Genomic DNA, 576716 nt, shown 5'->3' on the forward strand with positions numbered 1-576716 from the left:
CTCTCTCTCTCTCTCTCTCTCTCTCTCTCTCTCTCTCTCTCTCAAAGAACAAAGACAATTACATCTGGACTTCACGTGTCTTCAACATATAATTGTCATCAAACCTATTTTGAAGTCCTGTTTTAAAGTCATAACGGGTAGATTGACGAAAATGGTGAGAACCATGTGTCTCTGTCCTCACAATGTTGACTTTTCTAATTCCCATGTCCTGGTGACGAGATCATGTACAATGGTCCACAGTTATACCCATTATCTGGCTAACTACGGGCGTGTGTAGAATCTGGTCAGCGAAACCTTTCCACGCTAAATTACCCATCACTTGTTTGTAGGTTCATATCCATTAGGTTCGGGTCAGGTCTGTTTAGGTTATTATTCCCCGCGTGCTTCTGAAAACAGGTCATCACGCGCAGATGCAGACAGTGACACCTAGCGGTTGAGACAGACATAAACATGCCCGGATGTGATGGATCGTGACAACTGCAGACGATGGAAACTGTGGGTGTTCTCAGCGCGTGTGCATTTTTTTCTTTCGTGAAATTTTTTGCCGATATTACATATTACACCGACTGCATGTGTGTATGAAACACGATCACTTTCTGTCTGTACAGTTCGTAAGGAACCACTAAAGTCAGTCCTCACTTTCCTGTCCATTTCCTCTATTATTGGAGCCCTTTACTTACCAAATACACAGCACGCTTCCTTTGTAAATGGGTTTGAAAGGGGTTTGGCGTAACGTTCACGAGTTAAGCCCTTGCATATTCATAGCAACATGTATCTGTGTGTGCGTGCCTGTGTGTGCGTGTACTATTCTGAACTAATGCCGGTATTAAAGTTATAAAGTTAGACTACCGAGTACACATGGCACTGTTTAACATCATCACACTGACCCCAGTCAATTATCCTTTCAATACCCAGCACCTTGACAAGAGTGAGTGAGTTTTACTCCACACTCATCAATATTCCAGCTATATGGCGGCTGTCTGTAAATAATCGAGTCTGGACCAGACAACCCAGTGATCAACAGCAGGAGCGCAATTGGGAACCGATGACATGTGTCAAACAGGTCAGCGAGCCTGACCACGTGCACCCGATCCCGTTAGTAGCCTCTTAGGCAAGCATAGTCGTCTTTTATGGCAAGCATGAGTTACTGAAGGCCTGTTCTACGCCGGGACCTTCACGGGTATCTTGACAAGAAGTACAATCTATTTGCATACAGTTATTTGTATTTAGTTACGAAGAATATACCACACGCCATTTCAAAGTATAAAGACAAAAACAAATAACAATGAAAGAAAACTTTGTCCTCTAGAAATGAAGATATCTCAGTTTTCTTTTCATAACAAGCCCGTTGGGGAAGCCAGGAAGTATCCCACGGGCTCGGATTCGATTCTCAGCATGGATAAGGTGTTAAACCCCTTTTATGTATGATGCGATATTGCCTAAAAACGTGAACTAAGCGAAGTCACTGAAGATATATGTTTGACAGGAAGAGGCAAGTATAAATTGAAAAGGAAACAATGAGCCTTTGGGAAAATCTACACATGCATCACCAAACCTTTGCCTGCATCGTCAGTGTTTCCGTTCTTACCTCACTCATAGTGGAGAGAGAGAGAGAGAGAGAGAGAGAGAGAGAGAGAGAGATTTGCAAGGAGGCCCTGAGTTCCATGAAACTCCCCCCACTCCCATTCAACACCGCGAACATCAAGCAGATAACTGCACTGACATTATAAGGAGATTACGGTAGTTAAGGTCGAGTAAATGGGAGATTTGCCTAAACTACTGAATTGTGTAGCTTGTTCTGTTATTATGTACATAGCACATAGTTATTGTGTGAAGCTGTAAACATACAGGTGACTGGTAAAAGTAATATTTTATTACATTCGAAACTGTTTCCTTTATATATAGCCGTGTGTGCCAGGTTTTCCCGCCATTCCACAGGTAGTCGTTTCCGCCACCATTCAGACCCAAGCTCGTGTTCTGCCACGTAGTGTTAGTTTACCAAGTGTAACAGTGCATCTGCAGCCTAGATATCTACTGAGCTTAGCCAGACCTCATCAAACCATCGGCGATGCTTTTATCCACTTGCTATAGTCATGACACGCATGCGCGGTATGAGCGAGGCTGAACTGTGCTTAAGTTACAGTCCGGCTGCGGTCTGCGGCATAAGAGCTACAACATTACATCACAATGCATTACCTAAATACAGTTATAAAACATACAATGGGCATATATACATATCGCTTGATTGCAGGCATGAGCCGTATGTACATACATTTAACCAATCAATAAACAAATTTACGCTTGTGTGATATCGATGGAGAGAAATGAACCTCTCTTTCATCATCATCCACACGTGAAGTCTGGCATGCAAATACATGACGCCAGTCAGCAGATACCGTCCCTCTGATCAACGCACGAGCCAGTACATACCGTCCCTCTGATCAACGCACGAGCCAATAGATACCGTCCCTCTGGTAGAAGCACGAGCTAATAGATACCGTCCCTCTGATCAACGCACGAGCTAATAGATACCGTCCCTCGGATCAACGCACGAGCCAATGGATACCGTCCCTCTGATCAACGCACGAGCTAATAGATACCGTCCCTCGGATCAACGCACGAGCTAATAGATACCGTCAATCTGATCAACACACAAGGCAATAGATACCGTCCCTCTGATCAATGCACGAGCCAATGGATACCGTCCCTCTGATCAACGCACGAGCCAATAAATACCGTCCCTCTGATCAACGCACAAGGCAATAGATACCGTCAATCTGATCAACGCACAAGCTAATAGATACCGTCCCTCTGATCAACGCACAAGCCAATGGATACCGTCCCTCTGATCAACGCACGAGCCAATGGATACCGTCCCACTGATCAACGCACAAGCCAATAGATACCGTCCCTCTGATCAACGCACGAGCCAGTAGATACCGTCCCTCTGATCAACGCACGAGCCAGTAGATACCGTCCCTCTGATCAACGCACAAGGCAATAGATACCGTCAATCTGATCAACGCACAAGCTAATAGATACCGTCCCTCTGATCAACGCACAAGCCAATAGATACCGTCCCTCTGATCAACGCACAAGCCAATGGATACCGTCCCTCTGATCAACGCACGAGCCAATGGATACCGTCCCACTGATCAACGCACGAGCCAGTAGATACCGTCCCTCTGATCAACGCACAAGGCAATAGATACCGTCAATCTGATCAACGCACAAGCTAATAGATACCGTCCCTCTGATCAACGCACAAGCTAATAGATACCGTCCCTCTGATCAACGCACAAGCCAATGGATACCGTCCCTCTGATCAACGCACGAGCCAATGGATACCGTCCCACTGATCAACGCACAAGCCAATAGATACCGTCCCTCTGATCAACGCACGAGCCAGTAGATACCGTCCCTCTGATCAACGCACGAGCCAGTAGATACCGTCCCTCTGATCAACGCACAAGGCAATAGATACCGTCAATCTGATCAACGCACAAGCTAATAGATACCGTCCCTCTGATCAACGCACAAGCCAATAGATACCGTCCCTCTGATCAACGCACGAGCCAATGGATACCGTCCCTCTGATCAACGCACGAGCCAATAGATACCGTCCTTCTGATCAACGCACGAGCCAATAGATACCGTCCCTCTGATCAACGCACGAGCCAGTAGATACCGTCCCTCTGATCAACGCACGAGCCTATAGATACCGTCCCTCTGATCAACGCTTACAAGGAACCAGATTACCTTGCACTGTTGGTTTTTGTTGATGTTTGTGTGCGTACACGTGCGTGTGGGAGAAAAGTGTATCTCAGCATTATCCAACATACGAAGGGCCATGTAAGACACAAGTCCACTGTAAACCAGCATTGATACTCTATGGCCAGAGGTGGACGCAATCTGATACCCAGTCAACAAAAGCGAGAGTTCCCACAGCTCATTCAGACAAGCCGATTTGTTTCGTTGGGGCTATCAGGTAACGACTGTTTTTGGCAAGTACAGATTTCCTTTTCTTGTAGGCTAATATTTTCCTCTATTGGTGCCTGGGATAAAGGTCCCTCTAATTGTTCACTTCCTTTGTATGCAGTCAAAGTGAGGCCAACGGATGTTCAAATGGGTGATTACAATATATGGAAGTCAGTCTGAAATACGGAATCAGAGGAACTGATTTGATTGCTTTGATTACATTCGGCCCGGTGGTTGTGATTCAGATGAATTATGAAGTTCATTCAAGAACTAGATTCAATGTTTCATTATATTTCCTAATGAGACAATTGTGTCCCGTTCGTGAAATATCTTAACATGAAATGACTGATGTACCCAAGACACACACGATTAACATTCTGCCAAAGTCTATTAACTTCCAATGTATTTCTAAGGCCATGAAAAACAAGTATCGTTTCATTTTTTCAATCAAAGAGCTGTGAATGTTCACAATGAGGATTTTAATCGAGAATTTTGTACTTTAAGGGTTTTTCTTTTTTTTTTAAAGTAAACTTTTAGATCCGGTCGCTCAACCCACTTACAACCACACACATGCTATGCGTATGTCAAAAATGTGACAGCAAATAGTTTCTTCTGATCAGGATGTGGAAAATGGATGATTCATAGCATGGTAAATGCATTTGAATCTGTTAACAATGAGTTGTGTTAGTAACGGTAAATAAGTATGTGTCTGTTTCACTCCTGGCACGCAGAGCAAGTGGGTCATGTTAGCTTCTGTTCCTCACAAAAGTCGGTTCCTGAAGGAAATGGTGTGAAAACTTCCACGCTTCGGTATGGTGTTCAGAACGAGATATTCAGACACAACAAGGTCGTCTATGATGAGATTTGCAGGAGGTGAAATGATTTTGTTTCATATTTCGTAACAAAAGATGTTGCAAATTAGCAAAAAACGTCGAACGTACCAAGGAAAAACTGTTTTATGATCGCTCAACCGTTGGTGGTTTAGCTTGGAAATCCTTCCGACTTTAACACCGAGGAAGAAATAACGAAATTTGAACACCCATGATTGAACTTTAAATTTTTTGTGTCACATTTTGTCATGACTGCAGCTTAAAGGTTTCTGTTCAGATTTCGAAACCACTGGTAAAGAACATTGGTCCTAGGATGGGGATAATGGGTGGTCCATTCGAGTTAGCCATTGCACTTCTTTGTATGAAGGTGCGTCTCTTGCTTGCATACTAAATAACTAATTATCATATTTCCTCTCTCCACCAGCCCGTTTACTGATGTCAGAGACATATTTAAATCCAGATTTTCTCTGCAGACAAATCCAGCAGCCGTGATTTTATTAACATGTTTTTGCAAACCTGATCCGGAACGAAAATGACAACTAGATCTTCTCTAGATTCTTTTAACTTTATTACGATTCTCATCTGTAGGGGGGGGGGGGGGGGGGGGGGTAGCCTAGTGGTTAAAGCGTTCGCTCGTCACGCCGAAGATCCGGGTTCGATTCCCCACATGTGTACAATGTGAGGAGGCCCATTTTCTTTTGTCCCCCGCCGTGATATCGCTGGAATATTGCTAAAAGCGGCGTAAAACTCACTCACTCACTCATCTGTAGGGGCCTGTTCGTAATTCCTATATTGGGGGCTGAAAGATAGTTACGATTGTCAGAGAGCTGAGAGAGCTTTGTCGAACTTTGTCGACTAGATACCACAATGTTTCATTTACTACCCTGCATATTGCAATATGCATTCTTTGAATTATATTTTATCAACTAGAACTGATTTACAGATGTGGAAACTAACTGAACGGTGTTAGGTAAAACAATGAAAAAACTGACAAAAGACCTCATCGAACAGTTCTTTTAATTTCACCCATTGAATAACAAAAGATACACAGTGACTATAAATATCGGATGTGTTTCTTTACGTTTCAGGGCAATTGGGCAACCTAGTGGTTAGAGCGTTCGCTCGTCACGCCGACGATCCGGGTTCGATTCCCCGTAAAGTCCATTTCTGGAGTCTGTAGCCGTGATATTCCGTAAAACCATACTCACACACTCACTCACACACTCACACACTCACACACCCACTCACTCACACACTCACACACTCACTCACACACTCACTCACTCACTCACTTTATGTTTCCTTGTCCAATCATACTCATCATAGTTTGTTTTTCTGTCACGTAAATTAATAAATACGGTGAGCATTAGCCCGTCTCACAGTCGCTGAACCACATTATTTTCCCTAAAGTCTAGCTCTCCTGCACTGCTACAGCCCTAAATGAAGCAAGTCACTGGGCTCCACTTCGATTTAAATTGGTTTATTTGTTACCATCAAATATTGTATATAACTAGGGGCTAGGCGTATACACAAAAAATGCAAAAATCCCTTAGACACCGTCCCACGCGCACGGGGTAATGTGTGGAAATACTATCTGACCTTATCGTGGCCGCTGTCTGGAGTTTGTCATCGTGGTCTACAAGACGGCATGATGTATGTTAGGCATGAATTTTAAATAAAGACGCAAGCCCACATTTTCAACATTCGCTTGTGTGAAAGAGATGACGTCAGCTGTACAGAGTCGGTGGTGTCACGTACTATAATGCGGCATTATCACTGTCTGCATTTCTATTCAATACGACTTTCCAAAAACATTCTGCAATTGTCATGTTGTGTCAGTAAGACAACTTGGATATAAATACTAAAATAAACCCTACCAGGATATGGCGGACTGGTCGAGTCGCAGACTGTAGCCAGTGCGAATGAAGCTTGGTTCATTATAACGGAGAATTCAGGACTCTTTGCTTTTTCTTGCGAATCATAAACAGCTGTCTTCATCCTTTCTCCTCTGAAGGGTCGCTTAATTCAGAATTGTCTTACTTACCCTATAAATAATCTGAATACAGGGTGTTACTTTGACTGAATTAAACATGGAAGCAAAAGCAAATACACTGGTTTTTTTCATTGCATTATATTTTGTTTTATTTTCAGTTGGTATTTTCTAATATTAAGATAACTTACGTTGGCGATAATTAACTTTAACAGGGCACTGAATGTTATAGTTACAATTCAAAGACTGCGTCTACGTAATATAAATCTCTCTCTCTCTCTCTCTCTCTCTCTCTCTCTCACTCACTCACACACACACGCACACGAGAAAGAGAGAGAGAAAGAGAGCTAATGGAAATCTTAGGCATGTTAACATTGAAAACGAGCAACTTCGTTCGTTTCGACACGCTCATACATGTAACACATCGTATGGGTTACGGACTGCGGATCTGTTTCATACTGCAGTCTACACAGAACCAGAACATTTTTACAGAACATTATTCAGCCACAGAATTATTTTTCCAAACTGCTGCTGCAATGAGTAATCGTTAAAGAGACACAATCAACTTTAACAAGAGTTCTTTCAACTTTCAGTGATAGAAAAACCAATTCGGTTTACTTTCTTCTCCCTCTCAGTCTATGCTGGTCCACACGTTGAGTACATAAAGTTCCAACTCCGCGCATGAAATCAATCCTGAACCAGTTGTTTTTTAGAGAGAGAAAAACCTCTGTATCTTGATACCAAATATCATTTGATTCTGGGGTTTACACTAAATCTTTCTTTTCCAGAAACGCTGTCTGGATGTTTTGGACATCTGCTTGTCTCGTTTGCATCGCCACACGGGGCAAACTGTAAATCCCTTCCAGACTTTGAGGTTAGACACATAAAATACAGCATGTTCTATATATGTCACATGTTGGATTTCACTTTTTACTGGTTTCCAAATCGCATTTCTGTACTAGTCTAGAGTTGACATGTAATTAGGGGCTGTTACACTCGGTTCTGGTCACTGGTTGTGTTTATTAACTGTCTGTATGGTGGGAGGCAAGGAAGAGTGAGTGAATGTAGTTTAGCGACGAACTCAGCTATATTCCAGCCATATGTACCTGTACCAGACTATCCAGTGATCAACAGCATGAGCATCGATCTACGCAACTGGGAATCGATGACATGTGTCAACCAAGTCAGCGAGCCTAACCTTCCGATCCCGTTAGTCGCCTCTTACGACAAACATAGTCGCCTTTTATGGCAAGCATGGGTTGCTGAAGGCCTATTCTACCCAGACCTTTATTGACCAGTAAGGAAGAAATTGAGTGTATCTAGACATGATACTGCTTCAAAGCTCATTATAAGTACATAATCACAGGTTCGACCCGCTTGTGATTGGTGCCTGAGTACATTCCACACATGGGCACTATGCGTGAAGCCCATTTCTGGTGTTAGTCTCACTGAACAAATTCACCACGAAACTTGCAAGCCATTTACAACGGCGTCAAATGAAGTCAGTTACGTTCCATCATAGATATGAAAAGAGTATCAAGGGTATTGAACGTCAATATCAAGAGTATTGAACGTTACAGATTTGTGTGATGCGATGTCAAGGCCTACTGCTTAGACTGATACACGTTCTGTTGATCACCGGATTGTCTTGCCCAGACCCGATTATTTAGAGACCGTCGCCATATAGCTGGAATATTGCTGAGTGCGGCGTACAACTCACTCACTCAAGGCCTATCCCATGGACGGTGGGGTATCCCTGTAGTAACGTCGTTTGATTCCCGACATGGGTACAATGTGTGAGGCACATTTATGGTGTCTCCAGCTATGATATTGATAGAATGTTGCTGAACGCGGCGTAAAACTAAAACCTGTTCCTTATTCAGTAGGAAGATAAGGAAACCTTGCTGTGGGAAATTAATGAAAAGTTGTTTGGGAGGCGGAAAGGTCGATACAATTTGAAACAAAAAAAATCCTACCACTCAACCCGATTCTGTGGGCGTGGTAAATTGTCTTTTGATATTTCTTGTTCATGTGAACATAAAAGTTAATTACTGTTATCGGAGAACCTTCCTGAAACAATAAAAAGGAAGGTTTGCCATTTTAAATACTTGTTATAAATCTTTTGTAACATTACGCTCAAAACAACCACGAATTTTATTTCATTTTTATATTTTATGGTTAACCTGACATTTGAAAACAATTAGAATACGCATGTCACTTGTTGGGATTTTGAAAAGAAACCAGGGACTGAGGATTGAAAGCACGTGCTGGAAAATCTTCGGCAAGCAGGATCTGAGACAAGTGAGAACGCCATTACTACTGATTCGTTTCCGTGTTAGCTTTGTGCGTTACTGGTTTTTATAAAACTCATAGGAATACGAGCACAACTTGGGCCGCATGAACACGTAAACTCCTTACTAAGAACTAAGGTGTCACCCTTTGAGGAAATCATTTGAGTGGTAATTAGCTTGTGTAACTTGGTGTAAAGGTAAAGCGGTGCGTGGAGTGTTAATTCTGTATATTTATGTAATGATTAAACTGACGTAACCAACGCTTATAGCTCATGTATCCGTTTCAAATTATTTCTCGACTGACGTATTGTGACGATGTGTATAGCTTAAGTATTAGTTGATACGTTCTATGCATCATCCCTAATTATGTGTCAGTCCTGTCAAGTGTTAGATGGCTGTTACACTTCCCAACACACGTTCTCCTCAAAATTAATTATGTTGCCGACAGAGCCTTAACAGTGTTGTCGTCCTCGCTGCAATCCGCTTTGCAGAGTTGCGTCCCTTGGGCACACAAGGACAATATGTTCGTGAATTTGAATCCCGGTTCGGTCCCCATCATGTTTCTAGGTTTGTGGTCAGCGATCAACAGAGCTGCTGGAAGGTCTGATGTAAGTGGTGAACATCTGAGGTCTTCCCCACTTCAAGGTCTTTTCCCCGTGTATCCTCTGTGGTTGTAACTGGAATACGTTTAAAATGCATTAACTCACTCACTCTATAAGGGCTTTGTAATCCCAACTTGTCCGTGTCCCAGTAGATGTAAAGACAATGTATATGGGGGTTGACACCGGTCGTCAAGCACAACGCCTATGTTAAAAACCCACCACGCAATGCTTGACGATGACATTCAAAACGTTTCGAGAAAAGTGATTGTTAGTGGTAATATTCAGTTACATCTCTGTGGAACGTAAATACCGATATCAACGTCAAGCAAACTAGCTCCTTTCCACGGGGCACAGTAGGTCAGGTCAGACTTTGTAAGAACCCAGTCCTCATATGTTATCTTATAGTAGAAGACGTGTGAAGATGAGGATGACGACCACGATGATGATGATGATGATGACGACCACGATGTTGATGATGATGATGATGCCAATTTTAGTCCAAAATTGATGTTGGTGTCACAATACCTAAAATAATATAAAGATAACGAAATCTGTGCTTGTGAGGCTGGAAGAGGCAATACCCTCGCATGTGGGAATGGGTACATTTGTTTTCCAACTTTTATTTTTTGCCTTTATATATTTTTTATCCACCTCCATACTGATGTTGACTTCAGTTCATTACGTTTATACTCTTCAAGAAAGGTTACGTTCATTTTCGATAGAGACTTATAATGAACCACGGTAGAAATGGTTATTCAATACCTCAGTGATGTTTGGGACTTTGAGAAGTGTTTGGGACTCCTTTCAGAGTCTCTGAGTCTGTTTCAATCAAATTCTGATAAAATGTATACGTTTAAGCCCGGCATTTGAGTACTGGTAACTGTACACAGTTTCTGTCGAGAAAGTAAACCTTAGCTTGAGGGAGATGAGAGACAGTAGTGTGCCATAAAACAATCATTCTTAAAATACAGTGTGATTTATGGGGATAGTCCTTTCATTCTTGATATTGTAATAGCTCTTTTATAGGTAGCCTGGCCCATATATTTGCTGAAATTGTCAGAGCCTTCAGTAACCGACCACAGCCGTAGGCAAGGTGAATACACCGAGCCGGTGTTTCTAATTACTGGGGGGTCTCTGTATGGCGCAGGTATGTGCAGGACACGAGGTTAATAGGGGTATGCTTCCAAACATTTTCACAATCACAGCACACTTCTGATGTTCTTGGCGTCAAAGCGAAATTACGCCTGCAAATATTTGTGGACTTTTCACCCACTACAAAGACGTGTTAAGTTTATTCACGCCCTCTCTCTGACATTCGCTGGTGTTACATTGGTGTGAGATTGTCCGACATAGCTGGAACATGGTTGAGGACTCTCGGACGCATGCTGATCATAGGTGAGGTCACCGGGGCGGTGATCTGGTGCAGCCTATTGGATTTATTCCTGTGGACTGTTACCATTCCTGTTTGTGTGGAGTTTTTGGTCAAGTTTTGTATTAATCCATTCCTAAAATGTTGTCTCAAATCAGAAGTCATGTGAAAATGAGGAAGTAGCACTGATCATGATGATGATGATGATGATGATGATGAATATAATACATAGATAAGGAAATCTGGAAAAGGCAATAGCCTCACACATAGGAGGATGTTACATTTATGATGCTTTATGCCGTGAATGAATGTTGCTTTACGCCACAATTTTTTTTGCAGTTTTATGTTCCGTCAATTTCCTAACCTAAAATTATCATACAAGGCTTCATGTGAGGAATAAATTGTGATTACAATGCAGTTTTTATGACAGCTTTATGTTCCGGCTATTTCTGTCCTGGGTCCAGATTTTTCAGTCAGCAACGGAAATAACCAATAAGCATATATGTGAATATAGACCAACTCGTTTTCGCTACCGTGACAGTCAATAGTTTAGAATCGTGTCACAGTTGACACGTACGCTAAACACTGAGACATTTATGCATGTTATATACAGTCAGACACATACTCGATGAGGAACACCTGTACTTCATGTCGCCCAGTACATATATTATGTCGCCTTGGCTTCTAGTTACAACAGTCACAGGAAAAAAGAGCAAGAAACAGGACAACTCACAGACAGCCACAACATGCATACGCAGACTGTGGCGAAGGTACACTTCCATGAAGTCGTAGTTACTGACTGACACAAATGTAGAATATCCATGTTCCCAAACTTACATGCATACACTGACAGAGGCAAAGTACATTTAGAACTTACATGGTCTCACTGACTGACACAAAGTAGAACTTCTGTGTTGTCATAGTACCATGTATACACTCAGTGAGACAAAGTAGAACCTCTTTGTTGTCATAGTACCATGTATACACTCAGTGAGACAAAGTAGAACTTGTGTGTTGTCATAGTACCATGTATACACTCAGTGAGACAAAGTAGAACTTGTGTGTTGTCATAGTACCATGTATACACTCAGTGAGACAAAGTAGAACTTCTGTGTTGTCATAGTACCATGTATACACTCAGTGAGACAAAGTAGAACTTCTGTGTTGTCATAGTACCATGTATACACTCAGTGAGACAAAGTAGAACTTCTGTGTTGTCATAGTAACATGTATACACTCAGTGAGACAAAGTAGAACCTCTTTGTTGTCATAGTACCATGTATACACTCAGTGAGACAAAGTAGAACTTCTGTGTTGTCATAGTACCATGTATACACTCAGTGAGACAAAGTAGAACTTCTGTGTTGTCATAGTACCATGTATACACTCAGTGAGACAAAGTAGAACTTGTGTGTTGTCATAGTACCATGTATACACTCAGTGAGACAAAGTAGAACCTCTTTGTTGTCATAGTACCATGTATACACTCAGTGAGACAAAGTAGAACTTCTATGTTGTCATAGTACCATGTATACACTCAGTGAGACAAAGCAGAACTTCTATGTTGTCATAGTACCATGTATACACTCAGTGAGACAAAGTAGAACTTCTATGTTGTCATAGTACCATGTATACACTCAGTGAGACAAAATAGAACCTGCCTGTCATTGTAGTTACATGCATACATTCAGTGAGACAAAGTAGAACTTATATGTTCTCATAGCTACATGCATACACTAAGACAAAGTAGGACTTACGTCCTCATAGTAACATGCATACACCTACTGAAACACTGTTGAATTGATATATGCCCAAAGGTACATACGATATTTGATACAAAACTAAACTTACAAGTACTCATAGTTACGTGCGTGCATAAACGAAGACACAGGAGAACTAACTAATAGCCTTACACGGGTAAATATGCTGACTTGGACAAAGTAATAGTCACGTATACTCATAGGAGCAGTCAAATATACTGACCGTAAACATGTACCTTAAACAAATAGATGAGATATGTTTGTGGTCAGAAATAGCCATGTCAGTGTGAAGACATTCCCCCCATGGATGTTGGATGAAAGCCTCATATCGAGGGTCTGTTCTTTGAGCAGAGCAGTGCAATGAGAGTGGGAAGACAGGAATGAAAGACAGTATTTGACTGTTACAAAGAATAAAGAACTGAAATAAACTACCATGCAAAAGAAAGTATAATACTTGGATTTGACCAACCGTGAGGAAAGGTATGAAAACGTTGGTAGGCTGATTATCACCGACACACTGTCAAAACATAAGGTCTAGACTAACATCTAGTCTCTAAAATAAACATATTTTAAGAAAACAATGTATAAAAAATAATCATTAAATATAAAGAAAAGGAGCAAAGACACTTGCTTCATTTTCAGAGAGCATTGGAATTTAGACGTTAACACATAATCTAGACTTGCATGGATTTTCTTGGACATGATTGTTTCAAGGTCTGCATGACAGACGCAAACACCACTTCTTGTTTGTGCAATTTCTGTCCTTCATCATGGCTGTATACACCCCTTTTCCTTGTAGTACAAAACCCCTGTGTCCCCACTGGTCTCTGGGGTAATACAGTACACGAGACACTCCACTTACTATGACAGTACATGCGACCCTCCCCTTATATCACCAGTTTGTCACTTGAGGATTATGTTCCGTGTAGTTGCAACTACGTTTAGAACCAGATATTTCGTCTAGAAAATGATACTGTTTGTAGCTGGGATGATGGAGCCTGTGAAGTATATTTGTCGAATCAATTACAGAATGGACTACAATCTTTATTTTGTCTCCTACAACTAACTTGATTACCCGGACCGACCGAAATATCGACTCAACAAAGAGTTCATTTGAGGCCATCTTCACTGACCAAGAACAAACAGGAGATGGACAAGGCTGGATTAGTGGCGTGTGTTGTGACCAAGGTCCGAGTTAGGGTTGTACCAAAGGACTCTGATGCACGGTGGCATGTGGCAGGCATGTTTGCCACCGAATTCCACATGTCGTCTTTGTTGAGGACACTTCGACGGCGGTAATTATCACCATCTTGAAGGACATCGGGGTGAATCAGACATGTACTTGGTTCCTCCCAAGAGAAAGGTGCAAGGGGGCCACTGATGCTAAGAGGTGTTACTACAGAGATGAGTTGAGTTGAGCTGAGTTGAGCTTTACGTCACCTCGGCATTATACATACACATTTTCAGTACGAAGTACAAATGACTTTTATTTTGAAAACATATATGTTGATTACGTTATTATTTAAAACAGAAATGCCGTAGCACCAAATTCGAAAGGAGGCAGTTGGCTTTTCACATTACTGAGAAATAAGAAATAAGGTCTCTTTTGTCTCTATTTAATACTAGTGAATGAGTGAGTTGAGTTTTATTGCCGCTTTAGCAATATTCTTGCCATTCTAGAATATTGCGGGGTTACGTATGGCTAGTGCACCGACAGTGATGGTGTTTCCAAGCAGTTGTAATAATGGAAACAACGATTCGGATGCTGTCGTTTTTATACGGTCCAAGTTTTTACTAACTATAAAATGAGAAAGAGATAGATTGCTCGTTTGAAAGACCATTAACTTTGTAATGTATGTACACGGTTCCTTGACTACACCGACAAATTAATGTCACACGGTCAATGGAGGTACTACTCTCTCTTCAGCGGCCGCCACGGAATTTGCGGTGTACGGAGCATCATGTTGCTACCACGTTGTAGGACACTGAAGATGGAAGAGGCCGCTCTTGTGTGATTAGATGAATAACCATTAAATGGTCATTTTCATTCACTTGACATTTCAGTCGATTTTGTTAACTCTGTACAACTCTCGTTATTTATGTATGTTTTAGTCTAAGCAGGTTGTCAGTTCAGTGCTCTTTGAGTTTTGTTGGTGATATTTTTATTCCGATTTAAAGCCTTCCAATCCAGTCGATCGTGTTTTGGATCTAAGAGTTGAATGAGAGAATATGGTTTTAATTAACTTGCCTTATGAGAACATGGAGGACATAGTTACTGGGATTCCTACAGTACAAACGAGTCCATGTTAGGAATCGACCATACGTCTACGTAGCTGACGCTATTCTGTGCGAGTGAGTGAGTTTACTTTCACGCCGCTTATATCAGTATTCCAGCAATATTCCAGAAATGGGCTTCACACATTGTATCCATGTGGGAAATCGAACCCGGGTCTTCGGCGTGACGAACGAACACTCCAACCACTAGGTTACCCCACCGTCCTAGCTGAAGTTATAACGGCAGATAAAGATTGCTGCATGGTTTACGGGAACACTTCAACATGTGTCTTAAATTGTATCTACTAGCTGTCAGAGCATACCCCTACTGTACCCACACACTCACTCTATAAACCACTAACTGAGGTTGCGAGGGCATTGTGTGACATCCATTTCCTTACTCAAAGTATCTTCCTTAAACACCAGGAATGGTTAACGCGCTCACTCGTTACACGTTCGAGTCCCATATGGGTGCAATGTGTGATTCTGGTGTCCCCAACCGTGACATTGCTGGAATATTGCCGGAAGCGGCGTAAAACCATACTCACTCACTACAACACTCTCTTCAAACACCAACTGAGATTTGAGAGTATTGTGTCTCACTCACTAGTGTCTCTGCTGGGGTTAATGCCCTTGTTTAATGGTGTGTCGCTGCCGCCATTAACGTCAGTTACCAACTATACAGCTGGCCCCAACAAAAGCCTAAGTGACAAATTGATAAAATACCACAAATCTCGATAGCGACAGTGATGTTAGCAGGTGTTTGGAACCACGTGTGTGGAGGAAATTACGAAACACCGCTATGACAGAATTACTGCTACACAGGTGGAAATGCTCCCGTCTGGAACAATACGTTCCAGTTGACACATGTAGAGGTTGTACAAACGTTGTGGGATATATGTATACACACGTGGTGGGATATATGTATGCACATGTGGTTGATGTATGTATACACATGTGGTTGATATATGTATACACACGTGGTTGATGTATGTATACACAAGCCGTGGGATATGTGCACACACACACGTGGTGGGATAAATGTATACACGTGTGGTTGATATATGTATACACACGTGGTGGGATAAATGTATACACATGTGGTTAGAGGGATAAGTGGCCTCCACCACACATGAAGGACGATAAGGAATAAGATCGGAAATTTATATATTTTTTCATTTATTTTGTTTATTAACCATACCCCCTGTTATAGTGGTGACCCAAAGGTATACTCCGCGTAGATAGGTCGGCCATTACCACTTTGTAAGTCAGTGGTGTATAGAACTTCAGACATGACACAGGTCGCGTGCTTTGCCCAGAACCACTTGACCCTCCACCTTCTCACTGTCCGTAATATTACGTGGGGCGGGGTCATTAATCACGGATAGAACGTCTTTAGAGATTGATTAAGCTGAGCGATCCCGCCGAACTGTCGCCCTTGACATTGACCCGTATTGTAAACAGCAGATACAGATGAGCTCGGACACGAATGCTGAATCACCGATATCTGACCCGGCCCAGTAACGATATACGTCACCAACATTGCGTCTGATAGTACTGATAGAGCTACATTCATCTACGTCTGGTACAGTCATCAGTGAATGCGGTAGTGTGCGTGGTGTGACATCCCTGCCGGCAATATTCCAGCTGTCGTGTCGTAATTATTAACTCACACAGTGAAGACCCATGTTGGCATAGGTCTTCGGCAACTTTTACATGTCGTAAGAACCGATCAAGGGATTGGGTGGTCAAGCTGGCTTTGTCGAAGGGTGTATTTTCATTTACTTAGATCCGTTCTCATGATGTCAATCACTGATTTGTCTGGTCCACACTCGTCTACTTTCGGATAGATGTTATGAAGTACGGTGTTAAAAAAAACAGCCAAGAAACAAACAGATTGTATGTGCTGTGTGGACTCGGTGGAACGGTGGGTGTGACGAGTACCTTAACCACAATCCCTCCCCGAGGGAGAGGAGGTGGCGTAGAGGTTAAACAGTTCGCTCGTCACGTCGCACGAGCCGGATGTGAGTCTGCACGTGAGTGCAATTTGTGAACCCTATTTATGATTCCCCAGCCGTGATATTGCTGGGTTGTTGCGAAAACCGGCCTAAATATAAACTCACTCAATCACTGACCATGCTCCCCTGTCAGCGTGCTAAAATACCAACAGTGATAGACAAAGTGAGCGAGTGAGTGAGTGAGTTTTATGCCGCATTCAGCAAGATTCCAGCCATATGGCGGCGGTCTGTAAATAATTAAGTCTAGACCAGACAATCCAGTAAGCAACAACATGAGCATCGATCTACGCAACTGGGAACCGATGACATGTGTCAACCAAGTCAGTGAGCCTGACCACCCGATCCCGATAATCCCCTCTTACGACATAGCTCATGATTGAAATACAATCTGCATAAAATGGTATCTAATGATCGATATCTTTGTCAGTTCGAGATAAAATGTTAACGTGTTTTGCAGCCTAATCATTTATCATTACGTTCCCTTGGTATACGTTTTCTTAATAAGCGGAATATATCTCGAATATTTTGTGTCGACCCCGTATCTATGTCTCACTGCAAATTAATGGAATGTGAAGTATCTGTCAAAGAATCCAGACTCGTTGGTTCTGAGTATATCGGTGCCTGACATCCACTGGCTATCCCGCTGACGCGATACTATCAGGCATTTCAACATGGACCACCGGACGGCGAAGGGTAATCAGGTATTTTTGTAACCCCTTGCCCCACCCCCGGGACGTCTCGCGAACCTCACTACTGTTGCACCATGCTGGTTGCACGGAGTCGTAGGGGTGGTGGGGATGGATGGGGGGGTGGGGGGTGGGGGTGGGGGTGGGGGGATTTGTGTCAAGTGTCTGTGAAGACGTGATATGTTCTTGTCCAAACGTAATGAAACTATTTGCTTTGTCATTTTGCTATTTAACCTAAAATATTCAATCAACGAGAAAACTTTGACTAAGATTTAAAGATACCGTGTCTCAAACTGAAACTGTCCCCAGCCTGTGGTTTTGCGAGTCTCCTACATTGTAGAATAGTTGCAGCTGATGAGATTTTCAAGGAGCGCAGCACATTGTAGAATTGTTGCAGCTGATGAGATCTTCAAGGAGTGCAGCACAGCTTCTCTTAGACCCGTGAAGGTCCGGCGTAGAATAGGCCGTCAACCTGTCGTCCCTAGATATTGTACTGTACGCTTATCCAGACTTGCCTCTTCAAAGCATAGACTTACGGAACACCCATGGGCTTAGCATTTGGTACAATCTCGGCGCAAGGCTAGGAAGGATGAAGAACATGAAATTCATGTATATCCTCATTCGGCCATGTGCAGTTTAAAATCTGACACCATTCATTAGCCAGAAGAGGCACAAGCTTTGAGATTAGTACCTATCACTTTGGAAGCTTGTCAACTATCTCCACTTCGGGTTGAGACATGGTGGATTTCTTAGACAACACAAACCATAATTGCTCTCTATCATGGTAACAACACGTAATGAAAACATAACGTATGTTTTGAAGTCATTAAGTATTACATTCCTCTTCCCTACCAGGAAAATAATTACGAAAGTTTTTGTACTCAGGTATGCCAAATATTTCGATTGATTTTTCGTATGTTTTCCTGCTTGCTCTGCTTAAGTGGCCCGTCATCACGAAGACAACAGTTATTATATCTCCCTCTTTATGACACGGGGGCACGTTCACCGGTAAACACAGTCGTAAAACTGTAAGAGTACAAACGGATCATCATCATCATCATCATCATGAGGCGATGTACGTCGTAAATCGTACCCTTCGTACTCTTCTCAAAGACTTGTATTTTGGTGATAACGCAAATGAAACGTCATTGCCAGCCTTATTACAGACTCATCAGTGGTAGGCAAACAGTACCAGATAGTCTTCTATGGTGCCAATACCGACGTGGAGCTCAGCAACATTAGTGCCAAGATAACTTTAGGGGGCAAAGACGTCATTGGCTTTTTGTACATAGGCATCAACATTGCTCACATGATGTGAACTCATCAGCGTTTGACGTCAGCTGAAAAAATATGTCAATTTCAGAGTTGTAATACATGATAGATTTTGGATAATGGTTGTGTCTTTTTTTTCTTGTTTTTCTGTCTTAACAATTTCATTGTATCCAGCTTCGGTAAGCCATGCTTGTTCTAGGATTGGGCTTCCATCGAGCATTCGAATTCACTCGCCTTGTTCCGGTACTTAGGACTTCTGAAACTGCAATGATGAAGCTGTTCTGCGTTCACGCACTAGATACTGCCAGACTCTGACAGAGAATGTACCTGTATATAATGGGGTGGATTTAGAAACAGATATTCGTGTGTTTAACAGAATATCTGACATGCAATGGACGGCAAAGAGAAACACGTGCATTATATGCGTAACCGTAGTCAGTGCATTTTGTCCCCATGAGGGTGTGGGGAACTCGCGAGATAGGCACGGTTCAGATCACAATGCCGGTGCAGTTGACGTATTAAGGGATAGCAGGGTGCATATATAGGGGTAGTAGGGTGGTGCGCTTAAGATAGCTAGCGACAGGAGACTGGTCAGTTGTGTACACCACATGCTACTGCTCCCGTTTATTAATGCTAGTTTATAGGTTACTGAGGGTGGTGGCGAGAGCGCAGGCTGCTCACTAGTGGTGTCCGATGATCGAAAATCGATCGAAAGAATGATTGACTATAATTATCGATGTCTTCAAATAATCGGAATTTTGTTGTTTTAGTGTAACACACTTGAATGAAGTAAACTAAACCATAAATTTGACGAATATTCACGAACAAACATGTACTTGACAGCATTTGAGCATTGCATTGATAGTCATGTTCATCACTACGGTAAATATTACTGTATCTTGTCTATGAATAAAATCTATTGCATGAGTTATAAAAAAACATTAATTTAGAAAGAAAGCTGAAGAAAAATCATTCAGAACGGTGATTACATTAAAATGTATTCTATTATATTTCGATTGTAATCGATACTCGTTCACCAGAAGTCCTCCGACAATTGATAATGTATTCGGATTCCCGACCATACCGTTCACTCATCCTGTAGTCTGCTTCTCCTTCACGCTGACGCTATCTAGTAGCTTATGCTGACTGGTGAGGAACTGACTGCCAGAGATGACATAATCCACGAGTAACAGACAGGCTGCAGACCTCTTAGATCAGTGTATACGCCATTGGTAATAGACTGCCAATAATAATACCACGGCCTCACAGCGGGTGATCAATACATGGTAATGGCAAGGGGATATACCTTTGTATGGAGGATATACAGCTAGTCGAGATGATGCTAAATACACTAATATTTCCTGTTGAGACAGAATATGTCTCCAAAACGAACGCTTTCTCTCTTCCATGCTACCTAACTGAGTATCGCTTTACGCCACTGATGAAACCTCTCCATGTCTGGGGAAGTGAGCTTCACACTTTGAAAGCATATGTGCACCCGATGTCGTGAACGCTATGACTAAGATACCCGCCCACCCCTACATAGCTGACCTATCTCACGCCATTGACTGTTGGTCCAATGCATAGAGCTCAGGTCGCGAATCAGCTGAAGTTAAGCACATCGAGCTTGGAGAGTCCTTGGGTAGGTGAATGTGTTTGGCAGCTTGACTCCTGAGAGTTTCTAGGACTTCGGTCCTGCCCCATAACGAAGCACATGTGACACATGCGGTCTCACCTTGGGCATGCAAGTGTTTTCAAAATTGCCTCTATTCACCCAGCAGAAAATGGGTAGTCATAAGTCATATGACTATAACCTTCTAGCGCCTAACACGCATCTTGGGTTATCTGGGATAATAATCACATTCAGATCACAGCGTCCAGTGAGCAACTTGTCAGATGGATACTAGGCGCTAGAACAATTACTTATTGTTATCTTGAGCATCTAGTACACACAATGTTTCAGTCACTTCTTCGTACGTCATATTAACGTGTCGTTGGTCATTCATATTACAACTAGTAACCATGCCCATACCCGAGATTTATTAGGCTGTCCTAGCACGTCCTGTTCCGGTGTTAAATATTATATTCTCACTCAAGACTGGGCTGACGTCATAAGAAGATGACGTCGATTTGTGCTATAACCGTCAAAATGTTATCGTTTGACGTCCCATGGCTAACAAACTTACAATACTGACGATAGCTGACCCACTCATGCACTCACCCACAAACCACCAAACTCACTAACTCACTCACCCCCACGAACGTATTCCCCATTTCCGTTTATTACCAGTTAACATTGGTCTCTCCTGATTTCACCCAGCGTGGTTCACCACTGAGACATACCATCAAACACGTTCCATAGTCGTAATGAAAACACTAGCATCTATACATAATAAGACGAGGAACATGAACCCAATAACCCACCATCCCTAGGGTTGGACTCGTATGTATGGAGGTTCCTGATCCGAGGGTGGTTTTCTCTTCTTGAGCCTCCCAGGACTTTTCTCATTGAGAGATGTCGTGCACATGCCGTCACAGGCTTCATGTTGTGATGTTGTTCTCCTTGCAACATGTTTTCGTAGATGTAGCAGCAGAAACGCTGTGCTGTTTTCTGCAATAGCAGCTTGGAGTCTTTTTTTAGTTCCTGCTGCTCCTGTGGTTAAATCACCACCGTGACTGTGGAAGATATATAATTCACTAGATCATTCACTTGTAAATTCAATCATCGTTTGTGGTCGGACTTTTTACACAAAACTCACATTTTTGTGACATTTTCGCTGACTCGTAAAAATGGGTGAGGTTTGTATCTGAAATTCTCGTCTGCTTCCCCTCTGCGTTATCGTCTGCTCCTCTCTAATGTAGTATCGCCTCGTATCGCGAGATAACCACCTGTAAGAAGCACCACTGCAGGTTACTCTACAAGACAAGTAAGCGGGACCGACTGATTAATGAAATTCCAACCATAACATGAAATAGCTGAGTCAGTCATTTTGATTTTATGGGAAATTTACTGAACCAGGTGTTTAGTTGAAGACAGTGCCTGCATCTAGATCACTCACTATGTTTACGGACTACGCCCGCCATGATAGTGCTGGAATATTGCCAAAACTTGTATCTGCGCTTGACCTTCCTTCCTGTCCGAATAGCCACAACAACCCCTTGATGGGACAAATTCCAAAGTGAAAAGAAATGTCAATAAAAATCAGTTTATAGTATAGTTCCGACTGTATTTTAAGCTCTTGTCTACGAATTAGAATCAATTAATCGTACAAACTTAAGGTGATTAGGAAAAGAGTATCCTGAACCATCGATGCTAACCGTCACAAACATATGCAGTCAACTGATCACTTGAACAACACATACTAATACCACAATCCTCGATATCTCCAGGGTATAGGTTCCTATAAGTCTCCACTATACCCTGGATGCATCTACGGGTCTGCTCGATAAGTTTATTACCTCCCTTTGCTGGCTTTATTATCCAATCAGGTGTCTGGGAAGTTGAGCGTATCAATCACAACTCACTTTATTAATTATCTAATCTAATCAATCTAATTAATTAATCTTGGCAACACAATTCATGCAGAGGGACTCTGAAAGATGTAGAATGGGTTCTTGCATGTATTTTAAAAAGTTTCGGAGCTTTCGTGTCTTTGTGAGGATTAAAGATTTTTTAAAAAATATTTTTTTTAGATAACCCACCAACTCGAAAAGCTTCACCGTGCAATACATTGTGACAAGGTCGGACACTTTGGGATACCCCATCCACTTATTTTTTGCCGATCGCTACGCTACCATCGCATGCAATCGATTAAAACTTAATGTAAACATAATGATGGGTGATTGACGTGTCGCGCACGACTCATGACACCTACCAATTCTGTATTGTTATTTCTGCATGTTGTTTGAAACCCGATATCAACCCTCACCTAATAAACTATCTTAATACACATGGATGACGATATATCCGTTCAAAACGAGACTGTGGTCGGACCAAGCCCTCTGGTTGGTTGATGCCAATAAATATCGCATAAAGTTCTACACTCGGACAAAGCTCTATGACAACAGTCGTAGCACAAGAAATTTGTCTATAAATCAATATTGTCTTTGTAACATTTAAATCACGACAGCAACACAAGCCAGTGGTGAACCCTACATTGTGTCTGTACTAATACAGACGATAAATCACACCTATTTGCAAAAATAAATGATTACAATTAATAACATTCTACTTATCTCCATGGCAACTTAAATCAGAGAATATCAGTTTGTTGACTATGGATAACAGCCTCCATACAGGTGATACCCAGACGTGTTTTATTTCAGTCTTGCTTTCAAAGGGCATATGATAAGAACCCGGAGGAATCAATTAGCACCAAAAGCTGTGATTTTCACCCATGAAATCAAGACTCCCTATAAATACCTCGTTGTTCCCAGGCCAATTCTACATAAATCACAGTTATGTGCGTCTCTTGTTACTGAATGCTGTGTGGTTTCAGCCGATTGTCGTACACGGCTACAAGAGACGCCTACAGCAGTCGAGAGGCTGCATGTGATCATCTCGAAGAAAGAAGATGCACAATGGTCGAGACAGATGTCTATAGCCCAGATGTGTTTGGAATCAGAATAGATTGTGCAGACGGTGGTCTTAGAGACAAATCTCAAATCAGTTGATGGCATGTTCCTCGGAATTCATCATGAGTTAGATCTATTGCACGGAGTGTATTAAGTATTCATTTAAGGCCCGTGGTGACCTAATGGCTAAAGCGTCCGAAAGAAAATATTTTTGTTTCGACCAAGCACTACCTAATCATAATAGAACGAAACATTGAAATCAACTCAACAGTTTCTCAACCCATAACAACTTTGTGACGTTTCCATATCTTATGTCATTAGTTATCAATTAATGAATACACTGCGCTTGAACTAATTTCTTTAGGGATGGTGGGATAGCCTTGTGTTTAAAGTGTTCACTCGTCACACTGAAGACCAAGGTTCGATTCCCAACATAAGTACAATATGCGTTTATTTCTGGTGTCTCCCACCTTGATATTACTGAAACAGCTCTAACAGCGGCGTAAAACCATACCCACACACTCAAAAACATTTTGAGCATTTAGTTCTACCGACAGAGTTTCTGCTCATATCTTTTATTGTCGCGACACCGTTCAAAGCTATTTTCAGAAAAAGAAAAGGCTATGATCTTTCTGGCACACTCATATTTCAAAATTCCAAAGTGAACGAAAACTTTGTCATCCAATTATTCATCGTAACATAGCATGGCATATGGATGACAAATGACACAGCGTTTTTCATCCATTTGGTTTTTTCACAGTTAACACAACAGTATATACATAGGCATGGGTGAAATCTAAGCACGACGACTGCGAGGAGAGTATTCCTGGTTCTGTAATATGGACATGAACCGGACATATTTCCTCGCAGACAAAACATGTGGCATCTGAAAGGACATATGAGGAGAGTGCAGACTTTTGTTGAAATCCGGATCCTGAATTTGTGCATTGTTAACTTTATAAAACAATTCGAAAAAATGTCCCTTTTCACGTAGTTTATCCAAACATTTGCTCAGGATGTTGTTATAAGCGAAAATGTGATGAAATGTAATAAAGCAAAACAAGGAAAACTTTTAGGTGTCAATCTTAAAAAAGATATTTTAAAAACTTTCTTGACAGTTCTCGCAGAAATGGCAGATTCTGTCTTCCGGTAGCTCATTTCCTGTCTATTTTCAAGAGAACCCGACGAGACATTGTACATCAATAATGTAAAGCGCTGTAATGCGCTGATTTACTTTTAGCCGTACTGCTCCCGAATAATCCGCTCAGGTCTAGGAATAACTCATTGTACATCCACTCAGCGGGGAAGGTTATGAAAGAAGTTACGATTAACAACCCGGCAAAGGATGCCCCTAGTCCCCCAGCATTCAGATCGACACCGTAGACGTTTAATACACGCAACTTTTTCTTTTATATAGAAACATCACTTATGAGATATATTCTTCGCCTAAAGTGTTTTATGTGTCTGCTTTCGTGGATGTAATCTAATTAGCATCTAATCATGTTTAATGTTTCCGATAACGCGCAAGTTTAGCATACCGGAGACGATCTATATGCGTTATAACCCGAACATGAAATGCATTTGGAAACTGACGAACGCGTCAGTAGAACGAAACTGCTTGCTGAACGAGATTCATGCTGTGATTATGACACTGTCTATTAAATACATTCATAGGGTCCATTATGGGCTGGTGAATGCATCAGATATTGTGGTGAGTTTTCAAAAGGGATTTCGCGCTTGCCTATAAATATGAAAATGACATCTGTTTAATGTATACATGCAACATATGGTAGTCAAACAAGTGGAAAAAAGCCCATGCAAGCCCAAATTATGTGGCAAGTCTATGTGTCAACAGTTTCATCTGAAAATGAAGAAAGTCCCCAGGCGTATTTTCATTATATATGTATTTTTATTGAACTGTGTGTTTTGGTTTTGTTTAAATACATTCACTTCAGAGACTACTTGTTGGTCTAAACTAAAGGCGACATACACAATTTTCTATGAATTGTTCCAAAACAACAGTGTATGCTTGGAATGTTTAATGGTTTCGTACTCACAAATATATATTACTCGTGTCTGCTCCTCCTGAAATGAATTGCTTGGGCAATAACCTCTAAATTAGTCATTAATAAAACTTCATTAGTATTGACCTTGATGAACTCTCCGGCAGAACAAGCTCTGAGAAGTCGGGATGCGATGCTGCCAATGTCATACAGACTGTGAAGCATTCAGAATGTGTCAGGACAGGGCGGCATGGGCTGTGCAGTGCCACTGAATATGGCGAGTTGGCACCTGTGACGCTAACTGATTTTGTCAAGTGAGAGTGTTTTCACTGTATCCGAGGACACATAGCGACCATAAACACAGTCTCGTGGAGATTACTGAGTCTATTTTAAATAATGTTTTTGAGACGTCATTGCCAATCGCCATTAAACGCATTATACAAAACATTTTTATTGTTGTTTTATTGTGAGCGAGTGGGCGTTCGTGATGCAAAATGTCGTTTTCAATAATATGTCATTTTGCATATCCTCGACATGTAAACGCCCATTCCATAGTCTTCAAGCACTGTCTTCTAAACGCTGTTTTATGTATGGCGTTTTCAGACACGAATGTTCAAAACACATGTAATCAGCGTTGGAATTCAACAACCCATGCTTGTCGTAAAAGACGACTAACGGGATCAGGTGGACAGGACTTAGTTACATACATGTCATCTTGCCTAGATCTATGCTCATGCGTTTTATCAATGACTTTTTTCTCGTCCAGACCCGAATATTTACAGACAGCTGTTATACAGATAGAATATAAACAACAAGCAACACAAACCCGTGGCCTCTTATATGCAACACCAACACAAACCCGTGGCGTTTTATACGCGACACCAACAGAAACCCGTGCCGGCTTATACCCGGCACCAACACTAACACGTGACGTCTTATAGGTGATAACAACACAGACACGTTGCGTCTTATACACGACACCAACACAAACCCGTAGCATCTTTTTCGCGGCACCTACACAGACACGTCTTTAAACACGATTACAACTAACACAAACACGTGGCGTCTCTTAAAGATCACATATACTCTAGTAGGGTACAAATACAAAATCACTTGCTGATATCGCTGTAAATGAAACCCCGCCATTAAAACTACTCATTTCGACCTTTGATTAACTTTAATCGACCTTTTTGTCAACAGTGCACCAACACAGACGGGTGGTAAGTGTCATGCAGTAACAAACAGTATATTTTGCGCTCGGTATCTTTCAACCACAAGGCAATTCCAGACACAAAGCTTAGGTGGTTTCAAATAAGATTACTGCAGAGATTGCTGTCAACCAATTCTGATTTAGCCAAGATTATGGTGACATCTAGCAACAAGTGCTCCTTTTGTGGGGATTGTGTCCAAACCTAGTGTTCATTTATTTTAGGAATCCAGTTCTGTCCAAACATTCTGGAGGTCACACGCAGGCTTGTTCCTTGAAAAATGTCTCATGTATGTAACTTAACCTATACTTCAGAACGTGTTCCTTTTGCTACCAAGATCCTTTTGTCTCTGATGAGGTGTTTGACCTCATTCTATTACTAGCAAAGTTCCATGTTTATAAATGTAAACCTGCTTCTGCCACCCCAAAATGGATGTCACGCACTTGTACACCAATAGTACATTCCCACATTGGTATAACACCATATTAAACTTCTCACTTAAACATATATCACAGTATATAACATGAAAGTGTCATTTGATCCATCAGTTGCTAGTCATTTTTCCTTATATACTATGTACTATATACTTCATGTTATTTGCTACCTATTCTGTCAATGTGTGAATATGTGAGTGAACGCAATGTGCTTCTTTTATTTCGTTTTTTAATGGGGTTTCTCTTCAGTAGGGTTTCTGCTTGCCAAGGCTGGAGCCCCAGGTTGTAACAGGGGTTTCTGAAATAAACTGATGATTTTATAAACTCTTTCAACAACCCGGTTGTACATGACACTCCTTGAAAACGTCCGGTATCTGAGTAACAACATGTTATGTTAATAGTTGCATGTCAAAATGTGATCGGTAACTAACGACCATAGCATAACTACTCGTGGGATAGAGGGTGGATAGAGGGTGGATAGAGGGTGTCAGAGGTTAAACTATTAAACAAATGTTTCACCCACTATCAGGCATTTATCAAAGAGCGTTCAACAATCATGAAATATATATTTCACCGATCATGGCGCGGTTCACAGTTATACCCATATTATATTTATGTTACCCATTACACTGACCTCGCCTGACAAGCATGGCATCCAGTAGTCAACAAAAGCACGCTTATTTTGCTTTAAGTAAATGACTGGGCAAACATTGACTAGTCAGTGCTTACTGCAGCGTGTAACCATACATCAACAATGCCACAAACATGGAGCTGACATGGGATCATATATATATCGTCCCATACTTGTGTGATTAGCGCCCAACAAGGAAAGTCATATACCTTAACCACTGCAAGCTGGGTATACATGCACAAAGACAAGTTGTTTCTGTTTTGGGGTTTTTTTACATACAGTAGTTAAATGTTCTATTTGAGTATACTAAGAAATCCGAATTATAAATCAATAATCGTAAATAGTCATAATTCACTGCGATCACGTGTCGGAAGCTTAATCTGTGACAAAATTAACAATCTTGTTATTCTAACCGCTGTGAATCACGGCATCATCCGCCACCCTGACGCCATGCTGAACATAACATAACAGTAAACGTCAACTGGAAGATTTAACAGTCAGTGATAGATACACGTGTACATTCATCTAATTAAACTTCACTGTACAAGTCATAGTTTGTAAAGGAGCACTCGAGACTGAGCTGGGTGGCCCAGTAGCTGAAATGTTCTCTTTCATGTGTTAATGTTTAACTAGCGTATATACACCAAGAAGAGGAAAGTATATCTCGAATACTGTCACATGACAAATCAGCAAGGGTGTTGCGCGTACCTTATATCTCTGAGTAATGTTACTATATCCACTCTTAGTGTCTGATATCACAAAATACTGTTAGGACACACAGTGTCAGTGTCTGATATCACAGGATAACGTTAGGGCACCCAATCTCAGTGTCTGATATCACAGAATACCGTTAGGACACTTAATGTCAGTATCCGTTATCACAGAATATCGTTATGACACCGATTTTCAGTGTTTGATATTACAGAATAATGTGACGACATGCAATCTCTGGGACACCTGACCTACATATGAATAAAATTTGGACTCCAAATCTTTGTATCCCATGTCTCAAGTAAAAGGGTTTACAGTGGAACCCTACGTAAATGTCAAGCGTCACGTAATACTCTATTCCTGTTTCTTCCTTCAGTCATCATAGAAGACACACATCAGAAGATGATGACAGTGTTCAAAGTGTCAAGGAACCAGCCTTATGGCCCAGAGACATCAGTGTACATGGTGGTCACCTCTGACGTAAGTCGGTCGTTGTTAACTCTCTCATCAAGGTTTTTGCTCCACCATTCCCTGATGTTGCCTTCTTAATCCCCGGAAGTTGTTGAAGGCGAGCGTGATACTCAGCGCGATGTTTATTTCCCCCGTACGGAACTTTTTTGCCTACTGAAAAACATCAAAAGATGAAGCCACAATCTTGTCCATTACCCTGATGAGATTCGGCTTGTTTTTATTACCACCGCAGCGAAGATTGGAGGATTCAGTTCTTTTTTCTGCCCTGTGTAGAGTTGACGTCCACCTGAGGGAAAATATTAGCCTTGGGATTTTGTGGCTTGATTAGAACCTAAATGTGATCTTTAAGAGCAGAGTTGAAAGTCAAACTACTGGTTAGACTGGCATTTTAGTGCGATTCAATGAGCTGCATTTTTGGAAATGAAACTAAATAATTACTGTGATAAACTACACTTAATGCCAGTTCATGTAACACGCAATCACAAAATATCTGCAATATGGGACCTGTTTCTCAGCATCTTGTGACATTAAACCATGCAAACGAATGGGTGATAGCATGAGCCGATAATGCACGATCGGCACATTTCATTGGACCAGACAAACCAGTGATTAACATAATGCCCATGAATAATAAAACTGGGCAACAACAAGGCCGCGAATCGGATCATACAATCCCGTTAGACGCCGATGACGCCGAATGGGTTGCTGTAGACCAGTATTAACCCTGATCTCCAAGCATTGTGTTCAAGAACGGCACGTTAATGAAAAGATATGAACTTATTACTCGCCCGTTGAAGATACTACAGTGTAATATTTACGGCAATATTGCACTAGTATAATACCGCTTGACGTATGACGTCAAAATGGTTCAAAGTTGTGACGTCACATAAACAGAATACTAAACGACCTTCCGTGCAATACCATTTTTCTTAAACGAGATAATGATTTGGTATCAAACGAGCTGTGGAGTGAACTGTATTTCTTAAATACAGACATATGCCTATGCACTATCTCTGTCTGGGATACCAAGCTGAGGTTAAAGGCTTATCGGTGGAATAGTGAAGCTATAGAGAACGGCGAGGGTGAAGGCATGTGAAGTTCTTATGTGAACGTTATGACGGGAGGTGTCGGGTTTATTATCAGCAGATGTCTAAATATGATAGTGCACCGCCAGATCAGGGGGAACATGAAGTTAGAAACGGATTCGGGATTCAGTATTTTTTTTCAGATTCGAGATTCAAATGCCGAAGCCCAAATGTGGAGAAAAGTCAAACTTGAGGCTGAAATATGGGAAAATGTAGGTTTGGGTGTTCATGTTTTTACGATAACCAGGTTTACTAGCGGCTCCTAGTACCTTAGAAGGGGTAAGATAATGTATATTTACACTGCTGGTCATAACACCAAGTCGGAACAAAATATTCAGACAGGATATAGATAGGTCAGTATGTAGCTACGACAGGGTACAGATATGTCAGTATGTATAAACGACAGGGTACAGGTACGCAGTGTGTATCTACGACAGGATACAAATAGGTCAGTGTGTATACACGACAGGGTACAAATATGTCAGTGTCTATAAACGACAGGGTACAGATACGTGAGTGTGTATACACGACAGGGTACAAATATGTCAGTGTGTATAAACGACAGGGTACAGATACGTGAGTGTGTATAAACGCCAGGGCACACAATACATCAGTGTGTATAAACGGCAGGGTACAGATATGTCTGTGTGTATAAACGTTAGGGTACAGATACGCCAGTGTGTATGAGGGCCAGAGTACAGACGTATGTAAATCTTAGGATACAGAAACGCCATAAGGTATCTGCGTCGGAGTACAGATACGCGTGAGAGTATAAGCGACAGGGTACACGTACGTAATAATCCCCAGGATACAGACACGCCACAGAGTATCTACGTCGGACATATGTACGTCAGAGAAAAGCTCACGTACGTGTGCCCGCTATCTGTAAAGAAATCTTTACTTTATCAAATGACTCGAGTTAAAAAGCGAGCATCTCAGATATGTGTCAGTATATCAATCAGAAGAGAGGGGAAAACGCACAGCCAACACCTCCAAAGCTATTCCCAGCGTCAACACACGGCCACGTAATGACGCAATATCCTTGAATGCTGAACCGTCTTATGAGAAAACATACTGGAGTATCTTTTGAAGCTTCATAATGTTTCAAAACTAGGCGATTTGGCATGTTTTCATTTTTAACTTTCTTGTTTGTTTGCAATGTTTAGCCACAGCTTCATGATAACGCCATCTGTCAAAGGAAAGCTGGAACCCTGCTAACTGCATCGTGCTTAAAGCCAAGAAACAGTGACAGCGACAAGTCCAGAGAGTGACTCAGTCTTCTGAACCATGGTCGAAACATCGGGGCTACAACGCAGCGTCAATCTCATCCCCGGCTTCACCGTCCTACCACACGACTCCGCTGAGGAGATCAAACACCGCGGCAGCATTCACGACTACCCACACGGAGAGACAACTCGGTGGACAACGCCATGTCACGTTCCGCACGTCCCGAGCTCTGCAAGTAGTCCCTAATTTTCAAACCGCGGATTAATCCTTTGATCCTCTGTCTTGAAACAATATGGCGGTCGGCTTAGCGGGTCACTCGTGTCAGACATGAATAAGATAGATATGAATTGCTTTACTGGTTATGAAATTTGGATACCAGAAGTTCTGGGAACGATGTCACCGGAGTAACCTTTTTTATGACCCACATACCTCTGATGACATATAATGTTGCCCTATTCAACATGACCCGATTTCAAAGACTTAACACCGGTTTCATTTTTTCTACCGTTTCTTGTTTCCATTATTTCCCATATAAAGGGGCTATTATTCGTTGTTAGTATGTTATTGCAAATATTGAGCTACATTAATCTTGCATATGTTGCGAACGTGATCTTTCAAGGGTGTATATTGCTGTTTGTTGCCGTGTGTCAGGAGGTAACCTCTATGCAGGATTTACCACCTGTTCCTTGAGCATAGTTAAAATCACGAAGACATGGAGTCTAATCTTAGAAAGTGGTGTATTAGACCACCAGGGTCTCCTTTCACGAACCAACGTATACTAAGGTTAACCTTAACTCCCATTATTTCACACGGCACTAAGGTTAACCTTAACTCCCATTATTTCACACGGCACTAAGGTTACCTTAACTCCCATTATTTCACACGGCACTAAGGTTAACCTTAACTCCCATTATTTCACACGGCACTAAGGTTAACCTTAACTCCCATTATTTCACACGGCACTAAGGTTAACCTTAACTCCCATTATTTCACACGGCACTAAGGTTAACCTTAACTCCCATTACTTCACACGGCACTAAGGTTAACCTTAACTCCCATTATTTCACACGGCACTAAGGTTAACCTTAACTCCCATTATTTCACACGGCACTAAGGTTAACCTTAACTCCCATTATTTCACACGGCACTAAGGTTACCTTAACTCCCATTATTTCACACGGCACTAAGGTTAACCTTAACTCCCATTATTTCACACGGCACTAAGGTTACCTAAGTGACTTAAGACCAACTCCGTGCTTTGTGACAGGAGGCCCAAATTTACACAGATGATATAGATAACTTCATAAACAATTAAAAGATATAAGTAAGCCATGGAGATTAAGTATTATTTTACTCCACTTTTAGTAAGGTTCGAACAATACCTTACCCGTGAAGACCAGAATCTATCTATCTATCTATCTATCTATCTCTCTCTCTCTCTCTCTCTCTCTCTCTCTCTGTGTGTGTGTGTGTGTGTGTGTGTGTGTGTGTGTGTGTCCCCTTCAGCCATTTCGAATAGGCCCTTGTTCAGCATTGCACAGACTAGTCCAAACGCCTCGCTTGCTTATACACTCGATTTAACCTTTCTGTGTGGAGTTTACGGATTATAGACCCGGGTCTCGACCCCAGCTATTGTACTGCTGGAGTCGATGGGTCTGGGAAGGACTGGGCTAGTCCAACCCCCTCCCCTCACAAAATACTCGGGGACTTCAAGGGAAAATGTCACACACTAAAGTAATTGTCACGGCTTGTGAAGAGGTGGTTTTAAAAGTCAATGGCGATTTTGATGAATAATGGCTTTATTGTTAATATTTAGTGATGGCAGAAATGTTTTCAGTTTGTTAAAGAAACCTGTTTTTTCCATACCTGAAGGAAATATGCTCATAATTTTATGCATACCAATAACATATTTTAATAGATAATAATGAAAAGCATGTAAAGATTTAGTTGTGAAATCAGTCATATCCTAAAACGAACAGGTCTTCATTATTTCGGACTCCCGTGCGGTTAGCCCATTTCTTGTCAGGAACGGTGGGGTAGTTTAGCGGTTAAAGCGTTCGCTCGTCACGCCGAAGACCCGGGTTCGATTCCCCAATCAGCGGATACAATGTATGAGGCCCATTTCCCGCTATGATTTTGCTGAAATATTGCCAAAACTAAACTCACTCAGTCACCATTTCCTGTCGTTAAAGGCTATCGACCCCGATCCGGCGGACAATACATGCTCGCTGACTTGAGTCTTGGTGAGTCTTCCTGTACAAGGTGCGCAAAACTCTTGCTGTCAGTCACCGGATTTTCTAGTCTAATCGCCTATATTACCAGAGCACCGTGTTATAGCTGGAACATTCCGGAGTTAAAAGGTAAATACCGAAGACACAGATATCCTTTCGGTGGCATGTGTTTCGCATAGAGTTGTCTCTGTTGAAAGGATTCCCAGATCATGGGTTCCAGAATGCCCTAAAGCACGATCGTTGGATTGCCAATACCACTTCTAGTTGAACACTTGACTTGCCTTTCTGACCGGTGCTTATGGTTAGGCAGGATAAGTTCACCTTTTGCGAACACCTGATATCATCACTGTTTGATTCGACATAAGTGTTATCCCCATACGCACATCATGAGGCAAACATCGTACAATATATATATTAGAACAAATCGATGGAAACGGGGTTTTGCATGGAGTGAGTGAGTTAATATTTAGCTTCACATCAGCAATATTGTAGCTGTATCGTGATGAGAACAATTTAGTTTATATCAATATCAAAATAAATAGATTTAGAACCTGTCAGGATTTTAGCAGAGCTGCCTCAAAATCGATAATTATAGAAGTGTCAGGGTTTTTTTGTTGTATTTTACCACCTGCGTCCTCTACGCTCATTAGTGTGTACATAGTATAATAAGGAAAAAGGGTAAAACATGTTCACTTTCTTACACTGGATCATAAACACACCTGTTTAAATATGCTTGAAAAGTCGTTACGAACTGCTGTATGCATACAAACGTAGTCCAATATTTTCATGAGCATATCTTTGAATTCTAAGTCATATTTATTTTAAGATTTAAAAATAATCTGTGATGTGATATCCACCATGAACAGCAGGCGTTACTGACCCTAAATTGCACTGGTAATATTTCAGTCACGATTATGTTGAGTTGAGTCGTGATCATCGTGGTCATCTTACTCGTAAAACCAGAGAAATTATGCCTACCACTCACAAAACCTGCTCCTCAGAGCACCACGTTCCATATCCGTGACCTAGCTAGCCTAAACGGTGTCCTTGACCTTCATAAATATCAAACCATATTTGCTAAGATCTCATAGTTGATATTTTTGTAGTTAAATAAATCCTGATCTTAAGCTAAGAGCTATTACCTACTAGTATATGTCAACATTCAACACTTCTCCTGTCAAGAGAGTTGGGCGAGACTACGTCATTAACACATCACGCAGGATAGCGAGGGTTGAAGATCACAGCCCGTTTGTTTGTCATTGGATCTTATAGCCACCCTGGCTGATACTGCAGGACAGTCACGTGATCTTAGTCAGACTCTTAACCCAGATTCCTTCATCGCGGAATTGAGAAATTAGTCCCAAATCTCGTTAAATCTCGGACACAGTTTTACCGTGACCAATAATTAGTGCCTTTTGTGTAAAGTTTTAACGGTGGCATTACATAGGATAACTTTTTTCAGGTTTATGGAAATTATGCTCTGGCTTTTATTTGTGATGTGTATCCTTCCACATCTGAATGTAATGACCAGAATTCATGAATATTTTGCAGAGAGTCATTAACTCTGAATTCCTCTGAAGCGGAGGATAGCTTTGGATGTTTTATCTTCCCTGTGGTCACAACTGAAACCAGGGGTGCTGCTCAACAAGCTACTTCATTTAAATTCATTTCTTTTCGTCATCACAATTTCAATCGCACCGATTTTTAAAACTTTTTCAAATGTTTAATTTGAAGCATGCCGGTACACACTGCTACTGCTGCTGCTGCTGCTGAATCATTAGGTTCTATCAACTCTCAAAGAAAGTGACAGGAACAGTGAAATGCACAAAACGTTTGATGGTGGCTTAAATGAGACCTAGATGAAATCGTTATTAAATGGTGATGTATGGGCCACGGGCGTTCATAACTAGGTTTGGGCTGTAGTTCTGACGTGTAACGACGTCCGTTTTCATGGTACTGATGTTAACGTTTGTAAGGTCTTGTTTCTCAGCGTTTAGATGTAATGCTAATAATTTCTGTATACACAATTCCCATCGGGCTTAAAGCCATGACCCTGATGCATCGGTCTGCCCATTCTGAAGACACACGAATAAAGACGAGTTCCATGTCCTACTGTATGTCCTATGTACAAGAACAACAGACAAAAGCATCTCACAGAATGTTATACAAAGCAACCGTCTGACTATAAGGTTGTAGGACTGCAAGCGAACAAAAATGAAAACCTTATCACGTGTCTTGCAATTTTTATGAGAAAGATATCTAAGACTAGAGACATATGCGTTTAATCCTTTCTATGCGACTGTGTATAGCTTATACTAACATGCATTACTATGCTAAGTATTTGTCTGTCCTTAGGTTTATGCACAATATTGTCAATATTGCTACTAAAGAAATTTGTACACCACAAACTATTGGTTACTATTCAATGTGTATATTCATTCATCCATATGTATTTATGTGCCTAAATCCTTGCACTAATCATATGAAATGTATCACCATAAGGCGCTCACGCCACAAAACAGTCTACATTGTCATGTACTCTCGGCCTCATGGCCTCACATACGACTAAATTCTGTCTGTAATTGTTCACCTCATATTTTCAAAACTTTCCCACTTGTTTTTGCTTGGCCATTCATGTAAAGAACTAAGACGACCAAAATTTACAAAACTTCACTTCACTTTTTTTTCTTTTTTTTTTTTTTTTTTTATTTCCAGGTCTTTAAACACATGATTTTGCATGAATAAGCAACAAATATAAAGAAATTTGGAAGTAGCAGAGTTTCTGACCAGCTATCACTAAACACCCGATATTCGTATGTTCAAAGTCAACACATGGCTTTACTGCTATCTCCCCACCTCCCACAATCTAAATCCCGACTGACCATATACTAACCCCCATGTCGGCGCCTTTGAGGTGTGATTAGTTTATCAGGTAGAGTGTTAGATTGTTTGATTGCGACAAGTCCACATCACTCAATCCTTGTGAAGATGAAGAGGCCGACAGGAAAGTGACACATTGTGAAGTGTTCTGTCTGCAGACAGACACAACAACCTCCATCCGCCATGAAAAACACAGTTTATCAATCAGCACCAACACTAAATCATTGTGTATATTGTTGTTATCAACTACGTGTGTATCTTCACGTTAATAATTCTCCAGAGGTGGTTAATCATTATGGTCATGCATTAAATGTCAGTGACGTTTTATCGCTGCTGATTTATGTACACTGATTGTGACTTCTAGCGTATATAACAAATGGCATTGTTTATCCAGCCGTACAATATAACGAAAATTCAGAATCTGGAATTCTTCATGTCGCTACTCATGAAATCGTCGATTCAGGAATGAAGTGAAACCACGCCACGACACGCCACGACACGCCACGACACGCCACGACACGCCATGCCACCCGAAGGAAGTACCTTCAAAATACCCGTGAATCCTGACCTGTTAGTACTTACAGAAATATTGTTTTCAGACCAGACGTTCTTCAGCTGTCAGATTTCCTTTATTTCTGATCTTTTGATTAATTCTAAGAATTGCATCAGGTTGTATTTTCACTGCAAATGGTTTTAAGTTTTCATATCCAGAATGTAACGTCCTAACCCCAAACTGCTTTTAACCATCATTATAATTAAGGAAAGTTGGCAAGTTTTGTTCACAGATCTGCTGAAGATTACCCACTGTTTCGTAAAAAGTAGACCACGCCTCACTACATAGTTTCCTCTGTCTTTTCTGTTGTATACATTTAATACCTTTTTTTCATAAAGGGACACATATCTAACACCATTCGTTAATTATGTTGCTTGTTTGTTTGTTTGTTATTTAACGCCGCAGTTTTCGGCAAAATGCCGGCTTTCTTTCGATATCGAGTCTGGACCAGACAATGCAACTGTGATAGAATGACAAGGCCTAACAGCGAGACCGACCGCCGATCTTTTCAGTCGCCGCTTCCAAGCCTGGCTTGCTGAAGGCCAATTATAACTATGATCTTCACGGACACAATAGTGCAAGACAGGATCTGGGCTCCAAGGCTGTATGTTGACCCTGCAAGTCGATCTCAGTAACATTGCCTCCGTGCAGAACAACCCACGTTGTGCAATGTTTCAGCTGTGTCCACAAACTATCCCCATCTAGTGGGTTTAACGCCGCCACCAAACCACCCAAAACAAACCTCAGACAGTTGTGTTGAGGCTTAACTGTTGTGAGAATGTCACTGACAACTACGGAAGCGTCGACTTAATAGGGATATCATTCACAGCATATCTAGTATGTGACAGAGGCGAAAGTCGCCGGGTGCACGCAGTGATGGTACCTGCTTTAAAACTCATGCTGTTTCAAAGACACCAAAAGAATATTAAAATTACCCGAATGTGTTAGAAGTGTTTTATTTCAGCATGTGTCTCCCTGTCAAGCACGTGGATGCAGAAAAGTCGTATTTATTACCTAAATCTATTTCACAAAGTTACACTGACAAGCTAACATGTATATGTGTACCCAAATGCCACACAATATGAATCTGTTGGGCGTGAACTGCTGTCATTACATGGTCATCATGTCAAAACTATGAGAAACAGAAATGGAAAAAGAACTAACTCTTATGATGATATGCTTTAACTAACATGTACACGTCCACGAAAGGTTATGTTTTCCTGATTGTTTGAATTCATCCTTACTGTTTCCCTTAACCCTGCTAAAACATTATCTACGCATGTATCTCTATGTATTTCTATCCATGCTTTACTACCCGTGAAGATCCATGCTAGAATTGGCCTTCAGTAACCCTTGCTTGTCGTTAGAGGCGACTAAAGGATTGTGGTTGTCAGGTACGTTGATTTGGTTGATACGTACCATCGTATCCCTATAGCCTAGATCGATCTTCATGGTATTGACCACTGGATTTTCTCGTCCATACTGTTATTTAGACCACCGTTATATAGCTGGAATATACTGCTGAGTGCGGCGTTAAACAACATCCAACCAAACAAGGAAATCATGTTTTATTTAATTTCAAACGTGGCTTCGTTTGGTTGCCAGTGGAATATTTAGCCTTCACTCTTTGGTAAATTCGTTGTATTCAGTGAAAATCTAAGTGGAAAGTATCAGAGAACTGAGACTAGTGATAGTATCACAGACAACGTTTATAAGAACTAAGACCAGAGATAGTATCACAGACAACGTTTATAAGAAATAAGAACAGTGATAGTATCACAGACAACGTTTATAAGAACTAAGAACAGTGATGGCATGACAGACAACGTTTAGAGAGGATACCTTGAGTGATCTAGTGTTTCATCTAACAGACCGAAAGTGGCGAAAATACGTGCCTCGAAGACAGGCCTTCAAGAAACCCTAGTTTAAGTTTTCGTCAGCGCACGCTCCGACCAGATCCACTGACAGTAGGTCACGTGACGTTGCGAGCAGACGACAATCAAGCCGAGAATGGGTGGAAGCCATATTCGTCTAGACCGGACCTGTCAACTTCTCTCATGCGGACAGTGGGAGATCAGTGTCTCAATCAACCCCAGCCATAACAATTTATCGTGACAGCACACATCGTTGCCCAATTATCCATGGCTGCCAAATATATCTCTTACTTGCAGTTACTGGCAAGAAACGTTTCTCTTTACTCTCTTTGCATCACTTATTTCCTGACCTTTAATGAGAGAATAATATCGGATACGTTGTAATGATTAGGACACAGGGTAGATTGGATCATTATGTAAAGTTTTCCAGCTCCGTAACTCCAATTGCTTCGTTATCTACTGGCTGGTGACGGGGGCAACGAGGCAGTGATTCTGAAATAGTTTGTGATGGATGAAACCGCAGGCTGTTTGATTGTCGATGATGATAGTGCTGGTGAAAGTTTGGGAGGTGGTGATGGTAGAGGCAGGGGAGGCAGTTGTGGTGTGTTGGAGTGAGTGAGTGAGTTTAGTTTCACGCCACAGTCAGCTATATTCCAACTATATGGCGGCCGTCTGTAAGAAATTGAGTGATCAACAGCATGAGCACCGATCTACCCAACTGGGATACAATGGCACATGTCAAACAAGTCAGCGAGGCTGGCCACTATCCTGTTAGTCGTCTCTTACGACAAGCGCGGGCTACTGAAGGTCAATTCTAACACGGGTCACCGTGGCTAATGACGTGTTGGAAGTGACATTGATGGTGGAACGTAGCTAGGGTCTTAATGGCGTTTGTGTGACTGACTGAGTATGGTTTTACGCCGCTGTTAGCAATATTCCAGAAATATCACTGAGTGGGACAACCGAAACGGGCTTCATTCATTGTACCCATGTGGGGAATCGAACCCAGGTCATCAGTTAAAGTAGTGGTGATGGTAGTGGGTGTTGTTGTTGTATTTGTTGTGATACTGGTATTAGTTGTGGTATCGGCGGCCGTTGTGGTAGATGTTGCAAAGCCAGTATTTGTGGCAGGAGTAGTTGTGGCGTGATGGCGGTAGCAGAAGTACTGACAGTGGAGTGTGTTGGGGAATATTTCTGTTCACAAAAACCGTACAGGAATCATTATTGTCCGTATATCATACAGCCACTTCGGTTGCTGTGTATACAGTAAGAATTGTTGTGGGTAGACACGGTTATCCAAACTGACGTATTTCTCGAACTCGGACAGAACTATACCACCCATTAGAAGTTAAGACTCACACTCTCACTGCATGTTATGTTTACATATGTGGTTATAGCGTAGATGGATTTTTCCAGTAACGTGGGGGAACCAACTGCAAACCTTATGAAGATAAGTTGCACGAAGATCATGCATCGAATTGCTGAAAAGCATGTGCAAATACCGTGCATGTGTGTGAACAGCTACGTTTGGGTGTAAAGTTTTGTTTCGCCAATTTTCAAGGTCTTTTGGTCTTTTCAAGGTTATGAATTTGTTTTACAATATATCAGTTCATGTGTAAACAGTACTTTTAAACAGTATAGGATATTTTGCAAAATCTAGTTTAGAACAGTTGACTGAAGTAAGTGGACACATTTACACTTGTGAGTTTAACCTTTTGAAGTGTATTACATAAACCAGACATGTTTTTCATGTATTGACGTATGTGTGAAACGCCGGTGAACATTGTACAGATAAGCATCTGACCCGCGGAGCTGAAGTGGGGGAAACTGTGTCGTTGCAGTTGCGGTTTTTGTTAATTCCGTCAGTTTATCGCTAATTAGGTGAACCACTTTCCAGCGTAGTTATTAAAAGAAAAATATCAACCTCAATATCTGTCAATATTTCCTTAGCCGGTAGATATCTAGTTATAATGTGCAGTCTCGGCTGTGTAAAATTAGTTCATATTATTGCTAAAATGCCTAAATATTATATACTTTTGATTACAAAATTAGTAAGTTTATTAAAATCAGTACATTAAGTATTCAAAATTAGTAAGTTAATTAAAATCAATATATTAAACATTCCAAAAGTCGATGCTATCGACTGTTTAGTACAAAATGTCTGCGGAAACAGGTGTCATTTCGCAGAGATATCTGTGAATAGTATGTGAAAAGATTTTCAGGGATGATAATGAGGCCTACGATCCTCGCGAGGCGCTACTTCCGGTACTGAGCTAGTTCTCGGCTCCCTTTCCCAGCACCTACTTGCGGCATGCGAGACGGGGCCCAGCGTACATCTGGTACCACATTTCCGGTGATCACTGTGAATTCAAGAACCATTTCTAGTTGCAAGTTCTAGTTGCGGTTGCGCGACCGTCAAATATGACTTTACTAGACCGGACCAAGTGTACAACCATGCTTAGCTGTCCGTGATGTTATCATCAGCTGTCCGAGAAGTACCATCAGTTCCTTACCGTCATCTGACTTCCCGGAGATAGTTCGAAACGCTTTGTCACCGAAATCACTAAACAACGTAAGGTCTCGCGAAGTGACGTGACCCATCTTCGTGCCCTATACCCACACATATTGACCATATTTGCCATACGACTGATGTTAGCTCTTTTTCGAACGGGCACTCTGACCACATTGTTACCATTTTTGCCAACCACTCTCTTCGAGACTGTGACTTAGAGTGAAGCATGTGTTCTTGTGGCATCACCAGATCACTTAGCAAGGCAAGGTGGCAAGGGGCCGTTCGTTACTATGGCTGTTTGGGGGCGCAACCTTGTCAGATTGCAGGGTGAAATAGTATAATTACATATAGAATATGATTATGAATGAATATTTCGAGAGCAGTACTAGTTTTTTCATCACTTGGGTCAAATAGCACCTGAACTGTAAAAGACAGTTTGATCGTGACCCCAACACAAGTTGTGAGGAAACATTATGCCGGCCTGCTCCCGTGAGGTCACTTTATAGTAAGTCGTAACACATGTCGTTAAAGGGACACTGATGTAGGTAAAGCGTTGTTTATGAGTCAAACTTCAGACACAGACATACGTCTGGTTATTTCCGAGTTTGGGTAACCTTTTCGCGCCATGCAAGGTTGGAATTCTCCAAACAGCTGACAATCTGGGGACCAGATTCTGTAAAACAATGTTTGGAACAAAAGTAACAAAGGTAGACTACAACATCCCCAGCAGGAATGTATAGTTCCAGCCAATTGTTAAAAAGAAGTAAACATTGGACGGTTTTCTTTTGCCTCACGCCAAAGGATATATATTTGTTTTGACCAAACGCTACCTAATCATAATACACTGAAACAGTAAACGCGACAACATGTCAACCAATCATAACGTTTGCATTATTTCCACATTGGTTTCCAGAGCTTGTGTCATTATTTTTCAATTCTGTAATGCATAATGTTCTTTGGGGCTAAGATACAGAGGGGCACTGAGGTAACATATTGGTAAAGCGTCCGCTCGTCACTCAGATGTTCCGGGATCGTTTTCCGACCAAAGACACCATGTGTGAAGCAGTTTTTAGTGATATGCTGGAATATTGTTAAAACATACATACATACATACATACATACACGCACACGCACGCACACGCACACGCACGCACACGCACACGCACACACATTATACAAGTTGCTTTACAATTACATTCATCCGAGGCCACAATTATGTCTTCTTTCGGTGCACTTCCTCACCACGGGACGGTAGAGTTCACGGCGCCCGACAGCCGATTGTGTCTGATTGCTAACATCTTGAAGATAGCACCGTGAAGACTGTCGCCATATTTGCCACTTGTTGCCAAAAGCAAACATTGTCATCGAGAAGTAGATTGAACCAGTTTATCTGTCTGCTGTTCAGGTTGCAGTGTTGTGGTAATCAGCTCCGTGATACCAGTGTGAACTGTATACTGTCAACAAGGAACTTGACAACAGAGGACCACGACTGATGTCAGGCGGCGTTTGATAGACGATGGTGTGTTTACGTATGTCCAGGTGTTAAGGAGAGCTCGACAATCTGTTCTAAAGACAAACATCTCTGGGCAGGTAAGTGAGTGTGTGCATGCGTCTGTGCCTGTGTGTATATGTGCATTGTGTACTGTAATATATTAATGGGTGCGTAAGTTTAGTTTTACGCATTAAGCATTATTTCAGTAATATCATGGAGGGGGACTTAACACTTTGTCAACTTGTGGGAAATCGAACCCGGGTCTTCGGCTTGACGAGCGAACGCTTTAAAAACTAGGCTACCCCCACCGTCCCGGGAATTGTGCTCTGGGACGAAACTGTACACACTGGACAGCTATGCCACAGATGAGCTTCAGTTATGTGAAGTCGGTTGGTTTGTTGTTTACCGCCGCACTCAGCCATATTCAGACTATATTGCGGCGGTCTTTATAATCGAGTCTACACCAGACAATACGAATGTGCCAAACAAGTCAGTCAGCCTGACCACCAGATCTCGTTTGTCGGCTCTTCCTCAGGGGATTATTGTTGTACACATTGTTTTGATCACTCGTGATCACTCAATGAGCACTCGTGATGACGAATCCCTAGTGGTCTCAACGTCTAGACGAACAATCACTTCATCAGATAATGTGACGTAACACACAGATATAGACGTCACACGATCCTTGAAAGACAGCACAACATTCCTTGCGCTTATTGAAGCCTGTGAAAATCTTGGCTTCAAATCCACTTACGGTAATAACTGCTTAGGGATTACGACTCCTCACACACATAAATTCCTGTACTGCGTTTGACTAAATGGACAACGCCAGTTTGTTGATAGCGTTCATGAGAACATTCATGGAGTCGAATCACTCCCACAACAGAAATGGAGATGTGCTCTTTGTCAGCCGTTATCAACTACATGCTTATTAGTGTCCATGTTCCGCCAGGAACAAGAACCCTGATGGAACCGGACACCTTGTCGATCCTTTGACCAGTAATTAGACCAGACACGATATCATAGGACAGTTATCTCAGAACGGTCGAAAAAAAACAGATAATTTTCTTAACGTTAATTACTGTCGGTGTGTGGGAAGCGTAATTAGCTTTGGTATGGTCAAGATTCCATTGTTTCCAGGTCTGTATATACCTGTAATACTGTGACATCTGACATGAGTTTATTATTAAAGCGGATTTGCTCGCTCGATGCTTATACTTGGTCGGGATCGCCGCATTCAAAACATAAACAATGTATTTAGACTCCATCACAGACCAACACTTTCATGTTTGTTTTTCAGGATTCAGACATGTAAAAATAAATACAAACACGATCATCAACAAATGATTACAGACACAAATCAATATCTTCAAGCTGCAGGTAGAACGTGTCAGGTCATGTGGCGAGTTACAGACCCTCTGGAAGCCTGACCAGTGTGTAGGAATACAGCAACACCAGGTCGAAGAGTACAATCATCAGTGTGGTCCGTCCTGATCAAGAGCTAACAGACCTCAGGGTGTATTGTTAAGACACCCAAGTGGATCCTGTATCTGTAACGCAGGTGTGTTCAGTCCCAGAATGATTAAAACATCCCATTCTCTTGGTCCATTGGTCAGTTGAAGTGCAGCCTTCCCGCTCCTTGTAGATACAGTAACGGTGTTTCAAGATGGCCGCAAAGGGCAGACGGCCATTACTGGCTATTCCAACTGACAGGGAAGTGCTATAATATTTATGCTGGGTGTCTGGTAGACAACACTGTTTACGCCTGCCACGTGTGTTTAAAGGGGAATGGCGGAGGTCAAGAATTATCTGTGGACCGAAGAAGACTCGACGGTCGTGGTGCAATTAGTTATCACTGCTACAGGAACATGGCGCGGGACAGGTGTATCACGGAGTAACGCTCCTCTGAGGCTATCATCCTGGAGGTTAACTCATTCCTAAACGCCCTGGATGCAGAACACACGGATGCTGTTGCGGCTCTGTATCTGGTCTCACAACGGGCACCTGTTCTGGGCTTTCACTATCTCCGTTTCCAGTGACCTCGAAGTAGAAATTGGTCGTCTGTAATGCGTAGTAACACATATATCACGTACAACTACATAAGTGAATGAGTGACATTTTAAAGTCGCATTTTACACAACTGTAACAATGTGTCGCTTGGACCAGGACCATCAATAGTCAACTGAACAGCACAAGTTTAATTGTGACACTGAATGAGATGTGTACAAAGTGACGCGGTTCGCGAGATGCACGTGCGAGACAGGCACATCCGGGTAGGGGACTGATCCGGCTCGCCTGGCTAAGTGTCCATGTAGACTGTGTGCAAGTCTCTTATCATTACAACAACAGTCAATCTATCTGAGGGCTGAGTTGAGTTTTCCGGCACACTGATTATTTCATCCATATAGAGACGAGACCAAATCTGCACCCATAATCATGAAGTGAACAGACTGAACAGATGAAGAGACTCATGAGGTGAACCAGAAAGACACGAAATATTTGTATACATATATAATCATGAAAGGATTATACATACCGATCACATCTACTGCAGAGCTAGCACCCACCGAAGGTACATCCCTTGTGAAAACGGACCAAAGGGCATACTATTAGTGTGTTCTCTCTTCTAACTTGTTTGGAGATATTTTAGACCCAGCTGTCTGCTGCAAGCTTTCCAAGTCAATTGTTGAACTTTTTGTTCAGTTTAACGGTGACGTATTGGAAGTGACTATGTTCTGCTGAGACATATAGGATACTTTCCATCCTGACAATTTACAAACGAAATTCTACAAACTGGACACTTTCACCTCAAACGCATAACTGGGCATGCAGAGCATCGCTTGGCTTGGTTAACTTATTATTCAAAGTAATTAAATCCATTGTTCAGTTATACAAACATATTTTACAATCACCTAGCACCATTTAAAACATGTTTTTAATGAATCAATAGCTATCACAAAACATAAAATTTAATGGTACTATAAACTGAGTTGCGTCTTAGATAAGTTTAACATCAAGGAATCTAACTTCTTCCTCCGTACCGAAGGACCTCCAACTGAAATTTACAGACATGTTCCACCCATCTGTTCAAGATAAACCAAATTCATTAAATTCCAGCAACAAAATTTGAACATACAGAAAATCTAAATCAGAAATTAAATTTTAACCATACCCAGTACAGTGCACGATAAAAAACACCGTATCAACTTCATGCTTCACAAAACTAACACTGAGTGATGAAAGGCTAAATATCACCTACACGGTATGGGTGACCACCTCTGTGATCAATGCTCAGTCATTGAGGATGATTAACACTATTTCATAACTTGTACTAAATATTCAGATGTAAGACACTCCTTATGTAACACCCGTTCCTCTCAAATTAATAACATTCAAAGCCTTACTACCACAGGAACCTTTAACCTCACGGGCCTGGATTTTCGAAGCTTCCTTAGGGCTAAGATAGTTGTAAGTGTAAAATTAACTTTCCACTATCTTAGCGCTAAGGGAGAGCAGAAAACCTGGGCCATGTTTCCAAATAATGAAGCAAATAGTATAGAAATAATTTGCTACCATATGTACAACCTTGAACAAATCTAGATGGTCTATTCACATGTGTACTTGTATATGTATTGTTACTCTGATCCATTAATAAAAAAGATTAATCTTGTTTATGTAGTCGTATCTTATCTTAGGGCCGGTCGGGTAGAGTAGTGATTGAAGCGTTTGCTCGTCACGCAAAAGACCTGGGTTTGATCCCGTACGTGGGTACAATGTTTGACGCCCATTTCGTGATATTGTTGAAATATTGCTGAAAGCGGCGTAAAACTATACTCTCTCTCTCACTTATCTTATCCTATACTGTATCTAATGTGGGGTCTACTCAGCACACTGTCCTGGCCGATTAGCGCCGAGCACTTCGTTTTGTACGTAAGCGGGGCACAACCCCTAACTTATCGCAATGGTGTCACCGCCGGCGAAAAGACCTAATTGCGAAAGTTGTTGATGAATTGTGGTTGTCGCACTGTAGTATTCGTCGTTTGTGAATGATATTTAAGGAGGGAAGGTATACGTTTTTGAGGTACCTTCAGTAAGTAATGTGCTCATGTGGGAACGCTAGTACTCTCGTCGTACCGTGTGATACAAACATGAACTGATGATCAACACAGTAGCCGAGTATGGCTGTAACGATGCATCAAAATATAGATGCATTGGAATTGTTGTCTCCGACAGCAACTGATCGATGTATCGATAGTATACGTGACTATCGTTAGTTCAGTATATTGACTTTCATTGATAAATGCGCAGCGCAAAATACAGGAAGTACGAGAGTCGTTCACTTTGATTTAGAGTTATCTGCCCCTGCTACCTCTTTAACAGGTCGCGTTTCTTGTCAGTTATTGAAAGAGACTGAAACAACTTCAGCGTGTTTTTACTTTACATAAACTATTCATTCATTTGGAAAATGGCACAATGTATATATATATATATATCAGATTGACACAAGAATGGATTTTCTCGGACTATATACTCAGTATATTTTCATCGAACCTTTGCTTTAAACAAGATCATGGTGCATACCCCCTGTTGCTGGAGAATGCGAGGAATTACTAAGTTTTAAAGTGAGGGAGTGAGTTTAGATTTGCCCAACTTCAGCAATATTCCAGCATCCACTGAAGGGGACATCAGGAATCCGTTTCACACACTGTACCCGTGTGGGGAATCGAACCCGGGTATTCGGCGTGACGAGCGAATGCATTTAATTAACCACTTGGTAAAGCAATGTCCCTTTGCTAAAATGTTATTACCTGCCTATCGTCACACTAAGTAGCCAATAACGCTCAGTCATCCCCGACTATGAAATGGTTTATTGAACCAAAGGCTATCTGATAAGACCAGCATATTTTGTACATATGTCACATGTCTGAGGATAGAAAGCGGATGCGTATTGTAACAGTCATGACCGTGTTATCTCAAATGTATTCGATGCAATAATATTTCTCGTACTTGTGCATCATATCATGCATTTTAGTCTCTCTTCATACCCTATAGAATCATTCTAGACGTGAAATGGATGCAAATACTTCTTGAATATAGCTATGTTTTGGCGATTGATATTGCTATGTTTGAACACAACATGGCAAGGAAAAATGTCAACACAGATAAGTTTCTAAACACCTTTTCACTACATGAAAGACACGTGTTGCTTGTTTTCACTGACGTAAATCAACAGGAAATGTTTTAAAAGACTACACTTATAGGATTGTTTCTCTTACAATATTAGACTAAGTTATTTTTAGTTACTTGTTTTAATAACTGAAAAACGGTGATTTTAAATGGTTTATCTTTGTCTCAAATCAGAATTGTATTTCTACCTTTCTTTCAGACATCTAAATCAGTGTTATCGGGTTATTTCGGCAATTAATTTTTTTTCTAATAAAAAGATCCATTTCACCTAAATGTGAATGCATTTCAGATTATTTTTCGTGATTTGCAAAAAAGCTGTGTTGTTCAGCTTTCTTGTAAACTAATACCTTGCAACATATCTTCGATAGTTTTTCATTACGGTAGAAGGTTAGCTTTTCTTTTGACGTTTAGTGTACACTGTTATCATAATTTGCCCACACGGTAAAGAGATACAAGCCTATAATGGATGTAATAATTGAAATATGTATCACTTAATATGCTCAATGCCAGCACCAGGTCGATTAGACCAAATACGTGCGACTGACTTCTGCAATATTTTGGACTAGCCCTGTATGTGTAGCAATATGTTCCATCTGTAGAATGCATTCATCCTGTTACAACGCCATGCATCATGCCAAGGATTCTGCCTATTGTAAGTATTGTGAAACTGGGCGCTCGTCCGGTGTCAAAATGTGCACTACTAGCAGGCGCGACGTGTGAAATTAGAATGTGTTCAGCTTACTGAGGTGACTCAGTATCCTTCATATACCTTCTGGAACTTTCTGATGTGCAGTTTCTTAACCCGCCAAAGATGCATCGACCATTCTTGTCTTGAGAACGACTTGAATTTACTACCAATCATTCTCGTCTTGAGAGCAACGTCTAGTTCCTATCAAACATTCTCTACTTGAGAACGACATCAAGTTATCAAACATTCTCTACTTGAGAACGACATCAAGTTATCAAACATTCTCTACTTGAGAACGATATCCAGTTACTATCGACCATTTTCGTCTTGAGAACGACATCAAGTTATCAAACATTCTCTACTTGAGAACGATATCCAGTTACTATCGACCATTTTCGTCTTGAGAACGACATCAAGTTATGAAACATTCTCTACTTGAGAACAACATCAAGTTATCAAACATTCTCTACTTGAGAACGACATCAAGTTATCAAACATTCTCTACTTGAGAACGATATCCAGTTACTATCGACCATTTTCTACTTGAGAACGACATCAAGTTATCAAACATTCTCGTCACGCGAGGGACATCAGGGTACTACATGTGTATCAACCATTCTTTTCTTCGGAACGATGTCAGTTTCCTATCAACCATTCTCGTCTTGAGAACAATGCATCGACCATATCACTGTCAACCATGCCCAACCTGAGAAAATCCATGATTCTCAGTCTGTGAAGCATGCATTGTTTCTGCCATTCTCACAATGAGAGTAATGCATTGGTGGTTACTATTCTGAGGCTGACGACACTAAACAACTACAGGTGTTCTCATATTGATATAGGTTGTCTCATACCTCATGACCACAATATCCCCCATGTATATTGTCCTGTCTGCAGAGCGAAAGCCCCAAATGAAGCAAGTCTAGATTTAACGTCATGAAATCTCCCATCTAAATGGGTCTGATTTTCAGTATAAAAGGACTTCTTTGCTTCTATCAAAATCATACATATTCAGAGACTAGGCGTGAGTTCAACTCTTCACCAGACAAAACTTGCGGGTCGTCAGTACTGTATGGTTTGCTGTTTGGAAGAAACTGTACCCGTGTTTCCAACAGATACTACCAACCTCACAACTCACACGGTTTATCTGCTGATGCGTTTTCCACACTCACCCTTACACCTGCAGACGCATCATCCCGCCATCTTATCGCTGTGTGACGTCATTGACTTACCCGCGCGATATGTGCACTGAGTGACCGACATTTCCTGCTTACGTCATGTGACTTGTTTACTCACGTTGTTTTGGACAAACATGATCAAAACAAGGAAAGTATTTGGTTTTAACAGAGTCGAGGGAGCCAAAAGTGATAATCTATCGAAGAGGCACGCTTTGGGTTTACTTATTATAGCCTAACTAAAATATGGAATAACAGTTTGGAACTGAAAAGCCACCTGTCTGCGGGTGAAGGGATAAGGCACAAAGGACCCATAAGAATCTGACTTATAGTCTTCCAAATCGTGTATATGCGATCTAGGAAGTGTTTATTATCCAGTCAATGTAGTTTATTGGAGGTTAAACCAAATCACAACATGAATCCTTCTTCCCCCCCCCCCCCCCACAACCCCCACCCCCCACTAGCTCTTCCCCTCATGTTTTTCAAAGAGCTGAGCCCACATTAACCCTGCAGCTGGACCTTGTCTTGTTTAAACGGTAGACTTATCCTTAGTCTCTGTATACAAATAAACCGGACAGAAACAAATATTTCCATTAACATTGAAAAGAAGACGAATTGAGATGGTATTTTCACAACCTGAGAAATTAATGCAGCTTCCATTTAATGCTTTAGCAGTGCAGAGGGGACTGGCCAGAACGGAAAATATTACTCTTCAGAGACTATTAATACGGCTATGGGAGACAATACCAGGCCCCGATTTCTCGAAACAAACTTACGTTTTCGCTCAAATTTCAAACTGAGTTTGACAATTAGAAACTGCTTAATTTTTAACTCAAATGCATTTTTTAAAATAGAAAGTCTTTAAGCACCTTAAGCAATATATTTACAAAGCTCAAACTGTCTACTGTTTGTGAGTTTAATATCAATTTCAGTACTTTCTGGGAAATGTATTTTCTCAAATTTGAGTAAAAACTCGAACTTAAGTCAAAACTCAGACTTACGTTTGTTTCGAGAAATTGGGGCCAGGTCTATGGTTATCTGTCATGTATGACAGTCACTGAATCACATTGTCATAGTTCCCTACTGCCCACACCTCCCAGAAATTCTGAAGCCCTAAATGAGGCAAGTCTAAATTGTCCCAGGTTCAACTCACTGCGGCGCCTTTTCAATTTAATTAGATTCATATGTTATTAAATAAAGATATATTCAGGAAGTCTAGTTGTTGGGGACGATACCTGTTGATGTCCCATGCTACCTGGGCGACCTGTCTCCTAGGAAATCCGTTCCTGCATAGCTTGTCTGTCAGTGACAGTTGGTAACATAATAACCCTGCTGTTGGACACAAGCAAATTACATGGACCGAGAAAGTAGCAATACAAAACACAACACAATGACTGCGTAAACACAAGATCAATGGCTTCTAGTGAACTGATGGTCTTCTTAATCCCTTGACAAAAGATCCCGTAGAAATCCCAGCATGTGGATTTTCAGATGGCCACGTTTTGACATTCACCACATGTTTGACTGACGTGCCAATTGAGGCTAAGTTGAAAACATTACATAGAAAAACGGGCAACCGTTGGCGGTCAAATACGGTTAGGGTTTTGTTGACAAAATGTCATGATGCATATCATAATTCATTTAATCAGATTTATAGACTTGAGAATTGAATTCTTATAGTTTATGCTTTATTTCATTTCTCAACATGCCCGTTATTTCTTGGGAGTGATGAGGTGACTTGTGAACTATCGTCATACAGAACGAGCTGCGGGTTCAGTTACACAAATGGGTTCAGCATGTGAAGGCCAGGAATGCCATTTCTGGTGCTGCCGGTTGGAATAATGCGGGAACGCTATTTCATGACGAAATACAAATGTTCCATGAGACGAAATACCATTATATGACAAAATATGGAGCAAAGTAAACTGACGCACATAAGAAAGTACACATCTGGTTTCGGAGATTATGTTGTTATTACATTAAAATATTTGTTGTTATATATTCAAATATTTTTAACTGATTGTGACATTGTGTAGGTGTTTCCCCAAATCCAAAGTTCCAGTGTTACATACAGCCGTCATGCATATTATAGAAAGGGTGATATTCAGGTCCTGTTGACATTTAGCATGACAGTTTGCCAGACCAACCCACCATTATCATGGCTTACCGCACCCAAGTCATACAAGAGACATACAATATGTATTGACATCTTACTGACATGTTTACAAAATCAGGAGCTAAGGTGAGCTGAACACACAAAATAAGCGATTTATAGGACTGATGAATCTTTCAAATATAGCACTTAAAACTGACTATGTGACCTATAAGAACAGACGCAACCCTTGTCGGAATATGGCGTCAAAACAAAACCTTAATCTCGCGCAGGTGCGTGACCTCACGAGACCCGATAGGCTGGTCAGCTAATAGCGAGAGATGATATATTGTCTGCAGAAAGTTCATGAGTCGTGAGAACTGAACACACAGCATGTGTAAGGGATTTCAAGAGTTAGCCATTATCCATGTTTGTAGGAGGCATTAATCCGACTATCTCCAAGATTAACAAGGTAAAGTGACGGTTTTGACGTAGGTGGAAGGGGCCCTGTCAGGGAGTACATAATGAAATAAAAATATTCAAAGCAGCTTGACTGAAATATTAAGCAATAAGATCCTCAAGCTATGATTCCACTGCGATCTTGTACGTCTAGGCCACGCAAGCCTAGCCTAGGGGAGGGGAGGGGGGGGGTCGTCTAACAATAGAGTTGTTTTTCTTCACAGTTATTTTGAGATCAAGAGTCTCAATGAGTGCATTAATGGGCATTGGGTTCTCATCGTTCATATAATTACCATTCTTGATTTACACTCTTGGAAGCCATAATACCTACATCTATCAAAGAAAGTATTTTACGAAAGTGGCACAAAGGCACATGTGCCTCATGGTTAAAAATAGCCAGGCTTGAGGCGAAATAGAGTGAGAGTAGCAAGGAGCTAAGTGGCACATGGGGCCTTGCTCCCCCAAGCACATAGCATTTGGTACTTTGCTGCCGTAAACATTGTACCTTTTAACATAATTAAACATCTTTGTAATTAATTAAAATACAACCTTGAATGTTGTACAGAATACCAATGACATCACAGTAATCAATAATCCCTCCAAAAGTAAAAAATGTCCCAAAAGTGTACTTACTACCTTGCTGCCCTAAACCCACGATATAATGCTTTAGGGCTGAGACGGGTATCCCGGATAAGATATCCTGGGGGGTGTGGGGTGGGGTGGGGGGGGGGGGGTGTGGACCGTTAAAAGGTTGCATTGTCTTTGAAAATTTAACATAATTTACATTCACTTCTTTTGAATACAGTGCATGGTTAAGATATTGAAAGATCGGTATTTTAACCAGGATAATTTGCCATTTCTTGCAAAGTTGATGTCATAGATTAACAGGACGGGTATCCTATAAGGTAGAGTAATAGAGGGTAGGGTACCAGGCCAGAAAATCTGGATCAGTCCGTGGAAACCATTCGTGTTGTGGGTAACTGAGGAATCCAGTTGGTTACCATTCTCTGAAATTGACTAACTGAGTTTCCAACTAGATTCCATTTTTGATTCTGTGATTTTGGTATTTCTGTAAATGGAAACCAAATAGAAACTAAGGTCAGGGGGTTTCTTGTTGGTTTCCATATCTGGAATTTGCAGTTGAAGATCTCATTAAATGGAAACCAACATAAAACCAAAAAATGTAGTTTCATGTTGGTTTCCTTTGCACTGTTGAACTAAGTAACATAAAAAGTGTAAGTGTTTGGCATCATCCTGACATCCTGTTGGTATCCATTCAGTGAAACTGGGTGATCTAGTTTCCACATAGAAACCATAATGGATACTCTAAAGTTATAGTTCCGGAGACGGAAACTAACTCTATAGTTATGGTAAAATGAATAAAACAGAAATCATGTGCAGATTCTAATCTTTAAAATGATCAAACAAATAAAGTAATATAAACGTTTGATCTCCTGTTTATTTAAACCATGTTTACATGTTTTTACAACAGAAAACCTCCAAATGCTTAGTGCTTGTCAAAGTGGTATAACAGTTTGCTCCGGAAGTCCAGTTCTGTAGAGAAAATTATCATGTTAAGTGTCCAATCAGAGAGAATGTCCACGCACCCTGTGTCCAGTTATCGAGAGTCGAAAAATGATGAATTCTGAAGGATTTTGATTGGGCCAAAAGATACGCCCAGTCATGGAAAACGCCCAGTTAAAACACGTTCAGTGGTTTTAGTACATTTTAGCTTTTATGGATTTTGCATTTTTATGCCATTCATTAACCTCCAGTGAATATCAATTGGCCTTATTAATGGTGACACGTTTATTGATTCGGAAAAGAATATAATTCTAGAAAAAAAGACATCATTCATCAGCTTAATCAGGGAGACTATATACAGATTGTCCCTGGCTTAATAAATTATAAATAAATACCTCGTATACAAATCTAATCGTACGTTACACGACACTGTGATAAGTGGTTCCGTGAAAGAGCAGGCAATAGATAACTGAGTTCATTGACAAAAATAAAGAGTCAAGGGGTTTTGAGAGTTACGAGAGAGAGAGAGACCTTGTTCACTGTATTCTTACCCAACACATTTGCAGATATATGAACAATGTTGCCCTGTTACCATGCACTGGCCACCATAAAGAGGTTATGAGAGGATATTAAAACATAGCTGGTACGTCACGAACAGAACACATAACGCCGGAAAATAGACGTAAAAACATCGTCTGTATTCGTCGCTTACGTAAGCAGCAGAGCACAGGGTGGCCGACCATCTTAATCTGATAACCGGAAGTATTCATCGGTGTTCCTGTAGTGGAACAGACACTCACTCAGCACAAATGCCTGTGTCAAATGTACCTTGTAGTATAGAGCTGTAAGTATAACTTGTACCTAAGTGAATATTTTGATCACTTTGAAGAGAGCGGAGTCTGTTGGTCACGGTTACACCGATGTCAACAATGAGTTGATTGTGTATAAGACAACTGATCCATCTTCTTCTCCTGATGAGCTTACATAGCAATAAAGACTAATCGCTGTAACTGTCGGTGACAAGTTGCTTGTAGGTATATAATGATAACAATCGTCCGTTGTTCTGTGGGGGGATTTTGGACTTAACCTCGGCTCGAGGTCAGTTGTCATCCTTGTGCCATTACATCGATGGTTCAAGTGATGTGACTGTTTTGCTAAGCATCATCCTAATGTGCTGATTTCGTAGCTAACGTAAATTTGCCTTTCAACCTTTTTACCTTGCCCACGTTACTTGCACTGAAACCCGCACCCTCTCCGCTTCGACCGACACCTTGCCTCCCTATCAGTTCCACTTCCACTTCCGCATTACCAGCTCAACCTCTACCCACACCTTACCAGCTCAACCTCTACCTACACCTTACCAGCTCAACCTCTACCCACACCTTACCAGCTCAACCTCTACCCACACCTTACCAGCTCAACCTCTACCCACACCTTACCAGCTCAACCTCTACCCACACCTTACCAGCTCAACCTCTACCCACACCTTACCAGCTCAACCTCTACCCACACCTTACCAGCTCAACCTCTACCCACACCTTACCAGCTCAACCTCTACCCACACCTTACCAGCTCAGCCTTTACCCACACACCCCCTACCTTAACACCTACTCAGACCGTCCCACCTTAACATCTGCCCGCACCTTACCAATCATCCATGTACTCCACTTCCCCACCTCTACCCCCATCTCCACCACTACCCACCTCCTGTACCTCCAGCTACCACTCTACCTCAACTTCCTCCCTGTCTCAATCAGCCATGTACACCACTTCCCCACCTCTACCCCCATCTCCACCACCACCCACCTCTACCCCCATCTCCACCACTACCCACCTCCTGTACCTCCAGCTACCACTCTACCTCAACTTCCTCCCTGTCTCAATCAGCCATGTACACCACTTCCCCACCTCTACCCCCATCTCCACCACCACCCACCTCTACCCCCATCTCTACCACTACCCACCTCCTGCACCTCCAGCTACCACTCTACCTCAACTTCCTCCCTGTCTCAGTCTGCCATGTACACCACTTTCCCACCTCTACCCCCATCTCCACCACCACCCACGTCCTGTACCTCCAGCTACCACCTCTACCTCAACTTCCTTCACCACACCTGTGTGTTGTATCTGCCTCCATGTGCTTGTTTCTGCTGTACAACAGGATTTGGTCAGATTCAGTTTGTTGAGAAATTAAGCATCTTACGAATACTACCTTGTCACATAGATATCCCAACACACCTGTCAAGAAATTCGCGGATACATCCGCCAAGGTACTGTGAGACTTGAACAACGCAATGTTATGTTACATCATTACCAACAAATCCACGTTGGTTGGCACAACCGAGCTTAACCGAGCTTACAAGCTTAACCGAGAAGGAGTAATTAAAAACACTAGATTCCATTCTGTCGATATATGGCAAGTGGGCTAGAATGTGAACATAGACAATAGAACACACCCATTGAGGGAGTTACCATTCCGCCGCTTGGATTCTAGTAAAGTTTGTAATTTTCAGTCGAATTTAAGTAGTGTGGACATTTTCAAGAATGTCCTTCCTTTCTGTAGACAGATTACGTCCTGAGTGTACGACCTGGACTTTGCTGGGCGTGAACGCTGCAGTTACGTCACTTTTTGTAACCATGTTTAAATATTAACATCGTTTAGATTATCATCTGGTTGTTTGTAGTGCGATATGGGTCTCTTTTATGTGTTTATAGACCCAAAGGCCTGTAAATAAACCTCAGAAGCCCTCCGTTTCTTTTGGAATTCAAACACCGTTGTAAATACGATTTGTTATGGTGTTGTTTAGCATCACACTCAGCAATATTCCAGCTGTATGGTGGCGGTCTGTAAATAATCGAGTCTGGACCAGACAGTTCAATGATCAACAGCATGGGCATCGATCTAAGCAACTGTCACCTGGTGACATGTGTCAACCATATTGATCGGCAAGTCGTACCACCCGATCCCGTTAGTCGCCTTTTCAAGCATGTGTAACTGAAGATCAGTTCTAGTTCTGATCTTCACGAGTTTTGTACAATTAAGCTAAACAATGGCATCTGTCTAATACCTGGACTCTGTTTGTATAGTGAAGGTCACTTTGTACTATTCGTAACTGAAACTTGAAATGAAGGCAACAAAACGAGGTACATCCGGGTTTCCCAAAACGCACGGACGTAAGAGAACAAACGGGTTACTCTCGTGATCACCCAGGATCTCGTTATTTCAAACGAAAACATTTGGAATTTCAACAGTTGTTCTAACTTGAAGACGTATACTGGTAGATTTTCAGGAAACATGATGTCATATTAATTTGATTTTAAAGCCTGACACTTTGACAATATATTTTGGTCTTCTTCAGCATTTATGAGCAAGAAAATTTGCGTGTTTTAAAGTGTTGTTTCCATTTGCAACTGAAGCATAGACTGGCTGTACTAGACAGTAGACATAGTAAAGACTACTACCGTGATTGTTATCTTACGGGAAATACAGTAAATGATTTTGGGGATTGTTTTTTAAAGAGGAGCTTTCAGGAAGTAAAAGGCGGACTTGAATGCTTTTCAGTGTGTGGAATTTCGATTGTTTTCCTTCAGTAACGTGAAGAGACAGGTATCAGGTACATTAAGTGTCATTAGATCAAGGTACAGACGCTGGTTACCTGTCTGGTGAGGTGGCAGTAATCTCCTGTACTGAATCCTCATCACATTGCTGTAGCGGTAGGTGTTGGCTGGGGTGAGACTTAACTTCACTGTTTGTACGGGCAGTGGGTAGCCTTAAGAACAAAGCGTTCGGACGTCACCTAGACTAACGCTAGTCTCTGAATATACATTCTGCCATAAACGTACGTGCAATTCCTTAAATTTAATTGAAGAGGAACGCCGGTGAGATTCAGAACTAGGGATGACATGCTTCATTTAGGCTTTAGCAGTCCAGAAAGGGCTGCGCGGAAGGGGAAAGCATGAGAGACAGTTGTCACCGTAAAGGAACAGGTTTGATTCTACACATATGAACATAATGTATGAATCCCATTCTTGCTGGCACAACAAACACTATGCAGACACTGTGTACAGTTGTAGATCACAGCTTTATATATTAATTTGAGGTTGATTTGCTATTGGTATGGGTTCCTTGCGTTTTTTAGCCGACTTTAGCAATGTCCCAACAAAATTGAAAGGCTTTCCAGTGAGTGAGTGAGTGAGTGAGTGAGTGAGTGCGTGAGTGCGTGAGTGCGTGAGTGCGTGAGTGAGTGAGTGAGGTGTTACGCCGCTTTAGCATTATTCCGGCAATATCGCGGCTTGTGACACCAGAAATGGTCTTCATTCATTGTACCCATGTGGGGAATCGAGCCCGGGTGTTCGTCATGACAAGCGAACGCTTTCACCACTAGGCTTCCGTAATATAATTAAAAGACAATTATCAGTTACTCGTGTCATAGAATATACATTACTTCTTGCAAAAAAAACAAATAAACAAAATTATATGTGTACATTTGCGTTTCAAAAGGGCAATATTTGTACTAGGGCTAACTTCCCTCGAAACGAAGCCCTCGGGACACCGAAACCAGTCATAGCGGGTGGGTGTGCACTCAAGTGTAACGACGACTTCCGATTGGCTGGTTCATTTGCTGATACGCTGAAGGCTCTTTGCGTGTACAGAAAGATGATAAGTTTGATGGGCATTTTAGAAGTATGGGGAGTGACAAGAAAGTAAGATTCTTTATGGATAACAACTTCTTTTATTGTACTTGTTGCGTCGTTTCAGTATGGATTCATATACCGTTGTCAAACAAAATCATATACACTAGAAGAAGATGTTACCTATAAAGAATGTATATAGGGTTTTGTAAATACATGTTCTCTGAATTTGCGTTCGATCCAATCAAAACTCATCTCAGTAGATATGGTGAACTACTGCGCGGTTGGAAACTGTCATTCGTCCAAGTACAAAGCAGGACTTGAAACTGACAAGAGTTTGCACCAGTTTCCTTCAGATCCAGTCATCCGAGAAAAATGGGTGTAGTTTGTTTGCAACCCACAGACATAAAAATATGTTATGTCTACAAGTATCACACCTGCCGATTTACATAATGTGGCAGAGACAGGACTCGGGTGCAGGAGTCATACATCAGTTTAGTTTGTTTATGACGTATAGCCAGATAGGTGTTCAAATTCAAATTGCATATGGTCAATGGTAGAAGCTGTGTCTTTAGCAGATAGGCAGGCAGACGTATAGGTGTCAATAAACCAGACATTCAGATTTCCCTGTGTCAGAGTCTGCTTACCACAATCAACAAGGGTTTTTTGTTATGTTTTTTCTCTCTATGTAACGAGTAGATTATTTACTTGCTTGTGTACACAACCAAGATTAGACTACTGCTCACGACCTCTTACTCCGGACTGTTTCAAGATCAGCGAACCTAGTCACTGCGCATGCGCATGGGCGCAGCGCAGCATAGCTTTTCCCCCAGCGCTGGGGGAACTTTAGTGAATCGTTTGAACTTCGATTCGCGAGCTTTTGTTCATCGCGTTGTTTTCAACTTTATAGGATGAGTTGGCATATTTGATGATTTGTTTTGATAAGTGCATACCGAAAGGTATCATAATCTGCAAAGTTGTGTTTTACGTTGCATGTGACTTTTAACAAAAAAGACTATAGTACGTTCGACACATGGAACTTCGACACAAAGATATTTGACAGTACGCAAGTGATAACTGTCAGCTAACAGACATTTACTGTTCAATTGTCTCCCTTAGCAAAACCAGTATCTGCTGTTCGTTGGTTCAATCAAAACTGCCACCCAGTCATGATTTTTCGTCTCTGTATCATACTCATACTCGTTGTTCTACAAAGTGGTGACTATCCTGATTAAACTCTCCCCCCTAATAGTTCGAAGCGCCGTTAAATGACCATACAATTTTGCAATGTGTCATACTTTTAAGGAAATAACTTTAATAACGTCCCTTTGTACTCTGGGAACAAGGACGAGGGAAACGCAACCTAATGATCTCCTCCACAACAATATTAGACCCGTAAAGGTCCCGGGGTAGAATAGGCCTTCAGCAACCCATGCTCGCCATAAAAGGCGACACAGCTTGTCGTAAGAGGCGACTAACGGGATCGGGTGGTCAGGCTCGCTGACTTGGTTGACACATGTCATCGGTTACCAATTGTGCAGATCGATGCTCATGTTGTTGATCACTGGATTGTCTGGGCCAGACTCGATTATTTACAGACCGCCGCCATATAGCTGTAACATTGCTGAGTGCGGCGTAAAACTAAACTCACTCACTCACAACAATATTAAAGGTGTAATCAATAACTAGGAACTCCTCAGTACTTTCAATTCCGGAATCGGTATGATAGACTCACCGAGGCACAGACTGTCACACAGTCCCAGAATCAGATTGTTTTGCCTACAGCCTAGACTAATGCTTAGTCTCTGAATGCATAATTTTCATAGTAACAAACAAACCCGTTTATAAAATGAAAGAGAGCCAAAGGAATACCAGAAATTCAGCCTGGACATGAGGAAATCTAGACTTGCTTCATTTGGGACCTTATCATTGCGCGGAGGGCTAGGCTGTAGGGGAAATAACGTGGCCCAGGGACCATTTTCAGACAGACTACCAACAGTCTAGCTATCCCTGCAATGCTAAAGCCTTCAATGAAGCAAATCTAGAATTCTCCAGGTTCAGGAATCTCCTAACCCACTGGGACCCCTATTTAAAAAATGGTTTATTTTTTACTACCAAAATTATATACTTTCAGAGACTAAGCGTTTGTCTACGAGAGACACTTCGACCGGCGTTTGAGACAACACGAAAGGCATCTAAACACGTTCAATACACGGCGGCAAAAGCAACAAAAAACAACGTTTTTAGCACAGTCCCTCATCCTTGTAGCATCTGAGCTTGTACTTGAACATGCAAATTAAATCGACAACAGCATTTCCGCGGGCAATCAACACATCCACTGCTGCTGACACCATAAATATGATAATTTGCTGTGCAAAAAAAATGGTAATTGAATTTAACTAGAGCCCGACTTGAGACTATCAAACCCACTAACGCCTGGTGATTTAACGGCGTCCTTTATACACTTCTTGTCACTGACAAATGAAAGGCAATTGAAAACACTTTGTTCCTCTGGGTACGAAATGTAATCTTCTGTCACAAATTTTCTAATCTTGATCAGAATTTGTCCATCAGAACCTGTAGATTACATTTTCCTTCAGCATAGTAATAAAATATATCTGCTCGTTCTAGAGAATTATAAACTAGGCACTATGATGAAGGATACGATTTCCAACTATTTTTAATGTGACGTTGATATGAACGTTGAAATACGCTCATCTTGGTTTGTGATGTCTAACTTAAATATGCCATTAAAACGTAGTGGATATTGGATTTACAGGAATGATAAAGCCAAGGAGGAAACACATGATGGAGAGAAATTAAACGGAAATGGTGCAATTTATTCCACTACTTAGGCAATGTTTCATCTGTATGGATATATTTACTTTTACTCATATACATTGGCATTGGCTAGTGGTATGCTCCCAAAATGGAATGTCTCCTACTACTATTATGGTATATATACTCATGACAAAATGTAAAGGAACACCTTGTAATTTTGGCAGCTCCGTTTACCACTGAGCCCAGCATATATTTTCGTTTATAACAAAAAGAAATTCTTAGGTCACTGACTCAGTGAAATATCACTCGTGTAACAACACGTACAGGTAACTTACATCCCTGTCAGACAAACATTCTTGAAACGTTTTTAAAGAACATATTCTTTACTAATGATATCCCGACTAGCAGTAGGAGCAAACTGCATGCTTACTTTTATGAAATACCTCCCTGTCCACACGTGGCCAACGAATACATGAACGCACTGCAAGAGGTTTAAGAGTAGACGAATTAACTGCATCTTAGCTCAACAAACATCTCCATCTATATTGTACATTCAAGACCTACCCTTAGTCTCTGAAAACAATTAATTTTCATAGCAAGAAACAAACCCATATAGACTGAAAAGGAGCCCCTGACATTCACCTGAATCTTAGGAAACCTAGACATGGTTCATTTAGGGCTTTAGCATCGCAGAGAGGGCTAGGCTGTAGGGAAAGTAATGTGGTTCGGGGACTCTGAGACAGACCATATGTACAACCTTGATACTCCCTGTGAACATCTTATACAGGCCATGGATAGGTCTAAAGAGCGTGGGAGCGGTGGGGTAGCCTAGTGGTTAAAGCGTTCGCTCGTCACGCCGAAGACCCGGGTACGATTCCCCAAATGGGTATAATGTGTGAAGCCCATTTTCTGGTGTCCCCAGCCGTGATATTGCTGGAATATTGCTAGAAGCGGCGTTAAAATAAACTCACTCACTCACTCACTCACATCGTACCACAGGACACATTGCTCATGATATCAGTCACTGGATTATCTAGCCCAAACTCGAAGACTTTCATGACGCTTTTTATATATTATGTATGTGAAATATAGCTGTGTTGAACGACAAGTCTAACTAAACTACACAATGTCCGATCACACAACACTCCAGTAATCGACATTCACAATATGCGATATCAGCGTGACGCCGACAAGTGATATCTAAATTATGTCCCATGCTGTTGACCTTTACTACAATAGAAGACAGTCGAAGTAACCAAGGCTTGAGGTCAGCAGTCAAGTTGGTTTATTGCAGACCTGTTGACATTTCGTACTTGACCGCTTGACACGACACGAGTAGACCCTGGTCAGTGGGTGTATAGGGCAGTGATGGACTACACACGCTGAAACTGCTACAAGTCCATGTCTTTACGATATTAACATTCAGGACTCTTCGGGTAATTCCGGTATGACCCGCTCGTAAGTCCAGCTTAAGGCGAATGATGACGAATACTGTAAAGACGACTCGGCCCATAGAAGACTGAGCTAAAACTTTGTAAACCACGTCGACCTATCCATTCCCTCAATTAAAATTTTTGTGATAGACTTCAAATTTGTTAGTAAGAAAATATCAACCTGAAAGACGGTAAGAAGGAATCCAGTTCCAACTCGCATAAATTGTTTCATATTCCCGCAACGGTTTGCAGACAGGTCAATTACTGAAGGCCGTCGTGAGGATAGATGACGCAGTGAAAGGGAGTGGGTCGCCATGATGTATAATCACTGCAGCGAGGAGGGAGGCACGGAAATATGACACTAGTCATTATACTTATACATGAGAAAACATTGGAAACAATCGGGCTAGTTATGTCTGATAGTTACTAACCCGAAAATTCTTCACTAGCCCAAAAATGTAAATCTCAACAGTCACTGGTCCGACTGGATTTTACTAGCCACGAGCTAGCGGGTCAGTGGCTATTACGCGTCCAGCTAGTCAATACGTAATTTAACAGTGAAGAAAGGTTCATTTGATAAGAAGACAAGGAAGATGTTTACCACTGTAATTAAATAAACCAGCGAGGACACGACGATGATAGTAATCGGATGAAACGTGGATTAGAAACAAACCACAAGCGGATCGCACGACCTCAACCAATTGGGCCACCCAATAAAGGTATTTGGACGCTCTAGGGCGTCATTACGATTGGCAGGCATCAGTCTTCGTCTGTTCTCTCCCAGGACGACAACGACACTATGTACGACATGGCATCATGTCGACATCCACTATCTATAAGATGATATACAATCCCCTCCTAACCGATAAGGCCACTTGGTACCCGATATTTACCCCCTACACAATCCAGTCGCGTCTAAACTGACGTTAATAGACATTTAGGGGATATTCAGCGGGTGACAAAACCGCCCTGGTAGGTGAAAGTCAGGTTTGAAGGGGAGAGTCAACACTCACTCGTCCCCTGGATTTTCCGCTCGTTCCCACGACACGGATCGTGGGGCGTTGAGTAGGACCCGTTGTAAATTGCATACCACACCAGCCTTGAATACCATAACCTACTCTGTCAATCACTGTTTACGTTAAGTGTAATAATGTATAATAAAGGGGGTTCAGTTTTATCGCTTTTCAACGCGTCATATGTTTGACTTAAGACAATATTCGGTTGTTTAACGCTGTATTATTCCATTTATGTGAAGGTCGTCAGTTGAACACTGGATTGTCTAGTCCAGACTCGAGTATTTGCAGACCGCCGCTACGTACATGTAGCTCAAATATTGCTGCGAGCGGCCTAAACAACAATGCAAGCAACACAATGTACATCAACCGAATTACCAATCCCGAACACCCCATGTCATCAATTCTATATACATGTAGTGAGTGAGTGAGTGAGTTTAGTTGTAAGACTTTTTTAGCAATATTCCTGCAACATCGCGACGGGGGAAATTGTAGCGATCTGGAGCATCGTATAGAGCGAACGCATTAACCACTGGGCTACCACGTCGTTCCCTATTGAGAGTTAATTATTTTTTATTTATAAGCCAGTATAACCAACTCTCTTCGAAAATAATGCTTCATTGCACGCCAAGCAGATTCATTTTTTCTGTATTAATCCATGTTTACTTGCAAAGGAAAATAAATAATATTAGAACACGCCACTCAACACTACTGAGGCCATCTGACCATTTCTTTCGTCTGTCAGACGGTGTTGGTGAAAAAAAAAGAAAAAGAAAATGCCTGTAATGCATTCAAAGTTAACATTTTGCGAGATGATAAAAATATATTTTAAGAAAACAAAAAACGTTCACACTATTACAACCAAAATGTATGCGTCGTCACGTGGCCGACGACACGGTGATGGGAGGCTAGCGGGGGTTACTGCTTCCGGGCCTTGTCGGGGTGTCCCAGGCAGTTAACCCTAAAAACGCTGAATACACAAAGTTGTATTACTAACACGCCGTTGACTATCCTTTATACCTTTATGGCTATTGTTATTTTCAAATTTGATTATCTGAACACAAAGTTCAGGAAAGCATGACTACTAGAGTGAGTGAGTGAGTTTGGTTTAACGCCTGTTTTTTTTTTGCTACTTGAGTATTACTTAGTATGGAACTGGATGTGGAAGATGGTGCCTAATGAAAAAGTTCATCCACCAGGTGAGTGAGTGGATGAATTTAGTTTTACGTCGCATTCTCTAGACAAGACAACCCAGAGATCACCATCAAGAGCATCGATCCCAGCCGATACAGAGTAAAACACACGTGAAACTAACATGCTCGGGTATGGCAGCTTAGGTAGTAAGTGATAGGTCTGGATCCTCCAGCAACAGATCCTGGGGTGACTAAGGGAGGCAATTCTGTTCATGGTCTTGGAAAACTCATTGTAGATTATTTTAAATAATGAGAAAAAACGTCATCGGAGTAAAATAATGCAAGAATTCTATTTTCGATCTTTCGCCAATAACGTTATTGTATCATATCAGTAATTGAGCAACCGTGTCTTCGAGCTTTCTTATCGCCGCGGACATAATTTTGGCATAATGCATTGTGGAGGAAAGGCTTGAGTTAGACCCAAACAATGTTCCATGTATTTCTTCACACAGTTCCAGCACCTGGTAACCATTCTGAGGCGATAGTTGGGTCATGCTCGTTGCCCTAGAGACAGCCAGACCTTGACGTCCTCAAGGGAGTTAAGTGAAATAAGTTTATTCATGGGGAGCCTACTTCATCCAAATTACTTTTCCTTGTTCGGGTGAGTTAGAGTTAAAGATAATTTGCATGCATGGTGGTAGACGAACATTCGTCATGCTAGAAAATATGACTAATTGCTTATTGAGCAATTAAGTGAGTTGCTTGCTGGGGTCGGTGCCAAGAAGGAAGATGTAACACTCCTCATTGTATGTGTACACTGTTTGGGTCAGGATGTCCAGACAGGCAGACAAAACACCGAGTCCCTGGTCTGCAGACAGACAGACAGGGGCGCAAACACCAAAACCTTGTCCGAAAGTTGACAGACGGCCATGCATTCCCTGAACTTATGTAAGAGTGATATTTCTATCAATCTTTCACGGAAGTTGGGATGAGGGAGAGAGGGGGGGGGAGCTATGGAAAGTGACTGAGGGGGGGAAGACAGGGAGTCAAAGGCAGAGGCAAATAGCAAGGGACAGAGAGACATACAAAGGGCAGGAAGAGAGAGGCTGAAACACAGAGAGACAGGAGGGAAGAAAGAGGGGGTGAAACAGGGGGACAGATGCAGAAAAGATGCAGAGAGCTGCTTCACGGGGAGAGAGGGGAAGGGGAGAGACGGATAGGTTGAGATACAGGTGGAGAAGGGGCTGGGAAGAGAGAGGGGCCTGACTCTGAGGGTGCGGGTTCGAATCCCAGATGGGACTCAACCAAATAGAAAGTACTAGAATTTGTACTTTACTACGAAAGTGAAATCCCAAATATGACATATGTTGCAACAGTTTTCTTGTGCTTAAATATCTAAGATTTTCGACAGTTTTCATTTGTTACATTTTGAAGGTATTTGCGATATTTCTATCGGACGTCCTACTGCCTTAAAGAACACGACGTTATAGTAGCCTGTCGTTATACTAACCAGATACCTGACGGGCCGACACACTGGTAACTGTACAGGTAATACGGCGGCCTAGAAATGACTATAAAACAGGCAGGAATTCTACTAAATAGCCTTTAATATGGGACTCTTGCTCCTTTCTTCAGTGACGCCATCTGTCCGTGCGTGCTTCAGCCGTGGAATGTGTGTCTGGGATCCTTCAAGATAACTATATAATTAGTACGGGTTATTTAACGACTAATTACTTTAAGATACGTTATAAAACATGATCTTATAATGAGGTACTCGAGCTTGATATTGACACAGCTCTGTGGGTCGTTTCACTCTCATACTGTGTCTCGACGATAATACCGTTAATTAATTACATATAGCAGCCACAGTGAAGTTTCGGGTTAGAAAGGGTCTTCAGAACCCACGTTTGTCGTAAGAGGCGACTAATGGGATGTCCAACAGGACTGACCTGGTTAATGCATGTCAATGTATACCTGTTGGGTAGGTCGATGTTCGGAATGCCAGTCACTGGATTGTGTGGCCCAGCTTCTTAGAGGCCTTAATATGACGGGATTCTCAGTTCAGCAGGTATACAAACAGTAAGTACTCAGCTTTATGTGCGCAATATGCTCTCAAAACTAAAAAAACATGCGTGTGATCAATCACAATACCACAAATTCGATGTGCAAATAACCTTAAGTTTTCACTTAAATTTCAGTGTGACAACTGATTGCGACACTTTGAAGCAGCTGAATTTTTAACTCAGCTGCATTTTCACAATAAAAAAACCCAACCTACTGAAGAAGACTAAATTTGTATACAAAATATGAGATTAATATCGATTTCAGTTCATTCTGAGAAATGCATTTTCCTGCGTTTTCGCAAATTTGAGTAGAAACTGTAATATAAGTCAAAACTCATACTTAAATTTGTTTCCAGAAATCGGGGCTCGGAAGTTTAGTTTTTCTGTCATTTTAGTTGATGACTAATAAGACCTGTATAACACTTTGTGGGAGACTTTCGTCGTCTTGATGCAATGTTTCGGTAAAGGTTCTCATACCAATATTAATGTGACTCTTGCTTGAATCCCGAATCCATCATTACATGCTTAAGAAGGTGATCCTCCATAGCGCGCCATTCCTTTCTGAATACACCAGGATCAATACGAAATTCGAAAACAAAATATATTCGATGACCATACTGTGTTTAGTCAGCAGGTGCTCGTGGCTGTCTCCCATGGGCCTTCCTTCCATACTGAGATGGAAAGCCATATCTGCAACTATTTTCAACATGGCTTCCTAGGGACCCAAGAAAAACAAAGTCACTTTTAACGACTTTGAAGCATCACAAAACCGATTGAGTTTTTGTTGTTATGTCCGTTGTTCTAAGGGAAGCATTCGTACAGTATCCAGGTCCTAACTGTTCATTAACCTTGGAAATAGTTAAAGCCAGCTACTTTTTACAACACGTCTTGACCGGCGATACGGATGATGTCAAGTCGACACGGCAATTATGCTAGAACAATACGTCAATAGGGAACTTCAATATGGGGCGTGTGTGTCATACACTCGCCCAGACAAAAGAAAGTGCACCAACTGTCCAATTTGAATGTGTGATCAAAACGTTACAATGAAAAAGTAGCTCTTAAAAACATTCAGTTCCTAAACACTACAGCGGAACCTGTATCTAATACATCACTGTCTAATAATGATTTCTTGACTGTTTCCCTTTTAGCCCGTAAGAGGCGACAAGCGGAATGAGGTGATCAGGTTCGCTGACGTCATCGCATCCAAAGTGCGTAGATCGATGCTCATTCTGTTGATCATAAGATTGTCTGGTCCAGAGTCGAATATTTGCAGACTGTCGCCATATTGCTGGAATATTGCTGAGTGCGGCGTTAAACAACAATCAAACCAAAACCCTTTTCAGCCAACATCAAACAAGAGAGTATTTTGTTTTAGACCGGTAGTGTATTTCTAACGTTGTTTTAACAATCGAAGTATGAATCATTCTTTGTTTGGGCTTACTCATTATCTTCTGTAGGATTATAACAGTGACTCAGAAACGTGGGCCAACATACAGCAGACTTGCGGGTTAAAATCTCGATGCGCATTAAACTAGATGTCTGAATTAACTTATCTAACACGACACGTGCCAAATTCAAATTCAACGAAGCAAAAGTAATATGCCGAATTTAATTAAAAGTGAACTAGGACGATGTTGTATTATGTATATTCCAACTTCATCGGATATGTGAAAGGTCATTATGTTTTCCATTTCCCCACATTTCACAGCAATGTCAAAGCCGGAAAGAGTCTCAGATCTCGACATTCTAAAATCCAGAGATTGCTTTCACAAAGTACTAATGTGACCGTCACTGAGGTAACCTTACTGCCATGTTAAAGGATGGGCATCGTCAAAAGAGACCCAGGATTCGAACCCGGGAGTTTGATGTAACGAGAAAACACTTTCCCAACTTGGCTGTCCCATTGCGCTTATTGTAAATGAAAGAATGCGCCTATTTCAAATGAAAAAATGCGTCTATTTTAAATGAAAGAATGTGCCTATTTTAAATGAAAGAATGTCAGCATATAAGTTCTGTGACTACTCCTTTTATATCCAGTAACCGCCACTGAATGCCATACTACAGTGCTGTACTTCAGTGTCTCTCGTACACTTGAGTGCAGTTCATTTCCTCAAGAGGTGTTTAATTACAGCTTGACTGCAAGTAGGCGTTGAGTGGAAGTCTTGAGGAATGTTTGTGTCCTATTACTGAGAACCACTAAACATGTAAGGCGCTACCAACGACTACACGTGGCTCCCGATACACAGGGCTTTCTGTATAATCTTCCAGTATTTAAGTATCCCTCGTGTAGAGACAGAGTAGCTAGAATTTGTTATCAAAAACCATAAGAGACGCCTGAATCGGGTGCTCAAGCACGGGTAGATGCAGATCACGGTGTATTTCTAACTCGAGACTAAACGTTGCGATACAGTACAATAACTGCGCGTTAAGCCCAGGGCCCCGTTTCACAAAGCCACCGAAGCGCCGCGACTGTCGTAACTCTGTGGTACAGTATAGGAGGTACCACAGCAGGGGTGGATACAGCTTTTTGAGAAAGGAGGCGTGTACACTTTAATTCCACGAGTATTAACGATCAGAATGCACACCCCTGCATTACCCATCTAGATCCGCATATGGACTGTCGTGGTGCTACGACAACTTCGTGAAACGGGGCCTGTATGTACATTCCCTCAAGCTCATGACCAGCGAGGTCTGGCGACTGAAGCAACTTAACCCCTTCAACGATTATACCTAGGGGACAGTTCGTTGTCTAATAGCATTAACCTTTCATTACGTCACTTTGATTCCTGTCAAGTCATATCAGCAGACTTATACACACATGGTCAACTCATAGAGTATTATACCGGACACGCACGACATAACGTAGAGACAGATCAGCGTACATAGGTACGGAACGTTGGAGCCGCACGTCACGCCAGATAGGGGCATGGTATTGTGATATCCCTTGGGACATAATTTCCACGTCGTTTTTAAATACTTATCCGATTTATTCAAACATTATTATTTCACAGACATAGCAGTATCAATCAAAATCGCTATTTATTGTGTGCCTTTATCCATGCACTTATACATACCCTAGGCCATAGCGTTAATAAGCTATCTGTGAGGGGAAAAGGGGTAACAGCAGTGTTTAAAACTCCCAAAATGTCCAGCCAGACATTCGGACTGGTAACTTATGAAAATATTACCAGTCCGGATATAAACTTGCCTGTCCGGTTTTCAACAATAAAAAACGAAACTAATCAGGTTTCTGAATACAGTCTTTACTTCATGTGAGCTACATGGCCTGGTTTATAAATCTGTTTCATTTTCTGCCTCACAGTCACAATCAAGATCGGAGAGAGCCATTGTCTGAGTCGGCAGTGCAATTGTTTTAGTAGCAGGAACCTCATCATCATCTGCAGCTAAATGCAGGTAAAACACAACAGCACTCTTCAAAGCTTTTTTTTACCTGGGTAAGAAATCAGGTCTTCTGTGATTATTTTGATTCCATCTGAACCTGTCTGCTGATACCATGAAAAGCATACTGTTATCCAGTTAGGTAACATAGGGGTAGGAATATCTACCAGAACACCTAACTGGCAACTTTTAAAATTAGACCGTCCGAGATGAAAAAAGACGGGAAGGTGGGAATTTTGAACATTGTTAACTGTCATATTACTTGTCCATATATCCATTCACTACTGGGTGGACCGAGGCGATGTTTTAACAAACTTAATTGTCTTGGTTGAGACCTCATGTGTGGCGCAAGCTATGATCAGGGACAGGACTAAAATGCTATAAAGTCGCAGGGGTCAAACTACCAAACACGGCATGCAATTTATATAATTCAACAACAATTTCTGAAGAATAATACAGCTGTTTAATTTTCGTTTAATATCCACCCATACGTACTGGAGGCCCAGCAACCGAAGACATCAGTCCTATTGCATTCACAGGGGCTTATATCGTTTTGAAACGGCGTTCGAAAGACATATAGATGTATAGACCCTACCCTAGTACTATATAAAAGGAATGGGATGTAACGAAGAAACCACCCCCTCCTCGATCAAAGTTACATGTTACCGCGTAAAATATTTTTATAGTACTAGGGTAGGGTCTATACATCTGGGGCGGTGGGGTAGCCTAGTGGTTAAAGCGTTCGCTCGTCATGCCGAAGACCCGGGTTCGATTCCCTCCCATGGGCACAATGAGTGAAGCCCATTTTCTGGTGTCCCCCGCAGTGATATTGCTGGAATATTGCTAAAAGCGGCGTAAAACTAAACTCACTCACTCACTCACTCACTCACTCTATACATCTATATGTCTCTCGAACGCCGTTTCAAAGCGATACAAGCCCCTGTGATCGCATTGCTACCAGAGTTGTTTCGTCAGCAGGAAAAGCTAAACCATACAATCTATGTTAATACAAGGCCGCATCTCTGATGGCATCCTCTGCGGCCCAGCGCTGGCTGTCATTACTTTTTAACAATCGGCAAGTGTAATTATGTGATCTGTGTTCCGTGTATTGTTCATGTTGTTTCATCTAAAATATTCAAGAAAATAACACCATTATTTCAGTTTGGGTTCTCTTGCACTCAGTGAATGTTATATTCATGAGCGCTGAGCGAATTTGACGTGGCTACTGGGTGTGAAATAGAAATTCAGCATTCGAAATGAAAAAACAATCACACAACGTACAATGCTCTGTCTGGCATTTCAGCCACTTGCTCAGTTCTGTGTATGCTCCGTCCACCGTCTAGACTTAGTAGACTAAATCGAAATGACGTTCTTGAAAAATTGAAGACGCTTCAAAGAATTATGGCCCAAATACATTGAGGCGGCGCAAAGGCCGAAACCCAGTTTGAGACCTGTCCACTTTGCTTTTAAAAAAAGTGCAGTTACGCGAAAGAAAGAAATTCTTCTGTCAAATATGTGCAAATATTTATCCTGAGACATCAGTTCATTCAGCTAAACGTTTATTTTCATTCACAATGCTTAGTTTGAAGAAAGAGTGCAGTTGTAAAATGTAATCAAACGGCAGCGATGTGAAAAAAACCCGTTTGAACCGAATGTGAAAATAGTTCCTGTTAGTGGTACATGTTTTGTGTGTAACTGATGATACAACGCTATTGGATAGAAATTACGACAAACATGTTGTCATGACGTCACGGGTTTGACAGCAAAGATCAGAGGGCAGCTGAAGTTGACTGAAAATGTTTGAAATTGAACCTCAGTGTCACTTCATCACAGATTTCGTTGGCTTGACATTTCATTCAATTTGCAGAAAAGTAAATACTTTGCGACGGGGTAAATGAGATATGGTATGTCGTGAGTTGTTGGGAATAGCCACCGAGAAACTGGTTCTTTTGTAGCCGAGAGCAGGGACAATAAACAGCGAAACTGATTGTGATGTTGCGTGACTGGAAAACAACGTCAGCGATTTGTGAACCTAATCAAGGTTTAAATCTGGAAGATTCTTTTAGATTATGGACATACCATGAATTAGATGTTATTCTCAGAAATGATGTCGAATAGATGTTTTCTCGTTGTGATGAGGTCAAGACAATCACAGTCTAACGCATAGATTCCGCTAGCGGATCAATCAAAGGCAGCATTGAAAATATATGAAATTTATGGTAGGTATCAGTGTAAAGTATCCAAACGGCATTGTTAAACCATGAGAAGGTATTCAGTGAGAAAAAAGACTAAAAACGTATACAGTCCAACCACAACGAAACAAAAAACACTTTATATCTTTATTCACTCTTGCGTGGCCTCGGCTGTCAGTCAACTGTGTTCTGTCAGCCCCAAGTTGTTGCAGTTTAAGAAATCTATGCGCGACCTGTGTTTTTGTGAAAGTTGGTTATTGCCCCCATAAACGGCCGCATATCACCATATATTATGATAAACTAAAACATAAAAGCTTTCCCAAAGCGTGTGGCCTTTTCACAAGATTTTTTAAAGTCTGTTTTTAGTTAACACAGATACACATAATTTCAAAACACATTTTGACAGCTGTTCGTAATTTGTTGCAGCGAAATGAATAAAAATGTCTTCACAACTACTTTTACATCACACAACAATACAATGAGACATTTAAAAAATAAATGTAGACAGTCCGCGTGTAATTAATGCTATGACGTCATCAGTAAGACAATAGGTACTATTCTAGTCCGTATCGTTGATACTGTCCCTGCAGTGTCTTTAAGTACGAATGTCGTGACATCTGTCCATATATGACCTGACTGAGCGATGCCCAGCATCACGTGTGAGTTTAATGTACTCTCAGACGTGAGATGAGTCATGCTCGCAGTGTCGGAACAAATTCATTATTTCCTTTTCAAAAGCCTATTTTTTTCACTGTTAGTTCCGACGTTAAAATTGATGTATTCATATATTCATTATTTTGATATCAGTAGAAAAACAGAACATCCTTTTTTTAAAAAAAAGAATAATGCCTCGTTGACTAGTGATTGCTACTCGGACGAAGGAAAGCGCAACCTCGAGTTACTAGGGTTATTTCCGGGTATACAGGTGGCGGTGGGGTAGTCTAGTGGTTAAGGCGTTCGCTCGTCTCAACGGAGACCCAGGCTCGATTCCATTCATGGGAACACCGTGTGAAGCAAATTTCTGGTGTCCCTCGTACGTGATATGGCTGGAATATTGTTGAAAAGGATGCGGCGTAAAAAATACTCACTCACTCACTCTCTGTATAGAAATATAACATCCTGCATGATCAAACATGGGTATCGATCATGGATTCCTTTCTTGTAGGCCAATGTTTATATTGTCATTCACGAAGTCCAATAACATTTATATACACACAAAGGAAAATGCAAATTTTTAAAGTTATTCAGTTAATAAGTAGCACAACATAAGTTTGTTAATTTGTTTGTTAAGCTCCGCACACCACCTATATTCCAGCTATATGACGGCGGCCAGTAAATGATCAGCTCTAGACCAGATAATCCAGTAATCAACATCATGAGCATCGGTCAACCAAATGGAACAAGATAACATGTGTCAACCAAGGCAGTCTCATCACCAGGTCCCGTTAGTCACCTCTCATGACAAGCGTGGTTGGCTGAAGACCAGTTCAAATCGGACGTTGTCGGGTCCATCTCGCCATGTGTGGGTATGACAGATAGACCGAACTTAAAGTGCTGTTTATGCATGGGCGAGTGTTCATTGATGTGTGTAGCATGACATGTATATATACTACTCGTCATAGGTTTAGATTCACTTAAAGCACACATAATATGTATGTATGTATGTTTGTGTGTGTGTGTATGTGTGTGTGCGTGTGCGTGTGTGTGTGTGTGCGTGTGCGTGTGCGTGCGTGCGTGCGTGTGTGTGTGTGTGTGCAAGCCTTATGCAGATGAATCTTAAATTAGTCTCACTGAGACTGGAAGGAGTAGGACCGTTCCAAGCCAAAGGATCAGGGTGACATGCAACTTCACCGTGTGACCACCCGGTCGCAGCTACCATAGCTTCTCACTTTCTGGACCGCCTTCGTGATGTAGTGGTTACGGCGTCCACCCGGAGAGCGGAAGGTTGCGGGTTTGATTCCCGGCAGCGTCATACCAAAAGACGTTAAAATATGGTACTTGTTGGTCCCTGCCTGGCGCTCGGCATTCATGTGTACAACGAGGGCTGGTCGGCTCGGAGACAGTATAATGTGTCGTTTCAATGCCGCAGTTAAGCTGTTCCAGGTTTATACTGTGGCATGGTATCTCAGTGAGCTAGCACTATAAAGCCAGCTTAAATCTGGGCCTGTACAAGAGGCCACACATAGACATGCATGCAAGTAGTTATATGAGCGAAGGATTCTCAAATACGATGTAAAACGTCATTTGACATCACTTCAATCTTTACCTATTACGTTCCGGAATTCCTACGTTGTGTTGTTAGGCGTTGTTGTTAAGCTCGGAAACATGTCTGTATGGACAATCAGATACGGAGAGGTGCTATGATATATGAAATAAGAACCTGACTCTGTATCCAAGAAGGCGTTGCTCGTACTATCAACCATTGGTTTGTCGGATCCAGAATCGAACATTCTCAAGCCGGCGTTATATAGCTGTAATCATTGCAAGGGACAGTAGGGTAGTCTAGTGGTTAAATCGTTCGTCCGTCACACCGAAGACAAAGGTTCGATTCTCCACATGGGTACAATGTGTGAAGCCCATTTCTGGTGTCCATCGTCGTGTATTTCTAAAACCGGTATAAATCTTAACCGTGCACTCACTCACTCACTCACTCACTCATGACAACAGAGAAAGCAAGTGCCCCCAATATCTCAATTTCATCTGCTCTATTCTAAAAACGGAACAAGTATTATTTCCATGAGCATGTGATGAGCATCACCGTGATGACATGTGGAACACTCCCACACTGCCGAGTCACTAACTCAGTCCACTTCAATCACGACAGTTCCACTTTGATAAGCTCTTCGTCTGGGATATTTCCTATGTCTGTGTCACCACGATTACCATTGTCGCAAAATACTGGTGCGATTAGATCATCTTGATACGTAATCATCTTTCACAATGACACGCTGTCATTGTCGACAGCGGGGTCGGTCTCGATGAAGAGATCAAAGTCACAGGATACAGCCATTGGGATTACACACCTAACGTACTTGCTGCCACTGTGGGGTAGGGACTGAGAAGCGGTGTAAGGGCATTGACGATGTCGGTGTATGTTTACGTGCTGACAACGTTGTACATCCTGAAGACGAGGTCGCATTAGCTTAATAGGTGGATCAGGGTGTGCGCCTCTCAAAGTTTATCAGATGACCATTGTAACCCTCGTGGAAACGGATGAAACTGAACTGAGCACACCCTCAATAACCTGTATCCGGTACGGGACAATGGTCTCGGACTGAATGGGTTTACGAGTGTGTTGGTAGATGGATGGGTGCATAGTTGTTAGATGTCATGGCAATCAAACATCGCAATTAGTTCCGCTCATACAGCGGTTGTAACAACAGTACAACGTCTAATCTTTGCCGTGGCGCTTCTGAGGGCTCGAAGCCACCGTATTCTTGTTTCACTCAGCAATATGGTCTAAATTAATAACCTGCGTCATGAGCCTACAGTTTGTAAATTATTATTTCCGTTCATCTCAAAACACATTATACCCTAAGCGTGTAAACACAGAAACAGGAGCTAACGCCGTTGACTGGCCGATTAAAGTGATACAAACAAGGATCTTCAAGTTTATTAATATTATGAGTGCGAAACTTGAGCACTTATTGAATATTCTAGTATCATCCATTCAGAGCAGCCTATGTTTACCCCTTAAAACGACTGAAGAGTTCGTGGGTTCATTCAAGGTCACATGCAACTAAAAAATCAAACATAATTAAAACACAATTATCACTTATTCATGACATATAATGTACATTGATGCTGGTAAAAAGACAAAAGACAAACAAAATTATAAGAGTACGATCGCGATTCAAAAGTGCAATATTTGTACTTGGGCTTACTTCCCTCGAAACAACGCCCTCGGGAGATCGAACCCAGTCATAGCGGGTGGGTGTGCACACAAGAGTAACGACGGCTTCCGATTGGCTGGTTCATTCGCTGATACGCTGAAGGCTCATTGCGTGTGCAGAAAGATGATAAGTTTGATGGGCATTTTAGAAGTATGGCTAGTGACAAGAAAGTAAGATTCTTTATGGATAACGGCTTCTTTTATTGCACTTGGTACGTCGGTTCAGTATGGATTCATATACCGTTGTCAAACAAAATCATATACACTAGAAGAAGTTGTTATCCATAAAGAATGCATATAGGGTTTTGTAAATACATGTTCAATCCAATCAAAAATCATCTCAGTAGAGATGGTGAACTACTGCGTGGCTGGAAAGTGTCATTCGTCTAAGTACAAAGTAGGACTTGAAACTTGACAAGAGTTTGCACCAGTTTCCGTCAGATCCAGTCATCCGAGAAAAATGGATAGTTTGCAACCCATAGACATAAAAACATGTCGTGTGTACAAGTATCACACCTGCCTAATTACATAATGTGGCAGAGGCAGGACTCTAGAGTCGAGGGTGCGCGAGTCATAAATCAATTTATTTTGTTTATAGCCTGATAGGTGATAAGTTCAAATTGCATGTGGTCAATGATTGAAGCTGTATATTGCATATTGTCTTTAGCAGACAGACAAGCAGACATATAGGTGTCAATAGACCAGACATTGAGTTTTCTCTGTGACAGAGGCTGCTTACCACAATCAACAAGTTTTTTTGTGTAACGAGTAGATTATTTACTTGTTTGTATACACAACCAAGATTAGACTACTGCTCACGACCTCTTACTCCGGACATGGATACTGCTTCAAGCTCAGCGATTCTATTCACTGCGCATGCGTTATGGGCGCAGCGCAGCATAGCTGTTTAAACCACTTTTTTCTCCCGGCGCTGGGGGAAATTTAGTGAATCGTTTGAACTCCGATTTTTTTATCGCGTTTTTTTTCAACTTTATATGTTGAATTGGCATTTTTGATAATTTGTTTCGGTAAGTGCATACCGAAAGGTATCAGAATCTGCAAAGTTGTGTTTTACGTTGCATGTAACCTTTAAAGGAAACATTTTTATAGATAACTTTGTCGTAGTCAGAGTTCCGAGTGTCAGGTGATAAGAAGTAGTGAGTGAGTTTAGTTTTACACCGCTTTTAGCAATATTCCAGCAACACCACAGAGGGAGACACCAGAAATGGACTACATACACTGATTAGGGGAAACTGACTGAGTATGGTTTTACGCCGCTTTAAGCAATATTCAAGCAATATCAAGGCCGGGGACACCAGAAACTGGCTTCACACACTGGATCCATGTTGAAAATCGAACCGGGGTCTTCGGTAAACGCTTTAACCACTTGGCTACTCCACCGCCCCGATGCCGAGAAAAGAAAACAGACGCAAAAATATTCTTAATATGGAGACCACGGATTCTTCATCAACATTAGCTAGAGGCGGTGTGGTACTGGGTCATATACTATCTAGGGGTCTTAGTTACGTTTGTTGTCAGCAATATTACAGCTATATTCTGGCGGTCTGAAAAAAACAAACAAGCCAAACAAGCCACTGATCAACAGAGCGCCGATCTACACAACTGGGATACAATGACGTGTATCAGCTAAGTCAGCGAGTGTGACCACTAGATCCCGATAGTCGCCGCATGTGACAAGGATGGGTCACTGAGGATCAATTCGTACCCGAATCTTCACGGGTTCCTATACGTATGTTTAAACACCATGTTCGTTGATGGGAACAGAAAGCATATACCTGTGCCTCTGATCGACCCAGCAGAATCCGGGTTAAAATTGGTCTTCAGCAACTCATGCTTGTCCTTACAGGCGACTTACGGAATCAGGTGGTCAAACTCGCTGACCTCGTTGACACATATCATTGTATCCCAAATACGAAAAGCGATGACCATGATGTTGATCACTGGATTGTCTGGTTCAGGTTCCATTATTTACAGTCCACCGCCATATAGCGTGAATACTGCAGAGTGCGGTATAAAACATCATATTCCTATGGCGTAGACCGATGCTCATGCTGTTGATCACTGGATAGGATGGTCCAGTCTCGATAATTTACAGACCGCCGCCATATAGCAGGAATATTGCTGAGTCCGGTATAAAACAAACAAACAAAATAAACAATCTTGTTATCGATGCTGAACAACGTATATCTGATGAAGGGCTGTTCTTACACCATAGTGAGTGAGTGAGTGAGATTAGTTTTACGCCGCTTTTAGCAATATTCCAGCAATATCACGGCGGGGGACACCAGAAAATGGGCTTCACACATTGTACCCATGTGGAGAATCTGACCCGAGTCGTCGGCGTGACGAGCGAACGCTTTAACCACTAGGCTACCCCACCGCCCCTACACCATAGTGTATGAGAGCAGCAAATGTGATGTACGAAATGTCTTTGAGATTAAATTGTACAAAATAGAATGGCGGTGACACTTTTAAATATGGGGATGTTGTGTGCTCAGATGTGACAGTATTCAGTCACCTCACTAAGCATACATAACAGGCACCGGTTTAGCGTTACCACAAATGAATACCACACTCGGATCTTCCCCAAGACACGGACTTAACCATAAGGGGTGGGTTCTTGGACGTGCCATTGCCCTACACCTCCCAGGGGCACACCTGACTTAAGGGTGTATAACACGGGTGGCATCAGAGTACCAAGGTGTATCGGGGCAGGGTGTGGGATGGTGGCTACGGTCTTGGCAGTTGTCCTTTGTCGCGGCTGTCAGTGGACGTGCGTGAACATCAGATTGGGTTCATCTTTGTCGACCCGTACGAATTGCCTTTGACAATTACGCGGTGATTTGTCATGCTGCCGGTGACATTGAGGTACATAGTACTTGTGCACATAATTCTCACTGAGGTGCCGTAGTCTGAAATTCAATATTGGAAGGGTATCGCATATCGTTAAGTGTAAATGGAGTCATCACACGCGGGCACTTGTCAATGCGAGTATGTTTGACATCCACAACGCTCAAGCCAGAGAGCAGGCAATCGGGGTAGGAGGTCAGACTCGCGCACAGAACGTGTACTTGAAATATTTGATTTTAACGAAGGAAATATCATGACCTGTGCAAACTTGCCCGTTACAGGGACGTTTGAAGTTGTGTAGTGTATGTAGACACCGCTATCACGCGATGGTCTCGTATGTGTCCTGGGCCCCTCGACTGCTGTTTGCTGAAGATAGAATTACGTATCTTACACCTAGGTTTTGTCGTACATGTCTAAGAACTGTTTACCTAATTGGAAATTTAATTAGCATGGAACTTGGTTCTTTAGGAAGACGGAAAGTCTACTTGGGCTAAATTACATACAAAAGAAAAAGTAAATGATAGTTGTTGTTTAGACTGGAACAGAAGTCGTTTTTACAATACACCTGTTGACCATCATCATTTTGTGTGCTCGTTTTCTTCCCCAAACGTCGAGATCAGCCCATGTAGTGTTAAAATCTTTATTATCAAACTGTCTGGTGTTAGCATGACCTCTGAGCAGCAAACAGACGCCTTGAAATAATTACAGCGTTGTAATTAGCGTGTAACCACGTCCAAAGGAGCTAACCTCACTCCACTTTAGGGAGGTTGGGTAGCCCAGTGGCGATCGTTTGCCACGCTGAAGTCCTTTGTTCAAATCCCGACCTAGGAATCACGGGAAGACTGGGATAATGTGGCAACATTGCAGAAAGTGTCAACGTCATCATTGGATCATACCGACTCATCTCATCGACTCGCATCTGAGACTTCTGCTCTGTTATACTTCTCTGGTATGTACAAGATGGCCCAGTGGTTTGTCTGTGCCTGCATGGTTACGAACCTTCACATCCGGTGGGGACGTTTCAGGATTCTGTCCTTGTAAACCCTTACTTCTAACTTGTTAACTTCATTCAGTACTACCCACCCAGGCGATGTAGCCAGGTTATGCTAGTACTCATCGGTAGGCATAATGTGATGTAACTTCGTTATAATTATGATGTATGTGAATAAAATATTTGAGTAATAAACAATCTTCATTATTCATTTGGAGCTTTCTGGGTGTTGTCCTTGAGTTTTGTTATTTTGTTCTAGGGGCTTTCGGAAACAGGGCTTTATATCTGCACACCTACCCACCATTGCTCTCCTTGGGTATTTTTTGTCCTAGCGGCTTTTGAAAACAGGGCTTTATTTCAACACATCTTATAACCATTGTTTCACCATGGCCGATGATGACTCTATGACAATGTAGTACCATGCACAAGTAACCAAGACTTAATATTTCCAGCCTGTAAACGAATGAAGGTATCGCAGGCAATAAATCTTCTAAGTCAAGTTCCAGTTCCAGAGGCTCAAAAAAAAATTATTGTATTTTGCTCCATAAATTTGATTCTGCTAAGGTATCAGTAAATCAGAACTGTAAATCATGACTTAAATATTATGAAGGTTGGCAACTCTGGCAAACAAGAAAAATATTCGTAAATACTGAGACTAGGTTTACTTAGACGGTTATGTGGGTTTTTATTTAAAAAAAGTTCAAGGTAGTATACATGTACCGATATAAAAAAACAAAACAATAGAGTATAACACATGGGCCAGGTTGTTAGGGTCATCACCAGTCTGTTATTATCTCAGTATGACCTTTCACTTCAAATCCTGCCCTTCATAAAATCTTACCTGTGAAGATCCTGGTTAAAATTGGTGTTCTGCAAAAACTGCTTGTTTTTAAGAGGCTAACATGATCTGCTCAGACTCGCTGATGAGGTGTTTGGCATATGTCATTGTATCCCACTTGTGTAGATCAATGTTCTTGCTGTTGATCACTGGATTGTCTGGTCAAGACTGATTACTCACAGACTCCTGCCATAAGTGTGGTCATAAACAACCAACTTATACAATGTCAATATCCAAATGAGCCATTTGTAGTGGTAGTCATAGTACAAGCCCATGTGTTGGGATTTTCACCTCAGGTGTAAGTTATCAAGTTTCCATACAAATGTATCGAATTTCTGTCTAGTTTCCATGTTTGATTTTTGAAATTTTGTTGGATCGGCATATATCCCTTTGATCTCTGTCATAAATTCATCGTATTGTATATTAACACAAATCCAGTGTTAATGATGTCAATAGAGTTCAGTTGATATTGGGATAAATAGCAATAATAATTACAATGTCTGAGATAACACTTGAGACAACAAACACATCTGCCATTTGATCATTTTATTACAAATGGATGATAGTAATTATTTTTGCATGGAATTTTTCCATTTTGTAACAATGTCGAAAACAATCATTTCATATAAGTTTCCATCCCAATTAACTACATGATAAGTTACAATATTTTTTTAGTTTTTTTGTGAGTTAAATTACAAAAATTACAATGTTATATGCAATTATACAATAATTGCTCTTAGAAATCTGACCCACAAATGTATTTTTTTTCTTAAAAAATATATTTTAAAAAGACAAAGTGTTGGGTGTAGCTACACTGGTGTTATCACAAAATGCTTAATCAGCTATACAATTTGAGAAAGCAACATAAGCATGCTTCAAAACAATAACTTAAAAACCAGCGCCCATAGTGCACATAATGCAAGGTAAATGCATCTATTGATGAAACAGCTAACATGGCTTCTACAGGCTCAATAAAATGTCAGTAACATTTTAAAAGTATCTCTTCAATAGTAACATGATAACGAGTGGAAGGGTATTGAATAACAGAAACTGGGTCTAACAATAGAAGGCACCATTAAAAGACAAGGAGGTAAAATGCTTCCTTGTGCAACACCTTTACACATAACAAAGGTAGCTGTTGTACAAGGCTAAACAGCAGTAGACTAAAACGTGCATTTACTGTGTATAATACAGTGCTGGTACACAGGCGAAGTTCATGGTTTCAAAATATCGCACCAGTCTGATACATACATACCAGTTCTACACAGTACCATTTGTTAGATTTTCAAATGCTGGTAGACTGCTGGTGTGATCATTTGTTATGCAAAAACTTTAATCTAAAATATATGCTGACATCATACATCTTAGATTTAAGTAAAGAATTCTAAGCTGAATTAGATAAGTGTTCTGTCTTAATTGAAAATTAAACTGATGCTTCAAGTCTAGTTATTTCTTGCTCTGTACAACAACATGGGAAATACACAGCAGGAACATCTAGAACCAGTTCTTTAATGCCATACAAGCAGTAAGTAGATGTCTTGCGTCAACACAAGAGCAATACTTCAATGGAACATCTAGGACAAACTACACAGGTCATACAAGCAGACTTAAGCAGTGATTCTGTGCCTTCTACGACCACACAGGGAATACACAGTATGACACACCTACCTAGGACTATGCTACTTGGAAGCAGGGCTGTTAAAGTAGGAGACATGAAGTACACAGTAGCAGCACACAATGCATCATCGTTTTGGCTACCACGAGGCTGTAGTGGAGGGCATAGTGAACGTGGGAAGACAAACTACATGAGAAAAGTCGCTGATCACAATTTGATCAACACAAAACACTGCTTGCTTGCGCTGAGGCCAAAAACCTAATAATTTGCATTTGTCAAAAAATAAAGATTCATTTTCGAGAGAAAAAAACAAGGAATGTTAAAATGAAGGAATTCACTTGATAGTTGCTATAAAAGTCTCTCTCAAAGAGCCATTTGCGAAAAGTCAAGATTGGGAAAATGTTTTGAATACCTTCAATGAGATTTGATAACGTATCCGTCCGTCATCATAATGCATATGTGTGTGTCATAGTTGTGGGGTTGTGTCCAAGCCGAGAAGTGCGTGTTTACAGGGTGAATGCACTAAACACTCTTGTTCAGCTTCAAATTGTAAGTAATCCAATAAACAAAACACACATGTTCATTACTAATGCTAGAAAACTGTCAGAGCAATAGAATGATATGTTCTCTGCTATCTGATCAAGAGCTAAAGGTATTCAGATTTCATTCATGAAAAAATATCTCTCGTCATTATGATGGGAAATCGACATATGATACGTATTTGCATATCCACTGTGATATGTGTCAATAGTCCTCTTAATCCCAATAGTGTAGTGTTCCTGTCACTTCAGTCTTAAAATAAATCTAAAACTCCTAGGTTAAATACTTTTAACATGCATTAAGAAAAATCCAAACAACTGAGAATACGAATCTGAGGAGTTTGCACATAACAAATAATATTAGTTGCCTTCCGTCAAATGCCCACACAGAAATGCCCCTTCAACAAAATCAACGTCCTATGGTAGTCGCATTCATAAAAATTAGAAAATTTCCTGATCATTTCAAGGCACATCTTGAAACACAAATATGATTCCTTCATCGAAAAATGTATCCTAACAAGACTACCTCTGTCACAGTCAATAGAGACACTGTATCAGGTTAACTACAGGTAAACCACAGGAAATCCACAGGTAAACTGAAGAAAATCCATAGGTAAACCACAGGAAACCCACAGGTTAACTATTGTATATTGCACGGTTGGTTATAGCAAACTTGTTCATAAAAAATGCATTGCTTTTGTACAATGACTCTCATCCCAAGATGACAGTAATAAAGTAATGATAAATGTGACACCCCATTTCCAAAGATCTCTTCTTTCAGTCTTCCATTCATTACCTGGGCTTGTTTGTTTATTAAGCTACAATTATTCCTGTACAATTGCCTTGTAATATTTAAAGGCAATATCATCGTGAATAATAATAGAAACTCTACGAGACATAAGCATATGTTTGTAAACTAAAATAGGTTTGTTTTGATTATACAATAATAAAATAAGGTGTATAAAATTCCCTAGCACATTTTTGGTGACTGTACATTAACTTTGCTGAAGTCAGCTGAAGTTACACATCTGTGCTCTGCCCTCACAGCTTCCCATCCACCTGAACACGTGGCAATGGGCTGGGCTGGGCAGCTCTGAATCCTCAGTCTGATCATCCTTGTGGAGTCAGACGCTGAGATCCTTGTCCAATCCGGTAGCTTAGTCACAGGCACCAAGTGCCCACAGTGTCATGGTTGACACCTGTGTAGGCATCAAAAGCATGATGCCAACCCCGGTCACCACATGTGACACATGGGATCAGACATCATCGTCCCTATCAAAGGGGGGTACGTCAAGTAGGCGGGAAACCATCATGTGGTTTCTCTGTAAGTCAAATCAAGGTTCATCCCTATGCACAGAATCGTTGTTGCCAGTTCTGCAGCCACATCCACCATCACATCAACACTTGACAAGTTCCGTATTTGCCGACTTCCTTGAACATCAACATCCTTGAACATCAATATCCTCAAACCATACCGATGGAGTGACATGTTTACTGGAACAGCTCATGGCAACCTGATCAGCACAATCCTCCATTAACTTCGGCCCAGCAAGGGCTGCACCATCTGCTGCGCTGCAATGCCCAGGCAGAACTGACATCTGCCACTCTGTTAAGCTCAGCCAGATCCGACGTCTGCTGTAGAGTATTGCCCAGCAGTCCACAGATCCCACCTCAGGAGGCGCTTTCTCTTCCTTTATAGATATCCATGGTAATATAAATATATGTAAACGAAAACTACACAACAAACATGGTCGTGACAGACCCTCCCTACACGAACGTACACAGCAATTTGTGCGTGTTGCAGTAAGTGATGCTATCTCACAGCCTCCTGTTTAACCTGGATCTGGTGGTCTAGCCTACCTCTGTCTACATCATCACAGAGGCGGTACTTCACATCACAGGGCAAAAGAGTCCTGAAACAAATAGCAAAACATGTTAGCCAAAGTACTACTAACAACAGCCTCATGTTGTCGTTAACACCATTTCATGTGATTATCTCAATGGACACACACTCATCAGCTAGTCAATGCAATGAAAGTATTACACGTTTTATATGTATCATGCAGTGATGAATTTGCACTGAAACATGTCTTGTTTATTACTATGCATTACTCCTTTTGTACAATGTCTGTCTTTGAAGATATATAAAGAATATTTTTATGCTTGACTCATTTAGAGTTTACAACATTCCAACTGAGAGAGGTAACTCTGTGGGGTCATTAAATCAACCTTTCATCCTCTTGGCCCTTACAGTTTGAGATACACAAATATGGAACTAATCAAATCTGCTGTTTGAAAAGCTAACGTTTCAATTTCTCCTTACATCATGCAAAATGGGATAAACTAAAGTAAAACTGAATGTTTCAAGCTGCAGTCAGAGGAGATCCTTACCTGAGAATTAGAAGTAGTAGACATCACCAGGCTTGCTTGGTTTCTGTGGTCCGGAGGTGTTCCTCTGTGAGTTTGGGGGTGACTGTTGTTGACCGGGAGCTGCCTGAGAAGGGCTTCGACGTTTGCCTCCTGAATTGGGCTCTGCCAGTTTCATCAGACTGGAGAGTCCTTGGGGAGCTGTGCGGGTGGGCGATGAGCGCCGGTGACTTGGTCCTGAGCGGGACTGGGCCTGTGTTCCAGACATATTGTTTGGACTTTGGGCAGCACCAGATGCTACAGAGCTGAGTGAACCTGTGCTGGATACTCTGTGAGTCTGCTGTTGCTGCTGCTGACGTTGTTGATGCTCTTGCTGATTGTTGGTAGGAGGTACTGATGATGCAATTTGACTTCCACTCGCTGAGAGCTTCAAAGGCAACTGCTGGACTTTCACTCCTTGCGTCTTTTGTTCATTCTTAGCACTTAGAAGATGCATTGGTAGGTTTTGCTTTGATGCTGCTGGTGCGTTGACATTGTGCAGGTTGCCGACAGAAAGCCGAGGTTGTCGGTTATTGCTGGAGTTGCTGCTTGAGAGGTCAGCTGGTTGACTGGACTCCCTTTGGTGTGTAACTGGATCAAAATCTTGTGGAGGGTTAAAGAACTCTGCCGATGCCGACCTGCGGTGGGCAAGTTCTCGCTGTTTATCAGCTGCTGATGTCTGTTGAGGGCTGCTTTCTCGATCGCTTGGTGGGCTGGTTACCCCCTCTGTCGGAGAGGAGAAAAACGGGGAGGGGATATTGATGTTTTGTTCTCTCATCAGGTCTATTTGTCGCTGCAAAGTCTCACGCTGACGTTGCAGTTCATCCTTCTTAGCACGAATGTCAGCCTGCACACAAAGGGATTAGAACTTCATATTTAAGAAATCAAATACACAATGCGTGCTGGTAATTAGTTGACTGAGAATGTAGGTTCAAATCCTGGATCAGACACAACCTAAGAAAATACCAGAATCAATACTTACAGTGTAATCCCAGTAATGTTCCTGGGACAAAACTGCTGATCTTTGTCCATGTTACTGTGAAGTGGCCACTGAACTTTGCCAAATTACATTTTAATTATTCACCTGTACTTAAATTTTGTAATACAGTGTTAGCTACCGTCGACCAGCTGAATTAGTTGTTATACTTTTTTTTGCAAGTCAGAAGTTCAAGATGGACATCTGTTTTCCTGGGGGGATGGGCAAAACAATTTGGGGGACCCACAATACACATTTTTAGGAGATCAAGTACCTCCTGTCTTTTTTTTGGGGGGGGAGGTTTTAAAGGAAAACATGAAGACAAAATATTCTTACTCTTCAAAAAACAATCATATTTTCATTAGGTCCTTGTCCATAGCATTGGGAATATATATTTGTCTATGTCTACAATGAACTGTCTATGTACATGAAACCTAACAGAATGTCCAGTTATAGACAGACAATCATGGTGTAAAATGTTGCACAAACTTAGTGGATAACAGCTTCTTTCTTTCGTGAGCGCAACATTTCAACTGATTCTTGTACTGTTGTCAAGAACATACAGTATAAGCATGTGGATTGAAACATCTCATGAAATAAATAAGTTGTTATCCATAAATTTTGTTCAATATTGTAAGTCCCAACTTCTAAAAATTCCTCTCAATCAAGTCATCATGGTGTACCTCTTTCTTCTCCAGTCTTCTCCTCTCATCCTCCAGTTGCTCTCTCCTCTGTTCCAGGAACCTCTCCTCACGACTCTTCTCCTTTTCCCACTCCGCCTTCTCACGGCTGATGTTCTCCTGCAGGTTGCGAAGCTCCTCCAGTTGGTTGTGGCGGTATCCTGTCTTCCTGTCAGACATGTCTGCAGACAGCTTGTTGATCTTCTCATTGGCCTCAGCAAGCTGGGCCCGTAGACTCTCAACAGCAGTGCCTTGCTGGGCTGTCAGATTCTGGAAGACAAAGCTGATTAGCTAGTGTCTGGCTTATCATATGGTGGGTTGGTGAGTGAGGAAGGGACGGTGGGAGTGAGTACTGTTCTTGATACATTTCCCTTCCAGACTGGGGACAAGTTGTCCCTGCTCTGCTAAAGACGGAGCGTACTGTTACCTATTCTGATTATCACATCAAGAATCTATGACATGATACAGACAAAATGTGAATACTTCAGTTGGATTCAAACAAATTCACCATAAATTACTTGTTCAGGTATCTGAAGGGATAAGCTGGATTTGGGGGCTAACATATATAATGTTCCTTTATATATATAATGTACTCATGGGTCATCACATTGACTTTTTTGTATCAGTCCAATGTTTCACTAAAAAATGCATATGGAAGATATCATAGTTATATGTTAAACACACTCCCAGCCAAACAAGAACTTTTAATAGCACTAGGTCTGTAACAAGCTGTTATGTTATGAGTTGTGTCATCTTTAGAATCTGGCTAAGTTCATGTCTCAAGCTCTTTCAGTCAATAAAACTGGATATCTTTGAAGAAACCTAAACATGAAGAAACACTTTTCCTTTTTTTCAACTATTAGTCTGACAGGATGGTTTTTTTCACAGGGTATCAGTTTCAACACTGGAACACTTTTTGTAAATTTAACATTTCAAAAGAACGTTTAAACATTTGTGTTATTCAGACAAGTGTGTTTGTCAGTGTTTAGAGCTCTACAAGGTAACGTAACCCCACTCTAAAATGTCAGCCTCCATTACTGTCACAGTAGCTGTTTGTCGCTGGCACACAGTTCCCAAACACAAACACACAAGCCTGACACTTCCAGCAACTGAAATAGCAATTCCACTGTCATCTGCCAATCTCACACAGAGTAGGAAAAGGCTGCATCAGTTCAACAACTTGATCTGTTTGAGAGTAACAGTTTTGGACTGCTCCACTTTTTCAAAACTATTTTTGGACATTTTCATGGGGTTTTTTTTATAACATTTGGGAACAAAAAAAATTAAATTTAACCAAAGATATCCTTAAAATGTTTGAAACCCTAATTTCTAAACATTACTTGTTTTGAGTATTTGAATGGCATGTAGATTTGAAACACAAAAAGGGGAGAATGTATGGATGTCAACTTTTCGATCTTGAGGGACACCGTGTTTAGGGGTACATGCTTTCCCCTTCATTCACCAAATCCTTTATTATATATTTACAAGGTCTCTAGACTTTTTTCACTTTTTTTAAAGAAACCAAAGCAAAGAGGTTATCTGATGGTACTGGCAGTAACCTGTTAATTTCTGACACTTGTTCTTTATCCTGACATGAAGATATTTCGAGGTTAACCAACAGCACAAATGAAATGGAGCGTATTCCATCAAAATCAACATTATTCAAAAAGTTAAAATGAAAATTATTAGTAAATGTAATCAATCATTGTATCTTCCAGTAATACAGAATGGCCAAACATTCTGAATAAAAGTTTCTTCAAAATGGGGAAACATAAAATTATGAATAATTGTGGATGCTATCTTTCATCAATACAGGCACCAACAGTGACACTATCTCAAACACTAGCTATCAATGGGCAAGGAAATGGTAAAAAAATCATCAAAACTGATTTCAAACATTATTGAAAAAGTAATTCAATTTCTGAATGGGTATTTTCATTGAGCACCATCATTTGTGTTAGTATTGACAGAATAAACCCTGCAGGGTACCCAAGTGTAAATCAAACAAGCCCACTACCCCTGACTGTAGTCTAAGCACACAGTCATACATTGCCTCTGTATGATTAACTGGCTGGGAGAGAAAACCAAATAAACCTACAATTAAATCTTCAATAAATGCCACAAGCTTAAGAACCAAAGTTTCAATTGGTTAATATAGTTTTTCTAAAGCCATAATAGACAGGCTTTGTGAACTTTGATGTTACGAGTCATGATTGGGATGACATGGCATGGTCCTTCCATTCCCACATGCAATAGAGCTTGTACAGTGTTGGAAATTTCTTCTCAAGGAATGAAAGCCTCTGGTACTTGATTGAGAGGAAGCAGGGGAAATTCAATTCTCAACAAGACAAAGATGAGATATCATTTGGATTGATTTGAAATATTACAACTAGATGGCGCTACTGAATTCCTGGAGCTCTTAAACTTTTTATTGGACATCTTAACAGCAAACCTTTCTAACTGAAGTATCTTTCAAAAGGATGAAATGTCAATTCAAAATCGACCTACTCACATGGACATCCCTCGCAGATAATAACAAGATTCTGATTTCTAAAGACGAAAGACTTTGTATGACTCAAAGAAATGGATTTTGAGGCAATCAAGCTTATTAAGCATGATATGTTTGATGTCATAAGAACAGTTCACTATAGACAAGCTGAAGTGACACTAAAATATTGATCTGAATTCTACTCAGTCCCCAGAAATCAATTGCAGGACTTTACATTTTGATATCTTGTTTGACAAAGCCATAGTCAGTCCACAGTAAATATGACATTTCTGTTGTCCATTTTCCCGGTCACAAAGGTAGACAGTACTACAGACACTCAAATGTAAAAAGAGAACATCATAATACATCTACTCTCTCATCTCATTTCTCAAAACATTTGTTCTTATACTTTGTGTTCAGTGACTTTTATTCTTGTGGGGCTTTTTTAACAGAAAAACAATTCTAATGTTATCTGTGAACCATGGCCAGTCATCTTGACTGCTTGTTCTCTTTCGCTATCATGAAGGCCACTTTCAGTTGGGCTGCAAAGATAGGAGGTGAGATATAATTGATTAAAACAGGACAAGTCCTTTTCACGGATTAGGAGGGAATCCAATGTGAGATACCATAATATTTCCCATGTGTGACAGGTCTATAACAGTCCTGTGTGACACCCTAATACCACACCCTAACAGTAATACCTCTGTACAACACCCTAACAGTGAGTGACACTCTGTACAACACCCTAACAGTGACACCTCTGTAGAACATCTCTAACAGTAACACCTATGTACAACATCTCCAGCAGTGACACCCTGTACAACATAGTAACAATGACTCAATATACAATGCCCTAACAGTGACACCTTTGTACAACACCCCAACAGTGTGTGAGACCTCTGTACAACATCTTAACAGTGACACCTCTGTACAACATCTTTAACAGTAACACCCCTGCACATCACCGTAACAGTGACACCTTTGTACAACACCCCAACAGTGTGTGAGACCTCTGTACAACATACTAAGAGTGACACCTCTGAACAACATACTAATAGTGACGCCTCTGTACAACATACAAACAGTAACACCTCAGTACAACATCTCCAACAGTAACACCTCTGTACAACATACCAACAGTGACACCTCTGTACAACATCTCTAACAGTGACAACCCCTGGTGAACAAAGAATAATCTCTAATGATCCAAAGAAACCAGTCAATACCCTGGCCATTCCTAACCTAGAAATCTCTGCTTCACATATCTCAATATTCACAAACACATTCCAAAAGTATGCAGATCATGTTCAATACAAACACTAGCCCCATTAAATATTTCTCCAATTATGATCAAGTTAACATTATGATCAAGACTGTTTACGCTGAGCTTTGAAATGTTTAACTCAAACAAGTTTCAAAATTCTCACAAATATGTTCAAAGGAGTTTAGACAGATTTTTTCAAACATTTTTTCTATAATTTCCTCATAAGAGAACCATATGCCATAAATCCACACCACCAAAGAACATTTGAATAAACAATTATGTCTCTTGCAGAATAAATTTCAGCACACATTTGAAGTCCCAAAGTAGCAAAAATATTAACTGGACAAGAAATGAGAGAATTTTACATTCTCAAGCATGTAAGAAAAATATACAAAACAGAATTCCTGAAAGTCTGGAAGTCCTTCATAAGTCAAAGAGAAATTTTTCCCCAGCTGTCTCTTTTTGTCTGGATCATGGTTCCTCAAAAAGTAGGAATCGGTTTGTCACTGGATCTGTGCCTACATGCATTACTTATGCCCATATGTCAAAACCACATTCGGTCTCTCATTGAGAAACATCACCCTTCACTTCATGGAGAATGTGTGTTCAATGTTTCAGATGCATTAATATCAATTTTGTAGCCAAAATGAGCTTGTGCACCATGTGTAGCTTAGTGAATGAGATGTACATTTTACATTCTAACATGTTTAACATACATAAGTGACCATCAAACTTGAATACTTAAAACACAGTTGCTGTCATATTACAAAGCAACAATCATAGACAATTCATTTGAACTATTCTATGGGCTAGTTTCATGGGGTGGGGGTGGTATTTTTGTATAAGGAAATCTAGTCACATGATGGGGAAGAAAATTGCTACGAGACATATCAAAGTATTTAGCTTTCTTTTTAATGTATACCAGCATACAGTGGGTAAGTGTTAGTTCAGTTTGCACTGGTCCACCAAGAGAGTGAGCTGATATCTGATGAGCACAAGATGTATGACAGAGCACATGTTACTTTATACCACACATTCATCTACAAAATTCGGTCATGGAATCCCAAGGGTTGGAGAAACACCTGGGTCATCTTACAAGTACAGTAATGGTAATGACAGCATGGCATTGAGGATGAGTTATTTATTTCAGCTGATATTCAGGCCAATGGCCTATTACAACAAGGATGAGTCACAAGATGGAAAGGCAGACGGGGATTGGGCTGGAGGTGACATTGTCTCTGAGGGGTTTTTTTGTTTTTCATTTCAATTTGGTGTGAGGGTGAAATTTTAGTGACGTTAGATGAGCGTTTAGGATGAGTGGAAACAAACATGCAAGACTCATGTGGCACAGTGGCAGTGTGATGCCAGCATTTGAAGTACCTGTCTGCCCTGCCCTGGACAGGCTTCTTAAATTCACCTTCCTGACAGTTAGGTTAACATTTAAACATAGATATGAAGATATTTTGTGGGTAGGTAAGTTTTTGATCAGGGTTGGCAAGTTTTACACCTAACCATCCTTGTGGTGTGGCTGAATGTTGTTGGGAGTTTGATACCCTGATATGCCGGGGGTCAGCCCAAAGTTATGCAGATCTCACACATTTTCCACTTGGGAAAACCCAGGAGCATGAGTCTGGTGTTGCAAACCTAGAAACAATCGGAGTGAAATGGGATTTAAACCCACAATCGCTTGTTCCAGTTCATCTAAGGGACACAACTCTACAGATGTTAACTGCCTTAGACATCAGGACCACCTGCACCTCCCAGGAAAGACAGACAGACACGAATGTGAGACAGACACGAATGATAGAGGCAGATATGAATGGGAGAAACACATATGATTTTGAAAGACAGGCATGAAAAACTGCGGAGACAGATAAAAATGTGAGAGACAGACATAAATGCAACATACAGATAAGAATGACACGGTTGAACTCACCATAAGATTGTGGAGATATTTGACAAGCTGTGATATAGACAGGAGCTGTTCCTGGTTGCCCTGGGATGGTGGTAAGGATGATATGGAGGAAGCAGACAACTCTCCAAGTGATCCTTTGTCACTAGATCGATCAGACCCCCTCGAGTCCTGCTCCTCCCAGACATGTGGGATGGAGCGCTGGAGAGGGGATGCTGGCTTGATGGAGTCTTGGCGATGGACGTCACTGACGCTTGGGTCCTGTTGGGCAAATATATATCCAACATGAAACATTGATGTTAATCACTTACCAAGAGAAGCTTAACACACTCAATGATTTCCTTCCTAAACTGGAAGCTGTGGTGGCTCACTGGGTTAAACAGCTGCCTTTGTGTGCTGGCGATTAGGTGACTGATTTTGAGTGTGTGGGTTCAGATCCCACGTGGGTGCAACCAACCAAAGTTATTAGAATCTGTACGCTACTTAGAAAGCATAATCCCAAATATAACAAACATATCATATGTATGTTAACTGATGCCAACCTTGCCCCAAGCAATGACCTAACCCCATTCCTGGACACCCACCTATTAACTTTCAAGCCATTTCTCCAACTTAAAAAAAATGCTTCAGATTTCTTCCTCTTTTGAAAAAGACAAGCAGTCATGTGTATAAAAGAAACTCCTTCCGTTAAAGTCAATGTTCTGAAGGAGTGGTTGCATGCTTGTCCTGACACTGATGGGTCTCAGTATTACTTAACTGTGTCAGTAACAGAACCTTTTCTCACAGCAACCCGATCTCCAATGTCTGCAAAACCTTCTGCATGTTACAAATGGCAAACAGCTTCAAAGTTCATAATAACGTATAAATTATTTTCCTCGAAGTTTCAATTTTGTTTTTCCAAACGAATATTTTCTGATGCAAGGAACAGAAGGCTTCAATGCACTAGAAGGAATATCAATATTTAAGGCAGCTGTTCTGTCTTGTTGCTGAAACTGACATGAGTGTTGCTACAGAACATATAATGTAACTATTATCACACTGGAGATTATTTACAAAGTGAGGTAAAGTAAACAGGTTTTGTGCAACTGTTCCTTACTATTTCGCACCTTTAAGATCCCAAGCCATAAAATTATAAAGAGACAGTAGCAGTGATATGAACACAGCTTTTCTGGAACTGACCTGTACAGTAAATTTGAAGGTTTGTCAGTTATGGATACTTAATATCCAAAATTATTTCTTAAACTTTGTATTAGTATGAACAGAAAATCTATATAACCTGCATATATAGAAAAAAGGATGGAAACCATTTCTGTTGAAAAATACATCTAATCATTATGTACTTATGAAATGACTAGGGAGGTATAGTATAGAAATACAGTCTGCATGAAAAACTGCAGTGAACTATTGGCACTTGGAACTTTGAATATCTCAGCAGACAGCTGTTTACTGCCCAATTATATAACAATAACAGCTATAGTTGCAGCAGTATCACTATAACACAGCTATAATACAGCAATATCATGCTTATAACACAGCTAAGTTGCAATACTATCACCTATAACACAGCTATGTTACAGCAATATCACACTTATAACACAGCTAGGTTGCAGTAGTATCACTTATAACACAGCTAGGTTGCAGTACTATCACTTATAACACAGCTAGGTTGCAACAGTATCACTACAACACAGCTATGTCACAGCAATATCACACTTATAACAAAGCTATGTCACAGCAATATCACACTTTTAACAGCTATGTCACAGCAATATCACACTTATAACACAGCTATGTCACAGCAACATCACACTTATAACACACCTAGGTTGCAGCAGTATCACTATAATAAATTATGTCACAGCAATATCACACTCATAAATCCCTAGGTTGCTGCCCTATCACTTAAAACGTAACTGTGTTACGGCAATATCATGCTCATAACACAGCTAGGTTGCAGCAGTATCACTATAACACAGCTATGTTATAATCATTCTGAATTTCAGGAAGTAGGTACACGCAATCCAACAATACCGCCAGCGAATCAAACCTAATATAGCATGTCTAAGAGACTGCAAACCATGCATAATCACAGTGTTTGAAACTCCCAAACTTCAGCTTGTTGTAACATGAACTGTCCAATCATAAGTAGTTTAACATAATTATAATAATACCTTACACACCTCTAACTGATGACAGGAAAACATGTCTGACAATATGAAATATATATAATTAGGAGTAAAAATATCTACCAGATCTTCAGAGAGGTTTCTTTTGAAATTTAACTGTCACCCAGAGACACAAATCTTCACAAGTATTTTCTGGCTTACTGACAAGCTTCATCTTATCGGACTGACTCTAAGACCAACAGGCATCTACAGTGTACCCACCACTGGAGTGGACTCCGGCATTGACGACGTGCCGCTGTCGCCTTCAAGTTTGTCCAGACTCAGCAGACTTGGGCTGCGTCCCTCAGCGTCACGGATTTGTGGTGCAAACCGCTTCTTTAGGCCACCTACAAGGAAACAGTATCAAGTCAACCAACTAATAATGTCAGTTTTTTCCTGGACAAAATAGAATATGTTTCCTGGTTCATAGAAAATAAACATGAAGAGGAAAGTGCATGTCTTAAACAAAACAAATTTCGGACTGATGGTTATTTGGTTACTTAGCCCAGTTGTCAACAGGAATGATGAAAAAGTGAAACTTTCTATCTCTTCCTTGGTTAGGGCTCTAAGCAAACATCAGCTATTCTCTTCACTCCTTAAAACTTGGACCCTTAAACCCAGGTTAGAATTGGTGCTCAGTAACCCATGCTTGCTGTAAGAGGGACTATGAGGATTGGGTGGTCAGACTTGCTGACATGGTTGACACATGTCATCAAATCCCCTCCAATTAATATTGCTGAGAACAAGCCATGAACAAACAAAATCAGTATAAACGTTTCTGCAACTAAGCAGAACCATTACCTTTTGGGACATCATGACTACTGTCGAAACCAGCAAATGTTTCTGCTCGTTTTGGGACTGGCATAGCAACAAAGGAATTGCTGACATGCTCGCCGACGCTTGACACACTTCGGCTCAGGTGGGTTCCGCTTCCCTGCAGGATTGTTGCCAGTCGAGAAGCTGAAAGGAAGATACAACAGAACAAGTAGTGGCAAGTATAATCAGGAAAGTAGTCATATAACTCACATTATTACTTGCCTGTTGAAGATACTGCAGTGTAATATTTGTACGGCGATTTTGCACTTGTGTAATACCGCTTGACGTATGACGTCAAAATGGTTCAAAGTTGTGACGTCACAATGCTAATGTCGCAATTTTACTAGGACCTTGCTTGACTCACGGAAAGCTGAGAGTCCTCAGCTTTCGCTGCAGTTTCTGTCAATTAATGTTGGCGAGTAATAAACAGAATACTAAACTCGTTTCACTCATTTGATACCAAATCATTAACTTGTTTAATAAAAATGGTATGACAGGGAAGGTCCTTTAGTATCCTCTATATATATTGTCAATATCTCAGGCAGGTACATGAGAACATTTAGTCCACCAAACACATAGACCGTAGCCATGGTACACTGTCTTGTAGCAGGCAAGATGTCGCTAACATCATTCATAACTCTTTTCTTTCACCAATTAGAAATCTTGTTGACTTAAAAAACTGTATCATACAAACTCAAAACACACAAGACACAAGCATGATGAGACTGTTGCCATGCCTACCTTCATGCATAGCGGCTTGTAGCACTTCCAGAGATTCACTGCCAGAGGCCTCTTCATGCATTGAACTTGGACGCTGGAAACAGAATTTAAGAATGAGTATAAAAATATTTTGGCATTAGTCCTAATCTAGTGTAAAATAAACCATTTCCAAAATGTGGGGAATCCAGTGATAGTCTGTCACAACTCTGGCATTATGAGTGAGTGTGTTAGGTTTTATGCTGCTTTCAGCAATATTTCAGCAATATCACAGGAAGGGACACCAGATGAGTGGGCTTCACATATTGTATAACAATATTAGCAACATTTCAGCAATATCACAGCAAGGGACACCATATGAGTGGGCTTCACATATTGTACTAAGCTCTTTAGCAGAGCAAGTGAATGCTTTTACCACTTGGCCTCTCCACCACCCCAGAGAATGTTATGATTGATGAAAGCACTAGGAACTTTACCCAAACATCGCCTTGCAAGAATACAGAAACCGATAACCGATAAGACAACCGGGCATCCACTGATTTCTTAACTGACAAAATATAGGTGATTCCACTGCATCTGATTGGCAAAGCATGCAACTACTTTTGCGATTTATGATTCCTCAGACTGACAACAAGTTAAGGAAATGCCTAAAGCTGCCAAGTTTCCTGACTGTCTGCTGGAGTGATTCTACATAGTTAGTTGGTGCAGCAAGTTTTGGTTGAAATATTCTGCTGAATGTCACTGACTTTGCATCAATGTCTACATTTTTAAGTAGTAATGAATCACTTATATTTATAAGGATAGAAGTCCATATCCTAAACATGGATTTACATGCACACTGTATTTTTACAGTTACACCTTTCTTAACAGAAGTGAATTTGAAACGTACCGAGTTTGATTCATCATTAGCCTTGTACAGGTCAAGGAGCTCTAGCATCAGCTTGTTTTTCTCGTCGCAGCAGTGTTTAATTTCCGAATCCTTGATGTGCAGCTGATCTGTGGGTGAACAACACCATACAGTTTCATTTCACACCACTCTGAATAATACAGTAATCAAGATTAACCCTTGCTGCAATCATGTATGGTCTTCTTCAAAGAGTTTCATGGATATTTTCGCGATTCAAATCCCAAAATCCAACCAAAGTGTGAGAAGGGAAGAACATCTCACAATAACTTTTGACTTTCAGAGAAATATTGTTGATTTTACAATGATTGTTCAAAACCATTCTGGAAGTTGAGCACCTATACTGAGCACCTTAAATGTTTCTATTTAAACATCTGAAAGAACAAAAAGTCAGAGTTGCATTTCTGTTGCTATACCATATATATGAAGTTGAACTGAATAAACCAATGACAACATATATGTAATATTTCTCTATCCACTTCAAGCCTGTTTGATCTTGTTTGTGGAACTAACCTATGATCAGTTTTGCCTTAGCAGCTCTCTCCTCAAGTTTCCGTTTTTCTTCCTCCATTTCAGAAGAAGGTACTTCCTCCTCCACTGTAACAGAAACACCTTCAATCAGTCTTCATGTCTACAATCAGACACTAGTGATCAGTTACAGAGGGCTAACTTGTCACAGGAACTGTGCCCACAAGACTCTGTAGGAGTTTGAAGAAATTCACATCAGATTCCAGAATATGATCTAAGATGGTGTCAAGCGCTGACCCCAAATAGTGACCTTAGGTGACTTCATGACAATATATAAAATGACAAGTCTGCAACCTGAATTGGTCAGTTAGTACCTTATAAAGATACATACATCATACATACATCAACTAGTCAGTGTGTACTGACATCAAGATGTCATGTTTAAAGTGATGTCTCTGCCCATTTGGCAATGAATCTGTTCATGACAAATTCATCTTGAAGATTCAGATTCTGAAAGCCTGAGACACATGTAACTCTGTGTCCTGAAGTGGAACCTACCTTCTCGAGGACAATTCTCATTAGCCATCTGTATGACCTTGATCCAACTCTCCTTGTCATCCTTGGAGCGGCAGACAAGCTCGTACATCTCGGGGTACTGGCTGTATTGGGAGATGAGGTAGATGCCATGACTGTCACGGGTGTCACGCTTCTCTCTCACTAGCAGTTTGTACAGTGGTATCACACAGGACTGGAACATGATAAGTGGTACACATGAACCTCACCTTGAGGAATTAACAAGTGTGGAAGCATTTTCCCAAGCAAAGCAACTTAAACATAAACATAAACATAAACATATCGTGCAATTACTTTGGGGGTCCATTGCTCTGGAACAACCTACTTCTCAACAGTGTAACATAATCAGCAGTCCACTATAGCATAATAAGACCCTATGTGTCTGTTCATTAACACCTCATTGAGTACTAAGACCATATTCTGACCAGCAATGTCTCAGGTTCACAAAATATGAGTAAGTGAAAAGGTTGTCCCCTTTCAAAAATAGTACATATAAACACCATGAAGAATGCTGAAATGACTGACTGGACAATCCAGTGAATGATAATGCAAACAACAGTCCACTCAGGTGATGTCAAAAGATCACAATCTAGGATTCAACACCAGTATCACTGGATACTAACATGATAAAAGGGGCATAACCCTTGACAACCAGAGTTGACTTGTGTCATTCAAATAGTGTCAGTATTATTAGGACACCATGAAGGCAATTCCACAAATGAAAGCTGTCTTACAATGAGAGTGAGTGAGTATTGTTTTAGGCCACTTTTAGCAAATTCCAGCAATATCGTGGTAGGGGGACACCAGGCCTGTGCTTCACACATTGTACCCATGTGGGAATCAAACCATGGGTTACAGCATGGAGTAGCGGACGCTTTATCCATCAGGCTACCATAACATCCCTTTACAATGGGACACCACATACATACTACAGTCACTTTCCACTGCTACATGACTGCGCAACATACACAGTTCCCCACTTTATCTAGACCTGCACCGAGTGACCACCTCACCTTGCCATCTTGGACAAAGAATGTGTACTTCTGGTTGCTCTCCTGCACAAAGAATATGAGGTCCGTGAGGACAATAGCCAGCAGCTCGACAATTCGACCTCGCGCACTCTTCCATCCAATCAAACCCGTGTGCACCAGCTTTCGATCTCGCAAGGTTATGTCTTGACGCTGAAAAGAATGATGAATATGAAAAGTCTGCTGACAATAGTACAAGATAACTCAATGTTTATCTTGTCTATGTTGAAAGGAGAGAGAAGTAGTTCCCTCTCAAATTTTTTAAAAAAAGAGATTATATGAATTTCACTTGTTTTTGTTCATGGGATCCAAATCATTGCTTTCACTGACTGTCCTTGATGCACACCCCAAATGAAAGATCAATAACATCTCACTTCCAACTTCTGTAAACAAATTTTGATTAAACTTTGTACGTCTTACCTTAAACTTTTTGCCCTTGAACACAGTTGTGGCTCGTGAGTCTATTTTACTCTGAATCTCCACCAGCTTTTCATAGTTTGCAACCCTTTCATTGACATCCGTCAGCACTCCTTTGCTCCAGTTCAAAGCTCTGCTTAAAAGGTCGCGATCTTTCTTGTCTGAAGAGTGAAATACAGATCATCATTGCAAAAGAATATCCAGTGTTGACAATCATTTGAAACAAATCGCCATCTGTGACAATTGTATGAATGCATAACAGACAATCACTAAGGACACCAGAGTTCATGAAAAGTGTATGCGTGTTCTGATCTACCAACTGCATGTGCCAACACTGTTTCATCTGCTTGTCAGTTATATCCCTATTTGAAATGTATTAAAAAATTGTTTGATTGTTTCATGTTTAGCAATGTTTCAGCTATAAGTCTGTAAATAATCGAGTCTGGACCAGAAAATCCTGTGATCACCCACATGTGAATGGATCTAGGCAACTGGGACAAGATGGAATGTGTCAACCAAGTCAATAAGCCTGCCCACCCGATTCCATGAGTTGCTTCTTTAAAACGAGCATGGATTACTGAAGATCGGTTCTATCCTGGTCTTCACATGTACTTTCTTCCATTCATAATAGCACTTGCTTTATAAACTACTCCAAGATAACACAGAAATGGTATTAAAGATGTTGTTCTTCAAAAACTTAATGTCATTTGTTTCAGTTCTAAATCTTACAGAAACATACACCTTTGTGAGTCAACACCATTTGTTACCAAGGTATACGAAATGACAAATTGTTAAATCTTACCTTTAGTACTCTTACATATTGCTTCAATTAGGATTGGATATTTTGAAAGACGTATAGTGACCCCCAGGATAAAATCTGGCACATCTCGGCGCTTACAAGCACTGTGGTTCATACATGACTGAAATCACAAAAGGGGACACATAAATATCACTAAACTATTCCACTTTCAAAAGACACACAAGAAACTAAGCTTAACTGATCATATTTCTCCAAAATCTCTGTACCAAAATCCAAACTGACTCAAAAGAATGATCAGCTATCTCAAACATATTCAAAGTGCCTTAAGTGAAACATTCATACATCAGCAAGAAAACTGTAAATACATTCAGAATTTTGCTTACTTTAAAGAATATTTGCACTTTCCGATCTGTTTTACATAGGTCTTTATACAGCTGCACTGCTTCCTTGTGCTTACTGCAGAATGCACCATAGACTGCCTTCATCTGTACGGCATTTTCACCATCAAACTGAAAAAATATAAACACATATTCAAAGTCAATAAAAGCAGCAAAATCAATTGGATCTTATATGTGAAAGCGAGATTGAGATGTGGGGCAATTCTGTAGATTATACAGCTGCTTCAAACACTGTGATGACGGGATTGTCTCCCTTTGATAAATTTCACACAGTGATTACATTTGTGACGAGTCAGGTCATTCAGGTCATGTAGGTCACGGAAAAAGACATGTAGCTACAAATTAAATTAGTTATACTGGTTTAATTTGAAAATAGAGAGTGATTAAGTTTGGTTTCAAACCTGTTTTTTGGGCATGACAAGCCAATGCTTTAACCACAAGCCTACCCCACCCGCCATGCAAGGGTAAGGGTATCACACCACAATTTTTGTGTAAGAATACCTGTATTTTCTCCAAACTCAGACTTATCATTATCAAAGGTTAATTTCTCAAGTGTACAAACTGATGACTGTCCTACCTGATCCAACAGTGTGCGTCCGACCTCGTCAATGCTGCGGTCGTGTTTCACTTGCTGGAGTTTGAGAAGCTGAGCCAGGAATGTTGTGTGGATCTCGATGAGTTCATCCATCTGTGGGAAGAGTCGCTCAACCTGCTCCGTGGGCATGTTGAGGTCTTGCAGGAGGCCCTGGCTGAACATCTGCAGCAGAGTGAGTGAGTGAGTGAGTGAGTTGTGGACTCCGTGATGGACGTGTCAGGTCAGGAGTAACATACAGGAGTAACTATGTTGCATACAAATATGCCAGATATAAAGAGGAGAGATGCTTGATTTTAAGCACAAAGTTCTTATCTGATCTTTAGCATAGCTTCATGGTTCAGATATATCCACTGAGCCCAATGCAGGAAATTTGTAACTATGTGTTTGTTTGTTCAACTTTGCACTCAGAAATATTCCAGCTAATTCTCTGCAAATAATCAAGTCTGGACCTGACATTCCAGTGATCAAGAGCATGAGCATCGATCCACACAATCTGGATACGATGACAATGCTAACTAAGTCAGCAAGCATGGCCACCAAATTCCATTAGATGCCTCTTACAACAAGCTCATGTTGCAGACTAATTCCAACCTAGATCTTCATGGGTCTGTAAGTGTATGAGTAAACATTCACTGACAGGTCCAGTGTGTTGGGTCTTCCATGTAATATGTGCCCTGTGACTGTTTAAACAAAATATCCACCTACCTTCTGCATAATAGTGAGCGTCTTGCAATATTCCTTCTCCGTTTGTATCAGTTCTGCAACGTAACATACATGTAAGTATTGGATTCACATGAAACAGAGCAACAACATTAAGTCTGTGTGTTTCCTGAACTAATATTTGAAACGAACATATTTTACAGAAAAAAGGTCCATGGCAAAATATCATAAGGTAATGAACGGAGCCCTGAGACTTTCTTCATTTTTTGGAAATCTAATCTGGCCACATTTTCTACACTTGCATGGTCTTTCTTGGATATATTTGCTTCATGGCCGGTATGACAGACTACCTGAATGGCGACTAGTCTGATACTTAATGCAACACTGAACAGTGAGTCGTATATCTACGTCCATGACATGGACGGCAGTGGGTTGTCATCATCACTGTTTAGTTTTATGTTGCTCACAGCAATATTCCAGCAATATGCAGGTCATGGTCTTCATCAGCGCAAGTGACACCCTCAGGCAGCATGTCACATTTGGGATTACACTGTTTTAGTACTCCTTCCAACCTGAGGCGGTTACATGTGAATGTGAATCGAACCGTGGACCTTCATAAATTCAATTCCTTGTTCGTGGTCACCAAAATTGAATATTAACGAATATTAGTGATTTTGTTAAGGGAAAGTGTTTTATTTGAACTATTATGTCATATTTTTAAAGTGAGATATGCAAGGATGGAATATGTACTAGCCTTGTAGTTGTGCACATCATGTTAATGCCAAGATCGGACATAGTACTGTCAACTATAACCATTACATAACAATATTTGAGTGTCATGAGATCACTGGTTATTGCTGTGACAAATTGACACTGTTAACATGGGCATTCAAAACTGTGTGTAAATCATTTAACTACAATGTTGCATTTGTGAATAATTATTCATATTCATTACCCAACATTCATGATATATATGATATTTGCCACATGGTGTACTTGTTGCAGCTCTACCCCCATCATGTCCCATCAGTCACAGTCTTCTACAGTGAAACCCTCAAGCTGCATGTCCCATCAATATGAATGAAGCATAATGTGACACAGGTCACAGTCTTCTACAACACTAGTGAAACCCTCAAGCTGCATGTTCCATCAATATGAATGAAGCATAATCAGTCTGAACCTGTCAGACCATGACCAAAGTATCCTAACACATCTAAGAGACATAACTCTGCATAAAATTGACTCCTTGAATCCCTTCTCAAGGCTTCATAGACTCACCCCAGATCGTGTCCTGGCGTTTTATATCCTTTGTATTCATCTTTTTCAGCGTCTGAAACAAAACACCAACCATCGTAAAGCTGAAGGTATAAGTTCTGATCTGTTGGAAAACCTTTGGAATAAATGAGCACTTCATTCATTGACTCTGTAGTGGAACAGTCTATGTTGTGAGACACGATTCAATACGTGATGAAACATACGCATTTGCTTTGAAATCTCCTTAGTAACAAGACCCGTGAAGGTCCCGGGGTAGAATAGGCCTTCAGTAACCCATGCTTGCCATAAAAGGCGACTCAGCTTGTCGTAAGAGGCGACTAACGGGATCGGGTGGTCAGGCTCGCTGACTTGGTTGACACATGTCATCGGTTCCCAATTGCGCAGAATGATGCTCATGTTGTTGATCACTGTATTGTCTGGTCCAGACTCAAATATTTACAGACCGCCGCCATATAGCTGGAATATTGCTGAGTGCGGCATAAAACTAAACTCACTCACCCACTCCTTAGTAACAATGGAACAATGGAAGAGTGAGTCTTGTTTACACAATATTCCATCCACATGACACTGGAAGACACCTTCACACATCATACCCATATGGGATATTGACATGACAAGCAAATGCTTTAACCACTAGGCTACCCTACCTCCCTAGAACGATGGGGGAGATGATATTGATCTGAGGCCTGGCGAGGCTTACTGTGAGTCTACTCGCAATGTCAGCCTACCTTTCTGTCCACAGTGAGACTCCATGCCTCAGGTTCATCAATGTCCAACATCAACTCTGGGTAGTCATCAAATATGGAAACCTCTGTCCTTACTGTAAGAGAATGACATGACAAAACATCAGTGTTTAATGCACGGATGGCACTAGGAAAATCTATTTTCAGTGGAAAAATTGAGATTGTGCCATCGAATGTGGGGTTCAGATGGGGGAGAGGGGAAAAGAAATTTGGAAATAGATTCAGATGAGTTCTCACTTTGGCAGAAATATGCATCCCTGTTAAAGGTTTTATCTTATTTAATCTGCAGATCACTTGCAACTTTGAAGTTTTGAAGAAAAAAACAGGAGAAAAAACATACACATTTTATTTTAAGTGATTATTAGGTATACATAGTTCTTACAAAATGACCCAAAGGTAAATAAAATCTAACACTGTCTGTTTTGGTTACTTTGACTACAAGAATACCATCATTATGAAACAAAAGTATCTGTGTGTCTTCTCTCTGTTTAAGTCAGCAGACCATGATTTCAAATAGAACCATAGTAGGAAATCACCAAACAGGATCCCTAATGAGAGTTATCTCCCTTTGACTCTGACAGCAGCTGTAAGTGACTTCAGTAAAGATCAAATTTGAAAATTCTTTTCAATGAAAACTCACCAGTTGAAGCTTCAAGTGACTCCATAGATTCCGATATTGTGTCTTGTATGCTAGAAACAACACATAAGAAGTCAGGACCACACACATCATGATAAACCATCCATACTCTATAGAAATCAGGCGAAATCGAATTTCGTTTTAGAATGTGAGATGAGTGAGACATGACTTACTTTGAGTGTCCAACATCAGGACCTGACCCGACAGAATCAATCTCATCTCCTTCATTGATAGCCCTACAATGTCAGAAAGAATCATATTAACAAATTTACCAGCCAGTCATCTTCATTTTCCATCCTAGCCAAAGTACAATTACATGTATGTAACATCACTACAGACGTCTTGCAATTCAGTTGACCAAACCAGAAATGCATCATGCATCACGATAAAGCTCCTTATTTACCTTTTGTAACATCACATTAAATACTGCAAACTCCTCTGAGTTAATGTGTGGGCATTCTTGCAGACTGTTCAAGTAGAGTGAGAGAGTGAGTGTAGTTTATGCCACTTACAGCAATGGAAAGGGCTCCATGCATTGTACCCATATGGGGAATTGAACATGGATCTTCTATGTGACAAGGGAACACTATGACCACTTGGCCTCCCCAAGGAGCTCCTTCAAGTGACATGCTACTGCATGGTTCTGCATGCATGGGTGTTACTCATAATAGTAGTCAGCTGTCATTGTGACCACCAAATCCTCATTTTGATGAAAAAACAGCACGGGAACTAAACATCCAGAGAATTGCTGAATGTGCAACAATGAAAGCACTGGTGCTGACGTTCTTTACACACTGTTCACATAGCTAGCGTGAGTATAATGTGACTTACTCCTGTACTGACTTAAACGCCCACTGAAGAGTGCCAGGGGACGAGGCGTTGCTGGAGGTAGGAGACGAACCAAAGAGGCTGTGGGCAAACATCACATGCAGTGAGAACGTGCAGGGGCACACACATAGACACACAGCACGCAACAATAATTGAATCACACATCACAGATGACACACCACACACATTAATTGACAGATCACCCAACAGGCAAAACAGATGACACACCACACACATTAATAGACACACAGATCAAAGAACAGACAACACAACAAAAACATTAATAGGCACACAAATCACACAACGGACACAACACAGACGACACACCACACACATCACACAACACACATTAACGGACACACAGATCATACAACACACTACTTACATGCAGAACGACATATATTCCACTAACACAGCAAAACTAACATATGTTAAAGTATGAATGAATGAGTGATCAGAAAACATCTATCTAGCAATATTCAGACTATCAGTTAGTCTCAGAAATGACCATATTTTATAGAGAAAAAAGTTAACATTGAAACAAATAAAATGTCTAAAAGGAACCCTGAAACTTTCATGGAAAGCTAGACTTGCCATATTTTCTAGTCTTGCATTCTTGGGTCTGTATCACAGACACTATCCTGATGTAGTGGAAACAACAAAAACATACTAGAATTCAGATCTTTGAGAGACAAGTGTAGACTATCTTACCTGGTTTAATCCACAGGTATAGGTACAATCAACCCCTCTATCAACAGCAATTCGTAAACTAAGATCATTGCAATAAGGCTGAACAACAACTTCTGTTTCTCTAAAGCGTAACGGCAACCTGTGGCTTCCAAAAACGATATCTCTTGCACTGAGTTTGAAAAAGAGAGGAGAAAAACAACTCCACAAAGGAACTATGAGCCTATTTTCCAACAGGTACCTCAATTCCAGCAATTCTGTACGCACAACATACAGGGAAAACCTCTGTATTGAGATAACTCTGACCCTTTAAAAATACTACACACCTGAATGTTTGTTTTAATGTTACAACAGAAATAATACACTGTATCACATACTACGGTATGCATGCAGAACACAATATTGATATAAATCGCGTGTATGAAACAGAATCATGTCATAATCATGAAGTCTAAAATCAGAAATGTCAGGGACTAATGACGTTCCTGACAACTAAACACCCCAATCGGTTAGCTCCATTTCAGCTGCTTTCCTTAACTAGGCAGCTGTTCTACTTCATGACCATGATGGGAAAGCACTTTGTTGACATTGGGCAAAACCTTCCTAGGAACAGCAACAACAATAATTACACAACCCGACCTTGACAAGGTTCCATTTTCAGCAATGCACAAAAGTGCAGAAGAAGAGACTTGACTGGGGATGACACAGCGGCCATGTAGTCATGTATACAGACTTCTTCTAATGCCAAGTACTGAATGACCGAGTTTTGGTTTTATGCCACTTTTAGTAATGTTCCAACATCATGGCAGGGAACACCAGTAACTATCAAGAGTTTTTTCCTCTCAATTGAGGTTTCATTCTAAAGTTCACTTTCTTCCTCTAAATGAAAATTTTGGTGCTATTTAATTGAAAATATCTTGGCAAATACAGTCTGGTGTTTCAACAAACAACTGAAAAAGGCTTTGGGAAAAATGAAAACACAAAGCCATCAATATCTCCCACAAAGGTAAAATATTTGTTTATGTTTATGTTTATGTTAAACGTTTGTATGTGTATGTAGCACAGTGGAAGAAGAGTATTTAAAAGTTTTTAAGTTCTACCACCAAATTCATTTTAAGTCCAAATTGTTGCCATGGAAACACAAAAAATATTTCATTCAGATATCCCAAACTATCAAACAGCACCAGTACACCAGCAGATCTATTGATGTGCTTAGTTTGGTGACAAAATAGTGAACAGTTAGTGAAGTTCTGCTCAGACAAGACAAATGTGCATGGACACAAACACGCAGATGAAGAGCATTTTACTGTAACCCCCAGCAAAACGTGTTGCAGGGGATAACAATAGTATAATAGTGTAAGTTGCATGTTGCCTCTAGACAAAAATTACTTAGAAATGAGAAAATAATATTCTGTCACCTTATAGACTGCTTAGTACTCATAAATAATGCACATGGTGATTCTGCTACAGCAGTAGGGGTGGAAGGTAACAAAAAGGCAACAGCCTTCCTCGGATGACAGCTTGTGACTTCTAAGCCAGATCATTCCCCAAAGTTTCTTCACCCCAACATTTCGTTCCCAACATACTTACACCACAACATCACAAAGCAACCAAACTTGATTACAAGATAACACTGCCTGTAACAAGACACACTGTAACCAGAATACCCCCTGGCCCCATACCAGTGTGTTCCTCTGTCCCCTTCCCACAATCCCCTGGGACATCATGCTTGACCCTTGGTAATAAGTGCAGCTTCAGTTACCTGTGTTGTTTTGAGAGTGTCCAATGTCCACATACTATCACCATACCAGGTACTAGAGGCACTGTATGTTGATGGACAAACACCAAGACATATATGTCTCCCTGATTATACTTCTTGGTATTCTTGTATTCACATACCACATTATTTCATTTTTTTGACAATTTTACTCTTGGTTTTCGGTCCGATGTAATTTGGCAAAACACCACCCTGTTTGAAGGAAAGATTCTTACTGCTCAAAGTTCAAATCTTCTAAATCTCACTTGACATAAGAATGTATTTCAACAGATCTAAACCTCATTTGACAGAAAAATTATTGAAATATCACCATACCTCATTTGACATAAAAGAAGCATTGAAATATCTCTAAACCTCATTTGACATTTTGAAAAAACATTGACATATCTCTTAACCTCATTTGGCATAAATAAAAGCATTTCATTACCTCAATACCTCTACACCTCATTTGACTGCATACACAAAATAAGGTGAATTATACAGTCACACACAGAGAAATGACCATATCACACATGAATAACGGCACACAGATATGACATTACACACATATGACACTACTCAGAAATGACATCACACAAAAATGACAGTATCAAACAGAAATGACATCACTCAGAAATGACATCACACAGAAATGTCAAATATCACACAAAATGACAACTTCCCACAGAAATGACAATACCACACAGAAATCACACACTATAAATCAAACAGAGATTTTCCTTGAGGCAAGCAGAGAAATAAGATGCAGGTCTCTACACTGTTGTGAGAGATCAAGATTAGGTCATGCAGGTAACAAACAGGGCATTTAATTGGGATATTAATCTTGTGAAACAGGAAAGTCAAATGCAAAGTAAATCTGAGAAGTATCTTGAGTGCTAGAGAGACAAGCATCTGATTTAATATTAAACAGAAAACAATATCTAACCAAGACGTGTTATCCATTTGGCTACATTACACTTGCTTTCAGAAATATGTAGCTAGGAAAGTAGTGTAGTTACTATAGGTAGTAGTATGGACAATAGTGTCAACTGCTTACCTGGGAGAAGGCAGACTGTTGCGGTGCTGGACAAAATGGGTTGATGGCAGCAAGGTTTGCTGCAGGAAAAACAATCGAAATTAACAAAATGTTTATGACAAGAAGGATCATATGTATGCTACTAAACACAATTCATACTGAAGGTAGGTTACCTAACGTTTGTATGAAACAGAAAAAGAAAGTTAAATTGCGTGAACATTTATGTACGTTTTCAAGAAACTAATACTGTATTTGACAGTACCTGTGTCTTGACCGGCGCAGACGAAGACCTCACTTTGAAAGAGTGCGATGGCCGCAGACTTGACCCTGTAATAAATATGGTAAGATATAAAACATTGAGATGTAAATGAAATGAGAGAGAGAGAGGGAGGAAGGAAGGAAAGCAGACAGGCAGACAGACTGAGAGAGACAGATAGCACATAGATAGCCTTGGGGCAGTTAGCCTGATAGAAAACAACCAATGCAATCACCATCCAACATTGACAACGGCAAGAAGGGACTATTCCTTCAAACTATTCCACTTCTTCTTATACACTGATGTGACGTCACAATGTGATTAGACAAGAGAGGATAATTATCTTAAGACAAGGAAAGCTCCATTCAGAGTGTGAAATGTGAGAATGATAAACATTAAAAATCTTGACTTATAATTATCTGGACTGTAATTATGTAAAACCTTCAAATATTCAGACAAAAATAGCAATCTTTTTAAACTTGTACAGCACACACTGTCAAATCTGGACTGACTTGGGACAAACTAAGAAGTCCAAATTAGCCAGCAGTCTGAGTTACACAGAAATTTCTTATATCAAAGCCCGAAGGTTTGGATCATAAGTTCAATCCAGTTCATACAACAATCTGTGAAAGACAGAGACTGAGTTAGACAGTTGCAAAGTATTACCAAACATTTAATTACTAATTCTGATCCAAACCCACAACCACAGAAAATATTTTTTTTTAATAACTGTTTTTTTTTTGTATGATATGTAATAAGGAAACAAAGTAGCAATTTCATTTCCTGTTTTGGCTCAGAAGAGCAATTTTAGCTCTGTTTCCCTGCACAACAACTATTTATAGATCTGACAGTGAACAGTGAATGATAGGCTGATGCTTATTCTCTGAAAATATATAATTCTGACAGTAACAACCAAACCCATTTTAACTGAAAAAGAACCCCAGAGACAAGAGATTCAAATGCTCATAACAATTTCATCAAGATACTAAGCCTATGTTTGATAAATAAATTAATGTATGTTGTGACCTTTTCACTGTATTTCACAGAGCGCTAAAACACAAAGCCCCTTTAGAGCCTCTGCGCAGAGAACAAAGGTAAAAAGAGAGGGTCTATTAGCACCTAGTTCACTCCTATTGTAGTTCATTTTAATGCCTCTTTTTGAGGTATCACATGACCAACAGGGTAACATTGGCTGCCAATGACCTTTGCTACCCTTTTCTCACAGCAAATCTATATACTTTGTCACAACTCAAACAACGATAAAAACACTGTTTATCACATTTACCACTAATAGGATTGTTGACGACTACAATGGGAACAAGTGCACTTTCTAAACATGTCCAAACATGACTTTGTAGTGATATTGTTCTCACCCTTTGTTCTCACCCCTTGTGCTAAATTCTAAAAAGGTTCTAAAAAAGATTAAGAATTTGATTTTTACAAGATTAAAGTTGCAGAAATAAAATACACTTGGACAATACTGAAACTTTTGTGTTTTCAATTTTCCTTGAAACTAACGTAAGTACAAAATCTTTCAGAAGAAATAAATCCTTTGTTAAAGTGTTTGTAATTATGTGTGCCTCTAAGTTATATATTTATCCATTCAAAAATCAATTCAAGATATCTTTAAACATTTAAGTAGCCTCTGTAAGCTTGTTAAATATATTCACTTCCATTCACTACTTGTGTCATGAAATTCCATTAGTTTACTCATTGCAAAATCTATTCAGTATACTTGTAAACATTACAGAACCTCTAACCTGTCCAGCAATTGATTCACAATTAAACCTAAACCTCATTTGACTTATTTATTTCTGTTTAACAAAATCTAACATTTTAAAGCAAACTCTAGCTTGTCTAAACATTAAATTTACAACCTAACATATTTTATTTTTCAAGGCAACCTCTGTCTCGTCTAACATTTCATTCACAAGTTAACATACTTAAAAATGTAAAACAACCTCTAGCCTGTCTACCAAATAATTCACAACCTAACATTTTTTTTTTCTAAACAACCTCTAACCTAACAATTCATTCACAACTTAATATAACTAACAAATGTAAAACAGCCTCTTGCCTAACAATTCATTCACAACTTAATATAACTAACAAATGTAAAACAACCTCTTGCCTAACAATTCATTCACCACTTAATATAACAAACAAATGTAAAACAGCCTCTTGCCTAACAATTCATTCACCACTTAATATAACAAACAAATGTAAAACAGCCTCTTGCCTAACAATTCATTCACAACTTAATATAACTAACAAATGTAAAACAGCCTCTTGCCTAACAATTCATTCACAACTTAATATAACTAACAAATGTAAAACAACCTCTAGCCTAACAATTCATTCACAACTTAATATAACTAACAAATGTAAAACAACCTCTAGCCTAACAATTCATTCACAACTTAATATAACTAACAAATGTAAAACAACCTCTAGTCTAACAATTCATTCACAACTTAATATAACTAACAAATGTAATTTACACCCTAACATGATTTACTTTTTTAAAGCAACCTGTTGACCCGGGTACCTGTCTCCATACCCAGACCCATCATGATCACGTGACTAATAATTAAACAATGCAATATTTTATTCTTTCATGATTAACTGGCAGTATTGTCTTTAAGTATTTAGATATAATCACAGTCACTTCTTTCTGAATTATGATACATGGTTAAGATATTGAAAAACTCAAAATTTTAGCATCCAACCTGAAGAATATACATGTATTGCCATTCCTTACAAATTTGATGTCAGGGATTAACATAACAGATATCCTGGTATGGGGTGGGATACACGGGTAGAAAATTTGGACTCGTCCCAACCCTAATATGTGTCTGGTGTATCAGGTGGCAGGGTCCACTGGTGGCCCTACATCCTGTTGTGTATTGATTGCATTCACTAGGTCCAGACAATCCCTGCAAGGCATACCCTACCTCATTATAACAACTGTCTACTTTCCTCCCTCCTTATAATACTACATTGCTAGAGGTACTTATGCAAATGAACTATGGGATCAAACAGCTGATCAGACTCCACATATCTCAAAATATGGGACAGATGGACTTAGTACTTTGCTCCAATAGATTTGATTAATGTCTAGTCACTGAAAAGAACATATTTACTGAAAAGAATATGGTATGATAATAATATACAGTAAAAGGCGCCCAGAGACTTTCTTCATTTTGAAACCGTGGTAATCTACACATATTTAGACTTCCAGGAGCTGCAGTAAGTATATTTGTTTCAGGTCTGACAGACTACAGACCATTCCCCATATATACATACACTGATTTTAAAAACACAACTGGTACTAAAATCTTGGTGTCTATAGAGCTGATTTGTTTGGGTAGGTTTACACTGTAATGAAGCATAAGCTTTATGGGGTATTTCATAAATCATTACAATATCACTTTCATACACTGAAAGGGGTGGTGAAATGTTTGCTTATCACAATTAACAATAAAGTTTGATTCCCAAATGGGTATAGTGAGTGTTTCCATTGTGTTAATGCCGGTATATCATAAAACGTAGCATATAACTTAACTCACTCTTACTTCTCAATTACACTTTCAAAAAAAAAAAAAAAGACCATGTGATAAAAATGCAAAAGCTTATCATTCATCACAACCTTAATCCTACTCTCACCAAATAATGAGCAATATATATTATACATGTTCAGAATGCTTTCAGTTTAACTCAAGCGTAATGAGATGTAAGTACAAACTGAACTCAAGCAATATAGTCATAAGCCTCAACTTTTGTTCCACATATTTAATAAAATTTCACATGCCTACCTATTTCTATATACTGAACAGTTTTGAGTTTTTGTCAAGTTTATAAATAGAAGACATAAACATGAACGCTAATTTTCATAAGATTTCATTTTTTCAAAACTTGTGCTTCTATTGCTGTTCAGTATATATTCATTCAATACTGTTCTTGAATAGTAATGCATTATCAGATTCTGTAATGCTATCAACATTAACTCAGCTATACAGAATCATCATATCAACCAAAAATGTGAATACTGGACACATACATCCTCCATATGACTGATACAGAACAATGTTGCACAGCCTGGTTCAACAGCATCAAACAATTGGCATTCAAACAAGCTAGATGAGATACCTGGAAGGTGACTCACCTGGGCAGGTTGCTCACATACAGGTAACAACCACCTGCTGATCTCATCTGGCCAAGTAAGTATTACAGGTAACTCATACCAGATGAATATGGTATCTTTGGTATCATGTACATCTAATTTTCACATGACCAAGTTTTAAAATAATCCATCTGTCAGCATATATCTACATGTTAGACTGTGAATCATTCGTGTAAGATTAAACATCAGATAGGTTATTACTGGACCCGTTAATGAGTGAGTGAGTTGGGTTTTATGCTTCTTCTGGCAATATTCAAGCAATATCATGACAGGGAAAGCAGAAATGGGCTTGACACATTGTACCGGGAATTGTATTGGGAATCGAACCCTGGTCTACGGTGTGACGAGTGAACACTTTAACCACTCGGCTACCACACCACCCCCTTAACCGATTCATACTAGTGACACTTTCTATCATTAAAAATAGGAATTCAGAAAGTAACTGATTTTACTCAATTACACTCATTTATTTCCTTTTTTTGCTTCTTGTAATCTCAAAACCGAATTTGTTTCTCAGTCAGGAGGAAGTAGAGTAAATATACATTTGTTTTTGTAAAATATATATCTCCTAACAAAAACGCTCCTGCCTTAACATCAGGGGGAGATGCAGCTTTTTGAGATATTTTGGGTGGGGTATACAGTTTATTTTCAACCATTTTCACAAGTTTCAATTGTCATTTAAGAAACTTTCAGGACAAACAGGGGGAAAATCATCAATTCACCATTTCCATCTGGATCTGCCTGTGTAACTTATTGACATCATTTATCAACAGTTTGATTCCGTATGCAGTAACAGTAATTACAACTGATTCTGATAAAACTGGTAAAGTACTCACGGAAATAGAAAAAAAACGGTTTTTGACGTATATTTGTTGTCACTTCACCAAAATAGGTACTTTTAACAGATATTTACATAACTGTTTTTCCCAACTAGGCCTATTAATTTGGTCCTCTAATCATCATCCAAAATACCATTTTACAGGTAAAAATAAACAAAATTTGCACAATATCAATAAACTTAGAAACATGCTATCATCAACGGCCATAACAACTACCTAAAGCACTGTTTAGATGGGCAGATGCATTAACAAATGTGTTGCCATAGCAATAGTGCAACTGACAATCAAAGATATAAGTAAACTCATAAAAATAGTAAACTACAGGTATGAAAAATGAAAATCCCTAAATTAATTATTTTGTACATCAACAAGGACAGACAGATCAAGGATGAATAGTATGCGATGTTTTGTCATGACAAATATTAAGCATTAACAAATGGCTTGCATTAGAAACCAATATTTTGAAATTGATGAAATTTCAAGCTGTAAAAATGACATGATGTCCTGTAAACTCATCTATTTCGGAAGATTTTACAAAAAGTATTAAAAACACATGTTGTCACAAAAGTTCCATGCAAATCTACAATACTTATTAAAGTCTCTACCTATTGAGTCAATAACAGTTGATGATATTCTATGGTGTCCATTATATGCTTAAACACCTGGTGTCATTACTCTATGTTAGTGATTCCTGAGCACCTGCCTGTGACACAGGCAGTCAGAAATATACAACTTCAGTTTACATGACAGATTTCTCAGTACTATATAGACGATTCTGAAACTCATATTATGCATATATATATTTTGAATATTATGTATATCCACTTTTATGTCCAAAGAAATTTTAACTCTCAAGTGTAAAATATATTTTCATTTCTGATGATCTATGTAACATTTAACTCTACCAAAACATCTTTACATCTAATCATCCTTCACTGATGTCAATAAGCCATACACCTGAAGTGAATATTCATATGCATTTACACCTGCAAGAGCTAGCAGTTCAGGTTTCAATCTCTAGAGTATATGTCCCTACTAAAGATTTTAGCATTATGTACATTGATTCCAGCATTAACATATCATTACTTTATGAATAACTTGACAGCCAAATAATATTATAAGTTGACTTTCTACGCCTTCTATGAAATATTGTTATAAAAAAACTTAAATAGAAAAAAAAAAACTGGCCTAATAGTTAACAAAAATATTTCACTTGGTTTACTTTGATTAAAAAAAAGCAGAGGGCAAGGTAGAGTGCAGAAAAAGGGACCCTGCAAACAAAGAACCCCGTTCCTCCCATATCAACCCTGCTTGCTGGTGAATATGGTTCTTACTATCATTTGAATACCCCACGGCATGCACAATGGCCTATCTTATCACCTCTTCAGCCAATCAGCTTGCTCCTATCTGTGACAGTTATGTCAGATTCAGTTTTATACTGGGGTTTTCCACGGCCTATTTAAGGAGTGGACAAAACACATAAAGTCAGATCAGGAATTACTTAATCCAATCCAATCCTTAATTACTTACTTGCTTAATCCAAGAACATGGAATTTACCTATTTTGAAATTGCAATGACTTTTAATAAAGACACCAAGATAATTTGAATACTTACAGACCATCAGTACTGTATACTTTCAAACATGTTTGTTATGTATCTGTATCACAGACAATGAAATTTTCACCCTTCAGATGCCTTTAAGTATTTTTAGGACCTAACTGTATTTTAAGCTCATATATCATGCATTATCTCTATTGTGTTGTGAAACACATGGTCAAAAGAAAACAGGCAATAACAGTTTTACTAGCTATGTAGGTGATGGCATTCTCTTTCATGGTTTAGAAACTCCCTTTTACAAATAAATAGTCTTCTATTGATAACCTTTCCAATGCTGTGAGTTGTGCATTATGAATTACACACATCACAAAGAGCACCTGTGTCTGAAAAAACAGCTGACATGAACAACATTTGAAATATACTAAACACTAAAAGCCTATACAGGATTCATTGCCTACATACATATTCTAGCTCTGTAGAGGACTACCTGGAATATTTATATATCATATTCAACAACAACAACAACAACTTGTCCTTGTTCTGTGTGAACATGTTATTTGAGTCTAAAGTGAAATGGCATCAGAACTAATGCACCAAAATGCTGCCAAAACATATATAATAAGAGATTAATGGTCAACTCAACATTTCTTGTCTATTAACATATTTCTACATTAATACTCTTACTAATACTATTTCGATCTACCTAGCACTGCTTGGAAAGTTCAATTCTAATGTTGCTTTTGACTATCAGTATACTGACTGATAATGCTGATGCTTTGTTGGAACAAACTCAAGGTCAAAGCTGGATTTGGGGATTAGGTTATTTGTGTTAGTTCCATTTTGGTGGAGTTTAGAGCACTTGGGTACCAGTACACATAGGTTAGACTATAATGGTAACTTACCTGAAGATGGCGCCACTTGGCGTTCCTGGGGTGCTGCCTCTCGGTGGAGAACCTTGGATACATCAGAAAAAGCCATCATTATCGCAGTACTCATATTCCATATAGCTCTACGACATAATAACAACTTTCTCACAAAGTCATTCCACACCAAATTGTATTATCCAGTAAGTGCGTCTATAGTTATGTAAGAATCCAAGCACAAAGGGTAAGTTATGCACAAGATTTTCAAGTTTCCAAGGAATTCAAAGCTCTCAGTTTTTAGAGTCCTGTTAGAGGTGCAGCCTCTCCACCACTTAGATTGTGACATAAACCCTCCTTGTACACTGCAAATAGTTCATTTGTCACAGTCTGTGCCCACAATGCATAAGGGGCTATTTCACAGATTGCTGTGAGCTTGGTTCCCAGGCAGCTCCTGTTCTCTACACCAGACAATCCACATCACTTCCACCAGTACAGTACTCAGGTGATACTCCTACCACATGCAGAAGAATAAGGAACAATTGCCAGATCGGAGATAGAGTCCAGTCAATTCTAGTGTGTCTGTCATCAAATTGAAATCCACAAGTCATTCACAAGACATCCATCTTTGTTCCCACGTAACCATCCCAAATGTTGTGTGATGGATGAGTCCCATACGTCTGCCACTCAATGTTGTTTCTCACATGTAGTACTATAGCCTGTGTTTTCACAGCTAACTCCCTCCAACTGACTCTCAGACTAGGTTTGCTTCTGCTAAGGTTGACCCAGGAGGATTATATTTTGACAGCCAGTTACTCTCAAGCAGTCTCATGACAACAGCCTTGCTGTTCTCTGTCCAGAGAAAGTCAGTTATATTTTGTTTTCTACCTCCTTCCTAGAGGCATACAACTGCAGATCTTACACTGTCCTACCCAGCTGGGTGCTTAAACCTCTTGCCATGTGACTAGGTCACTGGACTCCAACTGAGAGGTGGATCCAGGCCTGAGGGTTCGATAGAGTGTGTCAGCTCCTTGTGAGTCAGCTGATGAGATCTCAGCTTAGATATACAGCCCCCTGTCCTCTGTCTCTCAGAGCCTTATCTCCAGCATTCACCTCCAAGTGGAGATTAATATCCAACAGACTACACCTTGTTCATATCACTCAAACTGTACACCTCTACACAGAAACCATATAATTTGCTGCCTGTTTCTCACACAGTTTCTTCAACAATGGGTGTTCCAAGTAGGTGGATTGTCCATGGTGTTTTCCCCTAAAATTTGTTCAACATCAGATATATCCCATGGTTGGAACAAGACTGTGAGATGGGACTGAGACCTGGGACTGACCCTGCAGCCGTCTGCTATGTAGCAACAGTGAGGAATGTGGGAAACCACTTGATGATAAATCACAGCTATCCGTGGTCAGATACAGCCTTATCTGACTAGGGGCTGTAGGAGAGGGTCGCCAGGCTTGTAATGTATGTCTGTTTGAAATCAAGCGGGTAGGCTCACATCAGGGTCTTGTTGAGCACACAGTCTTATCACACAATAAACACAGATTTACAACATACTTTCAGTCTCTCCGGATGTGCACTGTGTCCAGTCCAGTCTGGCTTTGATTAGTAACATTTAGAAAGATAAACGGCTGCCAGAGGTGTGCGTCTGAGGACCTCTTCTTCAATTCCTTCGTCTGTCCTGACCACTTCCTACTCGGCTTGTCGTGCCGAATCCCACCTCTGTCACCAAAGTAGTGTACACAACACATCCAAGAGCAGACGGCAATCAGCCCACCTCACGTTCAGCTCGTTCTCCTGATCACCTGGCGGTCTCCCTGCTCATTGATTGTAGGTCCAGATCACAACACTCCACTTCTTACAGCCACAACCGTCATTACCTGGCCTTTCTTATCTCAGTCAACCTGGGAAAGCTCACATCCAGATTCGTGTCTCATAAAACGTACCATGGTCCCATCTCTCAACATAAATACATGAATCTGTAGCTGAAACAAGGGTTTGCCTATCCACACTGTTGTTCATTCTCCACACAGCTAAGCGGAAGTTACACGGGAAGAGTGAGCTATATGTGGCTTTATAACCTGCAAGCTCTCCGCACTGCCTGACCTAGGTGAGCTGCCTCCTCCCCCACACAATGCATGCAACTCTACACCATACATTACACCTCCTGCCTTGATGTGTTTACTCCACACAGGGTTGGGAGGGAGGGAATAGGGATGTTTAGATGGGAATTTGGCATCTCATAGTTGGAAAATGATCAGGAATTGTTTATACTGTTGCTACTGGCAACATCCTGGAGAAATATTGCATGCAGACCGAATGCAAGCATAAAAACTATCAGCATGAATATAATTCATGCATAAGAGGATCAATATTATATTTGCAGCAAGACAAAGTTGTTCTTTTGTGCGCTGAAAATACCTTTGTGACTTTAAATGAAATATCAAATTTTCCTGCAAAATCAGGAATTCCAAATATATTATTTTTGCTCTTTGCTTGTAGTCAAAATTATTCAAACAATAAAATGGACCCTGTGATTGACGTTATGACAAACATGTTATGTTGCCTTGCCTCATCACCTGATTCAATTAGTGACCTGTTACAGCATCCTAGGATACTGGGTATCTAACCCAGGTCCCCAAGGTGAGGTTTTATTTATATCATGTGCCAAATGTCCTGCTGCTTCAACTTAAAATGTTACACAACCCCCTGATATGAATGAAACTATGACATAATTCCTGAGGGACACATAAAATAAAGACTGCCCTAGTTCTATAAACATATCCTGTCAAAATCAATCCAATATTGTATTTTCCCTGAAAAATCTATAACATCAATCTCCTACAAACAAAGGCGAATAGGAGGTTGCTATAGCAATGGTATCCAAAGAAAGCTTAAAAACCTGTCGCCATTGGACAATCACCCATGAGGGGATTATCTAATCCATAAAATTGTAATCTGAATGAAAGGAAAGAGGGCGGGGTGGCTGCGCTACGTGAAAGTCATTACATAACACAATGTAGTTTGCATAACTCTCTCTCTTTTATTTTTCTCTCTCTCTCCCTACTAGTGGAAGGCACTATTTGTAGCTGGTGTTCATCCTTCCTGCAACCATTGTGAGTCCTAACTGTTTTGTTAGTGATATTTAATCTGTTTTCCTTTTTTACCCCCTGAAATTGCCTATGACACATTTTTCACCAGGTGAATTTTCCTGATAATTTGTAGACTACAGGGCCAATGAGGCAGCATAGTAGTTAAAGTGTCACACCAAAGACCTGGGTTCGATTCCCCACACAGGGTCAATATGTGAAGCCCATTTCTGGTGCCCCATGACATGGGGGAGTCTGAAACTAGAAATAAGCTTCACACACTGTACCCATGTGAAGAATTAAATCCTGGTCTTAGGAAGAATGAGAGAACACATTAGCCATAAGGCTAGCCCCCCAGGCATTATAATGGATGAACACAGATGTTTTCTTGTTCCTTAAAGAAACCTACTTTACCATGAACTGTGATAGATTTATAAATATGGACAGGAATTCTCAAATTCTGGATCAAACATTTCCTTCAGCATATGCTGTTTCCATCAACACTAGACATGAGCTACCGAAGTTCCAACTCTCACTCCGGTTCACCTCCATCAGTCTCTTTCAAGGAACATCACTTATGACCAGTCTTTCAAGACCCCGCTTTAATAACCCCATGATTCCTTCTGAACATCCATCATCAAATATTCCAACGATTCCCCTAGTGTACACTAGGACATTAACCTTAAGAATCTGAAGTCAGCTCCCGAGTGTCCAGCTCCTGCTAACGGTTCCTTATCAACTAATATTCTCCTATCAACTATTGTTACTTGCCAACCCTCTGTATGACCCAGCAGCATCTTATTTCAAACAAGGGGTTATCGGCAAACGAAACATGTCCCAACATGACTGTAACTGTCTTCTTGTCAACATTATCAAATATCCGTATACTGAGGCACCAATTAATTGCTCTAAGGAATAATTACATAAAATAGAATATACATCTTAACACTCAGATTGTCAAAGATTTCGACTTAAACATCCTATTTTCACCCTTTTGAACATGCTGTTGGTTTAAAAGGAACAATCTTAATTCATGAGCATGTAACCATGGAAACAGATTTAAAATGTTAAATAGCAAATGAAGTTAATTTGGACTGTAACATATTCATGGCTGTAGTGACATAATCAGAATGTCTTTACTGATAATTCAGTCTATTAACACAACTGACACGAGCAATATGTTCAGCAATGGAAGAACATACAACAAACCTTCTCCATTCCTTTCAAAGGTACAAGTTAAGTGAAGAAATCTTCTCACCTAATTATCTCCACACATAACATTACAGCATCAAACACAGTTCACTGATTACAATATCATCTCCATTTCCAACCTGACACCAAGCTGTCCTTGCTATCAGTATGCCAGCTAAACACTATCAGACAGTATGGCTACCATGGGCAGCTTTCCCTGACCACATCTGCCCAAATCATTATCTTACATTCACCATATCAAATTGCTCGCAAACCTACACTGTGATGGTGTGGGTTGACACAGACTTCACATTTGAATTATTTATTGTGAAGACTACAACTAACTTGATTTCATTGTGCAGTCTGACACCTGACTGCTGAGGAAACTCATAGTTGATAAATGATTTATCACATAGCTAAGTATGATATGCTCAGTGTAGCTAAATATGAGAACAGCCTCCCTTTGTGTATGTTAGTGATGGTGACACAGGGTTTAATTCTCTCACCTTTGCTAGTGATGGTGACATAAGGTTTTACTCTTTCATATATGATAGTGATGGTGACCCTGGGTTTTACTCTTTCATATATGCTAGTGATAGTGACATAGGGTTTTACTCTTTCATACATACTAGTGATGGTGACCCATGGTTTTACTCTTTCATATATGCTAGTGATGGTGACATAGGGTTTTACTCTTTCATATATGCTAGTGATGGTGACATAGGGTTTTACTCTTTCATATATGCTAGTGATGGTGACATAGGGCTTAACTCTTTCATATATGCTAGTGATAGTGACATAGGGCTTAACTCTTTCATATATGCTAGTGATAGTGACACAGGGTTTTTCTCTTTCATATATGATAGTAATGGTGACACAGGGTTTAACTCGGTCATACATGATCCTGAGGGTTTACCCCTGTCATATATGCTGGTGATGCTAGCGAAAACATAGAGAGGATGATAACATTCTTATTGTCTAAAGAAGAATGAAAATCAAATAATTAATCAACCATAACTCATGGTCGCAACAAAATCTGTTCCAGAATGATCCAATTACAACAATGTGGATAACTTGATACACTTGGCCCCAGAACATGCATTTATCTGAAATAATTCCAACACTCTTTAGTTTCTGTAGGCATAAGTCATTGTCCTTAACAACCTGCTCTTGCTGTGGGGCACCGACTGACCCCTACTGCTGAAGGTGCTACTGTCCTTGCTGATGGGGCTGCATCTACTCTGTATGACAGCACTTCAAAGATAAGCAGATTGAGTGGAAATGATAGGCAGAGTGACCCATGTCAGAACCTTCTTGACCGGTATCTGTCTAGTCTGTGGATGCTACTCCACCCAGACTCAAAGGCTTTATAAAACATTTCCGTCAGTTGTTTGTTACTGATGCTACTGTGGTTTGTGAATGAGTGTGCGAGGTTTCACAATACATCTACCAATATACCATTTTTTGTAGCAAGAATAAACTACACATTTGGTACGAGAGGAAAACAAAGCCCTAAACATGGTCTAACGTTTAACCTGTTAAAGCACAAACTCTTCCTTCCCCAGTGACTAAATATGCAGATACACTTGACCCTAACTTGGTAATAATATTCCCCTACAAACTCATCCACAAAATTTCTGAATTTCTTTTAGTTGGTTTGATGCTTAACAGAATTCAACAGTCTTCCAGCTCTATGGTGGCAGTCTGTAAATATTTGAGTCTAGACCAGACAATCCTCTGATGAACAGCACAGTTTGAATTAACTCGAAACATTCCATTGCTCACTAGTTGTTTGAGGTTTCACTGTAATCTACTCCCTGAAACACTTAAGCCTTGTTCTATCCCTAACAAAGATTTCTAAATCTTTAACTGCTAGGTAGACCTTGGTCTACAATGATCAGGACAAACATGCTTTTGATCATCAGATTGTCCTGCTAGCTTTGAAAATCACAGAACATCATATAGCTGGAATATTGCTGAGTGTAGAGTTAAACAACAAGCAAACTAACACTCCTGACCCAGGTTCAAGACAGACTGATCTGGTTCTCCATGTGGGTACAGTGTGTTAAGCCCATTTCTGGTGCCTTTTCTGGTGAATACCTTTGGAGTTATTCTTTACCTTGATACTGTGGGTATTGTAGGGATGTATAGAGCATCTGATAACAGGTCTGAATCCTCATTCAGCCTGACTTGGGTTCTTGGTTCTTGGTTTGTCTACGAGTGTGTTTGGTTTTATGCCGCTTTTAGCAACACTACAGCAATATCACAGAGGGGGTCACCAGAAATGGGCTTCACACATTGTACCCATAAGGGGAAGGTTCGGGAGTGAGTGAGTGAGTGAGTGAGTGAGTATTGCTTAACGCCACTTCCACAGTGTTGCAGCTATTCACAGCGAAAGAAGCAGCCATGAAATGTTGCTGCAAAAGAAGTTGTCATCCACAAAAGGAGATTTTGGTCTTCCTATCCTAGCAAACACATACCTGATAACAAAGACGAGTCCACCCTGTCGAGCCACTAGCCATTCCAAAGAACATTCCCAAGGATACTATCTACCAACAACTGTATGAAACACACAACTTTTCTCTGTCTACAAAAAACATGTGTTTCTTCTAAACCATAACATGTTTTACACATGAGCAAAAACATAATTCAGAAAAAAAACACTGACAATAGGCCTTTGTAATGGAGATTGATACTGTTTCTGGAACCAAATTCCATTTGGATAACTCATCGCCCATGTGTGACTAGGTGCTGCTCTTCATACAAGACATAGAAGGAAATATTTACCAACACTTAATGATGCACCAATTCCCCCTGCAGATGGATGACAGATAGGTACAGATGGGGGATATACGTCTTCACACAGTGATGCCAAGATGATATCACACCTCTACACACTGCTGACTACACACCATTAGGAGCACCGCGCTCCCTCCACCTGTTAGTAAACACATTTTCCACATGGGTGGAGTATGGTCTGATAACAATAATGTTGTTTTTCAGAGTCTTTTGGCTCGGGACTCATTGCTTTTACTAACAATGCACAAACTAGGTCAGAAAGTTATTTTCAAATTTATATCTGATGTTTCTCATCATGTATGCCTAATATAAACTAAACAACTTAGTCACTGAAAATAAGGCCAGTGAGGTAATTAACTGCCCCCACAAAATTCAAGACCCCCTAATTGTTTTCATGTCAAACTTGGTAATCTGCTATTAAAAGGATACTTATAGCATTGTGAAATATATCATGTGTTTTGCAAATTATTTGAGCAAAGAAAACAAACTATTTCAATGTCTGTTCTAGAAGGTTGGAATTATAAAATTCTTCTGCACAGTTATCATGACGAAATCTGCTGAAAATGAAAGATGTTGTTCCCATGGGTAACAACTATTAATTAAACACACTTGATTAATTAGTAATGTCTAAAAATCCAAGTCTGTTCCAGTTTAGTTCCAACTGAATAAACAAATTAAGAAAGCATAAAACAGAGTACTCTTACTTATACATGTATCATTAATTGTCAAACATATTGTTTAGTTACTTTTCTATTCTGTACAGCACTAGTTAAAGGTTCCAACAACTATTTCTACCAATAATCACGAGTCCACGTTTTTTATTTGAATCAAATTACAATAATTAACTCTCACTGACGGAATATACCATATGTAGCCTTTAAAAATATAGTTGTTTTCTTTCGAAATGGTTTCTTATGTCAAGCATCAGAACATTACTCCTTTTACAGAAAACACAAATAGCCTGAAGACAGTTATGTCTAGAGTCTCAGCAAGAATGTGATTATTGTATGGAAATAATCATACTTCTGTCCTTGTTACCTGAGGCGCAGGAGTGGTGAATCTGATCAACAGATACCTATCTTTATTTACAGGTGTGAAGGAGGCTGTATGGAGTTTGTCTGACAGCAAGTGTTACCAGGTGGAAAGGAGCTGGGAAGGTGGTGAGAGGAGTTTACTAACAAAATGGCAGTCACTCAGTACAGTGTTTGCCATGCCCAAGGTTGGCAGGGGCAATGAGGTCTCCTTTTTCCTGTTGATGATGGAAAATTATTTTTCCTGTTATCATTAATGCCTGAATAGATATTAAACACTTGGCACAATTTTTCCAGCAGTGTTCCAAAACACATCAGTTCTCTTGTTTTGTATCCAATGTACTTTCAGTTCCTTGTGAGGGGATTGTTCACACTTGAAGTCCTGATTGTCAAAAGTTGCAGGTTTCATATTTGTTTAGTAGCATAAAACAAAGGAGATGAGAATCCACTGTCCTTGATCTGAAGTCCCAGTTTGCTGTACAGTCCAGTAACTCATACACACTGGTATACATCCTCTGTGTGTCCTCAGTGTGAAACATGTCAAACACGTGAAACATGTGAAACAACAAACTAATATGCCTGGATGCTCAACTGGACATTTTTAAAACATAATATCCAAGCATAATAATTGATACACAATAATCACAAATTACATTATTTTACTGCTGCAGCTGTTGATTTCATGACATACTCAACTACATTATCCCTTAAATAACTTTCACACTGTAACTGTCATACATATAGCTATTTCAGACAGGAGATATAGAGATATAATGATATTAGAGACAGACCTGTAACACCTACAAAAGAGATAAATCGATGTGATTAACACATCTATAAGATAGGAGCTACTAACAAGTATGGAGCTGTAACATCAACATAGGAAATAAAAAGATGAAGAACCACTATGAAGAACTATGACGTAAAACACTATACAGCTCGAACTCAGCATCTGTGAGACAGGGAGTTGTAACATCTATGAGATAAAAAGTCATAACACCCCTGAGATCTAAGGCTCCAAAACATTTTACACAAACAGCTGTATCACCTACCCGTCTACTTTTATCACAGATCGAAATCTGATCCTTGCAGTTGTGCTCGTGAACATACATCAGGCAATCTGAAAACAAAGCAAAATTATTAATGTAAGCATTAACCCTCTTTACAGGTGAAACTTTCAATTCCTGTTTTCATGAAATCTTTATTTTTTCACTAACCTCCTATCTAAAACACTAGAATGTAATTTACTCTATACCACAACAAAATCTATTTTTCATTTTTTATTCTCTAAGCCGCCATGCATGTAGTGTTTCAAGTACAAAAAGAATCTAACAAAATGGCCAGATCTCCACATAAAGGCCTGTTGTGTCTCACAATGCCTTCACAAAACAATGAACCCCAACAATCCAACAATCCATTCCGAAGATATATTTTACCTGCCTGAAGCAAAACCTCCAGCAATACCAATCACTCCTCTCTGCCAAGTGCCCTCAACTCCTAACGTGACCTTTGACTCCTCAAACACAACAAAATAGTCTCCACAACATCAAAGTGAACTCCATATGGACCTAATCAGAAGCATTTCAAACCTGCTCTGTGAAAGATACAAGTCTGGAATTTAATCTACTTCACAAATTGCCTTTTGACATGAGCTAGTTTGGGGAAATCGCTCTATCCCTATTGTGCAATGTCTGACCTTAGGGGTCACACTGGCACATGGTTGCTATGATGGGTAGCCGATAGTCTCAAAATGAAACAAAAATGGTGTGACTGTTGTGTGTTGGTTGGTGGTGGACTGAGAGCCTGTTTGTGAGGGGAATGTGTTTGAGCAGTGATAACACTTTTACACTCTGGCCTATTTGCTTGACTCACAGAATCCATGTCAATGATAAATTATAATGGACAACAGTGTTTCTATCTGAAAATCAAAAAACTTTTCAACATTTTTGTCATTCTTGTTGAGCGAAGTTATGAGATCTGGGATTATAAAGTTTTAGAAATGCTGGAGTAAAATTATTTGTATAGTGTGTTTCCAAGAACAGTTGAAATCTGCTGAAAATGCATTACTCAACAACAAATATGTTCTTAACCTGATTTTCTGTTGCAAACAAGAACTGTTTTTGAATTCCAGTAACTCAATACTACACATGCACAATGTTCACCAAATGTGATGCCCTTCAGTGACTGGAACATCAGATCCTTCATAACTTGCATTCACATAATAACCAAAAATGTATATTTCTTTTTCACGTGAAGAATAGAAGGCAGATATAAAATGTCATACTAGTTCATTTGGAGTCTTTGAAGGGCATTTAGAAGTGAAATGCATAAGAATGAAGATTTTATGGATATCAACTTCTTTATATGAGAACACAACGTTTCGGAGTTAATGCCTGATGAAGGAGTAAGCATTAACTCCGAAACGTTGTGTTCTCATATAAAGAAGTTGATATCCATAAAATCTTCATTCTTAGTTCATTTGGAGTTTGGTACTGAACTAGAAGATTTCATAGGAGGAGAGAAACAATGGTGTTTCTCTGCTACCATGATATCTTTGAGTTCAATACAAAACATCTAAATGCAATAGTACGACCTTCTGTATTATATATATATGCCTTGCTATCTTGCATGAATCTGAAAGTGACGATCATGGGAACAAGCCAAGTTGCTTCTCAACTTCCTTGACATCTTCAAATTCAATGCAAAACATCCAAATGTATTTGTATGAAATTCAATATTTACTACATATTAATCAGAGAGTGCCGACCTTTGGAAAAAGAAGACTAGCAGGGGTTCATTACAGAATCTGGGGAGCGATATGGAATTTGACAACAGCATCCACATTGCACCGCATTATTACCATCCTAAGTTTACATGGGTATACCTAAAAAATAAAACACACAAACATGATGGTTCTTATTTAACTTTTGCCGAGTAGTGACTACAATGACTAACTTTCAATCCATCAGTTCTATTCCCCATGCAGCAAGGAGCCAGTGAAAGTTAACCGTAATAGAACTGTGGTTTCTTGCACATGTCAGTCATGTAGCTTTTCTTGAAACTTTCTTGCGTTTTTGCAAGAGTAATTCTAAAAGCATTTGCATAACTAAAAGTGCATATTTTTCATTTTTAAACTTTAAAATATTCAAAATGAAAATGAAACCATCTTAACATGTCTGTAAACAAAAATATAACACTGCTATCAAAACTCACATCATCAATTTCACAAGTGTCATGGAAATTGAAAGTCTCAGCCAGCCCCACTATGTCTTCCTGTTCACACATTGTATGTAATGCAGTAATATCAATACCCACAGAAAACAGGATTTGACTTGAGGAAATATTTCTAAAACTGAAAACTGATAATGTTTTCCAACCTGTTCCACTTGATACGCTTACTGTATTTGATATAAGGCAAGTTCATCTTCAAAGGAAATCAGCTCCACTATTTATGCTTGCTGTTTTAATTAAATGCAAGCTCATCTGTAAAATAAAATCTGCTCTAAATTCTCTGGTTTACTCAAGTTAAGGCAACATCGACCATTAGTGCAAAAGATCAAATCTTGACTATCTTCAGATTAAATTCAGTTTGGTGTATAAAGAAAATAGCTTTAAAATTATATGCATAAGATCAGTGATGACACCAGGTGTTCATGTAAATGGTAAGCATGTCCTGCCTGTAACATGCCCATCTGCAAAACAAGGAAACAATTGGTCAGATTTTGATTTATGTCTTACTTTCACATTGCAGAGCTGGTTTGTTGGCCATAGGCTTATGACACACATCACAGGTGGTAGAGTTGCTGATGGAGACACTCACAAACTGGTGATGCGTGCTGGCCTTTGACTTGCCTTCCTTGTCTTTACTCTGAAAGAACAACACAACCACATCACTCACATGAACCAGCTGGGAGACCACAAGACACCATGTCAGATATAATTTACCTGTGATGATCATACAAGGGATGATGGCATATCAGCTTTGACTGTGGTTCATTGTACACATGACCATCGTGGTATAGAGGACCATTCATTATATAAGGGATGATTGTAAGGAGGATCATCATACAGATTATCTACAGCCTGGAAAGCATGGTATTAGGGAACGTGAAACTGGGACCATCATAAAGTGTTCATCATTCATGGAATCAGCATGCATGTGTTTGTTATAGAAGGGACCATCATACAGCATAGGCAGATCCAGAGGAGAGGAAGAGAGAGAGAGTGTGCAGACTATACGTGTGGGGAGATGGGGAACTGCGCACTCTCTTCCCCACACCCTTTTGTCATGAAAGTTTATTAAATGAGCCATGGTAAGGGGTGGATATGACGTGCAAAACACCCCCACCCCCACCCCCTCTCAAGAGTGTTAATCCTTCCTTCCTAAAAAAGCTGTATCCTTCCCTGACAAAACGTTCATCTTTCAAGGTACCATGGTACAGTCATTCATCATATAGGGGACTAATGTAAAGCATTCACTGTACAGGGGATTATCACAATAGGGATTACTACAGAGTACAGGTTTAAATAACATGTCATAGCAATATGGACCTTATCTGGATTACTACAGACTTGAACTCCAAAACACAACCCACAATAAGACCAAACTTTTAACAAAAACAGCCTCTCTGTATATAATCTTGATTCACGCACATGCCATGTGTAATACCAAAGCTGCTGCAGAGTAATTGGGTAACTGGTTTGAACTCAATAAAACTGTCACAGAATCTAATTAGGCCGCACCACATTCTGGCTAGCTGCACCCATGGCGTAACTAGGCTGAAGGATGATACTAGTGTCCTTGTACTTGAATGTCTCAGACGCTCTTCAGGCTTACAGCTGTTGTATACACTTATGCTTGTACTTAAATTGGCTTCAAGATCAGTGGGGAATGGCACTCTTTAATGCTCCTTCCTTCCTGCCCAATGCCATGACTGAAGTCAGTTCTTGTAGTGTGTCAGTACAAGCAATAGCTCAATGTCACATCTGTTCTAAGCAACTGTTTTCCAGATTATTCGCAGTTAATTCCCAACAAAACCATCAATATCCTTTCTACCAGAATTACATAGAGTCAGACCAGCAAATACGAGACTACAATCCTCACAAAACTTCAATCCAGAAAATACACAACCGAGGTTCAACATGCCCCTTATATTTCCCTACCTCATTGGTCTCACAGTCCCTAAACACGTAATTTCTACTTCCTCCAATACAAATGCCCTAAAAGAAGGCAGTCTACTTTTTCTTCAGGTTTCTCCTGTAAGTATCAGAGTTCATGGGGCATCAATCTAAATGGAGTTCTTTTTTCTATTAAAATTTCATATTTTCAGAAAGTAAGTGTCAGTCTATTCTAACTTAGATATGTTATCTTTAATATTGGCTAAAGGCACTGCAAAATCTAGGTATTCAAGAAGAGAAATATCCAAATCTTGGTATACAATGTGAGACAGGCCCATATTTAGTTATACAAGAATAAAAAATCAAATTTTGGCACTCAAGTTGAAAAGTACCTAAATCTAGGTATTCAAGATGAGAAAACCACAATCTAGGTATTAAAGAACAAACAAAAAACCAATCAGAGTAGGAACACTTGATTGAGAAAACCTGTGGAAAACAATAGCCACACACAATGCAGCAGAATCCTGTTTCTGCTGAACTGCTGTGAGCACCGCAGACAGACATATGGTGGATGTTAACACAGTTCCTGGAGGCCTGTGTGATGTGTTGTCTGCCTTAGCTCATATATGAGCAAGCTCCTTGAATATTTGATAATCATTCACATATTTCCAGTAATTATCATTCCAAAATATAAGTCAAACCAATTTTGACATTAAAACTTGTACTGAATAAAATATTATGAGGAGCATGTTATGACGAATAAACACCAGATTTCTGGTGCTTTCATGCATATACCATGTTTAACATGCATCTTCAGTCAGTTGGAAATGAGTGATTCTACCATCATTGTTAAATAAACACTATATCGACAAAGTGTTATAGCACATAGGTTTATGTATGACACATTTAAGGACAGACCACCAGATCAATACAACTGATATTTTCTTAATGCCATACCTGAAGCAGCATCTCGCTGGAAGAGCTTTTTTGGAGCATGTTTTCAATGTGTCAAGTATGTGGGATTAATGAAAAATGCATCAAGGTTTAATTGTTAAATCTGAAATTTCTCTCCCTCTGACATCACTGAAGCATTTTCTCATAATCGAACACAAATGATTTTGGAACTATTGTTTTAGCGTTTGAAACACCTAACGATCGAACATATCTTAGAAGTTGTCAGTGTCTCAAAATGTGCTTCATTCTTAGAATACTGAAAAATCATGACGGAAATGTTCTTGAAGACTTTGGGAAATATACGTTCATGACATGCTCATCATCATGTTTAAAAGTGCATCATTTTACACTAAAAATTGCAAATGCAACTTGCGTAGTTTCTACATAAAGCAGAAAACAACACAGAATCACATTGTACTTATCTGCAGTAAGACCCGTGAAGGTCCCGGGATAGAATAGGCCTTCAGTAACCCATGCGAAAAGGCAACTATGTTTGTCATAAAAGGTGACTAACGGGATCGGGTGGTCAGACTTGCTGACATGGTTGACATATGTCATCAGTTCCCATTTGAGCAGACCGATGCTCATGTTGTTGATCACAGGACTGTCTGGTCCAGACTTGATTATTTACGACCGCCACCATATAGCTGGAATACTGCTGAGTGTGGTATAAAACTAAACTGACTCACTTACTCACTCACTATCTGCAATAATAACCTGAATAGGAAAATCTGAAAAAAGATGCTAACCCATTTTTTTAGATGATTGCTCGACAGTCATGAACCAGTTACAAATTGCGAGATTTCAACCAATTCCCAATACTAATGCACATACACACACATGCACACACAATCACACACTTGCACACACACCTGCAAGCATGCAACCATAACAACTCCCTCACTCACTGCACCTTGAACCTGCAGGAACATCATATGTCTCTGCCACTGTGTTTAACATGTTCTGTCCTGCAGCAGCACTAACACCATCATCCATCACCATCACTACCCTGTCTAATTCAGAATAAAACTGGAATGTTCACATCCACACATTTCTGTCCTTCAGCCTCTATAGACCCCCTCACATCATGGCATATCTTACAACATACCATGGCTGACATATCTATACAGACACACAGACATGCATAGACTAACAACTAGTCTCTAAAATGGACATATTTTACTGAAAAAAAAAATTGATAGTAAAAAAAATATAATCTAAAGAAATGGAAACCAAAGACTTTCTTCATTTTCAGAAGCTAAGGAAATCTAGACTTGCCACATTTTCTAGACTTGCATGGTCTTTCTTGGATATGTTTGCTTCAGGGTCTGTACGACAGACTAAGACCTGCATACACAAGGTTCTTGATATCTCCTTTAACTAAGTGCAAAAAGCAGTATGTCACACACTTTGTTATTCAAAAAACACAATCATAAAGTGTATTACCACATCTTAAATATTTAACACTTTACTAACCAAACATAAAGGTTGTACCAAAAGATGTAACTTGTAAAACTTCAGCTACACCATGGAACAAACCGACCTCAAATTTCATTGAGTGAAAATGATTTTGTGTGGCTCTTATCAATATTTGTATATATTTGTATGCATAAATACTACCATAGAAGACTCAGCTTCACATACCCTATGGATGCAGGGAATCAAACCTAGGAATTTATTAAGATGAGCTAAAGCTTTAATGAACAAGGCTATCCCACTACATTACCAAGTTGGATATGGCAACTGCATTGCTGTCAATTCTAAACAAATGGCAATGATATGAAAATTTAACAAAAAAATGTGAGGAATTCTTACCTTGATGATCACATCGAATGTTTCTTCTTAATCCTCAACACCTCCCATGAAATTGTCTACAAAATATGCCTCTGTAACAAGCCCATCTAATTAACCATCTGTTAATCTGTTTGAATTCTAACATGCAAGATGTCTGTGACCGCCAAGATGTCACGTGCTTCCCTATATATCCTGTGTCAGATTCCCAACACCAGAAGGAAAGGAAACAGCACATTTCCTCCCACAAAAAAATACTCCAGGTGTGTTAAGTCGTTGCAGATTTTCAGAAGTCTGTTCGGTATTGGTAAGGCTGTATAATAAAAATTAAACGTTTCTCGGGCACATATTTTTTAAAACTGACGTGGACGGTAGGACAATTTCTTAAATTTTTTATATAGAAAAATGTGACAGGAAAGGAACACATTTTTATTTTTATTCTCTCAGAAATCAGCTTGGCAAGTTTAGCACATGTTCAGCAATGAGTTGTAGATTCGGTCACACGCGTTCTTACAGACATTCATTCTCATAGTGCACAAATGGATGATCGGGACAAGGCAAAGTCAAAATGATTTTTTCTAAATGGAAATAAAATACAAGTGACCCACTGATGCCCGGCAAACATTTCACTTTTTTTATTAAGGCTAACTGCATTTTTACAGTCTAAATGTCAAGTACCTGTACAGGTAGGTTTATCTGTGTTGCATATCGGTAGTTTACACCAGTGTTTAGCCACCCTAGCTATCACAGCCTTTCTACTCTCTACACGTCGAGTACCTGTACAGGCAGGTCTTGAAGTGATGTTCTATCAGTGTTGCATATTGGCAGTTTACACCCATGTTTAGCCTCCCTAGTTATGACAGCCAATCACTATTCATCATCATGTGTGTGAGTGTCAGTTTTCAGACTTGCCGTTAATGCACTTGTGCTAGTAGATTATCAGATACATTCCACAATGGAGGAATTCTTGCCGGCCATAAAACACCATGACAGCAATTAGAAAAAGGTATGGAAAAGAGAGACAATGAGCTGTTAGTATTCCTGACTCAGCAAAACTCTATCTACATGACAACAGTCAGTAACTAATCAAGTCTAGGCCTGACAATCAAGTGACTGACATCATGATCATTGATCCTTGCAAAAGGGAAATGACCTGCAACCAAGACAAACCACCCAATCTACCAACACATCAAGACCACCCAATCATCTCACCAAGCTAGACCACCTAATCATGTCACCAAGCTAGCCCACCCAATGAACCACCTCACTCAGACAGACCACCCAATCATGTCAACAAGCTAGACCACCCAATGAACCACCTCACTCAGACAGACCACCCAATCATGTCAACAAGCTAGACCACCTAATCAAACACCTCACCAAGCTAGACCACCCAATCATGTCACCAAGCTAGACCACCCAATCAACCATCTCCCTCAGACAGACCACCCAATCATGTCAACAAGCTAGACAACATAATCAACCACCTCACCAAGCCAGAACACCCAATGAATCATCTCACCAAGCTGGACCACACAATCAAATCACTAAGTCAGACCACTCATTCATCTCACAAAGCCAGACCACCCAATAAACCACCTCACCAAGCCAATCCAATCTACCAACTCACCAAGCCTGACCACCCACATGAATACGTTCATGTACCCCAAACAAGAATATGAAAGTTCATATACCCAAAACATGAATAAGTTCATTTACCCAAAACATGAATAAGTTCATATACTCAAAACACGAATAAGTTCATATACTCAAAACACGAATAAGTTCAAGTGACCAAAAGATGAATAAGTTCATATACCCAAACCATAAGAGCCACAACATGTTGAGCCACCGTATAGCTGGAATATTGTTGAGTGTGGGGTAAATCCAACTTCACTCACTCAGCTACAACATGCAGAGCCACTTACTTCAAACATATAGCTGATCACACAGCGGTGAAGTGCTGGCCACATGTAAGAAGGATGTATGAGCAGCCTGGGTCGCATGATTCCCAGGAAGTTGAGAATGAACAGAAATGAATATGGATTGTCTATGAAGTCTAGCAACAAGAACATCATGCAGCACACATCCAGTTCTTTTAAGAACTAATAGAGTAAAATAACACAGTCAACGGAAAAAATACTAAGAGAAACAAACAATGTAGCAGATAAAATGAAAGTGTTCCTTTTCATTGCTAGGTTTCTTAGCAAGCTTTGTATTGCACTCTAGATAAAATCTGGAAAAAAATACAAAGGACTATCGTAATGAAGTGGTGTTCCCTTATTTGTTTCCCTAAGTATAACTGCAGCATATACATGGGTTATCTTCCCATTAGTCATAACTCCCATCTGTCAAATACTGAGGTAGATTCATCGCCTTCCTATCTGCACTAGGAGAGTACCTGTACTGTGGACAGTTGACATAGAAGTAAGAAATGAACAGTCATTTGGTAGATTATTTAAGAAATTGTTTAAGGCTTGACAGTGTAACCAAACCTCAGTCCTTACAGGACAATGGTGCTCTGTGTCTGACAAAGACTTTGGACACCATACACTTGGAATTTATCATGAATAATAATAGCTACAATATTCGCCATATGTTTAAACAGAGTATATGAGCAGTTACTAAAATAGAACGAGGTAAACAGGATGTGCTGCTGAGGTACTACCATCAGTAAGATTGGCTCATCTGAAAATAAAAAACTGAAATGTAGTTCCGGTAATAATTTACCATATTTTCAAAACAAATCCCAAGTCTAAAACAATCCTAACTTCTCTAGCTGAGGCAATCTAGACTTGCCAAATAATTCTGGACATGAGCAGGACGCCTATTTGATGTATATTCTAGGGCTTAAAAACACACTACTGTGCTAGTATCTGTATAATTGCACAAACACAATATGGTGGACCTACACTGGAGAAAGAAAGCAGCACGACATCCATGTCGTCGTCGTCTTCTGTTTTCTTCAGTTCATCAGAAAATGTGTGAGACAACAGCAACAATTTCACATGTGTCAAGCTGTACACATGTGTCAACAAAAACAGTCACACCAGACCATAAAACATTTGTAAAGAAAGTAGATGGAAGTAATTGGACAACTTTCTTATAGCTTGTGGACAGTCTCACTCCATTCACGTCCCGTTTGTCATGAGTTGAGCAGGAACAGGCATGATGCAATATTACTATAATCTACACCAGTCTATGGGCTTTGTGTAATATTCAGTCAGCCTAAGACGAAGGTAAGTCATTCCCCTCTCATTGCCTGGGGCAGGTCAAATGTACCAACATTAGAGGTACACAAGGACTGTCTACAGCTCAGCAAGAAGAATACATACACTTCTCTGGCACAAGGTAACTTACACAGCATCGAAACTTCAGTACAATTTGTCATCAGAGGACTATTTCAAAAATGTCAAATTATAGTCCTGTTAAAATATTCAGCTTGGATTTAGTGGGTTGAATCAATATCAAACATCACTGAAGGCTGTACTCTTTGGAAGATGGCCATAAATTCTAGTGTTTTCACCCTGAATCACAGACACAGCTGTTGAACACCTGACTGAGGTCAATCTATCAAAGAATTATTATAGAAGAAATATATCATCCTCCTGGATATCTTGCTGGATATCTACTACAGACATCATGCATATCAATGGCAGGTCAGCTGATATCTTCAATAACACATACATCTGTGAGATAAATAATATTGAACTTATCACCAGTTATATGTTATACCACTGACATGTCTATCTGAGTTTGAATCCATGTTCATCAACAGCTGGTCAGCTGGTACCACCACATCAAGTAACACACATACATCAGTACAGCAACTCTTCAGCTCATCATCTGGCAAACTCTAGCAGGTGGTATGTGACATATATTTATATCCCTTTCTGTCTGTATTTCCATGTAATAGGCACGAGGTTTCACTTCTTCAACAATTCAGCATCAAATGAACAAAAATCACAGTCCTTTGTCTCCATTTCATGACTTCCACAGATCAAACATTCCTGTCAAAATATATCCTTGATCTACACACTAAAACAGCCACTTGTTGGTCAGCAACTCCTCACACCGCTGACCAGTGGTGTTGTCCACAGGTCACACCCAGGCTAACAGATACAACTTCCTTCTTGTGCTTGAATCACTGATCCTCCGTACACACATCCACACACATATGATGGTCAACTCTGGTCCCTGTACTTTTGTGACCTGTACACACACTTGGTGATCACACGAGGACTGCGATCTGCAGATAAGTAACTCACACATCAACACACATGTGATGGTCAGCTCTGGTCCCTGTACTTCTGTGACCTGTACACACACTATGTGATCACAAAGACCGTTATCGACAGACAACTGAGAGTAATAGGTCAGCAATGCAACTGATCAGTTCCCTGCATGTTCTGAGAGCCACTTCTTGCCAAGAATGTGAGAATACATACCTCTGCATCAACCAGTGGTAGAAATAATACCCCTGCACCTCCTATGTCTGTCTAGATAAAGCTGAGTTCCACATAATTGGCACATACCTGTCATACAGGCATCTTGGTAAGGTAATGATGAAAATAATGAATTCAGACAAATCCCTGGATATAACCTGATATAATCATGTAGTGTCTCATCGTAATTGTCGGTAATACCGTTTGCATCTCTACCTAAGTATATAACAGAATCAAGAACTGGGGAGATACTGCCTGATATTAATAACAGTAGGAGAGAAGTGACCGTTGGAGGATACTACTTGTCACACAAAGATATCACAGATCCACTACACCACTGTCTGTATACACTACCTGTCACACAAGTATATCACAGATCCACTGTCTGAGTACACTACCTGTCAAACAAAGGCATCACAATTCCACTACACCACTGTCTGAGTACACTACCTGTCACACAAGTATAGCACGGATCCACTACACCACTGTCTGAATACACTATCTGTCACATAAAAGTATCACAGATCCACTACACCACTGAGTATCCTACCTGTTACACAAAGCTACCACAGATGCATTCTCTGAGTACACTACCTGTCAAACAAGTATATCACAGATCCACTGTCTGAGTACAGTACCTGTAACATAAATGTATCACAGATCCTGTTCACCACTGAGTAGACTGTCATAAAAATGTACCACAGATCCACTATTTGCTACCATTATAACAAAAATCTCAGGCTTATACATGCTTGCTGCTAAAAATGGTTTGGCGTGTCCTCTATCTAAACATTAATCTTGGCAACCTGTCGGCCTTGCACTAAAAAATCAGCTTGTTATACGCCTGACCATATAATTGTTTAAGTATACTACCTGTCAAACAACTATATCATAGATGCATAGGTAGATCCACAACACACACTTCATGTGTTTAAGTTCAAAAGCAAGGGCACTTACACCGACCAATAACAACAACATATGGTCAGTCCAAGAATACCTGTCAAGCATAAAAAGAGTACAACAGAAATTCACAAAACAGAAAAGAGTCTGTCTGTCATCTACTAAACACAACTATGGCACAAGGAAAGTTGTCCATCAGTCAGAGACCACTATCCAAGATTACCTGTTCACATATTCTAAAAACAGAAAATATATATAATATTCTCATAACTGACAAAAATTTCTGACTGTCCAAAAGACACAGCAAGTGTAACTATGCAGACATGATAGCAACAGAAAGTTATTGTATATGACAGTACTCAGATAATCAACATTAACTATCCAAGTATTACCTGTCCAAATGGCAAGTGTACACCTCCATTCCATGACACTGATGGAGACCTTGTGTACTACTCCACAGAACACAGCACTGGCACTTAGATCCACAACAATAACAGAGGGTTGGTCAATTAACCCTATGGTCAGGTTGACCGAGAGTGGACTCTACCTGTCTACCTGACCTGCACACAGTTTCCCACCCCAGCTGGGCTGATCCCAATCTTTATGACCTGTTATGGCAGCAACAAAGATGCTATCAGAGTGAGAGAGGTGTAATGAGAGGGAGGAGATCCATAGAGAGGGCGACATGGACACATTAGCACCTGGACCAGTCCCCAACACCCCCATGTCACAAGCCTGTCTCCATAATGAGCACTTTGTGAACTTTATCACATCAGCAGATAATTCAGCATTGGATCAGATCAGTATCCAGTCATAACGTACTTACAAATCAAGACCGACATGGTGAGTATAGGAAGATGCTGACCAGCATCTACCTGGCCTGAACACCTTCACTTCCTCCAACATAATGAGCTGGAGCAGGTAGATGAATGCTGCCTGGTCAGCCTGTCACCCCTGGTCCAGCAGTCAGCCACAATACCCGCCCCGAGGACACCCTCCAGGTACAGCAACAGCTCAACTATGGGATAATTGTAAGCAGTTAATACCTCGTTAAGCATCCCTCCATCTACCAGCCAGATTTGGTCGTGCTCGTCTTGCCAGCCCCAGAATGCGTTGGTCACAGCCGATTGATCAATCAACCTACTGCACATGCCTGCAACACTGATTGAGTGATTGGCTGGCCAGAGTTGTCTGCCCCTACTGCCTCAGGAACAAACCTCACCTGTGATCAATCTTCTGAAACTAGGTCACTCACTGATAATCCTGGTCATTGATTTTGTCTTATTTTGGTTTCGTTTGATTTTCTCCTGAAATGTCTTTTGCTGGTGTTTCTGTGATGCATATGCTTGCCAAATGGCTAGAAGAACAGATAGGTCAGTAGTCTTCTTATGCTAATGGTGCTGTTTTCCAATGTGCACATTTAGCATGCATTAATTATGTCACTGCTGACATTTTCTAACAAATATGAATTAAATGTCTTATAAATCATATCTTAAAATGATATTTTGATAATAATAAAATATCACAGGAAAAAATATTTATAAGTTATCACCATCAAGCTTCATGACATCTGATCAGAAAACAGAATAAACACCCCAAAATACCCCTCAACATCTGATTAATGCACAATGTTCATGACTGACAATAACAACCAACTACTCTTTACCAAATAATGATAGACATTGCCTTTAAGGAGATTCAAGAGATGAAAAGGTCCCCAGTATCTCATACTTTGCTAGCCTTAAAAATTCAAGTTTTATCAACACCAGTACATTGGTGTCTTTGGCCCTCAAACATTCAACCATGCATTCATGATATCTTTCATTCTCTCACACACTTTCTCACTTATTCAGCCCACCACTCCATGCATGTCTCTAGATCTATCCTTTACACCGAATCTTGCATTTTCCCCCCATCTCCATCTCTCAGTTCAATTTGCCATCTCTAATGCAAGTTATCCATCACTCCCTTCTATTCTTCCATGCCTCACTCCACCCATCACCTCCAAAATAAGCTATCATCAATCCATCCATCCAATTATTCTATTCTTCCATGTTTCCATGTCTCCCTCCACCCATCATATCTCATGCAAGTTATCCAGCCATCCCTTTTATTCTTCCATCTCCATCTCTCACTCCAGCTCACACAACCCCATCATGTCTTTCACTCAATCCATCATCCATCTTATGCCTCCATCTCTCACTCCAGCTCACACAACCCCAACATGTCTTTCACTCAATCCATTATCCATCTTATGCCTCCATCTCTCACTCCAGCTCACACAACCCCATCACGTCTTTCACTCAATCCATCATCCATCTTATGCCTCCATCTCTCACTCCAGTTCACACAACCCCATCACGTCTTTCACTCAATCCATCATCCATCTTATGCCTCCACCTCTCACTCCAGCTCACACAACCCCATCATGTCATTCACTCAATCCATCATCCATCTTATGCCTCCACCTCTCATTCCAGCTCACACAACCCCATCACGTCTTTCACTCAATCCATCATCCATCTTATGCCTCCACCTCTCACTCCAGCTCACACAACCCCATCATGTCATTCACTCAATCCATCATCCATCTTATGCCTCCACCTCTCACTCCAGCTCACACAACCCCATCATGTCTTTCACTCAATCCATCATCCATCTTATGCCTCCACCTCTCACTCCAGCTCACACAACCCCATCACGTCTTTCACTCAATCCATCATCCATCTTATGCCTCCACCTCTCACTCACCACAGCCCTCCTTCAATTATTCTCACTTAACCCATCCTCCATTCCTTCCACCCTTCTCTCATTCCATCCCCTTCTTCCATCATCCATCTTACCCATTCATTCCCTGAAATTGCTTCAGTGTTAGGCCTGAACAGGGAAAAAACATTTTCTGGACCCAATGAAATGTCTGAAGGAACACATGTTGAAATGAAGTTATTCTCCTCAGCAAGTGTAAACCTCATTACCATGGAAACATACCTCCATCAAACATCTCATTATGATGTAAACTGCTCGGAAAATGATCAAATATATATGTTTGTAACATTTGTTTGTAAGAAACTCCCACGTCAAATTGCCCAAAGGTAGAAAAAAAAACTAATTAGTAAGTAAATGCAAATGTTAAAATTGAAAACATGAATATCTTGTATCCGTACACGTGACACATTTTCATAATCTCTTGTTTATGTCTGACAATAAAAAATGGCCAGATTCTATTGATCATTGATACTTATGTTACCAACTGCTTTTCCGATGAACATAGATTTCATTGGCCATCTGTCATTTAATGTATGCGTCATCACGTCCACTGTCACTGACCCTGTCTTGTTGTTTGCACACCGCCTGTTCTGTCTACAAATCAATATACATTGAGGAATTATAATTTGTCTAGGTGTTAGCAGAAGTGTACACGCTATTAAACACAAGGCCACATGTTCCCTGCATGATTATGGTATGCCTGGACTGACAACACCCACTTATACTTATCAAGGTCTGAATTACTTAGCGCTACAGTAATCGTAACTCTCACACTTCAACACAGGCTTAAGATATTCTTAGCACTTTAGTGATCGTTGCTCCCATACTTCAGTACAGACTTACACCAGTCTCAGTGCTAAGGTGATCCTAACTCTCTCACTACAACACACAGTTATGACAGTCTCACTGCTAAGATATGTAACTCTCATACTTCAACACAGACTTACAAACAGTAAGTTAGAGAATTCGTTTTTCACAATAGATTTTTGGTACATCAGTGTGCTCCAGGTTCCAGAATTTCAATTTATCCAAGACTAAGATTTCAGTTATTTTGATGAAGAAGATGAAGACTTTTATGGATTGCAAACTTCTTTCCTACAATGGATGCGATGTTTTGGTGTAGATTCTGACAACATTCTCAAGCAAAAGATGCAAATCATTTACACAAGGAGAAATACATACATGGCAGGGATGTGAGTTTATACAATAGATGGGGTTGATGAAATCTTCCAGCAGACTTAGGAATCCCCAAGTAATGCGGGTCTTAGACCTTTGCCATATTTACGACAAACACGGAAAGACTTTTAAACAAGGTAAGTGTGGGCTTCAAACGAACAATCCTGGGACTTTACAAATGATTATACACACACAAATAAGGGACATGACAATCTTAGCGCTGACATCAGTTTGTGTAGGACGATGTAGAGCCATGTTCACTGGGTACATGGCATACCAAGAACATCCAGACTATGTACAGAAGCAGCAATGATGCAGTGACTCACTCTCATCCAGCATCCTGTAGTCTTGTACAACCATGTAACCAAGATCAACACTAATTACTTATTAAAACCTGCAGCACGTGAGACTGATTACCACATAAGATGAGAGTGAATCATAAAACCAGGATATAAATGTGTTACATCACACTGACAACTGCGTAGCAGCTGCTAGCTTTAATTAAAACTACCATCGACAAAAACCTTGCAAAAAATTAACAAATGATAAAATATGGTTATTTCAAGACCATCTGATATCCAATTTTGTTGCTGTCCCTAACTGTAGTTTGAACTGTCCCAGTCTTCAGAAGCTCAATGATTCCTAGTGAGTTATGTCCCTTATTCGAACAGGAACCTGTGACAGTGAGTTCAAATCACATTTCTTGGTTTATTATTGTACTGTAATTGTTGAATATCTGAGATCACCATTACTGTTAGATTTCCTCCTGCATAAATTGGACAAGCAGTGATAACTGATAACCCGTGAAGATCTGGATTAGAACTGTCTTCAGCAAAAGGCCGCTAGTGGTACAGAATGGTCAGACTCGCTCACTTGGTTGATACAAGTCATTCTAAAATGCGTAGATCGATGCTCAAGATATTAATCACAGGATTGTCTGGTTCAGAAGCAACAATGTACAGACCGCTGTGATACAACTGGAGTACTGATGAGTGCAGCGCTAGACAGTAAACAAACAAACAAATGATAACTCTCACACTTTCCAAAGTGGTGTTCAACCCAAATTATTCACTAAAATTTTGAAAAAAAAAAGAAGAAAACATGAATGTTACATTTAATTATTGAAGCAACTGGTGCAAAATAAAAATTCTAAACTTAATAAGGTCTAATCTCCAATATACACGTATATGGTCAGAAACATGAAAGAAGCATGTGCTGTTGGGAGTTTCTGGGAACAAGAAAAAGAGTTACCTCCCCTTCCATAGTCATCTCCTTTAGACATTTTACTGCAAATAATAAATCATAAACAGCAAAATCAGGATGATGAATCAAACCCAGAGCTTTGGTGTGACATGCAAACATTATTAAAACAAGGTACTTTTCACTCCTATTTTCCTAGAAGTTGCAGGTATGTGAAACCTTGTGACAGCCATTTCCTTAGTTCCTGTTGGGATTCATAAACAAACCATTTTCAGTCAGGAAAAATGCCAAATTTCCAGACACACAGAAAAAAAAAAGAAGTAGTAAACAAGTTATTGTTTCCGCCCACACAAACAACTTTTTATCCTTTTAACTATTTGTAGTGAAAGGGTATACATTTCACTGTATGTCATAATACAAAAACTCCACTCTGCTAATACAGTATGCTCTTCATATACCACAACTGTCCCGACCAAAGATCCAAACATAGCACTCTGTGAAAGCTGGCAACAGACACATTCACGACTGATCATCCTGTCCCCATTCCTATTCCCATTTAAGCAAAGAAAATACAATCGTTAATCAGAAAAAATGTATAATATTATGCTAAGTACTAGTAGAATACCGATATCCATTTCTGCAGGTCAAAGGTGCCTTATTTTTCCCTTGATGATTTTTCCCTGGATATTCATCTTAAAGGTACACTGTATTTTCAATTTCAACTCCCTGGGGAACATACAACTCTTGCAACCTACTAGCCGCAGCTAGTTAATGTGGCTTTACCCTGAGATATTGCTATTTTAGAGTGTATGAAATGATTGTTACTCAAAGTGGAAACATACATTAACCACAGTACTTTCAGACAGCACCCATGTAACACCTGGTACATACATGTACAATCTGACATCAACCATGCAGTAATTCAACAACTAAAAGCCACAAACACAAACACAGATTCAAGTGGAATTTGCAAGACTGGCTTAACACCTCTCTGACCAATATTCATGGTGTGGCATGAGACTCACCCATGATGAAAATAGCAATAAATCTGTCACAGTTATATCATGATTCCAGACATCCTGACTCCGCAGCCCTGGTCACTGTAGTTGTTATTGAATTAACATTTCATAACAATTTTATTCACATCAATCACATGAAAGCGTTTGACTCTTTCAGAGTTACCTCCATACCACTTGTACATGATGTTCAAAAGTAAGTCAGCATCAGCTTTGGGTACAACATATTGACTCTTTCAGAGTTACCTCCATACCACTTGTACATGATGTTCAAAAGTAAGTCAGGATCAGCCTTGGGTACAACATATTGACTCTTTCAGAGTTACCTCCATACCACTTGTACATGATGTTCAAAAGTAAGTCAGCATCAGCTTTGGGTACAACATATTGACTCTTTCAGAGTTACCTCCATACCACTTGTACATGATGTTCAAAAGTAAGTCAGCATCAGCTTTGGGTACAACATATTGACTCTTTCAGAGTTACCTCCATACCACTTGTACATGATGTTCAAAAGTAAGTCAGCATCAGCTTTGGGTACAACATTTTGACTTAAATATTTTACCCTTTTTTGACTTAAGCTGTTGAAATGAGAAAAATTACTTACAATTCTTACAATTCATCCAGAAACATCACAAAGCAGAAGAGACTCACTGGCCAGTACAGCCCAAGGATGTGATGGCTGATGAAGGTTGACTGACTGGACATATAGTCTCAGTGTGAAACAACATAACAGTCTGCAGTTATGGATTTATAGGAAAATTGCTAGAAGAGCTGAGTGTACAAGGCAAGGTCACAAGGCAAGGTCACAACACATAGATGCAGTTCCCATGAACTATTAATTGAAGAAGCACAACAAGAAGGAATGGATAATGACAGACATCTGACACAATAATCCCCTTGAAAAACATACCTAAGGACATGCATTTCTTTCTCTCTGTTCCAGATACCCTTGTATTAATTGTACCGCATTCATCATTTTAAATGCCAAGCTCCAAGTAAACACCATCTGACCACTTTCCAGAGGAATCTCCATGCACTTTGTACTTACAACAAAATCAAAAATAATCAATGCCTTTTTTGTGTTACAGATTTGGTTAAAGAACAAACTAGTTTTGATGGATAATAATAACATAAAACTGTTAACAGTATTTTTTACTAAGAATAGTTTTTTGACAACTTTAACTCACGTATAATTTTGATAATAATTTCATATCAGTTTCGTAAGTCCTGTGCATTTATTATAGAAAATACAGTTTATGTTGTTGACAATATTGTTCCCAAACAGGATCTGTATACAACATATGATCGATGGAAGTTCACTATACATTGTCAAGTATAATATATATTCATGTAGAAGATCCGTCACAACTGAAATAAATCTCATATCATGGGCCTGTGCCATCAACATGATGCAGAAATGGATCACAATGATATTTTCATTCTCATGTAATCTGTATATGAAGAATAAGGTAGAGTGAGTGAGTGAGTGAGTGAGTGAGTGAGTGAGTGAGCGAGTGAGCGAGCAAGCGAGTGTTAGGTTTTAGGCTGCTGTTTACATTACAGCAGGCATATCCACCAGGGACCTGATGGTCCGGCTTGGTTGACACATGTCGTTGGTTCCCACTTATGCAGATCGTTGCTCATGCTGTTGATCACTAGATTGTCTGGTACAGACTCAATTATTTACAGATTGCCACCATATAGCTGGAATATTGCCATGTGCAGTGTAAACCTAAACTCACTCACTTACTCACTTCCAAGTACAGGTTCAACACATCACTAGCAGGTAAAAGAACCCAGACATTCACAACCCGTCCATGCCTAACTTTGTTAGGACACTCCAAAAGAGAAGAAAGTATTCCTTGATGACTGGACTGCAGGTTCTGCTCCACAATACAATCTGATGAGACAGCACAGTTGAATGATTCAGATCTGACAAATTGCCAATAACTAGAGACACAGATGTGACTAAGCACCTTTATACAATATACACACCAACTATAACACTCTGCTGCATGTTGCAAGGAGTGACTATCATGTGCACTTACAGACATCTGACACAATAATCCCCTTGAAAAACATACCTAAAACAAAACAAAGGCACATGATAGATGATTCATACGTTGCTGATGTTATAGCTGACATGTACGGTCAGTGTGATTTTATGGGTGCTTCATTTGATTTCAACACTGAACAAGACAGTGTGTCAGTATTGATGAACATTTATCTTGAAGCAAGTATAAATGGTATTGCATACCTTTCCATAATATAAATGCCATTTTGATAAACATACCAACAATCTGACAATTTTATCAGAAACAATGCAAATTAATACTGATGGTGCATATACTTTGAATTATGGCCAGGCCCAAGACAAGAACACTTCAGTGCCAAGGCATAAAGTTTCATGTGTCCACTTTCAGAAGGATAGGTGTGACACTCTGGGACAGTAAAATACAGTGAAACATGCATAAGATATTTCAACTTTCAAAATTAAAATGCTCAAAATGGATACTAGTACATCCGGCTCCGATTTCACTCAAATCTCAAACTGAGTTTCACAATTTGAAACAGCTGAATCTTTAACTCACCTGCATTTTTGTCATATAAAACCCAAACTAATTAAGTAATCTATTCATGAAACTCAAATTGTTTCCTATAGTTTGAGTTTTGTGCCGATTTCAGTTCATTCTGAGAAATGCTTTTTCTCAAATTTGAGTAAAATGTCAACTTAAGTCAAAGCTCAGAGTTTGCTTTGAGAAATCAGGGCAGGAAAAGCCTTCACGGCTGGATACAGCTCTTAACAAGTGTGAGTATGTGACAGCAAGATAATAGACTTGTGACACACTCAGTCCCATACACTCACAGGAGTCAATCATGGTAACCCATCCAAATACTCTATGAACAACGTAGCACAACTTCCACTGATTTGTGATCTCTGCTCTTAGGACCATACAGATTACTACAATCAGATAGGAAGATGTATGTACATGTTAGTGTGCCTCCTTGCTCTAGTAATGACTTGTGACAGTTTAACTATGACACAATACTCAAACACAGCATATGTAGCCTAACGACCTCGTCCACTTGTGACAGTTTAACTATGACACAATACTCAAACACAGCATATGCAGCCTATGAACCTCGTCCACTTGTGACAGTTTAACTATGACACAATACTCAAACACAGCATATGTAGCCTAACGACCTCGTCCACTTGTGACAGTTTAACTATGACACAATACTCAAACACAGCATATGCAGCCTATGAACCTCGTCCACTTGTGACAGTTTAACTATGACACAATACTCAAACACAGCATATGCAGCCTATGAACCTCGTCCACTTGTGACAGTTTAACTATGACACAATACTCAAACACAGCATATGTAGCCTAACGACCTCGTCCACTTGTGACAGTTTAACTATGACACAATACTCAAACACAGCATATGCAGCCTATGAACCTCATCCACTTGTGACAGTTTAACTATGACACAATACTCAAACATAGCATATGTAGCCTAACGACCTCGTCCACTTGTGACAGTTTAACTATGACACAATACTCAAACACAGCATATGCAGCCTATGAACCTCATCCACTTGTGACAGTTTAACTATGACACAATACTCAAACATAGCATATGTAGCCTAACGACCTCGTCCACTTGTGACAGTTTAACTATGACACAATACTCAAACATAGCATATGCAGCCTATGAACCTCGTCCACTTGTGACAGTTTAACTATGACACAATACTCAAACATAGCATATGTAGCCTAACGACCTCGTCCACTTGTGACAGTTTAACTATGACACAATACTCAAACACAGCATATGTAGCCTAACGACCCCATCCACTTGTGACAGTTTAACTATGACACAATACTCAAACATAGCATATGCAGCCTATGAACCTCGTCCACTTGTGACAGTTTAACTATGACACAATACTCAAACACAGCATATGTAGCCTAACGACCTCGTCCACTTGTGACAGTTTAACTATGACACAATACTCAAACATAGCATATGCAGCCTATGAACCTCGTCCACTTGTGACAGTTTAACTATGACACAATACTCAAACATAGCATATGTAGCCTAACGACCTCGTCCACTTGTGACAGTTTAACTATGACACAATACTCAAACACAGCATATGTAGCCTAACGACCTCGTCCACTTGTGACAGTTTAACTATGACACAATACTCAAACACAGCATATGCAGCCTAACGACCTCGTCCACTTGTGACAGTTTAACTATGACACAATACTCAAACACAGCATATGCAGCCTATGAACCTCATCCACTTGTGACAGTTTAACTATGACACAATACTCAAACATAGCATATGCAGCCTATGAACCTCGTCCACTTGTGACAGTTTAACTATGACACAATACTCAAACACAGCATATGCAGCCTAACGACCTCGTCCACTTGTGACAGTTTAACTATGACACAATACTCAAACACAGCATATGTAGCCTAAGGACCTCGTCCACTTGTGACAGTTTAACTATGACACAATACTCAAACACACCATATGCAGCCTAACGACCTCGTCCACTTGTGACAGTTTAACTATGACACAATACTCAAACACAGCATATGTAGCCTAAGGACCTCGTCCACTTGTGACAGTTTAACTATGACACAATACTCAAACATAGCATATGCAGCCTATGAACCTCGTCCATGTTTCATGCCCTGAATACCAAGCGCCAAGCAAGGTTACATCAAGTACTATCCTTAAACAACATCTGTATGATGAGACCAAGGAACAGAACTCAAACCTACCTTTATTAGGGCAGACGCTGTATCTACTAGACCAGTAGGATGGACACTACATGAGGTCTCATTACATTATACGAAACAAGTGTCATTCCTGTGGTATTTGCCTGAGCAAAAGCAAGGTCAGATACCATGGGAAGGTCACAAGTTTCGTATGATTTGTAAATAATGAGAACGTGTGTGGTATTTTATTACCCATGTTTTACATGCACTAAATGACAAAATGGTATATTTTCGTTATATCTGCGGTTCAACTCACAATTAAACAGTGACACAGCAACATTCACAATATTTACATTTCCACAATACACATAAGCTGCAGAATGAATGAATTCACAAGTTCATTATGAATGGAAAGGTAGTTCTGTTACAACGTGACATAATTGAGAGGTCATCAGTTATCAAATCAAATTGTCAGGTTAAGTTGTGACAACACAGGTCAACACAATATGACACTTGTATGACAGAGAAGATTAGTATGCAAGTACCCATACCTTGACAGGTAATAATGATTATGAAGACATGCTAACTATTGCCACATACCTTCTTGGTCCGGTAGCTGCTCTGGAAACGAGAGAAGACACTGGGTTTCCGCTTCTTCCTCTCTTCTTCCTTCCGTTGCTTGGCTCTCTGGTCTTCAAGGTCGAAACTGGCAGATCTGAGAAGAGGCAAAACAGTATCAATATTCAGTTTCTAATTGATTTTAAAAATCTCTGAATTTTCCCTTACACTATCCTCTTTCTAGTTTTCGACTGCATGCTCTTTCAGCAATTAATTTGGGAAACTGTTGTCTTTCTGTTTAACAAATATCCTGATCATAAACAAGTAATTAATTTTCTATCAGACACTTTCTGAATCCTAACCATACTTAACCAATCCTAAATATACTCACAGAAAGAAATAAGGAAACACATGGAAGTAACAGTGTTTCTTTATTAATTTCCAGAATTTCACCCACAGTGTAACATATACCTCGTGAAGAAATCTATAAAAGAATAAAGGAACACTTGTACATTAAATTTCATGTGTTCCCTTATTTGTTTCTATGAGTATATTTGGTGTTCTTTGTACCACTGTTTGATTCTGTTTTCACCCCCAATGAAATGCTGAATGCTCTTCTTATCACAGATATAGTCTGTTTCTGTATATAGTGTACCATTTTTAAGATTTTATAGAGTAAGATTTTGGTCTGATAATATTTTTGGGATTAATTCCAAACAAACTTTGTACAAATATTGTAAACAAAACTAAAATTCACTGGCTCAGTTTAATATTTCGTTTCCTCTTGGTAACCCTTATCTGGACAGACCGTGATAACAAGTTACACACTGGAGCATGACACTATGAAAATGAAGTGTGTGCCAAACTACCGAAGTTACAGTGACCTGGAAAACAAATACCTCTGACTCAGCACTTACAGGTTTCTCAGAACCAAGGCTTTATATCCACAACAAGCGATATACAAAGCAGCATTGTTAAGCTTAGAAGAGTTAGGGCCTTGATAGGTGGTTAGGAAGCATGTTAACTATACACCATAAAACAATATTAGTTTCTGAAAATAAATAGTCATAGAAAAATAACCCACAAATGTTTGTCCTTCATGAAACCCAGGAGAAGATAAAAATACAAAATCTTGGCTTGTGCTCCACAGAATATTCATAAATTTCCACAAGTTACAAGAATATGCAGGTTGGACCTCTGAAACAAAATGGGGGTGGGGTTGCTGGAAGATATATTGCAGGGCGATAACAGTTGGGAATTTACAAATGAATTATATACAAGGGGTTGTGTAGGATTTGTGCAATGGATCGGTAGGAATGTGTGTATAATTAAAAAATAAGCTTGTCACTACACATATGAAACAAAACATTTTCGTTGGAGTATAACATATTTATCAAGCATAAAGGGGTGAGGTCAAATGCTGAAGGTGATTTGTCGTTTGTAGTGCAGTCAATTCATTCAGTGAAAAGATGGTCAACAATTGTGCTGCAGTTGGTGATGGTGGTGGTGGTGGTGGTGGAAAAAAAGTGCAAATGGTGGGGTGACAGAGAATTTTACCTTTCTTTTTCAGGAGTTCTGCAAGGAATTAATGGGAAATAATGTATCAGTAAACCGAACTTAGTCAGAGTGTGATAATTCTCTAATAACTTGTCATAGCAGATCTGTCTCATCAATTACACCCTGTATTTCCTATCGACTTCATACTATAAAACCTCAGGAGTCGGTGAGTTTAGTTTTGTGCTGGTTTTAGCAATATTTCAGCAGTATTACGGTGGGGGACACTAGAAATAAGCCTCACACCTTGTAACCAGCTGGGGAATCAAACCTGGGTCCTCTGCGTGATGACAGAACGCTTTAACCTCTAGGCCACCCCACCGACCCATAATACCTCGGGTACATATACATCATAAATAACTGATACATGTATAAAGAAACAAACATGATGATGATTTCATAGAATGGTAAATTGACGTCTTACAAAAATGGGAAGTATGCGACTGACCATGCTTTGAACTGAGTGATTGTTCTATGCTGTTTTTAGCAATATTCCAGCAAGAGATCAACAGCAATAGGCTTCACACCATAAACAGAATAGAATTAACCATTCGCCCAACCCCCACTCAAAATGTAATGAGAGCGGAACACCTAGGATCATACATGTCAACATGGACAACAGTGAGTCAGAGAGACAGATGAGTAGACAAACACTACCACATGTTCACTTACATGAGTCAAACTGATACAGTTTGTAATAAAACTTAATGAAAAGACTCTGATGGATGAAGTCCCTGTGCACGTAACTTAAACCTGTAATTCATAATGTGAGTCACCTCAGGTACGTTATGAGATACAGTTTGAAACAGACACCATGTGAGTCTAAAAGACACATGATCTTTGATGAGACTCTTCACTGTTGTCAGTCACAATGACACATGGTCATCGATATCAGCCACAAACACTAAATGTCATTAATGTGAGTCGCCATGACACACAATCACTTGTTTGCAAGTTGCCAGTTTGATGTGAGTCACCATGGCACATGATCATTGATGCGAGTCACCAATATACACAATCACTTGTTCACAAGGCACTAGTTCGATGTGAGTCACAATGACTCATTATCATTGATGTGAGTCACCATGACACGCAATCACTTATTCACAAGTTCCAGTTTGATGTGAGTCACAATGACTAAATATCATTGATGTGAGTCACCATGACATATTATCAATCGTTTGAGTCACCATGACTCACATTCACTTGTTTACAAGGCACCAGAGTTTGATGCGAGTCATAGTGACTTGTGATCATTAATGCGAGTCACAATAACCAAATTATGTGAGTCACCATGACAGAGAACTGGCTTGAAAACTCTCCTTATGCTAGATCCCTCTACATGATTCACTGTGACATGACTTAAGACTAGCTGAATGGTCTGAAGAATGATTCAGGAAGCTTCACAGGGAAATGTTTACTAAGGTGAACATCAACATTATAGGTAGTCCTAATTCCACTATCAATTCCTTATCTGGTAAAGGTGCCAACATTTTCTAGCTTAACCCTAGACTGAAGCTGGTAAAAAGACAACAGGTGGTGAAATTGCACCAACTGAAACAAGACTATACCTGAAATACTGAGTCAGAGTGTGAGTGTGGTTTTACGCCGCTTTCAGCAATATTATACCAAAATATCACAGCAGGGAAACCAGAAATGGGCTTCAGACATTGTGACCACATTGGGAATTGAACCCAGGCCTTCAGCATGACAAACAAACTCTTTAACCACTAGGCTATCCCACTATTAGTCAGAGTGAACGATGACGAAAAGAAGGATGAAGGACAAAATGATGTGAGCATGACTGCTACAAGAAGAAGAAAGAGTGATTTGAAAACAGTCAATGTCTTCAACTAAGAATCACAGGAACGTACAAGGAGATGAGATGAGATGAGCAAGATAAGGGGAACAGATCACATACAATGATGACACATGGGGCAGTGATAAAGTTTGGTAACCATGGGAACACAGTGTTTATCTCTCGATTTGAAAAAGGTAAGACTACACAACAGCAATGACAGGATCGAGGAAGGCTGGTCCACTCACTCGCTGAGAAAATCCTGAAGTGATATCTCCCCTCCGCGCCGACGAACAGGAGCAACATTTTCATCTTCTTCTTCAATTTCATCTTGGCGCCGAAACTGTGCACTGTTAATCAGATGAGTGGTATTAACTCTTAGATGTTGTATCATCACTTTAAGTCCGTTCTACAGAGCTTCTCACAGGTTCTTTATTTCATCTTCTATTCTTCTTTCCACTATGAACTGAGCACATTTATCTGCTTGAACTGGGAAACACATTACTAAATTAAAGGGCCCATCTTACAAAATGTTCACCTCTGCCATTGGTATTTACGGAACTCAACCATTGGTATATATCTAACAGGTTTCATATGAATTTACATAGAAATATGATCTTTTGAAAAAAATGATATGTTAAGCAGATAGGGAAAAATGAAATGATATACTTTCATACAATATCTTATTTTAAAGATTTGTTGATAAAATAGTATTGAGTCAGTGAGTCGGTTTCAATGCTGCTTCAACACTATTCCAGTTAAATCACAGCAGGTCAGCTTGGTCTGGGACAATAGTTGGAACAGATGGAGGTCTCACACCTTTCACCACTTGGTCAAATTCCTTTAGCAACTGTCTGGTGCTGACAAACCTCCATAAATCTTTAGGGCAAACCAGGAATCAAACTCACGATCCTAGGTTCTAGCATGTCCAAGGGGTGCAACTCCGTATAACAAATCGCAGCACTTTGGACTAATTGGCCAACCATTCCTCTTATCCAATACAATACCTTCTAAGCATAGAATATAGAATAGAATATAGGAATTTATCACTGTATATGACATGCCATATCAGCTTAGTCTACCTATGATCACTCCATGCAAATATCTGCAAGTGAACTATTATTGGAATCTTTGGGTTATACGTTTAGTTGAGGGTCATCCTAAGCTAATCCTTTCTATCTAGAGGCTACATCTATTTGGTGGGTAAAGCTTTTAGAGTGGGGCAAAACCTTACTGGGAGGACTATGTATAAAGATTTGACAAGCAGAGGGACAAGAAGACGATGAAAGGTCATTGAGGCTGAAAAACAAGATTCATGAGTCAATATTGTTAAGATAGTTAAGTAATGCCATGGTATGTTCTAAAACTGAAAAATAACCATGCAACATGCTGGTGCACCAAACAAAAGAAAATCCTTCACCATAAAACATGCAATAATCATGCAGATTTTCATGCATTACTGCAGCAATACAGAGGAAACAGCAAGACAGGCAGTTGCACATCAAGGGGAGTAACTCTTGTCTGATAACAATATTATCTCCCCTTTGCCATACCAAAAGTTTGTTCTCTGAGCTCTTATTACCAAGCACATACTAAACATTTATAGAAATATCCTAAAAATTGAAACTAATATGTGTTAATTATGCCTTCTATACCAGGAACATTAAAAGTTACAAGTTTGAACAATATCTAAAAAAATTGTTTTTGATCACAACTTCCTTTGTTACCTACCAATATGAACCAAGATCTTACATGGATAAATCTTCATCTAATTCTTTGACACACAATGTTTTGGGGTCATTTCAGACCGCTTCATTAGGTGAACCATTTCACCAATTCACCTGATCAAAAAATTAAAAGAAGATTTATCCATAAAAGATCTTGGTCATATATAACAACTTCTAAATACCGCTAAAACACATCAGACCAACATGAATATAAAAAAAAAATTCCTTCTAAAGAAATATTATAACAACAAGGTGATTTGATGTTTCAAGACCAAAAAGGAAACAGGGAAAAAATTCAAGTAAAATATTAAAAAATGGAATTTTGAAAAAATGTATTCATTACAAAAATATATGAAAGTTGGAATATCTAGAAGTGCTGTGCAATATGCAGGCAGGGCATTTGCGAGCGTGATAAACATGTGGAAGCAGGACAAGCAGAAACTGAATGATGCCTACGACAAACTCACTCATGTTCTTGGAGGAGTTTTTGTATTACAGTATAGGACTGGCCATCAGGTCTGAAATAACACCATTGTGTTTCAACAAACAAAAACAACAACCTCAAATAAAACACAACTGGGGGTCACAAGGCAGGATCTAGCACCAACACCCGTTCAACAGCTGCAGCAGTGACAGCAACAACAACACCAGGCTGCTACGGTGTCCTCCATACACTGACGTCACAACACTACGCACAACGCCAAGGATGCACGGTTCAGATATGCCTCCAGCATCCATAAGGTGTGCAGGCTTCTGCTATTGTGTTGCACAGATCTCCACAGTTTTCACATGTCTGGAAGTTTCACATGTCATTGAAGCATTCACATAGCATGCATTTTTTTCTATCATGTTTCAATATGAAGTGGAAGTCACAGTAGCTGAGCAGGTTGGGTGCCTGATTTTGTGTTCTGGTGAATAGGTGCCTGAATCTGAGAGTGTGGGTTCAAATCCCACACAGGACACAACCCAACCAAAGTACTAAAATCTGTACATTACCAATGAAGTGTAATAAAAAATATATACTTCATTGTTGCAAAAAGAAGTGAAAAATGTTTCACAAATCACCATTGGTTTCTCCTCATTTGTGCTTCACATATCACAGTTTTCCATATTTCTGCAGGTTTCTCCACATGTGTGTTTCACATAACATTACAGTTTCACATATCAATGCTGGTTTTTCTTATTGTGAATCACACTACAGTATCTCTGCATGTTTTTGTAAAGCTTATGTTATCTGTTTCTGGTAATTAACATCAAGGGACACAGACAAGTAAACATGGAGTTAGGGCCACAATATACAACATGCTAGATAACTGTTACAATATCGTAATTGCACAGACAATATGTTTTGCTAATCATATCCTAAAATTTAAAAAATACCGCTTGTATTAACATCTACATGGAATTACATATCTCAGGGCAAACTAGTGACGTTCTCAAATTTCCCTCTCTATTAGTATCAATGTGAGAGTGTGACATGTTGAACTGTTGTGCATGATTATGCTTGTGCATGTTTGTGTCACATTAATGCCTTGTGCTGATCATTCAATTGCCAACACCAGCAATCTGTGAATGCAAGGATTAAAATCATTTGTCCAGCCACCAGTGCCAACTCAAATGTCAAAATCATAACAATAATACCAGTGACAAAACAGTTCCTTGACTTAGACCTGCGTTAAGGAATAGTGATTCTAGAAGTGAATTAGAGTTCATCATCAAAAGAATTTTATGTTAATCGGTCATTTAGGAAGAACAATTTAGTTTTGAGAAAGTCTGAACTTTGATACAATTCTTTTCATAGCCATACCACTTTGCATTAAAGTTCAGACAAACATGACAATTGTTTGAGTATTTGAGACTAAAACTGGCCTTAAACAGGGTTGAAAAAACACACATGTCAAACAAAGCTAGGTCATCAAAAGTTGCCAACATCTACTTCATACAAGTTGGTCAAGTGAATGCTGCAAAATGTAGTGTCCTGTCACGATAACACTACAGCCTGTCAGTGTAATACTACATCATCTAATGTCCTGGTTCACTGTAGCACTCAGACAGTCACTACAGTATGTAGAAGACTCTATCTCTACTGTACTATACCCATGGCGTCAACATACCAGATAGGCTGTCTGTCAGTCTGAAACTACTCATGTATTGGTCTATCCATCCCTACAGCACTTCATCTAGTCAGTCTAACAAACACTACATCATGTAGCAGTCTGTCCTTCAATAAAACACTACATCGTCAGTCAGTCAAACTTACTACAGCATGTAGTGGTGTATTTTATAGCAACACCACTACTGTCAGTCAATCTAATTATCTCTAAAAAAAATACTACAGTCTATCTATCTCTAAGAAAAATACTACAGTCAGTCTATCTATCTCTAAGAAAACTACTACAGTCAGTCTATCTATCGCTAAGAAAACTACTACAGTCAGTCGATCTATCTATCGCTAAGAAAACTACTACAGTCAGTCGATCTATCTATCGCTAAGAAAACTACTACAGTCAGTCAGTCAGTCTACCGCTACAGCTAGGTTTAACAAACTGATGAACTGCTCAGTTATTTCAGTTTGTCCTGAGACGACAACCAAGGATGTAGAACTGACCACTACACTACTGGGACATCACCATGCCACGCCAACTTACTGTTTGCCATCCTTGCCACGCCCATCTCTACGGAGACTCAGCTTTCGGGAATCTGTAACATACAATAAGATTAGTATACAAAACCATGTGGGTTACCAAACGAATGCTGGATCGGAACACAAAGATTAAAGGCAAAAATGGATTTGGGATAGTGTTGACACCCAGGTCAAGTGTGTACAGAATGTGACCTCCGTACCCACAGGTTTACAGGGACCCAAGGTTAGTCATGTGATTCACTGTTTAGAGACAAGAGCAAGGCCCCAAGCTTACAATACTAACTACTAATGTTCCCATTTCATCATGACCAAAGCAGCAGTCAACATCAAAGTACAATGTTTGATTGTTTTGTATGTGTAATTTAATTCTTTTACTTATGTCCTATCAACAGCTGTTCACAATCAGACCCTGCATACCCTGGGACTGGTACAGAATTGTAAATGAGGTCCTGCCCCAAACCTACTTGCTGAAAGCTTTGAACGATCAGAGATAGTGCTAATTGTGGTATTTGACTTGTGTTTTCAAAAGTTACAATGAAGACTAAATACTTTTAATCAAAACACTAACAGATAAAACTAAAAACGCTGAAATATAAATGATATCCCAAACTTGAAATGTAAGTCTGTTATGTTGTATGAACGGTTTCCTTATTGTCGTCTGTTAAGCAGCCTATGTGCATGCTCTGGGTTAAGGAGTCTGGGATTGATGACTGAGCGAAGTCAGACATGATGTACTTCGATATATATTATCACGCTTGCAACATGGGCATTCAGTTCCTTATGATGACTATGTTGTCAACATGTGGAACAAGAGTCATTAGAAGATGACATATCCCCCCGGCCCCAACATATTTGAAAGGACAAATCATTCAACAATTACTTATTTTGTTTTTAGACCAAGTCTGAATTGTTTCCATGGAATTCATGAAAAATATAAATGCCATATATCTGTAATCAGAAAAAATCACCATTTCAAGATCTGTCTTGTATATCTGCCAAGGTCTTTTGAAAGATATGAAATGGTTTTCAAGTAGTGCTCCAGAAACGAAGTCAGCAACATGTTCATGGAATAATAATAATACATCATAAAAACCTGTAAATACCAAAAGGCACCACTTTCGGGTCTGCCACACATATCTACCAAGTTTTACTGACAGATATTAAGAAGTTTTTGACTTCTGCTCCAGAAACGAAACACACCTCTCATTTTGAGACTAAGTCCAAAACGTTTCCATGGAGACCAAGAAAACAATAAATCTCAAAAACCTGTCAGTAGCAAAAGGCACCACTTTAGGTTCTGACTGATATATCTAGCAAGTTTTGCAGAAAAATATTGAATGGTTTTTGAGTTCTGCTCTGGAAACGATGCCCATTCCTCTATTTTGAGACTACGTCCGAAACATTTCCATGGAAACCCAGAAAATAATAAATCGCAAAATCCTGCAAATACCAAAAGGCACCACTTTGGGACCTGCGAAACATATCTACCAAGTTTTGCAGAAAAATATTAAACGGTTTTTGAGTTATGCTCCGGAAACGAAGCCTGCCCCCACCATTTGACTAACACCAAAATGTTCCATGGAAAACCAAAAAAAAAAAGGCACAACTATAGGTTGAGATCATTACATCTATCAAGTTTGGTCTAAAAATATTGAACGTTTTCTGAGTTATGCTCCTGAAACCAAATGATTACGGACGGACGGAGGGAGGGACGGACGGAACGACAGACGGACGAGGCATCGACTAAATCCCCTGGCATGTAATGGTAATGATAATAAAGGAGTAAGTCTGACCAATACTCTACATTCTTTTCAGTTATTCCCTCTTGAAATGTGTACTATTACATGAGGACACCAGTAGAGTTCACTGTCTCACCAGTTGAGTTCATCTCCTGTTTGGCAGCAGCGGGGATTGAGGGAGTTGAGAGAGACTTGGTCATATTGGAATGTGGCACTCCTAGGCTGCTGGTGTACTCCTCTTCACACGAGCACACACCCTGAGTTGCAGCAACCGTGTACGGACGAGACTTACTGTCACGCACACCACCGCTCTGTGAACAAAGACGCAACATCAACTCAACAAATGATGATACAAAATTAATGGAAAGGTAGATGTATACAGTTTTGTCTACTGTCAACATTTTCTTTCAATATTACCTTAAGAGGTATTGGGTAAACTGATTTCTGATTCAAAAAGATATGTTTGCTTCAGACTTAAAATCAAGTGTGAAAATCAAGTAACTGGAATAAAAAGAAGACAAACATATAGAAATTTAAGCAATCTGGATGATATCAAAGCTATCCATAACTTAAAATCGTTCACAGCACAGACGTTTTTCTTATAACAAGTTCTACTAACATTGCATTGGTTTATTTCATCACAAACTAAACTGTTATTTTGTAGGAAGACTCTGAAGGACTTGTACACACTTCCTGTGTACACTAAGGACCTTTGAGAGTAGAGTATATTACATGTCCTCTTTTGGACCTCTGAAGGACTTGTACACGCTTCCTGTTTACGCTAAGGACCTTTGAGGGTACAGTATATTACATGTCCTCTCTTGGACCTCTGAAGGACTTGTACACGCTTCTTGTGTACACTAAGGACCTTTGAGGGTACAGTATATTACATGCTTCCTGTGTACACATAAGACCTCTGAAGCTACAGTATGTCACCTGTCCTCCGCAGAACCTCTAAAGGACTCATACAAACGACCTGTGTACTACCTATGTACTACCTGTGTACACACAGGACCTGTAAAGGTACAGTATAATACCTGTCCTCAATAGGACCAATGTAGGGGGACTTAAGGAGGTGTATATGTTACCTGTTCTTGTTGTGTTTCATATGGGAGATCAGTGAGCGAGCGAGCAGAGGGGTTGGCGGTGGTTGGCTCACTCATCGTTCGAGTGAGGTAGTCACTGGCATTCGTTTCTTCTTGCACTGAAACATAAATCACTTTTGAAGGTTTCCTAAAGCAACTACATTTAACACTTTTGAAGGCTTCCTAAAGCAACTACATTTAACACTTTTGAAGGCTTCCTAAAGCAACTACATTTAACACTTTTGAAGGCTTCCTAAAGCAACTACATTTAACACTTTTGAAGGTTTCCTAAAGCAACTACACGGCATCATCATCATCATCATCATCATCATCATCATCATCATCATCATCAGTTGTATTATGACATTAATACTTTCATCTTGAGGATTTACTGGGCAGAGAGAATTTTTCCTAAGATGTAAATAGTGAGCATTTGTTATGTTCAGCACACACCAAAGTAGTTTTAGGTCATAAAAAGGGCTGTGATACAGATTCCATATTTCACATCCTTTCACTTGTCTTTCATACGTAATACAGATTCCATATCTCACGTCCTTTCACGTCTTTCATCTGCAATACTGATTCCATATCTCATATCCTTTCACGTGTCCTTCATATGTAATACAGATTCCGTATCTCACGTCCTTTCATTGTCTTCATATGCAAAAAAGATTCCATATCTCAGTTCCTTTCACTTGTCTTTCACATGCAATACAGATTCCATATTTCACGTTCTTTCACTTGTCTTTCACATGCAATACAGATTCCATATCTCATGTCCTTTCACTTGTCTTTCACATGCAATACAGATTCCATATCTCACGTCCTTTCACTTGTCTTTCACATGCAATACAGATTCCATATCTCATGTCCTTTCACTTGTCTTTCACATGCAATACAGATTCCATATTTCACGTTCTTTCACTTGTCTTTCACATGCAACACAGATTCCATATTTCACGTTCTTTCACTTGTCTTTCATATGCAATACAGATTCCATAATTCACGTTCTTTCACTTGTCTTTCACATGCAATACAGATTCCATATCTCACGTCCTTTCACTTGTCTTTCACATGCAATACAGATTCCATATCTCATGCCCTTTCACTTGTCTTTCACGTGCAATACAGATTCCATATTTCACGTTCTTTCACTTGTCTTTCACATGCAACACAGATTCCATATTTCACGTTCTTTCACTTGTCTTTCATATGCAATACAGATTCCATATCTCACGTCCTTTCACTTGTCTTTCACATGCAATACAGATTCCATATCTCACGTCCTTTCACTTGTCTTTCACATGCAATACAGATTCCATATCTCACGTCCTTTCACTTGTCTTTCACATGCAATACAGATTCCATATCTCGCGTCCTTTCACTTGTATTCCATATGCAAAAAGGATCACATATTTCAGTTTCATTCGTATTTCCTGTAGACAGTCTTTCCTACCTAAAGCTTCAGTTGTTGCACTTCTGTTCATCACAATGCCATTATATTACATTATCCCTTACTAAATCTTTTACCTTTGACAACTATAACACGTTACTGTACGTAAACATAGAGCTACATCATGAGTGTCTGTAAAATATCTAGTTTGGGCCTGACACACTGGTGACTGATGCCATGAGCAATTATCTGAGTCAACATTGTAAACAGACTCACCATCAGTCAAGTCATAGATACTTGTGATTTGGCATTTCTGACAGCTCTTAGAACCAGCATGACAGATTTGACACCAAGCAATATTTACTCTCTACAAGTGTATACTGTACATTTTGATGTACAGTCTTAAATGAACTTTTTCTTGAAGTGATAAAACATTCAAAATGTCTAAGGGGACACAGCAACATAAGACAGTGTGTATCGCAGTAAACACTTTTGTTGAAAGCAAATAGTTTGGGGCAATCCTCATCACCATGTGTTAGCGCTTCTCTGAGTTCAGCTGACAAACTTCATTCAATGACTGCAATCAAAGGGAAAAGCATTCTGATTGGCTGCCAAGTGGCAGTGTCAACCTTGACCCTGAATCACCCCTGTTCTAAATTCACTGGCAACATCAAATGTGAATAAACAACAGCTAGGGATTGTTGCAAACAGTAGTGGGATATATCAACAACTGCTTCCGATGGCCTGTAGCACTCCGGCTGGGACGACAATAGGACAAATTGCTGCTCAGAGACAAGTGTCAGAGAAACAATGGACAAATAATTAAACAAGATCAAGGGTCATTGAAGGCTAAGTGTAATGTTTTGGAATACCTCAGAAAGAAGAACTTCCTTTACTAATTGTCTGTGGACGAAACTGGACTTTCAGAGAGACAAAAAGGGTTTCTATGTTTAGATAACACAGATGCTTAAAGGAAATAGTGCAAGGAGATAGTTTAAATACTTTATTAAGATAAAAATATACTTTTGCTTATTCATTATGCACTAAACATGAGTAACTTGAATGCTCTGTTTTGACTGATTTTTTTGTTGAGCTGAATCAGTCTCTGATCGATGAGACAATGAAAGGACAAGTCCCATGACATTTTTGAGGTGTTTGCACCTTTCATATCTATGCTACTAAACTCATCTAGAACCAGTAACCAAATTGAAAGGAATATCTTTTTTCCAAACATATATAATAATTTAAACAAATGTGAAAATTTCAATAAGGCATTGATCTTTCACAATATCATCCTACTGCTAATGAAATCAGTTCATTAACTATCGACATCAACTCACATACAAAGATTCATTCAACATCAGGTCACACATAAAATTTCATCAAAATTTGATATTTGTTCACATACAAATTTTATAACCCTCACCATTTGGACTAGACCCAGTTGAATTGACTGGCGAAAGGCTCCTATCTTCAGTGTAGACACTGCCATTAGGTCTGTGTTGATGAGCACCGGGGACGGTGCCAGGGGCAGTAGTCAGACCTCGTATTGACTGACCAACGTTGGCAGCATTGTCCCGTGCATCCTGGTAGTCCTCTTCCTCTGATTCTTCTTCTCCTTCCAAACTGTTCAGGCTCATACTACAATACAACACAGAATTGTGGTAAAACACTCATGAAGAAGAAAAGATCATAAATGACAAAAAAAGAGAATTCAGTTTTAAGTCACTTTCAGCAATATTCCAGCAATATGGGGGACACCAGAAATGGGCTTCACATATTGTACTCACATGGGGGAATCAATTCCAGATCTTCAACGTAGCCTGCAGCTACCCAATCTCAATAAATGAGAAAAGAAATCAGTGGCATTAAACTGTTTTCTTAAATATTCTGTCTACTTCTTCCATGTCACTATATACATGTCCAAAATGTCCGTAAGCATTTCTTTCATGATGTATATTCTGTTAAAGTAAAATATTTCCATATTCTACAACCTTACTTACTCATCACTTCAACAGAACCCAATACCTGAAGGATCTTGCAACAATGGAATGCTATTCTGACCAATCAATCTCACCCGTTACAAGATTGATGTTCATGCTGTTGATCACTGGATTATCTAGTCCAGACCAGATGTTTACAACCCGCTGCTAGATAGCTGGAATACTGCTGAGCACAGCAACATCAAACCATCAAACAAACTATTACAAGAAAACATACTTGTGACATAATGACTACATCAAACACACCAGCATTTACAGGACATTCAAATGTTTTTATGTAAAATAAGTGACCAGCCCTGGACATCCCTTGGATTGTCTGTCTCAGACACTAAATTCCTATTCCTTCATTAAAGTAGGAATGTTAAATATGTTTCCACTGATGGATCAACATAACATGTCAACATGGCCACAAACTCCAGCATTTGCCGAAACAGTAAACTGCTAAGAAAATGTAAATACACAAAGACCAAATTATATTTGAGTATTGATAAAGAAACAAGAAACATCAATATTGCTCAGGAAGTTTTTGCTATGAAATTAAACAAAACTCTGTAAGTTAAGATTAAGGAATTTAGCAGCAGAAATTTTAATGTAAACTCTTTGATACAAAAATGAAGGACACAAAAATGAATGATCATGAGAAACTATAAGAAAGTACACCATTTCTAAAAAAGTATGAGACATGGAGACTGATGAAATGCAAATGATAAGGCCAGAAACAGATGATGAAGAGAAATTAAGGGAAATATGTTACTTATTCCATTCCTTTAGACAGACAGACAGACAGACAGACAGACAGACAGACAGACAGACAGACAGACAGACAGACAGACAGACAGACAGATTACTTTTTCTCATATGCATTGTGTTTGGTTAGGGGTATGCTTGCAATATGAAATATCCCCTACTCTTTTTTAAAGATACATGTTCATGAACACAAAAACATTCCTGTAATCACATCTTTCATGCATGGGATATATCAAGTTATCTCTCCCATTTCAGTACACACTATCAGGTAGATATAACCTTCCTTCCAACTAATAATAACACTGGTTACGAATCTTTACCACATTTCTGCAATGTTTAGTCAACATCATACATTTACATAAGGATCAAAAGGATGACCTCTGACCTCTTAACTGAGGATGGATTTGTTTGAGAAACACAATCACTAGGAAACAATGAAACATTTTGTGCGGAGGAAACCATCTCGTGACATGAATTATACTGACGGATACCCATAGAAGTCCCCTGTACATACTGGGAAGTGAAGGTGTTATTTAGTCATGGATAAATGTCACTTTCCGCACTAATTGCCAATTAGGAGAATACGTCTTGAATCCACCTTCATCCAGGAACAACACTGGGGTATAGGCTCTGTGACCAAATAAAGACATGGTATATACTGCAGACTGGTCCAGTTTAATTTGTAGATTGGTTACTATGGTTACTATGGTCTCAGGTTAGCCTCAAACATCCAGTTATAACACTCTTGCAACGAGGATGACATTATCGGACCCTTCTATAGAAGCGGCATAATATTCTGCCATCAAGTCTTTTTAGGAATTTATCTCTACTATGCTTTAGTTTCAGTTTCAGACAGAGCAATCATAGCTTCAATATATAATCTTACATTTGACACAAGTTTTTAAAAATATCATTACAATGTATAACTATACTGATCAGATCAGTTCTTCTCCCACTGAAATCCAAACAAATGAATTTTATTACAATTTAACTTTAAATTAAAAAAAAATATTTCTTGTTTTACAGATCTTTGTCCTAAGAAACCCTAAAGGCAGGAGGGATTCTTTGTTTCTAAACCACCAGTTGAAGTAACATCCCTTCAAAATACTGAAAGTACTTTATTTTTGAAAATTTATAAATTGTATATAAGGCAAAAAACAATCTAAAAACAACTTAATTTTGTTTTACATCTTTGACCAATACAAACATTAGGATTTTAAATTTTGAGTGGGAAAAATTGACTCTTATTTTCTTCGCATTCTTGAATAAATACAACCAGTAGATCTGTAAAACAAGAAATGAAATTGGTCTGGCCTTATCAAGATTTGTTGTCTTGTAAGAAGGTTCAGGCTTTGGCTAACTCCATCTGAAGCATTAGTATTGGTGCTGCTTTTGTCTCACCCATGTATTGGATAAGAAAATCATATGTTTCTCTTGTTTAAATATCAAATTGTGTATCCTATCAATCCAAAGTTCCTAATCAATAATTAAAACTGAACATATCTGAAGGATAGAGATACATATTTGCATCTTACCTATACACTGTTACCCCCTTTCAAACAACATGACTACACAAATCTTACTTTGACTGTTTATTGTTGAATATCACTCAACAGTATTCAAGTGACTGATACTAAGAGCAACAAAACATCCAGTCTAAACTCTGACCCACTTGCCTCCACCACAGGCAGTAAGTGAGTGTGTTAGGGTGTATGCTGCTTTTAGTAATATCAAAGCAATATCACAGCAGGGAACACCAGAAATGGGCTTCACACATTGTACCCATGTGGGAAATTGAACCTAGGCCTTCAGTGTGACAAGTAAATGGTTCAACCACAAGGCTACCTATACACCTTTAACGAGGGCAGAGGATCATTGGTACCCTTTTGAATTCCAAATCATCTGGCAGTCCCAACCCAGATCCATCATCTGAGAACAGGAGTGTTTGGGTAGCCTAGTGGTTAGAGCGCACCCTCGTCATGCTGAAGACCCGTGTTTGATTCCCTACATGGGTAAAATGTGTAAAGCTTCTGGTGTCCCCTTCCATGATATTGCTGGAATATTGCTAAGAGCGGCATAAAACCATACTCACTCACTCACTCATCAGGGATCACTGTTTTGTCCTGTGTAGTCAGTTTTAGTTGCCTACTAATTGTTCCTCTTCGATGTTTCCACCAAATCAGTTATAATATCTTTACATAGAATTACATCATGTACAAAATTACCTTTTTCCTGTCATGGCAAGCATCTTAGCTCGAGTTGTCTCCCTTGGATTTCGGGTCTGGGTTACCACTTTGTTACACCAACTATGACGACGTATTCCCCCTGGGCCAGAACCTTCATCATCGACGACAGTGAAGTCGGGCTGCTCATACTGCCTCATGTAAAGAGGGTCTGGGATGTCAGTTGAGCTATCTACAGTGACTCCGTTGACGCAGATGCGAATGTTGCGATCACCTAGACCGTCAGCGTCAGTGGATGCGGAATGGTGACTGGAGAATGCTGAAGGTGATGCCTCGGACGTAAGGTGACTGGATGGGCCCACCTCCTGTGCCAAGTCCAGCATAGACTTGTGATGATCTAAAACAATACAGGAACAATCGTACACAACGTAGGGCATAAGAACTTGTACTGTTCTGGGACACGTCTCAAACATGGCGTCAGGCAACAGTCCTGGGATCAACAGGCATCTCAGAACACATCAAGTCTATCACAGTAGATATCCAATAACACAAGATACAAAGTCTTTATATGCTGCAGAAGAATATGGAACATATTTCACACATCGCACTTAGTAAGTCTGACTACAAAATCTCCAAAAATCATTAACAGTATTGAATATTTTTGTTCCAAGGGCGTCAGAGGCATCCTTAGATGAAATAAAATATCATCAGTTCCACATGGTTTAGTAATTATCACAGTCCACATGTGTTAATGCATCGTTGTGTAAGAATCATCACAAACAGGATTCAACACACAGCAGCCCAAGATAACTATCAAACTCTCCAACACAGTGCATACATCAGCTCACAAACGTATACAGGACACTCAACAGAGATGTTACGATATTGCCCAGTCACCCTGCACTCAATGGTTGACAAACTGATCAGTGGAGGTTGACACGAACCAATCATTAGCGAGCTTCATCCCAAGCATCACGTCCAACCTAACTGTGTTGCCATTCTAAGCTTTTGTGTACCATAATATCCAAGAGGACAAAAACCAATGTTATGAAAGTGGGAGGAATGTTTGAACGGCTAAGTCAATACTCCTTTCATGATGCCCCTTGAAACATTTCAAAAGTCACTTGCCCATCTTTCTCCAATCAACACCTGATTAATCTTTGACCTTTCACTCCTTTAGTCTCATGATGAATTTAAATAAGTTACTTTTTTTTAAATTTGTCGCAAATAACTGAATTCCAAAGTCAAACTGATGGACTCAAGGCCTAGTTCCCTCTGTTTGAGAGGAACGAATTGGCAAATGTTCAGTGCGTATGGGATTCTGCCAGATTTCACCCATATAAAGCAGTTAATGGATCAAACAGAATAAACCAAGGATGTGAAGCATTCACAAACAATGCGGTTCACATGAACTGAACACTGGAAAAAGTTTCACTGTTAATTTTTACTAACTTGAATGCTCTGAAAATACTCAATGTTTTTTTGTGGGGTGGGGGAGAGGGGTGGGGGAGGGGGGGTTAAACCTTTCAAAAGTGATAGGATTCCACAAAGTGTATCTTTACTTTTAGTATCTGAGTGAAATTAAGCAGGTATCATTCTTAACAGCAATGAAAGTATAGCAAATACATTTCTTTACTTCTCAAAGGTCTTCATCTGTTTATAATCTTTACATTCTTGCAGGCTCAACTAAAATGCCTCATTCCCAAAACATTGTGACACATTTTGCTGTTATTTTCACAGAGTTTATTAATCACTTAACTTGAGAAAACTAATCATTTTCATCTTAATTATTAGCAGTTTATGATTCAATTTTATGCCACAGTGTATATGCCGATGCCAGACATCAAACACACTTGTCGTTCAATCTTTCTGAAATGGCAACGACTTTTAACATCACAAATTCAGCAATCTTGTATAAATCTGCAATTCCCATGAAAAGCATTGCCAAAATGTTCTCAGTAATCCTATCCAATTATCCATCAAATTATTTTGGCAATTACTCTTAAATAAGCATGAGAGAGAGTTTTAAGGTTAATATCATTGCACAACAGGTTCCAGTATCTGTTTCTGATTAGAAACAATTTCAATTAGTTTCGTGCATCAACTTATTTGTTCCTGATGGGATCAGGTGGTAAGACTTGCTACCTTGGTTGACACATGTCACTGTATCCCTTTCAGGTAGATTCATTGTCTATCACAGGATTGTCCAATCGAGATTCGACCATTTACAGACCGCCTCCACATAGCTGGAAATTGCTCCATGTTTCTTTTAGGAAAAATATCCAAGCTACTCTTAATATGCCACTCTTGTTTTAACATGTTGAGATGACATGAAATCACAAGAAGTTTTATTGACAGAGATCACTTCTGGTTTCCTGAACATTTCAAGGTGTAATAACATAACAGAGTTCACGGCAGCATTAGAATCACTCACTCACTAACTCATCCACTCACCAACTTCACTCACCGACTACCTCTCATAACTCTCATCCATAATAGTACAAATGTCTGTAATACACTCCAAATATATAATAAAACCCTGAATCACTATATATGCTACTTATCAAAAGCTAGACTCACACATTTAACCACTCACTGTAGATGTATGGTTACATTAAAGGTGAATTTCTCCACTTACATGGCTAATGCAACCTTATACAGATGAATTACACAAGGATCACGCATGAAACATCGTGCATGTGACCAGATGCATTTTGATGTAAAGTTTTGTTAAGATTTCGCCAATGTGCACTGAGTTCCATCATTTATTATACTCATAACAATAATATTTTCAACATTGCAAATGTGTTTAAGAATACATCAGTTCATGTCTCAACAGTATCTTCAACCAGAAATGAATATTTTGCACAATCTAGTTTAGAATAGTTGACTGAAGTAAGTGGCTACATTTTCACTAATGAGTCTCAACTGTTGATAGCTAGTATATAATAAGTAACACTGGGCACTGACAAGGTGAGCATATCCTGCCCCACTGCCTGCCTCCTCACAAACACCTGTAAAGGCTAGTCAAGTGTTTACTTGCTCTATGACAGGGTCAAGTACTTGTCACATGGGGAATTACACTGACCAGGCCACTGAAGAATCAACTCTGTATGTACATACCTGCTTCATCTATGGGGGATAGCGGTGACCCACGACCTTGAATATCAAGAGATGGGCAAGATGAACTGAAGCGGGCAAGCGTATCCCTTCTTACATCCTGAAAAACAAACAAAATGGTCAATATATAGCATAATTACCAATCTGGTTAATCAGAGTTATTACTGAAACCAACAGTTGGTAAAACCAGAAGCTAGTCAAAAATGGCCATACACCAACACAGCTCACTTCCTATTGGTAAGCTCCATTAGCAGCAGATAGACATTTTTTTTAAGTCTTTAATAACACACTGCAGCTTACAAGCTTTCCCTGCAAGACGACATAGATGCTCATCCAGTATACAAATGTCAGCTATGTTTGCGCAGTCATATTTTCCAATCATATTCACTCTTCATGCCTATAGAGACTGACAAAAATAAAGGTGTATTTGATCTACAATACAAAACCTTTGCTGGGACAATATTTCAGAAAATTGCATCATACAATCTCAGTAGTCTTGAAAAGTCAAAGTAGGGGAAATGGGTTTTTTTCATATTGGACATTATGGAAAGTAGAAAGTTTGGCCATGTGATATGTAAGTGCTCAGACTGGCAATCTCATATTTTTTAATACATGTTTAAATCATGCAAAAAAGTTCTGTTCATGGTCTACAGTCAAAGTCTGCAGAAGTCTAGGAGCGCAACATCAGTTCTTTCTAGTCCCAATATCATTCTAAAGTCATAATGTCAAAATACAAGTTAGACAAACTGTACGTGACACAGACTGTTTATTAATATGACATTTTAAATATTTCAACTTAAGCATATATATAGGTCAAGTTTCTTATTGTTCTCCTAACAGATTTTAATTCTTATTTTTGTCACATGTATTTTATATTAAATTGGTTTGTTTAATGCAGCATTCAGCAATATTCCACTTGTATTGCAATGGTCTGTAAATAGTCAAGTTTGGACCTAAAACTCCTGTGATCAACAGCATGAGCATCGATCTACACAAATGGGATACAAGCAAGCCTGACCACACAATCCAGTTAGTCACCTATCTAGAACACAGATGAATGAATAACAAGCACTAATTCGGGCTCTTAGCGATTAGGTCATAAATTAATTTTACTGTGCCTCTATAAATCTCCAAACACAGGTATTGTATTTCAAACAAAAACTACAATCTTTTGTATGTAACCATGGATACATACATAGCAACTAACAGGTTCCTTTGCTGGAGTGCATCATAATTCTCCAAAAATACCTCTACAGCAATATAGTTCATACATCTACAGAATAGTTCCCACAAACCTTTCCATCCAAACACATATATTCGAAAACATCTTGCTGTATTTGACATATTAAGGACCTATCCCAAATTTATCACAATCAGAAAATGTCATGGAATGTTCTAGGTTGAACCATATAGCATGCTGTATGGGAGACATTCTGAAAATGTTATGCTCAAGGATTGGCAGAGAACTATGAGGGATATATTCCAAAATATCACCATGACAATTCATCGACATTCACTTACACCCATCCACACCTACCCAAAGCACATGCACACACACACGCAGTCACACACACACACACAACCCCATAACTGCAACCTCCCACACAACCCTCCTTCACTACTTTTTACACAACCCCTTCCTTACAACCACAGACACAACCCTTTCCTTACAACCATAGACACAACCCCTTCCTTACAACCATAGACACAACCCCTTCCTTACAACTTCCTTCCAACTTCATCATGACAACCTCCATACTAGCCACAGTTGACCTTGACCAAGAGAACCAGATCAGTCTGACTTCTACACAGCTTCATTATACAATCTTAAAAATATGTCAAGATATAAAAACTTCAAATACACAATCACGGAAACAAGATCTTATTGAGGACAGCCTAAAAATGCATCATTGGCTACATAACGTTAAACATTATAAATGTTCAAGGATCAAGATAAACAAAGTCAACAGACCACACTTTTCACACTGACCCTCCCTTATATTTCTGGAGGTTTATCATTGGACATTTTATTTGAGCTGTCACAACTTAATTAATTGAATGTGATAAACAAAGGCAGTTTTGTTGTTACTTGTCTGTGAGTTTATCTTCTATGGATACAGCAGACTACCTGACCTGGCTGAGACAGTTAGTCCCACCGTGAGGGCCCACCCCACCCCCCTCACGATCTAGTCTACTCCCCCACTCCCTGGCCTAGTCTACTCTTCACTCCACCCCCTGCTCAACTCTACCAGTTGGTCCCTTGGGAAACACAAACCCCCTGGCCAACCAGACACATGGGAGATGTACATTTGTTGATGTTTAGACACAAGCTTTGAAGTGAGGGACAGAGGGAATCTCTGCACTATTGTATTACACCTCTCTACCTCCTCCTGTGAACACCTGAAATATCACCAGCAATCAGCTCTCTCTCATTCTAGTCTCCTTTCTTCAGATTCCTCTCTCATAGCTTCTTACAGCTTCCCTCTTTGCCTTTCTTTCTCCTATTTCTCAGTATCTCTCCCACTCTCTCTGTCAAAGCCCAACAGGAAAGCTTCTCATTGTCTTTCCTTCTCTGGATTCTTTCACTTGTTTTATTTAATTCTAAGAATCCCATTTCCCTTCAGTCTTTTTAAATGTTTTTCCATGTCTGCCTCTTCCTATGTTTTCTTAAGCCCAATAGTATTGTTTCAGTGTTAATACTATCTACCATACAAAAATTATAACACAATATAACACACAAAAAACTTAGAAATTTTTCACAATTTGTAGGTAAAGGTATACATGATAGAAAATACCAGTCAAGTTCATACACAACCATCAAGCTCCATGTAGATAGGTACAGCTCCATACATGGACAATTGGGTAATAAGGAGAGGGACGAGATGGCAAAATGGGATAAGCATGTACACTTGTACTGACTTCTACTCCCCAACCTTTCCCTCCCTCAAGTCACTACTTGGCCAGTAGGGTAGTCTAATAAATAAAGCTTTCAATCACGTTAAATTGCCGACATGAGTACAAAGTGTGCAACCTATTTACGGTCCCCCAACCATCTTTCAGTGTAGGAATATTTCTAACAGATGCATAAAAACTCACTCACTCACTCACTCATGCACTCACTCACTCACTCAAACACTCACTCATGCACTCACTCACTCACCTGCAAATAGTTTCAGATTTTAGATTTTGCCCAAGTTCAAAACTCCATAAAACAATGTATACAAACATCTTGGACACTGTTGTCTTTCACCAACCATTATACTACCCTTTTTCTATGTTGCTAGATTTCCCCACCCCACCCCACCCCCCAACACTGTCAAACTTACTCTATCTTTCAGACATACAAGAAAATTTCAACTAATGAGATAAAGTAAATAACCATGCACCGTATTCCGAACAATCTTTTTTACAGAGAAGAAAATATGTTCAAACATCCCTCTGAACACAGGCCCTAGCAACTGAATCCCATAACACCCAAACTGGCGCTACTCCAACACAGGATTACCTCCCCTAACTCTGCCCCAACTTCGATCTGCTTCCTATTTCCTGTTTCGGCTGCAGCAGGTGTGTGATATTTGGGCACTTGCCGAAGAATCCCACTCTAACATTTACTGAGACAATTCTCTGCGAAATAACCTCCACCGGCCTTTAACCTCCATTGTTGTTCTTTATATGATCTCTTTTTTTTCATAATCCCACAAATTCATCTTCTTCCTGAAGAACCATCTGTATAGGAAATGCAACAAACCAGTTAATATGTAAGACTTGCAATCATACTTTTTATAATGCCATTTATACCTATTCTGGAATGTTTACACCTGCAGTCACTGTTGGCTCTGGGTCATCGTAACCGTTTTTCATATCTACATTTAGTGTTATTTCACATCAGTGGTGGGTGGTAGGATATAATTACATGCTGAACAAGATTTCAGCTTAAGGTTTAAACAGTGTGTGTGTGTGTGAGAGAGAGAGAGAAAGAGAGAGAGTGAGTTTAGTTTTATGCCACTCACAGCAATATTCCAGCTATATGGCGGCGGTCTGTAAATAATCGAGTCTGGATCAAACAATCCAGTGATCAACAACATGAGCATCGATCTGCGCAGTTGGGAACCCATGACATGTGTCAACCAAGTCAGCGAGCATGACCACCCGATCCCGTTAGTCGACTCTTACGACAAACACTGTCACCTTTTATGGCAAGCACAGGTAAGAGCAATGAGTGCAGTTTTACACTCCTTTTAGCAATATGCCAGCAATATCAAGGCAGGGACAACAGAAATGGGCTTCACCTATTGTACCTATATAGGGAACCAAACCTGGATCTTCAGCATGATGAGCGAACACTTTAACCACTAGGCTTCCTTTCCATTCCTCATCAAATTGGGTTATTGAGGATGAGTTCATATCCCTTTAAGAGAACAAAAAGTGTTCCTGGATTCTAGCACATGTTCTAGAGCTGCTACATGCAGAATGACATGTACCACTAGCCAGCATCCTAAGGAACCAAATCAACTTATCGTGTAGAGTCCCATCAAAATTATCTCTTATCAATACTGCTTTCTCAGTCCTTGCATAATCTGGTCTGTTTAATCGCGCTAGGTTTCATTTTGATTTAAGGCTAAGGAACTTAATTTCATGATTTAACAAGCAACATGTTTACTGGTTTATCTTTTCAACCTTTGATATGTCTCAAACCTGTAGGTAAACAACAGCTTCAGGTTTCAGATCATTGTGTCTACAGTTGCTTGACTATGAATCGGGGAGACACCCACAGGACAACTTCAAGGCACCTTGCACATACCAAAAGGGCATCTTCAAGATACCCACCAGATACCTTCAAGACACCATCCAGACACCTACAGGACAACTTCAAGACACCATCCAGACACCCAGAGGGCATATTCAATACAACCACCAGACACCTGCAGGATATCTTTAAGACACCCTCCAGACACCTACAGGGCATCTTCAAACATCCACCATGACACCCTGCCTTCCCTTTTAAGCTATATGACAAAAAGACAGTTTCCTGATCAGCCAAACATGGTACTTGGCAAGATCAATCAAACCTGCTTCTCATTCTTAAATTCGTTCATGATAATATATCAGAAAACAGACAGAACCTTGGCAACAACACCCACCTGCTCTCGACGGTCAGGCTATTGCCTCATGAAGTAATGACACATCAAAGAACAGCGATAAACATCTTGTGTTGTTTCACAAATAACACAAATCTTGGTATTTTACTGCCAGGTTTAGAACATAATGTCACCATCTAAGACATGTGACTTTATGATCATTTAAGCAGATGAAACTTCATTACTCTATGAAATCGCCCAAACTGAACTATTGCTAGACCAGGGAAATGACTGACAAGCTTCAGACAAGCCCTTCAGGTGAATTAGGCCATTCTAGTGGCAAGAAATGTTTCTGTCTTACCACAAAGGACCCCAAGAAAGGATTTCACACAAACAATAATGTTTATGAATTCTATGATTTTCTCCCAAACAGACAAGCAAGTACTACTAAAAACACTGAGACAGTTATGTGAGAAAATCATGCTTCAGAACAACAGGCAGTCCACATGGGCAAAGGCAGAATACTCATTTAAACAGAGGATTTGAGAAAGGTGATACAGAATGCATGGGGAATTCATGTTGAACCATATATTTATGAGCGAGTTTAGTTCTATGCTGCAGTCAGCAATATGGCCTGTAAATAATAGATTCTGGATTAGACACTAGTTGTCCCATGAGTTTCAGCCAGTCTTTCTTCAGGGAGCTTCACCCTCTTTCGAAATTTCATCAAGTTGGCCAAGTTTCCATAAAAGGTGTATTATCCATGTTAAAAATCATCTCCTCCCAATAGCTAGTGTTATTGTAGCTGACCTCATTGACTTAACACATGCATCGTAGATACTGGCCAACATGCAAACTGTCCACAATGCAGTTGTAGTCAGTTGCATGGGCTAGGCAGGTTCATGGGAGTGTAATTGCACATGTTAGTGGGGACTGTGCTGAAGGTTTGCTTAGCAGGAGATTCAGTCAAATCAAGTCTTTAAAAATAACTCAAGAACTTAAAATAGACAGTGACAATAAAATTTCATTCTGAACACTAAGCTCATATATTGCTAGGGATTCTTAAGTTTAGAATCTTAAAACATGAGCAACATGTTACTAATGACTGCTGTGCCAGATACAAGTTGATGCTCTTTTATGCATTAACAGGTTGGACAGAAACTATAAGAGAAGGCAAACTTACACAATATTCCAACACAATGCTGAGTACAGCCATCTGGATTGAGTAGATGGAGTCAGATTCTGTTTTTTTTCAGTGACATGGCCCAATTTGATTTAACTCATCAAAGTCTCAAGAGTTTTGAATCATTGCATGATCATGACTATTAGTTACTATGGAAACACAATTCTCAAAATTGAAGAGGAAACTTTTAATTTTGGCCCAAGGTCATTCAGCATAGCAAAACAGAAATGTAGGACAATTTCTTGTCAAATGACTTCAAATTGGCAATATCCCCATCAATATCTGTGACAAGGCAGCTGTAGTTTTGTACAAGCAGAGGACACTGTAGTCTGTCGTACAGACCCTGAAGTATATATATCCAAGAAAGCCCACGCAAGTCTAGAAAATGAGTCAAGTCTAGATTTCCATAGCTTCTGAAAATGAAGAAAGTCTCAGGGCTCCATTTCATTATATTATTTTTTTTCACTATGAACACTTTTTCAGTAAAATATGTTCATTTCAGAGACTAGCTGTTAGTCTAATGACACTGTGAATCATGAAATTAACTGAGGCATGAAATTAATGTTCATCAATAAGAATAAAAAATCACATATAAGACCACAAAATGCTATTTCTGGCAAATACACACAGTAATCTTAAACCCTGGATATAAGACAATGCCTTGCAAAATAAAATTAGAACTGAAAAGGTGAATAATCTTGTTTAGTTATGTTTGACTGCAAATATGATGTCTCCACTGACAGAGTTGTGTCTTCTTCATTACTTAATCACGTAAAGTGACATAATGCTATTTTCTTACCAGCTGAAAAAAAAAAGTTTGATAAAAATATAACCTGTGTAGATAAGCTGGACCCTTCTATAGACTGCTCTTTTAGGGCTTTAAACATCTTGATGAAGTATATGATTGAATCTTTGTTCTTGGTGACCACCATGTCACCTGCTCTCCCAACTACAAGCGAAGGACCACTGAAAATAATTAGTAGGGGAACAGCAGGTCTGGTGACCACCCATCAACACAGTACTATCAGAGAATTATCAAAAACCTCATGTATTAATCCATGGAAAATCTTTGTTGGTGACTTGACCTATGTGGAATTTCCTGTTTCAAATATAACTGTTTCAATCTAATAAGTTTCAGGATTTACCCTCTTTGCAAACACCTGGTGTCATGACTGAAAGTATTTATTGGTATGCACCAAAGAATCATCATTCACTGCACTGGAAACCATCTTATCATGATCACTGTTCAATGGTCAACACATCTTCTGAGAGTCTGTCTCAGAGTCCCTCAGCCACATTATTTTCCCTTCTGCCAAGCCCTTTCTGCAATGATAAAGCCTTAAATGTAGCAAGTCTAGATTTCCTCAAGTTCCGATTTCTTGTCTCCCTGTGGCCCCTTTTCAGTATAAAATGTGTCTGTTAGTTACTATCAAAACTTCATATACTCAGAGACAAAGAGTTAGTCTACACTTCTGACATAACTAACACGTCTGCTGTGAATACTCAAAAAGCCAATTATCATACCTTAAAAATGGTTACCATTGTGTCTCCTTTGCCTAAAATAGGCAGTTTTAAGGGTCTTTTGTACATGCATATTCAAAACGCCATTTCCTTGAGATGTCCCCCCTCCTCCTAATTATCATGGAGATTCATCTTCCTCCCCCTCCTTCAAACATGGCTGACCAAGTGTTCCTCCATGTTTGGTGTCCTTCTGGAAAACAATCCCTCCCAATAGTCCCAAACCACCATCCATGCCTGTTATCTACATCATCAACTGCTTGTTTATGTAGGCTCTGTAGCTATACGATGATAACAGCCTTCATTAGGAGGTTTACTCAAACAGCCTAGATTACTCAGCACCTCAAAGCCTGAGAAAATGTAAACCAGGGTCTATCTGCCAAAGGGAGATAAATGGTGATGGTGTTAATTCCGAAACAGGTAGACTGCATATGCTGAAAGTTCAAACCAATATTTGTGCAAGCTTTTCATACCTTGATACAAAATGGCCCCTATTTACCATCTGCACACTGCAGTAATAAAATTACTCTGAGTACACCATTGCCAAGCTTCAAAAGGCTCGTCCTTTCGTCAAAATTGGCGAATTTGAAATAAAAATATTAATAGTAAAGACCACTGGCCATCTCATTATCAGTCATTACATTTAACCTTTCATCTGACAAAGACCATAAGTGAATACAGGTTTGGCATTTAGCACATCACACAAAACACTCTGAATAAGCACTTTGCAATACAGACAAGCACTGAAGATTCTATGGTCTGTGGGGATAGCCCTGTGGTTGGAGCATTTACTCATCACACCAAAGACTGGTTTGATTCCCCACTAAGGTAACATCAAGGTTATGTCCAGTGCCACTGGCATCACACTTAAGCTGAAACCAGATCTCCCTTACTCATTCATGATAAGTTAGATAAGAACCTTGAAATGACAAAAATCCTAACCACCACACATAAACAACCAAAATACTTTTCCAGATCATTTACATTTCCTCTACAAGCAGATCTTCTCCCTACATACATACAGCATTAACCTGATCCCTAAATATCAATAGGAAACTCTTCGTTCCCGTCTCCAGCTTGGTCAGTGTGTGCACTCTGGCTGTGAATCCATCCCCACAGTTTACCATCGTATGTTCACCAGCTTCTTTTGCAGTTTTCCAGGACATTTCCTCTGTTTCACCTGTACAAATGATATTGTGCTTGCATGTCGGTTTCCGCATCACTCACCGGTGGATGAAAAACACAGCAACCAAGGTTCTAATCACCCTTTGGCAATGTCAAACTGTTCCCTGAATGACCCACTTCCACAAAGGTTCGCTTCCATCACCAAACTTTACCGAACTGTGCCACTAAGGATGATATGGAACAAGCAAATCCACTGAGAAATCATAGTAACAAATACAGTTCAGTGTGGTTCAACAACTTACTTCAGAACTGCTTTGTAAAGTTCCCATTGTGAACAACAGCTGGGTGAGTACACTGCATGTACACCTTGTCTTACACCAGTATCTCTACACATTGACACCTAGTTCCCATGCAAAACATATCCTTCATAAACAACACTGAGACAACTGATGGGGAACAGGAAAAACAGATTTTGCCATCATTACTACCTACCATCTACTGTCTGTCCCACTTACATGGACTGCAGTCTTAAACAGCTACTTCAAACCAATGTTACACTGCAGTATCATTAACCTCCATTCCTGACACTACAGGTATGTCAAAGACTGTTAATTAGAGGGTAAACGCGTCACTGTAGTAGTGGTGACCAAAACATGCCCATCTACAGATTTCTGTGGAGCGCTGAAAAACAAAACATCCTCCATCCATATGTCAGTATGTCATACAATGGCACTTCCATCTATTCTATGAAATGTATAGTTGTCTTTTATCAGCAGATTCTAGGAAATCATGCACAATCATCTTTCATTCGCAGATTCTATAAAGTTATGGCTTAATCATTGTTCATTCATCTACAAAATGGTGGCTGCAAATTGTATTTCTACAGATTTCTAAGGGTGCACCTATCACAGTACACAGCTCTAACTTCAGTACAATTTGGTTTGGTTCGTTAACAATAAAATTTGATAGTACAAATGATTTCATGGAAAGGCACTGTTGGTTTGGTTAAACTTCTGAGTATAAATCTTCTGGGGACCCAGACAAAAGTGCCTTTATACAATCTCATTCACTCATGCAAATTACCATGAGTTGTTGACAAAAGCAGCATAGAAATGTCAGAAACAATAGCTACATGAAGATGTCATCTAGAATTAATTTACATGGAATACTTGTGACGACATTCCAAAGTAAGGTAAGATTAAATTTTCAGTAGGAAAACCAAATATACCATCGGACCATAAACGAAATGCGTGATAAACTGTTTCAGCCCTACAGATTTCTATGAATTTACAGTAATCTTACCAAAAAAACAGTAACCCATAACATTACTCAACAAACGACAAACAGCAGTCCTTAAAAGTCCCGAATGAGGACCACACTTTCTCAGTATCCTAAGTCATTTATAATATCATTAGTTTTGCCATCTAAAGCCCAACTCCCAGTAGCGGATCAAGGCAGATCTGGCAGCACTGACACAGTAAGGATGGATGCCCCTTTAACACATTAGCGTCAACACTGCCATCACACATCGGTCTGACAATCAGTAATTTACGACCCTACTAATTAACAACGTTAAGGCAATGTCAGCCAACAAGAGTGCATCCCATGACGGTGTAACAACGAAAGCCTCACTTAAACATGCACTGTCGCAAGCATACAACATCATGCAACAATATCTTGTCAAACATCCGGAGATCTGTTTTCTCCAGAATGTTGTTTTTATTCTCGACCTGCGTCATCAACGCTGGTTAGACTATGATGGCATATTTTCCATGGAAACATGATGGATGTCAAAATGCACGACCATGTTGTTACTTCGCACACAAACTGCCAAGACTGGTGCAGAAACACTTGTTCCATATACTTCTCTAGTATAACCGCAAGCAGAGTAACACCTGTCCATGTGAATGTTTTAACAAGTCAGTGCCTATTTAATATTATATAGTTTTAAACTCATGGCAGTGGAAATTGTCTTAAGACTTAAAGAATGTCAATGATGTAAGTCTGCTCAAGCCATACATACATCCAGACATCTATGAAAGGAAAATTAACATAAAGTAAACATTCTTTGCGAATAACTTTATCCTGCCACATTATCAACTAATTTCTTTTCCCTCATGGTGAAATTAACTTCTCCACCATGCTTCGCTCCTCGTCAATTTGTTTACACCTTTTTCTAACGCAGTTGAGATCCTTAAAAGTTGTTTGGAGAACATAACGATTGAGCCAAAGAGAACAGAGGGCCAGACTGTTCCTCCATCAAACTGTAGTCCAAGTCAGGTACAGCCTAATCCCATCTAGGTGAACACAAGCTCTTCAACCTATACATAATTCATATTTTGTAAACAGAAGGAGATAAAAACTTGAGGTATCTTCAAACATAAATAGGGCTGCTGTGCATACTATTCTGGCCAACAGAGTGCTTGTGTTCCAAGTCTAAATTAAGGTGCACAAAAATACCTTCTCGGGAGAAGTCTTAAACTAGCTTGTGAGCTGAAAACAGACACCTTTCTCTCCTCCACTGGTAAAAACACTGGTGTTGCTGGGTTAAAGGAAAAGTGGATGTAGGTTAGTACAGGAGTCAGGGAATGGGTTAGGAGGAACTGGAGGAGTATCAGGGGGATACAAACTCCTTACTTGTGTGTTAGTTACACTGGCACTTCAGACAACTCAACAACACACTTTTGTACTATCTGGCTGAGTGTGAATAAATAAATTGCAAGAGATTCCATAGCAATTCGTTGGTGTTTGTTTCCATTAACCGAAAAAAAGAATTCGGCCAAACCATCTTACTATTAACACCTGGTTGGAGGATACAGAGCGGGCGTCCTTGTATTTTGTATTTTCTTTGTTTTTCTGAACAATTATTGAGGACATATTTGTTGATGAGAACTATCTTCGATGTGTGTTTTCACTTGTGAAATTGCTTTGTTGTTCCATTTACACTGATGAGTTCTTCAGTGTTTTTATCATTTTGAATTACAATTTAGTTCAAATAAGCTAAGATAAGATCTATGTGATACAGGTTTAATACTCTCTCCCACCCCCACCCCCCAAAAAAAACAAAGCAAAACAAAAAACAAATTAGAAACAAATTCACTTCAAAATCATGGACACTATGACTATGACATTGTTTAGTGTACCGAGTGAGTGAGTGAGTGAGTGAGTGAGTGAGTGAGTGAGTGAGTGAGTGAGTGAGTGAGTGAGTGAGTGAGTGAGTGAGTGAGTGAGTGAGTGAGTGATGTAAGATACCAAATCATATCTGTTTCAGGTCTGTATGTTTCCAGATGAAGTGAAACAACTATTACAATTGCACACAATCCATCATATTTTCATTCTAAACAATTCCATATTTCTCACTAATGAGTGTCAACATAATATCACTATCCATACATGCTAATCAAAAGTTAGAGAGCACCCAGTTCTTTAATATTACAGAAGCTAATCAATTATGCTATGACAGACTACCTAGAGTAATATCAAAGATGAGAATGGTTCTTAACACTTTGAGTGACAAACAAGTGCAGATGGAGCCTGCTGTCCAAACCAGTCACCTTACTTAAATGTAACAAGAGAACATTACTAGTGAGGACTGCATATCATCTTCATAACCTAACCAGGGACACTGGGGTAGCCTCATGGTTAAGGCATTTGCTTGTCATGGGTTCGATTCCACACGTGGAATGTGTAAAGCCCATTCCCCGCCATGATATTGCTGGAGTATTGCTAAAAGTGGCATAAAACCATACTCACTCACTCACTCATAACTTAAACATACTCTTCCTTCCAATAATTAAATCTTCAGTTTGCCAAACCATTCTACTTCAAGATGGCCACCTTCCCTTTTTATATACATCTCACATTTCAACAAAGGCTCTCACAATTCACTCTTTGAGTTAACATTTACTAGGTCATATTTTCTCCATCAGAAACCTATTCTTTCCACAATGCCTCATCTGTCTCCAATCCAAGGCCACTTTACAAAGTGTAACTCAACCCACTGTGACCTACTTGTACATTTTTATTTAGATTTTTTCCTCTCTACAAGATAGACATCTTCTGTAAAGTTAAGACTTGGCATATCAACATGGCGCCACATTCTCACTCACTTAACCTGCTTCTCTTAACACGGCACTGTTCATTTCGACAAATATAAATATTTTTAGAATGCACATCATTTCTTTCTTGCTGAATATTACTTGGCAACTTTGATTAAACTTAATTCCAACAACACTGAAAAGAAATTCAAAAAGGGATGGGAGATTTGTCATAAATTTCACCCTTTTTTGCTGTAATTTCATGCATCATAACTAGCAGTAATACCCCACCAAACTTTAAGACCAATGGTTTAGTATTATGTCTTCTATTTCTTTCATCTGCTTCGAATGCAAACTTGCTTTGATGAAGATAAAAAATATTCCAGTAATTGCGACTTCTGTCCATTTTTAAACTGCTGAGACATCTAATTCAGTGACATGTTTAAATAAACAGCCCTTTCCTGTGTACAAGTTACGTGGAAGAGTTGTGCTTTTTGCTTGAAGTTGCTCAAGTTTTGTTGACGATAAACGTCTTTAGTATGTAGAACTTTAACAAAAAAATAACATACTTCCAATTTGTAAGAAATACACATGAGTCTTGTCAACAATGAGAAAAAAGTGGATCGTGGGCATGTATCTCACAATCTGGATCTGTTACATCCCTGCAGTGAGAGCCATAGAGTTGTTGATAATGGTAGAAGCTGGACCCTTGATCATGAAACCGAGGAAAGCTTGTGCTATACCAGTATGACCACTCTCATTTGTCTCCCTTGGTCTTGATATGGAAGGCACCTACAATCCCATGGCATTGAACTGCTCATTCTTCAAAATCATAGCTACCAGTTCCATACATCAGCTAAATATGCAGTCAAAAGTCAAAACAACAACATTCCCAAAAAGCGAAATCAAATATTTTTGGCATTCATAAAATGGGCAAAACTGACATAAAAATCTACATTTGAAAAAGGTATGAAGTCATCACCAAGACAGACATACAAAATGTCATCTTTCTCAGTTCAATGATTTCAAGGGAAAAGATTGGTTGGTTTGTTGTTTAATGCCACATTCAGCGATGTTTCAGATATATGACAGTTATCTGTCAAAAACTGAGTCTGAACCAGAGAATCCAGTGATCAACAGTATGAGTGTAAGACCTGGTGAATTGCTCTGATTGCGTAACAATTACGTCTCACGATGAAAAGGGATGGGCAAGTGTGCCTACTGCGCTAAGTCCTCCAGTCAAAGATGACACAACACAAAAGGACAGCAATAACATGTATTAAAACAAAGGCGTGGCTCGGATCTGCAAATTCTGACTGCACAGTCCAGGTGAAACCTAAAACACAATCCAGAGGGCTTGTTGTCACCTAGACAGTACAGGCAGAAAGAGCCACAAAACAGTTATACAGATATAAAGCATGTACATAGGATCCCCACCTGAGGTGGGATGAAAGTCACATTCACAGGACCAACGGGGAGGATAAAAGTATACATATATATGCACAAAGTGGGGCAATGTGTATGCCGAACACATTTGTGATATATATAAACCGGTTTTAATTTGTACGTCACAATAACCACGACAGGACACCCGGCCTGTACAATGTATGCGGCTAAGGGAGATGGGGTATGACAGCCTGTTGGATGATCGAACTAGTCCATACGAGGCTAGCTCCAACAGCACGTCGATACACCCAGTAGGTAAGCCACTGGTGGTTACCCAGGAAGAACACCTAATTGTAATTAATAAATTAATAAGATGTAATAAATGGATATTACATTATTTATATTGCTACAATTTGCAGGTGTATTATTGGCCATATAATATGATACATCATATTATTATTGAATAAACAGTGACTTCACTTTCACCTCAAGTGGGGAAACATCCTAAAATGATTGACATAACGGTATGTAGAAATACTATATAATTCCAAAGAAATATCTGCGATTGGTATTTCGCACAATAAATTGAGAGGGCTGCCTGGTAGTTAATGCTAAGACTTTTGGCAACATCAGATTGCATAACGCCAGACGCGAAGAGAACGAGAAAATAGTCTTGTGTAGAAAAGTAAACACAGTTTTGAGATGAGAAGAAATGATTCCATAACTCAAAATAGGGATAAGTGCACAAAGCATCTATAAATCACATGGTGCTGAAACCTTGACTCAATAATATTCACATGCTGAATGATCATGTAACAAATATGCCATTACACATCAGTAGTAATATACAGATATACTGGATAAGGTTACATGAGACTGTCCTAGGCTTCTACTTTGTTAAGATAAACATAAAGCAGACGACGGGCCCTGGTTTGTTTACATCCGGTGCAGCCATTTTGTAATGCAGCCGGAAGGGAGCCGAGGAATGCCGAGGAGAGCCGAACACTACCAAAGTTCTCTGCTGCTCAGTGGAGAGGTCAGCACTGGTCAGTGCATGATAATGATCGCCACTAATTACCTCCAGATGACACAGTGATACTTTAACTGGGCGCAGTGGAAAACAATGGAAACCGGGACAATGGTACAGCCGCTTTTTACTGTAGCATAAAATGGCTGAAAAGTTCTGCTGTTAACGCAACAAGTATTAAATAAAATGGAATTTTGAATTTAGCAATGAGCTAGAGCAATTTTAACAAGCAGATCAAATAAACAATGTACAATTCTAAACACACAACGTGCTTTGCTCAAATTAATTCCCTGAGGGAAGTGTTTTACAAGGAGTACATGTCATTTGTTCTTGCCATCGAGTGCACATTTGGACAGTCACAGATGAGTGACATTTTGCCACATTGGCACAACAAGAACAATTGATTACAGTGACCACAACACTTGTTTTTAAATTTTGATTTATCAGAATTAAATAATAATTTATTAATTTGGAAACTGCTCACAATTACTTTTCTTGTTAACAGCATAACTATACATTGGAACCTAATACAGAAGACATAGTAGCAATTTGGAGATAAACCGGGATTCTTACCTAAAACACAATCCAGAGGGCTTGTTGTCACCTAGACAGTACAGGCAGAAAGAGGAAGATTTCGAGGTTGGGGGTCCCACGCTCCCTCTCGCCCCTGTCACGCGACAACATACCCCCTGGGGATTGGCTGAAAAAACTGTTGCTATGGGACCCATGGCACCAGTGCCTTGAGCCCCCAAACCTTATCAGATATTTGGTAAAGAGAGGGATATTGGGTTACTAGTGCAAGGGCCAGAGACAAAATATCCAGCCTTTACACTCTCCCCCCCTTTAAGGAAATTTCATAACCCGGAGTGAAATTTAGAAAATCTGAATACGAGTGGGCAGCCATGAAGTATTGTGCATATAAAAAACCCTGTCAAGTCAGTTAAAAGCGTCTGCGTTTTACGTCCCATGTGTCAGGCTCTTCTCTTTCAGAGTCAGAATTGTCCACTGTGATCCGTAAGGACGCACCGGTCCCCTGACCTAGTGTTGCTGGACGGTGGTGCTGACACAATTCCTTACGGCGGTTGATCTCAGTGTCCATTTCTGAGTCTGACCTGTGGTGATAGAGCCTGGGATCAGATATCTCTGGCCGTGTGACTGGGTATCCACACAACAGCTGAGACAGGCAAATCTCAGTTGCAATGATGCCGTTCACTGTTGGATGCACTGTGTCCTTCAAGTACCAGCCAGGTGATTTTCCTCCCTTCCTGTCCAAGAAGATCTTGGTCATGTCTAGCACCGAGAACTTGTGTTGTGTGGCAAGACACATGAGGTCCCAGTTGAACTTGAGCCGCTTTTCGTCAATGGCCGACTTCTTGTGCTTGGCTTTACAGTGTCGCCGCCAACCCGCTTCATAGACTGTTGTCATGATTAGCGACGACGTAAGACGCTGAGCAAGGGCAATAATTTTCTGGACGTCCTGTCTGATGGCCTCTGTACTGGAGCGGTCTCCCAGGATATTGTTGAGGCCAACACACAGGACAAGCTTATCTACCTTTACGCCCTCCACAGCTGCCTTGAACAGGATCGGGATCAAGTCTTGGGTTGCCATCCCACCAAAACACCTGATGTCTGCCTTGATTCCTGGGTGGAAATCAGGATCCATCATCCGCAATACCGAGTCGGATACTATTAGAAGTGGTGACGTCTGGGGCAGCTGGACATTTAACCAGCCACGTTGTTCCGCTCTTCTTGGACGCTCATCAGTTGGGTCCATGATGAGGAGTTCTGGATCCAGCCCCACTTCTTTTCCCAGCTGCATCAGGGATCCTATGTCTTGGTGGGCTGTGGAGACAATCCGCATCCTCTTTGAGGGTCTGACTCGTCCCTTGGACAACAGTTCCATCTCCGGGTCCACACGTGGACCTGAGGATAATGGTCCTGTGTTTTGGGGTTTGTCTTCCCGAGGTGCTGATGTCATTCTGCCACTTTCTACGGTGCCTGAATTGGAGGGTAACTCCCTGGGTGAACGGCTGCTGTCTGGAGCACTAGACCGATTGAGGGAAGCCATGACATCCGAGAGAAGGTCCTCTGTCATTTTGAGACTTGCCCTGGCCTGGTCTCTTTGCATGCGGAAGAGGTCTCTTTCTCTCCGTACAATTTCAAGTTCTTGAAGGAGAGATGGGCTGGATTCCATGATGATATGATGATAACTGAAAACACATAATGAGAGAAACCAGAGCAACAACAACCAGGTGGCCCATGAGGCAAAGCATTAACACATATAATTAATGAGAAAGATTTGGTATGCTCAACTAATGTAAACAGTTAATTCATAAACTTATTGATACTTTTCTGTTAAGATTACACATGTATGACCTGACTGTATTTCTTCGCCCATGGATCCCAGGAGAAAAACCTGGTACTTCGTCGCTGGCGCTGGGATCGACGAGGAGGTTCTGCCTGTGTTGTAGTAACAGTCTCCTCACTGGGGAGAGACTGGAGTGGCTCATCAGCGGCAACTGGGCTGCTTGTTGGAGTTACTTCCACAGTGTTCACGGAGGTCACAGGTAAGTTTGGCTCACCAGCAGATGATTCTACCAGATCACAGGGAATGATGAAGGACGTCTCTTCATTTTCCGGATCTTCAGGCAGTCCATCTTCTCTGTGATGTGGTTCTCTGGAGCCCTCTCTTTCCATGGACTGTGATGGAGCAGCTTCAGCTTCCACTGCAGTCGTTTCCCGGGGTAGGGGTTCTGCAGTGGTCACCTCATTTTGCGCACAAGGAACCGTTTGGCTAGCAGGGACCTCGTCCTCTATGGGCTTTGTGTATGGCACAGTCGGCTCTTGTGGCTCGAAAGGTTGAGCCTCAGGATTCAAGCTGCTTGTGGGTGCAGCTTTAATGGTTTCAGACTCTGGATACCATACATTGACTGCGTGAAGTTCATCTTCAGAGGATTCCACGATATCCTCTGGTGGTTGATCTCGGGCTCTCGATCTGGTGACAGGCCGCCTCTGACGTTGGTTTTTATCTGGTTCATCCATGTCTAGGGGCAATGAACCAACAGGAAGTAACAGGTTCCGATGGTAGGTCTTTGAGGGTCCATCTCCATTTTCTGGACGAACAACATAGACGGGTAGTTCACTTTGTTGTCGTTCCACTATGAAGACACCTGACTTCCATCTGTCCGCAATCTTATGTTTCCCTTTGACCCCAATGTTGCGGACAAGCACACGGTCACTTGGTTCCAATGCTGCTGCATGAGCCTTTCTATCGTAGTAGCCCTTGTTACGAATCGCTGACTTTTGGGCATTTTCCCTGGCCACTTGGAATGCGAACTGGAGTCGGTCCCGCAGATCTTTGACATACTGTTGAGGTCCTTTTGAAGTCCTTCTGTCAGGATCTGTTCCAAACACCATGTCTACTGGCAGGCGTGCATGACGGCCAAACATGAGGTAGTATGGTGAGTAGCCTGTTGTGTCGTGTACAATGCAATTGTACGCATGGGCCAGAGGTCCAACATATTTTCTCCAGTCTTTCTTTTGGCTGAGGTTGAGGGTGCCGAGCATATCCAAGAGAGTACGATTCATTCTCTCAGTTACACCATTGCAGCGAGGGTTATATGGTGATGTCCTTATTTTCTTGATGCCTGCCATATCACACAACTTCTTGATGACTCTTGACTCAAAGTCCCTTCCTTGATCAGACAGCAAGTGCTGGGGATAACCATAGTGACAAATGAGGTTTTCCCATAAAGCTTTGGCTACAGTGGTAGCTTTCTGATCCTTTGTTGGAATGGCCATCGCATACTTTGTGAAGTGATCAGTGATCACCAGTACATTTTCAAAACCACCCTTGTCTGGTTCGATGGATAAGTAGTCAATGCAGACTAGTTCAAGCGGCACAGACGGTAAGATGGCTTCCAGTGGTGCAGTTTCCTTCCTGGCTTTCCTCCGGATGCATCTTTCACAGTTTGCACAATAAGTTTGAATGGAGGTAGCCATGAATGGCCAGAAGAACCTCTGGCGAGCAAGGGATAAGGTGCTGTTGCTGCAGGGATGTCCAACTTGATCATGAACCCCATGAATTGCCTCCTTGCGATATTGTTTGGGGATGACCAGTTGTTGTCGTTCTATACCCTTGGAATCAGTGACCATTCTATAGAGGATGTTATCTTTAATGATGAGCTTCTCAAGTTCTCGCAAGTAGACATGCATGTCAGGATGGGTTTTAGATGTCTCTGTTCTGCATGGTCCCTGTTTTGATTTGATCACTGATAAGATTTGACTGATTTCTGGATCCAGGCCTTGTGCTTTTTTCCAATCCACTGTGGACTGAGCACGATCCAGGACTGTAGGTGGCTCGGCCAAACTGTCAGGAACTGCTTTCTTGCAACAGGACAGTGCTTCCACTAAAGCAGGTTCTTCTGTGCTGGAGACAGTAACATTTTGCCTGGTTATTTCCTTGAGACTCCCTTGCTTCCTACCCTCTGAATTGGTGTAAATGCCATGACACTGAAGAATGGCCCGGATTGAGCATGAGGAACACTCCACCACTCCAGGTTCTGGAGCATCGAGGGGTGTGCTCCGAGCAATCAGCCAGTCTATTCTTTCAGTGTCCTGTTTAAACTCCAGATCTTCTTCTTGAGCTTCCTGTGGCATGCGGCTTAGAGCATCTGCATCAGTCATCTGCGCTCCTGGCCGATACTTGATGTTAAAATTGTAGGCTGCTAGGGCTGCTAACCATCGGTATCCCATGGCATCTACTTTGGCAGACTTCAGGACATATGTAAGGGGATTATTGTCTGTTACAACTGTGAATTCCGTGCCATAGAGGTAGTCATGGAACTTGTCAGTAACGGCCCACTTCAATGCTAGAAATTCACGCTTGTGTGCTGGATAATTTGCCTCACTTTTGGAAAGACCTCGGCTTGCATAGGCAATGACTTTCAGGCTCCCGTCCTGTTGTTGGTAGAGGACAGCTCCAAGTCCAGTGCCACTGGCATCAGTGTGGAGTTCAAAAGGGGCAGACAGGTCAGCATAACCCAACACAGGAGGAGTGGTTAGTTTTTCCTTGATCTTCTCAAAAGCTGTTTGGCACTCCCCTGTCCACTTATCCCCGAAAGGAGTCTTCAGGGTGATGTTGTTTTTTCCAGGAATTCTTCCGAGTTTGAGCATGGTCTTCCTTGGAGTGTAGCCAGCTGTCAGTGCGTTTAATGGTTTGCAGAGACGACTGAATCCTTCAACAAAGCGGCGGTAGTATCCAGCGAATCCAAGGAAGCTTTTCAGTTCACCAATGTTGGTTGGGACAGACCATTCTCTTACAGCTTTGATTTTGTTAGGGTCTGGTGATATTCCTTCTTTGGAACATACATGGCCAAGGTGGGTGACAGTTGTTTGGAAGAACTTGCACTTTTCAGGGTCCAGCTTGAGGCCAAACTTACGAAGTCGAGCAAGAGTCTGGAACAGTCGATCTTCATGAGTGGGGATGTCTTCTGCGAAGACAATGAGATCATCCATATAGACAACCAGCTCCTTTAGATTCATGTCCCCTACACACCGGTCCATCAGGCGTTGAAATGTCAAGGGGCTGTTCACAAGACCCATGCTCATTCTCTTGTATTCAAACAGTCCAAATGGACACACAAAGGCAGTGTACTTTGCTGATTCCTCATCCATCGGGACAGCATAGAAGGCCGATTTAACGTCCAGCTGGGTGAACCATGCCGATCCATGTAGAGCTGCGAAGAGATCTTCTACTTTCGGAATAGGATATGAATCCCGAATTGTCCTAGAATTCAACTTCCGGTAGTCCACACATAGCCTTAGCTTTCCTGATTTCTTGCGAATGAGGACTATCGGACTCGCAAAGGGACTTGATGAAGGCTGAATGATGTCCGCATCTATTGACTGTTGTATGTGACGGCGACAGTCTTCAAAGTCCTGAGGTCGTATTGGGCGGGCTCTCTCCCTGAATGGCGAGTCGTCTGTCAGTCTAATGGCATGAGTGGCCTGCTCCGTCTTCCCAATGTCATAATCATGAGTGGAAAACACATCTCTCATAGCCTGTAGCCTCCTGATGATCCTTTGCTTGTCTTCCTTTGGCAAAGGTGAGTCACCAAAGTCGAAGTTCAGTTCTGGTGGTGACTTCTCTGTGGACATCTGGATAGCATTGCAGTGAACAGGCGACTTGGCTGTGTCTCCCTTCTTCAGGCTGTTATACACCCAGTCAAGGGGGGTGACATCATGTGGGAGGTACAAGTCAGCCAGTGCTTTCCGAGGAGAGATGGTTACATCACAGGGTGAGACATTGTGAACCAATACTTTTATTCTTGGGGAACTCCCTGTGACTGACACAACCGCATTCATGACTTGAAGACTGTCTCCATACAACTGTTGATGATTGATGCCTTCCTGAATCAGAACTGTTTGTGCAGTAGTTGGAATATTGACCTTTCTTGCTATGCCATTAATCTCCATAGTCTGTCCTGCTGGTATGTTTATGATCTTCCTTCCAGTTAGCCGGACAGTTCCTAGGCGTCCGGAAGGATCAGAAACAATACTGCTGAAGATGTGTGCCACTTCACTCCTTATTGGCAGGGTGCATAAATAGGGCTGATGTCTTCGCTTCTGGCATTTTTCCGCTATCCTCCGGAACGTGTTGGTGCCAACCCCGATGGGGATTTCCGAGGAGAAGGGGGTATCTGGACACACCAAGGCGATGGTATGTACCTCCTCATTCGTACCAGCGACTTCCTTTGGCAGTGACATAGCAAGACGAATAAAACCATCATATGGAACAGGTTGACCTCCGGCACCATCTACTTGCAGTGGAATGTCCTTTAAACTTTCTACTGGCAGATGGGACAGATGTTTCTTGTAAAAGGACCGGCAAATGGTGGTTACTTGAGACCCACTGTCCAGCAGTCCAGTACAAGGTTTTCGTTCAACCCTAAGTCTTGACTCACAAGCGGGGCCAACGAGTGAGCCAATGAGGTCATGCGATGTTTCACTCTGAAGGTCGGATTTGACCCGGGTGTAACACCTAGCTAGTACTTGATCTGATCCAATGGTTATGATTTTCTTTCCACGATTATGAATTTTGATAATTACGCCGCCAGAATTGTCCACTCCTGTTGAAATAATGTCAAGTTTTGCAGGTAGTTGATGGGGTTCAGGTTTTTGAAGCTCAACTTCCCCTAGGTATGGGGAAATATTTTTGCCCCTGAGCTCCATAGTCTTTTCAGGCAGCAACTCGACCTTACAATTCTGGCGCAGACATACAGGCCCAACAAGTCTCTTGTGGTCATTGGATGTCTTGGGACGAGTTGGTGTCATTTGGGCCTCTGGTCCCTTTACTGTTTCAGAGGCCCGGTGGAGTTTAAATCCCCCTTTCTGGATGAGCGTTTGTGTCTCTCGTCGTCCCTGGCCTTCATTCGTTCCCAAACCAAAGCAGGGTTCGCTGGATTCTGGCATTCCTGTCTCTGATGATTGTAGTCCCCACAATTATGGCAAAAACGCCAGACTTTATTTCTCCTACCGCCCTTGACACGTGTGTCCCTGGGATTTGAGGTTGGAACGTTTGAAGTCTTCGAGTCAGATGTTATGCAGGACTTAGACATCATGGATTGTAATGCCTTGAGTTCACCTTTGAGGCTTTCATATTCTGAGGAGCCCAGAGCAGGTGATGCATTCTGGACATGACTCCGAACCTTACTCGCCGTGAACATGGCATCATCCATCTCGACCTCTTTGACAGCATCGATGAGATCTGGGAGGTCTGGGGATGATCCTTTCGGAAACTTCAAGTTCAGCAGGCCATAGACGCTTTGGTTCCTGTTGGTAGAGCGGAACTGATGGAGGCGTGTGCTGTTAGCATCCTCTCTTCTAACCCTTCCATGGGCCAAAACCTTCTGCAGCTCAAGCTCTAGGCGGATTAGATACTCCGATGGTCTCTCTACAGGCCTGGGTGTCATGGCAAAGAACTCTTTCAGTGTTGTCATTCCATCATTGTACCCTAGATACAGCTTCCCTAAGTAAGTGACAAGTTCAACTGCTGTCTTGTCCTCTCCTATTCCTAAAGCCATGTCGAAGGCTGGAGACTGGAGGCTGCCAAGGAGTCTCTGTCGCTTCCCAGTCTCGGAGAGGGCATTATCTTCCGTCATGATCTTGGCTTGTTTGGCCCATTCTTCAAAGGATACCTCTCCGGCTTTGATGGGTCTTGTACCAGAGAAGGTCTTTAGTCTAAAGAAGCTTGAAGAGGGGCGGTCCCAATTCACCAGCACCTGCTGTGGGTCTGGGCGTACAGTGCTACCGCTACCCACAACCCCAGCACCCGAGCTTGCAGCATTAGAGTTGCTAGCGGCTGGGGGCTCTGAGTGAGCAGCAGTAACCTTGTTTGCCGCCAGAACAGGTGAGGCAGTTAAAGGGTCCGGTTGTCTGGACCCCATGCTGGTTGTAGCTGATGGTAGTTGTTTAAGTAATAGCTGGAACTGTTCCAGCATCTGAGTCTTCATCACCTCCATCATCAGGATTGTCTTCTTGTCCAGGGCCTGGTCTACTGCTCTGGCCACAACGTCTTCTAGAGGTGATTCTTCCTGAGCAAGGTTACCCTTCATAATACGATACTCCTCCTCTCTGATGAGTATACTGTCCCCAAGCTTCAGAGGGACTTGAGGGCTTGTGAACTCCACTAGGTGCAGCTGATAAATGGAATCAAGCACCTGGAGAACCCGCACCTTCCCATAGCAAGGGGACAACTCATCTCCAACCGACTCCGCTTTGGTTCCCTCCGGGAGCCCAATTATTCCAATTGACCGCTTGGGGTCAATTTTCATTGACAACATAGTTTCCACGAGCTCAGCGTTTGTGAGTGAGGACATGTTGACTGAAGCTCTGGAGATGAGGTTGAGGTATTGAGAATTCTTAGTTGGCTGAGGTAACTAAGGGTAGGAGTATAGATACAAAATGATGTCCTATGTGCCAGTGAGTGTATATCTTTGACCACTGAGGAGTACTATGAGCGCCTGCGACACTTTGCCCCACGTTGGGCGCCAATGTAAGACCTGGTGAATTGCTCTGATTGCGTAACAATTACGTCTCACGATGAAAAGGGATGGGCAAGTGTGCCTACTGCGCTAAGTCCTCCAGTCAAAGATGACACAACACAAAAGGACAGCAATAACATGTATTAAAACAAAGGCGTGGCTCGGATCTGCAAATTCTGACTGCACAGTCCAGGTGAAACCTAAAACACAATCCAGAGGGCTTGTTGTCACCTAGACAGTACAGGCAGAAAGAGCCACAAAACAGTTATACAGATATAAAGCATGTACATAGGATCCCCACCTGAGGTGGGATGAAAGTCACATTCACAGGACCAACGGGGAGGATAAAAGTATACATATATATGCACAAAGTGGGGCAATGTGTATGCCGAACACATTTGTGATATATATAAACCGGTTTTAATTTGTACGTCACAATAACCACGACAGGACACCCGGCCTGTACAATGTATGCGGCTAAGGGAGATGGGGTATGACAGCCTGTTGGATGATCGAACTAGTCCATACGAGGCTAGCTCCAACAGCACGTCGATACACCCAGTAGGTAAGCCACTGGTGGTTACCCAGGAAGAACACCTAATTGTAATTAATAAATTAATAAGATGTAATAAATGGATATTACATTATTTATATTGCTACAATTTGCAGGTGTATTATTGGCCATATAATATGATACATCATATTATTATTGAATAAACAGTGACTTCACTTTCACCTCAAGTGGGGAAACATCCTAAAATGATTGACATAACGGTATGTAGAAATACTATATAATTCCAAAGAAATATCTGCGATTGGTATTTCGCACAATAAATTGAGAGGGCTGCCTGGTAGTTAATGCTAAGACTTTTGGCAACATCAGATTGCATAACGCCAGACGCGAAGAGAACGAGAAAATAGTCTTGTGTAGAAAAGTAAACACAGTTTTGAGATGAGAAGAAATGATTCCATAACTCAAAATAGGGATAAGTGCACAAAGCATCTATAAATCACATGGTGCTGAAACCTTGACTCAATAATATTCACATGCTGAATGATCATGTAACAAATATGCCATTACACATCAGTAGTAATATACAGATATACTGGATAAGGTTACATGAGACTGTCCTAGGCTTCTACTTTGTTAAGATAAACATAAAGCAGACGACGGGCCCTGGTTTGTTTACATCCGGTGCAGCCATTTTGTAATGCAGCCGGAAGGGAGCCGAGGAATGCCGAGGAGAGCCGAACACTACCAAAGTTCTCTGCTGCTCAGTGGAGAGGTCAGCACTGGTCAGTGCATGATAATGATCGCCACTAATTACCTCCAGATGACACAGTGATACTTTAACTGGGCGCAGTGGAAAACAATGGAAACCGGGACAATGGTACAGCCGCTTTTTACTGTAGCATAAAATGGCTGAAAAGTTCTGCTGTTAACGCAACAAGTATTAAATAAAATGGAATTTTGAATTTAGCAATGAGCTAGAGCAATTTTAACAAGCAGATCAAATAAACAATGTACAATTCTAAACACACAACGTGCTTTGCTCAAATTAATTCCCTGAGGGAAGTGTTTTACAAGGAGTACATGTCATTTGTTCTTGCCATCGAGTGCACATTTGGACAGTCACAGATGAGTGACATTTTGCCACATTGGCACAACAAGAACAATTGATTACAGTGACCACAACACTTGTTTTTAAATTTTGATTTATCAGAATTAAATAATAATTTATTAATTTGGAAACTGCTCACAATTACTTTTCTTGTTAACAGCATAACTATACATTGGAACCTAATACAGAAGACATAGTAGCAATTTGGAGATAAACCGGGATTCTTACCTAAAACACAATCCAGAGGGCTTGTTGTCACCTAGACAGTACAGGCAGAAAGAGGAAGATTTCGAGGTTGGGGGTCCCACGCTCCCTCTCGCCCCTGTCACGCGACAACATACCCCCTGGGGATTGGCTGAAAAAACTGTTGCTATGGGACCCATGGCACCAGTGCCTTGAGCCCCCAAACCTTATCAGATATTTGGTAAAGAGAGGGATATTGGGTTACTAGTGCAAGGGCCAGAGACAAAATATCCAGCCTTTACACGAGCATCAGTCTATGCAATACAATGAGATGTGTCAACCAAGTCGGTGAGCCTGACCACCCAATCATGTTAGTCATCTCTTACGACAAGCATGGGTTTCTGAAGATCAGTTCTCACCCAGATCTTCAGAGCCAAATATTAAGATTTTTTTTTATTTTCATAGCAAAAAAAAAATAAGGTCAAAATTTCAAATATTGCTTTAAAAATAGAGCAAATGTGAACCCCCTCTACACAAAGTTACACATGCACTAAACAACATTTTGATATAAATGATGAGGACTGAGTTATGGGCATAAGATGGCTTTTAAATACCGCTGCTGAAATGACCATATTGCAAACAAAACACATACTGAAATGTAGTTGATTAATTTCACACGATATCATTGGAGGAAACAAGTCAATTCAAGCAGAACTGAGGGATTCAACAATAAACTCATTCATTCATTCATTCATTCATTCATTCATTCATTCATTCATTCATTCATTCATTCATTCATTCATTCATTCATTCATTCATTCATTTTAGATCTATATTTTAAGACAACTTCATTTCTTGGAGCACTCATTCATTCTAGATCATTATTTTAAGGTACCTTTATTTCCTGGATCATTCATTATAGATCTATATTTTTAAGACAACTTTATTTCTGACATAAATGTCAGAGTAACTTTGCGCGAGTCAAGCAGCACCGACAGTACCTCTCAACAGTGGGTCATGAGTATTATCATTCACAGACACTGGTAGCTAGGTGGTCTGGATCTCCAACAGAGGAAACTGAGTTACAACCTACAGCTGAACTCCAGCAGGCGAAATTAGTCAATTAGGCTTCTGTCAGGAGAGGGAATCACTTACTGACCCCCAATTTATGCCTAAAGATGTCAAAAAGAGGCTCTAGTGGTGAAGTTCTCAGAGATAGGTAAACAGATATATGAGCCATTTTCTCCAGCCCTCCATCAAGGTAGCCATCAATGAAGACTGTAAATAGAACTCATCCTTATCTTTCACCTGCATGAAATACCAAAGTTTCTATGACCTTCAATGTCTTTGAACAGTAAATCAGTTTTCCAATAACTACATTTAAGCTCAAACTTCAGTTAAATAGTATGCACTTGCATGTACAGGTAGGTTGGGTTGTGTGTTCAAATGAGTCACGGATCAGAAACCAAAGATCATGGTTCAAAGCCCATGCTCCATTTGGTTTTTCCTCCAACATGTTTTGACAAAAGAAAATTCTATAATCTCTTCAGGATGGTAAAGAACTAACTCACTCGTTCACTTAACTCTGTGGAGACACAATGAAGTATATCATGGAACAACTATCAGTGCATTCAACATTCTACAAAAGATTCTTTCATCATCACACTCTTCATATGGGTGCAACATGTCAAGCCCATTTCTTGTGTCCCCCACTGTCATATTGCTGAAATATTGCTAAAAGCAGTATAAAACTATACTCACTCATCACACTGTTCAAGCCTTAAGCTGAAATATTGTTTAGTGAGACATAACCCCAACTAACTCACTCTACAAGTGCACTGCCAAAAAGGAATTGGATAAAGAAAAAAGAAGACCCTCCTCATTAAATCATTAAGTAAACCTATCTTAAAGTTGTCTCCAAAATATCTTTCTGCCAAATCAAACAAACATGATTGCTTCCCCAGGAAAACTTCAAGTTAGGAAAGCTAGCACTGAGCATGAGGACAAGTGACCCAACCCCAGCTCCGGATAACCTCTTATCTTTTTATTAAAGGAACAGGGATGTAAAATCTAGCACTAAAACTGTTTGATGAGCAACTTGAGAGTTTTACACAGGTATCAAACGTATAAGGATAGAACTTCACTAAAATTTTCCACTTTCAAAGGTACTTAACCCTCACATTTGAGGCATTAAGAAGCAGGTGAACAGATGCAAATATCAGAAACCATCAACAGATTTAATTCAGGAGTTACAACTGCAACATGTGGATCTGGGTACAGGTACACAAACATTATTCAACAGACAGAAATCAAGGTCAGTGGAGCAAGGTGAAATACCAACTTTCATCAAAGTCTTCACCAAATAATGCCACCATGTGAAAGCATTAAGGTCCTGGAAGCAATTTACGTGGATAATTTAACCAAGATTTACTATTTTCATCAACCTGTTAGCTTTAATGACTCCCAATCTGGAGGAAGTTCGAAAAGTCCAAAGAGCATGCAACAAGGATGTGGCGGAGATCACAGGGCGAGTGTCGATCTTGATGCTGCTTGCGATGAGGGACTGATCACGTGCAGGTAATTAATGGCTCACATGCAGCCCACCTTCCATACAAATAACTACAGCCCCACAACACCTACTTGTTTCACATACTCAACATAAATTCGAGAAAAAGGCAACTATTTTCAAAGCATATCTGTTTGAATGTTCCCAATTTGATACATTTTGAACATATAATGCCGTTTAGAAAGGCGTCTTAGAGGGGTTGAGTCCAATCTGGGAATCAAGTGAGTTTGGTTTTATGCCGCTTCTAGCAACATTCCAACAAAAATAATCAGCAAAAATAATCCAGGGTGATGCCATTGGTACTCAGATATCAATCAGTATTTCAATATCAATAATTACAAATAAAGAAATGTTTGTAGTAACAAAAGGAACTGACCACCATGGCTATCTGTCCTTACTCTTAGTTAAGGTCAGACCTTGAGAAGTGAGCCAGACGTCTGGAGACCTCTCACCATCTCTCCTCCCTCTGTATCCCCCAACCACTCCCCTAGGGTACGGACAGTGTTACAGCACTGTATGTGTTATCACTCAACTGGGCCAGCCAGCCTCCTCTCTCTATCTAACACTTGATCTAATTAGCTCATCAAAGCACATCACAACAAGCTGATAAGCCCCTCTTGCCATGGACTAATGACCGTTTCCATCCCTCTGTCTGGCTTTGCTGGTTCTCACTCTCCTAGCTTCTGTCCAGGCTGGAGGTAAGTCGAGAAAAACACAACACGTTTACAGTCTCCAGCTTTGGCTCTCTGCTAATGGGGAGGACTGATGGTTACTTTGCTGAGAGAGGACAACGAACTTGAGTTCTTTGAATTTTAATGAAATATGGCACTTAACCCGTCAGGAGATTAGAATGTTCTTAACTTCATTTTTGAAAGCATGAGAAACAGATTTAATTAGTTTGGCATTTCATCAACTGCATTATTTTTTATAAAGAAAAACAATTATTTGTACCCTTGTGCAAATGCTTAGTTGGTAAGTTCAGTCAGCTACCAGACACATCTAGGATTGAATCACACATTTAGGCTGTCATATGTTGGCAGTCACGCTTGTAAACTATCACAAAGTAGGCTGTCACACACATAGGCAGTCACGCTTGTAAGCTATCACAAAATAGGCTGTCACATGTGGGCAGTCAAGCTTGTAAGCTATCACAAAGTAGGCTGTCACGCATGTAGGCATTCACGCTTGTAAGCTATCACAAAGTAGGCTGTCACACATGTAGGCTGTCACGCTTGTAAGCTATCACAAAGTAGGCTGTCACACATGTAGGCAGTCACACCTGTAAGCTATCACACCTGAAGGCTGTCAAATATGTAGGCAGTCACACTTGTTAGCGATCACACCTGAAGGCTGTCACATATATAGGCAGTCACGGTTGTAAGCTATCACAAATGTAGGCACTCAAACTTGTAAGCTATCACACATGTAGGCAATGACATTTGTAAGCTATCACATATGTAGGCAGTCATGCTTGTAAGCTATCATACATGAAGTTAAAACATAATAAGTGAGTGAGTATGTGTTTTTCGCCATTTTAAGAAATATTCCACCAGTATCATGGCAGGGTACACCAGAAATGGGCTTCACACATTCTACCCATGTGGAAAATAAAATTCTAGGTCTTCAGCATGAAAAGTGAATGCTTAACCACAAGGCTACCCACCACCCCAGAAACATAATGAGAGGCATGTTCAACTAATTAGGAGAAAACACATGCATTCTTATTCTAGCAGTGGGGAAGACTAGCCTTGGACATGATAAAACCAATTTTTGCCTGTTTGTCAGCACAGTGGTATTGTCTGTGTCCAAAAAGGGTAGCATGTCAAAGAACACACAAGTACTTTGTGATTCCATGTGATTAAATACAAAATTGGATACCAGACCTATGATGACGAAAAACAACATGTCAATACCAGGGAATAACTACTGTTATTATAAAATAAATCATTATTTATCTGAAGCAGCGACAATTATATGCCATTAAAAAAAAAAGAAGACAATATTGGATTTACCAGATAGACAAAATGCAAATGATGAAGTGAGGGCGGAAACAGACGATGTAGAGATACTAAGCGAAACTGTGACAATTTCTTCCATTCCTTTGGAAATATTTGATCATAACAGATATATATTACCTTTTCTCATATGCTTTGGCACTGGCTAGTGGTATGCTGGCAAAATGGAATATCTCCTACACGATGTAAACACAGACAGCCATGACATATCGTGTTCTGCCTGGTTGCATAAAGATAATTATGCATAAGCTGAAAGCTGCCAGACCCAGTCATGAACCCTTCAAAGGGTGTTGGGGTTAGATATGGCAATAGCAGAGACCATATACCGACAGTATATGGTCTCTGGCAATAGCAATGGCTAGAACTGGATAGTAAACTAGTCCGTCCTTACAATCTGTGTATGCTGTAGGACTGGCCTTAAGAAATGCTGTTTGTAGCCGAGGCAATATTAGTGGCCGACCCATACAAACAGTCTCCGCCATCAGAGAATAGTGCTGCCACCAGGAACTCCTTACACACAGTGGCTGCGGGGAAAGTGGCCTTGGTGGCCAGCCCATAGTCTGTTTCACAGTCTCTCAACCTTCTCGCCTAGCCCTCTGTGCAATGCTTAAAGGTAAATAAAGCAAGTCTACATTTTTTTAGGTTGAGGAATCTCTGATCAGCCTGGGGCTCCCTTTCAATTTATATGGGTTTGTGTGTTACAATGAAAAGTACATATATTCAGAGACTAAGCATTAGTCTAGCTGACCCACAAACTGGTGAGACTACACCATCACACTTTGGCCTCTTGCCTTCAAAACAATAATATCGGCTTAAATGATCAAATCTGCAATACATAGTACTCAAGATGTCATGTGTTGGTAAAGCTGAAGAGATTCTCTATGCATATTTAGATTAAACACAGATGCAGAAAACATCAATTTGAGTTCATTACAAATTTGTTTAATTGTTATATATTTATTTAGAAAGAAAGGTGAAATTGGAGGTGGTGTCTAAACTCCAATAAAATCTAGAACTGCTTCATTTATGGCTGTTGAACTAACACAATGGTAGTCTGACATACACACCCTGCAGCAAATATATCCAAAGGCATGCAACTAAAGAAAATCTGGCAAGTGTAGATATCCACAGCTTCTGAAAATGAAGAAAGTCTCAGGGATCCTTTTCATTATACATTTTGGAGGGACTATGAACTTCTTTTCTGTGACAGTATGTTCATTTCAGAAACCAGTTGTTTGTCAACTACAATGGCTAAGTAGAAGGAACATTGACTACTGCACCAGTTCCCCCTGGTGGTGATGACAGGTCAGGCAGCAGCAACAGCCACCACAGGCAACCTGATATATTGGTCACCTGCCCTCTGCCCTCTCACTGACCACATGTGCATGGAGGATGATGCTACAGCAAAAAATCAGACCGGGTCAGCTATAACTCCCAGCAGTACAAGCCAACAAACTTTCTGCTGAGCAGATGTCCCACGCCATCATTATACCTGCTGCAACACAGATCTGACTTGTCGTGATTTCAACAGACTATTTACCCACACCGGAAACCCAGTCTAAATTTATGTACACAAAGATACCAAATCTGAGACAGTGTAAGAACTTCAGTATAAACACCATATTCCTTCTCCTTTGAAACCAGGTGGCAACATTCCTCAGTTTTAACACAGGTACTTGAGAAAGAGACTCTTGGTGCTGCATGTCCCCCATGAAGATCTTCACTGACCCTCATTGCAGTGACCACAACCTTGTCCACTGCTTAAGAGCATCAGCAGCTCTTACCCCTCCTTCATCCTTATCAAGACCGAGGCTACCAGGCACCACTCTACTTCCACTAACAGCTGAGGGCATATACTGGAGGCTGGTGTTGAATGCCAGTTTAACCATCAGCAAGTTTCCATGACACCCTATTCTTTTGTACAGTCAGGCACCATTTAAGCGTTCTAATGACAAATTACCTAACATCCAGCTTCCTGTAGCTATCTATTGTCCAGTTTACCTAACATCTAGTTTCCTGTAAATTCCAACTGTCCAACCCATCCAACACCTAGTTCACTGTAAGTTCCAACTATCCAGCTTGTCTAGCATCTATCCTGTAAGTTCCTACTATCCAGCTTGTCCAACATCTAGTATCCTGTAAGTTCCAACTATCCAGCTTGTCTAACATCTATAATGTAAGTTCCTACTATCCAGCTTGTCCAACATCTGGTATCCTGTAAGTTCCTACTATCCAGCTTGTCTAACATCTACTATCCTGTAAGTTCCAACTATCCAGCTTGTCCAACATCTATCCTGTAAGTTCCAACTATCCAGCTTGTCCAACATCTAGTATCCTGTAAGTTCCTACTATCCAGCTTGTCCAACATCTAGTATCCTGTAAGTTCCTACTGTCCACTTACCTAACACCTAGTTTCCTGTAACTTCCTATTGTCTTATTACCCAACTCCTAGTTTCCTGTAACTTCCTACTGTCTTACCTAACTCCTAGTTTCATGTAACTTCCTATTGTCCACTTACCTAACACCTAGTTTCCTGTAACTTCCTATTGTCCAGTTTACCCAACTCCTAGTTTCCTGTAACTTCCTTTAGTCCAATTACTGAACACCTAGTCTCCTGTAACTGCCTCTGATGCGTGGGTGTTTGTTCGAAGATATTGTGAATATCCTGTATCCCCAACCCATCTCCAGTTACAGGTATATAGGTAGGAGGGTGGATATCACGATATGATCACACCAGCATTCATATCGTGATGTCTACCCTTTCAATAAAAACCCTCCTATAATCATCATCACTTCATGTCTCTACAATACAGCAACACCACTTTTGCCATGATTCTCAAACTCATGTAAATGTGAAAACATACATACAGAGACGTATCTATACATCCATATCCTGCCAGACCATACTAGACATACATACATCTTCCAACAAACACACCCAAAATATACACATCCGCAAACACACACATCAGGCACACAAACATTCCCGCCCTCTCATCTACTCCCTCCTAAACCGCAGACACAGAAACAGGTACAGATACACTAACACATCAGAGATGCACATGTAGAGAAAGAGAGAGAGACACACACACACACACACACACACACACACACACACAGGAGAAGAGAGATACATACAGCACAGATATACACAGCCACAATATAGACACACAGGATCGTCAGACACAACATGACTTTCAGAGGGAGAGACACACACACATACATACAGCACAAAGAGGGGGAGAAACGCACGCACACACGCACGCACGCACGCACGCACGCACGCACGCACGCACGCACGCAGGGGAAGAGATAAACACACATAAACACAACACAACACACAGAAGGAGAGAAAGACACACACTCATCAAAATAATATGTTCAAGACACACTTATTAAACAAACCATCTCCTTTATTAAGTCACACCTTCATCTCTCTCTTGTCCCTATACAACCCTCACCTTTCCCTCATCTTCAACATTGTCCCCCCCCACCCCCACCCTTCCCTGGACTCCACCCCCATTCCATTTGTGGTAGATGCACAGTGCCCCTCCCACCACCTCTGTCCACATGTACAGATAACCTGGGAAGCATTCCCCTGGCAGCAACATCATGGACAGCACCCATCCTTCCCCACAACAATTCAGTTCCACTCGCATCAGGCTCAGACCTTCTTCTAGTTACAAGGATCAGCAACACTTATAGAACATCTAAATATTCACATATTCCACAATTATGCAATACTTGTCGGAAAAGCTCATTTTAAAATGCGTCTATCTTATCCTACATCTTCCAACGCACTTAGGATAACCTACACCTCTGTGACCTTTCTGTATCTCTAAACCACGATTCCACATTTATGTACCAGCAAGTCTCCTTGATGCCAAGTCTTAAAGCAGCACTATGTTTTTATTCCTGAATATGAGTTATTAAGACAACAAACAGGTAGGTTAACATCAACCCGTATCATCGGGTTCAAGGCATCCCGGTCAACTCTTAAAAGTATACTACTCAAACAAGTTAAAGAACACCCAGTGCTTCCATATATCTATAATTAGACATCATTGGATGACAAATCATGGTATGTATACAAAGAACACCAAATCAGGTGTTCATTACTTCTTTTGATGTGCATTATAAAACAAACTTTATAAATAACAACTTCTTTATATTCGTGAGTGTAACATTTTGATACAGATTCTTTTACTGTTGTCATGCAGTCATTACAAGAATCTGTATCGAAACATCACACTCTCAAATAAAAAGAAACTGTTATAAATACAATGGCACTCAAAGAAGTTTTCACCTGCACATTCAAATCACCAAAGGTTTGGTCTTTCGGGGCTAAGCAGTTCCCATCAAAAGTGTCAAATTTTCTGTACAGTATACACAAGTCGGAGTATACATCAGTCAAGGCAACCTCAAACCAAGATACAAGAATTCCCGGCCAACCACCAACTCTCCAGTCAGTACACATCTTCAAGTCTGTCAGAGTGCTCACAGACCTGTGTAAAAAATCTCCATTTCCACCATCTCTGTTCCCTCCGACACTAAAAAGGCTCTTCCTGTATTTCAGCATTCTGTTTTACACATTCACCGCAGAACGTAACTGAAGCACTGCTGCCATGACTCACTCATACCTTCATATCTTCACTTTCCTGCTTTGGCCATATTTTCCTTCAAAATTTTCCTTATTTCATCTGTGTCAATTTTCAACTGAAACTCTTATGATGGAGGTTTGAATCTGACATGCCACTTTCTGTTCGAGGAAACAAGTTTCTACTTATATCTGCACATTTGTGCTTTTGAAATTAATAACATTTAAAATACTTATTAATGTGTCAATGTAATTATGTAAAAAAGTAAACAAATATGCAGACCAACTAATGAGAAACATATCCCCCTCCATCATCGCTGAATACATTTAGTAAGGATCTTCTCTAGTGTTTTCAAAGACTCACCGTACAGACAGCAACTTCCTTATTTAATGAATTTCAATTCAGATTGATGTACTGTCATCAAACATTCTGAGACCTTCTATATCAGGAAAACTTTCTGCTTGAATAAAATCTCAACCCACTTTGAATAAAGTCTTTCCTGTTGCCAACACACAAGAAAATGATTAACCCTCATGAACCAAAATAGCACTAACAATCCTGTGATGGCAAAAGTCAAGTCTAGACTTTCCATTCACTGCCATCATCATTATGACACAAAAATATTGCCGAGGTTCTTTAACTCTAAGACAAACTTAAAAAATATATGTTAAGCAACCCCAGACAGTTGTCACTTTCAATTAAACAATTAGACCTGTATCTTCCACATTATGATCCATTAAGTTTTTTATCAGATCTTAACTCTCACACACATTCAGTCCTCACATATAAGCAAGCAACAGCTGGTCAGAAATCAACACACGTTTCTTCTCAAATGAAACATCTATTTCTGTTAAAGAACCTGTGGCCATATTTTCTGGCTACAAACCTCAATACATGTAAGCCAGCTTTATCGGAACTGTACGCAGTACTAGTCCTATCACCTTGTTGCACTAACAACTAGTTTTGGAAACTGTATCTGCATACTGAGGTACCTGGCTTAAACCTTTAACTATACAACCTGGTTTAACAGTTGCTAAATAATTGAGCTAATCAAAGGTAATCTCTTGGTCACACTGAGGTCTATTTTAACTTAGCATCTGATCCACCAAGTGATCATACTCCCATACATGAACATAGACTTGAGGCTGTCATGGCGATACCATCTTTACGTAGCCCTTCTCAAATACCAATATTTATATGCAGCAAATGTTAGTAAATATACATCATATTTAAAAAACTGAATAAAAATTGAAAAGTTATTACTAAAATATATCTGTGTAGACATATATTAAAAACAATTTCAATTTTCAATGATTTGTAGACTTTCCTAAATTCATCTGCCAAGGTCACATCGGAAAGGCATCCCTGTTACATTTTTCAGCCATTGGTAAATGAAACATGTGAGGATTCCCCTGCTTGTCAGATGGTCAGTCATAGGTCAGAGCCAAATGAAGTCACATAATGAAGCTACATAATTACAAATGACATACATAAGCCAACACTCACTAAGTGGTTCAAGTTTTCATCTTGACCGAGTTGGGTTGCAGCTTCTGCTTTGTTTACAGTGAAATGTCTTCATTTGTCATAGAAATATTTGTGTAATGAACAAAATAAACATTAACTCTGTTTTAAGTGCAAGATATGTGTTGTTCACTGTACTTATACCTATCTATCTATCTATCCATGCCAGAAGTTAAGGATAAGGGATCACAAATATATTTCCAGACACATTTATTGTTTGTTCAGTATGCACTTAAAGAAAAATATTCAGAACCTTTATGCTTTTTCTGTCAAAAGGGCTTCAGGTGTTTTACAGTGGCATGAGACTATCAGCAATATCTTTATTTATTTGCTATTTCATCACTTAGTTTTTAAAAGAGAGTTACTTTTGTATTCCACTCATGCAGTTATATCATCTTACTATTCTGACATACGAACATTGACCCAAAAGACAATAAGATTAAATCTAAAGTATTTCAAATATGTTTCTGTTTATGTCCTTTTGCTCCAGTTCATGAAAATAATAATCCCACAATAAACAAAATGCCAAAGTATATTGGAGAAAATAACTAACAACTCTTAACAACTGTTTCCATTTTCACTTCCATTTTCACAATTACAATCACAAAGTTTTAGTGGTTTATTTCAAAGGAATGAAGTCACCTTGTCTGTAGTGAACTTATTTTCAATGGCCAAAATAAATGACAGTTTTGTATTTACTTTAGTTACCAAAAATGTAAACATTTCACTGCTTCAGTTAAAAAATTATGTTTATAATAAATTCAGTCACTTTTGTCTCTGTACAAACCATATTAGGCATGTGGTTCATTTCATTCCAAATAAAACAAACACTCTTCCACACAGAACATTCTGCGAAAAGGTTTACAAGTTGAAGAAATTCATCCAAGCAATGTATAAAAATAAATCCAAACATATACAACCGTCTGAGTTCTTCAACACTCATATGTATATCAACACTATCCTAAATAGGTCTACAAGACAAGAACTAGTGTGCAAACATCTATTTAAAGAACAATATGGCACTTTTGAATTTGAAAACCAACTGGCAACTAGAGAGTGTGTTTGTATTCAACATGGCAACAGTTAGTGACTGTACATGTGTTTAAGGTAACTGCATCATAAGGGTGAAAAGTGGACTGAAGTTGTTGAAAGTTTTGGTCACTGACCTGGTTTAGTCGCAGGCTAAGGACCCGAGCATCTCTGTACCTCTGTAAGCCATCATTCAGACCTCGAAGTTGGTTCAATGTGCCCTCTGCAAATCCAAAGCATATACTTGTAACTACAGACTAACTTATGTCTGTTGGAGTGCCACTATATTTGATACCAGTGACAAGGTTGGCTTGTTTCTTGTGGAGTTGGGTCAAAGCCTTAGCTTTTTGTCTCTCTCCCTCTTTCCCCGTTCTTCGAAAATGTTCAAGTATGAATGAAAGTGAGTTGGCACACAAGGCTCAGATCACACCAATCTTTAACAGTGCTAAAAATAACTCCCAATCCCAAGACTTATCAGGAGCCACAGTCACAGACATGATTGACTCTGCTGGCTTCCACCAGGGGGCACTTTCACTACCAGTGATGGTCCATGCCAACTGCTGGGGTACCACATGGGATGACTGGTAAACAATGGTGTGAGGCTCTGTAGGGGTGTGACAAAATGGTGTCATCACTAGTATTGATCCTAACATATACTAGCATAGGGCCTCCCTTTCCATACCACATACAAGTAAAATCAGCATGACTTCAAGTCAGATAACTCATGGTAAGACCCACTGGAGAATTAACAAACTGCAAACCAAGAATGAAGTGTGTTCTTCTTGAACTGAGAAAAAGAGGACCATGCACTATTTTTTGATACAATAAACTCTGAAGAAACTCTGTGTATCTGAGTCACCCACAGGAAACTGGCAACCATAATCCAGAGTGAACATTTACGACATAATTATAAGGATCATGAAATATATTGTTTGATACAATAAACCTTAAAGAAACTCTGTATATCTGTAACACCCACACGAAACTGGCAACCATAATCCAGAGAGAACATTTACGACATAATTATAAGGATCATGAAATATTTTTTGATACAATGAACTTTAAAGAAACTCTTTACAGCAAAAATATCCCCCAAAGAATCCATGGTCCCTACATATTTTTGTTGCAGTATAGCTAACACAGGGCACACTGTCACTGTCTGTGTACTACAGAGACTGTTCTATGGCCTGGTAGATCCACAGAGACAAGGAAAGGTAAAAAGAGGTTAAAAGATGACATAGTTATCCATCCAGATTGAGAACAAACCCCTGGATGGGAGTGTGTGCCAAATCTGAATCTACAGCAATGGCAAGAATTGCAGGGTTGCTAATGACGACATTACCTACATGCAGTAGCACAACATACCATTTGCAACAATGTCATGCACTGTTGTGAGTGAGTGAGTTTAGTTTTATGCCGCTCTCAGCAATATCCTGGCTTTAAGACGGTGGTCTATACATAATCAAGTCAGACAAGCCAGTGATCAACTGCATGAGCATCGATCTGCAAAAATGGGAACTGATGAAGTGTCAACCAAGACAGCGAGATTGACCATCCAGTCCCACCAGTTGCCTCTTACAATACGGATGGGTTACTGAAGATGAATTCTAACCCAGACCCTCACATTCTAATTTTCAGACATCAACTACAACAGGAAGAACATACATGAACCATGATGAACATAAGGTCAATCTGTTGCCTTTGGTCTTCTCAAAGTGGGAGGACTGCCTGGGGAAAGCATGCTATCCCAACAGGAAACCTTTGTTCATCAAGTACTGTGATGGTTTTGTTTGTTATTTTGGGCATCATTCAGTAAAACAGACAATCCTGTCACTGATATCATGAACAATTCATTCTACTGTTATTTTTGGATAATGCATCAGCCAAGTTGTTACACCTGTCCACCTTTAAAACATGTCATCTCTTAGAAGGCTGGTTGGTTGTTTTTTGTAACACCACACACTCTGCAATATTCCAGCTTTATGGCGGCGGTCTGTAAATAATCAAGTCTGGACTAGATAATCCAGTGATCATCAGCATGAGCACCAATCCACACAAATGGGATGCAATGACGTGTCAACTAGGTTGGTGAGAGTGACCATCCAATCCTGTTAGTCGCCTTGTACAATAAACCTGAAGGCCAATTCCAACCCCTATCTGGTTGGTGAGGTGGACCGCCACTTTTAGTAATATTCCAGCATCATCACAGCAGAGGACACAAGGAATGGGCTTCCCATATACTACCCATGTAGGGAATGGAACCTGGGTCTTCAGTGTGACCAGTGAATGCTGTAAAAACTAAACTACCCAACTACCCCTGGTATGTGGTTAAGATCTGTCAAACGTAATCACTACAAAAAATTACATCCTCCACGGCCATGGGTCAAAAGTCTGCCCATGACGGTTCAATAAAAGAATTTTTTTTTTTTTCAAAATAATATTACACACTGTCAGAGATAAATTCTACATCCCTTCTGATTCCAAAGTAAGAGACCCTTTAAGATCCAGGTTACACATGGCTTCAATAACAAATGCTTGTTGACAAACAGGATCAGGCACTCATGTTCGCGGACCTGGTTGACATCACGTCATCATATCCCTGCTGTGTAGATCAATGCTCATGCTGTTGATCACTGGGCTGTCTGGTCCAGACTTGCCATATTCCGGAATATTGTTGAGTGTGGCATAAAACCAAACTCACTCACTAATCGAAAAATGTTCAGTGGCCTGGCTGATAGTGTGCTCATATTGTCAACCACTGGTTTACCTTACCCACAGTCACCACTCATTTATCTAGAGGCTGTTGTAATATAGCTGTAAAATCTGAATGCAGCACAATCGTTCCCCAACTCATTCAACGAATTCCAGAAAGAGTTACTGATAATCTCCTTATACATCTTGTCATTTTGTAACAGTCTCTATTTACCCATAATGCAATGAGGATCCTGTGTGAAGTCTTCCTGTATATCCGATTCAGATCCATCACGAATAAATGAGGATGGCCTTGACCTCACTCCCTCATCAGTGCTGCCATAGTCGTCGCAGTCATCAACCTCTGCACCACCATCGTACACTGGGACACCAACAATACTTTCAATCATATCATGATGAGCCTGTCGTTCCAGGAAGATGCGATCAATGGTCTGCTCCATGCGAGTGTCACATCCCACCATTTGAACATCTGTAACCCGATTCATACAGATGACACAATGTTTACTGCAGCTAGACTAATCAACTGTGCTGAACAAATCATTAAAAACAGTCCACTTTTTATGCTTAACACATTTCACAAGTACATAATTTATTACACACAGGTATTTACGCATTATATTCAACATTCCTCGCGGGCACACAAAAAATTCAATTTGGATTTTAATCATTTATTTCACAGAAAATCAAATATTGTATTTAATACAATGCCAAATTGTCATATCGAAGGCACCTCAATTTCATAGAAATACAAGCTATTAAATCTTGATTTTCTTCAATTTATAATTTTAAACATTCTTTTTCATACTAAATATACACAGATTCTGAATGTATAAATAAAACACTGTTCACAAGTCTTGACAGGTGTATGAATTTTCTAAACAGAAATAAGATATGACACACAGGTAAAGATATCAATTAAAAGTATATACTGAGTCTTGAAAAGTATATACTGAGTCTTGAAAATATAAAACTTAATAAGCAGATGTATAGCCCATGATTCAAATAACACTAGGAAGACTGTATGTATGCCTCTGTAGATATAGTGTCTATGTACAAAACAAACCCTGCTCTTGTTGAATAGTTCTTTCCTTCTAAGAACACAGACACATTCTGCTTCAAATACTGAATGTCAAGAGTATTAGTTTCGATATCATAATTAATCTTCAAGAAACCTGACAACTGTGTAAATCAATCAATCAATTTTAACCTGAGGGGGAGCCTTGTTTCACAGGCCAGTCAGATTCAAAGTGACGCTGATCAGAGTTGTCTCCCCTCTTCATGCCTGCACCACTCTCCTGTAGCATATCAATATCTTGCTCTGAAAGAAACCAACAAAAATGTCTTCATATGTTCACAAGGTCTGTTACTTTCATACAAACATTACCCTGTTTTATCTACTTTTCAGCACAGACAGCTTATTATTTCATGATCTTGCAATATCAATAAAGCTCACATCTCTGTTATCAAGTAAAAAAGACAAGATCCTTTCCACATTCAGAAGAGTTAGTGAAGTTTTTTGCTACATTTAGCAATATTCCAGCAATATCACGGCAGGGACACCAGCAATAGGCTTCACACTTTGTACTCTGTGTGGAGAATCGAAACCTGGTCTTCTAACAAATGAACGCTTTAACCACTAACCCATCCTACTCCACATTGATAAGAAATCTCTGCTAACAGTAGAAGTGATTGTACAATTCTGACTACATTATATACAAATGTTTGTGAAACACTATGAAATAGAAGCGATACAAGGTATTTATGAGACACTGATCAGTCACACTATGGCATCCAGCATTGACAAATGCAGATACAAAGATATATTTCCTTTCAAGAAAATATGTGATGCTGGCATAAATACAATATTTACATAACTATTTCTGTCTCTACATACTTTCCATTGGAATGTCCACATATACTGAACATCAAAAGAAACACAAGTTTCAACAAATAAATTCGCACAAAAGTAAGCATTCATACTTAAAAGTTGACAAGAAGCCAAAATTGTGTTCAGTAAATATCACTGCAGCTGTTGTAATAGAATTGTACTAACAATGTTAAAACATAAGTAAAATATATATGTAACATACTGTAACAGTACAATTAATACCTCTGTATAGCTAAAATATTGCTGAGCTTGTTAAAGAAAAAAACAATTACAATATATAATAAACAGAAAACTGGTATACACACCAACAGAGGTCTGTGTTGAGTTTTGGAATGTAGTTAGGGAAGTATTCCCGCTGCTGTGATGTTGGATGATGCCATGTTCCTGTTCAATACGCTGTGTGTCGACTGTCACCATGCCATGTGTGTTGTACCTGCAACACAAAACAACACCATCAGTTTCATATTAGACTAATACCTGGTCTCTGAAATGAACATATTTTATGGCAAAAATCTCCATAATGAAATAAATAAAACACAACGAAAAGCAGCTCTGAGGCTTGAAGCCATGAAAATCTAGACTTGCCACATTTTCTAGACTTGCGTCAGCTTTCTTCCATAGATTTGCTTCAGAGTCTATATGACAGATTATCTTCATGTCTGCACTGCAGCAATAACTGTGTGTCATAATCTCACTGTCAACATCTCAGGAACCATTTATGTGCCATATTCCAGATGCTTCCACCTCAAGGACAACCTTGTATGTCACAATATAGCTGCTTGAATTTCAGGAACAAATTATGTGTCTTATTCTATTTCAGGAACAAACATGCGTGTCATAACCGTACAGCTTCCATTCAGGGACAAGTTATGTGTCTTATTCTATTTCAGGAACAAACATGCGTGTCATAACCGTACAGCTTCCATTCAGGGACAAATTATGTGTCTTATTCTATTTCAGGAACAAACATGCGTGTCATAACCGTACAGCTTCCATTTAGGGACAAATTATGTGTCTTATTCTATTTCAGGAACAAACATGCGTGTCATAACCGTACAGCTTCCATTCAGGGACAAATTATGTGTCTTATTCTATTTCAGGAACAAACATGCGTGTCATAACCATACAGCTTCCATTCAGGGACAAGTTATGTGTCTTATTCTATTTCAGGAACAAACATGCGTGTCATAACCGTACAGCTTCCATTCAGGGACAAGTTATGTGTCTTATTCTATTTCAGGAACAAACATGCGTGTCATAACCGTACAGCTTCCATTCAGGGACAAGTTATGTGTCTTATTCTATTTCAGGAACAAACATGCGTGTCATAACCGTACAGCTTCCATTCAGGGACAAGTTATGTGTCTTATTCTATTTCAGGAACAAACATGCGTGTCATAACCGTACAGCTTCCATTCAGGGACAAGTTATGTGTCTTATTCTATTTCAGGAAGAAACATGCGTGTCATAACCGTACAGCTTCCATTCAGGGACAAATTATGTGTCTTATTCTATTTCAGGAAGAAACATGCGTGTCATAACCGTACAGCTTCCATTCAGGGACAAGTTATGTGTCTTATTCTATTTCAGGAACAAACATGCGTGTCATAACCGTACAGCTTCCATTCAGGGACAAGTTATGTGTCTTATTCTATTTCAGGAACAAACATGCGTGTCATAACCGTACAGCTTCCATTCAGGGACAAGTTATGTGTCTTATTCTATTTCAGGAACAAACATGCGTGTCATAACCATACAGCTTCCATTCAGGGACAAGTTATGTGTCTTATTCTATTTCAGGAACAAACATGCGTGTCATAACCGTACAGCTTCCATTCAGGGACAAATTATGTGTCTTATTCTATTTCAGGAACAAACATGCGTGTCATAACCGTACAGCTTCCATTCAGGGACAAATTATGTGTCTTATTCTATTTCAGGAACAAACATGCGTGTCATAACCGTACAGCTTCCATTTAGGGACAAATTATGTGTCTTATTCTATTTCAGGAACAAACATGCGTGTCATAACCGTACAGCTTCCATTCAGGGACAAATTATGTGTCTTATTCTATTTCAGGAACAAACATGCGTGTCATAACCGTACAGCTTCCATTCAGGGACAAGTTATGTGTCATTTTCTCTCAGCTTCCATTTCATGGACAACGTTGTATGTCATATTCTCACCGATTCCATTTCCGGAACAACAATGAATGTCATATTCTCATCGATTCCATTTTTGGGACAAATGTGTATGTCTTATTCCCACTGATTCCATTTTTGGAACAACAATGAATGTCATATTCTCAACGATTCCATTTCTGCGACAAAATTGTACACTATAATCTTATTGCTTCCATTCTGGGACAACCTTGTATGCAACATTCTCACTACTTTGGTTTCACATTTTCTCAGTCATCATGCCACCATCAAGGAAAAAATGTTGAGGCCCCAGAGATGACTTACTGTATGGCCATAGAATCATTTTCAACTGAACTCATACCCCAATCCAGAGGGCCCAAGGCAGATTCCCCAGCACACCTGGCCCATGGCAGTTATTCCCCAACCACATGGCCCAAGGCAGATTCCCCAGCACACCTGGCCCATGGCAGTTATTCCCCAACCACATGGCCCAAGGCAGTTATACCCACACCACATGGTCACACTTCTACATAATCCACCTGCAGGTGCTTTTCCTTGATCGATTCTAGCAGCCCTCTAAATATCATAGCCAAAAGAAGTCACCTTCCAGCAGGGTCTAAAGGCAGGGGGTTTCATTCATCTCCTGTAACACATTGTCAACTTCCACAATCAATCATCTAAGGGAGAGAGACATAGCTATAAAAACTTGTGAACAATAAATGCAATTTCATTAGATCTGCAATAGCAACCCTTCAGCCTCGAGTTAGTGAGTTTGGTTTTCTGACACCCTTAGCAATATTCCATTAATATAATGGCTTGGGACACCAGATATGGGCTTCACACATTGTACCCAAATGGGGAATCGAACCTGGGTCTTTGACATGACAAGCAAACACTTTACCACCAGGCTATCGTAGTGTTTTGAGCAAGCACTAGATGCATGGATACGTGTGGTATATAATATCCTATAATATTTTATGATAATAATATCATGATAATAATAATATCATAATATCCCACCACCCCTACAGCCTAGACGCTGCTCTGTATCGATAATGACACTGATATGTACACACCAGATTAGCGATCTAATCAAATCAAATGACTGCCACTCTCTGTGTTTTCATAATATCCATATTGCCTCATTTAACGCAATCAAACCACTGCATTACAAACTCACTGAAATCAACTTCACATGTGGCTTGTAAAAGAGGGATTTTTTTTATGATAAAAGCAAGATGCTATTACTGTCGTAATAGTCGAACAAAAGTCATTATTGATTGAAACAGTGCGACAGAAGCCTCATTAAAATCTGCCTCTACAGACAACCTCATTGATCTTATGATTACAACTGTCCATGAATAGAATGTAATTACTAAAGAAATAACAACAAAAGAAATTGATAACAGTATGAGAAAATGCCTTGCAAATTATTTCCAGTTCCGTGCATGGTATTAGCACCAAAACAGAAAACAGCGTAACCACTGTGTCCACACTGCTAAAAACCCATTCTCTAAAGAAAGATTAACCATTCTGGTAAACTACTTTGGTTTCATATTCACCAATAAGTAGTGACTGACAGACATGGATAATATCAAGGTGTGTTATTTTGCTGGGATTTAAGTCTGAACTGATGCACAACTCAGGTGTTTACCATTTTGGCTAAACCCCTGATTAATGGAAATGGTGTTGAGAAGCATCTTTGCTGACACTTCCAAGAGTACTAACAACATTTCGTCATTGGCATATATCCTGTATCTTGGCTGCCTTTAATCAATATATTACAGTCCTTTTGAATAATTTTACAGATCAATCAATTGCAAATTTTATCATTGTACAAAACTGCCACATAAATATAAACAGTACACATGTTTATCATGTACTAATACCCAACTGCTTCCTTATATCTGAACATTTTCCAGCTCCACCCAAAAACGTTTGTTTGAGAATCTATCATCATTGAAAATGCTAAAGTTGTTATCAAAAAAACATTTCAAATTGAATGGAATATATTGCCACATTTTCCCTTAATTTCTCTTCATCATCTGTTTCCTCCTTGACTTCATCATCAATGTTGTAAATCCAATATCCCTACTTATTTTCAATGGTCTACAACCAGTTACAACGCTAATCATACCACCATTTAACATCTAGCGCCTTAGCTTGTCAAGGCACAAAAAGCCCACTGAGTTTACTGAGTTCTGTCTCCGATGCTGAGATCTTGTAGTCACACTAATAAACTCATGTCCTGTTTAGTTACCAGTCAACCCAGGACGCAGCTCCATGATATAGCGCCACCTGTACCCACAAAGATCATTGGAGGACTGCACACTTCCTCTTTCGAAGCACGGCACCTGCATCAATCATGGCCACAATGGTGCTCACAACGAGCCTCATCAGTCTTGGTTAGCTCAACAATCAATGGCAAATCTGGGACATTTTCTTGGTTTTCTTCCCATAGAATTCCTCAGGATATGATGAAAAAAAGACCCCATGAAGCCCTATGGCAGATCTTAACCTAAATATCTTACTCCTCAGGCAAGAATACAACACAGTATTTAAATCCCATGTGTATATATGAATCCTAGCATCCCCAAGCTGCTTACAGGTGTCAAACTTTGGTGCTCTTCGGTGCTGAAGGTAAGAATCAATGATCCTCTACCCAATGTCACAAAGAATGAAGTCGTCCCGAATATTTGATCATTCCACTGGGAATGAACTCCTTCGATCGAAACACACAGACATAAATAATGCCTCACTCTCAATTAATCACTTCCAAAACATGTTTGCTGTGTGCGAATGGTCATTTTTCAAACTAGATGTCAAATGGAAATTGCCAACAATACTAGTAGCAACAGAAAATGGGAAATATAAAGGATCTGAAGGATTAAACTATTTGAATATATTTCTACCTGATGATGGCCCTGGAACAGGCCCTGAGACATTGTATCAAAGTATAAAAAGATGAAATCCAGGAAATTCTTTACGTTCATCAAACACCATCTTCTAACATGCCAATCAATAATCTGTTTAGAAATACGTTGTGTCAGTTTCACATGAAGAGAAACAAAGAATTGCTCACTATGAAGTGAGTGAGTGAGTGAAAGCGAGTGAGTGAGTGAGTGAGTGAGCACCATTTATCATCACTTGAGCAATATCTGGCAGTTTCACAAAAAAAAAAGTTCACACATTTTTTCATATGTGGAGTCAAACCTAGTAATACATGAGAGGAACAAATGCCTTCACCACGAACCTACCCCATCATCCTGACATACCCATCCACAGGTTCCATCCAAACCACTGGGCTACCAAACCTAGCATTTGTACCATACCATTCCATTCAAAATAAGCTGACATAGTACCTCTGGCACGCAGAATAAACACCAGTGATATGAAATAATCAGGTGTCCCTTAACATGTTTTGAGTGCTATATTAAACATGGGCCAATGACTATATAGATCACATATACAATAAACACTAAATAGAACATATTCTCATATTTCACATTTCATGGTTGATTTGCTGAACATAAAGCAGCCATCGCCATAAACTGGGAACAAAGAAACAGCTGATCATACACATTCAGTTCATATTTTGAGCATTGATTAATTACAATGCATATGTATCTCAATATAGTGAATGACCTAATTAACAATGCTTCTCTTAACAAGAAATTTACCAGTACACATTGCTTGTCCCCACAATCACCAATTTGTATCACCCATAAGATAAAAATCACATTTACTATGAGAAAACTTTGCTGCACTGTATTCTTAATAATTTCAATAATCAACATGCAACGTCAATTTTATGACACAATGATTGTGTTCATAAAATATTTACTGGACTGTTTATCAAAGAGTGATAAGAACGATAATATTAGTATTACTGCGAAATGTAATAGCTACATTATGAGCAGATATGAAATGAAATCAAAGCATGTTTGCAGTTTGAAATCATAAGTGGAAATTATCTAGTAGTCCACGGACAAGAAAGATACCATCATCTGATTATCCGAAATGAAGACTGACTTGTCCTGGGCGTCAGGCAATGGGATTTTTTAACCCCTGCATTGTATATTAGGCTACATCTATCTGATGTGGAATCGAAGCAAAAACATCCTCTCGGTATACCTGCTTTAAATAATATCTAACGGTTGGGCATCAGGTGGTCACAATGTATGTTCTGCCTGATTATCTTGATCTGATACTGTCAACATTTAGTTTGAACGTTGTGATCAAAACCACCTATCAATAAACATTGTGCAACAAGCAAACCAAACAATACCCTCACCAGTGTATGTAACACACAGCAAGTGTAGCTGTCATAAAAAACTAGCACAACCACAGAGATGTGTAGAACAGTTTGATCACTGTTGTAAATACTAGCTGTCCTCATTCACCAATACAGCAAGCACCTGCTGAACCGACACATCAGCTCCAATAATCACACCATCAGTAGAATCAACCTGTAAATTATCCAAAGAACCAAGGGATAACAGACTAAAGTGTATTATTATTTCATTTGTTACAATTGCCGCTAGTACTAGAAGCAGCCAAGCTACTGTGGAGTGATCTGCTTCACCATTATCACAAATCAAGAATTATAACAAACAAATCATGATTACAATCTGTCAAATAGTTTTATAATTAACTCTTAACATGCATTTATATGCAGAAATACATATAAAAGAAAACCATTTAAAATTCTTATTTACATCATACTCAACATAATATATGACCTTCAGCCATGAATAATTTTTTAATAAAACCTTTCTGTCAGAAGTGTGATCAATTTTGATAGAGCACTGACCTCCTCACATCAGTACCTGCTGCTATCATATCTCTGTTCCCTGTTGTAAGGTATTTAACCACATGCTCAACTGTGTTTAATTACCTTGTCACAACAACTCGACCAGGGCAGCTATTGTCTGAGAAATTTTATCGGCAGTCAAGTACAAAAGCAGTTGGTCTAATCCTTTGTTGCAGAGAAGGGTGGGTCCCTCAGTGGAATATATTCATATACTACAATCTGGGAGATATGAATCAATACTTCACGGAGGTCACATGATCAGAGAATGCATCGTGGGACAACACATGGTGCTGTAACAGACTGGTCTCACCTCATCAGCAATGCTTCTCTCTGCACAATGATACCAACACCCTTAACAGCTGCCCTGAATGCACTGTTGTTAAATGATTCAATATGGCACAGTAGTTTGTTTAGTACTCAAATGATAAATCACTTGGGAGTGTGACAACAAGGTCAATGTCTACTTAATGCTTGTGTTGCACTTTCACGGCAGTGTGCCAGAGAGCACCAACTATATAAATATAAAAACAATAGTCTTGGAAAACACATTAGTTTGACTGAAACATGAATTACACATATAGTACATTGTAGACTCAGTAACCCAGTAATTTTAGACTCATTAAATGTTTCAGTCAGGGCTATAGTATTACAGAAAAGGTTGGGTGGAAACAAAAATAATCTGGTTCAATGACTGCACAACAAACTAACATTAAAGGTACTACATGCCCTCCAAGTCATTGAGTGAGGTCTGTAGACTGACATAAAGTCTCTGAAACAAACATATTTACAGAGAAACAGTTTCTAAATTATCTGGATAAAATATAATTGGAATAAAAATATAATCTAAAGGAACAACAAAATACTGTTCACTTTCAGAAACTGGCACTGCAGTAAACTAGACTTGCAACAGATTCTAGACTTGCATGGGTTGTATTGGGTCTACTAGTTTCAGGGCTGTTTGACAGGCTATGAGTTCTGGTGTGATTACAACCGCCAAAGTCACAAACACAACTGCAATTCCACTTTGCATGGCTTTTAGTACAGCAACAGTATGATAAACATTTGTTAATTCCACAAATATTAAATTGCCTGACAATAACCAAAGCATTTATAAGCTACTTGACCACAACAATCAATAAACTCAACTCCTCCACAACAACCACCAATAACTTCAACTCTTCCACTACAACCAATCATAACCTCAGCTAATAGATGACAACCATCAATAACCTCAACTCCTTGACCACAACAAAAAATAATCTCAACTCCTCCCACGTAACCACCAATAACCTCAAGTCCTAAACCACAACCACCAATAACCTCAAGTCCTAAACCACAACCACCAATAACCTCAAGTCCTAAACCACAACCACCAATAACCTCAAGTCCTAAACCACAACCACCAATAACCTCAACTCCTCAACTGATGATAAGGACAACAGCTGGTTTGGAAGCTGTTAGAGTGTCAGGTTAGGGGAGGTGTAAACTAACATGCTGTTTAATCTAGCGCAACCACAGCAGTCTGGCTTGTGTCTGGCAAACATTGTGCCTCCTGCACCCTAGTTGTATGCATGGACTCACAATGGCCGTAGTTATACACTTCACACATTCTCGCTTCATGCCAAGATTCGTCTGTGAATCTGAGGTTGAAAGCTGGTCTAATTATATTTACTAAGCGGATATTTATACAGTATAACTTTCATGATGTTGAAAATGGTGGTGTAAAATTACAAACATCTGCTGACATTTTTTTGAACTCTTGTCTCCAATACATGAGACATAAGACAACACATTGTGCTAACATATTCCGATCTCCCCTGAAGAAGAAGATAAAGCTCATTTGAAATACCTAATATGGGATATCCTATCAGTTTCCAATGCCATGTGAATCTGTCCAAATCAAGATGTTAATCTGAAAACCAATATCAATACTAACCAAAATCAATGTCTGGCCAGTATAAAATAACTGTACTAACTGGTATCAATGTCTGGTATCAATGAACAACTGTACAAACCCGTATCAACAAACAACTGTACTAACCAGTATCAACAAACAACTGTACTAACCAGTATCAACAAACAACTGTACTAACCGGTATCAATATCTGGCCAGTATCAACAAACAACTGTACTAAAAAGTATCAACAAACAACTGTACCAACCAGGATCAACAAATATATGTACTAACCGGTATCAATATCTGGCCAGTATCAACAACCATCTCTATTAACCAGTGTCAACAAACAACTGTACTAACCAGGATCAACAAACAACTGTACTAATCGGTATTAATACCTGGCCAGTATCAACAACCATCTCTATTAACTAGTATCAACAAACAACTGTACAAACCAGTAAACCAGTATCAACAAACAACTGTACTAACCAGTATCAACAACAACTGTACTAATGTGCATTAACAGTATCAACAAACAACTGTACTAACCAGTATCAACAACAACTGTACTAATGTGCACTAACAGCATCAACAAACAACTGTACTAACCAGTATCAACAACAACTGTACTAATGTCCACTAACAGCATCAACAAACAACTGTACTAACCAGTATCAACAACAACTGTACTAATGTCCACTAACAGCATCAACAAACAACTGTACTAACCAGTATCAACAACAACTGTACTAATGTCCACTAACAGCATCAACAAACAACTGTACTAACCAGTATCAACAACAACTGTACTAATGTCCACTAACAGCATCAACAAACAACTGTACTAACCAGTATCAACAACAACTGTACTAATGTCCACTAACAGCATCAACAAACAACTGTACTAACCAGTATCAACAACAACTGTACTAGTGTCCACTAACAGCATCAACAAACAACTGTACTAACCAGTATCAACAACAACTGTACTAATGTGCACTAACTAACCGTATCAACAAACAACTGTACTAACCAGTATCAACAAACAACTGTACTAACCAGTATCAATATCTGGCCAGTATCAACAAACAACTGTACTAAAAAGTATCAACAAACAACTCTACCAACCAGGATCAACAAATATATGTACTAACCGGTATCAATATCTGGCCAGTATCAACAACCATCTCTATTAACCAGTGTCAACAAACAACTGTACTAACCAGTACCAACAAACAACTGTACTAATCGGTATTAATACCTGGCCAGTATCAACAACCAACTCTATTAACTAGTATCAACAAACAACTGTACAAACCAGTAAACCAGTATCAACAAACAACTGTACTAACCAGTATCAACAACAACTGTACTAATGTGCACTAACAGTATCAACAAACAACTGTACTAACCAGTATCAACAACAACTGTACTAATGTGCACTAACTAACAGTATCAACAAACAACTGTACTAACCAGTATCAACAAACAACTGTACTAATCGGTATTAATACCTGGCCAGTATCAACAACCATCTCTATTAACTAGTATCAACAAACAACTGTACTAACCAGTAAACCAGTATCAACAAACAACTGTACTAACCAGTATCAACAACAACTGTACTAATGTCCACTAACAGCATCAACAAACAACTGTACTAACCAGTATCAACAACAACTGTACTAATGTGCACTAACTAACAGTATCAACAAACAACTGTACTAACCAGTATCAACAAACAACTGTACTAACCGGTATCAATATCTGGCCAGTATTAACAACCATCTCTATTAACCAGTGTCAACAAACAACTGTACTAACCAGTATCAACAAACAACTGTACTAATCGGTATTAATACCTGGCCAGTATCAACAAACAACTCTACTAGCCTGTATCAATGTTGAAATATTTCGGAAGAATAGCAACCAGTTTGGTTTCTGCACCAACTAATATCAAATCAAGTATTTTTCCCAACCTCTAGATTGCCAACGTGGAATTTATGAGGCAGTTATTGACCCAAAACAAACATGTTTCATAATCCTAAGCTAAATCTGAGGGTGAAACTTGATAAAGAGGTGCCTGCTGAGAAACAAGTACAACCAGTGTTCATTCAGTTGCTAGGAACTCTTCTGTAACTGAAGGTTAGTTTTGCAAAGGAATTCTGTGTTTCCACAAGTATTTTGTCACAACAAAGTATAACCTTAAACTTTTGACTTAACATGACAGACCATATATACATGACGATATTATAACTTTCCATACTCAGCTTTCCTTGAACTAACAGTAATTCCCAGTGTGCAGCACACAGTTAAAAAGAACCCATGAATTTGTTGGTATATCACCAGATGGTGCCCACATGAATACGAGCAAACACACAAAGTACTGTGACTATATGCCCCAGTCCACCAAGCTGTGAATGAGTACTTCCTAAGGATGGGAAAGCCACACTAACATGGGGTGACCAGTGGCTGCAAGAGTTGTATTATCCCCAAGGAGTTGAGATCGACAACACGATGGACTGTTTGAGATTCACATCAAATAATTGAGGGGCAAAACAAAGCCTTTGAGCAGATGAGCTGGACAAATATTAGCATAATAATTCAAAATATGTTTTCTTTGACATCAGATATGGTTGTATTATCTCAAGTGTTGTAAATATTGCTAGATAATAAGAATTTATGATAATTTCTACATATTTCTTGATTTCAAAATGCATCATCAACCCAAAATAACTGGCCATGGCACTGACGCTCACCAGGTCAAACACTATAAGATGTCAGGGCACCATTGTGATTTTCTATTTTCTAGGTACTGATGGGCAGTAGAGTGGCCAATTGATTAAAGCATTTGTCCATTGCATAGAAGATCTAGTTCCATTACTCCCATATTGTTTGTTTTTTAATGCTGCACTCAGCAACATTCCAGCCACATGGCACCTCTAAAGAATAGTTTAGACCAGACAATCGAGTGATCAAGAACATGAGCACCAATCAACACAAATGGGATATGATGACATCTGACAACCAAGTCTGGGAGTCTGTCCACTTGATCCCATTAGCCACCTCTTATGACAAACATGGGTTGCCGAAGAAGAATTCTAACTTGTATCTTCACAAGGGACTGCCTGATGGGTGGATTTCTGGTGTCTTCTCCCCAACCCATCCTAAAAACATATTCTCACTCTGATGCTCTGATAAACACATGTTTTGTACATAAAGACAAATATTTACAACTCACGTCTGATTGAGTGTGTTACGTTTCGTACTGACATCAACATCATTGAAGGAAAGGGAGCGATATGTCCCCCTTTCTCCCTGTATCATCACTTTCTCGATGTCGTCATAGCCACTTAAACGGCTACCAATCTTCTTGCTCACAATCCATTTCAACATGGTGGACACTTAGCCAACCAATGATGGAGGACGTAAACTTCAAACCTGCCCACACTTCCAGGAATCACAAACCATCCACACACTTCTGTAAGCTCCAACACAGTAGATATGGCAGCAACGGTGCATCACATTACTCCATAGAAGAAAACATCAAGAACAGATGAGACCACGAGACTCAAATGTCACAATGATTTCACAATCTTTCCCAATTATCAAAGAAAAGACCTCGGTGTTCATAAGATAAATGCACATGTCTTGTATTTCTTTCAATTCATCATCAATGATAGCAATTCCTTTGAAGCATAATGATGTAAAAACTCAGTTAAACACCTATATCTGAGGTTTATATTAAACAGTAATATTTCCCTCCACCAGACAGTCGGTATCATCTGTTCTGTACATAGGTTGAGCAAGAGAAACACCATGAACATCACATGAGGTGAAATCTAATCAGTCTTATACTTTGGTCTAAGGTGTGTGACATTAACTCTCCACCTCTCACCAGTAGACCAGCTTACTGTATACACTGATGATAACTGATACAGGTGAAAACAGAAGGGTTAATACTTTGTGGAGAGCTTAAGCTTCCTAGAAATTGATGACAGAACACACGTGGAAATCATGTTGAAACCATCTTGTACCTGAATGGATGACAGTCTACAGTAGTATAGTCACATGGAAATGACCACTTGTTCCATGTTTTTCGTCTACGGTTAATACTGTTGACAGTAAATGGGTCAAGGCGAAAATATGTCTACCTCATATAAATCAGTATTTGAAAGTCAGTGAGTGTCAGATCAGCAAGTAAATCATACGCCTGGTCTAACACAGTAAGGGTGAAGTTAACCCTTGCTATCCCAAACTGTGACTTCTCATCCTCCTCAACTCCCTTTTTAACCCAACTTCTAGGAATGTAAAGAATCCATTTCAAGACAGGTATCATTTGACTCAGATCTAGAAATTTAGCGCTGGTCAAAGCACCATTTGGATTTTCTTTTTCAGTTTTTTAACATATACCTTCAAATAAAATAACTTTTTTCTGGGACTAAATCTGTTTACTAACTACCTGCTTGTCAGGTAAATATCATTCTGTCATACTGGTCTTGAAGCAACTATATCCAAGAAAGCCCATGCAAGTCTAGACTTCTACAGCTTGATAAGTCTCCTTTTCATTACATGATATATTTGAACTTGCTCCTTGTAAAATATGTTCATTTCAGAAACTTACAGTAAGTTCACCTGCATCTGAATTTACCTCACAAACAAGTTGTTTATGGTTAAAAGATTTATGTTATTTGTAAACAATGTACACTGCAGTTTTGTGCCCCTGAGATTGTTAAAGATAACCATTAGCAAACACTGTCCAAGGAAGTAACCCAGATTTCATTATGCATAACCTACGTTACTTAAAAAATACAAACATACTTTACATGTAGATTATGTCAAAGGTGTGTCTTGACATAGATCTTAAGTTCTCCCAGTGTTTCTATATTGGTGTATCAATATGAGCAAAGATGACAAAGCAGCCTTTATATCTAGTTCGTGACAACACATGATATCTCATGACAAATCTCTCCATTCAACATCAGAATCAATTGTTATGTATGGTGTATCAGTGTGGCTTGTTCAAAGGTTGAGATAACATGCTGCCAAAAACATAGCAAAGAACACTCGCAAACATAATGAGTGAGTGACAGATGTGAGTGATAGGCGAATGTGAGTGAGCCGATGGACAAGAGTGAGTGAGCCGCAGATGTGAGTGAGTGAATGAGTGGATGTGAGTGAATGAGTGGGTGGACAAGAATGAGTGAGTGGTGGATGTGAGTGAGTGAGTGAGCGGGTGAGTGAGCGGGTGAGTGAGCGGGTGGGTGGGTGGGTAATTGGATGATTACAGTGAGTGAATGGGTGAGTGGGTGGGTCGGTAGGTGGAGTGAGTGAGTGGGTGGGTGGACTGGTGGATTGGTGCTTGAGTGAGTGAGCTTAGTCCTGCATTGGGTTTAGCAATATTTCAGCAATATCATGGCAGGAGATACATGAGTAGTTTTATGCACCTGATAGCAATTACCCAGAATACTCTAGCACGTCATGTAATATAAAACCAGAAATCGAACCAGGTCTACATCGTATGAGCGGATGCTTTAACTACTGTCCTACCCTATGATCCACACTCAATTGGAAGAATGTATGTTAGAAGCAATGACAGGTCATCTACAGTGATATGGAAATATCAAGAGTTAGAACTTCTTTTTTAGAAGTACATTTTGCATATCTTGACCTGAAGCATGATAAGAATGTTACTATCCACCATGAGCACATCACAGCAGAGCAAATCTACATGCCCGTCCCAGGTTGTATACATGTGTATGTATCAGGTTATATCACACCTACTTGAGAAATGTTATCATTGTATGATACGGATGTTATCACACTTCACTTGTTTTTTAAACAATGCACATTCAATTTCTTAGAAATGACTGCATAATATGAATCTCTTGTTTAACTGATACATGTTTCTTTTGACACTGTTCTAGGACATATAAAAACAGAAAACACTGTGCCAAAACAGATTCAATAACATCAAAGAACAGCATGTGTTTTGTTATGGGTCTGGACGACTGTCCTAGAAACTCTCAGGAATCAAGCTGCCAACCATGATCACCAATCCAAGAACTCTCTGCATTCAACGCTGCTTAACTTCAACTGATTTGTGACCCGAACTCTATGCACAGGACCACACTGGCAACAACTGGTTGAAAGAAGATAAAATAGTAATGGACACATATTCAGACAGGATGGGGGAAAAATGGGACTGATAAAAATGTATGTTTTATAATCTGTCATGAGACAAACCGAAACATTAACTAGCATCTCACTTCCAGCATTTTCTGGGAAAAATATAGAATGTAACATGATCTGATTTAGAACAATTATGATATTTCAAAATACTTATTCAATAAAACCTTCTTGTATTCCATCATCAACATTTGACCAAGACTCTGTAATAGCCAGTTGTGTGGACATTAGTACCACCACCTCACCAGCCCCGAGGCTCTGTACCAAAGCTTTGTGGTCCAAATGTCACCGCCTACAAAGGGCCAAGGTTCTATTTTCACTACCTCTGCATATCATAATGACAACATGGCTTGTGCTGACATTTATTCCTTGGAGATCATTGACAACAGATTTAGGACCAAGATGATGGATGTGTTGAAGGATATGTGGGCAGAATACCATCAGGTAGTACTACATGAGTTGATAGAAGTGACAGTGTATTGGTTTAATGTTCCCACAAAGCAACAAGATATAATTAGATCTGAATTAGTAACCATAAAAACACACTATAACTCATAACCAATAGATAATCATATATCAACATATTACCAAATAAAACTACATGCGTTTGCTTAGTTGGAAGGTGGGTTGTTGCATTGTGTTTGGATTATTTACCTACACATATAAAATATAGAGTTTGCTTATTGCATTGTGCAGGGATTATCCCCTGCATATACAAAATATAGAGTTTGCTTATTGCACTGTGCAGGGATTATCTCCTGCATAAATAAAATACAGAGTTTGCTTATTGCATTGTGCAGGGATTATCTCCTGTATATAAAAAAATACAGAGTTTGCTTATTGCATTGTGCAGTGTATCCCATTTATTTATATGAGTCCTGGTACATATATCTCAATGAGTGGTATGTTAATGTCAGTATACCTTCATGCAGGTTAATACACAAATCTTCAGTGATTGCAGTGTCGTCTTCTCAGTCAAAAACAGCACCTTCCCTGAATATACTAGTGGTTTTGTAATTCTAAAAAATATGTCGTATTGAGATTTCATTATAGGTCCATGAGATACAAATGTTATAATGTCTCTATCTGTAAAGAAATATTAACATTACACCAAGTAAGTAAGTACATTCAAGCTTACATTTCAATGGGCAAATTGATTATTTCTACAAATTCTGTTGCAAAACATCAAGGACACCCTTTAAGACTGGATGGATGACACTTACTCTTTTTCCTGACAAGCTAGTTCAAGATGCCAACTACTCAATACAGTTTACTGTTTGAATATGTGTATTCAGTGCTGATCAATTTTTAGCTGAAATATAAAACCACCACATCATGCCACTTCTTCATTCCAAGCAATGGGTATAAAGCAAAACCACTGAAAAGTCTATTAATGGATTGCTGAAACACAGCAATGACACACAGGTTTTCACAAACACAAAATATAAAGACAAAGTTTAAAATATAATAAAAATCCAAGAATTTCCTCAAAACATTTTCCTTTTCTTGTCACTATTTCTATTACTTCTATGCAGACTTAATGAAAGTTTCAATTAATTCAAAGACATTCCACAGAACCACAAACACATATAATTTGTTGATATCTCCCAGTAGCATATAATTAATACTTCAGCACATGTCAACAACCTTCAAGTCCTCAGTATGCTGCCCACTAATCTATAAGCAATTATATTCCTATCAGTCAATAAACATTCTAAAGATAAAATAAGAATCAAGCTTTTCACGAGAGAAATATGCCAATCCTTCCATACCCAATTTTGCAGGGCCACAGTGGGACGTCAATAGTGTTATAGTCCCTGAGTTCAGTCCACTTGGAGGGAATGGCTTCACTGATAACACCTAACCCAATAACAACAGGGTGATTGGTAATTAATTTGCTGTCAGTCAATATCCACCATCATAATTCCTACAGCCATCCCAAACAAGGCGCTACTGTATTTGTAGTCTAGTTTACTGCTATAGCTGTAGGGTCAGGGTTGATGGTCGACAATATTCGCTGTTGATGAAACATTGTTGGCTTGCTTCATGAAGTGCATTTTATTACCTAGGATATTTTACCTAACAATCACACCTTCAAGGACATTACACAAAGTATAAGGCAATGGTTCCCGAGAACCGTGCAAGCAGGAACTGGAGGTCAAGTAGATCTTGTATACCGTGAGTGAGTGAGTGAGTGGGTGGGTGAGTGAGTGAGTGAGTGAGTGAGTGAGTGGGTGGGTGAGTGGGTGGGTGGGTGGGTGGGTGAGTGAGTGAGTGAGTGAGTGAGTCATCACTTGCCATGGATGATCCCTCACATCATGAGACACCCACATTATACATAACATGGAATAAACACAAAGAAAAATAGTATTTTCCAGATTTGCTCAAGGATTAACCAAAACACAAAAAACAGAGTATTGCAAGGTTGTTATTGCGGTGGATGACTATATCACAGTAGCCATAAATAACCAAGCCGGGACATGACAATCTAGTGACTGAAATCATGAGTAACTATCCATCTTGGCACAATGACCCATGACCAACTATATATTGCAGCAGCTACAGCTTCAAATCTTTACTTGTCACTAGGGTCACACGGGGGAAATAAGATGCATCCAGCCCTGATATCTGCAGGGGCAACATCATCCGACACCTTGTTAGCATAAGGTCAAGGTCAGGTACATGTCCACAGTCTCATTTCAAATCACCATATCATACATTATTTGTCATTCAGATAACTGTATTCCTTCTGAAGTAGTGAGTTAGAAAGGTTTTATGCCACTTTTAGCAACATTCCAGCAATACGACAGCTGGGGACACAAGAAATGGACCTCACACACTGCACCCATGTGGGGAATCGAACCTGGATTCTCAGTGTGTTGAACAATTGTTTTAACCACAGGAGCACCATCTGCGGTAGTAGTGGGTCAGTTAGGCTGAATGCCACTTGACAAACATCTTCAAAATTTGATGCAGCACAGACTACTTCTGAAAACCAGTGCTGAGATGATGGTTTCAAGGATCCACTGATTAAACCAGCCAAACACACAAATAAACATGAAGCTCCTAGAAGAGAACACCGAAAAACAAATCCAGCAAACCACTTTGCACAGACAATTTCGAAAAGAAAGTCCTGTAGCCATCATCCTTGGACATACGTTCCCTAACATCCGCTAATGTAGGCTGCCATTTTCTCGCTAAGGATAACGGGAATATAACTCACTTTTATCCTTGCTACATGGTCCGACAACCAAGAAATTAGATTCACACCCTAGACGGCACAAGTTATCTCTGGGTAAGGTCAACAACCTTAACAACAACATTCATACACATAAATCACAGTACTGGCTGAAGCAGACAAATAAGAATTACGCACAACATCCAAATCTTTAAAAACATCACCTCTGGTATTATTTGATTTGTCATGAAAATAAATTATTATCCAAATAAATGTAAAATATTTATGCCAAAAGAATAACACTTGATTATCAACAGAAAGAATTATAACCGACATGAAAGCCAAAATAAATGTAAAAATAATATGAATAGATGATTAAAATTCATAAATGTCGTCATCTGCTATTTTCATGAGTCTCTTGCTCTAACTCTGAGAGAAATCCATTCCCAAACAATACAATATTCAGACCTTTCTAGATCTGTTTCCAAAAAGAATGTCCTTCAGCTGTTTTTCAAAATATATTTTAAAAAATTGACAAATCCAGAAATGATATAAAAAATAACATAAATATTTTTATTTTCCTCAGTATGCTCAGTATTAATTCACTGTAAGCCTGTGAACTAACAAACTGTACTTGAACAAATATTCTCAACAAAAACTCACATGCTCAACATGTTTCACATTTAAAAATAACAAAATGTACTCCACGTATAAAATCACTCCATGAAAAAAAAACATAAAAGACAGAAAACTGAATCAGTACTAACCTCAACCTTCAATGGCTTCAACCATTCATCACAACATGTTTTCGCAAAGTCTGAAGAGTACAAAGAGTGCCATGTTTCATCCATCAGACAAGCACTGAGGTTCCTAATCACTTGAAAACCACCAATATCCATTAGCAGATGAGAATGCCCCACACAAATTTTTTCCATCCTTGACTAAGAGGCCAACCTTGCACGTATGTCTTGAAGGAACAATTTACAAAGCCTGTCATCCCTTCTCCTTCAGCTGATGCTGTTGGGACATGCACCAAACCTTTCCCAAGACATCCTCAGTCATCAATCAAAGTCCTCCTGGATACAATAAACTTCATTTTGCATTCTGTTAAACCTTCTGTTACTTGTCCTCTCCTCAATCAATAATAAGTCCACTAGTTTCTGTGTCCTGGGATATAACTCTTTCACTTTATGATAGAACAATCTGGTTCCATTTTCCGTCACAAAGATCACATCACCACAAACATGAGAATAATATCACGGAATTAGCAGTACTTACTTCCCATCCGCAATTCAAATCCAGACTGGTCTGGCCTAAGAATGAAATGAGCTACCAACAATTAATGGGAGATCACCTGTGTGATATAAATAGTTTGTGGAATACAAAGTAACTAAGCTCTTCGATGATTATTTCCTCTAAGTGTTTGTCTACCTGCAACTAGCAGGGCCCGAACAGGTAACAACGATGAAAATCAATTCTCATATGTAATACCCTACCCTTTACAGCCGGTAGCCTATGATCAATACTCTATTATAGAAATGCTACTTCAAAACCCACGATGCACTTTGTTCCTTGAAGCAACTGTGGCAGCAAAGGAAGAGAGCTTGTTGCACGCTCCAATGATGATGGTTAGCTAAATGGGACGACAATGGCATGAGAGAGAGTCTATCATGGATATCTATTGCTCCAGTGTCTACATCCTACAAGACCAACTTCCAAAATAGATTCATGCATTTGTGATCATTAATTCACTTATGGCTAATCAGTAATTCAATCAAGGTCACAGCACCTGTCACAAGCTAGTGGGATCATCAGAAAGGATTCAAGTCACTATCTGCCCCAGGAAATGGTGTAAAGATTATTTATAGTTCAAACATATGTTTTAAGTACAAAGGTTACATTTTGTGGTTTATTTAATGAAAATAGGAAAATCTCTACAAACTCTAGCATTTATTTCTAAAATACAAGGGAATAAAAACTTGATGGAGTAAGAATATTCTCCAAAACATCATAATCCTCAAAAGTAAGCAATTGACGTCCATTTACTCTCATCTTTCTGAGCACACTTCTAACGGCAATTCAAAGACTGTCAGGAAACAAACATTTGCCGTTTCCATGCGAACTGAGAGATTTCTTAGTGCTTCCAGTTGGATAGGACATGCTTATGTTATCATGCCTTCATTGCTTCATCAGTTATTTTCAGGGACCCATTGATAAAGCATTAATCACTAGTTAATCTTTTACCTTTTCAACAAAGTCAGACCACAAACCATGTATTTCTTCATACAAATTGTTTTGATGTCTGGTCCTTCATCGCCACCAGCTGTTATTACCAGTTGTCAGTCATCACCACCAATTGTCACTACCAGTTGTCAGTCATCACTACCAGTCACTACCAGTTGTCAGTGGTCCCTTCCAGTCACTACCAGTCACTACCAGTTGTCAGTCATCACTACCAGTCACTACCAGTTGTCAGTGGTCCCTTCCAGTCACTATCAGCTGTCAGTGGTCCCTTCCAGTCACTACCAGTTGTCAGTGGTCCCTTCCAGTCACTACCAGTTGTCAGTCATCACTACCAGTCACTACCAGTTGTTAGTCATCACTACCAGTCACTATCAGTTGTCAGTCATCACTACCAGTCACTACCAGTCATCAGTGGTCCCTTCCAGTCACTGTCAATTGTCCGTCATCACTTTCAGTTGTCAGTCATCACTTCCAATCACTACCAGTTGTCAGTGGTCCCTTCCAGTCACTACCAGTTGTCAGTCATCACTATCAGTCACCACCAGTTCTCAGTCATCACTACCAGTCACTACCAGTTGTGAGTCATCACTACCATTCACTACCAGATGTCAGATGTCATCACCAATTGTCACTACCAATTGTCAGTAACATCACTACAAGTCAGCACACAACTAATTATATTTCTGTATTTCAAACTAACATTCTAGACATAACTGTCACAGGATGTTGGTTCATAACCTTAAATACAGCAAACGTCATCCTACTTGATAAAAGTCAAGCAAATCTTTCCCTTCCAACTCAAAAGGATTGTCCTGCTGACCAGACTCAACCTTTCAATTTTAGATCAAAACCTAACACTGCCTGAGAAAAAGCTCTGTCAAAAATGTGCGTGTTTTGTCCTGTAATCTAGGGAGATCCATTTCCTCACATCAATAGCCTAAACCACTGAGACCTCCAGCGGCAACTCTTACCTATTACCTGGCATTCTACCACAGGTGAGCAATCAATTCATTAAGTCAATAATGCCACCAGCCCAGGATTTCGTAGATTTAACAGAAGAACAAGCCTGCAGACAAAGATAACCTCCTACACTAGGAGCTCAGTCAAATGTCTGCACAATACCCCACTGCCAATCAAATACGTGAAATTGAAAAAAAAAAAAACGTCAGGTGGAAACTTTTTCTGTAATTCTAAAGAAATCTATGTAAAAATCACATAGGTTATGTTCTAATTATGTCCTCACTTTTTTTCATATGTAAATATTTCCGGAATAGCTTCTATGAAAGCAATTCTGAAATAGCTTTCCATGAAAGCAATCACATAAAAGTTTCAACCTTCTAGAACAAGAATAGTTTTGAACTTAAAGCCACTTGCATCAGTAAATTGACAGACTTGTCTAAACATCAAACGCTTTACCTGTGACTTCTGCTCATTGTCACAACAAAAAGAAACCCTGAATTTCTACCACAAAACAACTCGCTGGTGTTTGTGGGGTTGTCACTACAGACAATCACGACAATCCTCCCTGCTCATACCACCATCAAGTTGTTTACCCACCTACAGCCTGGCATACATCGTCAGTGTTAAAACCATCCTTTCAATTCTTCCTGTCTTTTTCCAGAGCTCCCAAACTTACAGAATTTCATTTCCCATTGTTACCAAGGATTAAGAGATCAGATGCTGGGATAGTTTACGAGAAGATGCCGCACATCAAAGCTGAGAACAGGACATGATGGTGTGACCCAAACACATAGGGGCACATCAGATTCAGCATTGATTTGAAATGACTTAACATTGCCGCCTGTGTTTAAGGAATGGTCACTTTTCGGCCAAGTTTGTTGATTTGGTTGTTTACTTTGCTGATACTCTTTCATCCTTGGCTAATATTGAAGCTCACCTTGCAAAGAAAAAGACTCTGTTTTTTTCCTTACAAGATCACCAAGAGGGGATCACTGCCCAGGCCATGCTTCAGTACTTGACCTCTGGCACGTGAATCCTCCCCAAAGACAAAGAAATGACAGTAGCAGCTGATCTGAACTGTGTAAAAATCATTGTGGTGCATCACCTGTGTGACTACAGCTGATCTGAACTGTGTAAAAATCATTGTGGTGCATCACATGTGTGACCACAGCTGATCTGAACTGTGTAAAAATCATTGTGGTGCATCACCTGTGTGACCACAGCTGATCTGAACTGTGTAAAAATCATTGTGGTGCATCACATGTGTGACGACAGCTGATCTGTACTGTGTAAAAATCATTGTGGTGCATCACATGTGTGACGACAGCTGATCTGAACTGTGTAAAAATCATTGTGGTGCATCACATGTGTGACCACAGCTGATCTGAACTGTGTAAAAATCATTGTGGTGCATCACCTGTGTGACCACAGCTGATCTGAACGGTGTAAAAATCATTGTGGTGCATCACATGTGTGACGACAGCTGATCTGTACTGTGTAAAAATCATTGTGGTGCATCACATGTGTGACGACAGCTGATCTGAACTGTGTAAAAATCATTGTGGTGCATCACCTGTGTGACCACAGCTGATCTGAACTGAACAATCATCATGCTGCATCACCTGTGTGATTTTGGCTGATCTGAAGCAGGACAATGACAGCAACATTCCTCTCAATCAGGTGAGACATGCATGCATTCCTTGCCATGAGGAGAAATGGCTAACATTCCTCTCAATCAGGTGAGACATACAAGCATGCATTCCTTGCCATAAGGAGAAATGGCTAACAATGAGACATGCATGCATTAAGTGCCATAAGGAGAAATGGCTAACAATGAGACATGCATGCATTCCTTGCCATAAGGAGAAATGGCTAACAATGAGACATGCATGCATTAAGTGCCATAAGGAGAAATAATAAGGAGAAATGGCTAACAATGAGACATGCATGCATTCCTTGCCATAAGGAGAAATGGCTAACATTCCTCTCAGTGAGGTGAGACATGCATACAGTCCTTGCAATAAGGAGAAATAGGCTAACCACTACCATGGAAACAACAGTGAGTTTTGTGCCACTTATAGCAATATTCCATAGACATCATGGCATGGGGCACCACAAAAGGGTTTCACATATTGTACCCATGTACGGCATCAAATCTGAAACTTCAGTATGATAGGCGGACACCACTAGGCTACCCTCCTTTATGTAGACAACAGGGGCAGTCATCCTAAAGAAGAGAGAAAGGCTTACGCTCCATGCACTGAGGAGAAATGGCCATACTTTCTTCTCAATCAGGAGACACAGACTTACATTTCTCCCTTACATGAGGATGGGCTAATATTTCCACAATGATGAGAGAAGATATCAGTACAAGTCACACTTAAAATCTGTTCTGTTCACCTGAAATGTTGTTCTTCGTGGGGACTAGAACTGGCTTGTTTAAAGCTGCTATCACTTTTACCTCACTTAAACAATCACAATGCACCACACAATACATAAATAAACTGGTTTTCAAGTCCTTCATGACAGAAACAGTTCACATACATATGACAATGCCAACAACAATTTGTTGACAGGTTTTATAATGTACATATAATGTTACATAATGTACATTTCATTGTTGAATATTCTCGTCACGATATGGGTGAAATTTTGCCGATGTGACATTAAATATTAACTCACTCACTCACTCACCAACAACAACAAAGCACTATTAATCATCAAACTAACACATGGCATATCTACATACCAACAAAAGACATACTAGACGTTTACATCATCAGTGTAAAAAATAATTCCTGATTAAATAAAACTCTTTTGTTGTCACATAAATCAATGGGCGTCATGAATCTGATGTTAATCTTGTCTCCGTGTCATATATCAAACATCTAATAAAACTGATACTCGTATTGAAAGGACAAATTGTTTTCTCCGATAGAGATCACATATCCTGTGTAATATGCGGATCCTCATTTACATGCCATCAAGACTTCAATAGACAAGAAGGGATCAAGACATCACTCAATCCCAACTAACACTGGTGCGGGGGTTTTTTTGTTTTCTTTTTTTATCATTTTCTGTCATGTTCTACTTGTTTGATGTTCTCGAATGTCACTAAAAGCAGTTATGTTTAACTAGTGTCTGTAAAGATCTTTGAAACTGCATTGACGTACATATGATCATGTCATTTTGTGACTAAACAATGCCCAAACCCTTTGGTGTATAGTGGCAGATCTGTTACCACCTAGGTCCATGTGGTTGGGTTTTTGAATGGGTGAGTGAGTGAACGGAGTCAGATCAATACAAACACAAGAGCAATGTATTAAACCATCACAACATGATGAAATGTATCAAATATTTGTTTTCAACCATTTTGCCTGATCAATTTATAAACTAATACACCTTGTCTGAGCTTCCAAATACTTGAATGATGTTTCAATTTTTTTTTTTCTATAATTTTGCCTGAACAATGCATACACTGGAAAATCTTTACCTCAGACTGTTCTTGGAATATAAATATCAGACAATGTCACAAAGCTTTTCTTCAAACAATTTGTCTGAACTTTACACACAATGGAACAGTAATATTATAGTACATACACAAATATGCCATCATATTGTCTGATAAAGAGACATGAGAATGTAAAAGTCCACAAGAAACAGATTGTTTCTCAACAGTGTATCAACCTTCAGGTTTATAAGAGATTTATAACATGTCAAACCACAAATACAAACTGTCTGAACTACAAACAACGCTATAGTGGTTAATTCTTGGTTTAAACAGATGGTCTGAACAAGAAACAGTCTGAAACAGTACATTAAAATCACAGCTGGAAACAGATTTTCTTTATGGAAAAACCCAGATCATCTGAAATTCATTTTAACAATCTATTACCCTTCAGTACAGGCAGACTGAATTAGACACAATATATTTAACCATGCTTACAAACAGACTGTCTGAGATTCAAACAATTTGTAACAGTTTATCATCCTTCAGCACAAACTGTCTGAAACAGATACATTCTGCAACAATATATCTGAATATCCCCACACAGATTGTCTGAAATTCAAACAATTTATAACAGTTTATCATCCTTCAATACATACTGTCTGAACATGAAACACTGACAAGTTTTTAACAAAAGCATCCCTACAAACTGTCTGTCAACCTTCAGTACATACACACTGTCTGAACGATCAACATTTAGCAGCAATATATCAAACTATGGCCTCTCAACTTCAAACAGACTGGAAACATATATCAACCCATTACTCAAATATAAGTACAATTACAGATACTCTCTCTTGGTTAAATAAGCCAGTGTCCCTGAAGACAAACAATGTACAAATGGACACAGCATAACTAAACCCTCTCAGTATACATGTCCCACCACTGCCACGTACCTTTCTCCTGTTCGCCATAGATGGTTAGCCATCGTTAATATCGGCACATTCATCAAACTGTTCACTCATAGACTGGCCACAGGCACAACCATAATGTTCAATCGGTGAAACTCCTCGTTATTAGCGTTGTGGATTTGATTGGATTACACCATGGCCTCTTTCTGTAGTGAGAATATCGGTATTGTCTTCTGCCGGAAGCCAGCCTTCACCACCGTCTTATCTTTGGAGAGTCTTAACCACCAATACTGCCATCTGCGATAACAGCAGCAGGACTGGGACGGCAACCAATCGACCTTAAAACATTATACTCATACCATATCTGCTAGGTGGACACAGAGCTTGAGCCATCCTGGGTTAATATCGATAATGACCAGGTTTCTTCAGCACTTACCATTATTCTGGTTTTGATTTGGAATAAAAGAATCACCATTCTATCTTGGGTGATCTAAATCTGTATTTTCTGCTGAACATGCATAATTGGCCTTATTACAGATCTAATTGCATCATGGAAAGTTTTTGAAAAGACTGATACGCTGAATCAAAAACTTCTTATTGAGATCAATTTACATAATGTGCAGTCAGGAATAGCCCCCAGAAGTCATCCTGACACAGTTCTGCTTCATGGGTCTAAATTAGGTTTTACACGCTGTGACTAGCAAATGTCTTTAATGGCCGAGGTTCTTTCATGTGTCAGTTTAAGGTATTCATGAATATGAACTTGTATGAAAATATATTTTGGAATGCTCAACACTGTTGCTTTTGTAGAAACATAAATGAAATTAACTAGCCATCATCATCATCATCAGTATTATACATGGAAGTGTCTAAGGAGGGATGGCACAGTCTGGCTTGTCAGGTGAATTAATACTTTTAATCCTCTATTTCCAATCTCACATATTTCTACACATTTCTATAAACACCAAAATCAATCTGTTGGCTGTTTACTGTAGTTCGAACACTGGATTATTTTTCTTATTTTTTTATTCATTTGGGGTTTTATTTCGGGGGTGGGGGTGGGGGGTGAGGGTGGGGGTGGTGGTGTTGTGGGAGGAAAGATGATATAATGCACAGGAAGCCTAATGATAAGGACTATGAGCTGTATCAACAGTCCTTCAGCCATATTTTAATTAAGGATTGCTGTTTACTCTCATTCCTCCACTGATAATATTTCTGAATCACTTCTTCTTTAAATAGATGGGTTCACAAACTGGTCTAAGAAACAGAGAGGTGTCAATGAAAGAAATTTGAGACACTTTAGGAATGATTATTATGAAAATTATTTTGCCTTTGACTGGAATTAAACATATTCCCCATAATGCAGAATGGATATTTAAAAGAGCAAGATGGTTTTGAAGTAACAAACAGAAAGTATAAAACCATAAGATTTATACAAATACATGTTCTACGATGAACAAAGCCAAAGTGCAAATGTAATCCTTCAAATCTAGATCAAAATGGCATATCTAGTACATAAGCTATTCCACCAACCTACGTATATCTTCTGTCTGTCGTGATCAGTTATCCAAAATAGAATATTAATGAATCTATACCAGATTAAGCCCATTGTTACACTGTGCAGTCATAAAGAGTTACTTCATTCTATATATTCAGACTTACGTATGAAATTCACTTTACTCACAATTTCATTGAAAAATGTTTAAATCAATTTCAGCATATCATGTGTCCCCCAGTTGACCATATTCCATAGTCTTCCAACATCCTGAGAGCTCACTCCTGATGTGTGTGTCCAGGAGGACATGTATTATTTCAGTTACTGTCCCAGGCGGGAGATTAACATGACAGACGGAGATATACTGACTGATACTTGTTTGCCTCAGAGCATGTACACCAAATCAATACGTCATTTTTAAAGCAGGCATGGACTGATTAGAATACCTTTTTAAATCTGATTTTCACAAATCATAAAGATGCTGAAACACTTCATCCACCTCAGCGTTTCAGCCATGGTAAAAGTACATGAGTTTAGTGATTGTACCTGCTCCAGCAGCGAGACTCCATCTTGTTCCCAGCATCTGCAACACCTTACAGCTCCTCCAGATCTACTTAATGTCTTCAAACCCAAATATACATCCTAATCCCGTCTGCTGATCTAGACAAACTGTCTCCCTGTCTGCACTTATCCACAATAGAGTATGTCCTTGACCATACTCCAGATCACTCAAATTTTGGCCTTGGAATGTGAAATTTGAATGTGGAAGATGATACTGTTACCTGAGGTCTTAAACAAAAATATTTGTTCACTGGTCATGCTGGATAATAATAACCTCTCTGTCCTCAAAATATGTTATGTTGTTAGCATCCCAATTGTACATCTTGACAGAAATATTCTAACCTGAGAAATTTCAGTTTTAATATTACCTCACATCTGAAATTTTTACAACATACTTAGAAAGGACAAGAAACAGCATCCTTCAAAAACAGTTATATAACTATCCCTAGTTTCATTGCATTCTTAAAGTTCACATGCAGCCAAAAAATCAAACATTATTTAATCACTTGTTTATGATATATAAAATGCATTGGTGATTGTGAAAAAACAAATAAACAAAATTATAAGTGTATAATCGCAAATCAAAAGTGCAATATTTTGGGTCGGTGGGTGTGCACTCATGTGTAACTACACCTTCTAATTGGCCACTACTTCATTTGCCAATGCGCTTAGCCGGTTCTTTGTTTATGGCTTCTAAGCCTGATAGGTGTTAGTTTCAAACTGCAAATGGTCAGTAATTGAAGTTGTGGATTGCATATTGTCATCAACAGACATACAGGCACACATATAGGTGTCAGTAAACCACACTTTGAGTTTTCTCTATGACAGAGTCTGCTTATCACGATCAACATGTTTTGTTTTTTTATGTAACGAGTAGATTATTTACTTGTTAATGTACACAACCAAGATTAGACTACTCCTCACGACCTCATACCCCGGGTAGGCATACTGTTTCAAGCTCTGCGAACCTACTCCCTGCGCATGCATTATCAGCACAGTTGCAGCATAGCTGTTGAAACCAATTTTTCCCCCAGCACTCGGGGAAAATAAGTGAATCGAACTCTAACTTGGCAGGCTTTTATGCATGAAATCTGGGGATGAAACAGTGAACAGGTTTTAATTTCTGCTCTGGACCAGAGTACTAACACCAATTTCAGTCTGTCAAACATATGTCATATGGGATTTCACTTTCGTAGTAAAGTACAAATTCTAGTACTATTTTTTGGATGAGTCCCATCCGGGAGGGGTACACAAACTATGCAGCCTAGACTACCAGTTGTCTGACTTTCATTTTTGTGAAAGTTGCAGTGGCTGGACAGGCTAGACGGCTGACTTTGTGTGCTGGCGATAAGGTGCCTGACTCTGAGGGTGCAGGTTCGAATCCCGAATGGGACTCGACCAAAAAAAGTACTAGAATTTTTACTTTACTAAGAAAGTGAAATGCCAAATATGACATATGTTGCGATGGATGGAGTACATTTTAATACACCCTTCAAAAAGTGTTGCAGGGGATAACAATAGAAGATATATATGTTTCTTGAGTATTACAAGTTATAAATTCTTTCAGTACAACATTGTGGTTACATATCCACCTAATACATTACAAGTTATAAATCCTCCCAATACAAAATTACAAGACATATATCCTTCCACTATAACATAGAATACAACACACATGCACGCACACAAACCCATATGATATACACATATATCATTCCAATACAACATTACCAGATATAGATATACACATACATTTTACAATATACACAAAATACACCACGATACAATACATCATAAAAAGGTATATATCTTTCATGCAGCATAAAAAGCTATATATTCTGTAAGATATATATCTTCCATACGCAGATATATCTTTTTCATACAACATCTAAAAAATGTATACATACCTCCAAACAACACAGAACATTCGCATTATGACCAGGGTAGAAATCAGGCAGAGAATGAATTGACTCAAGGTTTAAACATGGAACTGTCACTCCGGTGTGTCAAACTATACAAGACATCAAAAATACTCCCAGACCACACCTTAGTCCATCTGCTGAGTGAATGGCAGCCGTTACTTTAAAAATAATCTTGTCACATGAAAGTCAACCTTAGACAGTTCTGTTCTCCATATTCTACTTCTTTCCCAATCCTTGTTTTTAGAGTCCCCTGTGACCGACCACCAGCTGAGTGCATGGGAAGGAAAACACAACCCAAACTGTGCAGAACTTCTTGTTGCCACAGTTTGTTAAATTTAGTAAGTTGTGTAATTATAGATCAGTGGAAATAGCCCATACAAATGTCATACAGGTAAATCCTTTGACAACAAGCTGTGGTACGCTGCACACAAAATACATCCAAATCTGTTAACAGTTTCGACGCTACACAGACACCAGTTTGAAATCACTAGAATCAAGTAGTAGTGTTTGTATGATTACCCATAATGCTTTGGAGGGAAGCGACAGACCATTGTTTTCTCACTGTCTGTCAACATCGGTAACAGGAATGCAAACACAGTTCCGTTTGACAAAAAGATTTGCATCTCCGTGTCAATCACAGTATGTTGGACCATGCTTGGCTCCAACACACACAACATTGCACAAGTTCCGCTACCAATGCCATTTCAACAAATCGGTCACTCCTGCGACAAGTTCTTCCGGAGGTACAGATACAAGTTCCGCTACGTAAATGGTGAAGCTCAGGAACAGATAACAAACTGCTGTCATCACAGACATCAAACTACAAACCAGCATGAAGAACTAATATCCCCAAAGTTAGTCACAGCCATACAGGACAAATCTACTTGAACACACTAATAAAACTTTTCAGCAAATCGTAGGATGACCTTAATGAATGTTTCTCTTCTTTGAGACGCATACTGAAGCAGAATAACAAAGAAAGGATAGCATGAACAGCTTAAAGAACGAATAAACTCAATTTTTGGTACTCTTTTTACCACTGTATTTGAAAGACTTCTGGTTAGTCATAAACGGAATGCCATTTTTTAAAAAAAACAAACTTGTGGTTAATTAACACCAAGCACTTAAAAGTTGCTAAAAACCCGTCTGCTTCTCTCTCACCCGCAAATGATACCACAGACAGGTTACGCAACTCTGTCGCCAGAGCCCTGCAGTCATAGAAGGAACGATTTTCAGTTAGGTGCATAGAAAATGTGTAAGAAGCTCGTCATTTTGCTGATTTCTAGACATCACCAAAGACATGCCAAATTGTTGTGTTGCTGTCATTTGCTCTTTGGGGTCGGGTGATGGTATCACTATGCACAGATTTCCACCGGACCCCATAGTTTGTGCTTAAATTGGTTGTTTGTGTGTGCGAAGTGAGCGTTTTGGAAGCCTGTGGTATATACTAAATCGGATGGTTTGCCCCCTACCACGCTTCCAGGAAAGAAAATTCAAGTTTCACTGAGTTTAGAAAAAATCAAGACTGCTTACTACACGTTGCGAACCAAAAGGATTTTGCATGAATATAATGCTTTCTTCCTTGGAAGCGAGGTTGTGGTTGAAGTGACAATATTATCGTAAGTAATATTATATCAACCCACACCTCGCTTCCAAGAGTGAAATTGTTATGTTATAGGCAATGTGATGTAAAATCCTAATGTCCATCAATAAAATACATACTTTACTACCAGCAGAAAGTAATTTTGATTTTGAATGTCGGTGAAAACAAAATTAAATAGCATTCATTAAATATGTATTTGAATCATGACCAAAAGGAGCTTGCATGACACAAACTGTAACATAACATAAGTGAGGTCGGGGTCGAAGTGAAAATACTGCGCGATAAATTTCTTCACTTGCTAAATTTACTTGGTTTGTAAACGTTCACTCACCAGAATGTAGCCACTTGTCAATATACGTCTCTATATTTGGTCTCATAATCCAGTCTAATATACAAAAACGTGATGTATCGTTTCAGGTTTTTCACATTGCTGTATGGTCTCACTGGTCACCCAAGATAGCAGACCTGGCAACTAATTGCATAATGTGCGTCATTCTTCTAAAAGGTAAGTTAGTTAGCCAATAATGAGCATTCAATCAATGTATTGGCGGTTAATCCTTTGAATGAAGGGTGTTGTTTTTACATAGACACAGACATGACAGAGTGTATTCAGTACAGATTAATAAATGTACATACATAAACACTACCTTTTGAAAAGTCCCCATTTAAATCTGCATAAAAGTAATTAATCAATCAGCGTGTTATCGGTTAATCCTTTGATCGATCAAGACACAAGAAATGCCAAATGGGGACCTTTGTCGGGTAATCTTAGTGGCGTTACCACTAATTATACCTGCTATAAATTCATTAACTGAGCATCAAGTGAATGATGACAAATAACATGTAGGTATATACCACCTTACACGGATTACACAACCTAGCGACACCAAGTGATTTTGGCAGAATCTTCTATGAAAACAAGGGTTGTAACTCGGAAACTAGGCAAAGCAGGAGACAAAACTATATGATAGTAGATTGTGAGAATATGTAGCTTACATTTTTCACAACAGCTGTTGCGATTTCAGGTTTGTACAAACCTGTAAACGAGATAGTTTACCCCCTGAAATGTAGATGAACTCTGCATAAACCCTCATATCTATACCTACTATTACGTCATGGAGACGCGCCGCTCTGATTGGTTGAAATTTTGTTCGAGGCTGAGAATTGTGCACGTTGACAAAAAGGTCGATTTAAGGTAATTAAAGATCGAAATGAGCAGTTTTAATGACGGGGTTTCATTTATAACAATGTCAATGAGCGATTTATGCATTTGCACCCAGTAGAGTATATGTGATCTTTAACACAATGAAATGACATTGTGAATGAAGTAAGTGTTCATCCATATAAATTACCCATCAGAAGTTTAGACCGACTAAAAGGCGCTTATGTTATGCATTTGTATATGGTTACATCCAAAAGTAATTTCTCCACTAACCTGGGAAACCAACTGCAAACTTAATGCAGATGAACTGCACAAGGATCATGCATCAAACTGAAAAAAGCATGTACAGCTTTCATGCACGTGAACAGCTGTGTTATGGTGTAAAGTCTTATGGTATGGTGTAAAGAATTTGCCAATTCTTACTGATTTTCATTATTTTCTGAACTCTTTGACAATATTCTTTTCAACATTATGAATTTGCTGTACAATACATCAGTTCATGTGTAAACAGTAACTATAAATAGAATGGAACGTTTCGCACAATCTAGTTTAGAACATTTGACTGAAGTAAGTGTCCACATTTACACTAGAGAGTCTAAACTTTCGATGGGTAGTATGCCTCAGCCTTATACTGGTACATTTCTCTGTATTATACTAATTTGTTCCTCACAAAATGATGGGAGATTAGTACATTAAGAAATACTATGTGTCCGTTTCATGAATAATCCCCAAACTGTATACATTAGTAGTGTGTGCTGTTTCACTCCACCACTGAGTCTAACAAAACCTTACAGGAAGTTGCGTCTGGTAACCTATGAGATTGAACAATCAGAACACAGCTTACCAAATCGCGAACGTGCACATTCGCACATACTTTTTTTTATCTCACAAAGGTTCGTACCCGAACGATTCCGAATGCTATTTAGCGTACGCTTGCTTCCAAGTGATGCACACGTCGTACATACAACCATGACAACGTTGAGTAAACAGTCGCTGAAAATAGTATTTTCGGCAATATTCAAGGATATTATCTTGCGGAAATATTAGCTAATGGTAACCATGTCAACAGAAACTCCAAAGCATATATACTGCAGGTCAAATAAATAACTGTGTTATATGTGGATTTTTGTTTGTGGAGAGATCAGGTTCAGTGACCTGAATATTTTGAAAGTCCCTCCAATCCCTAAATAGTAGCCATTGTCTGATTGGCTAAATCTATTTTACCATCTCGCGTTTGATCGGACAGTCATTAGTCGCTCAAAGGTTACCTGACGCGACCTTCTACTAGGTTTTGTTAGACTCAGTGGTGGAGTGTAACGAAAAGTAATGAGGACGTTGAAGCATTGCTCATTCAAGAGAATTGTCAGTGTAACAAATTCAAACTATATATGTTCATTTTGATTAGATAATGACATGAGTGAGTGAGTGAGTGAGTGGGAGTGAGTGAGTGAGTCTAGTCTAGTTTTACGATGCTTCTAGCAATATTCCAGTGGGAACACCAGAAATAGACTTCACACATTGTATCCATAAGGGGAAAACTAACAGCAGTCAAATTTAACAGTGCTTTGAACAGTTTTCCAGGAACATACTGGAAAGTCAAACTGTTTGGACGAGGAGCTGACGAGTCCAAAAATGATGCTGACAAACTGGAGTGAGTGAGTGAGGTTTGATGCTGCTTTTAATAGTTTTCCAGCAGAATCATGGTGGGTATATTAGAAATGAGCTTCATACATTGTACCCATGTGGGGAATCAAGCCTGGGTCTTTGGCATGCTGAGCAAACACTCTAACCACAGGACTTCCCCATCGCCCCCAGCCAAATCTAGAAATAAAACTGAGAGAACCAGGATCCAAACCCAGACCTACATAGCATCATCAAGGGACACAACTCAGACAACAAACTCTCATACCTTTAAGAGAACTAGTCCATGTTGGCTGAATGCCATCAGTGAAGACATGAATTAACCTGTGACTGTGTAAAAAGTATCCCACGCCACCATTGCACAAAATGACTGAGATGACACTCAGCTAAAGACTGAACTCTTGAAGGAACACTTTCACATTAGTGATATTCTAAAGTACATTTGATAATAAAACAAGCTGAATGAATATTCACAAGAGATTAAAAGCTATGAATGAACACATAAAATGAATTTTCCCCACACTTTGTTGTATTATCAGTCAAATGTCAAGTCCATTATTTCTAACAAAATTAATAAATAGTGAAAGACCAATGCATTTTCCATCTTATCCAGCAAAAGGTTGTTCAAACCCAAACCCATCAATCACATGAATGTAGTTCTTAAAAAATTTGTTGTGAACAATTGAGTATTTTTACCAGAAAATGAGATTAAAAAAAAAAATATCAACTTTCGGAATATTAAGCAAATTTTCAAAATACTAAAATCCTGAAAATATGAATCAATCATGAATTAATATATCAACAAGAAACTTCAAGACAAGAAATCGAAAGACATTTCAAAAACATGTACCAAATGACACCTACGGCCGGTTTAGGAGACATCAGAGAAAATTCTTCTCAAATCAGCAACAATTCTCGATTCAACATCCCTTTTGGTGCAATCAACCTTATCATCAACAGGACGGGCAAATGTAGAAACTGTTAGTAAATCATGTAGCTGTTGGTTACCATCACAACAGATTTAATGAAGGCACCTTGATGTGCAGGAGGAAGCAAATGACCCAATGATCTGAGGGCTCCCACTGGTTGAGTGACAGTTGGGGCACGTTCTCCTGGACCTCATTCACCTCCTCATCAGAACAAGATGAAGTACATACACTGGAGTGAGTGAGTGAGTGAGTGAGTGAGTGAGTGAGTGAGTGAGTGAGTGAGTGAGTGAGTGAGTGAGTGAGTGAGTGAGTGAGTGAGTGAGTGAGTGAGTGAGTGAGTGAGTGAGTGGGAGAATGGGTTGGTGAGTGGGAGAATGGGTTGGTGAGTGGGTTGGAGAGTGGGTTGAGGTGTCTGTGGGTGAGTGAAAAGTCCAAAAGGGCAAATTAGCTTTCTGAGTGAATAAAACCTGCCAGATCTAATTCACATTAGTAGTTCCTCATGAACCAAATTCTTATGAGTTAGTGAGTGAGAGTAAAGACAAAAGGTTGGGTTCGTGAGAATGAGTGAGTGAGTGAGCAAGAAAGTGAGAGAATGGGTAAGTAAAATGAGGTGATGAGGTAAAAGTGATATGAGCGTTAGATTTCCATACATGCATCCCTGTTGAGGAGAGGGTTAGAGTTGAGTGATGGAGAGGGTGAGAGGGTGGAATGAATGAGTGAATTAGCTGGAGGCTGGGTTTGTGGAAGGGTGGAGTTTGTGATTGGATGAAAGGGTGAATGAGTGAGGACGTTGGTGTGCAAACTTACCCTTACCCAATCTTACTTACTTCCCTTAGTTAACCTTTTGGTGGCATTAGATGTTGGGAAGTACAATAACAACAGATTTAAGGACAACAACTTCTTGTATTTTGGGATCGCAACATTTCCTCACAGATTTGAATGCCCTTGTACTCAAATAAAATAAAATAAAAGTTATCCATTCAATTTGTCATCATTCCCTTCAGCTGATCTACACGAACTGAACCATGCATGACACTTTTACCAACATTCTACTTACACATCAGGTGGATTATTATTAATGACCAGATGCTGGCCACATGAATACATGCAATCATCTAATAGCAGCAATGTGCACTAAACTTGGACAGTGTACTGTGACTGTGTGTCCCAGCCCACCTGCTGCGATTGGGCAGCTTGTAGGGATGGGCAAGCCACATGAACTCAGTGCACCTAAATGGTTGTATGATCCCCAGGGATTTGAGATTGTTAATACGATGTGACATATGAGGTTGACATCCAGTGATTGAGGGAAAACCAAGCACCTTTGTGGGCTTGCTGAGCTGGATACTGGTGTCATACAAAACTATATAAATAATAAACAAACTTATAACCGGGGCTGGCAGGGTAGCTAAGTGGTTTAAGTGTTTGCTAGTCATGCAAAAGTCCCAGGTTCGATTCTCCATATGGTTGCAATGTGGGAATCCCACTTGAATGTCTGCTGTGATAATGTTGGAATACTGAAAAAAACAGCATAAAATGAAACACACACATTACAACCCATTACAGCATATAGACTCAAACTCAGATCAATAACATCACCGGTGAACACTTTGACCACTAGGCTACCAACACCACAGCACAGCAATTATCATCTCTATAGCTGCACACAAACATGTCAATAAATCCATCAGTTCCACAGACTACTTCACTCAAATTACCCAAGTAGAAGTACAAATGCTTGCAGAGCTTCACATGGAAGAGACAAAGAATATAACGCCACCTACAGAGCATGTCCACACTGAGTCTTGAGTATAACAGGTAGCCATCGGACATACCAGCACATAAACATATATGCATTGTCTCTATATTGCTCCAAATATTTCATCTTGTTTTGTTCTTGGACATGGCCAGCCTCTGTATGGTTTATGATCAATATCACGCTAAGACATCTTTTGTCCAAAATGTCCAGCTGAACAGACTTGGGTCAGAATTGTGCCAAAACTGAAAAATTTTCTACATTTCATGCAATACTGAAAGTACATAAGTGAGTGAACTTCAAAATAATGTCGCAATCTGGTCTGGTGTAATATGCTGGTTTGCATTTAAATAACATTCACATAACATTCAGTTCAATAATCAATTTTTATCAATTTAAGAAACAAATCATGATTGTCTGCATGGCAAGCTACCACACACACCAATGTGCTCGCCAACTGCCACACATAAGTCAACATGAGATCTTGATCAGGGTCCCAGCCCATGTAATAAGGATGTGCTGTCTGATTTGAATCAAACTACATGCAGACACAAATGAAGGAAGCCGTGTAAGTCCTGGATTCCCTAATTCTAGGTCATCATGACCTCTTGTTTGGTCAGGGGGATGATGTATGGTAAAGGTACAGCACTGTTATCATCAGGAATTTATGGGTTGGGGTTTTTTTTCAGTACATGACAATCTGTGCACATCATGTCAAATATCTGCATCACAATTCCCAATCATGAAGTTTAATTGTGGCTTCCCTGTCCCGGGGCAAATCTAGAGAAAGTACCTACCCTGAGATAAGTTCAGCAAGTTCATGATATCCATGTTCTGTGGCAATCTCAGCAGGAGTTTGACCGTTGCGATTCTTGATTTCAGTAGCAGCCTCTCCTCCTGGTTGGTCCAGGAGAAATAGGCTTACCTCCCTTAGGCCAAGGCGAGCCGCAAAATGAAGAAGTGTCTCACGGTCTTCACACGAATCATCTACAAATACCACATATATGATCTTCACAGTGAAATGTACAGCTAATAAACGCGCCACTAAGTCAAACATTTAGTCAAATATGCATTGTACAAGCCTATTGTGGGGATGCTACTATCAGCCATGGTCAGGTACCCTTAAACCCTGAAACTCCCAACGATCATTCAAGATTAATCTCAAGAACATTGTTTAATTATTTGTTGTCAAAAGCTCCACTCTGAAATTTTCCAGCAATATGAAAGCAGTCTGTAAACATACAACCAGATAATCTCGTGACATCATTTGCACTGATCTATAATGTTGAAATAACATGACACAAGTCACCAAGTCAGCAAGCTTGACCATCCGGTCATGTTAATCACCTCTTATAACAAGCGTTGGCCTAACATCTGCAAAATCTGCAAAACCCTATTACATGCAAATAGTAAGAGGTGCAATCAAGCTATATCCCACCCCAAAGGCTGTGTGTATAAACTGAAATGTGACTGTGGTGACATGTACATAGGGGAGGGAAGACCAGTTGCTACTAGTGTCAAGAACACAAAACTTCAGTGGACTGGATTTGAAATCTGCAGTTTCCGAACACATTATGAATAATCATAATCATGAAATTGACTAGAAAAACTAAAATCCTCGCTAAAAACATCAGTGACTGGCAGAAACACAAGTGACCGAAGCTATCTCCATCAAAAACAATAAAAGAGGATACCCTAATTTCTATGTACACACTGCCATTACTTTACATATTTTTACAGTTATGAATAAGTCTCTGCATATTTCTAAATCAGTCAACAATTTTGTATAATAAGTATCTGTACACTTCTGCGTTAATCCAACAATATTTTATATATTAATAATAGCATGTATTCTATTAGTCCTGACAGCTGTATCTATTGACATCAACATGAATTTAGTCGTCAGAGCATTGTGATGTCATAGGCACTGTGATGTCACTGGCAGAGTTAACAGTTACTGTTTAGTTCTACCTGACCATGGGGCTAGAACAAGATGAGAAACGTTGTACTCCAGAATAAAAAGAAGATGTAACCCAGGAAAATCTCTAAGCCTAATTTCAACCTGGATCTTTGGAGACCTCAGGAACATCTTCATATATTTAGTGACGTTCATTTTTATACATACTCATGGACATATCTGAATGCATGGCCTGTATTAGGTGCCCTAATATTCTATAAAACATAGGTAGTAGTGATATGTAGTACAATAAACAGCCCCAAAATTATTACTCTCTTTTCTTCCACTTTCGACCTTCTCATCGCTAATGAAGATCAAACTGAAAGCTTTTCCCTAGTTTTGGTGATCAGCTCTAGCCAACCACAGTAATGACAAATCAGGGGAGATTACATAGCACTGCAAACCATAAATAAGTTTTATCTCAGATTAGTTGCACCAGGAAGATCTTATTTTATTTCAGCAAAAACAAAGGCAACAGAAATAGACTTAAATACTAATCTCAATATAGAACTCATCTCTTATAATCCACTGCTGAAAAACATTCAAGATGGTTACTGTTTAAATTGATTCTTGTATTCTAGGGGACATAACTCTGTATGCATGGACATAATTTGATAATATGGATTATCGGAAATCCCTATTAACAAGGTTCCACTGTACCATAACATTCAGTGTAAACAATAGCTAAAAGCATTTTATGCCATTGCTTTAGTCTGTCATATAGACCCTGAATGAAATATATCCAAGAAAGCCCATGCAAATTTAGAAAATGCAGCAAATTCTAGTTTCAGGGATCCTTTTCAGTACATTTCATATTTTTAACTATGATTTTCTTTCTGTAAAATATGTTCATTTCAGAGTCTACCAGAGCTTCATCAAGGAATCTTATGATGGAATATGAAGTTTGTCATATCTTTTTTTAATGAATGTTTCTCAACATCAAAGATGCAAACATTATTTCCACATAACCATGACCTCACAGTCAAACACCACATTTGTTTATCTGAAGTTTAACCATCCTGCCTCAGAGGATTCACTCACTGACAAATATCATTGTAACTGCTGATAGTTGAAATCCCTGACCTGATGGAGTCAAGTGAAGGATTCTGCAGCTGCTTCTTTCACTTTCCCTACACTAAGTCCACAGGGTACTTGTACACTCAATTGTCATGTTCATTTTGTACAGGTCTCTCATCCAAAGCAGTTTCAATATATTTTAACCGAAGTCCAAGGTGTTAACAAGGATGATCAGCAACCAACACCCCACTGTACCCCTACCAAATGATGGTGTGTACAAGTGATCTGAATTTTGCAGCCATTGTTGATTAACAGACACAAGTTATCTAAACTTACACTGTATGGGATCTAGTCATTCCCGTTACAGGTGGAGTAAAACAAGCTTTTCCCTGTTGTTGTTTCACAGATTATTTTATAAAATCTCAGAAATTCTCAGAAAAATTACATAGTTCCATTCTTTATAACTGAACTAAGGTTGATCAGTCAAAACGTTTAGCAAATTAATGTTAGTTTTAATAACTCAGACCTTCTTTTCATGACCTCAGCATACATTTTGATTTATTATCACTGACTGATATTATAAACAACACACCATGTCTTGTAGCAACAATGACACATAAGTAATCACCTCTGCTACCATGTCTGCTGCAAGTGATGACTGAAAGGATTACGTGATCCGGTTGCACTTCATCACCACTTACACTGATGCTCATGATGTTAATCCCTAGTTCATCTGATCCCAACTTTGATAATAATAGATTGTCACCATAGTTGAAATATTTCTGTATGAAGGGAATTGATCTTTAGTAGTCCATGCTTGTCGTAAGAGGCGACATACAGCACTGATGATCTGGCTTGCTGATTATGCTGACACGTGCCATCATATCCACACTGGCCACCATATAGCTGGAATATTGCTGAGTGTGGTCTAGAGCAATGCCCATGATGTTAATCATCGGATTGTTTAGTACAGACTTGATTATTTACGGACCGCCATTATAAAGCTGGAATATTGGTGAGTGCTGCATCAAACAGTAATACAACAAAACAACTACCAAACAAAACAAAGCCTGCCAACTAGACAGACATCAGTTTCATATATATATTTATTCTGACCTGCACTCCCTGCTATTATCAACACAACTACTAATACTGTAGATACATACCTGAATCAGCACCAAGTATATTCCAACCAATCGGAAGGTAGATGCTTTTCAGGGCACTCACAAGTCTGTCATCCAAAGTTGACACAATTTCATTGGCTAAATCAAACTGCTCTGATTTGATAAGTTCCAAGTCATCCAGTGCATGTGTGTTGTAGACACTGTCTATGAGAAACACTGCCATGTGGTAGGCAGAGTCATAGTGGAAGTGGAAGGTGTCCAAGCAGATGGCAGACGTCTTCCCATCATGCACCTGGTACACGCTCAGACGGACATCTTCAGAAACACCATGCACTGGAAACAGAGAAAAAACACTGTGAACATGCATACAGGCAGTAAACAAGTAAAATATCAAGTGCTATTATCTGTGCCACTACTTTCTACCACTATGGATAGTTTCAGATATTGAACTCTGTTTACCATAGTAATAATCATCCAGGAAGCTTAGAATATGCACGACCCATGAAGGTCCTGGGGTAGAATAGGCCTTCAGCAACCCATGCTTACCATAAAAGGTGAGTATGCTTGTCGTAAAAGGCGACTAATGGGATCGGGTTGGTCAGGCTCCCTGACTTGGTTGACACATGTCATCGGTTCCCAATTGCACAGATCAATGCTCATGTTGTTGGTCACTGGATTGTCTGGTCCAGACTCGATTATTTACAGACCGCCACCATATAGCTGGAATATTGCTGAGTGCGGCATAAAACTAAACTCACTCACTCACTTAGAATATGTGCGAAAGGGGTTGCCTATGAAGACATAAGCACTCCTGTAAAATTTTCAGAAACACAATTACCCTTAGTGCTTAAAACAGTGAAAGAGTAATTTGTCAGTCCATATTTGTTTAAGTGGACAGTTTATTATTAAGGTAAATACAGTCACTGAGAAACAAATATAGCATATGACACTGCATACACTAGTCTTAATATTCAACACAGCTCTAAGAAACGCTATATGTTAACTAACTTGACATTTTGGGGTGGTGGGGTATCCTAGTGGTTAAAGCGTTCAATCACCATGCTGAAGACATGGGTTCGATTCCCCACATAAGCACATGTGTGAAACCCATTTCTGGTGTCCCCTGCCGAGATATCACTGGAACATTGCTAAAAGCGACGTAAAACCATACTTACTCACTGACTAACTCACTTTTGATTAAGTGACTCATTTCTTTGGCACAACCAAAAGCGAGCAGTTTAACTGAGGAAACTATTGAGGAAACAACCATATATTGTGATACGGACAAAGAGTTTCAGGTTCACTGAATCAGCAACAAGTTCCAAATGACAGGCATGCATCAGCCAGGTCATCCTGCCTCACCAGCACACCTACAGAAAGGTTTAGCATCTGAATATATATGACTGTGATTGTCGCTAACAAACTTGCTAAAATTGTAAAGGAGCTCAATACAGACCAAAGATCCAGGACCTGGGGAAATCTAGACTTGCTTCAATTAGCACTGCAGGGAAGGCTAGGCATTAGGGAGGATAATGAGGTTCAGGAACTGTAGAACAGAATACAGTTTACCCGGTCCTCAGGGTGACAAGTAATTGCCTTAATCTCTAGTCTACCCCACCAGTCAATAAGCAATGAAACAGCAGGGCCCCGTTTCACAAAGCTCTCGTAAGCCTAAGGTCTCGTAACTTTTCTCGTAGCATTTGTACCTGGCATACTGTAACATAGGAGGTGCAAAGGCTACGGGAAAAGTTACGAGACCTTAGGCTTACGAGAGTTTTGTGAAACGGGGCCATATTTAACTCTGGTCTCCCAAGGGAAAAAGGGCTACAGACTAGGAATTGACAAAATGGAGAGAAAAAACCAAGGTGATTCTAGGACAAAGTAGGATGGATTCATAAAATCACATAAATTAAAACGGAAATGCACCAACAACATTCAATTCTCTTAAATCAAGTGGCATGTGAAAATATGTCAGCCATGTTTATTGTTTTCGAATTCTGCCAGTTGTTGAAAGAGGGACTTGAATTAGCCCTTAAAGACGCTTCCCACATTGGGACAAATCCTTGACAAGTTTTAATCAGCCTCAATCAGACCAATCCTCCTGAGGCAAATCAAACTGTCACTATCAATCGATCCATCATTTTTTACACTCTAAAATAAGACCAACATTGATAAAATGGCCAATCAACAGGAATCGGATCATATTCTATTGTGCAATATTAACCGTTCACGAAGATGGAACTGTCAGTCAAACTTTTCCTTGGCTGGATCGAACAATGAGTAGCATTCAAGGACTAAGGAACAGCCATACTGGGCATGTCTGTACACTTCAGAACAATAACTGCATGTTAACTTAAATTTTTTATAAGATTAAATGGTTTGATTTTCACACAAAATTGTGAAGCTATCAGGGTTTTCTTCCATGCTGTATTATGAATTCAAAGACTCCAAAATTGAGACATCGATCTCAAAACTGAAGTACCTTGGTCATGCTTTACAAGTTCTTCAGAGTGGCTTTGGATGAATGATGCTGAGATGAGAAATACATCATGCCATTTGGAAAGTGGTCAACACATGTTGGGCTTTCACTTCTCATTAAATTATAGATTCTAGTACTTTCATTGGGTTGAATTCTATCTGAGAACCAAACTCCTATCAAATCCAAGATAGGACTCAATTCAACTCAACACAAGTACTAAAATCTGGACTGCACTGACACAATGTAACCCCAAATATACTGAACAGCAAAAGAAACACAACTGTTTGTTTTTTGTCGACATGAGATTTCATTTTTTTCTGTTCAGTATGTGTGTTAAATACTGAGATAATAGCATAGATACACAACTTCTTTTCTACAATGAGTGTGCATTTCAGTGTTGATACTAACACAATTATCAAGTACAGAAATGGCAAGGAAGAACTCTTATACATGACAGCTGATGTTTTTCCAAGATTAAATAACAGGTTCATGATAACACATTAGATAGTGGTATGAGGTGTTACATAATCATCAGTTAACCACAAGGACTTCACTTCCTTCGTTTGTTCTAGGCATGACATCTTTGATAAAAATTTAAACCAAATTGCTACACAAAATGAAAATAAACATTTCCTTAGAGAAGCAAGACAATTTTGAAATTTTCAACAGTACGTCAAGTCATAAATGGGTACCCAGTAGGAAGACATGGTCATGGGAATAAAAAACAAATTATTGCTTTACAAGCATCCAAAGCTGTAAATGAAGCATGTTAGAAAATTAATCTGTCGACCTATGGGACAAATTCATCATCATGACACTCAAATCTTCAATATGACTGATCGGATCTGTTTGTTTGTTAGTTTGGTTGTTTATTGATCTATTTCTTTCTTTATTTATTTATGTACCTATTTATCTATTTCAGATTATAAGTTCAAAAGGTGAACCATAGGAATGACAACAGATTTTATGTGTACACAAAACAAGTTACACCATTAATCTGTTTCATTTTTCAAGCTGTCGAGACCCTGCTGTAAATTCCCTTATACTTGCAAATTATTCCCATGCTATAAATTAGGTTTCATGTTCACATCAGAGTCAGTTCGTAGGAATACCAATGTATGGTCCATCTGGACATATCCAGGAAGACAGCCCTGTGGTACATCATATTAGCGGGCAGTTAACTGGTTATGTGTCACAGGGTGACAAGCAGGACAATCTCCAGGCTCAGAGTCTCCATTTCTTGTCACAAAATCTCCACTATGACAAACGGTGTTTCAATTAACTATTTAAAATGGTGCTGGTAAATAATCTCAATCAGACAAAGGCCACATATTTTGAGTTTTGTTCGGGTGTGTGAACAGTAAATGGAATAAAATTGCTGATACAGCATGAAATTTGCCTAACAATGTATTCTCTTGTATGCAAATGATAGCAAATGTCACTTCCAAAATTAAATTAAGGTTAATAAAAAACATTTATTTAACGACCGGTTTAAAAAAGCAAGTTAACTTGACTGTAGGCAAGACAACGGAGATTGAACGTCAACAAATATATTGAAAATGTGTCCCCCCCTCTCACTCAAGCCACACTGCTGAACAGTGAGAAAGTACACAACTTATTAACAATAGAATATACTTTGAAGGCAAACTGGCAAACTCATCATTCTGGAGATAGTGGGTCAAATTACAAGGGAAATCAACCAATACAGACCCCACATATTTAAGAACACCAAAGCTACATTGTCCTTGACTGTAACATATTTATCACAGGACCAGACATAGCATCAGAGCCACAGAAATGAAGACAAGTCTGTATATCTGTTAATCTCCAGAGTTCATCAGGTAGAGCTGTTGTTGAATGAAGCTCCATTAAAATCATTATAGAGATCTTGTGAAAATTCAAGGCCTGATGTTATAGTACACTTCATGTGGGACACAGTTTGGCCTTCTTCCCTCAGAAATCATATCTGGTATTTTCATGATTTCATGATTTTTCATAAAGAAAGGCTTGCAATAATCCAAGGTTAATTAAGTCTACAGAGACAAAAGACATACTTGTTCACCAAAATGATGCATTAAGCTTTTACATATTTTGTACAACTGACTTGCCCTTGCACATGTGTTCATGGCCAATCACAGGTGTCACCAGTTGGGCAGAATATGTTCAGCAATCTGCAAACACCTGGTGTCAAACACCTGGTTTATTCAACATTTGACAGCAATTAAAAATCACTCATGATATTGTCAATTCTGCCTTTATAGCAGAGATTCCTATTGTGCTGCTGAAGAAAGTGTTCAATCACTATTATTCATACATTTAACCTTTTCTATTGCCTTACATGTATAGAGTTTCAAATACTGGTATATAATGACCTGTGGCAAATATCATAGTGACTGATGGCATCAGCAGGTGAGAGCATCATCCCACGTCATGAATCACCTCTGTCTGTGTCACAATATTGTGGATTCATCAACCAGGGAACCAAAACACGGTAGCCTAGTGTGAAGTGTCAGCTGTATGATAAACAACCCACTGGTAACGTGATGATGTTTGTTTGAAGCATGCTGTTGTTTGTAGCCTGACACCAGACTTTTGGAACCCCTGAAGATCTGGGTTAAAATATTGGCCTTCAGTGACCCAAGCTTGTTGCAAAGGGGTGACTAACAGGATCGGGTGGTCAGACTCACTGACGTGGTTGACACATGTCACTGGTTCCAAATTGCACAGATCAATGCTCATGTTGTTGATCACTGGATTGTCACAATGGACAATCATGGAATAGTGTGGACTATTTCTAGCAAGGATCAGAACATGACAGAGGTGCAAACATAGAGCCTACTGGAGATCTTTTCTGCATGGCAGAGGTACAAACACAGAGCCTACTGGAGATCTATTCTGCATGACAGAGGTACAAACATAGAGTCTACTGGAGATCTATTCAGCATCACAGAGGTGCAAACACAGAGCCTACTGGAGATCTTTTCTGCAGCACACAGATGCAGCACACAGGTGCAAATACAGAGCCTACTGGGGTAGCTATTTCACAGCACACAGATGCATATATAGAGCCTACCACAGATCTATTTTGCAAGCAGTTGGTATCAGGAAACTACTCTTCCCGGGAACCTGCTGAGAAGAGCAGGGCCTGAGAGGCAAAGGAATTAGAACAAAGTTTCATACTAAAAGCAGAGATTTCTCTACAGAAAAGACAACAGCAATATGTTGCTCAGAAACCCTTCAGAGAAGAACAGATACTCTTCTAACTGTTATACATCTTAGAAAAGATCGCTTTCCTCCAATCAGATTCCAATCAACTGAAAAAGCATAGTTTCAAAAACGGCATATGGTGACAGTTCAGGACACTCATTGTAAGCACACAAGACTGAAAAAAAAATACTGAGAAGTTAAAGAGTTGTCGCCAAAAACCTAAACATGAAAAACACAGACAAAACCTATTTCTGTATCCTAATTAAACTTTAAATAAAAAACAATGACATGAAGTCACAGGAAATTACAGGTTGGGTATGTTCCCCTTTTCACCAATCACTGCACAATGTCACATGAAAAACAAGGACATGTGCTTCACCTCTATAACAATAACCCAATGTCAGGAGGGATGATATCATAGCTGAGGGGCATCAGGCCTTTGAACCAGCCAGGATATCACTCGAGACATAAACATTGTTCAAGTTCAATCATCTGAAAATTGACACCCTGTCATTAAATACAGCTTCGCTTTTAACTCTATAATAAGTCCAACTTGAGCCGGCTGTGATGATTCGTTTTGATTACAACATGCAGTTCAGCTGATCAATGCAAGAGACATCAGTGCTGCTCCAGAAGATGCCGGCTGACGAACATCAGCGTAGACAGTGGACAAAAAGTCTGAAAGTATCCATAACTTCCTGCCCAGTTTCGAATGTATACATACTAGAATTGCGTCAACGTCTTAGCCAACGTCACAGACAACATCATAGATCTGTTAAACACATTACCAGTCAATACTGATTTGCACACTGATCACAAGGACGCACTATCTGACGTAAGTCATTCTGATTATGAGAAAAGGGGGATTCTCCACATGACCGTAAATGGTAAAGTGGGGGAAAGAGTGTATGTGTTGGGAGGGGGGGTGGAAGAGTGGGGATAGGGAAGAGAGAAAGAGGGAGAAGAAGGACAGGGAGAGACATTAGATAGGGTAAGCGACAGTTCCATATTTGACAACAAAGGTCTCTGCTGGGAAATCCTCTGCCCTGTACCTGACATAGTGATTGCAGGAAAAACTTTCAGTTCATGGACAGTTTGCTGACAAACCTTTTTCTATTGCCTGGGGTCACATTTATGGGGGGTGAAGTGTTGATTTATTTCAGGTAAAGTCACTATGTGTGGTGAAAGGATGTGATTCATTTGTTAAGTTAAGGAGAAAGCACTGGCCACTCAATCAGATCTGTCATACTTTTTAAATGTATTTTATCAAGTTCTACCTTCTGGCCGCCATTTCAAAATCATGCATTACAAAACTATAGAACTTCAAAATCATTGTCCCATACAGCATCAAACTTCCTCTGAAATTGTAATAGTGTAATCTGTAATGAGGCACAAGTGAGTAAAAGTTTATCGTTTATTAACTTGTACATCAACCATCTCAGTGTACATCAACTTATCTATTGCCAAATTCATTAAATATATTGTTTTATTCACTATTACCCTGTATATCTGCAATCCAGTGTATATCAACCTTGTCAATTGTATATACACACATGCAGCAATCCCATGTATATCAACCTTGTCAACTGTATATACACACATGCAGCAATCCCATGTATATCAACCTTGTCAATTGTATATACACACATGCAGCAATCCCATGTATATCAACCTTGTCAACTGTATATACACACATGCAGCAATCCCATGTATATCAACCTTGTCAACTGTATATACACACATGCAGCAATCCCATGTATATCAACCTTATCAATTGTATATACACACATGCAGCAATCCCATGTATATCAACCTTGTCAATTGTATATACACACATGCAGCAATCCCATGTATATCAACCTTGTCAATTGTATATACACACATGCAGCAATCCCATGTATATCAACCTTGTCAATTGTATATACACACATGCAGCAATCCCATGTATATCAACCTTGTCAACTGTATATACACACATGCAGCAATCCCATGTATATCAACCTTGTCAATTGTATATACACACATGCAGCAATCCCATGTATATCAACCTTGTCAATTGTATATACACACATGCAGCAATCCCATGTATATCAACCTTGTCAATTGTATATACACACATGCAGCAATCCCATGTATATCAACCTTGTCAACTGTATATACACACATGCAGCAATCCAGTGTATATCAACCTTGTCAACTGTATATACACACATGCAGCAATCCCATGTATATCAACCTTGTCAATTGTATATACACACATGCAGCAATCCCATGTATATCAACCTTGTCAACTGTATATACACACATGCAGCAATCCCATGTATATCAACCTTGTCAATTGTATATACACACATGCAGCTATGCATATATTCTCCATGTTACAACTCTATGTATCACTTGCTTGATAATGGTGTTTGTACCTATATCGAAATGTCACACCAATTCCAATAAGGAAGTTGACTATCCACAGTACTTGGTTTTCCTTCATCTATACAACTTCTAAAATGCCTTTCAAAGAAAGGTCAGCTATGTATCTATCTCAACACAACCTGTGAAGATCCCCCGTTAGAAATGATCTCCAGTAACCTCTGCATGTTGTAAGAGGCGGCTAATATGACTAAATGAACTAGCTTGCTGAATTGGTTGACACATGTCATCATATCCCAGTTGCGTAGATTGATGCTCATGCTGTTGATCAATAGATTGTCTGGTCAAGACTCCCTTTTGAACAGACTGCTGCTATATAGCTGGAATATTGCTGAGTGAGGCATAAAATAAACTCACCTTCTCACACCCTATCTCAACACCTTCCACTGTCCTAAAGGTACCCAGGTTTGTTGAAGTGACTGAAGCACACATATAATCAGTGAAATAAGACAACCAATGTCTTGAGTCCACAGAGAAAAATTAAACACAGAGTTGGTGTCCAAATGTCGACACTAAAACTTAATATGTCTTCATATCTAAAAATGGAAATGAACCTAGAATATATTCACATCAAGTCAGTGCTTCAACCACTGCCCCACCATTCTCAAGATGAGACAGTTTCAGTACCACCTTGAGGTACTGAAGTTACACCAGAGAACGTCAGAAAGCCAGAAGTAAAGCAGATCTATAAGAGAGTAAGTGAGTTTTACTCCGGTTTTAGTAATATTCCAGGAATATCACAATGACGGTCACCTGAAAGAGGCTTCACACGTGAGGATTCAAACCTGGTTGTTAGGCATGATGACCAAACACTTTAACCATTATGCTAAACCACCACCACCCCAGCAGATCTATGAAGGTTTCCACAATTATGAACCCACATGCATGGTTTGATAATGACAAATCTAGAAACATAAACAAGGTGTGATTCATTATAAAAATCAGTACAATGGGGTAGATTGTATCTAATCCAAGTGGTCATCACATGCAGGCGTGGGTTTGATTCTACACATCAGTGAAATTTCTAAAGCCCATTTCTCATGTCCTCTGCCATGATATTGGAAGAATATTGCTACAAGTGGCATAAAACCCAACTCAATATAAAATCATCACCACCACTGCTTCCTGGTACACACAAGGGACATGACTCTGCACAAAATTACACAGCATGTCTGACAACCAGGGAACCTGATCAAGAGCAGTATATGATCACTCCATCAGTACATTCTGCAGCAGAAATGGTCCCATAGACACTGGAAGTTCCAATGAATGACCTTGCTGATATTTTGTCATTTTCCCACAAAAGTGATGGATGCTCATGATATCAGTCACTGGTTTGGCTAGTCCAAGCATCTGTTCCACAAAGCAAAAAGGCACAATGGCTATATTCAAGTCCTGCAGTCACCACTGACTAGGCAATGAAATTACTTTCTGGAATATTTCTGACATAGCAACATTCACTCACAAAACCCACAGAGGATATCCGTACTCTTGTAACCACAGTAACATGATGACGATGTGAATGACAGTTTGGCAACGTTCAGCGACACCGTATGTCTACCCTTGTGGATGAGAATATAGCCGTGCCCAGGAAGACAGAAGGGATTCCATTTATGACAGTTGTGTTGGCATGAATACCACATAGCATGGTAAGTATGCGTTAATTTGCTTGTCTGTTAGATTCCACAACTGAGGGAGATGCATCAACATGCAACAGACTTCATGCATATGAATGAAAATGGTATCTATTATTAGCATTCATTTCTTGTTTTAACCAAGATCCATCATACCTTTGTACACAACCAAGATATTTACACTCTTGCATACATCAAAGATCCTCTAGTCAGATCCTTCACTCTTGTGTACACAACAAATATCCTTCACTCAGATCCTTTACCCATCTGACCACAGGCAACATAAGATCCTCCACTTGTCTGTATACATCCAATATCCTGCACTCTTCTGTACACAATCAAGATGTTTCACTCAGAGCCAACTACAGGCCATAATGAAATGATGACCAGAATATCAAATATATCAAGCATCAAAGCTACTTCCAGTATGACATGGAGGGACAGGTGGTTGAGTCACCTCTGACACTACAATTTGCTTGACAGAGTTGCAATCATTGGAAGTATGACATGGAGGGACAGGTGGTTGAGTCACCTCTGACACTACAATTTGCTTGACAGAGTTGCAATCATTGGAAGTATGACATGGAGGGACAGGTGGTTGAGTCACCTCTGACACTACAATTTGCTTGACAGAGTTGCAATCATTGGAAGTATGACATGGAGGGACAGGTGGTTGAGTCACCTCTGACACTACAATTTGCTTGACAGAGTTGCAATCATTGGAAGTATGACATGGAGGGACAGGTGGTTGAGTCACCTCTGACACTACAATTTGCTTGACAGAGTTGCAATCATTGGGCATGCCAGGTATCAATGACTGTTATTGAATCCCAGTTTGCACCAGGGCCTAAATTTCGAAGCTCTCTTAATGCTAAGATAGTCGTAAGTGTCATACATTAACATTAACTCATGACTATCTTAGCGCTAAGAGAGCTTCGAAAATTTAGGTCCAGCTATGTTTCCAGGTTTGTCAGCACATCTGGCTCAGTTGTTGGAGCTAAGTGTTAAACGTGTTAGATTCTCATCACTTCAGACTTTCCACCCACATGAAGCAGACATTGTGACACAACTGGAATCCTGCTCAAAGTAGCAAGAAACCAAACTCACTCACTCACTTTCCACCAGTGAAGGTTCGGGTCAGAATTGGTCTTCAGTAGCCAATGCTTGTCACAGGCGACTAACAGGATTTAGTCGTCAGACTCACTCTCTTGGTTGACAAGTTGTCGTGTCCCAGTTGTGTAGATACATGCTCATGATGTTCATCACTAGATTGTCTGGTCCAGAACTGATTATTTACAGACTGCCGCCATATTGCTTAAATACTGCTTAAAGTGGCGTAAACTAAACTCACTCTCTGTGATTGTAATATGAACAAGGATAATACAAAACTTCTTCAGCATCAGACAAAACCAAACTTATACATTTCCGTAACAACGCAGATGATAAAACTGTAGTTTTTGGTCACGCCACTTCAGTAAATTCAAACTGACTCCAGTGTGAAATCTGTTTCAAATGCATGTTTCAGTCAAAACAGTCTGTCTGAAAGCCTGGTTACCACTCTGTCTTGAAGAACTGTAATTAGTGGGTCAAAACGAATTCTAATCAGTTTGAATCAGGGATCCAAAGAGTTTTGTGTGATTGGAATTCTAGTGAGTTTCCTCAAAGGAATTACAATATGTGTGAAGGGTGTCTAGTGTCACTAAATATCATGATTCATATGAAGTCAACTTTGTCAAACAAATGTGCATTAATCTAATCTTGTAATCTTGGTATCATGATCAGATAAATGCACCAATGAGGCCTCTTCTTTCAGTAAATATGATACATCACTGCTAGACAATGATCAGGTTTGATCACTTCCCCAAATAGATAAGTAATAACATGAATGGACCACAGTGTTAATGTTGGATGTTCTCAGGACAGATGTGGGGATTACCTTGCCAAAACTGTCACATTCCTAAAACCATTAGATATTGCATGTTCAGTTGAAGCACTCTAAACCAGCAATCCTCAAATCTAGCATGCTCTTAATCGGCACTAGAATTTGGTCCTGGCTGCAGCTAGTTAGTCTATTTCATTTACACACCCTCTAATCCACCATCAGTCTATTCTGTACTTCGGCACAAAAAAGACAGCCCAATTGACTGTGTGTACAGTGATTAACACTCTCTAGACTGGCACCTGGTATCTTGGTTGCCATGTTGATTTGCTGATTGGCTGAACTTATACAAACAACAAAGTGGATTACCAATGGCATTAAGTTGCATGGAAAACATCATGACTATCAACACATAGTTCAGTCATATTTTACAGCACATGGAAGGTTATTCTCAGGTTGAAATGTGAAGAGTTCTCTAAACTGACACGCCCTCTACACTGTCATTTTTTGCAGTTCACAACAAATGCTCATTTTGTGGATTTACACTGTATCTATAAAGTGCTGAAAAAGGGAGGTCTTTCAAGTCTTCTCATATTACAGAAGTTAAAGCCAGTGTTATTGAGACACAGGCAATCACAGATAGTAAAACATTCTTCTTTAATATTTTTTGGATTACATAAACACAAATATATAAAAATAGGTAAGAGGATATGATATCTTACAATTGCTGAAATCACAATTTTTAATTTCTCTGTGCTTCATGAATGTGGACTTAAGAATGTAATAGTATTATTCAAATAATATGATCAGATTAACACAGTTTTATACAGGGTTCGTCCTTCCAGTTGGTGAATGAAAGGTGGTGATGTTGTACAAGCTGATATTTTCCTTGATAAACATACGCTTCATCTATCATCTCAGAGTCTCTGAGAACTCAGCATTACAACACTAAAAGCTTCTTGTTGTCTGCTATTGAAAGAATTACCTTTTTTGCTGATATGTTATTTTTTATGCAAACAAATATGGCTATCGAAAATGGAAAAATCTGTTGGGGCTTACATTTATACCTGGTCTCTATAGTAACTTATTGCATAACTACATTTCTTACACTGTGGTCATCTTTATAAGGTACACAATCAACTTATCATCCTCACATTTCCCACTTATACAACAAACATAGATTAGAATAAAAACATACATAGTAACCCTTAATTTAGAATTTTATGTATACAACCTCAGCTAAAAATGTCTATTTCTTTCCTAACCTATTTGGACTTTATTTATTGCAATTTCACAATACCACAAGCTTGAGCGAAGAGATTACTGTTACAGTGTACATACTTCTTTATATTAACTGGTAGAACTTAGATAGCTTATTAACTACTAATGTCATCTGTGAGGAAAAGTCACAAAGGTAATCTATAAATGTCAGTTATTATATTACAAGTAGATCGGTTCCTGCCCACTACTTGTATTAATACAATAACCATGACAACAATAGGTAGTGCACTTATTTTTATCTACAGCATGACCCCATCAAGTGTGGTGCCATACTTTGGAAATGTCGGACTGTACGTAAAACTATGAAAGGTTATTAGTCGAGTAGGCAACATGTATAATTTCACTGACATCACAATGAACAGATTATTGGAGTCAGCCGACTTCAAATGTTTCTTATTTCATTCAAAACACATACTGAAAAATCTAACGAATCCCTTGACACACATAAAATGATGCTGAACTGATATTTACCAAGGTTTGGTTCACATGATGTCGACGTCACCGCTTGAATGAGCATGTTAAATATATGACTTGTACCCTGACAATCACTGGTTTTAAGAAACACTTTTTTTAGACTGAACCACTACCCTTTCCTACCACATCTCTAATACATCCTACTGGTAAACATACTTGGAAATATTTCAAAATGGCAGACAAAGAAGCCATATTGAAATAGTTTTTAATTTGAGATGTAAGTTTTTGTGGACTCTGGAGAGACAGTACACGCCCAGTTGTGTGATTAACACAAACAGTTTCTGCTAATGAGGTGAGCCAGTTGCTACATAAAGACAACAGCATGTGTGTTTACAAGCATGTATTCGTGTCTGGTTTACTTCAAACACTATCCATTCTACAGATACAGAATCTACCTTTGACAACTGCCAAAGCACTCCTGTTCTTTTTTTTCTATATATTTTGTTTGTTTGTTGTTTAATGCTGTACTCCATAATATGGTGGAATATTCCATCCATATGGCAGAAGTTTGTAAATAATCAAGTCTGGACCAGACAGTCCAGTGATCAACAGCATGAGCATCAATCTACACAAATGGGACAGTTGCTCATAACAGAATGAGATAAACAAGAGAACCTCACTGCCATAAATCATATTTTGAGGGCAAATCTTAAAATATACAGAACCAATTTCACAATCTTGTTCAGGACAGTTATCGTCATTTATTATGGGATTTGACTGCTATCAAAATTTCCCTCTCTCATTTATTGTAAAAAAAAAGTCATGACCAATCTTTCACATATGAATGACCTGTCCCTAAAATAAAGGTGTAATCCATAATTTCTTTTTTTTTATAAGAAAAAAATATAAGAATGTCATTTTAACACTGATCTGGTTGCTCAAGAACACTTGTTTCCCATAAAAGATAATACAACATCCCAAGCTAAGTCCAATAAGCATGTAAATTGAGGAACCGCTGCTGGCTTTGAAGCTCAGCGATACTTATCCCGCTACTGTCAGGCTGTCCTTTTTCTCAACATTACCTCTAATGACTAAATGGTATTTTCCCCATGACAAGCTATTAATGTTGCTGAATGCAAACTGATTTTAGCTGTCAAAATATTTAGCTAATTGATTGTGTAACTCCCTCCGGAATCTTCCCAGAAAATCATTGACGGGGTGAATGCTAGGAAAATATCACCTGAATAAAACACAAAAATGAAAATATCATGATTCTGGTGAAGGGAATATCGCTTCAAATGACAATAATAATCTTGAGTCCAATAAAATGATTGCGAGGTGCAAAACAGTGGCCATAGGTATCATCAAGAAAATAGTTCCTTTCAAAACCTCTTTGTAATAATGTATCTCTTACATAAACAATTTAAAACTTTCAAGCCAGTCTTGGTAGCGAAGAACAAACAGATGTCAAACTGGAAATCAAAAGTGAAATACAACAGAAAATAGTCACAGTTTCCTAAATTCCCTATCCATAACAAGAATAATTAAAAAGATGATGAGAAATAGAAAATCAACGATGATGCAAGAAAGTCCATTCAATCAGCAACACAATCATCCCCGCTATGTCCACCTTCCTCTCTCACTCACCTGAAACAGTGGAACCAACAATTCCTCATCCAAAAACATTAGAAATGACTTTCACGCTGAGTGAATTTTGAAACCATCCAACACACAAGTATTCCAATTTGGCAAACAAACCATTTGCAGTGGATTCAATGGACTGACGTCAGCTGACGAGCCTGGCTTCACTACGGCACGCTCCAGCTCCACGTTCGGGGGCAATCATTGCAAGTCTCTGAACACACCATTATCATGGATAAGCGATGTAAGTTGATTACTACACCAGGCTCCTCACTCTGGCCCTGTGCACGAGTCCGGACAACACTTAAAAGGCAAGGATATTTATCTACTACACACTAACTAACCTCAACGGTAAAATCAAAGCTCAAACAACAAATCTTGCAAATCAATCCCTTTCTTGCATCAAACAATGTTTCTCAAACTCTGCATCAATGCAAATAACAAAGTATCAAATTCAAATGCATCCTTGCATAATTTGAAACCAATGTGATGGTTGTGCAACAGTATCAAATAAAGAGATTCTTTTGTAAAAATCCATTTCTGAAAATTAAAATACACACTTCTACAGGCTGGATGATATTGGAATTTTCATTTTATCCATTCTCTTGCTTATGAGTATGACTGGCCCACTGGCACTGATTCAAAACTCCCATTCATACTGAACATAACTGCATTGAAGTATGTCTCCTGATCCCTATCAGGTGATTGTCCACTGAGTGAGACAAAACCAGAGAGTTAAAGTCAAGCTAAACAAAGTGCTCTCTCTGGTCAGTCAGACAGAACTATGATCAAATAAATCATCACCTTCAAAAGAGTGAGTACGGTTTTATGGCACTTTTAACAATATTCCAGCAATGTCACAGCTGGGAAACACTAGAAATGGGCTTCCCAAAACATCCTAACCATTTAACTACCCTGAAAAGAAGTATTAATACAATAATGTGCAAGTCTGAATGGTACAAGGTGCTACAATATTGTCCACATGGCAATAGCATGAATGCAGGGAAATTAATTTGGATCCTGAAGGTTCTAGCACTTCCATGCGAGCTGCAATTCCCCAGCCATGATGAGGAACGGCAACATAAACAAGAACTTTACAAAGCACCCATGTTGAACCTTGGAACTTTCTTTGTTTGTTGTTTAATGTAGCACTAAAAAATATTCCAGCAGTAGTGGTGGTCTGAATATCGATTCTGGATCAGACAATCCTGTGATCAACAGCATGAGTATTGATCTACATAATAGGGATGGGATAACACATTTTAACCAAGTCAGGGAGCCTGACCATACATTTCCATCAGTCGCCTATGACAGCATGGGCTGCTGAAGATCAATTCTAACCTGGATCTTCATGTGTACACCAATCTTGGAATAGAACTAGACTTAAGCTTGACTGTTAGCAGTTTACTTATATATTCCAGTGACATGCCTTTTAGACTTTTGTTTGTGATGAAGAATACTTTTGACAATGAATTATCATGAATGCATAGCAAGTTGTCCCTTTATCTGACGATGACAGACGATGAACTCAACAAGTCACGGACAAACTGTCAATAATATATCTACATGGCCGTAAGGTCAACAAAAAGTCTACCAAAGGAAATATGTTTGCATGGCCAAGTACATTACTATCCTCTTGAACTTCTGACAGAGATGCTGTCATTAATACATTAAGTGGTGATATATGATACAAGAAAAGAGCTTGGTTATTGACAGATCATACACTCAGTATGCCTAACTCATTTACACTGCCAGACATTACTACAACTTTTCAGTAGAGGTGTTGATGGACGTTGATGAAAGCATCAATAATTGATCTTCTTTAATTGAAAATTGCCTTGCAATCATGAAAACCAACATTCCTACTGCCAAACTTCACACCAGGTGATGGGAAGTGAGGAAAATCTAATCAGAGGACAGGTAGATGAGTCAAGTAAAGGACTGTTCACCTGATCATTTAGCTCCTACTGCACAAAGAGGTTGTAAAACTGTGACAGCTGTAAATGTATGTTAAAGTACATGGACACAAATGCTGCCATTCCGACAGAAAGTATCAAACTGATAGATACAACAGAACATTTTTGGTTCACACATAATCACTGAGTGAGCTGGACATCTGGATTCAAACCAACATTTAACTATTTCAGTTTTTTCATGCAGTGTCAGCTTTGTAGGTCATCCAACATGAAATGTTTAACCACTAGTGCAGATACAAGTTATGAAATCAACCCAGTGTTGTTACACTCTATTCCATTACTGATTACAAAACACATGTGTATGAAAAGAATAAAACTTAGCTAAGGCCAGACCAATTTTATTTCTTGTTTTACGGATCCGCCTGCCGTATTTTTTCAAGAATGAGAACAAAAATAAAAAATAATTCCCCCCACTCCAAAAATAAAATCCTAATGTTTTTAACGGCCAAAAATGTAAACTCACAAGGAAATACTTTTTAGGTTCTTTTTTTACCCATATTCATTTCATAAATTGCCAAAAGTAAAAAATTTCGGGTATTTAGAAGGAATATTACATTGATTGGAAATTTTATTTTTATTTTTTTCCCTGCCTAGCTTTAGGTTTTCAGAGGACAAAAATCCGTAGAACAAGAAATAGAATTGGTCTGGTCTAATGGTCAAATGTTACCCATGATATAATGGGGATTACAATTTCTCAGTAAAGTACAGATTCCACACGAGTCAGGCACGTAATTGCCAGCACACAAAGTTGGCCACCTAACCCATTCAGCCACTACAGATTTCTCAGGTACAGGGTTGTCAATATCTTTCCTGAGCAGTTTGTAATGTGCAGAATATGTCAAAGAATGTATGTACAAACATTCGCCAAATAGTAATGTGCATGTTATCAGTGGCTGAACATATTTGTTCCATTCATACTTAATGAAATAGTCCACCTAGTACCATCAAACGTTCATGCTGTATGTGAACCACATCCACTGACTGATGCTTACATATGCACTGTACAGCTTGTTTCCAAGTTTGAAAGTTATTGTGATTATTTTATATCATAACACAGATATTTCTCATACTGTTCCTACTGTTTTTTTTTTCTAACAACTGACAGGCACCTGTATAGAAGAGAAATTCATCACCTATTGCCCACACTTGACAGAGACGACATTTTCTCCCAGTGACTGGTATTTCACATATGGGGGTGACACACCAAGAATTATCATAAGGCCACATCTTGGCTTCAAACTCAGACTCTGCTAACTACTGCAGGCACACTGTCAAGCTCTTTTGTCTTGATGATCTAAAACCAGCCCTACATACAAACGGTGAACAAATCATCAAAACTGAACTGTTGGCCAAAAGAAGGATTAAATTGTGCAAAATCGCAAGTCTGACACTAGGAAGTATGAACATAGGTTTGAAGCTTAATTCAATAGGGGTTGATGCACTACACCCAATATCAAATTTTCAAAATTAGACTCATGGTGACGAAAAACATTATTGACCAAAGATTGTTCGTCTCCCCTCGCCATCATCTTTGATCATATTTGTGCCATTTCAGGATGTTATGGTTGCCGATTTTGGATGCTAAGACTGCCGTTTTGTGCGCTCAACAACGTTAACCGTTCTAGGGCGCTGTTGTAACTGATACATGAGTTTTGTTTCCGTTTCAAAAGATTAGTTTCCCATTCCGGAGCATTTGTTTTGGTTTTAGAGGATATTGTTGCAGTTTTTGGTGATTTTTGTTCATTTGGTGTATATGAATTCAGTTTTGATGATTTGTTCACCATTTGCATGGTACGCCTGAAAACCATCTTTCAACTACAGACAACCCCAAGTTGATATATTCCACACCAAACAGAAACAGTACAACCAAAAAGGATGTAAGTCTGTGTTTGTCAAGAGACTTAAAAGAGACTGCAGAGACAGAGACTCTAGAGATCCCAGCAACCGTTCCCTATCTTGGCACAGAGCCTCCCACGCCATAAGTATCTGGAAATCTTGAAATCAAGCTGTATTATTTCCCAATTTAACAGGAGCTATCAGCCTAATTCCAAAGAAGAGGCGATGGTGAGGGAAGTTCATCACACCTAATTCCTACATAAATTAAAGTATCCCCCTTCAATCAGTTGATTCTATCAATGGTACTTCATTTCATGGATGGCCAGTACAACACATTTCAAACCTCGGAACTGCACTGCGGACGTCTTGACATAAATCTTCATTGGGGAAGCAAGAAAGATTTCATCATCAGGGGGGAAGAAAAATATAGAAAAAAAAGTTGGCATCAATCAAACACTAACTAAAAACATGTTGCTACTTAATAACCCAGATTAAATAACCCAGGTTAACTTAACCCAGATTAAATAGACAAAGGAATGGACACAGAAGACATACCTTGTTGGTGACAATGTCTCTACCGTAATGTGATAACAATGTTTTGATGAAGATGATTTCTAAATATACCTTTGTGTCCACATGTGATCTATCAACTTCAAAGAAATGTCTATTAAACAATGTCTGCCATGACTGGTATTTCATAGCTAGTTATCTGTGAGGGAGAACTGGAGTATTACGCTGCTTTGTTTAATACTGAAGTAAGTCAGCGGATTCATAGTAACATTGTTTGTTGTTTTATACATTATTCTCCAATACTACAGTTATATGGTGGCAGTCTGTAAACAATTGAAACCATACAATCATGTGATTCAATCTATGCAAATGGAATATGATCAACTGTATCAATCAAGTTAGAGAGACTGACCATCCAATCCCATTAGTTGCCTCAACAACACAATTCCAACCCAGAATTCTAACAGGTTCACAGACAGAAAATGTGGATCAAACAAACCAAGGATCATAATCTGGGAAACAATCAAGCACTGGAGCCCTGACATAAAGGATCCTGGCATGTCTAAGGGAGGTAACTGTGCCCAATACTACTGTGCCATTTGTCCCCGCGTCAAAAAGATTTCATCACACCTAAAGGCAACATGATCTGAATCTAACTACATAAGTCCTATGTCTTATTTGTACAGATGTCATTACATATGCATAACATACACGACTCAAAAGAACTTAAAGGATACCCAGTTATCATTTCATGTGATATAGCAGTTGATCTGGATAGTATTTAACTGAGATCTCTTAACCTTAATTTAAAATAGGAGTGAGTACGGTTTTACACTGTTTTTAGCAATATATTCCATCAATATCACAACAAATGACACCAGAAATAAGCTCTAAACATTGTTGCCTTTTGGAGAATCGAACCCAGACCTTTAGCAAGACGAGTGAACACTTTAATGACTTGGTTACTCTATTACCCCTTGATATGAGATGAAAACCTTAAATGATGCAGGTCTTAGATATTTAAGAGCGGTGGGGTAGCCTAGTGGTTAAAGCATTCACTGAAGAGCTTGGTTTGATTCCCTACATGGGTACTACGTGTGAAATACATTTCTGGTATCCCCATCATAATATTACTGGAATATCACAAACAGCCACATCAAACCAGATTCACTCACTTAGATATTAACTTTCTGGAGAAACACAAAGTGGATGCGATGACATGCTCAACAATTTCAGAAACCAGTATCAGTGTTTTGACTATCCCATAACTCGTCCACAAGACACTCATAAAACTATCTGTGTAACAACTGCTTACACAGAATCAGAGGCCTCCACTGACCTTCTACTCAAAAAGTATATCAATTAATTTCAATTTGCTAGTCACAGGTCTATCAAGGACTAACACAAAAACGTGAGCCCTATTCTGAAAATCAGCAGCAAACCCACGCTTTCTGCTGACCACAACTGATCATAAAATTCACGTGATAAATCCTCCTGATTTAACAGCGCTCACATCAAACTGAAATAGGGCAAGCTGTCATAATAGGGAAATTAACTTTTGATAAGCTTGGAAATATGGCTCCTTGATTTGCCAAAGTGACACCTATCCTAATATAATTAAATTCAATGATGTTTCTGTCGCAATAACTCTGACAGTTGGGTGTGTGGGTCAACGTAGTTACAATTCTTCGTCAGGGACTTCAACCTACTAGCCAGGTAGCAGACAAAGGATCTGTCATGCTTTAGTTGGATATTTGCTGATCTCAGTGTCTCTAACACTTCCCCACAGATAGGTGAAGAAAGGAAACTGGAAAATTACACCTGCAGTAGATTACATAATTTGTCTTAATCTTTCCAATCAAGATCGCAGAAACTAAACAAAGCAAGACTGTTGATTGCTTTGTGTATTAACATCACAAGTCCTGTGGAAAAAAAACAACTCATATTAGCCATGAAAAGACAAATCATCTGACAGTTACTCGATGATTTTTTGGATTAAGTTTGAATTTATTTCCATGGAAATCATGAAAAATATAAATGCCATATGTCTGAAAACAGCAAAAGGCACCACTTCAAGATCTGTCTCATTTATCTGCCAAGATCTGTTGATGAAAGATTCAGAAACAAAGCCCATCCGTCCATTTTGAGACTAAGTCCGAATTGTTTCCATGAAAACCAGGAAAAATAAAAATGCCCAAACTTTGTAAATAGCAGAAGGCATGACTTTGTGGTCGGACTCAAATATCTGCCAAGTTTTGCTGGAAGATATCAAATAGTTTTTGAGTTGTGCCACGGAAACGAGGTCCATTCCATAGACTAAAATACAAATGCAAAAAATCTGTAAATAGCAAAAGGCACAACCATAGTTTCAGATTATTATATCTATCATGTTTGGTCTAAAAATATTGAATGGTTTATGCTCCAGAAACAAAAGGATTATGGATGGACGGACAGACAGTCATGAGGCACTGACTATATCCCAACACATTACATGCCAGGGAGTTAAAAAGCAATAAATTAAATTTAGATTACATTTGACACAGAAGTGTAACAATCACATAAACACTGGCACCTTCCTCCACAGCAGGCAGAAATCAATAACTCTACATAACTCACAAGAAGGTTATATTTTCATTACTAAAGAATTATAAAGATGTGCTTTTGAATCCCACCTGGATGCAATGTCTGAACTCAGTTTCTGGAGTCACCTGTTGTGATATTCCTGTAATATCACTAAACACAGAATAGAACTATACTCACATACTCACTCACTGTCAGGGAAAACACTCACTGGAATAGCCAATTCAAATAGTCAACTATTACTTGCCTGTTGAAGATACTGCAGTGTAATATTTTTACAGCAATATTACACTAGTGTAATACCGCTTGACGTATGACGTCAAAATTTTTCAAAGCTGTGACATCACAATGCTAATGTCACGGTCACAATTATACTAAACCTGGCTTGACTCACGGAAAGATGAGAGTCCTCACAACGTATGCAATTTCACCACAGTTTCTGTCAATTTATGTTGGCGAGTAATAAAGAGAATACTGAACGTTTAAATGCACTTCCATAAAATACTATTTTTATTAAACTTGTTAAAGATTTAGTATCAAACTCACTTTCCTTCGTTTGATACCAAATCATTTACTTGTTTAAAAAATATGGTATTGCATGGAAGGTCATGTAGTATCCTCTATTACTGTAACTGTATTTAGGCTATAACACATTTAGTATCCTCTATTACTGTAACTGCATTTAGGCTATAACACATTTAGTATCCTCTATTACTGTAACTGTATTTAGGTTACAATGCATTTAGTATTCTCTATTACTGTAACTGTATTTAGGCTGTATTCAGGCTTTAACACAGTTAGTATCCTCTATTACTGTAACTGTATTTAGGCTACAATACATTCAGTATCCTCTATTACTGTAACTGTATTTAGGCTACAATACATTTAGTATCCTCTATTACTGTAACTGTATTTAGGCTGTATTCAGGCTATTATACACATTTATTATCCTCTATTACTGTAACTGTTTTTAGGCTACAATACATCTTAACACACTCAACAATACTGTACCATCCCCTCTGATGAAGAACTCATCTGTTATCTTTCTCATTCATTATATAATTTTCATAGTTCACCTATCTACGCAACTAGTACATGCTCCAGACCCTGGTATTTTTTTTTCGTTGGTCACTGGATGTCAATCTCAACTCCCCAAGGATCATGCAACTCTTGCTGCCACTAGGCACACCGATATATTGTGGCTTTCTCATCCTTACGAGGTATCCATTCACAGCTGGATGGACTTGGACACACTGCTACAGTACTCTCTTGTATCCTCAACTGATACTGTTGAAGTCATATTTGCTAACTGGTATTAACTCATGTAAATTGTTGTTAAGATATCAATATATTTCAATTATTCCTACTTATGATAAATAAATAATAAATCGTTTTCATGGCCCTAGTATTTACTTTTTTGGGTTATTTATGACAGTCGTCAATAACTAACTTAAACAGGTGTTAGAGGTATTATTGGGAAATTTAGAACATGTCATCATGTTTACACATTGGCTTAGAGTAATTTTCATCAGTTAACTTTCAAAATCACAGTAATCTAATACTATGTAATGAATAAGTGAGCCAATTTTACCAAAGACAAATTCAGTTGGAAAATAAATAGATTTACACGTCACAATATGTAAACTAAAGTCAAACTTCCAAAACAGAGACAAATCTGCCAACACATTTGCAACTGATGTCCAACAGACCAGTCCTCAAGATAAAAATTGAATAAAGTTATTTGGGACACTTAGATAAATACTTTGCTCATTAGAGTTTGTCACTGCTTTAAAATCCCAAAAACAACATGGTATCAATATATCATAATCATCAATAATAGATGTCAAAATTCAATACTCTGCTACAGATGATCAAAGGACAGATTCTAAAACATGTGATCTAAAACATACCTTCCAAAAAACACTGCATTAATTCCAACTTAGCAAATTAAAATTAAATATTCTCTCAGTTTTCTAAATTCATTCAACAGAATCTCAAAGTTTGACCTCCTAATGAGAGTTTTCCCCTGTATTGATGTGTGGTATCTTTCACTCGGCTTGTTCAGGCCCTTATTTCACCACAGTCCACTGTTTGATGCAAAAATTATCATGGAATGTTTGGTTTTCACATCTAGAGAACCTTGTCTCGATATCTCTGTACTTCAACCTGTGTCACAGTCAAAGTGATGAGGCACAGCTATTTGGCAATTAAGTTGGATTGTGTGGGTCTTTTAGTTCAGAAATTTTCCATTTTAACAAATGATCCTCATGTTTAGTGACGTCACTCTTCTTCAGACATCCTTCACTTCTCAACACACCCGCTGCATCACATCATGATATATCAAATAAATTAAAGAACAAATACCAAAACAATACTTCACCAATGTTCGAAATATTCTGGGCCTAGAATTTCAAAGCTCTCTTAGTGCAAAGATAGTGATAATGGCCATATATTAACACTAACTCGCAAATATCTTTGTTCTAAGAGAGCTAATTGAAAATCTAACTATCATCATAACATACCCTGAATTCGTCACACAGAATGTTCAAGCTCCATCCTACATTCAGCTTCAGACTCACACACTAACACAATCTAAACTCTTTGGGGGATAAGCTAACAAGCTTTCATGTACAATGCAAAGTCAAGCTCTCCTTCACGAAGATCCACATATTTGACCAGAGCCCCTAGACACACGTCCAGCAAATATTAGCCAAGATTTTCTGGTCAGTCATGTGTGCAGGTTCTCGGAGTGCATCTTAATGTCTAAGCTTAGTCAGAGAAGATACTGCAAGACATAACACTGTGCATCTTGAACTATGCACCTTAAACCACATGTATACTGAAATATACAAGCACAAAGCACATGTCAAACACCTTACACCATGTTTTATACATATGCCATTCAAAAAATTAGGGGACGTTCCATTTTGCGAGCATACCACTAACAAATACCAACGCTTATGAGAAAAAGTAATATATATATATACATACAGATGAAACATTTCAATAGGAACTGAATAAACTGTCACATTTTCCTTTTAACTGCTCTTCATCCTCCCTGGGTTCATTATTTGCATTTTATCATTAAATTCAACACCCCTTACTTTTTTCAATACTACATATAGTGAAGTGTAACTTAAGGTGAGATTTGAAATGAGTGGTTAATGGTATGAACATCATAATGACATCAGGTTACACCTGAATGTTGATGTTGGACTACAATCCATACCATGCTGCCATTGCAACCATGCAGTCCTCTGGACAGTAGGTTGGTCATTTTCTTCATAAACATTTAAGCCTGATACATGTTCATATAGTCTCCCAAAGGTTCTATGTTTTGTCTGTTTGCTGTTCAAGGCTGCATTCAGCAATATTCAAGTGATATGGCAGAGGTCGATAATAATCAAGTCTGGACCAGACAATCCAGTGATCAGCATCATGAACACCAATCTATGTGTCTACAAAGTCAGTGAGCCTGACCACCTGATGCCATTTGTCACCTACTGCAACAAGCATGAGCTGCTGAACACAATTCTAGTCCAGAATTTTCACAGATGCACAGACAGAAAAAGTGGATCTAACAGACCAAGGATAAAAAACTTGGAAACTGGAACTGGAGCCCATACATAAAGGATCCTGGCATGTCTGAGGGAGGTAACTGTGCCTGACACTTCTGACTCATCTGTGCACCCATCCTCTTGGGACAGGCATAGACTGCCGAAGACAAATTCTAACATGGATCCTCACAGGCAACAATGACCTTGAAGCATACAGAAACAAGTGTGTGAGTGATAATTAAATTAATGAATTAAACCTTGCTACATTTAGTTTGTTGCAGTCTGTAATCTGTCTTAATATTGCTCTCAGCAATATCCCTGTGTATGTGTGTTATATCTCGACTGAACAAGCCATGACAGAATCTAACTACACAACTGGGATACAATATAGGACAAATAACATAAACATATGGTTCCAATCACACCTCAGTAAAACATGGGTACATAAAGTAAAAACTTATTCAGTGGAAGCTGTCTAAACCAGCACTCATCAAGCCTGAAGAAACAATCCAGTTTCGACAATGTGACTGATTGTAGAGTTGATGGTAAATGTACAAGCCACAAGAGGGACTGACATTTGATGCCGGTGGTGACAACTTGCCGGATTAGACAGATGCCGGTTTGACAGCTTCAACTGTAATACATTTATAAATGAGGAATTGTTTATTCAATCATGCTTGCAGCCATCATGTTGACTTTCTCTACCAGACTTCCAATGATGAGGGGTAAAAAACAATGGCATCTGAAAGCTTCTTGTATTAATACCGCTTAAAGATGAAAGGGTCAGCAATCAGAATTCAAGGGTTGGTCAGGTAATTGGAAGCACAAAATATCTTTCAGGCCATAAGCATCAATGAAGTGCATGAATCTGACCACTTCACTTTGTGTCTCAAGGATTGTGAAGACCAATTCCGACCCAGTCCTCATGGAGCTTGCCATTATTGTCCATCCAAGTAAGCTAATGTAGCAATCTCACATACCTACCAATCTTTCTCTACCTTACAAAACAGTTCTCCATAAACTGTATGTACACAAAGGATCTCTGCAGTACCCATTACAGAGTCTCATCATTCATACAAACCAAATACAGTGGATGCTGTTATACCTGGATGAAGACCTTCGTACACTTAATGGTCCTTAGACACAGACAGACATCACTGTTACATCCTATTCACCACTGCGTGCTCATCCTGAAACACTCTACTGTTGTATAGTTTTTAAAAATAAAGGCACATGCACAGAGTCGATCCTGGGCCTCTGAGACTCTAGATCAATAAAGAATAGCATCTGATTTCAAGAGTATTCCAGAGTCATCCAGAGCGCATGAACAGATTTCCCTGTAGTACAGAAATTGATTCTAATTTTGTCTTATGCCTGACAAAAATATTTCTAACTACATTGAAATACTTGATGAAAATCCAAGGTAGGTCCCCCAAGATGGACAAGCCAAGGCCAAAATAGACTCCCATTACAAACTCTATAAACATGATAAAGACTCCATTTATTAGGACACAGGTTTAAGATTTTCAACAGAGAAATTGCATCTTTTCTTCTATCTGATTTTTCCTTCATATTTATATCTTCCAACCTTTGTGTTTATCTTGTCTGACAAAGTCATTCACCAGGGAATACACCTAAAGCAGATTGTGTATGTATGTGAATGTTATTACATTGTTTAATAATACACAGGTTGTCTTTATGACAGATACAGATCACCCAGAGTGAGTGAGTTTTCATGACAGATACAGATCACCCAGAGTGAGTGAGTGAGTCTTTATGACAGATACAGATCGCCCAGGGTGAGTGAATGAGTCTTCATGACAGATACAAATTACCCATCCAAGGTGAAAGAATGAGTGAGTGTTTATTAGTGTTTTAATGTCCTAATGTCAAGACAAATAATATCAAGGGGACAACAAGAGCAGCCTCCAGGTATCAAAGTATTACAAATCTGAAACTTTGCTTATGCTGATGGGAAATGCCTTAACCACTGTGCTAGCCTTCTGACTCTCATCTAGAGAGTAGCATAGACAGGGACAGTTAAAGCTATCACATAAATAAGTGGGACTCTCAGTGCTTCAGTTAGGTGTATTTATTTCCACAAGCATTCGTGTGAACCAGCAATGTTATTGTGACCTTCCCTCTATAATTCCTCCTCCCTTCCCCACTAATGATGACCCGCAGGATCTGGTTGCTTGCACAACCTGTCAAACACATGGACAAAGACATATTGCTACACAGGAACTATTTTCTGTCAAATCTGGTTGCTTGGAGAACCTGACAAACACATGGACAAAGACATATTTCTAAACAGGAACTACTTGCTGTCTTAGCTGGGTGCTTGGACAAGTTGCCAAAAACATGGACAAAGACATGTTGCTACACAGGAACTACTTCTGTCTTTGCTGGATGATTGGACAACCTGTCAAACACATGGACAAAGACATATTGCTATGCAGGAACTACTTTCTGTCTTAGCTGGGTGCTTGGACAACCTGTCAAACACATGGACAAAGACATATTTCTAAACAGGAACTACTTTCTGTCTTAGCTGGGTGCTTGGACAAGTTGTCAAACACATGGACAAAGACATATTGCTATGCAGGAACTACTTCCTGTCTTAGCTGGATGCTTGACAACATGTCAAACATGTCAAACACATGGATAAAAAAAGGAAAGAGTCACATATCTACATGTTAATAGCAATTCAGCAGGCAACAAATGGATTCAAACACTGGCATATTGTCATTGACCGTTCATATGAGTGAGCTGGGTTGGGTTCTTTTAGCAATATTCAAGAATACCATGGCTGGGGTCACCAGACATGGGCATCAAACATTAACCCTGCATGGGAAATCCAACCCAGGTCTTCAATGTGATGAACTTTAACCAGTAGACTACCCCAGTGCCCCACGTTCTTAAAACAACAAGAGATAAAATAATTAACCTTCTTTCTGTTGAAGTAACACCATCAAAATATCTCAAACATAATGCTATTTTCCATACATTTTGAATTTCTTCAAAACCTGATAATGGAATTTCCCAAGACATTTCAACCAAACAGTACTTTTCAACATTTTGTAACTTAATCTTAACATCCTAAAGGTTAATGTTTCCTAAGTAAAGGTCCTGCTATGTTTCTTAAAAACATAACTTTCAGCATAAGCTGACTTAATCCAGACAACTTTGTCCAAACACTTACAACTGCTCTGCACTTAATTGAGCTTCATAACACACAACCCAGTCATAATGGACATTGATTTCATCGGTGCTGTACAAACATGTTTTGGATTTATAACATCAGTGCTGTACAAACATGTTTTGGATTTATAACCATGATAACATGAATTTGGCTTCCAGCATCAAAAATGCACTTGTCTCAACTATGTCAGGCCAGAAGCATATTATGCTGAAATGTCAGTTAACAATCTGTTCAACAGCTTGGCTGTTCAAAATCATTTAATGATTGTAATTCTACCATGGTCTAGTGTACCTTTGGTGACCCGTAAAATCAAAAACAGACTTAAAAGATTTGTTGTGAATATGAAACATCTGTTCGGGTAATGCTTCACTTATCAAGGTGATCCAATATGGTGGACTACCTATTGGCTTCAGTGAGAATGAGAAAAGGACAAGAAATTAACTTTTCAAGGTTATCCAAGGTCACTGTGAGCTAAGACATGAATGTGAACAGGACAATAACTGTTAAAACATTACAACAAACTGAACCCCATTGAAATAATTACATAACTAAAGGATGATAATTATTCACTGTTTCTGAATTTCTAATTTTTAATCAATTTGCTTAATTCCCCAAGGTCATCTACCCTAAAATTTACATTTCTTCAATAAAATTATTTTTCTTATTCATCAATAGTTACTGACTCAAAATCCATAAACAGATATCTTGAAACAAACAATAATTTGCATCAAAATATTCCAAATTCCAAACTTCATCATGCTTTCAATTTTTGTGACGACTGTCATGATGGCATTAAACTATAACATCCGTCCATGAACAGTGAAATGTGGTAAGACTCTGGCCAGTACAACTTGTTCTGCTGATTGGTAACAAGATGTGTGTTTACAATCAATACAACAAACAATTAGCTCAGTAAAGCAGGTGAGGGTCAACAATGATCAGAGCTGAAATCCTAATTTGGCCAATTTGGTTTGCATTTTACAGAAGCGATTCAAAATGTTCTTGGAGAGTGTTAGATGTTGGTCTTCCTCTGTAACGGCTACATAGAGACTTCTTGAAAACAAACATTGATTTAGCTGGAAGCCAATCCATCTTAACTTTTTGTCTTTTTTCTTTCATTTATGTGCAATAAAAAGTTTTTGTTCCCATGGTTTTATGAATAAAGTCCAGAACTAGTATCAAACTGACATAGTAATAAACACTTTTGAAACTACCTGACTTTACAATGGAAATGATAATGTTCGTTCCTTTGGAGCTCGATGATGAGTTAAATTATAGCAGAAAGGAAAACCTTGAAATACTGAACTGAAAAATGTCTTTATATGTTCACAATGCTGAAAACTAGTCCTTTGTTCTTTCATTTATTGTCCATTTCACCCAACACGTAATTACATGTAGAAGACTAAGTAAGCTATGATTGTCAAAAAAAACCTGCTAACTTTATTAACTTCAAGTAAGTAGTAATCACAGGCACTTCCATATACTCCACCCATTTTGGGAATTGAAACTTGGGCTACCTTAAACCCCACTCACCCTAATCGTAGTGAGTGAGTGAGTGAGTTCAGTTTTATGCCGCAGTCAGCAATATTCCAGCCATCTGATGGTGGTCTGTAAATAATTGAGTCTGGACCAGACAATCAACTGATCAACAGCATCAGCATTGATCTGCGCAAATGGGAACCGATGACATGAGTCAACCAAGTCAGCAAGCCTGACCACCCAATCCCAATAGTCGCCTCTTCCAACATGCATAGTCAACTTTTAGAGCAAGCATGGGTTGCTGAAGACCTATTCTATCCCAGATCTTTCCAGGTCTCATCCTAATCACACAAGGAAACCAAAAGATGAGTATGTCGAAGAACTTGCATTTTAAAGTAAGATCCATTTATGTAATTATTTTGCAGGCACAACTACAATAGAAACCACACAAACAATAAATATATAAAAATTCTTTGAACAACAAGGATAGTTTTATGGATATACAACTTTTAATTAATTAATATGACCAATGTTTCAGTGTAACTACTAACTTGCTTCATAATGATGCCAGTAGCTACATCGAAATGTCACTCATATCAATATTAAAGAAGTTGTATAGCCACAGAACTCATCTCATTGTTCATCACATCAACTTCTAAATGCCCCTTATGGAGGTAACAATTCTTTGCTTATGTTTTGCAACATGTCCTTTTATAATATTTGTCTTAAAACTTCCATTCAATGTCTCCTTCAGTTGATGGATAATCCCTCAACAAAATGTCCAGCTTGTAAAACAACAAATCAAACCTTTAATCCTCAAGAAACCACTGAATCCAAATTAACAAGTTTCTGCTCAATCGTCACATAATCCAGGTAGACATGTCTACAGTATCAAGCAAGTGTTATCTGGGTCAGGGATTAATTGGTGTGTCCCAAGATAACATAATAATACACAGCTGGGCCTCACAATGAGCCCCTGTCAGCACAGCTCCCCAGCAGGCCAAGCCGACAATAAGCTATAACTAATACCGACCCATCACCGGGCATTCCAACTTTGGTAAACAACATGGAATGGTGTGTCACCAGGGACACCAGAGGTTATTATATACTTCTGTATCTTGCTTCTACAGCTTGTAAGAAAATAAGGTACTGCATAGATGACAACTTCTTTATTATTAGACTAAAGCTTAGTCTCTGATTATACATTATTTTAATAGAAAGAAACAAACCCATTTTGATTGAAAAGGTGCCCCAGAGAGATATGAGAGGTTCAGAACCTAGGAAACCGGACTGAACCTATGGAAATATAGACTTGCTTTATTTAGAGCCTTAGCACTGCAGGGAGGTCTAGACTGTAAGACGACATGATCAAGTGTGCTACTCTGTATGCATGCCTTGTGTCTCTTAGCCACACATTTAGAAACCAAGGCCAGACCAGTTTTATTTCTTGTTTTACAGATGCTTTTCTTTTCAAGAAATAAATACAGATTGATTTTCCCCACTGAGAAAATAAAGACCAAATGTTTTCATTGGTCAGAAATGCTTTTTTGGGATTGTACTTTGCCCCATACACATTTCATAAATTGCCAAAAGTAAAATACTTTTATTATTTAGAAGGAATATTACTTTGATTGACAATTTTATTTTGAGTTTTTTTCCCACCCTGCCTTTAGGTTTTCTGAGGACAAAAATCCACAAAACAAGAAATAAATTGGTCTGACCCTATGAAGAGATAAAACAAAATATCTAACAAGTTGATAAATAATTTCTACCCCTCTCCTGCCTACATCACTGTCTCCTCTATACACAGACAGGCCTGCAGGAATGTTTGAATGTCTTGCCCTGGAATGCCACAATCTACACGGGGAAACAATGGGACTACCGCATTCATTGTCCAGCTCTCCAGATCTATCCCTTTCATGCTAAAATAACCACTGGTCATTATGAACACCTGCATGAGAGCTATCGAGGTCCAGATGAATATTTACCCAGTGCGTTCATAGAAGGCCTCTGTTACTCTCAAATGTACAGATCAAAGTCACGTGAGGCAACAACAAATACTTGGGATTTGGGCAGCCAGTTAAGGTGTTGGTATGTAGACTATTATAATTACACTTTTCATGGGCTCCCTGGAGAGAACAAATGCTGTTTTATGCAGCAGTTAGTTGAACTCCTGTCATTCCACAGCAGAAAGACAATGGTGTTTGGATTCCAAAAACCAGTGAGCGATGCCTTGAGCAACGATTCATTTAGTCAGAGATGCAATAAGACAATCCACAAATGTTAACTACCTGATCTTCATTAGTGAATGCCAACAAGCATGGGGAATAACATAAGGTAACATATTTTTAAAACCCATGTAACCAATGAAGATAGGGGTAAGAATTGATCTTCAATAACCCATGATTGTTCTAAGAGATGACTAACAGAATGGGGTGGTCAGGGTCACTGACTTGGTTGACGCATGTTATTGTAACTCACTTGCATAGATCGATGCTCATGCTGCCAATCACTGGAATTTCTGGTCAGCACTTGATCATTTACAAACCGCCTCCATATAGCTGGAATACAGCTGAATGTGGCATAAAACTAAATTCACTCACTTACTTACCCAGACCCAAGAATTTTTATCACTTGCTTGATATGGAGCTATTGTAAGTGAGTGAATGAGCTTATAGTTCAATGCTGCTTTTAGCAATATTCCAGCAACGTCACAGTGGGGTACACCAGAAATGGGATTCACACATTGTACAAATATGGGGAATTGAAGCTGATTCTAGGGCACGGAGCTATCGTATGGCAAACAATTATCCCACTTTGCTGGTCCACCTACATAGAAGTCCAGTTACAGATGTCATACAATAAAAAGGTGCTCAGCAGATATGCATGAATAAGAATTTGATTCTGTTGATATGCCCCTTAGTGTTTCCAAAATACAGGTAAGTCCAAATAGACCAAAAGGCAAGGTATAAACCATCCTCGATATCTCCAGGGTATAAGTTCCGAAAAGTCTCCACTATACCCTGGACGCATCTACGGGTCGGCCCTATAATTTTGTTACCTCCCTTTGCTGACTCCGCTTTCTCACAGTAGCCAATCAGAGTGGTCGCCGTTATAACCGAATTTGCCACTGTCAACAAAGGTAGCAGTTGCAACTGCGAAGGTTTGCTCGCGGTGCGACTCACAATTTGGGGAAATCATACATGCAACTTTATAGGTCCGAAACCTTTTTTAAAACATATGCAAGAAATCCATCTAATACTTTCAGAGAACCTTGCCAAGTTTAATCTGTTAGAGAATTTAAATGGCACTTACAACTATCTTGGCAGGCTAGGGTCAAAAGTCTAGGCTCAGGCTTATTTCTAGCATTTGAACATGATATGTTCATGTAGAAAAAACATGTAAACAGAAACATTGTTGACAGCACAAAATGGTAAAATAATCACCTTATCACAGACAAGTTAGGTATTCTCTGGCAGTTAAAATTCACAACTTTTCACCCAAATTAATCTTGTTTGGTTGATGATTTGCTAAACACACTGGACACAAATATCATGGGACAGTATAGGATACAATAATATCTACTGCCTGATCAATACCCATTACAGTCGAATCCTGATGAATCGAATGCCTGCGTCTTGAATATTATGCATATCTGTATCTGTCGGTAACGACCATTTCTTCTACCCTCATAGACATACCTATGTGTCAAATACATTGACAAGTCAAATTTATTACTTGGTTCGACTCATCAGGATTTGACAATAACCCCCAGCCTAAGATTTTCAAAGCTCTCTTAGCGCCAAGATAGTTGTAAGTGCCATACATTAACATACAAGAGTCTTTGCTAAAAGAGAGCTTAGAAAATCTAGGCCCTGTACTTCAGGCATCTCACAAAGTACATCTTGCATTCCATTGTGTTCATTCAACACAATAGCCAAGCTGCCCACACCCACCCACATGTATGTATCAGTTGTTTTGGGTATGTGTTTACACGCATCATGGGAAAGGACACAGACTATTTCTGCTGTTGGCCTTTCAAGTACTTCAACTCTGTTAGGTTATAACGGTTATGGCTGCTAATAGGTCAGCTGAAAGTAGTAACCGGAAATGTAATGATCAATGAAATGGATCCTAACCACTTAAACACATTTATTTCGCAAGAGTTCATCAATCGTGAACAAAATAAGAAGTCACATGTCTTTATCATGTGGCAGAATTCTAAACAACGCGGAAAGCATCGATATTGTGGGAGGTTTATGAGAAATGTCTCTTTGGATTAACATTGTTTGTTCTTTGTGCAATGGTGTTTTTTTAAAAAAAAAACTCAAATGTCAAGGAACTCCAGTCAAGTGAGCCTGGAAATGAGAGATCTGGGTTTAAGACTGTCAACATCAATATTGAGACAAGATCAACACGGTGACAAGTGTAAGAGAAAAGTGGTTCATGAATAAACAGATTAGACATATCCGTTTCGAAAAACATCTCCTCTAAATGTCAAGTAAATCAACTAAAGAAGCTTGGATGTAGGTAAAAGATCACCCATTTGGATGGATCACTATTACGACAACAATCTGTCACTTGGGGTCCAACGACATTTGTCAACCCAGTCAATGAACCTGCCCATCCAGTCCTGCTAGTTGCTAAACCTTCATGGGTCGCTTGCTCTACAACAGGATGGGATGACTTAATGCATTTTAGTCATAGTGCATGAAATTAGGCCCGTCCAACCCCCTCCAACCCCATATTTGTACCAGTAACATTTTTTAAGTTACCAGTCTTGATGTCTGGATGGGTTTTTGTCTTATTAAATACACTGCTCTGGAGCCTGTAATATTCTGTCTGATCACTGTAGCTAGTGGCTAATAGAATGAGCAACAATTCTTGCCTTCTGGGTACAATAACACACAATCTGAAATCTGTTTCTTTGGTCAAATGTTTTTGAATAATTTTGTTCACAGCGCTTCTGTTGAGTGACTGTAATATATGACTGTCATTAGTGAGGAAATTGCTCATAGAACATCTCCATAGGATCATAAGATGTAATGAACTTTACCAAGCATTCTTTTCACTTCAAAGAAGTCATTGTGACCTTGACCTTTCTTAAAATATCACAACATCTTTGCTAACCTGGGGCTTAAATGGGACTTAAATGTTATTCGAAAGTGCACTCTTTGTTTGGTAATGAATAAAGATGGCCTTGCCCTGGAATTATCTTCTGGGAGTACTTTATTTTGACAATGGCATTGGATGCCACGCTTCCTCTGGTCATGACAAGCATCTGTAGAGATGATTGACTACAACCTCGCAATTGTCAGTTACAACACATAAACTTGTATATAATCAAGTCTCCGACAAACCAGAATTTGGTCATGCAGACACATTGCCTGTAATATACAGCTCCCCAGTCAGTAACTGACCTGTAATATGATGGCAGAGAAAACATAATCGAGTATGGACCAGGCATCCAGTGATTGACATCATGAACATCTAGTGAACTGGGATATGTATAAACCAAAGTCTGAGAACCATCCTTAATGGCCTCTTCCATCGGTTCCTGAAGACCATATCTAACCTGGAAGACACACAACAGAAACCTCCCAATCCTCCCTCACTAGTTATTCTAAGCACATTCCACTGAGACCTCAGATGCATGAGATCTGAATACTTTGAGAAGCAGTTACATTCTGACCTATGCAAATTCAGGTCAGAATATTTGGTCGCTGGCAATCCATACTTGTAAAGGGTGACTAAACAGATTGGTTAATCAGACACTATGATTTGATGGATGTAAGTTGATGCTCATGACGTCAATCACTGAATTGCATGCTTCACACTATTGTACAGATCACCATCATATAGCTGTAAAATTACTGAGTACATTCTACCTGGATCTGCACGGGTTGATGTAGATGAAGAATAAGAGCCCTCACCTGGAATGAAGGAGTGCAGCGTGTTGGCGCTGACTTTGCTGGCTGTAGTCACATGACGTCGGTTGGCACCCTCGAAAACCAAAAACAGTTGTGCATCTTCTGGGAAACTAGTATCTTCTGTCAAAGCCACAACAATAGTGCCACCTCCCTTGAACAACAAACAAACAAAATGCTTAAAATTTTAACTGATTAAAATGCTAAAAGTATTTACAACCATTTTTAAGATTAATCCTTTTTTTCATAAGAAACAAAGACAGAAGACTATCCGTCAAAGAAACACTGTTTTGATAAAAGACCTTCAAGACAATAACATTATTGTTAGAAAACATTTATTTCCTTTAACCTAGCTGAACTAAAAGTGCAATTCACAAACAGCCATAACTTTAAAAGCCAATTCCAATACTGCAAATTGGACGCTAACCCATTGTAATGCTTGTTTTCCATTAAGACTGCAAGGTTTGATTGCAGTAACGAGGCATGATGGGCGTAACTCCCACAATGCTTCATACTAAACAAAGTGGACCAATCAGCACATCCCTCTTATTAGGTGTCTAACAACCAATGACACTTCTGGAGATGCCAAAGGAATCAGAACACTGGAACAGTCAATACTGGTTCCATGCACAATACATAGTCATACCAAAAGCATTGTATATGACAATAATGCTAACAATTCCTACATAACACATAACACATAACACATAACTCACATAGCACACACTTGATGTATTCTGATTGACCATTTAGTTATCATGTCACAGCTTTACTGTCAGAATGATTAAATGAGACCCTTGTCTATTACAATCAACTTTACTGCCAGTTGAAACCTTTGTTTCTCATCTATAGGAGATGGCTGGCTTGCCTGTTGGTTAAAGCATTCCCATATTCTTGTATTCTCTGCCAGACAGTTAAGAGCATTGCTAAAAATGTTATAAAACTTTTAGCAATGTTCACTCATGCACTCACATACTCACTCATTTTTGTACATTTGCCATATTTTTTTCATCCAAAATTTCAAACATGCATTGCAAATTTTGCAACGCTATCATTATTTGGGATCAGTTTTCATGACAACATGAAAATTGACACAAACAAAAAGAACATGAAATATGTTGAATTTATTTACAATTTTCATTACTCTCTATTTTCAAATCTAAAACATTCATGGTCAGCAACAACAAGGGAGACAACTCAAGTAAGGCTAAGGCTGTTGCCACAGTGAGTCAGAGCTTGCTTCTAATTGGCAAACATGGAGTTGGGGCAGACAATCAGCAGGACTAACTCTGTTGTACCATCAAGACCCTATCTAAACCCTCAATAATGAGGCCTAGGCAGTCAAACAAAGTTGTTCTCTACTTGTGACGTCCATGACACTGACAACAGTTTTGATAAGATGGTGAGTCAATACAGACAACCTAAAATATGAGGCATTGAAAATACAAGGTTCTGAAGCTCACCTGCTTTCAGCTAATTATCACTTGAATGTTATGATACAATTTTTGACAACAAAACATACAGAGTCAAAGTTTTGTTGTTCAGTCATGAATAGTCAGTGAACTTTGTTTCATCCAAACAATGTTAAAAGTGACTGAATAATGAATAGTGAGTGAACCTGGTTTTATCTCAGTAATATTACAAGTGGTTGAATCATGGATAGTGAGTGAACCTGGTTTTATCTCAGTAATATTACAAGTGGTTGAATCATGAATAGTGTGTGAACCTGGTTTTATCTCAGCAATATTACAAGTGGTTGAATCATGAATAGTGTGTGAACCTGCTTTTATCTCAGTAATATTACAAGTGGTTGAATCATGGATAGTGAGTGAACCTGGTTTTATCTCAGTAATATTACAAGTGGTTGAATCATGAATAGTGTGTGAACCTGGTTTTATCTCAGCAATATTACAAGTGGTTGAATCATGAATAGTGTGTGAACCTGCTTTTATCTCAGTAATATTACAAGTGGTTGAATCATGAATAGTGTGTGAACCTGCTTTTATCTCGGCAATATTACAAGTGGTTGAATCATGACTAGTGAGTGAACTTGAGTTTATCCCAGTAATGTTACAAGGGGAGCAATCATCAACAGTGAGTTAACTTGGTATTATCCTAGTAATGTTACAACCGGTAAAATCATGAATAGTGAGTGATTGAGGTTTTATCCCAGTATGTCACATGCGGACAAAATCATCAAATAGCAAGTGACCAAGGTTTTATCCCAGTAATGTTACATGGTGAAGAATCATGAATAGTGTGTGACCATAGTTTTGTTCTAGTATTGTTATAAAGGGAGAAATCATGAATAGCCTGTGAACTTGGTTTTATCCCAGCAACGGGAGAAATCATGAAGAGTGAGTAACGATGGTTTTATCCCAGTAGTGTTATAAGGGGAGAGATCTTGAATAGTGAGTAACCCTGGTTTTATCCTGGTAATGTTATATGGGGAGAAATTATGAATAGTGATTAAGCATGGTTTTATCCTAGTAGTGTTATAAGGGGAGAAATCTTGACTTGTGAGTAACCATGGTTTTATCCCAGTAATGCTACATGGTGAGAACTCATGAATAACCGGTGACCTTGGTTTTATCCAAGTAATGGTGCAACGGGAGGAGGGGAATTCCTAAGAATAGGTTATATTACTAGATGGTCAGCTCAAAGGGTAATTAAACAGACTAAATTTTTAGCTACGGAGAACATGTAAATATTTAATCAAATTTGAAAAACCTATCAAATGAAAGTCAAAATTTCAAAACAGACAAATGATTTCATGTACCAATCAATCAACTAACTAATTGAACCAATCATTTCTTTTATTTAGAACTCAGGCTCTTATTCCCCACTCTTACAAAAAAAACAGACCAACCCACATTATTGTTTCATTAAAGACCAATGAGTAAAAGGATTGGGAGTTGTGGAGATAATTACACAATTTGCCAACTGAGTTTAATTTTTTACCTGCCTGGTTTTATCTCAGCAATATTACAAAAGCAAAGAATACCAAAATGAAATCTAAATAACTCTAAAAGTACATGACACTATATGATGAAAAAACAGGGTATGACACGAACCAGTCTGACCTCTGATCAGGTGATCCACATCTGCAGATAATCAACTTAAAAAATTGTGCTGTAAGTTGCAGGTGACCAATCGATCCTCACTTTGACTGAACAAGGTAATGCCAACACTCACTGGATCTTCCATTAGCTGGACCCTGCCTAATATTGACAACACCATCAAACATTACCAAAATGAGTTCCGAAGATTTCCGCTACCGTCTCTAAAACTGGTCCCCAGCAGAGCTTGTGATTGGCTGACGACATTCTCAGTCAGACAGGAAATAGAAGACAAACCTACACAATCTGGGGAAGCAATGGCTGACCTTTGCTTGGGGATGCTAAACCCCAACTGATTGGCCCTTTGGGAAGACCGACGATCGGCACGTCCACCTACCACATGTGGTTTCAACCTACACACACTACCCTTTACTGTTTTTCTTTTTTTTTTTTTTCGTTTCTTGATTTCAGAAACTATTGATCATCTTCACAACACATTGAGTGTAGCTGTCACATTCACAGACTGCACTGAAGATATTGATGAAATGGCTGTTTATCAAGGTTGAAACTGAAACTAAGATTGCTTTTGCAATTGAAAACACTGATGGAGGTAAACCAAATTGTGTGTGTATCATTTGCAACAGACAGGTTCTATGTACAATAGATACTTGCATCATATCCTATATCATGTTCACGTGTAAATACTTAGGTATGATTTCAAACTAATTGGTGCAATATTGTTAATAATAACTTTTTAAAAAAATCAATATCTTTAAATACCATAGAATAAACCTAACTTGATACTAAGTCTTTCCCCTTCAAGATATTGTATTTTCCATTTTCAATAAGTTTCAGGAAAATCGCTGAAACTGTTTTGCTTCAGCTGAGCATGATTCCAGAAATATATGGCTTTACTCACATAGGGAATGAATGCAACAACTTTACCATGGAGAACTAGCCCTTTAAACATTAGGCTACACCGTGAACCTCATTTCACAATGAGGACAGTGAGTGAGTACTGTTTTATGATTCTTTTCATAATGGTTGGGTTGGCTTATTGTGTGATGCCACACTCAGAAACAGCATGAGCATTGATCTTCACAACTGGGATACGATGATACATGCCAACCAAATTGGTGAGCTTGAAGACCCAATACCGTTAGTGGCCTCTTACGACAAGCATGGGTTACTGAAGGCCATTTCTAACCCAGATCTTCACGGGTCTTTTCGTAATAGACCATATGGAACATGTGGTCTTCAGTATGATGAATGCTTTAACCAACAAACTACACCCCCTCTCCTCAGGCATGAATATACTCACATAGACAGGTGCTTCCTTCGGTGAAAATGCCATTCGACTCTCTTCTGGAAAAACAAAGGAAAAAGAAACATCAGACATAAATGACATGTCTAAATCCAATAGATGGGGGCATTTAATGCAGAACAGTACTGAATAATTCATGTCCTGGGGCTGTGAACTGACAGAGGACACAGACACACATACCAGGACACAGTTTCAATGAAATGCATGGACACAGGGGCATAGGGACAGAGGAACACAGAATGAACACCAAAGGGACACAGTTATAAGAACACTGTGGGGTATGCCATAAGAATACAGACACAGTGAAAGAAATATAGAGGGGTGGACATTAGGACATGGACACATGACAAACAAACTGATATAAGGGCGACCACATGGACGAACAGAGACACAGACACAGTCACATTGGGAGGGACAGAGGCACAGCCTGTCCTTGATCTACAAACATTAAGAGGAAGCACCAGCTTCAGTGGTTAAGGAGCAGAAGATATCACATGTAAGATGTACACAAGTTGTTCAGCCTTGAATCTCATGTCAGACACATCTATGTAAATACACATGATAAGGGTAACTTACACACTGTTTTAGTGCTGGGGTCTGAACGTGTCCTTGACATCACTTCAGTAGGTTTTAATTGAAATGTATGGAGATTTGTTAGATAAACATATCTGTTAATACACTGAAATAGACTCAAGGCAGCTGAGGATTCAAACAGGACGATATGGTTACAGACTATCATTTGTAAAATGTTTCCACAATCCCAAACAACTGGTGAAATGAAATATTTCCTACTGGAAAGTCCACATTCAAAATACAATGGTTGGTGTACTTTATCCATCATTAACAAACACTTTCCTTTCAAAGAAATTCTCCCTTAAAATTGAAGCTATATTTTCTAACTAAATGATTATATTTCCACTGTCATGAAGGTATACTTTAGATAACTGTTTCACTCTACTCCACCATCAAAAACAGTGAGTGAGTGAGTTTGTTGTACGTAGCTTTTAGCAATGTTCTAGCAATATCATAGCAGGGGACACCAGAGATGGGCTTTACACATTGTACCCATGTCGGGCATCGAACCCAGGACTTCAGTGTGCGGAGTGAACACTAAAACAACAAGGCTTCCCAACTACCCATAAGAATTAGGGAGAATGTTAGCTAGCGTTTAACATTCATGTTCATGGTCATTGCTCTTAGATAGCGATATGCATCCACAAGTATGTATGATGACGGCTTCTGAACAACTCTGGATGCTTGCCAGTGTTACAGAACCAGTCCATTGATTTAAATTGCCACAGTTTAATAAGGATATAACTTAGACACACTATACTGACTCTGAACAGATGGGTCTTGCCTTATCCCCTAAAAACCGAGCACCAGGCAAAGTGACAAGTAGTACTACCATGTAAAGTCTTTTGCTATGACATGATGAAAGGATCAAATCAAAGTTTAACGTGACAGCCAAATGTGCGTCCAGCATGCACAAATGTAGTGAATGGATGCAGAAACCTAAAACCCAAAGAGATGCACAAAGATACCTACCATTAACCAGTAGTTTGTCCGTAATATAATCTATCAAGACTGACCACTGTCCACTTGATCACTGATTCATTCCGGGGTTCGAATGTAATTATCTGATCATACACTTCACTGTAGTACTTGACAGGACCCTCATATTACTGACAAAGACCCATAACATTACTTGATGGGTGTCCCCAGAGCTCCCCCTTGACATTTATATTTGTTTGGGGGGTCAGGTTGACTCTCCACATTTTTGTGGGGATTCAATATAAAACTTGGGGGGTCAAACAATTTACACAGATAAGCAATTTTCAACTAATCCTGTCCTTTTGTATTCAGGTGTATGCCTCGAAGTCTGAATTCTAAAGAACTATAACGTGTACAGTGGACTCTGCCAATATCGGCCTCTGTAAACATCAGCATTCTGTCTACAACGGCACAGAGTTTCAGTAGCTGCAGAAATGCACTTAATTCTCATATAGAAACATCTGTAAACATCGGCTTCCGGATATCGGCATTGTTTTTCAGTCCCAGTGAACAAATTGTTATAAAACCAAGTCTGTAAAAACTGACACATGAAAGAAGGTGCAACCCTTTGATGCAGTTAGGTCCAAATGATGTAACAACACAATTCGCAGTTACTACCAGAGATTATTCAGAAATGGGAAGTGTCAATTAGTGTCTTCTTAATTAGTGAGTGATATGTGTCCCTTGCATAGGGTGATGAATAGTGGTCATTTTGACAGTAAACACTGTAACATATTTACCAACATTATCCAGAAACGGGAAGTGTCGGTCAGTATCTCGTTAACTAGCGAGTGATACGTGTCACATACATAGAGTACTTAGAGGGTATTTAAGGTAAAATCGTATAATGTCAGTAGTATAACAGTCAGTATTGCCAAAATGTCTCGGCCCGCAAAACATGCAAGATGAGTTGACACTTTAACAAAAAGTGTAGCTGATAGAAGATTTTGATAAAAAGCCACAACCCACACAAAAATCATTAGCATCAACATATGGAATCGGCAGACAGACGGTGTCTGATATTTTGAAGAGGAGAGGTGAATACATTAACAAGTTTGAAACTAATATGAATGATCAAGAGACAGTTCGACTTCTGTTGTGCGTCGGCGTCATGAGGCAAACTGCCTATACCTGCACTTTGTCAAAACAAGCATTTTTGTTTGGTCCCAAGTGATGCCGGTATTGACAGAGTCCACTGTACTTTCAAAGCAGTCTGAAATCAGAAATCAATTAAGTTACCTTTATTCCCTATAGCATTGAATTGTGTGGTCTTGATTAGTGATTTTATTGCATCAAAAGTGACACAGTGCTTGTTTTTTATGCCTATTTTCACTGTACAGTGTCATATACACAGGTTTTCCATGTCAAAGGGAACCCTGGATCCTCTGGACCTCCACTATTGTAAGTCAAGGCTAAACCTGGATCATACCAAACCTTTCTTGGCAAACACTTCATCCACTACACCAGCGAACCAGTCCAGAAAAAGTTGATCAAAGCGGAATCAAGAGCAAACTATGCTTGGGTCCTGTTGTCGATCGAATTTGTTTGTCCTATCAAGCTAACCAAAACACCACAGAGTGTAACACTGCCATACAAGCAGAGCAAATATGGCCACAAACTACATTGTGGATGGCGCTCCTGCACTGTTGCATTATTGGGTTACAGGCGTTATTCATGTGGCGCAATCTAGGACAGGGTAAATATTTTGGGTTGGGGAATGATAAAGATGACATGTTGCCGGAAACCAGCCTCTGTTGACAGGCGACCCTAATAACGCAGTTCTACAACAACACTGGAACCCTTAAACAATGTGGGTGATCGATGGAATTGCCCGTTCCCACAGATTGACGCGCCCACTTCTTGAAAACACTATCGTGGTTGTCCTCTAAATCATATTACAATCAATGGCTGACATTTCAAGGAGAAGATGTAATTTATAGATTTTATCACCCTTCCAATAACTTTACAAGCAATGAAGTCATTTAAGATGACGTATTTATCAAAATTCATAAGATTTATGGGAAAATTCATAACTTGTACATATCAAGCTGAGAAAATTATGCTATGGCTTACTAAAAGATTATTTTACCCAAAAGAAGATGAAGAAAAAAATGTGGGTGCTGGCATTAATCCCGACATACATCATTCAGTGACGTTCCCCCGCAGACATGTCAATCACTGATGTATATCGTGTACAAGACCATACATCATGGCGGTATATCTGAATTTCACATGTCAAGGTATAGTGATGAAGTTGTCCACGAAGGTAATTGGCAGGAAGGTCAGAGGCCAATGTGGGAATGCCATGTGAGGTCAAGTGTCACGACCTCTGCGTAATCCAACCACAAATGACTGGCTATGTATACATTGTGAAATAGTGATATTCTAGATGATAAAGCACGGCAATGGTCCAGCATAACAGCCAGGTAAGCATAAACAGGTGACCCGACCAGGTAAGCATAAACAGCTGAGCCGGCCAGGTAAGTATACACCGGTGATAATAGATACATCATATAGTTCAACAATGGAACAGTCAGTGGTGACAGGATGTTATCACTGCTATCAACACCCCTAAGCCTTTCACTAAACCGACTGTGTTGGGAACATAGTCAAAAACAACCATGAAGGTAGGCAGGCAGACATCTTGAGACATCTTGAGCCATTGAAAACAATAAAATAGTCTTGTTTCTCACAACTTAAGTTGAATTACCATCCTGACCTTTCCAGAACCTTTAAGACGAGAAAAGATTGCCACAGCATACTTTGTTGATATTTTCTCTGTACACATTAAACTTAGACACACAAACTCTCCCTATCTTACTAATCTGGCCATTCTACAAATTCCAAGTAGAGGCATACATTAAGTCTGTACAATGTGCCAAGGCATGGGACTGTCACTGAACTATTTCCAGACGATTCAGAAATTCAAGCAGCACATTTCTGATCATTATATAAGCAGTATATAAGTGACAGACTGACTGAGTTGGGTTTTATGCAACTTTCAGCCATATTCCAGCAATATCAGCACACCAGAAATGGGCTTTATATAATGTGCCCATGAAGGGAATCAAACCCTAGATCTTCAGCGTGACAAGCAAATGTCTTAACCATTAGGCTACCCCAATGTCCCCAGTAGTTAAGAATAACATAATACATAAATATTGAGACTACAAGAATGATGTTTTAAATTTTCAAATTAAATAAACAATATCTAAAAGGTCAAAGGTTCTTCCCAATCAATCTTTAACGTCAGTCTAAGTGAAGTTACTCTGTTTACTCACCGTTGGCATGGTTGTAACATGTGCTGTGTGCATCACTCGGAAGCGAGCGTACGGTAAATAGCATTTGGAATTGTTCAGGTACAAACAATTTTCAAGATAAAAAGTTCATAAGGTATGTGCGAATGTCCATTTTCATGATTTGGTAAGCTGTGTTCTGATTGGTCAGCCTCAAAGGTTACCTGACGGGACCTCCCATAAGGTTTTGTTAAGACTCAGTAATGGAGTGTAATGAAAAGTACTGAGGCTAAGTTTACTTAGACTGGCTTTAATGCGTGTTTTTTTTTCTAATTTTATTGATTTTTTATTCATGTGCATGCATTTGCGTGTGACTGTTTACACCAGTCCAATTACTCCTGGCTACATAGCACTAGCAATACTGTGATAATGTGCCATTGTTTAATACGAATATCCCACTCAAGACTCACACAACTCCATGGGGCAGTGGGGTAGTCAGGTGGTTAAGCATTCACTTATCACAATGAAGTTCCTGGTTTGATCCCCCACATGGGTACAACCTGTGAAGCCCATTCTGATGTCCCCCTGCCATGATATTGCTAGAATATTGATAAACGCCACGTAGAAACTCAACCCCTTCACTTGCTCACTACAACAACCCCGAGCTGACCACGCCCTGATTTAACCCCTAAATGTCCGGAAGAGAAATAAGAAATATCAACTTTTGGTACCTTTTTGTATGACTGGATAACTGATGAAGATGATAAACCAGGCTAAAAAGACAATCCTTCCATCTCAAACTTGTACACATCCTTCACATGACTGAAAACATTATTTATAAGTGAAAAATATTATGAGAGTGTATGGGCTCATGAAACAAAAAGCTTACAGTAAATATTTAGTTTCTGACGATGACAGGTTGAAAAAAGTATTTAGAAAGGAAAAATATTTTGAGAGCACATGGGCTTATGAAACAAAAGTTTACACAAAATATTTAGTTTCTGACAATGAACACAGAATTTCTTAAGAGAAAAACGTGATCTCTGGTACTCTAGTGCTTGAATATATATCACAGAATCATGGCTTAATAACACTGGTACTTTTCAGTAGAATTTACTGAATTTTAACGTAACAAAAAGAAGAGTATGTATGATTGATTCATAAAACTGGTGGATCTCATTTCAACACTGAATGACATAAGTAAATTGTAAATTTGGAGGTTAGTTCTGTCATAGTACAGAAATGTACCATTTTCAGTCATATTTTCAAAATGTTTTTTTGCATTTGTATGGTTGCAATGCTCACATGTCATTGTCAATGTCTTTGTCCAGTTTACTTGTCTTAAAAGATGCTTACTTTATAGTCCATTTTCACTGCAAACAGACTATAGTTAAAACATTTATTTTTTCAATCGAGGCTTTCAATTACCTGGAACCTATTTCAACTTTGTTAAAATGTCTTTTTCCATGCAATGCAAACCCCCAATTGAACATAAGGATCATGTTGGACAGTGAAAACCTGTGGAGATCCAAGCCAAAACTGGTCTTCATCAACCCATGCTTGTTGTAAAAGGCGACTAGTCTGTCTCACAGTCCCTGAACCACATTATTTTGCCTACTGCCAATCTTCTCTGTAGTGCTAAAGCCTTAAATAAAGTAAGTCTAGATTTCCTCAGGTTCTCTGATCTTCCTGGGGCTCCTTTTCAGTTTATATTAGGTCTGTTTGTTACTATCAAAATTATATCTATTCAGAGACTAAACATTAGTCTAAAAGGTGACTAACAGGATTATCTGGTCAAACAAGGTGACTTAACAGACACATGTCACTGTAACCCAATTGTAACCCAATTGTCACTGTAACCCACTGTAGATTGATGCTCATGTTGTCAATCACTGGATTGTCTGGTCCAGATTTGATTATCGACAGACCACTGATATGTAGCAGATACGAGGCATTAAACAACAATCAATCAGGTCATTAGAGGCTGTGGATTTTCCTAAGTAGAGTTGTCTCCCTTGGACCTGTTAGGAACCAATGATCATGGGTTCAAATCCCACTTCAGCCTGATTATGTTTCTGTCTGTCACAACCATAGCCTTTCTCCTGGGTTTCATTGGTAAATATCTGAAAATCACATCACTTTAAGTTCTCTATACACATTTATCAAGAATGCCATGATTCAACTGGACCTCTGTTCAAATCCGCAACAAATCCAGCCCAATTCAAGGTCTTAGAGCACCCAGATACACCAGTGTATGTACAACAAGTCAGTGTAGCCAACATGAGTGTGGTTAAGTCCCTCTGGTCTGGCACAAACTGCCATCAATCACCATTCAGACCCAAACACATTGACAGAAACTCTGACTGTCATGGCTGCTTGTCATGGGCAGATATGTTCATTACAGACTGATTCAGCTGCATACACTGGTGTTAATTCCAGACCAGACCTTGAAACTTACACTCCTGACTGCCAATACTGACAGTTGATTAAATGCCATCACTGAAGGCTGGGCAGGACACATGTTTGGAAAACCAGGACAACTTGATCTAACACACAACTCTGAGCAGTATCTCACTTATATCACAGCCTAGGAGCGTAATGTTAGCGTAAATATTGACTGGTGATGCAGCTTATAGTAGACTTTGTGCAAGTTCACCCTGGATATGTTAATGTACAGCATTTGACCCTTGAACTTACTAAACCTTCCTCAGTAACAACTGGATGCCCAGTTACAAAATATGAGGAGATTGTTACCACGATCCCCACCCAAACTGACTTTTTACCACCAATCCGACAAATGATATCAATAGAGATACACTAAAAAGATAGGATATACTTATAGGTTGATCGACACAAAAAGTGAGCGAGTGAGTCAGGTTTTACACCATTTTCAGCAATATTGCACTAATATCAAGGCATGAAACACCAGAAATGGACTTCACACACACGTCACGGTACCTATGTGTGAAATCGAATTCATATCTTCGTTGTAAGAAACAAATGATATTGTTACATAACCATCCCACAACCACTGGGGAAAAGAAGATTTAATTATCAAACATAAAAAATTACCCTGGTATCAACATGCAAAATGTGTCCAAAAAGAAATGGTTTCAGAGCTGACACAAATTCAAGATGGCTGACAGATGTTAAAACCTATTGGTGTGTAACTTTGTATAAATGCATCAAGACAGTGGAGGGAGGATTCAAGCTAAATGCAACACACTCAACTTTCTTCTGGTACAGTACCATCAGGGTAACCACGACATCCATAAACTGGCTGTGATGGACATTTGATGGCCACTGTTAAATAGACCTGAGCCTGAATCATCATTAAATGGATATAAAGCTACTATTTACTGTCCGGCCTACACAGTCTGGGGTCATTTGTACCAATGATGCTTACTGTTCCAACTGGGTGTCAAGATTTACAGTTCATTCTGCGCTGCAAGACAATTATTTCCACAACTGATTTTCACAACTACACATGAAACGTGACCTGATTTTTCTGTGCTGGAAACCCTCCTTATCAATTTTGTAATCAATTATAATGCTGCTGTTTGTAAATAATGACATCATTTGTCCAACATCTTAATAACTTTGTTTGCCCAACATCTTAATAACACTGTCTGTCCAACATCTTAATAATACTGTCTGTCCAACATCTTAATAACATTGTCTGTCCAACATCTTAATAAAATTGTCAAACATCTCAATGACATTGTTTTTCCAACATCTTAATAACATTGTTTGTCAAACATCTTATTAACATTGTTTGTGACACATCTCAATACCACTATTTCTCAAACATCTTAATAATGACATGACTAATGATATCACTTACACATTCATGTCAAATGATCAGCCACAAAAGCATCTTTGATATCTGATCAGTTGTCAAACCTATCCATGATCATGATTACAATGAAAGTTCTCAAAGGATTCTGAAAGCCAAGTTCTTTGTCAAACTCACTCACTCACTCACATATGCTAAAGGAATACAGAGTGATGCAGGTCTAAAGACTTAAAAATTTAGTTTGTCAGTCCACCAGCATGGTATGGTTCTAGCAACTTAAAAGTTTAAATCCTGACTAACCTGGGATTCAAACACATAGCAACAGGATCCTGGCATGCATATGGGAGACAACTGCTCATATGACTGCCCCAACTATACGCCAGTATAAGCATGGTAAGGTTCTAGCAAATCAAAAATTTAAATCCTGACTAACCTGGGATTCAAACCCTTAGCCACAGGATCCTGGCATGCATGAGGGAGACAACTTTTCATTTGACTGCCCAATCTATACGCCAGTACAGGCATGGTATGGTTCTAGCAAATCAAAAATTTAAATCCACACTATCCTGGCACATATAAGGGAAACAACTGCACATATGACTGGTTTCATCTACACGGCAGTGCAAAAGGGAAAAGACAGTACCATGTGGCAACATGCCATGTATCTAAGTAAATCTTTTGTAAGTACTATCCAAATATCGCCAGTGATTTTACCTGTTAGTACATGAACCGGTATCAGAGCTGACATACACAACCACATGGGTTATCTACAGGCCAATTTAGGTAAGTGTCAGTTTTCAGATGCCTCTAGCCCAACCTGATTGGCATGTCTTGTTGTTTGAGGAGAGGGTTCAGCATGTAAATGTCAAAACTGACAATACAACTGACAGATTCGCTGCCTGCTAGCCAAATACTGCCAAATCATAAATTAAATATCATTACTTGTCTTCCTCTTGAGAAACATATGTATAGATATGACCCATATCAATTAAGCTTTAATTTCATTAAACTGACATTTATTGACATCAATAAATGAAACGCAATTTTCAATATTCACTCTAATTTTAGCATGAACATATTGTTTGTCAAACTCCAGATGTTGAAGTTGAGAGCGAGTTGAGTGTGTGGGCTTTACATGGACAGTGAACTCTCAAGGTAACACAAATCGTGTTTAGTACACCAAGGATTAGTGTTCTGTCTAGGATTCCTACTGTTGTAGACATAACAAAAGTTCTGTTCACTCTTGGACACAATGTTTCTTTAAATATGTGACCCATTTTATGGATAACAACTTTTTATTCTCTACACAACATTCCAGAGCTAATTCTTGTTCCTTCATCCGATGAATGCTAGTTCTTCACTTCTTCTATCATGATCATACACTACAGTGTTAATTAGTGCTGCAATTTCCTTGGCTAGATTACTCATCAAATTATCAGAAATCTTTTATGCATTGGACGTATGGACTTGAACAAAATATTGTGGCCAAAAGTGGTAAAACTGTCCTCCTTCTTAGAATGAAAGAAAAAATGGATCGAAACGCTGACCTAAACTAGCATTCTGACTCTACACAGACTCAAGGCCCCACCGATCATAGCTGGATGAATGTAGCAATGTTCTTGCCAGCGAACCTGAATTGTTCCTGCGCCCCCTGTACACAGCTGTGTCTATATGGCAAGTACATGACTGCAATCTGATCAGGTAATACACAGTTTTCAGTCTCTAGTGTCAGGTGTACATCTAATGCATAACAGCACAGGTCTATGTTGTAACACTGGTTGCAAACATCATCTACAACATCCAGAGATAAACAACACTAACATCAGTGGTAGGCTGCTAAGCCTCATTAAACATGTGACAGGGACAAATCGTCAAATATGGCAGTTCAGTTTGATTTAAGGCATGTAACACCTACTTTGTTCCTTTGTGAAAACGCTGTACTCTGTGTAAACCCACATTTCAAGCAACAGTCTAATGAATATCATTTTAGCGTGAACTCTAGACAACTGGTAATCCAAATATTAACACTGCAGAGTATTGAAAACGATACAATGGACCATTTGGTGAAGACTGATTATTATCTACCAGTTTATAATGACCCTAATGAATTACATGTGTTTAGTCAACATGTTACTACAGCAACATATTAAAACAGAAGCATGTTACCATAGCAACATGTCGATGCAGTAGCATGTTGTCAAAGTGACAATCTAACATGACATATGTTAACACATCAGCATGTTACACCACAACTAGTGGAAAATGGCCACGGAATCATAACTGCATATATTTGTGTATTGTCCAAGACTGCATTGAGTCGTAATCAATATAATATGATGGTGAAATCTAAACTAGACAATCCAATGATCGATAGTGTGAGCAACAATCCCTGCAGTTGTTCACCTGATCCTCTACACTACGTTGTATGAACATTATACTTTCCTGGCAACTATTCTCATTGATCGGATATAACTGCAGTCAGTAACATCACCAAACAAAATCTCTTCCATTTTCAAAGGTTTACTTTTAACCAGCTTGAGCTCTTTCAAATTTGAAGTTACATATTTTTTTTAATGCAAAAAATGTTGCCACATGTTGGTGCATGAGTGCCCCATCTCAGGACATAAGCGATTATTTGGACAGCCTCAAGGGAATCCTGTGGTACCTATGAACAGAACATTGCTGCAAGCCCACACAGACCTCAAACAAATCAGTTGCGAAATATTCACCTAAATAGTACCCCTAGTGAAGGAACTAAATATTTTATCATCCACATTTAGATTTTACCAACAGTAGTATTAACCCACTGAGAATTCAATTTCCGACTCAGTTGACAAGCCTTCTAACCTCATGGTCGTAGGCACAGCCAATCAGATTGATCAATACAGCCACACTTGTCCTGATCCTGTCCAGTGTACATGAGGCTGAGTTAACGCTGACAGTGTATCGATATTGTTGCCAAACTCACAGCATCCACATGAACTATTTCTCCCACATCGACAGGCTGTCCCACAATCTTGTCATACCACATACTCATGTCATCAGCGGGTAGCCAGATGGTTATAGTGTTCGCTCATCATGCATCATAGGGTTTTATGCAACTTTTACCAATATTCCATCATTATCAAGATCATTCGACGCCAGATGTGGGGAATCTGGAGTTTAGGCATAAGGAAATACAGCATTTTATCAAGAAGCAGTTGAGATCTTCATTAGCAGGTGCCTACCATGGTATTTTTCATGAAGTTTTGTTTGATAGTGAAAAATGTAGTCTTTCATACAATATACAATATATACAATACACATGAACAATGTATGCAGGAATAAAATGAAGATTCAGAATGTCAGATTATTCAGACGATGGAAAAACAGTCTTTAAATTTGCATAAAGATTATGTTTATTTATAGTGTTGGAACAGTTTTTGCTGTTGCTCTGAGATGTATTATTCAATTGCTAAAATCACAGTGTTTGATATTCATGACAGTCTCCCAGGTGACAAGTTATGATGACAATTGTCTGAAATATCATGAACTCTTAGGAGTCAAGGTGCAGAACATGGTCACCCGACCAATGACTCTCCGCACCCAGTGTTGCTTAACTTCAACTGATAGGTTGTCCCACAATCTTCTCATACCACATACTCATGTCATCAGCGGGTAGCCAGATGGTTATAGTGTTCGCTCATCATGCTCCAGGCCTGGGTTCTAGGGGTACTAGGTGTGCAAAGCTGAGTGAGTGAGTGAGTGAGTGAGTGAGAGTGAAAGTGAGTGAAAGTGAGTGAGTGAGTGAGTGAGTGAGTGAGTGAGTGAGTGAGTGAGTGAGTGAGTGGAAAAGGTCTTCAATTACCTTTGCAAGTTTGTTGGTGGACTGGGGGGCAAGCTCAGTGAACTACATAGTCCATTGTATTGCTATTCCTCATGATATCAATCACATAGTTGTATGGTCCAGACTACTTACAAGATTACTTACACAGAACTCTTAAGAGTCATAAAGCTGGACTATTTCTGAGAATGGCAGAAACATATAGCAGAATCCCTCAGCAAATGCCTTTTATAACATTTGCAAAAACATCTTCTTTTTCATTTCAGAAGCTGTAATATGTCAAGGAAGTCCTCGGAAGTCAATTTCTTTGAAAAACTATTTCAGACAACCATTCAGTATAGAGCAGGACTGGACAAACATAGATCAAGGTAAGCAGTACAAGATAACACTCTCACAAAATCTGTCAGAAAAGTGCTGGAATGTCAAAACATCAGCTCTGTCTCCACTCAAAACACCAACCTGCGTAATCCTGATTCAACATATAAACTCAGATCCACCATACAGATTTCTATTTACAGGTCTTCTGAACACTCCTAGAAATATGTTCACAAGTTGAAAACCTGCTCCAAATAGACTGATAGCCAATACCCTCCCCTCCCATGGGTTGTCCTGCTCCACTCCACAAACATGTTCCAGATACAGACTCATGTTAGCACTGCTGCACTTCCACATCTCTGTTAATTTAACATTCCATTGGGCCATTTCCTTGTAATTGACAGATCAACAAAATCACAAGACCCTACAAATAACTCAACTGAAGACCATCAAGCTACCTGAATGCAGGTGTTGAAATCATTAAACTGTTTCTAGAAAGAGTACATAAAACTCAGTTCAACTTCTATAGATCAGCCCATTTCCTGTGAACTTAAAAACAATGCCAGAATTGTTGGTAGCATTCAGTAATATGAAGAACAGACAGAAAAGTTTCAATTTTCCAACATGAATAGCAAGAAAATATTAGTTACTGCCCTTTTTAAAACATGAACATGTCATAAATCTAAAACCTGTTAAAGATTTAAATGTCAATTATCAAGTCATCAAAGATATTCTTCATGTATATTTGACTTCAACTGTTTACACAGTCCAGTTTTAAAAACATTTTCAGGAATTACAGTCCTCACCATTTGAAAATGAATTCTGAAACAATGTAACCGTGAGATCAGAGTGAGTGAGAAAGTGAGCAAGTGAGGTGTGTTTTATGCCCTTTTTGCAATATTCCAGCAATATCATGGCAGAGGACACCAGAAATGGGCTTCACACATTGTGCCCATGTGGGAACCAAACCCAGGACTTCAGCATGACGAAGAAATACTTTAACCACAGGCTACCCCACTGTCCCCATGTGATCAGAACTCAGTGATGGTTTTTATTGGTGGATTATTTCTTAAAAAGAGCACTTTGTAATTTTTGTGAATACTGTAATACTCCTTATTGCCAGAATAAGTTTCATTGTATAAGCACAGAAGCAACAGTCAGTATTAACAAATCAACACTGTACTTTGTGATTCTATTTCAAGGCCGTAGTTTCAAATCTAAGCACTTTCTAACAATATCATTCTGCATGCTGGCAAACTACACACCAAATCTGGCTAAACTGATAATATACTGGTAACTTCTTACAAGCAGCAAGTAATAGAAAGTTCCAGACATACAGTCTTATTAACAAAATGAGATTTGGACCTTTTCTTACCACATTCAAATGGTTTCTGGTACAAGAATAGTCATTTTACTTACTACTTGCCCGACAGTCAACATTACATCGTGTCAAACTCCTATTACATCAAATAATTTGTTCTTGTTTTAGCGTTGTAATCTCATAACGCTCCATGGAAGATTTTGGCCCACACATATACCCTGTCTGCATTACTGACAAGGTGCATCTGAATCTCACAACACTGTCTACACACCCAGCAAACACACGCTACGTCGGGGATGACATGAATTAATGACTAGCTTGGCTGTCAGGAAAACTTCTTCTTTCGAAAAGGGTTCACGCCTCTGATCTTGCCAGAGACTCTTGATATGAAGATCGATCACACTTAAAAAAAATACAATAATCAAAAATATCTTTTTGTGGAGCATAATTCATTAAGACGTTGTTCCATCATGTTTTTACTGTATGGTTTCTGAGAAATCAGCTGACAATGACATCCACTATTTTATCGAAACTTGTACAGCTAAATTCTTCCAGTAGGACACAAGACAATTATTAATTTCCACAAAGTAATCACAACATAACATAAGATATTCTTATTGCTGATGAAGGCAGGGTGCCTGTACTATAATGCAGGGTCTTCTCACTTGAAGCCAGGGTGTTTGGACACAAAAACAGAGTGTCCATATTCTACAGCAGTGTGTCTGGACTTGAAGCAGGATGTCTAGACTTGAAACAGGGTTTCTGGGGTTGACGCAGGGTTTATGGGCTTGAAGCAGGATTTCTGGACTAGAAGCAGCGTTTCTGGACTAGAAGCAGGATTTCTGGACTAGAAGCAGCGTTTCTGGACTAGAAGCAGGGTTTCTGGACTGCAACAGTTGCATTGTAATTACATATAGTGAGAGGGTGCCAGACCAGAACATACAACAGCTTTTAACCAGTATGGACATGGAGTGCTTTCCCTTCATCAAGATCATGTTGAAAAAGCTTGTGCTATAAAAGTCACAGGAGTCAACACTTCTTAGGTTACCACCTTATGGTAGTCTCACGGACCAGTCAAGCCAGCCGTACTTAACATCAACCCTCTGGAACCTCCTACTTGAACCACCCTCTGAAGGTTCCTGTTTTAACCAACCAATGAGGACACTTCTATAACCCCTGTTACTTCAGCATACCTCTTTTGCCACTGCTGAATCAGGCTCCTCCAGAGCAATCCTCTGGTTCTCAACACCCCTTCTGGAGCCACTCTTGGTAGTAATCCTGATGAGCCACAAACATTATGGATAAACAGCTAAACTACTTGAGCATGAACGAAACAATATTTTCAAAACACTTGTTTCAAAACATTTGTTTCTTAATGTCTGCTTTTTACTGCTGGAATCCATATCATATTACCTTAGGTATGTGTAAGAGAGGCCAGTGTTTGCTCCTTGTTTCACAATAGACATTACAGCAAGGTCAAGGTCAAGGTCATGTAACATACACAGAATGGTGATGGCATTATGACATTTGTTATGAAACCATCAGTGGGAACGAAATGAGGCCCAACCAACTCTCAGTATGCTGGAGTCACTTGGAGTTCGCTCCGTTTCATTTTTAATGCTGCACTCTGCAATATTCCAGCTGTAAGAGTGAGTGAGTGAGTGAGTGAGTATGGGTTCACATTCCAGCAATGTGAAAACAGGGGATACCAGAAATGAGCTTTACACATTGTACCAATGTGGGGAATCGAACCCAAGTCTTCGGCATCATGAGCAAATTCTTTAACCACAAAGCTACCCAAACCCAGCACCACCAAGGCTGTAAGATGTCATCAGTTCCCAACTGCGCAAATCGATGCTCATGTTTGCTGGATTGTCTGGTCTAGACTCAATTATTTACAGACCACTGCTACATAGCTAGAATATTGCTGAGTGCGACATGATACTAAACTCACTCTCTCACTCACCCATTCAATCATTCTCTGTAAAGTAGCAGTCTTAAATAATAAAATTTGGACATGACAATCCAGTGATTGATATCATGAGCACTGACATACACAATTGAATACAATAATATAGCAGCCATGTCAGCGAACTGATCCCTGAGTCTCCTGTTATGACAAGCATGGATGGCAGAAGTCAAATGACATCTGAAAATACTGACTGAAAATACTATTTTACAAGTGCATCACATGTCTCTGTGTATCCGTTTCCATTTGAGCTTAACGATGCATCGAACTATTGATAGACTGCATCACCGATAGCAATTAATCAATGGGAGTAATGAACCAGCTATTGATGCATCAATAATATGTGTGACTATCGATAGCTTAGTAAATGACTTCCACTGACAAATCTGCAGCTCAAAATACTATTCTTGCAGCTTCACTGAGTTTATGTTTTAACTCTTTACTTGATCTGGGTTTCAGGTTTCTTTCAGAGACTGAAACTGCATCAACTTGTGTTTCATATAACCCATGTATTTATTTGGGAAATGAGACAATTCAAGGAGAAAACTACCATTGCAACAGTATTGTACTAATTGATCACAAAGGACTATCTCTTTTGTAATGCAATAGTATGGTGCAATAGACTATTGTTATCTTAATAATTCTTTCCCCATGGACAGTCACCCCTACTTTCTACAGTTACAGTCAAGATATGGCTGATATACTGCCGATGTGATTAAAAATCGAAACGTACTCACCCTGTGGTTACAATACCTCACAAGAATACACTTGCATCGCAGCGAAAAATATCAATTCAACCAAAAGCGTGAGTGATTTGTCATGTCTTGCTGCATAGCACTCAGATCACTATCAGTTGAAGTTAAGCAACACTGGGTGCGGAGAGTCATTGGATGGGTGACCATATTCTGCACCTTGACTCCTAAGAGTTCATGATATTTCAGACAATTGTCATCATAACTTGTCAAGATATGGCTGATATACTGCCGATGTGATTAAAAATCGAAACGTACTCACCCTGTGGTTACAATACCTCACAAGAATACACTTGCATCGCAGCGAAAAATATCAATTCAACCAAAAGCGTGAGTGATTTGTCATGTCTTGCTGCATAGCACTCAGATCACTATCAGTTGAAGTTAAGCAACACTGGGTGCGGAGAGTCATTGGATGGGTGACCATATTCTGCACCTTGACTCCTAAGAGTTCATGATATTTCAGACAATTGTCATCATAACTTGTCAAGATATGGCTGATATACTGCCGATGTGATTAAAAATCGAAACGTACTCACCCTGTGGTTACAATACCTCACAAGAATACACTTGCATCGCAGCGAAAAATATCAATTCAACCAAAAGCGTGAGTGATTTGTCATGTCTTGACACCAAAGTGACAAGTTTCTCCAGACCCGAAGAACTGTCAAGGCATCAGACAACACCTCAACAGCATGCATTAACTTGAGAGGACAACGAGGCTGTACTATACATGATGAACTTTCAGAAACATTAAAAAATCATTGTGTGCTGGCCTGTTAAGGAAGTGGTTGAGTTCAAAACTACGGAAACAGACTTCCTAATTAATATTCCACTCTTAATGCATAAAGTGACAACAATTATGAATAGGACTTCTATCACAACTGATGCATGTCAACGTATCTCTTCATCTACGGCCAAGTGTATCCATCATAGAAGTTTGCTCAGTTTTTAAAGCTTCATAAGGATGCAAAGTTGCCACATGCTGCATAGCACTCAGATCACTATCAGTTGAAGTTAAGCAACACTGGGTGCGGAGAGTCATTGGATGGGTGACCATGTTCTGCACCTTGACTCCTAAGAGTTCATGATATTTCAGACAATAGTCATCATAACTTGTCATCTGGGAGACTGTCATGAATATCAAACACCGTGATTTTAGCAATTGAATAATACATCTGCTAATGAAGATCTCAACTGCTTCTTGATAAAAATGCTGTATTTTCTTATGCCTAAACCCCAGATTCCCCACATCTGGTGTCGAATGATCTTGATAATGATGGAATACTGGTAAAAGTTGCATAAAACCCTATTGTCACTCACTCACTCACTCACTCACTCACTCACTCACTCACTCACTCACTCACTCACTCACTCACTCACTCACTCACTCACTCACTCACTCACTCACTCACTCTATGGAAGTATACATTCCTATGACACATTTTCCAGCCGGGTACAAGGCATCAGATTTGAAAGGTTATTAGACATTACAGTAGGGAAGTTTTAACCTGTTGCGACAACAGCAGTGAGATTCTGCCTGAAGGCAAGCTAGCTATGGACCTACACTAAACTAATGTTTAAGCCCTGACAGTAACAAATAAACCCATTTAAATTGATTAGAAGCCCCAATGAGTTGCGAGATTCAGACTTGAACCTGGGAAATCTTGCTTCATTTCGGACTTGAGCACTGCAGGGAAAGCATTGCTGTAGGGAAAATAATGTGATTCAGCGACTGTGAGACAGAATATCCTGACACCTTCCAGGTCCTATCTGCAGTCAGTACACATTCCAGGTATCATGGTTTTCACAGATACCAAAAATAAAGCTCATAATAACAGGATATATGACAGTATAATGGCCGACACATCAGTGCCAAAAGATGGGGAAAGAATTTGTCTCTTGCATTTGTCATGTGACCCAACATACCAGATTGGATGATAAGACTCCTCAGTTTCACGGACTCTGTGTCACTGTACTCCAACAGGTGAATTTTCTGGGTTTGTTTTGGCCTGACTTGCCTGTTTCCAGATAGCCAGATCTTAGCAACTATCACACTTCTTCATTATACAGAGGGGCATAGTTTGTTAACCCATAACATGTTAATTTACTCTTGGCATACAGCAATATTAACCATTCAATGGCATGTCTAAGGATAAAACAGGAACAACAAACATAACAAAGCTGAAATTCGTACATCTGCAACTTCTCACCTTTCATCTTTGACAACCAAATAGTGAGAAGCTTATATACATGGTCTGTTGTGACAAACAGCGGATTAATATTAACAACAGCATGTAATAGAACAAACAAGTGGTACATGATTGGAAAAGGCCAGTAGGGAACTAAAACAACAAAGAGCACTAGTGATGAAGCCAATGAGTGTGGTGAGTAGTAACAACAAACAGACATAATGCTTAGGTAGTCTATCGTTTGATTAGTTCATCAGTGGCCAATGGTATGTAGTATCCTTGGTCTCTATCGATCTAAGGTTTGTGGCAGCAGATTTTGATGACCTCCAACAGTATCTGTTTTGTGAAGTCCTTGACGTAGAAGCCATCGAAATTCACCTACTGGCCTCTTCCAATCATGTACCACTTGTTCACTCTATCACATGTTGTTGTTAATGTTAATCCGCTGTTTGTCACAAAATACCATGTATATATAGTTTCTCATTATTTGCTCGTATTCACATTTAGCTTGATAATGATGTAAGAGTCTACATCGAAACGCTGTTCTACATAATATACAAGAAGTTTAATCCATAAAACTGTATGTTTCATTGTTAAAGTGTTTGTCATGCTGCAGACACGGGATAAATTCTCCACGTAGGTATAAGGAGTGAAGCCCATTTCTGGTGTCCAACACCCTGATAATGCCAGTATATTACCAAAAGTTTTATAAAACTATACTCATTCACTCCTGCCACTGCTGTTTTCCATTCACAGTACTATTACAGAGTCCAATCATAAGCTACAGTACAATTTCAGAGTCCAATCTTAAGCTACAGTACTATTACAGTGTCCAATCTTAAGCTATAGTACTATTACAGAGTCCGATCTCAAGCTATGCCCCAGTGAACAGACAGGATGAGACAGCACAGACCTGTAGGTGTGATATTAGCAGGCAAGAAGGTATGTAGTCTGTAGTAAACAGGCAATGAGTTGAGATTCACCACATAAGCTGAGATCACAAATAGATAAAGCCTGGGGCACTCTACACATAAATGTCTGAACTCTCTATCACCTCATATCTTATTATAACTTAGGCACCTTGTCATGATCAGGCTTACAAGGGAAGAGATCCATCTAACAGTTTGTACAATGTCCATGTGTTGACCTTACATAAACATTCAAAAATAAAACATGATAAAATATTTGTATATCTGTATTGAAACCATGGCAACCACAACTGACTATTTAAAAATATATACATTTTCTGAACATGACAAAACCATATTGTTTAACATCACGAGTTTCAAAATATACTAAGATTTAGCAACTGGACATAGTAAGGCAGGGTTGTTTTAGCTATAAATGCCATACCATATTTCAAACACAAATACTGACCCATTGACTTGGACGAGCCCCTATGGTAGTAATTAATAGTTTAAATGAAAATTTCTAAACTCCTGTAACAGACTGGTTTCTTGTACTGGTCTCTTCTCTTAACTTGACTCTTTAAAGGATAGAATTGCTATACATTCATGGACTTAGCATTCAGTATTGTCTTGGAGCAAAGCTGACTTACCAGAGCCAACAAGTCCATGGTTTATGACCAAGGCAATAACAATTACCATCTTTCAATGTCTACAGAGACCAAAAGGGGCAACAAAAAGATGAGTGTATATATGATGGCCATCAGCATGACAGGTGTTCCAATCACTACCAAAGCTCTAACCAGCAAGTGGCCCAACTGAGTAATTTGCCACAAGCTGCAATACAGAGTTGCATCCCTTGGGTGCACCAGGGATACATAATCATGCGATCAAATCCTAGTTCAACCCATTAATGCTTCAAGGTTTGTCAGCACCATTCCTGTCCTTGTGGATTTTGTGTCTGAGATCCAAACCACTTTGGCTTTCCTCCCATATTAAGCTGCCACACCATAACATAACCAGAATATTGCTCACATCGGTGTTAAACCAAACCCACTGACTCACTCCCGCAATGAAATCTAAAGCGGGCCTTATTTCATTTCCACAAGGATAAAAACACAAAGTTTATCCAACATTTGAATTCATCATCTGGAAAAAACACAAGCATGTACAAATTAAATCATCTTTATGCCAGTATGAATATTCATCCTTTCTTCATCCAAAGTCTTTCAATAAAAGCAGTGGGATACATGTTCATCGTGTCCTTTAAATCTAGCCTCGCTGGAATGCTGACAGAATGGTAAGTCCATGGAAGTATACTTAATCGATTCCAGTAATCAGCAGGTCTACCTATGACAGGGGAATCCAATCCTGTTATTCTATAATCCAAGACTTCATGAATTAAAGCAATAACGATGTCGTCAGAGACTTAAGCAAGTCTACCAGCCAGCACACCACCATGTCTTCCTCCTCAAATGTCAGGTGTGACTCTGGAGCCATCAGTTGGCCAAATTATCATAAACATAGTGGAGGCAACACATACAGATGTAAACCCTGGCTGAAATGTCACGTGACTAATTGGCCAGTTGTCATGACATGCCTCAACGACAACAACACTTGAACAAGAAGCAGACACAACGTTTGAGCAAGAGGTTGGCTTGAGCAAGAAGCTGACACAGGCAGGTTCTGCCAAAACATGCTTGTGAATATGGGTCACCAGATGACTTGTCTTGACCTTTCCAAATGTCAGAAGGTCCTACCTTGTCTGATGCCTTTATTTACTGTTTATTGATGGATGTGGAGGAGCATGGACTCGAGCATAGTCAACATGGGACACCAACACAGCAGTCTGCTAATGAGGTTCAATGAAAAGTTTCAGTAAGTTTGCAGCCCCAGTGGATGGGAGATTACCAACAATTTAATATCCTATATCACCCTATTTCTTTGTCATGGCTAGTCTATACTTTGACTGCTGACTCACTATAACTACTGTACTAATGTGTCGGAATGGAACTTTCCACTGTGGCCAAATAATCATGTTTTAGACTCCATCTACTCGTAATGTACCAGGAATCGGGCCTAGACTAGACAAAACCAGTGGTAGATAGAGTGAGCAAACCAACGTATTGGGCCATTGCACTGGCTTATCATGCATCACCTTGCTTTACAACCATTTCAAGTCTACCATAAAGCAGATATTTACAACAAAACGCTGGTCTATAGCACATGTTCATTCATTACAACTACGGATTTGTAATTCTTCACATCAAAATAAAGATGCAAGTCCTCCACACAACCTCCACAAATCTAAATAAACTACTTGTTCTGCACTATTACAGAAGAACATCTGCATTTAGTTTAAACAAGTCCGGCTTACCACATTCCACATAAAATCAGTATATAAAATAAACAGAAAAACATGCTGCATAATTACAGACTTTCTAGACTAAAAGTCAGTCTCCCAGTCATGTGTTGGTAACAGCTGTTTCACATACTGAATCAGCTGGCCAACCAAGAAGTTTCTCAATACATCACTGTTTTTTCTGTCATTTACACAATCCTATTGATGACCATTTTTCAAAATTGATTCCCATCAGGACATCAAAAAAGATCTTTCCCTTCAGATGTTATTTGAAAGCTGAACTTCCTGTCCAAAGGACACCGTTAGGGAAAATGGATCTTTTGCTTTACACTCTCTCTGACGTCAGAATAATTCACTGGTTTCTGCCTGAGAGCAATACTAACTATTCTAGCAGCATTTAGCCTAATTATAGCTGTTAATTTCCTGGGCTTCATCTGCACTGTACAGATGGGGGATGTATAAATACCATTAAAAACACATGTGCATGCTACCAGTGAATCATCTTGCAAATAAAGGACAGTGTTAGTAAGATTTAACACATGAGGAAAGGTTGAGCTCACTAACTCTGTGAAATTAGTGCCCACCATATGGGCTCACTTTACAGAACATTCTGATAAAAAACTCCATTTACAAACACCAATCCCACACCAATCCCACTTGCTTTTTGTCTTTGTTTTCTTTAATGTTGCACTCAGCAACACTCATGAGTTCAGACCAGACAGTCTAGTGATCGACATTGTGAATTTTCTAGCAATAGGATGGTATTCTGTACATAATTAAGTCTGATCAGGCCAGTGACTGACAGCGTGAGTAACGCCACTCTACACAGTGGGGATACATAACAGGCAGTTTTCCAGCTACAGGATGGCAGTCTGTACACCTGCCAGCAAACACATAGAGCTAGATTTACTAGTTTTCTACAGTACTACTTCCAGATGTAACAAGATATGAATGATTAAATAAAGAACTCAAGGAGCTGATCCCCTGACGGTTCATTGTGAAAAACCCGCCACTGAAAACGTACAGTTACTTCAGTCCAAAGACATTCACCTGACAACTATTGAAATCCAAGCGCTCAATTTTCACAACTCCTTTATGAACATTATAAAAAGGAACTGAATGCAGTCAAAAAATTAATTCATGCACCTTTAAGAATGCAAGACACATTAAGTGTAGTCAAGCAATGTCAAACTTAGCCTTATCGCCAACCAAATGGCTGAGCATTTCTTACCTGCACTGTTCATATTTGTCATTCTTATGAATGAGCTGTTTTAAACCTACTGCTGTAAATGTGCAAATAACGCTTCTATCTGTGTCTACAACACTGATACGACATGAAGACATATCAATACATCACTGAAAGTCAGGATTTACTTGACTAAAATGGCCTATCACACCTCTTACAACACTCAAGTATTTCCTGGTGTATAAAGGTGATTCTGACACACTAATCCCACACTGATACCAAGCTTACTCCTCACTAGCAGTTATCTCACATGATAACTGATAACTCTACAATGTAAGCTTGTCTGTCATAACATGTACTGGGTAAGTGAGTGAATTTAGTTTTATGCCACACTCAGCAATATTCCAGCTATATGACAGCAGTCTGTAAATAATTAAGTATGGATCAGACAATCCAGTGATCAACAGCATGAACATCAATCTATACAATAGGGATATGATGATGTGTGTCAGCCGAGTCAGCATGTCTGACCACCCGATCTCATTAGTTGCCTCTTAAAGGACAAGCATGAGTTACTGAAGATCAAAGCTAACCCAGATCTTCATGGGTATATGACATATAATGACTGACAGGACATAGTAATCCTAAAAATGGTTTCACAAGAGTACACAATAAGCACTAGACTACCCCTCACAATGAGGAAAGATAGCTTGGAGAATAATATATAGCCAGAAATTAGCATATCAGGTGGAATTCCCTGCCAACTAATCTTTACGAAATTCTTTTACATTTTGACAAAAAGACTGGATGATAACTATCCTCTGGGGTTTAGATAGGGCTGCCATTGTGGCCATGTTTATAACGTGATCAGAGGCATGATACACGGTGTCCACATCATAGCTCTGCAGGTCAATGGACACATCAAAGCTAAAAAAATACTCTCTTCTGAACGACGTTTGTTGTTGAGCTACACTGAAAACTATTTATTTTCTTAGCATTTATGAAGACAAAGATACAAAATTTCAAAAACTGTTTCGTGAGAATAATACCTAGATGGAAGTCCTTATCCCAGACAATGCTCCTTATGTATTTTCCACACAGGTTGATAAATGGTGATACCATGATCTCAACTAACTTGAAGTCCCTTCTCAGTAGTGACTTTGTGGTGGCACAACAGTTAAGGTGTTCACTCATGATGTCAAAGATCCAGGTTCCATTCCCCACAAGGGTACAATGTGTGAAGCCCATTTCTGGTGTCGATGCAATAATATTACTGGAATACTGCTAAAAGCAGCGTAAAACTAAACTCACTCACACCTTGGGTCCCTGCTCACTTATCCCAACAGAATGGAGATTTAACACTTTAAACAATGAAGGATATAACTCACACAGCCATGTAGACTAATGTCCTCAGTGAGTTGACTCGTCAGCAGCCTTATCACTTATTTCACTGACTCATATCCTCTGCTCTCTCTATGGATGAACATTCACAAACCCACCCTTTAAACACTCTTGAATGAATCACGCCTACATTTAAAAATAACACTCATTAGGAACTAGGCTGCTTATTAAACCACCTAGTAATCAAATATTAAATATGCATATTACAAATATTCAGAAAGAAAAAAATCACTCACACTTCACATTATCAATCATGTTAAAAAATAAATCATGAATGTTAAACAAATTTAATAAAAACATAATTAATTAATACAAATATATACATCCTTTTTTTGATATTGGCATTTAACTGGTTAAATATGACACTGGACTTCAATCACCCCTTTAGACAGAGGCAGTCTGTGCTGCCAGACACAAGGGTTCTGTGATTTATTTCCAGGCTGCTTGAATCTATTTTGTCCCAGCTGACCTGTGTTTATCCTACGTATCACCACATGTTCACCAAATGGAACACTAGTAAATGAGACTTTATGTAATGGAAATGTACAGCTCTTTACCACCACTGTTTATGACTTGCAACTGATAATATACATCATAAACCTTTTGACATTCGGAGATCATATCTGTAGCAAATCTTCAAATATATCTAGTCCTGTACATAAATGTACACTAACTCTACAGTAATCTCCTACTGAAGTTCAAAATCAAATCAAACTACCTTGTGTCAAATATTCCTCTTTAAAATATTCTCACTTAATCTTTACTTTCATATCAAATGTAAAGGTTATGAACAGCTATAAAAGATATGTCAAGACATATCTTGTTTGCTTGGCAGAGATCTACATTTCATAAAGTCTTCCTTTTAAAGTTAACTTATAAACTGACCTCTAAAGTCATAATAAAGAGTGAAAATATCAACAAAATGTTTGCGACTTCAAAATATGAAAAACATTCATTACAAAGCATGTAAACACAAAACAAAGCTTCTGAGGACCACCATGATTATCTACAGAGGCGGCTTTCTGGGAAAGTGGGGGTGCACACTACTGAGAAAACAGGGGTGCAGACTTCATTTTCAATGGTCATATAATAACTTTCAGGACAAAACATGGGGTGCACACCCCTGCAGCCCCACTGTGGATCCGCCTATGTCTATGATCACAAGACTGAAATCCATCCACGTGTATTTCACACACAGCTGATGCCAAACCCAACCTGCCAATCACACACCAGGAAGTCTGTATGAAAAAGAGCTGGTCATCTACCTGATGATTAATATTGATAAATATATATAATTAACATCCGTTACCTACCTGTTTCCACCATGTCAAGCTGAGAAAATCTATGTACGGTCGGACAAAACTGACACATGTATATCTCCCATAATGCGCTCTTTGTAGCTGGGTATCCTGTCTCACAATCCGTCGAACAAACTCCCCTCTATTCCAGCTGTCTCCCAGTTTGCTGAACACAGAACACATAGTTTAGTTGTTTATACAATATAACGCAAAAATAGTTAAAATGTACAGACGTACAATTCTTGAATCTTTGTCTGCCCATATTTGCAACAATCTGCTCAGTACAAATGTAACAAACACACAATCTACAAATGCTTAATTTCAATATATTTTTTCTGATAATTGACATGCTGAGGAAATACTTATTAATGAGCCCATTCTTCAAACAATGAAAATTTATAAGTCTTCATTTGGTTGTTTCATATCTAATGACTCTAATATTCATGACAGCTGACAAAACAATTTATCTTGTATAAAAAATTAAGCCATTACTGATGTTGTATCAATCATGTATTTGCATCATGCATGGTGTCTATAGTAGAAACTCGTCACAGTGCAGAACAAGGTGACCCTGTAGTGGGACATTTATACTAACTCCTGTTGAGGTGAGGTGAGTATTACATTCACACAATTTATAACTCGGGAATGTGTCAGGTGTCCCACTGTATCAACCAGCTGGAAGAGCACATAAAACTCCAAAGAACAGACACGTTTAGAAAAACTACTTCCTCCACGGCAAACATTTGTTACCTGTAGTTTAAAGCAACAAATTTCAATGTTGTGGTGGTATGTAAATAACCAGGTCTGGATTAGAGAATCAAGAGATCAACATCATGAGCATCTATCTTTGCAATAGGCATAATATAGAATGCATAAAGACTGCATGCTGTTAACCTGATCCTGTTATTAGCCTCTAACAACAAGACTCCGTTGTTAGGATAACAGATCTTCATGGATAGCCAACATTAACAAATACGCATATGTACCAGACTCGTGTTTCATATGTTAAGCTTCGATTCAAGATGTAACTAAAGAAAATACAACTGTGCATACACTTCCCTACTAACACAATGTGGTATTTCTAATGCCTATAGCATAACTACCATATACCTGCATGTAGTACCTCATTGTTCAACATGACTCTCATCCTTGTTCTAAACATTAGTAGCTCATTGTTTGAAATGGTAGAATCTCATTGTTCAACGTGACTGTCACCCATTGTTCAACATTGTAGTACCACACTGTCCAACATCATAGTATCTCATTATGGTACCCCATTGTTCACCATAACGGTACCTCAGTGTCCAGTGTCTGGTCATGGAGATAATTATGCAAATACTCTTCCATATCTGTGATTTGAAGCACGCCAGTATCAACACTAGATTACAGGTGTACGTTACTAATTATTCATTTATTCCATGAGTGTTGCTGTCAAAATATGCCTAAACACATGCAATGCATACAAAATGGATACGGCAATAAATATTATCTTTATACCAGCTCTTTAAAACAAGTCACAAAAGTTTACCACTTTCATGGATTACACAGAAAGAATGATATTTTACAAATGTTTGAAAATATGCCTTTAACTTCTGGATATGTCTTTAACTTCAGGTTTTTTGTGTATGAAAGAGGTCATCATACATGTAGGGTACAGAAATAGAATTGCAAATTTTCAAGTTTGATCTCCAGCAAGATTCACAATATTGAAAGTGCCCTATAGTTATTGAGTGTGGTGTGCTCACTGCAAGGTGTCCTCTGGTGGCAATGACTGGTTGGTTGGTTGTTTTACCCTGCATTCAGCACTATTCCAGCTATATGACAGCGCTCTGTATATAATCGAGTCTGGACCAAACAATCCAATGATCAACAACATGAGCATTGATCTACACAATTGGGATACAGAAATATGTGTCAACCTGGCCACAATGGTGCTAAAAGCCTTAATGTTTTGTTGAAACAGTTGAAATGTGTATCTCATGGACCCACTGAATCAGCTAAACCTCAGACGCAACCTTGAATCACAAACAAATAAATACCATGAGAGACTGGACTGACCATTAAGTGACCATTAACTGAAGAGAGTATGTTGGAGATACCAGACAACACTGACATGGAGATAACAGGAACTGAAACTACTCTCAACATACCAATATGTCTGGAAAACCACCTTTAATTTATAGCCATAACATATAATCCTCTCAAATACTCAATAACACCCGGAAATTGGCCAACACATGGTGTTTATCGACATTGTAAACAAAAAAGTAAACCAAAGGGGTTTTACTGTCTGCACTCGTTTACATCGAGTATGGGTACAGCAGTGAAGTGTCATCAGCTGGCCATTTCAGCTGGTTCCCATGGTACCATCTGGAGTTGCTCATTTGTGATGTCATTCTAACTTTACGTTACAATATGATTTGAATGACGTCACCACTGTTGATGACACAACAAAACAATTGTTTACGTGTCAATACGTAGTGAATAGTCTTGCAGTTTCCAGGAATCTAATACCATTTGATCGTGTTTTTCAACCAATCAGATTACAGAACACAGTAACTTTTGGTTTACAATTAAAGTTGACCACCATACTGATATACCACATCAGGCAAATCAGGATTACAATCTATGAAGTCCATGCCTGCTGCATTCTGGGACATACTAATAGAAGCAGCCAGGTCTGGGCCAATGACATTTGAGTTTGCCAGTCCAAGTGGTCTCTTGGCATCATAGATTTAAGAATTACTGTGGACTTTCTTTGCTGACCGTATTAGAGCTAAAATGCTTCAGCTGGATCATGTTTCATAACAGTGTCTGAAGATGCACACTCCCACACAGCAGAGAACCATGTAGAGAATATCCTGTTAAACAAGCTAATGCCCTAGGCAAACACACCCACTTGGCACAGGGTACAAACAGTTCAAACATCATCATAACCAATAATACATATTGTAGGTATATATCACAACAGCATTGTGGTGAAACGTAGTGAGTGAGTGAGTGAGTGAGTGAGTGAGTGAGTGAGTGAGTGAGCAGGTGGCTGGGTGTTTTGGGCAAGTGAGTTCAATGCAACTGTTACTAACATTGCAGCAACCATATATATCAGTGATTGATATTATGAGCAACTATTGGGAGCCATCATCTCACCCATAAAAAACAGCGTAATTTACACAGGACTTACTCTTCCTCAGTGAGTGATGAGTGATTGCACAAGTGAGTGAGTAGGTGAGTGAGTAGGTGGTTGGGTGTGTTTTGGGTGAGTGAGCGAGTTTGTTCAATGCAACTGTTATATTGCAGCCACCATATATATCAGTGAAACAGAGAATCCTGTGATTGATATCATGAGGAACTACTGGGTGCCATCATATCACCTGTAAAGAACAGCATAATTTATACGGGACTTACTGTAAACAAGAGTGAGTAATGAATCAAGGATGTTTCATGCATTCATACCAGTACCGACCTTTAAATTTCATGTTTACAACTCATTCACTGCCTTATAACAATTCATATTATTAGCCTATATATATTCTAACTCCTGCTTATGTCAAACTGCTTATGCCAACCATGTTCACAATCAGCACTCTTCTGGAGGTTTCTAAACTTATCTTCACCCAAAAGTAAGTTGTATGAATTGACTGTGCTATCAAAAGCCTCATTAGATGGCAAAGGTAATCAGGAAGTCTGTAGGTAATGTCTTAAGTGACTGGTTAAGAGGGCACAATTATCCAATCACGTTACCATTTACACACTCATTAGTAGTGCCAAAAACTCTTCAAGTAGATCCAGGCTGTCGTCATCTGGAATATTTATCATACAGTAGGTACAAAAATGTTGGTGGCACAGAGAGAAGAGTATAAAAAAATAACTTTGTTTTGTTAAAACACTGAACATAATGTTTTTCTGGTTCTTCTAAAGAATTAATCTGCTTAGGCTAAGGTAATGACACCTAGATTAATAACTAGTTTCTGAAATGAACATATTTTACAGCAAAAAACAGTTCATAATAAAATATATATGAAAAGGAGACCTGACACTTTCTTCATAATGGAGATCTAGACTTGAGTGGACTTTCTTGGATATATGTGCTTTAAGGTCTAGACATCATATTGTAATGACACCTTAAATTTCCTTTTGAAAGAGGAAGAGGGCGGCCCAATGGTGAAAGTGTTTGCCCTCTTTGTAAATGACTCAGGTTTGATTCCCCACATGGATACAATATAGGAAGGCCATTTCCTTTATCCCGTACTAGTTCGTAAAGCATTTCAAACTGTACTCACTCTTTCACCTTTGAAACAACTTTACTCTGAAGATGACAGTAAGACTCCATGACAATTATATGACACACAACATTTTCAAACATCCAATTTTCATTAGAAATATTCTTGGTCCTGGTGTCAGTGTATTTTTTCGGGTAGCCATATCAACAATTAGGAGCAGAAGCAGTTTCTTCTAATTTCAGAACTACTGTTCCTGTCTCATCAGAGAAGCAATATGTGTACTTTTTGGATATGCAACATTGTGTCCTTGAGATGATCAGCTGAGAAAAACTGTCAGTTCTCAGGTAATCAATCTCTGCAAGGATTAAGTCAACACCTGTGATCAATCATTGAAGGGACGGACATATTATGTAATTAGTGAGTATGGTTTCACGCCAATTTTAGCAATATTCCAGCAATATGACAGCGGGGGACACCAGAAATGGGCTTCACACATTGTACCCATGTGGGTTATCGAACAGTGGGTTCAGTGTGATCAGCAAGGCCTTAAACCACTAGGCTACCCTACTGCCCCAATTACGAAATTAGTTACATATCTATTCTGTTCTGCCATAAAAGGCGACACTGCTTGTCATGAGAGGCAACTAACGAGATCGGGAGGTCAGACTTGCTGACTTGGCTGACACATGTCATCAGTTCCCATTTGCGCAGATCGATGCTCATACTGGTGATCACTGGATTGTCTGAGCCAGGCTCTATTATTTACAGACCACTGCCATATAGCTGGAATATTGCTGAACGCGGCATAGACCTAAACCCATTCACTCACTCTATTCTGTCCTACAATTAATGTTTTACTTGGCCCATTCTTAAAATATAATTTTTCAAACATCTTGCTATAACATTCAAGTACATGTGTAAGGAGATTAAATTCAGAATCAGGTTTCGTGAAAGAGGTAATATGTTATTGCCAGTTTGGAAAAGAAATCAGTAACAAAGAGTTTTCTTAATTAATCATGTTAACAGCACTCTTTTATAAATGCTCCCTGACCAACTTCTAAAACAAGCTGCAAGTAATCTTAATAAGCCCCATTAGTTTCTTTATTGAGCCCCAAATTCACATGGTATTCTATATTTTCTTGTCTACATCACAAATTACCCTGCAGCATTAACTGCAGCATCAAAGGTTATGCAATTGCTTTTAAAAATTTATCTTGTGCATATTTTTTTAATAAATGCCCCACTTTAACAAATTACAAAGCGCCTAGGGTGCTATTGAGATGAATATTGTATCCAGCCATCATAAACTAAAATATTCAGTGTGAAAACAAAGCCCAGGGCGTCTACTCAAATATGTACATGCTCAGTCAAAACCATCTCCAAGAGGATACCTGGCCTGACAAGTTATAAGCATTGGGAATCGAAATCCACTTTCAATTATCAGAGGACTTCTGGTGAACGATTATCAATTACAATTGAAATCTGTACATTCTTAATGTAATGATCAACTTATTTTAATTTTCCCCCATTTTTATACTTAATACTGTCAAGCGAGAAAGACACTGGAATTGTAATCAAACAATGAAAGTGGTCAAAATTAAAATATTTATCAGTATATCTCTTTACATTCACAATAGATGTATTCAAAGACAGCTTACAGTGATATTTACCGTGATGAATACAATGCTCATAGTTTTATGCTGTTGAGTGAATATTTGTCAAAGTTAACGGTTAGTTTATTTCATACTAAAACAACAAAATTATGATTAATGGAAAACATGTTTTTTTAATAATCAATAATTATTTTGAATCCTTCTTTCGACTGATTTTCGATTTTTCACCATTACTGAAAACTAAGCATTGTTTAATAAGAATCGCACAATCACTCCCACAATGCAACAGAGAACCCACTTACGCTTGATGAAAAAAATCCTGAGGTCTTGATATTGTAATAAATTTAGCGTAAGCCTGAGAAAATGTTTGGTAATTAGGGTAATCAGTTACATTTGCATTGATATGCATAAAAAAATATGAACTAGAAAGCACGGTGGTGTTTAAGGAAATTGGCCCAATTTAGGTGCGATTGCCGAAATAACATGTTGTCCCTTTTCAATTAAGTTACAACCAGACACATCAAACATGCAATGATTACCCTAATTCTTATTATATTTAAGGAACTTAACCAACAAGTTATTAAACTTGAACAAGTAGTTGAATCAATGTTTAATGACATCTCCACACACAGGAAATGAGTCTAGAACGCCATCACACCAAACATCCATTCACTGAGTCCATTCTCTCTCCCAACCAACCACCATATTGTACCCAGTTTGGCACCAAATTAACAGAGAAGACACCATCCTAGTGACCTACAAAAATGTGGAATAGTACCCGAACGCTGCCAATAACAGATATTAATTTGGTGTGCTTTCATTGCTTAGGCTGGAGTGGATTTGCAGGTGAACTGTTCGCCTAGTATTGATGAGCTGACAAGTGTGGCGTGCCTGCACAATACTGTCCAATAAAACGATGAAATGCTGAGTGCAGGTTATGAGTGGAATACTAATATGTCTGTCAGGCTTTATCCCATACACAGACAGAGTTATATTACTGTTATCACCATGGTGATGTGAGACATATTTGGAGGTCACATCATGATATTATATAAGGAGGTCAAGGTAAATAGAACATGGACTGTATCACTATTTTGTTAATCTGAACAGCAGATCATATCAGTATGTTGATAAAATTCCTTTACAACCTCATTAAAATATTTACTCTTGATATGTGACTCCACATAAAGATCTGAGAATACTTCTTTATGAGGTTACCTAAGGTGAACTTTCTTAACAAGCCATCAACATCAAAGTTTATCAAAATTCTTAACAAGTCAGCGTTGAAAGTGAGTGAGTTTAATTTACCCCATGTTAACAATATTCCAGCTATATGGTGGCAGTCTGTAAATAATCAAATCTGGAGTCAGCATCCACACAATCACATCTCATTTCTGTTTTTCGATAACTAATACAAGCAGAAAGTTTTGAAATAAACAAATTATTCAAGTCACAGGTGCTTACTGTTGATGGTATCCTGTACATTGTTTTATAAGTTCCATAGCATATACAGTGTAACGGGTTAACTATAAAATGTATATTTGTATCCTGTGTCCTAGTTTTTCTTTTGGTTACACTGTAATTCTGAAAACAAGGAAGTAAACTGACATCTGATTGGCATAAGAACCCATGCATAATTAATTTTTGATTGGGCAGTCAGTGTATGCTCAGGGTTGAGGTGGCATCCGATTTTGTCACCAAGAAGTATTGGATCAGAGTCAACAACCATGTTTCAGTTAAACAGAACTTTTTTGCTACAAATGAAGCAACATTTTGGTGCTGCTTAAAACTCCTCCTTCAAGGAACTGAAGGAAGTAGTTGTATGTCCATAACAGTTATTATTAACACAGTTGTCTTTGTTCAGTTTCAGCTTCTAAATAACTCTCAGGGCACATTATCATATAATTACAGCATATTAGAAATAAAATGAAATAAATGCTAACCTTGCCCAACTGATGGCTTTGGAAAATTAATTCAGAGAAATCTGCCACAAAATTACCATTTGGTGCTATTCTAAGAATACCTAGGGCATGGATCCCCTCTTCTAAGAATACTTAGTGCATGGAACTCCTCTTCTTAGAATACCTTGGCCATGGATCTCCTCCTCCATGGATACCTTGGATACGGATTTCAATACCATGAACATGGATTTCCTTTTCTATGAACACCCTGGAGATGAATCTCCTCTATGGATACCCTGGAGATGGATCTCCTCCATGGATACCTTGGAGATGGATCTCCTCCTCTATGGATACCCTGGACATGGATCTCCTCTATGCATACCTTGGACAGGGATCTCCCCATCAGTGGATACCTTGGATATGGATCTCCTGCTCTATGGATACCCTGGAGATGGATCTCTCCTCTGTGGATACCCTGGAGATGGATCTCCTCTATGGATACCTTGGAGATGGATCTCCTTCTCTATGAACACCCTGGAGATGAATCTCCTCCTCTATGGATACCCTGGACATGGATCTCCTCCTAGGCCAGCAGAGATCTCTCCTCTAGGAATACTTTGGGAATTCCAACATGGCCACAGATGATGTTGCACCTCAATCTAAGGTGAAGAAGTGCAGTGGTTTCTGTGGACCACATGTCCTCACCGCTGTGGAGCTTCACGTTCACTCTGTAACATGTCTGCAGACCATCAGCTGTTACATAGAAATCACTATACAAAGCACAGTCTCTCATACGTCATGGACATAATGGCAGTTTGTTGGCCGGAAGTCAAGTTTATGTAATCACTCTAATTACGTAACAACACAACCTCTACATTGAAGTCAAAGCTAACTGTTCCAGATTAAACACAGGATCCCTTTGAAATGTTCACACCTGTAAAGATTTAATTTCTTTGTTTCAGCATTGATGACAACAGTACACATCAGGATAATGAACAAAAACAATCATGAATATGGCTAAAGGATACCAAAAAAAACAAAACAAACGTCATTTTACCTCCTAAGGTGTTTAAATGTTAACAATATGTATTAAAGTCTGTAAGCCTTCAATATTTTCCACATGCACCTCCACATGAAGAGAGGGAAATCTTTTCTATCATTTAAAAATCATTTCTATTATCTGGCTACTCAAATGTAATCAATGATAACGAGCAGTCTTGCAGAAAATGATTACACTAATTATGGTAATCATACACAGAATGTCTTAGCCTCACTAATTACAATGTCAGAACCATTATTATTAAGACTGACGGGGAAACAGACCGTGGAGTATACTCCCATTGAATACTCTCTGCTGCACTGGACATTGAAACACAGACAGTCGTGCTGTTGACAACTGTCTAAAGATGTCTGTCAATGCTGCATTCGGTCCACAAAACAAGCATGCAGCATCCCACATGTTTTTCACACCAGTAAGGACATCCTTAACTTTTGACAACTATTTAATATTTTTAAAGTACCTGAATGATGTTTAAAAGTGATAAAAATGACATTGTAAGAATCAAAATGATAAATAAAAGCCTGAATGACTTTCTGTGAGTCAAAAATAGAAAATAAAAGCGTGTATTCAACTTCGTGAGGAACATTTCAGAGCATATTCTTGCTCCTTCATCACGTGAATGATGAAAAGTGGAATGCAAAATCAGCCTGGATTGTGGACAATCCAGTGATTGATACAATGATCATCAAGGTACAATGACATTCAATCTGTTTGCCAGGAAATGATTCCAACTTGGAATGTACATGTACAGGTTTGTGCCAAACATTTTTAGCATGGGGGTATATATAATGTACGAGGCCATACCCTTTGACCCTGCCGCAATCTGTAGACAGCATGTGCCACACCACAAGACTTTCTGCAGAAATACAAAGACCTGCTTTTCCTGGGTTTGAACAACTGTCTGACATGACAGCAACTATATTCCTTGGCTTTTAGAATGGTATGTAAAAGTGATCTACCAATGTACTACATGTCATATTTGGGATTGAACTTTCTTTGTAAATTACAAAGCCTTGTACTTTTTGGGTTGAATCCCATTCAGGATTCAAACTCCTACCCCCAGTCAGGCATCTAGTCACCAGCAAACAAAGTCATTCGCCTAACTCACTCGGTCACCACAACTTGCACAAAATGGAAGTCAGACAACCGGTAGTCCATACTGCACACTTTGTGTACCCCTCTGATCTACCTATGATCTATCTAAAGGTAAAAGTGCACCATAATTGTCCCAGTTTCACACATCCAGGATGACAGTCTGTTGGAGGGACAATATGTCAGTTTTATTTATTTATGCTATTCATATTTATTAGAAATTATCATTTGAACTATTGATTATTATCTTAGAGATCTGTGCTGGTCTAACCAACATAAACTGACTTGAAATTTCCCTGTTTGGCCAAACAGTGAAAAAGGTTACGGTCTTTGATAAAAATTATTTGAAAAGAATACCAACATCATTCTTTCACTAGACATCAGATTTAGTAGTTTATTCTGCTTAAACCAATTAAAACTGTTCACTACAATTACATTGTTTCAGTCAATTCAAATATCGTCTATATAATATAATCTAGTAATATTAAATCAGTGAGGACTGGTTTGTAATTATATATATCAAGGCTTATACCATAAAGATCAGATTAGAGCCCATCTTCACTAACCTGTGCTTTTCATAAGACGCGATTACTGGGATAGGATGGTCAGACTGACAATACTGACACATCAGCGTATCATAATTGTGTAGACTGATGCTCATGCTGTTTATCACTGGATTGTCTGGTCTATAGTTGAGTATTTACATCCTGTGGACATATAGCTGGAATATTGCTGAGTGGGATGTAAAACAAGAAACCAAACCCAACTGTGTAAATCAATGTTCATGATATCAATCACTGGATTGTCTGGTCCATCACATTGCTGGAACATGTCTCCCTGGTCCATTAAAACCAAAACAAACTGTTCTCTATAGTGACAACCACTGCTATATTTCCTACAAATAAGTAGTCTCAGGTTAGGAGACCAGTACAAATTTCACTTATGTGACTACCTCTTATTCCTTTAATTTCATGAAAGGTTAAATTTTCTCTCAAAACTGGAGTCAGTATCAGTCATGAAAACAAAACGTCCACCCACGTCAACAAGGAAATGACATCATTTGCTCACATACGAAAATTCCGTTCATGAAAGTGTTAATTCCATAAAATATTCTGAAGTCAGCATTCCCATTTTGACGGAAAACATATGCCTAAACCTTCACTGCGGCTCGTCCACTGGCTTGTCCACTGTCCAGCACATCCAGATTAAACAAATAAAACAGTGAAACACTGATGAAGTCGTGTCCCACCTCACCTCACTCACTCATGCATAAGTGGCAACACAAACAGAATAAATCAATTGTTTTTGGAGAAGGCAATTGGTCTTCCTGCCTGATAGCATGAGCTGTCTCATAAATCACCCAAATGCCTAACAAATCCACCTTGCTAACAGTGATTAATCAGGGCAGGTACAGTGTGGTGTACAACCATACTACTATCCACAAGGAAGGTCGAGTCAGGTCAGCTGAGGGTAGTCCACACTGGGAAATGTTAGCGAATTGGATATCTTGTCAATATACAAATTAGAAATTGATCCGAAGAATATTAGTTGGTGGAAGTGCCAATGTAGCACCAGGTGAGAGGGGAAACTACTGCGTCTCACTGCTCCTCTCGTACATAAAGAGTACATCCTTGTAGTATCGATACCACACAGACCATCTTTAAAATTTGAGGGTTTTAGGACAAGGTGCACAAACTATTCACTGGTCAAGAAGCTTGGTGCTTGTTCTGTTTGAACCAGACAAATTTGTTTCCCAATTCACACATTTATTATACATTTCATGTTTACAAGAGTTCTCGTCAGTTTATTCAGCTCTAGTGTGTAGAAACTGGTTCTGAATTAAAGCTCCCATGTTTTATGTCTATGAAGATATGATCAGTGTAACCTGACTTGTCCTATGCACATCTTGAACTAGTGGATTAGCATCATGAATTTCAAAGAAAGAATTAATGCCTATTATTCCTTAAATTTTATAAAAGTTTACATTTTGTCTCCACAATGAAGCACAGCCAGCATTACTGTATCTTAGAGTTAGGGGTTTTCGACGACATATGACAAAAACGTAATTTTTAAGTTTTGATTTTGCTAACTGTGAGTGATCAAGGTACATTCATCTATTTCACACAAAAGTATCACATGTTTCCAACAAAAATAGCGTTGATGACATGGTATCAGCGAAACTGTAGCCACTTGCCACATGTGGGTATTTTGTAAGTGTTTTCGGCAATGAGCCATACTTTTCCCCCCCCGCACTGCGAGAGAGTGTTTTGATCACATGGCTTCCTTTCATACATAACCTGTCACTAGCAGACGACTGACCTTGCTGAATTTTGCTCGCTATTTTTTGTTATACAGGCAATTGATTTTGCATCTGAAGTGGTATTAACGATCAAGGGTAAATAACATTGATGTTTATTTGCTCTAACATAACTTAATTTCTTGACTTCAATTGTCAATAAAACGTCTCATGACAGGAACTGGGCATCCGCCCTACCGATGAAACTGTTTGTGCACTTTGATTGCACATATACTTCCTCGATATAGCACTAGCAGTGCAATGGTCAAAATCACCAGAATGGCGAATTCAGCTCGCTCTGGGATCTGTGATTATTGGTTACTATGTCCTTCCCATTACACACCAGGAAATGCTCCATTCTGTTTTATCATCCAAAACAGTGCTCCACAGGTGATATCACTTGTGTGAGATCAGATGATATCTCCTAGGAGATATTGCTTTGACAGTAGATTTTGCACAATGCCCTGACAATGCTATGATGTCATGAACTTGATGATGTCACAATGCTATGACATTGTTGCACTGCAAATCTAACGCCAGTGTTGTGTTCAGAGATATACATTTTTCATTGAAAACTAATGAAGAATGACTTTGGATGATAATGAGAATCTCAACCTCGGGTCAACTGATATCAGTTATGTCAACACTGGCTGATAAAGGTAAAAATATCCGAGCCTCGGATATTTGCTGCTTTATCACCTCGTATTGACATATTTGGTATCAGTAGACACTTGGGTGAGATTCTCTATTTATACGAAAACCCTTCTGTTATACTGATAGATTACATCCACAAACATGTCCTGTATTAATTATATCTTTATTTCATAAAAATAAAAAAGTGACAAACAATAAAATGGGAAAAGCTTTTCATGAAACTTTTTTGAAAGCCAAATGGGTACATTTTTTCTGCTCCTAACAATATTCCTGCAATATCAGGTTGAGGAGACCAAGGACTGTATCCATGATGGGACTCAAACCCAGATCCCAATGTGATGGACTAACACCATGCATAACTACCAGGTTATACAACCTTTTCAGATAGCATGGTAGTAAACAGTGAATGACGTATTCTAATATTGTATTCATTAATGTTCTCAGGCAGGATCAGTTTACATAAAACAGTAATAAAACCAATATGTGTTTCACAGTTAGTACATGTGTGAAAATAGTAATGTAAGAGTAATGTTCACCGCTGTTTCAAACATAAATATGGGTCATTTACTTCTGGTAGGCTTCTCTTATATTGTAATCATATAGCAACAATGTTTTGACATGGGTGACAATTGTCCGTGATAACACCCAATAAACCAAGCAAGATGTGGGATATCTGATTTAGATAACTTCCTCTGACAGTCACTTCCTACAAGATGGTCAAGTGCCCCGCCACCCATCAACAACCTGGCTCATCTGCAGCAATGACCTCAACGTCCCCTCACATATGGAGAGTTCGGATTTGACTTAAGGGCGAGGGTCACCCTCTAAGCACCAGCTTTTCTGTATTTACGATGTGCAAACAGAAAAAAAGGTATTAAAAACTTTACAACAGAAACAACATAAAACTTGATCTGTTGTGTCAAGTCATCCTTTGTGGGACATCCTGGATGGACACTAAGGGTTAATGTGGCTATGCTGATACGCTGGTAGTTCACCGACCCGTACAAGCAATAGAAGCTTGATCCACAGGTGATGAAGCTATCCGGACAAAAGGCGGTGTAATCCTCTAGATGACTCTAGGTAAAGGATTAGGATGTGTGATATCCGCAGTCACACAGGCCCAACAGCATGTATTAACTCAAGACGATAACGCGGAGTCAACTCGCAGTCGCTGGAGTGTGACTCAGTCACAGAGTCGAGGGAAGTTTTATAGCTTCCTGCAGTTTCGTCCCAAACAGTCGCACATTTTATAATAGACTCAAATCACACCATTGCGATTATCACTTCCCTGAAATATCAGAATACAGTTGCATACACAAAGTACTTACTGTGTACACTCCCGTGGACTACTCCAGTCGATAGTAAACAAATCCACCGCCAGTGACACGATTTCTCTACTCCGCCATGCTATGTCGATTTCATGACGTCAGGTGCCCGGTCACATGACCGCCTACCTTAGTTATCGACCGAGTCTGTCCTCGTAATGTCAACATTCCCGTAACTTTTTATTTCAAAACGTTTTGATAATTCCAACATTGGGAATTCAGCTTAGCTTTAATTTACGAACAGATATCTGAACAAAATAAACGGTCTGTATAGCACAGTTCAATATCAACATCATGCGTCTTATAGTAGTTCTAAAAATAGATTATTTACCTATATGTCACGTGTGTATATAAACACTTTGGGTATGCACTCAATGACTCGGTTGGGAAGAACAAATGCAGTGAGACACTCATTTTACTGGATTATATATGAACGACCACGATGCAAGTATGACTCATCCAAGGAACTGCCGGTTCCTGCATTAAACGCGTATATGGGTTATTGTAGTGACATACACGTGGAGCGACTTATGGGTACTTAAGAAAGACAAATGTTGGTTTTATTATCAGCTTATTGGTATATGCCATGCATATGTATGGATTTCTTTTACAAATTCAGACTGTGTGGCATTTGTAATACACAGAAAATACGGTTTGTCCTGTCAGTTACGTGTATATGCTAGGCTCCTTGAGAGGAATTTGATAGCGTGGGGGCGTGACCTGGGCTAGCGTATCTGTCGGGGGCGTGAGCGGGGTTAGGACGATGATGGAGCTTACACCATAAGGACATCATAAGGATAATTTCATAGCATTAAAACACTAAAAGCATGTTCAATAACTAAACTTGCATTACAGTTTTCCTTTTCATGACATTGTATATTCATAGCTTTATTTCTCCTCTTTATATTTGATTATACAGACAGTGATAGTATATTTCAGATCCATAATTCAAATGTTCCATAACAGTATTTTCAGGTGTATTTGTCCATTGTTCTGGCCATATTATAGGTCGTACATTATCATTATCAAAACATTGCGTACACAGCGTGTTTTCCAATGTGTACATGACTACAGCTCTCAAACAAAACGCTTTCTCTGATGTACATATCCTAGCCTATGTCTGTCACTTGTGCATGTTGTTGTAAGATGGATTGTACAACTATCGGGAGAGGGATTTTCTAAGTTTGATAACTTGTATCCAACCCCTATATTAATGAATAAAATATGTTTAGAACAAAAACATTAAAAGTAGGGGAGCCGCAAAAGAACCACCACCACCACTCCATCCTGATTGCCCAACCCCACTCCCCACCCCCACTTTATGGACGGACGTAATATATTTATGAATGGACTCCTTCTTACAAGATATCATACAGATCCTGACACAAATAATATGAGATGAGTGTCGGGAATTCTTTTTATCATAGTTTATAAAGAAAAATTCAAACTTCTTTTTTAAAACAGGTTTATTCCAGTGACTAGATAGTATATCCTCTGTCTGTAAAGGGATGTATGACCCCATTCAGTCAATATTTATCTTATATTAAAAGTACAGCCAGTTTCTTATGCACCTACACACGTTGAAACACCCACCGGCCGACATGCCTATAAGCTACCTTTAACGACATTGCATCAGCACAGACCATGCGCGTTTTCTCATATGTCTAACCTACGTGGGAACTGACAGCTGGCTTTAAGACAGGAAGTTTTTTGCATTAAGTTTGCCTCCGCCTCTGGCAATGTCTGTGATTACGTAACATAAACATTAAAGTAGTCTTATACACCTGCGGCAAATACCTTATTTACTGTTGTAAGTAACGGTAATACCAAGCCATAAACAGCCTCTATATATACTGTCTGTAGTAGTCACTAATACCAAGGGAGATAACCGATGTCGTGTTTCTGTTTCAACAGTTACGTTTTATGTTGTTTGGTCTTCTCATTTGTAATATTCCGTCGCAAATTATTCAGTGAGTGTCGATGTTACCAGAGACCATATAATATGGTCTCTGATGTTACACAATACCTACGCTTTAATAGAAACTTACTTTTTGTAATTTTTCAGTATATTAAAGTGAAAAAAAAACACATACATGAAAGTTGCGTGTACAATATTTAAGAAATACACCATCTCCAGTGACTTGCTTTTCGACGGTATTACATCAATGTAACATTGAATGTCATACCTTATCATCTTTTTATCATAATAACACTAAGTCTGATCGCGTACTGGACAGAGTATATTTTTGTTTGTACAAGTGCATGCCGACACTTTATGCCTGGAGGAGTTAGGTCCCTTGTTCGGGTATTTCTCGCGATGAAACATCGATGCAAGAAAACGTTTTTCTGGGTCTGTAGGTGAAAGATAAGGCAAACTTCGTCCGATTCACTTACCGTTTAGCAGGGGCAGTCGATATTTGAAAAAAGAGAAATTATGAGGTTGAGTTCATTGTTATTTGTTCTTGCGAAAACTTATGGGTGTCGCTGGTCATGTGAAGATAAAAGGATATATGCTTATGTAGCTTGAGTCGATTGATGTTCAGTGTTACGCAATAACATGCGATAAGTATGGAGTATCTTCTCGCAGAAGGATTTGTTCTTGGTATAAGACTTTAGCATGAATTATCTATAACTTGTATAAAGTTAACATGTACTTTAATGTTCTGCCTAACTTCCCTTTTCCTATTTCTGTATGCATCGTTGCGTCCATGTTTCAAAGTCAAGGCAAACGGAATATAGGTATGTTGAATATTTCTATTTCACATCAAATTATTCCATTTTATTTCGACCCCAAAGGTAGGGCAACGGGGAAATGTGGCTATTTCGTGTACATGTATATCTATTTCACATTCTGGCCGTCGAATCTTTGGCAACGGTTGTTCGAATCCATGAATTTAAGCCGAAAATAGAATATGATTACACGATGCCATTTTAGAAAGTGGTCAAATGCAACATATGTCATATTTGGGATTTCACTTTCTTAGTAAGGAAGTCGCGGTGGCTGAGCGGGCTAGGCGGCTGACTTTGTGTGCTGGCGATTAGGTGCCTGACTCTGAGGGTGCGGATTCGAATCCCGGATGGGACTCAACCGAAAAAAAGTACTAGAATTTGTACTTTACTAAGAAAGTGAAATCCCAAATATGACATATGTTGAAAATAGAATACATTCACCTGTCTGCTTATCCTATCATTTAGCATGGGCCGGTTCGCCTGCAAACACATGCAACACAACTCTCTTGTGCTTAAATGTGTGTGTTTTAACAGACGTTCCACTTCGTTTTGTTCAAGTTCATGAAAGATAATATTGCCTAACGAGGCACATTTCTCAGGTTATCTCTCCGGCATCTGTAAGAATGATACGTATCAGCGTATCAAACTATAAACACTGGATGCAGGGGGTATATAGATGCGATATTTGTGTTGTAGGGATGAAATCAAAACGGCAATGAGGCAAAATTATTTTGTTCAACAGAGAAAGCGTAAAATATAATATATGCTAATAAACAAACCAAGAAATTCATAAAACGTAGTTAAATTCATAAAACGTAGTGAGTGTTGAAATGTTTTTTTCTTCTGAAACACATGCACGAAGGCATGTACAGACCACAAGGATATTGAAAATATCATATTTTCTACTGTACCAAAACAACATGTACTATAATGGTGTACTATAACAAGCTAACACACTAATCTCTGTTCTTATTCTGTCCGGAGTGCAGAAAGACAGGTCCAAAAGTGTTGAACACATAATTTCTCACTGCAACAAACAACAATTAACAGCTTCATTTGAGAATCAAGGTAATATCCACATAATTAATGAGATTATAAAAAGTCAATAAGAATAAAGTGGATATTTACTGTTTAGTGTAGACACATGTATGTCCATGTGCGTGCATGCGCGTCACACAGTGCGCGTAGTCTCAACCAGAGATTTATATTCTCTAATTTCCAAATTGCTATTTTTGCGGATAAGACTGTTACACTGTATTCTGTTCGCTTAATCAAAAGAACTTTCACCAGGCTAATAAAGTCCAAATATGAGATTGTCAATTTGCCCTTTAATCAGCTTTCTAAACATTAAGTACTCTGAATACAAACCCTGAAGCAAATATTTCTAAAAAAGCCCAAGCAAGTCTAGAAAATGTGGCAAGTCTAGATTTCCACAGGTTCTAGAAGTGGAGGAAGTGTCAGGGCTCCTTTTCATGATATTTTATTCATTTTACTAAGAGTGTGTTTCCTGTAATATATGTCCATTTTAGGCTAGTTGTTAGTGTACAAGAATCACTAACGTGTGGTTGTTTGAAAAGTCAAAATATAACTAATCGGGATAACCTCGAAACATGATCGAACAGACTTAAATATTATTCATTCTCCTCTTTTGAAATGCCTAACCTGTCGATTTGTTTCACAACCGAAAGCGGTCCACTCTCGCGTGTCACCATCAATACAACTATGTAGTGGATTTGCCAGCTGCTTCTTTCAGTAGTATTGACGCTTCCTGGGCGTGACAAAGAGAGGCGACCTGATTATGTATCCCCAGCGGCGTGCCGGGTCTACATGTTCGTTTCATGTAAACTGCCAAAATTTCTGGTCTAATTCATCACCTTGATGCCCCGAATAAGGGGGCGAATGTCAGTTTGTTACGAAGAAACTTCGATGGTCTTGTTCAGGTTCACTGATTCTATTTCATTCATAACTTACATCGCAATGAGCCTTATCCAGTTTACGAATTTATCCATGCGCGCAACCCTTTGTGTAATCTGTGATTAAAATCTAACTCTAACACGCACCGATACAAACAATGTACTGTAACCAAAATTCCAAGAACGGGTACTAGATTTAAGTTTCGCAGCGATGCCCTACTTTGAACTTCACGTCAAAGGTCACTTCCGGTCTGTGGAACCAAAACAAAATGGAGGTTTCTCCAGGAAGGGATGGAATGACCTTTACTTTAGTGATTTTCTGACACTCCTTGACCACTGAAGTCTGATCGGTGAAAATGGGAAAGCTTAAATGCTTCGAGATTGTATTCCCGGACCAGAGGTCCGTGTTTCACCCTGGCGAGTGCGTTAACGGGCAGGTTGTAGTGGAACTGAAAGGCGATATGAAAATGAGGTCATTGCGAGTGTTCATGCGAGGGGTTGCAAAAGTTCACTGGACAGAATCGCGAAGTACGGGAAGCAGATTGGGGTCTTACACGGAACATTACAATGCTGAGGTGGAGTATTTCTTCAAACGACAAGTTCTTTTTGGTGGAGGTGAGCGCGTGTTCCTGTTAATTATCCATCTTCTTGTCTGTACGTAGTGTTTTTAAAGGCATATTGAGAACGTCAGAAATACCAAGCTCATCGATGTGGTTTACTTCAAATCCGTTTTGTTTATATAAAGTATGAATTCTTATTGCCCAAAATGTATTTCTTTATAAGCTAATATGTATGGCGTAGTTGAAGACTAGTACATAAGAAAAAACGAAAGATGGGCATGGTTTGAAATTTATTGCTCAAATGGACAAGATTCGAAGGTATACAACATAGTTTCTCACTCCCAGGGCCATGTTCCACAAATAAACGCACTAGTGTACTAGACTGTGGCCAAAATTGCAAAAGGGAACGTTTCTCAGTACTGTGCATATTCTCCTTAACTTCATTGTGTCTTGCTAAAACTGGGAGAAAAGTTTAATCACTCACTCTTCAATGTGTCCTGTATCTTGCCCTGTTGCAGCACTTTATGTAGCCCCAACATTGTAGCAGTATTCATTATTTCCCCACAAGCCACTGTGCAATTTCTAATATGCAGGTCTAAAATAGTATGTCTCTCTGCCAAGTAAAACACTTGTAAAGCATCTGTAAACTAGTTTTGAGTTTACTTTAGTTATACGTCACATTGGCATTATATGATTATTCCAGCCAAGTAACGACAAAACTAAGTCTGCTTTCATATACTAGTTTGGGGAACAGACTCCATAGATAGAAGTTGTAAGCACATAGTAAACTAAGGTCATAAGCATTTATAAAATCTGCCAAACTGTGTACAAGCACATGGAGTATTGCATATCATTTCCCAATCTAGATTATGTCATACTGAAAACAGTTTCTACCCCATCAAGCCATGATTATGGATATTCTTTATGTCAATTGGATGTAGTGCTATATTACACAAATACTAAAAAGGGCCCATGTAAGATGGGAGATGTATCAATGGCCTAAGTATAGTAGAAAGGAGTGAGTGAGTTTTACACCGCACTCGCCATTATTACAGCTATATGGCAGCGGTCTGTAAATAATCAAATCCAGACCAGACAGTCCAGTGATCAACAGCATGAGCATTGTTCTGCGCAATTGGGAACTGATGACGTGTCAAACAAGTCAGTGAGCCTGACCACCTGATCCTGTTAGTCGCCTGTTACGACAAGCATAGTCGCCTTTTATGGCAAACATGGGTTGCTGAAAGCCAATTCTACTCCAGACCTTCATGGGTCATATACTTTTGGGAGATATATGGAATTGAATCAATGTTGATGCAATAATAATAGATATTTTGAAAAAGCATCACCACATGCATTTCATTCAAAGGAAAGCTGTTTGTTCAGTTATCCCCCTTGTTAGGTGACTTGAGTATAACATGAAAATTTCAGGTTTACAATTTTCAGTCAGTAGTGTGTGATTTGACTCTGAAAACCCTGACCATGGACAGATGTAAGAAAATTATCAGAAAAAATGGTCCACAGTGATTTATCGTCCTGCCTGAAAAAGATCAAGGTTCATAATGACACCCCATGCATGTGTTGGAGGCTCCCACGTTGTGCACATGCATCCCATGCATTGTGTTTGCATGTGGTGATAATGTGAATTGATGCTGCGTACACAGATGAATGTCATTGTAACGTTCCTCAATGGGTTTTCTTTCTACCAGTCTTCAAAGTTCAGATTCAGATCAATTCTCACGTTGTTGATCACTGGATTGTCTGGTCTAGATTATTTACAGACGGCCGCCATATAGCTGGAATATAGCTGAGTGCAGCGTAAAACTAAATTCACTCACTCACTCATAGTTTTGAAAAGTGTAGCAGGAAGGACTGAGCTGAAGGAAATGTGGCTCAAGGACTGGGAGACAGACTAAATAACGTGGTTGTAACAAACTCAAACATGCCTTCATTTGCAGGGGACTGTTGAAAGTTGTTGGTACTATGGTAGTATCAAGAATTACAACCATTAATGGGCATGGCAGAATGTATGCACAGTGGAGTAAAAACTAATACATTAGTGTTCGGCATTCAAGTTCATACTTTAGGTTGTGTTAGGTTTTAGTTTCATAATTACTCTGCTAGAAATTTTTATTACTTCAAGGTTTCCTTAGACGCTTTTGAAGGAGTCCATAACAAATATGGGTGCCATGGCAAAAAGTGATGTTATGTTAGAGCCACCTTATCAATATATTGGGAAAGTCTTTTGGGACACCGTCAAAACATAACAACACCATCTAATACTCCCTGTAAAACACATCTGCTTGTGAGATGACAGTTGGTTATTGAAATCCCATCATCACACTTGATAATTTCAGAAGTGTTTCAGTCTTGGGGATAGACTTACAGCTAGTCTCTGAAATGAACATATTTTACAGAAAATATAGATTGCTATGTTATAATTGTAACTACAAATTACAATGAAAAGGAACCTTGAGACTTTTTTCACTTTCAGAAGCTGTGGAAATCTCGACTTGCGTGGGCTTGCTTGATATATTTGCTTCAGGGGACTGAGTGATAAGCTTTAGAAATATACTGTTTCCATGGAAACATGAATATGTGAACATTACTGAACATTACATTGACTGCTAATGTGACTGGACCATGGGAGTGGGAGGTAGTTGTAGTGAAAATTAGATAAATGTATGTAGGTTGCAGATTATGAGTAGCACTGACTGAACATGTTGACATGAACACTCATAGTGTTGCCGTTGCTGTCTGTTTGGTCTGAAAAGTAAATGCACTTTATAGCTGTTTCTTTGTAGCCATTACATTGAGTATAGTATTATGCTGCTTTTAGGAAAAGGTCCACCGATAACAATGAGTGAGTGGATCTGGAAAGCCATGGGCCATTTTGCACATGAGACTAAAAATTGGCTTATTTATACAATTACAAGGGCAGTGACCCATTCTGATTTCAGAAAATGGCTAACAATCATGAAAATTGCCCATTGTCAAACTTCTCTTTCCCAGTTCCTCAGTGAGTATAGTTTCACACTGCTTTTAGCAATATTCCATCAATATCATGGTGGAAGATATCAGAAATGGGTTTCATACATTGTACACATGTGGGAAGCCAAACTCAGTCCTTTAGCATGACAGGTGGATGCTTTTACCACTAGGCTACCCCACCCCTGACCGATAAGAGATTGGAGGGTACCAGAAATGGACCCTATATATTGTACTATGTGTGGAATCAAACACAGGTCTTGGCGTGATGAGTGAACACTTTAACTACTAGACAACCAATGTTAATGTTATGAATTGCAAAAGATGACATATGGCTAAAAGATATCAGGCATGAGTGTTATAACCACTTATATGTTCTGTCTGTGTTCATTGTCTGCTGGAAATACTGGAAATGACAAATCAATAAATTTGTCCTAGCTAAAACCATAAAATATACATACACAAAGTGTACCATGTTGTGTACTGAATACACCTAGGGTAGTAGGGTAGACTGGTTGTCAATGCATTGGTTTGTCACGCCATTGGTTTGTCACGCCAGACAGCTGGTTTGATTCCAACATCTGTAGAAAGTGTTGAGGTCATTTCTGGCATCCCCAGCTGTGATATTGTTGGAATATTGCTAAAAGGGGAGTAAAACCATACTCACTGAATACACTCAACATGACGATATTCCTCTGTAGTCATTCATCAGGACTTCATGAGTGAGTTAATGTGTATTTGAACAGAATAATAGATATTTGTATGTGTCCTTAAATTTTTGTAGATATTGCACTTTTGTTAAACTTTAGGAATCTCACAGGCGTGGATATGGTGCAGGTACACCAAACATCATAATTGCGAACATCTGGGATTCAAACTCATGATCACTGAATCATGCAGAGTTGTGTCCCTTATGTGTGCTGAAGAAAGTTCGATATTAAAGGAATAAGAAGGTTTTGTTTAGCCAGTTTTGCAGATAAACATTTATCTGTGTGCATGTATCTGCACGTGGAACATACTGTTTGAAAGTTCAACATGTGCAGAAACTTCAACCTTTCGAGTGCTAACAGTGTAAAATTTGGCTGTACTCTTTTCCTGTTTTGAGAGTTGCTTGAAGAAATGTGGAAAACACCTTTTTAGATGACATTCATTGCACCCTTTTGGCGATTTTTGTCTAGTCTGAGTAACTACTAGTACCATGAACATGACAAATTTCCTGTTTGCTTGGCATTCTACATGTTGCAGAGCTAGTGAATAAAAAAGCAAACACACAATGTAATGCATAACAACTCTTAGTTTATTGCATCTAATGCATATATACATGTCATAACTCGGTTGTAACCACGTGAGTGTGATACTGCGTGAAAATTTACACTAGAACGACACTAACTCATACAAATTAAATATTTATGGAGGTTGTTATCTATTGAGTTGAATATTCTCATCTCATTAACATGATAAGAATTCATTATTCTATTCATTCGCATTTAGAATTTGATGTTGTCAAAGATTTTCGTATATCTGTAAAGATGTAAGGCTTCTTTAGTTTTACCATTTTGTTTACATAATATGTGTAAACATTCAGTTTTAAGTATTGTGTACATCAGTGGTTGAGATAGTGAGTGAACGCGTGAGTTTAGTTTTACACTGCACTCAGCAATATGCCAGCTCGATGGCGGCAATCTGTAAATAATCATGTCTGGACAAGACAGCCCAGTGATCAACACCATGAGCATCGATTTGCGCAATAACGCACCAGTGTCATATCAAACAAGTCAGCGAGCCTGATAAGTTGATCCCATCAGTCGCCTCTTACGACAGGCATGGTTGCTTTTTATGGCAAGCATGAGTTGCTGAAGGTCTGTTCTATGCTGGACCTTACGGGTCCAGTGGTTGAGATAACAATCAATTGAACATGTGTTTCTTTGGTTTTGTCGTTTTCTTTTTTTGGCATGGGAGTAGGATGGAGGGGAAAGTTAGGTTATTGTCAGAAGAGTGAATGATGAAGAAAATAGAGTTAGAGTGAGAGTTATAGCTGAAAAATGGTTAAGAAAGTATTTTTCTTATGTTAGAATTTATCAATAAAGGTTGAACTGGAATAAACAAATACCCTCGCATAAATCGCTTAAAGTTAAAGGTGTAATGATGGATTTTTTGTTGCCTTCACTGTACGATGAAATATCAGTTTTCCATTTGGATTATCAGAGGATGTTCCACAATGATACATAATGTTTTACAGCACCAGGTGGATGCTTTCAGTAAAGGTGTAAGAGTATAGTTCGTATGTCGTACTGTAAAATTGCACTACTAGGATCAACCCACACATATATCTCTAACCCGTTCTAATTCTGTCCCAGCAGTCACATATAATGTTGTGTTTGATAATTTATGTACCCATAGGGATTATATACTAGAATTTGTGTCTTGAAATCTGATATATATGAGCTTGACTGATGTAGACATATTATTTATTGGCTGCTGTGATATGGTTGGAATATTGCTGACTTTGGTGTACTATTAGTTGTAACATATGATAAGCTGGGATAAAGCGTTCTCAGTAAAGTACCAATTCTAGGACTTTTGTTAGTTCGAGTCTCATCAGGAATTCGAACCCACACCCTCAGAGTCAGGCATCTCATCACCAGCATTTGTAATGACAGGTTACATTTGACCAATTTTTAAATGGCACTGCATATTCATTACTATTATTTGGATGCTTTGTGATTTAAGGCCACACTCAGCAATATTCCAGCCATATGGTAGTGGTCTGTAAATAATCAAATCTGGACCATAATCCAGTGATCAATAGCATGAGCACTGATCTGCACAAATGGGATACAATGACTTGTCAAACAAGTCAGCTAGCCTGACCAACCATTCCCAGTAGTCACCTATTTATATCAAACATGGGTTGCTGAAGACCAGTTCTAACCTGGCTATCAACAACTATTAACTTGCATTATGTCACAAGTGTGTAACAAGGTTTCTAGGTATTTTTTATATTCTTTTTGCAGAAGTTTCTGATGGAAGAGACACACTGACAGAGGGCCGCCATGAATTCAACTTTGCATTTGAGCTTCCCATGGGGTAAGTAAGATCCGGTATGGTGAAACTGAAAGTAATTCCATTGCAGTGCTTTAGCGAAGTTTAGGGAATTTGCTCAGTTCTAATACCACAAAGAATTATGCCACGTTAAGATGTAGGACTTCAGTGGATTATGCCACGTTAAGTTGTAGGACTTCAATGGATTATGCCACATTAAATTGTAGGACTTCAATGGATTATGCCACGCTAGGTTGTAGGACTTCAATGGATTATGCCACGCTAGGTTGTAGGACTTCAATGGCCTATGCCATGTTAGGTTGTAGGACTTCAATGGCCTATGCCACGTTAGGTTGTAGGACTTCAATGGACTATGCCATGTTAGGTTGTAGGACTTAAATGGACTATGCCACGTTAGGTTGTAGGACTTCAATGGCCTATGCCATGTTAGGTTGTAGGACTTCAATGGACTATGCCACGTCAGGTTGTAGGACTTCAATGGACTATGCCACGCTAGGTTGTAGGACTTCAATGGACTATGCCACGTCAGGTTGTAGGACTTCAATGGATTATGCCCTGTACACTGTTATATTTCAATGAATAATGCCCTGGTTCAGTTGTCGGACTTCAGTGGGTAATATCTTGTTCATTTTTTTACTTCAAAGGATTATGACCAGTTCATTTGTTATCTCCTGCACCCCTGCAGTGCGTTTTGCAGGGGGTATTTATATGAACTTTGTGTGTCTGTGCATCTGTCCTTATTTGTATTGTGTACATCAGTGGAGCATAACTTTCAAACCATTCCATATTTCTGCACCAAACTTAGCACACAGATAGATCTGGTGGTCTACTGGTGTCTTTTGGTAGTTTGGGCTTTCTGAATAAAATAGTTTATGCTTTTCCATGGCAACAAGTTTGACTTAGACTGACATTGATGGAAGTACTCTTTTCTTGAGCAGAACTCTAAATCTCTTCAATGTTTAATCACCAAACTTGGCATATAGATAGATGTGGTGGTCCTTTGGTGCCTTTTGGTAGTTTTGGATTTCTGAATAAAATACATGGAATACATGTATTTATGTTTCCATGGCAGCAAATTTGACACATTGAAATTGGTGGTAATGCTCTTTGTCATGCCCTGTTCATTTGTTGTACATACATGTAGCTTGGCCAGCTCCTTTCTAATATTTCCATGGATTATGCCCTGTTTAATCACTGTGGCTCAGTGGAATGTGCCTGTGTTAACCTGCATGCACAACTTGATTACGTTATTTCAGTGGCATTTCCACATCATTTGAGGGAAAGCATGGAAGTGTGCGGTACTGGCTGAAGGCCGAGATGGACAAGCCGTGGTCCTTCAACCACAAGACAAAGAAAGCATTCACTGTCATCAGCCCCATTGATATTAACAGACCAGAGTATCAGGTATGTAGAGGCCACTCAGGGAACATGCCTACTATACTACTGTTACAAGCACATTAGTCCTAGCTAATACTGTGTAAGATTGTGTGTGACTTGTGATGTGTAAATCTGCAGTAGAAATGTTGCACCATGTCCATGCACTGTGTTTCAGACTCAGGTGGAGAGCAGTGTTGAGAAGACTCTGTGCTGTTGGTTGTGTATGTCAGGACCAATCTCCATCACCGCACGCACTGATCGCCGTGGTTACTGCCCAGGTGGGTATACACACACTGCATTTCATGTTAAAGCCCATGGGGTGTCCAGATTAAAATTGGCAGTCTAGCCGTGCGAGGATTAGGTGGTCAGTCTTGTCGACTCGTGTATGTGAAATGTCAGTGTCGTGAATTATTGCTCATGATATTGATCACTGATTTGTCATGTCTCGGACTTGAATATCTACAGACATACACATAATATCACTTTGCTAAACAACAAACAAAAATATGAGAGATAGGGGAGGACAGGTTTATTATCTTCGTGGTCTGTCCCCAAGATATTGACTTCCAGGTTAAACTTCTTTATCCCAATATCACACATTTTACCCATATGGAGAATCAACACAGAGTCTTCCTGGAGTTGAGCAATTACTTTAGGCTACCTCTCTTCCCAGCTACATTTAGAGATCTGTTACATTTATGACTGCTTTATTTTCATATAAGCAATGTAAATATCATAATATATGCATTATTAATAGTGCTATAGCCAGTGATTGAAATATCTAGTGATAAAGAGTACTCAGTTTGGCTTCAAACCAATCAACACTTAAATTAGCTTATTGTTGTTTTTCTTGTTATGATTGTTGACATTACTGTTTTATTTTCTACAGGGGAATCCATAGCAATATCAGCTGAGTTTGACAACCACTCTTCCCGAACAGTTATTCCATACGCCACCCTATACCAAACACAGGCATTCTTTGCCAGCGGGAAGTCTCGAGTTAGACGCACGAAATTCACTGTTTTGACTGGTTTACCTGTTGCACCTGGTAACCGGGGAAGCTGGGATAGCCAGTTGTTGAAGATACCAGCTGTTTCGCCATCAATCATGAATTGTTGTGTCATGAAAGTAGATTACTTTGTTAAGGTAACCATAATATCTTTCCATAATATCTTTTAGCGGCATTTAGAAGTTGTATATATGTATGTATCTTTTATAGATAAATCCTTCAAAAAGAGTCTGAAATGACCCCGAAATGCTGTGTTTCATTGAATTGAAAAGATAATTTATCCATAAAGGATCTTGGTGAGTTTCCATAATGTTGAAAATCTTATTGTTTTCATGATTTCACCTTAAAGGACCACTAAACTCAATTTTTTGGTACTCTTTTTATCACTGCATATGAAAGACTTCTGGTTAGTCATAAACGAAACACCATTTTTTTAAAAAAACACCTTGTGGTTAATTAATACCAAGCGCTTAAAAGTTGCTAAAAAGCCGTCTGCTTCTCTCACGCCCGCAAACGAAACCACAGACACCGTTACTTAACACTGTCGCCAGAGAACCGGATGTGACGTAATAGAAGGAACGATTTCCAATTAATTGTATAGAAAATGTGTAGCAAGCTCGTCATTTTGCTGATTTCTCGACGTCACCAAAGGCATGCCGAATTGTTATGTTGTCGTCAGTTGCTCCTTGGGGTTGGGTGATGGTGTCACTATGCACAGATTTCCACTGGACCCCGTAGTTTGTGCTTAAATTGGTTGTTTGTGTGTGCGAAGCGAGCGTGTGGAAGCTTGTGGTATATACTAAATCGCATGGTTCGCCCCCTACCACGCTTCAAGGATAGAAAATGGGAGTTCAAGTTTCATCGAGTTTATAAATAAAGACTGCTTACCACTCATTGCTGACCAAAAGGATTTTGCATGATTTTCCTCGGACGTGAGGTTGTGGTAAAAGTGCCAATATTATCGTAAATAATATTATATTGGCCCCTGCCTTGATTCACTCGAAGAGTGAAATTGTTATGTTATAAGCAGTGTCATGTAAACTCCTAATGTCCATCAATACAATACATATTTGACTACCAGTGAAAAGTAATTTTGATTTTGTAAGTCGGTGAAAAGAAACCTAAATAGCATTCATTCTCAGTCAGGGCGCCGCCATTTTTGAAAATGACACGAACGGTTAGAATTATTGAGATTATGGTTTGTTTTCATCAAGTTAGAAAATCCAAATACTTTTTACCAGTAGTTAATTGTGTATTTGAATCATGGCCAAAAGGATTTTGCGTGACACAACTTGTAACATAACGATTTCTTCCAAGGAAGCAAGGTGGGGATCGAAGTGACTATAATATTGCTAGTTATCTTGCCCTCCACCTCGCTTCCAAGAGTGAAATTGTTATGCTATAAGCAATGTCATGCAAAATCCTATTGTCCATCAATAAAATACATATTTTACTACCAGTAGAAAGTAATTTTGATTTTGTAAGTCTATGAAAACAAACTTAAATAGCATTCATTCTCAGACAGGGCGCTGCCATTTTTGAAAATCATGAAGTCACGGACTAAAGTCCATTTGAATTAATGAGATTATAGTTTGTTTTCATCAAGTTAGAAAATTGAAACTACTTTCTACTAGTAGTTAAATATGTATTTGAATCATGGCCAAAAGGAGTTTGCATGACATAACTTGTAATGTAACATAACCGAGGTCAGGGTCGAAGTGAAAATACTACGCGATAAATGTCTACACTCTCTAACTTTACTTGGTTTGTAAACGTTCACTCACCTGTATGTAGACACTTGTCAATATACGTCTTTATATTTGGTCTCATGATCCTAATTACTTTATAATAATACTTGTATGGATTTTAAAACTGAACAGAAAGAAGCGATCTGCGAACGTATAACAGGAATGTAATATCTAGACATTTTATAGTTTGCCTAGATGAATCATAATTCGCACGCACGCACTAGTGTATGTCGTCTGTATCATTACAACTTCACGATGAAAACAATGATTCTGTTGAAAGTTATGACAACTTAATAAAAACAAAATGCAAATATTAAAATTAAAACAAATTGATGTTATAGGAGCAATGTCAGGCTCTTACCTTGTTCGAGGAATGTATCCATCAATAACCACAAAAACGAGTGGTATGTAAATCATCTGCAGGTTTCCCAAGTGATGTGTCTTTCAACAAACGAATATACGAAATATATCGTTTTAGGTTTTTCACATTGCTGTATAGTCTCATTGGTCACCCAAGATAGCACACCTGGCAACTAATTGCATAATGTGCATCATTCTTTTAAAAAAATAATTAGTTAGCCAATAGTCAATCAATGTATTGGCGGTTAATCCTTTGAAAGAAGTGTGTTGTTTTTACATAGACACAGACAGGCAAGAGTGTATTCAGCATAGATTAGTAAATGTACATACATAAACACTACCTTTTGACAAATCCCCCATTTAAATCCGCCATAAAACTAATTAATCAATCAGCATGTTATCAGTTAATCCTTTGATCGATCCAGACACAAGAAATGCCTAATGGGGGCCTTTGTTGGGTAATCTAAGTGGCGTTACCACTAATTATCCCTGTTATAAATTCAATAACTGAGCATCAAGTGAATGATGACAAATAACGTGTAGGTTTATATCACCTAACACGGATTACAACCTAGCAACACCAAGTGATTTTGACAGAATTGTCTTTGAAAACAAGGGTTGTAACTCGAAAACTAGGCAAAGCAGGAGACAAAACAAAGTCATTGTAGATTGTGAGAACATATAGCTTTCCTTTTTCACAGCTTTCGCGATTTCAGGTTTGTACAAACCTGTAAACGTAGTAATTTACCCCCTGGAATGTAGATGAATTCTGCACAGACCCTCATTTCTATACCCACTATTACGTCACAGAGACGCACTGTTCTGATTGGTTGAAATTTCTTTTGCGGCTGAGAATTGTGCACTGTTGACAAAAAAGGTAGATTTAAGATAATTAAAGATCAAATTCATGAGAGTGTCACTCTATACACTTGAATGATACTTGTGCATGTTTATTTATGAATATAGATTATTCTGATGTAAGTTGTGGTGTATATGAATATGTTCATGTTGTCAGGTTGCACTGCATATTCCTGGTGCCTACAACTTGACCATGCATCTACCTATTGTCATCGGAACAGTCCCGTACCGAAGAGCACAATCTTACCGCTTCACCGAGTCCCGATTCTACCGAGAAACCCAGGCCCAGTTTGCCATGGACTTTCTCCCTGTACCTCCACCATACAGAGAAACGATCACACCACCACCTCCATTTGAAGGTAATGTATCTACTGATTCTCCATATGGCTCCTGATTGGGGTCAACAACATCTCATAACATATGTTACATATTGGGAATATACATTCTCTTTAAGGTACAAGGTGAAGTATTGTTGGGTTGAATACAATCTCATGCACATGTTAATACGTGAAGATTCAGGGCTCAGAATTTTGAAGCTATCTTAGCTGTAAGGTAGTTTTAAGTTAATGTTAACTTACAAACATCTTAGCGCAAAGAGAGCAATGAAAATCTGGACCTGGGTCTTTAAAAACCCATGCCTGTCATTGTAAGAAATACCAGGGGGTGGGGTAGCTTAGTGGACAAAGCGGTCGTTTGTCACATCAAAGATCTGAGTTCACTTCCCTACATGGGTACAATGTGTGAAGCTCATTTCTGGTGTCCCCCTGTTATATTGCTGGAATGTTGCTAAAAGCAGCATAGAACCATATTCACTTGCTGTCGTTAATCATGAAAATGTAGTCACTTGGAATAGAAACAGGAATAAAATAATTCTAATGCACATCAGAGGTAACATCATTGCAAAATGGTCAGATCGATTTATTTATTACTGTTGCAGACCCACCGACCTATGCTGAAAGTATTGGTGGTGCAGTCAACCTCTGTGACGACGAGGATGACGAACCCGGCTCCAACATGGGAGACCTAACGTTTACACCCATGTACACGTATGTGTACGACTACCGCCCCCCACCAGCGTACTCAGAGGTACAGGTAATTGTAGCTACAATCTGCATCTCCTGGCTGTTGTTTGCTGTAGAAGTGGCTGCAGGTATGGTAGACTTACGCATGGGAAGCAGGGTACAGCCTTTTCTTGTAGTGCTTCCATCAGGGTTCCTCCGTCAATATTGATAAAATTGAGAAAACAGATATTTTGGATTATGATATTATGTATCTCACCTGAATCTGCCTCGAGATGGTTTATGTCTGTCTGTTTTCCATTGCCCACATGCTTGATACAACTCAGCCTAAACACAGAACAGTTATGGATAAATGGAAAGTTACACATGGATGACAGAAGCAAATGTGTCTCTTTACCAGTTTTGAGAGGATTTTAATGATGGCTTCAATCATGGCTATTTTGCTGCACTGTTTATCAATTTCTGAATGTGTCAGCATAGAGTTTGATTCATAACATATCTCACTTGGGGTGTTTCTTTCCAGTATGGCATTTCACCTTCCCATGATTTAATCCGATATTGTCTCTGAACCCAGATGAAATTATGCAAAGAGTGTCGCTGAAATTGCTTGTAGAGCGATATATATGTATATATAAGTCAAATGCAGACATGGGAAAAGTGAAAAGAAGTGTTTACTTTAGAACTTGTTTTGTATCTAACTCAAATCACTAATAATAAAATGGTGTTAAAGGTTCTTTGTCTTTGGTGATTATGAAATGGTTTCATTCCCTCAACATTTTTCCACATCAAAAAGGCTGTGAGAAGGAAGTCAGTCTGGTATTGGAAGTAGGTTCATGAGAATGTGTAGCTTGTTAAACATGTTCATCGTTAATGTTTGTACTGGATACACTTGAAGTAGTTGGGTACAGAGACAGGTTTGGGGTATTATAGCAATGACATGGGGACCATTCATAATTTATGGATGGGGGTGTTAGTGGTTGGGCGTGTGATGATGATTTCTAAGGGGGTCACCCAATTTGTTCTGGAGAGGTTGATGAGGTCAGAAAGTTTTTAATAGGGGTTCCGCAAAAACAAATTCTGCTTAAAAATCATAGCAAGAGGTGGGTTAAGATGGGAGGAGTGAAGGGGTGGGGAGGGGGGATTGATGTTGTGCATTACATAAAGTGTGTTGCTTAATTTGTAGTTGTACATGAATTGTGTGTGTGTGTACATTGTACATGCTTCTCCATAAAAATCATCATCACCCTGTAGCAATAAATTCTGAATGGTCCATTATCAGCACAATCCTGTTGAGGTTTTGGTCAAAGTTGACCTTCAGCAGCCAACGTTTGTGTTAATATGGGATTGGAAGGTCACCTGTTGACTTGGCTTGTGCATGTCAGTGTATTAAAATTGCCTTGATTGATGCTCATGGTGTCCACCCATAGATTGCCTGGAACAGGCTAGATTGTTTACAGTGTACTGTTGTAGAGCTGTAGTAGTAGTGGTAGTCCTACCAATCTGGAGATATGGGATCTGCTAGCATTGTAAAACTGCATTGAATTATTCAGCTTTATTGGATCACTGCATCATGTTGTGTACATTTCGTTCTTTTCTGTTCTTTGTCAGAATATTTGTTACATAACATTTGTAGATCGTCCAGGTTTGAATATGTCTTCAGCAACCAGTGCTTGTGCTAGGAGGCTACTGACAGGATCCATTTATCAGGCTCGCTGACATGGTCCATGCATGTCATTGTATCTTGTTCGCATAGATCATAGTTCATGATGCTAGTCACTAGAATGTCTGGTCCAGGCCTCTTTACTTACAGACCACAATAATATAGCTAGAGTATTAATGAGTGTGACATTTAGCCACAAACAAACACTCGCAAATCTTGTTCTTATGCTACAGTGTGGAAGACCAGATCTAGTTCTAGTTTCTGATGCCATCCATATTACTCTCTCAGTTTCTTATCAGTCTCTGTGGGAACGAAGTCCAAAAGGAGCCCCTATGGAAAAATGACATTTTTTGTTTTATCTCAGAAATGTGGTCACGATTTCCTTTCCCCAGAAGTGTTTTACTTGAGTAACACTGACAGTACTTTCAGTTAATGAGTTTCTGAAAACACACAAATAATAAACAAGCATAATCTTCCTGTCTCTCTCTTTCCTATTGCTTTTTTACACAGATGACTTCAACCCTGTGGGATTGTCCTCCCTGAAGATATTGATATAGATCCCACGATTCTGTTGATGCTGTATCAGTGTTTATGTAGGCTTCTTGCACATCTTTGATGAACAATTTCGGTGTATAGATGTATATGTAGCCAAAGTCAACCTCTCCCATTGTTGTATTGATGTTTGGTCAGTTATGTAAGAAGCAGAATATAAGGTTATAAAAAGTAAAAATAAACAAAATAATAATCATAATAATCTACAGCTTGATTGGCATCATGTGCCTAGATGTATGTTTGTACAGTTTGATGGAATATTAGCATCTGCATCTTCAAATACTGATGACTTCCAAATAGATGTGTCAACTAAGCCATAGTAAGTAGCTGAGAAGTGTTTTGAATTAAGTATATGTTTGTGTTGAGTTTAGATGAGACAAAGAGTTAGAATTATTGACCTTTGACTCTAGTGTCCAAATTCCTACTGCTGTATCGTTATAGTCTAGGCAGGAAGAACCAGAACGGACAGTAATTTGTGTTGGGTTTACATGAGACAAAACTGATTCAGAGTTATTTCTCTTTGACTCTAGTGTCCAAATTCATACTACTGCATTGTTAGAGTCTAGGCAAGTAAATGAGAAGTGGTTTGAATTAAGTATATGTTTGTGTTGAGCTTACATGAGACAAAACTGATTTAGAGTTATTTCCCTTTGACTCTAGTGACCAAAGTCTTATTGCTGCAGTGTGATAGTCAGAGCAAGAACTACTGACTGTAGTTTGTTGGTTGATGATAAAACCAAGTAACAATGCCTTTGTTATTGAGGACTTGTTTGAATCCCTTTATGAATAATGGACCTGTAGAGGATTCATGCTTGAAGACATCAGAGTGTTTCTTTCATGGTTGATGAGTCAGGTGTGTACTCATAATATCAATGTGCATGTTTCAGACGGATCCCAACCCTTTATCCCACCTGGAGAACATAAGCCTTGATCCCAGTTAACCCCTCGCTGTGATCCTAGTGGGTTCCACCTCCTCACGCTTGTGGCTGGACATTTTGACCTTCACACAAGAGCACTGATCCAAGGGAGAGAACTTGGATCATGAAGGATCCTGCATGCTGTGTAAGCAGACGGATCACACTGCACACATGCACTTTCGAAGATGACAAACATCGTTCCTTATTTCCATAGACATCCATATTTCTGAGCCATGTTTGTGTCATGGCTTCGTGATGTTGATATCCACTGGAAATTGGAACTATACACAATTATTACTGTTAGTCAGTTATGGATATAGTGCCAAACATGACCAGATGATTCTGATGTAATCCACATATAGTGTTGTAGGGTGCTGCTAAGGTAGACGACATGTTCACGTCATCACAATTTAGATGGCCAAAGCTTGCTTGTTGAATAGCCTTATATTTGCACAACGACATTATTGTCTGCAAGGAGCATCTATCTATATATTTTATATATGTTTTGTAATATATTGTTTCACTCTTGTAATTTAAAATTATGAAAAAAAATCAAATGATTGGAAAAAATGTGAAAGAATATTTTGATTTTCTTGCTGCTTTTTATACATATGATGACATACCAGTGTTCAGATGTATGAGGAGTCTGGACATTTTGAGTCAAGGTTAAATTTACATTAAAAAAAAGAAGAATTTACATGTATCAAAATGAATTGTGTATATCTTTATTTTGTGCAATATTGAAAAACATAATTGTCTCCCCTTATTAGAGAATGTCCAGGAGGTTGTAGTTTGGACAAAAATCTTTGGAATGGAAGCAAATCGTGAGAATTGTGATAGATGTCACAGAAACAAATTCTGTTTTACAGATGATTATTAGGATTTAATGACTAATAATAACCTTGAGTTCTCTTTTTCAGCTAGTATTGTACTGAAGCGTATCTGCCGTGAAAATGATATTCCTTATCTTAGAAGCACACACATTCATTTAAACATCCTTTCTGAACAAGGATAAAAAAATTGTCACTCACGTTTCAAAAAATATTTCTCAAAAACTAATTATTTGCAGAGGTTGTTTTTGCCTTATTTTTTTATGTCTTATAAATTAATCTTTGGCACATATCTCTGTGACAGTATGCCTTGAAATACATGTTCATATATATATTAATTTATTGTGGAGGATATCTTTTTTCTCCTAATTATAGCTGAGCAGTATATAGATTGATAATATGTTATCTATATGTAGAGATCCAACAGATTCTGTCTGTTGTAGCTTCAGATTACTCAACAGTTGTCTTCCTTTATCTATTTTGGATGTTTTCTATGAGTATTTACAGGCATGAAATTTAAGGAGAAAATTTCCTGCTCTTCCAAGTGAACCTCCCTGACTTGTACCGGTACACTTTAGTGCATGATGCATTAGAACCAGATTTATCTCTAGCTATCTCCATGGGGATCCAGGGAAACCAGAGACACTACTAACTATCTTTCCTAGGAGACCGTTAAACTAGATTTATCTCTAGCTATCTTCACGGGGATCCAGGGAAACCAGAGACACTACTAACTATCTTTCCTAGGAGACTGTTAAACTAGAGATATCTCTAGCTATCTTCACGGGGATCCAGGGAAACCAGAGACACTACTAACTATCTTTCCTAGGAGACCGTTAAACTAGATATATCTCTAGCTATCTTCACGGGGATCCAGGGAAACCAGAGACACTACTAACTATCTTTCCTAGGAGACTGTTAAACTAGAGATATCTCTAGCTATCTTCACGGGGATCCAGGGAAACCAGAGACACTACTAACTATCTTTCCTAGGAGACCGTTAAACTAGATATATCTCTAGCTATCTTCACGGGGATCCAGGGAAACCAGAGACACTACTAACTATCTTTCCTAGAAGACTGTTAAACTAGAGATATCTCTAGCTATCTTCACAGGGACCCAGGGAAACCAGAGATACTAGTACCTACTGCATTATATATCAGGCCAATTGTGTTTATATGGGGATGTATCAGTTAAGCTATGATGTTCAAATCTTGCCAGAACCATGCTTCACGTTTTTCCAAACTACAGACACAGTCAACAGTGGAGGAGAAAAAGAGCTGGATGTATTTGCTGTCAGGTGAATCTTATAGCCTGACCATCTCTGATAGTAATATGTTTTTCTAGTGTTTGATTGAACAAACAGGTTGCAGTGAATTGCTCGTCCTACACAGAATGCTATTCAGGTCCCATGTCATAAAAACATGTACAGAACAGCAAAGGAAACACAATTTTCAAAAAAACTGAAATCTCATAAAAGTAAGCAGTCATGTTTAAGTCATCTTCTATTGAAAACTTGACAAAAGGCCAGAGTTGCGTTTCTTTTGCAGTTCAGTATATGATGGAGATTTGGGAAAGTAGAATATGTGGGTGCAAGAAAAATCAGCCATCCTTCAATGGGGTCTTGGTGTGTCTTTGGTTTTACTGTAATAAATTCCCAGTAGTTCTCTATTAGACTATAAATGATCTACACCTCTCAAGCCATGTTTATGTGCAATGCAGTGTCTCTCTAGTCTTACTGTAGTAGCACAGTGCAGTGTCCCCAGTGGTCTATTGTGGACCAATGATGAATGGTTCGAGGTTTTTAGAACTACCTGTTGTTCTAACTTGTCTGTTTGTAGTTAACATATTTATTGAACCAAAAATACTGCTAAATGTGTGATACTCTATGAAATGTGAGCACTGAGTATTCTTTTATATTTGAATCCAAATACGCGAATAGTCACTATATATAATCCATTGTCACCTTTTTGATATTTCATGTATGTACATTAAATGTTATATATTCTGATATGTTATTCATGTACTGTTAATTCATTGAATGACATTTACAGACATGGACACATTGATCAATATTCAGTGTTTTTCAACTCCACTTATCCATGGATGGGTCTGTGAGTTGTACTGTTGAACATGTCATTTGACTCGAAAGAGTCAGTATTTCATAGAATGTTGAGGAATATGCATGAAGACGTTTCATTTGCAGTTCACATTCAATGAAAGTTTCTGAAATCCATATCACCAAGTATTATTTATCAATGCAGGGTTTGAAACTCACATAAATCTGACCTTTAGTCACAGAATAATATTTGAAAATCTAGATCTTAAAAATAGATAGATAAGACATAAAAGAATTCTAAATGCAATATGGATGACAGTTCCCTAGTCATTCTGGACCTATATCTTACTCTTTTATTTTAGTATTGTCTGGGATCTGGGAGACTTGGACATTATGATTCATTTTCAACCTTCCTATATATATATATAAGGTATTGAATCCATGGTGTACAGTTGTAGGGTTCATCATAAGATTTCCCTGAATACTGTTGTCCATTAAGCCATGTTATTCACTCTTGTCTTCAGGTTTCATGTGGTCCCATCTCTGCAATATTTTGTTCATTTGTTCATGAAACAAGCAGTCTTGCTTCATTTTGACAAATTTTCTTTCAAGACATATCACTTCCATCCAACAATACATTTTGTTACAGGAAATGATCCAGTATATTTGGAATTTTTCTTTCCTAATTCTTTAGGCTGTAGATTGTTTTCTTATACATATTTTTTCAAACCTTGTACAATATTAATCATTATTGATCTTACTGGTACACTGCATGTGGTTGGGTATTTCTTAAGTAGGGAAGAAAAGGATGGAAGTGTTTCCACCTCATTTTAATTTGGAAGGGAAAAAATTGTTACCAACTTGTTTATTTTGGAAGTGCATCTAAAAGTGTGTCTTTTGTTTAAGAGTGTCTAAAATGATTATTGACTAAACCAGGGCATGATGTTATTAACTCTTTTACAATGTTACGTTTGTTGTTTGATCTTTAATGTTAAAATATTTGTTGTCAATGGCAGAGATATTGGAATGTTTTGTATCCAAACAAAACAGCTTTTTCAGAATCTACAAGGTGTGTGTCTTGCTGTAAACAGATCTACAGTTCTGTTTAAGTAGTGTAAATGATGTTGATATGAATATTAGCTCTCTACCTGAACAATATTTATTTGCTTCTCTGCTGTGTGGTTTGTGAACTGAATGAAATATACAGAATCTCAAAATTTAGTCATGTAACTGAATAATTTATTTATTGGTTGTAGAAAACATTCTTTTGATTGTTTTCATTCGTGCAATGGCCAAGAATGTGTTGCAATATTTTTGACAAATCCATTTTACAGTATAAGTTGTATGCTTCTCTTGAGGGTAATACGGTCTGATGTACACGTCTTTATAGCGATACTACAGGAGCCCATGTGGTGACACAGAAACGTGTTAAAGCATCTTTGACCAATGAAATTAAAATATTTTAAATGAAAGTAAGATCATATTTATTTGATGATGATTGATACATTTTCCTTGATTTTGTTTGCAGAGAATTTGTGCTTCATTTAGACTCCATGTAGAAACACATGTTAATGAATCTGTCTTGCAGTCATTGTGGAGGGTGTTCGATCAGGTGCAACCAAGCATTTTGAAAAAAATGAGTAGTTAATAAGAGAAGACAAATATCACTTTTATTTTGTTCTTGCCTTAATCATGTGCATCTACTTCAACATTTATTGGTCATCACGTCTGATCCTATGACATTTTGTATCATGAGTCACTTTTAGAAATTAGTTTTCCGTAATTACATGTTTAATATGACTGTATCGGTGGAGCAGAATCTTTAATGATAAGTCGTAGTATTATTACCATCTTTGTGTTCAATATGCAAAATGATGATTTACTGTTAAGGTACTTGGTTGTATTTGAATCAGCACCTAGGGTCCAATGATAAACATACTAGTACACTCTTGTATGACTGAGGGCCTTATCCTGTGACCAGACATAATCATAATAAGTGTCATTTTCAGATAGTAATTGTTCATCTTGTTAATGTCATCACATAATGGCATAATATGTTTTGTGTGCACAAAAATTATTTGACTTTTTCTTCATACATAGATCTTTTGTAAACATAATCAAGGATGGTCTGTAAAAATCAGTCTGTGAGCATGTTTGAAATTGTAGAACTGAAAATTCATTGTACACTTCTAAATGCATCTGCATTAGGTTTTGTGTACCACTTATCTTCAAGTAAACCCTCAAAACTGAGGTAATAAGTTTCCAAGTCAGTTGCTACTGATAGTCAGCAGGTAAACAACACACTTTCCTGTATTCAAGGACCTTGAGCATGTTTGTCTTGTTTTTTTTCTTTCGAGTATGATATATAGGCTTATGGTCTTCATTCAAATCTTGCTATTCCCCAACCAGTATTTGGGTAGTGTTGGATTAATTTCATAAGATCCAGACATGTATTTTCGTACAGCCCATGTCGAATTGGCATGTAATGAACTTCCATTACATGAACCTCTATTCATATCAATATCGCCTATGACTGGTGCTACCTTTTGTAGAAGATGTTTGTTATCCGTTCCCATCTAATTCAGGTGTCATTTATATCTACACCTTTCTACATGCTACCCAGTTTTGTATTACAGAAGCATTTTCATAACAAAATCTATGAAGTTCTCATGAAGATTTTCTTCAACATTTTCATAAAAACATCTTATACAACACCTCAGTCAGGATATGGATTTTTTTTATCAATTGGTACATATTTCAGTATTGAAGTTACTTGTCTATGTATGTGACATTTTATGATAATTGTATCTAAGGATAGAGAGATAGTTTTGGAATGCTTCCATTGAACTTTTCATATGTTCATTCTGTAGTGAGTGAATAAAGTTTTGTGTCACTTTTTTTCACAAGAGCTTCACACTTTTAACCCACATTTCATACATTTTTGCTTTGGCTCTTTAAACACAAGGCAATCCCACCGCCATTCATTTTATGACTCACCACCTCCCAAACTGCTTGTTGAGACATTAGACATCACTTTAAGTTATTTCATGTTTCTGTAAATCCCTTGTAGGTGACAGATCTTTACATGCTCATGAATGAAGTGAACAGGGAAATGTGTGTACAGGACATTCTTGATAATGTATACAATGCTCAACATATGACACTTGATGAAGAATCTCAATGTGTTACAAATATTGCACAATATTAACAACAGCCCACACAAGAAACCTGAAGTTGAAAAAAGAACTCTAAACACTCAATAATAAATGACTAACTAAAAAATGCACAAAACTAAATAATTCTTTTAACTAATTTAAAACTGCACAGCACACTTGAAATTACAAAAAAAAAACCCACTCCACATCTGCATAATAAACAATATGTCATAACCTATTGTTGAGAGTAATGAATGAAGAGTCAGTTCATTTCTTTTCATCTTGGCATAGTCGCAAAACAATTTACGAGAGTATCAGCAATATGCTTTTCTTTTAGTTTGGACCATGAGGCACTGTTTGTGTTTTTGATGATTATTTACTTTTAGATGTCTTACTGTATATGTGTTCCTTTGTAAGGTCTAGTTACTGCACACAGTTTGTTGTGTTTCTAATACTTTTTAGCATTTTCAAATATTAAGTATCATTTTCATCATGGAAACATGAAAAAATATTTGACTATGAATATATTCATTTATATCGACCTGAATCTTCTTAAGTAATTTTTTTTTCTCTGCAAAATTATGACTACCATAGTTAGTTATATGTTATGAATAAGTTTGTATTTGTGATTGTTTTCGTACATAATATGACAAAATAACAAATTCATCCATTACTTCTGTGTAATACCATTGTATCTGGCATGCTAAAGTTCATAATACACTTGGTAATATCACTGTTATCAACCAGGCTAGTAGTGTATGCATAATACTTGATCATATTGTGGCTAATTTCTATGTAAGCTTTAGGAAGTTGATAAGGCTGATCTCCATTATGAGGTCAGCTGTAGGGATCTGCCACGATGATGATGTCAACGTTGTTTGGAGACTGGATATGTTTTTTTGTCATTGTTTTGCAATATTTTTCTATGAAAGGAGCTGAACTGATGTCTTTGTATGCATCCAATACTTTTAAGGGGAAATGTCACGCAAAAGTGTGTTTTAATGCTGCAGTTTGCAATGCAGCTTTTAAGGATGATAACTTGAGATGTTATATGGATTATATGGAACAACATTTGGTAACATGATCATAGGAAACTGAAGGATGGAAACTAGGTGTTATTTTGATCATAGGAAACTGAAGGCTGGAAACTAGGTGTTATTTTGATCACAGGAAACTGAAGAATGGTAACATAATGTGTTATAATGACATATCACCCGACTCATTGGTATCACATAAGGATGGGATATCAACTGTAAGAAGCTAGGCCATGGGAAGTAAGATAGATTTACATTGTCTCTAGGAAACTGAGAGATACATACCCATGGGGCCATGAAAAATGGAAAGCAAGATGCAGTTGCATTGATTGTAGGAAAGTAAATGATTGAAATGATGAGATAAGTTTCAGATAAGTTTCGCAGATACGACAGAATAATCAAAAGATACAATGCATGTACATTTGTTAAATGAAACTGAAGAAAAACTGAAGGTTGCTTGTCATAGGAAACTGAACAATGGAATAACAAGGTTTGTCCACTGAAGAATGCCTGTTTCGGCATTGAAACGTTGTTAGCTACATTAACAGTTCACATATTTTTTGTATGGCTTTGTCAAATTTGAAACTTTTTTTGCGTTCCATGTTACATGAAACATTATAAGTGCTATTTTTGTAGGAGCCTCAAAGCTTCTGCCAGTCAGTGTAATGACAGCCATACCATCACACACCATGTCATATGAATTTTCACAGGATGCTAGTATATTGTGATTTTGTACATGTGAAATATTATATTTATTGTTATTTTTATATATTGGTATGTGTCACTGCGTTTCATGTATCTCTTCTTTAATTAGTGTTATCTCCCTTCCCAACTATATTTCTTTTTATCACCAGTGTATATAAGTCATATTTCAGTACAGCCAGGTATTTGTGATTATTGTAGTAGTCAGATGAATACAATTTGAATATAGTTATCGCATATCCTTTGTGTTTTGGTAGGAAACAGAGTGGGTTTTCTTATGTTTGAAAGATCATTTTAAAGTTCTTGCCTGTTTGGAGGGGAGATAACTCTTTTTTCCATGCTGTGATGTGAAACTTGCTCATTATGTTAGCAATGTTTGCAAGAACACACAATTGGGGATAGGTTTTCAGGACAACCACTCAAACTACCATGATTACCATGTTGGTTTTAACAAGGCATCCTCAAATATCCACATTACTAATAAACTAGTGGGCAAAAGAAAGTGAACACTTATTAATAATCGATAAAATCAAAGCAAAATACACAATCATTGTGGAACATCGGAACACATGTTATATTTGGGATTACACTTTCTTAGTAAAGTACAAATTCTAGTACTTTTTTGACTTGAGTCCCATCCGGCATTTGAACCCACACTCTCAGAGTCAGGCACCTAATTGCCAGCACACAAAGTCAGCCACCTAACCCACTCAGCAACCTGTGGAAGTCGCTGTGGCTGTGTGGGTTAGGTACTAGAAATTGTTCTTTACTATGAAAGTGTAATCCCAGATAAAACATATGCTGCATTTGACCACTTTCTAAATGGCATTGTGTAATCATTATGGAACATTGTTAATGGACTTTCACTCATAAACACCTCTCACTGCCAATTTTCTACCAGCCAACAATGTACAGTCTTTGCCCACTGTAGCCTATGCCGAAGATGTTCCTGAGACACCACAATGTACCTGATTTTCTGGCAGGGGACGTCAATCTTTGATACCTGGCATGTAGAATGGTACGTCAACTGATGACATGTCCTAATTCTAAATAAAAAGTGTTCACTTTCTTTTGCCCTCTAGCTTATGTGTATTCATGCATTCACCCTCAGCCATCTTTAGGCAATTTACTTTTCAGTTCTAAAGAGCAGTGTATATATACTGTGTCAAAAAAGAAACTTCACATTCTTTCTTCAGGACACTATAAAAGAACAAGAGATGGTAAGATGGTTAAAATGTTATTCATTGCTGAGATCTGTGTGATGTACTCGATACACTGACGGTGCTACAATCAGTTCCATTAGGCTACTCTGTCATTCCAAAACATGGGTATACAGAATGTCAAGTCACAATATACATGCCAACGTTCATGTTGCACGTTTGACAATCGTGGCATTTAAAGTACAGTTAGAACAGTGGCTGTGGTTTAAAAGTGTTTTTTCAATTCTTGAGGCCAATGCAAACACGTGGAAATGAAAAAAACTTCCATGCGAAGATCATGTGATCGACTGCATGTGCAAAACCTGTATTCGCACTAATGTCGTTTGCATGACGAATGGATGGATTTGAGTCCCTAGTTTTGCTAGAGTTGAAAGATAGGGATCCCATTTCGGATACATAGATGTATCATTAGAGAAAAATTATTCATTATGTTTTAAAATACTTTTTGTGAAGTTTCTTTTTGGACTCAGTATATCTGAACAGTAAAGCAACAATTCCCGGTTGTGTGCCAGTGTTATCGTCTGCTCATGTTGTGAAGTATACGGCCACACAATGCGGCTGTCATTTGTGTTGTCAAAACATTTTACAAGGAAAAAAAAAGAACTGAAAATAAACTGATAGAAACCAGAGACTTGTTGGTTATTTGTCAGTATCCAAGAGAATAACGAATGACTGCTACATAGTGTACACTCCTTGTTTGGCATTTTAGAAGATGCTATTTGATGAACATGAAGAATTCCCTTGATTTCATCTTCTTTTCATTTGGCCCAGAAAAGTTGTATCAAAGAATATAAAGAAAATGAAATGGAAAGGAGTTCTTCATGTTTGTAGCATACAGTTGTTCAGATAGCCTATACCTGTCCCATACCTGTGGGAAGGTGGTAGCCCAGCGGTGATGGTATCACACTGAAGACCAGAGTTTGATTCCCCTCATTGGTGCAGTGTGTGAAGCCGATAGCTGAAATCCAACCCACAGTGATATTGCTAGAATAGCTACCAAGAAGCACACTCACTCTCAATGAAGTAATTTAAGTAACACTAATGCTGTGACCTGGTGTCATCACTGTCCTGATGTCAGCACTAGTTGATACTGATTTCTCTTTTGTCAGAACTCATATTTGAGAAAATGCATTTCCCAGATGCCTAAACGTAGTAGACAATTTTGAGTTTTGTAGACAGATTGCTGGACTTGTTTGGACTTGTATATTTTAAAAATTCAGTGGAGTTAAATATTCAGCTGTTTCAAATTGTTAAACTCAGTTTGTGTAAAAAGTTTTGTTATGAGATATTCGGTTCTGATGACATCACTGATTCTCTTTTGATTCAGTCAGAATCATACAGTGGTGCTGAGATTCATTTTACAAAGGGTTTGTCAGGTCAACTTAAAAGATTATTTCTATATAAGGTATGCATAATTTCTATTTCATGAACAAAATACCAGTGGCATTCTCTCAGGAATAAGATTAGCTTTCTGGTGTAACTCATGCACTTTGTGTGCTGTTATGCAGGTGTCACCTTAGTAGATTCCTAATCTATTTGACCAGGAAGGGTATCCTGTACCTATAAATCTGGAATTATTCAGTATCCTAGCCCAAGTACAATATGAATGCATAATGTATGTATAATGTGTTCATGTGGTACTTGGGTCTGTGGTCTTAATAAATAAAATTCTTCTAACTTGGAAAATGAAGTATTCTACTGAAAACATCAACATACACGTGTTCACTTCATTTGGTAAAAATCGTAAGGAAGGATTGCTAGGTATTGGTGATGTCAACTGGTCAGATTGAAACATTCCACCACAACAAAAAAAATCTGTGATCCTAATTGATGAGATCTCAACAAGAATTGATGAGAACTGCAACAATAGCAGTTCTTAAGCCAGGTGGCGTACTGTCTTGTAGACAGCCACAGCTCGTAAATACCTCGACTTTTTTCAAAACATGGGGGTTAGTCCACCTGCTAATCGGCGTGGAAAATGTAAGCTGTGACTCGTGCAGTCAAACATTCAACAGCCGTGTCGTGTCAGATTTTACACGTGTTGCCCCGTCAGTCCCGGAAACAATGAACGATATTGATGTGCAGTCAAGGATATCACCGTGTGTACACGCTGACAGCAACACGTTGTCCTCCACGACTCGGAAGGCTGCCTCATTGAAGGAGATTTAGCATTTTACGACTTTCACTGATCTTGCAACAGATTCAGTAGGATGTTAAATAACGTGTAATTAAGAGTGCGTTGCTGTCACAATGTGCAACAGTGGTAGCAATGGGCTATTTTATCGGAATAATTTTCCTTCCAGCTTGAGTTTGTGATGTTTCGTGATCTGGCAAAGTTTATTTTTAATTGACACTATTATCATGCGTTTCTTATCGTATCCATTCAAGCAGCGTTTTTTAAAAGGCAATATGGTACATAAAAATCACAATTCATACTATACGTAACAACAAAAGGAACGCAGGTTTCGAAAAAGTGAAATCTCATAAAAGCATGAGTGTTCATGATTATGAAAACTTGACAAAAGTTGCGTTTCTTTTATTGTTCAGTTTATCTTGTTGACGCCTGGAATCTCCGATTTTGTTTCTTCATGATGATAGATTAGGTCCGCCAAGTGTAACTATTGTACAGTTTTATAGATAATATGATATTTACATATGTAGTGGGTATTATGTCCTTTGATTGTGTCCTGGACAGTTATAGCAAATACTGTGTACCACAGACTGGTACTATCACAACTGGTTATCATGTCATCATACGAAAATTGTCTACAGAAAATTAAGCATGGAGAAAATTTCAGATATATGATGACATTATAAGACGGAAGTTTGGAAATCCTGTCCTTTGGGAGGAATCGGTCGTGAAGAACGCAGTGTATGAAGTAATGAATTATTATTCCCCTATATGAAGTGATGAATGGCTATTCTACCATAGAAAGAGAAAAAAAACTATTCCACTATATGAAGTGATGAATGGCTATTCTACCATAGAAAGAGAAAAAAACTATTCCACTATATGAAGTGATGAATGGCTATTCTACTATAGAAGAAGACGAATAAGTATTCTACTGTATACTATAATCAATTAGTATTCTACTACATGAAACCATGAATGGCTATTCTACTAAAGAAAGCGACGAATATGTGTTCTACTATATGAAATGATGAATGGTTATTATACCATAGAAAGAGATGAATAAGTGCTCCACTGTATATTGTAACCAATTTGTATTCAACGTAAAACTAAACTCACTCAGTCAATGATGGGTGTAACTTCGCGAAGAAAACGCACGCTGCTAAATTGCTGGTGTGGCGTTTAGGAGATAAGCATAGGGTGAGCTATCATAATTGTTTACACTCCTCTGATATTGCAAAACAGTATGTTTATTTCCATTCTACCGTGACCGCCTTATTAAGAATGTAAAACGTTGCATATTGTGTTGCGACATCAGAGGTACATACCGTGATTATACACCTCTCAATGACTTTAATTAACCAATCACAATCCAGTATTTAATGACGTCATAATATTCACTCACTTGGTACAGTCGATGTACCGTGTACGTATGATACGGATGTGTACGTGTGAAACAACAGTTGTTATATGCCATGAAATCCAAGTTCGGAATACTCCATCTCAATGGGACTCCTTTTCAATTCTAAAGGAATTATTTTTTGACATCACAATTTTATGTATTCATAGACTAGGCGTTAGTCTAGTCTACTAGTACGGCACGATTATTTCTGTGAGATGTCACGTTGTAAATACGTTTTGAGACACCCGGTGTTGTCACTGATTTTAGTGGTCCATTCACACATATTTCATAGACATTTTGCCATTCACACCAAAGTGGGATCGCTTTCGGATTGTCGATGTTGAGTCTTTTTGCACTGACGTTTTATTTCACGAATCACTACCTAAAAGTGATCATAAGAGTTTTCGCTAAAAGTGTGTGGATCCTGACACACCGGTTTAATGCATCACAAACACATACAAAGGAAAGTCAACTAATTGTTCACCAGAGAAAAGGGGGGCAAATGGTAAAAGTCAAATTAGGGTACTGTACTGGACATTGTACTAACCAAATTTGGAAATATCTTCGAGATACTCTGAATAAATCAGAAGGCAATTTATATCTGTAACAAGTACATGATTCGGGATCTATAATGATCACGTCACGCCACAGGGCTATGGAGACAGTCCGGTATATATGGGTGAAATATGAAACTCCAGACAATGATCAGTCTCTATAATATGCTTGGACAGATTCAACTGGGTTCAAAAGACAAAACAGCTGGGATAACAGAAACTGTGGATCTCCATTTTAATATTATTAGGATTATTTTGTCCATGTGCTCAAATGCGTTTGTCTGATTGTACGTGTGATGTGGTGTCGTATAGACTGTAATGCCCCAGAAGTGCCTCAAGACATTTATTTATCGTTCAGAATCTACAAACAATATCGCCTGCCCACACACCAGAGTTTCAGAACGACCACTGAGATTCATTTGTCAATCAAAACCTTAAGACAATGTGTTTTCCCCTTCATTTTCGGAAATACATTATTTAATTTTTTTAAAAGAAAATACCCCAGAGGTATTGTCGTCAAAACACCACAGGACACACATTTTTAATTAATGTTAAATGTTTGATCATATTTATGTCACGCTATTAAATGAAATGCATGTGTGAGTCAATGACGAATATGTGTCAGAACTATATATACACAGTGCAATAAGTGTCGGTTTAACCACATAAATATTCTATATGGCTTATGCAGTACATATCCAATAAAGGAACATCTGACATTGCACTAAAGCAAAGAACTTCAATATTTCCTGGTTTTAAAATATCCTGTGTTTCAAATCAGGTTATGGCTGCGTGGACAGATCTGCATTGTTCAGTAATATCCACGTAAACGTTGCCATAGACGTGGCAACGGCGCGTGGACAACCTTAGTCTCATGTACACACTATATGCATTATTTTGCCACATCATAGATTATTGATGTAGACTTGGAGAATGCCAACCGTGTCGTGATGTTTCACATCAACTTCCTTCGATCGCCCAGTCCAGTTGGCTGCTCTCTGATTGGTCTGTTTCCCCACCGCGCTCTCTGATTGGTGAATTCCTCTGTCGTTTCGTGGCACGTACCTGCTTTAAAAGGTCCGATGCTATGGAACTCACCAAGTATTGTTGTAGTATCAACAGCAGAGGAAAAGTCAAAAAGGTAAGAAGCGAGTCTTTTCTTTTCCCCTCTAAATTTCTGGAAGGTTCTTGAGAAAATCTTCCTTTCTAATCGAAATATTTCGTTCGTTTTTGTCAAATGGTTTAGGGAAAATATTTCAAATTTAAACTAGAACGGGGAGATGTCAAAATGAGGATAAGAAATGTTAATCCATCTACTGAGAGGAGGAAAATGTTACAGATCATTCCTCATTTCTTCTTTGAAGCAAATTTCTGATTATTTCAAATTGTGCTTTTAAACATTTACTGCATTTACCATATTATAAACAAACATTCACTGCTGATTAGAAAATAGCGAAACATACTCATATCCTCTATCGCGCATGTTTGTCCAAAACGATGTGATGCTTAATGAACAGGTATGTATATGCTTCAAACGTCTAACAACCGAACGCAAGTACTAGTAGCACTTTTAGTTTTACTGCAATGGAGGATTATACTTCGTAGGAAAGGTGTAGCTTGTCACAAGAAGGAAGCACGTTTCCATGTATATAAAGATAAATGTTAAGGTTTTCAACGTGTAGCAATGTACATATCTCAGTGTTTACTGACACATTCTGTTCGGTGTATAAGTTCACTGATGGCGTATTCTAACGGTCGTGTTATTGACCTTCGACATTATTGTGTAGGCTTGATATTAAGTGTTGACGAATAGAAACTTAGCAGAGATAACATACATGCTAGATACCACGAGATGAAGCAGCAAGCAAAATACTTTGGAAATATGCGACTGTACAATCTGGAATAATGAAACGTGTCAACGTCATCATGTATCCGACCTTACTTCACACGTGGCAAGGTGTAAGGCGTAACTCTGCGGCAAATTGGCGTGGCAAGTCTTATCCAATCACAAACAGTAGTGGCTATCTTTACTACCCTAATGTCTCTCTGAAGGCATTGATTGGGGCAGCGCGTTCATCGACTAAACGTTGCAACGTCGACGCCACGTGTTACCAGAACGTCATTGATCTGAAATGCGATAGTTCTCACGAGGTCCCAGCTTTGGTACATTCTTGTACAGTCAATGAAAACTCTCAATGCATTCCGCATTCACACATGTTGTGCTTGTATGGTTGTATGTTCTTGTCTCGAGAGGCAAAACTGCTTACTTTGTGAGCCGAGTTGTCTCCTCTAACCATACATCAACTGACGTAGGCTCGCATTACTTATTCACAAGGATTATTTTCAAAAGATTAAAAGTAATCTTCCATCTTCCTGGCGAAAAAGGGAGTTACACGACTACACATCAATACTTTGACAACGTCGTATGTTGGCGGCAAACAAGATGTTAATGTTCAGATAAACAATGTCCTAAGCGATTATTGGGTGGTCACAGTGGTGTAAAACTCTTGGTACATCACTGGTTTTCACGGATCCATTTATAGAATATTCACTGATTCTCGTTGTGCACTCAGTAGGGTCTGTTACGAAGGCTGATTCTCTAGCGTTGATAAAAAAATCAAATATTCATACAGTTAGATACAAAAACGGGGCAGCACAGATTCCCCGTAACCAATATCCCTACATGAGCTCATTCTGTTGATCATGTAGATTTGGGACTGTTTCGAACCTGATGAAATCGAACATTACTCATACTTTATGGCCGCTAATTTTTCTGAAGTGAGTCCCGATACCAAAAACGTTCGTAGCGTTACGGCCAGTCGCAACCATTAGCCACATTAGCCATGCATGAAACCATAACCTTACAAATATCTTAGCTCTTCACAAGGCTTTTGGATCGGCACCCTGTATTCGATTATATGGAATCCGTCAGATTCGCTGGCGTTATGCGTTATGCGTTATCCAACCAATACACTGTTACGTCTTCTTATGGCGGCATGAAATACGCAAATAACACCACCCACTTTCGTACTTGCAGCACCAGAATCATGAAACTGCAATTGGTTATCATCGCCGCTTTCGTGGCTTCATGCATCTGTGAGGACGACCGTAAGAAAGATAAAAAGCAAAGCGTCGCGCCCCATGTGATCACAAGCGTCGCCACTTTGACGTTTGAGGTGAAAAACTGGGACGGCGAGGGCGAAACTCTGAGGGGTGACGTCAAGATTGGTCTGTTTGGAGAACTTGTTCCCATGACAACGCTCAACTTCGCAAGCATCTGCAAAGGATTCAAGAGAGACGGGGTGAGCATGGTCGAATTATTTCTGCTGACAGTTTGTATACGTCCGACAACGCGTCATTCAGTATTGACGTTTTTCTGTAACCTTAAAGCCGTGTGATTTATCTGGATAAGTAACATTCCTAACATATTTTATGTTGTATTGCAGAAAGCACGTCTTCAGTACAGAAATACCCACTGCCACCGACTTGTCAAGGATATGTTGATCCAGTGTGGTGACGTTCTCAACCAAGACGGAAGCGGATGTAAGTGGCCAATATAACGAATATAAGATCTGATTTTAAAGAGCATAAGGCTATACACCTATGGCAGATGGGTACCCTGGTAGTGAAAGCATTCACTCCACACACTAAAGGCCTAAACTAGGTTTCAAACTAGGTGTAACGCTATACCGATTTTCGAGCCTTTCACGTGGATGGCTACAAATATTCACAACATGGAATTAAATCATTTCAGCAATCCTAAATATTAGGTCTCCTGCAGACACATACTCGATCACATGTTTAATCATTTAATCATATAAATAGAATTACTATTCAAACCATTTCTTCATAGAAGTATTTATATGTTATCACAGCTCGCAGCATCTTCGGTGAACGATTTGTTGATGAGAATTTCAAGGTCAGCCATGCCACTGGCGGTATCGTATCCATGGCCAACCATGGAAAGGACACCAACGGATCCCAGTTTTTCATCCTTTTCGGAAGGGCTCGTTACCTTGACAACTCTCACGTCGCTTTCGGAAAGGTCTTGGAGGGCATGGTAAGTCTAAATAATGTTCCCATGTATCCTTCGCTTCAGCGCCACTTTGAACAGTGTGGGTTACATCGTGGTAATACAGTATGTCAGTTTAATGCTGACAAGCCTACATGCAGGATTCATGTTTTCTCCCTCGGATTACATATACGAGCAAGGGTATAGTGGTGAAAAAAATCGAAACATTATCAGAGCGTATCTGGGAATCGAACCAGTATTCTTCTGGCAGAGCGAATTGCAGCGCCGTTAACTATTGGCCGACCCATGGCCCACCCAGTAGTCTCCAGTGTTCTGTTCCGTTAGCCTTATGCAATGACTCGAAAAACGTCTCAAAGTATGGTAGGGCCACTCATATAATTCATAATTCAACCAATCGTCTGTCAGTGCATCTACTCTAACTCCACTTTGGTTGGTTGATGTTGTTTTACGCCTAACTCAGCAGTATTCCATTTGTATGGCGGTGGTCTGTAAATAATCGAGTCTGGACCAGACAATCCAGTGATCAACATCATGAGCAATGACATATGCAATTGGGATTCAATGACATGTACCATCCGATCCCGTTCGTCGCCTCCTCCAACAAGCATGTGTTGCTGAAGATTAATTCAGACCTTGATCTTCAATGATTCTGTTGAGTCTGGACACGCACAGAATCCCTTCAGATGTGTTTAAAAAAATATTTGTCAATTCCGTGGAAGGTTAAACTTGACCTTGGCGGCATCACAACATCTAGATGATATTTCAAACACGAATGTTGAGAGCAGTGGTTGGTAAATATAATCTGTTTACAGGTAACACACAATTTCCTCATGCCTTTCTTCGACCGTTAAAAGCTACTCTTTTATTACAGGACGTTATTGAAGATATCAACAGGATGGGTCCATACTCAGATAGAGCTGTTCCCAAGCAGAAGGTTCGCATTGCAGAGTGCTCCGTCGAGGACCTGGACCAGAAATACGAGCTCCCCGAAAAACTCCTCTTCTCTGATGATCCCAGCAAGGCATAAAAACATTATCAACTGATAATTATCACATCATATCATGACGTCATATAGCAATAACGTCGACATGACGTCACATTAATGGCACTACACAAGTAGGAACAACAAATCAGAGCTCAGATAGTCTTGATTAGCATCACGTGTAGGTAGTGCATTTGTCATCGTTCAACACTGTATGTTATAATCCTGTTTCTGTTTTGTGTGGGACGTCAGGGATCCGAAACACAAATCGTGTGTAGCCTTACGACCTGTCGTAACTCGAAGGACGCTTTGTGGATCATTTCTGTGTGGTTTCAGTTTGAGTGAATGTTGTACAACCTTTGACGTAAAGGTTCTCTCTGCGGCCAATGTACTTAACCAGCAGTTTGATGTAACTATAGATGTGTGTGCCTGTGTGTGTTCGTTGTTCGCTGTACAGTTTAAACCGTAAAACTAAAGCACGTGTATCAGTGTACCCTTGTGTTCATTTGAATAAACCAGTTTTACGTAAATATTTGTTTATTGTTTTGGTCGGGATGACTAGGTGATCTGCAACGTGCATCTGCTCCTACTTATCCTGACTTACGTCGGTGTTGTAATACTGAGACGCCGTCCCCTAGTTTAACATATACTGAACAACAAAAGAAACGAAACTCTGGGTGATTTTGATCAGGTTTTCAAATAGATGACATAAATATGAACGCTTACTTTCACGAATTTTCACTTTTTCGAAACTTGCGTTTCTTTTGCTGTTCAGTATAGATGTCTCACTCATTTAAGGTATCCTGACCCCGAGTGAGTGAATTTAGATTTGCCCCACGCTCAGCAATAATCCAGCTATATGCCAGCGGTCTGTAAATATACAAGTCTGGACCAGACAATCCAATTATCAACAGCATGGACATCGACTGAGATGTGTCGACCAGGTCAGCGGGCCTGGCCACCCGATCCCGTTAGTCTTCTCTTACGTCAGGCATTGTTTACTGAAGACTAATTCTTACATTTTAAGACGACCTATCCCCGAATGACCGAATGTCAGTCAGAGTAGCAAGGTTGGATTGTGTATTTACTTAACGCTGAACTCAACAATATTCCAGCTATATGGTTGTGGTCTGTAAGTAATCTGGACTAGACGATCACGATATCAACATCATGATCATCTGTTAGTAGGAAATGATGACATGTGTCAATCAAGTTACTGAGTCTGATCACCCAATTTCGTTACTCTTCTCTTGTGACAAGAATTGGTTGCTGAATTCTAACGCAGGACCCCGTTTCACAAAGCTCTCGTTAAGCTAACATCTCGTAGCTTTTCTCGTATCACTGGTACCTTCTTTACTGTAACATAGGTCTTGAGGCTGGGCACATGCCAACATACTGGCTTCAATACAAGGAGACACAGAGGCAACCCTTTGGCCCTGGGAAACGTAAGTGTATTGGCAATGCGAGTTATGCTCCATATTTAACAGATATAACCCCGTGAATAAAGGTTTCATCAATAACGCACACGTGCTTGTCCACATTCATTCACTTTCCTGCAACACATGACTGGCTGTGACATCACTGATGTGATATAGTTTACCCTCAGTTGTCTACTGAGCCTGTTATCATTAGCTCGATTACCACACGGCAAGTGACTGAGTGAGTGAATTTATTTTTACGCCGCTTATAGCTATATTCCAGAACCAGAAATGGGCTTCACACATTGTACCCATGTGGGGAATCGAGTTCGGGTCTTCGGCGTGACGAGCGAACGCTTTAACCACTCGAAGCAAGTGAGCACCGTACCGTGACAATGGGATTCGCCATTGTCCGGAGTTCGTCTGAGACCTATACGTCACTCTCTTCTTCAGCCTGGACACTCGATAATATATATAGCTGAAATATTGATGAAAGTCGCGTTAAACCCCAACTCACTCACTCAATCACCCACTCTGTAACTACATACACATGACTAGCAAGACAGGTTATGATCTCTTGCAGAGCGTGTCATTGTTTTATGCCTTAGTTACGCTCTTTCATCTTTATCACACCAGTTGTGAAGGTACCATGCTGTCAGCTGACAAATTATCCACCCAGTTCCTGTGCCCGACCACCCAATCCACTATTCTAAGCCTGTTCTACAACGGGTTAACCATACAAATGTGCTGTTGCCTTCTCGACAATTGGTCACGTTATCTAATTTATACCGGTGTCATAGGTGTGGGTGCCTAGTGGTTAAAGTGTTCGCTCGTCACGCCGAATACCCGGGTTTGATTCCCCACATGGGTACAATGTGTGAAGCCCATTTCTGGTGTCCCCCGCCATTATAATGCTGGAATATTGAGCAGTAAAACTCAGGACATTCACTCACTCACTCATACCAGTGTCATAGGTAGGATAGCGAAGTGGTTAAAGCGTTCGCTTGTCTTGCCGACGGATTTGATTCCAAATAAGGGTACAACATCTGGATCACATTTCTTGTATGACAGTGCTTGAATATTACTAGCGGCGTACACATCAATGTATTTAATATAGAGGAATAACATAGCATTACTCGTAGTAAAGGTACAGGCGAGTGCGAGTGGTCTGGACAATTAATTTATTGTTTGCGTTAATGTGATGTTAACTTCGAGCCAAAGACACAATTGTCCGAGGCAAGTATCGAGATATCGCTATGTATTTTTTATATCGAATTCGAGATAAGCAGTCAAAATTGTACGTACTTTAATGTGAAGCGGTTGGGCATGACAGATGGTTCGAGATATCGGTACATTCGAGATCTGGAGCAACCGATGCCCAACTATATATGTAGGGTTCATTCACGCGTAGGGACTTTGTATCAGTGGTCACAACTTTGTCAACTGGAGTCTGTCGTCTTCCAACGAGTTTCTCCTGTACTCCTGACTGTCACTCGGGAAACATCTAGTCTAGTCTTGATTACTCCAATTGTCGAGGAATCGTAGAGAAAAGCAAATTCGATTTAATCGTATCATTTTCTACTGCCTTTTGATTTTCTTGAACAGATGACTGATGCAGTAAGGAAACCTAGCAGACATGGTTTAAAACATAATATTCGATGCGTTCATTGGTAAATGGGCAGCATTTAAGAAATCACGAATTTTCGAGCTTCAGAGGACCCTAGCTTGCTGCTTCGATTTTTGTGCTGTATGTCTCTCATTTTGTAGGCAAATCTATTGGCTTGAAATGTGTGCATACTTTTAATGGGTTAGATATAGTGATCATTGTCGAATTCGAACTGAAACGAATTTTGTTGACTTTGTTACATTCCTTTCCTTTTGTACCCGAGAAGGTCCCGGGGTAGAACAGGCCTTCACCAACCCATGGTTGCCATAAAAGGCGACTATGCTTGTCGTTAGAGGCGACTAACAGGATCGGGTGGTCAGGCTCGCTGACTTGGTTGGCACATGTCATTGGTTCCCAATTGCGCAGATCGATACTCATGTTGTTGATCACTGGATTGTCTGGTCCAGACTCGATTATTTACAGACCGCCGCCATATAGCTGGAATTTTGCTGTGCGTGTCATAAAACTAAACTCACTCACACACTCCTTTCCTTTTGTATAGCGCTAAGACCTCGTTAGTGACATTACATACCTTGATGGCAGTTTTTAGCGTTACAAGCCCCTGTGGCTTGTCCTTGTCAACGTGGGCGACGTAGACACCATTGATCCGCGGTTATAGGAGTTATTTACAGATGCAATCGCTCAGGGGAAGAGGTTCTAGTTTTCTCGAAGCATACGGGTATTACCGAGGCTTTGCGAATGATCACGTTTGAGACTGATTGCACAATGAAATAGCGTTTGCCCGCCGGCCCGCTGCTTGCTAGTTTTACGGCGGGCTCACAACCTTATTTTAGAGCCAGCCTTGTGGGCCAATACATTTTCAAGTAATTCATTAATTACTTTATTTTAACACCATATCTCAATTTCTTTGTTTCATAATACAGGGCTGGTTACATGTCCGCAGGACCGGCAACAATATTTACTGATTGGCCCTGTGGGCTTCCTGGCTCTTTTAGGAGTTTCATACAATGCTAAAACCGACAGTGGAAACAATCCAATCCAGTGACTCTACAGACGTTGTTGATACTAACAACCAATCTTTAGTTTTCTGTAACGTCAAACAAGACAACGTATGGCATATTTACAAAACTATTTTTATTCGGGTATATGCACATATTATCAAAACATTCACTCCATGTATGACATACTCTAACAGAGACAAAAGCGGGTATACGTTCAGCATTCTCAGTACAAATGACCGTTCTTTAAATGACCAGACACGTTTCTGAAGATGACCTCGTTTCTTAAAGTGAGGATGGTTGCATATCTGACCCATTCAAAAACAACTATTACCTACTGCAGTGCTTAGCTGCTCCTAATTAACAAAGAAGAACATACACGCCAGACTGTGAAAGCTATCTGACATTAGAATGCTTTTACGTTAATGCTAACCGCATCTTCACACAGGACAATGGCACAAAACAAAATGGACAAACCTATAAACACTGACACTGGGCGCCAGGTACTACCGAATGCAGCATGGAGATTTCTGAATTCCATCTCTGTTGTCCGCAGGGCCGCAGGGGTCAAGCTTACTCACCATTCCTGCAATGACTTTGCCAAAGACCATGGCGCATATGTGTTCCACAAGTAGTAATAATGTTGGAAGCCATTCAAAGTATCAGAATTACGATAATTGTAATTTTACTTGACACCTCGTCCCATTCCGGCATAAACCGAATGACTTTCTTGCAGATAACGGAAAGATACGAGTAAAGACAAACAGAGAGCCAAAGAGCGAATTTCACTCGTCATCGTTCGTCCCTTTCCGTAACCTTGTACCGGAATGACACGAGAGGTTACTGGATGAACTCAACGGGGAAAGGTTATTGCAAAATAGGGTGATGGTTATTTTAACTTTGGTTGTTTAGTGGATGTCATCCTCGTCATCTTCGTCATCATGTATGGGCGCGAAGTCGTCCTTGCGGAAATTCTGCGAATCCTTGTCCAACTGTTGCAGTGTTACCGAGTACTTGGAGCTGATTCCCTCCACCCCGCAGTTGGCCACCATGACGGCTTTCTTCGGATCACCAGTATTGTAGCTTTTAATCTCGCCGATCTTTTGAATCATATCCTGTGAGAAATATCATCATTTAAATGAAGTTTCCTCAATACAAACTTTCTTCCCAAGTCGACAGCTTAAAGAGCATTCCACAGCTGATTTGAATCGTACTGGCATTTAAACAGAACTTCACTGAAACGTGGAACATACATCCCTTAATTGATGATTTTGTTCTGAGATATGATCTGAATTAACAAATATTCACAAATCAACTATTTCCAAATGAAGGCGTTTGGTTTTGCGCAATATTTCAGCAATTTCACGGCGGAGTCACCACGAACGACCTTCATGCTTCGTACATATGTGTGAAATCGAAACCGGGTCTTCAGCGAACGCTTTGACCACAGAGCCTCCTCGCTGCCCAACGGTAAGTCGTCGGATGTATAAGAAAAGCTTCCATACATTAGCTCCAGTCTCCCCTTTTCCGGTAGGCCTAGATTTAGATGATTAACTTGTAAACATACTTCGTAGGTTCAGATCTTGGGGTCAAGCTTACTCACCATTCCTGCAATGACTTTGCCAAAGACCACGTGGTGGCCATCAAGCCATCTTGCCTTCTGCAGTGTAATGAAGAACTGAGATTTGTTGGTGTCTGGCCCTGCATTGGCCATTGAAACCATTCCGGAAGAACTGTGGCTCATGATGAAATCCTCGTCACGGAATGTGTCACCATAGATACTGGTTCCTGCAAGAACAAAACAATATGAGTGAATAACTATGAGTTTTAAACGGAAGCGAAAATGGTCATAATGTGCTGCCTAGTCAGTAGCTAGTATTTAGTGTGGTCAAGGACAGTGACTTTGGAAACTTGGCCTCACATACAAGACACACTCTTATACCATTACAGCTTGATCATATCTACGAGTTAACGAGTAGGTTTGCTTTAGGCATGGTAAAAACATGTAGTGGTTCTTTGTCATATGTAGTCCATTGCCCTTGGTGGAATTCACCGGTATTCTATCCAAAGCGTCACAAGTCTATGTTTGTTTTCTATGAATTAACTCACCCCCAAGTCCTTGTTTGTGGTCCACGTCTCCCATCTGGACCACGAAGTCTGGGACAATACGATGAATCCTTGTCTGGTTGTACGTCAAGAATTGCTGCAGGTAGAGAGACAACTATGTATGTGTGAGTGTCCTACAGGTAGAGAGACAATTGTGTATAAGCGAGTGTCCTACAGGTAGAGAGACACATGTGTATAAGCGAATAAGCGAGTGTCCTACAAGTAGAGAGACACATGTGTATAAGCGAGTGTCCTACAGGTAGAGAGACACATGTGTATGTGTGAGTGTCCTACAGGTGGAGTGACAACTGTGTATAAGCGAGCGTCCTACGGGTAGAGAGACACATGTGCATGAGTGTCCTCCAAGTAGAGAGACACATCCGTATGTGTGAGTGTCACACAGGTAGAGAGACACATGTCTATGTGTGAGTGTCATTGAGGTAGAGAGGCACATGTGTATATGTGAGTGACATACAGGAAGAGAGACACATGTGTATGTGTGAGTGTCATACGGGTAGAGAAACACGTGTGTATCTGTGAGTGTCATACACTTAGATAAACACGTGTGCATATGTGAGTGTCACACAGGTAGAGAGACACATGTCTATGTATGAGTGTCATACGGGTAGAGAAACACGTGTGTATCTGTGAGTGTTATACAGGTAGATAAACACGTGTGCATATGTGTCACAAAGGTAGAGAGACACAAGTCTATGTGTGAGTGTCAAATGGGTAGAGAAACAAGTGTGTATGTGTGTCATACAGGTAGGGAACAAATGTATATGCGTGAGTGTCCTACAGGTAGATAAACACTTATGTGAATGTGAGTGTCATGCAGGTAGAGAGACATGTGTATGTGTGAGTGTCCTACAGGTACAGTGACACGTGTGTATGTGTGAGTGTCCTACAGGTAGTGACGCTTATGTGCATGTGTGAGTGCCCTACGGGTGGACACAAATGTGTATGTGTGAGTGTCCTTCAGGCAGAGAAGCACGTGCATGTGTGAGTGCCTTACAGGTTAAGAGACACGTGCGTTTAACCTAGGCTAGTGGGGTGAATGTGAGGCTTGCCCTTCAAAGTGGATTGAATGTGTGATATGAACTAGACAGTGAGTGTGTTTGGTTTTACGCACGCCGCTTTTAGCAATATTCCAGTAATATCACGGGGGTCCCAGGCATGTGCATCACGCTACTAGACAGTGAGATTGACGTACGACATGGACGATATAGACTCCTGTGTGAATGTATGTCTAAGAACTGTCACGGCTATTGCTTGCTGCTTAATCTGGACAGTGCTTTATCAGAATTGAATTAACTTTGAATATCAAAAAAATACTTCAGCTATGAAAATAACGATATATACGATATTAGACGGCAACACGTGGTTGAAACTAATACACTGAAAACGATTCCGTGGGACCAACCTTTCAATGTACATAACAAAACTCGTTGAAGTTAGGTCAATATTTCCGCAGACAAACCAGACCGTGTTATAATGTGTCAAAATGTCCAAAATATTATCCCTGACACATTTCTTTTCGGTTGACAAAGTTTACAAACTTAACCACTTCAGTTCGTAGTATCGTACATTGCCAACGTGGATGATTCGTGTGTACACGAGGCAGCCGGTGAACGTGGCATACCGGGTGATCGATGCTGACTTTTGAAACCCTCCATCTGTGACTCAAACCATTGACTCTACCACAATAGAAGTCAGCTGGAAAGGAATGTATTTCGTGAATGGTGTACTTGGCGAATGAAGATATTTCGAATAAAGATAGCCAGTGCATTTCTGCAATATGATTTAAATACATCACGATTATTGTGACGAATATGAGACTTCAAAATCTTACCACTTACATACAAATTGATTTTGTTCGTTAGCAACCGTTTAATACTTTATACCTGTAACGTGCATTACTACAATGTGAAATAAATACATGACGATTATTGTGATGAATATTTTCGGGACGAAATGGAGTTTTGTGCAACGATTATTCTCATAGTCTTGTAATATCACCATAAGGTAGATGTATTTTAATTCAATAAACTGAGACAGACACAACAATGACGAACATGGAATTTCAAAATAATGTGTGTGATAGCTAGTTGCTATACGCTCGAACTGGCGTACCATGTGTAGTACGTCTTGCGTGACATGCTATTTACTAGTGTTCTATTCACAATTAGTTGAACTATTGTCCATGTTCTATAACAGAAATACATTGGCCTTGAACTATGAATCATGTACCTTACCTTGTTTCAAATCTATTATTAATTGAACTCTTGGAATATTCAAGACTCATCGAGTGCTGGTATCTGTGTAGACGTTTCTGTGATGTATCCCTATACATCCACGGAAAGACGTAAAATATGAATGATAGTTGTTATATTAAGTCATGTGATTATACTATCCAAATACCTGTCCGAACGCTCGTACCAGTAGTTAGTTTTTCATTCATTTTTACGTTGCATACATTTTTGTTTTATCAAAAACAAGACGTAAACATATGTATTACATACCTTACATTATTCATGCCTACTGTTATCTTACCTTACCTTGTTCATGCCTACTGTTAGCGTACCTTACATTGTTCATGCCTACTGACAGCTTACCTTACATTGTTCATGCCTACTGACAGCTTACCTTACATTGTTCATGCCTACTGTTAGCTTACCTTACATTGTTCATGCCTACTGTTAGCTTACCTTACATTGTTCATGCCTACTGTTAGCTTACCTTTCGAACATTCATAACCAATCGATCAATACTCGATACATCGATTCATTTTGACAATACATGCATGAATGTTATGAACATGAAGCAATATTCCTTACCTTTCCTCGCCTGTAGCCCTTAGCCAGGGATACAAAGTTGAGAACGGTCATGGGCGCTAATTCCCCAAATAAGGCAACAACGAAACGTCCCTCCAGATTCTCTGTACCCCGGTAGTTGTAGATGATCATGTCGAAGTAGACGTGCTCGGTGATGACGACTTCCTCTGGTCTCGGGCCCTTCAGCCTCCCCACCCCGGGTCGTACGGCTTGGGACAACGCCAGCACCAGCACCAGCACCGACACGAACCGAAGGATGTTGGACATTGTAAGCACTCAGTCTGGAATAGAATAGACCCAATGTATTTAGAAATATCATGCTTGTCCATGCTTTTATTATGAACATGCTGTTATCTGAGCTAATATGAGGTGATCAGACGTTTAAAAATGTTTAACTGTTCTTTACGTGGCCGTTTGAACAGATCTACTTATATTTATAGGTGAGAGGTTATTAATTCACAGCAGCGCTGTCAGAATCGAAGAGACTGGTTCATTAGAGAACCCACGGAATATGTATTAGTATATTATTCAGCAAATCACAAATGGAGTGATGTCATTCTCGAAATGAAAGAAATCATGTTTTTCTAACTAACTGAATTTTATATTTATTACCAATTCAAAAATTCTTGAGGATAAATATCAAAATAAGCACGAGGGTAATATTCAAGGTGTTTTGTTACGTAAGCTCTACAAAATCGGATGAAACATTCTTGACCATCTTATCAAATGTCACAGCTCTGATACATCGAACAAAACCAGAAAACGACTTACATTGACGGTATGTTGTTGTTCATTATGAAGATACATATAAATATAGCTCTCTATATACTAAACGTTTCAGTGTAAACCAATACTTACATCAGGACTTGGTTATAATCCTGCCCAGTTCAAGATGGAATATATGAACAGGTCACAAAACGGATAATATCATAATCTTATACTCACAGTCAGGTACACACTTTGATGGCATGGGGCTCTCCAAAGACGTCGATGCCGACATGATGGTAACTAGCCAATCAGAATACGCGTAACTGTGGCAGCGACGTTTCTCTACGTGGCTGAGTGGGCGTGGCTTGTTGGTTGCCTGCATGTGTCCCTGGGAAAGACATACAAGATGTGAGCCATGTTGTAAATATGTATTTCGCAAGCACGTGTCGCACTGGTCCCTTGTCGATGTGTACAAATCAATTATTACAATCCTCACCTTTGTACATGTTGCAGTTTTACACTTACACATCTCTAGTCCAACGTGGATCACTGTACTGCTACGTATGGTGCCAGCTATAATGGATGCAAAGCAGCATCGTCATTGTAGAAATGTTTGTTTTATGCTAATTTACAGACAAATGGTTGCTTGTTTGTTGTTGTTTTTTTTTAAATAAATGTGTCTCGACAAGTACTACTATGCGAGGTTGTAAATTGACCAAATTGATAATATTGATTAAGTAACAGGCTGTCCGGTGTAATATAAAAACTTACATCAATCTGTTACATTTCTATCAATTATTTATTTATTTATTTATTTATTTATTTATTTATTTATTTATTTGTTTGTTTGTTTGTTTGTTTGTTTGTTTGTTTGTTTGTTTCCGACATACAGCATGGCTGTTGAACTGCGAACACTGCACATTTCCCATAACTGCAACTACAATACCGAACTCTTGGGTATAATACTGAGACATACACTGATAACTGACACTGGACTCTTAATGGTAATTTAGCTCTTGCAAATACGGTCGCCCTACTCTGTATTGATCAGTTGGTTATGCTGTGCAGTGGCTAGCATGTGTAACATATAAGACAGACACGAGGGTAGAGATACAAACGTGGAGATTTTTCATACTGTGCCATCAACACAGAAAAGAAAGCTAACACATATTGCGTGTTACCGCTGAGGTTGGAGACGGAATTGTCTGTCGTTTAAAACATAAATCTCTTTTCCTCAAGACTGAGTAGTGAACACCTACATGCAAGCATGCATATGTGGCCCAATCTTTATAAATACAGTAAATTATCTACATTCAAACCATAAAGACAGAAAACATGTTCCGTGCGTAAGTGTTTCATTAGTAAGTAGGACTTAAGAAACTGATTCCATAAAACCATATTATCTTGATCTTTGGTAGGCATTTAGAAGTTAGAAGAAAGTGGATACAAACTGCTTTTTACAGGTCAAATTCACAAGGCGAAGGAGCATAAAGTATCATGAAATGTCGTTAAGAAGACTAAAGAAGGTGTTTAATATCAAAGGCGGCATATGAGTGAGTGAGTGCAGGTTTACGCCGCTGTTAGCAACATTCCAACAATATTTCGGCGGGGATACCAGAAATGGGCTTCACAAATTGTACCCACGTAGGGAATCGAACCCGGGCCTTTAACCCAAAACACTCACTTATGTAGCACCCGTCCCCTGCACGGGTACACCATCTTGCCTCTGAAGTGAACATGTTTTATAGAAAAGAGTTCGCAAATTGTATTCATAAAACATGATGAAAGGGAGCCATAAGACGCTTTTCATTTTCCCGAAACTGTGCAAATTTGCCATACATTCTAGAAGTGTATGGGTAGTAAAGGGTATACATGTATTTCTTTCAGGGTATGTATGGCAGACTTTGGGTACCATGTGTGAAGCCTATTATTAATGGTCCACATACCGATACGGGTGGAAATACACTGAAAACCCCAAAACCTTTCTCGCTGTGGCTACAGGCAGCTGACCAAACACAAGGACCGTGAAATGAGCGACAGATTGTAAAACAAATAAAGCTAAGACTTTGATATATTGACAGCGACCATTACTGTCCGGACTGACCTGTGCGTGGGATTAGGGACCGGTCAGAAATTACAAAGGGTCGGTTGGCTGAAGATCGAACGTGTGGGAGGTAACAGTTACAATGTATCCTAACTGAAACAAAGGTCATTTTTACGATTCAATCTGTTTCCCCGATCTTTCACCACAACTCCCAAGGGAGACACTTCCTAAAATAGATTTACGTGAAAATCATACATGTACTTACAATACACTGTCAATAAACTAGGCGTAAAATTGTTAGAGTCAGTTTGAATTGTTTCAGGTCTTTCAGCGACTCGCCTCGTACCGCGGTTGTAGTTTTTTAAAATTTATTTAAGGGGGACTGTGCGTGCGTGCGTGCGTGCGTGCGTGCGTGCGTGCGTGCGTGCGTGCGTGCGTGCGTGCGTGCGTGCGTGCGTGCGTGCGTGCGTGCGTGCGTGCGTGCGTGCGTGCGTGCGTGCGTGCGTGCGTGCGTGCGTGCGTGCGTGCGTGTTTTGTCCTCCTGCTACGTCAAGCAACGATCTCTCAACCCTGATCTGATCAGACATTATCCGCCAGTGGAAGTTATATAATACGTCAGTTTCATGGAAAGGAAAGTGATGTTCAGCAGTTGGCTATAAGTGAGTTATCATTAGCGAAATTTCTACAGACTTGAATGTTAAGTAACTGTTGCAATTGAATGATTTTCATAAATTGAATAGAAGTAATTTGATATTGTAATTATTTGATATTTTGCAAACATCTTGGAAATAATCTTAAGCTATGTGTAGGCTACATAACATTGTGTCATCTTTCTGTTGATTAGTTATCGAATCGCACCTTATTAAGCACCATATATGTATATTTTCATCCCATAGACATCCGTGTTAAACCTGATTGGTCTATTATACGTTGTTTAAACAGCTACAGTTTTCTTAGAAATCATCGGAAGATTGAATGGAAATTACGTGTATATAGCTGAGATGATTTCCCATCCAGTAGACAAGTATTAATGCCAATTCGGTCGAAATTAAATGCTTGAAAATTATTCTGGGAAGAGTTAATTAACATGCAGGTATCTAGGAATTCCACAAATGATTACCCACTTATGGCCAACTTCTGTAGTTGAATGACGTTCACCACGAAGCACAAAGAGAAACGAATAAACAGACTAAGGGACGCACCGCAATATTTCTGCTTCTTCACAATCAATATCAAAACAACACCGTTCTGAAGGAGATTTTGTCAAATTCCCTTCATCTAATAGTTTGCATTTTTGAATAGGAAATAATCACAAATTTGGCAAATAGGGTAAACTACATTATTACCGGACACGGTTATACCGAAGTGAGTGATATAACGAACTGTTTTTCGTTCGGCGGGAACTTATGAATGGATGAACGAATCTCTCTGTGTGCTCCAAATCGCAGTCCGAAGATCATTATAAGCATGTCCATGAGATATTTGCAGCAACAAAATCACAGCAATATATTCACAACACATTCATATAGTCACATATACACGTACAAGGAAGAATGACAGGTCTAGAATGTACAGTTTAGTGAGGGAATATAGATATTTACAGAAGAAGACAATCATACATATCCATGATATTTCATCAGTATCTTTAGTTACTAGTAGTTCACCCCCGGAAAAATAGTGATAGCATTTCATCTTCAGATAATAATTCTATTTGTACATAAACACCCATATAAAAAATATTTATAAGTTTTTAAAGGAAATTATTTCTGTTGTACAAACAGTGGTCACAGTGTAGAATTATATGGCAGTCATAATCAGTACCGTCTTTTGAAGAGTTCACAATATTTTGAGCGAGCTGATTTGTTAAAAACCGTAATATGTCCGTAAATTGTGCGTAAAAATACATCGAACAATACCACCCCCTGGAACCACTGTACCATACTTTGCTACATCGAAAACCTACTCATTTCATATTTTCGATAAATTTTAAGAAAAAGTGTACAGATATTTCCGATCACTGCATATTCCAAATTTCCGATCACTGATTATGTGTTAACTGTACTCCCGCGATCTCTTCACTGAATATCAGGTTTACATTTTGTACAATAACTTCTTCAGTTTTGATCTGAATGACTTCCTCTTTTCACAGAGGGTACTGTTGGTGATACATATTAAATCTGTCATTCATAGGAAAAATGGAAATATATTTGAAATAAGATCAGTATTTGTCTACGTGAAAAGATGTGTTCTACCGATAATCGACGATTGCTTTCTTTATGTTTAACCTAACAACTTGAAACTTTCTGTATATCACCATCAGAACCTGAGCATTCGTGAAATGTTAATATGTAAACGATATTGTTCGTGTTTCGTAAATGGTGACTAGATTTTTAACACCGACATTTTTACATTCGCCACCAAAACAAGCATGCGATCACTGCAAATGTAAGCGGACAGTCACCATATCACTGCACCTCTGCTGGACAGTGGTTCCAAGGGGTGAATACGATCTATGTACACCAAAGAAAGTGTGGGTCAGGCGATATCTCTTCATATCTTGTCTTACACACTCTTGAGAAACCCATCGTTTAGTTTCAGATTCACTTATACGTTTAATGTATATTCTTCGCCATGACGGTTTACATGGAAACCTTCCAAAATCGAGAAAGTCAAGAAGATAATTGAAGAGATTGTATTTTAAACTGGTTTGAATGAGTGTGAAACATATACTGTATAAGGCAGCTGTTCTATTTTGAAAGGTGGATAGATGTACACCGAAAATATTCTTGAATGAAGAATACAGTTGCTGTTGCTTGCTGAGAAATAATAGTCTACATTTATCTATATGATCATGTATTTAGAGAATGCACAGATTACCTCGCTTTCTGTCAGTATCAATATACCCTAGATTTTGGTCTACGATCAGACGAAAGTAAAATGCCTCCATGCCTAACACAACCACTTATTGGTATGTCTGAATCACCAAATTGGAAAGAATAATTACACAGACGTTTCTTGTATTTGCAGAAAATGGCACAAGTGGTTTTAGAAACTTTATAGGTTTGACACCACTTATAAGCATAGCTGTAGATAGTATCAAGCGATGACTGGAGACCTTTTGGAGACGTAGAAGCAAGTGTTGTATCGTCAGTCAGTAGAATACATGGACAATACAAAAAACAAGGACGACAAGACACTGCTTTGTCCAGCACCTTGCTTGATAACAGATTCATTTGATCTCTGAGCACAATATTGCACAAAAGCAGAGCATGCGGTGTAACTTTGATATAGGAGCTGCCACAATTTGCCTTCTCTACCCATTTGGTATAACTTTAGACAGAGATCCTTATGTCATAAGGAATCAAACGCCTTCTCATTTTCCATAATGGCTGTATAAATTGGAGAACCTCTGCTTAGATAATAAGATAAGCTTTCATTTGGAGTAAAGGCTGTAGTGGTTGCTCCATGTTCCTTTCTAAACCCAAACTGAAGTTTGTCTGGAAAAGGGGGTATGTGTTCTTGCACCCAGATTTCTAGTCTAGCCAATGAGACTTTTTAAGATACTTTGTAGAAATAAGGAGGTCTCAGATTGTTTTCTTACCAAATATGATAAACAGGAGCCCACAGACCTTTTTTGTGTTTTCGACTTGCATTTGTTGTACTGGGCATCTTTGTGTCACGGTCTGTACGACTGGTCTTAGGGGAACGCCAGCAAGAAATGACCACTAACGCACGTGATTGTTTGCTTTAAATGTGGTGTGAAACCCACGTGCACGGTGCTAGAAACGCGATCGGGTTGAACCGGGATTCAGACCCACGATCCAGTGAAAAGACCAAACCTTGCACAGAGAATGGTGGCACATTGGACTGATAAACCATCTGCCTCTGTTACTGTGGTATCGTTTCGCCTTGATAGGAAAGTAATAAACTTGTCTATAGGACCATTCTTCTGTAACATATGACTAAAGATATTCGGACATTTTCCCTAAAACACTGTATAATTATTTACTACATAAGAAAAAACGTTTCCGATGCGTTAAATTGAACCAATCTGCTTAAATTACGATCCGAGACAAATATGTCATCAATGTGGTTCGAACACCTTTACTGAACATGAACATGGATGTCATCAGAACAGTTACAACCGTCATGTTGTCAATAAGAGTGATCTCCCTTGAGTTAACAGACGTTCAGCAAGAAGATTGCACACGCATATGTAGATCTAGAGTCTTCATTGTAGACTGGTTGATGTTAGGATAATGGAAACAGGCTTCAGCAGGTTTGTTTTATGGCAACGTTGGGTTTACGTAGACAACTTGATCACCTGTAACAAGATGAACTATCGGGATGGCAATCATAGTTGATTGCACGGTTTAGCAGAAGAATGAAGAGATCCAGAAATAGAAATTTAATTTTCCTGATACAAATCTATGTCTGCAGCCCAATAGGCTCGAAATGATATCAAAACAACTTTCCTAGGGATTTCAAAATACCTGGTGATGACATCTGTTATATTTTCTCCATAGTCCCCCTAAACTGCGGAGGTCAGTGTGCTTGTCCGGAAACTTCGGGATGATGGAGACTCAAGTGATCACCCCTCCTGTTATCAGTGGCCATGCTTCAGTTGTGGATCCTCCCTTGCCAACACCTCCAGTCAGAAGTGGAATGAATGGTCTGTAGTCAAAAAGAAGTCGTACAAAAATGTCACTGAATTTTAGGAACATGAAACAAGACATTTTCTTCAGCATTTGCGTCAGTAATAATTGCATGATATAGGCACACAGTCAGCACAAAACACATGAACTCTTGTTGTCCCAAACAAAATTCATTAAGCTGTTGCATGAAGTACATGTTACTTGATACAGTGTATAGCCCTATGTTAGTAATTAAAATGGCTGCCATTACATTTAAAAACCTGTGTTAGTTAAACTGCATTTTACAGGTACAGTGTTCCCAGAAATTATTGAGAAAATCTTTGTTTTTTTTCTAATGATGCTAAGATTGGAAAAAGGGCTTTCACTATGCACTAAGCATACTAAATAAGGGAGACAACTCTTGAAGGCTTAGAAGGCAGCTCATTACGTCAAGAGTTATCTCCCTTGTCTGAGCAGACGGCTTCCTGTGTTGACATGGCAGAATTTACAGCAAGAGAGAAAAGAAAGCTCATTCTAGATGATTTTGAAAGGGGTGAGGCTGATGCTAAAGTGTTAACTTGTAGACATGGTATTCCTCTGTCTACAGTATACAGAACTTTGAAGAATATTCAAACAGGAACCGGGATAGAGCACAAAGCAGGGGCAGGTCGGCCTAGGAAATTCAGTGTTGTGGATCGCCGAAGACTTGGGCAGATTGTGAGTAAGGGCAAATTGAAAAGTGTTGAGAACATCAGAAATGAAATGATTAGCAGAGGAAGTCCTCAGGTATGCAATGGAACAGATAGGCAGGAATTACAGAGACTTAATTGGGTGAAAAAACGTGGAATTCCCTCGCCGTTGATGAAAGATGCACAAAAGGAAAAACGTTTAAACTGGTGTCGGGCTCATGAAAATCAAGATTGGGATAATGTTTTCTTTTCGGATGAAAGTTCTGTTTGGCTTTTCCCTAATTGTGTGAAAATTTGGACCGAAGATACTGTCAAACCTATCTACCAGCGACCAAAACATAGCCCGAAGTTTCACATGTGGGGTGGCATATCGGCTCGCGGAGTGACGCCATTGTGTGTTTTCACGGGAAACTTGACAAAAGAAAGATACGTTGACATTCTAAATGGTCACCTTCTTCCGACAGCACAAACATTGTATGAAGATGATTGGATTTTCCAGCATGATAATGACCCAAAACACACTGCGCGCTACACAAAACAGTGGTTGTCGGGCGAAAATGTTCAAGTTTTTAGACTGGCCCAGTTACAGCCCAGACCTAAACCCAATTGAGAATGTGTGGGGAGTCATGAAGGACAGAATAAACCAAAAGGGACTGAGAAATATTGAAGATATGAAGGCCGAGGTGGTCCAATATTGGGATACCCTGTCACACGATTACCTACAAACTTTGATGGGTAGTGTGCCTAGGCGTATTCAGGCATGCATTGCTGAGCGAGGAGATCTAACAAAGTACTAAAACAAGACTGAGACTGTAAAAGGATGATGTTTTAACATGTTTATGTAAGTAAAACGCCAGAAGTTAATAAACGTAATGAGTTACATGACGCAACATGATTCTCAATAATTTCTGGGAATACTATAAGTGTCTAAGTGAAGCTATGACATCAGACTAAGTTTTTCACACATATTTATGAGCATGTAAGGGAGATGATTGTGCGCACACAAATCTTGTGCCCTAACCCGAATCAAAAGTTCATGTATTGTTCATTTTGAAAACAGACCTCACACTACTGCCATAGAGTACATATATTGTCAAGCTGTATATACAGAAAGATATCTGATGTTAATGTTTAAGTAAAATTGACCTCAACAGCATAAGTAGCTAATAGTGTTGTTTGGAAGATTCACTATGACATGAAGTAAATTACAAAAATGGTAATTCATTTGTTTTCCCTGTAATTTATTTCTCAGAGTTATCCCAGAGCAGTGTATCCTTGGAAGGAGCTCTGGTAGAACAGGCTGTCGACAACTTGCTGAGTCTGCCTGAAGTAGTGAGCCAAGTCAGTGCAATACAGAAGGATCACAATCAGGAGTTAGAAAAACAGCTGATGCAACTAAGACATCTCGAGGTAGGTATTCAATGACTGGTCTATCTCATTTAGTGGTATCCTATCACGTAGTAATTCCAGGGGTCTTCCAGGATTAGTAGATGTCATACTGGCATATAACATGTTTATTGCATTTTTAGCTTTCTGTTAAAGACGATGTCTTTTAAACAATTTCATTTTGCGTTTCAGAAAGACATCAAAGAAAGTGAGTATATGTTTTGACAATCATTCGAAGACTTGAAAATTTGATTCATGGATGACGACTGAAATTTCTTACATAAAGGCATTATTTGTTTGAAAGTTTCAAATGATACTTATTACTGAAACAAATTACACAAGTAGCTTGCTATCACAACATTTTGTTTCCTGTTTAGATCATAATGATCAGTATGATGTCTTAGATTAAACAATACAAGAATGTTCAAGAATGTTTGTATCCCTTGCAATGAGTTTTGCGTGGGTATTAAAATGCACACCGTTGGTGCATTGGTGCACATTTCTCTTTTACAGAGCAGAGCAGTTCACTCTTCCTTCCCCAAACTTGGCATATAGATAGATCTGGCAGTGTACTGGTGCCTTTTGGTAGTTTTAGAATTCTGTATAAAATATTTTTTTTGAGTTTCCATGGCAACAGGTTTGATTTTGAATTTGGTGGGTGTGCTCTTTTCTGAACCAGAACTTCAAAACTGTTCACTAATTTTAAACCAAACTTGGCACATAGAGAGATCTGATTGTATACCAGTGCCTGTTATTAGTTCTGGAATTCTGAATGAAATATGTTTTAGTGTTTCTATAGCAACAAGTTTGTCTTTGACTGAGTTTGGTGGGTGTGCTCTTATCCAGACCAGATCTTCAAAACCATTCATTTCTATACCAAACTTGGCACATAGATTGGTCTGGTAGTGTACTGATGCCTTTTGGTAGTTTTGGAATTCTGAATAAATATTTTCAATATTCTCCTTCCACTTTGCCAAAACATTTGACATCATCATAGCTAGCAGACAAATTCATGAAGAGTATTTTGCCATTGTGAGGGATACTGATCACTTTGTTTTCTTGTTCATTTTGTTAGAACTATCTTTATCTTGAGACTTAGGCTGCAGGAGAGAAAATATAATCTCTGATTTTAGGCAATGCGAAACATGGCAGTGTAAAGCAGGAGATCTCCAGCATTGACCGCAAAACTCGAATGCTGGAGGAAGAAGTCATGGAGAGAGCAAAGCTGTGTCAGGCTCATCAGAAACGTAGGCTGATGTGTAGTTCTCACTTGTCACACATTTTGCATCATAATCAGAATAGATAGTTTCTTAAACAACTTTTTTATTTGAAGGAAAAATATTCTGCAAAAACCTCTGAGTTGGTATGATGTTCTGATTATGATCAACATTTCACTGAGTATGTTATGTTTATTAGTTTTTGAGTTACATTGCAATTTATCGGTCCGCTTTTGAGCCAAACGGACTATAAGAACCAAAAACCATAAGCTGCCTTTTCACATTGGTTCATGAAACAATTCATCGTTTTTTGTGTGTAATTCACCTGCTTTCATGTACTGATGACATGTAAATAATTGACCAGACGAACCAATGGTTGACATTGTGATTAACAATTCTTGCTGTTCACAAGCCAGACGCCCCCAATCCATCAACTGGCTTCTTATGACCAGAAAAGGTTCTTGTGGACAATTTTTGGTTTGGCATTCCCATTGGGGCAATATTAAACCATACATTTGTGTTTCATTACACACTGATCCAGATTTCATGATTAAAAAGAAACGTTGAAATAACAGAATTGTTGGTACGAAGCTGTACGAAACAGCATTCACTGACTCCTTACAGGAAGCTGTAATTTGGAACCAACTCAGAAAATGTGTTTTCCATTTAACCATACTGAAGTCAATAATTTATTGTACTTACAGAGATAAATTTGTTGGTAAAGGTTTGTGAAAGCCTCAGACATGAACTTACAACAAAGCAAAAAGGTTTGCTCACGGAAACAAGGTAATTAGATTAGAAATGTAACAACCATGTTTTTAATCACTGTGACATAATTCTCTGCCCAACATCAGAAAAATTATTGTGTACACCTGTCTTTGTGTACATAATGATGGAGACAAAATTTATGATACATGCTCTCCAACCAAACATTTGCTTTCCCAACCATTAATAGTTGATGAGCACTGTCATGAAGAGTTTGTAGCTAAACATATGAATGTCCTCATCCCTCTTACTCTAAATGATTAGTTAACTATGCCGTTACTCATTTACCATTACTCCTTCTTTACTTGTTTGACTGACCTTTAAAAACAAGTGAATGAATTTAACAAAACAGGGAAATAAATTTGCTGTAACTATATGTTTGGTGAGCGAGTGAGTCAATTTAGTTTTACACCGCACTCAGCAATATTCCAGCTATGTGGTGGCAGTCTGTAAATAATCAAGTCTGGACCAGACAATCCAGTGACCAACAGCATGAGCATCGATCAATTGGGAAGCCTGACCACCCAATCCAATAGTCGCCTCGTAAGAAAAGAATGTTGGCTTTTATGGCAAGCATGGGTTGCTGAAGGTCTATTCTACCCCCGACCTTTACGGTTTGTAACCATATCAAATCTTGTAGGTAATGTTAAATGATAAATACTGAGCTGATTATATTGGTGAAGAAATAGGAGCATCTACCAGGGATTAGGAAAGAGAACTTTGACAATGGGCCATTTTCAGGATTATTAGCCATAAATTTAGAATGGCCCATTGCCCTTGTATCACTAGTAAACTTCAAAATTTCAATGGGAAATTTTTCATTCTAATGTGCAAAATGGCCCATGGCCCCTGCCTTTCCTAATCCCTGATCTACTGGCAAAAAGGGATAAGTTGGAGTGCAGAGAATGCAGCTATGGGAAGTAGGCGGTGAACAACAATGAGCTAACCCATTTGGTTTGTGAAAGGGAGAACAGATGTAGTCTAGTGTACGTGCAGTGCATGATGATGTAATTGCTTCCATGCTCAGCTTCACATGCCTTGCTCATAAGACTCTCATGTGGTCATGTGGTCAAGCAAGTTGGTAATACACTACACTTGATGATGGACAACCTGGGGCTCCTTTGCTCACGATGGCAAGCGCCAATGGGAAGCAGTTGTACAAGCTAATATTGGTCAGTTGTCAGGTCGGTGATCATTTTATCCTTGTTTGCCAGTATTTGTGGCCATTTGATGCTCAGCGGTATTCTAGGATTACATTAATCAAGCATCATGTTTCCTTTGCCTTTCAGTAAGCATGCAACCTATATTGCCAAGATAAAAACCTACAAGACACAAGTGAACAACTTTGAAATGTCACTTCCTGCCCATAGGAAGCTTGTTGAATTGCAACAGAGACTTAAAGATCTGAAGAAACAAAGTATCTACAATATTTTTATTCCATAAAATGACTTCAGTTAATTCAAATTAATGTACTATCAAACATATTTTGGCATATTTTTAATGTTGGGAAAGAACCAAAGATAACTCAGTAGGCAGGGGCAGATAAAGGATTTTGAAGAAGAGGGTTGCCCATAAATCATGAAGCCCATCTGGATCCTCCACTGCCGTAGGAAAAGATAAATAATAAATATAGCAGAATAATAACATCCACTATTTCAGAAATAATTTACCTGATTGATGATTTATGCCTTTGTCATGTGAACAAGATATCTTTGATCTCGCAGAACAGGATGACCTTGGAATACACACTGTCCCCCATTAAGCAAGTTGGCACTTAGCAACTACCTAGTCATCATAATGACTCTTACAACTAGACTTGGGTGATGTCAAATCTCTGAGTGGTCAGAAATTCTGTGTATTACATAAATATGTTGAATGACTGCATGTGATCTGTGTATTGCCAGAGGAGCACCTGTCTGAGAACATGGATGAGTTTATATCAGTGAGCACAGGCCAAAGAGAAAGTGATATCAGGGAGGAGATTGACAAGGTGAAGTTGGAGACTTGTACGTGGAAAGAAGAGATGCTCCGTAAACAGAAGATGGTGAGATAATTGCAAAGCAACATCAAAGTAGCATAATGTCATCTCCATTAATATGGGTGTGAGTGATGACTGACACTTAGTCTCTGAGTACATACTATTTGGATGGAAGCAAATAAACCCATTTAAGGGAGCCACATTGATATCAGTGATCCTGAACCTGATCAAATCTAGAATTTCTTCATTTAGGGCTTTGACACTGCAGAACAGCTAAGAAGTATGGACTTTAATATAGTTTCGGGACCATGAGACATGAGTGTCTGGCTGACATATCATAACAGAAAACACCAACAACGGGACTCCTTTGATATGATGTTTTCTACATTTTATCAGTATGTGTTCTCCATGTTCTTCTTCAGTTAGAAGAGTTAAAGCATCAAGGAGAAAAGATCCAAATAGCCACTACTGTGTTACATGTGAGTTTTGAATATTCATATTGGTTTTTCATAAGCATCAGTGTATATTAAGTGCCATGAATAAGTGATAGTTGTGGATTAATTATGTGTGTTTCTTCAGATGCATGTGACCTTTAAAGAATTAGCCATAGTATTGTTCTTACTCAAAGTACAAGGTGTTTCATTATGAAACATTTCAGAAAATAACTGAACATTCATACAAAGTGTGAATATTGTTTACAGCTTCAAATGAAATAGGTATCAAATTAGTCACAGTTTGAGTAAACTTAGCCTCAGTGCTTTTTGTTCTACTCCACTACTGAGTCTAACAAAACCTTGTAGGAGGTTGCGTCAGGTAACTTTCGAGCGACTGTTTAATCACTAGGAATCGTTTGGGTACAAACCTTTCCAAGGTAAAAGTTAAAAGGTATGTGCGGATGTCCACTTTCGCGGTTTGGCAAGCTGTGTTCTGGTTGGTCAATCTCAAAGGTTACCTGACGTGACCTGACCTCCTACTAGGTTTTGTTAGACTCAGTAGTGGAGTGTAACAAAAAGTACTTAGACTGAAATTAGACATGTTGCAATTTGGTGTGTTGGTTGCACACCAGCATTAACTTGTATTATAAGCAGTTTACAGATGAAGTCTACCAGTTAATCCAATTCAATGTTAATCTCAACATCTGTCTAATCTGCAGGTAATCCCATTTACACAATCTGTTTGTGATTTCTTTGTAAAGGTATTATTACATACTTCTGGCATCTTGCCAAATAGATTTCCCCTTCCCCTAAATCAGACATCAATATGGTAATATTCTATTCTTGAGATTAGAATCAATTCATTCTAAAAACAAGTATTGCTTAAAGCTGACACAGGAATTCCTGAACGAAATAAAAGAATTCACATTCTGTCTTTCGTATATGTTTTTGTGAAATGTTTTCAGAAGCGAAATGCAGCACAGCTTACTCGGTTAAAGAGACAAGTGAGGGAGCAGCAACTCCGACAACGACAGTGGCATAATCAGAGCTCACAGCTACAACACACTATTGCAGAACTCAAGAAGAAGCTGGAAGCGTGACTTCCACTAATACATTGAATAAGAATACATTTTACTATTGTTTGAAGGATATTCTAAGTGTCCAAATGGCAATGTAATGAATCTTTGCTTGAAGTCATTGCCATACTTTGTCAAGGTACATTTTTAACTTGAGGTAACTTTAACAATACATAGTTAAATAACGAGTTTCAGAGGAGTATGAAATATATCAGTTTCAAATGTCTAGTAGTGCATGCTAATTCAAGTACCATTTAGGGTCCACCCGAATAGAGTCTGACACGAATAAACTCACACATTTGGAACCAAGCTAATGGGAAATCAAACCTTATTGGTTTTTAACTTCTTGTAATCTTGTTTGAAAATAATTCATTCTCACTTTTCAAAGATAATTTGACAGAGAAGATACACTGGAGGTATTTATTTTTTATTATAAATTCAGAAGGGAACAGCATTAAATAAGATGTGATGACATAAATGAGTATTTACAAAATGTCTATCTACATACATGTACATTTTTACAAATGAATAATTTGGGGAAAATAACATTCTCTTTGTATGGGATTTATTTGAAAGGAACACATTTCGTTACAAACTGTTCCCTTTCCATATTGAAAGGGCATTTTAGTCTCGAAACAAGCGAGTTTTAAATATCCTCCTTCCAACACAAAAATTCTTTGAACATCATGAGACTTAGTAAGGAAGAAAACAGCTTTCTCACATATGAAATAATAACAAACAGCACCGAAATCAAAGTGGTTTTGTGCTTGACATGGACCACATGGAAAATGAAGACAATCTTTGCTTTCTTGCCTTCACCTCTGCTAAATGTTTCTCCCAATGAAATATCGGAAGATGCATCTGTATCATACAAAGACCACAACAAAGCCGAAATTATAACATACTGAAGTCAAAGTGGTTTTTTGCTTGACATGGACATGAAAAATGAAGATAGTCTTTGCTTTCTTGCCTTCACCTCTGCTAAATGTTTCTCCCAATGAAATATCGGAAGATGCATCTGTATCATACAAAGACCACAACAAAGCCGAAATTATAACATACTGAAGTCAAAGTGGTTTTTTGCTTGACATGGACATGAAAAATGAAGATAGTCTTTGCTTTCTTGCCTTCACCTCTGCTAAATGTTTCTCCCAATGAAATATCGGAAGATGTATCCCTACCATACAAAGGCCACAACAAAGCCGAAATTATAACATACTGAAGTCAAAGTGGTTTTGTGGTTGACATGGACATGAAAAATGAAGATAGTCTTTGCTTTCTTGCCTTCACCTCTGCTAAATGTTTCTCCCAATGAAATATCGGAAGATGCATCTGTATCATACAAAGACCACAACAAAGCCGAAATTATAACATACTGAAGTCAAAGTGGTTTTGTGGTTGACATGGACATGAAAAATGAAGATAGTCTTTGCTTTCTTGCCTTCACCTCTGCTAAATGTTTCTCCCAATGAAATATCGGAAGATGCATCTGTATCATACAAAGACCACAACAAAGCCGAAATTATAACATACTGAAGTCAAAGTGGTTTTTTGCTTGACATGGACATGAAAAATGAAGACAATCTTTGCTTTCTTGCCTTCACCCCTGTGAAACATTCTTTCCAATGAAATATAGGAAGATGTATCCCTACCATACAAAGACCACAACACAGCCGAAATTATAACATACTGAAGTCAAAGTGGTTTTTTGCTTGACATGGACCACATGGAAAATGAAGACAATCTTTGCTTTCTTGCCTTCACCTCTGTGAAACATTCTTTCCAGTGAAATATCGGAAGATGCATCTGTATCATACAAAGACCACAACAAAGCCGAAATTATAACATACTGAAGTCAAAGTGGTTTTTTGCTTGACATGGACATGAAAAATGAATATAGTCTTTGCTTTCTTGCCTTCACCTCTGCTAAATGTTTCTCCCAATGAAATATCGGAAGATGCATCTGTATCATACAAAGGCCATAACACAACCGAAAGGATGAATACCAAAGTATTTTTGTTCATGGCCCGGAAAATATAGACAATCTGTCCTTTTCTTACCTTCACCTCTGAGAAATGTTCCTTCCTATGAAACATAGGAGGATGTGTCCCTGTCTTTCAAATACAATAACAACCTAAATAAATTACCGAAATTAAAGTGCTTTTGTTTATATCAGTGGCAACACTGAAACTGAATATAATCAATCCTCGTCAAACCTTTTAAATTCCTTCCTTTGAAACAGAGGAAGAAGTGTTCTGACATTACAAAATATGTGTGAGAAAACTAATTCTTCCAGAACAAGTTGTAGTAACAAGGTTCATATATGCTCTAGGACAAAGTTATGTTTATTATGTCACAATGACAAATCCTTTGAGGAGAAAGTTTCAACTAAACAGAAAATGTTGAAATGTCAAAAATATACATCGAAACCTGAAAATTAGGTACAAGATCACAAGGCCATAACAGTTACTTGAGCTCTTGCAATTCAAAACATTATAAGAACAATAACAATCTCTGAATAAAAGGTAATGTGTTGTATCCATGTATTGGTCCCACTTCATGAACATTTCTTGAAAAATCATTGACAGAAATGAAACAGTTTCGAAAAACGTTGAGCTATCATAAATATCTGCAAAATAATATTGAAAGGACGTCTATGATAATGTAAATATTCACATAGGAAATACTGCTTCAGCAAACAGCTTGGAATGTCTTAAAGCCTATACATGCATGTATTTACATTCATGAAAAGAAACAAACATTTGATCTGACAATCCTGCACAAACAGAAATCTTGTGAAAAGCTTCACATTCCTGCTTTCAGAAATTGTGAACCTATTAAACTGATAAAACAGTGTCTGTTAGAGAAACTGTTTGTTGTTAAGGTGAAAGTCCGCTTAGTCCTCGTCATCAGCAACAGCCTTAGGGTCAACATGGTGACAGGGATACTCTCCCCAGATCTTATACTGGGAATCGCCTTCACTCCAGTATCGCTTGATCATCTGACAACGCAAACACCCACAATTCTCTTTCCACTTCCTGTGTGCTAAGGCTCCATCACTTTGGGCATCACTCCCCTGATTAGACCTATGTGGTCGTCGCTTAGGTTTAACTGGAGCTTTGATCACCAGGCGAGGAATGTCTACTTGCTTTCTCCCATCTTCCTCTCGGGCAGATTTCTGGGGGCTTTCATCAAGATGGTATAGAGTGTGTTTTCGAAATTTTCCTGGGTGTCCAAAACCGCTGTTCTCATGTTTTTCTGTGTGGATGGTCTTCTGAAAGGCAATGACCTCGTATCTGTGTTTGCTGGGTATAACGACTGGCTTGGACTGCGGTTCAGATGCAACTTCATTGTCAGGGGAAACTTCTACAGGGGATGCGTTGGCCTGGATTGGTCCTGGAGAGCCGGGGATGGATGGCAGGCTTGGAAGAGAATGGGCAATCCTGGAGAAATGGTCAGGGTACAGCTGCAAAAATAGTTATTCTTTGATTAAAATATTTATACAACAAAGCACTTAGAATAAATATAAAACAAATTCATGATATCACATTACTTCCCACTAAGTATGATGGACTTCAAATATGTATGTAGAATTAACTTTTTTTATCAGGTCAGACCAATTCTATTTCTTGTTTTATTGATTTCGTGGTCAGAAAACAAAAATCCAATCACAATTTAATTTTTGAGCGGGTAAAATTAATTTATATATTTTTTTTATTCTTAAAAAAATATGACTGGCAGATCCATAAAACAAGAAATAGAATTGGTCAAGCATAAAGATTTTCTCTGATTCTCTTTCCTAAACCCTATGAGTTTGCTTTGAGAGGTTAAGATGAGGAGATTATATACTGTTGTCAGCATATTGAAACTTACGATAAGAAGTGAAAGTTACAGGACACTATTTTCATGACATCAGAGGATATATATATTCTATTTCCCTGATTGCATGAAGTTCAGTACAAATATAGTTAAGAGCAGCATGTAATTACAATTTAATGTTCATACTATGTAGTTACAAAGCAGACTGTCCTACAGGTGCGACAATAAAGAAAATTCGCGATTTGATATGTATTGCAATATCTTGGAACGATACACTTCAATTCGATGCTTGTTATGATATGCTATCTTTTGTTGCTTTCTTTAAAAATGTATATTTTTAGGTCAAGTAACAGTGTATATTTTGACCTAACTCAATTCCTAGTGAAAATTAACAACAAAGGTGACCAATATGTATCATTATATGTATCGATATATTTATCGTCCTATAAAGTATCACAATTATCGATACTATGATATGTCATCACAGCTCTAAAATGCTCAACTGAATTGTTTACAAATTGCCAGAAACAGATTTCGATTATTGCTGATGAACAGAAAGCAGTGATGGCTTATTCCTTCCTGGCTAAAGTGAGCAATGACAAATGAGTGAAATAGTTTGAATATTTGATGTGTTACATATGCGGATCCAGAGGGACCCCTTCCTTTCGGCATGAAATTTTGTTAAATGGCCATTGAAACTTGGGTGAAAGTGAACTGTGCATTCCTCCTTTTCTCAATAGTGTGCACCCCCTTTCTCATACAGCTGTATCCATCCCGGTGTTACTTACCCTCAGATGGAGTGTCCGCACAGGAGGGTCAGGCTTGGCATGGAGAGACTTCTTGGTGTTAGAGCTGACTGATGGTAGTTTTATGGTCTCTACAGACTTGGAGCTGATAGAAGAAACATTAGTGTCCTCTCTATCCAGTCTAAGGTGAGCTAGCTGTAAGACAGGAAACAAACAGCTGGAATAGAAAGTATTTTGTAATACATTCCTTGCTTTTGTTTTCCAAGGTACTCGCATGATTGAATCCCCAAAATATGGCTCTTATTCTCTTTATAGTCAGATTTGTTGATTTGAGTTAAAACCTGAAGATACCTAAACAGAAGGTCATGACAAATTCACAGAGACATTTAACTGAAGATGCATGGTAGAGAAATCAAATGTCATGTGATTTGATTACACCTTCACCTGCACATAAAAACAAGAGAATCCGAAAAATCTCATTTGTTCAGATTGTTTGACCCAACAGTTCAGATGCCTGTTTTGAGTTAGTCGTTTTCATATAGAATTGTAACTTAATCCAAAGCTTTGTACACCTCTATTCATTCTTTACAATTAGAAATCATAGGGTTTAACTTGCATGAAAATTATAACGTTAACATTTCACAATATGAATTCATTCAACTTGCTGAATACGTTTTCCTGTTTAACATAAAGGGACAGTTTTCATCCAGTTGTTGTTCAGTTATTTGATGATGAATTCATTCCAGTAGTATATACAATGCACTCTGTCAAACTCGGACTCTGTCTTTCTCGGATTGCTGCATATACCAGTCTAAGCTTGTTAGTTTGTTTCAATCCGGTCCGAATTAGACAGAGTGCACTGTATGTCCATCTTCAATTATCTTGAAAGAAATTACTTTTCTGGCTACTGACCTTGCCTGTTTCTGCTTTCTGGACTTTCCATTTTATATTATCTTATCATTGCAATGTTTCATAAATCCAAAAGTGACTCTTCAGAGTATATCAAACTCATGTAAGATGAGATGTTGTGAGAAAATGTATATGGTCCCGAGACCCGTTCCACAAAGCAAGTTTATTGCTACTATTATTGTAGGACAATGTTGAAGTATGGAAGTTACCATCACCTTGGCACTAAGATTGTATGTGGAATGGTACCCTGAACACAAGAAATGACTGTCTTTCAGATTTTCAGAAGTCTCTGAGTGCTGACTGTGAAACCCTTTATTTTATTAGTACAAAAGCATTGGTTTGGTGGCCTACCTTGGGTAAAGTTTTCTTGATAGGGTAGCTCTTTGGGAATTTATCGTCGAAGGACTGCAGTGCTTTTAGTCTCTCCCTCTGGAACTTGAACCTGTTGACATATCCTCCTCTTCGGGGGATTTGTCCAATTGCCCTGGGACTATACAGGGTATCTAAGGGCTGCTCTGGTGACGTGTCCGACATATCGTGTTATGGAGAATTGATCTTGATAGGATCTTGGTAGTCTCACATTTTCAGTGGAACCAAAAAAAATACAACCTTACAATTACACCTTGGATATTAATTCCAAATTGTTCCCAAACTCATCTATGTTTACATAATGCTGTAATTATTCCAAAGTTTCTTGTAGTTTGCGTATATATCCAGGATGACTGAATCACACTGTAGTTGACATACAGAAAGGTCTAACTGAATGGCACCTCAATAATTCGAGATGGTAGCACTGCGCCCTGCCAGTGGCACTGAGTGTCAGGAGGTAGGTAGAAACAATCTGTTTGGACCATTTTGAGAACTGGCCAGCTGGCACCATTATCATAAATCACTGGGCGCAACTCTATACCTGGATAATCCCTGGACAATCCTCTTGTGAACTATTCATGTTGTTAGTCTGGCTTATGCAAGCATGCTCAAAGTACGCTTCAGAAAACTCTTATTTCACAACACCAATTACTTCCCATGAACCAAACCTGTCAGGTTTTGGGACCATGGGATTACTTTTAGCTCACCTAACTGAAAATATGTCATTATACTATGGTGAGTATGGTTTTATTCCACTCTCAGCAGTATTACAGCAATATAGCAGCATAGTACACCAAATATGGGTCTCACTCCTTGTAGCCAAATGGGGAATTATGCAGAGCTTCAGATGGTACCTGTTTGCATATTTTACTCAATAAAAATCACATTTACTCAATTAATTACAAATCTTGGAGTACGAAAAACGCATAAGAATTACTTAAAACCCAATAGGTCTATAATATCTTGCGTACTTTACTCAATGAACTAAATAAGCTTGCATATGATAGTTTGTTGTGGAGCCTGAACTCTACAACAGCGTTAGCAAATGTTTAGTCATGCCTGTATATACCTATACTATTATAGCCGTAGTCACTGTCAGGAGTTGACTGTACTAGTCACGTGACTTCCATGTTGCCAGTTCAAAAATGGCTGCCAACTATATTTGGGAATATAAGAATTACTAAAACTTTGGTCTACAGAGAAGCATTTATATTTACACATTTAGAAGTGTTAATGACCCAATAAGTAAAAGACACTGTGTGTAAAAACACTTAATTCTTTAAACTAGTGGGAGTATACAAAATGATAGTTACTCCAAAAAAATGCAATTACTCATGCATAAACAGACATGGGAGTAAAAAGCCAATTGCTTGAAAATTTATCTGGAGCTCTGATTATGCATGATGCCTGGTTGTTTCAACCATTTGGAAGGCTACGCCACCACCCCCATAAATACTGTGGACAACATATTTCAACATGACTCCACATTTATTCAAGGACTGAAATGAATTTAGAAGGTGATGATAAAGACCTAATTAATAAATTTTAAATTTGGGGTTCTGTTAGTAGTTTGACTTCTAAACATGTTTGGTTATGACATAAAGGCTGTGATTCAAACCTATACTCAAAAGTTGTGCAGCCACCTTGCCTTTACAAAACTGTCTTTCAGTGCAAAGTATTCAAGTACAGTCAGTGAAATGTCACAGAAATGACCTCTCTCCCACTCAGCTGACAATCAGACATGGGATTTTTTTAAGTTTGAACATAATGTTTTTTATCAGTATGTACATGACCATCAACATATTTAGTGTTAGGTTTGGTCCTCGTTACTGCACCTGTCTCGAAGTGTTGAATACAGGTGAACTAGTGTTGTGGCACTTCACGCCAATGCCAGAAAGTGTGTAAGGACACTCCAGAATGATTGATCAGATGTACACCTGACCACCATTCTGATAATCATTTCTGAGCCATGCTGACTGAGTGGTGTGTATCTCAAAGTCATAACATTTCCCACCCTTTTTCTGGCTTAGATTATTTACAGACTACCTCTGTAACACAGACCTGAGGTGAGATGGCCATTCAAATAATGGTCAAAATTATTCCAGTCACTTAGTAACCTGTTGTGTAGGTGTTCCATTGTTGGTACTAGACTAAAACAAGGCCAGCTTTGTAGTGGTAAATGACTGAGGTGTTGAAGGTCTGAACATGAATACCCAACTTGGACACATTACTCTCAGCGAACCAGGCTTTTTTTTTGTCACACCAGTAAGCATATTTCATGTTTGATGTATCACAGCAGGCTGTAACAAATCTGGACCATGCAAGCTCTTGATTTATAGCATTAGGAACAAGAGTCATCATCAGATGACATATCCCCCCAGCCCCTACATATTTGAAAGGACAAATCATCTGAAGGTTACTTGATGTTTTTTTAGACTAAGTTTGAATCATTTCCATGGAAATGATGAAAAATATAAATGCTATATATCTGTAAACAGCAAAAGGCACCAGTTCAAGATCTGCCTCATATATCTGCCAAGATCTGTTGAAAGATATCAAATGGTTTTCGAGTTGTGCTCCGGAAAGGAAGCCAATCCCTCAATTTTGAGACTAAGTCCGAAACGTTTCCATTGAAAAAGAGAAAATAATACGTCACAAAATCTGGTAAGTACCAAAAGGCACCACTTTAGTTTCTGACTGATGTATCTAACAAGTTTTGCTGACAGATATTACAAAGTTTTTGAGATGTGCTCCAAAAATGAAACACACCTCTCACTGTGAGACAAAGTCTGAAATGTTTAAATGGAAACCCAAAAAATGAAAAATCACAAAAAAACTGTAAATATCAAAATGCACCACTTTAGGTTCTGACTGATGTATCTACCAAGTTTTGCAGAAAAATATTGAACGTTTTTTGAGTTCTGCTGCAGAAAAAAAGCCCACCCCACCCCACCCCACCATTAGACTAACACCAAAATGTTCTATGGAAAAAAAAATAAATAAATAAATTGCAAAAACTCTGTAAACAGTAAAAGCTACAACCATAGGTTCAGATTATTATATCTATCAAGTTTGGTCTAACAATATTGAACGGTTTTTTAGTTATGCTCCGGAAACAAAATGATTACAGATGGATGGATGGACGGACAAGGTGTCGACTATATCCCCCAGCATGACATGCCAGGGGGATAAAAATAATTAGCACACCTTGACACAGCGAGTGAATTAAGTTTCATGCCACTTTCAGCAATATCATGGCAGGGGACAGCAAAAATGGCCTTCACATATTGTACCTATGGGGGAATCAAACCCATGTCTTCGGCGTGATCAGTGAACACTTTAACCATGAGGGTACCCTACTGGAAAGGGCTCAGAGCCAAGTCAACAAGTCTCAAAACTCAATCTTCAGTAAGTCAGCTATTATGTCAACCAAGAGAAGCTATGGGGGCCATTTTACCTAATGTAACTGTTTCCAGAATGGCATCTGAGGTGGAAAAATAAGAATCCAAATAAAAGTCTGTGTGCACATTTGTATCGCAAAGTTTCAGCATCACTTGAACCCCAGACATGGTGAAATTTCACAACCAGTAACAAACAAAAACACCCAAAACAATAAAATAGATATATTTAATCATTACCATAAGAATCTTATGAGAATAATGTACAAATGATACACTCCTGCCATTATAAACATTAGCATGTTTACAAACTCTGAAAACATTAATACATTATTTATCATTTGTGCAAAAGTAAAGTTTTAACCCTTTTGACAGGCAAAATATTACACACAAAATTTGAAACTGATCATAATCTCAGAATAAAGGTACACTTTCCAATTTGCAAGGCTTATCATCTATGCTGATTTATCTAAAGTTTAGTCAACCAAATTCACAGACCAGCATCATAGTTGAAAATAAACACAGATTTCCTTGAGCTCATAGGAGCACTGTCTTATTCCCATTGTACTGTAACACCATGTCCTCCTGTGGAAGTCCTCTTGCACAGAGACTCCCATTCTCTTTCCACAGAGGTTACTTCTGTTATATCTTCCTACGTAACCTCTGTTCTAACAAGGCCATATTTCCTGGTCATCGAGAAATCCCCTTGCAGCAAAAAAATCGCAACAGGAATTATCTCTCTTGTTACTATCCAATCAGAACACCCGTTAAATAGACTTAGCTCCAATATGGCGGCCCCCGTGGAGTTGGTTCATCAACGTGCGAAGGAAAGATTTGGTGTTTCATGTTTAACTGAAAATCAGAAACTGGCAATAGTGCAGGGATCAATCGCTATGATGTGTTTGTAGAAACAAAAACTGGTAGTGGCAAGTTTTCCCCAATGCATTCGGAAATTACCTAGATCTTGCGAATGATCACTCTTGAAACAATCTGTGATTGCACAACTAAATCTGAACGTCTCCAATCACGAGTCTTGAACACTCACACCATGAAAGGGTCATATTAGAACAGAGGTTACGTAGGAAGATATGACAGCAGTAACCTCTGTGGGAAGAGAATGAGAGACTCCTAGATATGAGCACACTGCTCTATTGAAGTTTATAAGGGATTCTTAAATATTCCAGTGAATAACATTTTGTCTAAGTCATGTTGCACTGCAGCCTTGAAAACAAACACTACTCCACTTGCTAAAGACTAGTAAATAAGGCAGAGGTAGTAAAAATACAGTTAAAAATACGGACCCTACATCATATAAAGAACTAAATTCTCAACTACTTCTTCTTCATATAAGCTTGCTGCACATTGGAACAAAGAAAAAAGGGGACAGAAAATATGAACAACTAAACATCTCAATCAAGGAGAGGTAGCTACAAACTCTTAAGAACCTGTGAAATGAAGTTTGTCCTCAAAGAAAATGTCTGGTTTTGATGTCTTTACATGGACAGGGTAATCCGTGTAAATTATGAGTGAGTATGGCAGTGGTCTGTAAATAATCAGGACTGGACCAGACAATTCTGGGATCAATAGCATGAACATTGATCTACAAGTGGGATACGTCTATGGATAACTACTGCCTTTTTATTGCAAAGACCAATGTCAGCTTGACAAAAGCTTTGAAATGTTGCTTCATACAATAAACAAGCAGTGTTATCAGTGTGCAAAATAATTTCAAAATTATGCTTTTTGGGCCAGTTAAGACTGAAAATTCCAAGACCTTAAAATAACTCACTAGTCTGTTATTTTTTAATGCAGAGATGGGTTTCATCATCAAGCTGCCAATAAGATGCCCATTTTTATCAGGGCATAATTGTGCATGTTTTAAAAGTGTATCATAACTTAACAACTCAAAGAGAGTGATATTCTAGCAATTACGAAATGACCCCGTGAAAATTTCACTAGCACGTTGGGGCCAGTGACTGTCGAGATTTACTGACCCGACTGGATTTTTCCTAGCTATTTTGCACACTGGCTGTTAACCATCAGTTGTATGGGTTGTTATTTACTCCTTAACACCTAGACTGCAGATAAAACAATTAGTCCACATTCCTCTTGGGATTCACACTTACTATTTGAAAAAGATCCCTGATAAAGTTCATACACAAATCAGATCTTCCATCTTTCACACACCAATGACTTACATACATTATTATAACCGACACAGCTGAACTTGAGTATGTGTATCTCTATTTCATGGAAACAGAGACATATTCTCTGGTAACAGTTTCCAGTAGCAGCCATAATAATATTGTGAAATTATTACAAAAAATAATGCTGATATACACAATGTTATATTTTGACACTGCACATACTGATTCAGGGTGTCACATGTGAAGCCTCTACTTCATACTTTACCATAGGCGATAACACATCTAAAACAAAATTATATATTTACAACTTTGACATTTTGAAATGTGTTATGTTACTTGTAACGAAAGAGTTGTATTTTAGATCAGTTTGCCCAAACTCCTAAAATACAAGTCATGAACATTGGCCTCTAAGATTGGTTACAAAGAAACAAAGCAATCTTGTCTGTTCATAATTTATGGCTAGGTTGTGTTGCTGATGATTTTAAGAGAGGTAGGTGTGCATGTATGTAAGAGGGAGAGAGAGAGTAGGGATGTCATCAATTTTGAACATAAGTACTAGGGGGTCAGCAATTCTGTACATTAGAATATGTAAAAATATTACTTAAAATTGGGAGGGGAGGGAGGGTGTCATTGATTTTGTACATAACATGCAGGGGGTTCACTTACTTTGTACATAACATGCAGGGGGTTCACTTACTTTGTGCATAACATGCAGGGGGTTCACTTACTTTGTACATAACATGCAGGGGGTTCACTTACTCTGTACATAACATGCAGGGGGTTCACTTACTTTGTACATAACATGCAGGGGGTTCACTTACTTTGTGCATAACATGCAGGGGGTTCACTTACTTTGTACATAACATGCAGGGGGTTCACTTACTTTGTACATAACATGCAGGGGGTTCACTTACTTTGTGCATAACATGCAGGGGGTTCACTTACTTTGTGCATAACATGCAGGGGGTTCACTTACTTTGTGCATAACATGCAGGGGGTTCACTTACTCTGTACATAACATGCAGGGGGTTCACTTACTTTGTGCATAACATGCAGGGGGTTCACTTACTCTGTACATAACATGCAGGGGGTTCACTTACTTTGTGCATAACATGCAGGGGGTTCACTTACTTTGTACATAACATGCAGGGGGTTCACTTACTTTGTACATAACATGCAGGGGGTTCACTTACTCTGTACATAACATGCAGGGGGTTCACTTACTTTGTGCATAACATGCAGAGGGTTCACTTACTTTGTGCATAACATGCAGGGGGTTCACTTACTTTGTGCATAACATGCAGGGGGTTCACTTACTTTGTCCATAACATGCAGGGGGTTCACTTACTTTGTGCATAACATGCAGGGGGTTCACTTACTCTGTACATAACATGCAGGGGGTTCACTTACTTTGTGCATAACATGCAGGGGGTTCACTTACTCTGTACATAACATGCAGGGGGTTCACTTACTTTGTGCATAACATGCAGGGGGTTCACTTACTTTGTGCATAACATGCAGGGGGTTCACTTACTTTGTGCATAACATGCAGGGGGTTCACTTACTTTGTGCATAACATGCAGGGGGGTCACTTACTTTGTACATAAATTTTAGAGGGACTGTAGCGGTGTCATTCGCACTGTACTTGTTTCTCCATAAAAATCATCATCAACAACCCCCTAGCCATAAATTATGAATGGTCCCTTAATGCAAGTTTTTAACAATGTTACAACTGTACAGAAAAATAACAGAAGTCTAAGCATTGGGATGTTGTTGTTGTTCCTCCCCTACAAAAATAGATTTAGTCTGCTGGAAATACTTAACCAGATAATACTTAACTCAAATGAACACATTCAAACAGATATTTACTAAAATTCTTTCAAACATTCTAAATTTATAATCTGTTTGTATCTTCTAAAAATCAGAGTTATTTACAGACAAATCGGAGAGTAGCTTTTGTATTTGAAAATCAGAGTATTTCCTCCAAAATCGGAGTGGTTGGCATCTCTGTATGAGTATGCCTCTTAGATGCCTGAGAGTTAATGAATCAAATGGTTTGGTCATTTAAGACATCTGACCACTATTGAATTATTGTGAATCCATGTGATCAATGCTGTTAAAAGCAATGATTGAAACATGTATGTTTGTTTATGTTTAATGATCTTTCATCATTATTGAATCTATCAAACTGAATGCTTTGAAACAATACTGTTATCCATGGTAACATGAAAAAATGTTACTATCTATAATTACAATTGTCATTTGTGTAAATTCAGTGATTTCCGTGACTTCAAATGTGGATGATGTGAAGAATGTCTTTTCTCTTGAGGGGATTTAATCTGATTCCCATCTGCCTTGATTATTGGAGAGTTCATAAGAAGGACAAGGCTTCGAGCTGACACAGAAGGGGAGAACTTGCGCTGTCGAGGAGATTCTGCAACAGATGATGTTCGTGGAAATGGTGACTTCTGAACAGATGAGGGTGACCGAGAATTAGGAGAAGGGGTCGACCTGTTTGTTCTTGATGACTGTCGAACTGGTGAAACACAGGCAGTTGAGGTTTGGGGAGAGGTAGTTTTTGATGGTTTGTTTGTCAGTGCTGGACTTGTTTGGAACTTTGGAGAAGATGGTAATTGTTCTTCCTCCTCCTCAGTGTTCACATCAAATCCCTGACTGGATGTGCTGGATATGGTGTGCTGATCTTGGAGCAATCGTGATATGCTTGGACTAGATCCAAAAATAGGGGATTCTGATCTGGGGAAACTCTGGACCTGACCTCTGTTTCTCAATGAGTGAGGATGAGACTGTCCAGAAGTTTGACCACTTGAGTCCAGTGCAACACTATGCATCTCCTCGCTGTCATTGGGCAAGAAGACATCATCATTGGTGGCAGAGAAGTAGTCCATGCCAGAGGACACCAAACTGGAATTGTTCTCAGATGGTAGATGCTCATTTACACTGGCAAGTGAACTCACTCGCCGATGAAGGCAGTACCGTGTTTCCTTTGAATCTTTAAAAGAAACAGTTTCTGACCATGATGTTTTGGATCTTTTACATGGTGAATATGTTGTAGACGAGTCTTGGATGGATTCAACAAAACTCCGCTTCCTGGATACATTAACGTTGTGTTCGGCTGTATGTTCACTTCCTGAAACTGTGTTGCCTTTGTCTTCTTTGGCTGGACTGCTGCCTGCATGGAGATTCTCCTTCTGGCAAGGTGGCTGAGTTGGGGATGCCCACCGTCTCTTCCTTCTAGGCCACTTATCAAAAGAGTCTGGTGTTTTCACTTTCAGTTGCTTCTGAGGTGACGGTGTCCTCTGAACCTGCTCTGACTTTGATGGTGGAGACGTAACTGAAGGTACTTCTAGGTTCAGTGAGGTAACAGAACCGTCCATATTCAGAAATGAAATTTGTGTTGTTGACTTATCGGACATCTTTGTTTGACCATGGGTCACAACAGCATCGGCGCCTCTCTGTTTTGAATTTTCAACATCACAACCATCATCATCAAAGTGTACACGTCTGCTTGGAGAACCTATGTCTGAGGGTGCCCTGACATTACTGAACAGTTTTGTTCTGGGTGTTACCCTTCCTTGAGGGCTCTTCATAAACAGTGCAGTACATACTGATGTGCGACTTGGGGTGGATCCCTTAGATCTCGTGTTCTGGCTTGGAGACTCTGGAACTTGTCCTTGCGACAACTTGGGTGTCCTTTGAGGAGTTGATGGCAGATCCAGAATCCTCTTAGCTGCTGACTGTGAAGACTTGAGGATGGATCTCTGGGGGGTGAGTGGAGGACCAGGTGGAGGAGACAGAAGGGAGGGTGTTGATGTATGACGATGAGGTGTCTGCTTAGGAGTGGATGGAATAGGTATGTTGTCAGCAGATATTGGGAAGACATTGGTATTGTGGTCATGTGTGGAGCCTCTTGACCTGCTGGGAGTCTGGGACCTGGTATTCTGATAAGGTGATGCAGCACACAGTACATTCACCTGTCCTTGTTTCTTAGGTGTCCTATGATGTTTGCTTGGACTTGTCAAAATGTCAGAAGACTCTTGCTCACGTACAGGAACTGATGGACGTTTAGGACTATCAAATAAGAGCACTTTTGAAAATTTCTTTGGTGTTTTGGATCTTTTACCCCGGAATGGTGATTCTTGGACCATGTGTTTCGGAGTGGTGGCTGTGTGAGGTTTACTTGGTGTCTTGTGTCGTGGAGAAGGGCTGCCCATGAGCTGAGACATGAGAAAGGAGGAACGTGATGGTGATTTGAAACTGGTTTGGGGTCTAGGTTCAGATCCACATTTAGAGACATCCCCAAGAGATGCCCGCTGTTGTCGACCAGCAATCTTGTCTGCAAACTGGAAATACTTTGTAAGATTTCGTGACCTGTTCCTTGGCCCTGCTGAGTAGAATGATCTCCGCATCATATTCACTGCATGCTTGTTCCGAGATGGACTCACTTTCTTGAAGTTGTCTGCAAGTGAATTTGAAAAAATAAACATAATAGGAAACGGAATGTTTGAAATTACTGATAGGTCACAACATGTGTAAGAGCACTTTGGTCAGTATTGAGAAGATGGTCTAAAATCATTACTATCACTATTGGTGAAATATTAACCTCTGGTCCTGAATGGACATCTGTAGCCTTCTGGCAGCTGTAGAAGTGTTGAACAGACTCTGTATTTAATGGTGATGTTCAATGGTCTGAGAGGTTCTATGTGTAATCCCTAAAGAGAGGTCATTCACAGCATGCCAAGCAAACACTTAAACATTAAGTCATACAACCATTCCTTCACCTAAAGCAAACCTCTGTCAGGTGGATGTGTATACTTAACCTAAGTACAAGAGACAAGAATGTTGTTTATGAGTTTGATAAATACAGTGGGAGTTGTGCAAACTGGCACTCATTGGGACAGAAGAAACAGTCCTGTTTAGACAATGTACTGAATTGTAGAGCTGACACTGTTAACTTTGACTATAACTGAACCAGTTTTGCCACCTTCATATACATTGTTGTACTCTGTGGTTCTCTCAATTACTGCACACATGCCGCAACTCATTAATTACAGTCAAGCCGTGTTAATCCGAACACTTCTGTTTTTCATCAAAAACGTTCGGATAGTGAAACTTACGGACTACTGAAGCAAACACCACTTCAGGAGAGTTACTGACATACTGAGACAAGAACATACGAACATATACATGTATCAAATGACTTTATTACAGTTTGTATTACTCAAACTAAACAAAAGTGAAACCTATTAACTGATTAAAATCACAAACTAATGACATGCTCAACTCGGAAGTGTCACCTCAATTAACAATTACAATTGAAGTCAGCCGATGAAGACCAGCGCTAATCACAGGCGCTCACGAGGTAAGGCTATTATCCGAACCTCTTTGATGTACCACCGGATTAATGAAGCAAAACCATGTGTAACTAGCCAATCTGTTACCGCTAATTAACGTTTGGATACGGAAACCGAAGCATCGGATTAATGAATCAACAGGTAATGAGTTTATATAGTAAACAAGATTGGTTACAGCCAGCTACTGTTCGGATATCGCGGGAATCGGATTGTCGGGGTCCGGACTAACGCGGCCCGACTGTACATGTAAAGTTATCTTACCTCACACATGTTATTTCCTGATTGGCTAAGCACTCTTCTATTAATTTCAATGTACACCACTTACAAGTGAGGTACATTTCAATGTACCTTGCTGACAATGGCAACTCATTTGGTACTTCGTGGTAGTACTTCCTTGTCTCGAATGACATTGAATCACACATGATGTATGGATGTTTTGTGAATGCAAACGGATCGAAAGCAGATAACTTTAAATCTGTTTTTTCTTGTGTTGCCTGCAATATCTATGAAAAGATTTGCCTCACATTGCAATAAATGTATTTTGAAAAAAATTTCAAATATAGTCCCTGTGAATATTAAGAAGGGAGACAATACCTACAGGGAAAAAAGCAAGATGCAAGATTTGAATCATTTGATTCACACAGGCTGTATGATCCAATACCCATGCTTCAAACAGTCCAAAATTAACATTGAGGTGTTAAGTATGACAAATACCTTGTTCACTGGACCGTCGGGTCCCACGAGTTGATGTACTCTCAATGTTTGTTTATATTCCCTGAGCCCTTAGGGAACATAAACAAACATTGAGGGTACATCTTTAAAGATTAAAGATTTGTCGGCAACCATGTAGTCTCAACACAGGATTGACTAATTGGCGACAATACATATCTGGCTGACTCCTTGCCACTTACCCAGTTAAACAGCGCAAATTACTGTAAAAACAGATATTCGGGTGGGCCATTTCATGCTGAGATCTGGAACTGACAGCTGCCGAATTTCTTAGCTTTTGAATGATGATAGATGTACAAGCCATGGATGGGACTGAGAATATATGCTGGTGTTGACAACTTGCTAAGTTGGACAGATGCTGGTTTTGACAGCTTTCACTGTACACACATATTATCATAATACTACTCCAGAGGTATGGTGATGAATTCATGAAACCCACCTTCACACTGTTTCATGGGTGACTCCATCACCACTTCCACCTCCTCCTCCGTGTGGGTTCGCTTCCGCTTGTTGTCCAAACGATTCCACACAGCATTAGAGCGCTGCTTGTGTGCTGGTGTCTCAGCTACTGACCGCCGCTTGACTCCTGGAGACTTGGAGGCTGCAAGTAATGGCCAGGGTAACACTACAGAGGTAATATTCTTTTCACCTGTATTCTGATTCATGCATATAACATACGCACAATATTGCTCCTTGAATTTAAATATCATCAGTTACCTACTATGCTGGTAGTGCAAAGAAACTAGGGGCAGTGGGGTAGTCAGGAGGTTAAAGTGTTCGCTTGTCATAGCAAAGTGAAACTGACGGTGGGCCCCGTTGGAGTGGGATAGGCACTTAGTGTGAGTAACAGGAGGGTGACCAGTTTCGTTCTAAGTGAACTCATCAGACCATTCTGCAACAGCTGTGCAGCCCTTATATGTACTCTGTGTGTGGGGGGGCTATTGTGTGATGTCACAGTGAGCAAGTGTTGGTGATTGATGTTATGACGTCATTAACCATTGTGCGTGTTGGTAGTGGTTCAACCGCCGGCGGGGTTGTGCCTGTATCGCTGGCGGGGCTCCCACTTAGGTTTGGCAGTTGTCCAAACTCAGACAACTCAGAGAGGACCCTGAGCTTGTTAGCACCACCCAAAAGAGGCGATCACTTGAACTGAGGTGGACATTTAGACTCCACATGTTCGCCCCACAAGGCCTCAACGATAAAATAGTAATCTAAGGTATCCCACTAGTCTTCCTCATTTATGTCACAGCAAAGGTTCAATTTCCCAAATAGTTACAACGTATGAAGTCCATTTCTGGTGACTCTTGCCTTGAAATTGCCCGCATACTGTTAAAACCAACTCACTCACTTGCGAATAAGCTAAATCTTGAATTCAGCTTAGAGTAAAAAGTGAACATCAAGAACAGATCATGTAACAACTCATCTTAAATGCATTCAGATATACTATGAACACACTGAACCTTGTCACTTTATCTCAAACATTCACCTTTAGGACTTCTGAAAGTGGTTGTTGTGACCTTTTTTCGAGGAGATTTTCTTGTTCTTTCCATCACAGCTACAGACTGTCGCCTCTCCAGTTTGGGCTGATCGCCTTCAAACAGGTTTCTTCGTACTTTCACCATTTCTACAACACACACAGTAGGCTGAGTTAAATTATCAACAGAAGTTAATTGATCAAGAATGTATTGGTTGTATCATATAGGGAATATAGACATATTGTGTGCATACAGCAACCGTATCTGACTTTTCAAAAACAAAAGCAGAAAATGATGTTTGCAATAATCTCCTTATCATGTAATGTCATTCTTAGAATTATCAATGTTTAAGACAGTTTCACTCAGTGTAGTTATTCTGAAACTGTGTATGAACATAATGTTTGAGTGAACCATCTGATGTATCAAACAAAGTGGTAAATGTTCTGAAACCATGTTTGGCTCCAGAAATGGCCACATATTCCATATCCCTATCTACATTTATTGCGAACGATAGCCCATAGAAGGCCCTGTTGGATTATAAATTCAGCATCGGTGTAATGACAGGACAATTATCATATAGGATTGGAATGGATGATAGGGAACAATTAAAACTGTCTACAACACACTCAGCTGAGCACAAACCATAGCTTCCAGACATTGCTAAACAATCAAACTTACCAAAAGATAAGGAAGGTATTACTGGCAGTTATGTAAGTTTCTGTATAAAATTGATATTTTAGATTTTTTATCCTCACTCATGCTTATTATGTATATCTCCACCCTCTATGCAAAGATAGGGAAACACTTGAAAGTTCCCTTCTAACTGAAATCGACGTACAATACACTCACCCACCAGAAGCCTCCCTTTCCTGCTAATACGGTCACATGACCAGCCATGTTTGTCACTCTGTCTGAAAGCTCATAAGCTTGACTCGAGAATTTTATCCTGACTTGTGCTTATTATGTACATCTTCTGCCTCTATGCAAAGATAGTGAAACACTTGAAAGTTCACTTCTGATTAAAATTGATGTACAATATACAGCCTGACTCGAGAATTACTGTGAATTTAGCATGCCTGAAGAGCGTCTAGGTCTGAACAAGTCACTTGACAAAAGGGTGAGTGAAACTCTGCGCCTTTGTGGAACGGTTAGTTGTTGTGCAACAACAAATGACCCGAATTGGTGAATGCCAGGGACATCCTCTGTGGCGATGTCCCATAGGTAGTGGTTGGCAAACACTGTATTTGACTTCAAAAAGCAGCCCTCCATTATAGTTGTTAGCGAGCAGTTTCCATCTTGAGCAAGTGTCAACGCCAAGGCTCTCACTTTGTGTGGATTGGACGCTTGTGGAGTTTCAAGTCCTGCTGCTTTGTAGACCCTCGGGATAAGAGCTCTCATCCATACTGAGATAGTGTTGCAGGATACTTCAGTAGGTGTTTCAGTAGATAATGGGATGAATAAGCACTTGAAATATTGTCTCCTTGTTTTAGTTCATTGGTGATGAATCCTCTGTATCATGTGGCCCGAGGACTGTAGATAATGCTGGGTTGTGGAACTGTCTCTCCAGTTGTCCTGGCAGTTGATTTTGGCGATGAAATCCCATCTCAGTCCTAGATGTACAAACTCACAATGACTGGAATTGAACCGCCGAACCGTGTGAGCATGTATTTCTGTTTCTAAGGTGAGTAGAAACAGCATTGTTTGTGTCAATAATTCAGGTGATGTCCGGTCTAGTGGCTTGTAGACATCACTCACGAGGTGTTGTAGTACAACATTCAAATCCCAAGCTGGAGCCTTAAATCTGCATCAGTGGGCATCCAGCTTGAACAAGCGTAGTAAGACAAGTAGTTCTGGTACTTCAGTCAGCTTGATCCCTGTTTTCATGGTGATAACAGCTGAATGCTGCCAAGTATGTCATGAGTGTAGAATGTAGTAAGGCGAGTAGTTCCGGTACTTCAGCCAGCTTGAATCCTGTTTTCATTGGATAACTGAGCTGAGTGCCGTCAAGTATGTTGAGAGTGTGGAACCTTTCAGTACTCTGGCATGTCGTAGATGACATTAGTAGTCTGCTACTTGAGGATGTGTGGCCTTTGTTGCAGTAAGGTCTTTCTAGCTGGTGTATCTTTCAAACCATTTATTGTCGTATAAGGAGCAAGTAGATCTACGTAGAACAAAGGTGACTGCCTTTGCTGCTCTAATAGAATATCCTCAATCCTCTGTAGCCCAAGCTAACAGATCTGGCACTGGAGATATGAATATTGGTATCTGCTTGTTGAACCTTGTGGTAAATAGGTGTATTTGTGGAGATCTGAATATATGTCTGACTGATGAGTTGAAACGCCTCTCGGTGCAGCTTCCATTCTGTTGGAAATGGTTGTAGAGCATGACAGCATTTCGGCCATGTCATTCCATGATCTGGAATGTGACATGCCTTTATGTGGAGGTTCAAGTTGTTGACAATGTCGAATGTCAGCTCTAGCAGTGTGTGAGATCATGTATATCCATACTTGTTTATGTAGAACGCTACTGTGGAATTCCGTCTGTATGAACCATCAGTATTTTGTTCATCAATGTTGTCAACCAATGACGCACTTCATTGATTACAGCTTTAATCTGAAGGTGGTTGATATGCAGAATGCGTTCGTTGCTCATCCAGATTCCTGCCACCACCTTGTTGTCCAGGTGAACACACCAACTTTGTGGTGACGCATCTACATGGAGATGGCTGTTGTAGACCGGCTGTGGCAAATTAATCCCTGCACAGACATTCGATTGGTGAGTCAACCGTAGTAGGTATGTTGTCAAGTTGTCCAATGATTTCTGTGAACGGAAGCATGCATAAGATGCATCCCCTTCATCTGATGGACCTAGTGCTACCGATGATCCATCATTCAGGGCAACTGTAGTTGTAGCTGATAACTGAGGTTTCCATTCCTCTTCAAAACAGCGATCCATCAGATCCATCATGTGAATGGTGAACTGTTGCACAAAGAAGCCGATGTCCAGTGATTGCGGTGCATGCAGTGGCGAGTGATTCACAGAAACATCTGATGTGTTGAGTGTAGACGTTGTAGATGTCAGCATAGAAAGCAGACTCTCTGAAGGTTGTAATGTTCTTGTCGACATAGTTGAGGTTGGTGACTGGGTACGTCCGCTTCAATTAGAAGGAACTTCAAGGCATTTCAAGTGTTTCACTATCTTCGAATAGAGGGAGGAGATAAGCATAATAGGCATGAGTCAGGATAAGGAAATATACTGGTTTTTATGAGATTTATTATCATGGGCAGAAAATAAGATGGCTACAGATCACTGAGCAGCTTGGGTCATCCTTATATTCTACGAAAATAGACATTCTGAACATGTGACATTCCACTCTAAAGGCCGACACTCTAACCACTACACCACGGAGGCAGTTGACAGACATGGAGGCCTCTGCTACTGCACCAACAAGAGTTTGTCAAGAAAAACCCAAAAATAATGACACCTACCTGATTTTCCTTTATTTTTCTTGGTCTTAGTTGTAGGCTGTACACTCTTCTGCCTCTTTATTTTTTCTTCCTGAAACACAGTCAAATAAACAGACACTCAATCTGCCTAGTCGCCAGTTTATCAGCTTTAACTCACACAACAATACACTGGGACCCCCACATAAAGTCATATTTTTAACCAACCTTCTGCATGAAAAGTGAGGTATGGGGTACATGAGTTACGTGCTCTTGTGTGTAGGGGGCTCTGCTGAGTCCTGTAGTGTGGTCTTACCAAACAAAAAAGAGGTTTTGTTTTGTAAATATTTTTATTAAAATATTGTTACAACTGTTGTAGGATCTTAAAATGGACATTATAATGCTTATATGTACACCAAGGAGGACTTCTGAAACAGAACCATATTTCGTAACCCACCTTGGGTTTAGCATTGGCAGGCTTCTTGTGGACCATGATCTGTTTTCGGTTGCCATAATCTGACAGGCTTGGATGCTGCAGCTTTCTGTTCCTGGAAATGTATAATATATAAAACTGTATAGCAACATAACTTCTGTCCTGCGACTGTAATACATTGTCCTGTGCCCAGAGCTCAGGTCACAAATCAATTGACGTTACATTCAGCAATGTTGAGTGCAGATAGTCCTTGGATGGGTGACTGTGTTTGGCAGCTGGACTCCTTAGAGTTTTTAGGACTTCAGTCCTGCCCCACAAAGAAGCACATGGGACTCATGTGGTCTCACCTAGGCAAGTGAGCTTGCTCAGAATTACCTCTCTTCATCCAGCAGAAAGTGTGTACCTGGTGGGACAATTAATGTGACTAATGACCTTCTAGTGCCCCACAGGCAGCATGGAAAATCTGAAGTAATAATGTGTTAGCACATTGATTATGCACAAATGTGTGGAAGAGGCATGTTATAAATGGCCAGTATCATTACATTATTGTTAACTGATCAGGCTAATACACTATATACACCCACCTCAGGTTTCTACTGGCCTGGGACTGTAAGACATCAGGCTGTGAACCAGGTTCAGCTATACTGTCATGGCTCTGGAGAGACTCATTCAGGACTGATGAGTCAGCACTTTTGTTAGGGGAAGCAAACATGGCCAAGGAGTCCGGTAGAGGCTGCATCAGTTCATCATACACACTCACCAAAAGTCTGGGCAGCGTTGCAGAGTAACTGGGACAAACACGACAACAGTATCTACTGATTGACCCTTGCAGTTCACAATGAACACAATTTACCATAATGCAGAGCTAGTGAGTGAGTCAGTCAAAATTTTACGTCACTAGGGCACTATCTCAGCCATAACCTGATGATTATACTTGAGGTATACGTGGTGATCATTGACTGATAAAAAGTAACCATCTGGAACATACTACTTTCAGAGCTACAACAAATCAAGCAGGATGAGGTGATGTCGGGTAAGGAAGAGCCAATATACATCTTGTTTATTTGCAGCTATTGTGAAATCAAAAGGTATGACAATGGTGCTGAAAGGCCAAGGATCATCCTTGGGTGAATCTGGGATTCAAAAACATTCATCAGCAGACATTAGCAAGGTAAAGGGACACAACTCTGCACAGAGAATTTCAGTGCCCTGAGCACAGAGCAGTTCTGCCCCTTGATAACATCTTGTTGAAACATGCAACTGCTCTGTGGTATCTTGTTGCTGCTATAACTGATGCCCTTGTTTGTCACAGCCTCACTCACCTGGTAACAATGACATCATTGAGGAACTTAGGTACAAAGCCAGGGTCTGTGATGAATGATAAAGTCCTCAAAAGGTTCACCACCTGACAAGAACAATTAAAGACATGATTGTTTGGCATTTTTGTGTGTCTGGTCAGAAACAAGGAACAGTTAACATGCTAAGTAATCAAATAAAATGTGACCTTAAGTATCTATTAAAAAATCAAAATGTCTTTTTGTCTTCAATCAAAATATATTGCAACAGAATTTGAACTGGTCAGAAGCAAAGCAAGTAAGTGGTCAAATAACACACCTCATCCACACACTTCTCTATATGAGAGTCCTCGGCACTGAGGACAGCCGACTCTATCTCCAGCAACAAGAGAGTCTGCAGCTTGTATCTACACAAACACAAGTCAAACAATTACAAATACACCATACTTGTTTATCTATGGCATTCAGCATAAACTCGTCTGTTGGGATTTGTCTAGAATAAATATTAGCAAAAAAGAAACAAAATCCAAATAAAGCTTTTTCACACTTTCTGTAAGAAGAGAGAAGTCAGGTCAAATAATCAAATAAATGGTTGACAATGGAGTAACCCTTGGAAGTGAATCTTGGTAAATGGTAAGCAATATGACTTACTCTGTTATCTTCATGGTTTTGTCTGTGTCAGAGGCCTTACTCTGATACTTCTCCCTCAGCGCTGCGCTAGACATGCCCACCTCTCGTTGTACCAACTCCACAGCCTGAACCTGATCAGAGTGTTTCACAGGATAACAATGGGTTAAATATACTACCCATCAAAAGTTTAGGTTCACTAGTGTAAATGTAGCCGCATACTTCAATCAACTGTTCTAAACTAGATTTGCAAAATATTCCATACTGTTTAAAGGTACTGTTTACACATGAACTGAGGTATAATAAAACAAATTCGTAACGTTGACAAGTTTATTGTCATGCTTTCAACAAATGATTAAACTCAGTGAAGAATGGTAAATAAAATGGTAGAATGGTCTTATAAAAACTTTACACCAAAACGCAACAGTTCACATGCATGATATCTGCACATCCTCATACAACTAATCTGCATGAGGTTTGCAGTTGTTTCCCCCAAGTTGATGGAGAAATTCATCTTTGTTGTAACCATGTATACATATATAACATATAGTGGGTGTTTTAAGTGAGTCTAAACTTTTGATGGGTAGTACAGAAGGATGGAGTTGACTAGAGAGGATTGTGTAAGCATGTTTAGGTCATAAAAGCAAGTTACAGTGTGTATGTACAATCTGAAGAAGAGTACCAAATATGATTTATTTCCATATCAAGATATGCACAATATTGACCTATATACTGTATCTCCCATATCACCCTCCATACAGTACCTTCCATATCACCCTCCATACAGTACCTGCCGTATCACCCTACATACAGTACCTTCCATATCACCCTCCATACAGTACATGTGGTATTACCCTACATACAGTACCTTCCATATCACCCTCCATACAGTACCTGCCGTATCACCCTACATACAGTACCTTCCATATCATCCTCCATACAGTACCTGCCGTATCACCCTACATACAATACCTTCCATACCACCCTCCATACAGTACATGTGGTATTACCCTACATACAGTACCTTCCATATCACCCTCCATACAGTATCTGCCGTATCACCCTACATACAGTGCCTTCCATATCACCCTCCATACAGTATCTGCCGTATTACCCTACATACAGTACCTTCCATATCACCCTCCATACAGTACCTGCCGTATCACCCTACATACAGTACCTTCCATATCACCCTCCATACAATACCTGCCGTATCACCCTACATACAGTACCTTCCATATCACCCTCCATACAGTACATGTGGTATCACCCTACATACAGTACCTTCAATATCACCCTCCATACAGTACCTGCTGTATCACCCTACATACAGTACCTTCAATATCACCCTCCATACAGTACCTGCTGTATCACCCTACATACAGTACCTTACATATCACCCTCCATACAGTACCTGCCGTATCACCCTACATACAGTACCTTCCATATCACCCTCCATACAGTACCTGCCGTATCACCCTACATACAGTACCTGCCGTATCACTCTACATGCAGTACATGTGGTATTACCCTACATACAGTACCTGCCATATCACCCTCCATACAGTACCTGCCGTATCACCCTACATACAGTACCTTCCAAATCACCCTCCATACAGTACCTGCCGTATCACCCTACATGCAGTACCTTCCACATCACCCTCCATACAGTACCTGCCGTATCACCCTACATGTAGTACCTTCCATATCACCCTCCATACAGTACCTGCCGTATCACCCTACATGCAGTACCTTTCAATATCACCCTCCATACAGTACCTGCCGTATCACCCTACATGCAATACCTTCCATATCACCCTCCATACAGTACCTGCCATATTACCCTACATACAGTACCTTCCATATTACCCTCCATACAGCACATGTGGTATTACCCTACATACAGTACCTTCCATATCACCCTCCATACAGTACCTGCCGTATCACCCTACATGCAGTACCTTCCATATCACCCTCCATACAGTACCTGCTGTATCACCCTACATGCAATACCTTCCATATCACCCTCCATACAGTACCTGCCATATTACCCTACATACAGTACCTTCCATATTACCCTCCATACAGCACATGTGGTATTACCCTACATACAGTACCTTCCATATCACCCTCCATACAGTACCTGCCGTATCACCCTACATACAGTACCTTCCATATCACCCTCCATACAGTACCTGCCATATCACCCTACATGCATTACCTTCCATATCACCCTCCATACAGTACCTGCCGTATCACCCTATATACAGTACCTGCCATATAAACCTAAAGTGTGCTTCTCACTGTATACTAGGTCATCTCTTGTTTTCCCAGAATAACCGCATTTGAGGTTTTTGTTTTGGAGGGACAGATTTTACTTTTTGTTAGTAAGATCGCTTCCCTGGGTTTGCTTTTTCTAACTTTATATGAACATCAACATTCAGATGATACATCAATGTTTGATATGAATTGAAAAGTATCGTTCAAGATTGAACTCACAAGACAAAGATTTTCCAAAGCAGGATTTGAACCGCAGTTTTCTCATCTGCAGGCAGGCACTCTACCGCACGACCACCGGGCCAATGAAGGTGGAGGGATTAAATTATCTACTTATAGTTACTGTCATTAAATTGATTTTACACATGTGTCAGTTATTGTTATGTAGCTTCATTAAATGATTATCTACAATTTAATTACCCATTATTGACGGTATATATGTTAGAGAAAACAATTCTCCTCGGTTTTACATTGTCTACCAAAACCTTAAAGGTGTGTTTTCTCCTATACTTATTACCTTACATACAGTACCTCCGTTATTACCTTACATACAGTACCTGCTGTATCACCCTACATACTGCACCTGCGGTATTACCTTACATACAGTACCTACGTTATTACCTTACATACAGTACCTGCTGTATCACCCTACATACTGCACCTGCGGTATTACCTTACATACAGTACCTACGTTATTACCTTACATACAGTACCTGCTGTATCACCCTACATACTGCACCTGCGGTATTACCATACATACAGTACCTACGTTATTACCTTACATACAGTACCTGCTGTATCACCCTACATACTGCACTTGCGGTATTATCTTACATACAGTACCTGCTGTATCACCCTACATACTGCACTTGCAGTATTACCTTACATACAGTACCTGCTGTATCACCCTACATACAGTACCTGTAGTATCACCGTACATACAGTACTTGCAGTATCACCCTACATACAGTACCTGCAGTATCACCGTACATACAGTACCTGCAGTATCACCCAACATACAGTACCTGCAGTATCACCGTACATACAGTACCTGCAGTATCACCCAACATACAGTACCTGCAGTATCACCCAACATACAGTACCTGCAGTATCACCATACATACAGTACCTGCAGTATCACCGTACATACAGTACCTGCTGTATCACCCAACATACAGTACCTGCAGTATCACCGTACATACAGTACCTGCAGTATCACCCAACATACAGTACCTGCAGTATCACCCAACATACAGTACCTGCAGTATCACCGTACATACAATACCTGCAGTATCACCGTATATACAGTACCTGCAGTATCACCGTACATGCAGTACCTGCAGTATCACTGTACATACAGTACCTGCAGTATCACCGTACATACAGTACCTGCAGTATCACCCAACATACAGTACCTGTAGTATCACCCAACATACAGTACCTGCAGTATCACCCAACATACAGTACCTGCAGTATCACCGTACATACAGTACCTGCAGTATCACCGTACATACAGTACCTGCAGTATCACCCAACATACAGTACCTGCAGTATCACCGTACATACAGTAGCTGCAGTATCACCGTACATACAGTACCTGCAGTATCACCCTCCATGGAGTACCTGCAGTATCACCCTCCATGGAGTACCTGCAGTATCACCCAACATACAGTACCTGCAGTATTAACGTACATACAGTACCTGCAGTATCACCCTCCATACAGTACCTGCAGTATCACCCAAAGTACCACACCTGCCTTATTACCCTACACACAATATCTACCACACTGGTTCACCTCTGGATTATCGGCATGTTTCTCTTTCATGAAGTGCACAGCCACAGTAACCATCATCTGCACACAGGACTCCAGGCCATCCTCTATGTCCAATGTCCGGTTGTAGAGATCCCGAAGGTACTGACCAACACTCTCCTCCGTCTGCAGCTCTGGACAACATACCATGGCAATGAATGGAAAACTCATACAGGGTAACACCAACAAACGTTCTCTCCAGTACTATGCTGATAACACTGTTTGAATGATAACTGATGCAAACTTATGAACTACAATCACTTCTTAGACATAGCAACAGGCAGATGACAGATTACAGGCAGAGTAAGATCCACGGTGTGTGTGTGATAAAATTAACATTTGACTTTTAGTTTCACATAAAACGTGTCAAATTCAGGGAGAGCTACCTGGTGACATTTCCTTTGGCATATCAGCTAAAGTAGGTTGTTTATACTTACTGAAATAGGTAAAAATATAAAATCATGCACAAGTACTTAATACCTCTACTGACCAAATATAATAAAGGTTTGAGTTAATTAATGAAGTTCACAAGTCAGCAAGTCTGACCACCCAATCCTGTTAGTCGCCTCTGACAACAAGCAATTGTAACCCATATCTTCATGGATCATTTAGTTTTATGGCACTTATAACACCAGAAGGAGTTGAGGTGAAACATGCTGTACCTAAACTTGTAATATTAATGTTGTGTCTCTCAGTCTGTTTGTCTGCCTGAGATGAATCCTCCTCTGTCTTGGTGTTCTTCTTCACGGCTGCCTTGCTGCGACACACCATCATCATCCCGCGGTTCAGCTTGGAGTTCCTCGTCTTTCCTTCCTGTCTGTCTACTGTCTCATCATCTTGGTCTGCCATCAAACACCAGTCATGTCACATAGTTATCTGTTACATTCTCTAACACGGGGAAACAAGCACTACATCATGCCATGGTAAGTGACATGGTGTCAGTAGACACGGTTTCTTTCTATGAAAATAGAGAAGACATAGAATTTCTGGGCCCACCTTTAGAATACACCACAAATTAACAAACATATTTACATCACAATACCTTATGTTGTAATTTGTGAACTTTGTTACCAACGTCAATGCTCTTTGATGTCAGACTTCTGATGGGTCACTGCGTTTGCCTAAGCTCCTCTCAGCGTTCTGTCATCTATATATGTATTGTCATTGAGCAAGCCAAATGTTGTAAGGAGTTTATGTGCTAAACACTCATAGCAAGCACAAGTTTGTGAAAGCACTTATAAATTTTTAGATACTATATATTTCTCTTTCAACTTAATTTCTAGGACTAAATATATCATAAGTGGGAACTAATTTACAATAGGTGTTTCCTTCCGTGATTTGCATCATTACACAAGAATGAAGTTAAGTTAGTATGTTTTTCAGAGCAGTATGAATGCATTACACCGGATTTGTCGGCCGTTTTCGTGCTGCTTTGGTCAATATATTTCATCTGTTAGAATTCCAGTCAAGTCTCGTTAATCCAACATCATCTGTTGCACAGCAAATTGTTGGATTAACAAGGATGTCAGACTAAATAAGTAAGATTAAGTTACATTAATTCAATTTGTTACTGATAAAAGCCTTGGATAAAGCTGATTGTCGGATAAACAGAGGTAGGATTAACGCGACGACTGTATTTTAACAGCAGAGCCTCTACTCAGAGGTCAGTTTGATCCCTGATAAAACAGAATAAGACAACCAAATAGTTTACTGGTTTCTGAAAAGATAAAGCAGTTTTGCAAAGGAAGCCTCACCCAGGCAGCATAACTAAAGGGGGACAACTCTGACAAGAAACATACCATAAAGCACAAATCAAACACACTGAAGCAACATGAAATCAACCTGTAAATACTGAAGTCTAGATCAACCTGCAACTGATATCATGAGCAACACCAATGGCATTAATGCAGGATGACGTGCAATCAGCTACAGCAACAGGTCTCTAAACCCATCCATGATAATTTCCGTAAATTACATTTTACGCAGATTTTAGCAATATTCCAGCAATATCACAGCAGGTGACAGCAGAAATGGGCTTCAAAAATTCTACCCATGTGGGGGATCGAACATGGATCTTCAGCATAAACTCAGCTACCCCTACATCCTCTGATGACATTCAACACTACTAGGGGCTTTTTCATACTTTGAGCCTCATGCTATTTGTTTAGCAGTCTCCGTAATGCAATATGTAATCTTGAGAAGCCTTTTCCCAAAAAAACACATTCACAGCACTGCAAGCTAAATATTTATATTAAAGCTGGATTCTTTACCTTCATTACAAAGTACAACACATTTTGAGGGTCAACACCATACATACCTCCAGCTTTTCCTGTCTGTGTAGTATCTGGCTGTTGTCGTGATCTCTGTATCAAGGCTTGCGGTTGGTTGTCTTTCCGATACATTTTCTGAAGAGCTTTAAGCGTCTCCTTTTCAGCTGATGTTAAAAAGTCCAGGTCCTTGAGTCTACAGACAGAGACATGGATTTAAAGAGCATACTAATGACATATCTTTGTTGTTTTCTTCATAGTTGCCAGACTAGAACTGAGTCAATACAGAGCAAACACATCATAATAAACTGTGTTCCAATGAATGACGTTCCTGGGGTAGATTCATCACAGACACTGCCCCTATTTCCCTTCATATACACACACATGGCCATGTAAAACAGTCAATGCAGAGTAAACTTCCTACTGTGAACCCTCACTGACACAAAGACTAGGAGTGAGTGAGTGAGTGAGTGAGTGAGTGAGTGAGTGATTGAGTGAGTGAGTGATTGAGTGAGTTGGGCTTTATCTCGCTTTTAGCCATATTCCAGCAACATCATGGCGGGGGACACCACAAGCGGGTCTCATGGTCAAGTTATCCTAAATTCAGACAAGCAAAAACAACAAGCAGATTGCTCTTCACTAATCTGCTCAGAGATGGAGATGCTTGGTTGACAGACCTAAAAGAATATATCTAGATGATACACATCTTCAGAAACAATACAAAACAAAGCTGAGTGATGATTCTATTACTGTCACCTGTTGTTGAGTTTATTGATGAGAGTTGGCAGACCTTTAGAGGTGCCAGGGAGATGCCAAGGGTTGGTAACCTGAGGGTTGTAACACCCAGGTGTGTCGACAGGTTGTCTCCCTGCAACAACAAATTGTTACAAAATTATCACATAAAGAATGGGTTTTTCTTGTCAGTCGTAGAGTGAGTCAGAAGCTGAGGAAATCTATAGCTGCTTCAGTAAGGGCTAACAGGGTTGGGCAGAAGGGAAAACAAGAAGACCGAGTCATCAATGGCAAAATATTCTTCTTGAGTATGTCTACTAATTACTACAGTATGTCAATGTTTTGGTAAGCATGTGGAATGTGAGAATTGTAAAGTTTTACAATTCTGCTCCAGAAAAGAACAAAACCACCAACTTCAGTCGAGGCTAAACTTGCTGCCATGGATATACAAAACATATTTTATTCACATATCCAGACCTACCAAAAAACATCATTATATCACCAGGCCTATCTATGTGCCAACATTGGTGAAGAAATAGTGAACAGTTTAAAAGTTCTGCTCCAGAAAACAGTGCAACCAGTAATTTCAAAGTCAAACTTGTTGTCATGGTAACCACAAAAAAATAAATGAAATTGGTGAAATCTCACGAGATCTCAACATCAGGAATGATTACCTGACTGTCTACATTTCCTGTGGGGTTTTCTTGCCAAGATCTTCCCCTTTACAGACTGGCATTCCTTCTTCAAGGCAGAATGCAGGTTGCTGAGACGGCTCTCAGTTTGAACAACATCAGGTGGAGAAGAACACTTCTCAGACTTAAACACAAAATACAGAAGTCACATTTAGCATGAATTAAGCACATAACCAAACATTTACCTATGTGCTTAGAAAGTTAAAATGCAACGTTCTTGTCTAGTGACAATAACAGTGTCTTACATGTCTGTACCACAAAATAATGATGCCAATCTAAGATATCGTGATTACAGTAATTTTTCATAACAGTTAAGTGAGTTTAGCTTTATGCCACTTTTAGCAATATTCCAATAACATCATGACAAGGGACACCTGAAATGAGATCACACATTGTACCTGTGTATGAAATAATTTACCTGGATGAATGGAACATCTAACAAATTGGATAGCTGTAAAACCAGACTGTCCATCAGAAATCTAGCCTGTCTCTGGCGGACGGGCAGATGGGCCTTTTTTCATAAACTCATATGGGGAATTGAAGCCAGGTCTTGAGCGTGACAAGTGACCACTTTAACCACTTGCCTACCCTCCCATCCCAGCACTGTAATGAGGGGATACGACTCAGATGAGGACCTTCACTCACATGTAGCTAACAAAATGCCAAGTGGCAAATCAGTTGATGACAACCAGCATGTCGTACCTGTGAGAGACGGGCCTTCTCCACCTGTAGTGTAGCCCCCAGGGGCAGCAGAGTGAGGACAGCTGTGTGGGGGGACACGGCATCCAGTAGAGCCAGCAGTGGGGAAGCATAGCCGCTGGTCTTCACTGTCAGCACCTGGGTAATATCAAGGACACGTTTCTGTTAATGATTTTTAAACCAACAAGAAGTCAAAGTCATTGATATCTCCTGCAATGGCAAAATACTTTTCATGAATATGTCAATTAGTTATGACTATGTCAAATGTTTTGGTGTGTATATAGTGACTTTAGTTTATGCCACACTCAGCAAGATTCCAGCTGTCCGTAAATAATACTAATAGAATCTGGACCAGATTAGTCATCAATAGCATGAGCATCGATCTACACAAATGGGATACAATGATGTGTCAACTAAGTCTGTGACTATATTACAAAGTGGAAGGAGAGAGAGTATTGAAAGGTTTAATGAATGAGTGAGTGAGTTTAGTTTTACGCTGCACTCAGCAATATTCGAACTATATGGGAAAAGTTTTAAAGTTCTGCTCTGGTAAAGAGCACCTCCACCAATGTCAGTCCACGTCATACTTGTTGATGTGGAAATGTGAAAAAAATAATTTATTCAGAAATCCAAAACATGCAAAAAGGCACCATGCCTATCTATGTACCAAGATTAGTAAAGAAATATTGAACAGTTTTAATGTTGTTCTGGACAAGATGACATCCTCATACTAGTATAGTATCATGATTGAAATGACTTTTTTCTAACTTGATAACTTATTCCATCTCTAAACACTGATAAGAATCTACATACCAAAAGACTGTCCTTTTGTGCTAAGCCTTGCAACAGATCTTGAAACATCATGTCTGCGTTGGCTGACGAAGTTGTCTCCCCTTGACCACACACTGAAGCCCAGAAGCCTGCTGCACCTGCTGTAGACTGTGTTGAATACATACACTTTGGTATGCAGCTATGAACAGCCAGCTGTAGGTTCTTGGGTAACAAAACACTGTCTGACAGAACAGTCAAGGTGGTCAGTGGAGCATCCTCCTTACTGAGATGTACTTTCACCAACTGCTGATGAGGTTCAGCCACAAACTCCTGAGTTCTGGGATGTGTGTTCTGTGGACTGCTGAAGACATTACTGTGATAAACAAAAACAATGAATACACAATGTTATTTTGAAAGTGGTTAAACATAAGACATGTTACCTCTGGGATTACACTTTCTTACAAATATAGTGCCAACATATCCAATGACAGTCACGCTTTCAGCATATACAAAGAGTGACAGTGATACAGTATGAGTGATACAAACAGATAAGAAATACTACAGGGACACCAAAGGTGAACAAAACATTCCATTTTTCAAAGAAAACTAAGTCCTATGGATAGTCAGCTTCTTTATTGAAATTAAAATTATTGCAATGAGTGTGATGTTTTGGCATAGATACTAACACAGTTATCAGGCATGGGACTAACAGTGTTTGTATCTACACTGAAACAACACACACACTGCAATAAAGAACCATCCATGGAACTAAGTCTAGGATTTCCTTCATCTTTACAACTTCTAAAATTCCTCTTAAAGAATGGATTTCATTTTTGGCAAAAAAACCCCACAATTAATAACATGAAAGCTAACAGTAATACTTGCATACTTGTATATGTTTTAAAATTGACTGTAAATTTTTTTTGATAAACAACAATAAAACCAAGTACACATACTTATAAAAAAGTTTCTGGTTCCACAGAGTGCTTCAATATTATTACCAAGTCATTGGATTAGTTTGCTCTCAAATGTAATTATCAGCTCCATGAGGGTAGTACAAGTGCAAATAGAGATACAGTTTCCTTTCTCATCTTCTGAAGAACCACTCAGTACATTCAGCAGTTACCTTTTCTTGGATTCTGACACAGGCTCCAAGCTTAAGTTAATATTCTCAGTCTTGTCTTCTGGAACATCAAACAAAGCATTTGTATTTAGTGGCTTAAAATGGTAAACAGTGAGGTGAGGTTTAATGTTGTACTAGGGAATATTATGCTCATACAAAGATGTGCATGCTGGTGTATCTATGGCTGCTTGTACTAGCCTAGACAAGCTGGTTTTATGGCGCAAACTCAATGAGATTGAGATACCATGCTGCAGTTTTATGAGTTAAGCACAAATACCCCACTCAGACACATTATACTGACTCTGAGCCCACCAGTCCCTGTTGTTCTCATTAATACCAGGGATAATATACAACAAGGGATAGGTCACTTGCTTGCTTTCTTTACCATTTGTACTAATTAATGTGTGCCTCGTCATGCTCCAACACACACAGTGACTTGACTTGTTATCAGCGCAACTTCAGCTGTGTTTAACAAAACTTCAGCCAGCTTACTGTATCAGTTGGAATTTTACAATGAATGAATGAATGATGTGAATGACAGAATAAATGATACACCGTGGCCTTCCCTCCCAAAACATGTTAAAGAATGCAGAAGTATTGCGAGAACACATGTGCTCTCATCAGCTGTCCTTTTAAAAAAAAGCTACTTTGAGACATTTTTGTTTACATTAATAATGATATTCAAATGTCATAATGCATATGTTGAATGGCATATTCATTAACAAAATGTTCACTGTCACACACCCCTCAAAAACAGAAAGTGTAAAACTGTCACAGAACATTGTATACAACTTTTCAGTTTAGTCAAATAATAAGATCAGCAAGAAAGAAAGAAGTTACGGAGCTATGACCCTCAAGCATCAGAAGCATCAATGGTGGATCAGAACAGATCGGCGATATGTCATAGTTTTCACACACCTCAAAAACACCCTAACTTTTTTAGATTATGAAACTATCACTATTACTTGCAAACACACTTCACCTGATAGTATATTCCCCTCATATGAATTAAAGGTGTATGTGAAAGAAGTTTTTATTAGCACAATTTAGTCTATCTTCGCAGGGAATCGAGAATAGAAGCCAGTGAGCTAAAACATAGTGACATGAAACTTAACTACAAATCTACTGTCCTAAAACGAACACTAATACCAATTATTTGACTTTAACTGAAGTGACAAAATAGTTAACTTATCTTCTACATGTAGGATTTCAGTTCGCTAAGCGAATTTAATCAGCTGCTGGAAATAAATCGGGCTCAATCTTACATACGGTATGCCGCCATATTGGCTACACTAGTTATGTAATGACCCGAGACATACATTCAGGGGCTTTTCAGGGAGTTTCTTCTCCCTCTATATATACGAGTCTCCCTGTTAATACCGAATACAAGGCAGGGACAAATAAGTACCATAGTTTGATATCTTTTGGCATGACGGAGCTGGGGATCGAACCTGTGACTTTCCACTCTCCAGGTGGACACTCTAACCACACCCCCGAGGCATTTCATGGTAAAGTTTAAAACTATGACTTGTGGTGTTACAACTATGAGGTGATACAAGCCTCAACATACAAATTACAAATACAATACACTGCCAAAAACTCCTACATGACATTGACAATACATATGATTCAATACATTACAAGTCATACTGAGCTGAAAGCATATGAATAATAACAAATTCTGTTTATGAAGATGTTGAATGGCTATATATAGCCAAACTTGTACAGTGTCCTCAAGATTATGATTTTCCCATTTTTGTTGTAGGAAATTTATACAGAAATGAAACAGGGTTGTGATTCACCTATAGATAGAGAAAGATTATGAACTTTTGAAATAAAAGTATCGTATCAACATGATCAAAATACAAATTGCATCACACTCATATCACTGGGTATGTAGCAGACTGTGTCAGTGTAATGTTACACTCTAACCCCTAAATAATATAATTTCACATTAGAGGCACCTCTTGAATAAACATTTAACTTTGTGTGTGTATAATTTTAAGTTCATTTCAATAAAATATTTTATATAAGATTGATGATAATATTTTTTCCCATTCAGGGCTACTGATCTCTACAGCCAGCCCTGCCAGCCACTTCAGTACTACATTCTCACCTACTGTCAGCTGCAGACAGGCTGCATGTGAACCTGAACCTGACAGTTCACACTGTCTCTGTCTATCTGCCAGTCCCTGTATCACAGAGTACGATGAGAAGAACGATGCAAGAGACTTGTGGACTGACACGCATGCCTTCTTTGTTCGATCATGGTCTGCACTGTCTTTTGTTTGTGAATCAGATGTTTCTCCAGAGGGAAGACCTTCTGCTGAAACTCTTCTTTGCCTTGACTTAACCCCAACTTTTGAATCATTTCCATAGGTAGAACCTAGGTTTACAAGGCTATCCACTGTTAGGGCTGTACCCTTGACATGACTTAAACTTTTTGTGATGATTTCAATGCTGTTGGTATCTACTTGATGTTGGTGACATCCAGGCTTTTCATACTGCAACAGAAGCACATAATGCATGCAATCAATAATACACTGAAGAACTAATATCCTCTGAATAACAAAACTGGTGAATTCTACCTGTAAATGATAGTAAAACGAGTTTTCAAGCCAATTCAATGTGACATGAATATTAAAAATAGACAAAGAAATCTGAAAAGAGATTTCTGACAATATTACTTTAAAACTCATTAACATGTCATAGTTTGCAATATAAATTGTTTATACAGCATTTGTTTGGGGTTAACTGTTTCAGAAACAGGGTGATAATGAAATTCATTACCATTTTTCAATGTGAAGTTGACAAGAATGAATGTCATTGGAGCATGCAAAAGTTGAATGACCACATCAGCATTGTTATGTAAAAGATCTATTTTAAGTGCAGTATAGTGTATGAGGTATGTTCCATAGTGGCAAATAATGTTTTGATTAAATGGGAACAGGTCCAAATAGCCACAATGAACCTAGTCAAAATGGCCACACATAAGTGAAAATGGCCATGCATTATTTAATTTATATATTTTGTTTTAATACTCATAACATTTATATGATTTGATATTAAAGTCTTAAAAAATTAAGTTATATCACACAAAACTTACAGTGTATGGTAATGGGAATAACTCAGTGTCACTATACTTTACTGTATAATGATGGACAGATAATAACTGGATATCACTTATCTCTATCATGGATGTTAAGTATGTCAACATCCGCACAACGGCATCCATGATGGCAAACTAAGAAAGTTCAAAAGAAGGACAGCTACCCGTTATCAGGAAGAGATCTTCCTGTAGTCCCGAAGAGCTTGTTTGTTTGATTAGCATTATAAGAAGTTGCTAAGTAATGAGAAAGTAAGATTCTTTATGGATAACAGCCTCTTCACTACAACATGTAGGTAAGAATCAAAGGGATCAACAACAACAGTGAATGGTGGTAATGATGTGATAATAAGAGAAAGCCAATGGCAACTGAGGCCGAAACAAATCCATTTTGACAAGGGGTTTGTGGCCATTTTGACTATTTTGAGGCCATTTTGACTTGGAAGATTTGTGGCCATTTTGATGTGTGGCCATTTTGACTAGGACCTGATTAAATTACATTAGGACCCGTGAAGGTCCCGTGCTAGAACAGGCCTTCAGCAACCCATGCTTGCCATAAAAGGAAACTATGCACGTCGTAAGAGGCGACTAACGGGTTCGGGTGGTCAGGCTCGCTGACTTGGTTGACACATGTCATCGGTTCCCAAATGCACAGATCAATGCTCATGTTGTTGGTCACTGGATTGTTTGGTCTAGATTTGATTATTTACAGACTGCCACCATATAGCTGGAATACTGATGAGTGTGGCATAAAACTAAACTCACTCACTAAATTACACAATGTAAGATTTTAGTTGTTATACACATACTGTAACGTGATACTTACATAGCATTTAACTTAACATGATGAATAACTGTCATATGAAGACTCATAGATTCAAATGCCTCATATGAAAGGCCTATATATTATTTGTATGAATTCCAAAATTATGAAGCATGAACACAGTTCATGTTCGTAACAGTTTAAAATGCTTTACTTTTTACTTACACATGATCCGTTCAATGATGTAATGTCAATCCAGTACAGAGATAACTTGGCATGATGACAGAACTGCTCAAACAGATGTGGTGGCATTATCGCATCAAGAAAAATATCAGAATCTAAAACACGTTTGCCAGCAAACATACGCATTTGTTGTGAATTTGTTGGCAAATCTGAAAACAAAAAAACGATGTTGTGATTTTGCGATTGTTGTTGAGTTTGTTTGGAATACCGTCTCCCCTTCATTGGCGATGCTGTATCTGGCATCTGCCACTGGATGTCTGTGACTACTTCTGTCAAGGCCTTCTGTAGACATTCCGCTGCAGTTACTTTTGTTTTGGTACCTGATTTTTCAGCCACTGTCTCTTGAAGCGTTTCTTTCAGCTTTGCTTCAAATTGTTCAAAATATCTCAGTTTAAAGTCCCTCAGGTTAACTTGTTTCGCGGATGACTTGTAAGATCGTGAATTAAAAAACTTGAAACTCCATTTTAATCCGGTCTCTTTATTGGGTTTCTGTTTTCCATCGGACTTCGATTCCTGGAATGACTGTAGACTACATAAAATACGAAATGATGTCAGCACTAAAGCTCGAAACTTTTGTAAACTTTGATTGTCACTCAAACATTCATGCCGAAATGTATCGATCAGCAATATCGTCTGAACAACGGATTGCTTGTTATCCATCTCCGACAGTTGAATTAACCCACCATGTCCAAATAGATAAATTTAACGTGTATACAGAATATCTTACTATCCACTTTGTTTACGAACACTTCTAAGCAATTTGCCGCCGCCATTTTGAATTCTGTCCCATAATGCATCATTTATTAAAATACGGTCGGTGTTTTACACCGGGACGGACCATTTTCTAATCACCCCTCGATTAAGTCAACCCTTGTATTGAGTGGGGGACATTTAACTTGACGCGTGATGTTTATTTTCTTTTGCTTATCAATGAACTTGCAACACAGATTCACGAAAAGAGTTAAATGGTACACACCTTGTAATTGTATCACTGTGTGTTCTCTGCTACATCGGGTGGTAGGACTGCATGGTGGTTTAGACGTTCCCCACAAAATGTGTGTTGCCCCCGTGATAATGGTGTCCATGCCGTGTACTACTCAAGCGTACAACACTCTTGGCATCAGCACAGACATGGCATCTGCAAAGCTTTTCAAGTCTATGGTTGACATTCGGTTGTTTTCCAGTTTGTTTTTTTCAATGACAAAGATCTGTATCTTTGATAGGAATTCTAGAAGTTGGGTAGATGACGAATGAGGACTATGATTTATGGATATACAACTTCTTTTATTCAGTGAGTGCGACGTTTCGACATAGATACTAATGTCGTTGTCAAGCAAATGGTACAGGGTAATGAATTTGTGGAGGAATATATACATATTCCTAGTCTAGACTGCGTACTTTGTGTGCCCCTCTGATAAGTGTGAATGAGAAGACGATGAGTTGTTTACACAATTAATGGGGTTGATGTACACAAGCTGGTGGGAAGTCAGAAGGTACCGAAAAGATGACGACACCTTTGTCATTCTTCCCCCATCTGACGACCCCACCATCCTTCTCTAACATCTCAATGTCCCAACCCCCCGGACGCAGTTCACCATGGAAAAAGAGACAGACAACAAACTCCCCTTCCTAGATGTACTGGTCCAGAGAGAAAACCACACCACCACAAGCGTATACCGCAAGCCGACCCACACAGACCAATACATCCATTTCCCCTCCTGTCATCCCATCCAAGTTAAGAGAGGCGTTATAGCAACCCTGATCCGTCGTGCCAAAAACATCGAGATCGAACTCTACCACCTCAGACATGCTTCACAACCTAAAACCAATACCCGCCCTCCTTTGTCAACCAGACCACCAAGAGCACCCTCCATCCAACCACCAAGAGCCCCAGACAGCAAACAGCTCCCTTCATCATCAGCATCCCCTATTTTGGATCAACCAAACACCACATCCGAAGACTCCTGAAACAACAGGCCAACATCAATAATTGACGTCACCTTCCAAAGAGGCAACACCACCCAGAACCTCCTGCAAGCAACAGGCAGGCCCACAGCATCCCAGAAGCCAGAACCAGCAGGTGTAGTGTACCTCATTGAATGTGATTGTGGCGACACCTATGTTGGTGAAACCTCCAGACCCCTCATCCATAGACTCAAGGAACACCAGGCCTCAGTTAGTAAACAGTACTCCAAATCAGCCATTGCCGACCACGTCAGAAACCACCCAAAACACCCCATCAACTGAAACAACATCAAAATCTTAGAAAAGAACCAATCAGACTACAAAATCCGCAAGCTACTAGAGGCACTCCACATCATGAAGACTGAAATAGCGATCAACAGAGATGAGGGCTACCAAATCCCACTCGCATATCATCACTTGATAAAATAATTCTTTACTTCAATCTACTTTGTTATAACAACACCCAACTGGCTTCCAATTTCCTATACCCTACTCCTTATTAACTTGTGGCTTCCCATGAGCTTGTGTACATCAACCCCATTAATTGTATAAACAACTCATCGTCTTCTCATTCATTGTAACAACAAGTCATGTATTCCTCCACAAAATCATTACCCTGTACCATTTGCTTGACAACGACATTAGTATCTATGTCGAAACGTCGCACTTACTGAATAAAAGAAGTTGTATATCCATAAATCATAGTCCTCATTCGTCATCTACCCAACTTCTAGAATTCCTATCAAAGATACAGTCTTTGTCATTGAAAAAAAAACTGCAAAACAACCGAATGTCAACCATAGACTTGAAAAGCTTTGCAGAGGCCATGTCTGTGCTGATGCCAAGAGTGTTGTACGCTTGAGTAGTACACGGCATGGACACCATTTGTATATCCATAAATCATAGTCCTCATTCGACAAAGATAGTGTCCGATACTATTCCTTTCTATGGTCACCAATGTTTTTGAACACTTTCTGGTCCGTCTTTGCATATGTTCGAATCCAGAATCCAGTCTTCAGACCGAATAGAAGCTGTTTCATTTCATCTGCTAAGGGGTGCTGGCGGTATAAAAAGACGATGAAACCGATATATCCCTTCAGCGAGGGTCATTTTAGAAGTTGGGAAGTGCACTAATGATAAATTTAACGGACAGCAACTTTTTATGCATTGTAAGTGCGATCCCAGTGAAGATCCGGTTTAGAATTGATTTGCTAATGTATGCTTGTCGTAAGAGCCAACTAGGGGATCTGGAGGTCAGGCTTGCTGACTTGGTTGACATATGTCATCGTATCCCAGTTGAGTAAATCGTTTTTCTTGCTGTTGATCACTGTTTATACTGTCACTAACCGGGGTCTTGCTAAGTGACAGCATATACCTTGATGGCAGTATTTTAGCGTTACAAGCCCATGGTCTTCGAAGACCGTCGTGTGCTGTATGAGAATTTTGCGTGAACGACAGACCCAACTCATACTTCATGTCACTTGGGATGTGCAAAAACACACTTAGTGTGAAAACACCCAGAGTAAAAAAACCCGACCTGCATTATACCCGTTGCTGTGACGATATGGCTTGTTTGCATTTTGAGTGGGCGGTAATATATTTGTCAGCTATTGTGGTAAAAATAGAAGTTACCTCCCTTGGTGTGTCGTCTGCTCGTCAGTCCGTCGAACATTCATGTGAAAGTCAATATTGTGTTTAACTCACTCGCATAGGGACAAGTTATACAATTTCATGGTTTGGTGTAAGATTGGAAATGTTTGTACTACATTTTTCATATCAAGATCCCTTTTAACTCTCGTCCTCTTCGAACCACGGGGACTTGTATCGCTTAGAAACAAGGGTTAGAGAGACAGGTGTATAGAGGGTACGCTAGTACTTATCCTTTTATATCTTTCGTGGAAACTGTTCAGCAAGATCAGCTGGTGGTTATCTTTTCCCATCTTAACTATATTTCAATATTGGTCACTGAAAAATCTTTGCTGCAACCTAATTTCACCTCATCATTTGATATGGACTCATTTGTTCAACATTTGCCCATTCAGATCCAAACAATATACATTAAATAAACACCTAAATCGTCCAGTATTGACAGTTCTGAGGACTATTGCAGTCTGGTTTTTGTACCAAAGATAAACTTGAAGTTTGGACCCTGATCTTGGCAAATTTGATCTTACTGTATTTGACAGCCGTGACAAACACTAAACTTCAATATTCCACAGCCTGATATTGTGGTGCTCAGTTTGACGTTTATGACCGTTATAATCGCCAACTCAAGTTTATCTCTACTTGACTTCTGACTTGTAGCTCTATGTCTTCTACTTGACGTACTGAACATGTCAGTTTTGGTCTGTATTGGTTGTTGGTTGTTGGTTGTTAGGAGAATGCTTTTGTTTCGAATCAGATTCTCCTTGAATGCAGTGCATGTTCTTGTCTATAATGATGAATTATGCATTACTTTAGAAAAGAAAAAAAAGTTATTTCATAAGATCTAATTACTCACTTGAAGGAATCGTTGCTCGCAGGGCTCGTTTGAACATGTGGGTGGGAACGAGTCCCACATGCCAAAATTATTATGACTTTTTTTATACGTGTAGGAGAATGTCCTCAAACTCGCGTTTAGTTTCGCACGTGAAGCAGGTTCGTCGGCTGAGAACCTGATTCACGTGCGAAACTAATCGCGAGTCTGAGGTCTTTCTCCTACTTAAAACTAAGTTCGACTACTTGTTCATTCGCTTCTAATGTCAATGTTACGATCAAACGCTTGCCATAGTTTGGAAACGTTTGTACACCTCGGCAAAACGCAGCTTAACACGACAAAAACTATAGGAGTGTTTATCTCCGTGAAATCTGGTAACGGTACGTGGATCATTCAGTTTTGCTTGAAGTCTTAGTTTGCTGGGTTGATGATGGAAACCTCAGATTCAGATATGGAGATTTTTATCACGCAAACCATTTTTTTCTCAGACTTCAGAAGTTGTAATCAATTCTGACTTTGAAGACTTACTTAATACCACTATTTCAGAACCAAAGGACACCCCAAGTTTTGATATAAGTGTCACAGTGACATTTCCTCTGGTTCAGATGATTTTTTGTTTGAAACAAGTCAGGCTACTGAGGAAAGAATATATGATGATGAATTGTCTAACAAACGTAAACAACCTGGGTCCCTTGTACACAAGCAACTGCAGCCATTTGTTCCGGAAACAGTTACTGCTGAAAATAGATGCCGTTTTGCGGAACCTTTGACAGATTCTGACTGTAACTGTGTAATTCATCTTATTCTAGAAATACTGAAAACAAAAGTATGTGGGCTGTCAGACTCTACCATGCGTGGGTAGACGAGAGGAAAACAAGAGAAGGTCCTAGTGGTTGTGACTTAAATTCAAACATTTCATAATTAGCTGTGAATGACGGTGAATTGAACAAAGCATTAATGTACTCTGTGACGGTGGTGAGGAATCGGAAGGGCGAAGAATATCGGGGCAACACACTGTATGAGGTTATTGCCTCACTTCAATCAGGGAGCCTATATAGAGAGTATCCCTGCTTCAATACTGTATTCGTCGGAATGGAATTCAAATCAACTTTTACCACTCTCCCTTATTCTCCGGACTTAGGCCTGGTTTACACAAAAAGGCATGACATGTGCGACTGTCAGAAATTATATTTTTGTCATGGTTCATAATATTGGAAATACTGTTACAATGCACTGACATTAGTGTAAATTGTCACTGAATGGGCAAGATGGTATCAATAATACAATTCCTATTTCTTTTTAGGCCAAGAGATGGCAAGTGTTCTGCTTTCTATCTCCGACCACTCAGGTTTGTGAAAGATGACACATGGTATGCTGACTGTCCTATTGGTAAACATCCTTTGAGAGGAACAGTTGGGCGCATATGCAAACTTGCTAGGTTTGCAGGATTCTACTCCAACCATTCTCTGAGAGCAACGACAGCTACAGTCCTCTATGACGGCGGTGTAGACGAACAGCTTATTGCAGAAAGGACAGGGCATAAATATGAAGCCATTAGGAGTTACAAGGTGTGTATACAGTTATTCTTGATCATAAACTCACCCCCAAACGTTATTTTTTTTACCGAAACATATTGTAACTACTTTAAAATGTAGCTTGTCGACTCAAATGTTCCATATTTCAACTTTTTGGGCCAAGTTCCTGTGGATATTGATACGAACTGCAATTCGTCTGGCTAAGATTATTTTGTTTAACCTGTCGCCTAAATTTCATATAGTAGTCTATATTACATTTACGAGAAGGTCCGTAATATTAGATCAGGATAACATGCAGCTGTGAATGATGTTAACGTTTTCACAACGCGGAGAACATCATCGGAGATGGAGGCTCCATCAGCAGCTCCAGTCACATCTACATCCCACGTTCTCAGTCTCCGCCGCTCCAGTCACCACTGAGTATGCCACTGAACATGCCACTGTAGGCAAAGATGGAACTTCTCCGTGAGATCTTCAACTAGTTTTGAAAGATGGTGTGACGCTGTCTCTTAAATTTTGAATGAAAATGTAATGGTATTTGTGTTCTTATTGATGTTATTTTTCCGAACCACTGTCATAATGTTTGCGTTTAACAACCAACTGAATGAGGAATTGTTGAAAAAGGTTAGATACCATTTTTCAACCAGCCAAAAGTTGGTTACTGATTGACGTCATGCTGTCTCCACCAGCTGTATTTCTGCGATCAGCTTTGGTAACATGAGAACGTTGCATACTATGGATCAGAGACAGCTCGGCTTACTATGAGCAGGGAGCCTATATAGAGTTATAGAGTTATATGTTATAGAGTATCCCTGCTATGACAGCATGCACATGGCTATGGGAGTGTAGACTTTTTCATACTGTCATACTGTTCACAGGAACATTGCTATATAACAAGAAAACAACATGAGCAAAGTGCAAAAATGAGTCCTCTGATTGTAATTTTTACATACAAAACACGCAACCTAATCTTCATTTCAACAAAATGCAAACATTTTATTACCAAACTGATACATACTATTACAGATGAAGGTGTAACCAAGTCTAACCTAACAATACAACCATCGTCTCGGCAACACAGCAATAAACCATTGCCAGGACCAACGGTCTATAACAGACATACATATGCATGAATCACACCTTCATGTTTGTACACTGTGAGAAAATGCTATACTTTGGAGGCACAAATGTGGAAAGAGAAGATAAATGATCCAGAATCGTGTGTGACAAATAGGTCATACACTGATCATGTCACTGACACACCATATCTGTACCTGTGATACACAGGTAAGTATTATTTTATAAAACGTGTTGCCCGCTTTATACCAGAACCATATATGACCATGACCTGTGCAAGAGGTCTTTATGAATTGTCAAAATTGGTATACGAGACCAACTACAACAAATATACACGAATTTAGAAATATCTAAATGACTTTGGCCCAAAGAACCCAACCCATTTATGTTCAAGATGAAAACCTACTGTGGTACAGTATGCTATGTTATGTTTCAAAGAAAAGAAGTAAATACCAAATGACAACATTTAACTGTACTGAGGGAAAGTGAAATGTTCACCAGTGTATAGCGTATGATTAGTACAGAATCAATGTAAATTGACAAATGAAAACTTCGGCTTCTAATGGACAGCTATGACACCTCTAGACTGTGGAGACTCTATGCAGTTATGTAATGCTGAGTTTAAAGCTAATTCTTTACAGATTCAAGAAACACAACACAATTAACAGGGCACACATACACAATTATACGCAGAAGGCATAGATAATGGATGGAGGTACTGATGAATGATATCTTATATAATTAAGAAAAATAACATCGGGTGAGTTACAATATATACATATATATTTATACCACAGTAACTTTGAGGGTTGAAGATATAACAAATCATAAATAACATACAAAACCCATATAACGTTGAGTGATGTAAAAACATTGGAATGTAAGAAAATATATATCTGGTCACACGTTTCAGTGCATATCATGCAAGAGTATCAGTTGGAAAGTCCACAAGATAAATGCAAACTGGCCATGCATACCTTGCTACTCAACAGTATAACACACAATTTCAATAGGCACATCTGAAAGAAGATACATAATGTTCAACATCATTTCCAATTTTCTGTTTTGAGAACTGAGACTTCCACAACAGATGCTCTTGTTTCCTCAAAAAATAATTAGTTGAAATATTCTAGTGATCATCCTCACTCTGGGATTCAAACCAACTGGTATGCCAAAAGGAATCAACTCTGCAATGGAGTGATTACATTGTCTTAGACAAAGCAAACTACTGTGTGACCAAATACACAATATTCGGTTTAGCATGCACTAGTAACATGTTACTGAATCTGAAGCACAATCCATATTACTGATATGACACTTGACAAAACACTTCCAAATTTGAAGAAGATTGAACCTACCAGTACTAAAACAAGTTATGGTGTAACAGTGGTTGGTATTATGCAGTGCTGCTATTCTTGAAGCCGGGACACAAACAAGACAGTTGTAAAGAGCAGTAAGTACTCAATTTGTGCCACAGAGTACATAACAAGCAATAAACACCATTCAAAGACCTAACAAAACACATTCTTAGTGGCAATAACCATTTTTTCATTATCATACAGTACTGATAATAACCACATGAAAATTCCCTTTTCTGTTTAGTAATTCTGTCTCTATTACTTGATATCAAACAGCTTTATAGCATAAGGGTGACTTTTATTATGCTCATCACAACAAATCTCAACATCAAAAGTGCAAATACCACATTTAATTATTGCTTCAAACCTAGTCTTATTGTGGGAAAAAAACTTCAAGACCACCATGCAAATGTGCACTACACATTAAACAGAAATATGAAGTCTTGAGAGATTTTCAGGAATAACCATTTAAAAACAAGACATAACTGAATTTGCACACGTTAGCAAATATTAAACTAACAAAGAATCACAAACACATAACAATTTATATTTAATTAAAACATAATTTTGAAATATATATAAAATAGGTACCAAATCAATATGAATGACTTCCTACATTATTTGAAATCAAAATCTCTATATGGAAAGGGGGAATATTACTTGACACATTAGTCCACAACATTCATGTTACATTACCGAAACCATATTACTCTCAATGTGTAATCAAATGAGTCTGGCCACACCTGTCTTGGGTATTTGACACGATTTACATGAACAGTACGTGTATAATTACAGGATTTTTATCAGTTAGAGTAGCCAGTCTTCCACAAGCTTGTATGAGTGCCATTTTGAGGATCTGACTGCCTTCAATAACTTTAGTAACACTTCCACTATGCTGCTTAACATCAGTTCTCCAAATCTTAGCTGCTGTAGAAACAAACATTCTCTCTGAAAGCCCAATTATTCTCACATACATCCAATATAATACATAGTCTGCAATGCAAAGCCAGACCAACTGGATTTCTGTTATTACAAGCCCAGTAACGTCAACATTGTCAAATAAAAGATGGAATGAAAAAAATTGCCTGAAACAAACCCTGCTCTGTTTGTATTTTGGTCAAAACTATTTGTTTTATAACAAAGTGAAGGAGGTAGTTGGGCTTAAGGCCATATTTCAACAGTTTTTCATTTACATTATTGCCTAAGGTGATATAAAAGTGATACAGGTGTCAGACCTCCTTGATGAAGTGCCAGATCAAGGGAATCATGCTGACAAACCTGGTAACATAATTAGGGAAACCTTCATAAAGGAAATCAATTAAAATAATGTTTTTTGTTGTCCTTGTCACATTGAATTGAAGTTCAATAACGGGAGATGGTACACTGGTCTGGCCAAACAAAGAAAACAAACTATTCTACTGGGCAGTGGTTCTTTTTGGAGGATATGATTTTAAGCATGAAACGGTGGAATCACTCATTCCCTGAGAACATGTTCCATTACAAGATAACACCATATCGAAATTCCTAAGACCATGACCCCCAATGTGTAATGTCTCCTATAACGCCACCTACAATTAGTTACAAAGGACAAGCAGCTATCAAAGCAATCCAACACACAGCATGATACGCACAAAATGACATTGAAAGAAAGAATGAATGAAATATTGACTTCTACAGATTGTCCACATTAATTGTGCACCAAAGGCCTTTTTACATAATAAGTATTTCATTTTATTTGAAGCGATAAAACAGAAATGAAACACACAATTACATGACAACACTTGTAAATGACTGATGATTGCTATAACTAATTACAAGGTATCACTGACACCAACATAGCTTTTACTGGGTGGCACTGCCAGTTACAATACCATTTCAAATCCTCTTGCAGAACACTTGAAACATTCCATAAGGTATCAAACATGAGGATCTAGTGATTTGACCATATTTTGATTGATAAAACAAAAATACAACTGTGCCTAATGACCTAAGGTTACATCAGTTTTGCACAAGGTACATGATAAGACAGGCCAGGGGATACTTGACTGTGAATCATTTTAAAGAATAAGAGAAACATGGTTTAATACTGGATTTTGTTACTCAACTAAACAATGACTGGTGACATATCTGGCTGCAGTAAACTGAAAAATACATTCATTTTGGCTGACTTACTGAGATGTAAAGATTTGAGGTTCCATTGAGACAATACAGAGAATCCTAGAAATTCTACAGTTTCTGCATACAACTAATATTAAAAGCCTATTTTACTTTCAGCCTCATTTGCTAAAAAATCACACCAAAATACTTTTTGACATTTAAAGGTCAGATGGAGTGTGCGAAATACTTTCCATATTTGCTAGGCAATCAGGCTTGCTATGCCTAAAAGTTACCATCCCAAAATTTGAATGCAGAAGCTAGCAAAAGATTACAAAAATAATATTAATAGTAAAATACCATCATTTATTAGACCATATTCTTGCATGACTTAAAAGTGTATTGTAACTTAACAAGTCTGAGGGAGAGAGGGGGAGAGAGTGAGACCATCCATGGGCTAAGGGGCCAGTGGCTATTTTGCTCTGTGGTCCTTGCCAGTAACACATTACGCCCACTACAAGGATCTTTCAGTAATATGAGAGTTTGGATTATCATCTTCCTTACTTCAATGATTACACTCCTAGTGACCATATGGTTGTATGACTGGATACCAGTAACTACCACTGTAGTCAACTATGTACACAATGATTCACTTGATTTCTTTACTCATATGGGATAGTCACAACCTTGATCCTCTTCTATATTGGCTAATTACACCACTGTAATGATATTCGAACAAACATCAACAGGACTCTCAAACTGTCATAAAGAGGCTCAGTAGTCACTCATTAAACATTACATAATTACAAATTTTCCACCTAATTACAACTGTTCCACTTGTGAATAGGAAAATTTACCACAGATTTTTAAAATATGTTACATATACATGTGTGTGTCTGTATGTGTAAATACATTTAACTAAACTCATTTTCTGTATCAAAAGTATATGAGTTCCAGCTCATTTCTAAATTCAAAATGAATCACATTCTATAAAAATAATATAATTTGTGCATTACCCTCTTTAGTTTATGTCAAAATGTCTCTTAACAAAACTTATTTGTTGCTTACAACAGACTACTTTAACTGTTAAAAATAGATATGATATAGTATATGATAAAAAGGATGTTTTATTAGAAAGTGTCCTTTTTTTACATCAACCTGATGTCATAATGTGATGTAAGATATATAAAACTACAATACAATCATGCATTTTCAAAAAAAAAAAAAAAATACCCTTCAAGTACAAACATAAAAGCAGTATATGAATATCAATTTTGAAAACAACACCTATGTAAAAAGGAAAAAATTGCACCTGATCTGGAATCATTTTCCTGATCAGAAAGGTATCTGGACAGGGAACATTTCAGCACATCTTGGCAATATGGAAATTAACAGGCTCAGTGCCTTAACTTAACCTGTCCCTTGATTAAATTCCACTTTTCACTGTTATATTGCTTTTAAAAGCAGCAGCCAGAATGGGCAATTGCAGTTTTTATTATTGATACATACGTGATAAGACATCTCTAAAATAAAACTTTGAATATCATGATCAACATCTCAAATTCCACTTTTCATGTTATCCTCAATGTTTCCTCTCCCTTGACTTTTTTCTAACCCAAAACATTTTTATTTCTCACTAGCACCTTACCATCACTGATATTTGAATTTTCACGTTTTTGTTTTACTCCTGTTGTAGTCAATCACTTCCCTTCTTTGGGTGATCTCCCAGCCATGTATGCAACAAATATACAGCACTGAGACTTCACAAACAGTTACTGTTAACAGCGGTGTTAGATATTTTCAAAAGGTTCTATAAAAATACTGTACTGACTTTTTCATAAGGGTGGTTTCCCATGGCAAACTGTGTTTACTGACTTCACTATGGTGCTCAGAGCTTTCAGCTGTATCTTCAGATTGTACAAGCTGCACATGGTGACTGGAGGACAGAAATGACAAGAAATATTGAACTAAACACAGCTACCCTTGTATCTGTTGCCTTCAATGTGATGTCTTTCAGAATAAAAACAGAAGGCGTGATTGACAGTTAGCTGAGAAGCCTTCAAGAAACATGTTCTTGCATATCCATGACTTTTAGTCTGCTTTTCTTTCATCTGCCATCGGTCTTTCTGAAACCATACAGAAGGTTGATTTGTGTGTTGTTGGTTGGAGAGCTTTATAGAAACGTTGCAGATGCACTGTTTGATCTGTCCACTTCACAAAGATGGAGCCTGCTCTTCCAGGAGAGGGATATCCAGAAGTGCAGATGCACACGTCTGATATCCAACAGAGAAGCTCATATGCTTGTAATGTATGTGGTGGTGACAAGCAACAACCATCAACTACAGGCACACCTATCCTTTTTGCCATGTGCATGACAATATCATTGACAGATATGTTTCACATTTTTCTTGTAACAGTATCAACAATCTCCCCAGTCAACTGACCTGAGATGACAACAAATATCACTGTTGAGCTTCATTCCTCACATTAGGTGGATTTTCAGTTTTCCTGAAATGTATATTAACCAAGCTTGCATGGGACACAAGCTCAACAAATACAGTTAGGTCAATACTTGTCCAAATCCATGGAATCACCTATTGATATATGCTGCCACTTTCACTGATCCATTATGGACACATTTCTTGATTAAGGAGGTGTTACAAGACTACTGATGTTGATCTGTCATCAGAGATCTCGGTGTGGCCTCCACATCTGACCCGGTATGTGCGCCGACCCCACTTGATGGTATGTGGTTTCATAATAGCAGCCAAAAATATGAAGGTAGAAGTAAATTCCCTAATGAACCATCCAAAAATGTATTCCAACTTGCTGAAAGCCACTGGGCCAACCTGCAAATGGAAGTTAAATCAAATGGTGAAATTGAAGTCATGATTGAGCAAACAGAATCCAAAACATTTGGCCCCAACTTGCATGATAAAAATGGATAGACAGAACAAAAAGTCTTAGTCAGTGAGTGAGTGAGTGAGTTTAATTTTACGCCACACTCAGCAATATTCCAGCTATATGGCAGTGGTCTGTAAATAATCGAGTCTGGACCAGACAATCCAGTGATAAGCATCGATCTGCACAATTGAGAACCGATGAAATGTGTCAACCAAGTCAGCGAGCCTGACCACCCAATCCCGTTAGTCGCCTCTTACGACAAGCAGAGTCACCTTTTATGGCAAGCATGGGTTGCTGAAGGCCAATTCTACCCCGGGGCCTTCACGGGTCTCTTCGCAGCATAATGACATCTTGAATTGTAGTTCGGATATATCAAAGCAAGAAAGTCTCAGATGAAGCAGATCAAAGGTAAAGCGACAAGCTTGGGCATGGTGGAAATGTAGATTAACAATGAAAAGTAAATCAGACACAAAGCCATGACCGGTGTATTCATACAGGCTGGTTTAATGACATTCAACGCTTCAATCATTGACACCCTAGACCATCAAGACAAATGTCATGAATAACACTTTGGGTGGAAACAAACCAATCACTGATGAATCTCATAAACCAACGTGAGAGAGTGCTGAGAACAGTCTTTCAGTTATTCTGAGGTGCATCAGCTCAGCGGAAGATAAAAGCCGGAAGAGACAAAGGTCTTGCATATATACCACTTTTGGGAAGCAAACAAAGATGGCTACAGAGCTGACAAACCTATTACCATGGTGAACCAGGCTTTGAACCTACAAATATTGTTTTCTGTCATGCCAGGGTGGGGGTAACTCTATTCACTGAATCATCCATGTTGGCAGAAAAATTATACGCTCCTTTCCAAATATACACTAGACATGGTGTTCAGAAAAACGGTGGTAGTATACACTTACCTGAGCATTGTGTAGAAGCAGGTAGTCCATTACTAGCATTCCAAAAACATGAGCAGCAAAGAAGTAGTATGGGTTGAAGCCAAAGAAGTGATACTGGCACCATGCACCATATGCGCCCAGAGGAAATACATCAGCCATTGGTTCCATAATGCTTACTACGGTAAGCATATTGATCCTCAGTCGCATCCATCTGAAGTAACAATATCTTTATACTTTGTAGCTGCTGACAAAGATTTATTAAAGAATACAAGTTAGAAACCCAAACATGGCTCATCTATAACACAGATGGAACATTTGGGTTCCAGCAACAAGTGGTCCCAAGAACACAAATAAGAGGTCAACCTTGGTGTGTGGTTAACAGTGAATCATGGTCCCAAACAATGAGGACCGTTGTTTACTATTTTCCTTCAGTGTTTAGAATATCTGCTAGTGTGGTGTTGAAGAACAAACAAACAACAGTTAAAGCGGACTTAGGCACACTGTGATGCTCATCTTATGATTACCCCAATGACACAGACAAGTTCCAAGTCTAGATCCTGATTATAGTCTAGACCATGACTGAAGATGGTGTCCACACCAGGGAGTAAAGAGTCCCTTTAGTAGCTGACATGGATTTGGGCCTTGGCAACAGGGCTAATAAGGATAACTGATTATCTCTAGGTGTATTGTTTCTATAAGTACCCTGACATTAAGTGCACTTGTACCCTGCTGGATATTCCTCTTACTGACTACTGATAGCCTTATGTGTGACAGTTGATCCAGACATAAGTACATTCTTCAGATTAAAGAAGGATAAACTCACCGTATTAAGCGATCAACTAGACCACAATACGATGTTCCCCCAACATTCTGTTGAGCAGGAAATGATGATAAGACCAATTTGTAGCCTCTGCAAAAATACACATCAAGTTTTATATGCATCATAAAAACATATGTCAGTATGTTGTTAACCATTGTGTGCCTGTTAGGTTGGCTTGCACAGTTATTTTTCACTGTGTTCATGAGAGTTTCGATGATGATTTAAAAAAACACCTAGGACAAAATGGAGGGTGCACATATCTGCACCCTCTTCTGGATCGCCTATGACACATAGTGATTTAAGTTCCAATTTTGTCAATTACACATATGAAACTATGAAGCTGAAACACTAATGTGGCATTATGAATACTTGTGATATTTATTACAAGACTAAAAGTATCCAGTATTCTGTAGTCTTACTGAACAAATAGAGCAACACCACAAAACAATTGTCATCACTTACTTTTCATGGATGGCTTTTGTTAGGAAGTAATCCTCGGCCAAATATTTTCCAAACCAGCTGAGTCCATTAAGCTGGTCCAGAATAGACTTTTTAAAGGTATAAGACATGCCTGTCACACAACACAAGTTCATCAGGTTGAATGCCAGATAAAAGCGCTGCAGAGCACATCCAAAATATATCTGAAAATACATAAAATAACACATGGCATTTATTTTTATGGTTTACTCATACAGCTAAACAAAAATCTGCCTCATGTATCTGCTAAGTTTTACTGAAAGATATTGAAAGATTTTGGAGTTGTGCTCCAGAAACAGAGACCACCCCTGCTGTTTGAGACTATGTCCAAACTGTTTCCATGGAAACCAAGAAAAATGAAAATGCCAAATATCTGCAAATAGCAAAAGGCACCACTTTGTTTGATGTATCTACAAAGTTCTGTTGAATGTAGTGTTCCGGAAACGAAATCCACCCCTCCTTTTTCAGACTAAGTCTGAATCATTTCCATGGAAACCAAGAAAAATTATATTGACAAAAGTCTGTAAATAGCTAAAGTCAGCACTTTAGAATCTGTCTGATATATCTACAAAGAAACTGAACAGTTTTCAAGTTGTGTTCCAGAAACAAAGTCCATCCCTCCTTTTTGAGACTAAGTATGAATTGTTTCCATGGAAAGGGAGAAAAATAAAAATGCCAGCTATCCACAAATTGCAAATGGCACCACTTTAGGGTATGTCTCATATATCTACCAAGTTTTGTTGTAAGATATGGAATGATTTTGGAGTTGTCTTCTGGAAACGATGTCCACACTCCCTTTCTGTATACCTATGTCACTATCAGAAATTACATTAGTATTTTATCTTGCAAAATATACATCCAAGATAATCTTAAAATACAACACGACTTCCCTGTTATCTAGTTATGTAAAGCCTACTCTGTTCTTAACGCAGTTCATCCACACTGGAGTACATGTATATCGGTCTATAACATACTCAGAAAGTCAGGCTTAACCTTTCATGTCTCCTGTCAAAACCCTAGCAGCTGCTCCTCCAATGCTGCTCAAATGTAAACTGCATGTACACAATCAGTACTTGTATGTTGAAGTTGGAGAGTATGGACTATTTATCTTCTATAGCCTCGAATCAATCAATCAACTGAATCAGCCATTCGATGCAAAGCGACCCCTTATTGCAGACTTACCAACAAAGTAGCTGCAATATTGAGTGAGAGTGTTGTAATGCTTTAATTCTAAGAGTCAGCTAAATTGAATTACAAGGTAACCCAAGCCCTCTTTCAACATAGAGGTCTGGGACCCTATCCACAAAACACTTGTAAACCTATGTTATACTATAGAGTTGCGACAGGTCAAAAAACTACAATTGCTTTGTGGGACCATGACTATTAAAACAGTAACATTAAAAAAAACAACACATCAGCTATTTCTTTCTCCAAATAATGTGATCTTCTTTGACTGGCATTTTAGAAGTTGATAACAAGCATCTAACATGTTGCACTCGAAATAAAAACAGTTGTTATTCATAAAATTTGTTCAATATTCCAAAGTATATGATCACTACTGTTTGCAAACCAAATGACCTCTGAAGAACATACAATACAAATGAGATTGTAAGATCAGTTTTATGATTGAAATTCAGCCAGGTGTTGGGTTGTAAACATATTTTCATATGGATTACTAGAATAGGGCTTTCTCAACAATGAGACATCAAATTTGTTGTAAAGTAGCAAAACTTCTGTCTTTTGTTAAATAAAAGATTGCAATTCAATGTGTGAAGGTTTTGTTATACAGTCTGCATTCTGATTTTTCTTCAGCATAAACTTGAACAAGATTTAGAAAGTATTATATTTACTATCTCTTTGTTGTCATATGACAACAATGAATTGCAATTAAACTATAAAACGAGAATGGTTTATCAAATGTCAATGTGGTAAATGGCAATGAATACCAAAATGTCTGCTGTATGTTATTGTTATACCCATCATTAGTTGTTTAAGAGTGAGTCATCTTTTAAGCCAAGGCCATTCATGTGTGTTACACACCAGCAATACAATAACATGAAGGGCATTTAGAAGTGGAAAGCATAAGAAAAGCCAGATTTATGGATGTCAACTTCTTTATTGTGGACAACACAAATTTCTGCACGTCTGCTTTTTCCTTCATCAGGCAGAAGGATGAAAGAGCAAGCAGACGCTCAGAAATGTTGTGTTATCCACAATAACGAAGTTGACCTCCACAAATCTGGCTTGTATAATTTCATGGTTGCTATCTTTCATATGTTTAATGGTCAACTTACTTTTTCTATGCATGAGCCAAAGCCTCTATGATCTAGAGTGAACGGCATCTGATGGACAAGTCCAACATTTGGCTTTTGCAGCTTGCACACCATATCCATGATGATGTCAGTTGACGCTGAAATGCAGCAATTAGGACAGGATTACTATGTATCCTATATTGTTCTCTGGTACAATGATTACACTTCGTAAAGAGCAAACCTGTTAAGACAGCTAACCCCAGTCATTGCACTCTCATCAAGTGTTGAAAGTATGAGCTGGATCAACACACACTGGTTAGAGTACCGTCAGTAACAGTATTCTACCAATATCATGGCTGGGGACACCAGAAATGGGCTTTACACATGCTGTCCATGCTGGTTCTTTCGCATGACGAGTGAATGCCTTATGATAACATGACAACATGCTTTATTTGCACTAAGTATGGTAAGGTGTAAGACTCTAACAATGCATCAAACTATGGACAATTGTTGAGCCCCTGATAGCATTTAATTGATGGTAGAAACGAAAAAACTATTGATGCATTGATAGCATTCTTGTTAATTAATTAAAGAGACAGAAACTACTTCAGCTTGTTTTTACTTCACATAAACTATACATTCATTTGGGAGGTGACTTCAAATGAGACAATTCAGGGAAAGGAAAAACTTTTGCAAATACACTATAGCTGTTGCAATATTATGTTGCAGTTAGGAGACAAACATCATGTGTTGGCCGATTTCCAGGTGTAATTGAGTATTTGAAGCATGGGAATGCATTTGGAACTGGATGACACAACAAAACACTTGTTTGCAATGTTTCTATGTGTCAGTATGCAGTGAATAGTCTTGCAGTTTCTATGAATCAAACACCATTTGATCATGTTTTTCAACCAATCACATTACAGAACACAGTGACTTTTGATTTGCAATAGACTATTACTCTCGCAATAGTTGTTTCCCCATCAATGGTCAGCCAAAGTAAGGTGTCAATTTGGACTACATACCTTTGATTCTGCTGGTACTGATCCACACATACTCATACTGAGCAGCATCATAGGCAGGGGCCATGTTGCGCACCATGGGGTTGATGATGCCATTTTTACCACCTGAAATAAAGACAGACATCACACAGTTACACTTAGGGCAACCATGTTCGTGGGTTGGGGTTTAGACTACTGTCAATAGTATTCCAGCTATATCACGGTAGTAAGAAATCGGTTGCACACATGGTATCAATGTGGGAAATCAAATCAGGTTATTCAGTGTGCCAAACAAACACTTTAATCACCAGGCAATTTTTACGATAACATATGAGAGTAAAGTGACTTTTGTGGCTATTACTTCAAGGTTTAACATTTCATCAGATATTGACCGTGATCGATAAGTCCTAAAGATGTACAGACTTGATACTGAAGAATATCATGTAATGGTGATAAGATCATGAAAATGTTTTTCCTCTTTTGGTCAATAACTTTTTGATGAGAATGGAAAAATGGTTAAGGGTACAGCATGACAATTTTTGTTATCTTCTCTAAACATCAAATGCTGCAATGTACCTTTGAATAATTTGCAATCCACTTTTGGATAGTTTTCACAGAGTCTGTTCACAAGGTCAACAGCTGGATCCTTTTCATCATTAACACAACATAGGAGTTCAAACTGAAACAAGACAAACACATTCATGTCATATTATTCCATAAAACTCAGATTTATGAATGCATGGAGAGGTTTCTCCACTACTTTGAACAACATGTGAATTTCGGTCACAGTGAATAAGGTTAATGTTGGACTGGAACAAAGGTGTACAGGTGGGAACGTTTAGCTCTTTAGTTGACCCAAAAGAGGATGGGAATAATGAAAAAGACAAATAGTATACTACAAAAATAAGTCTAGTCAACATGGACTTAAGGCCACTGATACACATATTTGTAACTATCCAATATGACAAGGAAGTGTAAGTGAATAAACCATAAACTTCCATCTTCCCTCTAAACTGTAAAATAAAGATCTTTATGTCCACCTTCATTGTGAAGGCAATGTACTGTTTTGATTGTTCTTAAGATTTATGCAACAGCATTTCCCCAAAGACACAGCCCATAAGTGAGTGAGTGAGTACGGTTTCACACTGCTTTTAGCAATATTCCAGCAATATTACAGAGGGGAGACCAGAAATGGGCTTCACATTTTGTACCCATGTGGGGAATAGAAACAGTGTTTTTGGTGTGATAAGTGAACGTTTTAACTACTATGCTACCCCACTGAACTGTATAGCCTGTAAGATACAAATGGTTGAGTCATACTATTATACAATTTTTCATAAACATCAAGTTTCATTCCATCGCCTGATATTAAATTAAAAGTCAATACCTAAAGGTAATTCATTACTGATTCAGTCATTACTTTTGCAGTAAAAGTTGTAGAGCTTACAGGCCAAGAGTCATAACTGATGCAGACTTGAAACTACCGGTACATATTGATCACAAGTGAATAGGAATGTCTCCTCCAGCTGTTTCCAGGGAACATGTGGTGTGGATTCATGAAGAATGTTCAGAAGATTATAAAACAAACTAATGTATCAAATATCTTAAAAGCTTAATACAACTTTGAAAGAAAAATATCCTGTTAACATTTTATCCTCTGTGGTCCAGGACCTACTATGAAAGTCATGTCTCCAGCATCATCTGGGGTCCTGCACGTGAAACACGTCAGCTGTCACACAATTCTTTCACTGAACTTATGTCCATAATGAGTAGAGCAAAATAATTACAAAAAAATAATTTTTTAACAGATGATCACAATGACCTGTTAAGTCATGGAGAAGCATTAAGGTACATGTGAACAGGGTTACAGTGCAATGAATAACCCAAAGATATGTGCAAAAAATGTACCCTCAAAAGTTAGGTTAACAGACTAAAGAGACCTGGTACATACCTTTGGGTACTTCATACAAAAATGACTCTCTAGGTTCTCCTCCAGAAGTGGGTCGACGCCCATCAAAGGTTTGATGATCGAGACTCCAGGGAGGTCATCTCCCAATACAGATGGGTCAGACTTCCGATACCAGTAGAACCGTCTACCAAGAAAGACCAATACTTAAATACACATACAAGTAACAAGCTAACAGGATCATTAACAGACTGAATTTTAGGATTATAACCCATAACAGACACCTTCAGGTTATGGAGGGAACAATTTATCAAGCGCATCATACATCAAGACTGTGCCTAAAACAAGCGAACAATTAATAGTCACGCATGGGTTCAGATTCACCCTCTGAAGAAGAAGATTAGGCTGTAACATCTACTTGAGCATGGTACAGATGGAATCAAATCCCATGCAAAGGACACAAACACTAGATACGACATTCTCACTTAGTATGGAAGAGTGGAAATTAGTCGTCTGGACATATTTTAACTTTGATGACAGGTACTTGGATCCATCAAAGATGGAATGACTTATAACACAAGTATCGTTAGGATGAGAGAGCCACAATAAACTCAGTATGCCTATTGGCAGCAAGAGGTGTATACTCCCCTGGGTTTTGAGACTGATAATATGATGTGACACTGAGACGGACATCCAATGATCGGAAAACAAATACCAGCGCCTTCAGCAAGTAATAGTTGCATGGATGTGTGTGTTATAATATAAGATAAGTGCATCTAAAGATTGGGAAGAAGCTAACCGTTTGATGAAGAAGATGGGAATGAAGTACATCTTGAGATTTGGATGAGGTTTACTCTGTGAGAAAGTACAACACAAGACTTACCCTCCAATGAAGGAGATGATGACGAAGAACATGATAGAGCAGTAAAACACCAAGCCCAGGATCCCGAGGATAAACACAATATAGGAACATGTCTGAGCATCCAGGACTTCATACATTTTCTGAAACAATATAGGCAAACATGTCAGTCTCCATATGCAAGAGAACATGATAGTCTATGATCTTATCAGTCAATGATAAAAAATATCCCACACAAAGAACTTGAATCTCAAACTCTACCAGGAGGTCTGAAACAAAGTGAGTGAGTTTGATGAACACCACATAAACATTGTTACAGTTTTATCATGGTAAGTCACCATTATGTGGATGGAAATTCCAAAAACTATAGCGACAAACCAAGAAGCACAATCAGAGTGAATCTACACAATTCTGAAACTGGGTCAACAGACTGGATGATATATCCTGTAATCTCATGTAGCCTTGCAATCAGGATAATTATTAGCCTATTAACACATTTCTATAAGGATGAAATATAACCGTTTGAAGTATGACAACATACAATAGGGTGAAAACAATAGGAAGCTAAGATTCACCTATTTCTAAAAGTAAAGAAAATGCTACTGATTCTTAATTAACCTGTGAACGAAAAAAAACCATAATTTAATAAGATGTGTGGATCTCACAGCACAAGCTCCATCAAGGCATGGCTTTATCACTGATGCATACCTACCTAATTATACTTACTACCAAATTAAAGTCAGCACAAAGGTCAAAATCCTCAAATACCTTGCAAACACTGGACTCAAACGTCCATAAATAATGCAACAGCAAGTTTGCAATTCTTATTGATGAACAGAAGCATTGTTGACTATGTAACTAAACACAATGTTATGATTTCCCTTGGGATATGGATACAGAGACAATCAACAAAAAACCCCACCATACACACTATGATTACTTCGCTCATGAGAGCAGCAGACTTCTTGTCAGTATCATACTTCCTGTTGTCCTTCCTGGTGCCAGGACAGAACACTATTCACTTACACAGACGTTTAATTTTATTACAAGGCCAACAGTCAAATATTTCTCTTCAATACATTTCATCTTTACTTAGACATTACAATCCCCATTGGTACATAATATGTGTGACTGATACACAACTAAAGAGAATCACATACCAGAGACATACGAGTACAATGGATGTCTAGGCTAATAATATATTTAAAGATGACATCACTTAAATGCATGAAGGCAAAACATACAAACCTACATGTTTGTGAATGCATCCAAACCTTATTCATGACACATTTTAGAAGGTTCTACTTCAAGGCATTACATTAATGCTATGTTTGAAGGTAATATGGGAAAGCAAAGGTAGCAGAAATGAGCCATAGCATTAGGACATTGCAAGCAGCTGAGTTGCCACTGAGTTGTTAACAGTTTGTAGATCTATCCTGTCAGTAATTGTTTTATACAGGCGGTTGTTACTTTTAGGCACATAATAACACAGAAGTATGGAAGTCTCCATGTCTAAAACATTCAGCTTGTAACAGATAAATGAACATGGTTCACAATGAAATCTGGTGAGTATGGATATCTTAGATTTTATTGTAATTATGAATATATTCGTGCTCTTATAAAGTTCACATGACTGAAAAGTTGAAGTGAAATTAAAAAAATTAGTAGCTGAATGTTGAGTTTGAGAAAGCAAACAGAATCTGCAACCAGCTTCCTGTACATCATGTGCCTATTATATATCCATCATAAACTGCATGAATATAGACACACAGAAAATCTGTTAAATCATCAGTGCCACTTCGCAACTTTTTTCACTGTCATCATAAATCTTACATTACGGTTTTCGTTCTGACAACCCCCCCCCCCTCCAAAAAAAAGACACTGCTTCTCATAATGAATAATTTGTATGTGGCAAAACAATCTTTTCCATCTCCTTGCCAAATCTTGACTACATATAATGCTTTCAACTGATTTAATCTTACATAGCACCTGAAGAAAGTTAACGAACACCTGACACTTTCACAGTGCTATTGTTAATCTGTTAAGCCATGATTATCTGCAGGAACAGGAAAGAATCTGGCTATTAGAAGTTGAGCTCAATAATAAGCTGAACTGAATTTACCCTGCCTCCTGTTTCACACAAGTTGATAATCTGAAGTTGATTAAGTACACACAAACCCTGCTTGATTAGTGATAATATGATAAAACCTGCCAAAACCTGTAATGTCACTTTGCTTCTTGACATAGCTAACAAACTGGTCCAATTTCTACCACTGAAAGAACCAAATATTTCAACTCCACACGGTTAAATAAACACAGCACACAACTTACTTATTAATCGTGCAGTCGTAACAGGTAATGGGACACAATTCTACACTCATGTATGTCTCAAGCAAATCCAACGTTGTGTATATTCACATACACACACATGATGTGACTGTGTATGATATGGTGAGATCTCATTTAACAAGTCCAGGATCTATGCATCTAATGCAAACAGCCGGTCTTGATTACACTAATTAGGGCAAACTCGTGTCAAGTAACATTCTTCTTGTCAGTTACTTTCTGTGGATGGGAATTAGTGCCACAGTCTAATTTGTTTTCTAATATCTGGGTTGAAAATTCTTTCTTCTGTGTAAAACATACTTCTAACCATGTAGCTAGTAGTTTCATTTATGCAGATGATACTTACATCTACTGAAATGCTAACAAATTTACATGATACTATAATCCCCTAAGCTAAAAACATGGTATTATCGAGTACTGTCTTACTGATTTGGTATCCATGTCTTCTTATGTAACTGACATTAGTTCCTGGTCTGGTTTTCTTTTTTCGGTAACCCTTGTCTTAATTAATAATGACATCTTCATTTCAGTTTCAATGTTGATTTCGATCACTCATGGTTTGTTCATATTTATACCATGGTGTAACATGTTTTCGGGGTAATAACGCAAAAGATGATCATGAACATTATTGTGTATCAGAAGATTATCAAAACTGAAATTCTGTATATAAATATCATCTCACCTTTCATAAATTCATTGTTACAATTTTTCTGTTGCCCGCTGGTTTCCAATGCAACGTAAATTTTGTGTCTTGTCCACAAGCACGAGTGCTAGAAGTGATATACCATGTTTTGGGGTTTCTCGTTATTGCGCGGGGTCACGCCCCTATACAGAAGCACATGTGATGCATTCTTCTCCACAGGTATCAACAAATACAACATGTCATTTTAATTAGAAGCCTAGCAAATTGGTATTTTTTTTTCTTGATTATTTGAATATTCTTTTTTATGAAAACCTGTAACATATTTACAGGTAAGTTATTCAGTCATTTGCACATTCATTTTTCTTGTCTGCATGGCTCACCATGGTGGGGACAATAAAACGTGTCATATCTGCACAGTACAGTAACATTGCAGTAGTATTTTAAATGAACCCAGAGGTCACAAGCCTGGTACAAATTCTGCAGCATGAAACAAACAATGTGCAAGAGATGACCAATTCAGTGTTAAATGTTTTTTTTATTATGTCGGCAACATTCCATTCGAGTCAAGTGATGTTTGACTTTTCACTTAAACAGACAATGGTCCGCTTGATAAGTTGCGAGTGTTATTTCAAAAGTTATGATCACATTCATGAAGGTTCTCAAAGTGCATTACGTTCCAGGGTAGAATTTTAGTACTTTTTTACAGAATGCTTTTCCATGAAAGCTGTACATTTCAAATATTTTGCGTTCCGATTGCAACGGAAGCTTTTGCACACAAGACGGTGTTTACAGGTGGCGCTGTCATCTCACTGTACACAAGCAATTACGGGGGGAAAAAAACACTGTGAAAACATGGTATGGCACTGTATCACAGAAGCTGATAATACAAATCTACCACATTATGTATTTTCTAAATGTGTCTTTCATTCTGGCAAAGCTCACTCTAAGTGTTATCATTCCCTGATAACTAGAACTGATTAGGAATTTTGCATGACTAAATTTTTCCTGGCCACATGGAACAATGTTACCAAACAGTTTGATAGGAAAGCCTTTGAGTATTCCTGTCACTGGACAGTCAATCATCATTTGCATCTGATAAGTTTTGCATCAGAATTGTTTTATGCCCCTTTATCAATATTCCAGCAACATCATGGAGGGACACACAGGATATGGGCCTCACACACTTTACCCATGTAGGGTATAGGTATGATGGGTGGCCAACTTTAACCACTTGGCTACAAAGCTGCCCCCTACACATCTTGAAACTGAGCATAAGTGAAAAGGGGTGCTTCTCAGGGTTTCATGAATTTGAATGCTAACTTCAAAGACAACAGCATGTCCTCAATGGCATTTTTTTAGATTGGTTGGTTTGTTGTTTAATGCTGTAATCAGCAATATTACAGCTATATGGTGGCGGTCTGTTAACAGTTCCAGTCTAGACCAGTCAATCCAGTGATTGACACCACGAACATCGTTTTATGTGTTGTGACAGATTTCCTGCGACAGAAGAACATTCCTGTACTCCTCTAGCTAGCTGTTCCTTTGGACCTGTCCCCTATTGAACATGACTGGGATGAAATGGAGTGACTATTAAGGCAAACCTAGAAACAGACAATGGCCTGGCTGAACTGGAACAAGTGTTGGTTCAAACATGGAACAACATTCCTTTAGCTTTCTTCAATCCCTTTGTGCTGAATTTATGAACTGACTTTAGACACCATGTTTCTTCAACGGTTGAAACATTTCTAACAAAAGATTTGGGCCATCATTATAAGAACAGTTTTAGTCAAACCTGTATTTATTTACAAGGACTTCAAGTGTCATCATATCTGGAATTGAGAGAAGGGGATGAAAATAAAGGGAGTTGACTGTTGAGCAGAGTAATGAGAATGATCAAACTCTTCAATAAAACCCACTGCACTAACAATACTGAATGCTCTGAAAGTGTTGAAGGCTACAAGCCTCGTCATGGCTTTTATCAGTATGGTTCATAATTATCAATAGATTTTGGTGTTATTTTACAGACTAAACAGAATAGAACAAATGATTATCTGGCTGAGGCTTTGGAATAAGTGCTAATCATAGACCTAATTCAACAGCTACTGTGAACATCACTTCAATTTATTATTCTCCCAGGGAACAGTGCAGGGAATGCAATGACACATCAGAAAGCTGTGATGAAGTATTAGAAACATTCAGTAAAAAGGAATTGTTTAGTAAATGTAAAACGCAAGCAGAGCTTGGGGAAAAAATGGAAACAGGTTTGGATAGCTGATAGATATCTGGAAAACTAGTTTGAGGAAATGACAAAATATTAGTTAGGGGAGACATGAATAAGCAAGGTGAAGCAAACATAGCCAGGCAACCTCACTACAAACAAAACAGTTTCTTCTCTTGAGAAGTGCAGACGTCAGTCTCACCATGCAATGTTGTGGCAAATGATGAAGGAGTAGGTTGGATATAGATGATCTTTCACTTGCACCCGATGCTGCCTGTTCACGCATACACCACGTACACAAGTCTAGAAAGGTACATGCAGTGGCCTGGACACATTGTGAACTCATCAACATCACTGTCTATGTCCGCCATGTAATTCTAGTCTGGCTGGCTTACAACACCTGGTAGAAGGATGAGTATTTGTTATATTTCATTGTTAGACTGTCAAGAGACACACATCATATATCATACTCTTTCATGCAAATGATGACTAACACTTTCAGTGAATAATAAATCCCCAATATTTATTCTAATTCCATAACTACTGTGTTGACATGCACATAATGGTGGTTACAAGGTTAAAATCTTTTTCTTTTTTTTTTTTTAAAAATCTTCTTTACTTCCACAGTTTACCAGTTTACATGATACATGTGTGGTACATTCAGGTATAAGTCAAGAAAGGTATAAGTAGTTACACAGTGCATAAATCTTGTTGAAGTAAAAAGCAGGCATTTGTTCTGTGAACAGCAGCCCAAAGCAAACAAGCTTTATTCTAAACGATGAAACTTTCAACAATCTTTTCACAACACTATTTTGAAAATTATAGAAGAAGTCAAACTCACAATGTTACAATGACATGACATTTGCCTGAAGTGAATACATATTGGCAAAGCCTACCAATAAATAACACAATTAATTGTGTCAGCCTTTTCACAAAGTGCACTGACAGTAAGAGATGAATGGTCGTATGTTGCCACCGCTAGACTTATTCTTAGCAGCCCTATGAAAGAAAGTTACAAAGTAATTGACTTCTGCAACTGACACATTGTCATGGGTGAGGCCCATAAACTTACTGAACACAACTGTTCTTTAGGTTTTTCATGAATGGGTCAAACATTCATGAAGAACAGAATACTATGAAAGTAACCATGGTAACACAATACTGGATGTTGAAATTCACGGCATTTTATTACCAAGCACTAAATTAATTCAGTGAATTTCTACTTTTTCTTATATGTGCCAATATATTCTGTTTGTAAAGATACTCAAGTGTGTATTTTCTGGTGTGACATCATGCTTTACTCAACGGTAACAAAAGCATTATGAAAAGATGGCATAGAGACTATTAGACTATCATAAGTAACAAAAATATTGTTCCATAAAAAATATGTTTATTGATGAAGAAGACACTGTTCCCAGGGCAATGTTTAAATACCAGTGCTTACTCATTATGAACTGGACCTGGATTATTCTCTGAATGGGAAACAAAACTCCAAGTTTTAGGCTCTTGAAACATGGATCTGCCTTTCCTTCGAAGAATCAAAATCTACTTATTATGGACTAGAATTCTGCTTGATGCAAGAAGCGACAACTTTTGGAGGATCCAAGAATGACAAGCTGTAAATCGTAACAAAGGATACACAATAAAGAGTTTAAGCTAAACTGGATTGTTTTTACTGTATTTGTTGTTTAATGCTGCATTCGGCAATATTATAACAATATGGAGGTGCAGTGTTGGCTCAAGAGAGGGTTTTTGAGTGTTTTGACTCATCAAATTTAGTGAGGACCCCCCTCATTTTTACATCTGCCCATCAATTGAACATTAGAGGGGGTCCAGAAACATTATTTTCATCAATTTGGACCCACTCAAAATTTCACCCAAATCTAAATAGTTGAGTTTGGACTATACAGCAGCAGTAACATGGATCAATGTGATTGGGATACAAGGATATGTCAAACGAGCCAGCCAGCCTGACAACCCAATCCCCTTAATCACTTATTATGACAAACATGGATTGCTAAAAATAAATACAGATTTTTCCTTACTGAGGTAATTAATGCATGTTCTTTTATCAATTCAACAACAATCAATGGACATCATGATCATCCACTGTAAAAAAAATACACAGTATCCTTTCAAAACAGGTGGTAAGAAACATATTCAATAAAATATAACATCAAGAGATTAATTATCACCAGACATGCTGATCAACCAGTCAAACAGTAATTTCTGTTCTGTGAGATGTTGTATTTTCATATATGCAGTTTCAACTAAAATAACCTGATATTGGAAAAGAACATTTATGATAGAATACCTGTGTCATCTGATCACTGCACTGAGATTCTTAAGATTCATATAGGTGGAAAGGTGAATGGCATCATGGCATCCCCAAAATAACTTTATCCTATATATGGGAGTTACCTATGATGTCTGTTGACTGCCACAGATGGCAAATGCTTTCAACTGTTTTAGCTGAATAAACGTGACTAATGTTCAAAATTATGCCCTAATAATCTGATCAGAACTCAGCAAAATGAGTCAATGACTAAACAATGCAGGTCATGTGAAATATATATGATATTGAATCCATCTTTGCTAAAACCTGCTTTTCTGCATTCCAGACATCCTGGCACCACAAGCAATAGTTGGTAAACTATAGATTAACTATAGGTACTTTGGATTCAAACTCATGTGGTATGAAGAACAAATTGTATGATTCACGATTTCATCACCTTCATTGAATACTGCTAACTTGACATCAACAGCAGTCTGTTGTAATCTGCATATTTTTTGCAAGCAAGTATGCGAGATTGTATATTTTCATAAATTTGATGACACAATGGTTTCTGGAGTTAAAGAATTTCTACAAAATTTCTGACCACAAGGAAGAGATGTAACAAATCATTAGAACATTATACTAACAACATATTGTTCATTGATTAATGTATTGTTACCTGAATGAAGATTGATAATGCAGACGCATGAAAACTTATTCTTACAGAGGACAAAGAAGCTTATAAAATGAGATCTAGTTACAGCACATGCGGTAATTGCATTTCCTGGAACATCCAGGAAAGTGCAAACTGCAACTGAATTGCTGTATTAGAAGTTTATCAACATTTCGCCAAGGTTCATACATGGTAATGGTGTAAATGTTGTTAACACTAAAATAGCAATAGTTTAATCAGAGTTTGGATGAGTTACAGTTTACTAAACTGTTCAAATTTTTATAGAACAGACATGATAAAATATCAGTGTGTATTGTTTACAGTAGTACTAAATTTGTCACATACTAAATGAACAATAGAAACTAACAGTATACAACAATGGGAATTTCAAAGGACAGGATTATGTTATAAATGTGAAGTCCTAACTTCTATGCCATCACCCAACTGTTGCTATTGAGAATGAAATGAATGTATTTGATTTCACCTCACTTTTAAATCTACACATATAAGTGACATCGTGCAGAATTCCACACCTTGTTTCCAGTATTACAAGTACATACCATAACGACTTGACTTTCATTTAAAAAATACTGGACAAATCACTAGTCTGAATGTTTGGAAAAACACTTAATCATTACATTTCTCATCATTACCTTTAATAACAGAGAAGCAAAACCTTCACTTAGAATCAATACTACGTGAAACTTATCAATCACGAATACCCAGTCAAAAACACCTACAGCATAGTCTTTAGCACTTGGAAATGATCCTGTTTTGTTTGTGCTTAATCATTTCATTTAATGCTCCATGCAGCAATTTTCTAGCTTCATAATGGGGTATAAATGGATATAATGGATATTATGACATGTCACAATTGATCCATTTTCTGCTACAAATTACTCATGAAACAAAGTCTTTGGTTACAGAAGCTAATGTGAAGACTTAACAAATATCTTGGTCATGGCATACAATATATGACTGTTGACAAACTATTTCAAGGGGAAGATGATACTGAACATTTAACTTATATATTTACCATGTGATTCCGTCCTGTAAGGCTAAAAAGAGTGTTTATTGTGTCTTCTTTGTTTTCTGGAACTTCAAAATTTCACCCCTCACCATTTATTTTTCAAAGAGGGCCTTCAAAGTCCTCTGTGAACTGATGAGAACACACAAATCATGACAACAGTGATACCATGAAGAATGCTAGCTGACAGAGAATGAGTGTGCATATCACAAAGGACATATTTTGACCCCCTTAAAGCTCATAAAATATTCTTCTCAGGATAAAATCACTGCCCTGCTAAACTGTTCTAGAGGTAATATATTAACAGTATTCAACCAAAGTGTTATGTTTATGGTGATTATTTCTAAATTCATGGTAAAAGTGCAACTAAAGTAACATGATCCTGGATTTTTAATCTTTGATATACTGTAGCAAAAACTACAACTGAAGTAACGTCATACTGTATTACATCCAAGGTTATGAATTTGGATATTTTTTAACCAAATCATTTGTAGATCTCAGAGACAATGAGCAGATAGCTGGTTGTTATTTCCTGCTTAGTTTACCAGAAAAACACATTCAGTAATCTTCATAGCTACTTGGAATACAATGTGCAGCAGAAGGGGAAATACTGCTGAAATGTAATGAAGATGTCTTGTGAATTTTATTGTAAGTTTCATGTTTTCTTTGATGGAGGTAGTTTCTATGGTTAGCACTTCAGAGGGGAAAACAGACTTAAGTGTCTAAAACCTGTCTTAGTATCTGGTTTCTGCTAGTATGTAAAAACAATTAGAATAAAAAATCAGGTCCCTCAATGTCAATTCAAAATATACCTAATAAGCAAGGCCTAAAGATTGCTTTCAATGTAGAACACCCACCCCTTGAAGTACAGTTTTCCTATAGTAATAACTCCGAGTGTTAACACTGAACCAAGACAGGCTCTTCACTAGACATCAGCAAAGTCTATACAATAAGTAATGCTTACTCACAATGGGTTCAGAATCCTCTAAAGGCTGGAAGGAAGATGTTGATGAAATTGTTTGTGCAGGTAGTCACTGAGTCAAGTCACGTCAAACCTAAACATCTGGTGCAGCTCACAAGCCTGAAATATGCATAAATATTGCTGTAGTGAAAATGTGGTGAGTGACAGAATTGTTGATTAGCAACTGACCATTAGAAACCAGTGCCCAGATTTTCTAGGCTCTCTTAGTGCTAAGACAGTCATAGGATAATGTTAATGTATGGCACTTACGACTGTCTTAGCGCTAACAGAGCTTTGAAAATCTGAACCCAGAGCCTATCAAAAATCTTTCCGAAGCCTGAGATAGTTGTAGCTTAATGTTAATGCTTAGTAGTTACAACTTATCTTTACGCTAAGAGTGCTTCGAAAATCTAGGCCCTGATTTTGATCAAAGAACCTGTGGGAATTCTAGAGTTGCTTCATTCAGGACAAAATCAGCATACTAAAGGCAAGGAAAAAGATATAGGTTTGACAGTGTATGATCGGCTAGGGAGAAGGTAATATTTCTCTTTGCTCCAAATGCACAAAGTATTCTTGGTGCATCATTTCCATATCTGTTCTATACTTTTAACATAGGATTACACTTGTCATAACCTTTGATCAAGAGGTGTTACTAACAGCAGCTTTGTGTTGCTTAATGAAATGGCAAAATTGTGATTGTGAAATAGTTGACAAAGTGTCAGATTCTTTGTATGTTGTTAAACGCAACATTTAGCCAAACCAGCTATCAGATGGTGGTCTGTAAAGAAGAATGTCAAGAACAAACATTTTGATCGACATATGAGCAACAATCTGAGCAACGATCTATGTTACTGAAAACCAGTTTTAACCCAGATTTTCATGGGTAGTTGATTAAAGGTCACATGCAACAACAAAAAATCAAACATAATTAAAACACAATTATCACCTATTCATGACATAGAACATGCACTGCTGATTATGAACAAATAAAACAAATAAACAAAATTATAGGTGTACAATAGCAAATTAAAAGTGCAATATTTTGTACTTGGGTCTACTACGCTCAAAACAAAGGACCTGGGATACCGAACCAAGTCAGAGCCATGGGGTGTGGACCAACTCTTCACTGGCTGGTTCATCTGCTGATATGATTAGCCAGCTCTCTGTTCATGGCTTATAAGCTCGATAGGTGTTAATTTCAAATTGCATGTGGTCAATGATTGAGGCTGCTATTGTCATTAGCAGATAGGCAGGCAGACATATATAGGTGTCAATAAACCAGACATTGAGTTTTTTCTGTGACAGAGAATCACAATCGACATGTTTTTTTAGGTAATGGGCATGCATAGTGTTTTAAGCTCCGTGAACCTATTCACTGCGCATGCATTATGGGCACAGCGCAGCACAGCTGCTGAAACGACTTTTTCCTCCAGCACAGGGGGGAAATTAGTGAATCATTTGAACACCGGTTTTGAGGGCTTTTTTTTTCATCGCGTTTGTTTTTCAACTTTATAGGTTGAACTGGCATTTTTGGCATTTGATTTGTTTTAGTAAGTGTATACAAAAAGGTATCAGAATCTGCAAAAATGTTTTACGTTGCATGTGACCTTTAAACGATTGAATCAATTATGATCGTAGCAGCTCAACATTAGTTATGTGCATAACCAAGAACCAGGGTTTGATAGTGGGTTATCACCTTGCAAGTTAGTAGATGTTTCAGGAAAGTTGTTTCTCTGAATGCAACAAAACAATGCAATGGAAATAAGAAGACTTCATATTTGTTGATCAGATTTGTGTTTGTACATGTTAAAAATATGAAATACCAACTATATCTCGACACTATGTATGCAATAATTCACTGAAATTCATAACCATAACATGGAAATTTATCGATGAAAGTCTGTTTTCTAGAAGACCAGTTGTCTGTCTTTGTGTGCTGGCGATTAGGTGCCGGTCTTTGCAGGTGTGGGTTCAAATCCTGTATGGAACTCAATCCAACATTAGAAATAGCATCTGCACTATTGTGAATGTGTAATCCCAAATGTAACTTATGTTACATTTGGCGACTTTCTAAGTGGCAAAGTGTAATCATAGCTTTCAGCCATAGGAGCCCTACCAATTTATACTTATCAGGGGCTAACATAAAGACAACAGTCTAGACTACTAGTTTTGACTCAATGCAACGAAAGTACTAGAATCTGTACTTTACGGAGGAAGTGTAATCCCAAATATAACACATTTCCAATGAATGTTCTGACATCCCTTCTCTACGACTGCTGATCAAACACTTGACCTTTGATCTCTGTCTTTCCCCCTTTCTCTGTTTGACATACACTGTGAAGCTTTTATGTGGCTATCATACCTTCTAGGTTGCACAGTCCCAGCAATCTGTTGTCATCTTTGCAAAACAAGTAATGAAAATCCCATGAAGAATTAATGTCTTGAAGAACTATTGTGATTACCTGCACACCACCAAGGTCTTCTGCTATTCAGTCAATCACAGCAGGGATCAATAGATCAATACCTGTGGACGAGGAGACCACCTTCACGCACCAATAACAAACAATAGCTAAACCTTGTTCCTTGGGCCCAGGACTTATTCAGAGTGAATTCCAGCCTCAAAAATGTTTTGGATTTTCATGGCACACATGGCTAGCTCTGAAGTCTTCAAAAGACTGCAGTTTTGATTAGGACAAATTCAATGTTACGTTAATTATGCTGCGAATCTTCATGATACATCTACTGATTTGATTTGGAGATAAACTCACTGTGTCTTCATGCAGGAGGTTTCAAATCTTGTTTCAATTACTCTGAATTTCATTTGAAACCAAAAGTGTATTGAAAAATGTATAGGTTTCCAATTAGAATTTTCTTCTGTCATGGTTTGTGACAGAAGTGCTTGTTTCCTATACCGACATCAGCAATGTTTTGACAGACAGTCACAGCAAACAAACATTTATGGAGGGTAGCCAAGTTAGTCATCCTTGCAAACGCACTATTCAGCAGAAACCTATCTTAGTCAAACTGTATTTACTTAAAAGGGTCTGGGTTTGTTTTTGTACGCAGAACTTCATTCTTTCTGTTCCATCTTCTTGTTGTCTTGAAACAGACACTACACTATAGCATGTTCAAAATGTCTACACTGAATGTGACAAATTGTCAAATGAATAGTGTTCACAATACTAACTTATTGCATATGAAACCCTCAGCTCAACAGGCCTTCCCACAGAAATTCAATCTATTTTGCATAGATCACATAATATACAGAAATATGAAAAAGCTTAGAACTTTCAGCACTACGTAGACTGACTGCACACCTAGAAAAAGCATAACCTAAAAAAATCTCACTATTGTGTATTGACCCAATTTATAAGAACTACTGAATTGCTGAAGTTGTCAACACCCTACTCGTTACACATGATCATCTGATCATCAAGACTTGGGACACTGGTCATATAAAGTACATGTTGGTACAGGCTGCATAATTTAACAGTACCTTTTACATGCAATACGTTTTGTGAAGATGGCAGATTACAGTAAGATCTCTGTGGTGAAAATGTTACTAGTGGAGTGGCCCTACCTGTTTTCAGTTGATGTTGAACTTGTTTCAGTTACATTTCAGTTACAATTCTTTTGTGGCTTCAGTAACAAATGCTGTAAAGATTTCTCAATTTCTAAATGCTTTCTGCTCAAGCAACGTTTGGTTTATTTACATGACTGTTTGCAGGAGACCGAATGTTGTCATTATGACAGTCAATGAAAATCAAGCTTGCTTGGAAGGTACTGATACCTAGTATTACTGTATTTTTACCCCACTACAGTGCAAGCTGCCTAATCAGGCACTCATTGAGATTGAAGAAATCATCCGTTTTAGACAATGGGCTGGATTGTAATGCTGATGATAAATGTACAAGCCACGGAAGGGATTTAGATTTATGCTGGTGTTGACAATTTGCTGGATTAGACAGATGCTGGTTTTGACAGCCTCCACTGTATATATCAGCTACTGGAAACTACTGCCAGTCTCACTAGATCTCAGCTACTGGTAGCTACTGTCACATAATGGCAACACTGATGAGGGAACTCATCAGATAGAATGTTTCTGACCAATCTCATGAGGATAATGAAAGATACTTTCAGTGACATCTGGTTAATTTGCTGATCAAGTTATTACTTGATCCTGCCTGTACTCCAGTTTCATATCAAAACTAATGCTCATCCACACTTCACCATAATTATAATTTCAACTCATAATATTTCCATCTCATTTTCAACTAAATGCGGAGCCAATATCTATTTAGTCTATAGTACAGCTGGTAAACTGGCAATCTCGTTGTAGGAAACAGAATACAACTCTGCTATTGGCGTATGTACATGTGTACCAGTCATTTTCAGCACACAGCACAAACGTATTCACAGCTCCACTTGGTTTCTGACAACAAACAATCAAACAAAATTTTTTATCTAGCCTCATGTAAGAATGTTGAGTTTTGATTGGTCCACATGACTCTGATAAAACACCATGTACCTCCATCACAATCCGCAAGCGGGAGTATAAAAGTCGTGTATTCCCGCAACTAAAGTCATATCACCCTGCTACACCTCGGTGACGACGCGAAGTGAGAAAAGCGTGCATCGACAAGCCTTTAGTAACGTGCGGTGCATTGATGTCAAACAGTAGCATCTCACGTATATAAACAGAAGTCGATTCGATGCGTGTTTTGTTTTAAATTAGGGAAAATATTCAGCTAGATAAATGCGTTATCACATCATGTCTCCGGAATAGTAAATACCACTTAAGCATTAAGAAATCCCAGTCTAAGTAAACTTAGTCTCAGTGTATTTCGTTACACTCCACCACTGAGTCTAACAAAACCTAGTTGAAGGTCACGTCAGGTAACCTTTGAGCGACCAATGACCATCCAATCAAACGTGAGACGGTTAAATAGATTTAACCTATCAGACAACGGCTACTATTAGACACACCGGAGGGATTTTCAAAATATTCAGGTCACTGACACAGATCTCTCCACAAACAAAAATCCACATATAACACAATTATTTGACCTGCAGTAAATAGGGTTTGGGCTTTGCTGACATGGATACCATTAGCTAATGTTCACGCAAGATGACATCCTTGAATATTGCCAAAAACACAATTTTCAGGGACTGTTTACTCACCGTTGTCATGGTTGTACATACGCTGTGTGCATCGCCCGGACAATGATGCAAACTTCTAAATTAACTGCGTATTGGAGATCATTTGTGTGTCAAATATGCAGATTTTCAGGGCAAACACTATAAATTATCACTGCATACCTTGGCCTAATGCTTAAAAAATATACAAACAATAGGGAGACCAAAGTCTTTTTTATTATTTCTAAAAGCAATCCTTATCAATATCTATCTCTCATTAAGTTTTGAAAATAACATGTGAACCTTCACATCTACTTGAGCTGACATGGGGTATATCTGCACGATCATTATAGGCTGCTTAAGATGAGGAGGGGATCGAAATGGGAGTTGATGGTTGTCTTTTTCACTACATGTAAAACAAAGCTAATGACAGCTTAGCATGAAGACTAAGGACATGTTGATGATGCTAAGTTATGAAACTGAAGACTTGACAGCCTGTTAATTATATATATGTAATTACTGTTTGGTGTCATGTGATTCTGTGATGTATCTCTTTAATTACAGCAACTACTTATGAACTACATAACAACACAAGTGTCTGCACAAGTGAACTGCTGATGTAGTGACCTGATTTGAACAGTAAATAGAAACAAAACAATCTCTAACCCTTACCAACTAGATGAGATTCATGATGACTTTACCACATAAAGTTTGGGATATAATTACAATCAATACACGTGAACTAATCCATTGTCTGCTGTTCTCAGTTATTCAACATCTCCATGACAATCTGCTCGATTATAGGCATGTTTTCACTCATACAATCAGAGTTTGCAATCTAGCACCAAAGTTAAAGAATCCTTGTCTAATTTAAATGTTACAAGTTAAAGACATGGGCAGTGCCTTGACTCAAATACTACAGAAACAAATCTCAAGGCCCCTTAGATTGCCCCGAAACATATTTAGACTACAACTTGCAACAAAGGGCTCCCTTGAAAGAATTTGATGAAACTTGTATCCAGTTTTGGAAATTCAGTATTGTATGAACAAGTAACGGTTACGAGGCACAAATTCTTTGTTTGTAGACAGAAATACCAGTTAGCATTTTAGAAAATCAAATTGCACTTGTATTTTGCTAAATATATCACTGTCATACTAACTGCATATTGTAATGAAATACTAAACATCAAAAGGTTTGACATGAAACAGGACATGACATGCTAATGAACATCAAGTGTTAATTAGCATAATATTTCTAACCTTTGGTGGAAGGTATGTGTGGCATCTGGGCAGCCCCTTTCACTGACTGAGACATGTGTCATAGACAAGTGTCAAGGTGGAGTCACACAGGTGGAGAAGGAAGTCAGAATGTCTAACATAGGGAAGATATGCTAAAAGATCTCCAGGAAATGCTTTCATGTTAATTGTGTAAACTGAGGTGAAAATAAATATCTCCAAAACATATTCACCTTATCATTCTAATTACCGTAACTAGAAACCATTTTTTTTCTTTTTAATTTATTTATTTATTCATTTTTAGGGGGTTGGGGGTGGGATGTTGAGCTACTCGAGTTACCTTGAAGATTACAGGACAAGTGGTAATGATAGTATTTTGAACTTCTGTATATGCACAGTTGACAATTATCATGTAACAGGATCTTTTAACAGCAGGGCAGTGTCTTAAGGTGCTTCACACACGATTACAAAGAACCACAAATGCACAGAGGGCAGGAGCAGAAGAAACAAGTATTCACAAAAGTTGTGAGTGAAACTGACTTTCTGCTAGTTCTCAAGAGTCAGTGATGGCAATTTATTGGTAATCTCAAAATCAGTACCGGGTATCTTTTTATTTAACAATCCATGAGTGTTCATTCTTCATGCCAAATGCCTGAGAAACCTTTCATATCCATCCTTACTTCAAACAAATATCCCATCTGAACATCATACAAAGCTTACCTAAGTACTGGCTAGTTGTAGTATTTCAAGCAGTAGACTGAAGACTCCCAGTTTCTAATTCCAAGGTAGAGATTATCTGCAACAGATACACGAATGTTCTCAAATATGGCTCACATATAACATTATTGAGTGCCTGTATCAAATTGCTCAACAGTAAGAACCAGGAATATTACATGTGTCCCATGATAAATGCTTCAATATTTGAGTAAATAATGTGAATATGTCTAACCTCATATTTTCAATTTGACTTGAAGTTAGGTTCTTAGGGATGTATCTTAACTGGATCTTTGTCATTTCAAGCCATACTGGGCAATATTCCAGTCATATTACAGAGCCGAGTAAATAGAACCAGGGAATTATGATACGCTGTCAGCCAAGTCACCATGCGTGACCACCAAGTCTATTAAGTTGTCTCATATTACAAGCATAGCGTGAATCATCAGAACTTGGAATGAACATGCTACAACACTAACCTGAAATGTTTAAGAAAATACAAAGGTACACCCCAAAAACATGAAAATCCTAAGAAACATTAGACAAAATGACTCGGTCAATCTTTCAGAATAAAATAAAAAAGGACTCTTACATAAATCACGGATGATTTGGCTAGTAGTGATTACCTGAGCTCTCAAAAAATAGGGATTGCATTTGGATTTTATTTTTAGAAAAACACATTTTCTATACCATAAAATAGGACAACTTTATTTCTGTGATTGAATGTCAGTCTAGAACTGATTCATACCAGCATACCTGTGCCAAATGGCATCCCTGTTGGTTGTAACATCTGTTGATATGTTAATGGTCTATTTGTCACCCTTATCTATTAAACAATGCACGAATTAGTCATTCTTTTGTACTAATTACGTTCAAATCCATGTACTATTGTTTCAGAGGTTTGATATGAGATATGAAATTCTTATGTCATTTTCTTTTCAACTGCAAAGAGATTCCAGAACATAACAAATTTAGCAAGAAGCACAGATCTGAACACTGAAAACATAGAAAGATGTTGTCCCAAACTCTACTATCCCTTGGGACATATCAGTGGCAGAAGGTCAACATCGCCTGTTCACCAATTGCTGGCTGCACACTGCACATTCTACAGAATGTCCAGAGAAGGGAACAGCTAAGATGTCCATGAGGCAATCATCTTCACATGCCTTTGAAATAACCACTCAGCTACCTCATTTGGAAGTGTGAATGAGCTCACACACTGTTAGTTTGTTTTAAGACATATGTTAGGCAAATCATGATATCAATCATCAGGTACATCAAGATAAGAATTCCAACATGTATTTCGGGAATCAAACACGAGTCTTTGTCTGATCTATGTACAAATTAAATATTCTGGCACTCACCGTCTAATGTCATTGTTAATCAACAGTAACTTCAAAGTTTCTATGCAGCATGTCAGCTGTAAATCTGTTCTACAGTTGCGGTGACAGTGCAACACTGATAACACTGATAACACTGATAACACACTGATGATGGTTATTATATAGGTATTGCTGATAACATGTGATGTCTATCTAATATGTATCTGACATGGGTGCTAATCAGTGAGAAAACTGGTGGTGACACTTCAACACTGATGTTGGCCATTATGTCATGGCTTCAGGGTTACTGAATTTGTTTACTTCCAATTCACATGCCAATAAACAACAGTGATTTCGACCATGCAACACCAGTGTTCACCATAGTCAACATAATAATCTGATCCCTATGGCTTTAGCTTTGGTTCCCGTAAACTCTCATCAATCCTTTTTGTTACCCTTTTCATAGTATGACTACAGGGGGCTACAGACAGTCCTGAAATCAGTACTTAATACTTTGAATGCAGATTCCTGACGGAAATATAAACAAGTTCTGATACTGAAAAACAAGATGGTGGAAAACACAGTCTTCATGATTTTTATCAGAACTCCTTTCAAAGTTCACATTCAGTGAAACAGTATTTTCATAAAGAGAAGTATGTCATAATGGAAGAGATTTACAAGTATAATGATTTGTACCTAATTCAGGGCATGATAATGTTGTGTAACCCAAAGCTGATAGAAACAAATATAAAAGGGACATTAAACACAGGATGAATGTAGTGATACACTCACCATAGTCAATAGGAGTCAAGGTCAAAAACTATCTGTTTCTGTTCAATATCTCATGAGAATACAATCTGACCAAATCTATGACACCCTCAGCTGGCGTCCTTGTTGCAATTGATTCTGTTATGCTTCATGAAAATGAATGCTGAAAGAAGCTGTTTGTGGGGTTGCAATGAAACTTGAAAGCTCACTAGGTTAAAACCATTTAGCAAGCTGTTCCATCAAAGTACGAAAATCAATTAAACAATAAATGAAACATCAACCATGACTGAAAATAGAGCAGACTAAGATTCAGATACGCAAATACTGCTTACATATTTGCTTACAAGTTCTCACATGTTTTTTTAATTTTGGGGCAGTGGGGTACAGCAGTGGTTAAAACATTTGATTTCCCACATGGGTACAATGTATGAAGCTCATCTCTGGTGTGCCTAATACAATATTGCTAGAATGTTGCTAGAATCAGCCTACTCTATACGCACTTACTGTCTCAATTCTGACAGCAAGGGTGGCCCAGTATTTACTGTACAGAGAAGCATCCCTTAGGATCACCTAAACCAATGACAATGTTAGGAAAAAAAGTGGCAAATTATAGACCTGGAGACCTGTGTGACCTCAGGCTTGCCGTCAATATAAAGGTAACATACAAAGACATGACTGGAACACTGTTAAAACAAACTACCTCCATCAATAATCAATATTAAGCTCTGTTAAGATGGACCCAGTATTCTGTGGATTCATTTAACAGTATTCAAATTGAAGCATGGAAGTCAAATGGATTGCACCATGATCCCCTGACCATATACCATCTGCATAAATATTAGGGTTCCTGATTCAAAAACATTTCAAGGAAACCACCAACACTCAACCAAAGAGCCAAATGTGATGGTAAACAGAAAGTAAGATGTACATAAGTACCTTTATAAGATACGGATTAGAATTTATCTTCAACAACCAATGCTTGTACTGAAGGCTACTAATAGGATCGGGCAGTTAGGCTTGCTGATTGACATGTCATAGTATCCCAATTGCTTACACAGATGTTCATGCTGTTGATCACTGGACTGTCTTGTCCAGACTCGATTATTTACACACCATCACCATATAGCTGGAGTATTGATAAGTGAGGTGTAAAACTGACACATAAAACTAACATAAGCTATTGAAGCAGAATTAGTAGTGAGGCCCGGAGAGAGACCTAATATCTTAGAAGTGTTCAACACACAATAATAAATAAGGAGTGAGTTAACTGTGCTGCTAAACAATGAAAGAGCCCAGAACAGAACTAGGAATTGAAACTCTCCTGAGTGCAGTGACCAACAAACCTGAATGTAATATGTGTCGGAGCTCAATCACAAACTGCCAGGTCCTGATGAAGCTTGCATACCAAACACCTATCACACTCATTCAAGTACATAAATATCTTGTGCTAGTTATGAAATAAACCACTCAGAATGATTACCTGGCTAATCTAAATGACATATTGCAAACATGATGCGACAGAATTAGGCCATAGTATGTTGCTGCCCTCTATCCAATCACAGTGACCTAACATCATCTCTTGGACTTATTAAACCTATAATGTTGATCAGGGTTTCAATACATTTTTTATATATAAGCCACTTGCCACAGGGCAAGACGTTAAGAAAGTAACTTGTTCTGACCAATTTTCCACTTGGCTTCATTTTCTGACATGATCATGATGATGTAATTATGAAAGAATAAACCAGCATGGTATTTGATGTTAATGTCTACTAGACTATTTATTGAAGAGTGATAAATAGCAAATAAAGATATCTCTACTTTATTATCCCTGTGCAATCTAATGGCTACATTTTAAGCAGATATGAAATGAACTCCATGAAAATTGCAGTTTGAAACTATTAGTGGAAATTATCTAACAGCATATGGACAAGTAAGATATCATTATTTGATTGCCCGAAATGAAAACTGACAATGTGACTCTTTAACCCCTGCATTGATAGAATTAATCTTCTATATTTGAAGCAGAAAGAAGTCCGAGTAAGATAGGAGATGCAGACCTGAACCAGCAGAATATCTAGACTTGTTTGAACCTATCAATTTGGCATATTTACACAGCATGACACTTTTCACCACAGAATTACAACTAGAGCTGGGAGGAAGGCATAGAAACATGGTACAGGGACTGCAAGACAAGTTAATGATCTCCATGCAACACTTTAAAGTTGGTCTGTGTGATTTTATAATGACACATGAACCCCCTTCGACTTGCTAACCTCAACTCCTAGTACCTGACAAGCAAGGGGATATATAGGTTTGACTCCACCATTTCCCCATGTCACAAAATATATCCTACTACAATTCACACTGGTCTGAAGTAGAGTCTGCTTAGCTAATGCCATTAACCTTCAAATGTCAACATTAGATTTCAACACATAGATTTCAACACATAGTTACCAGCTGCCAAGGTGATAAAACAAATATTGGTCCAACTGTTATGCAGCAATCTTCGAGTTCAATACTCAATGTAACTTGACAACGTTCACTAGAACATGAAATCAAAATTCACAGTTTAATACCATAAAATGCAAAACTGACCTGAACATGTTTTGAATAAAATAAAATAACAGGCAGAACACATGATGCTGAATCACTCAGGTGTGTAGGCATACCCACGGCATACCAAACAATATCCGGTACACGCTGTCAAAACACGCTGTCAAAACACATCTAGGCCTGGCTGTCAGTGTCAAAGCCTGTAGACAGACAGTGTGTTGGGCCTTAGAGATAATTGGACAAGGAGAGACAAAAAGAAACAAGAACCACACTTAAACACCCCCAAATACACTGACATCCCACCACAGGATCTACACAGGTCAAGTTGATCCAAGACATGAATAGAACACACATCATCCTACACATGACAATTAATCTGTTATTGATAACCTGAAACAAAATCAAATTACAAATCCAACATCCCTACCACACAGCTGAGGATATGCCCAACACCTGAAATCCCTCTTTACCCTGGAGCTGTACACAGGGTGCCTCTATGCTACCGTCCCCAGTCGACTTGAGGCTGCTGAGTGTCAGGACGGTAAGTGTGTTGTACCAGTGCCTCCAGGTGACGCGCACACATGAATAGTATATTGATCTGTTGTTTCATGCTTCATCATGCTTAATGGCTAACAAGAATGGCTACAGCTGCCCTTGACTTCCATTCCATATGAAGGACACACTGTACATCTTATACATGCGTATCAGAAACACTTAAAATATTTTTACCTTACATAACAGCAACATATTGTCACTCTCATCTTTAACATAGTATGTGTTTCTATGACAACAAATGAGAATTTTACTCTGCATCAAACTATTAATCAATACTCATCTCTGATCATTGATCATTTTCTTAATATCGGTAACAAATTACAAATAAACCGAAACAAAGTTCAACATACTAGCATGACACAGCTATTTATTAAATATAAATACTGATATATGCGGCTGAATTACCTGTATATTGCTCTGTTTCCTAAGTAATTTGTGCCACAGCTGGGGACATGAGTCAGTTTCACACACTAACATCCATATGCAATGCTGGACCATGCACAAATACACATGATAAACATGCAGAGTGACACTGTCTTTCTTGCTTCTCCACAGAACTGTAGCCCTTTGACAACATGGATCAAAAAACAGTTGTATATTTTCCAGGTCCTGTATCCTTATTGCAGTTGGATGAAACCCTGATGAGATACCTAGGTGTCATTTGGAGAAATCCTACATTCATCTGACCACTTACTCACAGGACGCTTCGTCTATATCACAGACATTACTACACACCACGAGACAGTGAGTTCTTATCAATGGGTTTGATTCAAGGGTAACAGGATTGTTGAATGCCATATGTGATGTCATAAATGATTCAGCTCACAACTACGGTCAAGCACACCAAAATATGTTCCACATGAGTATGCGTACAAACTACGACTAGCTCACCTGATGGGATTGTTCAGGTCTATGGTCATAGTCTAAATATAGCTGATTTAACCGCTGGCAGGTTTTGAAAGGCCCTCCAGGATTTGAAAAGGGTTTGTGTCCTTGATAATGATTTCAGTCCTGGGCTCAAAAGGAATGCTGTGTTGGAAATAATTGGGTTCGGACATTTTTCATTTGCAATTTGTTAAGACTATGAATATATGTGTAAGAGTAAAGCATGCAGCATGAAGTGTGAAAAACTTGAGAACCTCAATGTTTCAAGTAATTCTTTGAAAATATTACACTTTCATTGTTACATATTTATAATCTATCGTCAGAATCTTGTCTTACTTAGGTAAGAATATGAGGGAAAAATCATAAAGGACAAACTCTACAGTTTGTTCATCTGTACAATGCAAACAACTAAGCATCAAAAACAGGAAATATCTAAGAATAAAAAATGCTACCATACCTCCATGCAAAATATTAAAAAATCTAACTGTTCAGGGTCATCTTGTTCTGCCTGCATTTTCATCAAAAATAGAACATCACAATGGGTATATATGCACACAGGTGTGCAAGCATTAACAAGGTAACAAATACCTATTCAGAAAGACTGATAGTTTGACCAGTTCAACGGTGGCTGTGAGGCCAGTTTCAGGTGAAACAAATACGACCCCCTCCCTCAGCACGATCACTGTAATCCCTACATACCTAACACCTTATAAGCCCCTGTTATGCAAGTAATTAAAGCTGGCATCGTTATGCAGTAATACTGAGAGAAAATATTTTAAGTGAGGGTAATTTGTACAGCCCTTGTATTTTTAGACATCTGCATCAATTATGCTGATTGATGCTATGCTCTATTTACACAAAACAGCATCATCAAGAGAAATGTATGTTGCAGCAGGGGTACTACAGGTGTTTCACCAAGTCAGAAGATAATGACTGCGTAAGTCAGCTTGCTATAAGCAGGACTTCATTAGGTATTGTCACTTACTCAGTTTGTTTGTTCTTTAACAGTCACCAGAGCATTAACTGGCAGCCCATAAATAGTTAATGCAAACGAATCACAGGTAGTACTTTCTGAACAAAAGAAGTGGAGCAGACCTCACTATCCACTTGGTTCCGTCAAACAACCTGTTCCTTTCCTTATTGTTCAAATTGACCAGACTTACTGAAGACACCTGTACACTTTGTTCAGTCTTCTCACATCAAAACTGTGGTTTAACAAATTATATTATTGATCAGTTCAAAACATTTTGATTTTTGACATTCATTGACCAAATGAATTGTTTCAGCATCCAGCAAGTGAATCAAAGAAACGAGTTTGTGTGATATAGCATGATTGTGATAGCAAAATAGTGAAAACCTTCACTACACTGCATTTACAATCAGGACATGTAAATGTAATGATTTTCACCACTGTTTTCATTCTGAGGATGGATACTGTGTGTAAGCCCCTACCTTACCCCTCATTACATGACAAAAAGCAAAATGATACAAGTCAAAAGGCTATCTACAGTGCTTACACAGTACATGTTCAAATTTTCATGATGCTATCTTTCAGCTGTCCTTGTCTATTCTTGTTGATACATGCATGTGCAATGTGCCATGACAATACCGTGAATGATTTCGGAATTCAGTTCCAGAAACAAGCTCAATCTTGATTTCAGATCACTCCCACCTGTTATTGGACACCTTGAACTTGATGAAAAGAGTTTACATTATTCACAACTGCTCTAGTTGCAGTGTGTAATGGCAAGATCTATGCACAGATGGACACAATAATAGACCAACTTCATTTCTATATTAAATGCCTGCTTCAAGGCCTTTGTAGTGGGAATATTCCTGTTCTGTCCTCATTTTCACAATTATGCAACGTATCAAACCTGTTTTGCTAATTTCTTACTGTCACTTCTACAGTTTTAACCTGAGAAAATAATGTCTCAAATACATTTTCATTCTCCCCATGCTGGGATATTATGACATATGACGGTTAACCAGGGACAATTTCATAATTTACACAATTAACAAAAGAAAAATATCACATCTGAGTCACAAGTAGAATGTGCTTACATCATGAAAAGAAGCATGAAAAAAGGTGAAAAGAAGACTCGGCAAGAAGGAAGATTCTAATCCAGCTGGGCTTGATTCAGAGTTTCAGCATTACAGTAAACGTTGGACAAAAAGGAAAATAATACGCTTCTTTGTCAATGAAATAGACCAAGCCGTATACTTGCAATCAATGACACACAGTGTTCAAGGGAGTCTTCGAGGATTGTTCCAGCTGAGATTACAAAATTGAACTCAGACACTGAGTTTATCACAATGACTCCTTCACTTCCAAGTTTAATCTTGAATGAGGTATTGATGGTTCACATTACAAAACTAGAACTGTATTTAAAACATATATATGTGTAACTGCCTGAAACATAAAATGTTAATCAACCACAGGATGTTTGCACAATAACACGTAAAAGATCAAGTGTGGTACTGCATCTTCCAGCCATAGTATTCAAACCTATTGACACCTTTATAGACTTTGGTCTATTTATGTGTCATTACCACACTTTCATGACTTTGGAAAACATTGTTGAAAATATAAAATAACACTTCCAATCTGACTTGCTATTGATTTATTGAATATCAAAGTTTTTTCAAAAGTGTTTTGGTAGATGATGATCGAACACAGGTTCAATCATTGTACACTGTGACCTTTGCAGTGAAAGTGGTAGAAAACATCAAAAGGAATACATCGATCACAATTTCTACTGTAGATATTTAAGTAGATGTTGGACTGATTCATTTGTAACTATAATTAGATGAGTCTTAAAAACTACTATAAACAATATCACTTACATATTCTTTGAAAACAACTACATTATTGATTAATTTATAAGTCAGACAAACTTAAAAGAAAACCTAAAGAGACAACTAACCCATAATTTATTAAATTTAAGGATGTGCTAAGGATCCCTAGTATATCATGTTTGCACCCCTAGAAAGGGTTCAATACTACAGAGCTTTCCTAAGTAAACAATTTCCCTCAGGCTATTAACTTCTACCTTATAACCTACAGAGCATGTCATGCAGCCATATTCACAAGACCAAACTTGACCGAAGCACAAATACACACACTGTTGTCATACACTTAACTTGTTTGAATCATATAACAGCCTTATACTTCATGTATACCCAAGCATGGATTCACCAAAGCAATGTTCAGCTAATGGCAGTTATTATATTTCTCAATTTACTAGATATAGTCAGATGAGGTTAGGTAAGTGAAGTGTTTTATACCCAATGGTGGATTGCATTACCAACCATATCATGGCCTGAACAAATAGACTAGAGACCACATACCAATATACATGGTGTAAGTAGACAGTCAGTCCAGAAAATCACTGAGTCACTAAACCTTCTGGCAAACAAGGAAAAGGAGCAGGAAACGTGTTTACAAGAAGTAGGCGGTGCACCCATTTGGTTTATGTAAGGGAGAGCCGATGTGGGCTAGTGCATGTGCAGTGCATGACGATGTAATTGATTCTGTGCACAGCTCAATACGCCTTGCTAAGACAGGCCACGCACTTCACCCATCACACTACACTATATACACTTGGGACACCTTCACTCACAATGGCAAGCACCAGTGGTCAGCAATCATAAATGCTAATACGGGTAAACAGTCTCGCCGGTGCTCAACTTTTCCTTGTTTGCCAGCATGTAAGGTAAATTTAAGAAGAATTCTATAGTATAGCACCACTTGACTTATTGTGGAAGCATCAAGCCTACCCACTGCCCATTAGAGGGGAAGAAACACCACTGAGACAAAATCAGATGTAGCATGGTTTGATACTAGCAACCAAAGGCCTGTCGTTAATAGCCAGTTATCACTGACACTTTACCAACAGATTAACCCATCATCTAAAACCACCTGAGGGGGACAGTAAAACAAATGATCACACAGTACATAATTTTAGCCTTGAAAATAGCCCCAATTAGCACCATATCAGTTAAACTCGTCAACAAATTACAGAGAAGATAGATAAGATAAGTAGGCTGTGCAATGTAACTGGTTTACCGCTGTATATCGATATAAACATGAAAACAATATGCAATGCGATACACTGACCGAAAACCATTATTTTGATGTGCAGTCATTAAACTTTGTAGCACTCATTTTCGTTTTTCACGCCGGAAGTCATGTTAAATTTGGTTTAAAGTTGTGTTATCAAAGCTTAATCAAGCATAGTGATTTTGTTTTCTTGTGATTTTGCTTTATAAATCAAGCATTAACTCTATAAGTACTTTTTTGCTTATAAAAACTTCTTGCATTATATTGGAATATGTATTGCAATATATGCTTTTGCATCGCAATATATTGCGATATGAAAATTCTCTGCAATACCCACCCCTTAAGATAAGATATTTATTGTGCAAACGTTCTACACAGAAACAGTGACAATATATTGACCAATATTTACCAAGTATTGAATACAGAATTAACTTGGGATGTTTCATTCTGTCAGTGATGTTACAATAAGATTCTGTGGTGAATAATAAGCATTTCCCCCGTAGGCCAGTATGGTATCTTCAACACCTGAGGTGATGTTTTATAAAATATTATTCTTTTTCTTTTCTCGTGCTATAATCCTGTGGAATAAAAATATCAGTAAACTGAGTTTTTAAGAAAGTTACTATAGATGCTAACAACATGAAGTGAAAGAACTGCAAACAGGATCAGAAAAAATACCCACAGTTCATTTGTCAGACTTGTTCTATACAATATTGTTATCAGGCTAATAACAAAAGAAAACGCCGACATCATGACTAAAAAGCATCAACCATCTCTGGCCTTCGAGAATGGTAGCAATGCTTTAACACATAAAGAAAACCACTGAATCATTACACAGAATAACTCCCATATTTTGTTTGAAGACGAAAATGCAGGAAAGTCTCACTTAAAAGAAAAGCAAATGCTGTTGGACATGCCATACATACATCTATCACTAGTAACAGGAGCTGTGTGAAGTTGGACCCAAGATATACACATACTACCTTTGATAGAAACTTACCTGTCCTCTATGAACCAGGGTTCGATCTTTACGCTTGCCCACACGCCTGTGGCGAATAAATGTTTTGACGGGCAAATGGAAATATAAATGCACTAGTCCGGCGGACTACTTGGGTTTTTTCACAGGTTACTATAATTCATCATGTACTGGAATTGAGATCATGCATTTCCTATTCAAATCACCAGACTAATGAATCTCTATCGTTGCAAAACACAAAAGTTAACATATACATCATGTCACTTCTTTCAAATCATGTTATCGCTCCTTCGCTTTACCTCACGGTATAGCTTGGAAAAAGTTACACGGCTTACAATTTTAATTATCCCTTTCCATTTCTTCAGTTCTTCACAGCTGGCCCTGATAGAGAATAAATATCTGACAAATCACAGCCTGGCACACGCCCCTCATAACATCTGGCAAATTCAGTTATACATTTCCACATGGTTTCTAATGAAGCATTTCTGCCTGTCTGCTATAAAGATCGTGATTTGTCCAAATCATGACCTAAAGCTTGCAGATTTAGATGCAAGTTTTAGGTAAACTCATGCCAGTTAGAACGTTTTACTCAAAACCTTGCCACCTATACGTAAATTATGGAACTTATTGGACGCATCGTGCACAAGTTACCTGCAACAAAAATGCTTCGTACACACATTTTAGCATTAGACATTGTCGTCTGAGCGTGAAGTTCGAGATGTCACATGACTTTCACTAAATATTTACGCAATTGCATAAAAAGTATTAAACAGCAACTTGATATACCATGGTGTAACATGTTCTCAGGGTAATAGCGCTATTTTAAAATGATCATGAATATTACTGCGTATCAGTAGGTTATCAAAACTGTAATTCCGTAAATAAATATCACCTCGCCTTTTATAAATTTATTGTTAGAATGTCACGTTGTCCGCTGGTTTCCGATGCAACATACATTTCGTGTCTTGTCCGCAAGCACGAGCGCTCGAAGTGATGTACCATGTTTTCGGGTTACTTATTACACCCTTGAATGGAAGCGCATATCATTTTAATTAGGAGCCAAGCAAACTGGTAATTTTGTTTTTGATTATTTTATTATTTTTTTTGTGTGTAATTGAATCATTTGCACATTCATTCTTCTTGTCTGCATGGTCCGCCATGGCAGGGACAATAAAACGTGTCATGTCTGTGCGGTATAGTATCATCACAGTAGCATTTTAAATGAACCCAGAGGTCACATGCCTGGTGTGAATTCTGCTGCACGAAAAAAAATATATGTAAGAGATGACCAATTCAGTGTTTGAACAATGTTGCTGTTTTTTACTACGTCAGCAACATTCCATTCGAGTCACGTGATATTTATGTTTGGCTTTTCACTTGAGCAGACGATGGTCCGCTTGACAAGTTGCGAGCGTTATATCAAAAGTTATGATCTCATTTACGAAGGTTTTCAAAGTGCATTATGTTCTATGGTAGATTTTTAGTACTTTGACAGAAATTAGGCCACAACTTCCGTGAAATTTGAACATTTCAAACATTTTGTGTTCCGACTGCGATGGAAGCTTCTGCACACGAGACGGTGTTTACAGGTGGCACTGTCATGTCACTGTACGCATGAAAGTACAGGGAAAAGAAATATCCCAAAAACATGGTACGGCATGGTATGTTTGACAACTTTCATGAGTACTGTTGTTTATTTTATTTGTTTGTTTATTTAGTTTGCTTATTTATTTGCGTCAAACAGTGTTGCTTCAGGGGTTTTTTTTGTTTTTTGTTTTGGGTTTGGGTTTTTTTTGACAACTTTCATGTGGACATGTTGCCGATCCATGAGTTCGATAATCGTGTCTTTCAAATTAAAATAACACTGCAAATACAAGTTTATAATTCGAATTCTGTTAATAATGTATGACCATCTGAAATGCCATAAGTGTTGTCAGACATTCTGACATTCAGGTTGGTTCCTAAAATTATTCCTATCATTTTGATGTGCATTCTGCCTCCGTTGTCTGGGGACCTGCTATTTTCGGTAGATTAACAAATCAAAAAACGACTTCAGGCGCTCCTGATGTTGATGAACTCAGAAAGATTGAAGCAAGAGCCCATGACCTTCTTTCAGCAGCCCTGTCACTAGTGAAGCAATCTTCTGTGTCAGATGAATTGTAGACAGTGCCACGATATTAACAATTCAGTGAATAACTTTCATTCCTCTGGACTACTTGTTTTGTGTCTGGGCTAGTGACAGTTGAAGGTTACTAGCCCAGAGGGCTAGTGGCCATTTTAAGTTTAGTTCTAACCCTGTGAACTGTAAATAATATTATCTAAACATCACCAAACAGCATTACAATCTCTGTGTATTCAATGTCTGTTTATAGTGTATGTTTAATGACATGTTCAATGACATGAACAAAATGTCATAATAATTATCTGAATAAGTAATCAAAATACACTGTATTGCACTATGCATCACCATAAATTGAATAATTCCAAATGTAAAATTCAGAAGGAAACAGAAACACCATCTTGTGGACTGAAGTTCAAAATAGAACTGAACAAAATGCTAGTGATAATGAATGACCAAGCACCCCTCTTTGACCTGTTGTTGTGTGCATGCACAGAAGGGAGATAACTGACACTTCATTTTTCACTTCAAGCATACTCATCAGCATATTTGTTCACTTCATAACGTTCCGTTTCTTACTTCTTTCAAATGTACCATAAAAAAAGTTCACATCAAGTTAACAATACAATATTCCCGTACAAATTGTTATGATAACAACATCTTTATTGTGTAATTGTGACGTTTCGAATACAGATTCTTGTACTGTTGTCAAGCAGGAATGATGCTTGTCAACGGTACAAGAATCTGTATCAAAACGTTGCAATCATGCAATAAAGAAGTTGTTATCCATAACAATTTGTCCTATTTGTACACCTCAACATCTAAAATGCCACTTAAACAAGCAATATACCTGTAGATAATTATTCCCCATGTTAACAAAGTGCAGCGCTATCCACCTGGATCTGACTTCTCAACAGAAACGTAAGTTAACACTCAAATCAAATTTGTTTTGCAGTATTACTGCAGAAAAGATAATCCCATAGATAAGCTGGACCCTTATTCTCGAAACTTAACAGCCCTAAGAATTCTTAACTTTGATGTGTTAAGAATAGGCTTAAGAAGTTTGTACAGCTACGAACGTTTCGAGAATAAGGGCCCTGATCCTTTAACTGGACAAAATGGCCGGATATCAATATCAATATAAACTGAAGTTTATTCTCTGAAATGCATTTTCCTGGGCTTTCTCAAATATGAGTAAAAACTCAAACTTGAGTTTGTTTTGAGAAATCAGTGCCTGTTTTCAAATGTAGAACATGTGTCACAGTGCATACGGCATAGAAAAGACTAATGGTTTTCTTGAGTACACACATAAGAAACACATTTATCATTTACCCTATTACAGAGTAAGAATACTATTGATATTGATCCCTGGCATGATAATAAACACTATCCATGGCATGTGAACAAGGAAACGGCCTTATAATGCCACACCCCAATAAAATATGCATTTAGCATTGATCACTGATAGTCATGCTTATTAGTCCCCAGATACAAGACTGGGACCTGCCTTTATGTCTGCATCTTCATTACCATTAAATGTATTCTGTTATTGTGATGTTTACTGATGAGATTTCACTCGTACTCTGACACACTAACCATACTGAATATGGGAATGTATATCTGATGTTCCTTCTTACACTGACATTATAAATTCTTCCATTTCAGTAGATAAGGGTCTGGAGATGCTACTTTTATACATCTGAAACACTAATGGAGTTTTGATGTTCTTCAATTTCTTCACATTTAATAAAACAAAGCTTGACTTACATTAAGGGCTCATCCACACAATAAACTGTCAGTGACTGTTGACCATTTTGTCATTATGCAGCAAGTAATGTTTTGTTCTAAAAAGTCTAGTTGACTACGAAACTTTACATGAATGAAATCAAATCATTTGATCACCATTTGATCAATGGATATCTAAAAAGTTTAATTCAGCAACTGAGTGATTGATTGATTGATTAATGGTGCACCAGACAATAGTCCAAGCTATAGTGCTTGCCTGTAAATACTCAAGGCTGGACCAGATAATGCAGTGACAAATAGCATGAACATTGACTCTTGTGTCAGTCTCACCATCTGATCCCATTAGTCATGTGGGTTACGGATCTTCATGGGTCAGAAACTTACTCATATCCATACCACTTGAAAAAGACCACATGGTTTTTATCTTTTATGGACTCTGGGGGTAACACTTGCACAACAGAACTTCAGAACACATTTCAACACCCTTTGTTCCCTCAGTATTATCAATCGATCAAAACACAGAAAGCGTGTTTGGGTAACTGTCCCAGAGGATATGACAAGTATTTATGCATATTACACTGTGGTGGATACAGAGCGCTTGGCCATGTCTGTAGCATAATGCTTAGTCACTGAATATATATAAATTTTTATAGTAACAAACTAACCAACATAAACTGAAAAGGAGCCCCAGGGAGACCAAGGACACAGACCCTGGGGATATCCAGACTTGCTTCATTGAAGTCTTAAGCATTGCAGAGAGGGCCTGGCAGTAAGGAAAATAATGTGGTTCAGGGACTGTGACAGACTCCCATGTCTATGATAAGGCACATTGCAAACTCAGTCACATGCTGAAGGCCAGAAGAGGTCACAGCTTATATTACTCATTGTTGCAATCCAATATAAATCTTGATAGTGAAGGCCACATAACACAAGCCCAAACTAAACACTTGACATGTGAAAGAGTTCAATTCTATCTCCAAAGGAAATAGCACATACAGATATGAGTCAGATTGATTGACACATCTGAAACATTCTAATTTTAGACCCACACAGATCCACATTAGAATTTGTCTTCAGCAACCCAAACGTGTCATAGGAGGAGACTAAATGTGGTCAGGCTTGAAAAGGTGTTTGATGCACTTTACGATACCCCAAGCGTGTAGATCCACGCTTATCGATTTAATCACTGGTTTGTCTGGCCCTGGCCCTGGCCCTGCTTAGAGACTGCCATCATATACCTGGTATACTGCAGATTGTAAACTCAAAAAATAAACATTTGAATCTTTGGTACATGGATCTATTAACAACTTTATAAAAATAAGATGTCACTATACACAACTGTTCCTCTTGTCTTGCAAGGAGAAAAAATATTGTGGAATTTGAAACTTTTTTTCACACTTTTTATAAAAAAATTTGGATGCCAAGAAAAAAGTAAAGAAAATGATGCCCAGTCTGATATAACTTCAAAAGCATCTCCCACATAAGGGCTATTTTTATGTGGTCCAATCATTCTGCTGACTGAGTTCCACTAACTAAACAAGATTATATACCAGAATTTCCATGGTATACAGTTGTGTAAAAAGTATTGACACACTTGAAGTCCTGGCCATAGACTTACTTGTTATGTCAGTGTAGCATAAAAAATTTCATGAATTGAGTATAGGATGGACCTTTGCTCTGCAAATATAATTTCAGTTTATTTTTCTGACAACTATATACGAGGGGATGTCAATAAGTTTTGAGCTTTGCATAGAAAAACACAAAATATTGGTATAAACCACATTTATTTTTCAACATAGTGCCCTTGTGAGTCAAGACACTTGTTCCATCTTTTCTGCCAGGCGCTGATGCCATCTCTGTAGAAGGCGCCATTTTGGTCCTTAAACCAAGCCTCAGTAGCAGCAATAAGCTCATTATCATCCTGAAATCTAAGACCACGCAAGCGTTTCTTGAGATTTGGGAACAGATGGTAATCACTTGGTGCCAGGTCTGGAGAGTAGGGGGATGCGGCAAGATTTCGTACCCGCATTCCTGGACAGCAGTGGCTGCAACGCTAGAGGTGTGTACTGGAGCATTGTCTTGATGTAGAAGAATACCACGTCTGATCTTGCCCCGGCGCTTCTCCTTGATTGACTGTCGCACTTGCCTCAACAAGTTAGCGTAATATTCCCCATTCATTGTTCTTCCTTTTGGTAAGTAATCTATGTGGATGACGCCTTTGCTATCCCAGAAGACTGTCGCCATTACCTTCTGCTATGATCTGAAGGCTTTGAACTTTTTGGTCCTGGGAGAAGTGACATGTTTCCATTGCATGGATTTTTGTTTACTCTCAGGATCATAGTGGTGGATCCAGGTTTCATCACAGGTTACTAGCCTAAAGTGAAAATCTTCTGGATTCTTGTTGTATCTGGTTAGCATGGAGTTGCTTATGGTGACCCTTGTTTGCTTCATTTCATCTGTAAGCATTCTTGGCACCCATCTTGCGCACACCTTAGACATGACCAGATGTTCATGAAGAATTGTCTCAATGGATCCGTGTGAAATGCCTGTGGTCTCCTCTAACTCGTGGAGTGTGATTGGACGATTTTCCAGCACAAGTCTATGCACTCTGTCAATGTTTTCCCGTCTAGTGCTTGTTGTTGGGCGACCTGGATGGGGGTCATGTTCAAGACTCTCTCTACCATGCTTAAATTCATTGACTCATCGTTTGATGGTAGCAGATGAAGGGGAAGACTTCCCATAAACTGCTAAAAGCCTTTCTTCAATGTTCTTCGCCGAGTTTCCTTCAAGAACTAAAAACTTAATTACTGCTCTATACTCAATTTTATTCATTTTCACTGCCGTGAGGGGGGTCTCTTTCAGTCAATGTGAGCTGTTTAATAACTTCTGAGAGTAGGATACCAAAACTTATATATCACATCAGGTACACCCCAAGGTTCAATGTCATACCATAGGCTGTGACACCTGGGTATGGAAAATGCTCAAGGCTCAAAACTTATTGACATCCCCTCGTAACTAATAACATCACATTTATCAGCTTACGTATAGTTACACAATGCACAATCCCATAGGCCGCAATGTTAAATGAGTTCAGAGCACAGTACATATGTTGATTAAATTGTTGTCATGCGATAAATAAGCAAGGGCAAAGATAACAGAAATTATGTGATTGTCGATATGATGATTCCTCACAATTTTCAAATCAAATTTTTAAAAAATATTTATTTTGCCTTAAATAACATGTCAGTCTATGGACATTGTGTCAAGTTGCACGTCTCTGTAGGTTGGAAAATATCCAGGCCAATTCAGATGCAATAATCAGCTGTTGCAGGTCACTCACCTACAGATTCTAGAATCGATGTATTGCAAGATCCATTTGATATAAACATTCCAGATTACATATCATCATTAGAACACATCATTAATATTTTTCCCCAATCAATCCTAGTCAGATGTGCAGAGCAGTCTGACAGCATTAGCCCATTCACAAAGTTGTTTCTTACTGATCACTGCATCAGTCATAAGTAATAATGATAATTCTGTTTTAATGAATTCAAGACTGAGAGACTGTTTTAACATACCATGACACTTTTGTAGCATGACTGGACTTAGGAAAATAAGTAACACTTACATATTGATAGCAAATCATTATTTGCATCAAAGGCAACCTAGAATATATTAATAAAATTCTGAAATATAATTACATTTTGTTCCATAATTGATTATGGACAGTTACAATCACTTCAATGCAGTGTTACAGGACAGTGTTACAGTATTCATACAATCAGTCATCCATTGCACACCAACATTGGAAATTAAAGCAGGAAAGAAAAGGATCTACGGCTGTCACATTCAGAGCTTAAAAGATTTAGGAGGTCCATAGATTTACTTCAAAGGTCCCAAGAATTTTGCTGTTATTTATAACAGCAAATATTCATTCAGGCTTGAAATAAAAAGAAATATTGTTTCCCATAGGCACTGTAATTGTGTTTCAGGTGTGCCAATTTCAATTTAGACAATGCCTTGTCTATATCACTTGATTGTAAACGTGTTTCAAGTTTGCCAATTCTGAAAACCATTGAAAAAATCGTAATTATTTCCCCATTTTTTCGTTGATTGATCATTTAGCAAAATACAACCTTTTGAAGAAGCCAGTAACATCGGAGCAGCTCATGTTGATTTATTTTTAAGTAAGTGTGACACTGGTTCATTAGCACTAGCTGTCAGGGCATATAGACCTGCAGGAACTTAAATAGAAATTACAGCAGTGGGCGAGATGAAAAAATGATATGTAAGTTTTTCCTTTCACTAGTTTCAGACTGTTCCATTTCACTAACGTCAATGACAAATAGCAAGAAAACCATTCGTGAACATTTTTGCTACATATGTAAGATACAATCAGTCAACAAACAATACAGATAGATATTACAGCAGAAGGTCACAGACCCAAAGTGAAATAATTCAAGTAATACTCTTTCATTTTACAGTTTGACCCGAGAAAGTCCAGGGTAGAATAGGCATTCAGCAACCCATGCTCGCCATTAAAGGCAACTATGCTTGTCATAAGAGGTGACTAACGTGATCGGGTGATCAGGCTTGCTGACTTGGTTGACACATGTCATCGGTTCCCAGTTGCACAGATCATGCCCATGCAGTTGATTACTGGATTGTCTGGTCCAGACTCAAATACTTACATACTGATGCCATATAGCTGGAACATTGCTGAGCACGGCATAAAAGTAAACTCACTCACTCATTTCACAGTTTTATTATCTAAGGGAATGAAGAAATATAATGAAGCACTGTCAAGCATGCCAGTTCCTACATCTTGTGTGCAATGGACACAGTGGGACTAGTACTTTTGAGCTTTACTGTCTGAACATCACTGACAGCAAGCCTACCTCTCTCCAAAAATCTAAGAAATAAACATTTACAGTCCTAATAAGGAGTTCCCTTAGAATAATAATGACTGCATCTGACACACCATAAGTAGACTGGGAGAGGCAAGATGTGGTATTGAAAAATCCTTGATGCTGATACATATGATGTAGGTCATAATTTACTTAACCATTACTCAGATCAAGAACAGATGCTTCTAAAAATTGATTAACATTACTGAATTAAGAAAGACAACACATTTTCCATTTTCCAATAATCCTCAAATATGTAGAATGCTCCTTGGTCCTTTTCATATTGCATCAAAATAAAATATACTTAGTTCAAGTTTGGACAATGAATAACACTTTGTTACCCAGGCATTATCTGAATTAAATAGCACTGTTAATGTCACACTCAAAGCAATTCACTCTTACTTACAGTAACAGCGTTAGTGTGAGTTAATTTAGTTTTATGCTGCATTTGGCAATAGTCCAGCAGTACCATGGTCAGGGGACACCAAAAATGGGCTTCACACATTATACCCATGAGGGGAATGAAACCCTGCTCTTTGTAGTGACAAGCAATTGTTCCAGCCACTGTGCTACCTCATCACCCTACTCTATCTGAGATTCCAATCATAATTTCAAAAGTCAGGAAAAAAGGTCCTACCATACCCTTTGTAAAATGTGTGGACACAAACTGTCAATATTACTTCTACACTCAGCTGGCCACTCTAGCTACTGATTACAGTTCCACTGTGACAAATGGGTTCTAAAACAAAACTTACTTTTATTGACCCATAAGAGAACAAAGAAATTGTTTCCCCAAAGCTGGCTGATGCAGTTTTGGAACATGAAGCAGTCTTTTCAAGTCATGAGTATGCAATGTTTTGTACCGCTTTTAGTTATTAAGTTTTAGCAATATCCCAGCAGTATCACAGTACGAGACACCAGAAATGGATTTCACACATTGTAGTAATTTGTACATTCCATGTATGGAATCAAACTCAGGTCCTTGGCATGATGGGTGAATGCTTTAACCACTTAGGCACAATATTGCCCCTCTTTTAAAGACATGTTGAGAGGACAGGTGGTAACTTATGTACATTGTTCCGTGCTGCTCATCGTGCTTAAGAATAACTGCATTTTTCTTATTTTGAACAAGCAGGTGTTCGAAGCTGCTGAGATCAAGGACATTATATTGACCCATTCCAACGTCATGTTACCAATCATTGTGTGGTGGACAGCGAGAAAAGCAGCAGCAGCCCACATATTGAACTCAGATGGTCATCAGTCTGCCTCGATAGCCAGGCAATACAATAACAATTCCATTCAAAACTACTGGATTATAGAAAAGCTAACAATAGCTGATTTGGCACAGGTGTTCCCAGAACTTCCCCTAATGCTTCCAAGCCACATTTATGGGTGATATTCAAAATATGAAATAACATCCTCAGTGAGTGGTAGAAACATTCACAGGCAACAGGTGTTGAATAAATAACTTTAGAACTTACAGATAAATGTTCTTGACTGCATGACAATCACATCAAGTATACATATATGACAGCATTTACCATGCTTTTGACACAGAAATGAAATCAGAAACACTGTTTGCATGACAAGCAGGCTGTGATAAAATTCCAGTCATTGTTAACTGTAACAAACTTAAGCTATTGAAATATATAGCATAAACCTGTTTTTGCTATGCTTCAAAAATTGTATATGAATAATATATGAATGGCATGTTTCAAACTTTGGAAATTCAAGTGGTTCTCAATCTTAAAAAGTCATTTCTTTCACTGATATTGTGTACAAGCCAACATTTACCACCGGTAGACATCTTCCAAAAGTCCTTAAGAAATATATACAAATGTCTAAATGTATTCTGTGTCTGTTGGCTAAAAGGTGGTAGGAAGAAACGGTAGGAAAGCCACTGAGACACCAAGCCACATTCAAGGACATGCTGTGTCTGTATTTGTATAGTTACATACAGTGTTCCCAGAAATTGAGAAAATCTTTGTTTTTTTCTAATGATGCTAAGATTGGAAAAAGGGCTTTCACTATGCACTAAGCATACTAAATAAGGGAGACAACTCTTGAAGGCTTAGAAGGCAGCTCATTATGTCAATAGTTATCTCCCTTGTCTGAGCAGACGGCTTCCTGTGTTGACATGGCCGAATTTACAGCAAGAGAGAAAAGAAAGCTCATTCTAGATGATTTTGAAAGGGGTAAGGCTGATGCTAAAGTGTTAGCTTGTAGACATGGTATTCCTCTGTCTACAGTATACAGAACTTTGAAGAAAATTCAAACAGGAACCGGGATAGAGCACAAAGCAGGGGCAGGTCGGCCTAGGAAATTCAGTGTTGTGGATCGCTGAAGACTTGGGCAGATTGTGAGTAGGGGCAAATTGAAAAGTGTTGAGAACATCAGAAATGAAATGATTAGCAGAGGAAGTCCTCAGGTATGCAATGAAACAGTTAGGCAGGAATTACAGAGACTTAATTGGGTGAAAAAACGTGGAATTCCCTCGCCGTTGATGAAAGATGCACAAAAGGAAAAACGTTTAAACTGGTGTCGGGCTCATGAAAATCAAGATTGGGATAATGTTTTCTTTTCGGATAAAAGTTTTGTTTGGCTTTTCCCTAATTGTGTGAAAATTTGGACCAAAGATACTGTCAAACCTATCTACCAGCGAGTTTCACATGTGGGGTGGCATATCGGCTCACGGAGTGACGCCATTGTGTGTTTTCACGGGAAACTTGACAAAAGAAAGATACGTTGACATTCTAAATGGTCACCTTCTTCCGACAGCACAAACATTGTATGAAGATGATTGGATTTTCCAGCATGATAATGACCCAAAACACACTGCGCGCTACACAAAACAGTGGTTGTCGGGCGAAAATGTTCAAGTTTTAGACTGGCCCAGTTACAGCCCAGACCTAAACCCAATTGAGAATGTGTGGGGAGTCATGAAGGACAGAATAAACCAAAAGGGACTGAGAAATATTGAAGATATGAAGGCCGAGGTGGTCCAATATTGGGATACCCTGTCACACGATTACCTACAAACTTTGATGGGTAGTGTGCCTAGGCGTATTCAGGCATGCATTGCTGAGTGAGGAGGTCTAACAAAGTACTAAAACAAGACTGAGACTGTAAAAGGATGATGTTTTAACATGTTTATGTAAGTAAAACGCCAGACGTTAATAAACGTAATGAGTTACATGACGCAACATGATTCTCAATAATTTCTGGGAATACTATAATTATTTGATTAACATTTAAAATGCAAGAGAGATCTGCATATACATTTAAAAATGGTCAGCATGTGCATTATCATGGAAGCATTACATAGAAAACAGTCTGCGTTAATTCCATTTTTAGAGAAATGTTTCTGATATAGTCACTCTCCTCAGTGTATAATACTGAATGGCTGATTCTTACTTATAATGAATATTTAAAGAAGACACGTTTCAATATTTTCCATGTTCTGGACAATACTGTTACAATGATATCATATGATTGAGTCAGTAATTTTACACATGAAAATAGCGTAAAAACAGGCTTAAGAATTAAGGATATCATTCTATTTATAGCACATGCCGTGTGCTAACAAGAACATTAGTTAGCGCCAACAAAATAAGACAAATAACATGATAAAGGCTATAACTTAATTCGAGTTTTCTGCTAACCATTGCAGGAAAACCTTCGCAAGCAATCAAAAAGCCACTGTCTCTAATCAATCAAAAGAGAAAATGGTTTGGAAAATACATAAACTTTTGACTCTTACCATTTCTTCTCCTGAAGCAAAGAAAACTGTAACAAGTACATCAAACAATCCCTTTTTCAGCTTTTCAGACTGTACTGTGCCTCAACAGGAAGTGTGCTGTTGTGACTCTTTCTGAGAGACTAACAACTTAAACATGTAAATTGGTGAATTCTTATGCTTGCAAACACGACCCGACTTTGCTCACCTGAGTCACTCCACAAACTATGTGATACTGAGGAATTAGGAAATACACCAGCCCCAAAGCATGAATGCATCGATAAAAATATGTTGGTTGATTTAGTGATAGAAACCTGTTGGGTGGAATACTGAAAGAATAACATGGATTGTTGTGCTGAATGAGGAAGGAATAGATATGGTTACCAATGCCCAGAGGGCAGGTCATTACTGAACTAATATAGTGAGTGAATGAGGCTTTGGTGGTAAGCTCCAGGAAAGTTTCCTGTAGCCAAAAAATCAACAGTAAACTAGTTCATTTCCCTCAGAGTCTTTGTGTGATGAATACTACAAATGATAACAGAAAATTTGAAGGAAAAATCTGGCAACTGCATTTATTTGCACTAATGGATCTTTTCTGAGAAAGTGTAACCCCAAATATAAAATCTGCTGCTTTTGAACACTTTCTAATGGGATAGTGTCTTTCGATCATAGGCCATTTGGGCCGTGCCAAGTTATAGTCTGTAAACCCTATTTTGGGGATGTTCCTTTTGTCAAATATCTTCCAGATAACACCAACTGACCACATGCCATCAATGTGTATCTTAATGATCCAACCCATCTTATCGATCGACTCTAATGACGACACTTATCACTGTTAGCTCTGATTTTGAAGCAGGATTGTCTGACAGTGACTAACATAAACGTTATTATTCTTTAATGCCTTTGAGATGTTCCTTTGGTACAGACATGTGAACAAGATTACACAATAGTGTCACCCAACATCATGCACGTAAACTGCCTGTAAGCTGTTATGTTTACTGCGAATACATTCGTCTCTTGACATCCGAACAGAAATTTTAATGATAGTTACTTAAATAGCTTTATCCTCAAGTGACCAACAAAGTCAGAACTATTTTTCTCATTGTATTAACGGGGATCATTAAGATATACGTTAAGGAAATATGGTCTGTTGGTGTCATTTGGAAAATATTTGACAAAAGAGGTGTCCTAAAAGATAGGTTCATAGACTATACATCTGTACTTACTTGAGAAAGTGTAATGCCAGACATGGCATATGTTGCACGTATTATGTCCACACACAAAGATGAGTAAATCACATCCAGCAAATAAGCTGCTGATAGGTATTTGACACTGACATGTGCTATTCAAATGAATGATGTGCTATAAATTTTTTGTGATGGACAAAGTGTTATTAGTTTGCTGAATTGTCGTTTTTTTGACATACTTACGAACTGTTTCCATGCATTTGTTACTAAAATTTTCAAGATTCCATTAGTGCAAAACGTCTGTTGGTTATGTGTGATATTTCAAAAAACATAGAGCGATGTCGGATATTACCAAACAGCTAACAACACATTAAGCCTAATTCCTACCCTGTTTCATCACACATAACAATAATTAACACACACAACGAACTATTCATTATGCATCATATACACGTGTGAAGACAAGTTAATCCCTCTTAGTAAACCTGTTTCCCCCAAATATTTGACTCAATCTAACTGTCATTTTTAGCACTCTTGTCGGCTCTGCCGAACAGTGTCGTCGAGCTATTCCGAACACTTGTGTCGGGCTATTCCGGGCTATTCGTCAGACTGACCTCCTCCATGAAGAGTGTTTAAGCTCAAGAGCGGTCATTTCATTCATGTTATGTACTCTGATCTCCGAAGTTTTACAAAATTTGTATAATTTAGTCTGTTCCAATATATAGCTTGAATAATGTTGAGAGCGGCATTGAACATCAAACCAACCAACCAATAATTGAAACATGCAGCAAGGTTCACTCGACACTATGGGTAAAAGGACTTCATGAGGATTTCTTGCAATTTCAGGAAGAGTTTGTTCCGAATTAATGTCATTATACTGTAATTTTAGGAAGAATGAAAAGTGAAAAAATGACTTATGGTTTGTAGTGGTGTGGTCTTACCTTAATATTCAAAAGTGTCTACTGACATACCTGGTACACGTCCTATAACAGTATAGTGCAAAAGTGTAAATATAACTCATGTGTTATACATGTATTAAAGAATACATGTCGTATCGAACAAGGTCAGATATCTCATTGTTTGATGTGTAATTTCAACATCCAGTTAATTATGATAAAATTCTCCTGGTAACATGCAGGTAAAACATGTCACATATGTACCATTCAAATATTGTAATGAATACATCATATGAAATAATTTATAACTGTATATTTACGCCATATACGCATATGGGCATGGATCAAACACACTTCACGTGGTGTCAAATGTATTTGTCAGGTGTGGTGCTGTGCAACTACATACCAGATAGCAACTCTTTCATTTGTGCATACAGCGGAAGGCTTTCTTGTTCTCTATGGAAAATAAGTTGTCAGGAACGATTCTAGACATGACAGCGCCATCTACAACTTTGAAAGACACTGGTTATAGCCACCCCAACCAAAGTTAGGCCACCTGCTGGGGATTGTAGGGACTAACTGCTGGGTCACCAGTTATGGACAGATAAAAATCCTTTCAGTATTGATCTTAACCATCTGACTGAAAATTTCTTGATTGGCATTGATCAATATACTATACCGAAACGTGAAACAGACTAGTATGTGAAAGAGCAATATGGAAGCACTACAAACTATAAATCGGACCATAATGAGTGCTTTAGGAAATATAGTCAGTTAAGCTAGGTAACAGGTTGCATCTTAACAGAAAAAGCACATGTGATTCCATTTACGTATAATTTAACGATACCAGTTAAGTGAATTGATATATGGTAGGCCCAAACACAGGAGAAATATTCCTTCATTTTCATTCAAAATGCAGCAGTTTGAAGGTAAGCATTCACAATTCGAAAAATAAGCAGAAAAAAAATCTACAGGAAATTCCATGAAATTTCCGTGAACAAGATCACTTGATTGATGTGTTGTTGAAAATACAGTTCTTACATTTGCTTGTAAATCATATAACTGCCAGGTATCAAACAGGGGCCCATTTCATAAAACTCTCGTAAGCCTAAGATGTCGTAAGTTTTCTCGTAGCATTTGTACCTGGCATACTGTAACATAGGAGGTGCAAATGCTACGAGAAAAGTTAGGCTTACGAGAATTTGGTGAAACGGGGCCCTGATATTCACTATTCGAAAAATAAGCAAAAAAAAAATCTACAGGAAATTAGGTGAAATTTTTAACATGATCACTTGATCGATGTTTTGTTGAAAAAACAGTTCTTACATTCGCTTGTAAATCATGTAACTGCCAGGTATCAAACAGGTATTCCTGAACAAGGTCTCTGTACAAATTTGTGCCAGTATGAATCTATTTATCAGATATTTCAAATATAGATCATACTATCTTTATGTAATGATCTTTATTTTTACTGAGTTGTTATCTGTCTGGTCACTTTCTTATTTAAACATTATTTCAGTAAATGTATATTATGGATAAACTGAACTGTTTTGAATGCAGAGCACCATGATCACTTATGGGCATTACTGCACACAACGTCAATGACACTTTCTATTATTTCACGTCTGAATACAAAACACATGAGACATACGGAAGATGAGAATGCAGGAAAAATGATTTACTGGACCTGTAAAAGCATGATTAACGTGCATGTATTTTATGATATGTGGACAAACTTTATGTGAGACAAAATTAACTGGCCATGGAAAGTAATGGAATTACGCATTTCAACAGGGACGAAGGTAAAAATATTTAAATGACATGCAAGGTGCCCGTCAGTTACTTATGGATTATTGTGCTGAATGAGGAAGGAAATCACTCTCCCTTGGGAATCCTTGATATTCCTATAAGGTTTATCGATATGCTTCAACAAACATGTTCCTGATGTAAAAGTAAGTTGTTCCCCGCACTATTGTTTGGATTTATTGTCTGATTTTTAAATATTTGGCTTGGGAGAATGCAGTAGCTTGTACAGTAAAACAGATTCCTTTATGAACGATCATGGTGTTTTTGTCAGCAGGGCATGTTTCCAAAGTTAACGATTATTAATGTAAACGGAAGAAGTTCAGTTCTAACACCTACGACTACAGAATGGAGACAGGTATATATATCTTGTTTTGTGTTTGTCTTGGCACTTTATAAACCAGATGGAGCAATTTAAAACTGTTTTTCTATTATCAACAAAAGGCCTTAGGCATATGGTTGAGCAGCGAAAATTGCTGATGTCAATGGCGCTTGTTTGGTAAAGGACCACAGGGTTGCACAATAAAGGCTTAGTGTTGATCAGACAGTACAGTCCATATATAGGGCTAACAAAGCTTTGCATTATGGTTTGGAACGGCGTAATGCACTTAAATAGACATGGTGCTATATTTAGAATGGGGCATCCCAGTTTTCATCAAGACTTGTTGGCTTAGCCATCTCATCGACAATATACCCATGTTTAAGGATGTGATGCCAATTGCTTGTCTTTTCGAGAGTTTTTTTCTCAGCGTCTTTTGAAATATATTTAAGGAGCAGACACTTGTTTTTCCGGTAGAGGACGTTCCCATTACAATGCTTGCACATGAAAATTGCTGAAGTGATCAGCAAATTGAGTAAACAATACAAAAATGGATTTTGTTGGGTAATAGCGCTTGTTCGGTAATACCCAACACCGCTCTACTCTAGACACCCCTCAGGGATTTGAACCCAACAAAAATGGTTAACTTATACCTAAAAGTATGTGTATGCCCAAATAGTACGGGAACACATCCCTACTGGTGGAAATTTTCCTGTTTCCATTACGAGCCAGAAACAATGCCACTTCGTTCCTCTATCCGTTATCCTGCATGATTGGTTTATATTTTCGACGTTAGATAACCGGATGATTTTATATGGTTTCCAGACAACAGTTTTGCTGGAAAAGGAAATTCCACTCTCAAATTAGAGAGACGTAACTGTCACAATCTGTGATTTTATAATAAAAATGTTCGGTAAGAAAACTGTTCGGTAATACTACTAATAGCTGGTTCAGTTCGTTTTTTCCAATCACCGACAGAAACCTTGGGCTTGGTGTAGATACCCAACACGTACATCCGGATAAACTGGTCTGAATGGATATATGTGAGATGTTTACATACCTCGCTTAATTTTCTCACGATACCGAACACGATTACATCATTTTCGATATTAAGAGGAATGCACTAGCGCACGTAGTGCAACCTGTCGCACGGTGGTCAGGTGGAGTGGAATGCGATGTACCCATCAAGAACGCCGAAGACGTGAAAACTTGCATGGAAATTATTGTTATGCAGATTATTGCAGGTGAAATCAAACTTACCTAATTCATCTCTGCAAATGTCAAAATGAAACAGTGAGCTGGACACGTTGATTTTGTTTTGAAAATCACTTCAGCAACCAAACTTCGGCTCTGTGTTTACATCTCCCGTGATTGGGTAGTATAATGCTAGTGGGACAACGTATTACATTGGGCAATACTACACCGACCTTCTGTTAATTCAACCAGAAGTAAGTTGATAAATAAATCCATTAGGGGTGGGGTATTAGTTTCAATAATACCATTTCCTTAGTCGGGGTGAGCACTTGGCACGATATCATGGAAAACTGATGCAGATATAAATGAATTACTAGTATATCATTGTTATATTGCTGTGTGAAATTGTAAGCGTTTCTCGAGCCACAATTTAACCGCATGTCCTGATCAATCATTAAAACAGTCTAAAATTTGAATCAGCTGAGACACCTGCTGGGGTCTCTTACTTGAATAATGAGGTTATCGGCAAGAAAGACACAAGAAGAAATGGTCACGGACAAAAAGTCACAATAACAGTTTATTGTCTGTGTAAGATGTTTGATTATGACCATAAATCCCAGGATCAATCAGGTGTTTTTTTTTTGTTAAATCACAAAATTACAGAGTAGCAATCTTTGTCACAGAGGATCAATCAAAGTTCTTTGATGCAGCGAAAGTTCCATCCAGGCTCATACAGGAACTCTGAGATTGATTTACACGTGTTGACTCGGTCCCTGCACAAGTTATGAAGATGCAGTCTGATGTATTTCGTCTTTACCTTCTTCTTGAGGGGTTTGCCTACAGCGTCTTGAGCAATCATGGTAGTCTGTTCTTTCTAGAACCATTCTACAACCCTCCACACAGAAGGGTAGCTGTGGGCAACCAAGCTGTGGAACTTGTTCCAACCTTTACAAATGTTATCAGTGCAATGATCACCTTTCACTTTGTTGCTCTGAATAAAATCCATGATGCAAAAGTGAAATGACATGGATCAATCGATCAATCAATTTTGGGGTTTTACGTTGGTTTCTGGTTTCTGTGACCCGTGAAGGTCCCAGGGTAGAATTGGCCTTCAGCAACCCATGCTTGCCATAAAAGGTGACTCTGCTTGTCGTAAGAGGCGACTAACGGGATCGGGTGGTCAGACTCGCTGACTTGGTTGACATACGTCATCGGTTCCCAACTGTGCAGATCATGTTGTTGATCACTGGATTGTCTGGTCCAGACTCGATTATTTACAGACCGCCGCCATATAGCTGTAATATTGCTGAGTGCGGCGTAAAACTAAACTCACTCACTCATTCTGGTTTGTACATACACACATGTACTTATACCACGTTTCTTCCTTCTCGCGTTAGTTGGAGAAGAAGACAGAATTATACACACTTCATCTTAATAGTCATCCAGTCATAACAGATCTAATCTCATCAAGATTAGCAGCAAGACTCAACCTCAGTGTTTTCATAGTAGACAGTTCTCCTTACACAATTAACAAAGTGACTAACACTCTTGGTTTCACGCCCCAGTTTCCTCATTAATTATGTTTTCATGTCAGAAACAGGCTGTTATAACAATTGAGACATTTTACAGCCCACTAGTATGAAATTATATCACCAGCATACCTTTTCGTATAATTGTGACTTTTTATTCGTGACTTTTTATTTTTTCCTGTGACTTTGTTTCCTCCTTTTAGATTTAACTGTTTTATTGTCTTTGAAGGCTTAAACATATTTTACAGTCACCTGTTTTGAATGTACTGGTTCAGATATTGAATAAACTAAAAATTCTAGCCTCCGAGCTTCAGAATATATTGCCCTTTCTTCCAAATTTGATGTCAGGAATTAACATATGCCGGTAGGGTAGAGTAATGGAGGAGGGGTCCCAGGGGAGAAAATTTGGACCTCCTCAGCCCTAGTATTGTCCATGGTCCATTCCGTGAGCTTATATTGGAAATAATGAAATATTCGATTATTGTATGGAACGACAAGCAAAGAAACATGCATGTTACACATTACTGAATATTCTTCAGTCGATGTACTTCTATCGCAGAAATCACGAATGAGTTCCGCCTGAGGTCCGTTGTGCATTGTAACTAGTAGTGCGGTCAACAGTATTGTGATGTGTTGCCACATGTGGTTCACTACATGAACGCCCGACCGCTAACTGGAATGCAGCAAACACATTCATACAACATGTTTTACAAACTTGTATTTGAATGTTTGAACCAAATGGTTGGTTAGGACCAACTTTGAGACCAACAGGCACTAGTTCACTAGGCCATTTATCATTTATTGAGGTTGTGTACCTATTCTTAGTCATATCTTATAGATATCTACTCCAGAAAGAAGTGTAGTCAGGCACAATAAAATTATATAGGTGAATGGTCTCTGTGTTAGCTGAAGGTTGTGGCTCGCTTCATATGAACAAACCTTGCATTGTTTCATATTTAATAGACACGGATGCAGACTTGTACGTGAAAACATATTAACGCATGTTATTGTATAGAAACATTACATAAGGTGAAAAGTATACTAGACCCACTACTGTTAAAAGACCCTTTCACTTATGGGCAAAATGTGCGTCACTCGTTGATCGCTTTTGAAGTTCCCATCCTCTATGCGTAGAACACTTTTTCACATTCGAGACATTGCTGAGCTCAAGGTGAAATCATACGGCCCTAGAACAGCGAGACTATTATTCCTTCAAGTATTGCCCTCAACTGACATTTTGTCTTCCTCAGAATAAGAGTGCAATGATGGGGGTTATACATGTATGTTTTATCGATGATGATTCGAATGTCCTAACCATCATATAATGTACACAACAGATACATCCTGATTCTGCCATCGTTTGTTTCATTACCGGTACTGGTTTACAACGGATTGTATTAGTTATTTACTGGCTGTTATGAATTTCTACAAACTGCTTCATTGAGATGACCAAGAGTTAGAAGACAATTCCGCTTAAAGACGTCGTCTTTCATTGAGGTTGCATTTAAGGAACGTGCCAGCCAGATGGAGGGATCACTGTTGCTAGCTTTGTGTTGTTTTTAACGCTGCACTCAGCAATATTCCTGCTGCCCGCGGTAAATATTCGAGTATGGACCAGACAATCCAGTGAACAACATGAGTAACGATCTATGCCGTTGGGATACGATGACATGTGTCAACCAACAGCGAACCTGATCACCCGATCCGTTAGTCGCCTCTCTACTGTTGAGAACATGTAAAACATAATTATACGACATACGACCACGGTTTCAAGGCCACAAAACCATTCTGACATCGCATTAAAACCGGAGGTATAGGATCTGAACATTGGCCTGTCACAATCGCATAAACTGTCGTATTTGTGATCACCTTGAACGACGTTATCGGCATGGACCGGAACGATACTGGCTGGAATCTACTTAACCACCCGTGACAAATGTGTCTACCTGAGCGTTACTCCAGCAATGAAAGCGCATCTAAATTCACAACCGTGTAACAGAATAACCTCAAGTGTTCGCACGAGTCCCAGATGTAGGCCGGCACAACAGGAGTCACAAGCTTGTTCCAATGACGAAGATTTTTAATCAACAGGTCCAAGACATCATTGGTACAATTACAAAGGCATAACTATATACAAGACCTACCTAGATCCAACCAGTCTAGGTAGGACTGAGAACTGAGGCGTTCTATGACTCAAAGAGTCGCCGAGACAAGTCTGCTTTGGTCACTGAGAACCTGGTGTATTTATGCTGCATTTCTTAAGACCCCGGCCACAACCTTCTGACCGAGTGGTTTTGTCCATTTACATTGCTCCAGGCGTAAACACCTTGTTTGTGTCTATTGAGAGGAGCTGCATGTGTCGATACCGTATTGACTGGACCGAGTTTACAGTTTAGCACATGCCAGGTTCAACCCTGGGTTGAGGACTTTACCGGCAACGTTGTAGTAGTCTGGGTATCACCCATGTACCCAGTGGCCAAGCTATCACGCTCCTAGCGTAAACACGACTATGTAACAACCGTTCCACTTGTGTTCATTGTAATGGGTCGACTGGACCTTGTCGAATGGTCATGCACATTTAATGCGAGCAGCCAAACAGTAGTTAAATGGTCAGTGTGCTTCTTCGAAATAGTTGATCTATTTGAGTAAAATAAGTAGAAATGCTGACGAAGATCCCTTCTAAGTACACTCCTATGATTAGTTTTTGCCACCAGTCTAGAAGTTATGATGCCTAGAACTTTTTTACCAGCCCTCGTATACAGCTTCTTTGGTGGACATTCGCATATCATCGCTTTGTTTACATCATTGTTCTATTCTCACTGATATATTTGCCAAATGTAACTGAAAAGGTGAACCCCGCACAATGATACTCGGGTCAGAACGGTAGCTCAACCCGTCTGCAACTGGCTGAGCGGCAACTTCTCCCGTTATGATCGCGTGTAAGGGGATTGGACGAGCTTTAGGGTTTAGTCGTGCAGAACAGTGGTGGATTTGGGAGTTGAAAAATACTGCAAATAATACCCATACCACAAGGTGACATCCTGAGAACATGCAAGGTGCCTGGAAATATCTTTTAAATTGAAAAAGTAACCCAGAAAACCGATGCGTTATTCTCCCGTGTTAATTTATCTTACGTTGATTAAATGAACGGCATTAAATCTAAATGCAAGGACTTTACTAGAGACATGTGGATCTGGTGCAAGGTTCGGAATGTTTGGTTATCGGCAGTTCACGTACCCGGGGCAGACAACACTGAGAATGGGTTGGATATTTTGGTTATCAGCAGTTCACGTACCTGGGGCAGACAACTCGGAGAATGGTTGGATATTTTGGTTATCAGCAGTTCACGTATCCGGGGCAGACAACACTGAGAATGGTTGGATATTTTGGTTATCGGCAGTTCACGTACCTGGGGCAGACAACACTGAGAATGGTTGGATATTTTGGTTATCAGCAGTTCACGTACCTGGGGCAGACAACTCGGAGAATGGTTGGATATTTTGGTTATCAGCAGTTCACGTACCTGGGGCAGACAACTCGGAGAATGGTTGGATATTTTGGTTATCAGCAGTTCACGTACCTGGGGCAGACAACTCGGAGAATGGTTGGATATTTTGGTTATCGGCAGTTCACGTACCCGGGGCAGACAACACTGAGAATGGTTGGATATTTTGGTTATCGGCAGTTCACGTACCTGGGGCAGACAACTCGGAGAATGGTTGGATATTTTGGTTATCGGCAGTTCACGTACCAGGGGCAGACAACACGGAGGGTGGTTGGATATTTTGAAATATCAAAGAAGACAGAATGTCAACTTGACAATGTAGTCTTTGATAGCCTATGTTCAATGAGAAGCCTTCACCAGACCTTATGTATCGTAGTGCCCGACGTAGGGGCAGAAGCTGTGGATGCATGTTCCTTGTTCTTGGGACCATCTAGCCGTCCTTTAAGGCTGTACTGAATGCTGAACCCAAGCATGTATTACTTATGAGATGAGCGGACAGTCTAAGGACCACAGTCCGTTAGATGAATATTTATATATTTATAGAACTTATCATTTAAACTATATATCATTACTTAGGCATTTGTGCATGTGTAGGGACAATCTTAAGACTATATCATATGTTCTTCCGGTGTTGTCGGGCGGGTTCTGCAGTAAATACAGCTGGAAGAGACAGAAGTGTTTATGATAGCACCAGTGAGGCCAACACAGTTCTGGTTCAGCAAGCTGCTGAACTTACTAAAGTACTGTCAAAGGCTGCTGCCAAAGCCAAAATACCTTCTAAGATTAGCAAACCAACCCGACAGGCAACATCAACTCTAAGGGAGCTGAAACATTCAGAAATTCAGACTATCAGCAAAGGTCCACAAGGTCAAGGTATACAGGAACAAGTTGCGGACATTATTCAGCAGTCATGGTGCAATTAAACCCAAAGACAATATGGTGCATTTCCGCAAGTAGTTGTTAGTTTGTAGTGCTAAGGATTCCAGTATCTCCATTTCACCACCTCCGAGCGCAGGGCTGAAGTTTCTGCAGGAGCTCTGTGCTCATGGTCTAAGTTTGTCTACAAGGTCTCTTCTATGAACAATATAATGGGTTGACAGTGTAAAGTTAGGACAACACTCAATGGTAATCAGATTCATGAAGACCATTTACTATCTTCGGTCCGCATTGCCAAAATACAATGCAGCATTTGAGAGACCTAACAGCTGACACCTTGAAAAATGTGACTTTTAATCTTGCCATGCTTATAGTTTTGTTATCATGGCAACGACATCAATCTCTTTAGTTGACAGACTGTAGGAAAGTGGAAGTGTTAGACAATAATGTAAAGACGTCCGCTAGCCCAAGACGAACTAGATTTCTGACGGACGGCCTGGATTTATGGCTCGCCAGCCCTACAGTCTGGTAAAAAATTTAGGTGTTCCATACATCTGAGTATATTCACCATATCTTGGTGTCGGATGTGGTTAAATCCATTTTGGGCTGTTAACATTTTGAAGTTAGATATCTTAAGTTAGAGTTTTACGTAAGGCTCAATATTCGGCTTGTTTGACACACTGGTTACTTGCTTTGGCATGATTACTTGCTAAAACAGTCGAGACCTAGATACCACCAAGGTGAACTGATACTTACATGTTTTCCTGACCCTCGACTGTGTGTGGTCCACAATCTGCGGTATTTAGTTCTGACTGCACTCATTATTTAGGGACGAAGAGACTGCACCTTTTATTAGTTTTCATAATACTATGGACAAGTTTCTAAAGATACTCAGTCTAGGTGGATCAGGATTGTGTTATCACAGGCTGGTATCGCTAGACTTAGCCCTCTTTAAGCCACACATATGCCCTTGAAGACCAGGGTTAGAACTGATCTTCAGTAATCCATGCATGTCGTAAGAGGCGAGTTATGGGATCGGATGGTCAGGCTCCCTGACTTGGTTGACACATGTCATCGGTTCCCAATTGCGCAGATCGATGCTCATGTTGTTGATCACTGGATTTTCTGGTCCAGACTCGATTATTTACAGACCGCCACCATATAGTTGTAATATTGCTGAGTGCAACGTAAATCTAAACTCACTCACTCACTTTCAGAAGCTAAGGAAATCTAGACTTGCCACATTTTCTTCAGATCTCGGGAACCGTGCCGATGCCATACAGCCAAAGATTTCCGTGAAACATGAAGAAAATGATTTACATGAGCGAGTGCGTTCGTATTTCGTTCACAATTTTCTGCGGAGCAGTAAAACAATTTCCGGAGGAGGTTTGATTTAATCATATACTGTTATTTTATTCTGGGCGTAAAAATCACCAACATAAAACGTATGTTCACTGCACGCATTATTTCCACACGGTCAAGATAATATTCCGTTTTAATTTAAGTGTTTCGGAAATGAACACAAGAAGCTAATATTGAAAGAATCAAAGAACTATACTGTTAAAAGATAGAAATGTACATGTATTCCCAAGCCTTTATGAAATAATATCAGATTCCTAATTGAGATTTGTGTTTTTTCTCATGAATACTTTAGGTATCCTACTCCGGCATATATATGAAATACATCACTCATTTGACATTTACTAGATCTGACAGGTGCTCTCACACTGGTGTACATTAGGTAAAAGACGCTGGAGTTTACAATGTATTCCTGACTGTAGTAAGACATATAACAGTGTTTCGATGTATTAACGGAATCAAACGCTTTCTTAAATTCTACGAATAGATAATAAATAATAAATCCCACCCACCCACCCCCACCCCCGACACACACACACACACACACACACACACACTCTCTCTCTCTCTCTCTCAAACACACACACCTATATTCCGTAGATAGTTATGGATAACACTATTGACAGTAAAGATATGCTCCTATTCCCACGGGTATTCATCCCTGAGACTCTCTTCTCCCCACAGTCATTAAAGTTGTGATTACTTATCACAGGCAATATTGTTATGAACATCTTCCCAAAGGAATTAGCAATGCTGTTCGACTTTTGAAATAGCTAAACCTTTCTTCAAGTGATATATTTTCAGAAATAGTTTCCCTACAATAACAACATTTCTTTATAGATTTCCAGAAATGACGACAATCTTGTTTCTTTGCAGATTTAACAAAATCGTTTAAAATGTTTTTTTCCTCCATAATCTGATTTCTTTCAATCACAGTACGGTGGGCTAGCCTAGTGGTTAAAGCGTTCGCTCGTCACGCCGAAGACCCGGGTTCGATTCCCCACATAGGTACACTGTGTGAAGTCCTTTTCTGGTGTCCCCCGCCGTGATACTGCTGGAATATTGCTAAAGGCGGTGTAAAACTTTAAACAAACGTTCTCAACCATGGATGCCTCTCATAAATATCAATACATGGGCAGGAGGAGGATTTGACAGAGACATATTATGTGTAGATGTGGCCCTAAGGCCAATAGCACATGTGTAAAATCATAACAGAAGTAGTGCACAACCTGTAAATACGTGAATTATAGGAATATCAACATATCCGTAAAGCCCCATTTACAATTTACAATTTCTTTCTCTAAACCTAAGTTTGTGGTACAACACAAACTACCTTAAACAATAGGTGATTTTTTTTCTGTACGAAGTAGCATACATAATTTATGTCCCGACGGTTGGTTGTAATAATAATAAAAAGCAAATATTTTTCTCTTATTTCTAAATATGTCGGAAATATAAGAAGTAGCACATGGTACTCATCATAGTGTACTTGCGATAAATGACACAGTGGGCACTGGATATCTGTTACATTTGTTGTTTGAGCAAATTGTGTCGCTTGAACGTGAAAGTTGTGAGAGTTACATCTACATTTAGAAAGCGTACGGTTAAGTTGTGGTGATTTAATCTTTGTAAAGATACTGTAATAATCAATATTGATATTCTGAATAGAATTTGACACAGGCTGAAGACATTATTTCATTATACAATCTTTGCATTTTTGCTTGAAAACACCGATCGTGGGCGGATGGGCGGATCCAGCCTTTTGAAAAAGGGGGGAGGGGTGGGGTGGGGGTGGGGGTTGCACTTTTGTCATTTTTATCTTCAGTTGGGGGTGGGTTGTTGACTGAGAATCAGAACATGACCTTGGAAAAAAAAAAAGGGGGGGGCGGGGAGGCTGCAACCCCCCCCCCCCCCCATAACACCCCCCCCATCCGCCACTGTCGATGAAATATTGCCTATTGCTTACAATTTGAGCGAGCCATACAGATCCAAAGTCATGACAGAAAAGAACAGTCCTCGCGAAGGAAATCCAATTAGTAGCTCCGGTATTTTCTAGTGTTTTGAGCATTTCATGACTACATCGTGAATATCGTGAAATTGGTTGGCTCATCAATCTTAGGCAGTGTGAAATAGTCCGACAACGGGCGTTAACTCGTATAGTGGAACATCCACGTAGACACATCTAAAATATCCTTGTTCGCAGTTCTGCTGCCAACATGTAACAAACACTTCGAGAACCTGAGTGAACCTTTACAATATTATTGTTTATATTAATGTCCCACATTTCGGAGCCGTACAACAAACTGGTTGGATTTGTTCATCAAACAGTTGGATCGGTATTTTTGTGTGTGTATATTTACAAAATTTTCTTTATGACTTGTAGGACTCGTTCAGTTTGCTATTTCACAGGTTCTGGAAAATAGTTTTCCACAAGAAAATATATTATCTGAATATTTGTAATATGGTACCACCTCCATATTCAAGGAAAGATTTTAAGGAAAAAAAACATTATTAGAAATTTTATCACCATTTTTAAGAAAACCGTTACTTTGGTTTTGCTCATGTTTATCTGAAAACCCCATTTCAAACAATATTCATTTAGAGTGTCTATCTTGCTTTATCACTGGACAATAGAATGGGGAAGAATCACGACATCATTTGCAAATGGCAATACTGCAAGTTCTCTGATATGCTTGTTAATAAATACACCACTCGCATCATTTGATAACATTTCCCTATCAATTTCTCCAACATATAACAAGAAAGGTACAGGTGATAGAATGCAACCTTGCCTTACTTCGGCATATGTATGAAATACGTCACTCATCTGACATTTACTAGATCTGACAGGTGCTCTCACATTAGTGTACATATTAGGTAAAAGACGTTGGAGTTTACCATGTATTCCTGACTGTAGTAAGACATAAAACAGTGTTTCGATCTATTAACGGAATCAAACGCTTTCTTAAATTCTACGAATAGATAATAATCCCGCACCCCCACCCCACCCCCCACCCTACACACACACACACACACACACACACACACACACACACACACACACACACACCTTTATTCAGTAGATAGTTATGGATAACACTATTGACAGTAAAGATATGCTCCGATTCCCACGGGTATTCATCAGACTCTCTTCTCCCCACAGTCATTATAGTTGTGATTACTTATCACAGGCAATATTGTTATGAACATCTTCCCAAAGGAATTAGCAATGCTGTTCGACTTTTGAAATAGCTAAACCTTTCTTCAAGTGATATATTTTCAGAAATAGTTTCCCTACAATAACAATGTTTCTTTATAGATTTCCAGAAATGACAACACTCTTGCTTCTTTGCAGATTCAACAAAATCGTTTAAAATGTTTTTTTCTTTCCATAATCTGATTTCTTTTAATCACAGTGCGGAGGGCTAGCCTAGTGGTTAAAGCGTTCGCTCGTCACGCCGAAGACCGGGTTCGATTCCCCACATAGGTACAATATGTGAAGCCCATTTTCTGGTGTCCCCCGCCGTGATATTGCTGGAATTTTGCTAAATAGTGGCGTAAAACTAAACTCGCTCGCTCACTCTTTCAATCACAACGTGTTTTAAAGTCCGTCTGTGCCCTTAGATGGTGTTTACAATGCAGTGAGTTGTTTGTTATTCTGAATCTATATAGCAAAACATACTTATGCCGTTTCGCCTGTTCGCATTCACGGTCAAACGATCTGGGCTGTACAAGTGTGAGCTGAGGGTGAGATCGTGAGTGTGAACGTGCACGTGGTCTTCTGGGTCGGTGTGTTTGTTCCCTGGGTGCGCACATGGCTCTACGAATAAAGTCATTGAACGATGTAATAGCAAAAGGATTTTAGTGCTCTTCATCTGTTTTGGTTGATGAAATAAGCACTGAAGGATTATCTCCCATTAATTTGGTCCCGGGTTAATGGCGTTGGGAGGAATATTTTGTTCATAAAGTTTAGCTGCCTTTAAGCAACCAGCACACATACGCACACTCACATGAGCTACCTGCTCGTCAAATGACTCGACATTGTAAGTCTAACGGACTCACTGAGGAATAAAAACGAAAATAACAAAAGCCAGCGTAAACTAATAAATAAAATAAGGCAAATTAAAGCACTCAGGATCTGCATATCTCAGACAAAAAGCAACGAGTATATCTATATCCCCGAATGCGTAAAAAAGAATGGCGTCATAACTTGACGTCACAGTAACTCAAGTCGGAGAAATTTGCTTACACAATATTGGCTATTTTAAGATGCTTCGGTGAAAGATCAAAGGCGTTGATAGTACTTTATCAGACGATAATGTGCTCTGTTTTGCACTGCGTCACAATACTTTGGCGTCCCTGCACCATTCAAGTCTGCCCCCTCTCAATCGAACACTTTTGCATTACGTCACAATGAAATCGACGTCACATGCGACGGTGCATGACAGTTGCCATCGCCGTTCTCGTGCTTTAATTATAATAGTTACGGACAAAACTTTTCTTTATTACAAAACACAGTGGGGTATAGCGAACTTTATATCCTAAGTTTCCAGCACTGTGTTCCACCGGAGATATTGATTGTGTGAGATCAAACAATGTCTCCTGGGAGATAAGTTTGGATTTCGTGCATTGCCCTTAAAACGTTAATGCATGGCTCACAATACTATGAAATGCATTTGAACCCGTTATTTTGGTAAATAACACTTCATTAAATGACCAAACCGATCTCAAACTTTGCAAGTGGGTGTTTTGCCAGACAACCTAATCACATTGCAAATCACCGATTTTATGCATTTGTATGAAAGAATCTGTCAACAAAATAAACAGCAGAACGCTGACAGTTTGCAGAGGGAGGGAGCCAATGACCTGTAACAGCGGGAGTGTTGGGTCAGAAAGGTAAGTGCACGTGCAGTTCATGATAGTTACCTGTTCACTACACAGTGATAGACCGTTTGGATCATCCAAATTGACTGCTTACAGCTGACATCATGAAAGCTTATGCAGATGATGCTAAACGTTTAATCAGTGAGGTGTTTAATTTTTTTTTTTAAAGAGAGCTAACGTGGCAAACTGATTTATAAGGTGTCGGAATACATGAACCGTAAAACTTTTGTTCTTGGCATGAAAAAAAAAGCGAGCTAAACATTGTGAGAAATAAACCAACAACAAATAAACAAACCTTGTACAAATAGGTAGGCATCCACAGTTAGGTTCTTTTTACATCAGGGTCACCAAAGATGTCATTCGCCGGCTATTTGCTAGAAATGAACCCGTGATGCCTCTGCATACCTGTCACGTGCAGAGCTTACATACATTGACAAACGTGTGATCTTTTTGCCCCAACACTGTCGCTATTCATGACGTCAAAATGTTGATGACATCACAAAGCTACGACATCGCTGCACTAGAATGGCGCAGTGACGTTCCTGCATTATTACGTAATGCAAAACGTGTACGTTATCGTCTGATAAGGTACTGTTGACGCCTTTGATCTTTCGCCGAATCATCTTAGAATCTCAGATATATCAACACTTGTTGGTAAAAGAAAATTGTCCTCGTATTTGTAACTTTATCAACTCGTGGTGATGTATTTGATTTCAAAAGACATTCAGGTGAGATGACACTCACCTCACTCGCTTTCTCTCGTTTGATATCAAATCATTAACTCGTTTAAGAAATATGATGTTACAGGGAAGCGGCTTTAGTATTTTGTTTATTACCCTCCAACACAAATTGATAGAAACTGCGGCTACATTGCCTACAGTGCGAGGACTCTCAGCTTCCCGCGAGTCGGGCAAGGTCTAGTACCATTGCAAAAGCGGCATTAGCATTGTGAGGTCAAAACTGTGAATCAGTCTAGCGGTGTTGCACTAGTGTAATACTCATTCGTAACTACTCGTGTCATTCCGGCAAGCAGATCACGGAAAGAGACGAGTAGTTACGAATGGTGTAATACTGCTGTAAAAATATACACCGCTGTATATTCCACGAGAAATAATCTCTATGCATATAAAATGAAAAATCAACCATAATATTAAAAGAGTATTTGAAAAAGCATAAAGTGAATATAAAAAAGAATCAATTCAATTTAAAAGTTCTAATTTACTTGCCCCAATTCAAGGGAAATTACTTGTGTTGGGAGGGGTTCTTTCCAGAAAAAAAGGTTATTACCAGTTTTAAAACAGTACAGTTGAAAAACCCATTCCGATCCCTATGGGCTTCCGTATGAATACGCCTACGATGATAACTTGAAATAATTGTCAGATAAACATACATTGTGCTGGAAACATCAGTGTTGTATGAAGAAATTATAATAGCTCTAAATATGATTTAACATCGAACACTAGTAGCGTGAGGTTTAAAATAAAACAAATTAGAGCTATTATTATTTTGTTACATCCCTATGATTATCCATCCTCAATTCTACCATAACCGCGTTATTCCAATTTTAAAAAAACGCAGACTATGTTGGAAAATCAGAGGTACGCAACGTACCGAAGTCACGGTAGAGTATTCAAACCCGCCGCTATTTCTACTCATCTGCAAGGTGCCTTCAATATTAACCAATCAGTGCCCTTCGTATATTATTCTCGGAGATGCGGAGGAAAATAAAATGGCCGACAATAACATGTCTGCCGATGGCTACATAGGAACAACGGGTGTTTCTGGGGATGATAGTGGAACTTTGGATGTTGGGGAGGATTTCGACCCAACCTCTGCAGATGTGGAATGCGTCGAGGAACAGGTCGACCAACTGACCGCCCCAGATGAGAATTTGTAAGTGTCGATGTGCGCTTCCGCGGAAAAGATTTGCAAACTTCAGTCGACATTATTTTAAAAATTATCCGGGTAGTTCAGGTAAAGATAATAATTATCAGAAAATTCAGTTCCTGATATTGACATTAGGGGTTTGTGTTTTATGACTTCTGGGCCCCGACTTCTGAATTTATTTACACACAGTGTCGTTGAGATGGGCCTTTATCGGTGGCCAATGACTCTGCTCACAGCTCTTTAAACGAGTTGCAGGAGGCGACGTGAACGATACAAGTATCATCTATAGATTCTCATTCTGGGTAGTTTAGCGTTCGACTACCATGACAAGTCACTGTATAATCTTATGGAAATAACCTTTCTGTGCGTATTTATGCCACCTAACTTATGGACAGGGCTGGAAAGCACCCAACTTAATCTTGCCTTGTCATAGATTTATTTGATTTTATTGAAGATACTTCATTAGACCAGAGACCATATATAATATTATATGGTCTCTGATTAGACATACATGCTAATACTCCATGTGAATGCAGTAGAAGGAAGCTCCTCTTGTGTTACTCGTCTGTTATTTTGCAGGAGTACTGTACCTTATACCGCGTACACTTTTTCAGATTAATTAACACTCCTTAAAGATAAGAAAGGGTACCAGACTCTTAACCCCAAACCCTAACCCCAAACCCTAACCCATAAGGATTGTAAAGGTGGCCTAACCCAAACCTCAAACCCTAATCCTAGGGATCGTAAAGGGTGGAGGAGATATGGTGAGATAATTGCTCTGTGGCAATGGCTGATGCTGCACCTGGTAACCTGCATTCCGGCCTATTTTGCTTTTTCACATAGTGCGGACATGGTAAAGTACACCAATTATTTTGAGGATGCCAATACCATATATTGTGCTTTCACACCTGTGAACACTGATATTCTGATTCAGGAAGATGCTACAAACATTAACATTGATGTAGAAGAAATTAATCATATCAAGAACAAATCTGCAAATGTATTACATCTGTGATATCCATTTCACCTGTTTACAGTTTTAAATAAACATGATTAATACATTTTAATGGAATAGTTTGTGCTACCATTACTATTCATTATGGTTGTCAAGATAACCTTGCTTTTTCGGTAAGCTATCAGTCTTATGATAGATCTACATTCCAGATGGTATTTGCATGCGCCATTCATCTTGTTTATGTCCACTGATCATGATGGTGGCAATTTATCAATATGATCAACTGTGTATTGACAAAATCTTACTGTATTTGCACTAATTATTTTCAGTGTCTGATTTAAACTAGTCTCTGCCAATGTCTGATCAAATTTTGTTTAAACAAATCAGCTCTTTTATAGTAAGTGGTTAGTTAGAGGCTTATTAGAACTAGTAGACACCACATTAACAAACAGTTATTAGGAATTGTTGCTTGAAGTTTGAACTTCATTACATTTATATTATGCCATGGCTAAGGTAATATTTATTGATGTTTCTGAGTTTTGTCAAAATGTTAAATGTACATTATGAGTAGACTTTTGCACAATCCGATGACAATATTTAGTAATAAATGATATTTTATCGACATATGTTTCCATTTTGTAATATGCTCCTTGAAAAGTTCATGTAAAATATCCGTGCTTAATTATATCTTTGAGTTTGATATTACTGCTACTTTGCTTGTGTATCAAGCTTAAATCCCAACCTGTACCCGACAATACCCAATTTCAATTGTTATTACTATGATAATAAAAATTAATATTTTTAACTCTATAACTGGTTATTGAGCGATGTTTTGTGTTCACCCTGTTGTACTCTTGTTTGACTCAGTGGTGTGTGGACATTTAATCATGAACATCTATTGGAATTTGACTTACAAGGTGACATAGTTAGACATACTGTTTATCATTTATATATTTGTAGATTATTCTTTTTTGGCAAATGTGCAACGAATGTAAACTGTAATTTGTAAAGTATTTTTTGTGGTACATTGAGTCATCAGTTGTAGACATGGTCAAGGGCTGGTCAGTTTGACTTTTGCTCTCTGTACTGTTTTTGCTAAAGTGCAAAAACCTCACACCTAAGTGGGATGTGTTTAAATTCTTCATTTGCTAGATTTGCAGGCTTACACTATTTTTACTTTAAAATTGTTAATTTACTTTACATCTGTCGTATTGATAGTGTACTGTTATTTTTTTAGCTAACTGTTTGATGTGGCTGTAAATTGAAACATGAATACCTACTTGTTACTTCTTACAATGCAAAGGTTTAGTTCAAGTAACTGGTTTGTATTCAAGCAAGGAGTCACTATAACTTTCTCTATTAAAGATTTTGAAGGATGTTTCTTCATGTATAGTAAAGTTTGGTTTGTTTAATTTTTAATGCCACACTCAGCAATATTCCAATTATATTGCGGCGGTCTGTAAATAATAGAATCTGGACCAGACAATCAAATGATCAACAGCATGTGCAATTGGGATATGATGACATGTGCCAGACAAGTCAACAAGCCTGATCACCTGATCTCCAAAGCTGTCTCTTATGACAGCCATGGGCTACTGAAGATCAGTTCTAACTTGGATCTTCAGGTCTGGATATTAAGTATGATACTAAAGTGTTAATGTGCTAATCAATTAGTGCACCTGGATTGGTAGGCCTACTGATTCTTTGTTGCTATCAACACTATTTTTACCGTTTCCTTAGGTATTTTGAAATGGGATTTACTAGTATTTTGTTTGGTCATAGGGGATATTACAGTAACTGGATATTTTTGGAGTGGTTTGTGAAATAGCAAAATATCATGGTAAAGTAAATGCCATGAAATATTTAGCATTACTGTGTGGTTGGTGCTGCTGATCTCAACATGTTCAGGAACTGTACTGGCTAGCGAACAGCAATCGCTGTGTAACAATTATCACTCATACTTCAGTACCACAAATGCACTGCTCCCGTCAATTACAGTTCCATTATTTTTCCCTGCCATATTTGACAGCTATGAAGGACAGCAAGAGAAGATTCTTCACTGTAAAAAACAAAAGAAAAAATTGAGGATAAAGTTACACGTTCTAACAATTTTTTAATTGTTCACAATCCATTAATTCCCTATTAATTGACAGTAAAAGAAACACTCTAATACTGTTACTGTTTGATATAAATATGTATTATTTCACGAATGGCATAAGAAATTCTAAGTGGCATTAACAGTTAGTCAGTTTTGAGGAAACGTCTATTTCTACCATTTGTGTCTACTGCCATGATTCCCTTTTGCTGCGTTATGTAAAAACATGATTGGCGGCAGTGAATAGGCTGTATATATCTACGAATAGCTAATTAAGTATCGTAATTGATTCTGCTTCAATTGCGGAGTAATTTTGAAAATAACGCTAAAAATGGCGATAACTGGTTGCTAGCCAGGAGCAAAGTTAGAATGAATGAACGGTTGTAGACAATACTGATCGTCAGTTTATTAACGATAATGTTATTAGCGATAATGTACCCATACGTTCGTATTTATTCAAAGGTGATTCATACTGCTTGTATAATATTCCATTGATAAAAAGGCACGAACATGAGGGAAGTATATCATATCTGTATATGTCAGTTTAACTTCCTTATGCAGTGTGTGTATGATGTGCAACAGCTGATGCAAGCATGGTGTATACAATGAATGAAGTATAATCTAATCATACATGTAGTGATTTAATACATATACATTTCATCATGATCATGTATCATGTCAGTGTGTTGTTTTATGAATGAGAAAGTACATTGTGACAAATTGTGACTTTTTCTCTAGTATGTCAGCAAGCACCCATTTTGTATTGTACAGCATTCGATTCTGCCCTTTGTATAGTGGTGTAAGGATTAAGCTAGTTACCCTAATATTGTTGATAGAGCCAAATAGTTGGTGGCTGTAAGAAGGGAAGTGGGATCTGTGTTTTCTCATGAGGGCTATCTGTGAAGTAGTATCATGTTCAGGACAGTTAGAGGTAGGGTCTAGTTTGTTATCTTAGCTGGCTGCAGGGAATCTCCACAACCTTTAGTAAGATGGATTGAGTTGTCTGGGAAGAAGGGATTGTAGACATGGCAACTTTATTTTGTATTGACCAACTGTTGGTACGGACAAGAGGTAATGTTGAAAATAAATCTCTTTTCATACAACCTGTACAAGATGTAGATATATATTCTCTGCTCACATCGGATGTACTTAACCTGTTAAGTCATTATGACCAAACCATGGAGTTTGATGTGTAATTTCTGCATATTTAACTGCACAATTTTGAAAAATTTCTCCAAAAATATTTTCATATGGGTCTTACCTGACAGAATATTATTTTTAATAAAAGTTATGTGAATCCCAACAACACATCCTGATACACTAAGTGCGATATTTTTGCGATATAATGAAAAGACATTACCAATGTGTAATGGAATTATTTTATAGCCGAATTTAGAAAATGACTCTCCAAAACTGTTTTTTTTTCATTTATAAAGCTGTATTATTGCTGAGTGCAGTGTTAAACAACAAAACAACCAACCATCTTTTGCCTTTGGCATGTTTCACTGTATGTAGCTGATTGTTTCAGTCACAGTTCTGTGTTGTCAGAAACTAAGAATTGTCTAAGGTGTATGGGGATGGTGGAATAGCCCAGTGGTTAAAGTGTTTGCTTGTCATGCCGAAAACCCGGGCCTGATTCCCCACATGGGTACAATGTATGAAGCCCATTTCTGGAGTCCCCTGTTGTGATATTGCTGGAATATTGTTAAAAGCGATGTAAAACCAAACTCTCTCACTCCAAGGTGAATGAGATACGCTTCTGGATCTGTCTTCCACAGGCTCCAACTCCAAGTAGAGTAAGGTTATTGCTCACACATTTCCAAACCAGTTGCCATGCCAACAGCAACATGTTTATCCTCTGAAGAACTATGCTGAAAGTTTGAATGATTGATTTATCATCATGAAATCTCTGCCATCAAAATACATTTTGAAGTTGTGACGTTTTGGGGCGGTGGGGTATTCTGGTGGTTAAAGTGCTCACTCGTCAAGTTGATGACCTGGGTTCAATTCCTTATTGGGGTACTATATGTGTAGCCCGTTTCTGGTGTTCCTGCCATGATATTGGTGGAATATTGCTAAAATCGGTGTAAAACCAAACTCACTCACTCATTCATGTTATGATATTTCAATGATTAGTCAAGGCACTATGTCATCTTAAATTCTTTACCTTAAAAATACATTTGATTTTGTGTTCTGTTGTGGTGGTATATATACTGAACATGCTGTTTGGGAATTTCAGAAACACTATACATGTTTAACTTGTCAATAGTTTATCGCACACTAATAATTTGTATCAGCTTCATAACTGGCCTTACAGCTCTGAGGTATCCGAAATTGCACCCGGATTTAAAACCTGTTTGTTGTTGTAGTGGTAATACAGCGGCCATTAATCTGGTAACAGCTTTGGTTGTAAATAATTGATAAACACACAGGAAAATAATCGATCATTTTGTGTGGAAAACTGAAACATTTGTTTGATTACTGAATCAAATGTTTTCACCTATATTCTCAAAATCATAGGTGCTAAAGGTTCACAGATTTGAGATCTTCAATCAGCTGTTTTCCTCAGACATAAAGTAGCATTTTTATGTTAACTGAGAGAAACAAAGATTCACGGGGAAATTAAAGCGTTTTGTTGATGTTTTCCGGTTTTAATGCATGAATTTTCCCATGCTCTTTTATTTGTTTCTCTTAGTATATATCTATCGTTTCCTTTTGTTTTAGTAAGGATAAGACTGTTGGTGGGTTCTTTGGGTTCAGGATTAGATATGTTCAGGTTTTTAGGGAAATTTCTTTCATTTATTGTTTCCATGTGTTATGCCAAATTAAGGTGTTTCATATGCTAAAACACCATTCTAGTATGTTGCTAAACACTTGTATTACTGAAACAACTCATTCAGCTGTATGACAACTATGTTAAACACAGTTCTCACACGATTACTTACACTGTTCTAGTGTTACAGCCCTTGCTAGAGTGTCAGAAAGTGAAATAAACAAAGGTATCAGAAATTGTGATATGTCTGAAAACATACAGTCCAATGATAAAATGTTCTGCCATCAAAACCTCAAACATTTAATGAACCAATTACCCAAATTAGTTTATTTGAACACCAAAGAATAAATAAATTTTATAAAGTTAAAAGAATCATGATTCTGATTCATTATGTTCATGAATGAGTGTTCAGACGAACTAAATTTTGGAATTTCAGCAATTTTGATCAATAGTTATAGTTGTACCTATGTTGTGTGTTCAAGGTGTCCTTCCCAAATTGCAAATACCTCTAGTGATTAATAGATTAGATGAAGGGACCAGTATTTGTTATTTAACGTGATCTATATAAATCTGTATTTACATCCTGCTTTGAATACTTGACCTTTCTACAATGATAACTGGTAAACACAATGATACCTCTTCAAGTGCCGTAGCAGGAACTATAACATGGTATATTAGACTTTCAAAAGTATTGTGCAGTTGCTAAGCAACGCTATCAAGTAAATGCGTACATATCACTGTGTGAATGAAATAACAGGTGACCATTTTTTTCCCTAGTGGGATAACAGGTGCTTGCTATGAGTTGATGTAGTATTGTGTACTGGAGTGCTGGCTCCCATCCAAAACTCCACCGCCCACTCAGCTAACTTCCTGTTGTTCAGCTTCTATCTCCTCTCTGCCTTCCCAGATAACGTTTAAGGTTTAACAGCCAGCACATTAAGCCCCCCAGTGTTATCAGGTTACTGCTGAGCCAATGAGAACTAGCAGGACTAGCATCTATAAACACAGATAATGATAATACCAATGGTGTATACAAAAATAAGAGAGAAAACATGCAGGATTGGTGCTGTTTCTTACTGAAAAGCACTAACTTGTTAATGGGATCATGGTTCCTGGTCTTTTTTTTTGAAAGTTATCTGCAGGTTTTGGCTCATTGGCACTCTGAAAGAATTGATAAAAAGTTTGTAAAGTACATTAAAGTACCATGCTGAATAATCGGCCAGGAGATATATTAACCGGAATTATTGTACTTGCTTTTAATGGTGCCTCAGATCACAAGGTGTTGCTCTTTGGGTGTGTTGGAATTTAAGTATGACAGGGAATAGGAGATTTAATTGTTGAACTACATCTATCAAAGTCTTTGAGTTTATCTTACTTTGTATCATGCTGTCGAGACACTTGGACCCTCTGTTGATTGTGGCATTAGGTTTCTGCTAGTGCCATTGATGCAGAATACGTAGTTCCAACCTCACTTCTTGTTCTTTCAGTCCAAGACTGTGGTACCCTTGAATTACTAAATGATTCATTCCAATTGAATGAAAACATTCTGGAATTCTACATTCTTGTTTAACATATTTGGTAGTAGAAGTGGGTTTGTCTCTTTTAATTCATGTTAGTTAACTCAATTTGCAACATTCCTTTGTTTCACTATTTTGATATAAGGTTATATCTAGTATCCACTGGCTCATATTCTAATTTCCATAAATGTACATAGATATGCTCTGTAAAATGGCACTGTAGTTATAATGTACCTGATATACAGTTATCATTGTTTTGGGAATATAGTCTGGGGAGATAATCTGAATATTGGAAACCTTTAGTTGATCCTCTTAGCTGTCAACCTGTTTATGTAAATATCAATATTTCCTACCAAAACCTTAGTAAATTTACAACTTTCTTCTGTAGGGAATTCCATTTTGACAAGACTTGTTATTGTATATTTCTTTCTAATTTACTTTTCATACAAACTAGATACTTGTATTAACCAAGGGATCAAGGGCTGAGCTTGAGCCCTATGAAGGAATAATTAGAAAATTAATTTGTGTCCTGTTTCCATGGCAGCAAGTTTGATTTTGACTGTTCCTAGTGTTGTGTTTGTCTGGACCATATCTTGAAAGGGTATGGGGTATTCTTTAGTGAAAATGGGTACAAACAAAACCTGAATGTATCACTGATGCTTCAGTCATCAGAAGTATATTGCTTAAGTAGAGGATGTTGGATTTACAACACTGATACAGGGATTGGGAAAGAGAACTTGTTTTTAACAATGGGCTATTTTCAGGATTATTAGCCATTTCCTGAATTTTGAATGGGCCACTGCCCTTGTATCAATAATAAACTTCCAAATTTTAATGGGCCATTTTTCATTCTAATGTGCAAGAATGCACATGGCACCTGCCTTTCCCATGCTGATAAAATGCAAATGATAAAGCCAAGGAGGATACAGATGATGGCGAGAAATTAAGGGAAAATATGCCCATTTATTCCATTCCTTTGGAAAGATTACATCTGTGTTGATGTATATTGCTTTTTTCTTATATGCATTGACATTGGCTGGTGGTGCTTTGCAAAATGGATTATCCTCTCCTGTTTTGAATGATATATATTGTTTAAAAGAAGTTAAGGAACCATGCCAAGTGAAAGAACTGGTACTTGAACAAATACCTTTGAAATAATCTTTTATCTGGAAGTTTCCTGTAATGATTTACATGTTTAGGTCTCAGTCAACCAAGATATTTACTACTAAATCTTGCTGGTTTGCTAAATACACAGAAGTAATAATACTGGGTGTGTTTCAGTTTGATAGAATGGTATCAGTTTAAATTTGGATCTGACTCAAAAGACTTGTTGTGTGATGTTAAGGCATTCAATGGAGAACAGGTAATGTCAATAACTGAACATGACTTACCAGGGTAATTATAGCTTTTACCCATTTTTGTATGTACAATTTGAAAAAAAATAGAGGCTAAGGCAAGACCAATTTTATTTCATGTTTTATGGATCTGCCGGCCATATTTTGTCAAGAATAGGTTAAATAATAAAAATGAAATTTCCCTGCTCAAAAAAATATAATTCAAATGTTTTTATTGTCCCAAAATGTTTTTAGATTGTTTTTTGACTCCCATACACTCCATACATTTCCAAAGTGAAATACTTTTAGCATTTAAAAGGAACAGTACTTTGATGTGATTTGTTTTATTATATTTTCCCACTGTCTTTAGGCTTTCTGAAGACAGAACCCAGTAAATCAAGGTATAAAATTGGTCTGGCCTAAGTATAAGTTTTAAATGAAGATGATAAGAGTTTTTCAAAAATTAAACGGTTTTATAATTTTTTATTTTTTATTTTGCTTCAGTGGATGGCATTGTGGTCTGAATGTCTTGCTAGTAATGATTTGGCAAGTTGTTTCTAGGTTATCAATAGTCACTCTGAACTTTTCTTGAATATCGGGTATCAACACCGATTTGTTTGAGTAGCATTCTTTAAGTTGGTAGTTTGGAGATGACAGAATTTTATGGATGATTGACCTTTTATAATCACAATAGCACCGTTTTGGTACAGCTTCTTTCTTAATTGAAAATGGTATAAATAGCTGTACTGAAAGAATTTATTGGGACTATAACGAAAATGAACAACCACAAAGATTTGTCATCTCAATAATGAAAAAATAATCGTGTTAAACAAGAGTTCATTGGTGGACATTCTTGCTTGAAATGCTGCCACTTGGTACTGGACTGAATAATTTTTGCTGTGACTTTGGTAGAATGAAATTTCTGTGATGCACTTTGTGTGCCAGTTTAGTTCTTTAGAATGAAACCGTGAAGCTTCAGTGCTAATTGAAAATTAAAAAAATAAAAAAAGTTCCCACATTCTTCTAAACTCCAATTATTAAGTATTATTTTAGTAATCCTGGGAATTGAGAGAAACAAAGTAAATCAACTGCTTTGTAATAATTTTTGTTGTTTGATTTGTCTTGAGATTGTTGAGATTGTATGATAATGTTTGTCACCTTAAAATGAACTAGGTAGAGGTGTGATGAATAAGTGTCATCAGGCAGACATGACCTCTCTGTGTACTGTTTAGTACAGAGGGCAAGGGCGTAGCCTAGAGGTTGTAGCATTTGCTCATCACACTGAAGACCTGAGTTCGATTCCCCACATGGGTACAGTGTGTTAAGCTCATGTCTGGTTTCTTTCACTATGAAATTGCAGGAATAAAGCTAAAAGCCGCGTAAAACCAAACTCCATCCCTCGCTTACTATTTTGTATTTAGTGCATAGCATGGTATAAATGGTAGATATAAAAATGCTGATTTGAAAAAGTTGTCCATGTTGCCTGAAAAACAATTTCCTGTGCAGAGTTGTCCTCCTTGGACACAAAAGGATCCCTTGCTTGTCTGTCTGAATCCCATTTAGCCTATATTGTTTCTACAGTTTGTCAGTGGCATACCTGTTTTCATGGTTTTTTTTCCCAAAGTGGTGAAACTCCCAAGATCATTCATCAAACTTTCATCCTGCAAGAAGCTGACATGTAATGTCAAAACTGAAATACTGTTCAAAACAGTGTTTAACAGAAATCTCAGTCATTTTACTGTGTGAAGCAGGATGCAATGTTGTATGGTTTCATTGTTCAGTCTGACAATGTTGACATATACACCACCATTAAATACATTTCTTTCCTCTTTCTTAATGCAGCCCGTGTGATTACAGAGAGTAAGTAACTTAAATTGTATATGCACTTTTTATGTCGTAGGCATATGTTTTGGTTTGTTTTATTTCCATTTCTGTTGCACAGTGATTTTGATGTTGTATAAACACTGATTAAGAATACTTAAATGTACTAAAACACCATTTTTTTCTCTGTAAATTATTCAGCATGCATGTATTTTGGTTTATTTAGCTTCCGTGAAATGATTTTATTGTCTGTGGTGGTAGGTTCAAGATGGCTGAGCTCGTTCTAATCTTCTGTAATGATGTTATCTGTTCTGTCTGTATTACAGCAGTTCAGTGTCTTTTATGTTCATGCAACATTCAGCAATATTCCAGCTATATAATGGCTGTAAATAATCGAATCTTGACCAGACAATCCAGTGATTGCTATTTTGAGCAACAATCCACTCCAGGGCTCCATTTTACAAAACTCTCGTAAGCCTAAGATGTTGTAACCTGTCTTGTAGTATCCGCTACAGTTGACCTGTGATGTGGGTTAGAATTATTTAAAACATTAGCACTACAGTAATTACCCATGGACTTGTGGAGATCAGGGAGAGGGGGTCTGCAGTAGACCAGGCTTGTCATAAGAGGCGCCTAACGGGATCAGGTGGTCAGACTCGCTGACTTTGTTCAAACATGTCATTGTATCCCAATTGCATAGATCAATGCTCATTTTATTGATCATTGGATTGTCTGGTCCAGGCTTGATGATTAACGGACCACCTCCATATAGCTGGAATATTGCCAAGTGCAGCGTTAAACAAACAACCAACCAACAGGATTCATTAAGTTGAACTGTATAACCGATATAGGAATAACACAAAATGTTATGGATGTCAACTTCTTTATTGTTTACACATTTCTTGGCTACAGCTTGCCCCTTCATCAGGTAGATACTGATAGTAGTACAGGATATATATACAACTAATGCACATGAAGCCAGAGTGATGATTTCAAGCATAAATATACAATAAACAGCATATTCTGAGACTAAAGAGAATGAAAGTACAAAAGCAGATATGATGTTGTAGGCAAGTGATAGAAGGCAATGACTGTACAGTTGGGTGGCTGATAGTGTATGGCATACAAAGGCTGTGATAAGGTAAACAAGGTAGGGGAGTTGTTACAGTTAATTAGTAGGTGATTGGTGAAGTCTTATGTCTAATTAATTTCCAAGGGATTGGGTAGGTAAGCACCAGATCTCTGTAGCCCAGAAGCATGTAAACAATAAAAAAGTTGACATCCATAACATTTTGTCTTATCCCTGAATACCAGGAACATGCCTCTCAAGAACACAACTGATATAGTTATCTGGGTATAATTCTAACTCATGAACCCCACATGACCAGATACCTAGTTTATATTCACTGAATAGAATGTCATTTGTCATGTTTATTTTGTTTATTCTTCAATATCTATTTGAGAAATTGTTTCTCATGATGCTTTGGCAATGCTTAAAGGCATGGGTTGTCCAGGCTTTGCAATTTGTTGTACAGAGTTGTCTTCCTTATCTATGGCAGGATCTGGGTTTTATCCTGACTGAAATACTGTTGAAAGTGGTGTTACACAGCTCACTCACAAAGCTTTTCTTTTAACAGAGGCATTGACATTAATCATGTTGATTAAGATTTATTTCTTAGAATAGATTTACATTTTGACTTTGTGGAATGATAGTTTAGATGAACATTTACTAACCTTTTGTGAAAGTGATGATTTTAAGGTTTAGATTATGTTTTTATTACTTTGGAATAGTTACCATATGATGTGAAGACATGTATTGAAGAATGAAGTGCTTTTTAACCTGAAGATGCACATTCAACATTTGCAGGCTGCACCATTGCATGTGGAAACAGTTCCGCTTAACAAGAACCGACATTTCTGATATTGCATTTGCATATTGATTTGTGACAACTTATTTTTGTGTGTGAGTATTAGGGCTGCAACGAATACACTATGTAGTGAATATGTTGTGTCACAAATATTGAGTAATGAATACAAATAATAATTCACAACTGCAATATTGTAATTTAGCAAATGATGCACAATATGGAACACCTATGCTGACAGTGTCAGTCTGTCACAGAAATAACCAGTGATCTCATGACAGTCAAATTTGGTGTGTAACAGTTATTGTTGACAATACCATGTGAGTTATTGTTGACAATACCATGTGAGTTATTGTTGAAAATACCATGTGAGTTATTGTTGACAATACCATGTGCATCCTTGGCAACTTACAGACTACTCTAGGGTTAGTACATATTCCATTCTTGTTTATCACACTTTTGAAACGGACATTAGCTTCAAGTAGAACACACTCCTTTAATAAATTGCTTATATATCTTAGTAATTGGTTCAGGTGACCATGAATAACAAATTGAAATCGTGAAGGGTTATGGTTTGATTCACCAAAAATGTGAGTGAATTGTAACAGCCTTAGTGATTATTTCTTATAGTATGTATAGGACATTATCACCTGATCTTACCAGTTCTGGTATCTCATCTTGAACAATCTGGTTCATGAAACTGCCATATCGTGAATTTAAGCTTCCAGAAATGACACTTGACAGCATCTTCATATCATGAGCCTAGCTTAGTGTTCGACTCTTTGTTTGTGTTTTAACACTGAATAACATTGTAAATGTTAATGTGTCGATCTCCCGTTGATATCGTCAGTTTGGTATCTTCTTTTGTATGTATATGACTTTGTTTGTACTTTGAAATAACAATGCTTATGAACTGTCAGAACAATTCTCTTTTTGAAAGAAAAGGCTTGTGTTTTAGGAATTTCAAATTTGTCACCATGACTTGTCAGTTAAATATCCAATTTGAATGCTGTTCAGTAAATTTTCTCATGTTTTGAGCTACTTATCACTGCATTTAGGTTTGATCAGCTTATCAGTTCCTGATGACAGGTGCTTGTGTATCAATACCTAATATACCTCAACTAAATACATAGTTTCTAAAAAAATACCTCTGACTGGATGGCATTGAAGGTCACTCATATAAACTTGATGCTACAAAGAGTGTTTTTTCATGAGAACTTGAGTATTTGTGAATTTGATATGAAAGTCTATAGTTTTTCTCTTAAGTTCTTGGTCACAAATATTGGATGACCTCTCTTTAAGGTCATGGTCACTACTATAGGTCACGTTATAGAGTATGTATAAAGTCCTAAAACTAGGTAAAATTCATTATTAAACATTAACAAATTTTCCAGTAAGATTTTTAAGATTAAGTGTTGATGACACTAGTTGAATTCAGAAACTACTGTGCTAAGGAGACGTAATATTTTTAAGATCTGCGTGTATGTGATACTTTGAATAAGAGGTCAAGGTCACACAGGATGAACTATGTCCCCAGAAGCTTTTTTGTTTTTTGACATAAAACTTGTTTTCTCAAACTGAAAGTGATACCCTTAAGTTCGAAACACTAAAATCTTTTGTTGTTATAAAAAACTATAGGCACAGCTTCTATTTTGGCTTAGAGTGAAGACCTTCATAGTTGACCACAGGAAGTTGAGGGGATTGTCAGCCAACATGTTAAACCATAGACCTGAGTAACAATAATTTGTGAATTTTCTCTCCATTACCATGGTTACATATTGTATATTGCTCATACTGATGAAGTCCATATTGGTAATATTTGAGTAGTGTCATCAGTGTTCCTTTGCCCTACCTGACCTCCATGATATTCAGTGTCTGAGGGCATGCGCCTGACATGTCATTCTTCTCTTCTTTCCTGCCCAATAAGGATGTGAGGGACTGGACTGGAACATTTATTGGATTTCCATCGAGGCTATGCTTTGCGGACGTATGATATCCACAATTTTTTACCTCTACAGACAGTTTTTTCAATTCTCGGTTGCCTAATTATGCTTCATTTTGGCGCTGCCAACCAGAACCTAGGCTGCCTCACCTTAACAGCAAACATGCTCTACGGCTTCCTGAGTTGTCCCATCTGTTGAGGCACATGAGGGATGATGATGATCTGTATGGGGAAGCATGTACAATGTGAATGACAACCTTAGGTATATGTACAAAGAAAGTGACCTATATAAAACGACCTGGACAGTCCAGCAGTTCCACTTTCAGCTTTACATCTGTCTTTTGAAGAAAGCAGCTACCACCAAAGATTATTCACAGTTTGTCTGTGGCCCAAGACCAAGACTTTCGAAACTCTCTTAGTGTAAAGATGGTCATAAGTGCCATACATTAACATTAACAGACGACTATCTTACTTCAAGAGAGCCTTGTAAATGTTTGTTGTTTGGACCAAGTTAGTGTTCAGTACACAGTCAATCTGGACCAAGTTACTGTTCAGTAATGAAGTCATCTGTTTGAAGTTATTGTTCAATGCACAGATTGTCTGGAACAAGTTATTGTTCTGTACACAGGTTGTCTGGACCAAGTTATTGTTCAATGCACAGATTGTCTGGACCAAGTTATTGTTCTGTACACAGGTTGTCTGGACCAAGTTATTGTTCTGTACACAGGTTGTCTGGAACAAGTTATTGTTCAATGCACAGATTGTCTGGACCAAGTTATTGTTCTGTACACAGGTTGTCTGGACCAAGTTATTGTTCTGTACACAGGTTGTCTGGACCAAGTTATTGTTCTGTACACAGATTGTCTGGACCAAGTTATTGTTCTGTACACAGGTTGTCTGGACCAAGTTATTGTTCAATGCACAGATTGTCTGGACCAAGTTATTGTTCTGTACACAGGTTGTCTGGAACAAGTTATTGTTCTGTACACAGGTTGTCTGGAACAAGTTATTGTTCTGTACACAGGTTGTCTGGACCAAGTTATTGTTCAATGCACAGATTGTCTGGACCAAGTTATTGTTCTGTACACAGGTTGTCTGGAACAAGTTATTGTTCTGTACACAGGTTGTCTGGAACAAGTTATTGTTCTGTACACAGGTTGTCTGGAACAAGTTATTGTTCTGTACACAGGTTGTCTGGAACAAGTTATTGTTCTGTACACAGGTTGTCTGGAACAAGTTATTGTTCTGTACACAGGTTGTCTGGAACAAGTTATTGTTCTGTACACAGGTTGTCTGGACCAAGTTATTGTTCAATGCACAGATTGTCTGGACCAAGTTATTGTTCTGTACACAGGTTGTCTGGAACAAGTTATTGTTCTGTACACAGATTGTCTGGACCAAGTTATTGTTCTGTACACAGGTTGTCTGGACCAAGTTATTGTTCTGTACACAGGTTGTCTGGAACAAGTTATTGTTCTGTACACAGGTTGTCTGGACCAAGTTATTGTTCAATGCACAGATTGTCTGGAGCAAGTTATTGTTCTGTACACAGGTTGTCTGGACCAAGTTATTGTTCTGTACACAGGTTGTCTGGACCAAGTTATTGTTCTGTACACAGGTTGTCTGGACCAAGTTATTGTTCTGTACACAGATTGTCTGGACCAAGTTATTGTTCTGTACACAGGTTGTCTGGACCAAGTTATTGTTCTGTACACAGGTTGTCTGGAACAAGTCATTGTTCTGTACACAGGTTGTCTGGAACAAGTTATTGTTCTGTACACAGATTGTCTGGACCAAGTTATTGTTCTGTACACAGGTTGTCTGGAACAAGTTATTGTTCTGTACACAGGTTGTCTGGACCAAGTTATTGTTCTGTACACAGGTTGTCTGGAACAAGTTATTGTTCTGTACACAGATTGTCTGGAACAAGTTATTGTTCTGTACACAGGTTGTCTGGACCAAGTTATTGTTCTGTACACAGGTTGTCTGGACCAAGTTATTGTTCTGTACACAGGTTGTCTGGAACAAGTTATTGTTCTGTACACAGGTTGTCTGGAACAAGTTATTGTTCTGTACACAGGTTGTCTGGAACAAGTTATTGTTCAATACAGAGGCCATTTGGACCAAGTTATTGTTAACACACGTTGTCTTCCAGCTATATGGCGGCAGTCTGTAAATAATCGAGTCTACACAGACAATCCAGTGATCAACAGTATGAGCATTGATCTGCGCAAACAGGAACTGATGATGTGTCAACCAAGTGAGCGAGCATGACCACCTGACCCTGTTAGTCGCCTCTTACAAGCACAGTCGCCTTTCATGGCAAGCATGGGTTTGCTGAGGGCCTATTCTACCCTGGGACCTTCACGGGTCTCATGGCAAGCATGGATTTGCTGAAGGCCTATTCTACCCCAGACCTTCACAGCTAATAGGTTGTTTGGACCAAGTTATTGTTCAATACACAGTTCTGGAGCAAGTTATTGTTCAATACACAGCTCTGGAGCAAGTTATTGTTCAATACACAGCTCTGGAGCAAGTTATTGTTCAGGACACAGCTCTGGAGCAAGTTATTGTTCAATACACAGCTCTGGAGCAAGTTATTGTTCAATACACAGCTCTGGAGCAAGTTATTGTTCAATGCACAGCTCTGGAGCAAGTTATTGTTCAATACACAGCTCTGGAGCAAGTTATTGTTCAGGACACAGCTCTGGAGCAAGTTATTGTTCAATACACAGTTCTGGAGCAAGTTATTGTTCAGGACACAGCTCTGGAGCAAGTTATTGTTCAATACACAGCTCTGGAGCAAGTTATTGTTCAATACACAGCTCTGGAGCAAGTTATTGTTCAGGACACAGCTCTGGAGCAAGTTATTGTTCAATACACAGTTCTGGAGCAAGTTATTGTTCAGGACACAGCTCTGGAGCAAGTTATTGTTCAATACACAGCTCTGGAGCAAGTTATTGTTCAATACACAGTTCTGGAGCAAGTTATTGTTCAATACACAGCTCTGGAGCAAGTTATTGTTCAATACACAGTTCTGGAGCAAGTTATTGTTCAATACACAGCTCTGGAGCAAGTTATTGTTCAGGACACAGCTCTGGAGCAAGTTATTGTTCAATACACAGTTCTGGAGCAAGTTATTGTTCAGGACACAGCTCTGGAGCAAGTTATTGTTCAATACACAGTTCTGGAGCAAGTTATTGTTCAATACACAGCTCTGGAGCAAGTTATTGTTCAGCAAGTTATTGTTCAATACACAGCTCTGGAGCAAGTTATTGTTCAATACACAGTTCTGGAGCAAGTTATTGTTCAATACACAGCTCTGAACCAAGCTATTGTTCAGCAAGTTATTGTTCAATACACAGTTCTGGAGCAAGTTATTGTTCAGGACACAGGTCATCTGAACCAAGCTATTGTTCAGCAAGTTTTTGTTCAATACACAGTTCTGGAGCAAGTTATTGTTCAGGACCCAGGTCATCTGAACCAAGCTGTTGTTCAGCAAGTTATTGTTCAATACACAGTTCTGGAGCAAGTTATTGTTCAGGACACAGGTCATCTGAACCAAGCTATTGTTCAGCAAGTTATTGTTCAATACACAGTTCTGGAGCAAGTTATTGTTCAGCAAGTTATTGTTCAATCCACTGCTCTCTAGTGAGTTGTAGTAGTGACAGTAGTAGTACAAATCAAGTATTGATATCAGCTTGCTCAAATCTGTATGGTTTTGTTAAGATGCTATATCTGTTGTTATATGCTCACAGTGATGTGTTTATGTAACATTACGATAATATACTGTTCACTGGGCATATGAGGATAACTCCCAGTTCGCTGGACATTAAGGATAACATACAATTCACATGCAGAATTGCAGATGTATATCTTAGACACATGTCAATGAAAGTCAGTAAGGTAAATTTGTTATCAACCAATGCTTTGGGGTATATAAGTGATGTATAATGGTTTGATGTTTCTTTCAGGAAGTGTTATATGGTGTGCCATGAGGATTGGTGGACCAATTCATTGCCTTGTTAGAAACTATTAAAAATTCAGTGCAAAAGTTTAAATAAATACATGAAAATATATGATGCAAATGTGATGCATGGAACTTCCATCAATGAGAATTATTAACATGGTCAGCTTTGAACTCAATGCTGCTTTTGAGGCGACCCGTATGTTATTTATTGTTATTACTGCACATGCATTTTGTGAGCTATGAGCAGCCAGAATATTTGTAATGCATGTGCTTGGAGATAATGCATGACATTGAAGGTTGCATTGGAGAATGAAGGTCATTTTTAAAAGATAATTTACATTTCAAAGATCAGAGGGATAATTAGTTACGTTTTAATTAGCACCATTTGTATTTTCAGATTGTTTAGCTGTTTACATTATACTCAGTCTAAGTAAACTTAGTCTCAGTGTATTTCAGTGTATTTCGTTACACTCCACCACTGAGTCTAACAAAACCTAGTAGAGGGTGGCGTCAGGTAACCTTTGAGCTACTTATAACCGTCCAATCAAACGCGAGACGGTTAAATAGATTGAACCAATCAAACAGTGGCTACTATTTAGGGATCGGAGGAACTTTCAAAATATTCAGGTTACCGACACAGATCTCTCCACAAACAAAAATCTGCATATAACACAGTTATTTGACCAGCTGTATATATGCTTTGGGGGTTCTGTTGACATGGTTACCATTAGCCAATATTTCCGCAAGATGACATCCTTGAATACTGCCAAAAACACTATTTTCAGGGACTGTTTACACACCATTGTCATGGTTGTAACGTGCACCGTGTGCATCACCCGGAAGTGTTCGTACACTAAATAGCATTCGGAATCGTTCGGGTACGAACCTTTTCGAGATAAAAAGTTCAAAAGGTATGTGCAAATAACAACTTTCGCGATTTGGTAAGCTGTGTTCTCATTGGTCAATCTCAAGGTTACCTGACGCGACCTCCCATAAGGTTTTGTTAGACTCAGTAGTGGAGTGTAACGAAAAGTACTGAGGATAAGTTTACTTAGACTGACGTTATACTGTGTCACATTGGCTAAGTCCCGGTTCTGATTCCACACCTAGCTACACTGTGTACAATGTGTGAAGCCATGACCATTGCTGAAATATTACTAGAAGAAAACTAAACTCGCTCACTCCCAAACTGAATTTCACACTGTGACCTTTAGTTATCTTTTAGAAGTCATATGAATAAATAACCCATTTACTAAAATTTCAGTAAAATTATCATGGAAAGTTTATTTGAGTTGTCTTCATGAGAAATCGAATATGCTTGAATCCAGTTTTTGATTTGAAAAGTTAAAACACTTATTTGTTGACATCAATAGACCCTTTTAGTTCAAAATGGTAAATATGTACCGTTAGTTATTTGATGGACGTCCAGTTTTTGTTTTTGTGAAACATGGGACTATGTATTCAGCAGCGTCCATATGTACGTCAGTAGTCAATACGTCCTGTTTCTTGTTAATGCTATATCTCATGAGCTGTTGTACCCAGTGTCCTCAAATTTGGTGACAGCCTACATTGGGGAAGTACGCAGACACCAGTTGATTTTGGTGATGTTGACCGCGTTTTCAAGGTCACTACAGCACTTTGACCACTCTTCAAACTCTTGTTAGCGCGATATCTCATGAACTGTTGTGCCCAATGTCTCCAAATTTGGTGACAGCCTATATGGGGGATTACACAGACACCAGTTGATTTTGTTGACCTTATTTTCAAGGTCACAATGACTCTTTGACCACTTTTCAAACTCTTGTTAATGCGATTTCTCATGAAATGTTGTACCCAGTGTCATCAAATTTGGTGACAGCTTACATTTGGGGATTACGCAGACACCAGTTGATTTTGCTGACCTTGATCTTCTTTTCAATATGACCACAACACTTCATCCACTTTTTGAACTTATGTTAATGCAATATTCCATTACGCATTGCAACCAATGTCCTCAGTTTTACTTTATCCAGACACCAGTCACTTCAAGCATCTTGTGTGGAAACAAAAAGTAAAGAGTAGTGAATATGTTATAAGTATTTAATTCTTCTTAAAAAAATGGGGACATTGCCATGTTGGTGTCAAACACTTGTTTTACTATGTTTCATGGATGTTCCAAAATTCTCTCAAAGTGTTTTTTTTTCCTCTATGAAAATCTTGTTCAAGCAAGACCAATTTTATTTTTGTTTTATGAATCTGCTGGTTGTTTTTTTTTCAAGAATAAGAAAAAGAAAACAATTTCACCACACCAAAAATTACAATCCGTATGTTTGTATTGGCCAAAAATTTAGACTTACATGAATTGCAAAAAGTAAAATATGTAGAGTATTTAGAAGGAATATTACTTTTACTGTTGGATTTACTTTTCCCCTCCTGCCTTGAGGTTTTTCTCAGAACAAAAATCTGTGAAACAAGAAATATAATTGGTCTGGCCTAAGGTTGATTAAATCGTGACCTCGTTATTTGTTTGTTCACTACTGGCACTAGATTCAAAAAACAAAATGTTAACAGTGTTCATTCTTAGGTACAAAATTGCCAAATGCTTTCACAGTATGTATACCTGTCAGTATGTGTTCTAGAAAATTCACTGCTTAGAAAGCAAATGTAGGTGTGCTGCAAAAACATGGCAGTGTTATTGTAAATGTTTAGGCAAGACCATTTGCTTCGTTATGTTTTCTTGTCCTCAGATAACTTAAAAGCAGATTTTTTTTTATTCTTGAAAAATTCCAAACAAATGCGTAGAGCAAAAAAAATAAAATTGGCTTTATGTATTGTTTACAATGAATCAACCAGTGACAGGATATTCAGGCATGCCACAAGAGAATCATTGATTCTGATTGGTCTCATGACTTTAACATATTCCTGAGTTGTTAGTAATGCATTTATCAAAAGAAATGTATACAATTTCCTGCTTGTATTTCTGAACAACTGCTTCCTGAAATGAGCTTAGGCTCTGTATTGGTGTTCTGATCTCTGTGGTTGGGATGTACATTTGTTCATTCATCTTAACTTTCTTATGATTCAAATAAAGATCCAGGTAAGAATTGGCTCTCATAAATTTGTGCACTGTGGAAAGGGTCCCTGGATCTGGTGCTCATGCTTTCTGACATAATCAAACCCTATGAATAAATCACTGGATTGGCTGGTGCAGCTGCAATAAAGAAGCACGAATCAAACCCCTTGAATAGATCACTAAATCACTTGATTGATTGGTGCAGCTGCAATCAAAATGCGCAGATCAAACCCCTTGAATAAATCACTGTATTGACTGGTGCAGCTGTTATTAAAATGCTCAGATCAAACCCTATGAAGAAATGACTTGATTGGCTGGTGCAGCTGCAATCAAAATGCTGAGATCAAACCCCTTGAAGAAATGACTTGATTGACTGGTGCAGCTGCAACAGAAATGCTTGGCTCAAACCCCTTGAATAAATCACTGGATTGACTGGTGCAGCTGCAATCAAAATGCTGAGATCAAACCCCTTGAAGAAATGACTTGATTGACTGGTGCAGCTGCAATGGAAATGCATGGCTCAAACCCCTTGAATAAATCACTGGATTGACTGATGCAGCCTTAATACAAATGCTGAGATCAAACCCCATGAAGAAATCACTGGATTGGCTGGTGCAGCTTTAATACAAATGCTGAGATCAAACCCTATGAAGAAATCACTGGATTGGCTGGTGCAGCTGCTATTAAAATGCTCAGATTAAACCCCATGGAGACATCACTGAATTGGCTGGTGCAGCTTCAGTTATATACGGTGTTTGCCTTATAGCTGGAATATTTCTGAGAACAACTTAAAAAATAAACATAACAAGCAAACAACCTAGGAGCTCTTCATGGATTTATTTTGTGAATTTCTTCTTTTTGCAGTTAGTTTTGGGGAAGTGTGCAGATCCCAGTTAGATAAGTTGTTATGTTTTCAAAACCGTGATATCATGACAATGTGACAGTGAGCAGTACAGCTGACGGACAGGTGCCATTAGAGTTCACCAGTCAGCTGCACATCGAGGCACAGTAACCGTACACGTGTACCTACACCATGTGAAAAGGGTGAAAATAGCTCTGATGATGTCATCTGTTTTCAGTTGAGACTGGTGACGTCATGTTACAAGGGACATCTTGGTAAATTTCCTACGTATGATAATAATAAATAATAATAATACAGTCGAACCCCATTGTCTCGAACTCGGTTGAGACGAATTCTCGGATGTGTCGAACTGACATCTCGGTCCCTGCCTATTTCCTTATATTTATCATTATTTTTACCCTGATGTGTCGAACTAGATGTGTCGAATTCCCGGTTGTGTCGAACTCATTTTAGGGTCCCCAAAGGCTCTAACAAGTACAAATATACCCTTTTGTCTCGAACTGTCAAAGCTGGTTGTTGCAACTGAAAACTTCAGTCGCGCAATCGGAAGTCATCCTCATAAACGTGCTACCTAAAGATCAAAAGTAACGATTAACGGACTCAACAATCAAGTGACATGTTTAACTACGCATCTATACACACATTGTCAGCACACTTACCAACTGAACTTTACTCAAACAATTAACCATAATTAAGTTGTTACCAGTGACACGTTGATCACGGACCGACAGGATATCTCTAAACAAACAATGGCGCATGTTGTTGTCATGTGACAGTCTATGTTAGCGGTCATGTGATTTCCTTGAAAATACAAAATGAGAAGTGAGGAAAACGGAGTTGGATTATCTAAATTGATGTTTTGTGTGTGTTTTTGGTTTAGTATTTAAGGTGTAGGATCAAATTTTTTAACCAGTACGGTTAGTAACATGGCAGAGCAATTCAGCGAAGGACCCGATCAGCCCGGGGGGATAACTGGATCGCATGTTACACCTATAAAGCGAAAATTATCTGTGAAGACAATAGAGATGAAATACGAGGCTGTCATAGCTGTGGAGTCGGGTGGAAAATCCAAAGCAGAAATTGCAACTGAATTTGGCATATACATGGATTAAAAATGCTTAATACAATAAGAAACTTTTTTGAGCAATTCTGCTGTGATGCCATGCCCGAACGCCAAACAGACTGTAATTTCGGATTTTTTTTTGTCAACTAAATGGGATCGCTTGTGAGTTTGTTAAATTATTCTTGTTCTTATCTTTTTGTATGCATATTTATTTGCCATGACGAATAAAGTGATTGAATTGATTTACATTTGCAATTTAAAGATCAATACTGCCGTAAACGTTTATTGCAAAGATATATTTTTCGTATGTGTATCCTACTGCAAAACAACGATGTGTTAAGCACCGTGGTCGTGTTGGTTCTTGATCTTTTCAATGCTGACGGATGTGTCGAACACTCGGATAAGTCGAACTTTCCCCTTGGACCCGACGAGTTCGACACAACGGGGTTTGACTGTAGTTCATTTATATTGTGCATGACTCCATGAATATTTCATGCTCTAAGCGCACCGTCTAAAATCTCACTGACTTGACTCATCACAGAATGCTTGCTTATACAGGTATGTTTTGAGTCTGGAGAGAATGTGTAACAGTCTTTAATGTATTTTGGTAACTAATTCCACTCAGTCGCAGCTGCAAATGAAAAGGATCTCTGTCCGTGGGAAACTGTGTTGGTAACTGGGATAGTCAGCAAATTTTTGGACTCTGATCTCAAAGATTGAGCCGGGATATGTGGTACGATACAGGCATAGAGATACCCTGGAGCATCCCCTGACAGACTCGAAGCACAGGGGCTTACAGGTTATCCTTTGTTGTACTGGAAGTCAGTGGAGGGTACGAAGGATTGGAGTTATGTGATCATACTTCCTGGAGCAAGACACGATCCTGGCAGCTGTATTTTGAATGCACTGGAGTCGTTTATGCCCGAATTTGGAGCGTTGGTGAGCAGTCCATTGCAGTAATCAATTCTTGAGATCACAAGAGAAAGTGCCAGGGTAGCTGTAGAAACTTGACTTAGGAATTTACGCATATTACCAATATTGCAAAGTTGACTTGAGCAGACTTTTGCAATATACGTGACATGTTTGGACATTGATAGTTCACTATCCAAGATTACTCCCAAGTCTCTGACTTCTGTGGAGAGTGGAATGAAACATCTCCCAATCTGTAGACCATGTAGATCAGACTGCTCGCACCTTGAACGTGGTCCAAATAGCAGGCACTCAGTCTTATTGTCATTCAGTCTCAATCTGTTAACATTCATCCAACTCTTTGTACGGGCACAACATGAGGTGACACGCTCAGCTGCAGCTGCTGCTTCTCCTGGTTGTGACTTGAAGACTTGAGGACAGCTGGGTGTCATCAGCGTATTGTTGACGAGGTAGCTGATACTGGTCAATGACTTCCCCAAGTTGTTTGGTATAAAGGGTGAATAGAATCGGTCCTAAGACCGATCATTGTGGAATGCCACAAGTAAGATTAACTGGATCTGACAGTTGACCCTCAATGAGAACAGACTGAGTCCTGTTTGAGAGATATGACTCCATCCACTACACACACGAACCTGAGATTCCAAAGTCATTTGGAAAGGACTAGTCATAATTCCAAAGGTAAATTTGTTATTTGTGATATCTCTTCTGTTTCAGCTATGAACTTCAAGATACAAATTTTTGATTTTAACAGAGAACAAGACATGATGGTTCATTTTTGTGTAAACATGCCCTTTGGTGTGGGATGACTAAATGTTCAAAGTCTTTGCTTGTTCCTCAGAAAGTTCTGGTTTCATTGCCCATAGAGATACAATGTGTGACCCCCATTTCTGGTGTCACGTGGTGTGATTTTGCTGGAAAATACTCAAGTGTGTTGGTCAAGCTCAGTGACCTTCAGGATTATGATATTTCAGTTGTGAGTCAATGCTCATGATATCAATCACTGGATTATCATTTTCTAATTATTTACAGACAGTTGTCATATCGCCTCAGTATTCGTGTGTAATGTTGAACTCTAACTTCGATAGGACTGGAAATCATAGAGGATGATATTTGTAACTAAACATTCATAAGATATAAGTCAGCAGGAAATTATGTTTCACACCACTGATGGGTGGTGACATGTTAATGTGTGGGTTACTGACAAAAAGTGCCTCCTTAAGATAATTACCTTTATATGATTGGTGCAGATTTTCCTTACATTTTTAGATTAATGTTATCATGTTCTGTGATTCCATGACAACTCAGTGTGATTACTGTTGTGAATGACAGGAATTCAGTTGCTAACTTTCTTCCTTGTGGGTGCGTCTATATTTGTCAATAAATCATCCATTAACTCATGTACGTGATGTCATTGGTCAGTATAGGAAGTGCAGACATATTTCCACTCACTGCTATGTGTTACTGGTGAAGTGCTGTGGATAAGGATGTTGGAGTGCAGTATTGATATTTGCAGACACTTTGAAATGTAGTGTCGCTTCCTCATCTGGAGATTATGTGAGAGTTATCAAGATAATGGTTTCGTTTCAAATCAGTACTGCTAAGTGTATGTTAGAGTATGTACCTGCATTTTCTCTTTCCACTTATCTGCAGAAATAATTTGTTTTTGTCGTGAAAAAATTGATTCATTTGGTAATTTCAGATATTGTCTGTCCTTTGAATTGGTATAAGCATTGTTGAAAGAATTAAAGTTGCACCAAAAACACGTCATTCTCATGGGTTTATAACAGGGACTCTCTTTGTCTACTGTGAGAGGTTTATTTTGTGTCATTTGGTATTTAGTAATCCCACGTTGAATACAATGGCTGATTTTTGGATTTTTTTTTCATCATTGGTATAGTAGGACAATACCCTTTTCAAACAATACATATTCAGTACCTTTTCTCCGAACTGGTACATTGGGTAAAGAATGTATATGAAGTTTTTGTGATTATATTTATGGATTAAATCAAAATCTGCACAGATGTTTTCCTTCATATTCAACCACAAAACTGCATAGTGTTATGGCATAAATTGCGTAAAAAGGAAAATAGAATCCACGACTAATTTTGCAACCTAATTTGAGATTGCTGTTATCAGGACCTTTTTGTTTAGGGTCTTATAATGTAGAAAATAGGACTGACGTACGTCAGGTCCCAGTATATCACAACCTGGTACCTGAATTGCAATTTATTGCAATACTGTTTATTTTCCAAAACACAGCTCTAATCATAGGACAAATTGTTTGAGAGTGTAGCACACTTGTATGCCATGGTGGGTGTACTAAAGCAGATGTCTCAGTTATAGGTTAAAAACCCAGCAGTGTCAAGTAATTATCTGAAAAATGTCTTTCCATAGGCATGCTTTTATATTGTATTAACAGCAGTTAGTGTTTTGACTCATCACAAGTGGTAACTGATATTGCAGGAACATTTCTATTATTGGCCAAACTTGCTCACTAGTTTTAGTATATTATTGTCTGTAAACAATCAGGTCTGGATGCAGTGATAGTCCGACATGAGTATCTATGCAGTTGGAATACACTGACAAACCTCAACCCAAGCATCATGACTTTTTGTGTTGGTGAGCCTTGCAAATGTCTGCCTGATCATGCCATTGTTTTTGTACATAGATGGTTGAGTTTTGTACCCTCAGGCAACAATCTTTCCTCACCCAAACTCACCAATGGGTTTCTAGTTCTCAAAGATTGGCCGGAGCGGTGGGGTAGCTTGGTGGTTAAAGTTGTCATGCTGAAGGACAGGGTTCGATGTTTTAAACCAATTTCTGGTGTCCCCAGCCTTATATTGCTGGAATATTGCTAAAAGTGATGAGAGTCACACTTACTGAAAGACAGGCCTGTACATCTGTCATAGCTGTGTTAGTCCAAGGTCAGTACTGGGTTTAGTATGAAGAAAACACCTTGTAGGGTTACATGACTGTGTTCCATACTTGAATCCAGTATATTTTATACAATGTATGTATTTTCCTCTTCCACACATTTGAGGTAGATACACATTTGTGATAGATGAAGACTTGTTGATTTTATGGCAGCTGGTGTACATCCAGGCTTGAAGAATGTGGACATAACTGACAGTGAACTAATCTAGGCAGTGAAAAATATGTAGTTATATTTTTCTCCATTTCATTTCAAATTCACACTACACAAATTGTCATTTGCCAGTTCATTATTTCAGGAAAGGTTCACCTCACCCTAATTCATTTGTTAATGATGGATTTGGGAAATTGTCGCATTTTTTTATATCCAATTCCTGTATCACAGATTCACAAAAGGATCCGTAATACTTTGCTTCCTTTTTTGAGACATTTTATAAATATCATGGAAACACTAAAAGTCAGTTGTCACATTCTCAAGAGCATATTCAGCATACTCAAGATAAGCATAATAAAAATGCATAGTAACACCTTGTAATTACGTGAACTTGAGCAGTTCTCCATGGTGACTGGTATATGATGTCTGTTATTTGTGGCATGAACTGAAAACATGTCATCTGAGGAAAAAAACTTAGTGAAGTCTCTTGTTTTACAGTTATCATGTTTTTCATTTTACCTTTTCTAAAATAACACAGTATTTCAGGACATTTGATTATATTGTTGCTACATTTGTATATTTCCTTACCATCTGTGTTATGTTTTATTTTGAGGAAATATAGCAAATATGAGGATCTTTAGTAATGTCCTTGTTTTGTTTATGAAAAATGTCCTGCTGATAACCAATAAGCAGTGCATCTTTTTATAAATATCTACTGACTTGATTTACATGTTTTGACCGTTTGCTGTCAGATGGTACCATGGTCGTTTGGATCGTCAAACAGCAGAGGTGCGACTCCAGGAAGCGGGCAAGGAGGGCAGCTACCTCATACGGGAGAGTGATCGCAAGCCTGGCTCTTTTGTCCTCTCCTATCTTGGCAAGGCCAATCAGCTGACACATTTTCGGTACGTCCTTTGTTGGCAAAGTCAGTTAGATGATACATTTTGAGTAAACTTTCTCCTGTTTTGACACAGCCAATCAGATGACACATTTCCAACAAGTCCTGTTCTGTACAGACAGGGTCAGTCAGCTGACTCAGTTTTGGTAAAAACATCCTTAGAAGGAACCAACAAATGGTGTTTGCATGACAGTTAATTCTAACCCTCTAACTGGAAGTAGTTTTATTTATCAAATTCCATGGGCAGGTGAGGTGGAATTGGGTTTACTGTAGAAAATCATGGCACATATATAGCAAAGTATGTACATGCTTTGGAGTTGCCTGCTAGAGGTGTGCATATATACTTTTATAGTCTTGGCCAACTGAGATAGGATGCTGCAGTTTAACATGGCTCCTTATTCAGATACTGTAACAACAAGGTAATGGAACAACAGATGCCAGCTTTGTAAAGGTTTAAACAGTCTATTGCAGCGTAACAGTCAAGTATTGTTAATCCACCCTCCTTTTATCTGGCGATCAGCTTTATCCTAATGCTTTTGTTGGTAACAGATTGAACAGTGGTAATTTAGTCTCAATTATTTAGTCCTCGTTAATCTGACAATTTGATGTGTAACGGACAATGTCGGTTTAACAAGACTTGACTGTATTGTGATGGCGATAGTCTGTTGCTACCAACTATTGCAATAGAAATGCATGAATGACTTTAATTGTCTCATTTGAAGTCCTTTTGTAAGTGAATGTATGCTTTATATGAAATACAAACAAGCTGAAGTAGTTTCAAACTCTTTTAGTAACTGAGAAGAAACTTGAACGTCAGATAAGTAAACGGTTAAAACATGAAGCCGCAAGTCTGCACCCAAACATCCTGTATTTTGTGCTGTGCATTTATCAATGGAAGGCAATTAATAAACTATCGATAGTCACACAAATTATCGATGCATCGATAGTTTTTTGTTTCTAGCATTGATTAATTGCTATCAGAGTCTAAATATTTGCAATCCATCAATAGTTTGATGCATCGTTCCAGCACTACCAAACACGAATCGAACTGCTGACTTGCTGTGCAGACAGAAGCTGGATCCACATCACCATGGAGGTTGTTTTATGTCAGTTTGTTTATGAGTTTGTCATATATGTATGGAATGACATGGAGAAATGTTTCCTGATTGTCAGAATCATCGCCATGTGCGGAGACTACTACATAGGAGGCCGTCAATTTGAGTCTCTGTCTGATCTGATCGGATACTACACACAGTGGTCATGGCTTCTGAAGGAGGAACAGCTACGCTACCCTGTACCCCCACCAGAGGTAGGTCATACCCATAGTACCCAGTACCCCCACCAGAGGGAGGTGACACCCACAGTACTCTCTCTAGAGGTAGGTCACACCCACAGTACCTGTACCCCCTTCAGAGGTAGACCACTCCCATAGTACCCTCTACCCCTCCAGATGTAGGCCACACCCGTAGTACTCTGTACCCCTTCAAGAGGTAGGCTACACCCACAATATTTTATAACTGTTTTAGAGGTAGTCCACATCCTGATCATCGAGCTGAGAAAGTGAAGGAAATTGTCCCATTGTTGAAACAGGACTTGTTGTAACAGTGGTTTGACTGCATATTCACCCTGATCATATATGATCTATTGTCTCTCTTTGTACACCGGCTTGAACAAAGTATATACGTCTGCATCTCACTGACATGACAGCCATAACACAGAGTATCATATGTATATTTCAGCCTGTGGACGACCGACGGCGAGTTGTGGCTATGTTGTCCTACAGGAAGATCCCAGACACAGATGAACTCAGGTTAGCTTATTGTATAGTCAGCTCACCTTGTCTGTTATTAGCGTATATCAGTGCAATGCCGATATAGATGCTGTCATCGAAGTTAATTCCAGACTGATATTTTGCCAGTGTGGTATGTCAAGAATGACAGATAACCTGTGCTAATACGTTTGTGCTCTTAAGTGGGTGTTCTTTAGCACACCTGCAGTAGAATACACAGCACAGTTCTCAGTAAAGAGGCAGAATTATGTTGAAGGAACTTGAATCCCACTGGCCAGGACTGCCAACTTCTACAGTGACAACCGCATTAAGTTAACGTGTAACAACTGTAAATCAGTTTAAAAATCAACCTGTGAGTCATGTGACAAGGAAAGGTACTGGGATGTCAGTTGCACTGTTGCTATTATTGTATCCCGACTGTGTGGATAGATACACATGCAGTCAGTAACTGAATTTTCTGCTCCAGATTGACTACATACAGACTGCTGTTGTGTTGGTTGTAGTGGTGTCAGATTTTGTTAGTTGACTGTAATTTTCGCGACTACGCCTTGAGTCAAGATTTTATCCTTCTTTCATTAAACTTCAGTTTTGAGAAAGGCGATACGTTCATCGTGCAGAATGAGCTTGAGAATGGCTGGCTGTGGGTGACATCAGTGAAAAACGATGAGAGCGGCATCATCCCTGCTGCCCTCGTGGAGGACCTGGTGAGTTCGGTAAAATGTCCTAGATTTATGTTCAGCAGGATGTTGTCAAGGAGTCAAGTGTCAAATCTTTGATGATACTTACCTTTTGCATAGTGTAGTTTTGGAAAGGTCATACGCCTTTCTGTGTGTTGATAAAACTTTTTCTCAAAGTCTACTCTACATAGAACTTGGACTAACACGTCATCTCTGAATATATAAGTTTGATTGTACAAACAAACCTGTATAGAATTGAAAAGGAGCCCAAGGAAGACCTAAAATTCAGAACATGGGGAAATCCACACATGCTCCATTTTGGGATTTAGCATCGCAGAGAGGACTTCGCAGTAGAGAAAATAATATGGTTTAGGGACTGTGAGACAGATTATTTAAAACATTGTCATATTTGTTTAATGTCAGTTCCCTGTTGTGTGGGAGTACCCAATACTAAGCTGATTGAATATCATTGTCATTATCATAATTCTGTCTTGTGGATATTCCTTGTAATATTGATCAGTTGTTTGTTTATTGGCTGTGTAATGTTTAATAGTTTGGTTTTAGCTTTGTTAGTGTGAGTGTTCTGGTTCATTTTTGGTTTACATACTGCATAAATTGCTGACTACAGCGCTAAACTCACCATACTGCATAAATTGCTGACTACAGCCCTGAACTCACCATACTGTGTAAATTGCTGACTACAGCCCAAAACTCCCCATACTGCATAAATCACTGACTACAGCCCTAAACACACCATACGGCATAAATTGATAACTATAGCCTTAAACTCACCATACTGTGTAAATCGCTGACTACAGCCCTAAACTCCCCATACTGTGTAAATTGCTGACTCCGGTCCTAAACAACTCCCCATACTGCATAAATTGCTGACTACAGCTCTAAACACACCATACTGCATAAATTAATGACTACAGCCCTAAACAACTCACCATACTGTGTAAATCACTCACTCATCTCAATCACTGTTTGTTTCAGAATGGTACAGACGATCCAGTTGATCGGTGTCCGTACTTTCACTGCAATATCACCAAAGATGAAGCTGTAACAAAACTAGGTCATGGTGAGTACCCGGTCATCTATGTGCCAGAAGTGTGTCACACATATTAAAATGTATATAGAATAAAAAAATTGAGGCCAGGCAATGTTTAATATTTAAGGGAACATTTTTATCCCCCCGGCATGTAATGTAGGGGGATACAGTCGACGCCTCATCCGCCCGTCCGTCCGTAATCATTTTATTTCCGGAGCTCAACTCAAACCGTTCAATCATTTTAGACCAAACTTGATAGATATGATAATCTCAACCTATAGTTGTGCCTTTTGCTATTAACATAGTTTTGGCATTTTTATTTTATTTTTTTTTAACATTTTGGTGTTAGTCTAATGGTGGGGCGGACTTCGTTTCCGGTGCAGAACTCAAAAACCGTTCAATATTTTTATACAAAACTTGATAGATGTGTGTGGCAGGCCCCAAAGTGGTGCCTTTTGGTATTTACAGGTTTTTGTGGTTTATTATTTTCTGGTTTTCTTTGGAAATGTTTCGGACTTAGTCTCAAAATGGAGGGATGTGCTTCGTTTCTGGAGCAGAACTCAAAAAACGTTCAATATTTTTCTGCAAAACTTGGTAGATATATCAATCAGAACCTAAAGTGGTGCCTTTTCCTACTTACAGGTTCTTGTGATTTATTATTTTATCGGTTTTCATGGAAACGTTTCGGACTTACTCTCAAAAGTGAGAGGTGTGTTCTGTTTCTTGAGCATAACTCAAAAACTTCGTAATATCTGTCAGTAAAACTTGGTAGATATGTGTGACAGACCCCAAAGTGGGGCCTTTTGCTGTTTACAGGTTTTTATGATATATTTTTTTCTCGGTTCCATGAACACGTTGCTGACTTCGTTTCCAGAGCACAATTCGAAAACCATTTCATATCTTTATACGAGACAGATCTTGAAATGGTGACTTTTTCTGAATACAGATTATATGGCATTTATGTTTTTCATGAATTCCATGGAAAGAATTCAGACTTGGTCTAAAAACACAATAAGTAACTGTCCGATGATTTGTCCTTTCAAATATGTGGGGGGGATGTGTCATGTTCTGATGATTCTTGTTTAGTAAAAACTGCACTAAGACATAATTTCTTTAAAAAGCATCAGGCAATTATTCTTAATATTTTGTGCAATTAATAAAAATCATCATACACTGTTTTATAAATAGCATATACTGGACAAAATAAGTTTGAGAGATTGGTATTTGTATGATTGATATTTTATCAGTGTGTCAGTAAATAAATAGATCATTATTAATAATTTCAACATTTACATATATCCCTAACTATTAAAAATAACTATCCAGCATAGTATAATTCTGCTGATGACAGTTTAGGGTATCTACTCCTGCTTCTGACACTACCAGTTTGAAGGTTAAGTCTAATGGTATGTTGTTCAGTCTTGTAAGTTGAGTTTGTGAAAGTACATTCAGAAGCAGTTCTGTAGAATGGATGTTGAATGACCAAGAGGTGCAAAGTTTCTAACGGATGGTCTAGGTTTAAAATTAGCCAGCTCGATGTTTTGGTAAAATTTTCACATGTTTCATACATATGAGTAAATTCACTATATCTATATCTTCTATATCTTAGTCAGGTTTTATCCATTTTGGGATGTGTGGCTGTTTCTTTGGCTTACTTTGTACATGGCCAGTATATTTTTTGTGAATGAGTTAATGCTTACCATGTTGACCACAAGGACTTAGTGTGGGCAAACATCACCAGATGATGAGATCCATATCTTATTGGCAACCATCACCAAATGATGAGATCCTCTCTTGTTGGCAACCATCACCAAATGATGAGATCCTCTCTTGTTGCCAGACATCACCAAATGATGAGATCCATATCTTATTGGCAACCATCACCAAATGATAAGATCCTCTCTTGTTGGCAAACATCACCAGATGATGAGATCCATTTCTTGTTGGCAAATATCGCCAAATGATGAGATCCATCTTGTGTTGGTAAACGTCACCAGATGATAATATCCGTCTCTCGTTGCCAGACATCACCAGATGATGAGATCCTCTCTTGTTGCCAGACATCACCAAATGATGAGATCCATATCTTATTGGCAACCATCACCAAATGATAAGATCCTCTCTTATTGGCAACCATCACCAGATGATGAGATCCATCTCTTGTTGGCAAACATCACCAGATTTTGAGATCCATCTCTTGTTGGCAAACATCACCAGATGATGAGATCCATCTTGTGTTGGTAAACATTTCCAGATGATAATATCTGTCTCTCGTTGCCAGACATCACCAGATGATGAGATCCTCTCTTGTTGCCAGACATCACCAAATGATGAGATCCATATCTTATTGGCAACCATCACCAAATGATAAGATCCTCTCTTGTTGGCAAACATCACCAGATGATGACATCCATTTCTTGTCGGCAACCATCATCAAATGATGAGATTCATGTCTTGTTGCCAAACATCACCAGATGATGAGATCCGTCTCTTGTTGGCAAACATCACCAGATGATGAGATCCATTTCTTGTTGCCAAACATCATCATATGATGAGATCTATGTCTTGTTGCCAAACATCATCATATGATGAGATCTTTGTCTTGTTGCCAAACATCATTAAATGATGAGATCTATGTCTTGTTGCCAAACATCATCATATGATGAGATCTATGTCTTGTTGCCAAACATCATTAAATGATGAGATCTATGTCTTGTTGCCAAACATCATTAAATGATGAGATCTATGTCTTGTTGCCAAACATCATCATATGATGAGATCTATGTCTTGTTGCCAAACATCATTAAATGATGAGATCTATGTCTTGTTGCCAAACATCATCATGTGATGAGATCTATGTCTTGTTGCCAAACATCATTAAATGATGAGATCTATGTCTTGTTGCCAAACATCATTAAATGATGAGATCTATGTCTTGTTGCCAAACATCATTAAATGATGAGATCTATGTCTTGTTGCCAAACATCATCATATGATGAGATCTATGTCTTGTTGCCAAACATCATCATATGATGAGATCTATGTCTTGTTGCCAAACATCATTAAATGATGAGATCTATGTCTTGTTGCCAAACATCATTAAATGATGAGATCTATGTCTTGTTGCCAAACATCATCATATGATGAGATCTATGTCTTGTTGCCAAACATCATTAAATGATGAGATCTATGTCTCGTTGCCAAACATCATCATATGATGAGATCTATGTCTTGTTGCCAAACATCATTAAATGATGAGATCTATGTCTTGTTGCCAAACATCATTAAATGATGAGATCTATGTCTTGTTGCCAAACATCATCATATGATGAGATCTATGTCTTGTTGCCAAACATCATTAAATGATAAGATCTATGTCTTGTTGCCAAACATCATTAAATGATGAGATCTATGTCTCGTTGCCAAACATCATTAAATGATGAGATCTATGTCTTGTTGCCAAACATCATTAAATGATGAGATCTATGTCTTGTTGCCAAACATCATCATATGATGAGATCTATGTCTTGTTGCCAAACATCATTAAATGATGAGATCTATGTCTTGTTGCCAAACATCATTAAATGATGAGATCCATCTCTTGTTTCAGCGGGAGCGGGCAGCTACCTGGTGCGTCCGAGTGACAATTCTCCTGGAGCCCTCTCACTGTTTTTCCTTAGTGATATGGTCAGACGCTTTCGTATTGAGAAGAAGGGCAAGAAGTTGTTTGTAGGAGGGCGCTACTTTGACAGGTACATCTACTTACACCAGATCTTATATTTTTTAAACTTTTTGTGTGAAGTGTAAGAGAGATAACATTTGTTCCATCTCTTAGGCATAAACCCTGAAAATTTAGTTTAGATAGTGATATGTAGGCCTTACCACAAAACCTGTCTGAAAAGATTGTGAATAGAAAAGAAAGGCAGAAACAACTTAACATCATGCAACTATCCTTTGCAGCTGTAACAGTTAATGAGTCTTTGTGTTAATTCAGTTTGATCAGTGTGTTAGGGTTTGTCATCATTGTTAAAAAATTTGTTGAGCTGATGTTTGTCTCTGAAGCCTGTTCTGTTGTCTCTTGTTACAGTCTGGATGATATTATTGAGCGGTACAGGACAGAGGAGATAGTGGAAGGGTATAAGCTGGTCAACCCTGTGTACAGGGTAAGTCTCTCATGCATCTCTACACACATTGCAAGATCTGAGGACACCTTTCAAAATTTTCCAAAGTCTTTCTGACATTCCAGGAATGTGGAATGTTTGTTGAGTGTGGTGTTAAACAACAAACAAATAAAATAAACATATTTAAAGTTAAACTTTTCGACATAAATTTATATCTGTCCAACAGTTCAGTGCATCTTTCCAACAGTCTGGCCAACATCTCAGGACACCTGGCTGATGTTTCCCTGAACTCTCCAACTTCTCCATCATCAAAAGAAACATGGCATTGAAAACTGAAGTCGAAATACAACCCAACTTGATTATGTATGTTTTCAGGATAATATTGATGCATTTGATGGTCATCTGGATAAGCGGTTAACTCTGTCTGAGAGAAACACACTATATGCATCTATAATGAGGTCCGGACCAAGTCTGCTAAACAATCGCGATGACCGCATTGAGATGACGGGTTACCTGTACAAGAGAAGTGAGTTGTCTCCCTTTGACCTTTCACCTTAGTGCTTGGTGACTACAGCTTTTCCATCACTGATTTTATGCACTTTTACATATTTGTTATCTCTGCATCATAATAAGCAACATTTATTGATAATTTACAAAAGACATTATTTGTTACTGAACTATTGTTCACAAATTGCAGGTGAGAAGACAAAGAAGTGGAAGTACTTCTACACAATGTTGAATGGAACAGAAAAGCATTTATTCCTCTTTGAGAACGAACGAGTGAGTATGGCCATGGTTACCATTGAGGCTGATCACTACAGTGGTTACAGATAAGATCACTGGGTCCATTGAAGTGGCATGCCTAGAACTATGACTGAAAGTATCTTTCTAAATTTGAATTATTGTTTGCAGTGTTTATGTGGTTCATGCATTTGTCTCACTGAACAGTTGATACAAGCTGCATGCAGTGTTGAAATTAGAGGGGTTTGTTGCTATTGTATTTGAGTCTAGGAGCTAGTGTTGGAAATTGGAAACCATATCCATTGGATCATAATCAAAACATATGCATTTGTAATGTAGTCACTGATTTTATGGGTTATCCAAAGTTTTTTTCTAATTAGCAGTATATTTTCATTTCCGAATTTGACTTTCTGCGTATAAATTAATCTGTTTATCAATACAACAAATATTTATCAGTATATCTCATTACGTTCATGATAGATGTAAAATTTATTTATTGACAGGTTACAGTAATATTTGCCGTAGTGATGAATGTGAAACTATGAACACAATGCTCATAAATTAACGCTGATGAGCGCCTGTTTGTTCGTGAATGTTCATGAAAATTAATGGCTTAGTTTACTTCATCCTAGTGTGTTATACTTAAACAACAAAATTTTGATTAATTCCTTCTTTGGATTGATTTTATATTATTATCGATCATCAGACCACCACTAGTAGGAAATCAGTATTTATCATTGGGTTATCACCTGGATGCCCTCACTTGCATAGTTATAAACACTGATAACATTTCTGGGAAATATCGTTTCTTTGTTCTGTTCTGGAAATGACAGTGGAAATCCACCCTATCTTTAACTGTTGTGTGTTTCAGCGCTCGAGGCCAAAGGACTTGATAGAGCTTCAGTACAGCTGTTTGTATCCTGTTCATGACAGCTTTTTCGGAAGGTAAGACAAGATTTATTTGGGCAATATTCAAGGCTAATCCTCACAGCTAATCCTCTCTTCTTTATGAAATGTAAACTGCAGTACCTGGGCAGGTTAGTCGAGGTGGCTCGGCTAATTCTGAGGGTGTGGGTTCGAATCCCAGATGGGACTCAGCTCTTTACTAAGAAAGTGTAATATAAGGGTAGTGCTGTTTTTCAGGGCATCATCATTTGCAGAAGCCTGAGGTCTTTCATTAACTGCCCGACGAATTAGGGCAGTTGAAAAGACTGTGGGCTTCTGCAAATGATAATGCCCTGAAAAATAGCGTTACCGTTATTATAGCTAAAATGAATAGAATTTTTAATAAAAAAAGAATAAAAACAGCGGCATCGGTTTAGAAGCATTTACTGCCAACAACAAAACGACGGAGGTCACTGACACACATTTTACAAACATAGACACGTCATAGAACAACACAGATGACGTCACTATTGAAAGTGACAACATTTGACCTTGACCTCTGCTCATACTACCCGCCGCCATTGTTTTCAGTGATCAACAACGTTAGGCTTCAAGTCGATATTTTCTTTGCTGTATGTTGTCATTTATGGTACAATTGTTATGGTTGGTACAGACAGGAAAGTGCATAGTGGCACAAGCACATGTGATGAATGTGAGCCAGATATATGTTCAATGATGAACCCAAGTTCAAACGAGCCGTAGGTAATGAACTTCAACAGTTGGGCTACTTATGACGTCACCTAACAACGGGCTTAATAGTGGCCCGTCGTTAAGCATTTTGCGGGCATTATCAAGTTACATAGGACCGCTCATTTCTGATAATGTGCGGTCGTTTTAATGATAATTCTATCCATTTTAGCTTTAATAGCAAATATAACATATGTTCGAATTACAGTGACCCACCCATGAAGATCTGGGTTAGAACTGGCCTTGAGCAACCCATGCTTGTGGTAAGAGGCGACTAAGGTGATCAAGTGGTCAGACTTACTTACTTGGTTAACTCATGTCATTGGTTCCCAAATGCCCCGATCTATGCTCATGCTCACTGGGTTGTCAGGCCCAGACTCGATTATTTACAGCCATATAGCTGGAATTTTGTGGAGTGCAGAGTAAAACTAAACTCACTCAATCACGCACTATCATGGGTATGACAAATGCTTCTTTGCTATTATCAGTCTAAGTAAACTTAGTCTCAGTGTTACTTCTTACACTCCTCTACAGAGTTTAACAATAACAAACCCAAGTAAGGGGTCGTGTCAGGTAACCGTTTGAACAACCTATGACCATCCAGTTATCCACACAAGGACCAAACGTATTTAATCTATCAGACAATGACTTTTGTTTAGGTTTTGTCAGGACTTACAAAATTTCCCTGTCAGTGACACTGATTCCTTAACAAATGAAAATCTGCATAAAACACAGATGTTTGACCTTCAGTATATACACTTTTTGGTTTCTGTTGACAAGATTACCATTAGCCAGTATTTCCACAAGCTGACATCCTTGAAGATTGACAAAAATGCTATTTTCGGTGACTGTTTACTCACTGTTGACAGTGTTGTTGCATGCTCCATGAGCAACACTTGGAAGTAATTGTATGGAAAATAGTATTCAGAATCGTTGATGCGACCTCCTACTAGGGTTTATCAGACTCGGTAGAGGAGTGTAAGGAATAATACTGATACTAAGTTTACTTAGACTGTAGCCGTTATCAGTTGTGTTTCCCTGATAACAGGGAGAAAGGGATTTCAGGAATTGCATAATTGTATTGCACACAATATTTAAGTGTCCCTGAATAGCCGAAAGACTGGTGGTGGGGCTCAGTGACTGGGTTGATTTCCGTGCTATTCCTGACAAGTTACATGTAAATATTTTTTTTAATTTTCAGACCTTACTGTTTCCAACTGGTGTCCAACTACAACAACAACCATGTACAGACATGTTACCTTTGTGCTGAGAGTGGGGATGTCGCTCAGGTGGGTAGTTGTTATCAGTGGCCCCAGCCGTTATAGGACTTCCATACAGTTGTGATAGTGACAGATGTATGCTAGCACTTAATGCTTGGGTTGCAGAATAGAGTAAACTCTAGGACCACTTATTCCAGTTTATTTTAATACAAATTTCACATACATAATAACCTCAGATATCCGGAAAACTCGCTTTCCGAATGAAAATTCCTTAAAACAAATTCACAATGTTGTAAAATTACTCACTTATTCGAAAATCCATTTTCCGTAAACGGACAGTCATTTTCACATGCAAAACGCTAAAATGTATGCATTTTTGTCTTGTATCCGGATGGCTGAACACATGTTAGTATGTTTACACATGCAAATACCAATTGGCCTAGTGTGCCCTAACATGAAAGAAGACATTAGTCTTTGAAGCGTGAGAAGATTAACTACTTGTAGTTAGCAAGGTGACACTGAGTTAATTTTGAGGTGTTACTATTTGGCCGCCAGTGACGAAATGTTGATTGAAAAAGCACATACTTTTGACGATAGCATGGGTATCACAGACTTCGCTTATTCTCATTTCTGGTTAACACGGTTCAAGTCTAGACATAGTGTACTGAGCAGGAAATATAAAGTTGAAGCAACAAGTGCTTGTTGACGTGTTATCAGTCAATAATGATTACGTCCGAGGCCTATTATGTTCGTTTCTTTTATACGTTTCTTTGTTTGTTTCTTTGTGCATGTACATATGGTCCATGGTTCAGATATCATCAGTACTTAACATGCTTGTATGCATGATCTTTAGGTTTTAACTGGTGAATATCCAGGTTAGAATTGTAATCAGTAATCCATGCCTGTCGTAAGGCGACTTACTGGACAAGTCGTATCTTAGTGTGTACATTGATGCTAATACTGTTGATCACTGGATTGTGACGGAGACTTATTTTCATACACAGAAATGGATCCATGCTCTTAAGCCCTACTGTAATAATACACCTGTGAAGCGGCAAAGGAGCTTGAAGGAGCTACACAGTCTGTCAATCATCATATATGAAGCACATAAACTCCACAACAAGTATCTCAACCACCCGTATGCTGTGGTCAGTCTGAACGAGGTCAAGGTCGGCAGGACAGAGGTCGGCGAGTCAACAAATCCTGTCTGGGAGCAAGAAATTGATCTGGAGTAAGTCAGTGTGACTGATTACATATTCATCATCAGCTTGTGAGATAACCTGCCTCATGGAGCATGTATTTATTAATCATTCTTCTTATCAAAAGTGTCAAAAAACCACACTCACTTATTACTTTTTTAAAGCTATCTGTCAATCATCATCCTGTTCTCACCTCTAGCAGACTATATCCCATTCTATGTGTGTGGATATCTACTTGTACCACCAAGATCTCTACTCAAGGTGAACCCATGAAGATCAGGATTAGAACTGATATTTAGTAACCCATTCTTGTCATAAGAGATAGCTTGTTTGACACATGTCATGGTATCTCACTCTCAGTTGCATAGATCAAAGCTCATGAAGCTGATCACTGGATTGTCTGGTCTAGATTTGAATATTTACAGATTGCTGGTATATTGCGGAGTGTGGCATGAAACCAAACTCACTCACTGTACTAAAGGTGGCTCCTCATGCAACACATGCTCTGCCCATATTATAAATACCTGATCAGGAGAACAAAACTGGAGACAGAAGGGAACAAGTACCATGGCTACCAAGATTGAAAGAAACATGTTTTTTGTCTCTTATTGAACTCCCATGCAGATGTTTCAAGTCCATCCTCAATTCTTTCTTCCATTGAGAATAGATGGTTTTTTTTGCGGAGTAAAATTCTTATTCTAACTGCATCCATAGCTTATACAGACTTTGTCCGACTTAGTGCTCCTGCATGCATCCCATGGTTTTGTTGCAGAAATCTGTCATCAGCATGAAACAGAGCTAAATCTTGAAGTCTCCAATTCTTGTTAACTGTTGTATTTTTGTGTACATGTGGCATTCTTGTTGTATTTTCAGCGATATTCCAAATGATATCGAAACATTTTCTGTGACACTGTATAACAAGGTGAAGAGGGCAAAAGAAACAAAAGTTGGTGAGTATGTTCATCTTGGTACATCACATGTCGGCTTCTGTACCTGGGGCATTGAGATGAAGTACAAATTAGTTGAAGTTTAGCAATGTTTTCTCGTATACATTTCTTGGATTGGTGCGCATGTCTGTCATCTTGACTACTGAGAATTTCTACGACTTCGTTCCTGCCCCACAGCGAAGCACATGTGACACATATGGTCTCACCTAAGACAAGGGTGTTTGTTCAAAGAGTTCCTCTGTTCACCCAGCAGTGAATGGGTACCTGGTGGGATACATCACCTGGGTTGTGCAAGGTAATAATGTGTTAACTACTTGAGCATGCACAAGTGCTTGGAAATAGGTACTTTATGTATAGCTCATGATAATAAATGATATATGTCACCTACTACTGTAAATATATGACCCCATTGTGTGGATGCTTTTGTGATGCATATCTGTCTGCATTCGTTTAACCACACCTTACAAAAATTTGTAACTGATGTTGTGTGCAGCGGAGGTGCAGATCCGACTGTCTGAGCTCGACTCACTGGACCAAGTGGACGACTGGTTCACCCTGCGGCCAGCATCCCCCAACATTAAGGGAGAGATGGGCAACATCAGACTGAAGGCACATTATTTGCATGAAATCATCATGCCTTTGGAGGAGTACACAAGTCTCAAAGAGGTACCCACTTAGCACTACACACAGATATAAGGCCACATATGAACCAGTGTTTGCAATACTTTAGTTTGGCAGGTGGCCATCAGGGCCTGACGCTGCCTGCTGGCTCTAATCTACAGGCCCTTTCTGTTAAAGTCAAACCAATAAAAAACAAATAGCAAATTGCAAAGCCAAGAAATCCATTTGACATTCCTGTGCCAAAAGTGCTGAAATACCAGGAAGTGAAACTGCAAGTTATCATAACTTGATGGATCATGGATGATTCGCGAACGTTAATAAAGAAAAGGAATTATGGAAAAAGTTCCAGTTGAAAAAAGATGGCAGTTAATTTACTGAGGGCCAAAAAGACCTGCATATATTTGAAACTGCTGACTTGATACAATAACACCCAGCGATGGGCCTCAAGGCTGATGTGAACCCTAATCTGTTTTCAAGCCGAGTGCTTTCAGCATACCTTGAAATTTGAACTTTTGAAATGAGCACAGTCAGTGACATTATGCACATTAATGGTTGTGTTTTGTGAAACTAGTGTTGATAATGAGTAAAGTATACGTGTGTTTTTTGTTTGTTTTCCAGCTGTTGTTGGGTGATAACTATGAAAATATCATCACGTTATCAAAAGTATGTGCCAAACACGAATGGTTGGGTCTGTCCAAATCCCTTCTCCGTATCTTCTGCCATGAGAAGAAGGAAGCAAGGCTACTCAGGACACTCAATGACTTAGAGATAGACAAAGAAGGTGAGCTTCAATACCTTTCACTGACTGATATGATGTTGTTTGTGCATTAGTCAGATAGTTGTGATTTTGTTACGACAGAAACATATTCATATGCTCACTTCTTTTTTCTGATCACCTCCCCTTTCTATTTGTGTTAAGATCATGTCCTCCAGCATTTGGAATATGTAGAGAATATTATGTGAGTGCCTGTGTCATATGGTATTATGTGTATGACACAAGTACCTTAGGACCTGTGAAGGTCCCAGGGTAGAATAGGCCTTCAGCAATCCATGCTTGCCATAAAAGGCGACTGTGCTTGTCGTATGAGGTGACTAACAGGATTGGGTGGTCAGGCGAGGTGGGTGACTTTGTGTGCTGGCCTGATTCTGAGGGTGTGGGTTCGAATCCCAGATGGGACTCAGCACTTTACTAAGAAAGTGTAATAGCAAATATAATATATGTTAGAATTACAGTGACCTGGGTTAGGATTTGTCTTCAGCAACCCATGCTTGTTGTAAGAGGCAACTAAGGTGATCAAGTGATCAGGCTTACTTACTTGGTTGACACACGTCATCGGTTCCGAATTGCGCAGATCGATGCTCATGCTGTTGATCACTGGATTGTCTGGTCCAGACTCGATTATTTACAGACCGCCGCCATATAGCTGTAATATTGCTGAATGCGGCGTAATACTTCACTCACTCACTCACTCACTCACTCACTCACTCACTCACTCACTCACTCACTCACTCACTCACTCACTCACTCACTCACTCACTCACTCACTCACAGGTACCTAAGTGTTGGTATTTCCTGAGCTAGAATCTGTTATATACTGATATATAGTGTTCATGTTATTGCAGAAACCTAAGTTTTTGTCGCACAAAATTAATAAAAACATGCAAAAAATATTTTCTGTGCATGTTTGGAACGCATAGATTCTGATCTACTTAATCTAGAACAGTACCTTAAAACAGCTACAGATAAAGAACCAGTACATTTTGAAATGATTCAGAATTGTAATGAAAATTTCATGCGCAAAAGACTTACACTACATATTTTATTTCTGTATTCACTCTTACAAAACCTACTGCGAACACTGTTAGGCATGAGTGTTCTAAACATAGTATGATATGGGAATGACTAAAATGTTCTATTTATTACTTAAGTCATCAAAATGAGGAAAAGAAAACCAAATCAACTTTCAAACATAGGCTGGCTACCATCCACTGCTGCATGTAAAACACAACTTTATAAAAAAAATGTGATGTCATAGCAAGGTTCATGACGTCATGTCACCATGACAAAGTGATATTCCCTGAAAGGTTTGCCTTCATAAGTACTAAAATACTGTTACATTAATGACGTTGTTATTGTTTTTATCTTATGTCACCAGTTGAAGTGTCCCAGCTGTTCCGCGGCACGTCCCTGGCCACCGCCATGATGGACCAGTACATGAAGATGACTGCCACGACCTTTGTACAGATTGCTGTCAAGGATTTGGTACAAAAGATTGTTGAAAGCAAACAGTCATGTGAAGTAAGAACATTTTCTAAATGTATTGTGAATTATTCCTGTGATGTAGTGCTAATATGCAGCACCATCTTGTCGTAAACAGCAAACCATGTCTTCAGAAGATATGTATCTTCTGTTCAGTAATATAGTCAGCAATGTACATGCTAACTTCTACCCGTGTTGGGGGAGGAGCGATGGGGTTAAACCACTTAACCAAGTGGTTAAAGCATTTGCTGGTCACGCAGAAGGCGCGGGTTTGATTTCCCACATGTGCACAATCATGAATGTTTGAAACCCATTCCTTGTGTCCCTTGCCATGATATTGCTGGAATGTTGTGAAAAACAAGTCACTCAGTTCTGCTCATGTTGATTACATGTATAATGTATTTTCTGTACAGAGTTATTTCCCTTTGGCATGCCTGGATCATATAATTTTTGGTTTGGTGTTGCCATGTTTCTCGGCACATATGTGCTTGTGGGTCAAACAGAATGTTCATATTTGAGAGCTGCATCACTTCAGGCTTAAGTGGTTAAAGCGTCCACTCATCAAGCTGAAGGTCCAGGTTTGATTTCCCACATAGGTACAATGTGTGAACCCCAATTCTGATGTCCTGCTGTGAATATTGGAATAATGCTAAAGGCAGTGTTAAACCATACTTAGTCACTCAGTCCTCCTTCAGTAAGTTGACACACCTTGATACAAATGGGATGCATTTAAAGTGGTATTAAACCAAACTCACTCATTTCCATAGCAATGGCTGATAATGATGTGGTACCTGCTGACACAAGGAGAGTTTGTATGTTCAATGTGTAAGTGATGGAATGAGAATTTCTTGGGTCTTGAGTTAATTTGAATCTTCTCTGGCTTTCAGCTTAATCCAGCATTTCTAGAAAACCCATCAGATGCCAAATCAAACCAAGAGTATTTTCTCAGTCTCCTCAACAGTGTCATAGAATCCATCTTCAAGGCAACAGAATTCTGCCCCACGTAAGTTACTGGATTTTAACACTTGGGATGATGATGAGTCAGTGCTCAAAGGTTCTTTAATTGTAGTATTTTTTACCTGATGATGTTTAATTCATTTTTCTCAAATGCTTGTCATAAGAGGTGATTAACATGATCAGGAGGTCAGACTTGATGGCTTGGTTGATGCAAGTCACAATATCCTAATTGTGTAGATTGAGCCCATGATGTCACTCGCTGGAGTGTCTGGTCAACACTTGATTCCTAGTATTTACAGACAGTACGTAGCTTGAATATTTACTGAGTGTGATGTCAAACAACAAAGTCCCGGTGTGTCTGGTCAAGACCAGGTTATCAATGGCTAGTTGTGGTGTTTACCCTACAGTAATGTTTCAGAATGTGAGTTAACCCTAGTGTCATGTTTCGGGGTGTGAGTTAACCCTTTTGTCATTTAACCCTCATGTCATGTTTCAGGGTGTGTTCACCCTAGTGTCATGTTTCAGGATGGGAGTTAACCCTAGTGTCATGCCGGCTGTGAGTTAACCCTAGTGTCATGTTTTAGGGTGTGAGTTAACCTAGTGTGATGTTTCAGGTTGTGAGCTAACCCTAGTGCCATGCTTCAGGGTCTGAGCTAACCCTAGTGTCATGTTTCAGGCTGTGAGTTAACCCTGGTATCATGTTTCAGCTTGTGAGTTAACCCTAGTGCCATGCATCAGGGTCAGAGCTAACCTTAGTGTCATGTTTAAGGTTTCAGTTAACCCTTGTGCCATGTTTAAGGATGTCAGTTAGCCCCTAGTGTCATTCAACCTTAGTGTCATGTTTCAGGGTGTATGTTAACCCTTGTGTCTTCTTTTGGAGTGTGAGTGAACCCTAGAGTCATTTAACCCTGGCATCATGTTTCAGGATTTGAGTTAACCCTAGTGTCATGTTAAAGGTTTTGAGTTAACCCTTATGCCATGTTTCAGGGTGTGGGTTAACCCTTAGTGTCATTTAACCCAACTGTCATGTTTCAGGTTGTGAGTTAACCCCAGTGTCATGTTTCAGGGTGTGAGTTAACCCTAGTGCCATCTGTCAGGTTGTGAGTTAACCCTAGTGTCATGTTTCAGGGTGTGAGTTAACCCTAGTGCCATGTGTCAGGTTGTGAGTTAACCCTAGTGTCATGTTTCAGGGTGTGAGTTAACCCTAGTGCCATGTGTCAGGTTGTGAGTTAACCCTAGTGTCATGTTTCAGGGTGTGAGTTAACCCTAGTGCCATGTGTCAGGTTGTGAGTTAACCCTAGTGTCATGTTTCAGGGTGCTGAGGTACATCTGTGGCTGCCTTCAGAGGAAAGCCCAGCAGAAGTGGCCTGATGATGAAACTGTCAAGACAAGGGCTGTCAGGTACTTGGTTTAATGGAAGAATTGCCATTTACTATGATCATGCTATTTGTGTAGAAGTGTTAGCTGGCAAACATTGTCAGCTTTGGTCAAACTACATTCTTTACAACCTTTTAATCTATTGGGAAGGGACTTGTGAATGTCCTGGTTAGAGAGTATCTTCAGTAACCCATGCTTGTTGTAAGAGGCAACTAACAGGATGGGGTGGTCAGGCTTACTGACTTTGTGTTTGTCACTGGATTGTCAGGTCTGGGCTTATTATCCCCCCATCATTAGATGCAGGGGGGGGGGATAAAGTCGACACCTTGTCTGTCCAGTCGTCCGTCCGTAATCATTTTGTTTTCGGAGCATAACTCAGAAACCATTCAATATTTTCAGACCAAACTTGATAGATATAATAATCACAACCTATAGTTGTGTCTTTTGCTATTTACAGAGTTTGGGCATTTTTATTTTTTTTGTTTTCCCATGGATCATTTTGGTGTTAGTCTTGTGGTGGGGTGGGCTTCGTTTCCTGAGCATAACTCCAAAACTGTTCAATATTTTTCTGCAAAACTTGGTAGATGTATCAAACAGAACCGTGAAGTGGTGCCTTTTGCTATGTACAGGTTTTTGTGATTTATCATTTTCTTGGTTTCCATGGAAACGTTTCAGAGTTAGTCTCATAAGTGAGAGGTGTGTTTCGCTTCTGGAGCACATCTCAAAAACTTTAAAATATCTGTCAGCGAAAGTTGGCAGATATGTGTGGCAGATCCCAAAGTGGTGCCTTTTGCTATGTACAGGTTTTTGTGATTTATTATTTTCTCCGTTTCCATGGAACGTCTCAAAATGGAGAGATGGGCTTCGTTTCTGGAGCAGAACTCAAAAATCCTTCAATATTTTTCTGCAAAACTTGTTACATACATGAATCAGAACCAAAAGTAGTGCCTTTTGGTATTTACAGGTTTTTGTGATTTATAATTTTCTTGGTTTCCTTGGAAATGTTTCGGACTTAGTCTCAACATGGAGGGATGGACTTCGTTTCTGGAGCACAACTCAAAAACTTCGAAATATCTTTCTGCAAAACTTGTCAGATAAGTGGGGAAGACCCTAAAGTGGTGCCTTTTGCTATTTACAGACTTTTGTGATTTATTATTTTCCCAGTCTCCATGGAAATGATTCTGACTTAGTCTCAAAATGGAGGGATGGGCTTCATTTCCGGAGCACAAGTCAAAAACTATTTAATATCCTACAGCAAAACTTGGCAGATATTTGAGGCAGACCACAAAGTGGTGCCTTTTTCTATTTACAATGTTTTTTCATTGTTATTTTTCCTGGTTTCAATTGAAACAATTCTGACTTAGTCTCAAAATGGAGGGATGGGCTTTGTTTCAAGAGCACAACTCGAAAACCATTTAATACCTTTCAACAGATCTTGGCAGATATATGAGACAGATCTTGACATTGTGACTTTGCTGATTACAGATATATGGCATTTATAATTTTCATGAATTCTATGGAAACAATTCAAACTTAGTGTAAAAAACAATGAGTAACTGTCAGATTTGTCCTTTCAAACATGTGAGGGCCGGGGGGATATGTCATCTTCTGATGACTCTGGTTATTTATAGACCACTGCCATAGTACTGGAATATTGCAGAGTGCAAAGTTTAATAACCAAGCAATCCAAGGTTTCTCAGACATGTAGATATTAGTTGTCAGTAATGAATCAAAGATACTCCAGGTATAAAGGTCCTGGCAGTGATGTCAAATGCTTAGAGATGATTGACAACTGATGATGATTATTCTTTCAGTGGTTTCATCTTTCTTCGATTGTTGTGTCCTGCGATCCTGACCCCAAAGTCTTTCAATCTTGTCTCAGGTAAAAACAACAGCCAAATTTTGTCTCTGTGGTTACGGAATTATTAGAGAGAGCTGTTGATGACTGTATTGCCATTGCCTCTTGTTACTCCACCTCTATGCCACCTGAGATGATGGAGTAGCGTGATGGTTAAATTGTCCTCTCATCGTGCTGAAGACCCAGGTGTTATTCCCCTCATGAAATCCACTTCTGTTGTGTCCCAGCTGTGATATTTCAGGAATATTGCTGAAAGCGATGTAAAACCTTACTCAGCATTTGCCACTTGAATACATCAATAGTTAACCCTGATGCAATGTTGGGATGTGGCCTAGAACAGGCAGAGCCCATTGCCATGGTGACCATGACTAAAATAGCCAGAATGATCTGCTGTTTATGGTTTCGCATGATCAGGATATTTTGGTGACAGTAATTAAATCTACAATCCATTCTTTGGAATGCATGAAACTAGCCGTAATATTCAGACTTCATTATGTACTGTCTGTGGCCATATGGCTAAATTATTGGTAAGTGTGGCTTTACGCAAACAACAAATATATATGCATGGAGTGTTATTTCAAATGTATTCTCTGTTTCCTTTAGAAAATCCGTCAGAAACAGCTGCACGGAACTTGAAGTTGGTTGCCAAGGCAATTCAGAACCTAGCCAACCTTGTGGAGTCCGGCACAAAGGTAGTGTATCTCAAGTTGGGGTAGTGTGCTTGACGTATTCCTGGGTCAAAACAACAAAATGGAGAGTAAATACAGTGAACCACTGTTTATTACTAAAGAAATGTTTACTGCAGTAACTGCTGTTTATTGTTCCCTGAAGAATATAACTGCCTCTGTGGTTGAGCAGACTGAGCATCTCTCCAGAGAGAAGAATACAGCTTGTTCACTCCCCAAGAGGTCATACCAAAACACACACACACGGCCTGCACACCTTCGCACACTCACACACTCACACACTCACATACACACACACACGCATACACGCATGCATGCATTCATGCATGAGTGCACAATTATGCTCATGCATGCACACAGTCACACACATACACATATGGCTCCGAATGATGTATATTATGATGTTCTGGAAGTGTAGACAGTAGTCTGGTCCTTCTGCAGGAATCCTACATGGAATCTGTCCAGCCTTTCATCAAGAAGAACAAAGAGAGAGTGGTGCAGTTCCTGGAAACACTGTCTGTAAGTCAACTAAATGTATATTAGTATTAGTATGAATAGTATTAAGGCAAGACTTCTGAATGTCCAAAGTCGATTAAATTAATCTGCTGGTTAACTATGTATGTGCTCACCACAAATGTGAATTCCTTGGTTGTCCATCCATTCTTAACTTTTCCATTTTTTATATGATGTCTGAAAAAGGGCCCATGGAAATCTTGAATATTTGGATAAACTGATGACATGTGATAATATATTCATGTTATATATTTCCTGTCGGAAATGTCATTGCCAGAATATCCCGGTGGACAACACAATTCCAGAGTGCCCTGAGGGAGACCCTGCCCGGGATCTGGCCACCATACATCAGCTGTGTGCTGCCCATCTGGAAGATCTCCGTGCTCAAAGTGAAGCCCAGGTGTGTAGTTATCATGATTCAGAATAAAACAACCATATCCAGCTAATAGTTGTTAAAGGATGTTAAAATGCACATTCTGATCATTATTACCCTGGATAGCCCAAGCTGCCAAGTGCTAGAAGGTTGATAGTCAAATGGGTTACCCATTTTCTGTTGTGCTCTTGGGATAGGACAGTCAGTGATGACCACTAGTGAGTCTGGCCTGAATGATATAGCTGGAATATTGCTGACTGTGGCATATGACAACAAACCAAGGAAAGATTTGACTGCATCATCTCGAAGATCTATTTCCAGTCTCTATCTTCCTTTGTTGATGCAAGACCCAGCAAACTGAGGTTTGCAGGTCATGGAGTGTGGCTTCACTCTTGTGTGTGACTGCCTCTAATGCCTTTGCTTTTTCTGGAGAGAGGAAAGTCTTTGGTACAATTCCAGGCTGGGTCATGACTAAAGAAGTTGTTGGCTCAGAGTCTGTATCTGAGTGAGGTATCCATGTAAAACTGAGAATAGGCTTCATGTGTATAGTAATATTCAAGAGGATATGTGTCACCAGACCATGATGCCTTGAATGTTTGATCCATCAAGAAAGGACCTGTCTACCAAATGTCACAGACTACAAGTATTGTACCTAATATACATGATATATTTCTAAAATAGTTCATATGATATGTATGTCGGAGGTTTATTGAATCTTACTAGAGATAGTGTGTTGAAATGGTGGAATGTGGTTTCGATGAAATTTGTTTTTTTAGGTGCTTGTTTCAGGAGCTTCTTGAGGCTGCAGATTCTAGAGGGAATATGGACTGAAGTGAACGGTTTGATTTTAATGACATCAGAATATTCTGTGCTTGTTTCAGCCTGCCTTGAAGAGGTTCGTGGTTGTAACAGAGAAACTGACCAGCAAGAAAGAGTATATGTGTGGTTCATGACGTCACTTCCCAATCAGCTGACATCAGCGTGTGACAGACTTGAGACCAAACAAACCAGCGGCCCATTTCATGGTCATGTGACCTGTCTCAATCATGTGACCAGCATTTCTAGATCATATGATGATATAGAAAGCCTCCACAATATGTACATGTTGCCCAGTGTTGAACCACACCGCTTTACAACATTGGAGTAAAGGTCAAACCACATGAACAACCATACAAGATGAAGTGTTTCATTCATCCAATAAGGGATCAGTTGGTTGATCACATGACAAGAGTCAAGGAGAAATGGAGAAATCGAGTTCTGATTGGCTGGGAAGAAGTAATAGCAGATTGTCTGCTGACAGTTGACCAATGAATGCCCAAAGGAACATTGATGCATAATATCTTCAGGGACAAGTATTTTCTACTGCAGCAACAAGTAGAACAGACTAAACTATGTATGAGTGTAGACTTCCCTTTCATCCAAGCAGCATCAGACGGTGTATAATGTCAGATTTGGTGACGTGCTCAGGCAGGCCTGAGCACAGCAGCTGTATGAACTCTGCTTCCATTGCCTTTCTCTACCAGTCTCCAGTCATTCAGATGTATCACTTCATTCAGTCTTTATCCTATAAGTGCCAAATTTTTGTATAATTTTCTATATAAATTTTCTAATAATTCATATGTTTGTAGTACATCTCTGCAATATGTTTAACTTGAAACAAACAAATCAAAGATTTTCCATCATGACATGACAAAAATATTTGAAATAAGAAGTGTATTTTTGGATTGTGTAAGCAAGATATCAAAATAAGTGCTTGTCCTTATTGATGATAGGAAGTGATTTGATAACAATAGCTTCTGAATCACGATGGGAATGTTGGCATTTATTTGGCATAGTCGGTGTCTGATAGAATGTATCACATGCTATTTATTTGATTCAGTATGTCATATATATGTGTGTAGTAGAGTGTATCAGGCTACTCACCAGTGCAATGTTGCATGTATTGACTTTGCAGTTTACAACATCAGTAGATATTTCATTGACCACAAGCTATAAGTTACAATGCATCATTGCTGTTCAAAAGTAGTCATCATTTTAGTAGTTTAGTATAAGCTTTAGGGGTCATTACTATTTTAGAGGAGAAAACAATTGAACTCTAGCTTTTAAGGATTTTATATTCATATTTTGATATCACAGATATTTACTTTAGATAATTTACATATTTTGTTCATGGTAATGAGACAAAATCTTGTAAAGAAATATGCACTTTTGAAATATTTATTCATGGTGTTACCCTCTGAATGTATTATGGTTGTGAAATAACTGGGATCAGAGATATTTCTGGGGAAAATTGTTTTCAAACATCAAGGTGTAGTTTTATTTCTTTTATTTAGTGTGACTTTGTTAAATATGAAAGTTGCAATAGTTCCTTCTTACTGACATACACATCGAGGAGGGTTGGAATCCCATTTTGGCCAGATTATGTGTCTTGTTTTGTCACTACAGACCCCTGCTTGTGGGTTTGTCCAAGGTGGTCAAGGTTTGAGAGCGGCGTCACTTGGGACATTGCCTACCTCGACAAGATGACAAGCCGTGATGACTAACGTATTGTTCTTAGCAGCATTAAACTCACTCACTCACTCACTTCAGTTTAATATGTGATGTGTGTGTTGAGTATTATGATTATGTAACTATATATTTCATTAATAATGTATTATGAAACATGTCTACAAACAGTTTGACAATGCATTAATCAACTTTTCACATCGTGAGAAATGTAGAAATAGTGCTATAATACCAGTGCCATATACTATAGATATCTGGGGCTGAATCGGTAGGATAAGTAGGTCGTTTGCTCATATACAACACCAGGTAGTCACATTAACAAACATGTTTGTGTGCCCCACCTCTGTTACTGATGAAACCATACCCCCGACAGGACTGGTCGATGACATGCCCTCTACTGGTCAGTTAGATCTGGCATAACTGCAGCTATGCATTTAACAAAGGTTGTTTGGAACGTCAAGGAATATGATCATGAATTTGTGAGAAAAATAACCTAAATTGTGAACTTGTTCACACTAGATCAACCTCCCCAACACCCTTGAAGCAGTTCCAAATAGACCATGCTTGTCACCTTGTGATAGTTCCTGGGTTAAATTAGGTCCTTGGCAACCCATGCTTGTCACCTTGTGATAGTTCCTGGGTTAAATTGGGTCCTTGGCAACCCATGCTTGTAACCATGTGATGGTTCCTGGGTTAAATTAGGTCCTTTACAACCTGTGCTTGTCACCTTGTGATGTTCATAGGTTAGAATATATCCCTAATGCTTGTTTTATAATCTGACTTCTTAGGATCAGGCAGATACTGTGAGTCCTAGCTAATATTATGACATGATGTCTGTGAATTGTTACCTTTTCAAATATGATTTATCAGACTTTGGTGATAGAGATGAACATCATTCAGTCAGTCAACCTCTAAACACTCAAAGATCTGTGCAAGGAAGCATGTCTAGAGATGCATTTGTCACAATTTCATGTTTAAACATAGACTAGGATTGTCATAGTTCTGTTGTCTTGACCTAAGCTTAAACTATCATCTGTCCAGACCAAGTCCAGGTAGAGGGACAAGTTAATGTGTTCACAAAGCTATGTGCAATATGAGGGTGCTTCACTAGGTTCCTATATACATTGTCATGACTTACATGTGTCTAACCACCTTCCATGTCTGGAAACAGCTCTACTAGATTACACGATGCCATTTAGAAAGTGGTCAAATGCAACATATGTCATATTTGGGATTTCACTTTCTTAGTAAAGTACAAATTCTAGTACTTTTTTCGTGTGAGTCCCATCCGGGATTCGAACCCGCACCCACAGAGTCAGGCACCTAATCGCCAGCACACAAAGTCAGCCGCCTAGCCCGCTCAGTGGAAGTCGCGGTGGCTGAGCGGGCTAGGCGGCTGACTTTGTGTGCTGGCGATTAGGTGCCTGACTCTGTGGGTGCGGGTTCGAATCCCGGATGGGACTCAAACGAAAAAAGTACTAGAATTTGTACTTTACTAAGAAAGTGAAATCCCAAATATGACATATGTTGTAGCTCTACTAGAGTTCTAAATAATGAGTGTGTTGGTGATAAGATGACAAGATAGCATTGTTGGTCCCACAGCAAATTTACCAGCCATCGATGAAAGGCAATGTGATCTTGTCGGATAGAAACTGAAAACTGTGATAAGAAGCTACTGTTAGGACCTGACCTTTATTTATCATTATTTGAATTCGCTAACAATAATGTGTTTGCAAAGCAATTGAATGATTTCCCTTTTTTTATGTGTAGGTGAATTTGTGTAGTTTACAAGAAAACTTTTACATAAATATCTGATTGTAGATGTCTCCCACCCCTATCTTGTGACAACAAAGCTAGCATGGTTTCAGCAAGCCCCCACCTCTCCATCAATATGCAGAGCGTAAGGAGCACTCCAGCAAAGCTTATTGTGGGAAATGTGGAACTAATGTTGAATCGTACACTGGGATTGTAGACTTGAAGTATTGCTGATCTACATCAGATATCAGTAGGAATGGGAACACATGTAGGTGTATATTTGTAAAATGAGTGTGTTCATAGGTTATGGCAATGATATTCTGGTAAGTTAAGTTGATGAACCATGCCCCACTGGCAGGTGCTTGAGTGAAGTTCCTTTCTGCTGGTTTAGATTAAATGTATCCAAGGTCCACAAGGAATGTGTTTGTCTGCGGAGTCCATATCAAGCAGAAAAGATGTTCTCGTAGCAAGAGGATGGTGCCACAGTTTCACATCTGTAAGGAAGAATCAGCCGGCTCTGATAACATAGATGATGTTTGATGTTCATGTGTGTTTCCACTTGGGGCCTGGAATCAAGTGTTGGAGGGACATTTAACCACTGGAAGGAGATAAAGACTTCAAACATATTAATATAAAACCTGTATGTCTCATGGCTACTTCTTTTCCCTTTCAGACATCTCTTAAAGGGTGTTAATACAGAATTATTATCCAATAAATGTTTGTGACAACGTTTCAAGCTTTAGTCACCCTTTGAATGGAGAAGAAATAGCCCTGGATCCCATTTCATACAGTGATCATAGAACTTTGACTCATTATTCTATGCTAAACTATAGGAATTACGACTGTCATGGTGTTATGGTTCGTTTGTGAAACTAGGCTCTGAAATGTATTCACAGGCAATACAGAAATTGTTTCCTATTCTATATGTGTGTCCAAATCTTGATGATACATTCATTTTTGGTAGTTGCCAGCAGTTGAGGGGTAAAGTGTCAGTCTGTTGTTTAACCACCTTCTCAATGGAAGGAGAGATTTTGTTATGAAATATGTGTTTTTAAAAGATTTATGGCTCCAAGCCAAAATATCAAATATTGTATTAATTTTTTTATTCATTAGGTGGTTCAACATGGTTTGGAAGAAAGTTTGCATATGTATTGTGGAATCTCTAAGTTATGGATGAACAGGAATTTTGAACAGGAAGATACCATAGAGAGCAAGATTTAGACATTGACAGGACTATTTAGGTGCAAAAGGCTGTGGTGTAGGGTGCTGAAGAAATCCAGACCAAACCAATGTCATTTCTTGTTTTACAGATCTGCCTGTCATATGTTTTCAAGAATAATAAAACAGTTGAAAGTTGATTTTTCCAGCTCCAAAAGTAAAATCCTAGTGTTTTTATTGGCCAATAATGTAAACTTACACTAAAAATGTTTTTACACTTCATAAATTGCCAGAAGTAAAATACTTTTAGTATTTGGAAGGAATATTACTTTGACTGGTGAATTTTGTATATTTTTTTTCCTTGGTGCCTTTAGGTTTTCTGAGGACAGAAATCTGTAAAACAAGAAATAAGACTGGTTTGGCCTTAGGCATCTTTCCGAGTTGTGGAATATGGAATTATTTAATGAACAAAAGAATTTGAAAAAATATTATGTAAGTATTATAAATATTTGGGAGATATTTTTTCAGAAGGGTCATCTGTGTTTCCTTGTTTCAGAAGAGTTCATTTCATGATTGTGTTTGATCAAAGGGTCATGCCTGTATCCTGCTAAGAGACAGGCTACATCTGTGGTTCCTGGTTTCTGCCAGGATACATCTATGTATCCTTGTTTCAACAAGGATACATTTCAATTACCATACACCAACAACTTTTCAGTGTCTCTCAGACAGATATATGAATTCATGATTTAGGACTGCTGCATTATTGCACAGTGAGATATTTCAAACATTTTACACTGAATGAGGAAATGAAATGAATTACACCAATGTTTTATTCCTTCCTTGATGGACCACATTTGTGAAAAGTACTGCGTTATTTTGGTGATCAGTTAAAGTTATTTGTTGAATTACAGGAGCTGTTTTGCGTGTTGTGTGTCCAGTATTATTGAGTTCTGAGGAGCAGTGTGCCATCAGTTAGGAGCCAGCTGGCTACAGTAGTTGCTAGCAACAAAGGAGGGCAGTTGTAGAAAAATAGTTTATTTATAAAGCAGAGATATATTTAATTTTATGATTGTAAGACTCAGATCCACGAAGATAGTTTATGTGCATTTCACCATTCTTGTCCTGTAAAGATATCTGACTCAAAGCAATGGGACATGGTGCACAAGGCTTTGGATCTGGAATTTATCTCCCCTGGGTAGAGGCCATTACTAAGTAAAGAATGTAGAAATGTATTTCTGAATCTGAAATACAAGAATTTATTTGTGCTATATTTTATTCAGAAGTGAATTGTATTTCTGTCATAACATAACTGACTATTTTTCTTTTTTAATGAAAACAGATGCTTTGAATTATCCAAAGATTGCTACTCTTTTCTGTGATTGATATCTCTAACTCAACTTTGGTAGGGACAATGAGATGTGACAGTTTTTAAGTATTCACTTGACATATGAGAATCAGGTTTGTATCATACAATTTCAAAAAGAAAAATCCCTATCAGTTGTACATCCTGGATCCCAGTGTGAGCATACATGCGACAACTCAAGCATATCAAGGTCATTATAGCCACCCTCCTTGGGTAGAACAGGCCTACAGTAACCCATGCTTGCCATGCAAGGTCCGGGGTAGAACAGGCCTACAGCAACCCATGCTTACTATAAAAGGTCTGGGGTAGAATAGGCCTTCAGCAACCCATGCTTGCCATAAAAGGCGACCATGCTAGTTGTGAGAGGCGACTAATGGGATTGAGTAGTCAGGCTTGCTGACTTGATTGACGTATGTTCCCAATTGTGCAGATAGATGCTCATGTTGTTGATCACTGGATTGTCTGCTCCAGACTCGATTATTTACAGACCGCCGTGATATGGCTGGAATATTGCTGAGTGCGGGGTAAAACTAAACTCACTCACTCATGGCCACTTTGCTTCACTAGGTTTATATGTGAATCAGTCTACCACAGCATAGAGATCCTTCATAGATCTGAGTCCTACTCATTGTTTAGTAGTTAAGCAATATTCTCAGGAGTTGCTTGACAAGTGTTTGTGAAGCATGTATATTCCATTACACTGACTGAATCTGTGTTCTTTAAATATGACACAGACTCAGAATCTGTTGCAAGGAAAGTATTGTGTATTTACTAGTGGTTGCTTCCAGTACATGTAGTGGTTTACATGTACATGAAGTGTTTCATAAGGCATTACGATGTGTATAATATTGTTCTTGTTGATTGTTGTTGCCTCCAACTGAACACTACTTTTATGCCAAAATGTTAATTTTTATCAAAGTGCTGATGAATTTTGTTTTGTTGGTATTGTTCAGATTACCTTCCTAGTGCCCTACAGTGTCTGTAGGATAACCTTTGATTACATGAGCTATTTTCAATAAGCTTCTAAGTGTTTCATGCGCTACTAACACACTGATGTTGATGTTGATCAATGCTTCTTCATGAAACTGCTGTTTTTCCAGTACTGTTTTTATGCTGACAAAAGCTATTTTTAGCCATATCATACTTTTTACTGTATTCTGTCTTTCCAATGGATAAATGATTTTTCCTTCATGTAAAATAAGGAATTTGTGAAAAAAGTTGTTATGATGGTAAATTGAACAGTTATTTCAAAGGCCATTCAGTGTTTTGGTGCTTACATGAAGCAGTATGCAAACTCATCTGTAAACCTCACATGTTCTTTCCATTTTGTCAGTCAAGAAATACACCTATAGTCCATGTATGATGCCTCACTGAGATTTTGACAAAGGTCAACAAACTGTGTTCTACAAGGGGTCACTCTATATATGCTAAGGCATCTACTCGTCACGCTGAAGACATGAGTTTGATTCCCCTCATGGGTACTATGTGTG

General features: G+C 38.9%; 11 protein-coding genes and 1 long non-coding RNA gene across 24 annotated transcripts; 6 read left to right on the forward strand and 6 right to left on the reverse strand.

The window, feature by feature from the left end:
* The first annotated feature begins 42875 nt into the window (after positions 1 to 42875).
* LOC137277061 (uncharacterized) lies at positions 42876 to 46627 on the forward strand. The gene is made up of 2 exons (XR_010956607.1): positions 42876 to 43055; positions 44258 to 46627. It is a non-coding gene; the product is annotated as an uncharacterized lncRNA (long non-coding RNA).
* Positions 46628 to 81854: 35227 nt separating this feature from the next.
* LOC137278424 (rho guanine nucleotide exchange factor 28-like) lies at positions 81855 to 334418 on the reverse strand. Of its 8 annotated transcripts, XM_067810740.1 has the most exons (46): positions 334319 to 334418; positions 320170 to 320320; positions 294045 to 294088; positions 289671 to 289818; positions 253678 to 253968; positions 250335 to 250524; positions 212992 to 213119; positions 212006 to 212116; positions 211013 to 211267; positions 208224 to 208309; positions 170158 to 170254; positions 167077 to 167431; positions 163528 to 163742; positions 160712 to 160827; positions 159760 to 159934; positions 157889 to 157940; positions 155708 to 155758; positions 153762 to 153863; positions 151719 to 151736; positions 150204 to 150318; positions 129224 to 129353; positions 126538 to 126605; positions 117405 to 117456; positions 109929 to 109993; positions 109688 to 109746; positions 106191 to 106268; positions 105533 to 105595; positions 105363 to 105412; positions 104708 to 104799; positions 103983 to 104034; positions 102750 to 102802; positions 102027 to 102206; positions 101435 to 101560; positions 101094 to 101211; positions 100295 to 100452; positions 99860 to 100027; positions 98832 to 99021; positions 98319 to 98402; positions 97791 to 97897; positions 96926 to 96998; positions 96170 to 96328; positions 95591 to 95715; positions 93228 to 93464; positions 87543 to 87809; positions 85869 to 86730; positions 81855 to 85390 (listed from the first exon to the last, which is right to left on the reverse strand). In XM_067810740.1, the coding sequence occupies exons 2-45, from the start codon at positions 320225 to 320227 to the stop codon at positions 85876 to 85878; spliced, it is 6216 nt and encodes a 2071-aa protein (XP_067666841.1). In that variant the 5' UTR covers positions 320228 to 320320; positions 334319 to 334418; the 3' UTR covers positions 81855 to 85390; positions 85869 to 85875. The 8 variants fall into 8 exon arrangements, with proteins under 8 accessions (XP_067666841.1, XP_067666843.1, XP_067666842.1 ...); XM_067810742.1 differs by lacking the exon at positions 155708 to 155758; XM_067810741.1 differs by lacking the exon at positions 151719 to 151736.
* A 4782-nt stretch (positions 334419 to 339200) lies between these two features.
* LOC137278431 (arrestin domain-containing protein 3-like) lies at positions 339201 to 355762 on the forward strand. 2 transcript variants are annotated; one of them, XM_067810753.1, is made up of 8 exons: positions 339201 to 339573; positions 345521 to 345593; positions 346826 to 346973; positions 347122 to 347224; positions 347836 to 348092; positions 351079 to 351280; positions 351859 to 352013; positions 355040 to 355762. In XM_067810753.1, the coding sequence occupies exons 1-8, from the start codon at positions 339315 to 339317 to the stop codon at positions 355091 to 355093; spliced, it is 1251 nt and encodes a 416-aa protein (XP_067666854.1). In that variant the 5' UTR covers positions 339201 to 339314; the 3' UTR covers positions 355094 to 355762. The 2 variants fall into 2 exon arrangements, with proteins under 2 accessions (XP_067666854.1, XP_067666855.1); XM_067810754.1 differs by having other exon boundaries at positions 339220 to 339573; positions 351859 to 352007; positions 355040 to 355756.
* Positions 355763 to 369209: 13447 nt separating this feature from the next.
* On the forward strand, positions 369210 to 373701 carry LOC137278415 (uncharacterized). Its single transcript, XM_067810728.1, has 5 exons — positions 369210 to 369297; positions 371194 to 371458; positions 371603 to 371699; positions 372032 to 372216; positions 373061 to 373701. The coding sequence occupies exons 1-5, from the start codon at positions 369239 to 369241 to the stop codon at positions 373214 to 373216; spliced, it is 762 nt and encodes a 253-aa protein (XP_067666829.1). The 5' UTR covers positions 369210 to 369238; the 3' UTR covers positions 373217 to 373701.
* A 3627-nt stretch (positions 373702 to 377328) lies between these two features.
* LOC137278416 (peptidyl-prolyl cis-trans isomerase B-like) lies at positions 377329 to 383189 on the reverse strand. Of its 2 annotated transcripts, none has more exons than XM_067810729.1 (5): positions 383100 to 383189; positions 382158 to 382435; positions 379324 to 379417; positions 378818 to 379002; positions 377329 to 378329 (listed from the first exon to the last, which is right to left on the reverse strand). In XM_067810729.1, exons 2-5 carry the CDS (start codon positions 382419 to 382421, stop codon positions 378123 to 378125), a joined length of 750 nt encoding a protein of 249 aa, XP_067666830.1. In that variant the 5' UTR covers positions 382422 to 382435; positions 383100 to 383189; the 3' UTR covers positions 377329 to 378122. The 2 variants fall into 2 exon arrangements, with proteins under 2 accessions (XP_067666830.1, XP_067666831.1); XM_067810730.1 differs by having other exon boundaries at positions 383013 to 383143.
* A 5976-nt stretch (positions 383190 to 389165) lies between these two features.
* LOC137279026 (coiled-coil domain-containing protein 122-like) lies at positions 389166 to 397109 on the forward strand. The gene is made up of 10 exons (XM_067811510.1): positions 389166 to 389185; positions 389433 to 389578; positions 391482 to 391639; positions 391808 to 391823; positions 392749 to 392862; positions 393537 to 393618; positions 394887 to 395014; positions 395502 to 395641; positions 395998 to 396054; positions 396975 to 397109. The coding sequence occupies exons 1-10, from the start codon at positions 389166 to 389168 to the stop codon at positions 397107 to 397109; spliced, it is 996 nt and encodes a 331-aa protein (XP_067667611.1).
* Positions 397110 to 399981: 2872 nt separating this feature from the next.
* LOC137277062 (uncharacterized) lies at positions 399982 to 403093 on the reverse strand. The gene is made up of 3 exons (XM_067808722.1): positions 402911 to 403093; positions 401693 to 401845; positions 399982 to 400551 (listed from the first exon to the last, which is right to left on the reverse strand). Exons 1-3 carry the CDS (start codon positions 403091 to 403093, stop codon positions 399982 to 399984), a joined length of 906 nt encoding a protein of 301 aa, XP_067664823.1.
* A 7548-nt stretch (positions 403094 to 410641) lies between these two features.
* On the reverse strand, positions 410642 to 437126 carry LOC137278418 (treslin-like). Its single transcript, XM_067810731.1, has 19 exons — positions 436314 to 437126; positions 434336 to 434723; positions 432223 to 432280; positions 431139 to 431469; positions 430329 to 430463; positions 429609 to 429750; positions 428959 to 429070; positions 428253 to 428398; positions 426598 to 426777; positions 425921 to 426069; positions 421872 to 421981; positions 421540 to 421627; positions 421248 to 421330; positions 420510 to 420713; positions 419950 to 420040; positions 419538 to 419607; positions 416061 to 416198; positions 415014 to 415175; positions 410642 to 412950 (listed from the first exon to the last, which is right to left on the reverse strand). The coding sequence occupies exons 1-19, from the start codon at positions 436989 to 436991 to the stop codon at positions 410732 to 410734; spliced, it is 5484 nt and encodes a 1827-aa protein (XP_067666832.1). The 5' UTR covers positions 436992 to 437126; the 3' UTR covers positions 410642 to 410731.
* Positions 437127 to 437927: 801 nt separating this feature from the next.
* Positions 437928 to 438299, forward strand: LOC137279027 (uncharacterized). The gene has a single exon (XM_067811512.1). The coding sequence runs from the start codon at positions 437928 to 437930 to the stop codon at positions 438297 to 438299; it is 372 nt and encodes a 123-aa protein (XP_067667613.1).
* A 10210-nt stretch (positions 438300 to 448509) lies between these two features.
* Positions 448510 to 504409, reverse strand: LOC137278428 (ceramide glucosyltransferase-like). 3 transcript variants are annotated; one of them, XM_067810750.1, is made up of 13 exons: positions 504288 to 504404; positions 475193 to 475268; positions 468108 to 468220; positions 463367 to 463564; positions 457982 to 458100; positions 457144 to 457285; positions 455769 to 455871; positions 455217 to 455318; positions 454234 to 454349; positions 451925 to 452103; positions 451466 to 451552; positions 450664 to 450853; positions 448510 to 449685 (listed from the first exon to the last, which is right to left on the reverse strand). In XM_067810750.1, the coding sequence occupies exons 4-13, from the start codon at positions 463514 to 463516 to the stop codon at positions 449494 to 449496; spliced, it is 1380 nt and encodes a 459-aa protein (XP_067666851.1). In that variant the 5' UTR covers positions 463517 to 463564; positions 468108 to 468220; positions 475193 to 475268; positions 504288 to 504404; the 3' UTR covers positions 448510 to 449493. The 3 variants fall into 3 exon arrangements, with proteins under 3 accessions (XP_067666851.1, XP_067666853.1, XP_067666852.1); XM_067810751.1 differs by lacking the exon at positions 504288 to 504404 and adding an exon at positions 476551 to 476619 and having other exon boundaries at positions 448516 to 449685; XM_067810752.1 differs by lacking the exon at positions 463367 to 463564 and having other exon boundaries at positions 504288 to 504409.
* Positions 504410 to 518082: 13673 nt separating this feature from the next.
* Positions 518083 to 570052, forward strand: LOC137277063 (ras GTPase-activating protein 1-like). 2 transcript variants are annotated; one of them, XM_067808723.1, is made up of 25 exons: positions 518083 to 518267; positions 528778 to 528795; positions 546278 to 546430; positions 547597 to 547732; positions 548163 to 548233; positions 548799 to 548916; positions 549886 to 549970; positions 553551 to 553692; positions 554028 to 554103; positions 554437 to 554587; positions 554759 to 554841; positions 555674 to 555747; positions 557636 to 557723; positions 558659 to 558885; positions 559727 to 559803; positions 560294 to 560466; positions 561040 to 561202; positions 562578 to 562720; positions 563569 to 563684; positions 564953 to 565039; positions 566830 to 566897; positions 567477 to 567565; positions 568001 to 568078; positions 568350 to 568472; positions 569327 to 569496. In XM_067808723.1, exons 1-25 carry the CDS (start codon positions 518104 to 518106, stop codon positions 569396 to 569398), a joined length of 2775 nt encoding a protein of 924 aa, XP_067664824.1. In that variant the 5' UTR covers positions 518083 to 518103; the 3' UTR covers positions 569399 to 569496. The 2 variants fall into 2 exon arrangements, with proteins under 2 accessions (XP_067664824.1, XP_067664825.1); XM_067808724.1 differs by lacking the exon at positions 528778 to 528795 and having other exon boundaries at positions 569327 to 570052.
* On the reverse strand, positions 534989 to 536119 carry LOC137277245 (uncharacterized). Its single transcript, XM_067808907.1, has one exon. The coding sequence runs from the start codon at positions 536117 to 536119 to the stop codon at positions 534989 to 534991; it is 1131 nt and encodes a 376-aa protein (XP_067665008.1).
* Positions 570053 to 576716: the final 6664 nt, after the last annotated feature.

Source organism: Haliotis asinina, chromosome 3, assembly GCF_037392515.1.
Source record: "Haliotis asinina isolate JCU_RB_2024 chromosome 3, JCU_Hal_asi_v2, whole genome shotgun sequence".
NCBI lineage: Eukaryota > Metazoa > Mollusca > Gastropoda > Lepetellida > Haliotidae > Haliotis > Haliotis asinina.

What these genes read in the sequence shown, in the direction of transcription:
- LOC137278424 (XM_067810740.1), bottom strand. Translation starts at nt 320,227, where the DNA reads ATGTGTCAGTTTTGTCCGACCGTACATAGATTTTCTCAGCTTGACATG. An exon ending in GCAGCTACCGGACCAAGAAG is followed by an intron (nt 129,354 to 150,203) that starts GTATGTGGCAAT and finishes TTGTTCTTTCAG; the next exon opens with AGTAAAGACAAGGAAGGCAA. An exon ending in GTCACTTGAAGCTTCAACTG is followed by an intron (nt 104,800 to 105,362) that starts GTGAGTTTTCAT and finishes ATTCTCTTACAG; the next exon opens with TAAGGACAGAGGTTTCCATA.
- LOC137278431 (XM_067810753.1), top strand. Translation starts at nt 339,315, where the DNA reads ATGGGAAAGCTTAAATGCTTCGAGATTGTATTCCCGGACCAGAGGTCC. An exon ending in TCGCCGTGGTTACTGCCCAG is followed by an intron (nt 347,225 to 347,835) that starts GTGGGTATACAC and finishes TATTTTCTACAG; the next exon opens with GGGAATCCATAGCAATATCA. An exon ending in AAGTAGATTACTTTGTTAAG is followed by an intron (nt 348,093 to 351,078) that starts GTAACCATAATA and finishes TCATGTTGTCAG; the next exon opens with GTTGCACTGCATATTCCTGG.
- LOC137278415 (XM_067810728.1), top strand. Translation starts at nt 369,239, where the DNA reads ATGCTATGGAACTCACCAAGTATTGTTGTAGTATCAACAGCAGAGGAA. An exon ending in GCAGAGGAAAAGTCAAAAAG is followed by an intron (nt 369,298 to 371,193) that starts GTAAGAAGCGAG and finishes TCGTACTTGCAG; the next exon opens with CACCAGAATCATGAAACTGC. An exon ending in GAAAGGTCTTGGAGGGCATG is followed by an intron (nt 372,217 to 373,060) that starts GTAAGTCTAAAT and finishes CTTTTATTACAG; the next exon opens with GACGTTATTGAAGATATCAA.
- LOC137278416 (XM_067810729.1), bottom strand. Translation starts at nt 382,421, where the DNA reads ATGTCCAACATCCTTCGGTTCGTGTCGGTGCTGGTGCTGGTGCTGGCG. An exon ending in CCACAAACAAGGACTTGGGG is followed by an intron (nt 379,003 to 379,323) that starts GTGAGTTAATTC and finishes TTGTTCTTGCAG; the next exon opens with GAACCAGTATCTATGGTGAC. An exon ending in GCAAAGTCATTGCAGGAATG is followed by an intron (nt 378,330 to 378,817) that starts GTGAGTAAGCTT and finishes TATTTCTCACAG; the next exon opens with GATATGATTCAAAAGATCGG.
- LOC137279026 (XM_067811510.1), top strand. Translation starts at nt 389,166, where the DNA reads ATGGAAACAGGCTTCAGCAG. An exon ending in GGTTTGCTCACGGAAACAAG is followed by an intron (nt 393,619 to 394,886) that starts GTAATTAGATTA and finishes TTTGCCTTTCAG; the next exon opens with TAAGCATGCAACCTATATTG. An exon ending in TAGCCACTACTGTGTTACAT is followed by an intron (nt 396,055 to 396,974) that starts GTGAGTTTTGAA and finishes AAATGTTTTCAG; the next exon opens with AAGCGAAATGCAGCACAGCT.
- LOC137277062 (XM_067808722.1), bottom strand. Translation starts at nt 403,093, where the DNA reads ATGTCGGACACGTCACCAGAGCAGCCCTTAGATACCCTGTATAGTCCC. An exon ending in TCAAGAAAACTTTACCCAAG is followed by an intron (nt 401,846 to 402,910) that starts GTAGGCCACCAA and finishes CCTGTCTTACAG; the next exon opens with CTAGCTCACCTTAGACTGGA. An exon ending in TGCGGACACTCCATCTGAGG is followed by an intron (nt 400,552 to 401,692) that starts GTAAGTAACACC and finishes CTATTTTTGCAG; the next exon opens with CTGTACCCTGACCATTTCTC.
- LOC137278418 (XM_067810731.1), bottom strand. Translation starts at nt 436,991, where the DNA reads ATGGATAACAAGCAATCCGTTGTTCAGACGATATTGCTGATCGATACA. An exon ending in CATTAATATTACAAGTTTAG is followed by an intron (nt 426,070 to 426,597) that starts GTACAGCATGTT and finishes TATGTTGTCCAG; the next exon opens with AGCTGCAGACGGAGGAGAGT. An exon ending in AACATGCCGATAATCCAGAG is followed by an intron (nt 421,982 to 425,920) that starts GTGAACCAGTGT and finishes CACTCTGATCAG; the next exon opens with GTTCAGGCTGTGGAGTTGGT.
- LOC137279027 (XM_067811512.1), top strand. Translation starts at nt 437,928, where the DNA reads ATGGAAAAAGAGACAGACAACAAACTCCCCTTCCTAGATGTACTGGTC.
- LOC137278428 (XM_067810750.1), bottom strand. Translation starts at nt 463,516, where the DNA reads ATGTTGATGAGTTCACAATGTGTCCAGGCCACTGCATGTACCTTTCTA. An exon ending in ACAAAAGCCATCCATGAAAA is followed by an intron (nt 451,553 to 451,924) that starts GTAAGTGATGAC and finishes GTATTTTTGCAG; the next exon opens with AGGCTACAAATTGGTCTTAT. An exon ending in CTAGTTGATCGCTTAATACG is followed by an intron (nt 450,854 to 451,465) that starts GTGAGTTTATCC and finishes TTGTTACTTCAG; the next exon opens with ATGGATGCGACTGAGGATCA.
- LOC137277063 (XM_067808723.1), top strand. Translation starts at nt 518,104, where the DNA reads ATGGCCGACAATAACATGTCTGCCGATGGCTACATAGGAACAACGGGT. An exon ending in CTTAGAGATAGACAAAGAAG is followed by an intron (nt 561,203 to 562,577) that starts GTGAGCTTCAAT and finishes TTATGTCACCAG; the next exon opens with TTGAAGTGTCCCAGCTGTTC. An exon ending in GCAACAGAATTCTGCCCCAC is followed by an intron (nt 563,685 to 564,952) that starts GTAAGTTACTGG and finishes GTCATGTTTCAG; the next exon opens with GGTGCTGAGGTACATCTGTG.
- LOC137277245 (XM_067808907.1), bottom strand. Translation starts at nt 536,119, where the DNA reads ATGACCTGTGTCCTGAACAATAACTTGCTCCAGAACTGTGTATTGAAC.